The sequence below is a fragment of the Ochotona princeps genome, chromosome 20, assembly GCF_030435755.1.
Source record: "Ochotona princeps isolate mOchPri1 chromosome 20, mOchPri1.hap1, whole genome shotgun sequence".
In the NCBI taxonomy this organism is placed as follows: Eukaryota; Metazoa; Chordata; class Mammalia; order Lagomorpha; family Ochotonidae; genus Ochotona; species Ochotona princeps.
Genome location: NC_080851.1, coordinates 25138845 through 25611265, shown reverse-complemented (window position 1 = coordinate 25611265; position 472421 = coordinate 25138845). Strand labels below are relative to the sequence as shown.

The 472421-nt window shown below is 46.4% G+C and overlaps 3 protein-coding genes across 3 annotated transcripts; all 3 read left to right on the top strand.

Annotated features, from left to right (window-relative positions):
• The first annotated feature begins 38921 nt into the window (after nt 1-38921).
• Nucleotides 38922-301868, top strand: CHN2 (chimerin 2). The gene is made up of 13 exons (XM_058678065.1): nt 38922-39253; nt 179738-179776; nt 190621-190676; nt 213202-213233; nt 217469-217582; nt 219337-219622; nt 267285-267362; nt 283890-283974; nt 287443-287616; nt 293357-293434; nt 295536-295673; nt 297678-297783; nt 300170-301868. Exons 1-13 carry the CDS (start codon nt 39205-39207, stop codon nt 300339-300341), a joined length of 1407 nt encoding a protein of 468 aa, XP_058534048.1. The 5' UTR covers nt 38922-39204; the 3' UTR covers nt 300342-301868.
• A 24370-nt stretch (nt 301869-326238) lies between these two features.
• Nucleotides 326239-328852, top strand: PRR15 (proline rich 15). Its single transcript, XM_004582548.2, has 2 exons — nt 326239-326906; nt 328313-328852. The coding sequence occupies exon 2, from the start codon at nt 328466-328468 to the stop codon at nt 328850-328852; it is 387 nt and encodes a 128-aa protein (XP_004582605.2). The 5' UTR covers nt 326239-326906; nt 328313-328465.
• An 84371-nt stretch (nt 328853-413223) lies between these two features.
• Nucleotides 413224-472039, top strand: WIPF3 (WAS/WASL interacting protein family member 3). The gene is made up of 8 exons (XM_058678288.1): nt 413224-413374; nt 462182-462314; nt 462862-462993; nt 464567-465259; nt 466084-466236; nt 467025-467126; nt 471095-471171; nt 471755-472039. Exons 1-8 carry the CDS (start codon nt 413285-413287, stop codon nt 471776-471778), a joined length of 1404 nt encoding a protein of 467 aa, XP_058534271.1. The 5' UTR covers nt 413224-413284; the 3' UTR covers nt 471779-472039.
• Nucleotides 472040-472421: the final 382 nt, after the last annotated feature.

The following is a 472421-nucleotide window of genomic DNA, read 5'->3' as shown; positions in this document are numbered from 1 at the left end:
GTGCTTGATTTAATGCTACAGTATTTTTGTTGAGCATGACCCCTAAGTATACAGAATCTATTTCTAATGCTGCCAGTAGGAGAATGTGTTGACTGACTTATAAACAAAATTAAAAGTGATGAAGAACTAGGAAAGTGGAAAATCCGTAGTAGTTATTGCTCATCAGACACATCCATGCCACCCAAGTCATGGTACTTTTTTAAAAAAAAATTATTGATTCATCTTTATTTCATTGAAAAGAAAAGGAGAGAGAGAGAGAGAGGGAGAGGGAGAGAGAGAGAGAGAGAGAGAGAGAGAGTGTGTTCATCTACTGATTCATTTCCCAAACGCCCACAACAGTTGAGTTTGGCCAGGCCAAAGCCAGAAGGCTAGAACTCAGTCTGGGTCTCTAGCGTGTGTGGCAGGGACCTGCTACTGTTTGGAAGCAAAGTAGCTGGGATTCAAGCTAGATCCATCCACTCCACCACAGCCCTAAAGAACAAGAAGGAGTGAAACTGTGAAAGTATCAGTCTGCTTGACAAGACTGACAATCCAGTCCAGAAGGGCTTGTGTCAAATATGGGGTAACCTCCAATGACCTGCACTACAGACAGACACACAGGCATATGCCTCTCTACTGGTGATCAGGGCTAAAGCCAAAGCCCAAAGCTGTTTGAAATTTTGGAAGGAAAGGCTGGCACCAATATTGTAATTTCACAGGGCACAAGTAGGGAGCCTGACAGGAAGTGGAGCAGCCAGGACACAAACTGACACCCATATGGGATCCTGGCGCATGCAAGGCGAGGACTTTAGCCACTAGGCCATCACGCAGGCCCCAAATAAAGGAATCTTTAAAATACATACATATGTATGTATTTATATATGTATATAGGTGTGTGTATACAAAAAGAGAAGCAACTTTGACATCTTGTCTGAGGTGGTGACATGATGCTAGCATTAAAAGTGGACAGCCCTTGAGGGACAAATGAAGCAGAGGGCACCATTTGGACTAGAGCATATGCTGTGTTCTGGAATGATCCATTGCTCACATATTGAATGCATTCACAAGGGTCAGGGCCTGAATAAGACTGAAGGCAGCCATTAGGTCAGAGCGACTTCAGAAAAAGCATGAATGTTCAGCCACAGAGGCTGGTGTCATTCATAATTATTAGATTGGGAAATCAGGGCTTATTGTTTTTGTTTTTTCACCGAAATAGAGCAGAGTGGAACACAGCAGTATAGGGCAATAGAACGGGTGTCTGCTGCCCTGGGCTGGGGCAACAATGCACCAGTAACTGAGAGGCTGTAGGCAGCAGAAATTCGTTGTCTCACCGACCTGCAGGGAGGAAACCTGACGTTAAAGGCCACCAGGGCCTTGTCCACAGCAACCTGTAGGGGAAGGCTTCTGCCTTGCTGCTTCTGTCTTCTGGTAGCCCCAGGCATTCCTCTCTTTGTGACAAGGTTGAGGCTTCCAGGGTCTCATTGCAGCATTTGGCCTCTGGGCACATCTAACTCTGCATCCTAATGAATTTAACATGCAAAGTTCTATTTCCAAACCAGCACATTCCAGGATAGTGGGTGTTGGGACTTCAATGAGGTGGTTTTGTGGGACATAACTAAACCCATAAAAATGGGAGAATAAACCTGCAAAACTTACTGTTTGGTATGTTCATGTATATCTGTGTGTGTTGTTCAACCATTTTAAAACATTTGATCTTTTGAGTGGCTTCCAATTTTTCCATACAGTTATTTTAAAAATTCATATTTATTTGAGAGGCAAAAAGTGAGACAAGGGTGGGAGAGAGACACCTCTCACCTGTTGCTTTAACCACCCAAGAGTCCATGGCTGGGCTGGTGTGAAGCCAGGAGCTGGGCACTCAATTCAAGTCTCCCATATACACAAGTACTTGCGCCACCTGCCACCTCTGGGTGTACACATTAGTAGGAAGCTGGCAGGCTGCACAGATGTACTGTGCAGGAGTAGGGGAGACACACAGTGTGGGTGCTGTTCTAAAGACACATGTAGTCTTTATTTACCCTACATTCTCAGCATTTCTGCCAGTACAGTTGGTAACATATTTCTAATGCCTGTAAGAGGGATGCTTCCAAAACACATGTCTCCAAATTTTCATAACTCTGATCAACTTAATAGCTGAGAATCAAAATATGCGACTTATGGAAGAAAGCCAGCTGCTCCAAGTTAAACTTTTTTTCTTTTTTTAAAGACTTATTTATGTTTATTGAAAAGGCAGATCCACATAGAGGATAGACAGAAAGATTCTCCATCCTCTGGTTCACTCCCTAAATGGCCACACCAGCTGAAGGCAAGCTAATCTGAAGCCAGGAGCCAGGAGCTTCCCTGGGGTCTTCCACTCCCTTAGGATCCTAAGGCTTTGCGCCCTACCCCGCCGCTTTCCCATGTCGTAAGCAAGGGAGCTGATGGCACATGGAGCAGCTGAGTGTCCATATAGGATGCTGACACTCGCATAGGGAGGATTGGCCATTGGGCCACCACGCCAGCCCCCATAAGTAAACTTTGTAATTCTCTTCCTTGTATTGAGAGTGCTCAACAATGGGTAAAATAATGGATCAGCAAAGAGATTGTTAAAGGTTCCTAATTTGTTTGACTTTCCTGAAACAAGATTTAAAAGGTCAGGCTGATCAGCTCAGTGATTTAGCACTCGGGAGCTCTGTGTTCTCTGTATCTACGTGTTCCCTGGAGGCTGCATTTATTAAAGCTCGGTGGGTCAAAGCAGGAGTGAGGCCGTCTGAATCATTGTACCAGGTGACCCCAGGCAATTTACTTATCTCTATTCTCTCACCCATAAATGGGGAAGCGAATATCAGCTACCCCGCAGTGTCTGGATGAAACAAGATAGTACACATAAAAGACTCCAAGAATGGTGACTGTGTCTGAGCTGACAAGATCACATAAACCCACAAGACCCGTGGCCTGTGATTGCCATTCTCCTCAGCTGTCTGCTTCACACACCAAATTGTATCTGGCTACTACACACAAACATGTCAACTGACCAACATCCAGAGCTTTGCGGTGTTCCTTATAATCCAATTAAGGAGACACAGAGAACAGCTTGTTCACACATCTCAGGCAGGTAAACCCAATTCTACTTGTCTAGATTTGCAGGTTGGATTTTATATCCGCAGTGGCTGCCGCTAAGGTAAAGTGGAGCTGGAATGAAAACAAGGGGAACTGATTAACCTTGTCAGAGCAACCCTGGCCCTCCCAGAATCGAGTGTGTGGCTGTCTCTTCCCCACATTTGTCAAGGCGTCCACTCTGGGCCTCCTCTGGGGCGTCCACACCTACCTGCTGTGGAGTCGCCTCTTCTCACTGGCACAGCAGTGAGGGAAATGTCTCAGCCTGCAATGTCTTCGCTTGTCCAAGCAGAACTTTGCCTAAGAAGTGAGATGTGTCACGCCTGCAGATATGAGAAAGGCGGGTGTGATGGTCCAAGGAAGTATGGGGAGAGCTAGCTGAGAAAGCCCACAGTGGCTCTGTACCTTCTGCATCATGTGAAAGGTTTCAGGATGTAGGCCCAGGCGGCACAACGCTGCCCTGAGACCCGTTCTAGTACCCTGCGGTGGAATGAAGTGCTTTGGTTTCCTGACACATCCCAACCAAGGGCTCCCTCTGAACACCAGCCCCAGGTGCCGCTCTCCAGGGAAGTTGTGGCTAATTACATGGTAATTATTTATAACAAGTGCAGATCTCCGCTTGGTCATCCTTCCCTGGGTTCCTTGCTTGCTTGTGCCTGGGTTAGCAGGGAAGCAATGTGCAAATTCATCTTTGTCTTTTGTCAGTCAGTGTGTCTTCCTTCGACAGCCAGATGGTTTGGTGCCTTCTGGCAGGAGGTGCTAATCTTTTCTTACAAAAGGAGTATTTGCAGCTTCCCGTGGGTTGTGGCGGGGGACAAGGGGGGAGTTGGGAAAACCAGCCTTTTGTGGTTTAAGAATGAATTAGAGCTCACCAACACTTGCCCACCCAGGACAGCAGAGCAAGCCCCTATCACACTAGGAGAAAGAACAGGGGGAATGTTTGTAGGGTTTCAGGGCTTACCCCAAACTTCTCCTATGTCATCACTTCTCATTTTCCCATCAGCCCTGCAAAGCACAAATCTACCTGGTGAGCCCGCCTGTGTGCTTGGGATACTACCTGACTAAGGGCATGGCCTTAAGGATAGATGGAGGGTGGTTTTGAGTCCTAGCTCAGACTCCTGTTAGCAGTGTGAGCCTTGCTGTGTTAATTAACCTCTGTAAGCCTCCACTTTGTCATAGGCAGAAGGAAGGAAGACAACACCAACCCCGTGGGGTTGACGGGAAGATTTAATGGAATTCCTCACAGAGCTGTTAAGTTAGCCCAGCACCTGTTCTACAGTGGGCAGGTCGCTCACTGGCTGCAGTAAAGACACTGACAAATGCTAAGCTAAGACAAGTAGGATTGGTTGTCTCCCCTTCATCTCTTATTTGGGTTTTATTTTCTTTTTCTCTTGTAGTAACCCTGGAATGAACTTCTGGAACTTGACAACATGGCCGGATGATGGGATTCAGGTCAACTGGACCAACACTGGTTCCTCGCAGGGCTGCCCTGGGATCTGTGCCTAGATCTCAATGCATGGCAGCTCACACAACACTGCGTAGAGCCTCCTACCTGCTTAACTCCTGCTCCATGTGCTCTTCCTGCCCTCCCCAACCCAGAGGGAGGAGTTGGCTAAGTGAACTGGGAAGTAGAAATGCACTCGGAAAGGACGTAGTGCCTCCACATGCCCTGTGTGGCGCAGTACTCACCATCATGGGTTTGTTCCCCTACATGCCAACCAGACAGCCATCAGCCGAAAGAACTCTCAGCAGAGTGATCCAACAAGGAATTGATCCTTTTTTTTTAAGATTTATTTTATTTTTAATTGAAAGGCAGATATACAGAGAGGAGAGATAGAGAGGAAGATCTTCTGTCCGATGCTTCACTCCCCAAGCGGCCACAACGGCTGGAGCTGAGTCAATCCAAAGCCAGGAACCTCCTCGGGAGTCTCCCAAGCGGGTGCATGGTCCCAAAGCTTTGGGCCATCCTGGACTGCATTCCCAGGCCACAGGCAGGAAGCTGGATGGCCGCTGGTATTAGAACTGGCGCCCATATGGGATCCCAGCGCGTTCAAGGCGAGGACCTTAACCGCTATGCTATCGTGCCGGGCCCGGAATTGATTTTTCATTAATGCTATTCTTTTTTAAAAACTTTTTTTTTATTTGAAAGGCGGCTTTATAGAAAGAAGGAGAGACACACAGAGAGAGGGATCCTCCATTCGCTGGTTCACTCCCCAGATGGCTGCAATGGCCAGAGTTGAGCCGATCCGAAGCCAGGAGCCAAGAGCTTCCTCCAGGTCTCCCACGTGGGTGCAATGTCCCAAGTACTCGGACCATCCTCCGCTGCTTCCCAGGCCGAGCTGGGTCAGAAGTGTAGCAGCTGGAACATGAGCCATATGGAATGCTTATACTTCAAGGCAGAGGATTTAGCCTGTTGAGCCATTATGGCTAACCCCTCCCCTTTCTCCTCCCCCAAGACATACTTACAGAATTCTTAACTTCTGGTTTCCTTTGCCCAGGGATGTTTGGAAGCATTACTAAGCCCACTCTTTCTGTGTGCCAAATTCATTTTTCTCACAGTTTTGGAGGCTGAAAGTTCAAGATTGGACAGCCCCACTTATTCGGCCACAGATGAGGACCTTAGCAGGGTGAGGAACACCCACTTGCTGGATAGATAATGCCAGAAAAAAATCACTGGGTCTGGCCCTGCCCAGGCAACTGCAGGTGGGACTCTATCTAGTTGCCTACTTACCTACTGTATACCTGTTTGAAAGGTGAGTTACACAGAGAAAAGGAGACACAGAGACGGAGAAATCTTCAATCCACTGATTTGCACCCCACATGGCCACAACAGTTTGCAGCTGGCTTGGGACAAAGCCACAAGCCTGAAATGACATCGGGGTCTTCCATGTGGGTACCAGGGGGTCAAAGCACGTGGGCCATCTCCTCCTGCTCTCCCAGTTGCATTAGTAGGGAGCTGGGTCTGAAATGGAGCAGGACACGTCTAGGTGCTTGTATAGGATGCCAGTGTTGCAGACAACAGCTGAACCCAATGTACCACACTGCTGGCCACAAGCTGAATTTTATTTTTTTAATTTTAGATTTACTTATTATTATTTTTATTGGAAAGTCAGATATACAGAGAGGAGAAGAGACAGAGAGGAAAGATCTTCCCTCCCATGATTCACTCCTCAAGTGGTTGCAATGACTGGAGCTGAGCTGATCTGCTCCGAAGCCAGGAGTCAGGAGCTTCCTCTGGATCTCCCATGTGGGTGCAGGATCCCAAGGCTTTGGGCCGTCCTCGACTGCTTTCCCAGGCCACAGGCAGGAGCTGGATGAGAAGTGGGGCCGCTAGTACATGAGCTGGAGCCCATATGCGATCCCAGTGTGTGCAAGGTGAGTACTTTAGCCTTTAGGCTATTGTGCTGGGCCCGGAGAAGGCTCTTAGCTGCCAGCTCTTAACTCATGGCTTCTGATTTGCTCAGCTCTGGCTGTTGCAGTTATTTGATGGAGTGAATCAGCTGACAGAAGATCTTTCACTTGGGCATTCCTTTTTTCTGTAAGTCTGATCTGCCATTCCAATAAAAATAGGTAAACTTTTTTTTAATATGCATAGAGGATACAGCGCAGTAGCCTAGTGGCTGAAGTCCTTGCCTTGCCTGTTACGGAACCCAGTATGGGTGCCAGTTCTAATCTCAGTGACTCTGCTTTCCATCCTGCTTCCTGTTTGTGGCCTGCCTGGGAAAGCAGTCAAGGATGGCCCAAAGTCTTGGGACCCTGCATCCATGTGGGAGACCCAGAAGAGGCTCTAGGCTCCTGGCTTCAGATTGGTGCAGCTCTGGCCATTGTGACCACTTGGGGAGTCAATCATAAGATGCAACATCTTCCCCCACTGTCTCTCCTCCTCTCTGTATATCTGATTTTCCAATAAAAAAAATAAATCTTTTTTTAAAAGTGTGTATAGATTTCAACATTTTTGCATGCATCTAAACTTACACTTTACTTCCATCTTACACGAGATTTTGAAATACCTTCATATTTCCCTGAGTTTCTTAGCACCAAGGTCTGTTCTAGGACACCCCTTTCACCCTCTGTTGGTGAGTTCTTATGTGGCGTCCCACCTCTCTTACAAAGCGAATGCATCTCTACATCAGCTTCTACATTCTGTAAGTGTCAAAACAAATTTTAAAGAATCAATGCCATGGATTAAGCTTGTTACTTCTGTAAAACTGATATGAAGGAGACAGTTTAATTAGAAAGTGTCAATCTAAGCTACTATACCACCAAGCCACCCCCATCCAGAACCCTTATCAGAAAGCTTCAACTATAAGGCAGAAAAAAATTAATTTTGATCTAAAGATGGTGATCTTGCTAAATAAGCAGCCTCAGCTTATTTCATTTCATTTGGGGTGAAATTTCACCCTGAGGCATTGGGGGAAAAAACCAACATATCACTGTGAAAGGACATCTATGACAGCCTCCTTGATTCTTTCTTCTTTAGATGTCTATAAACTCTAATTAAATATGCCTTCATTGGTGTGATTTTGGACCCGGGGAGGTTCTCATCTGGACGGAAGGGGCTGTTGCTGTTGTGCACAGCTTTCACGGGCGTCATGCAAATGCTTCAGACTTCTGTTCCGCACAGCTCAACACCAAGTCCAAGAAACCTTCCTCCTTCATCCACACTGACAATGGTTCTGCGTACCTGGGGATTTGCGTAAGGCTGCTCTGAGCTCTCAATGTTGCAATCCTGTGGCTGCCAGTCCCCGATACATCTAATTTTAACACAAAGGAAGAGGACTAGCAAACATCAAAACAAAAGCTACCCTTGCTGCTTCATTTTCATTTTCACACATTTGTTCATCTTACCGCCTCTGGATGTCATCAGGAAATAATTTCACCGATGGATAGAAAGCCAGCATTCTAACTGTGCTGACAAATCATAGAGAAAGCGAAAGGTTTGGTGATGGCTCAGTTCTCTACCTCCTTATTTCCAGAGGAATCATGAAGAGCTTTCTATTCTCTCACTTAAACATCCTAATCAGCTGTGTCCACAGTTCACTCTGCAGCTACCCACACCTCTACATGGGGAAAAAAACAAAACAAAACAAGAAGACCAACCAACAGACACCCGTGCACCCCGCTCTCTGCACTCTGCCACAGCCCTTGCAGCCTGTGGTGCTGCATCCTTAATCACTCCCTGAAATTGCAATCCAACTTACTCGATACCCACCGCTGCTGGTGTCCAGAGTTGCATAGCTTGTGGTAAACTGCCATCCATTATCCTTCTATATTTAGATCTTCTCTAGAGAAATGGCATTATCTCTGTCACGAAAATGAAAGGAGTTTAAAGTTAGCTTTTCACAGCTGTTTATTCACAGTCTGTTTCATTCACATTGCTTAAAAATAACTGGATGGATGCACAGCTCCAGAAATGCAAATGATTGAATCCTCCTCTTGCAGAAAATGGCTTGTGATTTGCATTTTGCTAATGCTGGTATGTCATAATGTTAGTGCTCCCCTCTCTGTAATGTTTCATTGGAAGTAAATTCTACTTCCTTCTATCAGTGAAAAGTCACTCAATGACCTGAACAAGATCTAGTGATAGAAAACGTATTTTCAGTAATACTGAACTCATTTTTCTGCCAGAACAAATTAGTCAATGGCTATCTCAATGCCACTGAGATTGTCAAGAGGCACTTAAGAGGATGACAAAAAATAATAATAACCTTCAATGTAGATTATTTGAACTGCCACATACTAATGTAAAAATGCTCTGAGGAGCTTTCTGTTTCACTTTTTTTTTTTATTAAAATACTGTTTCTTGTTTGTGATTCCACTCTCCAAAAGATTTCTTTTGAAAATGGTTGCAAAGACAACCAGAAAGCAAAACTTAACATCTGGCCCAGGAAAGGCAAGTTGCAGTAGTCACCAGCTAGGGGAAGCAAATACCAAGAGAGCTTTGTGTTCCTCCAAGTTCCCATCTGCTCTGAAAACTGGATAAGAAAAGGGTTTTGTAGGAAGCCTTCCTTGGGATTGAATGTGATAAAAATAGCACAAGTGGGTTGCCACTTGGGACAGTGGGAGTGCCTGAGTTCAGGTGGCAGCTCTGCTCCTGGTTCCAGCGTGGGAACAACACGTGGGTCCCTACCGCCCACATGGCAGACCTGGATTTTACAGCTTCCAGTCTCTGCCTGGCCCTGTCCTGGGTTTTTTGTGTGTTTGGAAAGTGAACAGTGGCTCTGTGTGTGTGTGTGTGTGTGTGTGTGTGTGTGTGTGTTTCTCTCTGTGCCTTTCCAGTCATTAAAATAAACAAGTAACTACAAAAAAAAAGGAGAATGAAATCCTGAATGAATGAATGAATGCCTGTAATAAAAAAATGTCTTTTTCAATGTCCTTTGGCTTCAGAAGGAGAAGCAGTACCCGACACACAGCCTCACAGGACATCGTTTTCGTTCATTGTATAGTCAAGCAAACAAACTCCTCTTTTGAGAACTATTGAGAAAGTTCAGTAAGATGATGTGAATAAAGCATCTGGTTCAATGTCAAAGGAAACTAGGGTAAAGTTAAAATGCAGTTGCCTAGAGCAGGGTAGATGCATCTGCAAGTTTAAGCAGGCAGCTTATTAGCTCTTACACAGCCTGGTCTTCATAGGACAGCATCACTGCTAAAGCTTACCAGAGGAGACAGGAAAGTCTTCCACAACCTGTGGTGGGCTTGCCCAAAGATGAAGCTGATAGGGGACTTAAAACATTTCCCATCCTTCTTAGACCGAATCTCACAGCTAATAACAATGTGTTTCCAGAAATGTTAGAATTTTATTTTTGTTTCTGGCCTCTATTCAAGTTTAAAAGACATGTTTAGTGGCAGTATTCACGATTTCACCCCATTTCAAATATTTACCAATCCTTAAAAAACGCCTGGAGAGATACTTTTGACAGATTTACACTCTTCTATAAACATTCCTTTGGGAGCTTTTATTTGATTCTGGTAATAAAAACTAGCAGAGGAATGCAACTTAAACCCATTTCCACATAAGGTATTCCGAAGCCACAGAAGTGTCTGAGGTGGTTATTGCCCACACTGTAAAAGTACACAGTCCCTTCCTCCCCTCCCCATCCCCTTTGCCCCCACCCACCACTGCCAGGGGATCTGCCCTTGGAGAAAATGAAAACCTTGCTGTCCAATGACAGCCCTGGCAGTCCTGATCAGGTGGCCCTTTGGGATGTGGAAGCTTATTTTCTAAACTTATTTATTTCATCAACATAATATAGAGAGTGATAGAAGAGAAGAGGAGAGGAGAGGAGAGGAGAGGAGAGGAGAGGAGAGGAGAGGAGAGGAGCAGAGGGGAGGGTAGTCTTCCGTTCTCTGCTTCAGTCCCCAGATGCCCACAGCGGTCAGGACTGGGTCAGGCCATAAGCAGAAGCCAGACACTCCGTCCATGTCTCTGCTGTATTTGACAGAGGCCCAGACATTTGAGTCATCATCTGCTGCTCCCCAGTACATAAAGAGAAAGCTGGGTCACAGCGGAGTAGCCAGGACTCAGACCATCACTGATTTAGGATCAAGCATTGCTAACGGTGGCCCAACCCACAGCGCCATAACAGCATCCAGAGGGACTAATTCTAGATATTCTTTCCACAAATGTCCTCACAGCTATTGCCTCCTCAACCTTCATTTTGCTGAAATGTTGCCTTTTCACTTATGTGCCCTCTCGACCACCTATTGAACCTATGCCACATCACCTACTCCAGGGGACTGTTGATTCCTTATAACTTGCTCCAAATTTCCACAGCACCTGCCACCTGCTGGCTTACTGCAGGATTCTCCCAGTCTAATGCTAGAGTGGCAAGTTCATGAAAACAGGGCATTTCATTGTGTGTGTGTGTGTTTTCACTACTACAACAGCAATTGACATATAACAGATTCTCAGTAACATCTATGGAAGGCATTAATGACTTCTTGAAGGAATTTCTGGGGCTGTCATGACTGAACCCCATCTTCTCATCTCTTATCACCTTCTACCTGATGATGGGCTGTCCATCAGCCCCCAGCATGCACAACAGTCAAGTTCTTTCTGGAGGATAAGCATTGTGTTCATGTGGGTCATATTGAAAGAAAGTTCACTTTTTAAAATAACAGATTTCTCAGGCCTCACTACAAATTTCTGCACATTTAAATCTAAGCAATTGGCTACCTTTGGTAGTTACAGCCACACAGGCTGTTGCCAGTCCTGTAATGTTCCCAGCAGAACATTTCAGAACCTACCCAAACTAGCAGCCCACAAAGTTGCCCTAACTGCTCGATATTCTGCTTAGCCATTCCTTGGTTCCTCTAGTGGCAGACCAGGCTATTAAGCATCAATCATTCACCTTCTTATTGATTATCTCACTTAAATTTGGTCAACAGTGGCCTCAGGAGTTGAGTCATGGTTGGCTTCGGTCGACCACAGCACTGTTTTTCCTTTGCGATTGATCCAGCAATGGGCATGAAGCCCAGTGCTGTAGCGGGGATTCAGACAGTTCCAGGGAAGGACCTGGGCTGGATTTTTCTCCCTGTGGCAAAGCAGGGGGAATACAACAATCCCATTTCCAAATCCAGCACTTTGCTCCCTCAGTTGGATAATGTATGGAAATGCAATGCCTGGTGCTGTGGTAGCCAACTGCCTGCCCTGAAAATGCCACTCAATCACAAATAACAGATCAGAAGTCTTTTAAATTTTGTGATTAATGTGAAAAACTATAGCTTGTTTGTAAATATCTGTCAACCTTGAAATAACGCGAAGAGAAAGTTTTGTGAGTCTCCTCTCAGGCTTCTCTTACTTCTAAGAACTTTATTTTCTTATCTTCTCCATTTATTTCTTACTTTTGGTACCATAATGCCTAGAAGCTATCTAACTATCTTAAACCCCTTCTTTCTGCCTTATCTAACTAGATAGGAAAAGCTGCTCAAGGTTAGACAGGAAACTAAAATGTTTTTGACACTGAGCTTGGCTAGGCTCTCAGAGCTGAGAGCCTGGGTTTGAGCAGCACAGGAAAGCAAGAAGAGGAAGCAGGGAAAGGAGAGCAGGCACCATGGCTTGCTTCTAGCCTGTGTTGTATGTCACCACCAGGTGAGTCTCCCTAAGCCATGGTCAGTGACATGGCGCTCCTGTGTGAAAAACCCCATGGAGGTCCCAGGGCCTGGCAGTCAGGGGTCAGTCATTTCTCAGCATCAGCATCTTCTGCAGTCTAGACTCCCCCAGCCCTTCTGCTCATTCTGAACCCCACTGGGTGTGTATAGTTTCCTTGAACTTTTCTTAGCTATGTGTTCTCCCAGTCCTGTTTATATTGGTCCCTCACCTAGAGCAACACCCTTCCAAACTCCACTGATACAAGAGCAGGGAAGGCCCAATCCCTCTGGGCTACATAAGCCCAGAAAATCATTTGGTCTGGTCCTGCCCAGGCAGCCGCAGATGGGACTCAACATTCAATACCAGCAGGATGGTTTTTGAGTGGATAATCTGGTATAGCCTGTAAATGATGTTGTAAATGTGCAAATGGCCCTTGGAAGAAGAACGTTTTCCCATCCCTACCCCAAGCCCACCTTGTGCAATAGGCACCCACAAATTTTGTTGGAGAACATCCCTTATCCAGAATGTTTGGTGCCAGAAGTGTTTCGGATTTTCAATGTTTTGGATTTGGGAATATTTTTATATATGTAATGATATTTCTTGGAGATAGGACCCAAATCTAACCACTAAATCCACTTCTGTTTCATACATACTTCACACACAGGGTCTGAAAGTGATTTCCTATAGTATTTTTAATATCTCTGTGTCTTGACTGTTACCTGTCACATGAACTCAGATGAGGTTTTTGAAAGACACATAATTCAAAGATAGTCACTGCCTTCTTTGCATGGATCAAGGCACTGCACAGATATTGCCATTGTAGAAGAGTCTGGAAAGAACCTCCTATCCAGCAGAGACTTAAGATGGGTCAACCTGGTGAGTTACTTCTTCTAAGATAGTGTGTGACGTACTTTTGTCTTTCACAGTTTAATAATCCCACTTCTCCAAACGCATGTCGTCGCCATTTTAAATAGCACAGCATTAGTGCTTTGCTTCCTCTGTTGCTTTTACATAAATGCCCAAGCTCAAGACTGCTCTGTTCATTAAAAAACAAATCAAACAGTTGTACTGTTGCTCTCACTTTAAGAAGGGGAAGGAGAGACTAAGTAGTGCTGGAAGGGCCATTGAAATGACCATGGCCTTTTGCTGCCTCTTGTCCCTTGGCTTCTGCCTCACCCTATCCATCCTAGACTGTGGTGGAGAGCAGTCCTATCTTGTATCTTCAAGGCCTGCTTCACTCCTCGGGCCCTGCAAAGCTTCCTCCCTTCCCTCTGACCGGAGCTTGTGCAGGGGGTGTGGCTGTGGCCTTCCCCTCGTGGGTGGTGTCTGCACATGTGCTTTGGGGCTGTGTATGGGATTGTCCTCACTAGCTGGTGGGGAGCTTGCTCTCTGGAGTTGTACTGCAAACAATGCTATGGTGCCCAGAAGCTTATGAGCTTTTAAACCTGCTTCGGATGCGGGTCCTTGACTGCTTCTGTAACAGTGGAGTGCTGGTGATACTAATGAAATTGTTCTTCTGTTTTAACGTTCGCTTGTTTTTTTTTTTTTTTTTAACTGAAAGGTAGAGAGAGAGAGAGAAGGAGAGAATCCACTGGACCAGGTCAGGACAAAGCCAGGAGCCCAGCACCCAATCTGGATTGCCCATTTGGGTAGCAGAGGCCCCAGCACCTGGGCCATCAACTGCCACCTTTTAGGCATGTTAGCAGGAAGCTGAATCAGAAACAGAGGAGATAGGATTTGAATCTGGCACTCTGACATGGGATGAGGGTGTCCCAAGCAGTGGCCCAGCCTGTTTATCAAAATGTCTGTATCTTGCTTTATTTTAATATCTGACACATTTCTTTCTAATTTCTTTACCAGAGCAACTCTGGGGAACAGAAAATTTTCAAACACAGGATGTTATTATGCTTTCCTTCCCATCCATGTTCTATTCACCTGTACTTGCAGAAAAACATTTGCTCCATTTGATGTTGAAGATTTGCAATTCCTTTAATTAATGTTAGATATTGGACATATTGGTGTCTCCCTGCATCATTCACATTTTCTCAGCTGCTCATCTGAGAACTCATTTAAATACTGTGTATCTGTCTTCACTTTAAAATAGTTCCTGTACATTTACTAAATATTTTGAAGCAAACCCAATCATTGTGTGACATGCTTTCTGTGCTTGAACCCCATGGAATACCCCAGAATGACTTTTTGCATCTAACCTCAGGCAAAAAACAGCTTCTGCTCTATGACTTAACTGATCTGGTTCTCTAATGGATACACATCCACACTGCTCTTATTGCAAATGACTGTTTATGGGATGTGTCAATCCAGATGAAAGGTGTGCATTGTCAGCCAATGCTGGTTTTGCTTCAGGGTTTCTGACTCTTGGTTACACAGCCATTGGTTTCCTGCTTCCAGAATGCACAGATGGTCCTTACAGGAAACAGCAGCTCTGACACTCCCTGGTTAGCTTCCTACAGCATTCCTTCCGTAACACTCTCTGACACCCAGAAGCTCCTTGGAGCACCCAGGGGATTGTGCAGGGCTATGACGAAGAACAGCCCATTAACTGAGCTTTGTTATGCCAGGGGGCTGTGAACTGACAAAATACCAAGGCGGCTAGGAATGCTGGTTCAGAGCCCTCGGGCTGAGATTGTCAGAAGAAAGAGCACCATGCTTGGAATAAGTTAATATTGTGGGGATTCCAGTGGGAAAGTCTACAGCAGAAACGTTCTCCATTCAGCTGTTTTTTAATCAAGGGCTTTCTGTGTACCGAGCTTAAGGTCAGAGATTGTTAATGTCTCTTTCACCTGTGACAGAGAAGACAAACTCGAAAACACGAAAAGACTGTATTTAATCAAAATCTTAGAGCTGCGTACCTACAAGCCAGAGCATCACATTTGTTGTAGGCTGAATCCAACCTTCCTTAACAAAATTTAAAAAGTGAAGTCTGCCAGGTATCTCCAAATAATGTATTTTTAAAAATTCTTCTATTTTGATAATCTTTACATAGTTGATGAGGGCACAGAGGGTCAAGGGCTACAGGAAAGTGGGTAAGACCATTGTTTCCACATTAATATTATTTTTTTTCCTGTATCCAGGGTAAGGGGAGAGATAAAGGGAGAAGCCCCACCCAGCCTCCCACCTATCCCCCCAGCCATCCCAGGTTCCTGACGTGGGGCATGCTCCGAGGGTCCTATTCATGCAGTTTTGTTTTTTAAAGATTTATTTATTTTTATTACAAAGTCAGATATACAGAGAGGAGGAGAGACAGAGAGGAAGATCTTCCGTTCAATGATTCACTCCCCAAGTGAACGCAACGACCGGTGCTGTGCAGATCCAGGAACCTCTTTCGGACCTCTTACGCGGTGCAGGGTCCCAAACCTTTGGGCCATCCTCAACTGCTTTCCCAGACCACAAGCAGGGAGCTGGATGGGAAGTGGAGCTGCTGGGATTAGAACCAGCACCCATATGGGATCCTGGCGTATTCAGGGTGAGGACTTTAGTCACTAGGTCATACCGCCGGGCCCTATGCAGTTTTGATAGGTTCAACTGTTCTGAATTGCTGCCAATCTCGCCATTCCAAGCACGATGAAATCTCTTCAGAATCCACTGGCTGACATAGTCTCTTCATGGTTGAAGTTCTGAGATCAGCAGTTCAGTTGGAGGGATCCCCAAAGAAACTTCATTTGAGGTGAATCCAGACCTGATTCTTGCGTCTGCTTGCTGGTACAGGGCCTGGCACAGTCCATCGCCCCAACCAGCTTATGCACATGCTGGTCGTTGCAATTGCTGGGTCAGTTCTATTTCCAGCCCTGTCTTCTACACGAACCAATGGATGGTGCAGTCCAGCCCGATCCTGCCCACTTCAAACTCAGCTCTCATGCAAACCAGTGGGAGCTGCAGCCTAGTTGGGGTGACTCCCCATAGCCTCCACCAGGCCTGCCTGCTACCTTGGTTCCCATACTTGCCACTATGTACCACAGACTTGTTCAGTCTGTCCCACATCCCGCTTAGCTCTCGTACATGTCACGGGGCATTGAAGCCTAGTTCAACCCAACCTGCCCTACTATCCAGCCCACACATACACTGGTGGGTGCCGTTCTGTCTAGCCACTGCTGTCCCAGTCCTGGTTTTCATGCTCTCCAGTGGGAGTGGTAACCCAAGAGGCAGGCGCCCGCTATTTCCCTACTAGGTCACTCCCACTCCCGGATTATGCACTCTCCAGGTGGTTCTGGAGTTTAACTTGAAAAAATTAGCCCTCAGTGCCAGCCTCTGCTAGCTGATGCTGAGGCAAAGCCCAACTAACCCTCGCCCACTCTAATTTTTGCTTGCAGTAAGAACAGTCAGCCCAGCTTGGCTTTTCCCTGATCTGGCTCACATGAGACCCACAGGTGCTATAGCTCTGCCTGTTCTGGTCTGCCCCCATCCCAGCTCATGCTCTGCAGTGGGAGTAGTTGTTTAGCAGGGGAGCCCTCCACATTCCCCCTACTGACTTTGTCCCCTCCCTCCCTGGTTCTTACGTGTGCTGATTGGGTGCTGCGACCCAGTCTGGTACAGCCCACCTCACCTTGGCCAGTGGGTGTTGTATCTTGGCCCAGCCCGGCCTATCCCCAATTCCAGCTGATGCTGGTGAGGGTTACAGCCTAGTCCACCCTAGCAGGCATCCAGTTTGAACTGTAATGTGCAGTGGTATGTGTTGCAACCGAACCTGGCTCGACCCACACTCTGTTCTGGTGCTTGGATTCGCCAGCAGGTGATGTGAACTGGTTCAGCCTGGTTTGCCCCCGACCTATGCCAAATGTATGCTGGTGGGTATCTTTCTCTGGCCTGGTCTGGGTTGCTCCTTATTGTGATTCTTGTGGTCATCTGCAGGGACTGTGTCCCGACAGAGGAGTTTCCCCGAGCTCCTCCATCAGAATCTCACCGTATGGCAGATCTTGCGCATATCGGTGGGTCCATGGGCTAGCACTACTTAGTCTACCTCCTTTCCTAGCAGTAACAGTGGCCTTTCCTGACTGGCCTTCAACCCATTCCAGTTCTTACTGTTGGATGTTTCAGCCCAGCCATGGCTCGTCCATACCCACATACAGCTCACACATGGCTCAGTAGGGGCAGAGACCTAGCCTAGTCCATCCTACATCTACCCAGGTACTCCAGAACACCAGCTGGTGCTGAAGTCTAGCCCAGTTTGGTGTGTACAGCCCCAGTTCACACTTGTGCCAAGGAAGACTGCAGCCATATCCAGACCAGAACGCAGCCCCCACTCTGGCCCCCACACTCACCAGTGAGAACCCCAACCCAACAAACGTGTACTTTCATAGCTCCCCAACCAAGCCTATTCCCAGCCTTAGATTATGCTTGTGCCAGTGGTTGTGCTGACCTGTCTCAGCCTTTGCCTTCGATGCTGTGGCATAGTATCCCTGGCTTTTGCAGACCAGTCGGTGTAAGAGCCTAGCTCGGCATGACCTGTGCTCCAGCCTGATTTCTGTTCTTGCAGTGAGCTGAGGCTTGCTCAGCCCTGCCTGGTCTGCCTCCTTCCAGTTGTAGCTCAGCCCACCCTACACCCTGTTTTAGGATGCACATTTGGGTGCTGCTGCCTTGACCTGCCCAGACTGTTGTCAGTTCCTTCACGCATGAGTGATGACCCGTTCCATGGTCACACGTAGCTCAGCCCATCACCACCCCAACTCTTTTTTTTTTAAAGATGTATTTTATTTTTATTACAAAGTCAGATATACTGAGAGGAGGAGAGACAGAGAGGAAGTGGAGCTGCCAGGATTAGAACCAGCGGCCATATGGGATCAAGGCGAGGACCTTAGCCATTAGGCCACGCCGCCAAGCCCAACCACCCCAACTCTTGAGCTAACCAACAGGACTTGTATTTCCACAGGGTTGGGCCCATACATTCCCCACAGAATCTACCACTGGACCTGGTTCTCTAACGTGCTGGTTATTGTCTTGATCCTGCTAAATGTGACCTGTCCCCTGTTCCACCACTCAGTTAGGTACTGGTACCTAGCCCAGCCAGACAGCCCTCAGTCATAGCTTTTGTGTTGACTGGTGTGTGGCAGTCAGTGATGTTCTATGTTAACAGCCCATCTCAGGACTCCCATGTGGACTGGTAAATCAGTCTGGCTCAAATAGATCTTCTGGACTCTCCTCTCCAAGCCACCAGGTCTCAGTCCCCATGCTTGCCAGCAAGTTCCTTGATGCCATCGCTGGACGTCACACAGGGTTCATCCCTCACCTACACTCACATTGGCCTTATACCTGGATGTCCCTAGGCAGCAATTACATACCCTAAAAACCCTAGAGCTTGCTGCCAGGCGGCCAGCAGCCAGGACTTGGTCACCGTGTGGCGACGGTGCCCATGGGTCAAGTCCCGGGCATTGGGTCCAACCTGGCTTGGGTATTCTCCGCATGCTGGCTGCCACCATCTCGGAGGGCTGCTGTTACCCCAAATAATGTATTTTTGTACCTATATTAAACACATTGCCTAATTCATCGCCTTTTAAGGAGTCAAGTCATTGTTAAGAAAGCATTTAAACTTGCTCTCATGTATGGCTTCTACAAATGGGATTTAAAAACTGATCTGGAGAGAAGCCCTCAGTTTCTGTATCCTTGACCATGAAGAACAGTGTGACTCTCTCTGAAGAAGATTGTCCCCTTCCACAGACCTGCCATTTAGGGCCCAGGGGAAATTGCCACTGACTTGTTCAGCCAAAGAGGGAGACACATGCAGCCATGGAGTCCACATGAGATGTTAGGCACTTGGCTGGTATTGACAGGGATGATGCTGATACACAGATGGAACCCAAGAAGAACCTATGTTTCCATATCTGGGGGGATTCCTGCCATGACCCACTCCTCCAGTGAGCACCACTCAGTGGAGCACTGGCACACAGCGCTGCCTTCTCTCCAGTACTCAGCACTGACAAGGGCCTTAGCAGCTCTGTTGCTGTGGGCCCGTGAACTGATGCCTTGCATCCAGTTAACAGGTTTCATGGTATTCTGTTTGGTGTAGTATCTGTGTGTGAGGCTTACCTTGGCATGTTGTAACAAGTGTCTCTTTTTCCACACTCCGGTGTTCTTCCCCACCCTCCCCTCCTGCTTCCTGTGACTCTCATCAGGTAGCTGTCCATTCAGTCATTTACCATTTATCCAAGAAAACTTTTGCTAAAAATAATCAAGCACTTGGATTTATTGAAACCATCAGAATCAATTTGAATTTCCTTGCAGTTGGGAAATGAATTTTAAATTATTCATGTTAACACCCTCCAGATAAATTGAACTTCTAGAGTATTTAAGAAAAGCTTAGTAAAGTCAATCTTTTACATTAACAGATTCCATTTTTAAAATATTAATTCCACATTAGCCACTGGTTTCTGACTTATATAGCCATCTAATCAAAAATTTCAAGAATCATTAACATTAATAAGAAAAGAAGTAAGTCATTAAATTTTTAACATTATGAGTGTAAAATGTTTTTCAACTTTTGTTTCTGGCTAAATAACTCATTACATATCTGGAGAAGCCTTATGTGGATAAGACAGCCCTTTTCTATTTTCTATTTTTTACTTTTGATGATGTTCACATAGTTGATCAGAGTGGGAAAGAGTGAGGGTTAGGGAAAAGTGGGTGAGACAATTCTTTCAAAATTTTCCTTTTCTTCTCCTGCATCTGAGGCAAGCAGTGCAGAAACCGCACTCAGACTCCCAACTGCCCCAGAACCCGAAGATGAGGAACGGCCGCCTGATACCAACACCAGAACCCGATGTGGAGCATGTTCTGACCAGCCCACACCTATTCTGGTTCTTACTGTTGGGTGCTACAGCCCAGCCACATCTGGTCCACAGCCAGACACAATTCTCACTTGGTTCAGTGGGTTCTGGGACCTAGCCCAGTTGGTTCTACATCCACCTGGGCTCTCATGAGCACCAGCGGGTGCTGGAGTCTAGCCAAATCTGGCACACCCCAGTGCCAGTCCACACCCATACCAAGGGACACTACAGGCTTGTCCAGACCAGATTGCTGCTCCCATTCTGGCTATCTCACTCACCAATGAAAACCACAACCCAGCCAGGGGTCCTCTGAGCTCCCCAGGGAAACCAGGCCTGTTCCCAGCCATAGATCTTGCACATGCCAGTGGTTGCTGTGATCCAGCTCAGCATAGCCCATCCCCCATGTTGGCCTTTGCCATCTAATGCTGCAGCCTGGCTTGTCCTGGCCCACCCCTAGTACCAATTCTCATGGGCAGGTGCTGCAGCTTAACCCTGCCAAGTCTGTTCCCACCCCTGACTCATGTAAATCGATAGGTGTGATAGCCTAGCCAAGCATGACCTGCACTCTAGCCTGGCTTCTTCACATGCCAGAGGGCTAAGGTTTGGTCTGACCAAACCTCTGAGACCAAAACCTCTCAGTCTCAGCCTCCTTGCTTATCTGCAATTACAGTGGCCTTGTTGATGGAAGTCCCTCACTTGCCATTCATCACCTGAAACAATTTCCCTCACAAGTCCTCCCTCCCACACATCTCTTCATCCCCTTCCCTGGGCAATCTGCCCCTCCCTCCTCTGCTATGGTAGCAGATGTCCTCTGCAGGCCTGGGCAACTTGACCTGGGCTCTTCTGGCACCCCCTGGCCCTGTTCTTCTCCTCTTGTGCAGGGGCTAACCAGCTGGCTGCCCCCACCACACAGGCAGGTCAAAGGGCCCAGGCCAAGCAACCCAGGCCCCACCAGATCCCCTGCTCCTAGGGCTAATCGGTTCAGTTGCTGCTACCACACAGACAGGTCACAGGACCCAGACAGTCCTTTAAAAAAAAAATCAGTGAGGCTGGTGCTGTGGCAGAGTGGGTAAAGCCACCGCTGGCATGGTTAGCATCCCATATGCTCCCTGCTAATAAGTTTGGGAAAGCAGCAGAAAACGGCCTAAGTGCTTGGGACCCTGTATTTGTCGGGGAAGATCCAAAAGTTCCTGGCTCCTGGCTTTTGCCTCGCCTAACCATGGTGTTTCACTCATTTGACGAGTGAGCCATTGGGTGGAAGATATCTCTCCCACTTAATCTTTCAAATAAATAAATAAATAAGTAAATAAGTAAATAAATAAATAAATAAATAAAATTTAAAAAATACATTTAAATCTATACCTGAGCTTATTGGAAAGTAAGGGAAACCTCAAAGGCCAAGAAGCTAAGATAGCAGGGACCTGGAGATAAGTGAAGCTTGCAACTGGCATTGCCTTGAGGAACCTGCCTGATGATGGTGGCCTTGGTGGTCTATTTAATTTATCCTCCAGGCCACATTAATTATGAAGTGAAAGGAGGTGGTGTTGATAGTTCAGTCACGTGCCACACAACAGCATTTTAACTTATTTATTTATTTTTAATTTTATGATGCAATTCCATAGACTCTGAGATTTCCCTCACCTCTTCCCAAATTCCCTACTCCACACTGATTTTCCTATATACTATTATTATAATAGTATAGTCCTTCATAAGCAGTCATCAGTTCATCATTTTGCTATTTAAGTGTATCCTGATTTTGCAGGTATGAATAATATAGAGTCCAGCATCCTGTTGTTGAGATATATTTAACGGTTTCATTGGAGGTCCATCTTTTATGTGGAAATAATATACTACATTGTATCTTCACATCTGTATACGATAATCTCTGTGACACAGTTACTATATATTTCCATGAATGAAAAGCTATAAAACAAAATCGTCAACAGGAAGAAAGTTTAAAAATGTACAACACCATGAAGTTAAATGACATGCTACTGAATGACCAATGTACACAACAGCATTTTGGTGTGTAATGAATGGTGTCTATAACCAAGGTCACATAAGATTACAGGGAGCTGAGAAGTCCCTATTGGTGACGTGGAAGCCATTGTAATGCCACAGCACAATGTGTATGCTGATGTTGGTGGCAACAAACCCACTGTCCAGCCACTCATATAAAAGTAGAACACATATAATTGTGGAAAATGCATAGTAGATGGTAATGATGATAAACCACTATGTTACTGAGATATGTATCTACAAGGCTATACTTTTGTCATTATGTTATAGTTCTTCCATTTTCAAAATAAAAGTTCACTGTCAAATTGTGTGCTGTGACTTGGGCAGCAGCCTCACAGTACTCACTCCTACTTCGTCTCTCAATTGCATCCAGAGATGTTGCTAAGCAGTGGTTCCCCCCAGCCAGGCTAGGGGGACATGCTCTGAGATATTTGCACAAGGATGAAATTATCTAACCATACCCTTCTCAGAATACACCCTCCTTGTTAAAACAACTTACCACTGTACACTGGAAACTCTTCTTCTTGGGATATGAAAAGCCACAGACATCTCTACTCCAAGCCTCCCAGCAAGGAGATGATAAACAGTGAACAGAAAACACAATTTTCCTTAAGCTCTTCTGAGATCTGAGATCCTACAGTGCCAGAAAAGTGAATATTAGAGAAGCAGCTCTGATGAACTGGTTGAGTGTTGGATGAAGTGGGGGATGCCACTGAATGGTAAAGAAATATATGTTTCTTAAATAATGGATTTTTCAAAAAGATTCATTTATTTTTCTTGGAAAGGCAGATTTACAGACAGAAGTAGAGACAGAAAGGTCTTCTGTCTACTGATTCACTTCCCGAGTGGCCCCCCGCCCAATAGCCATAGCTGAGCCAAAAGCCAGGAGTTCCCTCCAGGTCTTTTATGCGAATGCAGGGTCCCAAGGCTTTGGGTCATCCTCCACTGCTTTGCCAGGCCTCAAACTGGAAGCTGGATGGAAGTGGAGCATCTGGGACATGAACTGGTGCCCATAAGGGATCCTGGTGTTTTTAAGTTGAGGATTTAGCCACTGAGCTATTGTGCCAGACCCAAATAATGGATTTCTAAAGGCTGAGTGTGTACTCACAGCTTATAACAATTTGCAGTGACCAAGAGGTGTGGACACCAGCTCACACTTCTCTGCATGGTCTCCACTGGGGGCAGTCAGAGGCTGGAAAAGACCTCTTTGGAGGCACAGGATATGGAAGGAAGGAAAGCCAGGTGGGGGCGGGGACCATTGTATCCTGGTGTACCTCTTACAGGAACTGAAGGTCTTAGGGTCTGTGAGAAGAAACAGTCAAGTATCTCACCTCCATTTGCTGGGGAAGGGGAGAAGCAAAGCCATCTGCCCTGGAGAGAGACCAGGTGGCTTTTCTGGGCCAGGGTGTTGCACCTGTGGCAGGTAAAGATCTGCTCCTGGTCAGGATGGAGCAGGATCCAATTGAGGAGAAAGGATGGGGAGTAGCTTTGGAAGGTGTGCAGAGAAAACTATGACAAAGAATCAGAAGCACCACAGGAAGATGGGGGGAAATGACCTCAAAGAAAACAAACACGGCTCTAGGTATGAAGATCTCAGTATTTGTTCAGTTGATGAGCAGCAGATGAGAGGAACTGACGGGTAACCGATGGGAGGAAGTACAGTGGGCAATGGATTAGACACAGCAGAACACATGGAGACTCCTGCAGAGGGGAGATGAGGGAGGAAGCTTAGGACGCCTTAAAGGAGAAGGTCTAACACACACGTAACTGTCTCAAACGGAGAGAACAGGTGCGATTCGACGAGTTATCAGCTTTTGTCTAGCAGTTCAAAAACAAAGTACAAGAAGGAATTTTGAGCAAGTGAAATGAGAGACTCCTATTTAAACCTAACCAACACGGATGGTGTAATAGCAGCAATCAGCAGGCAATTTGTGACAGTTGAAAAGCAAGACTGAGCTAAAATTTCACAGGAAAAAGCATAGCAAACAAAGCCAAGCACGTAAAGGTAAAACAACCTCCAGTCCTCTGATAGATTGATCAGGCTGTAAGGATAGGGATCAGGGGCCCGGCGTGGTAGCCTAGGGGATAAGGTCCTCGCCTCCACGTGCCCGGAGCCCACATGAGTGCTGGTTCTAGTCCTGGCAGTGCCACTTCCCATGAGCTCCCTGTTTGTGGCCTGAGAAAGCAGTCAAGGACGGCACCCGTGTTGGGAGACCTGGGGGAGGCTCCTGGCTCCTGGCTTAAAGATTGGCTCAGCTCCAGCTGTTGCAGTCACCTGAGGAGTGAATCAATGGACAGAAAATCTTCCTCTCTGTCTCTCCTCCTCTCTGTATATCTGCCTTTCCAATAAAAATAAATAAATAAATCCTTTTTAAATCAAAGGATAATGAATAATGAGGTTTTGTTAGCACATTCATGTGTGTTTAAATGTCTCGTAGTCATTTCTAAATGAACAGAATCAGTGTTTACAACTTGCATGTGAATACCAAGAAAAAGAGAAGGGGAAGATTCGAGTAACAAGAGAGCGGGCAAGGAGTGCATAGTGGTGGGCGGGCAGGAGAGAGGGTAGGGATATAGAAAAAAGATACCAATATAATTAGCTTCTTTCTATTTTAAAGATTTATTTTATTTTTTTCATTGGAAGGTCAGCTATACAGAGAGGAAGATCTTCTGTCCCGTGATTCACTCCCCAAGCGGCTGTAACGGCTGAGGCTACGGTAATCCAAAAACAGGAGCCTGGAGCTTCTTCCAGGTCCCCCACTTGGGTGCAGGGTCCCAAGGCTTTCTGCTGTCCTCAGGCCACAACCACTGCTTTCCCAGGCCACAAGCAGGGAGCTGGATGGGAAGTGGGACCTCCAGGATTAGAACTAGTGCCCATATAAGATCCTGACGCGTGCAAGGCAAGGACTTCAGCCACTAGGATGCCTTGCCAGACCCTATAAGTAGCTTCTTAACATAGATTATTTTTAGCTTAGTGCTTATTGTCTTCTTGTACAGAGACAGTTTAAAAAAAGGTCCTCATTGGGGAAATGAGTTTTTAGATCTTAAAATCTTTTTTAAAATGTTCATTTATTTCTACAACCAAAATCAGTATTTCCATCCCAGACCTGTATCCATGCACTATTGTCTGACATCTGCTTTGGTATGTAGCAGGTGCCTCAGATTTTCCACATTCACAACACAACCCTCAACCCACACCCACACCAGGAACCCCATTCCGCGGTCAATCCACCCAGCTCCCAGAGCCTCCACCATCTCAGCCAGCGACACTGCCACTCTGCGGCTCAGACCAAACCCGAGCGTCATCCTGCACTCTCCCCTCACAGGTCCAAGGGATGGCAGCTCCACTTCATGCTCTGTCTCTAGCCTGACAGGGTCTTGCCATCTCTGACGTGCCCATTTGTGTCCACACAGCAACCCTTTTTCTTCTAGACCCCTGGGGGAGCCACCTGCTGACCTCTTAGTGTACCTCCCCTGAAGCAGCCAGCAAGACCTTCTGCGGGTAAACCAGAGCACGCTTTCTCTTTCCTCTCAGCTTCTGTGGCCTGCCGCTGCATCTAGATGTAAAAGTGACATCTCTACCATGGTGTGTGCAATGGCTGGCATCAGGCTCACCTCAGCCTTGTGCCCAGGTCCTCCTTGGTTGCCATCACTCCTTTTGCTCCAGCCACAGTGGTCTTCCTGCCCGCTGCCTGCCCCCAACAGCCCAGTGGATGCCCCTCTCAGTGTCTCCCCTCAGCACACCTTCAGGGTCAGGTCTCCACCAAAAGGTGACATTGTCATGGAAATGTTGCTTGGGCACTTTGTTTTTGGTTCATCTGAACACTGATTTTATTTCGCTGTTGGAATTTATCCTTTATTGTGTTTAATTGAGTCTTTTACCACACAGAGCACTTAGCTGCTCCAGGACAGGATGCTTTTTCCTAATCTGTCCTTGGAGTCTGTATTCCTGGCACCTAGTAGGGCTGTTGGTCTATTCCAGCAGGCACACCTTTTAGTTTGAGTTTGAGCTCCCAGGAGTATCATTTTTTGTAATCTATCGCATATGTACAGCCCTTGAGAGTCATGTAGCTGGTGCCCCTGCCACTGATGTGTTGAGTGCACAGCACTCAACCCTGAGAAAGTAAACAGAAATTGCATGGAGAGAGTTTCATCCCATGTAACTCACAGAAAGCAAAAACTCAAACACCTTCAATGTCAGCCAGAAGAGAAAAAAATGAAATAAATTGTTTTGGATTTATACAGGGGCATTCTATATAGTCATTAAAATTCACATCGAGCAGTTAGGTGCTGTGCAAAGGGGTTAAGCTGCCACATGGTAAGCCCACATCCTATATCAGTACCATCTACAATCCCAGCTGTTCTGCTGCTAATCCAGCTTTCTGCCAATGCATCTTGGAAGCAGTAGATGACAGCTCAAGGACATGGAACTCTGCCAGCCCTGTGGGAGACCTGGGTGCAGTCCTGGCCTTCTGCTTTTAGCCTGGCCCAGACTTGGTTGTTGGAAACATTTGGGGGAGTGAACCAGCAGATGGAATATTTATCTCTCTTGTCCTGTCTTTCCCTCTTTCTTTCTGTAACTCTATCTTTCAAATAAATGGATAGATCTTAAAACACAGAAAACCAGGCTGCTAAACTTCTAATACCCACAGAGAGGAAAAAGACAACAAAAAGATTAAAGAACTTGTTCAAGGCTGTGGGAATATGGATGCTTTTGTTTGTTTAATTTGCCACATTTTTACCTCTAGAATGTCTATAGTATGCATGAATTCTTTTAATAAAAAGCATTTCAAATAGCATAAGTGCTGTAAATGACTTTTTCTTACTTATGACTATTTCCTTCAGTGCTTTCAATACAGCATATAAGAAATAGAGAATATTCCTTTTGCAAAATGAGAAATAACACTCATTAATCACTTAGCCGTCTTCTTGTTAATGAAGACATGCAAATGTGTATGCAAATGAACTGAACTTCTATTATGAGATGGTGACAGGTTGCTCCGCAGAAGAGAAGGTAATGATAGAGCTTGAAGAATTGGAGGGCAGAGAAAGGTTAGCGATGGTAGAGGATTTCTGTTCTGAATGTCTCAAAAAGAGCTGCATGAAGGTGATAGAGTTCTTTCTAATAACAATAAAATAACATCACAAACAGAACTAGAAAAATGAAGGCTACTCATTGTGGCTGGACACAAGGAGTATAACAGCAAGGGGACGTGGAGATGCAGATTTTTTAAAAATTAGAGAAAATTACAATATCCTTCAAAAGTCTCTTTCAGTTTTGGAAGCTCATCCTCTTCAATTCCTTGTCACGTTTAGTCCATTTTACCCTGGATCATCTTAGGACGTGTTTGATGCAACATCAGCTACTTTGATGAACATCTTTTCCAAAGTCGGTCTAACATCCACTAACATTGTGTGCACAATTACACACATTCACATGTCTGAAGTTCAAATGGAGTGAACTCGAGGCCACGCAAGATTGCTAGTGTTCAATAGAACAAGATGAATGGCACAGGAACACGAAGCATTAAGGGCCTTTAATATAACTAGCCCTGGGGAACGCTAAAGTGAAACTTACGGAAAATTAAATCTCTAGGACAGGGAAAGAGAGCATCCAACAGCATCTCACTGCGATCTTCCCCTTTCTGCCCTTTCCTGTGGAAAACCAGGACAGCCTGCAGTCTTCAGGTGGTTGGAAATCAGCCTAAACCCCTGGCTGCATTCTACAGATTCTTTTCAACCTGTTGTAGAAGACAGACAGAAGATGCTCAGAGGGTAACCCACCACCACCGCTCTCCGGAATCTTCCCACTGTGTGAGAGAGCCCCTGATAAACATGGTAGGAAGATTTTGAACTTGCTGAATGGGTGGCAGCTGCACCACTTTAGGAGCGTAAGTGGCAGTTCCCTATTACGGCGATGATAGACCATGTCACTCACAAGGAGGCCCATGACAATGTTAGTGTCACCCACAAGCTTGGCAGATGCGCACAATGAGAGAGGATTTGCGGCTCCACAGGTGGAGTGCAGGTGTAGGCAGCCCTGGCTCTCAGCAGGATTCATTCTGGCTGTGATGTTTGGGGCACAGCATTGCTCTGGAGTGCAAGCCTTTATGACTTAAGAAGACATGGTCTTCTCCTTTATTTATGTTAAATGTCTAATAATATGCAATTTATTTTTTTTAAAAAAATATTTTTTTCTTATTTTAAAGGTAGTTACAGAGAGAGGAGAGCGAGAGAGAGTGATGTTCCATCCATTGATTTACTCTCCAAATGACCACAATAGCCAGAATTGGGCTGGTCCAAAGTTGGGAACTTCTTCTGGGTCTTGCATGTGGAAACAGGGGCCCAAAGGTAATTTTCCACTACTTTCTCAGGCCATTAACATGGAGCTGTATTGGAAGTGAAACAACTGGGACTTGAACTGGCACCCATTTGGGATGCCAGTGCTGCAAACGGAGGCTTGGCCTATTAGGTCATGGTGCTGGCCGCTAACAACATTAGTTTTGAAATCTGTGATTACACATACTCATTCTAGAAAAAAATTTTAAATGTAGTATTAAAAAAATGAAAAGCATGCTTAAGTATGAATGCGTTTGTTAGGGTTCTCTGGAAAAACAACCAATGAAAGATATAAAAAGATACAGATATGGATGAGACACACACGTGTGTGTGTGTGTGTATAATATTATATAACAAGATGTATATGAGACTGATGATATAGGTATACAATATATGTGTGAGATATTCATCTGAGGCATGTGGCAGATAGGTAATGAGGGTATACCTTTGTGTGTGTGTATATACACATACATAAGAGCATGAAGCTATGTACAGTACATGTGTGTGTCTGTCTATGTATATATGAGAGAGACACAAAATAGGTAAGTGAGGGAAGTTTAAAAAGTTCATAAAAATAGAATTTTTAGAAGGTAAGCTTATTTTGGTACAAAAGGAAATTTGAAATCCACATATAAATTCTTATGAAGACTTTTCAAAGACTCCTCATGGCACAGAGTTAAAATTTCACGTCAAAATAAACCAGTATTTTAGTTCGATTTTCCATGAACATTTTGAAGTACCCTTGTCTATACATATATTCCTACATGAGTGGCAGGGACCCAGATACTTGGGTCAGCTTCAGCTGCTCTCCCAGGCAATTAGCAGAGAGTGGGGTCAGAAGTGGAGCAGCAGGGACACAAACCAGCAGTCATATGGGACACTGGCATTGCAGACAGTAACTACCCACTGCATCACAACCCGACTACAATTTGAAGAATGGGAGTTTACATGAAAGAAAATAATATTTTGGGGTATAAAGAACTACAGAACTTCTTATAAGCAATCGGCGCAGTGGTTAACATACTATGCAGGGTGCCTGCATCCTTTGTTTATCCTGGGTTTCAGTTCTGCTTCCAGTTCCAGCTTCCTGCTACAGAGCACCTTGGGAGGCAACAGGTGATGCCAAAGTGGGAGAACTGGATCGCATTTCAGGCTCCTGGTTTTGAGCTGACTCAGTCCTGGCTGTTGCGGGCCACTCAGGTGTGAACCAATGGGTTGGGAATGTGTGTGTGTGTGTGTGTGTGTGTGTGTGTGCTTTGTACTTCACTGTTGTGTTGTTACTGAATATGGATGCCAACTACAGTCACCTGTGATAGCACCTTTCTATCCAAGTTGAAGGTTTCATTTTCATATATTCAGAACACATAAGAAGTTGAGTGGTTTTTCCCCAAAGCAATTTTTTTCAGGCTGTGGCGTGAAGTATTTTTCTGGCATAAACATCACCCTTCAACCCCATCTGAGCTGAAAATCCCATTTCTAATCTTCTTTCTGATTGAGAAATGATAAGAGTGGATTTGCCGGCAAACATCTGCCTCACTGCCAGCTGGCTGCTCTCATGAGAGTGGCCCTGAAGCAAAGGCGTATTGTTTATATTTACTCATTGAGAAGTCTATTTTAAAACTCATGACATGGGCCAAAGTTGGAAAAAGAATGGCTTCCCTGTTGATTGATAAATTTCTCTTCTAATGTTGGACTGTTTCCTACTTGCTCCCATTGTGATGTTGGTAGTGACATAGCCTTCTAAAAGTCATGACATGAATTTATTTGCTTTTATCTCCTTCCCTTAAGGCCAGACACAATCTTAGCAACCGGCCCTTGTCATTTTCAGCCAAGCCAAACTCTTCAGCAGACCTGTTTGCTAAATCCCATCTTTCTCAGTAGTGGTTTCAAGCAGCAGTAGCATGCTGGAATACCTGCAAGATTTGCCAGAAATACTAAGGGTTGGTTCCCATCCCCAGTAGATTCGAACTTGATTGTTCTGGGTACTGAGAGTTCCAAAAGCCTTCTGGGTAATGCTACTGTCCATCCGGAGTGGCAAACCATCCCACCAGAGCCTTCCAACTCTAAATGTGGCAGCACATCCTGTTTGTTGACTTTGAGCTTGCCTGAATGCAGGGATTGGGTGTGGCCCCAGGCCTGCTGAAACCAGAATCAGCAGTTCAGCAAGACCCCCACGGAAATATGTAGGTGTGAGGAAGGGTTGCACAGTCCTGTCCTTGTGTTTATCCTCCCTTTAGAATCAAACTTAGCTTTTTTGAAATAAGGAAATGCAGGCAGAAACAGTAATCTTATGTAAGGCCTTGAAAACGCCAAGGGCAATTGAATTATGGCAGGTGTGTGTGAGAGCACTGTCAGAGCCAGTTTTAGAAGCCAACGCTCTCATCGTGGAGCTTCAAGCATCTGGAGCTGGATGAGGTACAGCTTGTGATTAAGGGGCATCCCGTGTTTCTTTTATTGTTTAAAAAATGTATTTGTTTATTTGAAAGTCAGAGTTACAAAGAGAGTGAAAGAGAAAATGAGGGGGGGAGAGATTCAAAGAGAGAGAGAGAGGGAGATATCTCATCCGATGGTTCACTTCCCAGATGCCCAGAACAGCCAGGGCCGAGTCAGGCAGAGGCCAGTAGCCAGAACTTCTTCAGATTTCTCCCTGTGGATAGCAGGGCCTGAGCACATGGGCTACCTTCCACTGCTTTTCTAAGGCCATTAGCAGGGGGCTGGACCAAAAGTGGAGCAGCTGGGACCAATGCCCAGGTATCATACCACTTGCTTCTTGGACTGTCCCTGTAGTTCCCTGATATGTTCTCCTTGCCCTCATCCCCTGCTTCCTGGAATCACTTTCAAAATAGATTACTTGCTACAAGCCCTGACTCGGGGTATGCTTTATAGAATGAAACTAAACCAAGACCCTCCCCCCCATGTTAGAAGCAATTCAAGAGAGCCTGAGAGAGACCCCGTTTCTCTATATGTGGTGGTGGTCTCTGCTCATCCTCTTTGTGTATGTTGTGTGACATATTTTTCTGCTTAAAGTTGTTAAAACTATTATTGTTCATCATCAAGTTTTATTTTTTCTCTGGTGCACGCTTCAGATGTTTCCTACAGCTAGAGCCGGGCCAAGATCCCATAACTCCTTTTGAGCCCTCCCCACCCCAAAAGTATCTTAATAATTTCATTTCTCACCTGAGCAAATTCTCAAATGGCAAATATTCTGAAAAGGCAGAAAGGAACTTCAAACAGAAACTGAGAGAGAAGTTTCCTTTGAATATGTTCTGAAGGGAATTGATAAGAGGTGGACTCACCTGAGTGGCAAAAAACTCAATCAGTTATTTATAGTCTCTTGCTGTTGGGTTTCGTGACCAAGTGCAGCGAGGATGGCAGGATTCCTATCCAGGGATGTTGGCGTGAGGCGTCAGGGCAGTCCCAGCAGCCAGAGTGTCAGTACGGGTTAGTTTCTGTCTTATGGGGACTACATGTGGCAGAGAGTTTATATAATCTTCTCACTGAAATTTCCTTTAAAATTCTGCCAGCTCTCTCCCCAAGGAGCTTGGAGACATGTCTCAGTGGGAGGCATTACGAACTTGTGTGTTGTATGCATGTGTGAGGGTGGAAGGTAGAGAGAGAGAGAGAGGGGTTCATTGCTTTTTTTTTTTTAACCCATTTTATTTCTGACATTATCTTTCCCCTAATCCCCAACAACATCCACTCTCTCCCCTAGGAATCATGACAGCTCAAAAACACCTGCTGTACCGTAGTGGAACACAGCACGCGAAGCCATGGCCTGTGATGTGAGTCTTCCATATGAGCACAGGTTTAAGTCCTGGCTGTTCCACTTTTAATCTAGCTTGTTGCTAATGTGCCTGGAAAAGCACCACAAGATGGCCACCCTGGTAGAGAACTGGATGAAGTGTTAGGCACCTGGCTTTCTCCTGGGCTGGCAATGGTGTGACCTAGTGGATGGAGAATGTCTCTCTCTCTTTCAAATCAAAAAACAATTTTTAAATGTTGAGTGCTAATGCTCTTACTGATAGACATATTCTTCATAAACAGGAGATGTGTTATCATCTCCACTTTATGAAGAGACTAAGAATTGAAAAGGTCGCCAGGCAGACGGCACAATGCCTGAATCATGTTTTTTTTAATTAATGAATTAATCGATTATGATTGGAAAAACAGATCAGATTTAAGGGAAGAGAGAGAGAAAGATCTTCTGTCTGCTGGTTTGCTTCCCCAAATGGCCATAACAGCTGGAATTGAGTTGATCTGAAGCCAGGAAACAGGAGCTTCTTCTGGGTCTCCCACGTGGGTGCAGGATCCAGAGGTTTTGGGCCGTCTTCTACTGCTTCTCCAGGTAAAAGCAGGGAGCTGGGTGGGAATTGGAGCAGCCAGGACACGAACAAGGCCCAAGGCAAGGATTTAACCATTGAGCCATCGTGCTGGGTCTGGCATCATGTTTTGAACTGAGACTATTTTTCCAAAGCCCAGGCCAGGATCGTGCGTCTTAACGTATTTTAATACGGGTGTTGTTACGTGGCGTGGTAGGTAGAGAAGAAAATCATCTTTGCATCAGACCCTGACTTCCTCAGCCTAGTCTGGAAAAGCAAGTGTAAGTACACACACTTTTGTCTAAGAGAGTGATGATTTCTAGAACTCCTGACTGGGCTGCTCCATATTAGATGCTACTCATGACTATTATTTCATTTGGGCCCCACAAACTGTAAGTAGAGATTATTGATCTCACTTGAAACACCAAGAAATATGTTCAAGATCACACAGCCATCAATAACAACCCAGGCATGAAATTCAAGTCTCTCTGATTCCACAGATGCATGCTAAACTTTTCTTGGACACTTTATGCTTTCTTTTTTCTTTTATAAAGGTTTATTTATTTATAATGTAAAGTCAGATACACAGAGGGTAGGAGAGACAAAGAGAAAGACCTTCCATCCGCTAATTCACTCCCCAAGTGGCCACAAAGCTGGCGCTGAGCCAATCTGAAGCCAGGACACAAACTGGAGCCCATATGGGAACCCAGTGCATGCAAGGCAAGGACTTGCTGCTATGCTACTGCATTGGGCCCACCCTGTTTCTTTTGCAAACAGTGTGGAACACTTGCACAAGGCTACTAAGGTACAAGATAGGCCCTGTTGCGTATCCTCACTTTCCTTCAATACCCATTTACTCTCCATCCCTGACAGAAATTAAAAAGATTGTTGTGATTGCGGTTGAACTTATAGTTGTCCCCAATGGAAAGAACTGGAATAAGATTCAGATCTTCAGGGCAGTGAGGGCAGAGAACATTGTCACTTTGTTCCAGGAAACCTGTCATCAGGTGGTCTTGTCCCCTAGAGTGTGTTTGCCGTACCTGGGTGACAGGAGTGATTCCCTTGAGCTGGCCTCTTGATGGACTCAATAGATGAGGTGAGGAACAGATGTAGGCATCTGTCCTTGGCCTAACCTGACAGACTGTATACATTCACCTTTGAGAACATTAAGTGGAAGGAGTTCCTTCTCAGAGTAAAAAAGGACAGGAGAATAAACAAACACGCAACACAGGCCACTGTAAAAATCTGCCAACGATGAGGCGGCATGTGCCACACTTGCATGAGACGGCAGTGCAATAGAACTGTTGTCCCAGCATCACCAAGGAGTCACCTGTTGTGTCACAGTGTTGTGATGGCTACGATATCACCAGGCAACATAATAACCATAACGGGATCCCCACCATACATGAGGCCCCTTGGCACAATACCTGCTGGGTTCCTGGGCTGGAAAAGCCAAAAGCAAGGATGAGAAAGCCCCAGTTATGCATGAGTCAATTTTGAGGCTTAGTTTTGGAGACTTAAGCAGACAAACAAAATCCAACTGCTGAAAAGAAAGTCAACCCTTGGGTGGATAATCCTGTACTTGCCCATCAGCAATTCAAACCCTATCATTGAAACTCTGTCCAAGATGAGAGACAAATGTTCCAGAGAGGGGCAGAGGGCAACACATGTAAGAGAGCCTCACCCTCACCTCCCTCACCTCCCTCACCCAGGGTCCTCAGGGATGTGTACTCCTTGAGTTGAGCCCCAGCTCCTACCATACTCTCTTATGCACGATGAATATGGACTAGACACTCCTGTGTGAATTAGAAAGCACACGAAGCAGCTAACAGCAGACAAGAAGCCCATCACACGCCTCTATGATCGCAACTGTGCAGCATGTGAAGCCACACACACCCCCTAGAGGATGTGAAAGCAGAGTCTGCATGCTTTTTGACCAGAGCAGGCTTTGGGCTCTCTTCAGTTCAGCCTGGAATTCTCTCAGGACATGGGGCAGGAAAGAGGCTTGTGATCTGCGGTGCTGGGCAACACCACCATAAGATGCAATGGGCAGAGGAAAGCAAATTCAATGGCATTCTCCACTTGATGCTTTTTCTCAAGAATCAATCCCTCTCTCTCCTTCCCTCACTTACTCTATTAGTAAAAAATTGTAGCTCACAGCTTGACCTAAGCGTGTGCATGTGTGTGTGTGATTTTCCCCTCTGCTGCTAGGGCAGAGGCAGATGCGCCTGTGCCGGCAGCGTGTGTCACCACTAGGGGTCCCCAGCAGCCGGCGATGGGAACTGGGAATTGGGTAGCTGAGGCTGCCTCCCTTTGTCTACACCCCAGGTATGGACTCTTTGTTTCCAGTCAGGGATGCTCTACCTGCGGGAGTCCAAGTCACTCCTGGTCAAGGCCACCCCGGGGTGCCTGCGCGGGGAAGGGAACCCCGCGTGCGTCTCAGTGTCCGTGGCGAATTCACCTCATGTGACTTCTGAAGATTCAGAGTGGGCTCGCTTACAGGACCAGGAATCTTTCTATCCGAAATTGGGTTGGGGCTACAAGGGAGCTGTATCTCACTAAGACAGAGTATATTGATGTTGAGAAATGGACAGCAAAGCGCTGCTTTTCAGAGTACAGTACAGTCTTGGCCATAAAATATTTAAAGGTAGTTGACGAATAGCCCTTGCCCTTCTCCGGTGAATGTCGGCCAGTGGATTAATCTTGAAAGTGAGGAATATTTCATCCTGTGTTTAGCACAGGGAGAAAAGAATGACCTTCAGGAGGAAACAACCCAGAGTACCTGAAATGAGGAAGTGCAGCTCCAACCCGTGTTCTTTCCTGGTTTACTTTTCAATGTTGAGGACACAGAATAGAACAAGCCAATGGCAGTAAAGTAAGAGCTACCCAGGCACATTAGGAGAGTTGCCACAGCTGACCATGGGAGAGGCTGCGGCAGGAACAGCAAACATCCGCTCCTTCAAATCTCCACTGTTTTCACCCTGTTAGTGTGTTCCTGCTCACAGCAATGTCTTCACGTGTCCATCAACTCCCAGATGTGTCACTCACCAGCTAACTGCTCAGGGGTCACTGCTGCTTGGATGACAAGTCACCGGTATGCATAGGAACCACTTAGTGTCTTAGCTTGCCCATATCTTCAGCAAATAGCTCCTGAGCACTTAACTGTGAGCAATGCATAGCAGAGAATACTAGGGCTGGCCAGACAAGGCTGCTGCCCTAGGAACCTTTTAATGGACCTGGGAGATAAAATGAATGTAATGTGCATCCAGATGAACATGAAGATCAACTAGCCCTGGGATCTGGCAGCTAAGAAAGGCAACAGGAAGCGATGGGAATCAGAGCAGAATTTCTGAAGCAGGTGCCTTCTGGTAGAATCTGTATAACAGGTAGGCTGGGCAGCAGGGAAGCTCTTGGCAGGAGCCAGTGCTGTCAGCTCCTCCCCCCCACCCCATGAGAGAGGGTCGCTTTTGCAGAGGAGAATGGAAAGGAAAGATAGCAGGCTAAAACAAAATGGTGATTGGTAATCACAGCTATACCAAAGCCTTAGAGAGTGTCCTTTAATCCCATAATATTTTTTTAATGTTTGAAGAAAGAAGCTAGAAATGTTGGACAAAACTTCTAATGGACTAGATTAGATTTCAAACAGATTTGAGATCTTTGTAGCATCAGTGTTCTGTGTCCCACTGGTCAAGGGGGTGTTACCAAGAATTAATACTGTATGTGAGTGAATAAAATGGGCTTATTTTATCACCGTTTCATTTGGAAAAACACTTCAGGCAATCCACAAATAGGAACTGGCAGTGGGTAGGGGGTGAGCGTTCTGTGCAGTGTCTGTCTGCCTGTTGATCCATGGGAGGGAAGCACTTGTGGAATGAGCTGCCAGCCTAGTGAGGCCTTTGAATCTTGGGAAGATGCCAATGAGCAGCCCAGCCTGCTTGAACCATGCAAATGATCAACCAACTTTCAGGTTTCAGTTCTGGGCCTGGAGTTTTCCCTGTTTTCTTCAAAATAGGGGCTTGACAGACTGGGCCTGCGTGTCACCCCATTCCTGCCCAACAAGCATGTTTGCAGACCTTGTAGTTGCCTTCTGGCTCCTCAGAAGGCCTTCTAGAAAAAAAAATGAGTTTCCATCTCTTTCCTATGCTTGTACAGCTCACAGTGGTACTTTCACAGCAAATGCCTTTTCTAATTATATGAGAGGAAGGAAGAGGAAACCATCTACTGGTTTAGTCTGCTCAAATGCTTGTAACAACTAGGGCTGGGCCAGGCTATAGCCAGGAGCTGGGAACCAAGTCCAAGTGTCCCACATGGGTAACAAGAACAGAACTATTTGAGCCATTAACTGCTGCCTTCCAAGGTAGGCGTTGGCAGGAAGCTGGAGGAAGCTGGTACCAAGTATGAACTCCAAGAATAGGTACCAAGTATAAACTCCAGTTCTCTGATTATGGGAGGTTAGTGTCTTAACCACGATCTTACCTACTAAGCCAGATACCTGCCTCCTGTTTCTCAATTTGGACTAACCAAATAACCTACTTGACAGGGCCAGGCCTAGCTTTCTTGAAGTAGTTCATCTGAACCACAGAAGTGGAATCTGACTTCAGAGTTGAATAATGAACTTGTAACCTAGCCTGCCAGTTCGGAACAGGGAAGATAAATATGTTAAGGCCAAAGATGAGGTGTTTCCCCTGGTTAGAACAAGTCACTGCTGCATTGTTCTATTCAGATGCAAGGCATACAACACAAGTTGTCCAAACTAGAGATTACATTTTTCAGGTAAGCTGATCTTGTGGAGGGAGTGACCAGCAGTTCTGTTGAACAGCCAAGCAGGTGGCTGTCAGAAGGGCAGGTGCTGTCCAGCACTGAGCCTTGCAGCCAGCCACAGTTTAAGGAGCAGGCCCTACCTGGAAGACACGCTGGCATCCAGGAGGGAATTACCCTCCTTGACAACAGCTCAGAGAACATGACACGGAGTGTGCGTGGGGATTACTTCACATTTATCATTCACCCTGTGTTAGGTGCCTGCTCAACGTGGACCCCCTGGGACCTTGCTGCGGTTCCCCAGTCATTCCTGCTCATTTGTAAATGGACTGTGTCCTTTTACCCATGTTTTAAAAAATTGAGCTACCCCAACATGAACACTTTCATTTTGCTATATAATGAGGGTACTTTCATTTCTTTAATGTTTGCATTTTTCCTTTGATCTAACCATTTCTGTTCAAATTTCACGGTTTTTCTGTTGCTTCAGGATTGAAAGGACCGATTATCCTGCTGGGAGCGTGAAATAGACTTTTTAAAAAAGGCTGTACGACATTTCCTCCCAGTGAAATTAATTTATGTTTAAATACGGGGGAAACTGCACACCTTCTGCTCTGTTTTTCTCTCTCTCTTACACACATACCACACACTCCTACCTAAGCAAGTTCCTTACACTGAAAGGGTACAGTCAGACCTGCTGCTAGTCTTGGGGCTTTTGTGAGACACTCGTGCAGGGTGCGGACAGAGAACCTCTTTCTCTTTGATCTTGGCTTTTGTGTGGTCCTCTGGTGGCCCATTTGGAAAGCCTGTGTCTGTGAAGGTGGTCTCAGAAGCCTCGTGCCCCAGCTGAGCGTAATCCGTGATTTGGACACTTCAGTTCAGCTGGAGGGATTTCCTAGGTGTTTGGGGGAGCAGGGCAGAGGCCACTAGCTCCAGGGCAACAAAGGACAAGTTAGAAGGCTGTGGAAGGCACGCGCTACAGCCGCCTGGTCACCTCTGAGTCCCTTTGCCCAGCTCGGTGTCCAGGCTGATCCCGCCCTCGCCCTACGGGTCGCCGAACCCCACTACCTCTCCAGAGCACCCCACCATCCCCGGTCGCCTTCAGACCCCTGGAGCAGCGCCCCCGGCGGCCTTCCCGGCACCTCAGGAGCCGCTCCTGCCTCCAGCCTCCCCCCGCCCCCGCTTCGCCAGCCCGGGTCGCCGGAGCTGTCAAGCCCGCGGCAGCTGAAGCAGCCCCCGAGCGCCCGCGGCTCGGCTCCTTCCTTTGTGTGCGCCCGAGCCGAGTTGAGGCGGAGGGAGAAGAGGGAGGTCGTGCAGTCTTGTCTCCCGCCGCCGGTGCCCGCGCCGTTCCAAGTGCGGTCGCGAAGGCGGGAGTCCGGCTGAGGGGGCGCGGGGTCTTGGCGGGGCGGCTCGGGGTCGCCTGCGCGCCGAGTCCCAACCGCGCGCGGGGCGGCGGCGACTGCTGCGGGGGATCGGCCCGAGCCTCGTTCCTCTTGTCCGTCCGTCCGGCCAGCCGGCCACCTCCGCCACGGGCGCCTTGGACTCGCGACTTACCCCCTATCCGCCCGACCCCCTGAGAAAAGCGCGCAAAGGCGCGGAGAGGGACGGAAACCACAAATAAATAGCGGCGGCAGCAGCGCGTCATCTGGTGGAGCAGGAAGTGCAGGCAGAGTCCGGAGGCTCGTGCTTTCTGCGCGTCCCCAGCACTTTGCCATGGGCTGGGGGCCGCGGAGGCTGCGAGCGGCCGGCCCAGGGCAGAGGCGGCAGCGCCTGCAGCGCGGCTGAGGGAGCAGCGTCGCGCGGGGCGCCCGAGATGGCAGCGTCCAGCAACTCCAGCCTGTCCGGTTCTTCGGTGTCCTCCGGTGAGTTGTAGTCCCTGCTGGCGCGGCGGCCGCGCCGGGCGCGCCCCCTTGCCCTCATCCCCAGCGCCCCTGGCGCACACCTCGCTACCTGTGGCCTGCCGGCTGGGAGGTTGGCCACTCTCCACAGCGGGGCTGACTGGCTTACGGGAAACACTGGCTCGGTTGCCCTCGAGCTCCTGGGTGCCCACCGCATCTTGGCGCCCACAGCTGACAGCGCTGTGGTGGGAGGCGGTGGCGGCGTCCGCGTGCGGGCGCGGAGCGTGCTGGGCTCGGGCGCCGCAGGCTGGCCGGGGAGGGAGCCGGGCAGCCTCGCACTTGGTGGCGCCGCGGGAGCTGGGGGCTGGCGGCGCGGGCCAGGTCAGGGTGAAGCGGGTCTCCCCGACCTGTTGGCGGCGCGGCGCCTACCACCCTGGGTACCCACATCCCAAGCCGAGCTACGGAAACCCCTGGCTCCTCACAGACTGGCTTTTCTTTGTTTGTTTCAGAAATTAGCTCTGTGGGGACCCCTCGCTTGGGGCAAAGGTCTGACTGAGATCGCGGCGGCGGCGGGGAGGGATTGTCCTGGTGGAAGTGGGTTAGGGGTAGCGAGGTCGAGCCCAGCTTCCGATTCTTGGCTGCGTTAGGAGGTGTGTGTGTGTGTGTGTGTGAGAGAGAGAAAGAGAGAGAGAGAGAGAGAGAGAGAGAGAGAGAGAGAGAGAGAGAGACTGAGACTCTCCTTTCCATGGACATTTTCTTGTAATACTCTCCAATTTTACTTTCAAGGCATACATTTCTCCCACCCCCACCCCCACCCCCCCCCCCCCCCCGTCTTCAGTGTGGTTAAGCAAAGGGAAGGCTTCTATCAGCTTTTCGACGGTTGTCAGTGGGTCTCATTGGAGAAAAAAAAACCATTTGCTGATGGCACTGAGGGAATAGGAATCGACAGAGCTGCTGGGGTGGATTTCAGAGTATGACAGGTTTTGGGTCAGAATGATGCGCTCAGCCTACTCCCTTGTCTTGGTCGTTGAGAACTTGGATAGCCAGCCCTGAGGCTAGTGGTGTAGGATCCACTACTTCAGGGTTTAGGAGGTCCGCAGTACTCCAGGAAATGTTTGATGTATTACTATAGTATGAAGCCCTTTTGTATTATTGTCCTCCCCTCCCCAAAACCCATTAAACTCAACACATTTTGGGAGGCATGGGACAGCCAGCCTGGTATAAAAGGAACTCTATCTATAGATGCATACCTGATTAAACCATAAATGCAGGGTGAATTTGGCTAAGGTGCAATTGTGATGTGGCTCCAGGTGATGGCTTGAAAGCCATCTGTTATCTCTTTTGGCAGGTGTCCTTTTAGGGAAATGTCACTTCCTTGCTCCAGGGGGACCGCCAGCTCATCAGGAACAGGGGGCTGTTAGGTTTGCAGCCTAGCTCGGTTCTGAAAGTAGCAGCCCATGGGGCCGAGCAGGCCTATCTTATTAAGTGCAGCAACAAGTTGGCCGCCTGTGGTTTTAATTCTGAGAACTCAGCAAATGCTACGGCTTATTTTTAGTACTCACCCAAACCACGGTTGCTGTTTTTCAATTCATTTTGGTTGACTAACATTGAATGTAAAATACAGTGATGCTGGCTGGCTGTTGGCACGTGGGCTTCCCTCCCCCAGAAACTGCCCGGGAGAACATAAACTGGTGGCTAGGTGGCAAAAGCAGACGAAGGGAAAAGGGACAGGCGTGGTCTGATTTTATTGGGCACATTATTGTTCTCATCTTGATGCAACCTGATTGAAACCCTAACTTAGCTTTGGGAGGGATAGGATGGTTGGAAGAGGCAGAACGGTGATGACTTAGAGGATGGTCATTGCTTTGCAGATAGGCGAGACATGCTCACTGTGGTACCTGTTTTGCTGTACCTGTTTTGGTCCCAGGAAACTGGGAGATGACATGAAAGCTGAAATTGAAAAAGTGGACGTGGATGTGTGATGTGGGGGTGCATCAACTCCCACTCCCTAATTCACCTATTCTGTCAGGCACTTTGTCTGGTAAAACTATGGAATTGTGGTTCTCTGCTTAAGCAACCCTTGTTACCATTGTGTGGATCATGAATAATTCAGAAGATAGAAACAATTCACACCTGTGAAAGGTGTTGGGCAGGGAAGAAGACTCTTTGTGGTGGCAGCTGGACTCTCCCAGGCCAGAGTCTGAGAAATTAGGGCACTGTGTGCATCAATTACTGCTGTCGAAGACCTACTATGTGCCACGTAGCAATCTGTGCACTGTAGCTTTAAGGAAGTGGAGCAGGGAGGATCATTGGGGTTTCCTTCGACCTCTGGAGTTATTGTCTTAGAATTATCACTACACGGCTGACCAGGGGAATGTTCTGGGATGAGTTGCTAACTTTTTGCAGCCTGACTCTACTCATGCGTAAATGAAGCTAACAGTAATATAGGACCTACTTCACAAAAGCATTGCTGGCGGGATGAATGAGATAATGTATGCAGAACATTGAGCACAGACCATAAGGGCTTCTTGCAAATCAACTGAATTGCTCTGGGAAAGGCAAAAAGGGGTTCAGGCTTCAGGTACTGGAGCAAGCCCAGCACAGGTAACATGTGCGGCTTCCCTCCAGGTCAGTGCAGACCTTGAGTTTCGGGCTTCATTAGGCATCTACAGAGCATCTTCCAGTTCAGTCAGAGATCTGTGTTTCTGGAGTTAGAAAGGCGATCCAACAGCCTTTTCCTTATCTGGTAGCAGCTGAGACAGACAAGCAGGTGGCAGTCTGTCTTCTGGTCTGATCAGAGGAACTCTGTGGAGGAGCATACAAGGGATGAAAGTCAAGCAGAAACAGGGTTCAATGGAGGTGACCTATGCGTTGGGCCTTGAGGATTGAGTAGGGATTTTCCAGAAAGCTGAAGGAGCGGCCAAAGCGTGGTGGTAATGGCGGGGATGAGAAGTTAGTGATACCATAGTCTGAGAGCTCTCTGCTTGTGTGGGGACCGCTTTGTGAATAGCTGTGCTTGCCGCCTCAAGGACAGCATCAGGCACACCTGCTCTGTGGCGGGCACACCTGTGGAATCCATGGGATGCACTGGGGCCGTGGCACACGCCTACAGGGACAGTGGAGTCTGCAGCATCCAATGTGTGGAGGGGCGGACCCCACATGGGCTTCCTTTGGGGACTAGCCATGGGAGGCTGAGCTTTGGCTGTGTTTGCAATGTCAGGATCTAATAATTGACTCAGTGTTATGCTCAAAGTTATCTGATTTTCCTGAAAATAGGTTCTCACTTGCTGTTGTTTAACTACATCACCCAAGTGTGTCATTTATTCTGTGCTACCAACTGAGACATAACAAATGAAATAATCAGGTCAAAATTAATTTAAAAATACATTTTCTGAGAACTCTTTAGAAATTTTCTTCTGGAATATTCAATTATGTGCAAGAGAAATTGCGTTGCCTTTGTTTTAATGATAACTGCTGGTAATTAAATTTCATAATCACCTAGATTGGCAGGAAGGTTTGATTACCTTTATTATTTTCAATCGCAAAAAAAAAATCTTTACCCTTGAGCTTTTAATGTAGTCTGTGGTACTTGATTATATTCTGAAATAAACAATGGTTGATTTGCAAAAACAGTTTTCTTATAATCATGGGTTACATTTGCTTTTATAATTAAAATAAGAATTTTTGGGTATGTTAGTAATGTGATTTCAAATGGACAATTTCACAGAGTCTGGAAAAAAAATCAACCCAAGCAAAGTAATAAATGAAAAAGCTGTGAGATATTTTCCAGTAACTGAACACGATAGAAAATTAAATATTAAAAGGGACCCACCTACACACATACCTTTCACACTCCGGGATAACACGTTGTTAAGACTTTGAAGACATAAGCACACAGCATTATAGAAATGAAGTCAACATAGTCTTTAAATTAAAATGCAAATGGAAAAAAGTAAAAATCAGTATTATGTGTGGAGTCATCAAAAGCTTAATAGAGATGTTTATTATACAGCAGTAATGGGAGCAGGTAAGTGATGATATTTCTGTTGTCACTCTGGTGTTCACACTAGAAGAAGTACATAGGATTATCCTTACTGATTATAAGGGGTCATGACCTGTGCTTGTGCAGGTCCTCTGCTGCCCTACATGCAGAAGGCAAACTGAACAATGGCAATTCCAGCAAGCCTTGAGTATGTGTGTTCAGAAGTTCCATTACCTCATTCTGCAAAGCGGAGTGTTGAGACTGCAACAGACACCCTTCTTTTGGACCTTTGAATTCTTCAGAAAACTTCTTCTGGAATACACCATTATGTATAGTAGACATTTCTTTGCTTTGTCTAATGATAGCTTGATAATAACATTTCATAATCACCTGCATTGCAGAAAGATTGGATTACTTTTTTAAAAAGATATATTTTATTTTTAATGGAAAGGCAGATATACAGAGAGGAGGAGAGACAGAGAGGAAGATCTTCTGTCTGATGATTCACTCCCCAAGTGGCTGCAACGGCTGGAGCTGCACCTATCTGAAGCCAGGAGCCAGGAACCTCCTTCAGGTCTCCCAGGTGGGTGTAGGGTCCCAAGGCCTTGGGCCATCTTTGACTGCGTTCCCAGGTCACAAGCAGGGAGCTAGATGGGAAGCAGGACTGCTGGGACTAGAACCAGTGCCCATATGGGATCCTGGCGCGTGCAAAGCGAGGACTTCAGCCACTAGCTACTGCACCGGGCCCTGAATTATCTTTTTTTTTTTTTTTTTATTTCGAATCACACACATAAAAATTGTGATAAAAAGTTGCAGTATGAAACTATGAGATAAAGCCACTAAGCTGAAAGTAACTCTTAAGAGAAACCATTTACTCAGATGAGGAATGTTGGTGCTTGCTGCTCTTCTGATGGTCTTCCTACCTGTTAGAGTTCCCTGTCCAGGGGTAGTAACTTAGAAAAACCAGGTGATAGTGCCAGGGTGAGGAGGCTCTGGATAAGCATTAGTTGGGGTGGATGTGTACACGTGGACCCACTGGTTTGTGTATTTTTGCTGAAATACCAGTTTCCCCCACTCACCCCATGAAGTGTACTGGATGTCTCTCTTGTTTGTTTAACTTGAAAATTCTTTGTGTGTTTGTGTGTGTGTGTGTGTGAGAGAGAGAGAGAAAGAGAGAGAGAGAAACTCCTGTAACTCCTACCTGCTTGCTCAAATGCCCATGGAGGTTGGGACTGTACCAGCCTGAAGCCAGGAACCAGGAGCTAGTCTAGATGTCCCCTGCCTGAGGCAGAAGCCCAGTCACTGGAGCCATCACCTGTACCTCCCACGGTGTGCCTTAACAGGAAGCTGGGGCCAGGGACTGGAACTGGGAGTGGAATGCAGCCACTCTGAGTTGGGAAATGGGCATCTCGACCTGCATCTGAACTGCAGGCCAGATCCCTGGCCCTACCCAGGGCTTGAGGGGTGAGAACATCCAGGTGTTTCCAAGGCCAGCCTGTGTGGGGATGAACTGTTCCGTGGCTGTTGCCCAGGGCTGTGCGTTGTCCTGCTGAGTGCTGTCTGCTGCCCCGCAGGACACCCTGTTTGTGCACAGTGGTGGAAATAACCCAATGTTGGATTGGAAGACCTGCAGGTTACCAGCATCACTTTGGGGTATGTTTTAGAAAAAGTATTTTCTGCCAGAAGAATAAGCTTCTTGTCTAAAAGGATGTATGGAAAGAGAAATGGACCTAGTGATAAACTGACGTGTGGTTAATAGTGTCTGCTGATTGCTCACCAAACCTTTGTCTCTTAGGAATGCATGAAGGGATCTTTATTTATTTATTTTTTATTTATTTATTTATTTTTCACATTGATTGTTGGTTCATTGGTTACTTCACTATATCTTATTGCACGAGATACAGGCTGTTTGGGGTTGAAATAATATTACTGTTTTTCGGATTGACATCGTTTCATAACAGCCACATCATCAACAACAACAACATCATCAACAACAAATTATAGCACCCTGATAAAATAATGTGCCACTGAGTAACCAACACATGCGTGACAAAAAGGAAACACAGAAGTCTCTTGGGAAAAATGATGCCATCCTATACTTCATGAGCCCGTGATGAATTCTACTAGAGAAAAGAGATTATTTGGATGGAACCAAACTGAAATAAAAACATCAAAACACATGGGACACAGCCAAAAAAACAAACAATCAATCAAAAAAACAGTATAGATTGGACTGTTGGAGTTACACTTTCCATGTTGGTTTCCTTATATGAGAGAGAATATATGGTATTTGTTCTTTTGTGATTGACTGATTTCACTGAGCATAATGGTTTCTAGTTGGGACTACCTGGTTATAAATAGAATAATTTCGTTCTTCTTAATAGCTGAATAATATTCCATGGAGTAGATGTACCACAGTTTATTTAACCACTCATGAAGGGATCTTTAAATGCTCATGGAATGTGAAATTCAGGAATAAGAGAAATTTCAGGGGGAAAAAACATACTTCACTTCTGTGTACATTTCCTGTTTCTGAAATATCTCATTTAATTTTCTAAACAGGTGGCTTTTCCTTCTTCCATCCTCTTTCCCTTCCTTCTTCCTTCCTTTCCGTATTCCCTCTCCTTTTTTCTTCTCATCTTTTATATCCAGAGTTCTGTTTAGAGTTGCTGCTGCAACTCCCACATTGGGTTTGTATTCTCTGGGCATCTTCTTGCTTCTGCTTCTGCTTGGTCCTTAGGACAGGGGAAGCTACCCTTCCATGTGCATGACCTCTGCCCAGAGGGTCAAGGTGGACAGCTTGACTTGGATGTGGACTGCTTGGCATCACAGACCACACTGATTTCTCTCGAAGTTATTAACAAACACAGAGGTATATTCACAGTCTAGGCAGCTCAAGGCACTCCCAGTTAGGAAGATGCTGGTCACATTGGGAGTTGGCTCTTCCATGGGACCTATGTGGTGTCCACTGGGATGCTAAGGTCCAAGGCTTGGGATGAGTGTGTTGCCAAGTGTCAAGGAAACATTGTGCTTTGCAGGCAGTTGGAGATGTCCACCGGCTGCTTGTGCAAATGAATTTTCTCCTCATGGATAATCAATTGTCCGTCTTGTGGGATCTCCTTTTGAATGTAGTCCTCATACTATGGCCTTGTTTGGTTGCAAGAGATTGCTGGCTCTAGCACCCGGTCTCTGACTATAGCATGAAGTATTATTTGAAATCAATCTCTCAAGCTCCCATAAACATCCCCTAATAGCAGTGAGTTGGACTGAGTAGGTTTAGAATGAGAGCGGGACCTTGAGTGTCCTTTAGCCAGTTTCAATCTTAGGTGCATAGAAGCAGAGCCTGGGAGCTTGGGAGCTGTCCGGTGGGGATGGAGCTGGGGCTGGGAGTTGCCTTCTTGGGCCTGGGATCCTGTAACCTCAGCTCTCCACCCTTTTTGCTGGCTCAGCTTGAAGAGTAGCATCATCCTTAGGGAGTTTCTTGTAGATACTTTGCTGCCTGGCTTTCGGAGTGGCTGTTCTATTTAATTATTGAATACCTTTAAAAAAGAAATCATAAAGTGCTTTCTTTGTATTTTAAATGGGGCTCAGATCTCCAGACTGTTGTGCTGTAGGGACCAGAAGACTTGAGTGAGTCAGGCCTGCTGTGACTGTTTGTAGGTCTGCTATGTAAAGTAGCAGCCGTTTTGCACTGTATGGCTGCTAGCCATATATGGCTATTTAAACTTATGACAAAGTCTTCAGTCCTGCAATTGAACTAGGCACAGTCTGAGTGCTCAGTAGAATTAAGGCCTTACTGCTACCAGGTTGGCGTATCCAGATACAGAGCATGTGTATTTGTTGTGCTGAAAATTCTATTATTCTATTGGAAGATTTTCCCACTGGTGTACCGGATTGGTAGTTCTGAGACAGGGCTCTGTGTTATGTAAATTAAGAAGGGCCCAGTGTGGTAGCCTAGCGGCTGAAGTCCTTGCCTTGAACCTGCCAGGATCCCAAATGGGCGCTGCTGGTTCCCACTTCCCATCAAGTTCCCTGCTTGTGGCTTGGGAAAGCAGTGGAGGACAGCCCAAAGCCTTGGGACCCTGCCCCCACATGGGATATTCGGAAGAAGTAATAAAAATAAAATAAATCTTTTAAAAAATTAAGAAGCAAAGAAAGGATAGATTATTTGGTGGAATATTCTCTCGTTCTCTCTACTGGTACTCTTATATACTCTTTATACTCTGTTGCACTGATTCTGCAAATTGACTTTTTTTCAAAGGATTTCTTTGTAACTTGGAGGAATGACAGCTGGAGGATGGCATTACGGAGAGTGATTGAAATGTTTATGAAACTCCAGTCCAGAGGTTGGATTGAAACTTTGTAAAATGTGGTCTGCTTTTCCCTAATGGTAACTCAGTTTCTTTCTTGAAACGACTGAACAAGGAATTGTAATTTTACTCTCCATGAGGGAAAAAAAGAATATCCACGTCCCGAAAAAGTTTGTATCTCTCCATGATCTTGCTTCTGAAGAAACATCATAAAGAAAATAGGGAACTTTGAATGTGTAGGCAGAGGTTGCTGGCGCCATATCCAAGCTGTGTTGTTGTAAAAGAGAGTTTCTGTCAACTGAGGCATTGACCAACAGTTCAAACTGAGTGAGTATTTCGCTTCCACAAAAGGCCCAAATTCAGAGAGGAGCAAATACATTGGTTCTCAGAAAATAAAATTAGCTGTTGGAATTTTCAGCAGATTTAATTGGGGAGAAATGCATGCAAATGAGATGCGGGAACATGCCAGTTCCTAAGAAAAGGAAGCAGGCCTGCTTGAACTTCTGCCGTCTCCAGGCACAGCAGCAGTGGGGAGGTGAGGACATGTTGAGAGGTGGATGTTAAAGAGTGTGAAAAGGGCATCACCACCAGCCTGGCGCCCATGGCTTGTCCTTTACTGCACCCCAAGCTCCTGGAGTAGAGGTGGGAGGAATCGAAGTCGCTGGGTAATCATCTTAGGCAACTCCTCTCCACCAGAGACCTGGTTCCTGGATTTCATCATGCCCGTCATTGCCCTTTGTACCCTCAGTGTTGGCTAAGTATTGCCTTTTTTTTTTAAGGAAGTGAAGCTTATATTCACTTATTTGTTCAGATAAAATGCCACACTGACACTGTCAAGTTCTTCTCACAAATGCTTCTGACTCCAAGGAATCCATCTGAGGGACAGCAGGAATAGAGGAGGCAAACATGTGGCTTTGAGGGTCGACCTGCGGCATCTATCAGAAACAGTCTAAGAATTGCCAGGTGTATCTGTGTGGGCTTGGTTCTGTAGTCAGCATTGCCCAATATGACAGTCACATGTATCTACTGAACCCTGAGCCATGGCTGCTCTCTGAATGGAGATGTGCTGCTCCCTGAAAAAGTGATACCATATTTTGAAGACTTAGCACAAAGCAAAAGAGCATGTGAAATCACTCATGCAGGGGCTGGCTCTGTGGTGCAGTAGGTTAAGTCTCTGCTTGTATTGCTGGTGTGTGGGGCACCAGGTTGTGTCCTGGCTGCTCCACTTCCCATTCAGCTGCCTGCTCTGGCCCTGGGAAAGCAGCAGAGGATGGCTCAAGTCCTTAGGCTCCTGTGTCTGTGTGGGAGACCTGGAGGAAGCTCCAGGCTCCTGGCTTTGGACCAGCCAAATTCCAGCCATTTGTGGAGTAAACCATCAGATGTAAGATCCCTCACTCTGTAACTCATTGTCTCTGTAACTCTGCCATTCTAATAAAAATAGATCTTTTAAAATAATTGCTTTTGTGTAACAAACAATGTAAATTATGTGGCAGTGATAACATTTTGGCTCTATTAGGTTAAATAAAATATATTAAAATTTATTTTTATTGACTTAAAAATTGTTTTTTCTTAGTTGGTAAGGCAGATTTACATAAAGAAGGAGAGACAGAAAGATCTTTAATCTACTGTATTCACTCCCCCAGATGGTTTCAATGGTTGAAGCTGAGCCAATCTGAAGCTATGAGCTAGGAGCCAGGAGCTTCCTCCTGGTCTCCCTCGTGAGTGTAGCCTCCCAAAACTTTGGACTGTTTTCTGCTGCCTTCCCAGGCCACAAGCAGGGAGCTGGATGGGAAGTGGAGCTTCTGGGACAGAAATTGGAACCCATAAAGGACCCCGGTGGTTGCAAGGGAGGGTTAGCCCTACTGAGCCATTGCACTTGGCCCTACATGTTTATTTTAAAATATTCATGTATCCGGTAGAAGATTTGCAAGTGAGTGTACAGCTCACATTGTACCTGTACTGGACAGCACTGATCTGAATAGTCAGTGAGAATGGTGGGGGTCTGTATTGCGGAAGCTGCTGGACATAATCTGCTGATTCACAGTGCTGTGGCTCCCGGGGTGTTGCCCTATCCTCTTTCCAAGCTGGAAACCTGCTCTCATCCAGCAATGCCATTGAGCTCTGGCTCCTGTTTTATGCTGGACCCCCAGCATGGAGAGAGAAGCCCTTCATTCTTCTGAATCTGTTCAGTTTCCTGAAGATGAAAAGTCGTACAGAAGGACAGGTTGGAACTATGGGCAGGTGCCTATTTGCACAAGTTTCTGTCTAGTTCTGATTTTAATTCACTGTAATTCTAGACTTCCCATATTTACTGGTTACATGTGTGTCCATGCCTGCTATCATAAAAAGCCGAAAAGGTTAGGAAGTTGGGAAGAATTGTTGAACAAATAAGGCACGTATTCCTTTATCAGTGGTGGCCTTTGTTCTGAAGAAGCCGCCCCGAAATATGCATGTGTGTACACATAGGCATGCAATGGATCAGTGTCATGCATGTATGTTTATACATGTCCCTGTATGTTTGAATGAAAATGTAAAGGCACCAGAGAGCGTGGAAGTGAATTAGTTTCAAAGAAAAGTTATTGCTAACCAAATGGATGTCATATATAAACTGATATCAAGGGAAATGCAAAGTCAAGCCTAGCATTACTTTTAGTAATGAAAGAATGCACTTGGGATTATGCTAATCATGTGTTGATATTAATACACATAATTTGGCTGCCTAATACTGATTTAAGCTGCTCATTCAAATTCACTTTATAAGAGAAAAATTAGCCTTTTTGTTTTACTGTGCTTGTGCCCACAGACAGAATCTTAAACCATGTTCATTAGGTTTATGATACTATTCAGCTGACTTTCTTTTTTATGATTTACTTTATTTTTATTGGAAAGGTAGATTTACAGAGAGAGGAGACAGAAAGATCTTCCATCCACTGCCTCACTCTCCAAGTGGCTACAATGCCCAGAGTTGAGCTGACCCAAAGCCAGCAGCTTCTTTGGGTCTCCCACACGGGTGCAGGATCCTAAGGCTTTGGGCTGTCTTAAACTGCTTTCCCAGGCCACAAGCAGGGAGCTGGCTGGGAAGTGGAGCAGCTGAGACACAAAGGGTGCCTGTAATTAGCCACTGGGCCATTGAACTGGGCCCTGTTCCGCTGGCGCAATAGTGTAATGGGTAAAGTATTTACCTTGAATTGCCAGGATCCCATATGGGCACTGGTTCTAATCCTGCATACAGACTGCTATAAGATTTCAGGGGGTTCCTCTTATGGCAGCCCGGCTAACTCAAAGCTACCCTCACAGCCACTGGCTAGTAGCCACAGAGGATCAGGTCTTCTAGTGCAGAACCAGGAAAGTATAACCAGACTCTAGACTCCAAATAGGGTTTCTACTGGATGCTTATGACTTTTTTACACCATTGTAAAGTCAAAACATTCCGAGCCTCCTGTTATCAGTCAGGGACCGTGGGTGCGTGTGAAACAATATCTACAGTAGACATGCAAGTTTCGAAGTGCACCAGCATAACCATGAGGAAACCACAACCCAATTTAGGAGTGATGGTGTCCTTGTGCCAGTGTCTGTCCTCTTCTTCCTTCCCTTCCCCATTTCTGTTCTTCCAAAGGGAATCACTACCCTAAGTTTTTGCTCACTACCTTGCGTATGTTTTTAAATTATTTTATTATGGATGACCAAAATACATGGCACCACAGGGTATTTTATTTTTGTTATTTATTTAAGAGAGAGTGAATGTGAAACAGATAAAGCTAGTCTAGGGCTGATGCTAGGAGCCAGAAATTCAATCCACGTCTCCCATGGGCATGACAGGAGCCCAGCAACTGGAGCCATCTCTGCTTCCCTCTAGGGACTGCTGAATGCAGGGACCTGAAGTCAGGATGCAGAGCTGGGCATCAGAGACTGAGGTGGGTCTTGAACCCAGGCGCTTCCGATGTTGGGCACAGGCATCTTAGCTTCTAGGCTAAACACCACTTGTAGGGCACTCTTTTGTTGTCATTGTTGTTCCCTGCTGTATCCGCTGTACTTACTGCAGTGCCTGTCATGCAATAGGCATTCAGTGACTAGATCCTCAGTGAATGAATGGATATGCCTGCATGCCAAGCACTGGCTTAGAGGGAGTCACTTAGCCTCTTCATCTCAAGTGTAAATGGGCTCCATGAAGACCCGTCACTGAATCATAGAAGCCGTTGCCTTCAGAGGCTGTTAAAAAATGAATTTGTAAAAAATGGATAGTGCAAGCCCGGCACGATGGCAATCAGGATAAATCCTTGCCTTGCAAAAGCCTGGATCCCATGTGGATGCCAGTTCGTGTCCTGGCTGCTCCCCTTCCCATCTGGTTCCTTGCTGGTGGCCTGGGAAAGCAGTAGAGGATGCCCCAATGCCTTGGGACCCTACACCCATGTGAGAGATCTGAAAGAAGCACCTGACTTCAGATCAGCTTGGCTTTGACTGTTGTGGCTATTTGGGGAGTGAACTAGTGGATGGAAAATCTTTGTCTCTTGTTCTCTCTGTCAATCTGATTTGCCATTCCAATAAAGTCACATAAATCTTAAAAAGAAACCCTGATATGAATCCTCTGCGCTTGGTTGTAATGAAAGACTCTCAACAAAATCATGTTGGGTTTCTCTAAATTAGGGCTTCTGAACTTGATTTGAAGTTCATGGACACATTTTAGGAAGGAGTAGTGAGTGCTTAAGATTTATCTATTTTTATTGGAAAATCAGATATACAGAGAAGAGGATAGAGACGAAGATTTTCTGTCCAATGATTCACTCCTCAAGTGACCACAGTGGCTAGAGCTGAGCTGATTCAAAGCCAGGAGCCTGGAGCCTTTTTTGGGTCTTCCACATGAGTGCAGGGTCCTGAGGCGTTGGGCCATCCTTTACTGCCTTCCCAGGCCACAAACAGGGAACTGGTTGGGAAGCAGGGCTGCTGGGATCCCGGTGCATGTAAGGTGAGGACTTTAGCCACTGGGCCACAGCGCCAGGCCCTAGTGAGTGCTTAAGAAATTTGAATAGTGATGCTAGAGTTAGAAAACTTCTTTAATGACTGTGGGGTGGACCTAGAAGAGATTGGGCTAGGTGAAAGCAACCAATAAGAAGACTCCTTGTACTTTGTGACTCTACTTCCCTCACAAGTCCAGGCAGGCAAATCCTAAAGGTGGAACATAGACTTATTGATTCCTGGGACAGGGCAGGTTGGAGGAAGATTAGAGAATGACTCCTCATGGCAATGGGTTTCTTTTTAGGGTAATAAAATTTTCTCAATGTGCGTTATGGTTGCACACATCTGTGAATATGTTGATAGATACTGGGTTGTATACTTTTAAACTGTCTCAGTAAAACTATTATTATTTAAAAAGAAGAGGGCTTTAAAAGGAGGAAGGAGATGAGAGGGCTGTAAGGTGAGCTGATAAGACGATAGTAGGTTAAATATTCGCTGGACGGAGTGCTTTTCACTGGAGAAGAGACGTTTCGGTGTGTGGCTGGTGATGCCTGGTCAACATGTGGCACTGCTTTTTCCTTCCCATTTTCATGTTCTCATTTATCTTTTCCAGCTGCCACCTGACTTCTCAAATAATTCCATAGAGACTTGCTCCCTGTGCCTGAATGGTTGGCAAGGTCAACTCTGCCTCCATCTGCTAAAGCCACCTTGTCTTGCCTCCAGAAGGCTGGCGGCAGGTCTCCTGTGCTGATGCTGGACGAAGCTAACAGGGCGTTCCTCATGACTTGTTTGTTAGAGTTGTATCCAGCTTTGCAAGCCCTGGGCACAGCTCTGGGGCTCTCATGGGAGGCCGTGGAGCTGAGTTTCCTGCTGTGTGCCTGGCACTTCTGCCGGTTGCCAGCACCAGGGTGCATCTGCTGCTGCCTTCCTCTGCCCCTGCTAGATGGATGCTTTGTGCAGATGCTTCCAAGAATATCATCTGCTGGCTCTTTTGTTGTTTCCAATCAAAGAGCCGACACCCTTTGATCGCATGGATCACAGAGCAGTGCGATAACTACTTTGTTAGAAGGACTAAAACACTACACAGGTGTAGCTGTCTCAGATGTCCTCCCATTGTTTACTTTTACCCTAAACAAGTCAAGAAAAAAATGCATTTGATCAGATCAGATCTAAAATGTGAATTATTACCAACAGGGACATTCTAGAACTGCCCTGTCTTCTCTAGTGAATGCGGATAGTAATCACTTTTTTTTTTTTACACACAGAAAAATGTTGGTTTTGTGTGCCAGGTTGATAACAGGTATCCTGCCCCCCTTCCAAGTTTAAAGAATCCTTTGGTGGAAATGGTACTGTTATCAGAGAAATTGCTGGCTGGGGTGCAGAGCTAATGGGGGAAAGGCTGGTGTTTTTGGGGACTGAGCGCCTGAATGGCTGATCTCTTGGGCAAGCTTTAAATTTCAGTGACTGGATTGAGTTTGGGGACAGCCTTTTGTGTCCTGTTGTCTTTCTTTTTTATAACCTGTATAAGGCTGCTGGGATAAGCATACCCAGAAACCTCCCGCCCCAAGATACCCAGAAACAGCAGTTTATGGGAGCCTGGTGGCAGAGCAGGTGATGAAGCTTCTTGTCTTTTCCTGGCACTCGGAAGAAGAGCGCATGTCGCCGGGGGTCCTGGTGCTGCTCTTTCTTTGGGTGACTCCAGGCTGCCTTTGGTCCCCTGTGGCCACAGCACACAGGGCATGGGAACTTGCCCTGTTCCCATTGTACTGGCTTCTGCACCTCACTGCAGGTGCTGCCGCGACGCCTTAGTCCTCCTAGTTTAACAGAAGACTCACTGTTCCTGGGTCTGGCTGCTCACACAGATGCCAATGTGTATAACATGTTCCCACCTCCCCATTTCTTGCTAGAAAGTTCTAAGGTGCACCTGCTGTATGAGTTAGTGTGCCTCAAGCTGCAAACACAAAAAACCATAGAATGAAATGCTGGGATGGTGGCGTTCCATCCACTGTTGCATCCGGCTCAGTTGGCTACCAGGTCTCTCAGCTCTGCCCTCTTGGAGGGTGAGCTTTGTGCTCAATGTCCTGCTTTTCCTTCTTCCTTTTTTTTTTAATTAAAGATTTATTATTATTTTTATTTTTGCAAAGTCAGATATATAGAGAGGAGGAGAGACAGAGAGGAAGATCTTTCGTCCAATGATTCACTCCCCAAGTGAGCACAACGGCTGGTGCTGTGCTGATCTGGAACCAGGAGCCAGGAACCTCCTTCAGGTCTCCCAGGTGGGTGCATTGTCCCAAAGCTTTGGGCCATCCTCGACTGCTTTCCCAAGCCACAAGCAGGGAGATGGATGGGAAGTGGAGCTTCTGGGATTAGAACCGGCGCCCATGTGGGATCATGGTGCATTCAAGGTAAGGACTTTAGCCGCTAGGTCACCACACCGGGCCCCACTATCGTTCTTCTATGAGGTCAGGGTAACAACAATATTCTCTGGCATCAGATCTAGAAACAGACGAGGAAAAATCTCTTCCTCCTGCCCTGTGGCATTTAAGGAAATCTGTCTCGGAAGCACCTCTTCCTGGAGCAAACTGATTGGCTCCAGTTTTGTCACGTGCTTAGATAGAAGCCAATCACTTAGACAGGAGCCAATCATTGACAAAGGGAGCTAGATTCCCATGATGTACTTAGTCCAGTCTTGGCGTCTTCCTGAATGGGGATGGGACAGTCTCCTGAAAGGACAGTGGCAAACCACAGTGGAAGAGGGCTGCATCAAGAGAGAGGAAGGAGGTGTGTGCCGTGTTAGAACATGAGTATTTTCTGTCCTTGAAATCTCCAAGTCCACCACAGAGACATCGAGAGGTGTCTCTAGATCCTTGGGTTTCTGTCCCTTTTGTGGATGAGACAATTAGTGCAACTGATTGCTTTGTAATAGTATCACTTCCTGCAAAGTGTTTCTGCTTTCCACCCCACTGAAGGTGGTCGACAGCCTTTCCCCGACGTGTTGTTCTCATCTGTTGGTGCTTGATGGCGTGAAGCACTGTGTCCCATGGTTATGGGAAATCATAGATCTGTTCATTCAAGCCTGGAGAAATTCTTCAGTTCTAATGAACAATAGGTTGGTGAAGATTTTGACTCTTGGCAGACTTGAACACCCCAGGGCCTGATCTTAGTTGGAATTGTATTAGGAGAAAATCAGGGTGTAATAGCAGATGACTCAACCACTGCTGGTTGCCATGGCAAGGCATTTTTAAGCTTTGATTTATGAGAAATAGAGATCATTAGCAGCTCCTTGTTTTAAAACAGAGATTCCTGCAAATTGTCAAGGCTCAAGTGGAATAGGTGATTGGCACCTAATGGGGGAAGAATCTTGGGTTATTTCCAAAGAGAAGAGGACAGGCAGAAGATGTGGGGAGAGCAGGGCTCTTGTGTTTGTTTTTAGGGCAGGGCAGTGTGTTTCAAGCTCACTTGAGAAAGAACCATAGGATTCAAATCTGTGCCAGCTCCCTCTCAGCATTTGCTTTCTCCATGGCCTGGGGCAAATTATGCTACCATTTTATACCTTTGATGCTCATCTTTTGAATTATTGGGTGGGATCAGATCTTCTTAAGGATCTTGAAAATTTGATGATTTTTGACTCTGCCGATTTCCTCTTGATCATGAGTAGTGATTTCCCAAGGCAGCAGTCCTTCTAGTGGATTGCATTCTTCCAGTAGCAAGTACCGGTGGCATTGTTTGTGCCAGGCTCTGAGTCTGTAAGGCAAGACGGACTGTTGGGTGACTGACTGCTGGCCGCACCTTTCCCTGCTTTTGTGAAGTAACTCAGCGATGTTCCATGGGTGCTGCAAGCCTTTTGGATCGTGGCCTGCTGTAATAAGCGACGTTGCTATTTTACAAAAATTATCCTGATTTGATTTAAAAGGAGGAGAGATAGGCACAGAGAAACATACATGTACAGAGGTTTACACACTATCTCATCGCCTCAGTGTTCACTGTGACCAGAGCTGGGCCAGGCCAGATGAAGCCAGGAGCCAGGAACTCTACCCAGGTCCCCCATGTGGGTGCTAAGGACCCAAGGACTTGAGCTGTTGTCTGCTGCCTCCCATGGTGTGCACTAACAGGCAGCTGTTTCAGATGGGGGAGCGGCTGGGACTTGAACCACACGATTCATTTGTTGTATATTGAGTATTCTGCTCCAGGTTTGAGAGGTACTATTGCAATTAACAAACAGGCAAACAGTCTGGACCTTATGGGGTTTCTAAACACAGAGAAGTAATACAAGTAGTTATCTGTAATTTATGTGTACATATATGGATTTTGTAATTTAATTATATATTGTTCACAATTCATACAGTATATGAGAAGGTGATAGTTCTATGGGGAAGGATAGGAGCTGGGAAATGCTGGGGATTAGGGAGCCGGCATTTCACACTGTGTGGTCGGGGAAGGCTTGCTTGAAAAGAGCACAGTGATGGTGCTGGAGGTGCAGGTGTCTGGCGAAAGGGAATAGCTGTGGTAGAGTCCTCATAGGGGCATGTGCCTGTCTGATTCCTGAAGAAGAGCAAGGGCAGTGGCGATGCGGTGAGCAAGGAGGGTAGGTGGAAGGGCAGCCGTGGTGGGCTGGTGTGTAGGGACTTTTGCTTTTACAATGAGGGAGGCCCCTGGGGGTTCTAGAACAGAGTTCTCAGGTTTGACTTTATTTTGATCAGTACTACTTGGACATTCGTATTAAGAGCAGATTACACACAGATATGGCATACATGCATGCACACACATACACATATTCACACACATACATAGAACTACAGGTTCTACCAGCAGTCTTTATTCTGTCACGCATGATGTACTCTTATGGTGTCTTTTCTGTTTTATTTGTTTGCATTCACCAAAAGAGAGCCATTGGCCTAGAATCTCAAAGTTGAGGTAGACTCCAGTTTCCTGTTAAGGCATGGCTATGATAAATCAGTATGGAGGTCTCATTTTCACATACAACATTAATCTTCAAGGAGATCTTTTTTTTTAATTCACTGCTCTACTTTACTGAATGATTATTTAAAAGTTTCATCATTTCCTATATATCCTGCGGATTTTAACCAACTCGTATTTTAAATAACTTTCCATAGAGAACATTTCCAACATCTGCAGGTAAAGAGAAAGCACCCACCTTTGGCAGTGATCCTATCAGGGCCTGTCTTCACCTGCATACTACCCATTTCCCCTGGGTTGTTTTGAATTAAAGCCCAGAGCTAGCATCGTCACATCTGTAAATATTTCAGTTGGAATCTCTCAAAGATAGAAACTCTTTTTTGTGTAAGTTTAAATATACTTATGGCTTAATATGTTTGTTGGTTGCATTAGTATAATCTTGCATGTACACACACACTGATTCCTGCTCTCCCCCCTTTAGTTGGATGAACAGTGTCATAATTCCTGAGGAGAGAAACACCAGTGGCTTCCATGGCATGAGGCTGTGTGCTTGCCTTCTCTCTGTCTTCTGGTGCTACTGATGGTGTTTCTGGATGCTGTTCCACTCCCGACGCAGAGGCACCTGCTTAGTAACTTCATTTGACCTGTTCCTGTTGTGTGCCTCCCTGTGGAACCAAACATGCCCCTCTTCTTGGCTGGTACCATGAGGCCTTGGCTCCTCCTCACCTTGGGGCCATTGCAGAAACTGAGCATGGACGCTGGCCCACAGCAGCCCTGGCACTCTGAGCGCTGCTTGTTGCTCTCCCCAGCCTGCTGGCCATCATCCCCTTTGGCCGTGTGTGGGAATGGCAGCCTTGACTCCTTGACGACTTCTCAGTACCTGGATAAAAGCTTTTCCAGATCAGTGCCACTCCTGGCCAGGAGCCTTCAGACTGATCACATTGTTACAAAATTCTTCCTATCTTCAGTTCCTCGAGTCGTCACCTCCAGTCAGTCATGTGGTGCTTTGTAGCCAGGGATCACATCCTACTTGGATTTAGGCTGCATTTCTGGAAGCATTGTCATTTCCTTTTTTTTTTTTAATAATTATTTATTTTTACTGGAAAAAGCAGATTTACAGAGAGAAGATACAGAGAAAGATCTTCCAGCCACTGGTTCACTCTCCAGGCGGCTGCAATGGCTGGAGCTGAACCGATTCAAAGCCAGGAACAAGGAGCCAGGAGCTTCTTCTGGGTCACCCATGTGGGTGCAGGGTCCCAAGGCATTGGGCTGTCCTCTGCTGCTTTCCCAGGTCACAAACAGGGAGCTGGATGGAAAGTGGAACAGCTGGGACAGGAACCAGGGCCCACATGGGATCCGGGAGGTTGCTAGCACTGGGCTATCATGTCAAGTCTGCATTGTCATTTCTGAATATGTTTAATGATTGTAATTTCTAATGGAGGTGGGTAAATACTTTTGTATGTGAGTGTACAGTGTTTATTGAACTGCTTGGCAATGTTTACTTATATTGACAGGGAAGTGGCAGTCACTTCTTACTTTTCCTAGTCTTCATTTATCTGTGAAGTTGGTACCTAGTTGACACTCCCACCGTGCTTGGCTCTGAGGACACAGGAGATTAGAAACAGTTCATGTGTAAGCTCTGTCCCTGAGGGCCACCACTCTGTGAAGGCTGGAACTCTCTGATCACTAGCTATTAGCAGAGACACCAAGGCTTCAGGACTTGGGAAGAAAGTTCTTGGAGGGATGACTGAGCAGAGACATAAACCTTGTTTATGGGGTGTTCACTGGGAATGGGACCTCTGTAAGATCCCACAGACCTCGTGGAGGTATTCTCACTCTTCAGTATTGGCCGTTGAATCTCTTCACCCTGATTGTTATTGCAGTTTTCTGTACCCTCTCCTAGATGTGAGCAGAAGCTTCCCATGGGGTCATGACAAGCGGGACCCCCCAGCGTGACCTCTAGGCTGAGAACAAGAGGCTGACCTGGGAGGCTGGGCACCTCCCTCTCTGCCCTCTGTGCCTACTCTGCCCACTCTGTTCCCGGCTCAGGCAGCGCTGGCTGCGAGAGGCACTCGTCACTTCTCTTGCTTGCTACACGTCAGTCTGGGAAGCCTCCCGGATGTCCTGATTAAGAATCTTGTTTAGCCTGGAGTCAGTCCTACAGTTGTTAACTCCTTACCATGAAGAAAGCATTTTTAAAAGCCACACACAAATCCGAGGCTTGTATCCCAGGGTTTTTACTTCTATCTGAGTGCCAAAAGACACTGACTTCTGGTTAAATAAGAATTAGAGATACTTGTTGCTGTGTCATTTCAGGGCGAGGATTTGCTCTGGTGTAAACTTACACTGTGTGTGTTTATGGGATATGTGTGTATGTTTTAGTGTAATGAGGCAGATTCAGTTCCCAGGGGAACCAATCTTCAGAGGAACATAACACGGTTATGAGCAAAATTTTAGCTATTATTTCTTCTGGTTTTAAGTGCTTTTTGCTCCTCTTGCTTAAGGAACTGATTCTGAATGTGAAGGAGCTCCTTTAAAGACTGCTTGAATAAAATCATTTAACATTTGAAAAGCTATATATAATTAATCTTGTTATGTAAACTGATTTGTTGTAATCTCAGGATGGAATGTGACTGTTAAATCATAGAGTTGAAATGTCAGAAAAGCAACTATTTTAGAGGGGGCTAAAACTTTTTTAATTTTTAAAGTATATGTGTGGCTTAGTTGCTCCAAAAGTCCTTGTAGATTTCCTTCAAAATTACAAAAGCAAGAGGAAACGGAAATTACAATTAATAGTCTTAAAATTCCAATTAATCTCTCAAATAGTGATTAATTTCCAGAGACACAGGGACTCTGCAGTATCTGAGAGGAAGGAAAAGACAATTAGGGTTGGAGAAATTGGGAGAGGACACTGGGGTTGGTGGAAATCCCTCCAGGACTGAGCTGTACTGGGCTTGATATAACTGACAAGGTTGGAGGAGTGCCAGCAACCATAGCAAGCGCTGTTCCTGTTAATGGGAGACATGTGCCTGTTTGGAAATCCAGTGGCCACGTGGCCTGAGACAGGCTCTGGTGTCTGTTGGAGTTGGATTCCCTTTGTGTCTATGTTGCTTTTGAGTGTGTCCTATGGCAGACCCTGGGTCCCTGCCCTTCTCTGTGCTTCCAGCAGGCATGGGTCTCCCTTTCTCCCTGCATCCTTGGGAGCTGCTGCCAGTCTGTGTTCCTGTAAGGCAGATTCTCTCAATTTCTGAGACCGCTGATATAGCCTCCAAATCACAGGACTGACTCGAAGTACCAGTTTTTGCTCTGTAAGGGGAAAATAAGACCGCTGCCATTTGTTTTGTGCAAATTATGGAGGATCAAATGAATTAGCAGAAGGGGAAATCAGCATGTTCTCATAGAACTGGCTCTCCTTATGAAAGTAATACTGCTTTTAACATGCAAATGCTAACCTTGGATATTGGCTTATGTTCAGTCACTTGGAATACCTGAAGTTTTAGTGATTGGAATAAAGATTATCCTAGTTTATGATCTATTCTTTCTCTCCATTCTACTTATTAGTAGGGAAAAAAAATCCCCTAGGATACAAGGAATAAATATCATAATCGCTTGAATGCCTAAATGTATGTTGCATTTTACAGAAATATTATAAGTGAACTAACCACTCGCGGTTGGCTGGAAAACTTAACTTTCAGAGGCAATATGACCAGCCAAACTGACCTAGAAACTAAATGAGCAGTTTGGAAAATCTGGTTTATGTATATAATTATTTTTATATTATCTCAGGCTGTGCCTCGCTAAGAGTAAACCACAGTAGTTATCTGACCTATTGCTCAGCTCAGTAAATCTGTACGACTCAGCATGTTTTTTTAACGGACTGTGGTAATGGAACATTCCTCAACTCAGGTAGCCCTTTGATCTGAAGCTAACTCAAATGCTCTCTGCTCTCCTTCACTGGGAATGAAAATCTTACAACTGTGACCAGGGTTAATCTTTAGATACTGGAAGACCACTGTAGAATTACCAGGGGGCTTCCAAAAGTTTATAGGAAATGCAACGAGAAGATCAATTTGTTTTTGCTGCAGACCTTTTTGAAACCCATGCCTGGCTTTTCCATGGTATATATTTTCATGAACTTCTGGCACTTTTGTTAGCCAAAAATGTCTTGAAGGTTGTGATGTGACATATACTGTTATTTAAAGGAGAAAAGTAATCTTCCACATGAAAGAAATTCTAAGAAGGCTTTTTCTTTGAATATAAATGTTTAGTTGGGATATAGATTATAGGATGTAGTTTAGGTGCCCAGGTCCTTTGGGTTTATTATTTTTAATTCCTCCTGTAGCAGGTTGGAACAAATAGAAGTGGTTTCCTTTAGAGTATACCCATGTTCCCAAAGCTATTCAAACAAAAGACACACATTTGTGATATTTTTCCTTCCCTGCATTCTCCCTTGGGCAGCTGGCTGGGAAGCAGGGTTTAACCAGAGTGTAAACGCTTTCTGTAAGCAGGTGCACATTTGTTCCTGTAGGTGAGGGAAGGGATAGCGAAGCTCTTTGAAAGGCTTTTTGTCCCAGGAAGCCTGCGTTGCAATCAGAAGACATTCACTTTTATTTTAAACATGAACCTGACTGGTAGACTTCAGATACTTCTAAAACTAGTTTTCCTCATCTTATGTTAAAAGGAAAGTAAAAGAGAAAAAGTTCAAAGGGAAACAGTTACAAAGAATGAATTACAAAGCTGGAAGGTGTCCTGGGTGATTTGGGTCTCCCTGGGAATTGTGGCATCCCTTTCCACTCAAGTCCCCAACCCTGCTCTTCACCTTCTCACCCACTACCAGCACAGCAACTCTTTCTTTTCTTGCCTGGAAAGTTGATGACCTGTCCATAAATGCTAAACCACAGAGGTCCTGCTTGGTGAAGAGAGTCATGTGGGGTAGTTGGAATCAGACCGTATCTACACTCAAAGGTTATGCTATGTTAAGATAGGCTTTTCAAAGTTAGGTTAAAATATGGAGATTTAGACCCTGTTAGAGACTGATACAGTGCTTGTTTTTAATTTTAAATTATTATTTAGACACACACACATACACATGTATAAAGTAAGCCAATTTCATTTATTTCACAATAGATACTTCTCACCCAACCTTGTCTTCTGCCCACACCCCACACCCATCCTCCCACTTCCTCATTTCTTGTTCTTTTTAATTTTTACAATGGCATATTTTCAGTTATTTTGATCTAATGCTTCTGAATCCCGAATCACCAGGGATGGTTTGGGGAACATAGTACCCTGGTTTTCCAGATGTGAAAATTCAGAATCTTTTTGAGGTAAGGCTGAGAGGTACCATGTGCAGTTTAGATTAACAACACAATCAGTGTTTCCCTAACATTGTTTAGGAAAGTATCTATGGCCGTTATTTAGAAGTAAATACCAATTTAAAAAGGTTGAAAATAAATCAGTGAATTCTTTTGTAATTTTTAGAGTTTCTTCAAAATCATATTAAATGAAGTTACAAGGAAAATGCTACTGAAGGAGAAAAGTAATATATACACTATTTTGAGACTTGATGAAAGGAAATGTGGTTCTTTGAAAAGGTTATATCATTGACCAATCCCTACCGAATTAATCCAGGAAAGTAAAAAACTTGAGCTGGGAATCTCATGGAGAAAATAAGAAAGTCAACACTGTTAGAAGGATGCTAAAAAGATAATGCGAGGATAATTTGGTCATCTAAGATAAAGTTGCCCGTTTAGAGAAAATTGACAGATTTCCTCAAAAACATATTTTACCAAAATGGATACAAGGAGAAACAAAACCTCTGGGTAATTCTATGTCTAGCACTTACAATGAAACCACATTTAAATGACTTTGAATGAGTTAAGTTTCAGATCCATACTACTGTAATAATAAATTGTTCTAGTCATTTTGGAAACAAGTGATGCTAATCTTAGACACACTCTTCCAGAGAGCAGCAAACATGGACTGTTTCTTAACTTGTTATTGAGGTCAGCCTGTTCAAAATTTGACAAACAGCCATTAATAAGGAAACTTAGCTCCCAGTATGTCTCATGAATCCTAACAGAATTTTTAAAGATTTGTTTATTTTATTAGAAAAGCAGATTTTTACGGCGCCACCAAGAGGGAGTTGGGTAGGAAGTGAAGCAGCTGGAATGAATCGCTGCCCATATGGGATCCTGGTGCATGGACAGTGAAAACTTCAGCCACCAGGCCACTGTGGCTGGGCCCCTCATTTGTTTTTAAGCAATTCAGGCCCATTAATATGTGAAAAGGTTATAATCTGTGGTCAAATGGAATTTATTCTAAGAATTCATGGTGGGCTTCATGTGTACAAACGAAGTAAGAGTTGAGTGTTGAGTGTAGCAGTTATGACACCATTTGGGGTGCATGCATTTCATATTACAGTGCCTGGGTTTGAGTCTCAGCTGTGCTCTGGTGTCTCACCTCCTCTTTGTGTATACCCAGGGAGGCAGTGGTAATGGCTCCAGTACATGGGTCTGTGCTGCTTATGTTGGACAGCCAGGTTTCAGCCTGGTGCAGCCTTGGCTGTTGTAATCATTTGGGAAAGTGAACCAGCTGATGGGAGATGTTTGTCTGTATCTATGTCTCTTTGCTTTTCAAATAAGTAAATTCCAGAAGTTAAAAGTTATTCGGTGCTTCATTGAGAAAATGAGAGAGAAAAATCATATAATTATTTTAATAGTTACGAAAAAACACATTTGTTTCAGTTCAATATTTGTTTATAAAAGTTCTCAACCAATTGCTAATACAGTGACGTTTGTATAATTATAGATGAATTTGTTCCTGTCTGATTTTGACATGTGTGGAATCCTATAATACATGCTCTGAGATTTCTGGATTCTTGTCTTCAACCCTGATTGACTCATGGCTCATTCTTTTTCATGTTTCAAGACTGCTCCAATTTCCATGTAGTTATTTATTATCAGTAGCCTCTTAGATTTTTTCCAACTTGGGGTTATTAGAAAAGCAGATGCTGTGAATGTTCTTATGTCTGCATCTGTTTGCATTTCTGTTGTGTTACATGTGGAATGACTAGATACATGAATATTCAGCTTTACGAAATATTCAGCTTTGCACATTGATTTTGCTCACTTGCCATTCCATCTAGTGATGTATGAAGAGTTTATTTGTAATGTAGCCACGCTCTGCACATGTTTCATTTTTTGTTGACTGTAGTCTCTCACAAATCTTTTGACTGGACTCCTTAAAGCCGTATGGCCAGTAGAATTCAATTATTTTCTGTTTCAATAACAGGAAGTTTTCCATCAAGTGAAAATTGTTGCATTTGACCAAAGTGCTCAAAACATGGTCCAGAGAAGCAACACACCAACAATGCAGGGAAGAGCCTCACAGGTTGTTCTAAAGACGGACCCTGTTCTGGACCTCTTACTGAAGGAGGAACCTTTAGGTGCAACTGCTGTGCCAGAAGAAATTTTTTTCTTTATTATGAGGTAACTTTTTCAAGAGATTTTTTTATTTATTTATTTGTAAGGCAGGGTTACAGAGGGAGAAGGAGAGACAGAGAAAGCTTCCATTTTTCTGGTTCACTCCCCATTTGGTCAAAGCAGCTAGGGCTGGGCCTGGCGGAAGCCAGGAGCCTGGAGCTCCATCCAGGTCTGCCACATGGATGGCAGGGACACGAGTGTTTGGGTCATCTTCTGCTGTGTTCTCAAGGACATTGGCAAGGAGCTGAATCAGAAGTAGAACATCTGGGACTGGAACTGTGGTTTGTATGAATGATAGCCATCTCAGATGGCAGCTTCACCCTCTGTCCATGACACCGGCTCCATCACTAGGCAATTTTTCTCCAGAAATGATGAACAACTCTGAGTTAATTTGTAATTAAGTGATAGTACATATAAACTGGATTAGTGTAACCAACAGCATAGTTTTATTAAAGGCCAGTGTCGATACTACTGATTTTGAACTGTTACATAGCTGACATAAGTTATGACACGTTTGTTGTGCCTCACAATGTGAATAATTTAAATATGTGGTGAAAGAATAGGCAAAGCTTATCTCTAAGTCTCTGCATCGTTTAAGGACAGACTACAGGAAAGAATGTTGGAAGCTCAGGGTCAGAGGCCATTTCTGCCATTACTAATTGTGTCACTATCTGAATCCTTGTGTCTGCAGAAACTATGGAACATTCTGTCTTCTCTGTCAAAAAAGATTATGGTGATGAATAACTGAAATGGCCTATAATGACCACTCTCCTGTGGGGACTTAATAGTTAACAAAGCATTTTCCATATGTTTTCACTTCTGTATTTGAACAAATCTTATAGTGGCAGGTGTGGGGCACAGTGGTTAAAATGCCACTTGAGACACCCACAAGTTCTAGTGGAGTACCTGGGTTTAGGCCTGGCTCTTTTCCTGATTCTAGCTTCTTGTTAATATGCATTCTGGGAAGTAACGGACGATAGCTGAAAGTATTGGATCCCTGCCACCTATGTGGGAGACCTGGATTGAATTCCTTTGGTTTCATCCTGGTCCAGCCCCAGTTGCTGTTACAGGCATGTGGAGGAGTGAATCAGCAAAAGGGACAACTCTCTGCCTTTCAAAGCAAAAGAAAATAAAAATTTAAAAACATCGTGTGGCTGGTAAAGTCCTGCTCACACATCACTTAGGTTTCTTTTCCGATATATTCCTGGCAAATCTTGCTTGTTGTGTGCCGTGTACTGTCGGGAGGATCCAGTGGAATGCTGTCTGTTAGTACAACTCGCTCGTTCCCCTTTGCCTTGGGAGAAAGGAATGGAGAGGGTGATTCATAATGAGTAAAACACATATCATCTCCTGGAGACAGAAAATAAGGGTTAAGGCAGATTTCCATTTGGGAGAATTTATTTGGGCTTTGGAAGTAATTTAAAATGGCTATCCCCTGCGCTGGCAATTTGAAGCCTGCCTGAGTTGACACCTCCATTTTCAATCACAGCAAGATTGCTTTAGGTTGTAGGGAATTACGAGAGCCAGGGCTCAGGAACCCTGAAACTGAGCCCTTTGTAAACTCCATCAAGATTTAAAGCAGATGGGGTAAGAATGTGATCTTCCTTCCTGATTATCATCACATACTTCACAAATTATTTAAATTAATCCATAATCTGTCTAAATCAAGAATGGGGGAAATGAGGCCCAGTGACAATGTGGTTCTGTTATAGCTGGACATGCTGAATTAGCTCGGCATGAAATGTAAGCTATCAAGTATCCAAACTTTATTATGAAAGCCTTGCTTGGCTTGATGCATGCTTATGGGCACTAAGAGAAGCCATGTTCTGGGGTTAGGTTCCCAGACCAGTCCACCAAACCCAATATATAAGAAATTGTGTGTGTGTGTGTGTATGTGTGTGTGTGCGCGCGCGCAAGTGCATGTGTGTTTGTTATGCATGATTTTGCATCTCGTGAGCAAAATCTTAGACTCTGTAAAACTGAGTTTGATTCCATAGGACATTAGTTTACTAGTTTAGCATCCCTCCTGTTTGCTCTCCCAGGTTTACATGATATAAAAAATCTGGTCCAGATGTGGAACAAAGCTGGTAATCTTTGCTTACATTTCAAAGGCATAAGAAGACTGTGGCAGACGACCGGCTGTTCGCTCTGTGAGATCTAATCTGAGGACTTGCCACCACTCACACTGGAGAAAACACCTTCACTCATGTCTGGGGACGGTTCTAATTATTGAGAGGGTGTTAGCGGCTCCGTGTCTTATTATAGCTAAAACATGATTCTGAGACATGTCCTACAAGCCGTAGGATTAGCCCTTTATTAATAAAGCTCCCAAATAGTGTTTGCAATGTGTCATTCCACTTGAGAAGATAAATAGGGTGGAGTTAAATGAACACAGAAAGATGACTTATCTTGTAATTAAGAACATTGTACTAGAATTAGTTCTGTATGAGGATGAATTCTTACAGCAGTTTCTAGGCTGGCCAGGGAGACATATTAAATAATATTCCATTTAAAAAGTATCTTTGGAGACATAAATTCTCTGTGGGGGAAAAACATAGAACAATGGGCTGTCTTTTCTCAGTTGATTGCCTGTAGCAATCCAAATGCTTTGAAAAATGAAGGGAAATTGAACATTTAAAAACGATCTTTCAAGAATCTGTTATTCTGAGGGAGGGGAAATGAACCTAAGTCTTGGAGTATTAGACTTTTTGGAAACTTCCATGATGTAAACTAGGTAGGTCTAGGGCTAGACCCGCCCACCCAGCGCAGTGACTTGAAAAACAAACATGAGTCACTGATTTTTTATAGTCAGCCCAAAAGCTGCACATCTAATGAGATTTTTTTTAAAAAAGAAAATTAAACAATGCTTGTATTTCCTGATGTGAAGACAGTTAGTCTTAATTCCTCCTTGGAAATGTCATGGAGTGTTATCCTGTTTATTTATGGTGCACAATAACCTAGCATCCATTTGAGTCTGTATATTTTAAGACTTAAGCTCAAATGTTTCTAAGCACAGCAGTGCAGAGAGCTGAACAGTCACCTGCTTTTTATCTTAAAATACAAACATCGATGTATACAAATCAGAATCAAAATCATATTAATTTAACTTTGTGATGACTTCCCCATGTTTTTGGGGGAATTTATCCTGGGGATCTTAATTTTGCTTTTAATGTTCTCAGTGTATGCCAAGAATAAGTAAAAATGATAATTTATTGTAAGGTTATTGCCACCCAATAGGTTTTGATAATCATTTTTGTTTGTTTGTTTCCCCTTAAAGTGGGTTACTTTAAACTGTCTTTTCCCCACATACAAACTGAAGAATGGAAAAAATTGTTCATGGGTGTACATTGAGCTCTGGAGTTAAGACCCCCAAGACCCTCATCAGAGTGTCTGGGGTCAGTCCTCAGCTCAGCTCCTGATTCCTGCTTCCTGTTCATGCAGACCCTGGTGGACAGCAAGGATGGCCAAGTGACGGGACCCTTGCCACCACCTGGAAAACCTGGGCGAGCTAGCTTTGTCCCCGCCCAGGCCTGAACCAAACCGTGTGATTCACACAGAGGCTACCATGAAAGAACCTGCACACACACACACACACACGTGTACAGTAGGCAGCCCCTCCATATTTGTGGGTTCCTCATCCATGAATTCAACTAACCATAGATCAAAAGATGTGTTTTTAAAAAATCCCAGTGTTTTTACTAATGATGTCAGCTATTACTTTTGTCATTATTTCCTAAACAATGCTGTATAATAAGTATTTACATAGCATTTACTAGCTATTATGAGTAGTCAAAGAGATGATTTGAATTATCTGGGAAGATACACGTGGGTTATATGCAAATGCTACACTAGTTTATACCAGGGATGTGAGTGGCCTTGGATTTTGGCATTCATAGGGATTCATTGAACCAATCCTGCATAGATGCATCACTGTATATGGATCACATGCATGTATGTGTGTGCAAACATACACATGTATGCATACTTACATAGGAATGTGCAAATAAGAGAATTCTTCAAAGTATTCATGGAAACTGCATGTTATATAAAACTCTTGTGTTTCAAAAGCTTTTGGCATCAAAATCAACTTTTTATATTTTAAAGATTTATTTATTTTTATTGTAAAGGCAGATATACAAAGAGGAGGAGAGACAGAGAGGAAGAGCTTCCATCTGATGATTCACTCCCCAAGTAGCTGCAATGGCTGGAGCTGAGCTGATCTGAAGCCAGAAGCCAGGAGCCAAGAGCTTCTTCTGGGTCTCCCACGCGGGCGCAGAGTCCCAATGCATTGGGCCGTCCTTGACTGCTTTCCCAGGCCACAGGCAGGGAGCTCATGGGAAGCGGGGCTGCCAGGATTAGAACCGGTGCCCATAAGGGATCGTGGCGCGTTCAAGGTGAGGACTTCTAACTGTTACACTATCGCGCCAGGCCCAAAATCAACTTCTTTTTAAATTCTACCTTCTATGAACTTTTCAAGTACCCTTGTATGCATGTGCATAGATGTGTATTATGGGAATACAAACTGGGGTATGTATGTGTCTTCATAAATACCAGGCTAACAGGATTGGACACATTTCACTTCTTGGACTAGAAAAAAAAAAAAAAGCAAACCCAGCCTTCTCATGTTCCCATTGAGCAATATCAGGAAATGAATACACCAAGTCAGAGAATTGGATGTGATCAAAGTCCAAGGTGATTTGGCTGCAGGCATGGAGGTAGAGGAGGTTGTTTGTCTCCTCTGAGCCCAGGGCTTCTAAGAGGCCAGTCCGCCCACATCCCTCGGGGCAGGGTGCCCAAGAAGCGGGCCTCTGGCACGGTGGCCATTCATTCTTCTTCCTGAACTGTCATTTAACGCCCACTCTTCCTGCTGCTCCCACTCTCTTCCAGTTTGGCTTGATTTCCCAGCCCGCTGATTGGGTGGAGGGGTGAGGGGCTGATCTCTGGCCCTGAATTTCTGGCATTAACCCTTTGAACTCCCTGGCATGTGATATGCCCACCTCTGGCCTCTTCACCTGGTCTGGTCAGCTGCTGTCCATTTTCAGCCTCTCCTCCCTGGACTGGAAGAACTGCCCCTGTGTTGTGTGCCAGAGGAGGGAGAGGAGGGAGAGGAGGGAGGCTGAGCTGAAAAAGTCACAGTGGGAGAAGGAGAAAGGTAGTCTCTTCCCTCCTATGCCTGTACCTGCTCTAAAAATACTTCCCATTGGCAGAGGGAACGAAGCAGTGGAGCATATGGCATATGCTCGCAAGTGCACCAGATTGTAATATTATACGCTTGGATTACAGAGTCTGGGTATTACAACCATAAACATATGTAAACATTTTTATGTTTTACTGAAAAGGAAAAGAAATCACTGATAATGAATTATCCTAATGAGCTGGTGACAAAGATCAATTAATTGTATTCCTGATATCTAGAGAGAGAGGATGATACTGGCTCTAGTGGTGTATTGCTCAACTGCGGTGGAGCATGGAGGCATTTGTCATGGCATGGGATTGTCACAGTTCACTACAGCAGTGGTTGGCATGAGACTCCTGGGATGGAAGGGTGAAAAGGACCCTACAGAGAAAAGTGGACAACTATGGCAGCTTGGCCAGTATCCTTCTGCCATCTACTCTAAGTAACTCTGACTGGCCCATTGGGGTAAGAATGGTCTGTGGCTGCTTTCTCACTACCCAGTGGAGCAGAGTCCATGTGTCTGTCACTAGCTGGTCTGACCAACTTTGCCTTAGCATTCTAAGATCATTTATGTGTTATCTGGAAAGCTTCTGTTTTGTTGCTTCAGAGAAGTGTTTGCCTAGTTAGTTATGATTTCTAGAGATGAACATTGTATTGTCAGTATATCCCAACTCTTAACCATCAGAAATTTGGAAGCATTACTTACTCTAAGAACTTTATAAAACAGTGTAACCCCAATTCTTCTTTCATATTTAATCAGTTTGTTTTAGCAGCTGTGTGAAAGCTGTTTCTGTATTTAAAGATAGTCAAATGGCCCAAATTTTGTCCTTTCCTCCCCCTATAGCATAATACCCCATCCCCTGTTAGCACACTCAAATCTGGAACTATTTATGTGGCTCATTTACAGAACCCTTTCTATTTCCTGTAATGTAATTCTCTATTTATTCCTGGAATTGGACATTGTCCTCTGATCGTGTTTACCTGTTATAAAGTACATCCAGGTGTAGAATCAGCGTCACAGTCGATGGTGTTGGACAGCCTGTGTTTGTATTAGATCCATTTTGTAGTTGAAAGGCAGTTGTTTGTATTCAGCCCATTTTGCTGATGAGACATAACAGGGTTAAGTATCCAGTTTAAGATCACAGGGCTGGGTCCAGCATGGACTTGAACGTGCCAGGATCCCATATGGCTACCGGTTCTAATCCTGGCAGCCCCACTTTCCATCCAGCTCCCTGCTTGTGGACTGGGAATGCAGTTGAAGACAGCCCAAAGCCTGGGACCCTGCACCTACATGGGAGACCCAGAAGATCATAGGGCTAGAAATTGGCAAATTTTTTTTTCCAGCCTGCTATACTGCCGAGTTCATGGCCCTGAGCCTTCCAGGAAGATCTGGAACAACTCCAAAGAGCTATACTGCATGTGCCTGTCCCAGGACTCTGCTGTCTTTAGGGGAGAATAGTCTTTTCTTCATTGTCTGCTGACTGAATTTCAAGACAAAGCTGGTTGTTCCTAAGGCAGTGTGCCCTTGGTCCTCGGTACACTATATGAACATACGTGGTCACTGTGTTCACACGGGCTATGCTAGCAGAACTGGGAGAGAGTGTGATTAGATTAGCAAACCTTCAATGTCACTGGGAGCAAAGCTGTGTGACTTGGCGGGGTATGGGTGGGAACAATATTTCATGGCTGGGTTTCATGAGCGTTTCAAAGCTGGGTTCTCATGCATCACTCTTGTATACAACAGGAGAATTGGCTAAAGATATTTTCTGCATTCCTCACAGGCAGCCCATTCCCACCTTCTGTGCTGTGCCATTTGGTTTTCCTTTTCCTTGGCACTGATCTAGGCTAATTTTCCAAAATCTCTTGGATTGTTGAGTCTACCTTTGAAGGTATTCTCGGCTGTCTTTCTTCATCAGCACATGGTATTAATGTGAAATTCTTCTTTCATTCACTCATGCAAATAGTAAGCAATAGAAACCAAGAGTTGTCTTTTTAATAATAATATATTTTTTTTCTCAGAAAAGTGAGAAGATAGCATAGGGATACAGCTTTCGGAATGGGAAAAATTGATACTGCGCTTTTGGGGATATTTTCTAGTTTATTTAGTCTTTTGGATGTTTCCTTCGGGATCAAATTACAGCTCTGCTACCATCGTTAGCACTTCAGATTACTGACTGCAGTGGAGGAGACAGGGCTGGGGCCATCTCTTGAACATTCTGCATTTTCAGTTAATTCAGTGGAGCCTTTCCTTTTTTGGTTGTATGAGCCTTGTTCCTCTTTGGCATCTCATACACTCATGATTCCTGTGCAGACAGCTCATCTTAGCCATCGACTCTAGGCTTTTTTAGTCTTAAGTGTTTATCTTGTTAACTAACACTATTAGAAATTCGAACCCATCAGTCATTTGAAGCACAAACCTCTCTTTCTTTCTCCACAGTGTCCTTGATTCTGAATCTCAGAATTCCTAGTTGTTGTGTAATGGGTGGAAAGGGCACCTGGGACTACAGAAACCCCCAGCCTGCGGCTGAGATAGACTGGGAAGGAAATTCATCCTTAGACTCATCACAGATCCATAAACCCGGAACATCTGTGAGATCAGCAGCTTCAGGACCTTGCTGTATTTCTGCCCGTCAGAAGTAAAGTGGAACTGAGTTTTTCTTTTCTTATTCTTTTCTTCCAGACTCGCCTTGAAACTTTCTTTGTTTTTCCCTGACCTTTCTCTCTCAAGGTTGGCGGCCAGCTCTTCGTCTCATCCTTGTCAGATTTCTTCTCATTCTTTTATGTCTAAGGCCAGGGAACCTTACTAAATCAACTCTCCCAGAGTGCCAGCTGCATTTTGCCTTTGAGAAACAATAAACTCCAGATCTCCTCCCCCCCCGTACTTTCACTAGATACAATTTTCATGCCTAAGAGGCAGTCACCCTTAAATTTTTGCAGACTTAATTTCATTCTGGTAGTTTCAAACCTGAAAATGAGATGCATCGTGTGATAGTTACGTCCACTGAAGAACACAGATGTGTCTTTTTCGCAGTGCTGGGGAGGAGGTGAGGCCATCCCTGTCCATCGGAGTGGACCGCACATTCCCTTGGTGTGCATGCACATATTTTAGGATTGTTGAATGCAGGATGCCGTTATATTTTGCAGGCGTCTTTCTAGGCTGTTATTTACGCTCGCCATGAAAGCTTCAGTTGTTTTTATGACTGATATTCTTTTAAAGGAACAGCAGCGACAATGACTATTCATTGATTATTTTCATTGGATTCTCATGTGGTGCCTACAATATGATTTCATCTTTTTAACACTCCTGGCTCTGATTTGCTTTTATTTTTATTGTTCATCTTCAGCTAGAAAGTTTATGTGATTTATATAATCTGTATCATTTTGTTCAACTAATTCCTCTTTCATGTTGCTCAATGTTTAACCAAAGAACAAACTAATAAAGTTTCAGAACACAAATCCTAGAGTTATAAAGGTTATGTTTTTAAACTCCACCCTACCATGGCACTAGGTGTATGACCTGGGCAAGCAGCATTGTCCTTGAGGTTGGCTCCCTCTTCTCAGAAATGCTGGTGCTGACTCCCAGGGTGAACGTACAGTCCCACGAGTTAAGGCTCAGCACAGAGGACACGCAACAGCAGCCACCAGCGTTCTCCTCCTTATTCTCCCCTGAAGAGCAAGAACCATGTAAGAAACAATCTCTTGTAAAATCCCTTAAACAATCACATCATACGCGTGAGGGCTCCCGGGATGTGTCACGTAAATTTAATGGGCAGAATGGTACTGTCCACTCCCCTTCCTCATCCTATTTATGTCAAATCCCAGGCACCTGCAACTGTTAGAGGACATGGCAGGGCAGCGTGATGGTTGTAGGTGGCCTCTTGGTTTCTATCAGCTGAGCTACAGAGGAGCTCATCCCAGATCTTCCTGGTGGACCCTCTGTGCTTTGAGTTCTGTTCTTTAGGTGTGGCAGAAGGAAGAAGAGGAGTGTGCTGGAGAGAGTGAACGTGAGAAACCACAGGACATTGGTGGCCTTAAGAAGGGAAGGTGGGCACCAACCAAGGACCATGGGAAGCCTCCAGAAGGAAGGCAGTTCTGCCAACACTTTGAGTTCAGCTGCTGGAGACCCATTACAGACTTCTGTCCTCTACAACTGTTGTGGAGTATGTTTATTTTATCTTAAACAACCGCTTGTGTGGTAGCTTGTTGCAGAAGCCCTAACAGTGAGCAGCTGTTTGACAAGATCATGACAACGACAGACAGATATCACTCGAAGAAGACATAATGACTGGGACCATTAAAAAAAGATTGATTTATCTATTTGAAAGGAAGAGTTATACAGAAAGAGAGGGAGAGACAGAGAGATCTTCTGTCTGCTGGTTCACTGCTCAAATGGCCTGAAGCTGGGAGCCAGGAGCTTCATCCAGGTCTCCTCTGTGGGTGCAGAAGTCTGAGCACCTAGAACAACCTCTTCTGCTTTCCCACATACATTGGCAGGGAGCTGAATGAGAAGTGGAGCAGCCAGGACTGGATCCAGGATCTACATGTGGACAGCAACTTTACTTGCTATAATGGCTCCTGGGATTATTTTCACATGGCAATAAGCTCTGTGCCTCTCTTTATCAGACTCACTCCTTTAAACTCACTCACTACACACGACTATAAAATTTTGCACACAGTGCTCATTAGGGCTGCTGCAAGGTGATTTCGAGATTTGAAGTCCTCCCCTTCACCCTTTCAGGCAAACTGAACCTTTAGCATCTTGGATTTCGTATCCGCTATGGCAGTGTCACATCTGGAGATACGTCTCTTCTGTTCTCCTCTTCTCCAATGAAAGAAAAACTTCTCCTGGCTGAAGTAATTAAAGCAGAGTTTTAAAAAGCCAAGGTGATGGTCACAAAATGGCAGCCATTACTGTGCATTATTGTTAAGGTTTTGTTTGTCTTAGAGCAGTCGTGGAAATAGGGTTTGATGTCTTTATTACAGGGAGTGCTACCGGGGTTAGATGTGGCACGGGAGGAGGTGTGGTAGCCATGGTTTAGTTTCATGCACTCGGTATCACATTCCAGGCATGGTGCTCAGATGAGCAGCAACTACGATGAAGACCCAGGGTGCAGTTATGCCCTTGAATCTTATTCTGACCTTTGTTAAAAATGAAGGTACACCTGGCAGGTGTGGTTTTAAACATGGCCAGCTAGCTCTTTCTAGTGAATGGGTTTTTTTTTTTTTTTCAGAGCTTGACTTGAAAATACCTTTTGCCTGGAAGAGGATAGGAGGTCAGAAATACAATGAGGGCTGGAGGGGAAAACAGAGAGGTATACTGAGTGCATCCTAGGGCTGATGAACAAAACCTTGACTCATCTTGGGGTTCTCTTGAGGGGACCAACACTGTCCTGAACAAGTTCCCCTGAAGAATATGTAAGTGACAGAGCAATGGGAGAAGATTTCAGGCCACCAGTCCAGCCCTTGTTAAAAGCCCTCTTGTGACTTGGTGTCTGCATCGGCTGTGTCGTGGTCATTGAAGCTTCCATGGACTATTGGCAGGGTTGCTCCTTTGCACCTGACTAGGAGCTTTCAATGCTTGAGTTGTGATTTTTGCACGTGCTGTAGAACACTGGCACATTCTCCAGTGGCTTTGTAGATGGATTGGATGTCAGTATGAGGTGTAGGGTAATGTGCTGTTATAATACTGCCACAAAGCCATGGTTTAGTACAGTGCACTGTGCTCCAGTGCTGTAGGGTCTGAGTGCTACAGTGGGAGGGCGAGATGGTGTTCTGCTGCGGGCTCTAGGAGAGAGTCCATTTCCTTGCCTTTACCAGCATCTGGAAGTTGCCCAGGTTTTTGGGTGTCATTCTGACCTCTGCTTTCTTTGTTACTTCTTTCTCTTGCACTCCTGCCTTCCTCTTATGTGCATAAGGACCCTTTATGAACACATTAGGCCCACCCAGATCATTCAGGAGTCACATTCGCAAAGCACCCTGTGTTATGTAAGGTCATCTGTTTGGAAGTTTCATCAAGATGATCTTTGAGGTCATTCTTCTTTTTGATATCAAGCTCATTTCTTTGTTTGAAAGCAGAGAGAGAGATACTAAGATGTCATCTATCTTGTGGGTCAGTGCCCAGATGCCTGCAACAACCAGGTAGAATCCAGGAACTCCACAGAACTCCCACTCGTGTGGCAAGGACAGTTGAGTCAGTACTTACTGCCTTTGAACGTGCATGTTATCAGGAAGCTGAATTGGAAATGAAGATGGGATTTGATCCCAGGGGCTCTGAGATGGGACGCAGGTGTCCTAAGAAGTTGAACTGCACAAAGCTCTCCTGCAGGATCATTATTCTGCCCATCTCAAAATATGGAAAAGATGACAACAGCAAAGCAGTCGAGCGATTTCTTTGTTCGAAGCTCAGATGTCTAAGGCAGAGAGCCCTGCCCAGTTTTGGAGGCGGCAAAACCTTTATAAGCCCAAGAAGGCCCATTTTCCATTTTCTGTGATAATGTGTGTGAGGGAAAAAGTTCAGCCTGATTAGAATTAGCAGCATCTTATCTCACACTTGGCTCAGCAGGGAAAGTTGGTGGGAAGCGGCAGATTTCCGGGCTCTGTGCCTTGCCTCTGCAGGTCTGTAAATTCCTCATTGGATTCCTGACCGTTTCAATAATCCCTCATCCCCTTCCCTTTTAAAGCGTGCTTTGCACTGCACTTTTGCATAAACATGGCATACCTTTCCTACGTGTGTTTGTCTAAAACTGTTCTATCAATTCCAGCTTCTTGTCTACCTAGGGAGAAGTTATCACGAAACTGATTCTGGCTCCCTCCTGGAAAACTTCAAAAGTCTGATGGAAAAGAGAAAGAGGAAGACGCAGTATCTCATACAGCAAGAGCCTTTGCCAGAAACGTCCCTAGGTTCTTTTCTGTCCAACATTCACCCTCCAGGATAAAGCTGAGAGAAGAGCATATTGCCAGGCTGAGCCTGAAGCCAGAAGATTAGGCAATGGTGGTTAGAGGCCTTGGGGCCAGGAAAACAGATTCCTGAGCCAGAGAAGTGGGAGACATGAACGGGAGAATACAGTGAGAAGAAGGAGGGGTTGAATTCGCAAGTGAGGAAAAGTGGACAGCTCCTGCACAGTACACCTTTCCAGCCACAGCGACATTTGGACACAAGTCCTCGGGACCAGGACAAGATGTCAAAGGAGCAGTCCTGATCTTTCCTGTTGCACAGCGCTGTGTTATGTGGTCAGTTAAGTTTCTGTCTATCCAGCATTTGAACCTGTGCTGCTCACTCACACTTCACCATCTACCTCTTTTTTTTTTTAAAGTTAAAGCTTTAGAGGCCAGCATTGGGACATGATGGGTTAAGCTGTGCTTGCAAAACTGGAATTCCAAATTGGAGTGCCAGTGCAGATGGTAGCTGCTCTGCTTCCGTTCCAGCTCCCTGCTAGATGTCCAGATTTGTGGGTCCCAGCCACCATGTGGGATATCAGAATAGTGTTTCTGGCTTTTGGCCCAGCCCTGGTCATTGTGACCATTTGCAGAGTAACCAGCAGGTCAAAGATTTCTTTGTCCATTCTGCCTTTCAAATAAATAAATGAACATTTAAAAATAAATAAAATTAAAACCTTGGGCATTTTGTAGCTAGGCAGAGAGACCATTGCATTTATTTCTATTGAGGAATGATCATATTTAAATATGAGCTTAATAGTATAAAATTATAGGGAATACATATTCATTTATGTCACATACTCATTAATTAACCATTTGTCAAAGCTTGTCTAGGCACAGAGGATATAGTAGTTAATAAAACCCATGAAAGTCTTGTCTTGGAAGAACTTATATTCTAGTTGAGAGTGATGGAAAACCAACAAAAATAGATCATATTCAGAGAGGAATAGTTAGGACCAGGCTGGGCTGTAATGTCATAAGAAGGGTTGAATGCAAGACGGGATGGTCAGGTAGGGCTGCCTGAGGTGCAGACTGGGTTTTATAAAATCTAAAGGGCAGGAGGAGTCTAGTTCACAGTTATCTGGGTGAGAATGGATTGGTCGGGGGAGCAGCCAGTGCAGTGACCCTTTGGCTGGAGAATGCCCAGAACACAATTCTAAGACCAGTGTGGGTAGAAAGAGCAGAGATGGGGTGGTGTGAGGGGAGGGTGGTTTGTGATCATGGGAGGTCCTGAAGGTCACAACAGAGTCTCTGTCACTGTCAGTGAAGGGGAAATTTTGGAAGATGCTAAATTGGGGCACCTATTGTTGCTGCAGCTGGTTGAGCCACCTGTGATGCTGGCATCCCTACTGGGAGTATTGATTCCAGGCTCAGTTGCTCTTTTTTCAGTCCAACTCCCTGCTAATGTGCTGCCTGGCATGGCAGCAGATGATGGCCCAAGTGTTTGGTTTCCTACCACCATGTGAGAGACCTGGATGGAGTCCCCAGGTCTTGGTTTTGGCCTTGCCCAGAACTGTGTCTTTCTGAAAGAGCTGATCAAAGATCTCTAGATCTTTCTCCTTCTCTGCCCTTCACATAAGTAAATAAATATACACACATAAATACATCTTTTTTAAAAAGGAGATGTGGACAATGATGTGACTCCACTTTTTTTTTACAAAAGTATTCTAGCTTCTGTGTTGAGACTGAACTGCACTGGGCAAGGACCAAATTGGGAGCAGTATTTAGGAAGCTAGCCTAACCCAGGAGAGAGCTGGCAGTTTGTGCTTGAGTGGTACCAGTGGGGCAGGTCAGATGTGCTTGAACTCTGAGGCATTACTAAAGCAAGAACTGGGATGGTCAGGATGTGGACATGAGAGAATGTGAAGTCAGGGTGACATGGAAGTTGTTGATCTGTACATCCAAAAGAAGGAATGAACATGCCATTAACTGAGATGGAGCAGATGGCAAGAAGGGCAGGTTTGGGGGAACTGTCAGTTTGAGCGTGTTCAGCTTGATGCACTAGTTATACATATCAGGTAGGCAGTTTGCTGCGTGGGTGTGATTTTAGAAGAGAGGTCCTGGCTGGAGTTATGAATTCATAGTTGTACATATTCACATCTGAAAAAAACCTCCACCTTTGGAATCTCTTGCGTTGCTTCCTATAAACCACTAATTCCACCCTTCACTTGCCATGACCCTCCATGGCATCCCTCCTGTGACCTAAGAGGCAAAGGTCTCATGTAAAGCACTTGATCCTTTGGTCCAGAAACACTCTCCATGTTGCAGTCCCATTCCTCTGTAGCACAGCATTCAGTCTTGAATTCTCTTGGTTAAATACAACTTAAGGGCTCAGGCGTTGTGTGGTGAACTGCAGAGAAATGCCCCACCTGAAGAGGGCAGCACCTGCCAGCAAGGGGGTATCCCTGCTATTAGCAACCCTTCTCAAAGACAGAAATTTAGGTGTTTTTTTTTTTTTTTTTAAATTAAGTGCATATTCTCCTAATTTCTAAACATTGATAGCTAACTCACAGTTTCCAAGATGCTACCGGGGCCAAACAAAATGTTTCCACGGGGGCCAAATCCAATCTACAGCCAGCTGTTGATCACTGATGATCTTGTTGAATGTTGTAACTGGCTGGAGTTTGGCACCTGGACAACACCTCTTAGACTACCCTCCTTGGATTCCCCAAGTGCGTGCTAAGAGCAGGAACCACATTATCCACAGGGAGCCTCCCGGGACATGGTGAGCCCGGCTGCCACAGGTTCTGCTTCTCTACAAAGGATAATGAGGCACCTTCCCCAGGACTCTGGAGAGTGTCTGGTGTCCCGTTCTCCTTCCCTCTCCTTCCTTCCCCACTATTGTCTCTTACTTCAAAAACAGAATGAATATCGATCTCATCTTTAGGTGAGACAAGTAGGGGCTGTTGAGCCAGTGATTGAGTCAGCATCTGTGTCTTAAATGCTGGATGGTGAAAAAGATTGCAAAATAGTGGCTGAATGACAATCTGAGCAAGACAGTTCATCCTAGGGCAGTGGAAGAAACTGTATTTTTCCAATAATTATATATATATTGAATACCTGCTAGGTGCCAGTTGTTTTACAGTGTGCTGTGTGTACAAAAAGAAAAGATAAAATGCAGTCTACTCCTAAGAGATTCATAGCGTCGTAGAGGAGACAAACACATAAAGAAACAAATTATAGTAGTGTGAGAAGAACAGTGGGACCGGGAGCCTGCAGAGCAAAGGCTGGCGGGAGATGTCAAGAAAGACTGTTGGGGGTCTGTGCCAGCTGAGCCTCAGTGTGCAAAGTGCAGAGGACTGTATCTGGCAGATATCGTGGGGAGCACATTCTGGAAGTGTGGCTTGGATTTGGAGCTCTGCATGGGTCACTCTGAGAGTGTCCTATGTGGAGGCAAGGGTTGGAGGGTTGGGTGGCGGGGAGGAGGCCATGCCCGGAACCTGGTGCTGAAGGGACCTTCTCAGGAGGAGTAAACAATGCCCATTTTCCCATCTGTGCCAGAAGGCTCTACAGCCGGCATCAGTGTGGTTTGAGAAGGAACCGAACGATCCTCATTCTTCTCCCAAAATCTATGCCGAGCAGTAACCAGCAACCAACTTCAAAATAGTGTCTGCTGAAACCTTCGTTACTGACTTGAAGACCCCATGCCCTGCATTACAGCATGTGGGGCATTATGTGGCACTTACCATGGTATTGACTATGGGCCAAGCATTGTCTCCAGAGCTGTATTCAGCGCATTGAAGTGTCACGACCACCCCTCTAGGTGACTAAGTGGCTTGTCCCACTGTCTCACAGTCAGTGACAAAAGCAGACGTGGTCCCTAGCTATGCAGCCTCTGTGGTCCTGCCTTTGGCTGTCCTGCGGGGCTTCTGTCCATCATGATACAGTTCTCAACAAAGGCTTTTGGAGACACATTGGCTGTTGAGTTTGTGGGAAACCATTTCTCTGGCCTTGTTGGAAGTGACTGAAGTGGAAATCACCAGAGCTCATCTTGATTTGGAGAGCAGTGGGAGCTGCCATTGAACCACAGTTGTGCTCTGCATCTGTGGATTTGGAAGTCCCTTCTGTTTGTTTCGAGTGTTAAATACAGAAGCCATATAGCCTTTTTCCAGGCAGCCGGGAATCTGTCTTGGTGGGAGCAGAACTGTCTTATCAGCATCTCATTGTAAAAATTATTTTAAAAATTTTTTTGTTAGAGTGAGAGAGAGAGCGAAAGAGAATGAATGAACTTCTATTTCCTTCTTAGCTCCAGAGATGTCTGCAACAGCTGGGTACTAGGCCTGTATCTAAACCATGAGCCAGGAACTCAATCCCGGTCTTCCGTGTGCGTGGCAAGCACCCAACTATGCTAGCCATTGTCTGCTGCCTCCAGGGGTGTGCATTGGCAGGAAACTCACACTGGATGCTGGAACTGTAAAGCCAGCCTCAGTGGCTCTGAAATGGGATGTGAATGTCTTAAGTGGCATCCTAATTGTTAGGCTAACTGCTGGCATCTTTGGTACTGTAGATAACTTATTTCTGGAACTCTGGAGAGCTGGATTCACATGAGATATGTATGTGTCCATGAAATATGTATCACAGTGCAGAGGGAACTTTGCAGTTTCTCTTGGGAGTTTATTTGCATTCGTTTAGAAAAGACTTAAACCAGTTAACTCCTGAAGCAAGGGTCTCTGAGTGTGGAAACATCTATAGCTCTGACTTACTTTCAATAAGAAGAAAGGACAAAGGCCTGGCATGGTAGCCTAGTGGCTAAAGTCCTCGCCTTGCACACTCCGGGATCCCATGTGGATGCTGATTCGTGCCCTGGTGGCCTCTCTTCCCATCCAGCTCCCTGCTTGTGGCCTGGGAAAGCAGTTGAAGCCAGCCAGCATCTTGGGACCCTGCTCCCGTGTGGGGAGACCCAGAAGAAGATCCTGGCTCCTGGCTTTGGGTCGGCTTACCTCTGGCCGTTGCGACCACTTGAGGAGTGAACCAGCTGACGGAAGAGCTTCCTCTCTGTCTCTCCTTCTCTCTGTATATCTGACTTTCTAATTTGAAAGAAGAAGAAGACGAGAAAGATGAGGAGGAAGGGAAGGAGAAGGACAAATGAAGGAGGAGGAGGAGAAGGACGGTGAAAGCTCCAGGTGTTTCTGCAGGGAAAGCAGTCATTACAGTTCTCCAGGTGAAGATGGACCTGCTTCTTTCACGACTTTTTGTTTGGAGAGAGGGTGGAAAATAAGCCTAACCCCTTCCACGTACTTTCTAAAACTTTCCTACAGGGAGAGGAGCAAATGCATTTGTATTAATTCCTCCATTGTTTATCCAGCTAACAAGCAAGGAAACAAGTAACACTAAGGGACATACTGTGAGCATGTAAAATAAACATGTTTTGTGTGTGTTTTCAGTGGGGTGGTATGGGCATGGCTAGAATGCCATTTAATCAGTCAATTTTAGAAATGTGGAAGAGGGAGGAAATTATTTTTCAGGAAATGTGACTTAAAAAATACCGTGGAGAACTATCAAGAACAAAAATACTTTTAAATACTCTTCTGTTATCATGTCTTGTGTTTTCAAAGGGCAAATCTCATTCCCGGCATTTTCCATTCACTCTGGATTGTCAAAGCCTACCTCATGCAGGTGTAGTTCCCTTTGGGTCACAGCTACAATCCTGAAAACTTGGATACCAATCAGAGTCTCATAATTCAGTCACTTAAAAATGCATGCGTATAAAATTTTTTTTTTTCCTTTTGAAAGGAATTCCATTGAAGAAAATTTTTGGGAACAGTGAACAAAACATTTTATATGAGGTTATCTGTTTTCCTGTTTTTGAAATTCAGATTTTGGCATGACAAGTTACCATGACATAGGCATTTTGGGGGCATATATAAATTATAAATGATATAATTTTACTTTGTGAATGTTACACAGATTCTGAATTGGAAGAATCATAAAGTACTCCAGAAATTTGCTCATAAAATACGTGCCAGTAGCTGTTATCACTTGTTGGTGTGGAATGAATTCAAGAAGAGAAGCAAGACCTCCGCAAGCCTCAAGGCTATGTAGAGAAGAAAATCCAAAATTCCCACACTTGCCGCTCATGTTCTTGCCAGTATATCCCCCTTAATCTCCAATTATATCATTTAAATAAGTCTGGAGTTAATTGCAGCTCACCTCGATTGCAAATCTATTTATAGGTGCCAAAGTGCACCCAAGTGAGGCTAGCCGTCAGGACCCAGCAGCTCTGAACATTCAGTGCCTCTTTTTAAAAAAAGAAGTGGCCCTGTGTAACAGCTCACTGGATTGTTCTATTGTTAGCGCTAAGGAGGGAGCTTCCTGTGTTTTTTTTTTTTTTTCATTTTTGTTTAGTGGTTTCTCAACTCAAGAGGAAACGTTGAATGGCACTTAATTTTAAGTCTCTGTGTTAATATATGATTTTGTTCCCCCCATACCCACTTTCCCCTCTCCCTGCCATCCTCCAGCGTCCTGTGACCACTGGCTTTTGGACTCTAGTTTTCTGAGACTCCGATTTCCTCTCTTCTATATCGTCATTTCCATGGAGAAGGGAAGCTGCTGTGGAAAGTGCGTGTTATAGAGAAGTGGATGTGGCTTTCCATGCTTATCAGCTGGAGGCCTTGTCTGAAATCACGAAGGACACAGGTTGCCTTCCACTAGAGGAACACATGAATGTGGTGGCTCTTGTAAGTGACTGAGACCTCCCTTGGTCATTTGTACCATTCTTGCTAAAAATTTCAAAGCAAGCATATTTAAAAGGAAAAAAAAAAATAGGGCAAAAGATAGAGAGACAGAAAGGGAGTTGAGAGAGAGAGAATGAACCATCTACTCAATGCTTCGTTCCCTACGTGCTTGTACAGCCATGGCTGGGTCAAACCAAGAAGCCAGAAATTAGGAATTCCATTCGGATCTCCTGTGTGGACAGCAAAGGCCCAACTGTTTGAGCCATCACCTGCTGCCTCCCAGGGTGCACCTGAACAGGAAGCGGAGAGTGGAATTGGAGCTGGAACCGGATGTGGACACCCTGGCTTGCTGAGCCAAATACCACCAGTCTCCCGAAGTAATCATTTCTGTATCCAGGTTGAAAGGCTGAAAGCTGATGGGTTTCACTCCTGGGAGCAGCGCACCCTATTGGCAGACATGCTCTGTTGAGGCTTGAGTATAGATCTGTTGGCCATGCCTGCCGTGGGTTGGGTATGTACGGGAGGTGGTGTATATACCCAACATTGTCGTTTCTGGTACATTTCTGGTATGGAGCTCACAGATCCTGCCTGGGGATCAGGAACCTACAGTTCTGCCTGTAATGAGCAGTACAATCTTGAGAATGAAAAGGTTCTTGAGCCTTGGTGTTCTGGTCTTTTAGAAGGGAGCACATTTTCCCTCTGTGGTCCATAGGAGTCTTTCAGGTCTCAGATCCTGTGTTCTCATGTCATGGCACATTGTCATTTTTCATGAGACAGATGTTGCATCCTTCTCCTGACCTCTAGGTCTCTTTTAGTTGAACTGATACTACTTTTCAGACCATGTCTTCGATTTTCTATACAGGCCAGATTACTCTTGGTTCCTTGAACTGGCTCCACACTTCCCTGCGTGATCGTTTTTGTTTGATAGGTAAATGCTTTACATGCAGTCTCTCTGGCCTCCTCTCTTCCCTGCTTGTTAGAATCCTGCCTCACCCCTCTTGTCCTTTTAAAAGTCCGTAAGCTTCATAGATCTTCTACTAGCCCTTTATACTTTACAACCTATTAAATGGAGTCAGCTTGTATTAAGCTGTCCCTAATGTGTTTGTCAATTCATGGTTTGCAGGATCTGTGTTCCATGTCTCTGTTGCTCATGGGCTGTCTTCAGTGTCCAATAGGGCAATGAAATGTTGCAAATGCTTCTTAGAAGAGCAAAAAATAAGCACAGGAACAATGAGATAAAGTGACAAAGAGATTCACTTAAGCCAGTAGATACTTAGCATCCATTGAATTTGGGGAAAACAGGATGACTTCATTGGGGGCCCAGGAAGAGGAGGAGATGCCCCTTTGTCTTCAAGGAGCTTAATAGCACCATCATCATCATCACACTATCTTCTCCTTATTGTATAGGTCGATTTTCCATTATTGTAACAAAACATGCAGACCTGAGTAATGTATAAAGAAAAAAGGCTGATGGAACTCACAGTTGTGGAGCTGGAAGTCCAGGATAAGGCAATGGGAACTCATAGCAGGTGGTATCATAACAGCAGCAGGGCAGAAGGCAGAGATCATTTGGTGAGGCTAGAAGCCAATTCATGCTCTTAGAAAATAATGGGGGTCCCAGTCATCCCTTGCAAGGACTGTTCCCCTATGAGCTAACCACTTTCTACCTGGCCCTACCCTTAAAGCTCCTGTCTTGTATCACCACCATGGGGGCTTTGCTTCTGGTGTATGAAGCTTTGGGGTCAAACTACATCCAAACAATAGCATGCATTCAATGTAGATCTCGTTTACTCACATTCCGCCTCCTTAGAACAACTCTGCAAGGTGTTATTGCCTTCCTTCCACTGGTGGTGAAGCTGAGGTCCTGGGAGATGAAGGTCACACGGTTGCCTCAGGCCACACAGCTGGCAAGTAGTTGCTCAGAACCTGAGCTAACAGGCAGGATCGGCAGTGGCTTCTAGTGGGGAGGACACGACAGGACTGGCAGTGCCCTGAGCATTCTTGCTGTTGTCACATTCCTAAGCGTTTGCTTCTGCACTACAGGCTCCTTGGGATGTTCTGCTTTCCCACTCCTCCTAGCTCATGAGAAATTTTGCATGCTTCCACTGTGAACATCTCAGATACCTCTTTCTTCAAACCTTGGCTGCCTTCCTTTTCCATTAAGGTTCCTGATAACATTATACCTGTCCAAGAAGATTTCATTCATACCAATTACATCTCTTTTTCCATTAGGAAATTCCTAAGGATGAGGTCAGGCATCTAATGGGAAGTGGCTGGAGAATTTTGTTCCATTACAGACACATCCATGGAGCACTTGGCAAGGCCTTGGTACCATGCACAGGATGACTCTCCAGGCTTTGGTGACACCCCGATGAGATCATTGTCTGGGATTTATGTTTCCGTGAGAGAGTCACTTTCTGCCTAGGGCAGAAGCAGAGGGGTTCCCAGAGTTCTCTGTCCCTTTCCTGGTGCTAGTCCACACAGCCCACAGGGATGGAGCAGATGGGTCCTGGCCTGAGAAGGGCCAAGTCTCAGAGTCAGTTGATTGGCTGGAGGTGCTAAAATAGCACATGTGTCTGAAAGAACCCAGAACTTCTTTCTTCTGTGTTTGCAGGAGTAAGGGGTCAAACCCAGGCCATGATAAGCATCATGTCTATTCATTGACTGGTAAGGCTTGACTTTAATGCATGGTGTGTTCATTTTCCACAGTAGAGAGTGATCACCTGCCTGCAGGTGCTATGGTGACAGATCAATGGGGCACCACCCCTGGCTGACGGCTCCCATGATGTAAGTGTGGGTCAATGCAGTCCCACTAACAGAACAGACTACCATAGCCTTGGGTCCTACAAACAGTAGAATTAGGAATGTATGTCCCATGGTCCTAAAAGCTGGTGATTCTCAAAGCGGTGAGGGCATAATGGATAGCCATTTTCTCAGTGTAGCTTCAGGGATAAAGGCATTCCCTGGAGCCTCTGTTATTAGGGCACCTCTGCCATGCAGGAAGAACCTGCTCTTATCTAATTGCCCCAAGGTATCTGCCTCCTAATCCTAGCGCGATAAAGAGTAGGAGAAGGAGGCCACAGGGGAGCAAGCCTTGTATTGGCATCTTTGGGCAGCTGTGTCTGCTCCACTGTGGCCTCCTTCTCCTACTCTTTATAGTCTGGGAAGTTACTGGCTGGCATCCTCTGCAGATGCAAGGGCCTGTTTGTCCAGTGACCAGAGGCATTTTGAGCCTGCTGCTCACAGACGGGCTCTCATCTGCTGCCCAAGTGCCCCTGCATGACTCCATACCTGTGTTGTGGACTGCAAGGGGTCGGAACTTGTTTGTTCTTTCCCTTTACAAAGACTGTCAGCCCCTGGGTTCTAGAAAAGCAAGCAAACAAATAACAAAGCTTACACAGCAGCAGCGCCTGATGCTGCATCACAAGACTTGACCTTTCCCGAGGCAGGCTTGACCTTCATGGCTCACAGCCTGATCCCTGGGGACAGGAGTGTTGATTCCCTGCTATTGTTTCCTCTGTGCTTTCCCTTTTAGTGGCTTTGTTCTCTGATTAAAAACAAAACAAAGCCAAATAAAAGCAAAGCAAATCGCAAGGGTTCCCCACTTCTTATCCTTGGGTGGCCTGTGTGACATTGTATTGTCTCTGTCTTGAAGAGAGACATGATTTTCCTAGAAAAAGCCTATATATGTGGAGCTCAGGTGCTGTTGCCTGAGAAAGGACGTCTGTGTCTGAGAAAGTTGAGCTCAGAGACTGGTCAGGATTCTGCTGGAAGTTCAGACCTTGGGACATTGTCCATTGCTGTGAACCACAGGCTGAAGGGCAAGGTCCACAGTCTGGGGAGGAAGTCCTGGTGCAGACAGTGGTCTCAGAGGCCAGGGGTGATGTCAGAAAGAACTGGCCTCTGATGTCCTACTGCAGACCTGAACTCTGGACTGGCCACTTGGGACGCTGGGCCTGGCAGGCAACCCTGCTTTGAGCCTGCTGCCCTGCCAGTCTGCTCCTTGCCTGCGTCTTAGTCCTTCATCACGTGTCCCCTACTTGGTCCAAATTTCATTTTTTCCTTCCTGCTGGTGCTGCCATAACTGTAGTTCACACCAGATGGTTATTCTCAACTGAGTGTAAATTCCTGGCCTCTTCCATCAGGTCAGCATTTTGGAGTATAGCTGATGGCATTCCCTGAAGCACAGTGTCCCTCCCCTTCTCCTGCTCCCTGCACATCTTCACCGTTTGCCTCACTAAGCCTCAGCTGTTGGGCTTGTCTCCTATGCTTTGAATATTTCTTATAGTTGTTCGCACTCGTCTTTCTACCCAGTGCTCACCAAAACCTGAATGTGGGCTGGTGGGAGCTTCATAAACTCCGCTCTGTGACACACACTAGTACACTGGGGCTGGGAATTTGGATGTTTCAAGCTTGACCTCTGGCCTCTGCAGGTGGTTCTGCAGGTGTACCTTTCTGTTACCATTCCTGTGTGCTGGGGTTTCCTCTCCACTCACTGGAACTCTCTCTGTTCTTCAGGTTCCAAATTAGTTCTGACTTCCTCCTGGGACGCTCCCTTGTGTTTTGCAGCTTCCAGGAAACCAATTGAAATGCAAAAGCTTAATAGCCACTGAAAAGGAAAAGGTATTATGCCATCAGTAACTGAGTAAAATGCATGCACATTTAACACATTTTGTGATGTCTTGCATCTACAAAAAAATAAGGAAAATACTTCTTGAATGGTATTGGCATGAATATCAATGATCTATTCCATTTTTAAAATTTAAAATGTGAATTTAAATATAAAAATGTGAATTTAAATAAGCAGCACCTTTTTAAAGAGTTTTATTTATTTTTGTTTGAAAGGCAGATTTTAAAGTGAGAGAAGGAAAGACAGAGAGGTCTTCCATCTGCTGGTTCACTCCCCAAATGGTCACAGTGGCCAGAGCTGAGCCAATCTAAAGCCAGGAGTGTCTTTTGAGTTCCCCACTCAGGGCCCCAAGGACTTGAGTCATCCTCCACCTCTTTCTGAGGCCATAAGCATGGAGCTGATTGGATTTGGAGCAGGCATGACTCGAACTGGTACCCAGATGGGATGCTGGAGTTTGTAAGTGAAGGATTAGCCTGCTGTATCTCCACACTGGCCCAGTAGCACCTTTTTTTTTTTTAAAAAGGTTTATTTATTTTATTTGAAATTACAGAGAGAGAGAGAGAAAGAAAGAGAAACAGAGAGAGAAAGAGAAAGAGATCATCTGCCCACTGATTCATTCCCCAAATGACTGCAACATCTAGAACTGAGCTCATCCGAAACCGGGAGATAGGAGCTTCTTCTGGGTCTCCATGTGAGTGCAGAGGCCCAAGCACTTGGGCTGTCCTCCACTGCTTTCCTAGGCTACAAGTAGGGAGATGGAATGAAAGTGAAGAAGCTGGGACTGGAACCAGCAACTAAATGGAATGTGGGTACTGTAGGCAGAGGATTAACCTGTGAAGCTACCTTGCTAGTTCTGTAAGTAGCTTTTTTCTTTGTGAAACCATGTGTTTATTTGAAAACCAGGGAGAAAGCTCTTCCCCCCAATAGTCAATTCCTTAAATGTTTGCACGGCTATGGCTGGATGCTTCTGAAGTCAGGAACTCCATGGATTCTTTCACATGGGCAACAAGTACTCAGCTCTGAAGTTGTGACCAGTGCCTCTCACATGAATGCTGGCAGAGAGTTGGATTGGAGAGTGAAGCCAGAACACGAACCCGGGCACTCTGATACGGGATGTTTATGGGCGGATGGTCCAAGCATTGTCTTCAGCACTATGCTAAATGCCTGTCCCAAGAATCATCTCTTCTAGGGCCCGAACCATAGTGTAACTGGTAAATCTGCCCTCTGCTGCGCCGTCATCTCCTCTGGCTGCCAATTTGAGTACCAGCTGTTCCACTTCTGATCCACTTCCTTGATGATATGCATGGGAAAGCAGAGAAATGTGGCCCAAGTGCTTAGGCCCCTGCACCTAAGCGGGAGACCTGGAAGAAGCTCCTAGCTGCTGGCCTTGGACCACCTAGTTCACATCACTGTGGCCATTTTGGGAAGTGAACCAGCAGATCTGCTTCTCTCTCTGTAACTCTGCTTTGCAAAGAACAAATAAATGGTTTTAAAAAAGAATCATCTTTTCTACTCTCTTGCTTGAGAGAGTTCAAGGTTCTTGATCATAGCAGTATTGCCAAAGACTAATCCACTTAAGGTTATTTAACATAGGGTTTATGATTCTACTGCTTGCCTGCAACTACTTTGTCTTTTATATTTGCTTTTGTTCAGAGACAATAGTTAGCTGTTAACAGGTGTAGTGTCAGGTCACAGAATTCTTGAGACAAGGAAAGATAAGAAGAGTCAGCCATTTATAACTTTTCATAGCAACAGCTTTATTCATACATTCTCATTAAAAAAAAATCCTTTTATCTGCATTGCAAAAATGAAATTACACAGCCATTACCAAAATTAGATAGGCAATTTGTTGAATCAGAAGTGCTTGCTTTCTAATCCTTTAAGTGACCAAAAAGGCCCTTCTCTGATAATTCTGAAAGGGAGTTCAAGTTCCCTTTTATCCCGAAGTATTGTGGAGGGGAGATTAACCTGGTGGTGATTCACCATTCCAAAGAGGGCCTGTCTCAGGGAATCGGGCAGTGCCAGCAACGGGGTGTCCAGAAGATGTGAGACAAATTGCAGCATGACTCATTAAAGAGGAGAAAAGGACTGTACCAATAATGAACTCTGTTAGACTGGGAGCTACAATTTCCCCGTTAAGCCGTAACAACTTCCTACTTGTGGAGAAGGCCCACACCTAATCGGAAGGCTCTTTCATTTTTTGCCTCAATGTCTTCGTGATTTAGTCATGTTTCTATTCTGTATTGGCTATGGCAAAGGATGGCACAACTGAGAAAAGTACTAAAACTTAGCCATTGAACATCTGTTGTATGTATACTGGGCAGGCTGCTTTGCAAGCGACTGTGATGACAAAGGAAATACCTGTATGTTTTTTTTTTTAGGGTTGTTACAAGAATGAGAAACATAAAACCGCAGGGTTGATACCGAAGAGATAGTATTTTTAAGGTGACTTTGTGTGAGTAGCATACAAGCAAATTTCAAAGAGAATGAGTTAAAACAATCCAGACCTATTAGGAATGTTTAGATAAACAGATTTTATTCTTTCCCCAACATCATGTTCTAAGACTCAACAGAAGAGAAATGTGTCGGTGCATGTAAACTGTGAATGTTTATTCTCAACTGTAAAAATAAAGCCAAGTTTGGAGCTAGAAAGATATTCGTCATAGAAATAGAGGCTAATTATATTAATTATATACAATTCAAGACAGTGTAAGACTTGATGGATGACAGTTATTTGAAGGATTCGAGTGAGTAGAGTCAGGGCAATGGTGGTAAGTTCTATGAGGTTTTGAAGATAGATTTTGATTTTATAGCCATTTCAGTCCTCTTCTTACCTTCTGTGAAAATATGTAGATCAACTAAACTCATTATCCTTAACCCTCCAATAGCTACAGAAGCTCTGGGTTAGGAGCGAGACCCATGTTTAAGTACATGTTCTGCCACTGTGGTGAATTAAATAACATCCAAAATTCATGTCTGCTGGGAATCTCAGACTGAGATCTTAGTTGGAAATATGTCCCTAGCAGCTGCAGTTAGTTAGGGTCAGGTGCACTGGCTGGGAGTAAGTAGTGTTGTGTAAGAACTTCCCTAGAAAGCCCCAGCACACTCACTTTCACTCTCCTTGGCCAGAACTGGGCCCTCAGACATGTGAAGGCGTCTGGGAATTTAGTTTTGAGCTGGGCTTAGTGCCTTACTGATAAAAAAGGGCAGTCTCGCTGTTGAAATGCAGAGACAGCATCATAGGATGAGGGTGGGTCATTGCCAGTGTCTGCCATAAAGAAGATTCTGGAACAGGTGAGGATGGAAGAGAGGCTCTCTTCCTCTTATGAAATTCACAGACATGATTAATGGGCCCCCTGCTCACAAAGCAGTTATCATTTTTCTTGAAGGCATATCCTGGTCTCCACTCTGTGAGTTTTTCTACCAGCTCCTGCCCCTACTAGAATCCTGATGGGTGAGTACTTACTTTCTCTTAGCTCCTTCATCTGTAAGGTAGGGTTGCTCGTATCTGTTACTTTGATAACTATATGAGTTAACTAAAGTGCCAATTGTAGTTTTCTGTCCATGAATACCAAAATCTGAGACACTCAAATCTTTTATATAAAATGGCAAAATATTTACGTGTAACCTATGCCTATCCCTATACACGCTAAATCACTTCTAGATGATTTTATAATATTGAAACAGTGAGAGTGTTATGGAAATAGGTATTACACCATTGACTTTTGGATAACTTATAGCACTTACCTGAGTGCAAATTCCCTATTGTTTAGACAGTAAGGACAGCAAAATTTGCACACGCTCACTAATGTTGCTGTTATTTTTCCGGGCTCTATTTGATCTATAGTTGGTTAAATCGAGACGTGTGGAATCCATGGATACAGTGAGCCAACCAGTGCCTAGCATTTGGCATTAGGAGATGCTAAGTAAATGTAGCTGTTTTCTCTACTAGAAGGTAAGCTGCGTGAAGGCAGGTGCTGGGTCTGATGTGTTTACCATAGGAGCCTTAGTGATTTTTTTTTTAAATTTTTTTTTTATTCATTGATTACATTGTATTATGTGATACAGTTTCGTTGGAACTGGGAATCACCCCACCCCTCCTCCAGCCCTCCCCCCTTGTGGAATGTTCCACCTTGTTGGCCTTAGTGATCTTTTTAACAGAGCCTTGTTAGGGAATGAATGGGTGAGGCAACTGGTGCTGATGCTAATATGAAACATTACAAATCACTGAGCTTTATTGTTTCCAGAGTGAGCAGCCCCTACTGTAAGAATGAGGTGTGGATGCTTTACGTTAGAGAGAGTGATACAGGTGATAAGACACGATATTGTGGGCCCAGTGCAGTAGCCTAATGGCTAAAGTTATTACCTCACATGTGCTGGGATCTTACATGGGCACTGGTTCGTATCCCGGCTGCTGCTTCTCTTCTATCTTCCTGCCTGTGACCTAGGAGAGCAGTCATAACGCGAAGCCTCAGTACCTGCACTCACATGGGAGACGCAGAAGCAGCTCCGGACTCTTGGCTTCGGATTGGCTCAGCTTTGGCCATTGTGGCCACTTGGGGAGTGAACCAGCAGATGGAAGATCTTTCTTCCTATCTCTCGTTCTGTCTGTAATTCTGACTTTCCAATAAAAATAAACCAAAAAAAAAAAAAAAAAGAAAGACACAGTGTTGCTTTGAGCAGTGTCATCAGTGGTAGACAGTAGAAGCCATTCTAACAACGCATAAGCAGAAAGGACTTAACAGGTAGGGAGTTTAACAAAAGAGAGCTGTTCTAACAACTACTCACTTGCCAACCCACTCATGCTCTGCTTTGGTTTTACTGAGGACTGAATGTAAGAATCAGTCAGCCAATCACTCTTTTTCTTGTTCTTTCTCTTTTTGTGGCTGTCCAAGACAAATTATACGTGCCAGTTCCACAAGATGAACTAGTCTCTCTGGATAACCACTGCTTGATACTGCCTTATCACAGCTAATACACACAGTGAGGAGCCCGGAAGTCATTCTCAGAAATTGTGTACACTGCTCCCATCAAAAGAGCTAACCACTTGCAGTGGGATAAGGTGATTGGAGGAGACACTGGAAGGTCAGGTGTAGTTCAGGTCTGCCTTCCCCAGGAGCCCATGAAGCAAGAATGGATGGTGGCTTGCAGGTGAGGAATGCAGAGGGGCAGAGGGAGGTATGGAGTAGGACTAGTCGTCTCAGGATGTGCAGGGGACGCTATCTGCTTCTACATTTCCCTCTGCCTGGACACCATCTCACGTGCTCAGCTTCCGACACAGGTACATGGTTCCAGGCTGCGCCAACAAGCTCACCCTGCAGCCCAGCTGACCCCACTTCCACAGAGCCAGGACCACAAAGCAGGAGCTCCTATAGCAACTGTGCAGTGTGGCTCATGTGCATGGGCCACTATGGTCCTCATAGAGGACCTTTCGTTAGATCATTATGAAGTTGGAAGGAAGAAGCTGGGTGAGGTTAAAAGCAAAACAACAACAACGAACAAACAAATAAACAAAACAGTGCTTGGTTGGGGCTGCTATTTTCCTTTCTCTGCTCTGCTTTGCTTCTTTTTGTATTTCTATGTAAGTTTGCATTTTATAGACTGTGTTAAAGGCAGTGGGCCACGGAGCGATTAGCTGGAATTGATCTTGCAGACAACCAAGATGGCAAGCTGGGTAATTCAAGTTCCAAAGGATCTTTTATAAAGGAGAACAAACAGCCGTGATTCATCCCTGCCCCCACCCCTACCTTTCATCCAGTCTCTTCTGTAGGCAATTGTGGAGAATGTAACTGATGTGCTGACATCATTTTTTTTCTTTGCAGGCTGCATTCAGCTTAGTCCTTTACACAGGGATACTTTTTGTAAGGACAGAATCTATAAATGCAACTTGAGGGATGTTATGCAAAAACCACTTTCTAGAAATGGATTGGGTTTAATACCATTAAATGCAATAAAAAGCGATTGAGCCTCTTCCTGGAGTTCTCTTCCAAATGCAACCTGATCCAATTTACCTTTCCTTTGGTATTTACCTTCCTGACAGCCAGGATGGGCATTTCTCAACACTTTCTCTTCTTGCCTCTCTATTCGCTTTGTGATTACAACTTGGTGTGATGTTTCCCTGAGTTTTAACTCTTGGCTAACTCTAGACACAGCAAAGTACTGTCATTTCATAAAATCGATTTAAAAGCATGAATGTGTCAGATATTTTCAGGGTGAGAGGAGGCATAGCTCTGCCCTCAAGTCCTAGAAGATTCCTCAGTCATCAGAATCACAGGATTATGTGGCCACATGGGGCCACTTTATCTGTAATAAAACTGGAGTTTAATGATTCATTTGCACATGATTTTAATGCTTTCTTTTTAATTGAAAATGTTCTTTCCTAGGAATACAAAAACATGCACATGAACATTCAAAAGGAGAGGGGAAAAAAAACATTTTCCACTCTTTGAACTTGAGGACAGTTGTAGTATTTCAGGCTTCTCTTTTTGGCTTTGAACCTGTGCAGTGCATAATACCTCTAGGTGACTTCATTACTTGCCCCTGATTACATTACACACACACATCACACACACATACATATACACACACACATCACACACAACAAACAAGGTGGAAGCTAAGGCTGGGGATAGAAGCTGTCATTCCCTCACTGTCTCACTTGTAGCAGGGGTTCGTGAATCGTTTGTTCAAGGAATGATTTTCTAGTTTATGTTCTACTCAGCGTTCATTAGAGCTTCACTTGGCTGGTTTTCATGGAAGCTCTTCAATGATCTTTTGAAGTTTGGCAATGTGAACTTAACAGGCAACTCAGTTGCTCTGGGATGTCCAGGACCAATCCTAAGGGTATGAGAAGTTGAGATTTACCTGGACTTAGATCTACATATCAGAGCTTCCAAGAATCAAAGATTTCCTCATTGGAAGGAGTTCTAGCTGCAAATTCCTTTTTCCCTCTGGGGAAAAGAAACTGGAAACATGGACATGACACCTTCTTGAAGCCCAGGTCAGGCAAGAGTTTTCTTTAAGTACCTGCTGAGTAAGAGCAATTAAACTGCAGATCAGGACCTTGCATGACAAAATTGGGAGCTGTTGAGTGACCTTGCCCTTAAACACCTGTCCTGCTCTCCTGGGCTGCCTGGCCTGGAACTCAGATACCTGTTACTGCTTAGTCGGCTCACCTGTGGCCTTTGCAGCCATCTTTGCTGGGCACATGGCAGTGGGCACCAACCCTCTTGGAAGTCACTTGCCAGAAGTCTCCAAGTGCTGCCTAATCCAGCGCTATTTGCCCTTTAACTGTGTCACATCTCTGTGTCCTCTTGGCTGTGTCTTTAAAAATCATCACTTTAGTGGCTCACTGTGGTCTCAAAGCCGGTTAAGTGCATGGAAACAGAGTTCCAGTTTGCCCTACGGTCCAGCCCCTTAGTCTGGCTCCATTACCCTTGTCCTTGCCCTTTCACTTTGACTTGTCATCCACTCTGTTCTCTTTGCTCCTCATACTCAGCTGTTCCGCTGCTTCCCTCACCTCCTCCACTCATCTGCATATCCCTGTACCTAAATGTAGTGAGCACCTGATAGACCATGGGGTGCTGAACTGAAAAGGGCCCTTGGCACCCAGCCCAGTATCTTCTTTTTACAAACAAAGAAATGGCCACTCCAGGGCAGTCAGAGCAGTTACCCTGATCTGAGTTAGTTGGGGGCAGAGTCAACCCTGTCATCCTTCTCTTTGTCATGAAGGTCCCTCCCATCTGTGGGCACCCAGGACTCAGTGTGGGCACAAATCTGAGAATGCCTAAGTCCCTTATTGAAGATGCTGTGTATTTGCATGTAACTTACATGCAATCTCTTGTATATTTTAAATCACCTTCAGATTACTTCTAATACTTAACAGAATGTAAATACAATGTATATAGTTGCCATGCAGTATCATTTAGAGAATAATGACAAGACATGTCTATACATGTTCCAAACAAATGTGATCCTTTGAAATGTTTTGGGTCTGTGGTTGGTTGCATCCATGGAGCCTCTTTAACCATTCTGTACATTCAGTGTTTGGATGCATTGTGCTGAAATGCTATTCCCATTTGCTTCTCTCTTGCCTACAGAATTTTGCTGGTTCTGGTTGGCAGGATAGCTGACTGTCCAATGATTGTCATCTAAACCATGTCTCTTGAGAGTCAAGGAGATGCTGGGATCATAGGAATAAGCTAGAACTGTACTGATCATATGTGACTGGGATATATCCTCACACTTCACCTGGTCCACATCACGAAGGCCAGGCTTTCCTCCCTTGTGCTACATTGCTTAGCACCATGTGCAGGAATCTACACACTATTTCTCTACAACCAATTTTCTCATCCTTCTTGGTGTATTTTATACATCTTTTGCTCAGGAACCTGGAAATCTTTCTTGCTTATTTTTCTCAAAGACTTGGCTCAATCTCTTTTTCTTAAAATCTAAGTTAGCTTCATCTCTTATGGTTGTCTAGCTCTCCCCAAATTATGCACTTACTGTCTGTACTACTGATTTGACACAAGTGATAAGGCCAGGTGTACTGATACCTTCTTGTAGTAGTGAGGATACCGTCTCTGATGAGCCCATTTTTACACAAAAGCTAGAGATACACAAAACAGCGAGGCAAGAAAACAGTGTAATGAGCAAAACTTGCAAAATGGAAATCAGCCTTATGCTACTGACGAGTGTCTGAAAGCTGTACAGTCTCAGTATACTCCACCAGTGGGTACTCTGCAGATACGAGCCCATTTCTGTCTACTTCAACAAGTATGAAGCAGTGTATCTTAGAGGCTATTATTGCTTGCAGCACAATTGTAACTACAAAATGTTGGGAGTATTGTGCCCCGCAATAGGGGATTAGACAGCTAGATCGTGAAATAGTGCCTATGCCTAGCAGAGTACTGTGCCATGGTACAAAAACAAACAAAAGATTAGAGAAGCTTTTTGTGAATAAATGTGGTGACATCTGTTAAGATACAGAAGAAATGGAAAAGCAAGGTGCTGAAGGGTAGATATTGAGTGCTATGGTTTGTGTAACAAAGTGTGGTGAAGAACTTGTGCGATATTCACTACATATGTATCTATGTGTATTCACAGCCGTCAAATGTCAATGTGTCATACTTTTATACATGTTCTGTATTTTTACTGTTTACCAAAGATGGTACTATGTTGATCCAAAGGTATTAACGTGAGTTTTAAGATGAAGTCTAGGAATGCAAAATGCATAATGGTGCTAAGATTGACTCAGACTGCATTTCGTACTTGAGATTTGCAGAGTAAAAATTAAGTGTCCTCACTTCCCTACGCAACACCCCAACACACACACACGGTGACTAAGTGTGATGGTGGTTGTGTTCACTAATTTGATTATGATCATACAAAATCATATCATCTTGTTATGTGCCGTGAAATATACAGTTTTGGTCCTATAAGCCTCAGTAAATCTAGCAGGGAAAAACAGTACAACAATGGAAGTATAACAGAAATGAAGGAGGTATGCTTATGCAAGGAGGCAGGACTGAAAGTGAGATTTTCCTGTGTTTGTGTTTCTGTCTGATTTTTAAATTTGAGTTATGTAGATGCATTGTTTATTTAAAAAGTGAAAAAGATTGAAGTGCCTCTGCGTGTAAAAATCCGTCTTGAGGAAAGCAGAGCGATTCATACCATCTTCTTTGATTACAAAGTGATTCATGAGTCTTTCTCTCCTGGTTGGTATTTTCATGCTTAGACTTGCAGAACTGAGTTAACTGTGAGGAGAGGGACATTCAAACTTGCTATAGAAGTTTGGATGGGGCACTGAGTGAGGGCACACGGGCATGGGGGAGCCTGAAGGAGGGGTGATCAGCAGGTGGGAGCAGTACCCTGGTCCCACGCTCCAGCCCACCCAGGATTCCCGCTGAGATGCTCACCCATTTGAAGAGAAGTTGCCTCTGGATCTTAGGGTTTGCTTCCTAATGCCCTTGGTCTTCAAGACTTTGGAGTTTGTTTTACAGAAAAACATTTCCTTCATCAGCATGATTTTCCAGCCTGTTACTTCTGGACATGAGACCTGTTTTCTTTGATAATTTCTCCTGATAGTACAGGAAATGGGTCCTCTGTTCCACTCACCATGTTTTGTTTCTTTATGACAAATATCATTTACAGCTCTTGGGGAATGTCACTTAGAGAACACCCCAGTTAGTAAATCACTTTGCAGTTGTACTCTACTTTCCTGTTAATGTCCTTTGACTGTGGTGGAGGGGGGATTAGAACATTATTTTTAATACAGACCTCTGCACATGATCCATTCTAGGAGAAATAGCAAGAGAGACTCTAAAATGGATGATGTTTCTTTTAAATATTTATTTTTACCTTTTTATTGGAAAGGCAGATCAAATTTATGGAGAGACAGATCTTCCATCAGCTGGTTCACTTGCTGAATAGTTGCCCATGGCCAGAGCTGAGCCAGGAGCCAGGAGCCAGGAGCCAGGAGCCAGGAGCCAGGAGCTTCGTCCGGGTCTCCTAAGTGGGGAGTCTCCTATGCAGGGTTTCAAGGCCCTGGGCCATTCTCTGCTGCTTTCCCAGGCGGCAAGCAGGGAGCTGGATGGGGGGAAGTGAAGCAGCCAGGACACGAACTAGTGGGGCCAAAGGAGGTCCTGGCATTTGCAAGGTGAGGATTTAGCCATTGCGCCTTCGCACCGGGCCCTGGATGGTCTTTCTTTACCCCCACATCAATTTGTCTGTCTCCATCAAGCCATCATTCCTTCCATCCATCCAGCCATGCATATATGTATATATACCTCTATCAATCCGTCATCCATGTATGTATCTACCATGTATGTATCCATGCATGTATCTGTCAATCACAATAGATGTTTTGAGGAACTCGATATAGGCCATATTCCTTGTGTTTCATTTACCATCTCCTATTATTCTATAAACACTCTTTTATGGAATGGAAAGGGGTGGGCCCAGCGCAATAGCGTAGCGGCTAAAATCCTCGCCTTGAATGTGCCAGGATCCCATATGGGCGTCAGTTCGTGTTCTGGCAGCCCAGTTCCTTGCTTGAGGCCTTGGGCCCCTGCAGCTGCGTGGGAGACCTGGAAGAAGCTCCTGGCTGCTGGCTTTGGATCAGCGTAGCACCGGCCGTTGCAGTCACCTGGGGAGTGAACCATCAGATGAAAGATCTTCCTCTGTCTCTCCTCCTCTCTGTGTATCTGCCTTTCCAATAAAAATAAATAAATCTTCAAAAAAAGAATTGAAGGGGGGATTTTGGGGCTCAGAGAGGTTCAGAACCTTCTTCAAGGTTACACAGCCTCTTTAGTGACAGGCCTGGGATTTGGTTTTCACAATTTACACGGCTTCCCTAACTTAGTCAAACTGTTGCTTCCTCCTTGATTGTGTCTTTCACATGCTTTTCAAACACATCAAGAGGAATTGTGAGTCATCAGGAGTTCTGAAAACAAGCTCTGTGATTCCCCCCTCAGCTATGTCCCCTCTTAGAACTTCAGGATCCTACTTAAACTCTGAAAAAGCCACAGGCATCACCTCTCCACTCCACACCATCTCCCAGAGCATCTATCCAAATGGGCAGTGACTTTTGCTTCCTTGAAAGAGTCATTCTTCAGAATGTAAGACTCTGTCTTGCATGTGAGTCTTCACTAAGTCTTTTGTCTTAACTAGAGCCCTAGTTTACTCATCAGCTTTGAGCTGCAGAAGTGTCTGATTGGGACACATCTCTGAAATGAGCACAGATACATACCAGTGTCAGCTCAGAGAGGTGGCCTAATGGGAGGACTTCAAAAAGCAAACCAGTTTGCTTGGATTTAGTGATTATTCACAGGCTCTGCTCTCTGTGTGTGAGATACTATTGCACGCAAGCCCTTTCAGATCAGATCGTTTTAAAAATGCAATAGCGTAAATGTGGATGGCTTGTTTTGTGGTGCTTATGAACGAATGTTTATAGGCAATCAAATAAAAAGTATTCTTGTGTTATATGAAATACCTTGTTGTGGCTATGATAAAATTTCCAGTGACAAGCTCATATACAAGCTGCACAGTGTTTTATCTCAAACAGTATAAGTGACCAAAAATCTGTTACATAATTCAAAACTGACCCTAGTGGTGTGTTGAGATATGATTGAGGATGTGTGTCAAGTGCTTACTAAAATTATATTTTAGGAGTAAAAAAGAGCAACAGTAATTTCTCGATGTTATTTATGTAGTATGAGACTGTAAATATGAAAATGCCAGTTAAATATAAGTAGATAATGAACTATGGACTGTTTCATCTTCAGCTTTAAAAGTTTGTTCAAATTGAATAGAAACCTTTCTTTCTCATCTACCTTCTTGTCAGTGAGAAGATAGACAAAAGCTTTGTTTTCAGAGTGACTTGCTGTTCTACTTGTGGGAAATCAGGTGTAGATGCTGCGCTTGCAGCAATAGCAGTGCAATAGAGAAGTGCAAATGCCATGGGTAGCTTCCTCAAACTCATGCTGCATAAAACAGCAATGTACTAGGCTCATGCATTCTATTGGCTGGGAGTTCTGAGAAGGCCCAGAGTGGGAGGTGTTTGCCCAGGACCTCAGCAGGGAAGACTTGAGCGCTCATTTGGAATCATCTTGTGTTTCTCCATTGGCACTGAACTTCCTCATAACATGGTAGGCTTGTAGGAACAGAAGTCAGATTTTTAACCTGTGGCTCAGGACTCCAAGCATATAAGTCTTATTAAACAAAATAGAAGCTGCCTTGCTTTTTTTTTTTTTTTTCTAATCTGGTCTTTTTTTAAGAATGACTGCCCAATGTTACTTTTGCCACTTTCTTTTGGGTACAAGCAAGTTGGAAGGTCATCCAGACTCCAGGGGAGGGTCGTTGGTAAGGCAGTTTGAAGTGAAAGAAGACAGTGGTAAGGCCATTTTTAGAGAAACAGTTGGCTCCAGAAATCCTCACTAGGTCCACTTAAAGAAAGACGAACTTGCAGAAATGTTGACATGGGAGGTGTAGAATAGGGTGTAGAAATTTGGACAAGTCTAAATGCTGATAGAATGCAGATGGAGAACTCATGAAAACTAGGCCCCTGCATGAAGATATGGGGCCAGGGAGAGATGACTTTCTTTCTGGGGCTCTGGAGGTCAAGGAGGAGGATGTGCTTAGGGCAGAAGTAGGAATGAAGGCTGACAGATACATGCAGGAACAAGGAGGATGAGGCCCAAAGGGGGAGGTGCAGCTGCTGCTGCTTCTGTCCTAGCTTGCATTAGCAGTGTCTGTCACCTCGGAACCATAGCCCAGGCCTTGGCATCCTCAGCACTGCACCTACCATGTACTTCAAGTTTCTGTGATGCAGGAGTCCCTTTGTGGTTCATTCTAATGATGTCTACTTTTTGTCCTTCCTGCTCCCTGCTTCGGCCCCTATATCCTGTCTTCCAGTAGGGTGCTCAGCCATCTTGTCTGTGTGCTACCCTACTTTGGGAGCTCCCTTAATGGATTCTTTGCCCCATGGACACCATTAGCCTGTGTGGTCCCCACTCTCCCTCTTGGAAACAGTCCTATTTTGTGCTTCTCCTTTACCTCCCAACTTCCCCTGTGTTGGCTCCTCTGCTTGACTGGTTCAAATATGTATGTGGTTCCTGGGTTTTCTCCTTGCCTATTGTCCCTGATTATTCTGCACTTAGCATCATAGAATGAGCTCCTAGTGGACCATGGGTCCCTATGATCTGCTGAGGGCACACATAACGTACTGGGAGATGAGCTACAGCTTCACCAACTTCTCAAAGTGGTCTTGGAACGAAGACAACCCAAAACGTTAAGATGTACTGCTGTTTTTATGATTACTCCATGCCTTCAAATGATGATCAACACATTCAGCTCAATCTGTAGGATCTCTCCCCTGATTACATAGTAGGCCAAAACCAATTGACTCAGATTCCTAAACTTGGGGTCCAAGTACTTGTTTGTGAAAACTGACTGCTCATATGAAGCCGGGATTAGAAATTCATGAGATCTCTATCTCTCTACACTCAAAAGAGATCTCTGTATCACAGGTTTAATTTGATAACATTCTTAGGAGAAAACATTAGCTGTTTGGATTTAGTACCATGTAGAGTATTTCATATGATAAAAGTATTTGACTGTTTTTAAAAACACATTTCAAAGAAGGTGTTAACTCTGCTTTGAGTCAGTCGCAAAGAATAGTTAAGACTTTTGACTATTTTCTCTTTATCAAACCATGAAGGAAAGAAATTATAGTAGGATTAGACTGTCAATTTAGATGACAAAAATCTAAGTTTTTTTTGGAAGTCAGTAGCAAGAATAGCTTAAATGTAATTGTTTTCTTTGTCTTCGTTCAGCTCTTCAACCTAGTCATTTTTCCTCTGTTTCTTTTCTTTCAGTCTATGAAAGTGAACCTTTCTTACTGAAAAATAACCTGAACTTTATTGGTTGTAACTTTTCCCGGAGGTCAGTGGTGGAGGTGGTGGCACAAGATCGAGATTAGCACTCCTGAACTGCATACTTGAACATGGTTTGTGGTGGTGTGGGCCTGGTAAAAGGAAGGTACTGCTTGGGGGTGCCTTTCTTGTACTCTCCCCTTTACTTAACATTCCAGCTTCCTGCTAATGGGTAGCCTGAGAGACAGCAAGTGGTGACTTAAGTGTTTGGGTCTTACCATCCAAACAGGGAGATCCAGATTAAAGTCCTGACTCTTGGTCTCAGCATGGCTCAGCCCTGTGCTGTTGTAGGCATCTGGGGAGTGAACCAGAGGATGGAATATCTTTCTCTGCCTTTCAAATAAAATAAAATAAAATAAAATAAATTTTAAAATTCAAATGATTAAGAAAATAAAATGTGTGGTATAACTTTTTACCACAGTGTAAAAGAATGATAGGCAATAAGACAGTGGACTGTTAGAAACAACCAAAGAGCCACTGGGGTTAGGTGGAATAAGTAATTGGCCTTTGTAGAGGAGACCTGAGTTTTCTCAGCAACAATTCAGTCCTCTGGGAAATGATAACAGAACCAGACAGCTCTCTGAAATCATGGTGGCATCTTGGGTGGAATCTTCAGAGAATTTGACATTAATAATAAGTGGGTGAATGTACTTACAGAGTCAGGGAAGTTGAAGGAACTGGGGAGCCTCCTGTTGTGGGTACTTTTATTCATGGGGGCCCAAGACGTTTGCCTGCACAGTGCTAGCCACTGCCCCCTAGTTCTTCATCTTTTCCTCACTTGCAAAGCACCTTTTTTGTAGCTTCAACGTTTCTCAAGGCTCCAAGTTGGCTTCCCCACTTCCTGTGGGCCGTTTTGGCCTCCTGTCTGCAGAGATTAATACCCTTAATTCCTTCCTGGATTTGCTATCTGATGCCAAAGTGGGCATGATGCTCACATGCTCTTCTTGACTCAGACTGGCTCAATCCACTGTCACGAGTCCTGTGGAAGACTTGGTTTCTTCTGAGTTTTACTTGTGCCTCCTGAAGACTGCTGGCTGTCTTCAGACCTCTCTAAAGTTGAGCAGACCATGAGCGAACTAGCAGGTGCTTAGGGGATGGGAGCAGGCAGTATAAACTCCTCATGGGTAGAGGCCACAAGTAAATAAAAGTCCTCTGTGGTTAGGATGGAGGTACATGTCTTGTCACTTCCTGGAGATAAGAGGAGGCTGAGAGAGAGAGAGAGAGAGAGAGAGAGAGAGAGAGAGAGGAAGGAGTCATCTGGGTTTGGAAAAGGAAGCTGCAGCTGCCATGCAGTAAGTTAAAGAATAAAGAAAATTTAAGTCTATGAGGCTGGAGACAGAGTGCACCCTTTGCCTCAAAGAGTGAGTGCAACAAGAAGGGGAAGGCCTGAGTTGGAGTCAACTCATAAAGTCTGCTTTTTGTGGTGCAAATTTGACTCCTGGGTGAGTGAAGATTTACCTGAAAGAAACCCAATCCAGATGTGAGTTACGCAGTTTGGCTGTATATATGATGCGTTCTCTCACCACTTTCTAAGAGGTATGTGTCTTCCACAAAACAAATAGACTTACAGTGAGTAGGTGCCAGAAAGAGTTTCCTAGGAAATTGGAACACCATTAGGCCATACTTGAGCATGCCCCAGATCCCCAGTCAGCAGAGGGGAAGTCTTGATTAATCTGTCCTCACCCTCACCCTACCCTGTCTGCAGGGCGGTTCAGGCCCTTCTGCACATTAGCACTAAGTCCAGGCCTCTATGTGGTTTACTCAAGAATCCAAAAAGCAAATTATCTTTTTTTCCACGTGTAGGAACTTGAGGACTGTGGATCCTGGAGTTGAGCGCAAGGCTGGGGCATTTTTGTGAATGTCTGTCATCTTTCATGTTGTGGGATCATACATGGCCCTGTCTGGGGACTTTGGTGTTTGTCCCTCCATGAGGAGTTGAAGTGGAATGAGGCCATTCTTCATGGCCACAGGGTTCTCCGGATGTCATCAGACTAGATGGGCTCCAGAGCTGTCCACAAACAGGTGCGAGGACCACACATGCTGTGTTTTGGCCAATCTCTGATTTGGATGACTCTCTTAGAAGCAGGACGGCCAAATGGACTTCTTGCTGATAACAGTAGTCAGATTTTACAGCCAAGTCCCTGGTGTACAGGGTAAATGGGGAGGCAGCCTGAGATACTGATTCGTGTTAGGAAAGGGGCTTTGCTGTGGAGAAACATGAGTATTTTGCACTAAAATCTTCTCTTCCCAATGCCCAGCCTATCTTTCTTAAACATTTTACAGCAAAGAAAAACATTTTTTTTTTTGCCTTAGTTAAGGCCCTGGAAGTAAGGGCTAGGGAAGCAAACCATCTGTATTTAGTGGATGTGATTGGCTCAAAAAGTCATCCATTTTAGATAACATGGGAGGAAGTAGAGATTCATAGATAGTGTATCTGCCATTTTCAATTTTTTCAGTGTCTTTCATATTCTCATACCATTAAAAAAATACCAAACAGGGTCTCCCTGGGTAATGGTTTAAAAGAACCAGTAGCAGCTAAAGAGAATTTAGACAAGAAGTAAGCCTGACAAGCTACTTTGTGCGTTTCCAACTGCTCTTAATCCTTGCACATGGAAGATAGTGCTCTCCAGGCAGTACTGAAGATAACAACAGAGGTGCGAACGCTTGGCTGCCTGCACACCAGCTCCCAGAGAAGGCTTTTGCAGATAGGGAATGCCATGGGGAGAGGATCTGGCTGGGATAGCTGACAGCCGCCAGCCTGTAGTCATCCATGCTAAACGGGGGCTGGGACCCGAGAGGGCAGCACAGCAGCCGGGCTGCTGAGAAGCATGCCTTTGCCCACGATGCTGCCCCCTTCCCTGCCTCTGTCTGCAGGGACTTTGCTCACTAAAGCCTGGAAGAATGCCTGCAACTCCCCCGTTGTGTAGGGGAGACACCTTGATCCATTCAAACAGGCTACTGTTGAATAATCAGGGATTTGCTTTTTATTGCGTTGACTTTGCAGCTGTAATCTTCAGCTCTTCAGAGACCAGTTCTTAGTATAAAACAAGACCACGAAGTTGCAGGCCTGAGGCTGTCAGCCAGAAAGAGAGAAGGCGCAGTTCCCCTGAAGGGGCTGCGCACCGTGTGAATCCTGTCCTCGTCCCAGCTTTCACCCTTAATGAGTGCTAAACCTTACTCCTAAAAATCTGAGTGGCTTTCTGGCCTTTGTCATTTCCTGGCTTGTTAAGTGGGGGTTGTTCCCGTGGTCCTACCTGCCTCACAGCCTTGTCCTAGGGATCAGAGAAATTAATGTAAGTGCTCTGTCCACTGTAAAACCAATTTAAATAAAATGCACAGATGGAATGAGAAAGTCCCTGGTGAATGGTTTCTGTCTTTCTAATTTCATTCCTTTTCTGAATTATGACCTAAATCATGAATGTTTCCTGATCATAGCAATAGCCATCATTTGTTCAATGCTTTCTATGTGCCGGGCGTTGAGCTAAATGCTTTGCAGGCATTATTGTGCGTGATTCTCATGATATCTTGCTGGTTGGTTTTCCTTTTGGCTTCTGAGTCCAGGGTGTACTTTTTAACGCACTTTCTTTAACCTCTTTTCTCAGTAAAGGAGCTGCATTCACCGTTTCAATTTTGAGCCTTTAAAAAGAATTTAGAATATCGTGAATCAATTGTTGCATCATTTTCATGTGTTTGTTGTACAAGGTTAGAATCATGGGATGTGATTGTGTTCACTAAGCTGGACGGGAAATTGAGCATCTGGAAGAATAGGAGTAGAGGCGGGAGGAAGAAAGCACGACTAAGAGAAAAAATGTGTGTGTGTGTGTGTGTGTGTGTGGTGTGTGGTGTGTGTGTGTGTGTTTGCTGATAGAGACGGTGATTATGTGATATGCATTGTTTGTAAATCTCATCTATATTTTACATACACATAACCTTTAAAAGCATACCATTAACTAGTTAATGAGTTTTTGATGTTTCCAGCACAGCAGATTTGGGACAACATGATCTTGATAGTCTTTTTCAAAGATTAGAAAGAGAGACTTGGTGGACAGAAATGATAAAGCTGGAATTGGAGGTGGAACATGCCACAGGGAGTGGATGTGGGGAGATACCTTCACTAACAGTTCCCCATCTTCAAGTGTCAAGTATATTTTACTTTTGGCTGTGGCAGGTACCTGCCTGACCCTGACAGCAAGTGGACAAGTTCAAGTCACTGGTTGTTATCTGACTGTGGCAAAAGCCCCCTGCTTGTTTGCGCCTGGTCACATCACATTAACAGACAAAGGTTAAATATATTTGTGCCACAGTCCTTTAGACGCTGAAGTTTTTAATTCTGGAGTGTGTGCTGAAGTTGAGGCATTTGGCAGTTCACAAGCCTTCTGAGTCCCCCTGTGCCCCTCGACTCCTCAGAAACCCTGGGGTTGGGTGTCCCATTGCCTAGGGACCTCCTCAGAGCCTGATTGTTGTTGAGTCCTGCCTGGGAACCTGAACCTAACCAGGACAGACATGAGAATTTGCAGTTTGGTGAGAAATCAGGCTCTTTCTGCCCAGGCCAATGACTCGATTTGGGGTTAAGAAATAACACATGTAAGAAAGAAACAGAAGCAGTGGATCTTCCACAGAATCAGCCTGTCCTTTTCAGATGCGGATCGTCCGGTGCTGTGTGAATTGCTTAGGGCTGCTGTTTCTCTGCTTTCTTGGGTGGCGTTCCCTTTCCTTGTCAGGTATTCTCATTGCTTCTAAAAACTTAGCAAAGTTGGGGATGTGAGCAACATGCCCAACAGTTACAGTGACGAGCTCGTAAGTTTTGATAGAAGGACCCGACAACTGTGACCATCTCATAATAATTTCAGGAGGGAGATGGAGCCAGGGTTCCTCTTTGTGTGTCAGGAGGGAGTCCCAGATCCTTGGGACTTGCTGGGAGTGTGACCCTGTATGGCGTCTGTCACCTCAGGCATGGAGGGGGACATACACTCTGTATCGTGTTGCTTGCTGATTGACGGGTTGGCGTCTCTGGCTGCACACTGCTGGCTTGGGGGCTTTCTTACAGTCCTTGGAGCCCAGAGTCCTTTCTGGCTCTCCAGTTCTAGATGCACTGCTTTCCCACTGTGAGCCTACAGACATGCACCTGCCCCTGATGACTGATGAACCAGGCCTACATGACAGTCCCACCAGCACAATGCCTGATTGACATCTGAGGGGCTCTTCCCTCTGCCTTGCCCAGGAGAATAAACAACTCCAAACCTCATGGGTAAAGTCACGGGAAAAATGAAAAAAAATTCAATAGTAAGGATTAGGGCCAGTGCAGTGGGTGGATAAGGGCTTGGCGTCAGGGCTGGAGAAGGAAGGGTGCTTTCTCTCTGTGCAAGAGAAAATGGTCACATTCTCCCGTTCACTGGTTCTCAAGTGATTTTGTTCTCAGAAACTCCTTATTCTCTTAAAAATGATAGTGGGTCCCAAATATTGTAAGTATATTAAATCCATTACTATGTACCATATTAGGAATTACAACAGAGAAATTTGACAAATAATTGTCCAAATTAGTTTTATGCCTATTATATGTTAACATCTACATATTTTTATTTCAAAGAAGATAATTATCCTAAATTAGTTATTGAGATTAGTGTCTGTGTTCTTTCTTTACTGCACATCTTGTGTGCCTGGCTTAAGGTAGGTTGTTAGATTTTGTATCTGCTTCCACATCCAATTTGTTGTCATATTATGTCATGTACTTTCTGGAAAGCTCCACTCTGCAGCTGCAAGAGAATGAGAACAAGTCGAATAATGTACTGAGGTGATTGCAGGAAGAGGTTTGACTTCCTAGACCCCCTGTGACTGTCTTGGGGACTCCCAGGGTTTCCTAGACCATGTTCTGAGAACTGCTTCCCTAGATCCAGCTTCCCCAAAACTTTGCCCGTGTGTGTGTGTGTGTGTGTGTGTATGTTTCTTCATGTGCCTGTGTTGCATGAAGGCATTGCCACATTGCCAGAAAGTGGATGTGATGAGACAAACCAGAAAGTGTCCTTATGGCTTTTGGCGTTGGATGGTGCAGAGAAGATTGATGTGGGGTGTCTTCTTGGGCAGCCTGGTCCACATGATAGGCTAGAACTTTAGCCTGTTGCTCTTCATGCTTTTCAACATGTGAACCTCAAATTAGGTATGTGCTCCATGTAGTCTGGACAACACCAAGTTCTTCCTGATTCCTAAGAGGTTTGTAAGAGATTTGCAGCTGGTCCAAGAGCTCTCTAAACTTCCTGTTTCCAGGGCCCAATGGCTCCTTAAATCTGCTCATAAACTTGCCAGTAACCGGGTTGTTTACCCATCTCATGTGCTGTTTCCTGGGCCTCCCATCATCTCACTTAATCACAACCACTTTGGTTCTGTTCCATTAATGCCAGGGGCTCAGTTGTGATGCGTGCAAGATACACATGGATGGAAAGGCAAAGGTTTATGAGGATTGTGGACAGGTTTCTCTCTGCAATGAACTTTCCCTGCTGGAGAGAGGACTGCTGTGCATGGATACAGCTAGTCAGTCTACTGCCAACAAGCAGATCAAAGAAGGATTACTCAAAAAATGGAAGGCAACACATCTTATGCAGGAGGAACAACAGATCCAGAAAAGGGATAAGGTAGAGACTGCACTGTTGTTGCCAGTGTCTCCATTTGTCCCCTGCTAAGCCCACCTGTAGTACGCTGAAGCAGCGTACTTGGCATCAGAAGGTCAGTGTGTGATGCCTGTGTAGCCACCCACACTTTGTATTTCAGTTTCTTCATGCATAAACGGGGAAATACAACAGTATCTGTCTTAAAGGGTATTTTGTAATGGAAAGGTGGTAGACACTTGTTTTTCAAATAACTTTCTTATGGTACATAAGAGGCCCACAATAAATGTTAGACATTATTCTAATCTTTTAAAGATTTATTTATTTTTATTGGAAAGCCAGATTTAAAGAGAGAAGGAGAGACAGAGAGAAAAATCTTCCCGTCCAGTGGTTCACTCCCCAGATGGCTGCAATGGCAGGAGTTGAACTGACTCAAAACTAGGAGCCAGGAGCTTCTTTTGGGTCTCCCATGTGTGTGCAGGGTCCTCTCACTTCCCTCTGAAAGACACTCTGCGTACTAGTAATTGTCATGCCCAGTTTGTGGAAGAGGGAAGTGAAGTTACTAGAGTCATACAGACATCACTTGGCTGGGCCAGGAACTCAAATAGGTTGGTTCTGGAGCCAGCATCCTCTGTGTATTAGCAGGGACAGTGGTCCTGAGGGAAATGGAAAGTGGTCCTATCCTAATGTGAGCTCAATAGACATAGCATGTGGTGTAAGGCGATGAATTTTCTTGTTTATTTCTTAAGACATTAAAGAGGATGTTTTACCAACAGTATCTGGGGACAGAATGTGGTAAGCAAAATGTTGACCAGACACAAGTCAGGGATGGCACACACAATAGATTCTTGTGATGGGCAGATGAACTGTAAGATTCTAGAAACTTTCCAAGGAACAGCAGAGTGGAACAGTATAAGAAGGGGGCTGGAATTGAAATCTGTGTAAAGTTTCAGAAAAGCATGAGAACCCAGAAAGGAGTTACCCAGGGGGGACAGCCTGGAGGAGAAGTAGGATTTTTAGGGGTGGAGTGGTATCTAGGTGACTGGAGGCTCTCCCAGGGGGCCTAGATAGTGTTTCCATATCTCTGTCTAAGACAATTTGAGGTACAGAAATCGGCCTTACACACATAACTAGTTGCTGCTTGGGAGGCTAATTAGTAATTTAAACTAAGAACTGGTACAACTTTGGGGTCAGAGAGACTTGAATTTACCTCTCAGTTTTGCCACCTAAAATCTGTGTGTTTGGACAAGTACTTGATTCAAGGAGAATGAATGTAAAGAATAAGTGAGAATTAGCATGCAAATGCAGTTCTGTGTCAAACTTTTTTTTAAACCTGTGTCAAACAAATTGATAGGGATTATATGCTACTATAGTTTTAATGGTTTTTGTGGCCATTATAAATTTACTTTATGAGTGAAGCTGAGCATCTTCTCGTTTTATTGCTGTTTATATTCTTTGCCTATTTTCTTGCTGGACTGTGGTCTTTTAACTTTTTATTGGTTGAACTCCATTTAGTAGAGCCATTAAGCCTTTAACTACAATGTACATTTAAAATACATTATCTCAAAAAATATTAAATAGAAAAAAAGGAGAAATAACATGTAAATTACCCACTAGGCATTTTATAAGCTCCAACAAAGGATTTCTGTTTTAATTAGATCTTCCCACTGGCAGGTGCTTAGATTTTCCAGGTGTGCTAAGGAGTTGAGCCTTACCAGTGCCTGGGTCCCAGCCATTGTAGACCACTCTACATGATGCCAAGGGCCCTTGGTAGGGGCATGGTAGATGCCTAGTCTCCCTTTCCTATAGATGAATTGTCTGAGGTTAGGAGGGTATAGGCCACATTCTTTTGCTTGGTACTCTTTAGACCCCAGGCCTTAAGCCAGTTTTGGGGGATAGAGGGATGACCAACTGCCAAGTCATGCTACCAACTTAGCAGATACAGGCATAGTTTACCATATCCTAAAGTTGGCAGGACACCAAATTTCTGCTAGGTTCATCCCAATAGTGATTGTGCTTTTAAGGGATCACCCCTGTTTGTACTAGAAAAGAAATGTTACTCCTTTCCAGGCTGGTGTCTAGGAAATGCAGGGACTCCACCACTCCCTACCCAACACAGCTCATTAGCCTAGCAAAGAGCCCCAAGAACTTTGCAGCATGCCTTTCATTTGTTTGTTGGCACAGATATTTGTGGAGTATCACTAGGGGCAGTTCTCTGTCCAAAAGAGAAGTCCTCTATGCATTGCAGACCTGGGCTTGTCTGGTTATTAGTTGTTTTTATTAATTATTTATTTTTATTAGAAAGATTTACATAGAGAAGTAGAATCAGAGAGAGAAAGATCTTCCATCCACTTACTCACTCCCCAGATGGCCACAATGGCCAGAGTTGAGCTGATCTGCAGAAGAACTTCTTCTGGGTCTCCCATGTTTGTACAGGGTCCAAAAGACTTGAGCTTTTCTTTGCTTTTTCCAAGGCCATAAGCAGGGAGCTGAATTGGAAGTGTTGCAGCTGGGACACGAATCAATTCTCATATGGAATGTCGGTACTTGAAGGTGGAGGATGAGCTTGTGAACCATGGTGCTGGTCCCCTTGATATGAGTTTGTTAGAATTACTCACTAGAATGAGTTTATTAGAATCAAACCCAGACTGGTACAGAAGCAGGGACCCACAAATGTGCTGCAGCCCCAGTGTGTGAACTAGGAGGCAGGACTAGAGGCTCAGGAGCAAGTTTGCTAACATGAGCTTGGAAGACACTGGAGACTAGCAAGGAGGTTAACAGTTGTTATCTAGAAGCCACAGTCTGAGGCTGGCAGCCCTGGCAAGAATGGGGGCAGGTGGGCAAAGTTTAGCCACAGGGTGTGTTTCATACTCCTGAACCATTCACCTGCACGTACAGGCTTGCTGTGTGCCAGTCACCAACTGCCTCCAGCTCTGCCAGTGCCCTAAGTCCTGTTGGCATCAGCCTCACAGCTTACCTGTCCCCTATCCCTGCTTCAGCTGCCATTAGTCCAGCATGATCAGGCACCAGCCACAGTGCCGAGAGCTCTACTTGTATGAGGGTCCTTCAGAGCACTTGTGGAACAAATTATGAAATTTTGGTTGTATCAAAAAATATCTTGTTATCAATTTCTTTTATAATATGTGGAGAACATTGAATTCCAACTTTTTTGTATTAAAATAATCTTATATGTTTAATCCTATTTTCCATGAACTTTTTGAAGTGCCTTGTATTGTCTTCTTGAATCTTACAATGACTTTGGGAAGTATGTGTCATCAGCATTCCCATTTCACAGATGGAAAAGCTGAGGTTGGAGGGGTTGGGCTGACTTATGGTCATCTGGCTAGCAAGTAATCAAGTGAATTATCAGTGATTTATGCAGAGTAGAATTATCTTGTGAAGATGAGTCTATCCATTTAGTTTTGAAATGCAGAGAGTGAGACAGGCAGAAACAGACTGAGCTCTTCCATCTTCTGATTCACTCCCTGGATGCCCACGACTATTGAATCTCAGTCAGTAAAAGCCAGAAGCCTGGAAGTCAGGCTGGGTCTCCCACACAGGTAGCAGGGACCCAACTAGTTGAGCCGTGATTAGCTGCCTCACAGGCTGCAGGAGTAGGGAGCAGAGATGAATCCCAGCACTGGGATAGGGTGTGTGGGTGTTCCAAGAGCACCATCGTAATCACTGAGCCAAGAATATCACTCACTGCTACCTTTGCCAGCACTGCCCTCTGCTCTTTTTCATGGCTCGAGCTCTGTTGTGCAGTCAACAGCTGAGCTGCCAACTTATCCTACCACCTGCTCAGCAGTTGCTCACTGGTTTGCAACCCCAGGTTGCACACTGAAATTAAAACAGAGCTCATGCTTCGGTCACGCCTCTGAGATTCAGGTGGTCAGAAGTATAGCCAGGGACATTTGCCAGGCCAAGATGGGCTTCCTTTGCAGTGTGAAGGACAGAGAGTACTTGTTTAAGCTTTGTAGGCCATATGGTGTCTGTCACAACCACTTCGTTCCACCTTGGTAGAGTGAAAGCAGCCATAGATGATGTGAAAGTGTATGAACGTGGCTGAGTTCCAGCAAAACTTTCTTTACAGAAACAGATGCCTGGCCAAAATTGGTCTGTGAGCCAGTTTGCCAATGGTGTGTTCTGTCATGTGGCTCAGTAGTGGATCTGTTCATCAGCCGTGAGATGAACATTCATCTTACTCTAGGTCTGTGTATATGCGTGTGTATGTGGTATCTATGTTGTCTGTGGAGACCCCCCTTCATCCCAAACTCTGCAAACCTCTACCTTCCACAGGCCCAGTCTCTCTGACCATGGGCTCTTTGTTGGGAGAAGACCTCGCTTTTCTGCTAAGTCAGAAACCCTGCCATGAATTACCACCTGTTTGGAAGGGGTCCTGTCTAGTTTGCTAGCCCTGTCCTATGAGTGAGGAGTTAAAACTGGCCCCATTGGCCTTGGCTGGCAGCCAGGTCATCTGTAATTAGAAGGATTAGCCAACCCACAGGGCTGCCACCTGTTTCACCAGGAGAATGGTGCCCCTTCCTGCTGGCCACCGTCCAGGCTGGCCACTCTCCAGATCCAGTCGCCAGGGAGGTGTAGCCCCTGTACACCCTCATGCAGAGCTGTGCTTCATTCTTTTCCCAGCTGACCTTCCAGGCCCGCTTTGGGCTTGTGGCTCGAGTGGCAGCCTTATTGTCATCCCAGGGATTCAAGGTGTCTGTCCTCTCTTATGGAATATTAATGCAGTGTTCCTGACATCAAGAGTTGTGATGATTTGCCAAAACAAAAGGACGACTAGAAAACAAAGCTGCCACCTTGTTCATGGTGATTGGACTCATTCTGGCCCTGACCCTCCAGCAACCCAGAACTCAAAGCATTCTCCCCTCTCTGCACTCCCGTGTCAGCTGTCCTTGGTAACAGGGCATGGGGACACCTGACAGAAGTGCTGGACTGAAGGGAACTATGACCAGAAGTGGTGTAGAAGGCATTCACAGTTTATGTATGCAAAGTATCTCTATACATTAGTTGTTTAGACATTGAAATGCCTTTGTTCAACAAACATTTACAAAGATCCTACTTTGTTTTGTCAGTCATGGATTCATGGATTTGGGCTCTTGCCCCCACCAGGGACAGATCATCTAGTCATCTTGTAGTTCAGCAGTTGTGTCAGCAGCACTAGGGTGGAAACCTGGACACAGCTCTGAGTGATGGGCTAGAGGGGAAGTCTGGTGTTCCAGGGAAATGTGGTTAAATGGCATGCTCTAGCTTGATTCAAGGAGGAAGGCATTTCTGGGAGGAGGGAACAATATGTCAAAGGCAGGAACAGAGCATGGTTGTATGAGTGGATTGTGCAGCTCACGGTTGGGGAGTGTGTAAGTCGAATCTGGACTATGTGGAGCATAAACCAGTCTGGGTGTATTTCCAAGGTCATGGGGGATCGGGCCAGCAGAAGACTTCTATACAGAAGAGCAATGCCATCCATATGATGCAGCAAAGGAGACCCTGGATTAGGGTAGGGGTCCCATTGAGAGGCTGTTGTCAAAGTGAAGAGCACCCAGCTAGATAAGTAGGAGTTAGGATGGAGGGGATCAGGCAGGTATGATCGGGTAATGAAGGTTATTGAGGAATGGGGAGGGAGAGGAGAGGAGAGGAGAGAAGAGAGAGAGACCTTTTATCTGATTTTTAAAAACAATTTATTTATTTTTATTGGAAAGTCAGATTTATAAAAAGAAGGAGAGAGAAAGATCTTCTCTTTGCTGGTTCACTTCCCAAGTGGTTGCAATGGCTGAAGCTGAACCAGGAGCTTCTTCTGGGTCTCCCACATGGCTACAGCGTCCCGAGGCTTTGGGCAATCCTCAACTGCTCTCCCAGGCCACAGACAGGCAGCTGGATAGGAAGTATAGCAGCCAGGATATGAACCAGTGCCCATATGGAAACCTGGGGCATGCATGGCAAAGACTTCAGCCACTAGGCTACTGTGCTGGGCCCGATCTTTCATCTCTGGTCCACATCCTAAATGATTGCAACACCTAAGGCTGAATCAGACTGGAGCCAGGAATCCAGAACTCTGTTAGGTCTCCCATGTGGGTAGCAGGGGCCCTAATACTTGAGGTCTCATCTACTGGCTCCAAGAGTCTGCATGAGCAGGAGGCTGGGTTAACACTGGAGGAGACAGGACTTGAATCAGGCGCTATGATACGGGATCTGGGTGTTTTAAGTGGATGTGTAACCACTGCACCAAACACTTGCCCAGGAAGGAGTGTTTTTAACCAAAATATGTGGACGAGAATGGGAAGGGAAGTGAGCTGAGTTAGCGGAACCTGAGGAACATCCAGTTGGAGTGAGTCATCAGGATGGGTGAGGGTGATATGTGGCCGGAAATCTGGAGTAAGGACTTGGGATAGAAGTGAGATTGGGTGATGACTAAGATGATGGAAGTGAATGGTTTAACCTAAGGAGGGGAGATGTGAAGAGGGAAGGGAAATGAAACAATTAAGGATCAGAGGGTGAAAGGAAATGTAGCAGAGCAGATAGCTTTTCCTGGGGGATCAGCTGTTGTGATTGGATGGAACTGTCTGGATTTCAGGTACCTTGACATGGGCTCCCGTGGTTCCTGAATGGCCTGGGGAACCTTGTCATTACCCCACACATTCAGGGTGTTAGACTTGCTCATTGGCCCCTTCATGAATGAATTCAATACGTACTCTCTCATGTACAAGACACTTGACTAGGCACTTAGCTCGTCACTTAGCTCATTCTATGCTTTGCTGCTCACCATTCAGCAAAGACAGACACTCAGCAATAAATGTGGAGGGAGAGATTTTCTTGAAATCAGCCCATGGTTGTGAACCTGAGTGATTATGGGTGAGTCACTTAACCTTCCTCAGCTATGACTTAAACTCAAAAAAAAAATGGATCATAACATCCCGCAGCGATGTTTTTTGGCATTGTAAAAAAACTATTCAAGGGCTCTGATCTATGAGGACAGTTTCATGCTTTTGAAGGTTATTCATTTGGAGTAAGCAATGCGTTCTGATGGTAGGAAGTTCAAAATTCATGAAAAGGTCAGTAGTAAGAATTGTCCCTTCCACTGAGTCCCAGTTTTGGAGACATTGTTTTATCCTGTGACCCTGGATTCTTCACAGGCTTAACCCTGCACTCTGTGTGTGTGTGTGTGTGTGTGTATGTGTGTGTGTGTGTGTGTGTGTGTGTGTGTGTGTGTACAGATATGTACCTTCAGCTTCTCCCTTTTCTCTTTTCTCTGCAGAAACTTATGACTCACTATTTGGTACCATTTTTGTTCTCAAAACAGTATTTCCAGTGGAAGGTTGCAGCACAATTTCTACTTAAACAGCTCCCTGTGGATGGACATGTGTGTTTTTTCCAGTGTTCCAATATTATGAATGGTGCTGTGTTATTTCACATGTCAGGATAGATAACAGGATAAATCCCTAGGAATGCAGTATCTGCGTCAGAGAGGGTGAATGTACGTTTGTAATTTGATAGTTTTTTGCCAGGTTTCTCCCTGTAGTGGCTCTACCAGGTTGCAGGCCTGTTGGCAGGTTCTCCCATGGTTATGCACCTCCTGTGGAGCTGTGTGTTCTGAGTGCGCTCATGAGCTGAACAGGGTCTGTCTGTCTAGAAGGTTCCCATCCTCCCCTTCGCTCCACAGTAGTTCTTCTGCTGACTGCTTTGTGGGAAGTGACAGTTGCAGGTTAGAGTAGAACCGCGTAGCTCTGTCCAGTCTTTTGCCTCTAGGAGATACTTACAGGTGTTGGTTTGAATGGGATGTCCTTCTGTGTTCTGATTACCCTAAAGTACCAGTGGCATTGGAGCAAGAGAGGGCACACACCATGTTGTGTCTGAGCACTGTGAGCCTCTGGGGTCACCTTACAGCTTCTGCTGCCTTGACACCACGCATGAGGAGTGTGTTGGGAACACTAGGAGCTCCCTCCCAACCTTCTCTGTAAACAGTACAGAGCTGGCTGTGCTGACTCAGCAGTGGCAAGAAAGAACAGGTCAGCGTGGTTACTATGACCTCACATGGCTTTCAACAAGCGCTGAAGATGGAACTGATAGTGCGTGGCAGTTCATTTGTCCGTACAAGCTGTGTGCCGTGAGCTGTGTTCATTGCTACTGGTTCTGTTTGTTTTGAAAACTCTATTTCACCCTTGTGTTCGGTACTGGGGAGGAAGACGAACGCTAATTAAAAGGATCCACAGCTCCTCAAACTGCTACAGAACAACCTCAGCTCAGTCAAGAATCCTTTGCTGAGTGTCTGCCATGTGCAGGGCACAGTGCTGAACTGGATCCTATTTTTAAATGCTGCTGCTGGCCACGTCTGGGTTGGCTGTTTACACTGACTTTGGCAGACTGGCTTTGCTTTTTCCCTTCTCTAGCCACTCATTATATTTTTTCACTGGCAAGCAGACTGCAAATCAGTGGCTGTTTTACCCTATACCACAGAAGTCCTGGAAATTGGTTTTGAAGATGAATTGTTATCAAATGAAAAATGTTGTAATGGTGCTGGGGGGATTTTTTTTTTCCCAGAAAAGAAAACTCTTGTGTTGAATTGTTTTGAAAAACAAAACATTATTTTCTGATTTATCTGTTTGATAAGGAAGAAATTTTTCTTACCTAAAGGGAGAATAAGTCAACAAGTCATAATTTTAGGAAGCGTAGCAATGGCAAGCACATACTTTAAAAAAGATTTTAAGAGCCTGTGAACAGGGAATCATAGCACAAAGGAGCAATGTGGTAAGGAGCATGTGACGGGATAGCTACTGGCTGAAGGAAAGACAGCATCACATTTGCTGGCAATGGCTAATGATGGCCAATGATCCAGAGCAGGGAATGAGAATTTCAAGTGAAGCCACAGAGAAAGAAGCGAAAGAAAAACAACCACAGAGAAAGGGAAGGCTAGCAGCAGGCGCTGGCCACCTGAGTGGCAGAGGAGATGAAAGCCAAATGGTGAAAGCAGCAAAGAGCCAAGCTGGCCAGTAGGAGAGAACACAGAAGCTGTCTCCCCAGGAAGTGGCATTTTCTGACCCATTTTCCCTGCTCTTGCCTGTGAGCTGGTGGCCGGCAGATGTCTGATTTTCCCTGTGTTCAGTTAGATCCCTGTGCTGCAATACCTTATACCTTTCGTGGGAACCTGGTATAAGGCTACCACTCTAAGTGCCTTGGAGCTTAACTCATTTCACCCCTCTGACAACTCCTGGGCCCCAATTTATGGATGAAGTAAGCATGTCTCAGAGAAACCCACCCAAGTTTACCTAGGGTGTAGCATGTCCGTGGGCAGCAGCTCTGAGTAGCAAAGTATGCTGTGATTGGCAGAATTTTAAGATATCCCTCTAAGGGTGCACATTTGTAGAATCCCCTCCCTTGGGTGTGGATAGGACTTGTAAAGATGCTGAAGTTACATGCTCCTGATTAGGCTAACAGAATGGAAGAGACTTTGCTGATACCAAAGTCCCTATTGAATTGATTGGAGTTAATCAAAGAGAGACTTGCTGGGTGGGCCTCACCTTAAGCCGTGAGCTCCAGGCTTATCTCAGAGAAGGAGAATGAAATCTAGAGACTCTTCTGCTGACCCTGTGGGAATCTAACAGTCACGATGTGAACACCCTATGGAGGGGCAGGACCTGAGAATGGCCTTAAGGAGCGGAAAGGGGTCCCTGGCTGGTAGTTGGCAAGGAAATGGACCCCAGTCATCAGCCCCAGGTGACCATCCTGTCATGCCCACACTTCTGACTTACAAAGGCTGACCTAGGAATGACTGAATTTTATGCCCCTGAGTTTGTGTTAATTTGTTCCACAGCAGTGTATCCCAGATACACTTGGATTTACAACCTCAGGAGTTAGGCTTTAGAATTCACACACTGTAAACCCTGGTCCAGTCTGCCTCTTAGGAGGAAGCATCTCAAATGCACTCTTCCTGTAACTTTGGTGTTGCATGATGCCTTTGAGGCCATCCAGTATGGTGTTTTACTGAAAAACCTTCCAAGAAGGAGCCGTTGTGTGAATAGATTGGGGAGCTGTGGAGTGTAGGAGCAGGAACCTTGAGTCTTGGTGGAGCCTTCTGTCTGTCTGGGGTTTTGGTCCCCCGTGCCTCTTGCTCCTGTCCAACAGTCCATACCATCTTTACAGCCCCTTCTGCATCCTTGTGACCTCTGTTGGAACGCCTCCCTGAACTTTTCTTGCCATTTGCACTCAGGCTGTTTCTTTGGAAAGGCTGCTGTTGTTGCTTTGACATCTGGCCTCCTACAGATTCCCCCACTGTTGGTCTTACTCCAGCCGTAGACAATACATAGAACAAATGGAACCCTCCTCCCATGGGCCAACTTATTACAGAAATGAAAGACAGTTCTCCTGTTTCATGGAAGCCTTCTATTTTCCAGACAAAACATCTCCAGTCCCTCAGAGGAGTTTCTGGTTCCTGCTCTCCTACTGAACTCGAGGTTGCCTTTGTTTCTGGTAGATGGTGAGGTTAGGGTCTGAGTGCATACTCTTGGTGTGGTCTGTCTCACATAAAATAGAGTAAGCCTTGCGGAAGCCGCAGTGTCGGTATTCTGTTTCCCTCCATGCAGCGTTAGACCACATTCACTTTTTGGCAACCACAGCTCAGCACTGACTCACACTGCTTGTAGAGTCGACCCCGATGCCCTTCTCACACATGGGGCTGCTAAGGTAGGTCTCCACGGCCATGTGCTTGTGTGTGTTTATTTTAACCTGAATACAGCCTTCGATTCATCACCATTATGTCTCATCAGGGATCTGGTCCTGATGATGTCATCCAACAATAGAGCTCGTCTGCCCAGCATCACCTCAACTCTCAGTTTTGATACTCGGTTTGATAACTATGCCACACACATCCTCACTGCAGTTATTGACAGAATTTTGGAACTGACAGGGATGAGGTCAGAACCCTCTAGCACCATATTGATGACCTACTCCCAGAGGTTGGGTTCTTCAAGCACCAACAAATGCAACTCATTGTATCATCTAATGGCAGACACCCAACTTATAAAGGTACCATCAGCAGCAACATCAACTAATTCCTGAATTCTAGGCATGAGGGGCTGAGTCCAATTCTCTGGCCTACCAAGTAAGGGGTCACAGCTCCTGCTGAGTGCTTCCAAAGCACTTCACAGAATCTTTTCCAGAGTATGTGATACCCACCCATCTATAATTTGCTTCCGTTAAGATACACATTTTCTCATCAAAACCTCATTCTTCATCTTTGTCCTGAAACTTCACTGGGAGAAGATGAAGAACTTCTTGGGAGGTGGGTATTTGGCATAATAATGATGATTGGAATGCCTGCAGCCATGTTGGAGTTTCTGAGTCCCAGCTGTGCTTGTGATTCAGCCTCCTGCTAATGCACACCTGGGAGATAACACATGATGGCTCAAGTACTTGGATCTCTGGCACACATGTGGGAGAGACAGGTGGAATTCTGGGCTTCTAGCTTCAGCCTGACCCGGCTCTGGCTTTTGAGGAGATTTGTGGAATGAACTAGTAGATGACAAGTGTTTCATTCTCTGTGTCCCTGCCTTGCCAATAAAATGAAAATAAAATTTAACAAAAGAAGAAAAAGGAGTATTTAAACTACTATGTTGGCATTCTTACAATTTTGTCTCACTGTTATTCTTACTATCTAGTGCTCATTCACTACTTCTGGTGGCTATCCCAGCTTCCCAGGGGATGGAGTTCTGGTCTGTTTCTTTTGATGGAGTGCTGGTACACTCTGCTCGGTAAGAGCAGGTGATCTGATCAGTTGGAATGTTAGGTTCTCCCTTATTTGGTTGAAGCCAGTGAAACGTGGAGAGACATTTGATGGGGCTTCTGGCAAATGGACCCTTAGTCTTTCTCATTCATTGTGGAGCTCTCAGGTTTGGAGTCTCAGTTCTCTGAGCTACCTTGCACCCAGGAGGGGAGCATAGGTGGTGCAGATGGCAGCAACACAGAAGGCTCAGAGAGGAGAGACAGCAGAAATGGATTCTCAGCACACAAGAAGGTGGTGAGCGAAGCTGCTGGGGTTCCAAGGGCTCTGCTGTTTGCTAATGTCCCTCCATGCAGGAGCACCCCTGTACCCTGGTGTCTTCCTCTGTAAGTGGGAAATTGTTAGAATACCTGTTAGAGTCATAGTGAGGATCAGGAGAGCTGTGCAAGATGCCCAGAAGGTTCTCACTGCATGGGGGATCTACTACACGGTGTCAGTCATTGTCTGAGGCTATGCCAGGCCGTGCCTAGAATGAGAACTGCTCCGTGTGTTTCAGGGCTGAGGATAATGTTTCTCTTCTGTATTATCCAACCTGGATTCAGATTTTTCCCACTTCCCCCAGAAAGTCCTATCTAAAAGATTTAGTGAAGTCAAACTGTTTCTCAGTTTTCAAGTTTACCTCCTTTTGTGACATGAAGATACAACGAATCCTAAATCATGTTCCTTTCTTGGTTAATTCTCCCGTTGAGGATGCTCCTGCAACAGATTAATTACTTTCCCCTTATCTTGGTGGTTGCATTTGTTTGAAATGTATACTTTAGTGTTTCTTTTATTCTTTAAAAGTTATTTATTTTATTGGGAAGGCAGATTTACAGAGAGAAGGAGAGACAGAGAAAAAGATCTTCCATCTGTGGATTCACTCCTCAAATGGCTGCAGTGGGCAGAGCTGAGGTGATCCGAATCCAGGAGCCTCTTCCGGATCTGCCATGTGAGTGTGGGGTCCCAAAACTTCAGACCATTCTCCGCTGCTTTCCCAGACCATTGAGCAGGGAGCCGGATGGGAAGTAGAGCATCTGGGCTACAAATTGGCACCCGTATGGAATGTCATCACTTGCAGGCTGAGGATTAGCCATTGAACCATCATACCAGTCCCTACATTAGTGTTTCTTTAACTCTCAATTACCCAAGAAATCTCTGAACACTGTAATTAGACGGTATTGTATGATAAAGTAACAGTTTTAAACATACAAATATTAAACTTGTTTAGAAATGAGAAAATAGTAAGTAGGATGTTCTAAACATGATGTGGGACCAAGTGTTAATGGCTGTGGCTACGGTTAGGAACGGGGAACAAATGCACAAACCTGAGAATGAACTGGCCCAGCAGCTCCTTGGCTGTGTGGTCTTGAATGAGCTGATGCTCTTTGACTTTCAGTTTTATAAAAAGGGAACCAATGAGAAGCCCAGGAAAGCCTTCTGAAGCACCTTCTGTGAGGTCTTTAATATTTTCTGTATTTGAAATCTTGGAAAGCAACTTAGAAAAGCTGTGGCTCTTGAAACCCATGTGTGTTTTGTGATTCCCTGAGAATGTGTAGAGTATATTTAAAGAGGCCTCCCCTTCTGTTTTCTTCCTGTAACTGAAAGGTTTGACTTTGCCATTGTTTTTTGTTTTCCTCTTTCTATTTTTCTTTAGTCTTCAAAAAGCTTGTGGTGTTTAACATGAGTCCTCACCAGCCTTAGGACTCAACAAGGAGTTTGGCCATTTAAGCTGAGAATAGCAACAGAGGCTCTCCGTGGTTCTAATGAGCAGACGGCATGCAGAGAGGAACAATTAGGCATCAGAATGGAAAAGAAATAGTAAACTGGAGAAAAATGGAGACAAAGAGCTGGAGACAAAGAAAGTGAGTGAAATTGGCTCGAGAGAGCTGGGAAGAGGGGAGCTGTAATGGTGTTTTTCTTCCTATTTCTTGGCAGGCAAAGGCAGGCCTGTTGTGTGGTGGGCCCTCAGTGGCTCAGAGTGGGGGAGTGAGGAGGCAGGTGATGAAGAGATGAGAGGCAGCCTGTGGTTGTGTGAGGACACCCTTCTGCTTGCCAGCTCAACTAGCCCAGGGACGCTGTGGGAAGAAAGTCACAAAAGAAGACTCAGGGTACCCACGTCCCAGCACAAAACACATGTTCAAGTGCCAAGAAACAAATATTGGAGCCATTGACTGAAGAACAATGTGACATTTGAGAAAGCTAATAAGTCGCCTACTAACCCAAACCGATGCATTTGTTTTTGAGCATCGTGGCGCTTATTTGCAAGTGAGTATTCATTTCATGCCTTGCTATTTGGCTTTTGGGTTTGACTTAATTAAAAAAGCTGTAGCATCTCCTAGTCCAATTTCCTCTTTTCACATAGCATCTGTCCCTGACAGCTTGTGTGAGGCTCAGCTACTTGTTGAGGCTGAGGCTGGAGGAGGAGATGACAGGGAAACGGTGAAGTGGACACACGCCTCTTGTTGGAGGTGGTACACTCCAATTCTGCATGGCCCTGGTCACGTGTTCTGGAGGCTTCTTGGTTTTTAGCACGACAACAGATGTCTTCGACAGGGGGACGCTGGCAGCCTCACAGTGGCCAGCAGGACTGCAGGTTCGGCTTGAGTGAGCTAACTGGAAAGCAAGCCACACCTGCTTTTGCCCTCTGCTCAGAACTGGAAAATTTGCCCAAAGAGGAGATTCTAGAACTGAACAGAGAGAGTGTGAAAGCAAAGAGAAAAGGGCTTATTTGCCGCAAGCGCTATTCTGGGGTGTGAGTGGGAGGGAAACAATTCTATTCAAAGACAAAGACACCCTGGTGGTTTCTATAATCAAATAGATGGCACAAAAGATAAAAAGCCAGCACTGAGTTGATTTTACCTACAGCCTGGCAAAGCAGGGCTGTCTGTTTACGCATTTGCCTGGAGCGTAGGTCCTGAGAACCACCAAGAGCCCTGTGGCTTTCTCCCCTTACATCTGTCATCCTCAGTTAGAGGGACAAGCCTATCAGTAAATCCCACCCAACCTGCGTATCTTTCTGAGACGTGTAATTGAGTTTGTGGGAAGCAAGTCCCAGCAGATGGTGCATGCGCCTATGTAATCTACTTCCCATTTGATATGTTTAGTGTTGGCTTGAAAGCAGTTTATTTGAAGTTCAAGGTGTTGGAATGAATTTCTTTGGGGTCTTCACTCTTTTCTTTTTTTAAAGATTTATTTTATTTTCATTTGAAAGTCAGATATACAAAGAGGAGAGGGGACAGTGAGCAAGAACTTCTTTCTGTCTGCTGATTCACTCCCCCTCAAGTGGCCGCAGTGGCCAGACCTGCGCTGATCTAAAGCCTGGAGCTTCTTCTGGGCCTCTCATGCGGGTTCAGGGTCCCAAGGCTTTGGACTATCCTCAACTGCTTTTCCAGACCACAAGCAGGGAACTGGATGGGAAGCAGGACGGCCAGGATTAGAACCTGCGCCCATATGTGATCCCGGTGCATACAAGGCTTTAGCTGCTAGACTACCACACCAGGCCCAGGGTCTTCACTCCTAACTGAAGGGATCTTTGGAAATGGCTCTGACCTTATGTTGAACCTTGTTTCTGAGATTACCAGGAATGTCCATCTGACCCAGGATGTACCTGGTTAACATTCTTTTCTCTGGAGATTTTACTTCTCCCTGTGTGCCCCCAGCCACTCCCCCTACAGGCATTCTGGCTCCATTTGCTCTCTGAACAGCCCCTGTTGTTTGTGAACACCCTGTATTGACACCCCCTCCCGAAAGCTTGTCTTCGAAACACCCTGCTTTTGGGTTCTTGAATCTCTGCAGCTGGCCCCATTTCTTTTCCCTCGGTGTCCCAACAATATAGGAGCCTGTTCCTGAGCAGGTGGTCACCGATCCATGGAAGAAGGTGCTCTCTGGACCACTGTCCAACTGTAAGTTCAACATGGTCTAGAAAGTCAGAGAGGTCTGGAGCAGTGGAGACGCCTTTGATCAGTGTTCCTGTGAGATGAGTGTGCCACCATAGACCACATCTAGCATTTCTCATCCACCATCTTCCAGTTCCACAAGGAGCAAGGTGAGATGTAGGGAAAGATTAGAACGAAGTGCTAGTGAATGAAATGGACAGCCTGCTTATAAATCCTACAGCTCAAAATAATTGTGGGCATGTTTAGATGTTTGTGGTTCTAATTCCTTTAAGAACATACACTCACGTCAATATATATATCTTTCTCGGGCCTGGCGGCGTGGCCTAGTGGCTAAAGTCCTCGGCTTGAACGCCCCAGGATTCCATATGGACGCCGGTTCTAATCCCGGCAGCTCCACTTCCCATCCAGCTCCCTGCTTGTGGCCTGGGAAAGCAGTCGAGGACGGCCCAATGCATTGGGACCCTGCACCCGCGTGGGAGACCTGAAGGAGGTTCCTGGTTCCCGGCAACGGATCGGCGCACACCGGCCCGTTGCGGCTCACTTGGGGAGTGAATCATCAGATGGAAGATCTTCCTGTCTCTCCTCCTCTCTGTATATCTGACTTTGTAATAAAAATAAATCTTTAAATAAATAAATAAATAAATAAATAAATATATATATGTATCTTTTTCACAAAAACATGGTCAGGTTGTTTCTATAAATTTATTTCGAAATCTACCATGAGTATTCTTCTCTTTCTTTAAATATTTGATATTATTTTTTAAAGGATTTATTTACTTTTGTTTGAAAGGCAGATTTACAGAGACAAGGAGAGATGGAGAAGTCTTCCATTTGCTGGTTCACTCCCCACGTGGCTGCAATCGCTTGAATTGAGCTGATCTGAAGCTGGGAGTCAAGAGCTTACTCCCTGCCTCCCAAGTGGGTGCAGGGGGTCCAAGGCTTTGGGCCATCCTCCACTGCCTTCCCAGGCTGTTAAGCAGGCAGCTAGATAGGGAGTAGAACAGCTGACGCAACTGGTGCCCATGTGGGGTTCTAGAAATTGCAGGTGGAGAATTAGCCTGCCAAGGTACTGTGTCAGCTCCTTGACATTATTTTTGAGGACTCTGCATTCTTTAAGCATGAGGATGGACTTTTTTTAGCTAGTATTTTATTTATTATTTTTGAGATAATGTATTTTTAGCTTACATTGTAGTCAAAGGCCTAATGGTTCCACTGAAGGAAGACTTCAACACATAAAACAAAAAGACCATTGTCCAGCAGGACAAATAAACAAGGGTAAATAATAATCAGGTGCAAAGATGTTCCTCTGCACTTACAGGAAACAAATTTTAAAATGGTCACAAAAATCATTAAAACCATAGTAGGCTAGAAAGCCTACCAATTTGTTGACAAAGATTTAAAACACTGTGTTTGTAGCCATCAGCTGTGGTCAAACAGGTAAATTGATTCCAGTTTTTCTTTCTAATAAGCTGTGCTGTGATGAACATTCTTGAAGCTCAGCTTTCTTGCATTCTTAATTGTTTCTTTGGTTTCAGAAGATTAATTGTTGGGTAGGAATCTCGTTACTCTTCCATCTTGCACATCCCTTAGGTTGGCACAAAGTGGTTGGTGCAACCATTAGTACTTAATGCTTTGCAAGCAGCATCTGAAATAAGAGGAGGAACTAGTTGTGTCATCTATTCTTGGGGAGGTTCTGCAGGTATTATTCCCTATGATGAGGTAGAAGAGTACTGGGCTTCTCATCATGCTGGCTTGTCCCAAACCCTAAACATGAAGGTGAAAGGCCAAAGTATGTCTTGTGAGCCACCAGCAGTGGATGTTTTTTTGTGGCAACACTTGTACCATGACAAGCACAAGAGCATATCCCTACCGGCTCTGCAGCAATACCATTTGTGTGTGGTTATGGGTGAGTGGCAGAGGAGGGAAAGAGAGACAGCAGGGCCGCTTCATTAGTTTGCCTGGGAGTTGAATAGAGATGCATGCTTTTGATACACTGGGAAGAGTTACTGTAAAATGCAGACTAATAGTATTTCACCGGAGAAAAGGAAATACTTAGGAAGCCAGAGTGCTTTGAGACAACCTTTCAATCCATTTATCAAAAGAGCTTATAATGGAACTCTCATTTCAAGGGAAGGTCAAACACTAATAAATATTGAGAAAAGAAAGTTAAAAGGACATCAAGTGAATATTTTACTGTGCCTGGTTTGATCTTGGAAAGCTTGAAATATTTTTCCACACTGGTTTTGTGATTCATTGATTCCTTCTTGCCAGTTGGCTTATTGGAGCCGACACAGATGCCTTGCTTTTAACTGCAGTTTTGACTTCTACGATGTTTTACAATGCCAGAAGATTTTTATGTATTCATTGGCATTGCTTACTGGTATTGCCACTGTTCTGGAATAATCTTTGCTAGTTAAAAACTGGACTGTTGTCAATAAAAGCAACTGAAATGTTATTCATTTGGATCCCAGTGCTGCGATAACACATCTTGGTCTTGTACTGGTTTTGGGGGACAAGACAATATATGTTGTATTTCACTGACTTCTGTGCTTACCTGCATTCAAGATTTATTCAAAATCTAGTAATTTTCTTGCTTACATGAGTACCACCTTGGTCTTGAAAAAATAAACATTTGTGGAAAATAAACATTTGTGGATAGCTCTTTCGTGCTGTGGTTAAGACATTGGTGGGATTACTGAAGTGCCTGAATTCAAGTTCCAATTCTATTTCCAATTCCAGCTTTCTGCTAGGGCACACTCTGGGAGGCAGCAGGTGATGGCTCAAATGCTTGTTCCCTACCACTCAGGTGGAGTTCCAGGCTCCAACTTTGGTCTGATATAGCCCTACTGTTGCGGGTATTTGGGGATACATCAGAGGTTAGAAGATCTCATTGCTTTCCTTCCTCCCTCTCTCCCTGCCTCTCACCTTCCTACTCACTCACTCTACCCTTCAAATAAAACATTTTTTAAAAAATATGTTTATTTTTATTGGAAAGGCAGGTATACAGAGAGGAGAGACAATGAGAAAGATCTTCCATCTGCTGGTTCACTCCCCATGTGGCCATAATGGCTGGAGCTGAGCCAGTCAGAAGCCAGGAGCCAGGAGCTTTTTCCAGGTTTCCCACGTGGGTACAGGGTCCCAAGGTTTTGGGCCATCCTGGAGTGCTTTTCCAGGCCACAAGCAGGGAGCTGGCTGAAAAGTGGAGCAGCTGAAGTAAACCAGCACCCATATGGGATGCTGCCATTGCACCTGACCCCAAATAAAACAAAATTTTGCAAAGAAGAAATACTTACAAATCTCTGCAGTAGTCTCCTATGTGGCTACCATTTCCACTGTGCCGCCTTGTAGATTCTTCTGAACCCAGAAATCAGAGGGAGCTTCCAAGAGAAGAATCGGCCCATGTCACACTCCCTCCACTCCCAGCAACTTTCTGTATGAAAGCCACCCCGGCTCCCTGCTTTCCTGTCCTGCCCCAGGCCATGCTCAAGCTATGCCATAGGCAAGGCGAGTGGTCCCAGGTGTGCCTGAGGTCCTGCCTGCATATGCGTCTCCCAGTCTCAGTGTCTAAATGCTATATTTGCATGCCCTGCTTCTTAAGACGATCATGCCTGCTGCTGCTCTACTATCCTCATACCCTTGTCCACTGCATCCTCCCCACCTCCGCTGACCTGTCACTCCCTGCTTCTGACAACTTCCCCATAGCTCTTTCATCATCAATTTTTCCTCTGTACTGGATCTGACCCTAATATCAAGCGTTCATTGGGAAAAAAGCAGCAGACACAATAATCATTGCTCTTCTTGACAGCACCCCTCCCTCCAGTGACCACCTGCTTGATTTCTCTGCCGCCTTTGCAGCAAGACTTGGACATGAAGTCTTTCCCTCTCCTTCCTCCTTGAAGTCACCATGGTCGGGTCTGACCCTATCTCCCCTGGGACAGTTAGTGACCTCTGTGCTATTGACTTGAATTCCATTCTGTTCTTACCAACCTTGGCTTGTTGTTTGCATTTGCTGATATTGATCATTTTCTCCACAAAGGAAGTGTGTTCGTCTCTTTGGTTCTAGACATCACACTCTAATCCTGGTCCTCCTGTTCTGGGTGCATCATTCTTTGTCTCGTTCAGCTCCAGGCACACCAACTTCCTAGCAGCGCCTCTGGTGTGTTTCAGAGCCCTTGCCCTGGCTGCTCCTTCTGCAATCCAGTGCGCTTCTCCTCCATATCCGTGTTGCTCCCTGTCCCTCTTTTACTTTGAGTATTTGCACAGACCCACATGCACGGCCCAAGTCCTTTTCCTGGAGAATTAGTGTCACTTTAATGTCTGTGTGTTTAGGTCTCAATCTCCCATGCCTCCTGTCTAAGAGAAAATACAGGTGTCTTCATGGGGGGTACTTATACGTTGGCAGTGACCTCATGACACAAGATGTCAGAGTTCTGAGTTATGTGCAATGATTAATGTGGTTATTTCCATGTTGTGCCTTTCTGATATGTCACCTCTTCTCACAAGACCCCTGGGAGAAGTGGGATTCAATCCCCTCTGTCACATGTGCACAATGAAACCATGTCAGTGTTGCCAGAAAGTGCTGGAAGAATATCAAGCACTCACAGAAGAGAAGCTTGCCCTGATGGCACACCCTAGGCTGCGGTCTCCATGGATGGGATCAGGAAGGTCTTGATCCATGTGGCTATGGGTGAATCCCCTCAGACAATCCACGGAAACCATTTTGGATCTATAGGCAGGATGCGCGTGAGGGGGAAATTCCCTTTCTTAATCTAGAAGCATCAGTAACAGGCCAGCCCCTGGATGTGCCTGTGACCAGATGCAGTGTCACTCCCAGCCGGGATCCTGACATAGAGGGAACTTTGTGCATGGGCTCAGCCGGGAACAAAGTTTCTGAGGGGCTGTCATTTCCCTGTGTAAGGTCACTCTGCTGCACCCCTGCAAAAGGTTTCATAGTAAGTTCATTAGACCTCTAGGACTACTAAGTAGATTTAATATGATTTATGTTGACTTCATATTTTTGCTTTTTAAAAAGATTTATTTAGTTTATTTGAAAGGCAGGCTTACATGGAGAATGAGAAACATTGAATGGGACAGAGAAAGAAGCCAGGAGTCAAAAACTCCCTGTAGGTCTCTCACATGGATGGTCAGGACCTAAGTGCTTGGGGGGTATTGCAATGCCCTTCAAGGCATATTAGCAGAGAAGAAGATTGGAAGTGGAGTAGCCAGGACTGGAACCAGCACTCTGATACATTCCAGGATCTCACCTCTGATACATTCCAGGATCTCACCTCTGATACATTCCAGGATCTCAGGCAGTGGCTTAACGCAGTGTGCTACCACATTGGCCCTCATCTTTCACTTTCTGAATGGTATACACATATGCCATTAGAAGAAGCACTTTCAAAAAGATTAATTTATTTGAAAGGCAGAGCAACAGAGAGAATCAGGAAGAGTTGGTAGATGAGGCAATGCGTGGCTGAGCCATGGAGATGAGAAAATTAGGAATGGGACAAGGAATTCCCAACAGGGTGAAAAACATGAAGGAAAGATGTGGAGGCAGAAACGTAGGGGGTAAAGTGAAGGAATCAGTGTTTTCAGAACCTAGTGTCCTGATTGACACTAGACTGGGAAAAATCCTGGGGCCAGACTATGGAAACCGAGGTGAGTGGCTTTACAGACAGGGGTAAGCAGGGGGTGGGACAAGGAGACTGGCAGCCATAGACTGAATGGAAGGTGCCCAGAAAGACCCGGGAAAGAGAAGAGGCAAAATTAGCTTTTTAATGCAAGAAGCAAAGATGAGCCGGTGATGGGAGGTATGGAGAGGGGCTGGCTGACTTCTTGCGGGAGGGGCTGTTTACCTGGGCCCTGACAGGTCCTGCTTGGACAGTCTTGGAAAAGCATTGCTCTCTAGTATTCTACCCCAGTTTCCTGCTCTTACACTTGATCTTAGCCAAAAGGCCGAGAAGTGATGTGTTTTCTACTTTTAACTGTGTTCATAATAGCCAAAGATATGGCGTGATGCTTGGAGCCAGCAAAATCAGATCATGGATCATATTTGCAACGTTAAAGCAGAGGAAGTCATTTTTGAGACTTGAAGAGTTTTCCTTATTTAAAAAAAATAAAAACATTAAACTCTGCATTAATGAAGCAAGGAAATCAGCAGGTGATTATTTGAAAAACAAGAACAATGTTTTCCGAAAGCTTTTCTTCAGGCATTCTGTTAACAGCAGGTCAGCCTGGTCCTCTCTTGTTTAAAATGTGAATTGTTCTTAGGATTTGGTAAGGCCCAGGACCAACGTGATATCCTTTAGCACTCTGTGTAGCTATGTACAATCACTTTTTAAAAATACTTAGAGATATATACATGAAGTCATTATAACATCAAAATTCTAAGAAATCAAGTGAATAAATTTAAATTTTCTAGCAGTATGTTTTGAGAGCTAAAGCCATAGTTTATTTATTGAATCTATTAAGTTTAAAAGTTTCAAATTGCTTTGATTACTGTCGTTTTTATAGATCCCTCATACTAGGTCTGCAAAGTCCTTTGTCATGTTTTTCTTCAAAGGCCTATGAAAAGAAATGCTTTTATATGAGCAGGGAAAACCCTCATGAATCCTTATAAGAGGCAAATTTAATTACTGTCTGTTTTTCTAGAAGCTGTTAGTTTTCTCCTTTAGAATGCTTTTTAATAATGACTCTGATATTCAGAAGAAAGGAAAGCAGGAATTTGAACAGATGTTTGTACACACATGTTCATAGCATTCACAATAGATTAAAGTGGGGGCGGCCTGTCACTGGTAAGTGAGTGAATTAACACAATGTAGTTTGTATGTTTCTGTATTCACATGTCTGTGTCTTCATCGTCTGTCTACGCATCCTCCAGCTATCACCTGTGTAACTATCTGTGCACGTCTGCCTGTTTATCTGTTATCTGTCTATCTTTTTCATCTAATTCACTTGAGATCTAAAAGCAGCATCAAGGGAATTCTTACCCTTGACAGAGGGGGCCGATATCCCTGGCCTTTCTGTGCTATTCTCAACCTCTGCTGATCCAGGCCTTGCTCTCTCTGAGAGCAGAATCAGCCCTTTACATACATTAGTTGCACTGAAGTCCTTGTTTTAGGTGACCTTGTCTGTGCCTCATCTTGTCCTGTTGTTAGTACTGGTGTAAATTGAGCTACTTACCGTATTTGATCTGGAAGCACTGTAATAGGATGATAATGTTCTTAGGGTTTTAATGCATTTCTCAGAAGGAAGTGCATATCATCCTCAAGGCAGTAGATTTTTTTTTCCCATTTCCTTCCCCTTCCTCTACCAATAAGTCCATAGTTGATTATCTCTCCAGGAAACAAATGGTAATAATCCTGACTTGATCATATCTCTCCATTATCTGTATTGGATGTGTGTGGGAACCCTAGTGATGCTGTGGCTGAGCACTTGCAGGGACACGCAGTGAGACAGCATCATGACAACCAGATACATGGCCCTGGAAGTGGGTGAGCACCTTTTGTCCTGGGCAAAGCCAGAGGAAGCCAGGAAAGGAGCAGAGGTCACAGGTCATCATTCCCAGACTATTCGGAATTGGCTGCTGTGGCTTGTGCCTTCCTGAGAGAGTGAGCTAGAGAGCTGCGATTCAGCAGAGAGCAATTACTTTTAAAACGGTAAAATGTGCATGACACCGCATTTACCCCTTTAATCCTTTCCAAACACACAGCTCAATGTAATTCACATGGTTGGGCAGCCACCGCCCCCCATCCCAGCCAGAACTCTTTACTCACTAGGCAATGGGAGCTCTCTGTTCTGCCCCTGGCAACCAGCATCCTACATCTGTCTCTGTGAATTTAACTACTCTGGAGCCTGTGGAAGTGAATTCATCTATTACTTGTCTTTTTTCTTTTGCTTATTATAGTGTTCATCCGCATTGTAGCAAATATTAGACGTTCATTCCTCTTTCAGGCTGAGTAGTATGCAAATTTATACATAATATGAGTGATTCATGTGAGAGTATTATTCCAGAATACCCAGGTTTTTTTTTTCCATCTCACACATGTGTATACACAGACATGCACACGACATGAGTGTTACTCAACTTAGATTACTTAGGTGTCAGATCCACCCCCCTGCAGGTCTGTCTGGGCTCCGGGAGCCCCCTTGACCCTCACATTGGAAACACAAGCTTCTTCTCCTAGCCTTCGTGTGTGGGTGACGGCATCTGTGCCCCCCTGAGTCACTGCTGTGTTAACTCATGGTTCCCTCCACCCCCTCCCAGTGCGAAAGGTGAAGGTCTCACTCTCTCTGAATTACTTGCATGGCGTAACTTCATGCATATGGGTCACTCTTCTTTCCAGAAGGAAACTTTTCAGACTGCATGGACTCATCTAACTCTGTGCCCACTGTGGAGTATGCTGGATTCCATCACTGTTCTTGTGATGTGCTTGGAGGTATCTCAGACTGCATCACCTCTTCGTCCAGCCACACCCTGTTGGCATCTCCACCCTACATTTCCCTGTCCTTTGACTCCTCCAGGATAGGTGGGCCCCATGCCCTATATGCCTCATGTCCCCTTCCTCTGCTTGGGGCTTCTGTTGTCCACTTTTATCTTAGCTTTGTCTGTCAGAAGGGTGGGATTTGGGGGTGGCCCTTCTCATGGACCCCAACACTTTCCAGCACTCTTCACTGGTTCTTCCAGTTCCCCTAGTCTGGAGTCTTTGCTATTTAGTACCATCCTTCTCAATCTTTGGCCTATACGAGGGCCTAAGGTTTTAAGACAGAAAAGAATCAAATTCTTTGTGTTTTCTGCTAGTGGACTGCATGATTCTGCATCTCTAAAAGAATGAAAGCAGCTGTCCTAGCTGGTGCACAGATCAGGGTCGCTGGCACAGGGACTCGAGGAAGATGCCTGTAACTCAATTGTTTCAACCCCATAGTTTAGTAAATGTTCAGAGTTAAGCAGAGTGAAGAAATAACATGGCAAAGAAATTTTCAAATGAACAAAACCTGTTCCTTTGGTATATCTGGGAAGTTTTTATGATTTGAGGGATAGCTGAGAGTTAAGAAACCAAAAATGACTGAGAGAACAAATAAAAAAGCCCCATATTTCGTGAAGCTTAGGCAAGCTGTAATTACAGAGAGAGATGACAGCTCATAAGTGAGTGGTGTGAAACAATACAGAATGTGATCCTGTGAACAATAATTGTCTTATTCATCAGCTTTGCAATCTAGCATTTCATGCTGTAGGGGAAATGGAATATTCTCCTATGGCACAATGTTAAAATGGAACTGTTTTCATCCTGGCTTTGGCTGAGTATCCAGCACAACATATGTGCCATTTCACAGTTTGCTGTAAGACCACTCTGCAGGAGTACAAAGACATGCTCACAGGCGGGGTTATGGCTCTGACCTTGCGGGTGTGGCCAGGGATAGAGTTAAGATGTTGGGGGCCAACATATGCTTTCTGCTGTGTGTCACTCTGCTCAGAAGGAAGGCACGCTGGGGGCCTGCTCCCGTCCATAAGCCCAAGGAGGAGGACTTCAGTCTGACCACCCGGAGGGCTTCAGTTAGTCTCCTGTGTGTTTTAGGGCACACAGTGGGCTGGGGTTCATTTCAGTCCTGGGAAGTCGAAAGAGCAAATTGCTCTGAAATCGCTACTTGAGGACTGTCAGGGTGGCTTGGGGTCAGCTTCAGTGATGCCCTGGAAGGCAAGGTGGCACCGAAAGAAGGATGAGCCTTCACATTTCCAGTGGTCAAGGAATGAGCCCCAAATAACCAGTGTTTGGCTGCCCCTACAACATCTCAGCCAGAAGATCCCCAACAATGATTGGATGGGGATTTGTCTAAAGAGCCCATAAAATCACCCCAGGAGCGCAAGAGTCTATTTTATTATTTTCAGTTATTGAAAACATAGAGATTGTGGAAGGGAGGAGAAGAGGGAGAGAGAGAGAGAGAGACAGAGAGACAGAGAGACAGAGAGACAGAGGTTTCATATGCACTGAAGCACTCCCCAGCACCTGCAGCAGCCAAGGCTGCGCTAAAAGCCAAGAACCAGGACCTCAATTGAGGTCTTCCATGTGTGTGACAGGGACCAACTACTTGAGCCATCATCTGCTGTTCCCTAGCACCACATTTAGGGTACACATTAGCAGGAAGCCAGAATTAGAAGTGTAACAGAATCAAGTGAAGTGAATCACACATAGGGTGGTGTATCCCAAGCAGCTTTTTTTTTTTTTGCTTTAAAACAAAACAAAACAAAAAACACTTTTGTTGTTATTTTAAAGGCCACAGTGCAATTAAAAGGAGAGACAGTAAGAGAATTTCCACCCAATGGTTCAATCCCCACATGGCCACAGTGGCCAGAGCCAGGCCAGTCTGAAGCCAAGAGCCTCCTCCAGACCTCCCAGATGGGTGCAGGGACCTGACTCTCTGGCTATCTTTTGCTGACCCAGGTAGCTTAGCAGAAAACTGGAGACACTGGGGCTCGAAGTGTCACTCAAATGGGATGCTGGCACCACAAACGGAGGCTTAACCTACATCACCACAGCACCAACCTCTAAGCAACATCTTACCCAAATGCCTCTTCCAAGAATGTATCTGAAATGGTTGTCATGAGAGCATGTGAGCCATCTCAACACAGCGCTAGCCCAGGGAGGCAGTCCTTGCTGGCTCTTAGTGTCCTCTGCTTGTCTAGGACAATGTGAAGCTTTAGTGGGTCAGATAGAGGAGGAAGGATAAAAGGGTGAGAGATGGAAGCCAGTTCTTCCTCCCCAGGCCACAAACCACAGGCAGCTGAGCCCGAGAAGTGAGAGAAGCTGTAACTTTGAAAAAAGCTGAAAAATTGAAAAATGTGATTATTCCACTGAGATGCTTGAGTGTTATGAGTTGGGTTTTGACAAGTTTCTTTCTTTTTTTTTAAAAGATTGATTGATTGATTTTTTTTTTTTATTGGAAAGCCAGATACAGAGAGAGGAGGAGAAATAGAAAGGAAGATCTTCCATCTGCTGATTCACTCTCCAAGTGGCCACAATGACTGGAGCTGAGCTGATCCGAAGTCAGGAGCCAGGAGCTTCTTCCGGCTTTCCCACATGGGAGCGGGGTTCCAAGGCCCTGGACTGTCCTCAACTGCTTTCCCAGCCACAGTCAGGGAGCTGGTTGGAAATCGGGGTATGAACCGGTGTCCACATGGGATCCTGGCACGTGCAAGGCGAGGACTTTAGCCACTAGGCTACTGCACTGGGTCCCAAGTTTCTTATTCTTTAAACTTAATTTGAAAGGCATGGAATTGGCCTTTTATTTAGTTTACACAAAGAAGAATTAACAAAATAAACTGAAAGAATGAGAAGAATCACCTTGCTGAGAGCCCCTGGATTTTGCTTGTTCTTGGCAGCCATTACATAAGGATTCCGAAATCTAAACTGTCCATGTCAGCGTGTATTCTTGAGCTCAGGCAAGACTGTTCAGTGTGAGGAACAGAAATGACATGGAAGCCTGCTCTTAGACTCCACCTGCTGAAGGGCAGTCACAGTAGTTAGCACCTGGCGTCCTAACAGGAAGAATTGCCATCATGACCAGGAGAAGGGTTGAGTTTAATTTAACATTTTTTTTTCAGTTTTGTGCTTATGGAATATGGCAACACTTGCACTTTGTAAGAGAAATTTGGATGATCGAGTCTTGCAGGTGTAATACAACAGAAAGCTGAGTCAATAGCAGCATAGTTCTTGGAGTCATTAAAGCCAACTGTTGAGTTAGCTATTTGGTTTACCTTTCAATGAATGAGAAGTCTAATAAAGTTTGCTTGTTTCTAATGAAGTCTAATAAGGAAACTCACACTGACTGGCCAGAAACTAGCTGCTCTCCTCCTCGCCTCCCCGCCTTCGTTCCTCCTCTCCCATCGCCCCGGCTTTGCTTTTGTCTCATACCCTCCTGCTTTCTCCTCCTCCTCCTTCTTTTCCCTTCCTTTGCTCCTGCTCCTTCTTTCTCTCCATCCTCACCTCCATCTTTCTCAGTTCTTCTTCTGCCCAGCTCCAAACCTTTTTAGACATGTCTTATTTTAATGTTTGTTTATATTTTAGATTTCTGTTTTCCATCTGCAGGATGCCCATTTCTAGGTGAGCAAAAGATAGACACATCTCAGACTTTCACCAGTGCTATGATCTGCTTCCTGCCCCATTGTAAGTTAAGGCGCCCTCTTAGAATTTGTTATGGAAGCTCTTCTGTATTCATTGATTTAGTCAATAGCAGCCCATGTGAGCCCATCAGTCATGGTTCCCTAGTGCTGTAACAAGCAGGCTTGAAGGCATCCTATTGCTTTGTCAATTTCCTGGGAGGAAAAACTAGTCAAGGTCAGCATTTCTTGGGATGTTAATTATTACTATGTACTGAAGGTGGAAGTACTGGCATCAAGAAAAGCAAGGAGCAAGGTTCTGATTAAGTAGCTTACTTAATAAATAATAAAGAGGACCCACAAGGCAATCCATGTAGGAGAAGCGGTGATGGGAAGCAGGAGCACTGTGAGATGTGTCCCTGAGGGTGTGGGTTGGCAAGAAGATGACTGCCCAGGGAACACAGGGGATGTGGCAGAGAAAGGAAGCCGTGGGAGGGGCAGATGCGAAGTGAACTGTCCCATTGCTCAGTCTGGGATAAGATCACCCTCCAAGAGCAAATCTCCAGGAAACCTTCAGTCCCACATGACTTTTCAAGTGTTTTATTATTTAAACATTATCATGGGCCATTTAACCCAGTGTTATCAATATGAAGAACTGTTCCAAACTTCTCCTATCCCAGTAACTTTGTTAGTGGGCATAAGGGGTGGCATGCAGGTATCATCAGGCTAACTCAAGGAGAATTGCTTTGATCTGTGTTCTGCAGAGCGGCCCAAGTCATGTCTTTTAACACAGCCACGAGCATTTCCCTCCCGAAAAGTGAAGTGTGTCTAATAAGCAGTCCTTTGTGTTTTAATTAATTTTTCAATTTTAAATTCTTTAAATTTTTATTTATGATAAAGACGTACTGACTCATACAGGAACAGATGGCAATGGACCTTCCACCTGCTAACTTGTTCCCCAAATATCCACAACAACTTTGATTGGCCTAAGAATTCCACCGAGCTTCTCCATGTGGGTGGCAGGGACCCAAGTACTTGAGTTGCCACCTACTGCCTGGAAGGGTGCTCCTCAGTGGAAGCTACATCAGAAGTGGAAGTGGAGCTGCAACCTGGCCCTCTGGTATGAAGTGTAGGTGTCTGAACTATTGTCCCAGATGCCTGCCCCAGTCCTCTGGGTTTTAGGTGTAATTGTAATGTCAGAATCTTAGTTGTTTAAACACTGTGAGATTTATTTATCCCTTAACTCACAGTCTCATATGGTTGGGTGTGTTATGTGTCTGTGTTAGGGATGGGGACAGTACAGTGTCACATATGATCATCAAATCATGATTATTCCAGGCCCTCCCTCTGCCATCCCCATGGGACGTAGAAGTTTGAGGCCCAGGAATGGGAACAACACTCTGTCCACATCCCATATGACTCCCTGTCGCCAAAATGCAAGGAGATGCGTGTCCTGTGCATGGAGCAGGAAATTTCAAAAGTTCTGCCCTCCTCACCAAGACTGTCATAACCACCCTAAGAATATGTGCCCATGAGGATACCTCAGTTATTTCTTCCATAACAGTTTATATTTAATCATTTCCTTGCCCTTTGTTAATTGTTCTTCCACTGAAGACCTGAACTGACTGAGCATAGAGACCTATTTGCTCACATCCATGTGCACAAACCCAATAGTATCATGTACCTCCTATATTAGGTTACCCTTCAGTAATAGTTCATTCATGTGTAGTGAGTGGAGGAACAAGTTATCCAACAAAGGAACCAGATTAGGAACCTAAACTGTCAAGATGTATCAACTGTTACGGCAAAGAAAGAACAAGTAGGTCATGATCTTGTACGCCACCCAAAGCTTTGTGAGACACAGTGTGACGTCATGTGGCTAGGGTTCCAGCCTGCGTGGAGCATTCCTGGTCTTGGATTTTAAAAAGTAAGTCCAGGCCTCCAGAGCAGCCGGTAGGCTCTTCTTGGGGTTGATGGATTCTGCTGTTGTGCTTCTGAGTGGGGTGCAGACAAATAAACACTGAAACCAAGGATGTGTGTAAAGATGCATCAGTAGGAATGCTCAGTAATAGAAAAATGGAAACAATCTAAATGTTCACATAAGGGAGTAGATAAAAATAAATTATGATGCATCCATGAAGTGAAATACTTGAAAGCCATTATCATTGATCATGTGGAAGAATATTAAATGACATGTAATCATGTTCACGTTTAATTTTTGAAACTTGGCTATAAAACAGTGGGTACCATATGATCCCATTTTTTCTGTTAAAATGTATAATAAATTTACTGTAAACCAGTGGAAAAGATAAAGATTAAATGGAATAGTTAACTGAAGTAATGAGATTATGAGTTATTTTTCTTTTATTCTTCATGCCTAGTAATATTTTCCAGATTTTCTGTCATGAACACATATTTCTTTTGCAAAGGGACACAGAAATATGAAATGTCATTTCTCAAAGTAGATGCTTCTCTTTGGCTGCTGTGACTATAATACCACAGTCTGAGTGACTTATCAACAACACTAATTTATGTCTCCCAGCTCTGTAGGCTGCATTATCCAAGGTTAACAAATTTGGTGTTTGGGGAAAGTCTGATTGCTGGCTTATAGGCGATGCCTTCTGGCTGTGTCTAGTGGTGGGAGGTGTGTGGGAGGCCTCTTGCCTGTGGCATAAGGGCACACATCCCGCATGTGAGGGTTCCACCCTTATGAGTTACTCTTCTAGTGACTCCACTTCATAACTCCATCACATTGGTTAGAGTTTCAACGTAAGAGTTGGAGGAGGGAAGGGAGTGCATTTGGGTCTTAATATTGATTAAATCCCCAAATGATTACTTATTTAATAAAAAAAATGCCTATTGAAAGGATATGTAAAGGTCAAAACAAGTTATTAAAGTGAATGAAAAAGTCCAATGACCCCCTTTTCTGTCTTCCCTGGTCCTCATCACAGACCCTTTTTCTTGCTCTTTCTCCCAATACCCTACATAAGCCACTGAGTCCTGTGAATCCGGTCTCCTCAGCGTCTTATTTCCACTCGCAGTCATCGTTTGCTGAGCGGGATCTGCTGTTCCTTTTCTACCCTAACCTGGCACAAGGGGACTGCTATTGTTTGAACAAGGGTAGCACTCCTCAAAGTTGTGCTGATATGGGATTGTGATGCTGTTGGGACATGAGGCCTAGTGGAAACTGTGTTTGGGACATCTGGATAGAGCTCTTGTGAATAGATTCACCTCGTATCTCAGGGATGGGTCAGCTATCACGGGGGGGGTGGCCCCTCTCCCCTTTGACACACGGTTCTTGCTCCTCTTGCTCACACTCCTGAGACTTGATGGCATCAGTGCATTGTGAGGCAGCACAAGGCTCTTGGCAAAGACGACCAAGTCTTAAACTTCCCTGCCACAGAAACTGTGAGCCAAATCACTCTTGTATCATCTTTGTGAATTATTCTTTGTGCTGAATACTTGCATGGAAACTTTCCTTCTCCAACGCACTTCTTGGCACTTACTTTGTGCCAGATATGTCATCCTTCCTAAGTCTTGCAATCCTTGCAACAACATCCCTGTCGGGATGAAATCCCCAGTTTATAAACTAGAACACTGAAGCACTGGAAGGCCATGCGACGTGTTGGCACTTCATGGACATGGAATGGCAGGGGCTGGGTCAAGTCCAGGCAGTGTGGCTGGAACACTTGTAGGTTTTACTCATTTGTGCTGCGGTTTCTTGTATTTCTAAAGTCCTTTGCATGTCCCTGCTCCAGGGACACATTGATCTGTAGTTTTTGAAGCAATCCCAAGAGTTGGCATAGAGAGAGTGCATAAGGGGCATTCACTGAATGTCTATTTAGGCAGCAAGTCTTTATGGAGCATATGCCATAGGCCGAGCATTGTTTTAAGCACCCAGAATGCACCAACTTCAAGGGATATCAAGGTTCCTACCCTCTGTGGTGGAGGGGCTGGTGGAGATCCTAATGAAAATGTCAAGGATAGATGATTTGGATAGATGATTCAAGGATTCCTGAGGTGACATTTTTACTTCTACATGTATGCAGGATCACATGAAAATTTCTGATTTTAAATGTTGATCCTAATGCGCACCAATTATGGTGCTGAAAATCAGTAAAGACCCAGTGTTTGTCCCGTCACAGCTCTGCAGCTGGCTAAATGTAAGTGATCTGACCACGGTCAAGTCATGCTGAGTGTGCTTCCCAGTGCCTTGAAATGTGTTCTTGAAAACTGCCGTGCCAATCTGAAAAAAAAAGATGAACCTTTGCCTTGTTTCTTTGTGTTCTTCTTTCTGGGACAACTTTTCCACGTCCTTGTACATGTCTCCCGTTCTCTTGTGGAACCGTCTCAGTGCGTCCTGCTGCTTCTCCCTTCATTCTCTGCCCCCGTTTCTTTTTAGTCTCTTTTCTCCGTCCTACCAAATGTGGATTTCTGAACTGATGGCCTTAATTTCTCAAGCACTGTGTGATTTTCTATTTCAACATCTAAGTAAAATGAAGAGAAATTCTTCTGATGGAATTTTGTGTGAAATAGATTGTTCTTAGGGGCAAAAGGAAGGAAGAGAAGTTAGCATTTTTTTTTTTTTGAAGTCAGAGCAGTCTCATAATGTAGATGTTAATTCTGCTTTGTTAATAGCAAGGCAGGGATTCAGAAAGCTTCATTGTCATGGTAAAGAACACAGAGAGGCCATGTTCTTTTACAGCATGTTGCTGTCTCCGGTAGGGTGGAACACTGAAAGAAAAAAACGCACTTCTCTTGCTTGAAAAATGATTTTCCTGCCTTCTCATTTATTAAAATGAAATTGAGGTATTAAGAAAGTCAGACTAGTCTCAAATAATGACATTATTTTTAAAACAAATGGAGACTTGCAGGAATAGAAATAACCTATTATACTTGCAAAATACTAGTTTAAAAATGTACTATGTGCAAATGCTCTTCCTTCATTTTTGCCTTCCCACACTGCAGTCTCTTGGGGGGAAATCACTCATTCCCTTAAATCTGTATTCAATTCTGCTGACCATGGTGTGGCCCTAGGAAGCCACTCTGCATCTGTCCATGGTCCCTCTCAATTGTGAGCAATGGTACAACCCAGGTTTACAAAACTTGCCTTTTGAAGATATACTTTTATCAAATTGTTCCAAAAGCATATCTATCGACCCTGTACCTGTTAGTCCACTCTGCTCTTGAACTGTTGACAGTTGGACTTGGAACCTCTCGTAACCAGCTATAGAGATCTGCTCAATGCCAAGGCTGTTTCCTCAGCTCCCTACCTTTCCCAAGATACATGCAGCGGCTGGCTTCATGCTGTTTTCATCAGAAACTAGTTATCACATAATAAGAAGAAAAGGAGCAGAACCAGTCCAGTTCCTGTGATTCTGAAGTGAAAGAATTCCTAGGGACCAAGGAACAAGAAAAATCGCACAGGTGGGGCACAGGGTTCAGCTCTCAAGATGTCAGCTAATTTTCCAGAAAAATGCAGATGTCCCTGGAGTCCCCACTCCAGGCTTCAGTGTCCCCTGCACATTTTGCCAACCACTACGCTCTAGGAAGGCACCCCAACTCAAAAAATGCCATCCTTCAGGCCACAGTACAAAAAATCCTTAAGGTCAAAGTACAAAAAATGTCACCCTTAGGGCCAAACCAAGAGGCCAAGAATAAGCTTCCTAACCTAAAACTATTTATTCATCCCGCAGTGATCCAGTTGGGAAAAATTTCTCAAGAATCTCTTCCTTGGTTCTTGGATTTGCCCTCTTCTCCCCTTTGGCCCTTTATCTCCTTGAAGCTGGTGAGGGTGACCTTGACTTAACTCAATGTGGGCACTCAGCTTTTTCAACAATTATACACAGTGCAAGAGCTCCTTGGAGTCAGAGACTCTCAACATTCTGCTTAGGCAGTTATACTTCCTGTTTGATTATCACATAATTATACCAGTTTATTCTTCGAATCTGCTTTTATTATCTCCTATGCTTGTGTGAAAACAACATGTATATATGTATAGATACATATGTATCTATACATCTGAAAACATGTGTATACACACACATATATCTGTATTTATGTTAAATGTTTATATATATATGCACATATACCTATGTATACATATGAATGGTAATATTAACTCAGCAATTCTACTTCTCAGTATTTATCCAAAAGAGTTAAAGACAAAGACTAGAAGAGAGATATTTGTATACTCAGGTTCATAACAGCATCATTCACCAATGGCCCACAGGTAGAAGTAATTCAAGCATCCATTGACAGATGAAGGGGTAAACAAAATGTGATATACACTTGCAGTGGAATTTTATTCAACTTTAAAACTGAAATTGATTCTGACAAATATTCTGATGTGGGAACAGCATGGTGACACAGCAGCTTAAGTTGCTGCTGGCAATGCCAGAAGCCCTTTTGGGCACTGGATCAAACCCTAATGTGCTAATGTGCCTGGGAAGGCAGTACAGGATGGCCCAAGTGTGTGGACCCCTTCAACCCATGTGCAAGGGAAAGTCAGATGGAATTTCAGGCTTCTATCTTTGGACTGGCCCATCCCTGGTCATTGTGGCCATTTAGACAGTGGATGAAAGTCTCAGTCTCTCTCTCTTCAACTCTATCTTAGTAAAATAAGCTAGTCACACACACACAAAGACAATATGTTCCTGTGTGAAACTGGGGTAGTCAAATTCACAGATATGAAAGGTTAAGTTGTTTTCAGGGACAGGAGGGAATAGGAGATGGAGAAATGTTATTGAATGAATATGCTTTCAGTTTTGTAAAAAGAAAGCAGTTCTAGTGGTTGGTTGCATGACAGTGTGAATCTGTGTAACACTACAGAACTTTACACTTACAAATGGCTAGGTGGTTCACTCGGGAAGGAAGTAGACGTGGAAAATGACCATTTAGAGTAAACTAAGAAGGATGGGTAAAGACCGTAAAGCAAAATAGAAACAATGTTTGAAATTACCTGCACTTCCATTGAAGTATGAATAATTAAAAATTCACTGCCCTTCATGTTTTCTGGGAATAAATTCTAGATTTCTCCACCATAAAATGTCATTCGATTAGATCAACAGTATGGCTTAGGTGGGCAAGAGTTCTAAATGCTATGAAACCCCTTGGGTCTAATTTCAGTGGCAAATAGCAATATCTGAAACACAGTAGAGATAACTTGACCATGATTTAGTCTTCAGTAATGGAAATGTTGTACAATTTCCTGAATACTTACAACGTTATGATTTTTATCATATTCCTGGAAAATAAGCCTTGTATCTATAACCTACATTTTTTGATTACTTTAAAAATGAGATGAGGGCCTGGGACAATAGCCTTGTGGCTAAATCCTTGCTTTGCACGCGCCAGGATCCCATGTGGGTACCGGTTCATATCCCAGATGCTTCATTTTCCATCCAACTCCCTGCTTGTGGCCTGGGAAAGCAGTGGAGGACGGCCCAAGGCCTTGGGACCCTGCACCTGTGTGGGAAACATGGAAGAAGCTCCTGGCTTCTGACTTCGGATTGGTTTAGCTCCGGCCATTACAGCTTCTTGGGGAGTGAACCAGTGGACAGAAGATCTTTCTGTTTGTATTTCCTTCTCTCTGTATATCTGTCTTTCCAATTAAAAAAAAAAACACAATACATCTTTAAAAAAAAATTAATGAGATACCTGATACTGTGTAGACTACAAGGATTTCCCTGCAGTGATGAAATGTATTATCTAATGATGGGTACGTTTGAGAGAGAGAATAAATCGAAATTACCTGACAAAGCTCACTGCGTTTGATTTGCTCTGTCTCAGCTTTGGCAGCCTAGGGCAGAGATTGCAATTTCCCTCGTATGCTCCTGGGAAGCCGACTGCTAAATCCTGAGTCCTAACTTCAGGTTGAAGGTGAAGATAAATTCCTTAGGGGAGGAATGTATAGGCAGTCTGCAGAATTTAAGCTGATAAGAAATGACATTGCATTAGGAGCCTACAATAATAAGATCACCTTAAATTAAGCTCTCTGAATGAATAAAATAAACCTATTACTCTGAGGTTCACCTCAGTCTTGTAAAATGCCTGGCATATCAAAAGTTCTGGAAAAATGTCAAATAGATGACATAAAAATAGAGAGGTCTGATAAAGCACTGATGTGTTTGATATTAGCACGTATTTGTGATTTTTTTAAAAATGTAACAAATACACGGGTACTTTAAAAAGTTAATAGAAGGGCCCAGCATGGTAGCCTAGCGGCTGAAGTCCTCACCTTGCTCATGCAGGGGATCCCATATGAGTGCCAGTTCTAATCCCAGAGATCCTGCTTCCCATCCAGCTTCCTGCTTGTGGCTGAGGGTAAGCACTCCAGGATGGCCTAAGGCCTTAGGACCCTGCACCCACATAGGAAACTCAGAAGAGGCTCATGGCTCCTGGCTCCTGGCTTTGAATTGGCGCAGATCTGGCTGTTGCAGCCACTTGGGGAATGACTCACTAGATGGAAGATCTTCTTCTGTCTCTCTTCCTCTCTGTATATTTGCCTTTCCAATAAAAATAAAATGAATCTTTTTTTAAAAAGTTAATAGAACATGAAATCAAGTTAATTTTGGTGTAGTTTTTTTAAAATTCATGTATTGCTTTTTCTTAATGCATTTTATTAACATGCAAAGGTATGCCTGAATTTCAAAGTGTTTGCACTAAAATAAAATTGCCTTTTTAATTCCCTTTCCCATGAACATCCTGAAGTTCTCACCTATTTCTTGACCTCTCACTTTGTTTTGGCCACTGTTCTAAATGACAAAGCATTGGGAAAGAGGGGAAAAATAGCCTTGGGCTGTTAGGAATCTTCCTTGCTGTTAGGGAAGAGAGGTGATTTAAATCATTGTGAAGATGCTAAGGAGCAAAGACAAAGCGAGAAGGGGGCTCTGAAGTGCCCTTGTTGGTTTTGTAATTTTAGAGGACTTCTGAATTTCAGAGAACAAGAAGTCATCAAAGATGATGCTGAGTGACACTGCCGAGTCGGTAGAACACAATATGGGGCCAACTGGGTTCCAGGCTTTGCTCTGCTACTAATTTACTGCACAAATTATTTCCTCTGGTCAGATATGCAGGTTGGACCATGTGGTGACCTTATCTCTTCCAGCTCCAAAACTCCTCAAGCACTGATTTTTTTTTTTTTCTTCCTCTAATTACCCGAAGACTCAGAGGATCTTGCAGTTCCTGGAGCTGCCAGGTGTGATCAGCCATACTCAGGTTCTCTGCACTGTCAGCCAAACTGAGAAACGCGCTGGTTCAGAAAAGAAATTTGCATTTGTATTGAATATTATGGACTTTTTGTTCTTGTCCTTTCCTAAACAATATAGGATAGCACTATTTACATAGCATTTACATTGTATTAGGCAATAGAAGTAATCTGGGGGGTGATTTAAAGTACCTGGAAGAGTTTATCATTTACATGCAAATACTATGCTATTTTACATAAGGGACTTGAGTAAGGCTGGATTTTAGGAGCCCTGGAGGATTTTGGAAGCAATGCTCTGTGGATACTAAGGAACGAGTGTATTATTAAATACATTTAATTTAAGCTTTCTGGTTATTTAGATTGTGAATGAATAAAGATTTTTTGCCATAAATATATTGCATAGTAAAATCCTGTCTTACACATTGTGTATCAGTTATAAAACTGCCATACCTTTGCAATCATTTTCTTCTGTAATTTCAGGTAAGGCAATTTGATTCTCTTCATTGGAGATAAGTATAGGCAGAGAGCAATTTATATGAGTTGATTATGGTGCATTTTACTACAATTTAGTAGTGAAAAAGCCTGGTTAGAATTGCACATTCGCCATGACACCTATTTTCTGGCACAATTCAGCAGCAGGCAGGTTCCTTCCAAATTGTCAGAGGAGATGTAATTATCCAAGATGCTGAGATTACGCTGTGAAAACTGGCCTATATGTTATGGATTCATGGCGTTTTTATACTAAATGCATTTTCAGGCAAAGCTGAATGTAGCCACAGCTGCTGCCCCGGATGTGGTTTCTATCTTTGTGTGATGTTCCCCGCCTGCACCCCCCACAACACTTTTGTAGTCATATCTTTAACTTGCCCAAGCAAATAGCTCGCATTGCATGGAGTATGGAATTGTTTCAGATAGCATGGGTACAGTACTCCCCTGGGGGGAGGGGAGCAGGTTCTTGGAACTCTGTAAGCATTTATTTGCTCTGCTGATAAGGGAGGTTTTGTTGCTATAAAAAGGGGCATCGGTAACCTCAGAATAGGTTTCGATTTGGTCATTGTACTAGAGTTCTGGGAAAACAGACTGTTCTTTTGAATTTCTTAGCAATCATAATTTGCTTAAGACATTTGCACAATTGTGATAAGTAACACATCTTGATAAGAAGGCCTTGTGTTGGCAGAGCAACTGCAGAAGGAGCACCTCGCAGATAATGAGCACAGTTATGTTTAAATTAAATTAAGTGGGCACCGAGGGATAGAAGGAGATAGGCCAGGAGGAGGTAATTGAAACAGCAAATAGTCTGAGGCATCGAATTGGAAATGCATGTAAAGGCTGCACATATAAAAGTCAACTGGTGCCATAAACTATTTAATTGATGTGTCTGGAGTTTGGAGTAGGTGCAAGAAACAATTTAAATGAGATGACCATGGGGGAAAAAATCGGCATCTATGTCACGGATTGAAAGCTCTTTGTGCATGGGTTCTGTAAGCCCTAAGTATAGTTCCTGAATCCTTTCCTGCTCGAAGTGCAGACCTTGCGTCTGCAACATCCAGCCTCCCAGGACCCTGTAGGCTGGCTGAATCTGAAGCAGCGCTTATAGCAAAGTCTGCAGGCTGTATACACATACAGGCACATTGAAGTTTAAGGAGTGCAGCTGTAGAGTTGTTATAACATTCATTCATACGTATAACCAACACATTCATTTGGAGTTGCTCCCCTAGGCTGGACATTAAGTTCGACAAGATGAGGGAGAGACTGTTACAAACACGAGGAGGACATGAGCTTCAGCAACACATAAATGGACTGGGATATTTGAGATGTGCTCAAGGTTAGAGCTGACAGGATTTGTGCTTAACTGTGGTGAAATGCCCCGATGGGAAATGGAGAGGAATTATTAACCCTGAACTAATACAAGTGCTGGTGGGTGCCATGTTGCAGTGGACTCAGGGTCGAAGAGAACATTCTAGCTTTGAAACGTTGAGTTTGGGGTCACTGTGGAATCTTCAGGTGAAAAATGTCTGCTGGGCAGTTGGAGCCAAGGCAAGAGTCAGAAAACTGTGGCTGCATGGACCACATCTTGCCCTCTGCCTGTTTTATTGGAACACAGTTACACACACTGGTTTGTGTGTGGCCACAATGGGCTATCCAAGGGCAGTATTGAGGGATGTCAGGGAAAGCTTGTGACCCACAATATCTAAGATATTTTCTCTGCAGCCCTTTATAGCAGGTCTGCCATAAACTCCTGCCCTAGGCAACCATGTGGACGTAGTAGCTCTGCAGGGCATGGATGAGTCACCCTAGGAGGATGTTCAGTGAGAAGACACAAGGGCCAGTTTAGAGCTGTGTGAGAGACAGGGCTTATTTGCTTTTGTGCCTCAGTTTCTAGGATGTCTAACTTCATTATTTTGATAGCTTAAGTCATTGAGTTCCTGCCTCCATCTGGGGGATCTGGTTTGAATTCCCAGCACCTACCATAACTCCTCAGCCATTGTAATCATTTGAGATGAGAAGTGAACCAGTGCCTAGGAGTTCTCTCTCTCTCTGCCTCTCAGAAAATTTCAACTAGAAATGAATGTAGAAAATCTGCCCATTTAAAGCCATTTAAAGCCATTAGCTCTAAACTTATAGGTCCTCCCTTGGAATGATATAGAGGTCTTTGTATGTAAAGAATTTAATTAAGTCATCAGAAAAAGGATTCAGGTATCAGCCATCCATTTTAGAAAAGTACCACCAATAGTGTTAACTGTTACGCTGTCAGGTTAAGTTGCTTGCTGTATGTGGAAGGGAACGGGTTGAAGTGGACAGAAATCAGCTCAGCACCTTCATGGTGGGTGAATTTCAGCTTTCTCCATGATTAGAAGTACCCTGTTGGTCTCCATTTCCACAAATTCACTGTCTCTGCAGCCCGTCTCTCCACCTGCTGTGAGTGCCTGAAGCTCTCTGCTTCCCATGATACAGATGGGAACTTTCTTACAGGCCTGTGGCTCATGTGGACATTTGTTTACTCTGGAACCGAGTGGCACCAAACCCTCTGTGACATCTTGCTCTTTCATGGTGAATGAGCCACTGTTGGAATGTGCAGTTCCTTTGTGCCACCTCCCCTCCCCCAGCCTCGCCTTTTTCCTTCTTTTGGTTATTTCTGTGTTTTTGTGCTTCTGACTCATGGGTGATGTGGAGGATTGATGAGTAAGATGATGATTATCAATATTTAGTGAGGAATTAGGCCCAGTACATTACACACATCAGCTCATTAGATCTATCCCAGTGTGCCCAAGGGGTGGGCCCAATAGATTTCTCTGTTAAATAGGAAACAAGCATTGGAGCTCTGGGGAAGTTCAATAATTTTCCTGAAGTGTTACAGCTGAGAAGAGATGGTACTTGATTAAAAGCAATCAAGTGGATTTCTCAGCCACCATGCCAATAGACACCACCAAGTACAGATACTGGAGTTTGGAATTCCAGGGTCACCAGACTATGGCTTCTTCTTTTTTTTTTCCATCTCTGCCTCTCCTTGTCACCTCCCTCTTCAGAGTTTAGATGCAAAGCAAAGCAACAGGTGACAGCAAGCTGTGAACCTGAACAAGGATAGTCTTGTCAGGGATTGCCAAGGAGACCTTTGGCTGGTATCCCCACATATTGATAAACAGACATTTTCTCCAGATTTCATCTTAAAAAAAAAACCCTCTCATGTAAGAGAACAATTCAAGTAGATAGCAAATGAGCATCAAAACCAACAGAGTGGCTTCTGGGAGGCAGCATCACTATCATTCAACAGCAGCTGCATCCTATACTCCAGCTGGAAGAAGCGAGGTGGATGACCATTGTCAAATCTTGTCATTCAGCTGTAGCCACATCTAGACACTAGTTCTCTTGGGTTCTGTCCCTTTTGTCTTTGTTTTTCCCAGTGTGGACTTTCTTCTTCCAGGCATGAGGAACTCCTCCCTCTGTTGATTTCTTTGACCCTCTCCCTGATCTTTGCTTTCTTTCCCTGCACATCCTGTGCACAGGTGTGACTGTGGCAAGTGTACAGATCACAAGGGTCCCATCTGATTCTCAAGCATTAGAGTCTGAACCACTTACAATTAGATCCAATGCTGAAAGCAGTTAGGTAAATGTCTCCCTCAAGGGACACTGGTTTCTTTTAAAATTTCCTGAAGAATAAGATCTCTAAACTGTCACAGTCTCTTTTGTTAGTCTTGGGAAAATCTGCACATGTGTTGAGCTGTTCGTGTGCAGTTTCCATGGAGAAAATCACTGATTTTTTTTTCTTCTTCAGAATTATATTTTTGGGAGATCTGTACATTTTCATTTCTGCGTGCTTTCTCAATGTTTCCCGCAGTGTTGTTGGGCCTGGTCAGCCCAAGATCTCCCTGCAGGCCAATAGAAAGCTCATAAATTGATTTCCACCACCATGCTGATGGCTTGCTGTGCTCAGTTGTCTAGAGATGGTATGGCAGTGGTGGAGACTGACATAGTATAAGGGGCACTCACCCAGTAATCCTTTGAGGGAGTATGTGCTCCCATGATCCCAATTCTATGGATGGAGAAAGAAGATACAGAGCAGCTGACCCCCCCTGCCTGAGGTCACCCAGCTCATACATGATAAAGCTTGGATTTGAATCAGGCCATCTAGGTAGGACATTATGCTGGTACCTGCTCCTTGTTCCCTCCTCATAGACAGATGCGGGAAGGTTTCCCACTTCCTTTACAGATTGTATGGGTGAGAGAGGGAGAGGGAGAAAGAGAGAGAGAGAGAGAGAGAGAGAGAGAGAGAGAGAGAGAGAGAGAAGCTTGCCAATCTAATTTAAGGCATGCTGTGTTAAACACCACAGTAGAAATATAAAATTGAGTGCTCCTAAGCCCTGGGTGTTTTCGTGGGATGCTAAAAGCCATTTTGGATCTACTTTCCATCCCAGAGAATTACCATCCCTGCAGATAATTGAGGAAAATGAGATAAAGTGAGGTGAAGGGCCTCTCTAAGCTGTCTTTTCCTTGTCAGTCACCACTAATAAGGGTCAAATGACTTTTCTTCCACTGTCTCTGAAGAGCTTTCCTTGCCTCTGCCAGTGTATTTCTGCCTTCCCGGAACTGAAATCTCCCCTCTCAGTGCTTGATTCCTGCTGCTTTCCAATGCTGTCTGATGGAAGAGTGACCTACAGAAAGGTGGAGTATGGCCTTGACCCATTACACTAGATTTTGGTCAAGAACCAGGTTCCACATGGCAAAACCCAGAGTATCGTAGGAGAGGGGTTTTGTCGTTTCTCCCGCAGTTTCTCTGCTTACGAAATGAGCAAAACAGAACTTGATACCTCCTCCTCCTCCACCTCCACCTTCACCTCCTTCTGGTCTGCCCCTAGGGACACTGTTGTAAGATAAAAAGCAATAATTAATGTGAGCAAGCCTTGAGCTCCTAGATGAAAGCACTTCATGATGCCAGCAGCCCATTAGACTGTCTTTATTGGGATTTCCACATGATTTGGTGGCTCATAGAAGTAACTATTTAACTTGAAAGTCGAGTCCAAGGTCTTTATTCCAGGAAAGGTTTAATTACTTTGAACACAGTGCATATAACCATCCCAGTCAGGGACAGCCAGTGATGGTCCTATCCCCTTTTGGGAAGCACTGTCTGGCCATTGCCTAAATGGCTCCTGGTGAGGAGGAACTTTGTCCTAAAGTAGCTACTAGGGACTTGTAGTATGTTCCCCTGGATCAGCACCGGTTCTGCTTCCCTGTAGCCTTAGGTAGCACTGGCCAATTAGCTGTTGGAATACATACAGCAGAGGCACTGCTAGCTGAACTTCCTTGAGCCATGTCTCACATAGTGTAGTTTGCAATCTCCTCATTCTGTTTTTTCTCCTCCAGACATACTGCAGTGCTCCCTGAATACATTAGCACGTGGTGCCCAGGACCATGCATAGTACTCCAGGGAGTCTGACCAAAGCAGAGGGGCTTCTCGTTATTCTGTGAATGTGATTGAGGATTCTGAAATCTTCTGGAGGCTTTGTCACACTTTTCATTACTATTGAAATGACACCAATTACAAGCTCTGCATCCATATCCTAGCTACTGCTGCTAAGTTGCATCTTCCCAACGTTGGCCATGTCTGTTTTATGTTCTTGGGGAAAAAGTTGAGTTTATTACTCTGCAATCAGTGTTGAATTTTGTGGCAGGCTATTCAGATCTTTTAAACTTCACATTTTGCCATCTTTATTCCATCAAGGGTAAAGGACTCACTTCCTGCAAATATAGAAAACCAACCCACTATCCATGCCTGCCATCATTGATTGGAATGCTCCCTACTTTGGGGACAAGACCCAGAAATGTTTTTCTACCATTGAATCCACAGTTTTTAAACTTGTCAATCATTGAGTTATTCATTCACCCAATCGTGCTGGCTTCTACGTGTGTTTTGTAACAGTCCAGAATTCTTTGGTGAAGTCCCTCTTGCCTAGTTTTCTCTGATCTATTAATTTTTGAACTTCACTCTGGAAAGAAACAACTGGCATGAGGATGACTTGCATTGTGTTTTGTGAGGCTAGATGTGTTCCTAGGGCACTGTCCTTCCCAATTCCCTTTCCATTCAATCCCATTGGTATTATCAGGGATAAATTGCTAGTACAATTGCTGTTAATTCCTTGCTTCTGGTCCCACCTTCCTGAATCATGTCTCCTGAAAGGCCTCATTTAGCTGCTTCACCGTCTTGTTTGAAGCTTTTCCCTGGGCCTGTGGTGTACCTGTCCACATGTGAGTTCTCAGATACCTTCCTCCTGTCTAGCTCTTCACATCTCCTGCTCTGTTTCCTTTTTGCAGTCTTTGTGCGTTGTTCTTTGCAATCCAAGGACTTTTCTCCTTGGCAAGGAAGCCAGTGGCAACTAGAAAAGGAATTGTGCCCCTTTGTTGACATCCACCCCCTTCATATCAAGGTTGTTACGCTCTTGATTTGGGCCTCTGTCCAAGCTTTTCTGGTTCTGAGCCTTAGGCCTTTCTGTTAACTGCTATTGTTACTCTGATGCAGATACCTTCTTGGAGGTTATACTTTGAAACATAAAGCCCATCAGGGGCTAACATCTTTGAAAAGTATACCTTTTATTTCAACCTATAAAGTTACAGGGGGTGGGAAGGGAGTGGGTTTTAAAGGAAATCATGCTGAATTGCTCCCTTATGCCTGGGAGGAAACATTTTACCTTCCCATGACTCTGTACTTGATGTCACTAGGTGAACAAAAGCCAATGCCTTCTTCAGTTTAGGGGAGTTAGGGATGCCCCAGTCTGGGGTCTCGTGAGCAGAAACTAAAAAAAAAAAAAAAAAATGGAAAGGACTGTAACACCAAGAAACTGGAATTAGAAGTTAGAAGCATGGGCCACACTCCCAGGATTTGCTGCTAAATAGGTGGAGTTGGTTTCTATGAATGGAGACAGCTGGCTCAATTTTACTCTGCCACCTAAAAGGCCCTTCTGGAGGAGACATTCTCTGATACGGCATCCTAATCTGGTCCTATCTTTGCCATTATAGTTGGCTTTGAGTCCTGTTTGCAAAGTGAGATGACTGCATCTTCATTTCCTTGATTTTAGGGAGATGACCAGTCTGCAGTTTCCTCAATGAGCTGGGGACCTTGTGGAGCCAGCACTGAGGTGGTGTGGGTGTGTGTGGGAGGGACATCTGTCCTCTCTGTCCCTGTTCCCCCAGAGCAAGTTGGTATTTACCTCCTTGTCTTCTGCATTCACTTTCATCCTAGGGGAGTTTTTGTTATGGTTGTTTCCTTGTGTTGGTTTCACCTACTGATGGAGTATATCTTAGTACAGACCACCTGGTATAATAGCAGGGAGGAGTGTGAAGCCCCCATGGAGCTCATAAAGTGAGATATTAAGCTGCTTGAGAGTAGTGATCAGGACTTTGCATTACCCTTCATGAGCCTCACATGTAGTAGGCCTTGGATAAATATGTAATAATTATTAAAGAGCTTGAACTCTGTGCCAGGCATTTAGTGCATTCACGGATTAGTCCATTAATCCTCAAATTAAACCTGTAGGGTAGCTAATATGTTATCTCCACTTTACAGATATAGCAATAGAAGCACTAAGACTCGACTTGACTGGAGGCAACATTGCAGACATGAGAACCAAGGCTCCCAGTCCCTTTGTGATATGCCCTTATGTCTGTAGGACCAGGCCCAAGGGAGAGGGGGCGTCGTCCTGAAGCCCAAACCTGGAGAGAGAAAAGGGTGATTCCTCCGTGTGTGAGAAGTGCAACATTAGTAATGCAGGAGTGAGCTGCCTAAGCCAGCAGGAGGAGCACCTGGAAGCTTGATGGAAATGCAGTTTCCCAGGCCTCATCCCACACTTTCTGAGTCAGGAAAGTTGGCAGTGAGGCCCAGGAGTTGGTGTTTGAATGAGTTTGGAACTCCAGAGCAGTCTGATGTGTGCCAGCATCTGGGAACTGCTGCTGTTCTAACTTCCTTGTGGCTGGAATCAGATTTTATGTCTATCCCCATGTTTTATATCTGTACCCAGATTTAACCCTTTGATACGTGAAAGATAAGGCTGGCCACGATGTGGGCTTAGCCCTAGAGACGCTAAAGATCCAATTCATCCTTTTTACCTTCTGTGTAGTCTATAACCTGAGGCCCATCACTTCATTCCTGACCCTCTGCCTGTAAAATGTGGTTAATGATGCCTCTCTCCCTTATTGGCACAGTCAGAGAAATGTGTAATTAGTGGTTGGGAAGCAGCTGGAGCCCAGAGCACCGTATAAATACTGTAGGATAATAACCAGTTTATGGCCTTAAATGCCGCCTACAATTTGACACATTTAAAATTTCTTCCCTGAATTGTAAAGTTTAAAGTTAATTTAAGAATCTGGTATTTGCACTTATTTGGTTGTTCATCCTGTAGAGTGATTCTGTTTTTTTCCTTTTGTGCTTCCTTCAGCCTTCCAGAAGGTGGCCAAAAGGGGATTTTTGTTGTTTTAAAGCTGATGCCCGTTCTTTGAGAGGATCTTGTAAGAGAGTTCACCTTGTGCAACATCTTTCTTTCGGCTCAGCCTGCAGCAGAGGCGCTCCCTCCTCCTACTTGGAATCCAAGAAGGCGGAACGGTAGTTTCTACATGACCATTCTTCATTTGCCTTAGTCAAACACTGCCTTTTTTAGGCAAGATGGCTTGTCCTATGTATACACTCATTTTAGGTTAGATTTATAAGGGGGCAGGTTAGTTCATTTTACTCTCAAGCAAACCTTTTTTTTTTTTAATCTTTAACATTCATCAGATAAATGGTTAAAAGAGATGCCTTTTGGCATGCCCATGTGCTGTATCAGAGTGTTGGGTGCAAGTCCTGGCCTCTCCTCTGATTCTTTTTTTTTTTTTTTAACATGTCAACCTATATGATATACATACTTTATTTATTCTTTTTTTAAATTGCAAATGCAGATACAGTGAGAAGGACGCACAGAAAGATACTCCAGCCGTTGATGCACTGCCCAAATGGCCGTATCAGTTGGAACTGGGCTGAATTGAAGACAGGAGCCAGGAGCCTCTTCCCTCTCCTCTGATTCTAGCTTCCTGTTGAGGTACACTCCAGGGGGCAGCAAATGATGCCCCCAATACTTGGATTCCTGTCACCCATATGGGCGACTTGGATGGGGTTCTAGTCTCCTGGCTTCAGCCTGGCGCAGCCCTCTCACTGGTGCAGGTGATTGGGGAGTGAGTCAGCCAGCACATGAACATCTCTATCTGTGTGTCTTTCTGTCTCTTTCAAGTAAATTTTAAAAAAGTACATATTTTTAAAAACCAGGTGAAGCATGATAAAAGAATTTCTTTTGATAGCTTGATTAGGACTAAAATTGTATGGTAAATATAAATGTGTGTAGATAATCAAAGATATGTGTCTAAAATGCACTTATATAATAACAGTGTGGCATGAAGAAAAGGTTTTAAAATGCTAAGTAACTGTTGGTTTTATTTTGTATACTATAACCTTAATATCAACAAAATTACTGGGCAGGAAAAAACCTCAACTCTTTTATTACCATTTCCTGACATTTGAAATTACACACAGTCGCTGAATTAGAAATTAAAGGAACAACAGAAGGATCATCCAGACCTTGAACCAACACATCAGTTTGTAAACTCAGTCCCAAGTAAACAGTCTTGTTTCTCCTTGTGCCTTATGCTAGGGGTCAAATGGTTACAATAGCCCAAAAGAACACGTTGAGACATGTTTTCATCATTGGAAATTTAAAAAGAAATTCTGCCATCTGCTAATAAAAAGTTTTTGCAATAAAGCTGACAGCTGCTGTCTTTTCTGAAGAGACATCTCCAAATTGTTCAGCAAACAGTAAGAGGGCTCAGGACCAGCCAGAACTCATCTGGACATCATTAACTCATTAGGAATGACCTGAGAGCCATGGTGCCTGTTCTCAAAAGGATCGTGTAGAACTCCTTAGTGAAAGGTTCCACTTTACTACTGTCTGGGATTGCTCTTTGCAGATGGAAGAATGGTTCCTTTGCAAGTCAGAATCAGCTGGGATGAGCTAGACAACAGAGAGACAGTAGAACAGGAGGCACAGGAACCTACTCCCCACTTTTTGAAGAGCATCCAGCTGAACTCACCAGTGGCTTCCTCTCCGCCAAGCTATTCACGCAGTGTGCTACGCACTGCCGTGGTCTGGCAGGTTATGAGGAATCACAGCAAACAGAAAGCAAGAGTTTGATTCCTCCTCATCTTCCACACCAGCATTGACCTTGCCAAGAAGGCAAGAAAAATGGCCAGCCGTTGGATCAGCCTGCCCTGTGTAACAGGATGTAGCCCAGCCAGCGATATTTTCTCTCTCGCTCGCTCTCTTTTTTCTGTTTGGTCACCTATATTTTCTGAACCTGCCTTTTCTTATCGGGTGAAGAAAATCAATAAAAAACTGGTGGAGGAAAGAGAATATAATTTCACCACCTTTACTTCTCTGAAAACGAACTATTCTTTCATTGTGTGCACTTCCTGCTAGCTTGATAATAATTCATGGATGGTATGTATATAATTTGCAGAAACTTATCAGGAACTAAGTGCATTAAATTCTTGCTTGAATGATGCACATCTTAATAATAGACCGTGTGGCTGGCAAACCTCTACAATAAAGTCAGTATACTTGATTGAATTAAAAGTTATCTCTTACAGTTTTTAAAAATAGGAATCGTTTCTTTTTACCAAGGGAGTGATTTCCTTGAGGAGTCTGACTTTTGTGAGTTCTGTGTCTGCTTGGAGCGCCCACTCTCTGCGTGCTGCATGTCTCATCCTTCACTGCTTATTTTCATGTGCTGTTAATTCTCCTTTTATGTCTTAACCTGACACACTATAAACTTCTTGAAAGTAAAAACTATCTTCCATATTTCTTTATTTCTCAAAGTGCCTAAAGCAGCAGTTTGCCAGGTGGTTGTCACAAATCTCATGTATTTAATCATATTTAGAGAGCTTGCTCATTTCTTCTTATAACAATGAGCCTCACATTCAGCCTATTCTAAAATCTTTAAGTCACAGGGAGATGGATTGTTTGTCAATTTCTTTTCTAAAACGACCATGGCTCCAGGTTCAGCTCACTGGTTCGTGAGAAAGTTTCAGTACTGGGCTTGGGTCTGTATTATAGTCTGAGTGTCTGACCTAATAAACTCATTTCAACCAGTGTTTCTGGATTGACCAAGTTCATCCAAGGACAGATGGTCAGATTGGCTCATTCCTACATGAGTATAAATCAGAATTGTTACTTCATGAGACTCTTCCATCACTACAGAACATGAGAATGAGAGAGTGCCTGTCTTGGTTAAGTATGTATCTACTGATTGTGATTAACCAAGAAGTAATGAAGGTGGTTATTCTGGAACTTGTTTTTGGAAGTTAACTTTGGCTGTGATTGCCCTTCAAAGGAGAAACAGCTCATGTTCTTAGATGTTGTGAGATATATATATATATATATATATATATATATATATATATATACACATACACACATACACACACACACACACATACACATATACATGTTTTAGAAAAACAAAGCAAGAAATCACTTGGTATTTAAATTCTTAGAAATCCCATAACTGGAGGTCTGCGGTGTGTGTATTATCTGAAGAAAGGGAAAATAGCCCACCAAACCTTGAGGTCTTGCATGTGATCAGAAGCTATCGCCGAGTAGTCGAGAGGAGACTGTTGAGAGTGGTGTGATTATTTCTATTTTTAGAAAAAACAAGAGGGGAGATGAAAGTCTTTGTACATCCAGAGTCAATGTGAGAGTTTATTGCAGATGTAAAATTATGCAGCATGTAACAAGGAGAAATGTTTATTCATATTCTAAATTTAACCCTCCCACATTTAAACCTTGCTTGGTAGCACATGTGCTGTTTTGACCTGTGGGCCTCAAGTCTCCCTACACTACCGTGTGGACCAGAGGTGAAGCCATGGGGAATACCCACTCTGCTTGTCCTTCTTTGGGGCAACATGTCGCAGAGTTGAGTCAGAACAGTGAATCTGAATCACTGCAGAGTCAATGACCTTGGTCAGATTCAGGCCCTGTTTGAACCTTCCCTGTGATTTAGGAAATACAGAGGATACCTGTCAGATCCTGTGGGTGACAGAAGGCACACTCAGCTGGGAGGATTCAAGAGGTAGTTGAAGAGAAGATCGTAAAGAAAGGTCTGTGGGCAGAAGTGCAGGCAGGTCCCGAGGGCCATGCAACCCTGGCTTCCAACAATGGGAAGCCCTTCCTACCCTGGGCTTCAGTGGGCACCAGGAGAGGACTGTGTCACTCAAGGACAGCTGGAGCCACTGGAGACTTGCTGAGGCAGTGGGAGTTCTGCAGGGTGTGTCTGCCACTTGAACTATAGCATTGGCGCAGGACAGCTGAGGTACAGGCACCCAGGCTTCTCTGTCCCCCCAGCCTCCCGTTTCTTGCTGTACCTCCTTTGGGCTCCATCCAACTCGTAACCAGAGGAAAGGAAGCAGCAGTCACACAGTTCCTAGGGGTCAGCCTCCCAGCAGGGAAGAGACTCTCCCTTCCCCTGGAGCCAGCACCCTGTCGGGGGTCGTTTCTTCCTTTTTACTTCTGGGGCTTATGAACAAAGAGAGTTTTCCTAGGATTGGGAAATGGGGAGTGCATGGGGCAGGTTAAAAGGGAATAAAAGATTGAGCTTGTATAACCTAAGAAAACACTATATTATGATATGATTTATATCCCTGAGAAGGAGCAAATACAGAGCCTCGTGAAGTCGTGGTTAAGAACACTGGCTCTGGAGGGAGAATGTGGGATACACCTGAGTTGGGCTAACTGGGACACCCTCTCTCTCTGGAACTCTTCTCACTCATCTTTAAAGCAGGGATAATGACCATGCCTGCCCCCACCCTGAGGCTCTGGGAGGCTGGAATGAAAAGATAATTGGGAAGTGGTTGGCCTGGGACATTGACTTCACTCAGTAAACATAGCTGCTGCCTGCTGTGACACAGTACAGAGAGGAAGACTCAGACCTGGGCCTGTCTCTCTTAACTCAGGGAGTCAGGATGAGGGTGGGTGAGGATAAAGGAGCCAGAACTGACATGTGATGAGCAGCCCTGCCTGCATCTTCCAGTTGTTGTCACAGAGTACCTGAGACTGAAGACAAGAGGTCCATTTATGCTCTGGGTGCCAGTGGCTGCAAAGTTTGAGAGTGTGGCACTGGCACCTGCTCAGCTTTTGATGGGAGCTATGTACTGCTTAACTTCCTGGTGGAAAGTAGAAAGCCAAGAGGCAACGTGTGAGGGGCAGTTTTTCTGTCCACTCTTGGTGGCTTCCCCAGTCTCTTGAGGGCTAGAGGTTATTCATTAGAAGAAGGAAGGAGTTCATTCACCAGGCCTCCCCACTCATGACTCAAATCCTCCTCCTGGGACCCTCCTCCCAACACCATTGCACTGAGTACCAGGCCTCCAAGTGGCTTTAGCAGAGACAAATTGTATTCAAACCACTGCCACTGTTTCCACTCTGCCTTCTTCCTTACTGGTGAGTGCGAGTAAGGCTGCCTCTTTTTCTTTTGTTGGTAGCATGCGGGGCTGGGAAGCAGAAAAACCAAGGAAGGTTGGAGTGCTAGGTTCTTAACAGAACAGAAGGAAGGCTCAGTGCGTATGTAGCAGTCGTGGAAGAGGGGATCCACTCCAGGTGCACCCCCATCCATTCCATTCAGTGTGGCTGCTGTGCGTGCAGTGGGCATCCTAGAGGACTGTGCTTCCAGACCCTGGCCCTGGCCCAGCTGCTTGAGAGCCCGCCACCTTCCTAGCTTTATGCTGGAGGTGCTGCCAACAGGCAACCTCAGGGCCATGCTGCTTAGAGTCTTGCTTAGAGGAAAGGATCATTTTCAGGGAAGAGACAGCATTGTGAGCCAGCGAGAAGCACACTGCTCAAAGCAGACCGAGAAGGAATGGAGGTCTCTGGAGGAAAAAAAACGGGGGGGGATCCAATAAAGCAACTGCAGATGGAGCTGAATCCTTTAAGTTCGTCTGTCCTATTTGTATAGTTTTAAAAATAAAAGCTGGAAGCAGGTTGGATGAGCATAATGACACCAGCAGGCTGGGAAATTAGAGGCAGAATTCTGCTCTACATTCATGAATGCATGGCACAGGTTCATATTGAACATGCTCAATTCCTGCTCAGCGTTTTCCTGGCTGGTGTCTTCTTTCGATCCAAGATTTCTTTCTGTTTTTCCAATCTCTGCCCCATCCCTACATACCCACCCGCCCACAAGCTAGTGATTGCCAAAGGCAGTATCTTTTGTCATGGGACTCTCTGGATTTTCACCAGTAAGTAATGGATGAATCCAGAGACAAAATAACTTAGGTGAGCTGCTAAGAAGATGGCAGATAATAATTATATATATATATAGTTGGCTTTGCAGAGTAGCAGAAAAAGCCACTGCCTATATGGGTGTTGTTTTTTGTTCTAACTGCCCTAACTGCCCTACCTCCAGTCTAGCTCTCTGCAAAACTCTTGAGAAAAAGAGCAGAAGATGGCTCAAATGTTTGGGCCCCTCCTACCCAAGTGGGAGATCCAAATGAAACTCTTGGCTCCTGGCTTTAGCCTGGCATAGCGCTGGCTGTTGCAGCCGTCTAAGGAATGAACCAGCGAGTGGAAGATCTCCTTCTCTGCTTCTTCCTCTCTCTCTGGAACTCTTTCAAGTAAATATACAATTCTGAAAAATAAAATAATAAGAAATACACTGTGTGGTGGAGTTTGGCAGTCCGTGACATTTTGAAGATTACCTGGCCTTTGACATTTGGTAGATTTGACCACTGTACTGTAAGAAAAGATTAAAAAAACACCTGAGTAGCCACATGAGAAATAAATGCAATTTCACAGTGACAAATTCACTGCACAAGAAATTTTTGGCAGATGGGATTGTGACTATTGAACATCTCAAAGCCACAACAGTGAGAAATTAAACACATTTTTCTTGTAATTGTGTTTGAAAGAAAATAGTTGGAGAAAATGTCCATCAAGTTTCATGCTTGTTTCAGATCTGTTCCCTGAATATAAGGATTAGGGTCGAAGGAATAGAGTGGAAAGAAAAAGTCAAAGGCAGAAATTTCCATCGGTGTGTGGACAGCAAGTCCATGCATGACTGCATCTATGTGTGTTGTGTTTGTATTGTTTCTAAGACATAATTGACACGCGGGTGGGAGGTTACACTAAGTATGAGAAGCAAACCATCCTCTTGAGCATGTATCTTGAGATCAGGTCTGTTTTTTAAAGCATTGGTGGTATAAAGCCTATTTAGAAAGATATCTACAGATCTATAGGAAATATTCAGTGGTGGTCAAGGACAAAAAATGGCTTCTTTCTGGAACCATCTATTTAGTGCAGTGGTACTCACTGGAGTGGAATGAGGTGGAGTCATTCCTATATTCTGTGTCACCGTGGTGGGCTGCAGATAAAAGCCTAACACACTAGGATAAATGGATTCTGAAAATAAAACCCACCCCTAAAAAGTCAAAGGTTGCCTGTAAAAAACTACAGACAGCCATTGCAGAAGGTTGAGTCTCTTGACCTTGCTCTTGATGACTGGCTGGGTACACGTGGCCTGTTAGTGCCCACAAAGGAACTCATTCTTCCTGCTGGTGGGTGTGAAGCTGTGGACACAGCAAGTCTGCAGTACAGGCTTCTTCGGCAGGCTCAGACTCTGGGCATAAAAGGCTCTCGACCGTGTTATTTGGGAGTCCCGAATCCAGGAATTTCTGGCTGCTTCCTTAGCTTTTTGCTTTTCTACTTTTTGAGCTTTGCTGGCCAGTTCGTAACCTTACGAATGAGTAGTCTGTACGGGAGCCCATGTTTGTTAGTTACGCTACCCTGTAAGCCCTAGCTAGGAAGAGATTTCCAGCAAGCTCTGTGTTCTTGTATAGTCTGAGCCAATGGCTTGTGACTGCCCAGCTGGCTGGTATTACAGACGGTGGAGACCACCTGCTACAGCTGAGCCTTGCCTGGAAAACACAGTTTCCCTAAGGGGAAGCTAACTAGATTTTCCCCTCTACTTTGCTGGTATCACTCAACAGGTCCATCAGACAAGCATGTATTGAACACCTTGGATGTACTTAGCACTCGACACTGCCTGGGGAGGGCCAGCAGAAGGAGTTACACTACAAGGGAAGACTGAAATCTGGAGAATAAGGTGACAGCCACGCTGGTGGATTTTTATGAGGATTCACAACTTGCTTTCATCCCACGAAAAACTAAAGGGCACTAGTCACAGGGAATTAAGGAGGTAGGGGAAACAAGGGTCCTCCCTGAGCATCCAGAGTGAGCGGTTCCCTTGCCGATGAGAGGAGAGAAGGCAGCTTCCTCCTGAAGGACTTTCCTAGGACCTCTCTCTCTTGCAAACAGCCCTTAGGTTGATTTATTTATTCAACTGTCCGATCCTCTGATGATTGCCTGTGCCATACTGAAGAGAGAGGAGGCTTTCATTAAGGCTTCCAAAGGAAGCAGTGAATGAGCCAGGATGAGAAAACAAACAAACAAACAAAAACAAAACTCCTCCGTTCCAACACATGTAACGTGCAAACCACATGTCTGCTTCCTTGCTGCAATGCTGCACAGGAGAACAGCTTCCCTATCCTCTTAGCGCTGCCTCCACTAAATGCACAGCTCATTGTCCTTGTCCTCGTGCTCAGCTGCTCCGTGCCATCTTCTGCAGCCCCTTCCTGCTCACGCCTGCCCGCCTTTGGGTGCCCCCAGCCCTTGCACACACTCCTTCCACAGTGGATTCAGAGAGGACTTTATCATTGCTTTGTACCCAGTGGCTGATTTGGGATCGGAAGCAGAGTGACGGGCAAATGTTTGTTGAGTGGACCAATTAGGAAATGAACAAACGGTCTTTCATAAAGGCTCAGGTGTGTAAATACACGATGTCTCCTCACGACAGCGCTGCAGAAAATAGATAAACAGAGGTTAGCAGTGCAAACAGCCTCAGACAGGAGCTCCCCCTATTAAGGAAAGGTTTGTTTTAATATTCGGTTTCAGGTTCTGGTAGTGGAAGCAGGAACTTCCACAGGCTGTGATTAAGAAGACAAATGTCCCACTGTGCAAACAGCAAAAGGATATGACTGCCGCCAGCGTGCGGTGCAGCTGTCCCAAACCCTATGAAGACATTCAACACAGAGATAGCAGCAGGCCACAGGGAGGGGATCTATTCTTCTGGCTCTGTTATGCAATGCAAATACTTTCTCCTGCGGAAATCGTTGGGACTGCCTGGTGTTTGACTCATGCTTAACCCTTTCACTCTAGACCCACCCATGCTGTCACCCACCCACTCTGCCGATGGGGTCACAGGAAGATTTTATTTCCTTGAGTGCATTTATTCAAGCCTTAAGCATCAACATGACAAATACATGTGGATGCGGGATTTAGTGGGAGGCTTGAAATGAGTAACTTGCAGGTGGCTGTGCGGGGGTGTGCTCTGTGGTGCCCTAGCTCGGGCTGCTCTTCCTCTCCGTGGAAGACGCACTTCCTGTGCTCCTTCTGTTGCCTTGCTGTGTGGTGGGTGAGAGACCTGAAGTGTTGCTAGTGTGTGTGCTTGTGATCCCACAACAGGCAGGATTTAAAAAAATTAAGATTTATTCGTTTTTATTGGACAGTCAGATTTATAGAGAGAATGAGAGACAGAGAGGAAGATCTTGCATGCACTGGTTCACACTCCAAGTGGCCGCAATGGTGATCGGAGCCAGAAACGTCCCCTAGGGCTCCCATGTGGGCACAGGGTCCCAAGGTTTTGGGCCATGCTCTACTGCTTTCCCAGGCCACAGGCAGGGAACTGAAAGGGAAGTGGAGTAGCCAGTACATGAACTATTGCCCACAAGGGATCCTGACGCATGCAAGGGGAGGATCCCAGCTACTAGGCTATTGCACCAGGCCCATTGGCAGGATTTTTATCATGAAAAGTCAGATGAAGCTAGATTTGAAGATTCAACTCTAGGTAAGGGCTTCAGAAAGTTCATGGAAATATATTAATCCTTATATAAATCCTCATATTGGTTGGAAAAGAACAAATTCTACAAAGTAATTATGGAATACCTCTTTTGGATTAGGGACGTCAAGACGATGAACAAGATAGAGGAGAGTTTAAAAGGGGCTAGGTGCTATACAAGGCATTGTTTATGCTACCAAGTATTCCTTTTGCTCTTTTATTCCAAAAAATTTTTTTTCACTGAAATGTACATTAGGAAAAAGGATACATGGATTTCAGGAAAAAAGCAAAACAAAACAAGCCACAGATGGAGTTTGCATCAAGGCAAACTTACCTTTTAATTTCTTTTTCCCACCAACTTGTTTTGAATTTTCCTCCTACTGTTAGACAGTATCACTATTCTTCAGTTTAATTCCTTGCAATAGGACTTGAATACCTGCATTTTAAAAACTTTACTAATTTGCTTTTACTTGAAATACAGAGCAACAGAGAAAGAGAGAGAAAGCGATCTTCGGTACACCGGTTCAAACTCATCTCGGTCACCAACATGGGTAGCAGGAATCCAGGAAGTCGACCCGCCGTCGTCAGCTTCCCATGCACATTGGGAAAATGGATTGAAGTCAGATTAGCTGGTGGTCAAACTGCCACTGTGATAAGAGATAGGAGTACGCAAGCAACAATTTAACCCACCATACCACAGTGACCGCCGCTAACGCCTGTTCCCTAGGCTTGTTTTGAGCAGTCAGTAAGACGCTGCATGTGAGTTATCTTGCATATCAGCCACCTCATCCCTTTTAGCACCTTCAAAATGTTACATGACAGATTTTTAAGAGATCTGTTTGAAAAGCGATATGGTATGCAGTTGTCCTATGGAGAACACTTACAGGTGGGAGAAATGCAGCTTCAGGCTGCTTGAGCTTGTGACTGGCTGGGTACAGTGTCCAGGGTCAGCACTGCCCATGAACCCAAAGTGTTCTATTTAGCAAGAAGTTAAGGAACAATAAGCATCATATGCTTTAAACTATGTACATATGGATAGCTAAATAAAAAAACCAAGTTGCATATCTTTGTAGCTATATACTATATAAAAGATATACGTATATATTAACCTTTACATTTTTCTGCTCTTGTTCATTTATTTGCAAGAGAAAGACACAAGACAGAAGTCTTCATCTGCATTCATTCTCCAGATAGCCACAGGAGCCAGGAACTCAGTCCAGCTTTTCCATTTGGATGGCAGATACCTGAGTACTTAAGCTCATACCTGCTTTCTCCTAGGATGTGCAAAAGCAGAAAACTACACTCAGAAGTGGAGGTGGGGCTCAAACCCAGGCCTCTTTGTGGGTTGAGAATGTCCCAGTCTCGTCCCTGCTGTTTTCACGCAGAATGTAATCGAAGATCTTCTGTGAAGTGTGAATTTATCAAAATACTGTTTGTAAATTTGTGTAGTATTCTACATGCGATTTTAAGTTTGTACAACTGAATCCATGAGCTGAATGTTATAAGTAGATATCTAATCATTTCCTTTATATCACTAAGAAAATATATATATATACACATATATATATACATACATATATGTATATATATATATATCTCAGAAACATTTTGGGGGTGATTTCTCATTAGGAAAATGCAGGATGTCTCTCCTAGGAATTGTTTAGGAGGGTCTCAGAGGTTCATAGACCTCATTTGAACACATGGAACTTAAACATAATAAAGCAGGCATAGGTTAAAATGAATGTCTTTTTGATTAAATAATAACAAGACAGGAAGGCTGTGGGCCAGGTGGGCGTGCTAGCCACTGAGTCCTGCATCAAGCAGGTTTACCTGTCCCCTAGGTGCCACAGAGCTAGATCTCCAGGAAGATACCCTTTGTACCTAACATCAGGACAGTGCATCAAGGGCTAGCATACAGCCAGGGGACATCTTCCTGAGACACAGCACAGGCCCAGATGGAGGCCAGGAGTTCACTTACCAAGCTCCTTTTGTACTCTGAAAGTTATGAAGAAAGCTTCCCGGACCCGGCGGCATGGCCTAATCACTGGATGGAGGCCCATCGGATTGCCTCAGTTTCTAAGGCTTCAGCAAGACCTAGAGGAAGAATTATCATTAAGTAACAGTAGAAATCAACTCTCATATTTGTTCTCCTAGCACTTTAGATCCAGGCCGTTTATACCTTGTGTTAAGGGAACATGCATGTGGGACTAGAGACCTGAAAGCCAGTAGGTGATCAGTTAGGGATTGGGGTATGAATGAATGAATGAGTTGTGGTTAGAGTCCTTGTGGTGAAATGCTACATTTTCTCTTTACAGACACATCCATAATCCATATGTGGTACAATATTCTGTGCCACGTAGGCTGTACGCTGGAGGTGAATATTTGCGGGGTGAATAAATGAGTGCCCAAAGAGCCTCTGGGAAGATGGCAGGAAGACCTTGCTCTGAGGTGAAGCATTTGCAAGGAAGTCAGCAAATGCCAGAAGGGAGGAGGTTGAGGTGAAGAGACTTTAGTGAGGCGCAAGTAGCAGAGGAGGAAGTGGGCAAATAACCAAGGAGGAAGTTGCCCGCAGGGAAGGCGGCTAGCTTCTGCTGGAAGAAATGTGACCCTTGTGGGAAGTAAGTGGAGAGAAGGCTCTGGGAGAGTGAGCGAGGGGAGACCTGGGCTGTGATGAGGGGTTGTGCAAAGGAAATGATGGCTGCCACAAGGGAGCTCCTGTGTCTTTCACAGACCTCATCCCTCAGTGCTGCCTTGATTTCTGCTCTCTGTGTCCTTGTCACTGCAAACCTCCCATTCACAAGCTTTGGCTCCTGAGTTTCCGTCCACCCCCTTCTCAGCCCATGGTGGCTTCTACCCACCCCCTCAAAGCCCCCACAGCACTGGGGCCTGAGTCCTCCCCACTTGTGGTCTTGACCATGTCTCCATTATGCCTTATTTTAAAAACATTGTTGGTTTGAAAGGGAGGGGGAGAGAGAGGAGGAGGGGGAGAGAGAGAAGAGGAAGAGGAGGGGGAGAGACAGAGGAGGAAGAGGAGGAGGAGGAGAAAGAGAGAGAGAGAGAGAAAAACACTGCCCAAAGCTAAGAGCCCAGAGCTCCCATCTGGGTCTCCCGTGTAGATGGCAGGGAGCCTAGATCTTGGACCGCCTTTCACTGCCTCCTCAGGCACATTAGCAGCAAGTTGGGTTGGAAGCAGAGCAGTCAGGCCTCTAAGTGGCACTCTGATATGGTATGTGTCTCAAGCTACCCATTAACACACTGAGTCACAGACCACATCCCACTGTTCGCTGTCTCTACCTTGGCCTTTCTAATCACTTCTTCCTGGTTTCTGTCTTGTCCCTCTGGACTCTGCATGTTCTCTTCTCATCCATGTCTCTGGATGTCTCTCCAAGTCTGTCTTTCCTTTCTCTGAGCTCCCCCCCCTGGTGTGCTATCTGCATTAGCAGCTGCAGCCATCGGCAGCTGCTGTGTCTCCAATGCAGGTCTCCTCTTAACTCCAGGCTGCCTAGCAGTGCTCACTGGCTGTGCATAATTGCCTCTTAGCAGGCAATTGCTGCCAGCGCCACCATCTACCAAACCTGCTTCTTCCCTGCTCTGCCCTGTTCCTGTGAATGCCGTTCCCACCGCTCTGGTTGCTGAAGCCAAAAACCAGAAGCCGTTTTCCCCTGCTCTAGTTCCCCGCCTGCATCCTGTAGAATCTCTCTTGTCAGCGTCTTACACATCCGTCCCATTTCCTTCATTTCCACTGCCACTATTTGAATTCAGATAATCTGTGTCACCTGCCTGGGTTACTCACTAACTAGTCCCTTAACAGGCCTCGCTGCCTCTCATCTCCCCTCTCCCATCCTCTCTGCTTACACTCTAGTATCACGCTGCAATTGGAGTAACCTTACTAAAATACAGACTTGACCCTGTTTCTTCTCTTTCCAATTCCCTTTTCCTCTAGTTGGGGAAAAAGGCACCCCTAGTATGATTGTAAAATGCTTAATTATCTGGGCCCTACTTGTTTCTCCAGTCTCTGCCATCAGAAAACACCCAACCGCATGCGTTCAGGTCCGTGTCAGCCAGCAAGCCACAGAACCCTGGATTCTCAATGCCAGGTCCTGTCTTGACTCTGGTCCTGGCAAGCCACACCTTGGTCTGTGTCTCGCCAATCCTTACCATTGACTGCTGGCATTGGTGCCGGTGTACTGTGATACCAGAAGTGACTTATTCTCTTTGTTTTGGGGAAACCTTAGACCTTGCTGTTGGATTCTACTCCTCTGAGTGTGTTATTGAAGGAATCATGGGTAGGGCTGTTCAAGGCCGAGGTGACGGGGCTTGGCATGGGGATAGGCCGAAATGCCCAAGCCTCCATGTGACTTCCCATGGTTGGGTAGTTCCACCCAACATCCTTCTTACATCTCCTGACACTTTGCATACTCCTCCTTGTATCCCTCAGCAGAAGGCACATTTTAAGTTTCTGACTTGTACTCATCCAATCTCTTATCGAGTACCTGATACATCTTAGAATACGGCAGTCAGGGCCATTCCAGCGGTGCCTCTTGTGCCCCCACACAGGGATGAATGGGGGCTTCCATGCAACCTTGGGGAACCATCTTTTTAAATCCAGGTGCTGTCTTAATTCCAGGACAACTACTTGAAAGGAACACAATTTTCTCACAAAGGTTGTATCTGGTAGATTCCAGGTAATTTGGCTGAAGTTCCTGTTCTCCCAGTGCTGTGTGTCTGGCATGGGGAGAGAACATAGAAGCAGACACGAGTGTGGATGGAATCAATTTCTCTTCTCCTTCTCCCTCCCTCCCCTCTCTTTCCACTTTTCCCTTCCACCTTCTCTCTCTTCTCATTCTTTCTCTCTGTGTGACATTCTCCCTTTAAAATGAATTTTAAAATCTTTAAACATTTTAAAAAATCATTGGGTTGTTTTTCACATCAGTAAAAGGGCTTTTTCAAAGAATTAAAGGAAGTACGTGGGGAACTACTGCAGAGGGTTGGTCCAGGAAGAATTTTGGCAAGCCAGAATATCCCAGCTGATAAGGAGACCAGATGGAAGAGACTGTGATGTATTCAGGATCAAAAGAAAGAGCAGAATGGGTGATGAATTATAGAGGGCAAGAAAGGAGGCTAGGAACTGTGAGTTTTACCTGCCCTGTCCACCCTAGCCAACCTGAGGAGTGGCTCTTTGTTTTTATTCATGTAAATGCCTGTTGGAGGAGAGAATCCCATCTTCCCTCAGTATATATTACCCCTAGCCTAGCACAGGAGCTCCTTGTGGCCCCAGTGTTAAATGGCCACAGATCCCAAGGCAGGGCCCCTGATGCCTTCATCATCTTCAGTAAATCTCTTCCTAGTTTCGTCCTTGGGGACCCAGCAAGAGTTCCTAGAAACTGTCTTATTAGCTATTCTCTGTAGGTAGGACTCCATCAGCTGAAAAATTCCTGATAGGAGATTCACAGCTGGGGCACCTCAGGCCTGCATCCCTTACCCAAGCAGAGTTTCCAAAGAGAATGCATGGATGTCTAATTTCTCAGGAGAATGCAAGGAAACTGTACATGTAATCAATGTTCACAAGAAAATTTGCAACAGCCCTCCCATGCTGATGGTTTGTAGTGCTTGGGATGATCTCCAGCTAAGCTTGCAACTCAGGTCTGACACCATTTAGCCGTGATGGCCTGACAAGGCCAGAGCCACAGTTTGGCTGCCCAGCCCTGATCCTCCCTTGCGTCTGCAGGTTGAAGTTATGCATATTGTGTGTGTGTGTGTGATATCTTACAGCACGTGTACACATGGTACACACTACTCCTGCTACTGTTGGTGGCTTGCATTTGGATTCCAACCCATTCTTGGCCTGTTAAGCTATTCACCCAACAAATCTTGAACTGTCACCTCATTGTGAGGCTCTGCCTGGCTGAAAATCCTGCTCTCATCCAACTTCCCTGGGAAAAGCCCATTGCAGTCCATTTGCAAATGTGTGCATCAATAAATCAGAAGTGACAACACACACACGTGGCTTCTCTGGGAGAAGAGAAGGGAGGGAAGGGAGTCGACTCTTCCACCCTTGATTTCCCAGATGGTCCCCAATGCAATTTGTGTGACTTTATTAGAAATACGTGGAGGGACAAGTCACCTCTAGCTTTCTTGGTGGCTCATTCTGTACGTCAGCAGATCTGCCCCCTTCTTTTCCGAAGCCCATGCGGGTGTTTTTCTGTTAGTCTAGTCACCCTCCACTGAGCCAGGCAAAGGAATCTGGCTCTCTTCCAGTTTACAAGTATTTCCTGTTCAGTTCTCACTTACCCAAGTGGTAAGAACATTCATTTTTAAATTTTTCTTCGTTAATCAGTCTCTAAATTCCTTTATGCTTGCTCCTCAGTTGAGTCCATCATATCCACCTATTTCTGGAGCTGAAAATGCCTAGAAGAATCCAGTCTTCCAGCTGCAATACCCAGACGTGCAGTAACATGTATCTTCAGCTCACTCCACAGCCACATGTTTCTGCAGGTACTTTCCCAGGAGCCTTGTCATGCCCCCACGTGCTTCCCTGCAAATGCACACTTAGTCTTGTCAACCGAGAGAAACATAAAGCAATAATGTGGAAACATGGCGATGTGCAGGTCAGAGCTGGGCAAGGGGAACTCAGGTACCATTGTACACTGCAGGTGTATCCAAGGAGGCTGGAGGCGGAAGACTTTGGTAAAGTCAGAAATGAGGATTGTGCCAGGTATTTTCCAATAATCATCTTTGGTCACAGGGATCGACAGCAAGGGTGACAATAATGAGTGGTGCAAGAGACAGTTGGCAGCTGAACAGATGTTCTTGTAGAGGGACGCATTTTGTTTAAAATGGTTTTGTTGGAGATGGCAGTGGCCGCTGGGACAGCTTATGGCTCTGGCAGTCTTAGGTGATAGATTCTAACATGCAGTCGTGCAAAATGATTCCCCTTCCTTTAAAGCCTTCTGGCTTCACTGTGGTTATTGTTGTGATTACAGTTGACACATGCAACTCCACGTTGATTCTGATGACACAGGCAGTCTTCTCTGTGAATCTGCTAATTGGGTTTTAAAAGTACCAACATTGAGATGTATGCTGATAACATCCAGTGCTGGTAAGATACATACGTAGGGGAATCACAGTTCCTGTTCACAATGTTGACAATTCCAATTGACATAGCCCTATTTGAAAAAATGTTTTCAGCAAAATGAACTTAAATTTTAATTTCATCTTTCTATGAACAATTTAACATATGCCTGTATGTGATATGAGATCTTTTATTAAAAACAATGTATTCTAGTTATGGATCAAACAGAGTTTGGAAGAATTCACATAAATCTATCCCAGTTATATTTTTTCCCCTGAGGCAGGGTATCTTCTAAAATAACATTTAAAAATTATTGGACTTTTTTGAGGGACTGGCTCTTAAAAGTTGTGGCATAGTTTTTAAGTTGCTATCTGCTATCTGGGACCCTGTCAGAGCACTGGTTCAAGTTTCAGCTGTTCCTCTTTGGATCCAGCATTCTTGCTAATATGCCTGGGAAGGGAGCAGCAGAAGATGGCCCGGCACCCATGTGAGAAACCCGGATGAAATCTTTGATCTTTGTTTTAGTCTACCTCAGATCTGGCTGCCATGGCCATATGGGAAGTGAACCAGGGGATGCAGTTTCACTCACTCACTCATTCACTCACTCTGTCTGATACATAAACATATTCTTAACATTATTACACTATTTTTCAATAGTAGGCATACTTTAAGTTTAATGGAAATAATAGATGTATGACACCAGCTTTAAAAGTTTTTTGTTTGTTTAATTTGAAAGTCAGAGTTAGAGAGATCTTCCATCTACTAGTTCACTCCCCAGATGGCTTCAGTGGCCAAAACTGGACTGGTTGGAAGCCAAGAACTTCTTCCAAGTCTCTTACATGGGTGTCAGAGACCCAGGCACTTGGGCCATTATCTATTGCTTTTCCCGCCGTTAGCAGGAAGCTGGATCAGAAGTGGAGCAGCTGGATAGAAGCCAGCAGTGTAAGTGATACCAGCATCAGAGGCAGCAGTTTTATGCTCTGTGCCATAATGCCAGCTCTCTGACGCCATCTTTGCCACACTCAGGATCGAGAGGCATTTATGGCATGAACTGCTCTAAAACCCCCATGGCCGCCTCTGTCTCAGAGACTGAAGAGCCTTCTAGGAGCCAAGCCCAGAATTCTGTTTTCCTCGAAGAGCAGGCCAATGGCACCAACTTTACAGAATTTGGAGATTTTAACACCTAAAGTTTTCTCAAGCTAGTGTCTGAGTCTTCAGTGGTGCTTCTGGGCATCTTTGGCCAGTTCGTATATTCTCTGTGTTGATTAGCTTTGGGCTCTTTATCCATATTTCACGTACATGACCTTGTTACCTATCTCTGCAAGGTTTTGAACGTGTTCTGGGCATCTAAATCCTTTTCTCTTTTCCTTCCTCTTTAACGTAAGCAGAGCCCTGTTCCTTGGCTGCTTCTATTTGCTCATTAGTGTTTACTTCACAGAATTTTTCAAAGGGGCCGGGGGAATTGGGCATGGCCTTTTGCCGCAGAAGCTACTATCTCTTGTGTCTTCAACCTTCACTCTTGCTGAACACTATACTTGCTCCGTGTGTCATTAGGAGAATTCCAATGCCCCATGCCATCAAGATGGTGATGTAGTGAGACAATGGATTTGAAACCAACTGACTGGCACTCCTATAATTGTATTTAATTTTTGTATGATTGGTCTGTAAGGAAAATTATAAAATACAAGTAAACAAAAGAAGGGAAAAAGAAAAACAATTTTTGGTTTTTATATCAGGTATGGTAACTCTTTATTTTTCAAAGGTGTTTATCTTCACTGTTTGAAAAGCAGAGAGATCTGCTGGTTCACTCCTCAAGTGCCCACAATAGCCATGGTTTGGCCAGGTTGAGGCCAGGAGTCCAGAATGCCGCCTGATTCTGCCTTGTGGATGATGTAACTCCATCATCTGCTGCCTCCCAGGGTGCCCTTAACAAGGAAGTGGTATCAGAAGTGGAGTAGTCAGAACTTGAACCCAGATATCTGATTTGTAATGCAAGCATCTCAAGGAGTATCTTAGCCACCACACCAAAACACTGCTCCTTATCAATCAGGGTTAATGCCCTCTAGATAATGTTTGTGTATAAATATTTACCTTTTCTTAGAATTATCTTTTACTAGTCATCTTGTAATCTGATTTATTTAATATTTAAAAATGCAGCACGAATATTTCCTTATTTTTAAAGATACATGATAATAATGGTAAGCCTAGAATTTACTAAATGTCAGACACTTTTTAAATTTTGTCTTATTTTAATTTCTCACAATTTACTTGATGCCCATTCTCCATTTATTTTTCTGCAGTGTCCTGTAAATGGAGTACATAAATTCTCAGTCTGGGTTTTTTTTTTGTTTTGTTTTTGTTGTTTTTTTTAGTATCTGCAATGCATGACTGGAACATGCAATGAAATATTGTGATGTAACCAGAGCTAGGTTTTAAACCTAGAGTGTAACCCCAAGGTTTAAAGGTTTTAAACGTAGAGTATAGCCCCCAAGATCTGTGCTCTTGGCTGTCCAACCCACACTGTCATTTTCCCAGTTAAGTGCGTGATGGTGATTGAACCCCCTCCCTTCTCTCTGCACCTGCAGTTCACTGTCATCACACCCAGAGCAGCAGTGGACAACTTGTTCATTTGTCTGCACTTGGGCTGGGTTCCTCTGAGTGGAATTGCTAAGTCCAAGGCCTGGCACAGTTTTTAAAGGTTAGGAGCCTGCTAGTCTGGGTTTTTAAAGTAGTATCTTTTCTGAGACTCTCTGAGCTTTACAATCCATTGTGCCTTTTTATGAATGCATCGTTCTCTTCTAGGTTCAAAGACATATTTAAATGTAAACAGTTAACATGTATAAATATTCAGCTTCTTGTTCTAGTTTCTCTCCTTTCCTTCTCCATTGTACCCAGTTGTAAAAACTGTGTCTCAAAATCATACCTTTTCACGAACCTTTAAGTGCTCAGTTTTCTGGTAGCTTGATCTGCCTGGGTTTATTACCCAGAGTCAAATGCACGCATGCTATGTGATTCCATTGTTTGGTCTAGAGGCAATTTTCATGCTACCATTTATTTGTCTTTTAACTAGATTGTTAGTTTTCTTTCAAGCTTTATAAGTATGGAAATAACAAAGGTGTTACATAGTAAGTTTTCCATTTTCCTTGATTCCCGCACATACAAATTGGGAAGATTACGTGACCGGGAGAAATGAGGTTTCAGAGACCAGCAAGCATCTGACTCGATTTTAAAACACTGAAGAAGCCTCTTGATTGTTCTGCATTTCTTTTTCCTCATTTGCCAAAGGAATTAAATGACCTTGAAAACCTATTCTATAACTTCAAAAAAGCATCAAAATAGTTGAGTAAAATATACATACACACATGCACACACATAGATTAAAGAAAGAGTTGCTTATTTTATCTGAAAGGCAGAATTATGGGGGTTGGGGTGAGAAGAGAGATATCATCTATGCATTGTTTCATTCCACAAATGGCCACAACAGAGCTGCACCAGGCTGAAGCCAAAAGCCAGGAAATTCTTCTGGTTCTCCCACATTCGTAATAGGGACTCAGCTACTTGGACCATCTTTCACTGTTTTCCCAAGCCATTATTAGCCTGGAGTTGGATTGGAAGTGGAACAACCAAAACACCAACCTTATATGAGATGTTGGCAGCAGCTTAATCTGATGTGCCACAATGCGATCCCCAGTGAAGTAATTCTTTAAAATGTTTTGTGTGAGGGGTGGGTGTTTGTTGAAGTATTTAAGATGTTACATAAGTGCCCATTGCTGCGGTGACAGGGGGCAGAGGTGGACTGGTGGGGAGGGACTGTCCCCAGCAGGGAACCAGCTGGTGCTGGTCCCTTTGCACCTTGGTAGTGCGTTGTGACTTGCTTTGGGAGGCTAGGAAGGCATTGGCAGAGAGCTGTCTGGGGTGGCTGGTGGTAGCGGTGGGTTCGACCTGCCCTGAGTGTTGCAGGGGAAAGAAAAAGATGCCAGATAGGATGCGTGTATCTTATATCGGAGCGTCTGGATTCAAACCCTACTTCTGCGTCTAATTCAGTTTCCTTCCAATGCACAACCTGAAAGACAGCAGGTGATGATGGCTCAGTAATTGGAACCCTGCCACTCAGTGGAAACCTGGATTGAGTTCTGAGACCTGGCTTTGACCCGTCCCAGCCCTGGCTGTTCCAGGCATTTGGGGGGTGAACTGGCAGATGGTAGATCGCCCCCTCTCCCTTCTATCCTCCCTTTTTAGTGGAATAAATCAATAAAAATAAATGAAAAGTACTGAGTCAAATTGGGCCAAATTGCGTGTGTGTCAGTGGGGTGATACTGGGGACAGTTCAAGATTTGCTGCCGCATATTAAAGATGTTCCACGCTCTGTCTGTTGACCAGGGCCTCCTGCCAGTGTTTTAGACCTTTGTGAAGCATGTCTTGGGGGCCAAGGTAATTATAGTCGTTCCACTGAAGCATGACAAATGGCCTCTCACTTTGAATTCCTTTGTGGGAGGGGAACGTCTTCCATGACAACAGCCCTGGAACTTAATTACAGGCTCCTGATCTGGGGTAAGAGTGAAGACAGTCTCGGGATGTGTTGAAGAGACGAGAGGCAAGTGTGCAGGCCTACCTGGGCAGAGTCAGCCCTGAGCAGTGTGGCAGTCATCCCAGCTCTGTGGAAGTCAGTAGAGCTGACTGCTTGCTGGGTGCTGTACTTCATACACACTCTCTCGCTGAATTCCCACAACATGTCTTCTAAGACACAGGTGATGGCTATGATATTTTCTGTTTTTATAAAGGATGAGTATTGAGAGGCCCCTATAAGACGTATTCTAAGTAACTTGTTTCAGATTATTCATCCAACAGTTATCAGAGGTGGGAAATTGAACCTCGTGAGCTCTTTCATTAATTTAGTACCTGTTTTGACTTTGTGTTTTGAGTGTGTTTGAGGTTGGGCCTCCTTCTCAGGGCTATTAGTGTGATGACGTCAGTCACAGCGAACCGACATGTCAGTCAATAATTCTGCATAGTAACAAGGGCAATGAAGAAGGTCTTATCCAGATGCTTATAAGTGCTGTGGGCAAGGGAGTGGGCTACTTTGCACAGGGTTGGGAGGGGGGAGCCCCTGAGAGGTGATACTTGGGTGGAACCCTGTGTGGCAGAGCCTGAGAAGCCATGGCAGGGTCTCAGGGAAGGGCATTTATGTAGAGAGTCTGCACAGCAAACCCTTGGGGGCTTGGAAGAGCTTGGCTTGTTTTGCAAACAGTGACAGGCAAAAAGGAGACCCATGTCTGCAGTAGAGCCAGAGAAATGGGCAGATGCAGGTTGACATAGGACCTGACCAGCCACAGCATGATGTTGGTGTTTGATTCTCCATGGAGGGGCAGGGGGAAGACACTGTAGGACCTGTGCCAGTGAGTGTTAACATCTCCTGCCTCCAACACCAACTTCCCTAACCTCTGTAAAGGAGCAAAGGACAACCGTGCAAAGAGCTTCCTGCAAGTTCCGTTAAGGGACAGAATTCTAGAGTCATCGAAGAACAAGACTGAAAGGATGTCCAGTCTAAGCCTCTGACTTTAGGTAAAGAAAAACCTAGCAGGTCCGAGCCAACCATCTGAGCTCTATTTAAAGACCTGCATGAAGGGAACCACTTCCTGTGTCTTGGGGCTACCTCGCAATGCACAGGAAGTGGTCCTCCAGGGACTGAGCGAACTCTAGGGGAGGTTGTTCTTGCTTCCTTAAACCAATCTGCTCTGAAATAAGACATGCCAGCTCCAGGGTCTTGGTTTCCTGGGGATTTACACATCTGTGCAATATGTCCTCATGTGTGTGTGATGATTTTTATCTATTTGTGAAAAATTACTATTTTTGAAAAATTTGAGGTGCAGAGAAAAACAAAGACAGAGACAGAAGAAAGGACACTCCTGTCCACTGATTCACTCCCTCAGTGAAGGCTGGGGCTACAGCCCAAGGCCAAAGCCAGGAGCCAGGGACTCAATCCAGGTCACCCCCATGAATGGCAGGAGCCTAATCCATTGAGCCATTGCCATAGCCTTCCAAGGTCAACATTAGCAGGAAGCTTGTGTCAAGAGCCAGAGACAGGCATTGAACCCAGGCACTCCAGTATGGAATGCAGGTGTCTTAATCACTGAACTTAAATGCCTGCCCCTGAGAAATTATTTTTCAATAGCCCATTAATTTTTTAATGTATAGATTATAACTTTTCTGATGAGGTGGCACTGTATCTGGAATTTTATTGTAAACCCAGTGACTTCATTTATTTTACTTGTGGTCTTGGGGCAGAAGCACTGATGTTGCTATTGGTCTTTGTCACATAAAGGATGAGATTGGTTGTTTAGGTTAAAAGTTCACTGTTTCAAGATAACTGTACTCTTATGTTAAGAGCCAAAGCCCATTGTAAGTCAGCATACTCAGCCTGTGTATTAGGAAAGTGATGGGGAGGAAACTTGATGCAAAGCTAGCAGAAGCCAGAGTTAACATTTAGGAGTGAATGTGTGCCTGTTGGCTGATTTTCTATATGTAGGTTCCTGACAATACAGACTCAACAACATGGATTGATTTGTATGAAACATGCCCTGGAGAGGTTTAGTTGATCTCTGGGATATGGGGCACCCAAGAGCAGCACACTAGTTATGTAAGAACTTGACTTAAGCTACACCATGCAATGAAATAGGGCTCAGGAAGTTTGCAACTCTTGACTTAATTTTTATTTATAGATAGTATTGTTTCTTGGGAAGAAAGCATGCCCACACCATTTTACTGGGTGAAGTTAGAAAATTTCTAACAGGAGCTGGGCCTGTGAAGCTACTGGCTCTTGGCTTCAGCTTGGCTCAGCACTATCCCTTGCAGACATTTGGGGAAGTAAACCAGCGACTGAAAGAATGAGTGGTTTCTCTCTGCCTGTGTGTGTCCCTCCCTTGCTCTGTAGCTCTTTCCAAATAAATAAATAAGTCTTTTACAAAGAAGGAGAAAAAGAATGAAACAAAAAACAAAAGCTCTAAGAGGACAGATTGCCTGGGAAGTGCAGGGTGTTAAAACTATCTCCTTACCGAAAGATGCTGAGCGAGAGAACCGTGAAGCTTGCCTACAGAATGACAATTTGTGATGTGGGGAGAAGAACTGCCCCCTCCCCTGGCTACTTAAGCTAGAATATGTTTCAGCAAAGTCTTGTGGTAGGGAGCTCAGGGGGACATGTAATAATCAGGTCAGAATTCTAAATCCTGCTGTCAGCCCCGGGATTGTTGAGGCGACTGAACAAGCAGATTTCCTCCATTGTCTGCTCTTTTGATGAAGAACCAACCCCTTGCTCTCTATTCTCTCACAAGCCTTTCACTCGAGCACTTCTGATTGCTAAGAGATTTCTGGAAATGTTCTCAGGCACATGCTGCAGAGCATTCACTGACACGGTGCAATTCCAGGGGACCCTCTGTGTCTCTGCCATCAGACTTGGCTTTTTAGGAGTGTCCTGGGATGAGCTACACACATTCCCAGAGTTCGTGTGACAGGCATCCTTACCGCCTTGCATCTTAACAAGTCTGTATAGTGGCTAGAGATCTGATTGGAAACTGTGAGATAAATTACATGTTTGTAATGTCAAGTTAAGCAAATGTTTGAAAGGATTACTAGAGGGTACAATCAAGTTAATTTACTTTAAAAATCTTTTTTGATATGTTAGGCTCTATGAAAATGGTAGAGCAATTGATTTAGCTATGGAAAGTAGGGGGTGAAAGTGGTATTGAGCCCACAGGGTTTCCATGCATGCCGCCTCCCTCTAGTCCATGGAACTGTCCAGAAATGCATTCGGGCAGTCCCCAGAGACAAAATGCAAGCACTGCTGACAGTCTGTTTGCTCCTCCACCGCAGACACACGTTGACAGTTTGACGTGCCTGCTGACGGATTGATTTCTTTCTTTTCATTTCAGATGCTGAGGAATACCAGCCGCCAATATGGAAATCTTACTGTGAGTACCCAAAATGTAAAGTGCCCCTCCACACTCCTGAGGAGTTGCCCTTTGGAACAATTCATGCTATTCCTGCAGCACACAGGAGTAGTCCCCACTCCAGTGCTAGGCACCCAGCCCTTTGTTTTCCCACTAAGCTGAGCCCACAGTCAGGGATCACTGACTCCTTACCCTTCTCTAACCAGGACCTGTAAAAACCCAATGCCAAGTCTATGATGGTGCTCTGACTTCCTATTTGGGGTGATGTTTTGCGTTTGTTTGCCAGTTGTGTCCAGTGGATCCAGGAGAAATGTGTTGACTTCCCTAATTTGTGTGCTTGGCTGACAGATCAGGTAAAGGCCATGATCTCAGACAATGTTAACCCATGAAAAGTTAACAAATCACAAGGAATGTTGGGCAACCTCACTGCCACACACTTCAGCTACTCTTGTGAAGGCTGGCATGTGACTTCACTCCAGCCTGCTCGTCTTCCTCCTGGCTATCACTGTCCAGCTCAGAAGCTGTCCCTTGAGACAGGGCAGGATGGTGGGAAGTTGCAAAACCCATTGTGCTGACAAGCAGAGCTGCAGCTGCTCATTCAGGCTCGCTTCTAGACGGCAACGTGAGAACAATTATCTGTGTGGTTACTGATGGTGCTGTGGCTGCTACTGCTGGCCAGCGGCTGCAGAAAATGGCTGTGGCCCAGATTCTCACCAAAGCCCTTACAGACAGGTGTTGATGTCATCTCCATCACACACAAGGAAACTGTGGCTCAGGGGTGCTAAGTAAGGTTTCAGGAAATGTGGGCAGTGGCATTCAGAGCAGGACCACAGGTCAGCATTGTGATGCAATGGATAAGGGTGCCACCTGCGGCATCAGCATCCCATGTGGGCGCTGGTTCAAGCTCCAGCTGCGTTTCTTCCAATCCAACTCGCTGCTAAGGCACCTGGGAAAGCAGTAGATGCTGCCCAAGTGCTTGGTGCCCTGCTTCCTGCGAGACCCAGATGAAAACTGGTTTTAGCCTGGCCCAACTTTGACCATTGCAGCCATTTGAGGGAGTAAAAGAATGAAAAACTCTCTCTCTCTCTCACAACCTGCCTTTCAAATGAATGAAATAAACCTTTTAAAACAGAACAACAAAGTTGGACCCAGAGCAAGCCTGACTCATCACCTGAAAATCTCCAAGTTATCATTCTTCTTATTAAAACATTTTTAATTTTTGTATTCATTTGAAAAGCAACACACACACACACACACACACACACACACACACAGACAGAATGGAGAAATCTCCCATCCATGGGTTCATTCCCGTAGTGCCTGCATCATCTGTGACTGAGCCATGCCCAGGCTGAGAGCCTGCAGCTTAACCCAAGCCCCCTGCATAAGTCGCAGAGACCCAGACACTTGAGCCATCACTGTGAGCCCCAGAATCTACGTTAGGCCAAAGCTAGAATTTGAGGGGAGCTGAACTTGAACCCATGCATGCTGAGGTGGGATGTGTGCATTCTAAGCAGCGTCCTAATTACCATGCTGTAAGCCCACCTCTGAAATTGCATACACACATAATAAATGCATATGTAGTATACACCCACACATGTATATTTGTTGCAAAACAGCATGCAATGTTGCAATGTTTTTTTTTAACAGGACAATTTCTTTTCTACATGAAAGAGAAACATTAGAGAAAAATAGAAAGTCAAGAATCAAATGTCTCATCTTGTACAAGTCAGCCCTCCCCAATTCAAATCTCCTTTCCCCTTCCCCAGTAACTGATTTCCTTTGGGAAAGTACAGCCCCCAGTTGTTTAAAAAGAAAAACCTATTTCGTACTGAGACGTTTTTGCTGCAGTCTCTGTTTTCATTTTTGCCAGATGCCTCTGTGCTGGACCTGCTGTCCTTCAACTTGCCCCTTCCCAAATGTTTTGCTTCTGCCTCCCTGTGCCAGCCCATCCAAAGGCACCTGCTTCTTTATTATACGAGTCTGTTCTTCCATTTGTGAAATAGAGGGGTTGTGCTGGGTCCCCAAGGGCCTTGCCATCCAGGACTCTGCACTCTGATCTTCGATTTTAGAAGGCAGTGCTAATGACTTAGTAATTGGATGTTTTTGTTTGTTTGTTTCCTAATGGACTGTGAAGTACTCTGACAGTAAATCAGTCAGATATCTGCAGTGAGAGGTACTGGACGTTCTGTGACTTACGATGCCTTACACACGGCCTTGCACACATGAACTACCAATAAATATTTCTTTATATGTGAGAGCTTTACTGAAACAAGAAGATGGCATTAGCTCCAATGAATTTCATCTTTTTCTAAAAGACCTGGAGCCACCCAATGTATCTTTTTAAAGCACATCTATGTCTTAAGGAAACTAAAGAACAATTGCTAATTACCTGTTCACAGTATTGATTTTTACCTTAGTTTTTTTTTCTAATTTAACCAAGTTATGGGTTTCTCATTTGCTGTAGAATCACAAAACTTTATCTGTGAAAGGAAATGCTTGAGGCTGTAAACTCTTCCATCACACAGTCAACCTATAGCTATGCAGGTTCCTTTTGAAGACCTTCAGTGGTGTGGAGCTCCCAGGAGTGTGGGGACTATGCTACCCAAGGCAACAAAAACATGTTGCCCACACCCTGCAGTGCCACGCTAGGGAAGCAGTCTGCTTTGGTTGTCCTAGACCTGTGGAGTCTTTAAGTCTGGCTGCTGCACTGGTTCTGCACGTTCTCAGACTTGTGTCTTGCATCCTTTTAATCTTTCAGCAAATACTTTCTGAATACCAGAGGTGACTTGAGAAGAGTCAGCAATGGATCAAATGTGGTCCACACGGTTCTCCAGTTTACATGCTAATAAGGAAGAGAGCTGTAAATCGATAAATTGCAAATAGACTTTAGTAACAAAATAATACCTCTCTAGCTGCTGAAACTGGGGAGGAGGTTAAACTTGCCTGTGGATCTTGAAAGATGACCAGGAGAAGACATCCAAGAGCCTTGCAGAATATCCTGGGATGTTTTCAGAAAGTCAGATACATGAGGTAGGCATTGGGTGCTGCAGTGAGATGCTGCATGGGGTGCCATGTCTCATGTTGGGGTGCCTGGGCTTGAGTCCTGGATCCACGTCTGGTTGCAGCTTCTGGCTACGACTTACCCTGGGAGACAGCAGGTAATGGCTCAGATAGTTACGTCCCTGACACCCACATGGGAGACACACATCAAATGCCTTCAGCCTGATCCAGCCCCAGCTGTAGTGGGCAACTGGGGAGCAAACTAGCAGTTGGGAATACTTCACTCCCTGTTCGCATAAGAATACTTCACTCTCGCTGTGTCAAGTAAAATAAAAATAATTTAAAAATATGCTAAAATGATAGCATTCTCCAATCTGAAAATCCAGCAAAGCCATCGGAATATAGAATTTATTTTAAATGGCCTGTTGGTAATCCCATTATGAACTAACTGTGGGAATCACCTAGCTGTTGCCTTTGAAATGCTCACAAAATCATCCTTGGGGGAGAACGGTTTTCTATATTCATGTCAAACTCATTAGCAGAATACTTATGGTATCCATATTTGTCCTTCACACACTTGTACTAACTTTAGCAGTTTTTTGGCACTATCAAGTCTCTTATATCTTTACTAATTGGAGCACATTTTTTTTTGCCACCATAAGTTTAAAAATTCATGGTTTGTAATGATTGTAGACACATATCAGAGTAACCCTGTATTTACTTTTGCTTTTATTGACTATTGTTGGCTATTTGATATCAGATTTTATTATGAAATATTAATTCCAATTATGAGATTATTTCTATTTAAAATTTGTTTAGCTTACTTGAAAGAGTTATGGGGTGGCGGAGGAACAGAGAGAGAAAGAGAGAGAGAGAGAGATCTTCCATCTGCCGTTTCACTCCCCAGGTGGCCACCACAGTCAGAGCTAAGCCAGTCTGAAGCTGGCACCCAGGAGCTTCTTTGGGGTTTCCCACATGGGTGCAGTCTTTGGCCCATTCTTTGTTGCTTTCCAGTGCCATTTACATAGATCTGAACTGGAAGTGGGATAACTTTCTTCTAGATATAATCTCATGGAGCTGGTGTAGCCGTGTATCAGGCTAATCTGCCTGACACCAGCATCCCATTGCTTTATTTATTTATTTATTTATTTATTTATTTATTTATTTGTGATGTAGAGAGATAGGGGAGGAGAGAACTCCAACGTGTTCATTTGCTGCCCACATGCAAGTTGGGAACTCTATCTAGGTCACCAGGTAAATGACAGGAACTCAGTTACCTGAGACATCACCACTGCCTCCCGGAGTTAGTCAGGAGACTCGGGCGCTCCAGTGGGGGACATGAGCATCTTGAGCACTAGGTCAAACATCCATCCCCTGTTTAGGGTTTAATGCTAACTGCAGAGCTCCTGGTTACAAGCAACAGAATCTTCTGCTCAGTCCAACTGATTGACTTAAGCAAGAAAGTCCAGAGGTGCTTGTTCCAGCCACGTAAACGACAATGCCGTAACCCTGTTTGTATCTCTTCTTGATTCTACCTCCTATATTTGTCTCTGCAGTTTGTATACTCTTCTCTTGTGAACCCCAGATAGCCATTAGGATTAGTGTTTTCTCTATCAAAAGCAGTCAGCAGACAATCCATTTTCTTGACACTCCAAGCAGCGTCACCATCGGATTACCGTTGATTGGCCTGACTTACCTGTTCAGAGAACTGGAATATGCTAACTGCCATAAACCAATCAAGACTCATTACTGTTCTCAGGGGAGGATCCATTCTATGTCACATGGATTAAAAAGTTGGAGTAGTGTCTGAAGGAAGGACAATGGAAATCGATCCTAGGGAAGCATACCACTTAGGAATGTAGAAGACTTTGGGAATGTAGAAAAGAAGAAACATTAGAAGTCAGCCATCTCAATATTTTATACCAAGTATAGTGTTCATCAGTGAACTCATTCACACAGCAAATGCACATCACATCTCTGCTTTGTTAGATCTCTGGCTTAAGTTGGTTCACAAGATTGGAGTTCTGATCATAAGGATGGGTTCGAGTAGGTCTTCCAAGACCCTGATTTCATGTGATGGTTTTCCAGTTCCTGCTCACTCCTCCCCTCCTTTCCTTTGAGGCTAACGTGATCACACTCTTAGCTATTTTCACAGAATAATCTTGTCCTAGAAGTCTTATGCAGTGATAATCTGTAACTCTCAAGACCAAAACAATACTATCAAGTTCACTGAAAAAAAAAAAAACGCAACACTCTAAACTTTATGCCAGAATTCTGTGAACTAGCAGACAAGTTCAAAAGCCAACCATCATGGGTATTCTCTGAGAGATTTTATTTTCTAAGAGGCCAAGTGCCAATTATGCAGCAGGTGCTGGAGCTGACAGCACTCCCGGGAGAGTATCCTAGGCAAATAGGTCACAGAGTCCTAGCTTGTGCCTGGTTTTCTGAATAGGACTGTAGAACCCTGACTGTCTGATTGGCGAGACCCCCAGACACCAAGACCATCTGGTGGGAGTATTTATTTTTTATTTTTTTTTAAAGATTTTATTATTATTATTGGAAAGCCGGATATACAGAGAGGAGGAGAGACAGAGAGGAAGATCCTCCATCCGATGTTTTCACTCCCCAAGTGAGCCGCAACAGGCCAGTGCACGCCGATCCGATGCCGGGAACCTGGAACCTCTTCCGGGTTTCCCACCCGGGCGCAGGGTCCCAATGCATTGGGCCATCCTCAACTGCTTTCCCAGGCCACAAGCAGGGAGCTGGATGGGAAGTGGAGCTGCCGGGATTAGAACAGGCGCCCATATGGGATCCCGGGGCGTTCAAGGCGAGGACTTTTAGCCGCTAGGCCACGCCGCCGGGCCCATGGTGGGAGTATTTATAATAGTGACCTCGCAGCTCTCTTTAGATCTCTGAATCAGAAAAGCAAGGTTGGGGACAGCAATTTATCAAGTTCTACCCAAATTGTTTTCCACACACTTAGGTCGAGGCGCCCCTATTTGGAAGGTAGGTAGCCCGCATCCTTGGCTGCCTCACAGTGCCCTTAGAGAAGGGAAGCTACCTCCAGTAAAATCACACCATGTGTTAGCAAGGCAAGGATTTGCCATGGCAGCCGAGGTGCTGGGAAGCACCTCCAACTCTCTGCTCTTGAAGATTTCCCCTCCCCAGGAAAGCTGAGAATGCATGGGCGGTGAACAGGGCTATTCTTGCTCAGCATCGAGGCCATGTGGCTTTACCCTGCTCATGGATTCCAGTGCCCACTTTGGTAGGAAGAGGCTACTGCTGCCATGTCTTAGAAAATGGCGGTCCAATCTGAACTGTAGCATTTGCAGTTCGTGAGTTGCCTGTGTCATTGGCAGGAGCAAGTCGGTTTTATCTCTGAGAGGACAAGTCAAGCTTTCTTACTGAGGAAGCAGCTTAATGCTGTCTCTGTGAGCCCTGGGTCTCAGTGTGCTTTTAGATTCTTGGGGTGGTAAGGACACCTACTCTGCAACCCAACCCCTCCCCAACCTCTGGTGGTTGGCACACCTACCCAGCCAGCAGCTTATTCCCTTGCTGGGAACTCTTCTTAGACAACAGGAGAGAGCTCAGGGCTGGGAATGCCTGGAACATATTTGCATCATTGCTATAGGAGCAAACTCCATCGTGTCACTTCTCTGCTCACACGACTGCCCAAACCATGACATTCGGTCTTGGACTGTGCTGACTGTGCTTCCCATGTAAGGAGTGGCATTTTCAGATCCTGTGGCATGTTCCCATTACCTTCACGTGCCTTGGAGATTTTTCTCCTTGGCTGTTTGTTCAGTTATCGCTGGCTGGGAAAGTGCTGGGCAGGCTGTTGTTGAAGCTAGAAGACACCAGGGTCTGTTTTTCACTTGGCTGCCATTGCCAGGTTGCCACCTTGTCTTTATAGACAGACACTCACCAGAAAGTTCTCATTGTCCGCCTCCTCTCCTGGGAATGATGTTTCAGTCTCACCTCCTGGTTCCACTTGGTGTGTCGTCATGTCCTGCCGATCATCCTGTTGAGTCGGCTCACCTTCCCATCTGCTCTTGCACGAATGTTGCTGCATCTCAGATTTCCACAGTAGTGCAAGCAAACCACTTGTCTCTCTCGCTCCAACCCCTTTTTAATACCCTTTGAACCACCACTCCTGAAAGTGTGTGAGAATTTCTGGAAGATGGACTCATGCCAGATGGACAGAGAGAGCATCACTGGAAGTGGAGTCTAGGAATCTGAATTTCATAACAGCATCTCAGAGATCCTGAGATGGCACCTCCCCCCCCGCCCGCCCTCATCTGCCGAGGTTAAGAAATGCAGTTCCAGCTCAGGGTTCCATGCTATGCATCTCAAAGTTGTTCTTTTGTCTGTGTTGCATTGGTAAGGGAAGAGGAGGTGAGAGACACACAGAGAGGTAGATATTCCATCTGCTGGTTCCCTCCCCAAATGGCTGCCACAAGTAGGTCTGGGCCAGTCTGAAGCCAGGAGCCTGGAACTCCATCTGGGTCTCCCACATGGGTGGCAAGGAACAGAGTCTAGGTGTGTTAGAGCGGATGCTGGCTTAGCAAGCCATGGTTAATTTGCTATGCTACCATACCGCCCCCTAGTGATGGTGGGATTATATACAAGCAAGTTTTGGAAGGCCTGCAGAGACCTAGTAGTGGAAGGGTGAGAATGAACTATATAGATCTTGGGAAAGAGCAGTTCAGGTAGAGGGGGTAGTCAGTGTAAAGGCCTGAGGCACAGGAAAAATCAACCAGAGATTTGGAATCAAAGGATACATTTTTCGGAAACTCTGGAGCAAATATTCCACCTCTCTGAATTCATTTCCTCCTTTTTTTTTGGTATTACTTTATTTATGAATTCCATCAATTTAGAGAAACATATAATAATAATTTTTTTTCTGAAATCTGCCATAGTTGAGAACTTACAGATTTGTATTTACAAGAAAACAGTGCCAACATTTATTTCAATATACACTTGAGGAATGCAAATGGAATATTATGATACATAGGATAATAGGTAATTGACAAATGACTGTAATACCATCATCAGTAGCTGGCCACAGCACTTGAAGAGTTTACCATTTATAGCAGGAATCCCAAATACAGTCATAACTCTAGTGGAAAGTTATTATTGCTACACAAAATTTACATTTTTTAATGAATTTCGTACCATAAGTGATATGTTGTCATGACACATTTATCTTTTATTCTAGAAAGAAAGCATTGCATTTTATTTTTTTTTTGTAAAGATTTATTTCTTATTGTAAAGTCAGATACACAGAGAGGAGGAGAGACAGAGAGGAAGATCTTCTGTCTGATGATTCACTCCCCAAGCGGCCACAATGGCCAGACCTGCGCTGATCCATAGCCAGGAGCCTGAAGCTTCATCTGGGTCTCCCACGGGATTAGAACCGGTGCTCATATGGGATCCCGGCGCATTCAAGGCCACTGCACCGGGCCCTAGCATTGTGTTTAAATACTAACAGGGAATAGGATCGTTAAACACCTCCACTCAAAAAGCTTAATCAATGTCTATCAAGAACGATTATTCAAGATATGGATATCTAACAAGAGGAGGGATGACTTTAGCTTATCCATTTAGCTGTTGTTTATGATGGGGCAATCCTGTACTTGATAACATTCATAAAAGTGTCAAAGAACACAGGTTTGGGGTTATCCGGCTATGAGATACAAAAGAGAGACGCTTTAAAAGGCCATGCTGGGGCCCGGCATCGTGGCCTGGCGGCTAAGGTCCTCGCCTTGAACGCACCGGGATCCCATATGGGCGCCGGTTCTAATGCCGGCAGCTCCACTTTCCATCCAGCTCCCTGCTTGTGGCTTGGGAAAGCAGTTGAGGACGGCCCAATGCATTGGGACCCTGCACCCGCGTGGGAGACCCGGAGGGGGTTCCTGGTTCCCAGCATCGGATCAGCGCGCATCGACCCATTGCGGCTCACTTGGGGAGTGAATTATCGGACGGAAGATCTTCCTCTCTGTCTCTCCTCCTCTCTGTATATCTGGCTTTGTAATAAAATAAATAAATCTTTAAAGGAAAAAAAAGGCCATGCTGTAATTGATCACACTTACCTGTGGAGACAAGGAATTTGTTAGGAGATAAATCCCATTGCATTTATTTATGTTTCTATTCATTTGAACATCAGAAAGAGAGAGAGAGACGAGTATGAATCTTCCAACCACTAGGTTTGCTCTCCAAAAACCCACAGAGGCCCTAGACTGGGGCCTGAGGCTTAAAGGTGAACACACAGTCCACGCAGTCCAGGTCTTCCATGTCGGTAGCAGAGAGCTACATCACCACTGGTTCCAAAGGACTGTATGTATGTAAAATAATGGGCTGGTGAACACACTGATGTATTCTTGAAAAAAATGTTTATCAAAATAAATTAAAGAACATGTTGCAAAGAACATTTGTAAAGAACATTTTAAATGCATACATTTAAAATAAATCTGAGAAAAATTTATATTTTCTATATTAGTTGAAATACATTGAAAATATAGTTCCAAATTTTGAATCAAAATGGAATGCTGAAGGTGGACATATAGCCTAGCTGGCTCAACTTCTGGCACAACTTCCTGTTTCCTCTTTAGAAAAGAGAATGACAATGCAAAGTTAATTTTCCTGGGTTCTTAGAAAGATTCGCGAAAAGTATGGTTCTTGGTACATGGCAAGCAGTTAGCATGTGGTCCCCTTCTGTGCGCCCTGACTTCATTCATCCTCAAAACCTCCAATGTAATGTGTGCTGAGATAAATTACAAAGGAACACTTGGCTGGAGTGCTTCTTTCTCTCTCTGTCTTTTAAGGATTTATGTATTTTACTTGAAAGTCAGGGTTACAGAGAGAGAGAGAGACAGAGATCTTCTATCTGCTGGTTCACTCCCCAGTGGCCACAATGGCCAAAGCTGGGCTGAAGCCAGGAACTTCTTGCAGATTTCCCACATGTTTGCAGGGGTCCAAGATCTTGGACCATCCTTTGCTTCTTTCCCAGATACATAACTAGGGAGTTGGATTGGAAGAAGAAAAGCCAGGGCTTGAATTGGTGCCTATATGGGATGCCAGAACTACAGGTGGAGGTTTAGCTTACTATTAGTGCTGGCCCCCAGAATATCTTAAATAGAGTTGCATGCCCATGTAAGGAGAATTTTTTTAAGTTTTGTTACATCGTATCTGTATGAGGACCCATTGACGGGCTCCTTCCGTTGGGGCTTGGTGACCCACAGCCCTGTGGAGATAACACTTCTCCCTCCTCTGTACTTACCTCATTCATCTCATGTCTCCCCCCAAAAGATCAGTCTGAAAAGCAAGAGGTTGTGAAAGGAGAGGGGAAAAGAGAGAAGCGACTTGTGTGTCATTCACTCACAGACCAGTTGTGTTTCGGGATGTAACATTTCAGAGGCACACTCCTCTGTGAACGCCTGTTCTCTCCCTGGTTCGTCAAACAATGTCAGCGTCTAAATTCAGGCATTTTGTTTACCCTGTCTTACTATTCAGATACTCGCACACTTAGAATTTCATCGTGAAAAAAAGTCAAAAGAATTTGAGCAGCACCTGGTCTTCCAAGAAAGGCATCAAATGAACAATGCCAGTAACAATTATAAAGCTCCAATGGCCTTATAAGAATAAAAGAGAAATCAATTTTGCCAGTTTACATTCATGGCAGCTAATTTCCATATAAATGATCTGACTTCATCCAGTCTGAAAAAAAAAATGTGTGTGTGTGTGTGTTTTTTTTTTTTTTTCAGTTAAGATGTGCTAAGGTGGAAAGAGTTGAAGGCATGCTGGGTGTTGGGATGGGTTGGTGTTTTCTAATGAGAAGTATCTTTTTCTTTCTTTATTGGCAGTGTATCAGCTACAGCAAGAGGCACCGCGTCCCAAGAGGATCATTTGTCCTCGGGAGGTCAGTACTCAGCTCTTCCTCATCCCTCTTGTTAAAGATGATGTCAGCACCGTGTTGATATTGGAAGCATTGCAGCTTTCCTGGGAGCTGATTCTTAGTCGTGTAAGCTAGAGTGTCAGCAGATTTCACATCTTCATGTTCTGTGTTTTGAAGTCAGACACCAGTTTAAAAATACCCACAAACTAACTGGGAATCCGAAATCTCTTGCCTTGAACCCTTGCAGAGCTAAATTAAACATCCTTGGCATTAAACTGTTCCTCCAACACACACACACACACACACACACACACACACGCACGCACACACGCACAAATTTGTATTCTGTCGTTTTGGGTTAGTGTTATGTTGATTCTTTTAGCACTGTTTAATTTTGCAGTGTTTCTAGCTAAGAAAGACAAAGCTAAGAATGACAAAGGTCTCAGTGCTTTCAACACCTCTATCTTGCCAAGATTTGTGCTTTGTCACACTGGCTTGACATTTTTTTTGTAAATGGCCACACCTTACCAGAAAAGTAACTGTGCTATAAAAGCACAGTTGGAAAAAGCTTAAAAGGCACATGGACGTGTCACTGCCTTCCCTCCAGGCTCTAGTTCCCAAGATACCAGCAACAGTTGAAACGTTGGCCCTCATCTCAGTCATTCTGTTTTCATTTAGCACTTTTTTTCATTTTTAAAATATATTTATTTTGAAAGCCAGAGTTACAGAGAAAGTAGAAGAGAATCTTTTCCTCTGCTGATTCACTCCCTAGACAGCTGCCACGGTGGAACTGGGTCAGGAGCCAGGAACTCCATCCAGGTCTCCCACATGGGTAGCAAGGGCCCAAGTACTCGGACCATCCTCCACTACTTTCCCAGGGCGTTAACAGGGAGCCGGATCAGAAGTGGTGCAGCTGGGACCTGAACCAGCTCCTGTACGGAAATGTTGGCATCACAAGTAGTGGCTTTAACTGCTACTACATGATCCCTCAGCCACTTTTTTTTTTTGAAAGGCAATTTTTACAGAGAAGAGAGAAATAGAGATAGAGAGAAGGTCTTCCATCTGCTGGTTCACTCCCCAAGTGCTGCAATGGTCAGAGCTGAGCTAATATGAAGTTGGGAGCCAGGGGCTTCTTCTGGGTCTCCCACAGGTGTGCAGGATGCCAAGGCCTTGTGCCATCCTTTGTTGCTTTCCCAGACCATAAGCAGAAAGCTGATCTGGAAGTGGAGCAGCTGGGACACAAGCCAAGGCCTATATGGGATGCGGGTGCCACAGGGTGGAGGATTAGCCTGATGTGCCACTGTGTGAGCACCAGCCAATTTTTTTAATAACCAAAATAATATCTTTGCAGCCAAAGACCCATAGGCTCTTACTTGCTTTGTCATTATTGCTTTGACACAATGTAAAGTAGCAGGCAGCTTTTAAAGTGTGCACTTGAAGAGGTGGGATGGGGAGCAAGCGGGGCTCCAATGCCAACACCCCAGAGGATCAGGCTTGAATGCCAGAGCCTTCTGTCTCTAGATGTGAACCTGTTTCAAAAGCTTGGGTATGTGCATGTCTATTGGGAGTCCACTTCCATGGCTTATTAAGTTTTTCTACTCAAAATGTTACTCTTGAGAGAGGATTGAATTTCAGCAAGTCGTCTTGGTTTTAATAGAGAGAAGACATTTCCATCCCAGGAAAATGGGCAACAGAAACGTTCTGATGCATGTGAAAAATTCCAGGCTGGGTTCCGACGGTCTGATCTTGTACTGTCACTACTTCTGCCTTCTGTGGTCCTACGGATTTCTAGCAAAAAGTCAGACAAATACAACTGCTTTAATGAGCAGTTCTAAGTAAGAGTGCTTTCAGAGAGAATTAAGAAGCAGGTAGTTCAACATTCCTTCACAGTTTTGTTTCATTTAGCATTCCTCAATTTCCTGCAGAGAAATTGAGGTGCTTCAGTATTTTGATGAAAAGAATGTTCAAAGTTAGAAAAGAACAATGGACTCTACTGAAGAGTCACCGGCTATGGTCAGGCTCCAGCCCTTGAAACTTAAGCATACAATACTCAGATATTTGTTCATTTATTGAACAATGTGTATGGAAAGCCTGTTTCAGCTATTGGCATTTTGAATGTCATTAAAAAAAGAGAGAACAAAATCTGGGTGTGATTAAATATATATGCTTAAACCTTACCTCTGTGTGTGAGAGAGACAGAGACTTTGTGTGGATGCCTGCAGTGAAGACAGGCCTTCCTGGGGTTGGACTGAAATGTTTCAGCCACACGCAACGGACTGGGGTCTCCTGCCTATCTGTTTAATGTTCCACAGCTCTCGTCGTCAGCCGTAGCTAAAGGATGTACCAATTGCATGTGGCTTTTCTTCCCCTTTTGTCTGTCTTCTAAGTGCAGCTTCCCACTTTTAACCTTCAGCCAGTTTCATCTGTGGGTAAGCCCTGCTGATCAGTGCCCCTAGGAATTCCATATTCCCTTTCTGCTTTGAAACCTGCCACAAGATGAGACTTCCCCAGCAGGCAGCAGGTGTCAAGTTCTGTGGGGTCAAGTTTGCTGGAAGCCCAGGTGCCACTCAGCGAGTGCCAACAGGGCTGGCTCCCGTTTGCTTTGTCCTCCAAGGAGAAGCTAATTGTAAATGATTCCTGACCACATTGTGGCATTTTCCAGGATTTGGTCTCCTTGCAAGGGAAGGCGCTGCCTGCTCTTGGATGCTGGCAGAAACCCTTGCTCCCGCTGCCCATAGGGTTTCATCCAGTGTCTCTTTGCCTTGTCACACACCTGCCTGCTCCAAGTACCTGGCTAATGAGGACAGATAACCCTTCCATTAGAGTGTGTGGCCCGAGAAACTGAAGCTTTATTAATGCATTTACATAAAGCCTACAATTATGAACTTTTTCTGTTGTATCTCGTGCCTGAGCTACGTCTGAACAGTGCACATCTTCCTTTCCAACACGTTTTCTTCGGTTTGTTCCCCTCTCCCAGCCACTCCTTCCCAGGTACCAGGCTGGATTGCTCTCCTACCCTTGTTCTCTCATATTTCTCTGATGGTTAATAACCTTCTCAGGATGTGAGCATCTGTCACGTTGCACCTATGGGATAAATCCTCACATTGGAGCCCCGAGTGAAGCCTGTGGTTACGGACACAGGGACCACTGTTGCTCCAGGCTCACCTGGCATGCTACAATGCTGCTGTCAGCAGATCCTAGCCATGGCAAGGACCTTGCTAGAGAGCTCGATGAGTCAGGTGTGCAGACCCATGCTGCATGCCTAATACTACAAGCTTCGTAAGGCAGAGGAGGCAGGAAGCTCAGCTGTGGAGACAAGTAGGTCTTGCGACTTCTGGCTGTGCCACTTTGCAGCTTCTTGGTTTGGAACCTGAGGTTAGGCATCTGTGTTTGCAAGGTGACTACAGTGGAACGTAGACAACAGCTGTCTACTGTGGCACGTGATGGGTGTTCGAGAAGCCTTCACAGTTCATGGCAGGTGTAGAAACCCATGGGGAAGCCTGCTGGGAGACAGTCACTGGGGACAAAGTGAGAGTCCATATGTGAGGGCCACACTGCAGTGACCAAGAAGAAAGCAAGATGCTCAGGTCAGGAACTAGGCTCTCAGGAAAGAAAAGAGATTCCAAACACATCTGTTTATTGTTGCTGCTTGTGTTTCTATGGAAACTTCATCAGTCTTAACTGTAAGTATCTCCCTTGCATTCAGCCAGACCAAGCAACAGTGCATAATCAGTGTAACTGTCTAATGAAATGAGGGGGGAGAAATAAACAGAGATTGCAAACATGAGGCACTTACTAATAGCATATCTGACTTTCTCAGTGTTGCTGTTAGGGTGGTGGGTTGGGCTTTTGGCAGTGGTCAAGGTACTTAAACAGAGACTGGTACTTTTTTTTTTTTTTGTGGAATGGACCAGGTTTCTTTTTAGTTTTTCTTTTTTTCCTGAGGCCAAAATTTCAAAATCTACTTGCATGACCAGTTTACAGTCAGGTTTCCCCAGAATAAGCTAAAAGACACACCCAAGAAGGAGAAGTTCCTTTGTGACAGTAAATGATGTGGTGTCATTTATCTTTTTGGGAAATGCTGCAGTGAATGTGGGATTATTAAAAAAATAATTCCATAAAAGGGAAATAAAATTACGCACTATTATTTCAAATTGTTCCCTTCTCCCTTGCCATAGAATGATCTATTGGGGGAAACCTTTTTTTTTTTAATTCAGAAGTGAATTTGAGAACTAAGATTTCTTGGGTTCCTAATCAGAAGCAGTTTTTTGGTTGACTATCAGAGGTTGGAGGAAACACAAACAACGGTGGCCAAACTGGCTTTGCAGGGAGCATCGCTGTTACCAGTGAATCTTGGCATTTGTTTTCCGCCTCGTTATGTGTGTCTTGTCATCTTTAGCATTGCTAGAGTTGCTGATTTGCTATCCATTTGACCCCTTCCTATGTGGATTTATAAAACATATTCTTTGAACTCTACAAAAGCATACCACTTCTGCACCATGCTTTTGAAAATTTTGTTCATCCAGTTCAGACTTTGCAGTCTCCTTGCCTGGGTTGTTTATCTTAGGCATGTCTGGATGATGTTAGCAAGCCCTATTGATTGCTTGTATCATTCTCAACTCAGGATGTATTTCAAATTACAGATTTCAAGTGAACTCATAGGGATTTTTCACTGTCCCAGAGTTCTCTCCCTGCTTCCTGCAAGCCTTCATTCACTGAAAGCCATGTCTTAAAAAAAATGCATTTGGTGGAATGTGAAAACTTGACTGATTCAAGACATTCAGACAAGATCTGACTCTCAAGTAATGAGATGGATTGTATGAGCCACAAACAAAAATCAATGTCATTACCTTTTAATTGGCTTTATGGCTAGTAATCAGAAGGTTATTTCTTCCCAAGGAAGAAATATTTCTATTCTTTTCATCCTAGATGTTGTCCCTTGCTCTCTTTTTTTCCCCTCTTAATATTGACACAACCGAGAATAAGTGGCCTTTCTCATCATTATTCCTGCAGGCTTTCATCTCACTCACTAATGCATCAGCTTTTTTTCTTCAAGCAATTTTTGCCCTGAGATGGACTTGCTTTACTTTTAGACTGGTGGTAGTATAAAAAGAATCTTTTAGAAAAACCAATGCTAAAAAATTGACAAATGAGTGTATTTCCCCAAAGATGGAACTGGACATTTTGTGCATTTTGTAAAAACAAAGTTTTCTTATTGGTGAGTACAGTGGTGCACCAAAATGCAAAACTTCCCTGCTCCCGAAAAGGAATTCCCTGTCTCTTAAATAGCTTGAATTTCTTCCAAGGCAATGCAGAGCCTGCAAGTGCACCAGGACCTATGTACATTTCCTAAGTGCGATTAGAGATCTGCATAACGGTTCTGCAGGCGAAGCTGCTGCCGATCCATCAGCTCTGAACCAAGGAAGCCAGTGGGAGGAAACCACTCCGGAACAGCAAACACTTGTGCCAGAGTGTGGACTGAGGCAAAGATGGCCAAAGGGAAGTGTGGGGGAGCGGCACCAGTGCCTGATCTAATAGAAAGATTCCTAAGGAGATTCATATATATATGAAAGACAGACTTGAGAGATAGCAAAAGGAAAGAGACAGATTTTCTATCAACTACTTTCAACCAAAGTCAGGAAATGAGAACTCTGAGTCTTCTACATGGGTCACAGGGGCACCAGTGCTTGGGCCATCCTCCGCAGCTTTCCAGGCTTATTAACAGGGAGCTGTCCAAGAAGTGAAGCAGCCTGAACTCTAAACCACGCTCTAAGAAGGGATACTGGCATCACTATCCCGCAACGCCGCCCCGCTTAGAATATTCCTGAATCTCTCTGAATGCCTTTTATTGCTTCAAATCAGACTTGAATGTGTCTTCTCTTACTTGGGGTTACTTGAGATGGAGTTCTGTGTTGTATAGCTCATTGTTTTTGGAAAAATGTGGATAATTGGCAGCATACTGCATCAGCGCATGTGCTTGCCTAGCCTGTGACAACTATAAACCAAGATGCTGCTTTGGTGCTGATGGCAGGGGTGCAAGCAAGGCCACAGTGTTGATGGGAAAGTATGGGCTCTGTAAGGTCAACCATGCATATCTTTGATGTCCTGAAGGTCCCCTCCAGAATATAACTTGAAACTCATTGCTGGGCCCTGCTAGTGGCTTGGTGGCCAAATCATTGCCTTGCACATGCCATGATCCCATGTGGGTGCTGGTTCAGGTCCTGGCTGCTCTGCTTCCCATCCAGCTCCCTGCTTTTTGTGGCCTGGGAAAGTAGTAAAGAATGGCCCAAAGCCTTGGGATCCTGCATCCATGTGGGAGATCTGGAAGAAGCTCTTGGCTTCTGGCTTCGGATAAGCTCAGCTCTGGTCATTGTGTCCATTTAGGGAGTGAACCAGTGGATGGAAGATCTTTCTGTCTGTATCTCCTTCTTTCTGTAAACCTGGCTTTCCAATAAAAATAAATAAATATTAAGAGAGAGAGAGAGAGAGAGAAAGCCTGGCTTGTGATTGTACCCTTGTTGAGAGACAGGGCCTTTTAAAAAGTGAATGGGTCATGGTCATAGGGATGCCACCCAGAAGAATGGATGAAGGCTGTTATCAAGGCACTGGGTTGGTTCCTTCGGGAATGGGCTTCCAATCAGAAAGGCGAGTTGGGCCGTTTTCTCTTTTGGTTTTGAATGTCCTCACTTGCCCTTCCTCCATGTGACGCAGTACAGAGGCCCCTGCCAGATGCCAGCACTGAGTCCCTGGACTTCACAACCTCTAGGACCAGGAACCTCATAAGCTTCTGTTATTTACAAATTGCTCAGTGTGAGGTATTCTGGCATAGCAGCAGGAGACAGATGAAGACAAGACCCAGGCAGAAAGCAAACAGCACACATCTGTAGTGGTTGCTACCTACAGCAGCCCATGTATATCTGCTGTGTGGCTCAGAGCTCAGATTGACTAACACCCTGTGTGGGGCCTGGGATAGCTGAGCGGAGGAGCAGGTGCACAGCTCTGGGTAAACTCATCACTTGGCTCATCTCAGACCTCTGCCTTCCACCCTCTACTTTCTGATATTGTATGTCAAGTCGTGTGTGTATGATCAATTGAAAAATCTGCTTGAAGTGAGTTCTTATGCATTGTACCCATCTGTGTTCATATTCAGTATACGCTGTGGTGATCTCCACTTGTTTTAAGGTGTTTGAGATTTTTTTTCCTTGTCTGGGACTATACAAAAATCCTTGCTGTATTTCTTTCTGGTTTTAATGTGCTTTTGCATTAATACTAACAATAAAACAACCAAATTGTTGATCATTATGTCAGGAACATTTCAAATTATGCTTCCATTTTCCAAGATACTGGTTCTTCCATCAGTCCGTCATGCATGCTGGGTGATTATCTCTGTATTTAGGATGTTAGGTGGTTGGTTTGATAATAAAAGCATGTCTAGGGGCCCAGTGCGATAGCCTAGTGGCTAAAGTCCTTGCCTTGAACATGCGGGGATCCCACATGGGCGCCGGTTCTAATCCCGGCAGCTCCACTTCCCATCCAGCTCCCTGCTTGTGACCTGGGAAAGCAGTCGAGGATTGACCAAAGCCTTGGAACCCTGCACCCATGTGGGAGACCTGGAAGAGGCCCCTAGCACCTGGCCTCAGATCAGCGCAGGTCTGGCCATTGCAGCCACTTGAGGGGAGTGAATCACTGGACAGAAGATCTTCCTCTCTGTCTCTCCTCTTCCCTGTATATCTGATTTTCCAAAAGAAAAAAAAAAGTAAATAAAATAAATACCCTCCTTGTTGCCTCAGTCTGCCACTGCCCCAGCGTTGCCGGACTAACAGGTTCAGCTGTGAGCTCTGTCCCCAAGAGGCTCAGTATCAGTCACCTCTGGCTGTGTCCTTCAGCAAATTGCAGTCTTGCTTTCCATTAGCTGTGCCTGCACTCTGTCTCCCAGTCTTGTCAGGAAGTGTAACCCAGCTTTCCTTTCTGATAGTATCTCCTTCCGCCTCCTGATTTACCTAGAGGTGTCATCTCCCTGTCTACTATGGAAGGAAATTAAATAACTCTGGCATAGCCTGACCAAGGCGTGTGGGTTGCCATCCAGCACCTTGTTGTCCTTCTAGGTAATTACACAGTGATTGTTTGATGAATTGTTCCTGTTACTCCCTGGGTCTCTACCAAGTCTGTAATTACACCTCTCTGCATCTCCCTTGGCTCTCTTGTGGGTCTCAGGCTTCCATGACTTCTCTGAGACTGTACTGAATGATGTGGCACCAACACTTTTGAATTCAAGGATTACAGACACCTTTGAATTTCAGTACTCTTAGTTATTTAAAAATATAACTCAACCCAGCCATTTCTGCTCTGCTGTTTGTTGTGATTTTTTAAGTTGGTATCAGTACACTGTAGCTTAAAAATTAATGATTCTCCGCTCTCAGGGCAGTAAGAGATGAAAGGGCATGAGCACAAAGAGATGGTTTGATCTACCATCAAATCAAAAGGGCTTTGAGGCATTGGCAAATGCATGTTTTGAGCCAACTGTAAGATGTTCTCAAATTGATGTCTGAGAATGGACTTGCATTTGTTCGTCTAGCGGTTCTTGGCAAACTGCAGGTCCCTTGATTGTTTGTGTGATAAGGTTTTATTAGCGCATAGCAGCATGCGTTGCTCATGGCTGCTTCTGTGTCCTGTGCTGGAGCTGAGTATCTGAGGCAGAGATGAAGTGGTCTTCAAAGCTTAAAATAGTTCCTCTTGAGCCGTTTTCACAAAGGTCACTGACCCATGGTTCTGCCAAAGGCGTAACTGTGAGGAGTGAGTGACTGCATGTCACTTATGTAGAACTGGGTCTGGCATTTACACATTGGCAACACTGGTCTTTAGTTTCTACCTTCTCCAAAATTCCACATAAAAAGATACTTCAAAAAAAGTCACAGATGTAAAACCAGAAGGTAAATCTGTTTGCATGCAGAGCATCTGAAACTCACTCATGAAAGGAATCTTCAAAAATTCATGGTGTAAAAACTATGCGTAGGCTTTTGTGTGTGTGTGTGTGTGTGTCAAAATAAACTTGTCTGTTAATTCCATTTTTCATGAACTGTATGAAGTATTCTTGTGTAATGTTAGTGAAGAGAGAATTATAGTGTGTACTTTAGGAAGATTTTTTTTTTAAAGATTTATTCAGTTTATTACAAAGTCATATATACAGAGAGGAGGAGAGACAGAGAGGAAGATCTTCCGTCCGATGATTCACTCCCCAAGTGAGCCGCAACGGGCCGGTGCGCGCCGATCCGATGCCGGGAACCAGGAACCTCTTCCAGGTCTCCCACGCGGGTGCAGGGTCCCAAAGTATTGGGCTGTCCTCGACTGCTTTCCCAGGCCACAAGCAGGGAGCTGGATGGGAAGTGGAGCTGCCGGGATTAGAACCGGCGCCCATATGGGATCTCAGCGTGTTCAAGGCGAGGACTTTAGCCGCTAGGCCACGCCGCCGGGCCCTAGGAAGATTTTTATTCGAAGCCATTCTAAGATACAACTTAACGTGGTATTTATATGTAATACATGAAAATGGATGAAAGTGGCTAAGACAGTTGCAGGAAACAAGGTTTTTGCTTTCTCACTCCTTACCCCCTCACTTGTCAGAAACGGTAGTCTGTTGGAAAAGGGTCCTAGTGTTCCTTAAACAGAAGTGAAAGAAGTATTTGAAGTCTATTTGGTAACAACATCTGAGCATACATAAACTGCACTCACTTTAATTTCAATCACAAAGCTGGTGATCTCCCTCCTGTTAAAAACCAGTCTGGGGCCCGGCGGCGTGGCCTAGCGGCTAAAGTCCTCGCCTTGAAAGCCCCGGGATCCCATATGGGCACCGGTTCTAATCCCGGCAGCTCCACTTCCCATCCAGCTCCCTGCTTGTGGCTTGGGAAAGCAGTCGAGGACGGCCCAATGCATTGGGACACTGCACCCGCGTGGGAGACCCGGAAGAGGTTCCAGGTTCCCGGCTTCGGATCGGCGCGCATCGGCCGGTTGCGGCTCACTTGGGGAGTGAATCATCGGACGGAAGATCTTCCTCTCTGTCTCTCCTCCTCTGTGTATATCTGGCTGTAATGAAATGAATAAATCTTTAAAAAAAAAAAAAACCAGTCTGGTGCAGAATTTTGACTAATGATTTGGCAAGCTGAAACATTTGATGTCTGCAAAGTTCTCTGAAACACATTTTGATTGAAGGGTGGATGAAGGCATGGACAAAGAGTTATGTGCTAAGAGAATATGGAATCTATGTGATGTGTCAATGAGTGTTTGCTGAGTAACTCTTTTAACCTTTCGGACAGTCTACCAAATAGATGGCAATTCTAAGAGACAAATGTCAAGAAGAAATCGAGACTGTGTCAAAAGAGCAATGACTTGGCCCCGGGAATGAAAACATCCCCTTGGGTACACAACCCTGGCAGGCAGAGAGCATCTCAGTGTGAGCCGTGTTCAAGACTCTTTAACAAGGACTAGAGAACTCATCAGGAAAAGAATGCCTGCAAGCAAGGACAAACATTAATGCATGTTTTACTCTTTTATTTATTACCAGGTTGGGAATTACTTGGTCAGGGAAGTAGCTGTCTCAGAAATGCTAATTTAAAAAAATAATAATAATAGAGAACATGCTTCTGGATTTTTTATGGCATTGGCATAATGTAGAGAAATGAATAGTAGATCTCCTGCAGCCTGAGTCTGTTGCTGGCCTTGGTGGGCTGTGGAGCATGGGCATTAATCATTTCAAGCTGCTGCTTTTCCATCCATAAAAAGAAGGCAAAGATGGTAGAAAACGAGACATCAGACTATGTAGATCTCATTGGACTGTGTGTTCTTAGTGGACAGCGATACTACCCCAGCAGGAAGGAATTGGTTCTTGGAGGGCTTACAGAAAAGAACAAATTTACTCTTTTCATGCATAAACAGATATATAGTTAATCTATAGTATTGTGGAGAGACGGTGATGGGGGGAAACCAGTCTAAAAAGACTCCGTAGGGTCTATAATGCCAAATGATTGAAAATCCACGAGACAGGTCTTTAGTCCCTACTGTTTTCCAAGTCTCGCCTATCTTTCCTTTTTCTTGAGGCATATTAATTTTATAAACCGATGTGGACATCAAATATTATCAGATTCCCAGGAGGGATAGAAAGAAAACCTTCTGGGAGAAGAATGAGAGTGAGAGAAATCTCTGCCTTGTCCAAAATACGTAACCTACTGCTTGACCTCACCACCACTACACTCTCAAAGAAGGAGTTTACTAACAAGAGTGAGGAATTAAATGAGTGCACTCACCCCGTCTTTTTCCCCCTTACAAGTGTAACAGCAGCATCCGTTTTCCCCTAATTTAATTCGATTCTATTGGGTACTTCAAGCTCTTTGAGCTTGAGAGATATGTGAAGAATCTAAAGAGTGTTTTGGAGAGAATAATACAGATGAATGAAGGATTGGAAAGTGGAACCTACTAGAAAAGGTTAAAAGAACAAGGACTATTTAGTTTGAGAAAGCATAGGCAATCGGGTAGCACAGAAGTGACTTGTACTGATGGAACCTTATTCCCAGAAATCATTTCCAGAGTCTCCACTAGCAGAGGGACCACAGGAGGGAAGAAGCATCATGAAGCAAGGATATGATGTTAGATGTAAAAATACCATCTCTGGCCATGATCTCTTATTTTAAAATCAGATGTCTGTCTGCAGAAATCTCAGAGGAGAAGGGAGATCAGGTCTTCCCATTTTGGTCCTCCTGGCCTGATGGAAAGCCAGGCTCTGTGGCATTTGGCTTGATAGGAGGCAACTGCCATTTTATCCAACTGTGGGCTTCAGGAGAATAGATCATGACTCCCAAGCTCCAGCCAAGAGTTTGCCAGCTCAGGGCCAAAGCAAGATTGAGTTGTTCAAACAAGATGGGCTGATGATGCACTCTGGGAGCCAACACAGGGACCCCAAGAACCACTGTGCAGGGGAGTTCAGCAGGGAACAGTGGGTTTCAGCCCAGGGTGCTGCTGTTGCTGGAGGTCTACTATGAGAGTGAGTTCAAACCCCTGCCCGGAGCTTCTTGACAGGTGTTCATGGTCTCCAGGTTTTGGAATGCCACTCAGAGACAGGACCTAACCGAGGTGTATGTCAGAATCACCAAGAGAGCTTGGCAACTCTTACAAATACCCTGGCTCCAACCCTGGAAGTTTGCATTGCACGGGAATGTACAGTTCCAGAGTACCCAAAACAGGTGGAGTCAGGAAAGATGGAAGGTAGATTAGAAGGAAATGAGAACAGCCCCTGAATGGAAAGCATGGCTAATCTCACTTGGTGTCATCACAGGTGCATTCCCTACCATCCGCATCCAATGGCAACAGCAATAATGAGGCCAAAAAAGGACATTTTTATTTATCTGAAAGACAAAGAGACAGACACAAGGAGAGTTTCCCATCTACTGGTTCACTCCCCAAATGCCTGCAGCAGCTAGGGCTGAGCCAGGCTGAAGCCAGGAGCCTGAAACTCCATCCAGGCCTCTCCTACTTGAGCCATCAGCTGCTGCCTTCTGGGATGTGTATTGGCAGGAAGTTGGATTAGGAAGTGCAGCCAGGATTTGAACCCAGATACTCTGAAATGGGGCACAGATGTCCTAACAAACATCTTAACTGCTAAGGTGAACATTTGCTTTATTTAGAAATTTAGGACTCCACTGAGGTCTATACTGGATAACCATTAGTCTGTGCCGCTCCTGGCACGTGCTCTGTGTCCAGGGCTCTGTCTGATGCCGAGTCTTGTTTCCAGCCCAGTGATTAGGGCACAGTCTGCAGGCAGCCTGCTGCGAGCCTGGGGTCCCAGAATAGGAAGGGATTTGATGCTTAGTCCAATGTTTGCATAGCATGGCTGGTTATTCTCAAGGAGCAAGTTAAATTTCTTTCTTTTGTGTTTTTCTTCAGTTTACATTGTTGAAATTTTTCCCAAGCAGGGAAGGGATTACCTTATTCATCTTCCTGACATTTTCTTCTGTTCCATTTTGTATTCATCTGGGCTACTCCCCAGGTATTTGGAGGCATTTCATCACTGCTGTCTTCTCTTTAAAAATTTTTTAGAGATTATCAGCATTATCCAAAACAGATTCTTTGCTAACACCTCCTTTTTACTCTTGTTATATTTTGGTTTCAAAGAGTTTAAATAGATTTGTTTTATTTTTATTGGAAAGGTAGATTTACAAAGAAAAGGGAATGTAGAAAGAAAGACCTTCCACCTGCTAGTTTACTCCCCAGGTGGAGCTGAGCCTATCCTAAGCCAGGAGCCAGGAGCTTCTTCCGGGTGTCCCACATGCGTGCAGGGTCCCAAGGTTTTGGGCCATCATCAACTGCTCTCTCAGGCTGCAAACAAAAAACTGGATGGGAAATGGTGCAGCTGGGACACGAACCAGTACCCATATGGGATCCTGGTGCATGCAAGACAAGAATTTAGCCACTGAGCCATTGTGCCAGCCCTGGTTTTAATTAAAGAAAAAAAAATAATGGGATTACTCAAGAGTTCAAATTTCTGTGTGTAAAGCAGGACTTTCCACATTTTAGAGAAGAAAGCTCTTGGCTGTAGGGAGCTATCCTGTTTCTCATAGGAAGATTAGCAGCAACCCTGGCCTCAACGCCCTGAATGCCAACAGAGCCTCCTCTTCCCATATGTGGCCATCAAAACTGTCTCATATTTTGTCACATGTCCCCTGGAGTTTAAAAATTACTTCCTCTCCCAATGAGAAGTATTGACCTAAAATATTCTAATTGTATCAAATTCCTGGAAAAATCTTGGCAGGGGGTGAAAAGAAGACAGAGATTGGTCCTAAGTCCTCCCTAAGTCCTCTTTACCACGTGTCTGAACACATCTCTGAACTCAGAGAACAGCCAGAATGAGCCATCCAAGTGCCTGACTTGTGTGTACCTGCAGAACATAGCCAAACCGTGGCTGAGGTTTTAAGGATGCTTATTACAGAGGGGCTGACCAATAGGTTTTGTCATTCTGATTAAGATGGGCTAGACTTGGGCCCAGCGACATGGCCTAATGGCTGAAGTCCTCGCCTTGAACGTGCCAGGATTCCATATGGGTGCTGGTTCTAGTCCTGGCAGCTCCACTTCCCATCCAGCTCCCTGCCTGTGGTCTGGGAAAGCAGTCGAGGACGGCCCAAAGCCTTGGAACCCTGCACCTGCGTGGGAGACCCAGAAGAGAATCTGGGCTCCTGGCTTCGGATCGGCACAGCACCGGCCATTGCAGTTACTTGGGGAATGAATCATCGGACAGAAGATCTTCCTCTCTGTCTCTCCTCCTCTCTGTATATCTGACTTTATAACAAAAATAAACAAATCTTAAAAAAAAAAAAAAAAGATGGGCTAGGCTGCAGTCCCTTGCCAGAAGTCCAGGAGCAGGAAGGCCATGCTGTAAGCAAACAGAAAACTGGATTCCTGATGAAGACTTTGTTGTATACTATGGCCTTGGTCTCCAGGAGGGGAAGCGTTTGTGCTGCTGCTTTCTTGCTTCTTCCTTTACTAGAGCTGTTTGACATCTACTTAGGAAGCAAGGGCAGGTGTTTATTTTGTGTGGATGAGATGACTCCTGTTTCTCTGGCGCAGACTTCCCCTCCTGAAGCCTTTCCTGCCCCACCCCACCCCATGACCTGTATCTCAGAAAACCCAGCAGTCTTAATGTCCCATGTTAGGGGTTCTAAATTGGGTAGTTGAATTATTTCTATTAATTACAAACTCAACAAATGCCAGCTGCTGAGGGATTATCCAAGCTTTTTTTTTTTTTTTTCAATAATTGGAAACATTGTTTACAAAGGACTCACAATCTTCTTTTAATGTCTTTGGTCTGAATATAAAAAGAATGTGTGCTTATCTAGGCAGTGATGATCGAACTAGAAAGCAGACTTATTTAAGGATTATGCCTCCTGTCTCTCTGCAGCTGTCACCCTGCTGTTCCTTCCCACGATGTAAAATACAGAGGATTCTTCCTTAAAATTAGAAGAATAAATTGAGAAAGAAACCAGGTGGTCTGGAAATACGTTTCATTGTAAATCACTGGAAAATATTGGAGAGATCCAAATTATCAGTACATCTAAGATGCCAGAATGAATCTGAATTTTTCATTGATGGGAGTCAGTTCATTTGAAAGAGATTTTCAGATGCTCAGCCTTGGCCAAGAAGAATAATGGACCATTCAGATAATCCAGTATTGAGTCTACCTGGAAAGAGAGCCAATGAAGCCACCAGCATTGATTTGTATTTGCTGGAGTAGCAGTAAAGTCTTGTAGTGAACACTGGCCCCCATCTGGCCCCCATCCAGGCTCACTCTAGGCCTCTCATGCCCCCATCGAGGGGTTCAAACTGTTCTTCTAGCTACTTGTTCAGTGGCTTCCTGTTAATAGCACTCATCTATCTTGTAGTGTTATTTAGTGACCTAAGTGAGATAATACTCAGGATAGTTCCTGGCAAAGTACAGACACAGTAAATATTGAACTCTTAGCACTGTGTTCCAATTGTAGAGATCTTTGTATGCAGTCTGTCATCTCATCTTTGAAATGATCTTACTATAAAACAGTACACGCTTATGACTCCAGTTTCAATGACAGTGGAGGGAAATGATAACCCATCCTGGATCGGAGAGAGTTGCACTATCAAGCCAGAATCTGCCTCTGTACTCTTGACCTCATTCTATGAATGTCTGAAGAGCACAGGTACCCTTTGCTCTTGGAACACTCTTGCTAGAGGAGCCAGCATTCAAGTGTAGCATGTCAAGCCCCTGTCTGTGACACCGGCATCCTCTGTGGGTGCTGGTTGGAAGTCCCAGCTGCTCCACTTCCTATCCAGCTCCCAGCTAATGTGCCTGTGAAAGTAGTGGAAGATGGCCCAATAGTTTGTAGGCCTGCATCCATGCAGGCAACCTGGAAGAGGCTGCTTACTGCTGGCTTCTGCCCAGTTTGGGCAGTGGACCAGCAGGTGGAAAATCTTTCTCTTTCTCTGTAGATCTGTAACTTTGCCTTCCAAATTAAAAAAAAAAATCTTTAAGAAATGAAAAACCTGTTCTAATGAATGCTCATGTGTACAGTAGCTTCTCAAACGTTTAGGTGCTTGTGAATATGCTTTGAAAGGCAAATCCTGGGAGATGCTTGCAAGGTCCAAGGAGATGCCAGTGCTGCTGGCCTCCAGCGAAACCTCCTGAGTTGCCAGATACTGGGATATGGAGGGAGGTTGCCTCTCAGAATGGCTTCCGTCTAAACATATAGTACAGTTTCCCTGAGGGTTTTGTCCTTCAGTATTTGGTTAAGCCAAGAACATGGGGATCATATGAAGTCAGGTGTAATTACTAATGGCAGTGTGATTTTATTGCTTTTTATATTATTGTAATACATACTCAACACAGAAGGATAATGAATTACCTGTTCCACTCAGTTTTAGAATGCTTACAGACATGCCTACTTGTTATACCACTTAGTGTCAGAGAATGAGGTAGCTGCTTTTACAATATTTTACATTGTGTGAGGAAGTTCCCTTAGGTGGTTAGATGATTACTTAGAAATATTTTAGGAATATTTGGGTAATTGCTCTGCTGGGATGCTCTAAAAAATGAATTGTTACTTTCCTATGTGTTGAGTCATGGAATAGGGACTCTTACTATTTGAAACTTTGCTGCCTGACACTGTTTTTAGGAATAGATTAAAGTCAGGTAACAAGGGATTGCCCACATTTATTCTGTTTAATATCTGGGGAGACATCGTAGGAAGATAGCAATGATACAGACAAAATTGCTACAAGACACCCACAGAGAAGTTTGAGAAGAAACTAGCAAGTGACATATTTAGTATATGGTGAGATGATAATGTTTCTAGTGCTGAGATGTGAGGAGGCTCTAAGAGCACAGCAAGGGAGTTATCCTTTGCTCCTGCACAGAGAAGGTCCTCTTGGGATGCTGGCAGTAGCTGCTATTCACTGGACAGTCTGGGGCTTGGCACTGCAGCTTGCCTTCCTACCTTCTTCTTTTTATTTTATTTATTTCTATTGGAAAGTCAGACATACAGAGAGGAGGAGGAGAGACAGAGAGGAAGATCATCCGTCTGTTGGTTCACTCCCCACGTGGCCGCAATGGCCAGAGCTGCGCCAATCTGAAGCCAGGAGCCTCTTCCAGGTCTCCCACTCAGGTGCAGGGTCCCAAGATTTTGGGCCGTCCTCGACTGCTTTCCCAAGCCACAAGCAGAGAGCTGGATGGGAAGCTGGGCCGCTGAGATTAGAACCAGCACCCATATGGGATCCCGGCGCGCATTCAAGGCGAGGACTTTAGCTGCTAGGCCAAGGCGCTGGTCCCCTTACTTTGCTGCTTCATCCACCTGCTGCAGCAATCCCCAGCAGGCAAGTTCGTCTACTATCCATTCCATCTTAATGATCAGGAAACCCAGGCTCAGACAGAGTAGTAGGTTGATTAAGGCTAAACAGGCTTGGCTCCAAAGCTGAGTGATCTGAGTCCAAAATCTGCTCCTGAACCACTGTGGCTTCTGTCCCTTCTACAGGAGAATTCAGGATCTTAAGAACAGAGCTGATAAGCGTGATGAACATATTGGAAGAAGTGCACTTATGGAGAGCAAGATAATTCTGTTTGACTGGAGTGTGGGATGTCATGAGGTGGTGATGAGGTCATAGGTCTGGAAGCCTTGACATCCACATTGGCTTCCTCTACACTATGTGCACAGCATGGACCAACTTGTCAGGACCAAACCGGTGGCAGTAGTCATAGCACTGATGATTTAATTGTATTCGGGACATGAATATAAAGTCACAAAATTGGATTGTATTTCAGCACACAGTCATCTATTAGTCTCTGTAGGGAATTAGTTCCAGGAACTCCCACAGATACAAAAATCCACACAAGCTACAGTCCCGCATGTAAATGGTGTGATATTTATATGTAGTCTGTATACCTTCTCTTGTATTCTTTGTTATTTTAAGATTTACTTATTTATTTATAGGAAGGGCTCACAGAGAAAGAAAGAAGTCTTGCATATGCTGGGTCATTCTTCAGATGCTGCAACATCCAGAGTCAGGAGCCAGGAGCTTCATCCAGTTTTCTCACGTGGGTGGCAGGAGCCTACATACTTAGGTTACTATCTGCCTCGCAGGTGCATTAGCAGGAAGCTAGGTAAGAAGTGCACAAGAGTCAGGACCCAAGACATGCATGCGTACATGGCATGCGTGTGTCCCAAGCTTCAGCTTAGCTCCCTGTGGTACCATGCTCACCCCTCCCATATACTTAAATCACCTCTTCATTACTTATTGCACCTGTTAACAGTGTTTACCCGTCACTTCATTTGCACAGACTCGGGGTAGTACTCTGTGTATGGTACTTTCAGATTTTACTTTTAGGAACTTCTTGAAATTGTATTCTGAATATTTCCAATGCATAGTTGGTTGGATCCTTAAATTCAGAACTAGAGGACACAGAGGGCCAGTTCGCATGAGCATGGTCCTTCCTGTCAGTTTTCTTAAGAAGCTGTGCTTCTATCTTCACTAAGTCCGTATTGAATTAGAGCGTGTCAAAGTCTGTTCTCAGATTTTCTCAGAGTAAGTCACAGTAAAAATCTTGCTATCTTATGATCATGCTCAGTCTGATTACTTATCCCATGTGCTGGCTTGACTATGAATCACTTACACCTGCTTGCTGAAATTATATCCACTGTCAAGCCCATGTGTTCTATATAGAAGTGATTCTGACTTTTTTGATGTGCTAAAAAAAAATCATTGATGGGGGCTTGATCACAAAACTCATATTTCCATGCTTATACATCCCGGCTTGGTTGGTCTAAAGTGGAGAATCCAGAATCTTCCATCTTTAACAAGCATCCACAAGTTTCTGCTTTAAATGTCTGGATAACTCTTAGAGAAATGGAGCTGAAAGGATCTTCTAAAGAAGGAACAGTGTGTGTCATAGGGCAGTGCAGAAAGAGGAATTCCAATGATCTCATCAGCAGGGCCATCTGTGGCATGTTATGTCCCTCCTGGCGGGGGGATCTTACTCTCTTATTGATGATGCCTGCTTGAATATAAAATATTCAGTGGCTTTTAAAAGATGTATCTACTTAGTTATTAGAAAGAGAGAGTGATGGAAGGAGAGGGAGAGATTCATTCCCCACATGGTTGCGACAGCCATGGCTGGGACAGACTGAAGCCAAGAGCCTGGGATTTCACTTAGATGTGGCTGGCAGATCACCTGCTGCTTTCCCAGGCACATAAGAAGGAAGCTGAATTAGAAGCAGAGCAGCTGGGATTTGAACCAGTGCCCCCATAAGTGATACCAGCATAGCAAACAGAGTCTTAACTCACTGCTGGCGCCTCACTTGTGTTTATAGTGTCTGTCACGATCCTGCACGGCCACCCCGTGTACACTGGAGCTGCCTGGACCTCAGGGAGAACTCGTGTGTGTGCTCATTGTGATATTCCACTGAAGGATCTAGCGCTGTAGGATCTAGTGATGTGTCCTACATTGTTTTCCTTTTCTCATAGCTTGGCTGCGTTCATTTCTTGGAGTTGGAGTACTAAACCCAAGGGCAGGCATGGCAGATCCCACCCTGTAACATTCCTGCTGACAGTGGCAGGGAGCGCCAAAAACCACGTCCCTGCATGTTGAGATTCTTAGAATTTTCCTCTTTTCCTGAGTCTCTGGGACCACCTAAATTAGTCCCCCATTTTTTTTTTTTATCAAGTTGCCTTCTGTTTGAGAAGGCAAGAACTTCTGTGTTGCTTTCCTTTCTTTTTTATCAGCTGTCCTTTATTTCATTCGTACTCATGGATGAAAATCTTATGCAACTAGCATCTGAAATGCAGTGCTTCTTTAGAAAATCAAATTTACATTTCACAGGACGGTCCTGATCCCATGCACACCAGCATGGTGAACGAATCAGACTCCCTTAAGTGCTTGGTGGCAGTGAGGAGCTTGCTGGTCTCTGCAGGCAAGTCCCTGGTCCCAAGGAATTCTGGCACTGTGTTTGTCTGGATCTGAGACACCAGAAGCATGCCACATTAGAAATGTAGACGTTCTTCTAGGACCATTTTCCTTAGAAATGTGCCTCCCAAGTGGTTTGAAACCTAGTGAAGTGTAGCTATAGAGACTGCGTTCAGATTCCTGTGTGCAAAAGATTTAAAAGAGAGAAGTTCTTGACTTTTTCTCTCAACCATATTTTTCTTTCTCTCTCTCTCTCTCTCTTTCTTTCACACACACACACACACACACACACACACACACACACACCCCAAGATGGTTATCTGTTCTCTAGCTGTTGGGTTAAAAATAAGAAAGATAAAGAACAACCAGAATGCCTAAATTGGAACTTCAAATGAACAGAAACTATTTTCATGTATGTCTCATTTGATATTTTGGACCTTTTCCATGACTCTACTCTGTCCCACATGAGCTAATGATCTTGTTTCATTTCTTGGTGGTTTTCATATAGAAAAAATTTGTCCATTGGGCCAGACTCTGCTCTGGGGATTCTAGTCCTTATCCCTCAAGGCACCATCAGTATTGACTTCCCTGTTTTCCTTTTTTCTATGTCCCTTGAAGTATGTCTTTCCTGCAGTGAGCACAGAACCCCCTGCCTAGCACCTGCAAGACCATTACTTTCTGAGCAATGACAGGACTGAGCCCTGAACCTAATAAGTGTGTTGTGTATTTGTATGACTCATGGATAAACTGAAAACAATTAGCATCTTGTTAAGAGTCCATTACATTCCACATTTTATTGCTTTCCTTCATGCTGGGAGTAAATAGTGGGCTCTATCTGCCATGCTGCCCACCTGAAAGTTTGATTAACTATTCTTCTTTTGGGGAAGTGAGATAAAAGAGAATGGGTTGGGAACTACACTAAGCTTTGCAACCTGTGTTATGTATATGGTTCAGCCAAAAAGGTAGAAATAAACCATGCTTGTATAGAGAATCAGTTCAAATTTTTTGGAATATTGCCTCTCAGAGAATGGGAGGATGTAAAGAAAATGCATATTATGAAAAATCTATGCTTGAATTTCAGAAATTTTGTGCCAAGATCATCTTAATTTATTTTTCCATGAATGTCTTGAAGTATCTTTGTATTTTGCCATTTTATGATACTTCTGTTCACTTTTCTGTTATGGTGTGTTTAGTATTGCAATCTGTGTCTACAGTATCATTAAAGTAAGAAAGAACTTGGAAAGCCAACAGAACAGTACAAATGATGAAATACTCAATTCATATTAAAAATCTTACCAGCCTGAACAGTTAATGGCACACATCATTTATAGAAAGGACATCCGATAATGAAACACCGTTTTATATACTTCATGCTCCCATTAATGATATTATTTAAATCTTCACAAATGACACTGCACAGACTCCCAGTCTTGAAGATTAAGAGTTATGAGTGCACCTCTTGGTTGAGTGCTTCTCAGATGTAAAATGCACACAAGACTGAGCACATCTTTAGAATTGTCTAGATGATGAGTTTTATCCCAGCTTGTCCTGGGTTGTGTTGTCAGTGTGTCCACAGAGATATGGCTCTCCACCCTTGTAGCCTCTTGCCTTAGCATCCTTCTGCCTGCTAAGCATCCCTGCATTTTCTGGGCAGAGCGGGAGCCGGCTAATCCAGGAGATGGCCAATGTGTGGACTTTCCACCCTTGTGCCCATGTGACTGCTGACAGAAAGGACTGGAAACAGCATAGTTGCCAGACTCATGCTCCACTTCAACGCATAAACTTCAGCTTGCTGTCATAACGTTTGATAACCCAGTCACGCTTTATTGTATTCTGAGCTCACTAATCTTTTGTTCTTAGACCAGAAGAAGCAGAGCTGAACATGAGCAGTCATGTTAATTTCTAACTCCAACAGCATCTTGTGAAAGTGTGTTACCATACATGGGATCCCAGACCTATGAGATGAACTCAAGACGAAAACTGAGATGATAAAACCGTTGCAGGAAGTTGTGATTTTAGTCAACTCCCACATTATTTTATGTCTTGCATGGCTAGTGACAAATGGCATTCTGCCTATTAGCTGTTTGGTGGGGTGGGGGAAGAATGTTGGAATGTTGATTCTACGGGCAACAGAACAAATTAGGTCTGTTTTGTTTTTTCCTAATCTAGGTTCTCTCTCAGCTTTACTATAGATAAATAACAAACAACAAGGTGAAGATTGAAATACATGCTGATGTTTTATTCATGCCAGAAATCATGTGTTTTTTTAACTCCATCAAGAGAAAGTTCATAAATTCCTTAATATGACTAAGCGGCATCTTCTTTTTCTTTTGGAAATTCTTTTATAAAGTGACTATGTTGGGGTGGGGCATGAGCTTAATGATTAGAAAAATGGGATGAGGCTAGATCATTCCTGCGCAAGATAGTGGGGTGGGTTGATGCTGCAGGTTCACAAATCTCCGATTTGGGAGATAGATTGTATAAGAAAGCTACCAATTGGGACCCTAGCCCTGTTTGTTTGAGTCTTAATTGTGTTGAGCTGCTTTGAATGAAAATGCATTATTAATATTTTTCTTCTTTTTAATATAGGTGGAAAACAGACCAAAATATTATGGAAGAGAGTATGTATTCTGCTATTCTTTGTTTTAATAATTTAATAAGTAGTCACTCTGTGTGTCATTTAAATATTAAATATTAAAAATTCTCTAATATAAAGTCCTCACCCCACATCCATTGTGCAGGAGTTTCGCGATAAGAACAAATGCAATCAGAGCTCTTTGTATTGCATCTGCTTGGTACCACTCAGGTCTTAGTTTCCCAGAGTGTGGGAGGAAGACTGTCTCACAGGACTGTTTGCTCCACAAAAGCAGCCACTGAGTGCCCGCGAGGCCTTGACTGTGAGGCCTCTCTCTGAGTGTTTTCTCCCACTCTCTAGTGCAATACCTTATCGACATCGGGGGTGCCAGTGATCCTCCTGGGTGGCTGTGCGTCTCTCAGTAAGCACAGTGTTCAGGCAAGGCAGCCCGCTTCCCTGCATAGAACCAAGGGGATGATTCCACTTGACTTGGAGATCCTAGCCAATTGCCTTGCCTGCTATCATTGTTGCCCTTCCCCATTTCCCTCTTAATTCTGACTCTTATATTGTTCCACGTTCTCAGAAACCTACTGCAAAGACAGTAGATGACCATAAAATAATGTGCTTTCTAAGACCCCTGCCAGGGGTCAAGTCAAACAGCACAGAGAGCATGCATGCATCACTTTTCTTCCCACATCCAATCTGGAGGTAAAATCTCTTTTAGCTCTACCTCCCCAGCTCTTGAGACCAACCCCAAACCACCTTCCTTTTCCTCTTAACCACTGGGGCCTCATCTTCACAACCAGTGACTCTCGTAGTGGTCCCATGCCAGTGCACCAGCCCAATTACCATGGCTGCACTTGAGGACCTCCCTTGCCAGGCCATGGGAATTGAACCAGCACCGCTAGAATGCCAACTCAGGAAGCCTGCCTCCTCTCTCCTCCACCCCCAAAGCTGTAGTAGCCAATCTGAGTTGTAGTATGACTTTTTTCCTCAATGTATGTCACAGATAATATGATTTTATAAAGGAGAGAAAATGGAAATATCATATATGAGCCATTTTCAAAAAGCTAATGGAAAATGCATATTATAAAAAACTGTAGTTTTCAAATTTTGTAGTAAAATAAACTTATCTTTTAATCTAATTTTTTTTTACCAAAAAATAAAGTTCTTTCATATACTTTATACATGAATTCTAAAAGAAATGCTTTCTGTATATTTTTGCTTAAATTTTTTATTTAATTTTTTTGTGTGCTTCCATCCTCTCAACCCCAATTTAATTAAAATTTATAGTGAGAAGAGACCTAGGAGATATTTTTTATAGGTATCACAAGAAAATTAGCTTATAAACTTCAGTTTCTGTGTTTCCTTCTTTTAAAAAATTTTATTTATTATTTGAGAGACAAAGAGAGTCTGCTGGTTCACTCACCAAGTGCATGAAACAGCCAGGGCTAGTCCAAGGCAGAAATCAGGAGCTTGGAGCTTAATCCAGGCCTCTCATGTGGGTGGCAGCAACCCAGTCCATGGAGCCAATCCATTCAGGGTCTGCATTGGCCAGAACTGGAGTCGGAGAGGGTCATGAACCCAGGTTTCACTGTGGGAAGAGGGCATCAGAGCGTGGTTATAAACTCCTGCCCCCTCATCCATTTCTTAAAATAAAGGGTTGTATTCCTTTCATGCAAAAATACAATACACCTTTTTTTTTTTCAGGAGATGCTCCTGCACATTTTTTCCCCCAAGAACTCATAAGAAACTACCAACAATAGCTTTTATTTCCGCACTGTTGAAATTGTTGCTTCCTTTTCTCTCTCAACTCTCTGAATTTCCTCATTGGGCAAGGCATTAGTTTTGTTTTATAAAGAGTGAATAAACTAATACCTGCTGACTTGGAAAAACTGTAAAAGATGGGGAAATGTTCACAGGTCCACAAAATCTTCATTAACTTTATTAACTTCTTTCCGTTCTTTTTTTAAAAAAAATTGCAATCATGCACTTGAAATTTATGCTTAGATTTCTGGACATTTTCAAATCATGCAGAAAATATAATGAGCCACATCCCGGATCATCAAGTGCACAAAATGGTCATGTTCTTCTTTTACACAATTGACTTGGTTTCTGGGCACTCTGTCTACGGCCAGCCATTGCTTGAACTTGCCAAGCCAGTAAGTTCAGACTACACTGCTTTTAGTTAGCTGCCTGCCTGGGATCCCAGTCCCTCTTTTTCCCACCCTTGCCCCTGGCAGTGCCTTGGGGCAGCACCAGATCCCTGTGCTCTGATTTGGGGACCCCCCTCTGCTGTGGTTGCTCTGTTGTGTCATGGACATCCCAAGCTGACAACTTCTGATTTCAACTCTTGCCCCATCTGGCGAGAGCCAAGGCAGCTTTTCTGATGTGCACCCTGAGACACACACACACACACCTTCCTGCAGGGTCCCTGCAAGGCCTGCCCCCGCCCCCCCGCCCTTTTTACCCAGAGTGTCTGTCCAACCCCGTCCAGCCCGATTCACACTGTACTAGAGGCTTCTCTTCACGCTCCAGTGGCCTCACTCACCATCCATAACCCCACTGTTCCTCCAAGATCCCTGTAAACTGGCCGACCAGTCCCAATTCCACCCATGCCCAGTGTTGTTGGACTCCGATTCTCCTTGCTCAAGAGCTGGGGACACTGCTCTGCTGGCAGTGTGGGGGAGTGGTAGGATGGACTCTGGTCACAGCACACCTGTCCCCATGCAGGAGTCAGCTCTTGAGATTTGAAAAGTAAGCCTGGGATGCAGAAAGCTCCCTTCTGAGCCTTGGACTTCAGGGCAAGTCCAGGCTGCTGCTAGCTTCTCTGTCCTCTGTTGGCAGGTCCAGGAAAGGATGTGTTCTCAAATCTTCACCCGCTGTCTTCATCCTCTCATTTGCTCTGTACATTCCGGGGTGAGGAAGAGAGGGGTTGTTTTACCTGCCCCTCCTCTCTTCTTTGAAGAATGTAAAGGATTTAACTTGGTTGAGAAAATTTCTTCCCTGATTGAGTCCCCAATGTCTTCCAAGATTGGGTAGTCGTTGAAAGAGAGTCCGTGCCCTCTGGGGAGTGTGTAGAGTTCCAGGGCACTGGCCTAACCCCCACCCCAGCCTTCAACCGCCAGCCTCTGAAGCCTGATGATCTCCAGGCCCATGTGAGGGGTGAGCAGCTGTCTTTGTTTAGCCTGGAGGTGGCTGGATCTGTCCTTCCCCCACCCAGCTCCAGTCTGCAGGCCTGGAACACCTGCCCATAGGAGGTCCAAGCTGCCCCTGGCCAGGTCCACAGCCCTCCCCAGTCTGTCCTTCAGGGGTAGAAAAGGGAGATAGATGCTGCCTTCAGGAAGAGCAACAGGAACACTTTCCAGACATATCCTGAAACTCCTGCCCTCAGAATATCCAATTAGCTGCTGCTCTTTGCAGAGACCCAGCCACTGGGGTGAACAGCCAGCACTCCTGAACCAAGCTGGTGGCAATGAGTGGCGCTCGTTAGCAGTCAGGAATTGCACAGTTCTCTCTGTCTGGACTGAAGGCTCAGTTGGCAGTTGTACTTTTGTCATTCCCATGATTCAAAAAGGAGCATTTTGATTCATTTTTAGACTGAGCAAAAACGCTGCAAGAAAAACAGGTGGTCCAGACTTTCTTCCCTGTATTTGCTCATTTGAGTCTGTATTACCTGTTTGTGTACTTTTCATCTGCTTGAGTACTGATTACCTGGGTGAATACTCATTGTCTGTTTGAGTACTTATCATCTACGTAGGGACTTGTTTTCTGTTTGAGTATTTACTACCCATTTGGATACTCATTTTCTAATTGAGTATTTGTTATCCATTTAGACATTATTTATTGGAGTACTTGATGTCTGGATATTTATTACCTATTTGGGTACTCACTGTGTATAGATTACTGGGGTATTTGTTAGTATTTATTATCTATTTGAGTTCTTATCACCTATTTTGGTATTTACTGCTCATTGAGTTCATATTACCTATTTGGGGACTTATTATCTATTTGACTACTTATTACCTATTTGGGTATTTTGTTGCCTGAGTACTTATTATTTATTTGGATCCTTATTGTCTACTTGAATACTTATTACCTATTTGGGGGTGTACCAGGCGGTGCTTCCAAATTACCCTTCAATTTAAGCAGTCAGCCCTGCTCCATGTTTAGCTGAGGGAGTGGGCTATAGATTCTGGGAGCCCCACCACCCTCTGCCCGCTCTTGCTGGTCCCTACTTTGTATGTGGTCTGCTCAGAGCATCACTGATCTTGCCTTCAGGTTTCATGGGATTATATCCCGGGAGCAGGCTGACGAGCTCCTCGGGGGCGTGGAAGGCGCCTACATCCTCCGTGAGAGCCAGCGGCAGCCGGGATGCTACACACTGGCACTACGGTGAGTTGCTGTGTCATCATGGCGTTGCTTACGTTTGTCCCATTTTAAAGAACTGTGATATAAGCCACCTTCCTGGCATTAACTTCAAAGATTTACTTATTTTTATTTGAAAGGAAGATTTACAGAGAGAAGAGACAGAAAGTTTTTCCATCCAATTTCACTCCTGAAATAGCCACAACAGCCAGAGCTGAGCCAACCTGTAGCCAATAGCCTCTTCCAGATCTCCCATGTGACTGCAGCGTCCCAAGGCCGTGGACTATCCTCCGCTGCCTTCCCAGGCCATAAGCAGGGAGCTGGGTTGGAAGTGGAGCAACCGGGACATGAACCAGGACCCATATGGGATGCCAATGCTTACAGGCAGAGGATTAGCCAGTTGAGATATTATGCCAGCTGCTTAAATTATTTATTTAATTTATTTGAAGGTGAAGACACAGATAGAGATTATCTACTCATTGGTTCACCCCCCAAATGCTTGAAAGAGCTGGGGCTGGGTCGGTCTGAAGCTTAGAGCTGGGAACTCTCATACATGGCTGGCAGAGCCATTGCCTGATGCTTTCAAGGGTGCTCATGAGCAGGAAGCCAGAACCAGAAGCGGAGCTGGATACAGGAGCTCTGATAGGGACATGAGTGTCAGGAGTGGTACTCTAACCATTATAGGAAGTGTCTGTACCTCTCGCTACAACTTCCTGTTTGCTTTCATTGACCAGCAGTGCATCAGGGACTGTTTGTCTTTGCTTGGCCAGATGCTCAGGGTATGTATGCACACTGAGCTGTGTTTCTAAACACACAGGACACTGGAGAATTATCTGGAAGGTTAGTGTTCCCATACCTTCCTCTGCCCAAAACATTGAGCTACATTTGCAGCAGACCCAGCAGCTCCTATTGAAGAAAGGCTTGCTTGCCTCCTACGGCAGGTACATGCCTGGTGAGACCTGCCCAGCCTCATCTGTTTACGAAGTTCTCCCAAGGCTCACCCAGGAACTCCAGTAGCTGGCCCTGGCGCTGCACACCACGGAGCCAGTAGAGCAGGGCTGTCCTGAAACTGTGATCCCCAAATCACAACCGAGGAGAGGTATTGCATTTACTGCATTTTCCATACCTTGGTCAGAGATTTCATTGTGTTGGCTGACTCTCACTGTGGCTCTGCAAGGATTGGGGAAGGAGTCCCATGTTGGAATCCCATTGTCTTCCAATGGTCCCTGTGTGAAGTGTGTTTGGAATAGGACCCCTGCCCAGGTCAGCCCACAAGGGTGTGCCTACCCCATGCGACCTCAAAAAGAAACTGTCCGGGGTGCAATGGAAAAACGTCTAGAACATACCTTAAATGAGGTGGTGGCAGACACAGAGGCACCATCTGAAAGGGGCGGCTGCTTCCCAGATAAGAGTACAAATAAGAACTTTGTCAATCAGGCAGTTCCTGCTGATCTTTGCAAATGAGAATGCCGACAACCTGGTGGCCTCAGACATTTCTAGAATCAAATGACCCCCAGATGAGAGTTGGTTAAACCCCACCTGTGCCTCACTCCAGACATGCAATCCCAGGCAGGTACTCCATGTCTTCCAGCCTCAGTTGCCTACACTGCAAAATGGGTATATTCATTGTGCCTACCTCAGAAGGTGTCGGCAGTGACCGAATGAGAGAGATCAGGTCGCCGTTGGACCAGGTTGAAGCAGCCATCAGCCGCTGCAGTGTGTGTCGCTGGTCTGCTTGTTTCTAACACTGTCGTCATCCCACATCCCTCCCACTGTGGCAGGTTTGGAAACCAGACCTTGAACTACCGGCTCTTCCATGATGGCAAGCACTTCGTGGGGGAGAAGAGGTTCGAGTCCATTCATGACCTGGTGACGGATGGTTTGATAACGCTGTACATAGAAACGAAAGCTGCCGAGTACATCTCCAAGATGACCACAAACCCCATCTACGAGCACATTGGCTACGCCACTCTACTCCGAGAAAAAGTCTCCAGGCGGCTGAGCAGGTCTAAAAACGAATCCAGGAAGACGAGCGTCAGCCACGAAGGGCACTCGGGAGTGGAGAAGGTGAGGCCGTGTGTATGCTGGCCATGGTCCGTGTGTCCTCACTGATTTACCCACACGTGTGCAGCAGGACCACAAGGATTCATGAATGAGTGGATTGGGAGTTGCATTTTGGGGTGAACCGTTTTGGGGAAGTGTGTTTGTGATTGTCTCTGGAGGGTTCTACACAGACCAGGCATCCCAGCGGCTTGTCAGTACAACCCAGACCAGCCTGTCTGCCTGTCTGTCTCTCCTAGCTTACTGTTTTGGGTGGCAGATATAAGCGGTAATTGTACCCATCTCTAGAAGCTTAAGAAAACTGGCTCTGCTGGGTTTGGAAGACCACTCCCCTCCCCGAGCATGTTATGTGTGAGCAAGGTGAGTGGACACCGGAAGTGGCTAGGGATCTTTGAAACCCCTCTCCAGTGTGTCGCTGTTTCTTTCCCAGACACCATGAGCAGGTTTCTTTTTGGATGTGCCCCCGTTTGGTCCCATTTACTTTGGTCCTGTGGTGTCTGCTTCCCACTGTAGGAATCAGGACCCCGCTGCTCCATCAGCCCCGGCTGGTGTGCTCAAGTTGCACTGGGACAGAGTGGGTGGGCACGAGCAGCAAGTGCGACACCTTCTGGCGGTAGTTGGTTCTTACCTGAATTGGAGTGGGCTGACTTGCTGTCCAGTTGTTGGACAGCAAAGGCAAGGCGGCTCAGGATGACTTATCTGGCCTTGGCCTTGACCTGGAGGGTTCCCAGAAAGACCTGCGAGAGTGGCAGCCGAATCCTGTTGGCTTGAAGGGAGAGGGTCCTGAGTGATGGGCTCATTGAGCTTAGGAGCCTTCTCGGGAACCATATGCGTCGAGCAGCTGGCCCATGAAAAAATAATTTGCCGTTTTCTCTTCCTAACCCCAGTGTCTCCTTGGCACCTGTTTAATTCTTTTACAAACAAGTGATTTGGGAGATAGTGGAGTTTCTGATGGTTGACATTTTAACAAAAGAGAGCCAAGGACCTGAGTCCCAGCTCGCAGAGTGTGTGCCAGGCCAGACAAGAGTCTGTTTGCAGAATTGGTTCCAAAGTCATTTAAAATAGAAAATCTGGAAGCTGACCTTCCCGGCTCTGACACCACATGAGATGAATTGCAAAATAAATCTCCCCAGCAGTGTTTATATTTCTGAGTCAGAGAGTGGTGCCACCCAGAAGGGAATCTGGTACTAAGGGCAGGCCGCCTAGCAGGATGTTGCATGGGAAGGAGGCGGGCAGAGTGAGTGCCCGTGTATGGTGGGGTGGGAACTGGTGCTCCTGGGGGCCTGGAAATGTGGTCAGAAGAAACAGGGATGCCTGGACGTCCTCCCAACAGGAAACTTGTGCAACAGTATGCATGTGTTCATACTCACACATTCAAAATAAGTCTGGTGGGTAAGACCCCCACATGCCACGCAGAGCACCTACGCGCAGCCTGGACCCTCCCCTCAGCCTCCTCCTTCTGACCCTGGGAGGCAGTGGCAACCTCTCACGTGATTAGGTCCCTGCCGCCCACGTGGGAGAGCTGGACAGAGCTTCCAGCTCCAGTCTCCCAGCTCCGGTCTGCCAGCCCAATCCAAGGATTTGTATTTCTCAAACACAGCCTTGCAGTTTGGAATGTTTAAGGGTGGTTCATCCATTTGTTTAGTGATCATTTCCAAAATGAATGCAAAAGACCACATTAGCCGGGAGGCCGAGGATATTAACAGTGTTCCTTGGTGAAAGATGTTAGCTCCCCTGTCAGATGTGGTGCAGGCGTTTGAGGGGTGACCCCTGTAGCTGGCAGCTCTCTCTGCTCCCTCCTGATAGATGAACAATGTTTTCAGAGGGGAGAAAAATGTATTTTTGGAGGAAATTACCAGATTATTGATCACTTGGAATGAAGAACCCCACAAACTTTTACCCTTGTAGAGGGCCATGAATAAAGGAAACACTGCTGGGAGCAGGCAGCATAATGAGCAGGTGCCCGTGGCATGGATGTCTCACATGCTAATGATATGATGTTTGGGTCTCCCAGGGGAGGCTCTGGGCATGGGGTCTGGGCACTTGCTGGAGGCCGCTATTATGTTCCTAGGTTTGTTAAGTAACTTGGTGCAAATCCATCCATTTTCCTCTGACCAGTATTGACACGGGGAATTATTAAAAGTCTAAGTCTTGCCAGAGAGGCTGTTTCCCCTAAGGCCAGGTCAGTTTGCTGTTGCCATGGTGGCAGGAACTGAGAAAGAGGTGGCAGCGACTGGAAGGGGTGGACGGACAGGAACCCACCGTAGCTGTCTGCCTCGGTAGCAGTGTGGGCTGAAGGGGTAATGAGCTTGGTGGGTGGATTTTTTTATATTCCTCAAATCCAGTCATTCCAGCCTCTGTGGCCCCAGAGTACTTCAACATCGTGGGCCCGTTTATGTTATTATTTCCAAGTAAATCCAAGGAGACTGGGTTAGCCATGGATCCAAGAATATTTGCAGCATTAATTAGCGAAAGATAGTCCCTGCCCCATCAGATGTAAGTGGTTCCCAGACGGGATCTCCTGTCAATTTAGTTAGCAGTGAACTTGCTTTTAATAATTGTGGATGAGGTGGAAAGCTGGGTAGGATGCAAACAGTAAAAAGAAAAACGCCAGCCATCGTGGTTTAAGCCAATAGCGAGTTATTCCCTGATTGTTTATGTAATTGGTTTTACTTTATGGTATATAGACAGTCACCATTTGGTGCACTTCATTAAAATGGTCATGGCCCATGCCAGTTCATGGGGGTGTGTTGTAGAATTTATTCCTTGGACGGATCATCCACCAACCTTCAGGAGCGGTGCTGTGTGCAGTGACAGCAGGATTCAACATCGTTTCAGACTTTTATGGGTCACAGATTGCCCACACATGAAATCACTTCCATTTTATTCCTGCAACAATGTTCTGCTGTCTGCAGAGCACGAATCACCGCTCCATTTTATGGAGAAGATCACAATGGCAGGGCAGGAAATCCAACCCAAGCTTCCTCGTGCCCAGTTCAGGGCCTCATCCATCTCCTGAGATGCTGGTCCTTGTGGTGTCCTAACGGTCCTTATGGTTTTCAGAAAATGTCCTTGGTTTGGGCCAGGTCAGGTCAATTGGCACTAACAAGTCTTGTAACTCGAACAAGATTCACTTTGGAAAATGTGTGGCTTGGCTGATTCAACTTCCCTTATACAGTATACCCAGCAAGTCAATGTGGGGTCAACACAGTTCCCGAAAACGCCTTTGAATAAAATCAACACGGGTTGCTGTGTCAAGGTGCATGTATACATATATTTTTTTCTGGGGAGAACATTTGCGTCTCTGATAGAATAAAAGCGCATGAATGAAGGTGCAGGTTGGTAGCCCTTGACCAAATGCTTGGGACCCAGTGTGTTTCTGGGTCAGAATGCTTTTTGTATTCTGGAATCTGAGCGGAGACCTCACAGGTTGAGCATGCCTAACACCTGAACTGCTGCAGGATCCAAAAGGTTCTGTTGTGTTGGCGCTGAGGATTGTCAGACTTGGAGCAGTTCAGCTCTTGGCTTTCCCGATTGGGGACCTGAACCCATGGTGCATTTTAACAGATTGTGTATCTTGCTGGATTTGTACCACAGCACAAGTTGGAAAATGTCCGTTCAGGGCTGCTTTAGTGGGTGAGGTCCATCCATGTGAAGGACCAGCATGCGGCTCTGGGAATGGAATGAGAATCCCCACCCCCCATGGGCTGATATGGGGAGCTCTCCCCAAGTCATTCAATCATGAGGAACAGTGACTTGACATAGAGTTCACAGCACGAGGTACATCAGATGTCTTGTGGGAAAATGCAGTTAGCAGATGAGTTTCATTTTTAAATAACTTTTTCATTATATGCATGTCTGTGATGTTTCAGAAAGCTCCCTTGCACCTATCATTTGTGTAAATTAGGAGGGGGAAATGTTGCCTCTTTTTTTTTCTTGTGAAATTGTAGACTATCAGTAGGAGGGTGCAAGAGCTGACCCTGTGGGTGTTGCAGGGAGGGCATGTCAGGTGTGTGAGGTGAGTGTCGGGGAGCCAGTTGCTCCCCATCCTGTTCTCTAGGCTTTGAGTTGGGGTTTGGGCTAAATGTAGGATCCCATTCAGAAGTCCAGTGAGGAGAGAACAGTCATGTCCTGACTTCACCCGTGGGAGTGGATAGGTGTGAACACACATCCTGGGTAGGATGTGCCACAGCCTTGGCAGGGCGCACACAGTAGTTGCAGCCCTCTGCACAGACAGGGCCTGTTTCTCCCCAGCCTTGTTCAAGGACCCTCAACCTTGCTGATAGCTCCCCCATTTTTCCCCTTAGCATCTCACATATCAGCTTGGTGATAGGCAGCAAGGCACTGTCTAAACCTGTGTGTCTCAAGTTACGTGGCCTTAGAGAAGCACCTGGGAGACTGGATAGAAATGCAGTCTTGGGCCTCGGGCCTGAGATCAGGAACTGGGGGGCAGAGTGCAGAGTGGGGGCCGCTCACCCGGTGCCCTAGCGCAGGTGGCTCTGACACAGGCACACTGGGGTTGTAGAACTGGATAAACCTGTCTCCTTCTTCCCCTGGAGCCCACCAGTTAGGGGCAGATGCTGCTGCTGTTGCAGGGTGTGCCATGGTTGGGTGGATTTAAAAGCTGCAAGAAATGGTCCCAGATTCATCCCAAGGGAGGATCTTGCTCTGCAGGGCTGGACTTCCTGCAGCCTCTTGGGAAGCTGGAGTCTGGAGGGTCAGCTTGAAGGCTTGGGTAGAATGCCATGGTCTGCTGCTCAGGAGTTACCTGGGAGCTCAGATGGCCCAGGCTTGTGTGAATGTGTGGGCTGGGGAGGTAGAAATGAGTTGGGGCCACACTTTGTCTAGAGGGTGTCCCAGCAGCCAGGAAATGGAAGATGCATACAGCAGGAAGAGCAGCCAGGGAGGCAGGAGGGCTCCTGGGGTCTGCTGAGAGCTAGAGCAGAGTCTCTCATTGGTGGTCACAGAGTATGGTCTCCCCACAGTTGAGAGAGAGGTCCCCTAGAGGAGGAAGGGGCTAAGGGAGGATCATGTTTTAGCTGGTGGCTCATGTAGTATGGGAGGCTCCCATGGGAAGGGTCTCCCAAAGGAGTGGTTTGACAGGGACAAACAGTAACGTGTGTGTGCAGATGTTAAACTGGGGCAGAGCCTCCTGAAGCATCCTCTTCTGCAATCTGGAGAACGAAGCGCAGCCTGTGCTGTTTTCTATGCAGCGGTGCCATCTTGTGGCTGCCGGGAGAGTTGCAGGAAGGCGATGTCAGAGGATCCAACCCAACAGTTGTCCAGAGTAAGAAGAACCAGTTCTGGGCATTGAACCCGTTGCGTAGTCCCAGTGGCCTTGGGTTTTATAGCACAGACCAGGCTATGCCATGGTTGGGCATGCAGTGGCTGGGGCGAGTCTTTTGTGCAGTTTAAGCTCCTTTGCTACGCGTGTGGCCTGCTGTGCCATCCTGGGACTTTTAAGTGAAAGAGGAACCCCTGGAATCGGACTCGCCAGGATTCTTGTCCGTGGGAACTCGAACATCTGAGTCTCAGGACCCTCCTCCCCTCAAAGAGCTTTCATAGTTACTATATTAGTAAACATGAGGAAAAATCTATTTGTTAAATCCCTTAAACATAATAATAATGAGCCCAGTTATGGGTCAGTGTCAGTAATCTATTTGGGTGGAAATAACCCAATTTTCCAAATTGAGACAAAGCGGTGAGACTGTTGGCGTTGTTTCTACATGTTTGCAAGTCTCTTACCATCTGGCTTAATGGGTTTCCACAGATGTGTTCAACCTGTGCCACCGAATCGCTTGGTCTGAGATGCGGGGGGTGTGCCAGCTGCACAGGGGTGCATGGCATGAGAGATGATGAATGTGGGGTGTCCAAAACACACTGGACTCTGACTTAGCCCATGCCCGTTTCTCTCAGATTCACTGTGATGTCAGTTGTGGAAGAGGCCGTTAATGAGGTTAGCTTTGGTGCCGTCGACTCTGGCAAGCTCTGCACACCACCAGCCTCCCAGCAGTGGATTGTGTTTCAGGGACCATGGCTGCCGTAGTCATCGGTGGATGGAAAGGGAGCCTGCTGGGATGGACACAGCTGGCCATGGGAGATGTTCGAGAAGCATCTGTGTGCTGCTCTGACCACCTTTGACAGGGCAGGGCTGTACACTGTCCCCAGGACCTATGTCCACACTACAGAGCCCAGACAGGGAGTGAGGAGCCAGGATGGTTCTGAGGGCCAGAATTACCGTGCAGTGGGTTAGAGCTCTGCTTACAGCGTTGGCATCCCATTGTCGGAGCACCTGGCTGGCATCCCGGCCGCTTTGCTTCTGACCCAGCTCCCTGATAATGTGCCTGGCGAAGCTGCAGCAGATAGCCTGTGTGCTGGGGCTCCCAGTGGCCAAGGGAAGACCAGAGTTCCTGGATGCTCCTGGCCCAGCCCTGGCTGTTGCGGCCATTTGAGGAATAAACCAAGAAGTGGGAGACCTCTCATAGAGGAAGAAATCGGTAATATTATGCAGGATCCAGCTCACACAGTGTGTCCCTGTCCTAGACTCCCAGCTCTTCCCAGTGGCTGTCAGCAGGGGTGGAAAACAGAACTCACCTTGATAACAGGTGTCCAGTGATTCTGACATATATAGGTGTGCCTCAGTACCACTGGGGCGTGAGTTCCAGAGCTCTCTCCTGCCGCGCCTTTACTCCAATACTCAAGGCCCTTGTAGGTAGCGGCTGGCACAGGATCTACACGGGACCTCTGCACACACTTCTGTAAGGCACCTGTAGGTACTTCTAGCACATGCGACAGATGCTATGTCAGAATTGTTCTTTTTATTTGTTTTTATTTTTTTAAAGATTTATTTATTTTTATTGGAATGTCAGATAAACAGAGAGGAAGATCTTCTATCCACTGATTCACTCCTCAAGTAGCCACAATGGCTGGTGCTGAGCCGACCTGAAGGCAGGAGCCAGGAGCTTCCTCCTGGTCTTGCTTGTGGATGTAGCCTCCCAAAGCTTTGGACTGTTTTCCGCTGCCTTCCCAGGCCACAAGCAGAGAGCTGGATGGGAAGTGGAGCAGCTGGGACAAGAACCAGTGCCCAGATAGGATCCCGTCACGTGCAAGATGAGGATTTAGCCACTGGGCCACCATGCCGGGCCCAGGACTGTCATTTTTGCCACCCAGAGCTACTCCCCTCCCTGTTTCAAAATTCTCAGCTTCTGGTGGAGTCACATCTACCCCTGATCCCAGAGAAAGTTTGGTGAGCCAAGGATGGTCTGAGGAATCTCGTTTCCTTGGCCATGCAATCAGGTTCTGGGTGGGGCGCAGGATCCGGTTAGGGCTCATGAAACTCTCAAGATGATGGTTGGGGGGGGGTGGTTTACCCTGATTCCACGTGGCTGAATATGACAAGAATTAGAGTTTGGACTGGGAAGTGGAACTGAGTGCCTGGCACCTCGCCTGAGCCTCGCCTGCATGTTCCTAGAGCAGTTTGTACTTTGCTCTGAGCTGGGCAAGGGTGCAATTGTGCTGAAATCCAGGAGCCCAGGCACTCACCCACCAGCTGGTCACCATCCCCGCCATCCGTCCTTCATTCCCTGCCCCCTGCTTGTTGCTGTTATTAAGAAAGCACACACATCCTTCTTCAAGGTGGTGCTGTTGAATCAGGAGTGGGGGCACTCAGGGTATACTGCAATGAGCAGGAGTGTGGTGTCTAGCTTTCTAGGCAGCCTAGGGGAAGTAACGCCCACACCACTTCTGGATGCAGCGCTTTGTCCTGCACCTCCAGGCATGCAGAAGAAGGCGTGTACTCAGTCCAGGAGAAACAAAAGATGCATGGCTGTCAGGGTTTTACACCAAAGCAAACATCTCTTAATTCTACTTCCCATGAACTTCTTTAAGTTTCTTGGGTGTTTGTAGACTTGTTAAGAATTAAGTGTACTTAAGTAAAATTAAGGCAGTATGCGAAAGAATGTTAATAAACTCTAGTGAAGTAGATTCTTAACATTGCGCCAAATTTCCTGGAAATCTTTCCAAAAGCATATGGAAAGGCAGGCAAGCCGCTGCTGCGGGTTCGCACATCTCTTCTCAGAGTGCTCCTGCTTGAGTGCTGCCTCCACTCTCATGCCCGCTTCTGCCTATGGACACCCTGTGAGGCAGCAAGTGCTGGATCAGATAGTTGGGTTCCTGCCACTCACATGCCAGAACAGATGGAGTTCCAGGCTTGTACTGTTCCAGTCCTGGCTAGTGTAGACCTTTGGGGAGTAAACCAGCAGGTGAACGATCTTTCTGTCTCTTTGTCTCTTTGCTTTTCAAATAAATAAATAGAAACTTTAAGATGGAAAGAAGCATGGCACCCTTTGCTTTGTTGGTGGCCAGACACAGCTGTCTGAGCAGTGAGACTTTCCCACTACGACCTCCGCCCCACTAAGGCCATTGGTAAAACAGATGACCCAAGCTGGAAGCCTACAGACCCTGAAGAAGGGAAGGTTGCTAGTCTGTGTGTAATCTGTTGTTTCAAAGCTTAGCCTGTGGGAATTGATGGGTTTCTTAACAGCAACCTTTTGGAAACAGGAGAATTTTGTGTCCTGCATAATTTCCTTTGACACGCATGGAAATGAGGCTGTCTAGGCTGCGCGGTAGGTTAGCTGTTCTCATTGCCTGCGGGACAGGTTGTAGCGCTGGCATCACTCACGGCTCCAGAACGAAATGTGTGGCTGAACTTTATAATCATCATTTATAAATATTCCCTTTGGTTTTGTCTCTCCCTACACATAATCACTTTGAAGTCTCTAGAAAGTTAATATTTCACTTTGTTCCTGGTCTCTGTTTATGAAACTAATGAAGTCCGCCCACTGGAAGGATGTTAAAATTAGACGTGCAGCTTTTATTGACCTCATGTGATTCAGTGTTGAGAAAAAAAAATATCCCTTAGAAGTCGAATCATGGCATCAGCCACAGACAGGTCTTTAAGTTGAGAATGAAATAAGATGCAGCATTGCAGGCGGGGCACATTGCTTCTCATGTTCCGTAGAACAGAAGTAGCTGTGTTTAACCACGGAGCACAAGAACTCCCTCTGAGACAATGCCTGATTGAAGAAACTTCCGGTGTGTTTATTTGGAATGATTTAAGGATGAGAATTTTAGAGTTTGGAATGGAGTTCCCAAAAGGGACATTACGTTTGCGCAACATGCTGCTATTTTCAGGCGTTATAAATGACATCATTTCCTTTGGCCTCACAACCTTCAAGTTTAGATGTTTACCAGTTTAGAAAAAGCAATAAACAGCAACAAGGAATCAGGGACCAGCATTGTGGCACCTCATGTTAATCCGCCGACTGTGACACTAATGTCTCCTGTGAGCTCTAGAGAGAGTCCTTAGTGCTGTGCTGACGCCCTGGGGAAGCAGTTAAGGATGCCCAAGTGCTTGGGCCCCTGTCGCCTGCATGGGAGATGCTGTTGCAGTTCCTGGATCCTTATTTTGTCACCCACCCTGGTGATGAGGCGAAGGAACTAGTACGAGAAAGACCTCTCTCTGTGTCCCTCTCTTTCACTTTGACTCTGCCTTTCGGACCAACAAAATAAATCTTAAAAACAAGACACCTGAGGCTGGGGGAGGCTGACCCCTGCGGGGGTGTGTAACTCTTCCTTGCAGGTTGTGTGACTGGGTGCCTGCTACCTGGGAACTAGAGCATGGCCAGCCTGACTAATCATCTTCCCTTCTTGACTCATTTGTTCCGCAGAAACACATCTGGCTAAGGACATTTATTTAGGAAGGGCTTCATTACCCACAAACGGGTCTACTCCGTGAATTCTAATATAAAATCCCCTTGTGCCGTTTGGGCCCTGGCTCTGTGCACTTTTGGAAGGGTTTGGCGTATTGTACAGCTCTGTCTGCCTTCACTGAGTTCCACGACACTGGGTAGCAGACACGTGTCTTCATCCACCTGCATTCATCTCACTTTGTCCAGTGGTGAAGGGGCGCAGGGAGAGGAGTTCAGCACTGTGCTCCCCTGAGCATTAGGAAATAAGGCGGTTCCTCCCTAAAGAACTGGGAAGCACTAGGCTCTAGGTGGAGTTTTGAATCCACTGGACTTTCTCCCTTTCAGCCAGGTCAGTGTCAAGACCCACTGGGTAGGAAGGGACAGGGAAAGATACAGGAGCCTCGTGGAGTGGTCACTTCATGCCTGCTGTTGCACTGGGTGGCTTTGGGTTGTTTATATCCCACTCTGCTCACAATAGCTTCGGGACTGGGGGCAGAAACTGAGGTGCTGAAGGAACTGGGACCACCCAGCTGGCAGGTGTACTTGAACCCAGTCCCATGCTTGTCCTAATCTGGGAAACTCTTTAAGAGCTCCGGGCTACTTGAGAGCTATCACTTGGAGTAGCCTCCAAGGCTTCTTGGAACCTTGTCCCAACACCCTGTATGCAGTTGTGCACAGCTTTTGCCCTAGTCTACTCCCTTGCCCAGCTGTGTCCAGGAGGCCTGCACAGATGAACAATTTGGGTCCATGCCCTCCTCTAAAGTATAAAGTTTGTCACATCCTTTGACTTTTGTAGTAACTTAGAACTAATCAGAAGTCTACTTTCAGTCTCAAAACACTGTCCTGTTTTTTTAAAAAATTATTTTTGTTTATTTTCACAGACTTGAAAAGCAGAGATAGAGGAATGAGATCTTCTATCCCTGGCTCACCCAATAAGCAGTCACAACAGTGGGGGCCTAGTCTGAGGTCAAAGCCAAGAGCTGGAATTCAATCCAGATCTTACACAAGGATAACAGAGACTCAAATACTTGAGTCATGACCTGTTGCCTTCTAGGGTGTGTGTCAGCAGGGACCTAAATGTGAATTGGAGCAGGACCTCAAACTCAGGCACACTGATATGGAATGCAGGAAAGGAAAATACCCCAAAGACTTGCCCCATTATCTTGTTTTAATAAATAGAATTCCTGAGCCCAGTGCGATAGTGTAACGGCTAAAGTCCTCGCCTTGCACTCACCAGGATCCCATGTGGTCGCTGGTTCTAATCCTGGCGGCCCCACTTCCCAGCTAGCTCCCTGCTTGTGGCCTGGGAAAGCAGTTGAGGACGGTCCAAAGCCTTGGGACTCTGCACCCGCGTGGGAGAACCTTGAAAAGCTCCTGGCTCCTGGCTTCAGATTGGCGCAGCACCGGCCGTTGCGGTCACTTGGGGAGTGAACCATCAGACGGAAGATCTTCCTCTCTGTCTCTCCTCCTCTCTGTATATCTGCCTTTCCAATAAAAATAAATAAATCTTAAAAAAAAAATAGAATTCCTGGGCCTGAAGAATACTAGAGAAGCAAAACTTGAGTGTTCACTCTCTTTTCCTAGCCATAGCTGGTTTAGCAAGGGGTCTGGCTACCTTGTGTGGGCTGTGGTCAACTTCTGTCCTCTCCCTTCACTCTGTTTCCTAAGCTCATTATCCACAAGGTAGGATGCAGGGGAGAGAGAGAGAGAGAGAGAGAGAGACTGAGTTCTCACAAGATTAATAACCTTCTGAGAAGGCTTGCTACTCTTTGGGCTCTGCATTCGTTGGTCCTGAGGAGGTGGATCCACTACCCCCTTGGCTGCAGTTCTTGGAACATGAGCAATACCTGGACACGACTTGCCTTCTGGACCAGCCAGTGAGCATGAGAACCTGTGGGTTCGGAGGTGTTCGCGATTTCACCAGAACAACAGTCATGACCTGGGACTGACAACTCTCTGTGGCATTTGGGGAAGGATCCTAAGAGTTCCTTCATTTCCCCCTGTGACTGTACCCTCAGCCAGTGCACTTCCAACTGCCCCCTTCACCAAGAGCCCTCTTTGCAAATTCCCTTATCTTCCAAATGGCCTTGATGGCCTGCAGGTCCCTTCTTGGGATCCACTTTCACCCTGAGTTAGGTGAAGTTGCTTCTCTCCTCCCCCTGTATGCTGATGCAGCTGGGCTAGCTCTGGGTGCCTCATCAGCACCCCTTCATTTCTGCAGGATTGGGGGGGGGGGCGGGTTGCAACTCACAGCTGCAGTAGTCAAGGGAATCACTCCAGAGTCCTTGCCCTGGGCTTCAACCTCTCCTCGTGCTGGTGTGAGGCTGTGATCTGAGAGCTGCTGTTCCCTGGTTCCTGTGAGTCTCTGCCAGGAGGTGCTCTTTCCCCTCCCCCTAAACAGACGCATCCATTGAGAACATCCTGACACGAAGGCATGATTGATGTCTTCTGTTGAGTGCAGTGATGTCCTTAAAGGCCGCTAGAGTTTTGTAGAGCCCTGGGCTTCCTCCAGGGAGGGCCCCGGGCTAATTACCTTGTCCAGTTTGATATTGTTGCTTCTTGACTGGGAACACTAAGGTCCACTGCTCTCTCCCCCCAAATTCCTCAGGACAAAATGAACGTGTGCAAAGCCATTGACGAGGTCCTAACAGGGACATCTGCATGTACTCACCCGCTGAGTCTTGAGGAGGGCTGTTTCATTGAGCCCCTCACCTGGTGCTTCCTCTGTGTGCTCTGCTTGGGTGTGCTTGTTTGAGCTCTAAGCCCAAGAGAACTGAGACACAATGAAGCCACCATAACCAATATCTTACCCAAAATGCAAATGGGTCAGTTAGAATCTTTCAAGATCCTGAGCCCACAAACAAGCCTTTGGCAATTTCCTTGGGTCGCTTCACTAAAAACCCTTCCTGGAAGACATAGTGGAGACTGTCAGTGTGAAGGTGGGGATCCAGGTGTGTGCATGTGCCAGAACGGCCAACCTTGTTAGTGAGTGCACATGGACGCATAAACAACTGTACCCATGGTTGTATGCCTCAACTGGGCTGAGGCCGACTATTTTTAAACTGCAGAACAGAAAACAACAAATGTGAAATCATTTTGATAACAGTTCTGGCATATTTTGGATGAGCTCTGCATCGTGGGTAACCCTGGTTTATCTCTTGTTGCTTTATTTGTAGTTGGGGTATTTTCTGTTGCTGTCCTTGGCCTGCAGGAATATAATTACATTTTTCTCCCGAGTTGTAATTTGGTGGTTGCAGCCAGAAGGAATAGGATTGTGTGCAGTCAAGGGCTGACACGTGGGAGACGGTAGCTCTGACATCTGACTGCTCTGTCCGGATAACGGCTATCCGCCAGCCCCGCAGCTCCTGTATGCATCAACTTTTCCCACCAGAGGAACTGAGTCTAGCTGGCAGGAGTGTTTTCTTCAGGGCACTTTCTTTTGTGCAGTGTTGAAGTCAGCACCTGTTTGTTGGGCATCTGGGAAGCCAACTGCACCGTGCATCATGCAGTGGGGAGTGAATGGCTTGCAAAGTCTGTTAGGCAGAATGTGGTGTGAACGCAAAGCCCTCTCTGCTTGTGTACCGCAGCCTTACCACTGCCTTGTGCCGTGTCTTCAGAAGAGCTGGACACTTAAGTGGGGCCTTGGGACCCAGTCCTGTTGTTTGAAATGAGATCTGAAAGATGTGTGGAATCAGGAAAGACTGGGCTGACGGGAGCAGGCAGGAAGAAAAGTCACGGAGGAGGAGGCAGCAGGTTTGTTAGTGCCTGAAATCATCCTCTACATGAGGGTGGGTGTTTCATGCACATCCAGAGAGGGTGGGGGAGAGAGGAAGAGGCAGGGAGGGATCTTCTTCCTGCTAGGTCACCCCTCAGGTGGCTGCAGCACTAAGGGCTGGACCAGTCTGAAGTCAGGAGCCAGGAGCTTCATCTGGGTTTCTCATACTGGCGGGGACCCAAGGACACAAACCATTTTCTGCTGCTTTGTCAGGTGTATTATCAGTGATATGAATCTCAGAAGTGGAGCAGCTGGGACTTGAACCAGTGCCCTAATAGGATGCTTGCATTGCAGATGGTGGCTTTACACGATATACCACAGCACCATCCCCCCATCAAATACATTAAAAAAGAAGAGTTTATTTTGGTGCAAAAAAAAATGCTAAACCCATGTTTATGAAGTGTCTTCAAAAAGTCCGTGAGGGACCAGCATGGTGTTGTAGCAGGCTAATCCTCAGTTTGCAGCACCTGCATCCTGTATGGATACCTGGTTGTTCCTCTTTTGATCCAGTTCCCTGTAAATGCACCTGGGAAAGCAGCAGAGCGTGGCCCAGGTCCTTGGGTCTGTGCACTCACACAGGGGACCCACAAGAAGCTCCTGGCTCACAGCTTCGGACTGGCCCAGCTTTCCATTTAGGGATGTGGGAAGAGCTTTTTCATGTCCAGACTCTACAACTGAGAACAAACTGGTTTGTTGATAACTAAACCAAGCACTGCTGTGTCCTTATATGGCAGCCAAGCTTAAATGCACTGGCTATGTTGGATTCTGCTGTTAGACTGTCACATTTCTTCCAGTTAAGATCGCCATATGCATGTATTGTATCTGTAGTCATATGCAAGTTTATTATTAGGTATGTATCTATACCTAGTAGTTTTAACGATGTATTTATTTTTATTGGAAAGACAGATCTTCATCCACTGTTTCATTCCCCATATGGCTGCAACAGCCAGAGCTGAGCCAATTTGAAGCTAGGAACCAGTATCTTCTTCTGGGTTTCCCACATGGTTACAGGAGCTTCAGGGACTTGGGCCATCCTCCACTACTTTCCCAGGCCACAAGCAGGTAGCTGGATCAGAAGTGGAACAGCCAGGAATAAACCAGCACCTGTATGGAATGCCAGTGCCACAGGCAGATGATTAGCTTGTTACCACCATGCCAACCCCTTCATACCTATTAATTACTCTAGAAGGAGCAGTACTGTCCTTATCTGAGCTGTGCTGTCTTCTGGAAAGAGGAAAGAGAAAAACGGTACCACAGGATGCTCTTATTGCTCTACTCAGTAGTAGGTGATATCACTTCCACTCCCATGCCTTCAGCCAAACATGAAGTGGACAGAAACACATAAGTTTTCCAAGGGAAGAAGAAGGAAACCCCTCTGACTGTTTCCACCTGTATCCATTAGGCTACTCTGAGGTGAGCTTCGTAGAAGACACACCCACCTGTGCTTTTTGCTTACCACGCAACTTCTCAAGCCGAAAACCAACACTATTCTACATTTTATTTATCCTGATGGGAAAAAGTCATATATTCCTGGCAACTGGAATACCTATGACAAATAAATTGGTTAACAGCATAAATATTTGAAGTTGATGCATTTATGGATTTTGCATTACAATTTTGGGTGGAAATTCTTTTGCAGTCCTCTGTGGCTAATACTGGCATGTCGTGCTGGTCTGCTTGTCTCTGCTACGGCCTGCCAGATGACAAATCCAGAATATAGTGGCTGAAACTCCAAGAAGCATTTTCTTGCTGGGCAGGGTTTGTCAGAAGTGACCCCTGCCTGTTTCACATGGCTTTTCCTGGGTCTGTCACCTGACTGTGAGAGATCAGCCATGCACACATCCTTGACTCTGAACTGCTGGACCTGGAATGACTCAAGTTGGCTGGGTCTCTTTGTGTCTCTTGCCCACTGGGGCTGCCTTCTCTCTCTCTTTCCACATGTCTGCATCATTGAGCTCTTCAGAAATTGCTTCAAGTACTGCAAGACCAAGTTCCAAAGTTTGACAACCGCCCTTCTACCATAGCCTGTGAGCCAAAGGCCATCTCAGGCGTGGCCCAGATCTAAAGGCGAGAGGTCCAGATTCGCCCGCGCGATGGGAGGAGGAGCTTGCACAGACAGGCAGAGGAGGGGTTAGCAGCCGTGTGTGCAGACAACCTTCCACTCCACTCTTGGGCTCTTCTCCCACTCTCCATCAGAAACAGAGAAGATTTGTGGAGCAACAGCCGTTCCTACCCTTCCGGCATGATTCCTTTCTGGGGTGTGTGGGTATGGGTACCTTGGAAGATTCTTGGGAAAGCTTATGAGATAAGGGAAGATGCATTCCTAGAAGAGACGAGAGATATGACACAGAGATTTGATCAGAGGCCATGCTCTCTCTCCCGTCCTAGTCTGTTGATCCCATGGTTTCTTCCCCAGAGCGCCTTAAGGGCATGCACAGGTAGTTTGTGTGGCATCAACTGCAGTCTATGGAAGAGTCCCAGCTAGATTCTTGTTAGAACATTTAGAGCCGGGCCTTTGAGCTAGAGTTAAGGGAACAAAGACCCCAGCGAATCCCATCTCCACGCAAACCCAAGTCTCTTGTGAAAGGAGGGAAGTTCTAAACTCGGTTAATGTGTCTTTGGTGCCAGGCTCTGGTGATCATGAGCTAAACTCATCTGGCCATCAGAAAGGTATTGCTGTGTGTAGTTCACTTATCAACATCATGAAATAAATTATGCAAAATCATGCTCCATCAGATACCCTCAAAACATAACAGAACTTTTAATTAGCTGTTGAGCAATTAAGCTGTAAACGATTATTAGCATAATAAATCCTGTACTCTGTGGAGAACATTTGTTAAGATCAATCTAGGAAGGATTTTTTAAGCTTAGCTATTTAACTGATTAAGATGCTGTGTTGTAATCATTGCTACAATCAACCAGATTTATTTTTTGTTTGGGGGTTTGGGGGGATTTGGTGTTTTGTTTGCTTGTTTTTGATCCAAGCTGCAAATATGTACTGAGCTCGAAGGAACTAAAGAGAATTTGATGAAGTGCAACAGTTTTGGGTAGCAGAGTCCATCAACTGATCACCATCTGTGCAGGATTGCTTGAGTTCAGTCATTATTGAGGTCCCTAAGAAAAAGAAACCTAGGCCTCCAACCGCAGAGTTCAAGAACCTTGCCTTGCCGTCCTGATGGACATGGGAACACCTTCACTTCCCTTGAAGGGTCTCCAGGGAGCCCAATAGTTTGCAATCTTGGAAGCCCGTTAGTGTCGACTAGGAGTTTCTTAACAAAACACTGACGCCAAGCCCATACCCTTGATCAGTTGCCATCAACATCTCTGGGTAGAAAACAGAAGCAAGGGCCTAAACTCTGTCCAGGTGATTTCAATAAACATCATTATTGTACAGAGTCTTCAGGCTAAGTGTACATGGAGGGGCCAGAAGTAGCCTCCCACTTAAAGTGCTCCCCCAAACACTCCCCACCTATATGTGTAAATGTGTATAGACAGCAGCAGAGTTTGAGTAGCTGTCATCAGACAACAGCGAACTGAATTTTTTTAAAGATTTATTTTTATTGCAAAGTCAGATATACAGAGAGAAGGAGAGACAGAGAGGAAGATCTTCCGTCTGATGATTCACTCCCCAAGTGAGTGCAATGGCCGGTGCTGTGCTGATCCGAAGCCAGGAACCTCTTCCAGATCTCCCACGCAGGTGCAGGGTCCCAAGGCTTTGGGCCGTCCTCAACTGCTTTCCCAGCCCACAAGCAGGAAGCTGGCTGGGAAGCGGGGCCACCAGGATTAGAACCAGCGCCCATATGGGATCCTGGCGTGTTCAAGGCGAGGACTTTAGCCACTAGGCTACCACCCCGGGCCCCAGAGAACTGAATTTTAAGGGTGAGTCCTGTAGCTGCCCCCTCTTGAGTGTCCAGCAGGTGCAGAGAAGAAAATTCAGGTAGAGCATACAGGACTCTGATTGAGAAGATGGACTTGAAAATCTGGGGAGATCAGAGCAGCTAGAATTCATAGGATCAAGTCGGGGAGAATAGAGAGCACACCAAAGAGAAATCCATAGGACTGGTCTCAGATGCGGATCCATCCTTTCCCTCCCCACCCCTCCCCAGAGTTCTTAGCCAACAAAGAGCAGCTGGCTTTGCAGTATCAGCACCCACACGTGAAGAAACTGATAAGAGCAGGAGACAGGTCAGGCCAGAAATGAAATAGTGCTGATGCCCATGCTGGGTCAGGAATAGCTGGAAGTCTGACTTGTGAGGCATTGGGTAGTGTACCAGGACATCCCTGCGCTGGATGTGGGGCAAACTCTGGCCTTCACAGCCCAGCTCCTGATGTTGCCAGCATGTCATAAAAGCAGCACACTGTGGATGAGGAGTGTCTTCAGGCTACCATGATAGAATTGACTGTTCCTACAGGACAGAGACCACATGGTCTGCAAATACTGAAGTGCTGACAGTGACTTGCTCTTGGGATAGTGCATGGATGAGACAATTTGCACTCATTCAGAACCACTAGGGAGTTCTGCAGTATGTAGAGCCAGTGCCTGGCTCAGTGCCAACCCAAATAGCTGCACATGTTGGCTGTGACTGGTGTTGTGGGCTCATCATGCTGCTCACGCATTCAGCAGGTACAGCTACAGCCCCACTGCTGGGGACAGGGACATGGGTGCTCATGGCCTGTGCAATAGGCAAAGCCACGTTCAGCAAAAGGGACGGCTCAGGCAGGTGGCAACTTGGCATTGACTGCACTGTGAAAAAAACCACTTTTGGAGGAGGGAGGGCTGAGCCCAATTTGTGGTCAGGCTGTACTTCACTATGCGGTCTGTGGAGTGGCCTCCAGGATTATCCCCAGGGGATGTGGTAGGAAAAAATTCAGGGTGTGTATTTTGCTTTCAGTTGAAGACTATCTCAAAGGCAAACAAGAGATTCGGCTGGTGGGTTTGTAGTGCACCTGTGTGTTGGCATGTGAGCCTGACTCATGAAGCTCTTTGCAAAGCTTGAAGTAATTTGAGCATGCAGGAGATGGAGTTAGCAGTGAAGGAAGGAGGTGAGAAGGCCTGGCTGTGTAAGAATGCTGTGGTAGGCAGACGAATGGACCCCAGAGACACCTCATCTCAGGAGCCTGCAAATGTGACTGTAAATTGGAAAAGCAGCTTTTCAGATGTGATCACATTGAGGATCTTGGGATGAACAGACTGCTCTGGGTTATCTAGATGGATCCAAAATACCACCAGGCAATGGCTGTATGAAGGGGAGATTTGGCAGACACAGAGAAGGCCCTGTGCAGTCCATAGAGAGGAGGGGACATGGAGATGCCGGAGTGGAGCCACCACAACCCAGCTGTGCCAGTGGGCAGGAGCTCCTGGAGGGGACCTGCGACAGGCGTGACTCCCAGTGGAGGGAGCAGTGCCTGCAGCTCCAGCCCAGAGAAGCTGATCTCAGACTCCTGGCCACAGGAGCTCTCAGAGAACACAGATGCGTTGTATTAATGGACAATTTTCTACAGCAGGCACAGAAAACTAATGGATGTATCCATGAAATGAATCAGGTATGCAATACCTCGTTGCATTTTGTACCATAATAAATGAGATAGAGACAAGCAGGGGTCCCCTGTAACTTTCCTCTCTCTAGTCATACAAGAAAGGACAGGCGGTACAAGATCAAGTCACTCAGCTAAAAGTGAGAGTCTTATGGAGGGCCAAGGGGTGGCTGGGGATGTGAAAGAAAAGACACTCACTGACCCACTGGTCCTAGAGATGCATGCTTTGCTTTTGTTCACAGCACATGCATCTACCCTCCATGTCCGTTTACATTATGTGGTGCTCCCTGTGGGGACATACAAAACACAAAGGTAGCTGCTTCTGTCTGTCTGAGTCACCTCTCCCCCTAGGGTGAGAAAAAGTCCTGGGCATAGAATATGTGCTCAGGATAAGAGTTGCTTGAGTTTTAAAAGCAGTCATGGTGAGTTCTATTCTGGGTTAGTTAGAGGCATGTAGCAATACTGGGATGCCAGATTAACATGTAGTTCAAGTGCGTTCTGTCTGAGAGCCATCTGTTGCCAGCCTATGATGGGAGAAACATGGAAGCCTTCAAAACGCTTCTTTTGAATTTATCCACGGTATGTCTAGTGTTGCAGATAAAAAGCTGTTGACACTTCTTTTACAGCCATGTTTTTATCATGGGCTTGTATTCATCAAGCCTCCTTACCCCTTGTACTGTCATGTCTGTGGAGAAGAGACAAATAATTGAGGAGGATGTGTTTATTCCAAATATAGATAATTTTCCAACCACGAGGTATAATCATGAACCCTGGGCATCCAAAGGTTCAAGGTGATAAATGAGTCCAGCCAAGGGAGCGAGGTACAAAGGTATCTGATTAGCCTGGGGTCTGCTCAGTTTGTTAGCATCTGAGACACCTGTCTTTTGGAATCTGTTCCTGTGTGGTTTCATGGCCACCAGGGAGACAGTGCCATGTGCTTCCTAGAAGTCATCTTCCAGTCAACCCAGTGGCACTCTTTGACCAGACTCTGGTGAAAGAAGGAAGCTTAGCCATGACTGCCATGCCTCTGCTGGAGAACCCCAGGGTGATGGGGACACCTTTGGGCCCTGGCTGTGTGACGTGTGTGCTTCACAGCGTCCTAGTCTTGGAAAGACCATGCTTGATTTCATGCTCTGTGGCATCCCCCTGACATTGCTAATGATTCTACAAAAAGGTGCCTGTGTTTCCATGTTTATTGGGGTCCTGCAAAGCATATACCTGTTCTTATGTGGGTAGCATAATCTACAACTAAGTGGAAATTTTTTGTTGAGATTTAGTTTTTTATTTTTGAAAAGCGATGGCAGGAGAGTCTTCTCATACAAACATGTTGCATTTCTTTCTAAAAGTTGTGTTAAATTTATTTTATTTGAAAGACAGAGACACATAGAGAAAGAAAGCAAGAATTCTGTCTGTTAGTTCATTCCCTAAATGGCTACAGATACAGATACCTGGAAGTCTATCTAGGTCCCATCTGGGCTCAGGGACCTAAGTACTTGGACTGTCTTCCCAGGCACATTAACAAGGGGCTGGATTGGAAGCAGAGCAACTGGGACTCAAACTGGCTCTCAGATGTGGCATGCAGGTGTTGCCTAACCCGCTGTGATATAAGACTGGCCCTGCTAATTTACTGACTTTCTAGTTTGCTTTATTCTGTATTTTGAAGATTATTGGTTGTCAAGATCTGACAGATTACCAGCTTTTGGATGAACATGCATACATTCCAAAACTGGGTGCTGGGTGCAGGAAGGAAGGGAGCTAGGGTGCAAAGGTCATAGTAGCCCTGACTCCCATGATGTGCCAGTGTAGGGTGGACACCCGAGACTGAGTGAGTACCCTTTAGATATTGCGCTTTCCTTCACTGTATCCCCGCCAACAGTATTGTGCAGGCACCTGCAGTGCAACTGCAGACACCTGTGCAGACATACTTTCCTGCTCTCTTTCCTCTGTCTGTCTGTGCCTCTGTGGTCACTGAATTTCCTTAGCCGGCCCAGGTTGCCACAGAAGCCTCCCCTATTGAGTTTTTCTTCACTTTTTCTGAAAGTGTTCTCTCTTTGTTCAGTCTTTGTTGAGGAGAATTACGTATCCCCTTTCTCTGCAAAACTTGCCGTGGTTGACTGGTGCTTGCTCCACTGTGTAAATGTAATTTGATATAAAGCCCAACTGTCAATAGTAGGAGGCCTTTTACAGGAAGAGCAATGGAGTCAGTGGCCTGGAGAGCAAAGGCAAAGAAGGAGCAAAAAGCAAGGAATGCAAGAGCTTGGCTCTCATCCTCACTCCCCTGCTTACTGTCTGGGGGACCTCAGGCAATGCTTGGTTCCTGTTCAGCCTCAGTGTTCTCATCTCTAAAGCGGGATTTAAAGGCTATCTCTATGTCATATGACTGCTGAAGGGCCCAAGGACCAATGGATAGGGACGTGCTTTGTAAATTACAAACTGCTACCTGGTTACCAATACTGCTGATTCCATTTTGCCACTTGTCACCTGTCAAGGATAAATTCCACAATGTCGCCCCCAATGGTTTAAGCTTAGATAAGCTTTAATAAGGAGAAGGAGACACAGAGTGAGGGTCCACTGGGTAAGAGAGGATGGGCAGGCTGAGGCTGAAGGGGCCTTGCTGGATGGATTTGTCTTCTAGGAAGGAGCCCTTCCTGGGTTCATCCACTTCCTTCTGGTCTCCCCATCTTATATAACAACTATGAGAGCATTCTTGTTGGTGGGCATATAAGAACATGGTTTGGGGCGCTAGACAGCTTGGATTTGGGTGCCAGCCAATTGTAGGAATTATCTGGCAATGTGAGGTCTCAGCACTTGAGTACCTTGAATCAACAAATGTGACCCTGGGAGAGGACACCACTTATCTCAGGGGAAAATGAACCAGGCACTGCCATTCCAGCTGTGAGAGTGGCAGCAGGCACCTCTGTGCCTCTAACCTTCTAGCGGGAGTCAGCATGTAAGGTATTTTCAGACATTTGCTCCTTGGACCACAGGAGCACCATTACATTTGGGGCATGCAGACCAGCTGTGCTAACTCCAGTGTTAAAGACTAACCAGGTCACGCCAGGGTTTATTGATGGTTGCGTTGGATTTGATAGGGGGATCAAGGTCTACCCAGGTTAAATCCAAATGCATCCATTAATGACCTGTAACAGACAGAGCCTAAGTGAAAAGATTTCTCTTGTATCCTTTGGGCTAAAATGCAATCACAGTTGATTCTTTTCATCAGCCTTGCTGTGACTGCTGTTGAAACCTTGTGTAACCCCAAATGCTGTCCTCACTCATCCTTTTCATCTTGATGCAGTCTAGCTCCTTCCTAACCTGAAACCTCTGCCTTAGATGGGGACCTAAGTGGATGAAACATCCAGTTGTGGGGATGAGGTAGAAATCATACCTACACTGTGAAGTCGACATGTCTTCATAATATAAAGTTTGCTCAAAATTACCCCATTAGCTTTGTAGGGATGAGAGATGGGGACACATCAGAGTGTCAATGGCATTTGAGCCTTATTAAGCGTAAGTAGGGTACGTAGGGTAAAAATGGGTTGCGGGGAGACCAGGGCCTGCAGCAGGATTATAACTGGGCCATGAGCTAGAAGCACATCCAGCTGGTCTCAGCTTCCCGCTGCCCAGGACAAAATCTTCTCCATCGATAGGAACACATCCAAGTCAGTCAAGTTGGATGATTGAACTCTGGTCTCTAGTTCCCCAGCCCAGCCCGTGTTGCCTTTATTAGCTTGGTGTATCTTGTAAAGGAAAACCACCCAGCAGTTGGCACCTGTCACACACCTTCCTGCGAGGGTTAAGGCTGACCACGTGAACAGGTGTGCACTGAGCAGGATGGGGTGGCACAGGTCTCCGGAGCCACACAAACAGTGAGTGGCTCGATCTTCCTCCTGCCATGCTAAGCGTCCCTGTCCCTCGTGGACTTTCTGAGGGGGTGAGCATAGGCCAAGCACCTACCAAAGTGTTTTGTGTTGATGATCACAATTATGAAATGAATGCTGCTTTACTAGCCCCGTCTTACAGGTGGGGTGACCAAGATTCAGGAATTAATGAATAAAATTGCCAGGGGGGTACTCCTGTCCCTCAAGTCCTCCCCCCCAAAGAAAGCAGGATAGGGGAGACGAGTGTGTTGAAACACAGGGAGCGGAGGTATAGGACTGAAGGAGACCTCATGTGTTGGAGGTGTTCAGAGTGGTCTGTGGCACACAGTAGATCAGAAGATGTCAGGTGCGGGTGCCTGTAGTTGTTATGAAAATTCAAGAAATTCCAAACACTCAGTCTGTCAGGGAGAAAAGGTCTAGAAATGGAAGTGAAGAAGTGATTGAAGATCTTTTCTTTCGTGAAGGCCTTGAATAGTGTGCTCAGGAAGTTAGATTTTGGAGTTTACATTGCCTTTTAGGCATTAATCCACAGGTATCGGTGTGTCAGTGGGCCTGGGCTAGGTAAGGTAGTGATAATACCTACACATGTTAGAGGCTGAAATCCTTGGTTACTTCTTACCCATGGTCTATGAGAAGATGACTGTGTCCTTGCCTGGCATGGGACTCTTGCTATGACCTGACCCCCACGTGACCCCCACCCCTGCTTCATCACATTAGCCAAGACTAGTTACATGGCCACACTGCACTCCAAATGGGACACAGAAGCTGAGTCTCACCGTGGTAATAGTCACATGACCACATATGTCCATCAAAACTCATAGAAGTACATGCTTCCTGTGACTGTACCTGGGTTCTACATCAACAATCCTCACTTTCAACAACACTTCAGTGCATTTTATAAAGAGCCAGTTTTCAGAAAAATTTTTTAAAAATCATAACCCAAACAGCCACTTGAAATATTGATTGTTAAAAATTAATCTTATGGATCCCCTTAGTGACATAACCTGTGGGGATCTACTGAATGTTTAGCTACCAGGAATGTGTTTCCTCAAGGAGATTCTGATGTAGTATTGGTCATTGCAGGGAGCAGATTCTCCCACTCTGTCGATATGATGTCACTCAGCTGAGTTGGAAAGACAGCAGCACAGTCAGAGCCCATCCCAGCACACTACTAAAAACATGCTGTAATTCAAGCAGCAGGACAAGGGGCATTTTCATGATGTTCCAAGATTGTCTTGTGCAAATTCCCATTTCCTGGTGGGGCAGGCTTAGTAGTAGTAACAGCAGGAGTAAGAGCAATAGTAATAACTGTTATTAGAATAGTGTCAGCTGAGTCCTATCGCTCTGAAAAATAGAAGACCACCCACTTACCACGAGAAGGGTTCTTCAGGACCTTGCTACCATTTGACAGCTGAGGACATTCAGAAAGGTCAAAAGTCAGAGTCACCAAGCTGGTGCTGCAAGTGGCAGAACTTCAGCCAGAGCTCAGGCTTCCTCTGTTCCTATTTAAGGTCTGCGCTGCTTTTTCCCACTTTGCAGAGACCCTGTGTGCTGTTTCTGAATGAGGTCCATGGCTGCTAGCCCCCTTTCAGACATCTATCCCACACCCCTTGTTTGTGGAAGATCAAAACCTTGTGCTTGGGCCACACCTGTGGTGAGTAGGGCTGGGGAAGGGTATCAGGTGTTACTTGATAGCTGTTGGGGTCAAACAATGCATTTCACCCTGGAGAGAGCTAAGGATAACCTGACACCTGTTTGGGGACTGCGATTCACTCCCCCACACACCCCCGCCCAGCCTGTGTGGGAGGCAGTGTTCATGGGCTGGTCTGGCCCTGTGGTGACCCAGCTCATAGCAGCTCATGAGCAGGAACACTCAGCCTTTCCTAACTCCGCCCAGTCCCAGGGTAACTGATGGGAAGATTTTGAAGGTGAATGAACACATTTTTCAGGTCTGAGGCTAAAGTCAAAACTGTTAGTAATAATAACAACAGCTCTCATTAAAATAAGCATTTGGGAGCCAAGCCAGACTCATCCCCAAGTGTCCAACTTCTATGCTTCTTTCTTCTTTCTCAATCTGACAAATCCTTGCCCTTCCATCAAGGCCCATCAGTGTCGCTTCTTCTTTGAAGATTTCTTGGACCTTGACCTTACAATGCCTGCTGTCGGTCCTCTGAATTTATTGCTTCTTCTACGTAAGTCCAGGAACACTTTGAACTTACCTTTATAGCAGTCCATATCACAGAATGTTTTATGGTTATTTGTTCAGATGCCTATCTCCTCAACTAGACCAAACATCTGCTCTGTGTCTGAGTCATCTCTTGTTTCCTTGACCTGGTACAGTGCATGCATGACCTGGTGCATAGTGCATACACATAGGCATTTGTGCGCAGATACACACACACACACACACACGCACACACACGCACACACACACAGAGAAGGAGAAAGAGAAGGATGGAGGAAGAACCCTGATTCTGGATGAAAAACTAGGTGTCTAGGGTAGTGGAGGCCCCTGCCCCGTGTTCCTAAGTGAGTGTGTAAGCCCAAGGTAAAAGCTCTGAGCTGCCTGTGTGTGAACATCTCCAGGACATCTCTATTTGCATTGCAGCTTCCTGCTTCCTCTCCCACTCCTGTCATTATAATTTCTAGCTCTGAGATGGAGCCCAGAGTTTGTTGTACATAGGGGTGACTTCCTGTTTCAGAGAGGCACAGGACCCTTTGCAGAAGCGTGGTCACCCTGTTTGGGGAGGGTGCAGTTAGGGCCCAAGAGGGAACCTCGTGATGCTCCCTGTGTGGGCTGTAGAAGGCACTGGGCAGCTGCATTGTGTCCGCATGGGAGTGGGAGCAGGCCTCCTGAGTCATCGCCCTGTTATCCTGCCATGGGAGCCCCCGCTGAGTCATCACAGGGTCACTGCCTCCTTGCTGCCATCCCAGGCAGCTCCTCATGCCCAGGAAGTGCCTCTATGCCTGGGCAAGCCCATCCCGTGGCATGCAGCACTCCCCTGCAGAACTGCCCCGCTGTGGAACAGTCCTTGCTGCGCACAATCACGGAGCAGAGTGGGCTTGCTGACTGGAAGTCCCCCGTTCGTGAAGTTGCTGTCATTTTCCCTGCATGCTGTTAAACTAGTTGTCATTTCACTTGGAGTGGCAATAAGTGACAGGGGTGCCCTTGCCATGGAGTGCTATCTGTTCATGTGCATATGGGCAGGTTGGGTCCAGGGAGACACTCACACTCTCCTTGGGGGATCGTGTCCCTGTCCTGGGGACAAGCCTAACTGCTACAGTCACTTCAACACAAACCCTGCTGCTTCTGTTTGCAAATTAGTAGCAGGTGCTTTGAAACTCCTTCCCATGATTTTACCTAAAGTTTACATGTAAACAGCAGTACTACAATTTCAACTGCCTACTTTTCTTTTTCTTGTTTGAAGACTTATATGTTTTTTTGAAAGGCAGAGTTACAGAGATGGAGGGAGAACTATTTTATCTGCCAATTCACTCCCAAAATGCCACAACAGCCAAGACTGGATCCTGCTGAAGTTAAGAACCAGGAAGTTCTTGTGGATTTCCCATGGACATGCAGGTTGCCCATGTGCTTTGGCCATAGTCCACTGCTTTTCCCAGGTGCATTGGTGAGGAGCTGCATGAGAAGTGGAGCCAGCTGGAACCTGAATCAGTGTCTGTATGGGATGCTGGCACCACAGGCTGAGGCTTAACTTGCTATGCCACAGCGCCGGACCCCTTCCATGCTCTTCTAGTCCTAGATCCTTGTTAACTTTTTAGAATCGATGACCCTATTGCTCTGTCAGCAAGATGCAGCTTATAACTTGAAGCATGGATCTCTGTATATTTTCAGAAGTTTCTAGAATTAGTGGGATCTATTTGCTCTCTAAACTGTAAGGTAAATTACACAACCAGATAGCTGGTTTCCAGAGAGTGCGTTGATAGCTCTTTGTGTAATGCACGCATACACACACTCCATACACATCACAAGCAGGGGTGTATTGTAATGTTAGCTGCCCTTCCTTGTTACCCCCACAGCTCCACAATCACGTACTCATCTGACCCCCTGTATCACCCTCCACCCCAACCGTGTACATATTAAGAGGATCTGTATCTCATGCCTGGAGTTGGTTCTTGCTGTATGTTTGCTAGCTGCTAGCCCCTCCTTTGGGAAGTGAGGAATCAGAGAACCAGACACCCCCCAATGACTTGGCTGGCATCACAGCAGTGAGGACAGCAAGTGCCTGTGCCATGAGCAGGATGTTTTTCAATCAAAACATTGATCAAACGTCTCTCATGCAACTTCTGAGCTTCCCCCATCACGTGGCATGTGGAAGAGCACACTTTCACTCCGGCGAATACATGAAGATAAGGTTTTTGGCTGTGGCTATCTCCTTTGCCCGTTTCATCTAACAGAGTCTTTTTTGCAGTGATGCAGGGATTGACTAAATATCATGATTCAGACCCTGACAGAAGCAAGGCCCAGGAGGTGAAACCCAACCAGCTCAGAGCTCTGTGGCCTTGAGTCTGACAGTGATTCTTTCACAAAGAGGTCCCCCCCCACTCTTGAATTAAGTTACACTGAGCTAAGAGAGACCGGTTCCTGGTACCCTTTTATGTCGGTTCAGGTTTTCTCAGGAATCCTGTGGGGTTCTGTCTGGGAGCAGTGGGCCCCGCCAGGAATTCAGGGGTCAGAGGTCACATTCTGCCTCTGAAGACTCTGAAAGGCGTAGGTCCACACAGTGTAATTTTTTATTATTATTATTTTTACTATTATTATTATTATTACCACCAACTAATTTTGAAAAACTCACCCTGGAGGTTTCTAAAACTCCCATCCTGGTTTTTACTGTTCCTTGTCCTTCCCCCTTCTCTGGTGTCTTGTGTCATTATAGCTTTCTTTCTCTTTTCCTGTTGAAAGGAATCGGGGCACAGCTGTGCTGGCTGCCCACTCTCTGTGCAGATGAGACTCCAAAGTGTACTGTCCCAGCAGGTTCTTGAGGTGAACCCTTTGTGTGTCACATGGATAGGCCCCAGTTGCCTGCAGACCCTGTAGAGTGTCTGGTTAACCAAGCGTGGAGAGAGGAATCAAGAATGCCATTTTTTTTCTGGGGTTGGTCAGCAACCACAGGAGCTGGTCTAGCCTCACGGTAGTAGTGCTGGCCTCTGCTGGGACAGCTGTGTGTGCCCTGCAGGTCACGTTGGACCCCAACCTACAGCCCTCCAGGGCTCCATGTTATACACTTTGTTGCTCTGTTAGGCACAGAAAAGCAAACCCACAAGTGACAAGAGAAACTTCTCGAGACTTGTAGATCCTTTACATGAGGCAGTGATTGAGGAGCAGGAAGATGCAGGTATTGAGAGAGGTGCAGGGCAGGTGGGTGGGAGCCAACAGTACAACACAAGGCAAGCGGTCCATCACATGTCATCACTGTCCTACGGCCTCCCCCTTGTCAATAAGACACCTCAGGCAAAGCTACCCCCTTTCCCAAGCCAGCAGCCACAGTCTGTGACCCTCAGTATTTGGGGAAGCAAATTTCCCTTAGAATACGTACATTTGGATCTTCTGGATGTCTCCAAACACTGCTGGTGCCTGGCTTCTGCACTCAGACTGATTCCTTTGGCCCGGATGTTAAGTGAATGTTTTGATTTTTTTTTTCTTTAATATTCATTTATTCATTAATTACATTGCATTACATGACACAATTTCATAGGTACTGGGATTCCCTCCCCTTCACCCCAAACCCTTCCCCCATCATGAATTCCTTCACCTTGATGCATAACCACAGCTCAAGTTCCGTTGGGATTCCCTAATTAAAAGTTTACACCATGCAGAGTCCAGCATCCACTTGTCCAGTTCAAGTTCAACGGCCTCTTAGGGAGGCCCTCTCAGGTTTGTAGGCAGAGCCAGCAGAGCGTCACCTCGATCAATTAGAGGCTCCAACATATCATCAGCAACAGTCCAGGTATGATGAGGCTGGTGCAGAGTCCACTGATTGACATAATCTATCTTAGAGTTTCCCCTTGTCCAGTTTTCCGCTGCAAGCATAAAGCTGAGGTGGTTGATTCATCTACTCCGTTTTCCATCTTTTTTTTAATTAATGCTTTGATTCCTCCGTTTTGTTCAGGGGAATGTTTTGATTTTTAAAGCTCCCTCTACAGTTCCATTGTGCAGCAGAGTTTGGGATCCATTGTGTTGCTGACCAGGTAATTCCTAGGACACGCCCTGCCTCTCAGAACAGATTTTGGTCACAGGCTGCACTTTGTGGGATAGGGATTGAGAGGCAAGGGGAGTCCATAGCCCTTCTGAGTAGTGGAAGTCTGACAGCACATTCAGATCCACACATGTTTAATGAGCACCTACTATGGGCCATGTCCTGTGCCAGGGCCTTCCTGTGGCTTCTTCAGCTTAATTCAGATGGGGGATTGTTGGCCGGTGCTGTTCCTGGGACAAGGCAGCAGAAATGCCTTATATCCTGTGGCATTCTGCTTCCAAGATGCTTCTCAAAGGGTACTTGAGAAGGGCTAGGAGAGGGGGAATGGCTTGGAACAGGCACAGACCATTGAGGGACAACCGGGAGTGACTGGCATTTTAAAGGACAATCATTTGGAACTTGAGTGGTTGACATAGAGCTGGGTTGGAGCGATGTGTGATTATGTCCTATATAGGATGGCATTTGAAAATAGGTATGATCTTGCCCATTGTGGATGGATTTGGTGCAACTACCATTGACATGTTTACTGCAGGTATAACCGAATGGCCAGGAGACTCCTAACAATAGCTGATGGTTAAGCCCATCCCTTCACAGAATCAGGATGCAACCTTTGCATGCAGCACCCAGCTGTGTGCAAGGTGAGGAAGCTGAGTGTGGAAGTGGAGTTCACTGAGATGGCCACAGACTGCCACCTGTGCGTGGGGTGGGCGGCTCTTTCCTGATGGAGCCAGGAGTGAATCCTCAGCCATGTTTTCAGTCCCACCAGCCACAGAGCAATCCAACACTCCTATTTCCATATGTTCACCTCCAAAGACTCACCTTCCTCTTCTTTTTTTTCCTTGTGAATCAGCACAGTGTTTCTGGACACACACTGCTTTTGCTGCGTGCACACTCCTTTAAGGCAAGTTGAGATTTGTTCTGCCGGAGCCTGTGAAGAACCACTGCTGGGATTGATACGTGTCCGCTGCTCTCTAACCATGTGCTGATTCTGAACAAATGAAAATGTGCATGTGGCTGTGAATGATGTCACAGCAGAAGAAGCTTTTTTTTTCCTTTCACATATCACATGAAGTAAAAATAGTCTTAAACTCAGGTGTTAACAGTTGAGCCTTCCTTTGAAAACCTCAGCTGCAGAGGCATCAAAGTTAGTTTATTCATTAAATTAAACACTCATACATGTATCAGGGGGCTTTGGAAGGTAAATGAGAAATGTGCAGTATCTAAGTATTTGACATACCCTGGTGTATACAGTGCCAGGCATGATGTGAGCAGTGTCCAAGGGGCAGCTTGACAGTATCTTGAATCCTCTGTGAGGGGGCTGCTTGTGGTCTCCGCATTTCACATTGGAGAAGCTGAGACACAGACAGGGTCTAGAGCCAGGCACAGGTGCCCCAGCTGGGGAGCAGCTTGAAGCAGGAATCATAAAACAGACTGCTGAGCTCCAGGCTCCAGGCTGTTAGAACCCAGATGGCCAGAGGTTTCACTCATTGTTAACAAGGAGTCCTTTTATTTTGCAGAAATTTGTAATTTAACTTGAAAGGAGGAAGAGAGAGAACAGACTACCAGCTGGTTCACACCCCAGAGGTCTCCCTGGAGCTGGGACCCAACCCAGGAGCCATCTTAACCACTGTGGCACAATGCCTGTGGCACACTTGTGCATTTTCTGTTGATTTGAGAGCTGATGAGGCAGTGCATGAGGCACTCCCACTTGCTGGCTCAGTCTCCGTGCCTGCAGTGGTGCTGGGTGGGGCCGGACGCCTCCCTCGTGGTCTCCCATGTCGGTGGTAGAGACCCAGCCACTGGACCCACTGCTTCCCAGGGTTTGCATTAGCAGGAAGCTGGATAGAGGCACTGGAGCCTGATACTGAGCTCAGATACTCCGGTGTGGGATATGGGCATCTTTACCGCTAGACCAAATGCCCACCCCAACGTGGATTTCTTGGCAAAACTCTTGCACCATTTTTGAAGTTTAATTGCCATTTCCACAGCCATGGATTTAATAAGCATGTGACACTTTCAACTGAAATAACGCATGACCGGTTATGACATTAACTTCTTGGACACACTTTAGGAGATAGTAATATTCTGTTAAGGATGAAAAATTTGGAGATGGAGCTGTACTACATAAGACTGAAGTTAAAAAAATATATATGTGTGTGTGTGTATATATATATAAATTTTTGGGTTATGTAAAATGGAAGTACCTCCAATCCCAAATCATTACTGAAATATTTCAGAAGCTAAAACTCTCAAAGCTCTATTATAAAGGCTACTTCGAAATATTCATGGAAAATGGAGTTAACAGGCATGGACTCAAATTTTTTACACCAAAATGAACATATATTGATTCCATTTTCCACAAACTGCTTACAGTCTCCTCACACATAAGATGGAATTTTCTGGTTCTGGATCCTTATATTTTGACACATCTGTGTTATATTTATATGAATATCATAATACTGATTCTTCATTATTTTATGATCTTGACAAGGCATTCTGGGGAGTAAAAACTGTTGTTAGTGCTTAATTGCCAGTCGTATGACAATTATATGTGATTAAACGCCGTTATAGGATTAGGTGTACTCTGCAAATATCCCCTATGGGCGCATAAAAGTTAATTCATATACATGACAATACAGCAAGTTTCTTCATTTAAAAATATTTAGTTCTTCTGGCTCTAGGCCAGTGTCTCTTCAGAAACAACCACAACCATGTTTTCACACGATCTCTCTGGCATTTTGGGAAGATTTTCACTTTTTTTAAAAAAAGATTTCTTTATGTTTTGTTGGAAAGGCAGATTTACAGAGTGAAGGAGAGACAGAGAGTATCTTCCATCTGTTTGCTGGCTCACTTCCCAAATGACCGCAAAGGCTAATGCTGAGCCAATCTGAAACCAGTAGCCAGGAGCTTCTTCGGGGTCTCCCATGTGGTTGCAGGGGTCCAAGGCTTTGGGCCGTCCTCCGCTGCTCTTCCAGGCCATCAGGGAAGTGGAGCAGCTGGGACATAAACCATCGCCCATATAGCATGCTGATGCTTGCAAGTGCTTGCCTGTTGAGTCACCACGCTGGCCCAAGATTTTCATTTCTGCTAATAACCAGAGAGTGAACCCCAGCCTAAACACCCCACACACTCCCCACACTCCCTGAAGGTGGAGAGGTTTTACTTGCAGTCCGTCGTTTTGCCTTCCGGAGAGCTTCTGTAATTATACTCCAGCGTGAGGCACAGACTACAAAAGCCTCCAGGACTGAGATTTCTCCACCTGCTGGTTTTGCCTACACCTTGGCTAATGTGTCTCAAACAAAGATGTCCTACTACCAAAGCAAAGACAAATCAGTGCAAACTGAGAAAGAAAAGTGGTTTTGTTTTTCTGTGGCAGGATTTCGCTTCTTTTCCCTCACCTGACGTTGAAGGTGATGTAATTAAAGGAATTTTGAAGAATGAAGAAAATGAAGATTTTGGTCTGTTTGATTTCCTGTGGGATTAGGTATCTGTAGGCCTTCCGTAGTCGTCACTTGATAGGCTGCTGTTGTCGCAAAGCAGCCCATAGCTGTGTCATTGGTCACACTTCAACGACATCAGCCTCATTTCCCTCACTGTTTGCTCAGGTTAGGGCCTGGCTAAGATTTTCCTTTTTTACTACGAGAAAAAAGGGATATATCAATGCCTTGCCATGTTTAGGAATCATTTCCTTAGCATAGATTCCTAAAAGTTGAATTACTGACTCTTTTTTAGTAAGATTTATTTATTTTTATTGGAAAGGCAGATATACAGAGAGGAGGAGAGACAGAGAGGAAGATCTTCCGTCTGATGATTTACTCCCCAAGTGAGCCGCAGCGGCTGGTGCTGAGCCGATCCAAAGCCAGGAACCAGGAACCTCTTCTGGGTCTCCCACGCGGGTGCAGGGTAACAAAGCATTGGGCGGTCCTTGACTGCTTTCCCAGGCCACAAGCAGGGAGCTGGATGGAAAGTGGAGCTGCTGGGATTAGAACCGGTGCCCATATGAGATCCCAGGGCATTCAAGGCGAGGACTTTAGCCACTAGGCCACGGCGCCGGGCCCCGAATTGCTGGCTCTTAAAGGTTATTCATGATTGGAAACTCTGGCACATATGGCTAAATTCTTTTCCAAAATTATTTGAGCAATGTGCATTGTGTGGTGATTTCCTGCTTGTGTTTATGGCAGTCTGGAAAGCAAGGGGGGTGGTTAGATCTGAGGGTGTGTGTGTGTGTGTGTGTGTGTGTGTGTGTGTGTGTGTCGGGAGGGTGGTTTCACGTGCGCAGTTTAGAGAGTATGAGAATTGATTCATCAGTGGAAAGAGCTCAGCTCTCCAGTGCCCTGCCAAAACAGACCCAAGCATCTGTTGATAAAACTTGGTCAAATGCTCTTCCTGGTTTGTGGTACCCAAGAGGTTAGGAGATGTGGGAGCACAGGGCCTTTTTCCAGGATATGAACTCAGCTGGGAGATGACTCCGTGGAGGCCGAAGCACATGAGGTGGGAGACACTTGGCAAGCAGCTGGTCCTGGGTTCCAATCCTAGTTCATAGCTGTTTGAGCTCAGTTTCCTCCTTGCCACGTGGGAGTGAGAGTGGCGGCGCCATGCAGCTCCTGTGCAGGCTAGAAGAGAACATGATCAGAGTGCCTGGTATCGTGTTTTCTCAGTCACGGTCAGGTTGTTGCTGATCTGATTTAATATGTTTGATTTTGTCAGTACTAAGGACCATGTGTGCTAAGGCAAAGCTTCCTCAAAGAACATTATGTCTTCGAAGAATATCCCTGGAGTTTCTACCCACTGCTAAAATGAGGGAGGGGCACAAAGGAGGTACTTTCTGGGCAGAGTCACAGGCCGGTGTGGAGTGAGCTCCACTAGGCTGTTGCAGCCACTTCACAAAGGCACACTGGGTGTCCCACCCAAATATGGTTGCTGTTAGACTGATGAAGCCATGTACCTGCTGAAAGGAACAGATGTGTATGGTTCACAAGACGAGGCTTCCTGGAAGGAGTGGGACAGTCTCCCAGGCAGGAGCAAAGAAGGTTCAGGAGAGCCTGGAGGGACGTGTGGCTTGGGGTTCTCTGGTGGTCAGGGAGGGCAGTAGGGTGAGAGTTTTCCCAGCAGCCCCAGCTGCTGTGATTATTCAGGGAGGGAGCCTGCCCAGCCTTCATTGGCTTGAGAGCTGTCTACAGTTAAACCTCAACAGTGGAACTCTGAGCCCAGCGCAGTAGCCTAGTGGCTAAAGTCTTCGCCTTGCATGCCCTGGGATCCCATATGGGCACCAGTTCTTGTTCCAGCAGCCCAGCTTCCCATCCAGCTCCCTGCTTGTGGCCTGGGAAAGCAGTCGAGGACGGCCCAAAGCCCTGGGACCCTGCACCTGCGTGGGAGACCCAGAAGAGGTTCCTGGCTCCTGGCTTCGGATTAGCTCAGCTCCAGCTGTTGCGGCCGCTTGGGGAGCTAATCAGCAGACAGAAGATCTTCCTCTCTGTCTCTTCTCCTCTCTGTATATCTGACTTTACAGTAAAAGTAAAGTAAATCTTAAAAAAAAAAAAGAGTGGAACTCCACTCTGCAGGCCACGAGCTGTGGTTTAACAGGGGGCGGAGGACATCCCACAGCTTTCTCTCTATCTTGAGCAAGACAGACAACCCCTGGGTCCCACCCACCACACCCCTGCTCCTGCTCTGCTCATCTCCCTGCTGCAATCCTTCTCCTCCCATTCTCTCTGCGATCACTGTAGCTCCAGCCACCCCTGCTCAGAACCAGCCCTTGTCGAGGCCATCAGCCACTTGCATGTCGCTGAGGCCCTGGTCCCTCCCTGGGCGGAACCACAGCTGGCCACATCTGCACATGATTTTCAGGAGGCTGAGCTCACCTTTTCCTTCACTCTCAGTAGTTCCTTCTCCAGTTCTAGAATTCTGTGGTTTTCTGTCTGTATTTTCTCTATTTAAACTTTGCCCCTTTTTCTGAATCCTTCTTTAAAAAAATTACTTGAAAGGCAGGGCTATGGGGGCCAGTGTGATGGCTCATTTGCTGATCCCCCACCTCCAAGTGCTGAGATCCCATATGGTCACTGGTTCATTTCCCAGATGCTCCACTTATCATCCAGCTTCCTGCTTGTGGCCTGGGAAAGCAGTCGAGGATGGCCTAGAGTCCTGGTACCCTGCACCTATGTGGGAGACCCGAAGGAAGCTCCTGGCTCCTGGCTTAGGATTAGCTCAACTCTGGCCATTGCAGCCATTTAGGAAATGAACCAGCATATGGAAGATCTGTCTCTCCATAAATTTATCTTTTAGAAAGCGGGGGAGGGTGATGCATAGTTACAGAGATAGAGGCGAGAGAGCTCTTCTATCAGCTGCTTTACTCTCCAAATGTTTACAGTTGCCAAAGCCAGGAGCCAGAAGCTTTTCCCAAGTTTCCCATATAGGTGTATATATGCTGCTCTCTCAGACAAGGGTCTGGAAGTGGAGCATCCAGGACTCAAACCAGTGTCCATAAGGAATGCCAGTACCACAGGTGGGGAATTAGTCTGCTGTACCACAGCATTGCCTTCTTGTGCCCTGGATCCTTCCTAATTCCAGTGATAGCTCTCAGATGTCGACCACCAGCACCCCTCACCCTGGACTCCAAGCTTGTGTGTGTTGCCATCTGCTCAATGTATATGAATCCCTCGTGGAGGCCTTGACCTCCCTCCTCCTTCTTGCCCCGTCAGGAGTCTTTATCCCATTTAATGGAAGCTTGTAAGAGTTGCTCAGGCCACAGACTATGCCACTGATTCTCCCTTACTTGGGCACTTCGTATCCAGCCTGTCAGCTAATCCTACAGACTAGATCTTGAAGTAACACCAGTGTCTTCTAAATCCACCTCACATCATGGTTTCCAGCCTCTCTCTCTCCAAGATGTATTTATTTACTTAGAAAGGCAGAGTTACAAAGAGAGAGAGAGAGAGACAGAGAGACAGAGAATGGATCTTCCCTCCATCTGCTGGTTCACTCCCAAATGACCATAATGGCCGTAGCTGGGCCGATCCAAAATGAGGAACCAGGAGCTTCTTCTGGTTCTCTCACGTGGAGTGCAGGGACCCAGGCACATTAGCAGGGAGCTAGGTGGGAAGTAGATTAGCCGGGACTCAAACCGATGCCCATATGGAAGCTAGCACCACAGATAGCATCCAACCACCATCCTGTATTTTCTTGGATCTCTTTGATGGCCTTTACCTGCCCTCCCTGCGTCCTCCTATGCCATCCTACAGTCCTGTACACAGCAGGCAGAACCACACTGTTTGAAAGTAATTCGGTTCCCATCATCATCCACTGACAACCCTGCGATGGGGGCAGACATTGGTTTAGCGTGGCAGCCAAGTCACCACTTACTGAGATGGATGCCCATGTTTGTGCTGGAGTGCCTGCCTTGAGTTCTGGCTCAAGGGGCTCACTCCTCCTAGAGCACATCATTCTAGCCCCTGTAGTTGAACTTGCCTGGCTTGCTTGTATCCCAAAGCCTCTGCAGGTGCTGTGCCCTCAGCCTCAGATTCTCTGCCTCTGGAAACCAGTGTGGCACATCCCCTTGACCTTCTGGCCGTGCTGACCCCGGTGTCACCTTCTCCTTATCAGACCACCCTGACTTAAATCACAACCTCTTCCCCTGTTTCTCCTTATCCTGGATCCCTGCTCTGTTTTTCTTTACTGCGGTTTTTATATCATAAAATAATTTACAATGTGCTTGTTAATTTTATTGATTGTAATGGCTGCATTGCACTGATGGGTCACCTCCCCTCCCAAGACAAAGTATCTGCCCCATCACACCCACTCTGCCATTCCATTTGGGAGTGACTGTGGGGTCCTGTGTGTGAGTCTGAGCTGCTCTCTCAGCATGCAAACTTGGGGGTCAGTTGTGGAGTTTGGAAATCCCAGTCCACGCCCACACAGAAGACCAGACATCAACTTAGCTTCTATTTGGAATGTGCCAACACCCATATATGAGAATCAGCGCATTCTGAAATAGCCCAGGAACTATATCAGGCATTGCCAACTGCCTGGCGTGGGTGACTGTTCACTGCCAGAAGCACGGGGGCGGTCTGAGTAATTTTTAGTTGTGCAGAGTTGGAAATCTGCCCAATTCGTGGCAGCAGAGCACCCTCACACACAGAAGACAACTAGTTCATGTTTCTACTCCAGCGGCTGAGGGAGAACCTGGCAGAGCCTAGCTGGAGGCTCCGTCAGGAGCAGGTGGTAGCGGTGTGCTGCAGGGTGCTTAACACTAATGGAATAGGCAGGTGTGATTTGGGGAACGTATGGCCTCTAGCAGAAAATTCTGACTCAACTGAGTAAGTGGCAGAAACAGAGAGGGAAAAAGTGGGGACATACACTTTTTGGGTTCTGCTTTACAGGTGAGTGCCAGGAAGAAATTGAGAGCCTTCATTTTTGTAATAATACTCAAAAATCAATCATCTCAAGCAGCTGCTGGTGTGGCTAGAGGTAAGGAGTCATGTGACAGCACAGAAACTAGAAAGAAACGTAGATGAATATGGAATATGAGAAGAGAGTCACACAGTAGAAGAAGGACAGTGGCAGCTGGGAGCCTAGTGGCAGCTGCTTCCCCTTACATTTTACACGCCTGCCTTGGAGCGTGGCTCTTCCTAAGTAGTTTTCCTAAGGTACTGTAAGCCATTTCTGGGAGCTTGGTTGGACATATGCTCCATTCCCTCAAAAATCGCTCTGCCATTCTTTCTTAAGCTCAGCACTGAAAGAAATTTGAGAGATTTTTTTAGAGTTCTTGGCTAAGGAAGTGGGTGACTGGCTGATGAAAATATTGTTTACTCTCCCAAAAGCTGCAGGCAAAAGCAAAGCAGCAGAAAGCAAACGGCAACTGCAAGTTGAAGTGTGTGAGATGCTTAACACAGACTAGCGGATTGTCTCCTGTGTGTCTGTGTGAGCCGAATGGGAGACGCGTCAGTCATTAATCACAGTTGTTGGCAACAGGCAGAGTCAAACAGCTGGAGAAATTACAGGGGGAAGCCAGCAGTGGTCATGCAGCACTGTCCACCAGGGTGGCAAGTGTCAGGCTTTTCTCCACCGTGACCAAGGTGGAGCAGTCCAGCTTAGAGACCCTACAGGCCCTGCGGGGAGCAGGGACTAGATGCTAACCACGATACGGAAATGGAAATGCCTTTGGGGAGGGATGATCAGACCAGGCTTGCAGTGTACATGGGTCCCACACTGAGAGTGCCCATCTGTCCCTGGAAGTATCGTCATGAGCAACCAAGGCCTCTTGTACCAGAGCAGACGGTTGGGAGATGAGCAGTAATTGTAGGAGCGAGCCAGGTCAGCCACTGACACCTGGTACAGAGATGAACTCCCAGAACACAAGGACTGTGCAGCAGGGACCAGCTCGGCAGCCCACGCTGGCCTTCCTCCTTCCTGCAGCAGATGTGGGAAAGAGTCTGTAGTTTACTCAACTGTCCATGTCATCCTTGGCAGGGCAGGGCAGGCTCCTTCCCTCCTTGGCAGGGCAGGGCAGGCTCAGTGGGCAGCATTAGAGTATGTGGGGTCCAACAGGCTGCATTCACAGCAGTGGAGATATGGAAAGCAGCCCTGTGTTTAGCATTCAGCAATATGGACAGACAGCACATAGCATTTCTGACTCACTCCCTGGCGGGAAGAGGGGAGCAGAGTCGGAATGGCTTCGGATAAAAACCGGAGTGGGAACATTGCCCTTGATTACCAGGCCCATCTACTAAGTATGCCACTTTGTGGCTTTTACACGTATTCTAGCATGACTCACAGATTATAAGAACAAAAAGAAAAAAGCAGATTTCCCACCTCCATCCAGGGCCACACAAAAGACTGTAGCATTTTGCTAAGTGTGCCTCGACTGGGCAGGATTTTATGGTTTGTAGCTTTGGGAAATACCACATAATCTTCAGTCATCATTGCCCAGCCCCAGAAATCCTGAGCTGTGTGTAGGGAAGCGATGCAGTGGTCTAAGGAAGCCAGGCGAGTGTGCTGACCCATCAGAGTGATAATACACTCTGCTGGAAGGGCCAGCACTGTGGGGCAGCAGGTTGTGGGCACTAACTCAGTCCAGGAGTTCCACTTCTGATCCTGCTCCCTGCTAAGGTGCCTGGCAGGGCAACAGAAGATGGCCCAGGTATTTGGGCCCCTGCCACACTCTTAGGAGACCTGGAAGGAATAGCAGGCTCCTGGCTTCAGCCTAAGCCAGCCCCACCATTGATGCCATTTGAGGAATGAACCAGTGAATGAAAAATTCTCTTTCATTTTCTTTCTCTACCTTTAAAATAAATAACAATTAAAAGAAAAAGTAATATATCCTGATGCAACAAGGAAAATAGGACTGCTGTTTTCCTTGATTTTTAAGGCTTCAAAACTTTCACAGGTACTGAGCCACTGTTGGCATCTAGCTAGTCCTAGAGATAGAGTAAGTGGGAGAAATAAGAATAGCTTGACAGTTTTTCTTTTCTTTGAGTATTGGAGGTCTATAGGAAAACATCCAGAGGCAGTCAGGAGTGATGAGTACTGTGTCCATGCACTGAGAGTCATTTGTGGCAGTTGGGGTACCACGATCCCCACTTGGGAAACCTACGGAAGCCTAATTCTCATCCCCAGTACCTGCCAATTACTACCTCAGTTTTGTCACCTATGAAATAAGAATAATGACACCTACCGTACCTTCCTCATAGGAGAGACTTTAGAATGCACATGGAAGATGGGATTAAATTTATTTTAGTGGAAAAAATTTTTTTGAAATTCATCTACAGTCAATAATCTGATTTTTCCATGAAGTATTTGAAAACCTGTCCTATGAATGGCTTTTAATTTTTTTAATATTTACTTATTTTTATTGTAAAGGTAGACTTACAGAGAGGAGGAAAGACAGAGAGAGATCTTCCATCCGCTAGTTTACTCCACAAGTGACCGCAACAGCTAAAGTTGATCTGATCTGAAGCCAGGAGCCAGGAGCTTCTTTTAGGTCTCCCACATGGGTGCAGGGTACCAGAACTTTGGACCATCCTCGACTGCTTTCCCACGCCACAAGCAGGAAGCTAGATGAGAAGTGTAGCATCTGGGACATAAACAGGTACCTGCATGGGATTCCAGCACACACAAGGTGAGGATTTAGCCACTAGGCCATCACACCAGGTCCATGACTTTTAAATTTTTACCCCAAAATAAACTTACCTTTAATTCCATTTTCCACCAACTTTTTACAGTACACTCATAAAATGCATTCTGTATAATACATGATGTTATTTTATTCTAAATCCTAACCTGGCCGTTGCTTTTAGGGCCCATGAGTCTGATGGTGACCTGATGCAAGGTACCCCAGCTTGCAGTGTGTTGAGACATAATCTCAAAAACTTCTCAGCTTGATCCAAAGAAAACTCCCAAGGTCACAGCCCCTGGATCTGCTAAGACCAGGTAGTGACAACGAGAAGCCTCTGACCTCAGAATAAAACTGTGGGCATTCACTCATTCATTTCTTTAGAAAGGATAGCCAGCCCCGTCTTGGTGTCCATTTGTGTCTGTGACATGGGGTTTTTATTATGACGAACAGCACACACAAAGGACATGAAGCTAGCTGGCTATCAGGCCCTAGATCATACTTTTAAAGCCACACTAATAGGTGTGTATTTACACAGTCTCAAGGTGACAGCTGCAAAGTGGTGGAAGGTGAGGCCAGAAAGGTGGCAGGGCTCAGACACATAGACCCCTCCCTGTACGTACCATGGTGTAGATTTTTGTCTTTACCTAAGAGGAGGCTTTAGGTGGCTTCATGGTGGACAGGTGTATACTGAACATGAACTGGAAGTGGGCTGGATCATGTTTTGTGCTTGAAAAGAGATGGATTCCTTTGAGGAGGGGTGTTTTTGTTCAGTAGCCTTGGCCACCTTCATACTTGCATCTTTCCAACTGAAATACGTGAGATGAGTGTCTTGCGGTACTATTCCAAGAGCTTGTTACAAAATTCCCTAGAGATGTTTTTAAAGGCTGGATCCTCTACCTAAACATGTTGGACCCTCTATCCAGAAATGGTTTTCTTGGTCTATCTGTCCATTTTCTGTTACTACACCAAATACCAAAAGGCAGAATCCATATAAAGAAAAACAAGGACAGGGGTGTAATTAGCCTGCAGTTTTGGAGGCTGGAAGTCTTGACAGCATAACACCAGTTCTGGGGGTGGCATCAGAAGAGCAGGAGCCCATTGGTGATCACACAGCAAGGAAGGCAGGATGTCGGACGCCTTAGATCTGCTCCTAGGCCTTGTTGAGGAAGAGGTCCGCCATGAGGGGCAATCATCGTACTTCTTAGACTCTTCACCTGTAAAATAAAAACATGGGATTAGATAAGCTCAGGGTTTTCATCGTATGATAAGAATTTATGACCTGAGCACAGTAGATCCAGTAAGTTTTTGTAATGCACTTTTAAAACCACTTTTACCTGATGGAACTAGAATATAATCACATTAAGACACTCAAAAACTATAGAAAAGAATGAATTTCTCCACCCAGAGTTAGCTGTTGCTTTTCTCCAACTATTTAGAATGTTGGACTTATCTTGATGAGTTTTCTTTGGATATTTCCTGTGTGTGTCTTCCTACAAAATCATCCTGTATGCAGTGAGGAACTTACTTCCTCCTAATAGTGCATCAGACAGAAATTCTCTTATTATTCAATGACATGTTAACCGATTTGTTAATATCTCCTTAAAATTCCATTTGATTTATGCAGTTATTCACTTCATTGCCTTCTGGTCTTGAATGTTGAATGTTTTCCTCATTTTTGGTGTGATTTTTTTTTGGTTAATATCTTTCTATTATCTCCGTAAGTTTTGACAGAACATCTTCTAAGATTCCTTGAAAGGCAGTCCCTGGGTCAGTGCTCATGAACTTCAAAGCTTCTCATCCATCACCAGCATCTTTTCCAGACCCAACTCAGCTCCTGCCAACACCAGCAGGATGTAGAAGTCTGCCCACAGCACCCTTGGCAGCATCAGTTATATTGATTTTCATGTAGTGAGGCCACAGTTACCCACAGTGGCAGACTGATATTTGTAGTCAGGGCACAGCTTGGGTCATTGATGCCTAAGGAAGACCCAGAGTTGAGAGACTCAAGTACAAAGGAACTGGGACTGGCATTGTGGGGGAGATTGTCCAGGGACCCATGATGACCTTTTCTATAGGCCATCCTTAAAATGTGGCACAACAGTTTATTTGGCACGGATGGGAGAGCCATGGCTTAATGTAAGTCACTCTGTAGAAATCAGTGCTAACCAAGCCAAGGTCTGTGGTCCTTAAAGGCAGTGGTGGTGGGGTGGAATGGGGGATGGCTGCCTGAAACTTGGTGGTGAAGAAACTAATGAATGAGGTCCATTATGAGTTTTGGATGTTGACTGGGGCTGGCACTTCTCCTTCTCCTTTTCCTGGACACTGGGCACGTACCCACCCCCACCCCGAAGGCTTTGTCTTTCAAATCTACCTGCTCCTTGGTCCCTCCTTGTTATCTGACAACCTCTTATCACCTTCATGTTTTCTCATTCCTTCCTGGATCCAGGATGGTAGAGAAAAAGAAAAGTAAGAAGCCTTAGGAAATAGAATCCCAACCCTTATTTATATAAAAGCATAGGGAGTGGTGAGCTTATTTCGCCATGTGGTCAGAGCCTCATCTTCCAGGTGTGCCACAGGGCCCAGGGAGGAAAAGTCTCTGCTGAGAACCAGTCTGGAGACCATCAGCCCTGCTAGCTGTTAACAGGCTAACAGCTGGGAAGAGAGCGATTCCAGCTTTTTACACATTGTTCCCACTAGAGACACTTTAAACAATGTTACACAAATGTTCTAACATAACCTGGACATGCGTGTCCTGAGTAGCATCATGTACAGTGGCCAAAAGGTGGCAACAACCCAAAAGTCCACCAGATGATGGGAATGTCAACAGAATGTGCTGTGTCCCTATAAATAGATTATTATACACCCATAAAAAAAGAAAGTATTGACACAAGCTGCAATAGCCAAGAACCCTGAAAACATCATGCTAAACAAAAGAAGCTTGACACCACAGCCTATGTAGTCATTCCCTCTGAATATGAATATTCAGAACTTGCAAATTCATGAAGGCAGAAACCAGACTGGGGGTTGCCGTGCGCTAGGGGACGAATAGAGCTAGGGAGTGGCTGCTGAAGGGCACAGAGTTTCCTCTTGAGATAAGGAAATGTTCTGGGACCAGAGAATAGTGGTAGTTTTGGAATGCCGGTGAACTATGCAAAATAATGTGCTACATTTTATGTTATCTATATTTTAGCACAATAAAAAAAAATAAGACTTGTTCTAGGGGACTGGAAAGTGTATAGATCTAGTTGGTTGTACCTTTGTTCTACCACTTACTGGCTAACTGACCTTGGTCTGTAGCCGGTTCATATTTTGCCATCTATAAATTGAGAATAATTATAATAGTACCTACTTCCCAGAGTTAAAAATCTCAAAGGAGTCAAAATATGCCAAGTGCTTGCCACAATTTCTGGCCTTGGAGTAAGTATGCTGTCAAAATTTGTTATCGGCTTAACCAAGGTTTTCCAAACCAGAAGAAATGGATGTTTGACAACATCTGGAAATATTTTTATCACTATTATAATGTGTTTCCTGGCATCCAGTGGGCAGAGGGAAAAAGTGGCCAGAAAAGATCAAGAAATGCACATGGCAGATCCTGCATCTACAGATGCCAGGAGTCCCCTGAGAGTCCTTGGTTTAAATAAAACCAGTAGGCAAATAGACACTATCTCATGAATTTGTAAATGAAGAAGTATGGGTTGGGAAGGAATTTGAGTTCGAACGAGAGTGCCAGCCACAGTATTGAATGCCCACTGTGCTCTCCATGCACAGTGGATCTTATGGATGCAAAGGAAATCAGAGCTCATCCGTGGAGCCCAGATGAAGAGGGGCTCTATGGGGCTGAATGATGCAGGAGGGAAGTTCTTGCAAGAGGCTGGGTTGTTTTCTTCTACTAAGAGGGTGATCTGAGGTCACCACATCATTCACAATAATGCTCACTCCAGGACTGGCAATGACAGTGCTGTGTGAAGTCTCATCTAGGCAACAGTGTATGGTCCCTGCCCGTGTCTGAATGTGTCTTGTGTCTGGGTCAGTTCTACTGAGTGAATATAGGAAAAAGAACTCAGTGTCACAAATGGAGATAACAAGTACATGTTACGAGTAAAGGCACAGACACAAGAGAAAATATGAAATGGCTTTGTATTCAACCACCTGTGCCCGCAAAAGCGGGGGAGAACCTTTGACTTACTCTTCATTTAAAGAGTAATTGTATATCAGATTCTAAAATGATGTGTTCATGTATTTTGCCTTGTCCAGATCCAAAAATTGTTTCCCCAGGAAATGACTGATTGTCAAAAGGTCTCTCTTGATTTGCTAGCAGTGAAGACTTGGATAAGAACTGTTATTCCCACTCAAGCCTCCTTCCCGTCAGTTCATCTTCAGGCTCCAGGTGGGAAGCCTTGCAGAGGGCTGCCACGCCTCCAACATTGCCTGTGGCTAACATTGTTCCTCAGGATTGGACAGCAGTTCAAAAAAGCTCCACATCTTTGGGAACTACAGCCTGGGAATGGGTGACCATAGGGTGGAGCAGGGGACCCCACACCTGCAGGCATCTTGCACACCTTCCTCCATTACTCTGGATCCCTCTGTGTACAGATGCTCTCTAGAAACTTCTGTTTATTCCATGCTAGTTATGGCAAGGAATCTTACCAGAGCTTCCTAGGAAGAAACAAAAGTGAATCAGGCAAAGAGCATGTCACAAGGAATTCTCGGAATGACAGGAGTGCATGACCTATGAGAAATCACTTCCCTACAAGGCAGAAAGTGTGCCCTGGGGCACACTCCAAGCTCTGGGGCTTCAGAGGGGTGTGTTTGCTGGCAGTAGGGAGTTAGGGAAAGGTCTTCCTGGAAGATAACAGTTGAGCTAGAGATGTAAGTGTAGGTTAATAGGTAGACACATGGGGCCCGGCGGCGTGGCCTAGTGGCTAAAGTCCTCACCTTGAAAGCCCCGGGATCCCATATGGGCGCCGGTTCTAATCCCGGCAGCTCCACTTCCCATCCAGCTCCCTGCTTGTGGCCTGGGAGAGCAGTTGAGGACGGCCCAATGCATTGGGACCCTGCACCCGGGTGGGAAACCCGGAAGAGGTTCCAGGTTCCCGGTTTTGGATCGGCGCGCATCGGCCCGTTGTGGCTCACTTGGGGAGTGAATCATCGGACGGAAGATCTTCCTCTCTGTCTCTCCTCCTCTGTGTATATCTGGCTATAATAAAATGAATAAATCTTTTAAAAAAAAAAACCAGGTAGACACATGGAGATGATGTTGGAATGTTCTCAAGGGCAGACAGAGCGAGCCACTGAGGTAGGATGTGGAGGATATTGGAGGAGAGGGATGCAGGATGGTGGGGAGGAGTGGAGGAAATGAGCTAGAAGTCTGGGAACATGCTTGTGTCAGGGAAGCTTGGAGTGGGAGAGGTGGCTGGATTAGGAAGTGGGTTGTTTTTGGTAAGGGACACTGAGGGACCTGGATTATTACAAGGGAAGAATAATAACGGGATAAAGAATTCAATTCATATGAGGACAATTCAAAAAGTTAATGAAAAGTGGGATGAAGTAAGTGTATATGGTACAGAACCAATTTAAAAGCAGTTTTTTGTCACAGTCTATACTCTTATGAATGATTTGAAGATCCCTTGTATATATAGATCTCAAATTGTTTTTTACACCCAGGTAGACTTTCCTTTTAATTCAATTTCCATGAGGTTTGTGAGGCGTCCTCCTATTTTTGATGAACTATCTGTTGATCACAGTGGCAGAATATAGCAGCACCGAGACTAATAGGGGAGCAGGGTGCTGGCTGCAGGTGCTTGTGATCTAGTCCTGGTTCTGCTGCTTAAACTGGCTGCATGTCCCGGGGCATCTCAGTCTCTTCATCTGTAAGATGGGGGTGAGAATCTCACTGCTAGTCCCATGTGCTGAAGATCGAATGAGTAATTGCCTTGAGCACATTCAGAAACAACATGAGTCAATATGCCCAACAACTCAATGTAAGAAGTGATTATTATGAACCAAGCAGTGATTACTTCTGAACCAAGTTGAAATAATACCAACATGGAGGACTAGGAAAATCACAAGAGTAGCTCTTTTTTACATCTCACAAGGCTGCTTGGAGGGGCTCTACGAAATGTGGGTCGTATTCCAGTAGAGGACAAGGTGGGATACCTTCCCTCTCCATAGTGGCCCAGCCATTAATGTTCTTCTTGCTTTTTTGTTCCCAAAGCATTGATAGTAGCTCCTGGCCTTGGCCACGTGAAATTGCACTCCCAAGACATGGAGTTCCATTAATGTCCATTAATGGAGAAACCTGGAACAGAAAACTATAATCCCCTAAGAAACCAGCCATCCACTAAGCTGTCCAGAGGACAAAAGGCATATGGATAGCCTTGGGCACTAACAGATGGTCCACTGAAAATGTGTTATTTACAGGAAAAGTAACCATGAGTTTTGGGGGGTTTAACCAAGGAATATTGTCCTGTCCATGTGGGTTAGCGGTGTGAAAGGGAAAGGGGAAGAGACGCTGGGGAGCAAGGTACCCTGCCTCTTCTTTTGCAACCTGGTCTGTAGAACTCAGAGCCGAAATGCTCAGCTCTTTGTTGCTACCCCGTTCAGTCCACAGACGGTTCCAATTTAACGCATGTGTAAGAATAAAAATTAAGCTTTCAAGTGCTGGGCAGATTTTTGAAAAAGAAATGCAGGGTTTATCCTTTAAGATGAAACAATCATCTGGGTTTAAAGGCTTAACCGACTGGAGTTCAGCCCAGGGATGGGGTTCAGAATCCCAGAATAATTGGATGCAGCTTCAGACTTCGAACACAAGAGCCAGTCACTCTGTGTGTGTGTGTGTGTGTGTGTGTGAGATATTAAGTAGAGAGGCAGTAAGCTCTCCTATGCCTCATGCTGGAACAGGACAAATAAAGCTGCCACTCCTGCTCCCTGGAGTGCTCAGTAGCCAACTGGGTCCGCTCCTGGGGGTTGCTGTGCACATGAATGTGTGCTATTGTTTCCAGCACAAATCAGGCCCAGCCTTATTCAAAGCAGAGCCCCCTTCATCGCAGCAGCCGGCCTTCCAGGTCACATGCCCGAGGCCTGTGCAGACAAGACGCAGCTGCCTCAGATCTGCTGCCTGACATTAGCTGCAGTTCAAAAAAACAAAACAAAAAAAAACCCAACCTGACAAGCAGTGAGAGCCCCGGGCTGCTGCAAGGGAAACCAGAGCGGTCTGGGATCCACAGGCATCCACAATGCTCTCCCAGGAAGTGTGGCTGGAGAGCGAGAAAAAGTGTGCTGTGGTCCGGAAGTCCAAGCAGGGCCGGAAGCGCCAAGAGCTGCTAGCCGTGGCCTTGGGGGTGAAGGTGGGCATGAAGGGCAGCTTCCTCTGGCCCCCTCTGAAACTCTTTGCCTGTCCGCAGATCTCCTCCCTGGTCCGAAGGGCTGCCCTCACGCACAGTGACAACCACTTCAACTATGAGAAGACGCACAACTTTAAGGTAAGCACATGTGGGCTTGCTTTCTGCCAGTAAGGGGTGGTTTGCGATGGTCTCTGAAGGGAAAGTCGAAAGGAAGCAGAATGCGTTAGTTCCCACCTTAGGCTGCATGCTTCGCCCCTAAGCAAACCAGACAGCCTGGACAGCCTCATGCTGGACATTTCTGCCTGCCGACACCTCTCTGCTGAGATCTGCTCACCTTCCCACTGCAGTGGAAGAAAACAGAGTGTACCCAATGTGTGGTGTTTGGAGCGGACCAGTACTGTCCCACTCACAGGAGCTGTGAAGAGCTCAACTGTAAAATCCCCCACAAGTAACAACAGATGCCCGCGTCACATCTTGTCTTTTGTTGTCAAGGATGCCCACTCCTTGTGTTTCTGTGTGGACAGCTGTGAAAGCAAATGACAGCAGATCCCACCCAGCAGCTTTTGTTTGTGCTGTGGTGCAGGGTGGAATGGTGCAGGGGCACCCCCCGTAGCCTTGCCAAGCTTGACCCCTGCTCCTCAGACCAAACAAAAAGATACCCAGGGCCTGCTGGCAGTTGAAAAGGAGTTTCCCGTGTGTATTTAAATGCTGGCAAGGCTGCTATCTTCATTTCAGACCCATGCTTGTGGAGACAGTCCGCTGTCAGAAAATCATGGCTTGTTTCCATTACCCTCCTGGCTTTTCCAAGAAGGACTGGAAAGGGGGTGTTTTGGCTGGAAATGCTCTTGTAGGGTGGGGAGACGGAAGTTACAAGTTTAGCAACATGGGCTAACTCTTTGCAAGTCGGAGAGGGTGGAGCTGAAGGGTCCAGAAGAAAAAGAATAAACAGGGGCAGCATAATGCAGATTGTCTTCTTTTGAAACACAAACACACACACAAAACCAACTCTGGTTTCCATTGGATCCAGCACCCAAGATGCTGTTGCAATTAGAGGTGACCAGCAAGGTGCTTTTCTTATGTTACTTTCTGGTCCCTTCCAAAGGACGAACTTGTGTCTCTAAAACACACTCGCCCCTGCGGTCTGGCTCCCTGCTTCTGTTTTTAGAAAGCCATTTAGACCTGCCATTTGCATGCTATAATTGCCCTAGGGAGTGGAAGCACCCAGGCTTACAGCACCAGCACAAGGGTGAACAGTTGCATGGCAGGTTCACTTCTCTGCAAGCCTCGCTCTGTTGTACCCATGACTGGCTAGTGAGAGTTCTCATTTGAAGCACGAATGTCCTTTATGCTTCCTCTCTCTTTTTGGTCATCTGTTGTGATATCAAGAAATGTTTTTGCCTTAAGAAAATGCAGCAGGGGTCCATCTGTCTCTCTCCCCTCCCTTCCTCCCTCCCTGTCTCTTCCTGTCTGTTGTGTCCTGTAGAGGCATTGCCTTGCGGGAAAGAGCACTTCTTCTCAGGCTTAAGATTATTGTGCTTGAGAGTTCCAGTTGGCATGAGGCCCTGGCACCGTGGGTTAACAGGAAGCAGCTTTTCCCTGTACCAGGGTACTTCAGAAAGATCATGGAAACTGAACTTCCAAGATTGGCGATTTTGGTGCAAAATGTTTTGAAACCGACATCTACATTTTTTCCATGATGTCTGTGTCCCACAAACTTTTTACTGACTTCTTGTGTAGACGACTCCTGGGCTTGTATTAAAAGCGCTTGAGCGGGTTTTATGCAGTAACACTTTCAAGACTAATTTCAGTCTCCATCATCTTAGATGTCTGAGTGGGAAATGAAACCTCAGACATTTGCAAAGAAGCAAACAAAAAGCTAGTTAAATCTTTTTTTTTTCCAAAAAAGTTTTTTTCTTCTGTGAAAGTATTGCTAACATGACATGCTAAATATTTATCCAGCTTTTAAATATTTCTGTGAAAACTTAGTATCTGATGTGATCGCTTCAATCTTAATGGCTATTTGGAGGAGGAAAAGCTGAAAATAGATAAGCTGTTTGTGAAGAATGCTTAGACCTGGCATGACCCTTCCTCTCTCCTGTTTTAAATAGATGCCTTTGACACAGAGCAAACCCTGGAGTGGCTGTGACAGTGGCTTGTGGCTTTCAATGGTACGGTTGGTGCCACTGACCCTAGGAATGAGTGGCTGGGCTGGGGCAGATGTTCTGTCTGCCATTCCTTGCCCCTTGCATCCTCTCCTCACTGCCAATGGGAGCACTACACGTCGGTGGAGAAACATTCGTGAAGGCAGCAGTCTGTACTGTAATTAGAGCAGTGAGTTTTTAGTAACAAGCCACTGTACTAACTGAGGAAAGCCGGCTCTAACCCAGGGCCCCTGCCAGCTGCTTGGCATTTGGTTTCATACCTTATTTCGATGTGGGCTTTGTAAAGTTCATGTGGCCTTCTCATGGGCCTTATTCTGAATCCTTCTTGATTTGTAATCAGGGTTGTTATTCGAGGGTATTATGTGCACGGCATTGAGTAAATGCTCCATAAAAAGAACGTGTGATCACATTTTCTTTTTTAAGATTGGCTTATTTGCAAGGCAGAGTCATAGGGAAAAAGAAAGGAGGAGGCAGAGAGAGAGAAAGAGAGAGAGAGAGAGATTTGAAACACTGATTCCCTTCCTCACTTGGCTGCAACAACCAGGTTAAAACCAAGACAAAGGAACTCCAGCCAAGTCATCCATGTGGGTGGTGGAGACCCTAGCCCTTGGATCATGTTCCACTGCTTTCCCAAGTACTTTGACAGGGGGTTGGCTCAGTAGCACAGCAGCTTAACCTGGTATGCCACACTGCCTTGCATATACACATTTTCATGCCTATCGGGAAATAGGCCTTGCTAGGCCCTGTCTGTGCTGTGGCCTGGGGACCTCCCATCTGAGATTTGAATCAAACGGTGGAACTGGCTACTTCATCCCTTAGCATGATTTTCTGCCTTAGGCAGGACTGTTTCACCAGGTTGGAGGGGAGAAACAAAAAGACCCACATTTGTGCTTCCCAAGAACTTGGTCCAGAGGAACGGAAGCTTCCAGCACTGCAGCACGGGGGATGTGTGCACCCTTCTGCCAGTCCCCAGTCACGGCTCCTGAGAGTGTTCGTGGTGCTTGTTTCCCAAGTACAGCCTGTTCAGGGAAAACCAACATGCAGCTCTAGGAACTGAAGCTTCGGGAAGCACATCACCCGTCACAGTGCATTTCATGCAGTGTCTATATGTTTTTCAGCACCGTAGGCTGATGCAAGATCTTCTTGTTTAAAGCCTGTGTGTGTTTTCTGGGGTTGCCTCTACCTAGTAGGTTCTCATAGATACGTGTTCAAAGAATGGTGACACCGACTCCTGTCTAAAATGGGAACCATTTACCTAGACAGAGACCAGCCTGATAATTATTTCTCGGACACCTGTGACCATTTAGTTGCCTGGAAGAACTGGCTCCTGTGAATGGAATGGCTGTCTTTTAAATGATCCACCCTGATAGTACCTTTAATTCTAGACATTAAACAATCTCCTTCCTTCCTTCCTTCCTTCCTTCCTTCCTTCCTTCCTTCCTTCCTTCCTTCCTTCACACAGCACAGGGATGAGACAGCTTAACACTGTACCTGACCACAGCAGCAGCTTAGGTCTCTTGGCCTCAGCTTCTTCGTGTTTATAACAGGAGTGTTGTGAGGTATAAATCATACATACAAGTCGCTTCCCACATCTCTAGCATCTAGGAACCAGCCATTTGATATTCACTTCTGTGGTTGATTTTATTCCTCATCTTGCTTATACTTGCCACCTTTCTTCATTTCATGTTCAGCCTTCTTGCTGTTTTTATTTTGTGCCTTGATTTCTTCATGCCTTTTTCCCCCCTGCTAGCTCTTTTTTCCTTTCTTATTCACTAGATGTGATAGAAAGACTTCATACACTTTTCCTTAAGTTTTTAGAAAGGAGTTGGTGAGTTTCCTAGCACTATCAGGACAAATGGTCACAAAATTGGGGACTCAACACTAGTTTTGGGGAGCCAGAAATCCATATTCAAGGTGTCAGGAGTCTAGGTTCCCTCTGGACACTGTGAGAGAGGTATTGGAGCACGTGTCCTTCTGGGTCCTAATGGCCGCTGGCCGTCCTTAGGGTCTTTGGCTCGTGGACTCATCACTCTCTGCTCTGCCTTGGTCTCCCTGGCACTGTCTTCTCTGAGTCCCTGTCTTTTTCCAGAATCATTGGTCACTGGATTTATGACCCACCCTAATCTAAAATGATCACATCTTAATTGCTTGTTCAAGGATCTTGTTTCCCAATAAAATCCCTTACACAATACCAAGAGTTAGAACTTGATCACACCTTTGAGGGACATTATGCATCCCATAAAGAAGACTTTAATGTTTTCAGGAACCTTTTATGAGAAGGGTCCCCAGCCTCATCCCCAAATAGCATATCACTGTGGCCATGAGTTTAAGCTTTCCATTTCCATAGTTTTTATGTCTGCAAAATCTGCTGGAATCTGAGTCTAAGTATCAATGCCTTGATTAGCACCACTGCTAATCTCCATGGCTCCTGACTTAATCTCGCTACAGAAAAGGTTTTATTGATTTTTTTCTTAGTCAGTGTTTCATTGCTCTGATAGAAAGTGATGGAATGCAGTCATTCTTATCTTCATTTTTGACACATGAGCAGAGTATGGTGAAGGCCCCAAAAGTTGGTTAAAGATAGCTGGTGATCTTCCACTCTTCAGAGCAAATCAGTTGTGTCTGTGCTTGGCAGCTTTGTACGTAGAGCAGATATTTCATCATCGGATTGATAACATAGGCTTTACATTAGTGTATAGGGCAAGGCAAGATTGGATGTATCACTGGGGGAGGGAAGAGAGTGAAAAAATGAAAATAAGGGCTCCCTTGTTAAAGAATTATTAAGGATTGCTGAATAGACACAGTAGAACATGAAACCAGACTCAAGACCCTCCTAACAGAGGAATCTGTATGTTTACCTGTGTATGTCTGTGTGGACAGCTCCAGGGTCATGTGTAACGAGTGCCCCTGTTAGACATGAGTGACTTTGTGCCCTGCTTTCCCTTGTGTGTCCCATCACATGCATTCTGTGGCATGTTCCTTCAAACATGCCTATTTATCTTGCCTGAGGGCCAGAGACATGTTCCCAAGGCTATAGAAGGTCCTCCTTCCACTGCTGCTTCTAATGAGCTTGTCTAGAATATGCCTGTGCCCTGTCTCCTCTCTGTCTTCGTTTATGACATCTGTTTTTGTCATTGTTGTGTTTTTGTGTGGGGGCGACGAGGCAGGGGTGGTACTTTTGCATTCTCTCCACTCTGGTGATTGTCTGCTTCCTGTGTGAAGCCTGTTTTCCTCATTCTCCCTGACATCAAATGTCATGTGTGCCCATGGTTCCCTCTCATATTCTTGCCCGCCTTGCCATTGCCTGTTCCCCTGTCCTGTCCATTCTGATTCCCCTGGGTGCTCCTCTGAAGTGCACATGGAAGGTGTTGCACCTGCACTTTGGCCCAAACAGAAATGGAACTCAGAAATAGTCATTGGCTTATGGACTTTGTGTTCTTTAATCATCACAAAGGACTACTCAGGCAGAAATGTGTCTGAGACAAACAACTCTGAGTAAAGGCAAAATGCATCACCTTGAATATGAATTGAAAGAGTCCAAAATGGGAACTCTCATACAGTATTGATGAGAATACAGATTGGTAAACATCATGGAAAGTCCTCCAAAAACCAAGAATAAATCTACCATATGACCCCCACTATCCTACTTGTGGGTTTGTATCCAGAGGCGTGAATCAGCATATCAAAGAGATATCTGTACTCAGTGTTCACTGTTGAGTTCAGCACTGTTCACAGGGCAAGGATATGGAAACAACCTAGGTGTCCGTTGATGGTTGGGTAGGTAAGAAAGTGATTTACATACACTGTGGAATACCATTAGTCGTCAAAAAAATGAATGAGATCCAATCACTTGTAGCAAAATGGGTGGGACCAGAGGAGATTATGTTAGGCAAAATATACCAAATATTGCATGTTCTCATTCCTGTGTAGAAATCAAAAAAGATTGGTCTCAAGAGGAGACTAGAATGGAGTTGAGTAGAGACTGGGAAGGAGGGGTGGGGTGAGAGAGTTTGGATAGTGGGTACATGAACACAGAGAGGAGGAATACATTCTAGTGTCCTGCAGCGCAGCAGGCCAGCTGTACTCTACAGCAGGCTTTTTATGTTGTGATAACCTACAAGGAGTTCAAAGGCCACAAACAGAAGAAAAGAAGTGATCCGCAGGTGGAAATGCAAATCTGCCAATACAGTGGTTACACGTTGTATGTATATATTGAATTTTTGCCTGGCACCCATAACTAGCGTAACTAGATTGTGTCAATTAAAAACTGGAAAATGAAGCAGCACTCAGAGCAAGGTTGTGTGCCACTTTGGAGCCTGGGTTATCCCTCAGCAGATCTGGGAAGCAAGTAAGGTTCATCTCTGGCAAACGTCAACCCCTGCCTCCTGTCCTGTCCTCTTTTTCCATTTCCCTGTCCCATGAGACCTGCCCACCATCCTCCCGAAGTCTCAGCTTCTTCTCTCCCATGTTCCTGGAGGTGGTGCCTTCTGCTGATATCCCTACATGTTAGGGCTCACTTAAATGGTTTCGATTCCTGGTGAACCAACCTGGAAGGCGCTTGGGACTCTGCAATACACGCAGCTTAGCTTCACTGTCGCTCCAGAGACAATATGCTGCATGTCAGAAGAGCTTCCTTGTGAAAGGGACTGCTGAAAAGATCAAATGGTCCTGTTTCCATTTTTTTATGATCTCTTCATTTATTTGAAAGGCAAAGAGGCAAAGTCAGAGAGAGATCTTGCATCTGCTGGCTCACTTTCCAAATGTCTGCAATAGTTGGGAGCCTGGAACTCATTCTTAGTCTCCCAAGTGGGTGGCAGGGACCCAAATAGTTGAGCTGCCACCTGCTGCCTCCCAGGGTGCACATTAGCAGGAAGTGGGATTGAAAGTGGAAAAGCTAGGATTTGAACCAAGCATTCTAGTGTTGGAATGCTGGTATTCCAAGTAGCTTTGAACCACAATGCCAAATGTCAGTGCCCGATAATCCTGCATTTAGTGAGTCCTTTTAAGACATAACAGCATGAAGGGAAACGAGCCAATCTCAAAAGGCTAGATATCACATGTTTGCCTTTAAGGTGAAATGTTTAAGGTGAAATGATGTCAATCTGAAAAATAGTGCCTGTAAATTGTAATATTATCTCAACCTCAAACAGCCTATATCACATGCAATAAGATATTATGATGTAACCAATGAACCAACGATCAGTGTGAGTCAGACTGCTTACGATCTACATAAAAGAATTGTAAATCCTATTATACTTTTAAGATGCTATGCTACTTGGACATGGGGCCGGAGAGCAGAAAAGTCTTCCATCTCCTTAGAATGTGAGAGGAAGACATGAAGTATAACCTACCAGGAACATAACAGATAATTCATAAACAAGACTCGAAGCAGCATTAGACAACAAGGAAAGCTTAGAAACAAGCAGGAAACGGTCAGCATGGATTCACATATACCTTACTAGGTAGGACACAAAGATTAGTTACTACTCACTAAGGTATTGAAGATTTCTCTGCACACCCCTCCTAAAACTGTTCTGCACCTAAACTGTTGACTTATGCCTTGTTAGAGTTAAAAGTCAGTTTAGACTATCCTAAAAACTGCCAAGTTCAGCAAAATTATGCTTCAACACTATAAACTGCTAAATACTAAAATGAAAGTAGTACCTAAAATGAAATAGACACGAGACAGCTGAATGGTGCCTTATAGCCATTTTAAGGTATATAGCAGCCGGTCCTGTATATAAACTAAAATTGAAATGTCAATGAGCTAATCATAGGTTGTGGTTAAGAACTTGCTTTTTTTTTTTTTTTAACATGCTGGTTACTCAAAACCATGTCAATTCCATAATGTTGCAAATTGCTGTTGATGTTATATTGGGACTCTTAATTGACTGTGATGATATTCTACCAGCTCTAACTTCGGACCAGAAATGGTCTCCCCAAGAAACTGTTCAACCCATCTGGACAATAAGTAGCTGGACTGTATGCTTGGTATACGTTTGCAAGGAAAGAATCTTGATTGAATTTGAACTGTAATACTGCATCAAGGTGGAGGAATCCACCGGGGGGGGGGGCGTGTGGAGGGGTGGGGGGATTCCTAGAGCCTATGAAACTGTCACATAATGCAAAATAATTAATAAAAAATTAAGGAAAACTACATCACGTAAAAAAAAAATGAAAATAGTACCCTATAGCCATTTTAAGGTGTATAGAAGCTGACTGTATATAAACTAAAGTTGAAATGTCAATGAAGTAGTTACAGAAGGTGGTTAAGAACTTGCATTTTTTTTAACATATTGGTTACTCAGTACCATGTCAGTTAATTCCATAATGTTGCAAGTTGTTGATGTTATGTTGGGGTTTTGAATTGATCGGCATGATATTCTGTCAGCTCTACCTTCAGACCAGAGATGGTCTCCCCAAGAAACCATTGAATTTATCTGGACAATAAGATGCTGGGCTCTATGCTTGGTATATGCTCGCAAATAAAGCATCTTGACTGTATTTGAACTGTAATACTGCAACAAGGTGGAGGAATCTACCATGGGGGGAGGGCATGGGGAAGGGTTGGGGGAATCTCAGAGCCTATGAAACTGTGTCACATAATGCAATGTAATTAATTTTAAAAAAGAAGAAGAAAAATAAAGCCATTAGCCACCTGCTGAAAATCCATACTAGGAAATAAAATGTCCTTAAAAAAAGACATAGCAGCATGGTGCTGTTACACTGATGGCACAGGTCTCAGGCAAGTGGAAAGCTAAATTTTGGAGAAGGTCCTCACATAGGTGTCCATCTTCTCTTCCTGACAACACCTGACTTAAGGCTTACTCAGACCTCCCTGGTGTATCTGAATGCATTGAACTTGTCATTGTAAATCTTTTCAGAACATCAGAGCTCCATGGAAGAAAATGGGCTTTGACACAGACCATCCCAGGGATTCCTGGCTTGGGCCACACACCAGAAAAGTGGCTTGGCTGAGCTCCTTCACAAGTGTAAATCATCTACTCCCCGGGCTGACCCATAGCAAGTGCTCAGCTGTGAGTAACCTGTATCGAGGTCCTATGAGTCCAAAGAACACATCATTCAAAGGGCCTGTTGTAAATGACCACTTGCTGGATTCTTGCCTGATTCACTGTGTGCCCAGTGAAATCGGCCTTTGGGGCTCTTGTCTGGAGGACTGGTGTTCTGGTGATCACTGTATGTATTAGTTGGACATTTGTCCAAGTTCTCAGAAAGGGAAACTCTATAGTTGTTTATCTCTTTACTCAGTGGATGAGAGTTGAGGGCTGATTGTACATCAGAGGTTGTGCTAGAATATGAACTCTTTCTCTGCTGAGTGGGTCTCAAACAGGGTGATTTTGTCCCCTTGGAAACATCTGACAATAGCTGAGATGCTTTTTGGTGCTCATATTTGGGGTATGCCAGTGGTGTCCCCTAGAGGCCAGGGATGCTTCCATAAGTCCCACAATGCCCAGGGCAGGCGTCCACAGCCTAGAGTTATGCAGCTTCACAAAGGGAGCCATTGCAGGCTTTGATCAGGGAAGTGTTCAGAGAATGTGGGTGCTGATGTGCTGATGCACTTTACACTAAGAGAGCGCAACGTGTGCTTATGCAGCTTACAGATTCCCAAAAGGTGTTATGCCAATCAGTGTTTTAGAAATTAAAGTCTATGTGAAAGGTACTGAATAGTTGTTCATCAAACAAATCGGGGCTCCATGACCCCCATGGTTAAGAACTCTGACTCTCCTGATCATCAAGGCCCACAGAGGAGACCAGGAGTTTCTGTCACAGATCCAGGGAGTCCCCTGCTCTAACTTACACTTCAGAGTTATTTTATCTGATCCAGGAATCCATACTTCTCGTAGGAGTCCAAGGTCATGCAATCATGGGGAAATACATCAAGTGATGAGAAAAGCCCTCAGTAGGCTTCAGAGATGCAAAGCCTTCGGTGTACTTTCTGAATGACCAAGAGGAAGTCTCCTGCCTTCCAGAGAATGGTAATTGGGAGTGACATTAGCCATCTTTAGGTCTCTGAGTGCATGCCAAGTAGCCAAGGGAGAGAGCCTTTGACCCCCCAGAGTCCTTTAGAAAGCAAAAGAAAAAAATTGCCACTTTTAATGTAAAAAGTACACATGATATAGTAGGGGCAATCTGGTTTTAATCTTCACAGGGGATTGATTCAAGGTGACACTGGGCAGTGTCTGGGTATCTTTGTGGTTTGGCCTCCTGTGAGTGTTCCTGGCATCTCATGAGTAGAAGCCAGGATGCTGCTAAACATCCCGTCATGCACAAGACAGCCCCACCCCCACCACCAAGAATTTTCCAGTCTGAAATATTAATAGGGCCAAGGTTGAGAAACCCTGATGTAGACTGATAAGAAAAAACAAGAATTCTCCACTGCGGCACATCCTAAATAACACTGTTTCATGCTTACAGCTCCCAGGCTGAGCTGATTATACATTTGGACGATGTCTACCCTGACCCCATCAAAACATAGTTGTTACAAAACCCCTGGAGAATACTGTTTTCCAGCGCCAGCAGGTGCGAGACAAATAACATCCTGTGTGTTCCGACAGAGCCAAGTCGGGGGCTGCTGCCGAGGCTTTTCTTGACAACTCCTCTTGCCCTTGTTTTTGCTGTGGTCATTCTTGGGCTATTTGTCAAACATCCCTTATCTCCTATAATATCATCTCTTTTTGTTTGGTGTGGTTTTGGAGTTCCAGGCAGTCCATGCCTAGGATAATAGTCTTGGATCGATCTTCTTCCTGTCTGGGGTATTTTCTTCCTGTCTACAGTATTTTGGTGACTGCCCTCAAGTTTTCAAAATGTTTTTTTTTTTTTTTTCTAAAAAGATCATCTTGAAAGCTAATAAGTTTCAAAGAATGGAAAAAAAAACTGATAAGGGACTTTTAGGATACGGGGTGTTTCGTGGAGAGGAGACATGGTAAATGGACCCCCCCAAATCCAATGGACAGGTAGCCTGCTGTCGGAAGACTGACCTTGTCCATCCCAGAGAAACATGAACTCTGGGTCAGCCATGAAAATAAACAGTGCCCATCCCAGAAAGGAATTAGGCAGTGGGCCTAAGACAATGTTTAACTTTACGTTTCCCCTCTGTTCCCATCTTGTGTTGTTTCCCTAAGTCTGTGGGGATAGGGAAGAGTTATTTGCTGTTCAAAAATGTGCATTTGTGTGGCTGGAGCAATAGGAGTGCTTTTTGGCAAAGGCAATTGGGAGAGATGGAGAGGATTAATAAACTTTTGGTGTGATTTTGGTGCTGCCAGTTATTTTTGAGGTATTAGTACAAAATGTGAGATGTGCTATTAGCCTAATCTGTATTTCCTGAAGCAATCAATAGGCCAGTTTCTATTTTAGTCCATGTTGCCATGACCCCGCTAATTTCTAAACATTGTGTTTTGGTTACTACCCATTTGCCCACCAAAAATGTTTCAGAAAGCACATCATTCGTTTTTTGTTTGTTTGCAGCATGTGTGAATACACACTGTCTTACTAGCCGTGTCCGCCTTTGCTCGCCTCTGATTATACTGTTTCCATTTCTTGCAATGCCCTCCCCAAGTTACCTGCTCCCCAGGCAGTATCTTCATGTTCCCAGCAGTCTGGCAAGCTGCTAGTCATACTTCAGAAGCCCAGATCAAGGGTCAGTTTGTCTAACCTTCCAGGAAGAATTTACTATTTCTTCCATTCTGTTACTGAAGGGTCCCCTCCAGGCTGCTCCGTGGCATCCGACATACATTAGGTATGTTGCCCGTTTATTCCTGTAGATAATGAGCTCCGTGAGTACAGGGAGTGCTGGCTCCTCTGATCTATCGATCTACCTGAACTTTGTATATCCAAGAACTAGTGCAGGGCCACTTTCAACAGCAAATAGCATGTAAGTATCGAACGAGTAAATAATGCGTCAGTGACAAGGTAGATAAGTGGGCGAGATGGGAAATAATTCATCTCTCTGAGGTTGTTCCCCCAATTATTTGTAATGCCACTACTGAGATATGTCAGACCCTGCATGTGTACTATTTCATGTTTGACCACTATGAATTACTGATAGCAAACATGTTGCAGCCAGCACACTGAGATCTAACAATACCTACTTTCGATTTATTGATGTGGTGTGTGACGTATCGGTTCTTTTATATATATTGAGGCTTGATTTTTGGTCAGTTTATGTAAATGTTTGTGTTTTTGGAAACAGTTGTTTTTCCTGCATTGTTGGGTATGAAGTCCTTTTTCTATTCACTAAATTGACTTTGGAGTTTTGGTGAATTAGTTTTCTGTGCATAAATGTTAAAATCATTATAACAGATTTATCCATTTCTCCTTGTGATTCTTTCCATTTTTGCTATGTACTTTTGAGACCACATTACCAGAGACATAGAAGCTCAAAATGATATCTTTCTGACAAATCATTTTCAACTATTATGTAATAGCATCTTCCATAGTATATATACGTATATTTGATTTACCCTTGTTTTCTCTTGACTAGTGTTTGGTGCATAGCTTTTAATTTCAGTATTTGTATTTATGTCATGCTCTGAGTGTTTTTCTTAAAGTTGTTTTTTAATGTATGGGCTGAAAAGCCTTTAATATGATCAGTATATTTGCTGTGATAAGTGACCTATCAGGTTTCTCTTTCTATATTCACTGTTTTTTTATTTCTTCCTTTTATTCCCTTCCTGCTTCTTATTGGCCTGATCATATGTATTTCCCTTATGTATTATTTTTAACTTATGAATCCCGTTCTAATCTTTTTGCATATACTCCAAAATTTAATGCATGCATAATTGACTTAAAGCATCCCTCAATTAACAGCTCTTCTTATATCCCCCCAAACTATAAGGACCTTACCGTGCTCCAACCCACTTAATTCCCTTCAGTTTCCCATGTTGTTTGCACCCTATTTAAAGACCTCGGAATTCTTTTTGCTGTTTTATGCAGATAAGACTTGATTAGACCAAATTTTTTTTCAATTTTCTTGCTCATCATTGCTTCTTAAAATCCTATTACTTCCTCCCAGGTTCAACTTTATTCTCACTGGAGTACATTTTCCAGTACTTTTTGGGTGAAGAGTTGTGGCTGGAAGTTCTTGGCATTTGTCTGAAAATATCTTTCTTTTCCCCTCATTCATGATTGATAATTAGCTGAACATAAAAGTTAAATGAACATGATTTTTTTTCTCTGAGAACTTTGGTAAAATTCTTTAACAATCTTCTCCTTTTGCTGAAGAATTGCATGTTTTTACCCTGATTTCTGTCCTTTTGCAGGTGGCCTGTTTTTTGAAAGCTATGCTTATCTTTTGGCATTCTGTGGTTCACTCTAATCTACATAAAAATAGATCATTTTTATTTACCTTGCCTAAGATTCAGTTAGCATTTCTTAATGTGAAGTTTTCATGCTTTTAAACCATGGAAATATCTTGAGTTTTGATTTTGACTTTGGCTTCCAGACACCCTAAGCCTGTCATGTCTCAACTTTCCTCCTTCACTTCACTTCCATCTCTTCTTCCTTTCTCATGTCTTCCACCTTTTGGATCCTTCGTATCTACACGTCCATCTGTCCCCTGTCACCTAGCTGTCCAGTTGCTTGGTCGCACCAAGCTCCTTGGCCACTATGCCATCCCTCCCACCACAAAGCCAACTCTTTCTTCTGGTCTTCTTCCGAGAGAGGCTGGCTTAAAACCCGGACGGCTTTGGACCCTCCTATTCTCTCTGATAGCAGCCCATCCTTTTTCTTGTGTAGCCTTTGTCACACTGTTTTGGGGGGGCGGAGAATTTTCATTGATCTTGCCATTGCAACAGTAAATTAAGTCACCTTCGCTTCTACCCTTAACCAGCAGCTTTACAGCATTTGTGGTCAAAACATTAAGAAAACTATGGCTGATAATTTGGAAAAGGTTCAATTGTTGTTAAAAATAATAATAATAATAATTGTTGCTAGCTTGAGAAGTGAGAGACGGAGACTTCTCCTGTCTGCTAGCTAGTTCACTCCCCGAATGCCCTCAACAACCTAATCCAGTGTTCTGATGTGGGAAGTGACATCTTAACCAGTTGGCACAACACCTGCTCCCATTGTTTTGTTGTTTCAAAGGGCATTCTGCTGAGAAAATCTTTCCATGCCAAGGCTGGTCTCGGTGGGCCTTAATGAATCACGGCACTTGGCATTGTGAGAACTCAGGGCTCCCCAACACAGATTGTCTGCATTCCTACAAAGCGTTGAGTGCTTAGTCACATGTTAGAGTCCTGCCCTGACAGAATATTTCTCCATCTCAGAATTATGAAAGATTGTTCCCCTCATGTCAAAGCAATGGATGCTTTCTGTGGGATAAGCGAAAATACTGAGAGATGTTATAATTCAGTTTTATTGCAAGAAATCGTGGCCTTAAGTTGCTCTTTTTGATTTATTGACTTGCTTACTTTCTCTCACCGTTTTCACTCCATCAGTTTCGTTATGGGAAACCAGGTGTGTTTACTTTACCATTTTATGTGTATACATGGACAACCTGTGTGAATGCATGACTCAAATGATGTTTTTTTTCTTTTTTTACTTTACATCTTATTATTATTATTATTATTTTATGATACAGGTTCATGGGCCCTGGGATTTCCCTTACCCCCTCTCCAAGTTCCTTCCCTACTCCCCACTGAGTTCCCTTATATTATTACTGTAGTGTAGTTCTTCATAAATAGTCATATGTCCATCATTGTGGGCATGGATAATGGCAGAGAGCCCAGCATCCTTTTGTCAAGATGTAGTTGACAGTTTCATTAGGAGTCCATATTTGATCTGGAAGTAGAGATGCATACGCTGCATTGTAGCCTCACATCTGGTTATGATAGTCTCCATTACAGTTACTATACATCCCCTTAAATGAAAAGCCACAATACAAAATCAACAACAGAAAGGAAAATGGAAATTAAGAACACCATGAAGTTAAATAACATTCTACTGAATGACTAATGTGTCACTGAAGAAATGAAAAAGAAAATCAGGAATCTTCTTGAAGAAAATCATGTTACTGTATGATCTATGAGTCAGTGAAGAACTTAATAAGAACATATTTTGAAGAGATGAAACTAAAAAAAATCAAAATCCATGAGATATAGTATCTGCTGATCTTTATTGGTGAGATATGTCGCCTGTAGGCAACAAATAGATGGGTTTTCTTTTTTAATCCAGTCTACTAATTTATGATATTTGATTGATGAGTTTAAGCCATTTACATTCAGGGATAATATGAATGGGTGGTAATTTGGTCCTGTCATTTTAGCAATGTGTTGTTAATTGATTTAGTCTTCTGTTGTGCTGAGCTGAGAGCAAACTCACTGAGCTCAGTGCATTCCTCTGGTCTGCCATCTTGAGACTGATTCTCTTTTTCTTAAGGAGTGCTGTGATAGCAGCTTTTCAAATTATGACCATGCTTATCATCCTGATTTCCTTGTGAAGTACAATTCATATACAGGTATCCCAGTTGGTTTAAGAAAATAGCAATATCTGCATTTTTATCTACTAATAGAAGTTGAAGATCTTGAAAGACCTTTTATACTGTTTCAGTGCTGTAAAACCTCAGGGCCCTTTCATGATTCCATGTGCCTGGATAGATGGCTCCTGACTGGTCTGGCAGCTCACAGCCACAGTTGCTTGCAAAGAATCCCCCATTCTTTTTACAAATGGTGTTCCTTGGTGCAAAGGAAACAAGTACTTGTGTTTTATCTTGTTTCTGTCTTAAATCATGACTTAATACATTAGCCTGTCACAGGAGGGCCTGTGCCTGGAGCAACCAGAGCAAAACCGTTCCTATGATGTGATATTTAGAGTATTATACAACTGGTGGGATGAGACCCAGTGAGTTTGGCACACTGGCCAGCACACAGACACACACACACACACACGCAAAAGGGCCTACTGAATGTAGACCCTATCTTTGTGCAAAAAGTACTTTCATAAGCCCTCCTGGTAACCTGCATTTTCCTCCAACTCCCTTGCTTTTTTTAAACGCCTTCTTTGGAAGTGGCTCAAAGCCTCGGAACCTTTTAATTATCCTATAATCATGCCTTATTTATACCTGTCTGGATGTTCCCCAGATGGGGCCATGGCAGTCAAAAGGACACAGTAATTGAGCTCTGTTTTCCAGAACTTGCTAAGCTAAATGCAGGTTGTGGTGACCGACTCGGGCTGTCTTGGGTTTATGTGCACATTGCTATGTTGGGGTTAGTGAGAGTCCCAATCCGTAGCTGACAGTGTGCTTCTGTGCCCTTATTGTTTCTGCACATTCCTTTCAGCCTGGGCCATGGTGGGCCAGTGCAGGACTTCAATGATCAAAGCACAGACAGCTGTTTTCTCTGTATTCCCTGGATGGCAGAGACCAGTGAGGGTCATTTCTGCTGAGGGCTTTGTTTGCACCTTAACTTCCTCTGAGTGTTTCATGTCCAAGGCCACTGGCCTCCAGGTAACTGAAGCTGCTGACAGCTTTGTCCTGTGTGGGTTGCAGGTGCACACATTCCGAGGCCCACACTGGTGTGAATACTGTGCCAACTTCATGTGGGGACTCATTGCCCAGGGCGTCCGATGCTCAGGTAAGTCTGTGACTTTCTTACTCCTTTTCCAGTTTGGTTAAGTACCAACGTGTGGAGCTGGAGGGCGTCTCTATCTAGAGTGGAAAATAGATGTAGACCGGATCCAAGACAAGCTTTATGGAGATGTGTGGGCCTCTTGGTACTCAATGGGGAGACTATTCTACATGTTGCCAAGAATAAAGAGGGATATCTCATGTGTATACAAGGAAAGAAAAGGGGAACAAGCAAATATCTTTCCATAAGCATCAACGTACTTCCCCCCAAAAAGCTAATTCCATTGGAATGATGCAAAAAGAAAAACCATACTTCTCTCCAAACCTGGCTTAGAACAAAAGTAGTAACGGTGATGATGAGTATTTGCCACCTGCCAGGCACTAGGCCAACATGTTTAGAATTTTTTTAAAGATAGATATACTTACTTACTTATTTGATTTATATGATGGTTGGGGGGAGTGAGAAAGAGCTACCCTACCACCTATTGGTTCACTTCCAGGTGGGCAAAACAAACAAGACTGGGAAGCCAGAAGCTTCCTCAGTGTTCCTTGCATGGACAACAGGGGCCCAAGCACCTGAGCCATCCTTCACTACCCCTCCCGGGCCACCAGCAAAGGAGCTGAATCAGAAGTAGAATAGCCAGGACTCGAACCAGCACCTATATGGAATGCTAGCATCACCTACAGTGACCCAACCCACCATATCATGATGCTGTGTCCAGGCCATGTTTTCTGCCTACACTTAGCCTTATCAAAAACTTTGAGGGTGATTATCTCCTCTTAAATAGGGAAAGAAACAAGAATGAAAGTTCATTGTTAATTGCCCTTGGCCACAGAGTAAGTTGTGGACACTGATAGAAGGACAGATGGATTCTAGGCCCCACGTTCAGCTTACTCTACCATCAGATGGGCACTGAGAGCACACGCCTCAGATCTCATGTTTTCAAAGTAGTCAGAACCCCAGACATCTTTCCACTTAGAATTAGCTGCATATGGTCCTGGCACGATAGCCTAGTAGCTGAAGTCCTCGTCTTTCACGCACCGGGATCCCATGTGAGCACCGGTTCTAATCCTGGCAGCCCCACCTCCCATCCAGCTCCCTGCCTGTGGCCTGGGAAAGTAGTCGAAGACAGCCCAAGGCCTTGGGACCCACATGGGAGACCCAGAGGAAGCTCTGGTCTCCTGGTTTCGGATTGGCTCAGCTCCAGCTGTTGCAGCTGCTTGGGGAGTGAACCATAGGACAGAAGATCTTCCTGTCTGTCTTTCCTCCTCTCTGGACGTCTGCATTTCCAATAAAAATAAATATATCCCTAAAAAAAGAATTAGATTCACACACACACATCCATGGCTGAAGCAGACAACACATCTTGTTATGATACATCTCACAAAACATTAAAGCGTGGGCAAGTGGTTGTGTGACCTGCCTCCAAGCATCTGTTCTGAAAGGAGAGTGTGTTGATCGGGGTCCACCTGCTCCATGACTGATTTCCTCCTTGCTAGAGTAGGATCTTCAAAAATACTTTTGTGACTCATTTAAAAGGAGCGATTGGTGCTATAAGAAGGTGACAGATCTTCTTTCCCGTATTAGCAGTCTGGGAGGTCACAGGATTGTACAACTTGAAACCACAACAGGACCTTGAATGGGCTTTCTTAGCTAGTGCTGTACAGGCACAGCCATCACAGGTATCAAAACCTGGGTGGTTCAAGTAGTTCTTACTTGGACTAGAAAACTTTACCTTCTCCAGTCCAGGGCCAAGACATAGGTGGTTAAACGTGGGCTCAGAGGCAGCCTCTCTGGTCATGTTCTGGTTCCATGAGTGACACAAACTGACTTGCCAGGAATCAGGAAGCTTCTGAAGGTTCAACCACTGAGGAAAGTGGTAGAATGTCTGAATTACTCATTAATTTGACCTGTCTGGGTTATACCTACTGAAAATATCTGTAATTGTTGGTGTTATCCAATTTCAGCAGGAAATTGGTCCAAAGTCAATATTAGGAGAACAAAGCCCTGGGATTCACATTAGCTGTGATCAGCAGCTTTCTCTGGGTTGAAAAGATATGGAAATTTTTTTTCTTTTTCTGCTTTCTTAATCAAAATAAGACACAGTCTAAGGCTATTTTGTTAGTATCCTGCAATGGCCACTCTTTTTCTACATAGCAGGAAAACTGGGCATTATAGGGTAAAAGATCCATCCATGGCTGCTCAACTTTCTGTATCTTTAACTGTTAAGCTAGATTTTACTTATAGCATATGGCATTTAGTAATTCACAAAAACTGAACATTTTATGCATAGTCTAAAGCATCTTCATAAAATCTCAGAATTAACGCTACATAAGCATGTTGGCACTTCAGAACTTAAAATGCAATTTCTAAGAACCTTAAAAATAGAATTGCTGCTGGATCTAGCAGTTCCACCACTGGAAAAATACCCAAAAGGACTGAACATAGGATCTCAAACAGATGTCTGTACACTGGTGTTCATGACAGTATTGTTCACAATAGCCAAACACAGAGACAGACCCAAATGTCCGTTGATGGATAAATGGATAAAGAAAATGTATTATAAATGTACATTGGAATATTATTCATCCTAAATCATACATATATGTATACACACAGAGAATGATATTCCTTGTGTGTAGAAGACAATATTAGAAGATACTTTGAGTAGACAATGATAGACCAAATTTGAAAAACTTAAGCATTAAATTTTTATTTTCCAGACTGTAGATTGTGCCTTTTTATTGTCTTAGAGATTCCATCAGTGGATACCAACTGCTAACAAGGCTTTTAATGTGTTCACTGAACTTCAAAGCACCTTTCCAGCTTTGCATCTTGATATGTGCTTTATAAATAATTACTCCAATCATCATATTACATGGCTTTGTTATAAATTATAAACTCTCAATTACTCCCACTAGGCTACAGTTAGACATGACTTCCACTCCCAGGTGTCAGAATGAGGCAGGTAGGAAGAAAAATGTCCCACCACAGGGGAGGCCCCAAGAGGAAGGTCCTGGGAACTAGGGACTCCTTCTCTAGGAAAGCGCAGGATGGAGTCAGACTCCCCAAACCCAGGAGTAGAGACTCCTACAGAGAGAAACGCTTTCTCTTCCACAACATTGGCATCAAGACTGCAGGAAACAACCTGGTAGAAGTCCTACAGACTGAATCTAGGAGTCCAAACTCCCAAATCACACCTATGTCCCCAAACCATTCCAGTCCAGACAGAAAGAACAGATCCAAACATGCTGGCTAAAAACCTGAGCGAGCTCTGGAACAGGCTTTCTGTACATGGCCCAGCCCAGGGAGGGCTCTGTGAGGAAAGTACAAGAAGATTCTCCTGCTTGTCTTGCCAAACATGGGGTACATGTCATGCACTCTCATGTTGTTATTTTTGTGTTTGGCAGCATGCAATCAGTGCTGGGCTCTAACAGAGATGCCTGCATGACTAACTGGCTCCTTTGTTTATAGACTGCGGGCTGAATGTGCACAAGCAGTGCTCCAAGCATGTGCCCAATGACTGCCAACCTGACCTCAAGAGGATCAAGAAGGTGTACTGCTGTGACCTCACCACCCTCGTGAAGGCTCACAATGCCCAGAGGCCCATGGTGGTGGACATGTGCATCCGGGAGATTGAAGCGAGAGGTTTGAGAAGTGCTCCCTGTTACTGTAGGATAGTCACTTCGTTTTTACTTTGGGCAAGGAAAATGACTTGTTCTGCTGCTTATGTTGGGAAAATGATCACACACAAACTAATTCCAACCAAGTCCATCAATTTCTGCTTGCTAGATAAGCTGCGCTGTGAGTGTTCAGCAAATGCTTCATGAGCATTTACTATGTGCTATACTTTGAGAAATTCATATTACAGTATAAGAACTAGGAAGAGCAAATAAATTTAAATGTATGAGTCCATGTTCAAAGCACCATGGAACCGCAAAGAAGGATCCCTTGGTCTTGTTTGAAGGGGCTATGTAGAGGTTCTGGCAGAGGTGAGGTTTAAATTGGATATTAAGAAGTGCTCCTGGGCATGGGCATTTGGCCTCCTACCACCTGCTGGGAGACCTAGATTGTTTCTAGGCCCAAGTTTCTGTATCACTTACCCTCAGAGGAGTGAACTAGCAGATTGGAGCACTCTCTCATTTGCGCTCTCTCTCTCTCTCTGCCTGTCTCTCATTTCCTCCTCTTCCTCAGATAATGGTTATAGTGTTTCTATTTAATAGAAAAAAATATAGCTCCTGCCTTATAAAAATCCACTGCTAGTTTTGTTCTGCTTATTTCAAAGGTGATTTTTTAAAATATTTTTTTAAAATTTATTCAAGAAACATAGTAAGGAGATAAGGAAGGTTAACATTTCTTTAAAAAGCTTTATATTATCTGTGAATCATCTGTCCTTTATTTATGCCTTGCTTGCTAAGCCATTATTCGGTATCACAATGTTTAGTGGTATGGTGCAATGGGGGTTTACTTGGGAAGAACTGGGGTTTTTGGATGGGGTTAGGTTAAGTGAACCATGGACAAAGCCTTCGTGAGACCTGAATGATGTTGGCCATGTATTGTGTTCTGTTACACTTCATCTCTATTATTGGATCCACATTAGCTAAATACATTGTACAAGCATTCATTGGCCAACTCAGCCATTTGTTTCAAAACAGAATGAAAGAAGATGTTACAGCTTGTCATTCCAGCCTTTTAGAGGTTGGAAATTGTTCCCTTTCTCTTTCAGGATGATAGTCATAGCTAGTTTGTTCCCTGAGGACTTGCTCATGGAATATCAGGTTCTAGGAAATGCCTTTTTGCTTCTTGTTGCCATGGTTCTGGTGAAGGTGCTAATGGAAGGGTTGAGCTGAGTCAAAGGATGGGAGAGCTCCCAGCTCTGCAGCAGTGGCTCGAACTGTCCTTTATTTATACCTTGCTTGCTAAGCCACAGTTTATAGGGGGTGCTACAGATTGGGTCAGGTCATCCAATCTCCAGAGCCTGTTGGCAGGGCCAACAACATAAGCTGTGCTTCTCTGAAGAGGGTGGGATTCTGCCTGATGCCCTTCATCAGAGATGAGGGCAAAGTTACCACCAAACCTGACAAGTAGAGAGACAGTTTGTGGAAAATGCATCATGAAGCATGCCCTGTGCAAATGTTAGAGGAGCAGCAACGAGGAACTGACACCAGGGAGTCACAATGAAGGGAACCACAAGTGTGAGGGGCCTGAGAGGTAAGCAGAATCCAGCAGTTAGCTGGCAGAAATTCGCATGATGCACTCCCAGCTGTGTGGGCACCAAGGCCAACCTCTTACATGAACTTCATCCATAGAAAATTCCTGCTGTTCTCCACGGACTCATTGTATCTGTGCAATTTAATAGAATGCAAACATCATGAACTTGAGGTTAGATTCCAAACTCCATCTATTACAGGCTCTAGTAAGATCTTTGGCAAGTTGCTTACTCCATTTTTTTGAGTCTTTTAAAAAATTTATTAGTATACAGAAAACAGATTTCATGCATTCCATACAATTCCAAGGAGACAACCATGTTTCCCTCACTTCCTGGATTCCTCCACTGCAATTACCTCCCTCCCCTCTCTTCATCAGCTTTTTGCAGACAGTGATTTTTTTATTCTTTTTCTTCTTCCCTTATGTGGTGGGAGTTATACAATGGGAGAGACAATGCCCAGCCTCCCAACCACCCCAGTACTCAGCGTTATCCCAGGGTCCTTGTTGTGGAGCATGTTCCAAGGGTTCTGCTTAAGTTGTTTCACTAGTTCTGAAATGCTGTTGATATTGACTTTCCAAGGATGAAGAAATCCATCCCAGGTCAATTGGCTGTCATCATCCACCTCTGAGTCTCCATTAGACCAGAAGTTTGCTGTCAAGCTTTACTGGGGTAGTTGATCAATTTGTTCTGCCCTCCTTCCTCTGAAACCAATGGATGCTATGGCCCAGCCCAATCCTGCCCACCACATGCTCAGCCCTCACATACACCAGAGGAAGCTGCAGCCCAGTCAGAGTGACCCCTCCTCCCAATAACCCCCATTGGATTGGCCCTCAGCTCTGGTTTATGTGCCTGTCAGCATGTGCAGTGGACTGGTCTGGTCTGGTCTTTCCCACATCCCATTCAGCTCATGTATACGTAATTGGGCATTGAAGCCTAACTCAACCGAACTGACTCCACCCTCCACCCCACACTCATGCCAGTGGGTGCCAGTGCTTGTCCAGCCAGGCCTGTACCCAGTCCTGGTTCTCATGCTCACCAGTGGGAGTTGTAGCCCATAAGAGAAATGCCCACAGTCTACCCCCTGGACCTATTCCCTGTCCTGAATCTTGTACTCTCCAGGTGGTTCTGCAATCTAGCTCAACAGGAATTGCCTCAGTCCCAGCACTTGCCAGCTGGTGCTACAGCAAAGCCCAACCAGCCTGCCCTTACTCTGGCTCATGCTTGTACCAGTGGACATAATTGGTTAGCCCAGCCTGGCTCTCCCCCTAATCCAGTTCACATATAGGCCAACAGGTGTTATAATTCTGCCAGGCCTGGTCTGCCACCAGTCCCAGGTTTCACAATCACCAGCAGGAGCAATGGCCCAGCAGAGCAGTCCCTACTACTCCCCTATTGTGCTCACCCCCTTCACACCTGGTTTCACATGTGCTGGTGGGTGCTTCAGCCCAGTTTGACATGGACCATCTCACCTTGGCATTTGCCATTGGGTGCTGTAGCCTGGCCTGGTCCAGCCTGGCCTGCCACTATTCCAGCTCTTGCTGGCAGGAGCTGCCACCCAACCCGGTACCATCAGTCCCCAGTCCCATCCCAGCCCTAATGTGAATTGGCTGATTCTGCGGCCAGAACCAGCCTGTCCTGCACCCCAACCTGCTTCTCACATCTGCTAGTGAGTGTTATGAACTGGCTCAGCCTGGCCTGCCTCCGACATAAGCCAGGCATATGCTGGCAGGTTCTGTAACCTGGTGTGGTCTGGGCTACTCCCAGCCTTGGTTCTTGTACTCACCTACAGGAACTGAGCCCTGACAAAGGAGTTCCCTAAGCTCCTCTATTGTGTCTCCTCTCAGTGGCAGATCTCACACACACTGGTGGGTTGGTCCTTGGCCCCAGACTGACTTAGTCCACCTCTTGTCCTGGCAGGAATGGTAGTCTTGCCCAACTGTCCCATACTATTGGGTATTACAGCCCAGCCACACCTAGTCCATGCCCTGACTCAGCTCTCCCATGGCCTAGTGGGAGGCAAAACCTAGCCCAGTCCATCCTATACCCACTCTGGCTCTTACAAGCACCACTGGGTGCTGGTTACTCTATTTTTTAAGAGTTATTTGTGTATGTGAAAGCAGAGTTGCAGAGACAGAGGGAAACAGAAAGAGTTCTTCTGTATATTCTTTCATTGACAAAGTTCAGGGCTGGGCCAGAGCAAAGCCAGGAACCAGGAACTTTATCCAAGTCTTCTATCTGGGTGCACAGGCCCAACCTCCTCAGCCTGCTTCCCCAGGCTCATTAGCAGGGAGCTAGATCAGAAGTGGAGTAGCTGGGACTCAGACCAACGCTCATGAAATGCTGGCATCACAGGCAATGGCTTAAGTTGCCATACCACAAACTGGCCCCTACTTACTCCCTTTGAATATCTATTTCCTTGACCATAAAATGAACAGAATCAACTATTCCTCTTTAGGTGGTTTTAAGAAATAAAATAGGTTGAGACACAGAAATGGCCTAGGGCGGTGCCCAACACATAGAAGTCAACTCACGTCATTTCATCTTTTCTGGAAATGACCAGCTTCTCTAACTCCAATTCCATATCTGACTCTTTCACTTAGGCTTCATGTGTCAGTGCTGTCACAGAGACCCTGAATGGTGATGCCTTCTACAAGCTAGAAATCTGCTTCTCTTGGCAGTAGCCACCTAGGACCTTGGCTAGTCCAGTGGATTCCCATGACAGAACCTTGGCCTTACCCCCTGTGGCCTTGCCACATTTGAGCTCTGCCCCTTAGCTGATCTCAATTACTGCCCCATCTCATCTGCCCTTAAACCCATAGGAAGGGGAAAGGGAGGACTCCTGCCTGTCAAAGCCACAACCCAGAAGCTGTGCAAAGCCCTTCTGTGTCTGTTCATGTTACCCATACTTCAGACCTGGCTCAGAAAATCAAAGGGTCTGCTCAACAGGGAAATGGAAGCCAAAATATTGGGAGAGCTCACAACCTCAGCTCATGTGACAAAGGCTAGCCCATTGCTCATGACCTCCTCCAAAGGTCAGCTCCTCAAGATGAGCTTGCCCAGGTGCCCTCCTCTACCATGTCCCTACCTCTGGGGCACGACGTGTTACAACTGCACTAAGACATGTTTATACTCATCGTCTTCCAGAGGAGGGTGACAGGCAGGTATCACCGTTGGGCCAAGGCCAGTTGATCAGTAGTGGCAAACTGGACAAGTGGCACTGAAACAAAGGAGCTGAGATCCACTAGGAACCTCTGTCATGATCATTAGGAGAGAGGAAGGACCCTATTTATGCCATATATTTGTGTCCGATGCAGACCCTTGTATGAGGATCTCACAAGAAGATAATCAGTGTTTTCCAAATGAAGAAACAGGGCATACGTTATTTAGCATGAATTTGACATAGTATACTGGAGCAGCAACAGAAACTATTTGTCTTCTTGGTTTTGCTGTAGCCATGATTTTTGATAGTGGCTGCTTTTGATGGACAAGGTCTAAAATCTTGTCTTCTCTCCCTTCTAATAGTCTTGGTAACTAGAGAGGTGTAGGACATGTCTTAGCACAGAAACCAAAACTTTTTTGTAGACTATATAACTAAATATCCAGAATCAATAAATAAAAGTTTATTTTCTCATAATTGTTTGTATGATAAGCTCCATAATATAACAAGTCAAAATATCATATTAATAATTAAACATAAACATCATAAAATTTGGATATCTTCAATAAAATCAGGATAATATGTATTGCATAACTTTGGTATAGATGTACCTAGCCTGGTGCTACATAGTTTATAGCACATAAGAAGACACAAGGTAGAAAGCCAGGCATCAGTGAAAGAAGCATCCAGTTGAATAATGGGCAAAGGAAAGGACCAGTTGGTGAGAATTTTATATATATATATTTGGGGGATGGGCGGCACAGCCAGACAGGAAGATCCAGTCACTACTGAAGTCACCACTGCCGCACAGGCTAACAAAGGCAGACGTCCTTGGAAACTGGGACCAACAAGTCCCAGTTCTGATGCAACAATGTGTGATGGGATTTTCCTGTCTTATAACAGCACAGTGTAGATATGAAATTAGAGTCTTTAAAAATGCTTGGGGAAGCTAAAGTGAATGTTTTCCACACCCATCTCTCTCTCTCTCTCTCTCTCTCTCTCTCTCTCTCTCTCTCTCTCAGGATTAAAGTCAGAAGGACTGTACAGAGTCTCTGGGTTCACTGAGCACATCGAAGATGTCAAAATGGCGTTTGACAGAGGTAAGCTGTGCTCTGAGTGCCCCTGTCCACCCTACCCTCAGCCACTGTTCTGGTGGGGCCAGGTTCCCTCCACTGTGGGAATGGGGTTTCAGAACTGCTGAGAGCTCCTCTCCAGGAAGCTGAGAAGTGAGGGTTTAAGCCTTTCTTGCTCTGTGTATATGTATGTGTCTGTATTTAATTAGCTAATTAATTTTTTAATCAGTCTTGTGAAAAATCTCTTTTTCAAAGAATCATTTTGTTTATTTGAAGTATAGTTACAGAGCAACATTCTAGAAAGAGATCTGTCAGCTGTTGGTTAACTCCACAATGGCTGTAATGATGAGGGCTGGGCCAGGCTGAAGTCAGGAGCCCAGAGCTTCATCCAGCTCCTCCACATGTGTTCAGGGATTTAAGCTCTTAGGCCATCTTCTGTTATTTCCCCAGGCTCAGTAGCAGGTTGCTGGATGGGAAGGGGAGCATCTAGGACCCAAAGCAGCACCCATTTCAGATGCCAGCATCACAGACACCAGCTCAACTCACTATGCCACATGCCAGTCCTAGTAAATTAATTTTTTAACACCCCATAGTTCTTCCTTCCTACAGGATGGTTAGACACTAAACACATGGCACCCGTATACCCTTCTGCATGCACCCTCCAACTTAGGACCCACTGAGGCCTCATCTCCAAAGCTGCGAAGTAGGGAGTGCAGAGATAGGAGAGCAGCCATGGTGCTGGAGCAGAGGAAACCTTGTGTTTCTTATGAGCGTGACAGACATCCCCAAGGATCTCAGTGCCTACCATCGGGGTGTATCCAGAGAGCCCATTGATCCCAAGGACTTGAATTTCTCTTGAACATTCCAAACCATTCTGATTTAGCCAGCCAAGCAAGGAGGCCCTTGGCCTCCTGGGGGAAGCCTACACCTGTGACTACCAGCACGCACAGTCCGTCAGGTGTGTCTTCAGCTTCTCCTCCCTGTTACTCTTGATCCTGCAGCCATCCTGAACTGTAGCTTGTCTATTAACATGAAGATACACCTTGCCTTGTAGAGTTCTGTCCATCTGGAATGCGTTCGTGTATCTTCCTGGCTAGTGCCTTTTAATCAGGGGGTAGTTTCATTGGGTTTCCTCTTTCATGAAGCCTTCCTGGCTACTCTCTGTTGACCCAAGAACTTCTGTTGGCTTTCCCTATATCTTCTGGGTTTTCCACAAGCCTCTATCATAGCACTCTTCCCATTTCCTTATAAAACTGCCAAGTTGCATGTTGACTGGCAAGAACTACTACCTAAACAGAACTGCTAGAAGGCAGAACCTCTTTTTTGATTCACTGGGACTTGACAGTGCTTGGCACCTGGTGGCTTTTCCATACATGTTTACAGAATATGTAAAGCATGGGATCACTGTGGCCATCCACTTTGCAATACTGCTTCCTGTACATCGGCAGCTTTCTGTTTTATTTCCAGAACCACATTTGCTGACTTTAATGCTCTGTGGAACAGATGCTTATAGCTCCCTAAATGGCTGAAATATGTTTTACCTAAAGAGTTTTATGGTCTGTGATAGTTCATTAGAACAGGTATTTGCAAATGATGAAACAGTGAAACAATGTTTTGATCATTTAAAATGTTAAGAAATCTAATGTCCCTTGTATCTAAAGCAAGGTCAAAGTTTCACAGATTAAAGTCCTAAGGGCTAGGGAAGTTCAGCAATCATGTTATGTCTGTGGCCTTCAAGTTCAAGTCTGAAGAATCCTGGTGAAAATACATTAGAGCTTCTAAAGGCTTTATCTAAATTACGTGGTTCTGTTAGAAATCTTTTTGTCCATCTATAAATCGCTGTGCTGTTTCCTATTCAAAAGATTATTAGGGACTTGAACCCCAAACGACTATTTCAGGTCTGCTTCAGTTCTCCTTTGCCTGTGCTTCCCTTCACACCCTAACCTTACTCTTACCAAACCCCTTTTCATAATACCTCAATGTAATTAGAAGTCAAAAAGGGTGAGCTGAGACTTGTCCGGAAGCAGTCATTGCTAGAGCTTTCTTCCCCTCCCCCCCCTTCCTGGGCATGCTTTAACTTGGTGAAATAAGGTCCTAATTAAAGTTTGGATCATTGATTGTTTTTCAGATGGAGAAAAAGCAGATATTTCTGCCAGCATATACCCAGACATCAACATCATCACTGGAGCCCTTAAACTGTACTTCAGAGACCTGCCCATCCCTGTCATCACATACGACACCTATTCCAAATTCATAGAGGCAGCCAGTAAGTGTGGGAAACCCACTTTAGACACTAGCTTCTTGGTGCATTGCTTTTAGTTTCGAGAACAAACTTGGTTCTTTTGCAAGTACTGCATGAATGCTTGTGCTACCAAGTGAAGACACAACAGCCTCATTAACAACGAGCCAGGCGTGGCTCACCAGCTGAGCTGCACCCGTGCTGAGCCAACCCTGGAGGGCTGAAGTGGGGTGTCAGGCACTGATGTCTCCTATCATTGTTCCTTGTGTGCCGGGAACCAGCTCAGTCAACCCTATTCTATTCTGTATTGAATGTGTGAATATTTCTGTAGCCAAAAGAAAAGAAAAAAATCAGATGTTCTTCAGTGAGGCCTGTGCTGATTAATGTCTTTCATCTCTTGGGCAAAATCTCATTGCTAATCAGTGATGAAAACAGACCCATTCATGCTGTTCAAAATGCATAAAGGCCAAGAATGTACTGGGTCAGGTACTCCACAGGGATTTCTTCTCAGTATCTTCTGGTTTATTCTTCTTATCTACACACAAAAGCAAATATTATAACCCCATTTCATGGAGAAGAAAAACCAGGCACGGAGAGCTGAGCCCACAGGTCCAGAGAGGTCAGCCTTGGCCTTCTCCAGCTCATGCTGGCTCATTTGGTATGCGGCACCCAGGCCCAGAGCTGACAGGAAGAGATCCCCAGGGTTGACAGGGATGGGAGCTGACACATTGCTTAGGGAGCGACAAGGAGAAATGAAAGATTCAGATGCTGGGACACATGACAAAGAAGTCAAGCCCACTTGGAATGAGCTTTTTGTTTGTTTTGGAGAGGTTTTCATCTTTAACCTTGTACTGTTTAAGTATAGTAATGAGCTGTCTAAAGGGTAGATATCAAGGCAGCCTGGCATTTGTACCAGGTATTCTTTCTGGGGGACCTGAGGCCCTGTTCCCTGGTAAGAACCTGGTGGTCCTAAGCAGAGAAGGTTCTGGAAGCTGGGGCCTTCCACCCTAATGGAATGATAGGAGGACCTTCTTTGGATGTCTGCCAATGTTAATCAGAGACTGAAAACCCAGAAGCATGCATTCTTCCTCCCATTGTTAATTTGCCCAGTATCTGCTTCCTAACCAGGGATTATACCATGGCCAGCCCTGCCAGCAGTTGGGTGAAAAGTGCTGTTGGTGCAGGCTGCGGTGGTTGACTCATCTGTCAGTGCTCTGGCATTGCAGAACCAATTGGGTTATGGAAGCCTGCCAGGGACAGACTTGTTAGGCGACTTCAAGGACCCACCATCCAATGTGGTCAGGTTTGGAGTAAAGCTGGAAAACCCAGTTCAGAAGAAGGGTGAAGCACAGAGTGTACCTGTAGCCCCAGCCTGTGAGCACTCCACTGGACTGCAACTTCCCAGGCAACAAAAGAGGCTCCAGCTACCCACGTCCACTACGCATGTGGTGCATGGTCTCAAACTCTGGAATGAGGCAGTACAAGAACAAATTCATCAAGTGAAACAGTACCTGAATGTACTGAATTTATTAGAACACTCAATTAGCTAACTTGGTATTACCTCAATATTTAAGATATCTAAGGCAACTCAATTTATAGAGATATGTCTTACCCGGCCCAGAGTGTTGTAGGTTCAGATCTGAAGATTTGGGTGGCCCCATTGGTCCAACCTCTGGTGAGGTAGGGGGTGGTCATGGTTGAATGTCAATGTTGGAACGATCCCTTGGTGAGCCAGAGCACAGGAAGAAACAAAGACTGAGGCCACAACCAGGCTTTTACAACAACCTTGTTGTGGGCAAGTCCTCCAAGGTAATGACCCCAACAACCCCAGGACTCCCTAAAGCTTTTACCATCTTCCAGGAGCACCACTCTGGGTCCCAAATCATTGACAATGGACCCTTGGGAAATAACCAAACTATGTCTAACCATCTCATAACCCTCCTTTGTTGCTAAAGCCAACTTCTTGCTACTTCTCTGACACCTTGAATATTACCAGCCTGCACCGATATCCCTTATGTGTGTTCTCTACAGAAATCTCCAATGCAGATGAGAGGCTGGAGGCTGTCCATGAAGTGCTGATGCTGCTGCCTCCTGCCCACTATGAGACCCTGCGATACCTGATGATCCATCTCAAAAAGTAAGTTCAGGTCCCATCCACCTGTTCTGTGCTGCCCTCGTGGGCAGTTACCATGTCCAGAATTTATTCAGCCCTTGTCCCCAGCACACTGGATGGGCAGGTGCTCCTCAACAGTGAGCTCTGCTGCCTTCCTTGGGCCAGGCCCCCATTTGAATTACAAGAGCTCTCCCTGTGCCAGGAGTGGCCCCTGACACTTTCCACATATTGTCTCTGTGAGAGGCCTCACACTACATGGGAAATTGATGAGGCTTAGGGAGATGACCTTGCTGATCTGAAGAGGTGAAGCCAGCATGGAAATTCAGACTCACACAGGGCTCACGCTCTGTGCTAAGCCATTTGTCTACACTACCTGTCTACCTACATTCTCCCCCCAACATGAGTCCTGCGCTCTATTCTCTTCACCTTCCTGCTCTGCACCCCACCCTGCATGCCTGCCAGGGGAAAACATTGCCCGTAACTGAATGACTTAAAAAACACTTATTATCTCATATTCTGTATGAGCCAGAATATGGATGCTACTGGTTCAGGGCCATTAATGCGATTGTGTTAAAACCATCATCCAGCCTGCAAGGTTGTCTCAAGACTTGATGGGAAGCCTCTACTTCCAAGTTCACTCCTGTGATTGTTGACAGGATATCATGCCTTGGAGGCTGAATACTGAAAATTTGACTTCCTCAGTTCCTTGTTCATGTGGGCATTCCCACAAGCAGCTCACAAAAGAGCAGTGGACTTCAAAGCACAGCCTTTTTGTAGTTTACTCGTGGCAGGGACATCCCATTGCTTTTGCCATTTTTATTGGTTAGGTCTAGCCCCTTCTGTAGGGGAAGGGACACCACAGAGAGTGGAATACAGGAGGCATGGGTCATTGGGCGCCATCTCAGAGGGTGGCCACCACACACGGGACCATCTGTTGAGACTGGTGTGAGATGTCTCGTTGACACTGTGTCTGCAGATCCAGATTCCTTCCTGTAAACATTATGTCTCTTTCCGGTACTGCTCATGGATGATGAGGCTGACAGGTGGGTCTGTGGGAGGCTGGAGGATTCACATCTGTGTGCTTCCGTTATTAGATAAAGTGAATGCAAAAGTGTCTACCTTAGCCAATTCACAAATCCACTCAGTTAAGTAAAAGGAAGTACATTGGGGACACTGTAGAAACTAGTTGGAGAAGGTTGGGCTTTTTTTTTCTGCCTTCTAAGACATACAAATATTGCTGCTCACATTCCAGATGGCCATAGATGGAAATAGGAAGCTGTATTGAATGTAAAAGAATAAATGATTTTTGAGATAAGTAAATGGTTATCAGTGTCAGACCTAGCTATTACTTCCTTTACTGCAATCAATGTCAAATGGTTATAGTTTGCAGGGCAAAGTACCACTCTCAAAATGCTGACCTTTGGCAGCTGAATCTTAAGTGCTAATGATTTCTTATTTACTGCAGTGGGTCAGCTTGCCTTGCTTCAACAGATGTAATGCTTGAGTTCACAGGGAACAGTGAACACACGATGGTGAATGATGCTTAGTTTGCTGCTGCTTAGCTCTGCAGCATGAAAATGATGAAAACTGGTTGACCTTCCCAAAGTAGCATTGCATGCACTGCATATCTAACCCTAACAAACTCTTAAGTAAGCAGAAGAGAGGACATTGTACAAAACTTCCATCCCCCCCCTTTTTTTTTGGCTCTTTGGAGATCCTACCCACTTCTGGGTCTTTTATGGACATTCTAGAGCTTGAATTTCTGAAGCCAAGAATCTAGGAGACTGTTCCAGTAGGAAAGTATTAAACCAGTTGGAGTGTCATTCCTGAAGGTGCTGCTGATTTTTTCTGGATGTTGCAATGCTGACTCTTTCATTTCAGCCATAATTACTACTCCAGACCTCATCCTGCAGGAACTAGAAGTAATGTCCAACTACGTCCAGTTTGGCCACCTTCCAGCCTTTGCTCTGTTCCAGGATAATGGCCTGGCCCTTCCTAAATTCTTGGCAGCCCAGGCTACCAGAAACCTTTTTGTGCCCGCGAACAGGGAGGCTGCCCTCAACACCCATCCTCCAGCACACAGACCAGTAGGAAGTGACAGAAGAAAGAATGGCTGGCACCATAGACCAAAAATACCTATTGTCCCTTCAAACTGATAATCGCTGAGTTGATAGCCTCATCTTTAATTAGTAAGAAGTTAAAAATTATGTCCGTACTACATATCCACAACCTCTGATATCAAAAACATGGAACAATAAATTAGAAAATTTACCTTTGTTAAAAAAATACCCTCTGCCATTCTGATTATTCACTTCTGCAGTTTCCTAAACATGTTGTTAGGACTCGGGCACATCCTCAGCTTGTTTGTTCGTCCACAGGTTGACATGACTTGCCTGTGTGTGCTTTGCAGGGTTACCATGAATGAGAAGGACAATTTCATGAATGCTGAAAACCTGGGGATCGTGTTTGGGCCCACCCTGATGAGGCCCCCGGAGGACAGCACCCTCACCACCCTGCATGACATGCGGTACCAAAAGCTGATTGTGCAGATTTTGATAGAAAATGAAGATGTTTTGTTTTAAGCCATCGGAGACATGAGCTCCAGGGCCCCCTGGTCCCATCTAAGTTGATTCAGCCTAAGGAATAAAAACATTGCTTGCACTTGGTTTGTTTTTCAAGCAAGTGACAGAATCCCCTGGACCGCAGTGGATCATGGAGTCAGATGCTGTGTCTCATAGACACGCCGTCCTCCACGTGAGAACATGGGTGAGAGCAAGAACAGGCTGTCACCCTGGGTCTTTCGCCGTGCCTCGTATGTATATCTATTCTGCTGGAAGAGCGATTAATAAATCTTTCTTTAACTTATTAAAAAAAAGACCTTTAAACTTCAGTTTTAGTAATAAAAGGGAATTTAATCCATAAAGGTACTTGATACAGTTTTACATTTTTCACTTTCAAAAAAAAGACAATGCTATATGTTAAATGTTAAATGAAGCCTATATTGTAAAATGTATTTTTTATTTGAGCTGCAAGAATGTTATTTTATTTTAGCAAATAGAACTCAATGCAGTGCATTGATTATTGCCCTGTGTTCCTGGTCCCACGTTCTTGCTGTGATGCCCTGAAAAAGTTGGCCACCATTGCAGTATTATCTTGACATACCTCTGTCTTGATTATTAGTGCTTTGCAGTGAAATTCCACCTGCCGCGTGCATCCCTGCTTGTGATAGTTTTTGCTCATAAGCACGGACATCCTGCTCTCATATAGTATATGTTTATAGCCATTGTGGGATGGTTTAAAATAGCCACAGATCTTGTTTCCATTTAAAAAAAAAAAATCGTGTGATGTCCCAAAGTACGTTTGGAACCAGTCCTAGCCTTTCCATGTAGTGTGTGTCCGGGAACGTGCCTAGTGTGGTCATTTTACATAATGGTTGCAGGACATTGGATGCATCTGGGCTGTGTAATAAGATGTCCCTTTTCTTCCTTTGTGTCCAGCCACGCCCCCTGAGTTGTATCTGTTAATGGTAAGTTGTATGCTTGTCATGTTTCTGTACTTCTGACAAATGAATCTGCAGCATCACTGGTTGTTTCATAAACAAGCCTATTTTTAAAGGACTGAAGAAGACATTCTACTCTTTGTGAAAAGTAGATCTGTCTGAGTATGATTGCATTGATTTCTGTCATGCTATCTGATTGGTCACATGAGCCCCCAAGATGTCTATGTTTTGTAACATAGGTGAAATATTTAAAAGCGTCAAGAAGTGCACACCTGGAATTTTTTTTCTTAATCCACTTACAATGTCAATCCCCCTGATTGCGAGGATTAGCAGAATCACGCCCCTGTTTTGTCTGGAGTGATCAGAAGAGAACCTCTGGGTGCCCTGCAGATGGGTCCCGCAATGAGGGCTCAAGCCGTCCAGCCTGATCCCTGCCCCTCCTGTGACCGTCCCTCCCGGCTGTGCTGATGTGTTGTAGCTTAGGTACTTTTTGGTACTGTCAGACATGATCTGGAAATGGTTTTATTTTGTGAAGTGAATGATATTTGTAATTTATGCTGGTGTCCATGGAGGGAAAAGGCATTATATATATTAAATGGTTCTGCCTCTCGTTGTGGCGTGTGTACAGGGGGACTGAGTCCCATTGGCTGAGCAAAAGCCTTCGGAACATTATTCCCTGATAGGAGGGACAGTGCGTTTTCTATCCTTGCTGAGGCAGGACCATCCCATAGATGCCCCGTCACCTGCCCTTCTCTTCTCCAGCTTCCTTCTAGAGCAGCAGACCCTGACACTCCACCTTCCACTGTCTGTACAACCTGATGCCGTGAGAATTTAAAGCCTACAAGCCAGGGTCACTTGTAAGAAAGTGGAACAGAAATTTTGGAGCTGGGAGAGCCTTGAGTTTGAATCTTTCATCTGTCTGTTACTGGCTACAGATGACCTGGTGAATGCTTTTGCTCATCTGAGGAACTAAGGATATCCTTCTGATTGCAGTATCTTTTTACATCTGTCTTGTAACAGACATATCTCTAAATATGGGGTACTGCTGGTATTTCAGTGTACGTGGATGGCATGTACTATTCAGGTCAGTCACTGCAGTGTTGGGAACACTCAGAATCCTCTCTGGCTTTTTCAAGATCTCCTGTGAGTAGTTTCCAATCAGTTACCCTGCTGAGAAGTTCCTGCTTCCACACTGCACCCTCTCTCCATGCCCCCTCCCCTGCCTCTGGTGTCTTAAATGGAAGTCTTCTCAGAAACCGTTAGTTTTCATCCTGATTGTGACTGCTGTAAGAGTAATGGCTTAGCAGGGGAAGGGTAGAATGTAGGGAGTGGGGAACGGCAACACAAGGAGAATTCATGCTAGGTCCACATCCAAAGACTACTCCTAAGGGCTGTTAGAACAGGTCATGCATGATGCAGTTCACCTGACTCCTTTCTCAGTCGTGATTCCAACACCTGATCCACTGTGCCTGCTTACCCCTACCATCTGGCAGGCTGACCTGGCTCCCCTTACCTGGCTTGAAACTCCTGCCATTGGAATCAGCCTGGCAGCTGGACAGTGCAGAAGGCTGCACCGGCTCACATTGTTACACAAGGGTCCACCGTGAGCTGTAGTAGTTAGGCCAGGGCCAGGTCAAGGGGAGAAGGGCGATCCATTTTCCTTCTCTTGTCCATGTCAGTGGGTGTTTCAAGTGAGCTAATCTGGACAGCTTGAGGTGGGTAGCTGTTACAGTAGTTGAAGCTAGCGGCCTGGAAGAGCCAGGGATGAGGAAGATGAAGCTGAGGAGAAATGGACACATACTGTACTTGGCGGACTGCTGGGCCACCCTGACTCTGGCTGGGAACCCAACTCAGCTTACAAACGCCCACATTCCCAGTCTCAATTTACATTTGCTTTCTGATTTTTAATGTTCAACGTTTAAGGGCCATTGTGACATAGCCAGTAAAGCCTCCACCTGTGACACCAGCATTCCCATATAGGCAATGGTTTGTGTCCTGGTTGCTCCCCTTCCAATCCAACTCTCTGCTGGTGGCCTGGGAGAAACAGCAGAGGATGGCCCAAGTCCATGGGCCCCTGCTGCCCCTGGGAGATCCTGGCCTCGGCCCTTGCTGCTCAGCATGAAGGTGAATAAACAATTGGAAGATTTCTCTTGGTCTCTGCTTCTCTCTCCTTGTCTGTAAATCTTTCAAATAAATCTAAAAACAATTTGTAACATTTGGTACTTTTTCATCTGTGTTTGTCAGGAATTTATAAACAGGCCAGAAATGGACTACTCTGGAGGTGAGGGAAAAGCTCATCTCACAAGAAGAATTAACACTTTGAGCCAGCCTGGAGAGGACACTGGCCGTGTAAAGAATTTTAGTCTCCAGCATTAACAGGAATACAGCTACTTTTTTAAAAAAAATAAATTCGTCATTGTTGAATGCCTTTCTGTTTCCTTACCCAAGTTCCCCTAATGCTTAACATCCTACATAATCACAGGACATTTATCAAAACTTAAAAGGAAATAAAGCAAAGACCTCGGTACTTCAGGATGCACACCCCTTCAGCCGTGAGGACTCATCAAGAAGTTTCCATCTATGACACGGGAAGAGCATACCAGGCATGGAATCTTCCAGCACCTTGATCTTTTACTTTCTAGCTTGCAGAACTGGAAGCAGGAAATGTCTTTATAAGCCACCCAGGCTGTGGAAATGCATTACACCAAGACAACCAGTGTCTTTTTTCAATTCTTACTTGAGCTGAAAATATTTTATTCCACTTTAGGGTCTTTCCTTCATTGTCTGCCTGCGGCAGTTCGTATAAACTTCCAATTCATGAGTCAGAAGAGACTGCCCTTGTGTACACAGCTGCCTCCCCTAACGGAGAAAACACTCCGAAAGAGGAGCCGGCGTCCCAGGTGCAGAGCTTTGCGGCGTGCATCACACGTGGCCCCCGCCCCACCCTCCGAGGCGAGCACGTGGTGTGCCCCAGCCCGTGGGGTGAGCACGTGGCGCAGCCTCCACCCTCCGAGGCGAGCACATGGTGCGCCCCAGCCCGTGGGGTGAGCTCGTGGCGCAGCCCCCACCCTCCGAGGCGAGCACCTGGCCCCACCCCATCCTGGGAATCGAGCACAGGCAAGGGCCCCTCCCGTGGAGGTGAGCACGTGGTGCAGGCTTTATATAGCTGCTCTCGCCTGGAGAGCCCGTAGGAGGTTCCTGCAGTTAGCACGCAAAGCAAGGACGGTTTAGAAGACCCTTAGAAAGTTGCTGTAACCAGAAGTCTAAGAGGAGGGAATGAGATTTAGTAAGCAAATTTGTGTGAGAAGGAGTCAACCTCATGTGTCCAGCATGAAGGACAACGCTTAGAAGAGTCTGACTTCTAGGAGGGGTGGGGAGTAGCGTGGAAAGGGGAGCCTGGGGCACATAAATGTAGGGACAGGAAAGCTAATGGGGAACGTCACAGGCGGTGGGGGTGGTGGAGAAAACGCTTGATTTTGGAAGGTACTTAAGAAATGGTGGGGACTGAATGATTTGGCGCTAGAATTCAGAGCCACAGGTAACCCGCCCATTCTTGGGTTTTGCAGTAAAAGGAATTTTAGGAAGAAAAGACGGTAGGCAGTGTGAAAACAGAAAACCAAGACCGTTTTTAGACTCGACTCCAGTCAGAAGAGGTTTGTTAGGAGACAAATGGGAGGGGGACTCACTACCAGCAAGCACAGGCATGGCCTGTTTAGAGTGGAAACAGCTGAGGGGCGAGAGTGGCCGGGGAGGTAGGGTTGAGGAAGATTGCAGGAGCCCTTCTCTGGGTCGCTCGCTCCTAGAGTCAGCATTGGGCTGTGCTCTGAACCTCGCATGCAACCTGAACAATGGTGGGGTACTTTCAGTCTTCTCCGTCAAGCAAGGAGGCAGTGGTTGCTTGATGAGTTCTGGCTCTTGTTGCTCATTTGAAAGGGAGTATCCAGTGGCAGTTAAAAATGGGGTTCTCAAGCTCTAAAAGCTCTGAGCTTGTGGGCTGCCCAGGCTCCGTGACTGGGCCCCCCCAAGTCAGGAGCTCCAAGAGCAACCCTGCTGCACTTCACACAAGATAGAGGTTTGTGTATATGTTGGTGTTTGGGAATCCTAAGTCATATGCTGACAGTACTAAGAAAGTGTAAGTCAAGCTACAGTGTTTAGTAGGTGGACCTGGTGGAAGGTCCTCGGAAGGTGGTGGTAGCTTTTTCCACCACAAATCCAAGACACCAGACCCCATAGTCGAGCCACAGAGAGGTTCGGCAGGGGAAAGTAGCCATGGGGCAGGGAGAAAGCAGGAGCAGAGATGAACAGAGCAGAAAGAGTCTGACGGGCTGTTTCCTTGTGGGACACGGTCCAGGACCACTACCACATGGCGGGGAGACCCATGAGGGAAATGGCTGCCCAGGGTATGCAGCTCTGGGCTTTTATACACTTTAGGTGTGGGGGAAAGATGGCAGCTCCCCAGTTTATGTATGCTTGCGGCCGTGACGTGTCATCATGGCGAGTGTTGATTTGTGCAGACTCCGCATTGGAAGCATTTCTGGATGGGAGTATCTAGTTGACCTCAGCAAAGATAGCATTGAGGCAAGTGAAGCTTTTCTCTGTTGTTGGTGGCCAGAGGGGGGCAGGAATGTGGGCTAGCACCTGGGTTCAGTCTGCTGCTTGGTGTACCAAGGTCACCAGGTGTTCCTGCCGTGTGATAAGTTTCCTTGTCTTTTGATGCACTCGGCTTCTTTAGAAGTTGCTTCTGCTTAGCCTAACAAGTTATTCATGCGAGAGGGGCCTGGCCACACTGCCTTCCTACTGGACAGGCCATCTTCCCTTACCTGAACCCCACCAGAGTAGAGACTAGCCTCGAACCTCTAAAATCACGAACCTTTGCTCTTCATGAAGTTTATTTTCTTGGGTATTTCATCCGAGCGAGGGAAGAAAGCCTGACTGTTGCAAAACCTTGGGTCAAAACAAAACCTAAGGATCAGGCAGTTAGAGGACTTTGCAGGAGGATCAGAGTGGCTGGTGGTGGAGAGAGAATGAGACCCCCAAGACAAAAGCTGGGGCCACCAGCACCCCCTTGGGATGTCGCAGCTAGGAGGTCACTGGAGACTTAGCGGGAACATCACAGTGGGTACAAAGCAGACTCTTGGACCTTAGGACATGGCGGGGGGGGAATAAAAAGAGACTTGTCAAGCTAGACCAAGAACAAATAAAGCCTATAAACCTCATATGTGAGTTAGTCTTCCTAAATAAGGGAAAAATGATTCTCTGTCGTCAGAAACGAGTAACATACTCTCAAAAATTACTGCAACACTTGCAAGTCAGCCTCTTGGTGCTGCAGATTGGGCTGCTGCTTATAACCCCAACATCCTGTGTCAGAGTGCCTGCTCCCTCCTAATGCAATTTAGAAAGCAGTGGTGGAAGATGGCCCAAGTACTAGGGACCCTGCCACCCACCTGGAGGACCAGGATGGAATTCATGGCAGTGTGGACTGCTGGGGAGTGAAGCAACATATGAAACAGCCACTCTGCCTTTCAAATAAAATTTTTTTGAAATAAATTCTAAATGGGTAGGCAAGCCAGTATTCCTGGCACGTATTTTTGGCCACTGAGTTACAGCATTATGCTAGCTCTTAAGTCCAATTAGATTTTGGTGGTTATAGTCTTAAGTTTAGTTCTTTAATCTGAAAGATGTAACAGAATGCCTGGCCTTCTGCCCTGACATGAGTTTTTCCAAGAATCAACTGGGATCCTGAATGTTAAAAACGAAATTCAGTGCAAACTATAATGTACAAATGTCAATTACTACAGGCTCATTCTTCCAGAACCAACCACCTGCCCGCAGGGGAGCAGACAGGGTTAATCCATTAATTGGCAGGTTTAGAGAATGTGACCCTGTAAGCTTGGGGCTGGAACCAGGGACCCTGTCGGGGCCACTTAAGGCTGCAAAGTTCAGACGTGCAGGTCAAACTGGAGCACGCCAGGTCCCCGAAGCCAAGCAGACACAGGGCCAGTGGCAAGACCGAAATAGATCTTATTAGGGCAGGAATGCAGTGCCATGCACCAAGTCAGTAAGAAGCATGTGTGGAAGGGGGTAGGTAGCCTAGCCGTTAAGGCACCTGTGGGCCACGTGAACACCTCGCTTTGATTCCCAGCGTCTGACTCCAGTTTCCTGATAACGTAAAGCCAAGGAGACCGCAATGAAGTCTCCAGTAACTGAGTTCCTGACTCCAGCCCTGCCCAACTATCTGTGGCCGTTTGGAGAGTGAACCAGTAGATAAGGAAATCTCAATCTCTTCCTCTCCTTTCCCTTTCAAATAAAAATCGGGCCTTGTGGCCACACACGGGCACAAATATAACCACATCAACAAATGCATGCAATAATCCTGGGAGGGAGAAATTCATGAATCTCTTGGAAGTTTTATCCCTAAAACCTGTGTAGTTTTTATAGGTAGAGAAGTTCGTAACTTTTGGATGGGCCAAGGTGATTATTCTCCATTTCAAAATCCCACTGCTGCAAAGATGCTATGCAACCAATACTCCATATAGACTTTTGAGCATGAATTAATGACTTCTGATGTGACAGTCCTTTACCTGCAAGGTCTGCTCTTCCTCAGTTGTAAAATTTCTAAATAAAAGTGCTTATCACAACAAGAAATCCTGATTCAAGTCATCCCCAAGGCTGTCCTCCACCAAACTCAGCTGGTTGGTGTCCCTCTCAAGCTTGGAGTCCCATAGTTACACAAAGGTGGCTGCTGAGATGAGCAAAATGAGACCTTTCTTTTCTGTGTCACCTCTGGCAGCAAGGAAACCTTGCTGGGAGTCCCATCCTTTAGAGCCTTGCATTGGCCACACTTGGCTGGCATGCTGCTGGCTAAGCCAGTCTCCAGCAGAGGTGCAGATCAGTGGTCCCTTGATCAGCAACAGCATTACTGGCACTTGTAGGGAGAAGAAAGGCAAATTTTCAGACCTGACTGCCTGAATCCAGACATGTAATGCTAATGCTTTTCACTTAAAAAAAAGCACAACAAATAATTCAAAAGTTTGGTAAATGGTGACTGACCTGATGAGCTATCGAAACTGTTTGAGCAGGACCCTCGGAGCGCGCCTCCCATTGGGGAAATGGGATGGGTGGGAGGCTGGGTGGGGCTTTTCCCTTTGTTTCTCCCCTGACCCCAGATACAGGGAAAAATGATAGTGTGGAAACAATGGTATTACCCACTTTCACCCTGTAGCCCTTGACCCTTTGTTCTCTAATAAACTAAGTAAGATTAAAAAAAAAAAATGAATCTACCTTATCTAAGGTATTTGGATACCTGGGGGCGGGGGGAGAGAAGTGATCATTAATGAAGATGGGGACAATGATTTTGTAGGCTTGTGGAGATTCAAATGACCAGAGGCCACGTACCTAGAATCATCCTCATATGCCCCTTTTTCCATGAGCAGGGTTTCCACAGGGCTCACCTCCATTGCAGCAACGCCTAGGTCAGAGGCTTCATGCTGCCAGAAATCTGTGTTCTGCTTTGCTCAAATTCTACTCCAGACCTATCTGGGGGCATAGCTACTGCACATAGGTTCCCCAGGATTCTCTTATGGTATAACCCATTCAGAAGCACGGAAATGCCTCCCTTGCAAACAGCAAAGAACATTCTAGAAGCAAGAGTCTAAAAATACCTAATGACTTTTGGTCATTTGCACCTATGTCTGATTTTTAAATCTTGTTACTGAAGCTGCCTTTTGTACACAGGGACTTCTCCCTTGGAATTGAACTTTCTTTACTTACCTATTCAGCGTAACCTTTCACCTTTTATCTGGTGGAAATGGTTATGCATCAGAATGGCTCAATTTGGGGGAGATCTTTTTGACTGTTTAGTTGCAGGCACAGAGACAGTGGTCACTTTGTTGGGCTGAGGTGTTGTGCCGAATAGACCTGGGCCAGTCAGGGGCTAGATCCAGACTCGCCCCTGTTCACATCCTGGTTCCGTCAGGGTCTAGTGGGACCAACTCTTTACCTCGGCTTCCCTGTCATGAAATGAATTAACTCCAGTTCCTAGTCTGAAGTTTTGGTGAACATTAAAGAGAATGTATGGATCACACTCAGCATAGAATTTGAGGTACAGTCTGAGCAAACAAAGGCTCTTCTAAAAGAAGCAACAGGTCGTGGAAACCACTTGTGAGAATCCTTTCTTCACAGAACTGAGGTGCCACCACCTATCGCTGCCTAGCAAATAAGTTACAGCAATTTTAGCAGTTTACTACTCTGAGCTTCAGAAGCCAGGGCGCACCCATGGGATATAGCGGCTTCGATGGCATAATATCTTCAAAGAATGTTGGCTATAGACCCTGAAAACATGACCCAGTCACAGATCAATGCTATTAACATTTCTGGGCTTCAGGTTTCTCTCCTCTGAAACATGAAAATGAATGCCGGCCTGCGTGCTTGACCTGCCCACCTCCCAGATTCTTGCTGAGGCCATACAGCCCGGGAGCAGGTGCAGAGTGCTTGGCACACATCCTCAGGCCCCCAGTTCTACCCTCTTCCCCATATGCTCGGGCTCCTCTTTCCATGCTCCCTTACAGTGAGCGAGCGTATTGGTGCCCCCATCCGAGGCTGCTGCTGCTTGTACTGCTTCCCTAGACAGTCACACCCAGCCTGTCTTCAGTTGGCTGTCAACAGCTCGCAATTATGCCTCAGATTCAGTAAGCTACTTAAAGCCCTGGAACAAATCCTGTGTGCTTAAACCAGCTAGTCTGTGCTCACAAGCAAGGTCCCTGATGAGCACACCTGTGACTACGCTAGTTGGCTCTTGAAAGTCTTCACATCTGCCTAATTTGCATCCTATTAAACTAGTTTTTAAAATCAGAATAAATTAAAAGTCTTGATCACATCCCCCTTTCTCTTCCCTTATTCCTTTGCACTCTTCATACTCTTAACTGCATGTGCTTAGCATATTAACAGAGAAACATCTTCCTACTGTACATAATTCTGCAGCCTATTTTGTTCATATGCTTTTGAGACATAACTGGCAAATCTTTTTAGTATGCATCTCCTTGGTTTCCATGGACACTTAGCATTTTTGTTAAAGTCATTGATGTGTCTGAGTTGCCATTCATAACCTTTACTACTTTTCTGCTGAGTTCATCCTTTATATCAGTTGATTTGTCAGCATTCTTTATGAATTCCATACAAAGTTGAAATATGAAGGATCTACAAAAAATTCATGGAGATGTGCATTTTGCAAACTATACAGATTTAAAAACTTGCACCAAAATAAAAGTTTTTAAGTCCTATTCCTTGGATTTTTGAAGTGCCCACCTAAAACTTTGCTAAACATGCTTGTCTTTGTGATAGTTCATCTAAACACAACCTGGGATTTCCTGTAAGACATACAGCCTGAGAAAATGGACAGCCTTTTCCTTTCCAAGCCTCATAGTCCTTATCTTCCCATTACTGCAGTGCCATAGAACTCTCAAGGTTCCCCCATCCTCACCTCACTTCTGATGTCCATGAAAGTAGGGCTTCACTGTTACCTGGGATAGTTCTTACCTCTACATGAGTGATTCTCAGATTTGGTAGGTCTCCAAAATCACTTGAACTAAAAAGAACACCATTGCTTTACTGAAAAAGGAAAGTGCCTTGACCTCTGTGTGTTTCTGACCGTTCTCTCCCCCAAGAGATGGGAACCACTCTTCCGTATCATCACTTAGTCACAAAGCCCCGTGCCATCTCCATGAGTTCATCTTTCTCAGAAATGATCCTTGGGTGCTACTGTACTGAACGCCCTTCTCTGGAAGCTCTGAAGAGGATATTTAACTTTTGCTTCCTCCTCTACCCTGTTGACATGGAATCCAAAGCCTACACATGTGACTTTCCTACAAGCCTACACATGTGACTTTCCCAGGTATTTATAAATCCTCCCCTCTCTCCTACTACCCTGCCCTCACTTACTGCATCGCAGACTCACGTAGGTCCTCTCATGCCTCAGGTGGATTGTCTGTTGCAGGCCCTTCTGCCTGGAGTGCTCTGCACCCATTTGTCCAAATGACTCTGCATTTCCCCCTTTAAGCAATGGGCTTGGCAATGTGTCCACCTGTAGCAGGCTGAATTTTTACATGAAAAGAATTGGTCAAATCTGATGTAGAGGCTTCCTGGCAGAGACCCAGAGAATCGTCCCGTTGGAATGGGCTGCAGGACACAGAAGTACCCCAGAATGTGCTCCTTTTAAGGGGTAAAGGAGAGAGTGGCCTAGCATAAGAGAACTTTTAGACTCAGACTTTAAGTATTTGAAGCTTGGTAACTAGATATTGAGGGAAAGTTCTAGAAAAATATCAGCTTCCCCAGTGCTTGGAATTCTTGAAGGTTTCTAGTCCAGTGGAAAGTTGAGTTCAGGCAGAGGTCTTTGGTATGGGATAGAAAATACCCTTGGAGTCATCATCAGACAACATTTCAGCTTTTTATCTTGAAATGATTTTAAGTTTCAAAAATACTGAGTCTCAAATAGCCTGCACTTGCTTGCCCAGTAGTGACACGCCACATGGTATGTAATGAAAACCAGGAAATGCACCAGTTTAGAAGACATTATATCCTGCTTGATTTTTCACACTTTTTAAACCTACCCCTGTGTGTGTCTGCACGTGTATGTAGCTCTTTACAAGCTCACGAAGTGGGTAGGTTTATGCATTAACCACCACGGTGAAGACACTGCCTGTCACCACAGAAGCACTTCTTCCTGCCACATCTTTGTATTCCCACCCACTTCCTACCACGCTCCCCATCTCGGTTCCCTAGCAACTACTAATATCTGTTCCCCGGATCCACAATGTTGTCACTTTGCTTACAATTTAGAAAACATCCTCAAACAGCACAGAACCTCTTTGGATTGGCTCTTTTATTCAGCACAATTTTCTGGAGATTCATTCAAGTCAACAGTTAGATTGAAAGTTTTTTTTATTCATACAAAATATTCCACAGCATGGCAGTAGCACGATTTGTATTCCAACTAGCTCACTAGAGGACACTGGGTTTTTCCACCATGGGGCTATTAGGAATAAAGCAGCCATGAGCAATCATGCCCAAGTCTGGATGTCAAGACTGTTTTTTAGGGGAATTCTGCCCACCAGTGCAATCGCTGGGTCACATTTGCATACTTACTTCCCATGAAACTAGGCTGCTTTCTCCCACTACCTGACACCCTTTCTATTCCTGCCAGCGATACATCAGTGACCGAGCTTCCGCACGTTCTCTGCCCTTACGTCACTGTTGCTATGTTTGGCCTGTTTCTGACTATTGTTCCATTGAATGCTGTGTCTGTTCTCAACTGTCCTAGGTGTCTTACCTAGAAACTGTTTCCATCAACCAAGGCAATGAATTCCTCCTGTTTTATTCTTTGTTCTCAGAAGTCATCATGGCTACTACTCCAGCTCTTTCTGTTTATCCATGTTTTTTGTTTTGCGTGGTGGGACTCCAGTTAACTTGTTTCGCTATTTAACATTGACGTCTTTCCCATAGCGAGTTAACCAAGCTATAAAGGCGATATGTCTCTCCACTTAGATCTTGTAGAGCCCTTTCGTCAGTGTTTTGTAATTTCCAGCAGCATGGTCTTGTATGTTACATCCAGATGGCTCTGTTTCTGATGAGGGTTGGGAGAGGGTGGTGAGGGAGTGATTGTGAAGAGTGTTTCCACATCACCACACCTGGTACATAGGGATTTGATTTTGTGTGTTGCTCTTATTGAACTCAAATTTCTATGAGCATTTTTGTGCATTCCTGTGTTAATATAGACCGTGACGTTATCTAAGAATAGGTAGTTTTATTCTCTTCTAACAAGTATGTCTTTTGTTTTCTTGCCTTATCACACAGGTTTGGAGTTCTAGTGTTTTGTGAAGTGCAGTAAGATCAGACCTCGCTTTCTTCTCAGTCCTAGGAGAATGTGTTAAGTAGGTTTCCTGAATGTTTTCATACATGTTCTTCATCAATTTGAAGTTCTCCTCTAGTCATTGGTTTTAGGTTTTTCTTAAACCATGAATTGGCTTGGAAGCTTTTTTTCTGTATCAGTTGAAGTAATGTTTGATTTTTCTTCAATAGCACATTTCAGTTATACTAATTGGCTCAAATACTGCATGGTTGCACTCCTGGAGGAAACCTCAGTGTGGTAACTTGTAATTCTTTTATTTGTTGCTGGCTTGCTTTGCTAGCATTTTGCTGAGGTTTTTTTGCTATCCAAAAGAAATATTAATATTTTCTTTCTGTAGTGTCTTTATCTATTTTTGGTTTTGGTGTAGCATTGCCCTCATAAAAATCTTTTCATCTCTATTTTCTGAAAGAAATTGCAAGGAACTTGTACTAATTCTTTAATTGGCAGATTAAAAGAAACTAAAGATTTGGGGGTAAGTTAATTATGGATTCAGTTGAATAGCTATTGTATGGGTCTTCAGAAAGCTCATGGATGTACATAAAATGAAAGAACCGTGCCTGGGTTTCAAAATGTTACTGCACCAAAATAAGCTCATGTTAAATCCATTTTTCTAGGAATTTTGGAGGTACACTCAAATCTTTTAGGTAGGGTGAATTTTGAGGTTTGCACTTCTCAAGATATTGCTGCATTGTAAGTTAACTGAATTCATGTAGGTTCAGTAATACATAGTGCGCTCTCATTGTCATCCAAGAGCCTCAGACTCTTAACTCCCTGTTTTATTCCTGATAATAGTAATTCCTGATTCTCTTCTTATCGTTGTGTTATAGTTGATCTGTTTTCCAAAGACTGAGATTTCTGCTTAACTTTGTATCAGGAGAATTGGAGGGGAGGGCGCTTGGTATCAAATGTCAGTGGCTGCTTCGGATGTCCACACCCCATAGCAGAACACCTGATTGAAGGCCGGACTGTTCTGCTCTGATCCAGCTTCTCCGTGATGCAAACTCTGGGAGCAAGCAGGTTGATGGCTTCAGTGTTTGGCTCCCTGTTACCTGCGAGGGAGGTTTAAATGGAGTTCCTGGTTCTTGGTTTTGGCCCCTGCCTGATATAGACATTTGGAGAGTGAACCACTAAATGGAATCTCTCTCTCTCCCTTTTTTCCTCCCTGCCTTCCAACTAAGAAGGAAAATAAACAATTTTTTAAAGAATTAGAAATAGGAACATAAATAACATTCAAAGGAAACCCCCCCAAAATCATTAACTTTGGGAAAAGACAAATATGTGTACAGCACATTGCTTAGCCTGAATAGTATTTGCATAGGCACAGTAATGTGAACATGCACTAGGTAACTAAAGAAAGGCTGTGATGCTATCTATACAAATATACATATTTTATTCTCAGTGGGAATATGGTGGAGGGAGGCCAAGCCATAGGGCTTTAAGACAGTTAAGTCCTTTAACACCTTAAGAGAAAGTCTACAGAATGGCAGGTTTTAATAAATTGGGAGAAAGCATGCTGTATAGATAATTTATATAGATTCAGAAGTAGGGAGCTAGATCAATGCCATAAATACAAAGCCAAGATTGCAAGTTGTTGGGGCCCGGCAGCATGACCTAGCGGCTAAAGTCCCCGCCTTGAATGCCCCGGGATCCCATATGGGCGCTGGTTCTAATCCCGGCAGCTCCACTTCCCATCCAGCTCCCTGCTTGTGGCCTGGGAAAGCAGTCGAGGACGGCCCAATGCTTTGGGACCCTGTACCCGTGTGGGAGACCTGGAAGAGGTTCCAGGTTCCCGGCTTCGGATTGGCGCGCACCGGCCCGTTGTGGCTCACTTGGGGAGTGAATCATCGGACGGAAGATCTTCCTCCCTCTCTCCTCCTGTCTGTATATCTGACTTCGTAATAAAATAAATAAAATCTTTTTTTAAAAAAGGCAACAATACCAAAACAAATTAAAGTTTAAAAAAAAAAAAAGATTGCAAGTTGTTTGGGGCAAGGGGACTGAGGCAAGGAGTGAAGAAAGCCCTGCAGTTTGCTCTAAGTCCTTTTGTGTAATGTTCGCACTTAAACTCCTGTACACCTACAGCTTTAACAAATACAAATGTCTGGAAAGGGCAATGGGTGTCACACTGTGGAACAAATGCTTTTCTTCCTTTCTTCTCTGGTCCACTTCAGCCATGAAGATTTTGTGTTAAGATTCCAGGAACTAAGCCACTGATGACTTAGACAAAACAGTGGACAGCATGGCCAGTTGCACATGGAGGATATGACAGTACATTAGAGTCTGCAGAGGACACCTGGTACCAGAACAGAGGATGGAAGACAGAACAAATCGATCAACTACCCCAGCCAAGGGTTGGCAGTGAAAATCTAGGCAAATGGAGACTCTAAGGTGGACTATGTCCATTAGTGGATTCTGGAGAGATTTCATCGTGCTTGGAGTGGTGAGATCGGCAGCAATTCAGAACTGTTGAACTATGAAAACCACTTGCACAGGACCCTCAGAGCAGGCCCCACACCGGGGACCCTGGCAGGGTTAGGAGGCTGGATGTGGCTCTTCCCCATGTCTCTCCCCTTTCCCCAGATACAAGAAGGAAAACAGAATGTAGTAACAACGTGTTCTCACCCACTTTCTTCCAGCCCTTGACCCATTGTGCCCTAATCAACTGTGCAAAGATTATCAACAAAATCAAAGAGGAAAACTCACAGGCAAGAAAAAAATTAAGCAAAAGATTCCAGGAATTAATGAGGTGGCGCATCCTAAAAACATGTTCTGGCTTGTGCCATGGCCACAGCCCGACAGTGACCTCAGGATTTGTCTTGCAACCCATGAATCCATTTCTTGTAACATTGCTGTCAAGTTTAACTGAGTGCCCTTCCTCCTTAAACTACAGGTAATGCAATTTTGGTGCAGAGAGGATAAAAGATCATTCTTCAATCACAGAGGACTTCTGCTTGATTAGATTTAATCATTAAGCATGTTCCTGCAAAACAGATTCATAACAAATGGTTTCATAATAAATATTCTACAGTAAATGTTACCAGGATGTTTTGGGGAAAGGGAGTCAAGAGCTGGACTCGATCAACATTCTTTTAAAGATTTAATTATGTATTATTTGAAAGATAGAGTGATAGAAATCTTTCATCTACTGGTTTACTCCCCAAATAGCCACAATGGTGAGGGCTGATCCAGGATGAAGCCATGAGTCCAGAGCTCCAACCATGTCTCTCACATGCTTAGCAGGTGCACAAGTCCTTGGCCCATGGTCCACTGCTCTCAAGTGAATTTGCAGGCAGTTGGTTTGGAGGCAGAGCAACCAGGACTCAAATCAGCATTCCCAAAGCATGCACTGGCATTGCAGACAACAGCTTAGCTCACTCTGTCACAATCCCTGCCTCTAACCAGCAGTGTGAACAGTGTTCTGCAAGATCTACCATTGCTTTCCTGAAACACTCGGACTTGATGCATGTTGTCACATGATTTCTTATAAAGTTGGTAAGAAGAATTAGTCAACAAGCAGCAAACATTTCCTGGGTGCCTGCTCTGTGGCAGCCAGGGTGTTAGAGATTCGAATGACTGGATTGTCTGCTTTAACTCTGGCAACCACCAGAGGAGTAGAACTGCCCCCACTTCACATCCCAGGAAACCAGAGCCCCAGCTACTCGGTGACTTTCCCAAAGCCATACAGTTAGTAATTCATCCTAGCCATCAAGTCTTTTCACGAGAAATGTCTATATAATTACAGTGCCCAGAGTAAAGTTGAGCTTTATCTTGACTGCTCTGTGATTTCATAGTGTTTAATACATAAGCAACCACAGACGATTTAGCATTGTTTTCAGTAGGAAACTTAGCCATGGTTTAATTAGGGTATTCAAAGCACAGGACTATGATCTTGGTTGATGAAAGAATCTATCAACAAATGTTTACTGATCTAATGATTAACTTCATGCAATATGAGATGTAAATAGTCGTATTACAAGGATACAGTATCAGGGGAACAATGACTCCACCTCTTACAGTCCTGTGGCCTTTGGCGAATTATGTTTAAGATGTATTTGATTTTTATTGGAAAGATAGATTTACAAAGAGACGGACAGACAGAAAAATCTTCCATCCGGTGGTTCATTCCCCAACTGCAATGGCTGGAGCCTATCCAAAGCCAGCAGCCAGGAGCTGCTTCTGGGTCTCCCACATGGGTGCAGGGTCCTAAGGGTCTGGCCTACTTTTTACAAGCAAGGAGCTTGAAGGGAAGTAGAGCAGCTGGGAAGCAAACCAGCACCCATATGAGACCCCAGCCATTGCCAGGTAAAGATTTTGCCACTAGGCTATGGCACCAGACCCCAGGCAAATTCTTAAACTTCTTTTTCCTATTTTTGATGTTACATATTTGAGAAGGGTGGGAAGAGTCGAGGACTAGGGGAAAGCTGTTAAGACCACTATTTCCACACCTTTTTCCTTTATCTGAGAGAAAGGGAGAGGCAAGGGAACAAGCCACACCCAGCCATCCAACTGCCCTAGTAACCAGGGTTGGAGAATAGCCACCTGATGTCATGCCAGGGTCCCCGATGTGGAGCATAGTGTGAGGGTTCTGTTCAAATGGTTTAGATAGATCTGAGATGCTGTTGATGTCTCAGATTCAAGGGTACACTCCAGAGTCTCCATTTGCCCAGCTTCTCTGGATTAGTTGACTAGTTTGTTCTGCCCTCCTTCCTTTGCTATGGTACCAGATGTCCTCCGCAGGCTCCAATGGACTGCCAAATCCTCCATGTGCATCTGGGTATGCTGTCCACGGCACCATCTTCAGTAACTGAGGGGGCCCTGTTCGGACACATACACTCCACCATCAGATCACAGGTCCTGCCACTCTCCCCATGATTGCAGTTCTGAGTTCAGGGGTTCAGGTTCAGTTGGGGGACCCTTGAAGAAATCTCATCTGAGGTGATCCCAGACCCGACTCATGTGCGCCTGCCAGTACGGGGTCCGGCTCATTCTGTCACCCACATCAGCCTACACACAATGATAGTTGCAATTGCTAGGTCAGCTCTATCTCCAGGCCAGTCTCTTACACAAACCAGTGGGTGTTACAGCCCAGCCCAATCTCACCCACAACACACTTGGTCCTCAATAACTCCCACTAGTCCTAGCCCTTAGCCCTGGTTCCTCTGTCAGTATGTGCAGTGGACTAGCCCACTAGCCGTTTCAACTCTCATACATATCATTGGACATTGAAATTCGTAAACTTTTAAAAATATTTTTTCTTTGAATGACAAATTTTACATAAAGAAGCAAAGGTATTCCATTTGCTTTTTCACTCCCCAAATGGCGACAACGGCTAGAGCTGATGATTCAAGCTGGGAGCAAGGAGCTTCTTTCTGGTTCTGCCACATTGGTGCAGGATCCCAAGGCCCTAAGCCATCCTCTGCTGCTTTCCTAGACCAGAAGCAGAGAGCTGGATGGGAAGTGGAGCAGCCATGACAGAAACCAGTGTCTATATGGGATGCCAGCACTGCAGGGAGGGGGGGTAGTTTGCTGTGACAACACGCCAGCCCCAAATTCTTCAACTTTCTGAGCTAAATCTGTAGGACCTGCATCCTTTAGGATGGTGCTTTGGCCATGAAAAGTGGCAAGTAAGAATTCAAACTTTGTGGTTACTGATGAAGGGTTAATACTTGCAACTGAAGCAGTTCTCACCATGCACGTGTCTAACATGTGTCTAACATGTGCAAGCCTGAGCGCACTAAGTGAGAATGCACTCAGAGGGACCTGTGCAGACTGAGCCTGGGTCTTGCCAACCCCGACAGCCAACGATTTAGGGAAGCTGCTTTACATTAAGCGTCACCAGGCTGTGTTCATCTTGACATTGGCCTTGATACAGGTGAGGAAACCAATAGATTCACTTCCTGCTTCATGTTACCTTTATGTCCACTATCCACCTCCTACCTGTGCACACATGATGTAAGGAGCTGACACATCCGCAAACCACAAAAGAGAAACTGTAAGCCGACAAATGGAGCGTAACCAAGCCAGCACTCTGAGAAGGGAAAGTCGCTGCAGCAGAGAGCAGGGCACCTGAATTGAAAGGAACGAGGTCACCCCGGTCCTGACCTGGAATCAGGTGATCAGCAAGGGAACATTACTGGGGATGGGGACACGTGGCCTTCACTTCCACCAGTGACTTTCTAGCTAATGAGAAAGTCGAATTCTTTTTGATTCCTGCTGGAGTGCAGACATCGTGTGGAGACTTGCTTTCCAGTTCTCTGGCTCACTCACTGATTCCTCAAGTACAGTATTTCATCAAATCTCACCAGCCACCCTCCAGGATCACATTATGCCACCCCAGTGGCATCCTGCCTTCACACTATCTCCTCAAACAGTATTACAAAATGAGTGTTATTCCAGTGTGCTGACAACAAAAGCAAAAATTGATCAGATTTCTTGGTGTACACACACTACTCACATAGCACAGGTAGAGGAAATCTAGCTGGATTTATATGTGATGACAATTCTGAACTGTATTTCATTGCTACTCTTATCACATTGCTTTTTTACAAGCCTTGTCCTAATCAATGACACATTCGTGTTCATGCACTCAACAGCACTGAGAAGTGAGCTGGCACCGCACCAGGTGCCAGCAATTCCTTAGAGACCTTCCTACATCTCAAGGAGGCACACAGCATTGGGGTTGGTCAGGAGACTAACCAGTCTTCTTGGGCAAAGTGCCAGCTCTGATACTGACCAGCCACAGGACTAGTAAAGCAATTGAAGTTCTTCATGGGCTCAGTTGCCTCACTAGAATAATAACACTGGGCTTAGGGGAGGCTTAAATGTGTTCACATTTATATTGTACTTATAGTTCCATAAACTGTATATCTGATACATAGGAAGTATCATAAATGGTCATTAAATGAGGCTTTATGTTCTAGTGAGTGATTAATAAACCAAATTATTGCCTAGTGCAAGGGAGAATATACCAAACAAGCCATTTATGATATAATTAAAGCACACCCATTTCTGCCAGGGGAAGAGTAGATAGTTTGTATGAATTGTGCTAAAAGCAACTAAGCATAAGAACTCCAGTTCTGAGTGCATCCTGGAGCAACAGGGACAGAGGTCAATGGTAAGAATAGTAAGACGCTCCCCTTATTCAGTCTACGCCCTCATGCAGCTGATGACTTCCAAATGAGGGAATGGGCAAGCCAGAAGTAAACTCTGGCCGTGTCTGACCACAGGTCTGCAGCGACATCTGGCTCAGAACAAAACTAAGGGGTAGGGAAGGAAATAATTAATGGCCTGTTCCCTGGGATGGTGCAGTTATGGGCTGGGGTTCACATGATCTTTTGCTTTGTTGCCAAAAGAGAAAAAAAAATCTCAAGCCGTAAACAAAGTGCTCTTGTCTGGTAACTCCCCTAAACTCTTAAAAATTGTTTCTAGAGTAAGTCACCCTTGTCTTAGACCTTAAATTTTTCTACCAAAGGAAAAAAAAAAAAAGGAAAATGAGGAGTATGCAGTAATATTCAAGAATACCAAGACACAAAGGTCATGTGGATTGAGGCTTCATAGACTGGGCGAGTGTCCTCCTCAGATGCCTTTGCCTCTTCCACTAGGTGAGGGCACACCAAGAAGGCAGCCACCTGTGGTCCAGGAAATGAGCCCTCAGTGCACACTGAATCCTCAGTGAGTCGGCCTGGGGCTTCCCAGCCCCACAAACTATGACAAACAACTTTCTGTTGTCTCTAGACACCCCTCCTTGTATTTTATTCTAGTAGCCTGAACAAATGAGGACAGATGCACTGGCTCTCACCACCGTTTGGATACGGCACCAACTACTCGGAGGATTCTGGAGTTAACAACAAGTGATGAGAGGAGGGATGGTGTTGGGAAAGCATATTCCATACTAACTCAACTTGGGTGTACCTTGAAGATGGCCAGGATGGCTGAGAAGAAATGTCAAGGAACTGGTTCAATACCCAGAGCGAAAGCTGGAAATTCAAGGGTCACCTTCATGAAAGTGCTACCTGATTCCACGAGTGCTTCCAAAAGCAGCAGACTTGGGGTTGAGCCTTAGAAATCCAACATCCTGAACATTTCAAAGATCATTCTGATTTGAGTCTTGGCTCTACTCTAAGTTAGCATGCCCTAAGTACATTTGAATTCTGTTACTTGAGATAACCCATGGAGTTTTTATCCTGATAAATAATCTCATGGCAATAGCTCAAAATATTTTTTTTCAAAAAGAATATAATGTTTGAGGAAATAGATACAAATATCCTGTCTGGAACACCATACAAGGTGTACAGGCATTGAAGCATCAACATAGTGTCACATCAATATGTATAATTTATGTCTGCTTACATTGAGAATATTTTTTAAGCAGATATGTTGGCAATGGAGGCAGAAGAAACAAGAAAACTGGATAGTGGATTAAAAAATTTGAAGGTGGACCCAGTGCAGAAGTCTAGCAGATAAAGTCCTTGCCTTGCACACTCTGGGATCTCATATGGGCGCTGGTTCTAATCCCAGCAGTCCCCTTTCCCATCCAGCTCCCCGCTTGTGGCCTAGGAAAGCAGTTGAGAATGGCTCAAAGCCTAGGGACCCTGCACTTATATGGGAGACCCGAAAGAAGCTCCTGGCTCCTGCCTTTAATAGGCTCAGCAATGGCCGCTGTGGTCACTTGGTAGGTGAATTATCAGATGAAAAATCTTCCTGTCTGTCCTCCTCTCTGTATAGCTGACTTTCCAATCAAAAAATATTTTAAAAAAATTAAAGGCAGAATATCCACAAGAAAAAAAAACTTCTATCATGTGTTGGTTCACTCTCCAAACAGTAGCAACAGCCAGGACTGGGTCCCCCCACATACAAAGGCAGGGATTCAAATGCTTGAGTCATCACCTGCTGCTTCCCAAAAACATTAGCAGGGAGCTGAATCAGAAGCAGATTAGCCAGCTCTGGAGCCAGGCCCTCTGACAGGCCATGCAGGCTTCCCATAGCAGCATCTTATCTTAATGTGTGACAGTGCTGCCCCCAGAAAAGTGACTGTCAAGGGAAGAGTCAACAGTGCGGATGTTGCCGAAAGATGGGGTGGGCTGATGAGTGTCCTGTAACCCAAGAGCCTTAGCATGTTAGCAAGAGATGGGCAGATGAAATTGGAACACATCCCATGTCCTCTGACAATGTGAAACCATCATGTTGCCAAGCTGGGCCAACAACAGGAGAAGGACAGTTTCCAGCGAGAAGAGGAGGGCACCAACTTGCACCAAGAGGTGCTGTGACTATGGCTTAGTTGGGAGGTGGCAAGCTCCTTATCACACAGAAACTGGATGCCCCTTTGTTGGCAAAGGTGACAAATGACTTCCAAAGCTCTGTTTCGGGGACAGGTATTCCTGAGATGTGGGGACTATAACTGGGGAGAGCCAGCATGTGTTGCCTGAATTGCAGAGAAAAGTCTGTACTTGACTAATCAGCCCCAATTGGGTCAAGTACTCAGCAGAAACCTAGAAAACAGAAATGATTCAAAAGTGCTTGTCCTGCTAGCGGATGCAAGGTGTGACATGACCAAAGCCAGACTTCCACTTCCGGTCAAGTCTTGAAAAGGGCATACCTCTATGTACTCTAAAACACTGACGTGAATACACAGGAAAGGGGGAGGCAACGGCAAGCTTCAAGGACGCGGATGACCACGCGAGGGAAGATGCGACACCTGGTCCTCAGAGGACGCAAATGCCCAAAGAAAGGGTTAGGGGTTAGGCGAGAGGGAAGGGAAGAAGAAAAAAGCAAACTTAGAAAACTAGGGAACAAGAAGCAAAATCTTAATCATGATTATCACATTTTCATTTTCTTGATTTTGGCTTGTGCAGAGTCTTCTAATGTCCCATCGTAGCTCTCCTTCTCTGAGGCCTCATTATGGATTAAAAGGAAAGTCATCGGTGTCTCGGCCTCCTGGGCAATGCCAGTTTTTCTAGGATAGTAACTGCCAGGCTTGGCCTCCGAAATCCTTATTTTAAGGTAAGGTTAGCATGCAATACTTTTACCCTCTAAGACTTCACTCATGATTATCTTTGTGGGCAATCCTACTGCCCTGAAGAGTACACCTAAGAAAACAACTTCATTTTCAAAAAGACAGAAAGTTCTTTACCCGAATTGTCAACACATTTTGAAACATGACAAATGGCAAGAGAAAAATCAAGACACAAGCATGGTTGGGCATTTGGCACAGTGGTTAAGATGTCACCAGGATCACCCACATCCCACACTGGAATGCTTACACTCAAGTTCAGCTCCACCTTCAATTCCAGCTTCCTGCCACTGTACATCCAGGGAGGGGGCAAGTGAAGGCTCGAGTACTTGTGTCCCTGCCACGCACGTGGGAGTCCCAGATTGAGTTCTGGGGCCTTTGGACTAGTCCCGTCCTAACTGTTGTGGATATCTGGGGAGTGAACCAGCAGATGGAGTATATAGCTCTCTAACTTTCTCTTTGAAAAAAGTAAAAAAATGTCCAGTCCAAGCATATTTGAGTAAAATATTAAGAATCACCTATTTACTGGACAGAATTTATTTTAAATACATGTACAGTATAAGACATCCGAGTTAGCAACCCAGAACTGTAGGATCAGGTTGTCTCCTCCCTGTAGAACCACACAGAATTTCTGGAGCAGCGGCTACAATACGGAAGGTTCTTGTTCACACGTACAGGTTTAGCATGTATCATGGCATGAGATGATTATACAAGTTTCATAGGTTATACAAAGCTGATGCAAAAATGGAGAAAAATAGGCTTAATCATTTTTTTTAAATTCTATCTTTAAAGATCAAATTATTATCTTAAATAACCTGACAATCTTTCTGTCCCCCATCAGTTTGTTCATTTATACACAACACACATACCTTTTCACTCATTGTGTAACAAGTCTTCTGTGAAAGTGCCTTATTTATAAAAGGATTTTATGTGTTTAGATATTTTTTCATCATTTAAACACTGCACTAATCTTCCTTCTTTAATGAGCTTTCCATATTGGTCCAAAACCGTAGCAGTGCTACCTTCTTTCCGCTAAACATTTTCCTTTACAAGAGTCTGTGCAAAGTAGGACTGCATTTAGGCGCGCGTATCCTAAGGACATGTTTCATCTCACAAAACTCCTAGAGTAGGCAGGTGATCGCAGGTGCTTTCAGCGACTTGGTGGTATCAAGGACCCATTTCGCACACACCCATGCCATCTCCAGCTAGTTGATAGTCCTATGTCTGTTAGAGCAACCCTCCCGCAACGCATGGTGACACCAGACACCACATCGTGCTAACATGCATGGTACGAGGGCATAGAGCAGAAGACCTTTCACAGGCATCATCTTTTATCTGGGGAAAAAGTGTTTCCTGAAGTCTTATAGTTCCCTAGGCCAAAACTGGATCACATGGTCACTCCCAGGGCAAGGTAAGCTGCGAAAAGTGTCTTCCTTCTAAGCCTTGGTCCAACTTGATCTCCTGTTTTGTGTGAATTAAACAATACCTATTGATTCTGCCTCCTACATCTCTTTTGAAAACTTATTTTTATTTGAAAGGCAGAGTTGCAGAGAAAGAATGAACCATCTGCTGGTTTACTCTCCAAATGACTGCAATGGTAGGGTCGAAATCCAAGAATTTCTTCTAGGTCTCCCACATGGGTGCAGGGACCCAAAGACTTGAGCCACCCTCCACTGCTTTCTAAGGCCGCAAGCAGGGACATGAATAGACGCCCATATAAGATGCTATCTCTGCAGGCAGAGGCTTAGCCCACTATGCCATGGTATGCCCCTTTCTCTTACATGATGTAATTCCTCCTACTGTCTCCCATTGTTACCAATGTCCCTGATGATCAGGACACCCTGCCTGAACTATCCCAACAGTTGGCAATCGGTTTCCTTGTAGTCGCACCTTCCCCTCCACCATCCGCTCTGTACACAGCCACAGTGCTGGTTCAACGGAAATCTCATTGTGTCACTCCTGTGGTTGAGAACCATATTTCTATTTCAGCAGTAACGATCTCTCCAATAAGAAAATGCTGGCCCAGGTACAGAGCAGTTGGGCAGTTCACTTTCCTTCTGTGTCTTCATTCTCAGACCCACAAACCCTGCAACCCAGGTCTGGGACAACTCCAACCTGACTCAGCTCCTCCACCTGTTATAGCCCTGGCTCTAGGATGCACTGTCACACCCTCCCCTCCCAGCACAAGACCTGGGTTCCGACCCACTGCCACAACACCAGGGCTGTACACCTGACACAAATTCAAAGAACCCTACACTAGGCCATTGGCATCAAGTGCTCAAACTTACCTTGCTATCTTCCAGGGACGAAAAGACTGCAAAAATGTACTACCCACATTACCCTGCAGTGGCGTTGGGGGTTAGGTCTTGGCTTTCCCAGGGGGCAAAAAGGCCTTAGAACAAAGAGTGGGACATTGGGGCTCCATGCACTGACCTTGGTGGAGGACGGGGTAAGGGAAAGTGGGAGCTATACCTATAAATGAATTTAAAGAGCACCCAAAACAGCCGATTTTTTTTTAAAAGGCAAAATATTTCGGAAGCTGGAGCAAGCTGCACCTCTGTCTTCCTTAGCCCAAGTGCCAGAGCTTTGCAAACTGCTCAAAAGGCAGGAGTAGCACCCGGCTGGATCCCTCTCTGTCATGGCTCAGGCTGAAGAGAGGCGGCTATCCAGGGACCTCCACTCCTGATAGATGGACATTCACACTCTGAGTTACGATAAGAGCCCAGGAGTAGCAGACTGTGGGATGTTCTGGCGGGAAGACGGCACGGGCGGGAGCTGGGGCGAGACCTCGTAGTTCCATCCTGGCTCTCCTGCGCCAGGGCTTCCTTGCCCGGCCGGTGAAGTCCAAAAAGTACCTGCTCCCTGACATTGCTGTGTGGAATGGACGAGTTAATCCACAGAAAGGGCTTGGAACAGCGCTGGGCTGGCTGGTTAAAATTACAGCCTCCCAGCCAGAGCCTTAGAAACTTTTCTCGCCCCCTAAAGAATCGGCGCCCACAAGTCAGAAAACTTGGGATCCCCGTGGGCACAATGGGGGGGAAAGGCGGGGTAGGGGGCGCGAGACAGCCGCAGGGGGTGGGTCCTGGGTTTGGGTCTCCTGAGTTTCCTCACCCGGAGGGAGCTGCGTGCGCGTCACAGCTCTCTCCAATCAGACCCCTCCGGGCTGGCGCCACGTCTGCGACCTGATCCAATCTCATGCCCCAGAGGGCGGGAACGCGAAGTTCTACCTTGCACCTGTGGCTGCAGGCCGCCTCCGGGACTCCCCACCCACCACCCTCCCGCACCGCCCCAGCATTTCACGAATCACTTGGCGAACAACCAACCAGCAGGTGGACAGATGTCTCTCCCCATTCCTGCAGAAGCGGAGGAAGTTCCAAATGCGCCACACACCAAACCACTGAGGTCCGGTCTTTCCGCGGCTGTCCTAGGCGCCAGCAGGGAGAAAGGCTCGAGGAAGAAGGGCTCCTAGGCGTGGAGTTGCGAGCAGCCCTTTACCTGCTGCAGCTACGGTCTGACCTCCCGGCGACCCCCAGTCCTCGGAGTCGTCCGTCCTGTGGCTCTTGGAACTTGGAGGTGCCGGGTGAGATCTGCAGTTGCCGCCGCCAGTTTAGCTGGGCTGAAGACACTCCAGCTAACCGGACAGCGCCAAGGGGACATTGTCCCCCAGCATCCCGGTTGTCCCAACATACCCCTTTCCTAGTGCTCTGGGCGGCGAGATCCTGAGAAGCCTTGATCAGGTGAGCTACCCGGGGTGAGCGAGCCTGGCACCGGGGTGTCCTCCTAGGATGTTTCCTGGCGCCTGAAGAGAACCTGCGAACTCGTTAGGCGCCTCCCTATGCGTAACTGGCGAGCCTTTCCTGGGTGCAATTCTCCGAAGCCCTTAGGTGCACACACAGTTGATCTTGGCCTGCGCATATCCGCCAGCAAACACCTGTGGGAGGTGAGGTTGCTTTTCCCTTCAGCAACGACGCAGCAGGGACTAAGACGTTTGCAATTGCAGCCGCCCCTGCTGCCTGAAGGCGGCAGAGACTTTGAGCCAGAAAAACTTGCGGCTTTTTGTTTTGTTGTTGTTGTTTCAAACCCCAGTCCGACAGCGCCCTCGGGGCCTCCTGAGGAGGAGCTGGGGAGCTGGTTTCGTGGCGCCCCTGAAGCTGGTGAGCGATCTGGGCTCCTCGGCCAGCCTGCAGTTCCGGGAGGAGAACTTCGACTACGAACACCGCTTGGTGTCCCTTCCCCGCCCACTCACAAGTCGCTGGAGTGCCAAAGAAGCCACAGCGCCGGCGGTCCCGGCCCGGAGGCGCCCAGCTTAGGGTCCAGCTCCCAGGACCCCCGCAGCTTTTTCACCTTATCCCCTACCCAAGAGAGAGGGAATTGGAAACCTGAGGGAGAAGCAAACTGTTGCTGAGTTCTTGGTCGCGCGCTCTCCCTTGCTGCAGGGAACTGCGCAAGGAAAGGAAAGGAAGCGCCGGTGGCACGGAGTCGATACCTATTTTAAGACTGAATTAAGGGAAGAGGACATTCGTCCTTTGGCCGCTTCTCAACAGCTGGCCGGCCGGGCTTCCCAAAAACGCCAGCCGGGTGTCGGGAGGAGAAGGAAGCCGTAGGGTGGCGGTTTTCACGGGAAGTCGGTCTAGACGGGCTTCTCTGAAAGTCACAAGGGCAGAAGTGAGTAACTGCGGAATTTCAAAGAAGCCAGACACAAAAGTAGCGTGAGCGCGGCCATGTCCACACTGGGATAGAAAATCTTCCCCCAGGATCGCCATTTCTTTGGTGGTGGTGGGGGATCCTGGGATGGGCAATCTCGAGTGCGCGCTCCTCCACGTGGCTTGCCTCGCTGGTGGGACACACGCCCCTCGTGGGCTCCAGCGGAGGGAGGCCCTCTTGGGCGCGGTCAGGCAGTGAGAACTACACAGCGCTTCTCCAGAGGAGTTAGTGAACCCAGGGGCTGGGACTCTCCCGGGTGGAGGCTGCGAGGTCAAGGCTTTGCCTGGTGGCCAGGCGAGGGCGCCCTGGAGTCCACTCCTCTGCAGCCAGCTGCTTGGTTTGGGAGGGTGGGGGTGTTTGAATCTCCCGGGACAGAGCGCAGGATGGGGCTTAGGTGACTTCCATCAGCCCGGTAACCGAGCTCTGTTTTCTGCCCTAGCTGGAGCGCTGCCTTGACCGCTGCTCGGCACCCCGCGTGGGACAGGCGGGAGAAGGGGTGGCGTGAACCTCTAGAGACCACGGAGAGAGCGAGGCCACCCCTGCCGAGGCCCTTCCCCTGTCTGGGCGTCCCGGGCCCCTCTGCCCACCGGCCATGGCCGATGGCAGCGGTGGCGGTACGGGCAGTTCGGGCTCCTGGTGGAAGTCGCTGACGAATAGCAGCAAAAAGAAAAACAAGGCGGCGGAGGTGGGGACGCAGCCACCCACCCAGCCCGCACCGGGTGAGCCCACCCAGCCAAGCCTGGACTGGACTAACAGCGCGCGAGAGAACCAGCACCCCAAAGTGCTTGGGGGTTCCGGCGAGCCCCCCAAGCCCGACAAGGACGGGGAGAAGTCGGGCGGCGGCAGCCGGCGAAACTTGAAGGTGTCGCGCTCCGGCCGCTTCAAGGAGAAGAGGAAAGTGCGCGCCACGCTGCTCCCAGACGGGATGGGGTCTCCCGAGGAGGTGGACCTGGCCAGGGACCCCCAGGAGAACGCGTAATAGCGTACGAGCTCCGGGGGAGGTGAGGCGGGCCTTGTGCGACCCTCACCAAGGTCCGGACCCATCCAGGTACTGGATGTCACACCTACCCCATTCAGTCCAGAACATTCTCATAAGACCGCCAGCATCTTCCCCTCCCCTTACCCCACAACCAGCTGATTGAATTCTCAGTATTTCATGACCTGAGGGTGCATCAAGTATTTATTTGTGGTAAGTGGAGACCCCTGCAGCTGGAGAAGTTGGCATTTTTCCTCAAAGCTACTTGGGAGGTCTTGCCCCAAGTGTGCCATCGGTTCGAGGGAGAAGGTGATCACAGTGGAGCTTGAACTTGCAAATGAAGAAGGTGAGCTCCCAGGGCTCTGGGAGCAGCCTCGTTCCTGCACAGGGCGGTTGGCAACAGGCCTGCTGGCTTTGAACCTGAAACTGCACAACTGTACCACCTACCTGAGTGGGGAAGATTAAAAACGAGTGCACTGGAAGACTTAAGGTGACTTGTGTGGTTTATTCCATGCCAAGACGGACACTCAGCCTAATGCAGGCATGTCAAGTCTGGGTGACAGCGTTAATCATTTGCCACAAGTGGAAACAGCTTCCACTAGGGAGCCTCGCCAGCTACATAACCCACCCACATGCCACATGTCTCAATTCATTATCCATTAGATCTCCTTGTATTTAAGCAGATTTTCCTAGATAGAGGAGAGTAAGCCATCGTGCTTATGGGAGATCCTTTAACAACTGAAAAATACAGAGTGAACTCAGTGACTGGGGTGAAACTCACCATTTCCACTCACATCTTTAGGCTAGGGAGGATGCTGTTATCTGGTTTCAGAGCCATTAGGGCCTTATCCCGAGGAAGCAGAGCCTTTGCCTTCAGCAGGTGACAGGAGAGAGCCATGGTGGTCAGAGAGAGGTGGGCTGCTTCCCACTTGAGCAGTGCAGGGCAGGGAAGCACGCGCCCCCAGGTGAATGTTGTCTTGGAGAATGACAAGTCTGGAGTTTGGTGGAGCCTCCCCGTCTGTAACAGGGGTGAGCAGTGGGCCATCGAAGGCCCGTGGAATCGTTCCGTCTGGCTCTAGGGCAACCGCGCAGGCAGGCTAGTTTTTCACTTGACAGTTTTATGTGGCTTGTGAGTGGTGTTCTAAAACTCCAGATGATCCCTAATGGATAAAAGGATCCTCACCCCTGGGAGAAAGAGAAATCGGGCTTTGTGTCTCTCCAATTAGAAATTTAGAAAATAGCAAAATATGCTGATTATTTATACGAATTTAAAGGCATTTGATAGAGATGGATGAAGTTAGTGCCTCTGCTTGGTGCCAGCAGGAGGGTAGAGTGAACCATTGTGTTCACATATTGCAAGCTCTTATAGGAAGAATGCTTGTTTAAGCGTGGAAAGACTTGGTATGTGAGTGAAGGCTCATTAGAACGGGCTTTCCCGCAGGAGGAGGAAGGGATTCCATGAACTTGGAATGGGCTCACCTTCTAAATTCCAACCAAGGGGAGTTTAGAATAGGAAGGAAGCTTGCCAGGTGCTCAGGAAGGCATTAGACACCCTTCGCGGAGTACATCCATTCCCCTCTGAGGAATGTCACCAGGGTGGGAGTGGGGACGTGTTCTGAAGGCCAACAGATCAGGATCGGACTCATAGAGTCCAACATGATGAAAGTGAGAGTTTCATGATTTTTTGTTAATGGCCGCCTTCTCTCGGAAGTTCCTTCAGATGCATAAGATGCTGATAGGTTCCCAGCTTCCGTGTCTGGGTTAGGATTCCCTCCCAGTCTACCGGGGATGGGGTAATTGGGAGCAGACCTACAGCCATGGAACCGATGAACATGACATCTTAACCCCTCTTCTGGAAGAAGCCGTGCCATAGGCCTTAGGTGATTCCCAATCTGCTACTGAGGTTTGTAATTACAGCCCTTCAAAGCCGGTCTAAATTATGCAGTGGGAAGAATACACTGATTTAATCCCAACCCTCTGAAATTGGAAACCCAGGGGAAGAGGTAGGATTCAAAGGTAATGGGACAAAATATCTTGCTGCAATTTGCGTGTTCTACAGGTGATTAATCCCCATAAAGTGTACACACTAAACCAGCTTTAAACCTTGAGATAAATTATGGCAAATAAATGGAAAATGTTGAATTAAATTTGGAGTTAACCAGATGAGAAGCCTTTGTTTTCTTTAGACCCCCTTTGAAGTTGAATTTCTCACTACTAGGAAACCGTTTTAAAAAATTAAATCTGAGCTACTAAATGCTATGAAAAGAGGAATAAGAACCTAGTGGCAGGTTTCACAAATATGTTCATAGCCAAAATAATGACCTGCTTCGGTGGTTTGGCCTCAGACTCTGCTTGCAAATTCTGTGGCTGAGGAGGGACTCGCACTACGGCTCACCTGAACGTGGCTTTGTGCTGGCCCTTCGTTACCCATCCCATTGTGATGTGTTTTGGGAGAACACACTGAAGTTTGCATCCGGGCAGCACCTTCTCCAGGGGTCACGTGGAGGTGTGTCTGCTCAGAAACACTATGTGAACTCAACAACTTTGGCCCTGCAGGTTGTTAAAAGGAAGCTATAAACCTCATGAGAAATGCTACTTAATATTTTGCTAGAGCTCTTTTTCTGAGATGTCCAGAAAAAAAAGCTGATGTCTTCAAACTAAGTTTAAAAATTGAGGGACCTGAGGCTGGCATGGTAGTGTAACAAGCTAATCTTCTCCCTATGGTGCTGGCATCCCATATGGGTGCAGGTGCTGCTCCTGGCTACACCACTTCCCAACCAGCTCCCTGCTCGTGGCCTGGGAAAGCAGTCGAGGACAGTTCAAAGCCTTGGGTGCCTGTATTCATGTGGGAGACCTGGAAGAAGCTCCTGGTTTCCTGGCTTCCGACCAGTCCAGCTTTGGCCATTGCAGCTCAGGGAATAAACCAAGGGAATAGGGAATAAACCAAGCTCAGGGAAGATCTCTTCCTGTTTTTCCTTCTCTCTTCTTAACAATACCTTTGTGTAAAAAATTTTTAAAAACTTTAAAAGGTGAACAAGGGGCTGACCTGGCACAGCAGGTTAAGCCACACCACTGCCAGGCTTGTGGTCCTGGCACCCTGTACCTGAGCCTGGGTGGAGCCCTGCTTCCTGGCAGCTGCATGTTCAGTCCTGCGCCCTGCTGGTGTGCTAGCGAGTGCTTGTGCCCCTGCACGCACATGGGAGACCCTGGTGCAGTGCCTGACTCCTGGCTTTGTGCTGGACCAGCCTGGCCTTGTGGCCATTGAAAGAAGGAACCACTCGATGGAGGCTTTCGCTCTGTGTCTCTCGCTGGCTCCCAACCCCTCTGTTAGTCTGCCATTCAAATAAATAAAAATGAGTCTTTATAAAAAGCTAAAATGAGCAGAATTTCAAATAAAAATGAGCCAAAAATGAATGTCAGTGAACACGAATAGTGACCAAAAGGGCCATCTGCCAGTCTAGAAGCAAGCATGCAGGCAACTAGCATGATAAATCTATGGTAAGGAAACTGACTGCTTTACTGTAACTACACAAAAAAATTGAGTTCTTTCTAGGAATAAGCTTCAGTTGCTCTTGATAGCAAGTAGAAAGCGGGGCCAGAGATATTCTACACATTTGGATGGTAACACATGAACATTGGCTGCACAGGCCCCAAGGCAAACCGTGTGAGTGATGGGCTGACTGTACCATAACGGCTGTGTTCCCACCTGCTCGCCATGCTCCCGGGCCCTGTTCTCACATGGCCTCTCTGAGCATACACCACAGGCTCACACATGGAAGAGGGGTAGGCATCAGGATGTCCAGGGCTTTCCCCTGGGCTCCTCCAGGCATGGGGGTTACCAGTCACTTTGTCCAACAGTGATGCTCCAGGGCTGGAATGTGGACTGATGGTATTCCCCCTGAGTCCAACCCCTTGGCAGAAGGCTTGAACAGGTGGTGGAACTGGCTGATGTCAGCGTATTCAAGAGTATGTCGGAAAGTTTATGGCAAAATAAAAGATAAGTTCATTTCAGTACAAAAATCTTTTGAAATCCATGCGTAGCCTTTTTTTTTCCCTTGAATTATCCGTTTTCCATAATTGTGGTGATCCTGGCACACAGTCGTTCCTGGAATTCAGCTTCACATCCAGGTTCTGCTGCAGAGGAAATGAGAGACTCCACTATATGACAGCACAGTCCCTGGCATGACCTCGGATGATCACAAGCTCCAGGGTTTTCATTTTGGGGTGAACAACAGGGCTGTTCACTTACCCAGGAGATGGGAATGTGTGCTCCCACCACCAGAAAGCTTAGGGTTGAATGAAGCCGGGGACTCCCAGGCCCGAGTGGAGCTGCTCACTGGTTTCTCCCTAGTAGCTGGTCAGTAAGCAGAATCCCTGTTTGTTACCCCTAAGGCGAGAGCAGAAAGCTGTAGTCCAAAATACCACCTGATCCCCTCACGCTTGCTTGCTGAGACAGTCTCCGATGACCTAGATTAAGCTTATTGCTCAGTGCAATGAAAGTGCTATGAGTTTATATTCCAGTTTTAACATCCTCTTGTAGTAAACTGCTCTTTTGAACACTTGGATGTAAAAGTGAAAGTACTATTCTCATGTCAAACAGAAGGTACCACTTGTCCAATGTTGGGTGTCAAATTGGGAAGACAAGAGCGCAGGAGGGCTGAGAAATACGAACTGATACAGGTGTCATTTCTGCCAGACTGCCCTGGCCCGCAACTGGGAGAGTATAAAGCCTCATTCCTATTCAGAACCAAAATGCGGGAGAGATTTCTTGCCGTATATGAGCATTCCAAAAATTGCTCTTTTTCAAAGACAGACATACAAATGGCCACAGGCTACAAGAAAAGTGGACATGAGTTAACAGAAGTGCAAATCAAAGCCACAGTGATGTAGCCATCCCATTTAGATTGCCTGCCATCAAAAAGACGAAAAGATAAGAAGTGTTGCAAGGATCTGGAACAAAAGTCGCTCTCTATTGGTGAGGATATCAATTAGCACAAGCACGGTGGAAAACAGCGGAGGTTCCTCCAAGGCCTGCCGGTGGAAGGACCATATGATACAGTCCCATGGCTGAGAATCTACACGGGGGATGAACTCACTCTGTGCATTGCAGTCTATTCACTCAGGAATGGAAACAACCTAAGTGAGATTTTAAAATGTGGCTACATGTGCACAATGGAGTACCACAAAAGGGATAAAATCTCGTCTTGTGCAATAACACCGATGGAACTGGAGGTCATTATGTGAAGTGAAATAAACCAGACCCAGAAAGACAAATATCACCTGGTCTCATTTATATGGGGAGTCTAGGAATGTAAAGTTCATGGAAGTTGAGTAGAATAGGTTTTCCCAGAAACTAAGGCATTCGGGCAAAGAAGGAGGAGTGATTGATTAAACAGATGCTAAGTTAGAAAGGAGAAGTTGTGGCATTCTGTTGCATGGAAAAGTGACCACAGATAGTGTATTTTTATCTTTGAAATAGCTAGAAAAAATGTTAATTGGGCCCAGAGCAGTAGCCTAGTGGCTAAAGTCCTCCCATTGCGTGCACCAGGATCCCATATGGGCACCAGTTCTAATCCTCATTGCCCTGCTTCCCATCCAGCTCCCTGCTTGTGGCCTGGGAAAGCAGTTGAGGATGGCCCAAACCTAGGGACCATGCAACCTCGTGGGAGACCTGGAAGAAGCTCCTGGCTCCTGGCTTCGGATCAGCACTAGCACCAACCATTGCAGTCACTTGGGGAGTGAATCAGCAGATGGAAGATCTTCCTCTCTGTCTCTCCTCTCTGTATATCTGCCTTTCCAATAGAAATAAATAAATGTTTAAAGTTTAGTATTTTCACCACAAATAACTGAAGAGACAGCATTTGTCCTGAGTTGACCAAAGTATGTGTCTATATAAACATCACATGGTACCCTACAAATACATATGATTTTTATATATCAGCTAAAATTATCTTAAGTATGCTTTCATATTTATGGTTCTCATATTTATGGTTCATATTTATTAGTTCTTCATAACTAACTCAGGGCCAAAATCCTATCCATCTGTCTGATGATGTAGTCTTAGTTAAACTGAATTGTTTCATTCCCGCTGGTGTTGTGCTAGATGAGGACAGCATCCACTCTGGGCACGGGCCTGGTGACGGTCATTTCTTGCTTCTCCGTGCTGTTGTGTTTAACCCTGCAGGGTAAGACCAAACTTCAAGAGCCACCCCTGGTGTCTGGCTACTGCATGGAACTGCCAGTTCCTTGGCTCTGCCTGCAGACTTCTGCATGCCCTGTTGGCTCAGCTTGGTGTACAATTCCCCTTCCACCTGACCAATAAAACCTCCAACTTAACTATCCTGGACCACCTTTCCCCCAAGCACCTATCACTCCATGGGCCACACCTTTGTGTACCTTGTTGAAGCCAGTCATTCCATATGACTGTGATCTCCTATCTCTGTACTAATTTGTGAATTCAGAAAAATCCAAGAGCAATGATCAGCATTTCTGTACTTCCACAAACTTCTGGCTGATCAACAAAGAAATGGGTAGCACAGAACAAGCAGCTAGCATGGACCTCTGAGCAGAGCCTCAAGCCTTTCTTCTCTAGGAAGACAGGCAGTAGCTAGCATCTCTCAGCCAAAGTCCAACCACGAGAGAGAAACCGCATGTTGCTATGAGCAGGGATGCTTCCTAGAAGGGACTGTCATTCATCCTAAGGGATCGAGGCACTGAGCCGCGCAGGGACTGGTGAGTACATAAAGAACATAGTAACAGATGGGAATGGCCAGTCACTGGTCCTCGAGCCGAGTCCACTCATCAAGAAGACCCGTTCCTCCCTCCTTCACCTCCGACCCTGATGGTGAAAGGCATGGCCATGACCCACTGAAGGGGCAGAAGTCACTACGGGGTCCCAAGTGTCGCTCACTGGAGATCCACTCCCTGGAACTGATTCCTGTGTACCGAAGGACATTAAGCCACAGATGCTCCATAGGGAACCTCACTGGATTACTGCCACGTGGGGAGGAACCTGGCCCTTCTGCAGGCAAGGCTGCATCAGTTTTGTGACATCTCCTTCCTATGTTTCTCTTATCTTCCCCTTAATGACCGAGAGGGGGAGAGAGCGCTTCCATTATGGCCGGTACAGTCAAGGCTGGACCAGACTGAAGGAACTTCAGGCAGGTCTCCCGTATGCATGGCAGGGCCCAAGTAACTGAGCCATAAGTTACTAACCCGGTGTTTTAACAGGAAGCTGGATTGAAAATGGAGCAGACAGGATTGGAACCCGTATTCTGATTCCAGTAAGGCAAGTGGTGGCTTAACCCACTGTGCTACAATGCCACCTCCTTTCTCCTGCTAAAAACAGCACCCCCCAACAGGAAGTCTGACATCACTTAAAAGCCCTTTGAGGATCCCACACGGCCAGGTTCACTTTGTCTTCCTCTGCCATCTCTCCAACTTGGGGACCCTAGCTTTGCTCTGAAATACTATGCAAAAAAGACAAGATGTGGTCTTGGATCATTAAAAAAAATGATCCATTGTAATTACATCATTCCTGAGGGCCCTAAACCAGTGCCAAGCAAGCCCTCTCTTTCTGCTGCTGTAACAAGACTGTCCTGGAGCTGACAGGTGGCAAAGGCCACCAGCGGTGTGGCCTCTTAACTCTTCAAATTTGTAAATCCGGTACACAGAGTTCTGGAGTCTAAAACAACCCTGGACAGGAGGGAGAATGTCTTAACACTGCGGCCAAACTGGGGCTTTTCTGTGCAGCAAACCCCATTCCCTGACTCCTCAAGGCACGCAGGTCCACTCCCTGGAGACCATTACACCTCCACCCCAAAGCCACAGTGCTGTGCCTGGCCTCCCCAGAGGCAGACACTGAGGGGTGTGTGTGCTGCCACTTGGTCTCCGTTGGGGCAGAAGCCCTGAACGGCCAGGCTCTCTGGTTCTATCTCTTAACCAGGACTGTTCCTGGCAGTTCTGCTGATAAGTTCTGTGAAGACAGGCACCAGCCAGAGAAAAGACAGCTTTATTCTTCATGGGTAGTCAGGCTCTTCGTGGAGAAAGGCTCATGGTGCAGGTGCCTTCTGAAGCTCTAATGGCAGCTCTTCCGATGGGGGGAATAAAAAAATCCAGTGTCATAGCCTCAGGTCCATCATCCTCTCTAAATTGGCAGGCCGCTTTTGCTCTGTCCCTCATGGAAGTGGCAAACAGGAAAACCAAGCAGGTTCGCATCCTTCCTTCCTTCTCTGCACCTGAACACCAGCTGCCTTGTTCCCAAATTCCTCGTGGGAGATAGTCATTCCAACGTCAGTTGGCAGGAATTTCAAGCTATGAAAATGCACTGTTGCTCTCCCAAACCTGGCTACCTTTCTGGTTAATTACAGGGCTACATTCAACAGACAGCAACTTTCACCAAGTCCCTGGGTGAAATGTGCCACACTAAAGTACCTACACAGACCCCCACCTTGCTAGGAAGTTTGTCACAGCTGCCTCAAGGAACGGCATACGCCTGGGTATGACCAGTATTTTATATAGGGCGCTACAGGTTGGGAAGCACTCTCATGCATGTGATTTTATGTGAGCCATACAAAAACTGCGTGGCACACATTAGATAATTATTCCTGTACCCACACCTGTTTGATAGGTAATTTTCAGCTCTTCCCATCAGGATACTGAGTCTTGGGTATTTAGCCTAACAATTAAGAAGCTGATGTTCCACATCAGAGTGCCCAGGTTCAAGTCCCAGCTTCAGCTCCTGATCCCAGCTTCTTGCTAATGAGAGAATTTTCAGCTAAGACTGAATTTTCAGCAACCTGGGATGAGATCTTCTGCATGGAATTGATTCTTCACGGGCTGCACCTCAGAGTGAATGTGTGTGCAGGTGTCTACTCCTCTCAAGGATAGGGACCCAGGCTGTTGATGCCAAGTGCAGTCAGTGCCCACCACAGAATCCTGCCAAGTAAGTGTGTCCGTTCTGCCACTCCCTAGGAGCAGTGAGTCGCTTTGGTGTTGGGTGGTGGTGGACGCAGGCCTTATACTTAGGTTCAGCCTGGGCATGACCTATAGTGAGGGGTAAGCATGCTTCAACATGCTGTTCAGCTGCAGAGCACAGAGTGCCCCTCAGCCTTTCCTTCACACACTGGAGCGTGTTGTAGAGGCCAAGGTCAAGAACAGGGCCAGGCTGCCGAGAAGTGCTGCCGGTATTGGAAGAGCATGACTGTCAGCAAGCCCGGATCCTGGGGCTGTCACGGGCACCGCTGCTCCAGCTCCCTGAGCGTCTTCCACCAGGAACGGGCACACCCCCAGCAGCTTCCTCTTGCAAAATCGTCCACGTATCCATGATATCCTGCTCGTAAGGCAAGGCTGTGTAGAATAGTTTTAAAACGTTGAGCTTTCACCCAGTAAATCCCTCTATAAAATCCTAGAAGTAGGCAAGCTGGGTCAAATCTAGACTTCACACCTGTTTTTTACAGATTGTCAAATGGCCTGGGTAAGAGTTGTACAAACTTATGCTCCAAGAGCAGTGTATAAAAGTGTTTGATTTGGTGGGGTTGGGGGGGGGAGACAGTGCTGTGGTACACAGGGTAACACTGCCATGTGTGACCCTGTACCCTCCATGAGAGTGCTGGTCTAAGTTCCAGCTGCTCTGCCTCTAACCCATCAACCTGCTGATATGTCTGGGAAGGCAGCAGAAAATGGCCCAAGGACTTGGATCCCTGGCGCTCCAGCGGAAGACCCAGGCAGTGTCTTAGCCTGGCTTTGGCCTGGCCCAGCCCTGGCTATTGCAGCCATCTGGGGGGAGGAAACCAACATTTGGCAGACTTCGCCCACTCTTGATGTTGCTCTGCTTTACAATATTGGGGGGAAAAAATGAAGGAGAGGATGAATTTATTTTGACATATAAACTTTTTGAAATCTTTGCATATTAGGGTCCTTTAATAATTTCATGAAATGCATCTTAAGAAAAATACTAGCATGGATTTTAAAAAATCTTTACACCCAAGTAACCTCACCTTTTTAATTTCATTTTTCTTAATTTCATTTTTCATGAACATCTTGAAGTACCCTGGCACATTGGGTTTGCATTTTATTACAAGTTTTGACATCTGTTGACACATTTAATTTCCTTGTTTCGATATGAACCCTTGACTAACTGTTCTTGGTTGGGGATCATGGACTAGTCTTCTGCAACTAGATCGCTCGTTGTCAGTTACATGATGACGTTATTAAGCTATTCTTAGCTTTAAGTTTCTCACAGTATAGGTACCAGTGGTTGGAGGAGAGGATTGAGGGATTTTTAAAGGTTTTTTGGAATCTCCTGACAACTATTTCCTAAGACCCATGAATTGCATCAACTTCCATGCTGAATTCTAGTTCAAGGCTGATGGTTCATTACCAAAAACTACCTGGTGTACAGAATGTGAGAGACAGAAAAATTGGATCTCATCTGCTGATTGGAATCCTGTCTACAGTGGATTGGATGGTGACCCCTAAAAGGAAAAAAAAACCCTCTCCAGAAACTAGAAATATTGCCTGATTTGGAAAAAGGCAGGTTTACCATTGTAGTTTGGGGTCCCAAGGTGAGCGTGTGCTGGGCTATACAGGTGGGTCCTAGAGAATTAATTATTGAAAGAATCAACAGTCTTCCAACCACCACTAAAGAGAAGACTGTGGGAAGCAGGCAGCAGAGCATTGACCAGCACAGGCAGCGCCGGGCGGGCGCTATCAGGGGCTGGAGAAGGCATGGGCGTGAGGGGGAGGAGACCCGAGAGCCAGGGGACACCTCAATGACAAACACGGGCTTCAGCACTGTGAGACGAAATGTGTGTTGTTTCTGGTTTCCAACTGGCACAGGGAGAGGGGCTTGGGAGCCTGAGCGGGTGACAGAGCGTCCCCAGAAAACTCCCTGTCACCTCCCCCCAGACATTCCACCAGGCACTCTAGAGCCCAAGCCCTTCCCCTACAAAGGCACCCCAAACTTGGACTGCCTCAAGCACCCACTTGGAATGCTTCTGCGGTCACATCACCCCACTCTACCGCCCACAGCATGAGCGAGCCAAACAAAGGAAGTGACCTAGAACTGCAAATGCTGCACTCCAAAAAAAATTCCGAAGGCAGTGGAGGAAGACTTGAATGTTTGTGGTCTGTCTGCTGGCTTTGACGTTGGGCGCCTCTGCGCTGCCTCTAGTGGTCACTGGAAGTAACGTAAAATTCCTTTGGGTGTACAGTTCTGTCAAGTTAGAAAAACTCACGAGGGAGTTTTTGATCACAAAATCAAAGGCATTCTTAATGTCGTCTTCTAAAAGTTTTACAATTTTGTTTGCCTCCATACACTGTTTCCCTGGCTTCATTTTATTTTAAACAATTACTCGAAAGGAAGAGCTGTAAAGAGGGAAAGACAGATTTCCCATCTGCTGGTTTGTTCCCTAACAGGCTGCGACAGGGGTGCTGGTCCAGGCCAAAGGCAGGAGCCAGGATCGCCAGGCACGTGGGCCATCCTCTGCTGCTTTCCCAGGACCATCAGCAAGGAGCTGAGTTCGAAGCAGAGCAACTAGAACTTGAACCAAAGCTCCCGTGGGATGCTGATGTCTGAGCTGGTGACCTAACCTGTCACATCCCAATGCCAGCCCCCAGTCTTACAAAATGTTTTAAGCGTTTGTACATAGCATGAAGTGCACACTGGACACAGTTTCTCACATCTGTATTCACTTGTAGCACCATTTGTTAAGCCTCTTGCCTTCTCACTGAATTATCTTTGTAGCTTTATTAAATAATAACTTGACCATATCTACAGGGGTCAACTTCTGGACTCTGTATACTGATTAATGTATCCATCCTTCTGTGAAAACCATACTGTCCCAATCATGGTGACTTTATAGCCAGTCTTAAAATCAAATAGCACATCTTCCAACTTTCTGTTTTTCAAAATTAATTTGTCTATTCTAGTTCCTTGGACTTTCATACAAATTGTGAAGTTATTACCAATAACTAAAATAATTTTGCTTGGATGTTTATTATAATTGTAATAAAATAGATTTAGACCAACTTGGGTCAAATCCCAGTATGTATATTCTACAAATATTTTTATATTTATACCTCAGTGTTTCATTTCTGGAGTTATTTCATAAGTGGCTCAAACTGTTCATGACTAGCACATGGGACTATGATTGCTCTTTATAATATTTGACCCTGTAGCCTGTGGCATCATTGAACTCAATTCCAAGAGTTGATTGTTCTTTTTCCATTCTTTGAGTTTATATGTGGAAAAATGTTTTCTGCATGTAGTAATGCTTTTCTATGTATCTTTTATTTCTTTTCGTTATCTATTGCACTGATTAGAGCTACTAGTATGCTCTTCGAGGGATGAGGATCTTTAACTGTTTTATTTGTGAGGCAAAGAGATAGAACTTCAATCTGCTGGCCCACTTTTCTAATGCCTACAACAGCTAGTAGCCAGGAGCTTGGACCAAGTCTCCCGTGTGGGTAACAGGAGCACAATTACTTGGCCAATCACTGCCACCTGCTAGAGTCAGTAGTGCGCAGACGGAGTCAGGAGCAGGAGGGAGGAATGAAACAAGATACTGGGCCAGGACACAGGCATCTTAACCGTGCCACTAAACACCAGCTCCCAGGGCTGAGAATCTTGTCTCCATCATGCAGCTTGTCCCAGCCTTAAGACAACATTCAGTCTTCATCAGAAGTTAACTATAAGTTTCAGTAAACACGTTTTTCATGTTGACCAAGTACCCATTTAGTTGCATTCTATGGAGTTTTCATCATCAATAGTTATTGTATTTTTCAATGATTTTTCTGCCTGTTTTGATATGATCATGTGTTTATTAATGAATTGCACATTGATTAAAAAGCTTGTTCTCAGAAAAGTCCTTATCTGCTCATATTCTCTTGCCTAGTGCCTTCCTCTCCTGCTTGGAAAACCCCTTTGAGAAACACAGCCCTGCCCAAGTCCTTCCTTCTGCAGAACTCAAAAGTTAGTGATTTTCCCAGTCAAGTAACTAATGGATTCAAGCCCAATATCTGTATCCTGTCCTTGTCCTGGGAGGAATCTGTCAAAGAGTGGAGAGGTAGGGTTGTGATTAGGGAGCGGGAAACCCAGGACCAACAGCATCAAATCCTGAGTGCATGGCTGTGGGCCAGCGTTTAGCCTCCTTAAGTTTCAGCTTCCACTGTGTCAATTCTGGGTTAACCTGAACATTCAGGGACCACTTAGAATTCAACACATCAGCTAGAAGCGCTGCTCTCCCTTGCCTGAAACACTTCTGTTCTTTCTCTGTTCCCAATTTCATTAAATGTTAACTCTATTGCCCCAGGAACCCAAGGCAGGCACCTGAACCCTCTCCCTCAGCCCCATGTTTGGTTAAAGTCGAAGTCTACCAGGTCTCCGTTTCATGTTAATGGAATCAGATCACATCCACTCGTTTCCACCCTCTCTCCCCTCTGGGTGTTTCTTGCCAAATGACTGAAAGCTTATCCATCACTGTGAGGACTGATTCGTTCCCTACCGTTCATAGAAACGTCAGGCATGCTGTCTGACTGACACAGTAGATAGTCATTTTTATTATTCAGTCTTTCCCACTTAACTTAAAATTTAGCATTTCTGAACACATCGAGATCATAATGTAACAAGGAACAGGCTGAAGACATAAGAGTCTCTAAATGTATGCATGTACTTCTTGGTGACATCCCCCCTCCCCACCAAATCCTCCAATCCTCTTCAGCAGAAGAAAACAAGCTGCTGTTAATCGGTTGACTCAGTAGAGTAAGGGTTAAAGATTATGGTATGTATTTTGAAAATTCTGTGAACAAATCATTTGCACTTTAACCACGCCTCACCAGCTGCATTCTAAGTTGATCCCCAACTCATAAAAGGAATCCTCATCTTACCTAATTCTCTTATGCTTGAACACGGTGTAAAATGGCCCAAGGTCTTGGTGTAGGCATGGCTCCCTCTCCCAGTAAGTTTGGAAAAACAAAGTTAATTTTGATTGGGTGTTAAATAACATGAGATCACTTTGAATGACTCTTGATTTAAAAACCTTGATTTCCTGGGTCAGAAAGAATCAGAAAGCTTATTTAAAAAAACCTTTTATTTTCTAGACTAATTCTCAACATACAGTCAGTTTCCTATCTGAGGAAGGGAAAATTCAAAAGAAATGCTAACTTTCCACCCTTGGGATTCACAAGGAATTCTAGAGTGCTTTATTCCCAATCAGTAGAACTAAATGATTAAAATAAGTTATAAAAACATGATTAAATGGAAAACATCCATTATTTTAGAAGAAAAATGTTGAATATTAAGGAAACTATTCTTAGCAATTTGATTGCCGGAAGCCAGATTACACAAATATGTGATCTTTCCCTCCTATACCTGGTATTCTTAGTAATGGAACTCATTCTGTTGTGAAATCACAACTTGGGTATTTCAAGACTTCCAGGACTTGCTTATCAAAGCCATAAACCTACGGGAACAACCCAATTTAATAAACCAAAACTGAAATAATTCTCAATGTGCAGGAAAGATGGTTTAGGAAGAGAAACTTTTATTACAGAAAAAGCTCTAGTTTACAAAAGTTCCACCACAGATGTCTGCAAGTTTGGAGCTGCATGGTGTCTGCAGGTACAGAGGGAAGAGGAGGAAAAAGCACAAAAATGAGCAGTGAAGCCCTCCACAGTGCTTTAAATAATAAGCCAACCAAAAATGATTTTACAATTGAATCTAGTGAAGAAGAACGTGCCTTTTCAATCCTTGATTTATGTATGAGACGATATCTAATTTGTAAAAAAAAAAAAAATTTGATTCTTTATAGCAAATAGCAAATTAAATATCTGGAAAACTTTGTCCCCTCAAATGAAATTGAATTGAAACCAAGTATACACAAATATATGATATTAGCTGAATCGGAAGATGGAAATATCACAGTGTTAAACATGATTTCTAGCTTATCTCACAAAGAATGTTGCAGAGCTTATAAAATTACGAAAACAATATATATTTAATCTGGCAGAGCCAAAGAAGCCAGCACCTCATAGTAAGCTACTTAGTAACTGTTTTCCAATTTCTTTTCATGATTTCTCCTGCTTTCAGTAATTAATGTTGACGGACATTCCATGGCGGGCCAAGGACAGCTGCTTGCTGGGTTCAGGCTTCATGGTCTCTTGAAACAATTCTAAACTGAGAAATTTGACACCAGCCAACTCAGGCCGTCACACACACTTCCTCAAACGGTCGGTAAAATAGAAAATAGTTCTTGGCCTCTGTGTCATGTAGAAAATTATTTCTCTTTAGTGCTGATCCTTCTCTCATTTTAAAATGGGGTTGAACATGTTTTCAAGGAATATAATTTGATAGGCCATCTGCTTACTACTCTACTTGAGCACTGCAGTATCACACTCAGGGCACCCACAGATCTTAGTTTGGGAACATGTCTTATTTATCAGGTGCCTACAACAAATTTACAGACTCTGTCACAGAATGAAGGAATTCACCGATTACTAGGACAGGTGCTCTCCGAGGATCTAATGTGTTCTTCAGCCAAACTGGACCACATGGGAGTACCATCCGATCCAGTGGGAGGTACTTACATATCCCCCAGCATTTTTCAGGGTCCACAGCACATTAGATTTTTTCCTGATTTCTAGGAAATCACAAGATGCCTCTGACTTCTTCAACCACAGTCTAGATGTTTTTCACATAAGAGACTCTAAATAATACTTTGTCCAACCTCAATTGTTGAAAAGATGTATTGATTTGAAAGGCAGAGTTACGGGGTCTGGGAGCAGGGCAGGTATCATCCATCTGTTGATTCACTCACCTAAGGGCTGTGCCAGGCCAAAGCCAAGAGCCTGGAATTCTGCAAGGGTCTCCCCCAAGGGCTCAGGGGCCCAAGCACTTGAGCCCGTTTTTGCTGCTTTCCCAGGCACATTAGCAGGGAGCTGGAGCCAAAGTGGAACAGCTGTGCTTGAATCTGTACCCACAGGGGATGCTGGCATCACAGCTGGTGGCTCAAGGCACAGCACAACACCAGCATCCCCAGCCTCAATTTTTATGTAAGAAAACTCAGACCTACTTGAGTCATTTGGCATAGTTAAGTAAAATGGACAAAAATAATAACCTTTATGCTAAGGCTCTTTCCACCAGACACACTCCTTTTTGTCGTATTTAGTTAAAAGGATGAGCACAAGAAAAGACAAATTGGTTGAAGAGTTTTATTGCTTCTTTTAGCTGGTTTACTTCCCAGATTTGAGATAGATTGGACCACAGATCTGAGTACACATGGAAAACAGGAAGATGGGGTGGAGACTGCTGGCTGGCAATGCTGCAGCCAGATAAATAAAACTGAGAAGCGCTACGTTTTGCCCTGTCTGTGGCAGCAGGGAGGGGAGTGGACCTGGGAGGCTGCTGGTCCAGCTTGCCAAGAGGGCAGTGTTAGTCTTTGGGTGGGTCTGATTCAGTCAGTCTGAGTTGGTGTTTAAAAGACTTGGGCAGACTATAATGTTCAAAAGTCCATTTATTAACTAGATAACAAACTCTCGGACAGATCTCCAGAGTGAAAATTATGCTTGGAATGCAGTCAAATTCCAAGTAAATGTTTTGCTGTAACATTCACAAGCTATGAGCCCCACACTCCTACTCTTCCAACAGGCAGTTAAGTAACACTCCTATGTTAGTACAATCAGATTGTTCCCGATCAAAACCATAGATCAGGTATAGGGCCTTTCAACCTTAAGAAAAAGTAATCTGTTGAATGTTCATTATTTTCTGTAAGTATTATTTATTACCAAATAATATAGAATTAAATTTTAGACCTCAGTGAATTAGTATACACAACATGAACACATTATAGTACTTCAGAAAGTTCCAGGAGATGCGGACTTTAAAATCAGTTTATTTTCTTGAAAAAAGAACTTGAAAACTCTGCATAGTTTTTTCATGATATGAATTTTCCATAAAGTTTTTAAAGACCCTACTACTGAGAATATTTGTAATACATGTAAGAGATATAAACATATCATATCCATAATGTATATAAGCATACAGTTGATTCTTATTGTTCATAGTAGCTATAAAATTCTATGCTATATAGTTATTATGTTCTATAAAGTTTTATAAAATCCTCTCCAGCCAGTTAGTAATTCAGTAGTTCACAGAATTATACTGGGGGGGGGGGGTTTGGATCATTTTAAACAGTGGAATCATCAACAATAGGACTGAGAAATGGACGCTTGTTTCCAATAGGAGAGCTCAAGCAAGAAGCGCTGCTTGGCAACAAGCATGAATGGTGAGGTGACATGAATTGCTCACCCCTCTGTGTGTGTCTTTGACTGCTAAGGTAGTGTGGAATGCATTTGGGCGTGACAAGCCTGAACACATGAACCAATTCATAACCATGGGATCTCTGCACAGCAAGGCTGAGCGGGATCTAGGCGTCTCCATGTACTGCTGTTGGCCTTTCTTGCATGCCAGGCACATGTGGGCCAGCAGTGTTGGGAGGTATGACCACTTGCAGCCACAGTGCTGTTTCCAGCTAGAGGGCTCACTGTGTTTGGTACCCTTGCATTTCCAGGGGGTGAAGTCTGCCTCCCTTCCACCTACAGATTCTCAGAACTGCGCCTTTTCTGAGCCCCCTAAAGATTGCCCTGCTTCTCTTTAGTCTGCTGAGTCTTCTGTTTCCAAAAACAGAAGGAAATCTGACTCACAAGCCTCCTCTATCTTCTTGGAGCTGGGAAGAGCATAAGCCTCCACTCTGTCCTGGCCAGGACCTCGCTGTGACTTTGTGTGTGACTTGGCATGAACTCGTGGGAAGAGGGCTGGGCACGGAGACTTTCCATCCACTGGCTGCCGGCTTTGTGTTTGGCTGAGCGATTATGGCCGATATGAGGCGGTTGGTTGTGTCTTCCCTCCCAGTGCTATTGTGATAAGTGAAAATCATGTGTAGTATTTTATATCTTACTCTCCTTTGCCCTGATAGCAGTGATGCTACTCATACTCATGCCACATGTGAACGAGATTTCAACCTTAGCCTGCAAAGAGATTCAAGGGCGATAAAGCAAAGCAAACATTTCCTGTGCCCACACTGCATTGGAGTCTGTTTATCTGAAAATACAGCACCGCTGTTGTGCCTGAAGAACCTTCCTGAGTACCAGAACCTGGGCAGCCCAGGCTCTCCCCACACCTGCGCAAGCGATCATGCTTGGACTCTCAGAGCCATCGCTGTCCCAAGATCACTTCCTGTCATCCCACCCAATGCGAGCTCAGCTCAAGGTCAGGCCAAGGGCTCTACAGAAGAATTGATCCTGAAGGAGTGCTTTGTGTTGGTGTGGCTCCTTTTAGACCCTTCTCTCTGTCCTTCACTCGCACACTTCCTGGGTTTGCTCCACTTTTGTTTCCACACCATCACCTCCCGCTGGATTGCTCCTCTGCTGATGCTAAACATACAAAACTTTGAGGTGTAAGAGTTGCAATAGACAGAGAAGGCTGCCTGAACAAAGGCAAAGTCAGAAGAGAAAGATAACCAACAGACATCTATCAAATTACATGCTCACATGTGCATCGTAAATAAAGGAGGATCAAGACAGGCATTGTCTAAAAGCAGCTGTTAGAAAACCAGAAATTGTAGTTACACAAAATCGTGCTTTGCTATACAAAGCAGGAGGGATCATCACACACAATGGGCTTGTGTGGTGAGGAGCTTCCTGTCGCTGGTGAAGCTCAGGAGTGGCCAGGGAATGGCCGTGTGCAGCAAGAGTCACAGGAGATGCAGGCGTTGCAGGCAGTGGCGTGATCTGACAAGGCTGACCCCTAATTTTGAAGTTTAAATGTCCTTCTGATATACAGATATAAATTAATGTGAAAGAACTGCATATTAAACAATGAAAATCAACGTTTTTAAGACGCCCAATGATCCCGCATGTGGCTGAGGACATGGAAAAGTAAGCCATTTCAGACACTTAGCAGGGTAAGGGTGTTTGGTGTGGCCAGGCAGAGGCTGCCTGGGCTGCCGCGTCCTGGATCTCCCAGCTCTGAATTAAGTCCCGGCTTCCTGTAAGCGCAAGCTCTGGGAAGCAGCAGGTGATAACGCAAGCGGTTAGGCCCCACGCCTATGAAGGACCTGGATGGAATTCCTGGTTTCTGGTCTTGGCCAGGCCCAGCCATGACTGTTTCAGGTGCTTGGTGAGTGAAGCAATGAGTGGGAGATCTCTCTCTCTCTGTCTTTGCTTGTCAAACAAATCCAATCGTTAAATAAATTTTCAAACACCAGATAGTAGTATAAATGAACAAAGTGCCTTAAATGGCAGTAAGACAAGTGCAGTGTTAGCAACATCAAAAGTTGGAAATAACCCAGAGGTTCATTAATAGGAGATTGGACAAATTATGGTAAATGAGTACTAAGGAAAGGATATAAAAAAGAATGAGATAGATTATATGCTGACATGAAAAGATAAGACGGTTGAAGTTAAAGATTAAAAAGATAATGTGGATGCTTTCATCTCATGTATACAATTTGAAGTAGGGGCTGATGAGTCCCTGGAAGGGTGAACTCTAGCTGAGGTGGCTGGTTTTGCAAGCTGTGCCCGTCCTGTCTACAGGTGACTACATTTTTCATAGTCTGCTCTGGCAATTTCCTTTCCCTGCTCCCTTACACTCCATAAAACAACAGAAGAAAGTGTGACTGTATCGTTGGCAGGCTAAGGCGTCATTGATGTTCTCCATCAGCAAAGTATCTCCACCAGCACACGCTGCCTAGGCAGCCTTCATGCCCTGTGGAGTGCCTTGAGCACCCGCACAACGTTCACTTGAATAGCCTAATGCTTCTCTTCTTTCATTTCTTTGGATCAGGTTTTACTCTCGTCTGTAAACCCTTTTGCTACTCTAAAGAGGGTTAAACTTTCTGAGTTCAAATAAAAGGGAAAGAAGCCATGGGGTCCAAATTCCATGTATTATATAATGATCAACTCGGGAGCTTTTGCTGGGTAAGGCAGGAAGGCCACAGATCTTGTCCATTAGCCCAGAGGTTGTGATTGGAGGGTTAGCTGGGTCTCCTTGGCTGAGTGTGGAGGAGTGGAGGGAGTGGCCAAGGCCCAGCACACTAGCCTAGTAGGCAGAAAAAGACATGCCTTAATTGAGAGGGAACATGCCAGGGACAGAATGGCCTGTGATAGGAGGTATGCAAAAACAATGTGAAGGAATCATGAGCCAGGAGATAAACTGGATCCTGCAAAAACATCTCTGCATGTGTAAATGTAAGCCTTGAAGAAAATCCTCATGTTCAGCTACATATCTCAAACCCACCTCCCTCTGTCACTCAGATCAGTTCAGTTCTTGGTTATTTCATCTGGGTGGAGATTATAGGAGCTATTTGCATTTACAGTCCATCCCATGGAAATAAGGCTACAGGAAAATCATCTGTGAACTTAGCAATTGTCACCCTCCTTGCAGTTGCCCATTTATTGAGCTCTTACAGTGCCATGTAAGTGTTAGGCCCATTGTAAGTATATCACTTAATCCTCAAAAGAAATTCATCCTGTTAGTATTATCTCCAGTTAGATAAACAAAGGTGCCAATTGGTTAAGCATCTTTCTGAGGTTACCCAGCCAGTATGTGCCAGGGTGGGAACGTGGGCCTCTCATGGCCTGCCTCCTGTGTACTGGGAACCTCCTTACTGTCAAACTGACATAGGGAAAATCTGTAGTACGGGCTCCCTTCTATCTCTGCATTCAACAGGAGCTGAAGAAAACAGCATGCTTTCCAAAGCCAAAGACTGTCCCACAACTCAGCTCTGCAAGGGCTCACAGAGGAAACACAGGGGCCCATCGGTGGTCTGAGAACCGAACACATAACAGTCAGGATTGCACACAAAGTCTAGCCCATTACCTTCACTCCATCATGGAACTGTGCCCAAAGTTTAAAATGACAGAGCCTAGGAGCAAATTCAGAGCGGTTTGGAGCGAGCCATTTCCTTTGATGGGTAAGAACACTCGAGAACAGAAGTATTGAGGAGCAGGTGCAAGGCATGTTCATTAGTGCTAGATTATTAGTGGAAAAATAAAGAATAGAATTCAGGTCTCCTGGCCCTCACCACAGTTCATCCCACAACATCATATTAATAGTTACAAAAAAACTTCTTTTGCTTTGTTCTATCTTTGACATTTCCATAAAGCCTGCACACCGAATTCATGACTAATTTCTTGGTTCCTCTCTGAGGAAGCTTGTACTTGAGCTACTTCCCAATCTCACAAAACGTAGGTACAATCGCACAGTGAATATGCTGCCTAAACTAAGATATTTACAGAAGAAACTTATTATGAAACCCCTAGGAACACACGCCTTACAGCATAGGGTGAGTCAGAGGGTGTGGCACACGCAGCAACTGATAATCTCCGGACAAGCCACACGGAGCAAATACCACTGAGGAGTGCGCCCTGCATGGCCAGGCTCAAAGGCTGCAGAGGGGGCGGCTGCTGCAGGGCTGGTGTGCTCTGCAACACACAGGTCATGAGCAGAAGCGCTAAAGGCACAGCACTGGGAATGCTGCGTTCCCCTCTGCACTGCCCTTCCCTTCCCTCACACTGGTCCCGTTCTGAGTTAGTTCTTGTCTTGCTTGGCTTGTTTCCGTTGCAGTCGTCTTGGGAATGGACTCCCTGCTAAGTGAGGGCTGAACTGTCATGGCATTGCCAGGCAGCTGTACTGCTCTGTATCTTGTAGGCAAAGTCCAAGAGCTTCAATGACACTGAAGATCACAATAATTCAGCCTTGAAGCCGGCCAGCTGGTCTACCATTATTCCATTGGTTGACCTTCTCAATGTGTCCCAAGGCAGTAGTGTGCATTCCTGCCATTACCCTTCTAGGAATGGGGGACATCAGGCCCACTGTATAAGCTTTGAGAAATAATCTGGTGTGGTCCTGCCAAGGCAACTACCGGTGGGACTTGAAATTCAATAAATCTATAGGAGGTGAATTTTTTAAAAAATTGATCATTTGTATGGCCTGTGTGATGTTATAAATATCTAGACAGCCCTTGGCAGTAACAAAGCTTCCCCACCCCTAGAGGTCTGTATGAAATTCCTATCTTTTCTTTGTCTTTGTGTATCTTTGTCCTTCCCAAACCTTCAATCCCAGCTCAGCACCCTGCAAGAAGCCTTTCTAGAACATTCTAGCACACAGATTGTCATTGCTGGCCTGGAGTTCAGGGGGTGAGAGTTCATTTTGATCCCATGGTACAATTCCTCATCTCTACTTTGCAAATTGCATTTGCGAATCAATAGTAAAATGACTTGCACAGGGAATCTACAATTGCTTCCTGCGTTCATGGCCCAGCATAGTCCTTCAAGCTCTTTGTGACACACTGTGTCACCATGACCACAGCACTAATAACCCTACTTCAGGTGCTGGGCCAAGCCCTTCACATTGGTTATCTCACCTACTTCTGAAGGCTGAGCTCTGGGGTTTGTGCTTAACTCCGCCTGACAGATGAAAGAGCTGAGATGTGGAAATATTTAAACTCAGTGATCCAAGGCTATTAGGCCACAGTTCAAACCCAGACTGCCTGCCTTCTTGTTCCAAACATTCTAGAAAACTGTGTTATGGATACCTAAGTAGACGTCCCCAGTGACAAGTATGCACAGAAACTTAAATGGCGTCTATGTGCTGGCGAGGACGCTGCTGCTGGCCTTCCGCCAACCCCAGGACATCAGTGCGTCCTGCTCGGAGGCTGAGTTGACTGCCTGTACTTGATAGGTGGCCCCAAGGTATCACATGCTCAGAGTGGCTAGTTTCCAAAGATGGGAGCTTCTGGGTGTTTGCCCTCTGAAGCCCACATCCTCCGAGCCAAGCCCCTCTCCTCTCCTACTCTGGCACTGAGAGGTGATATCCATGAATATGGTGGCAGAAGAGACAAGCAGGCTTTATCCCTTATGCTGGGTGGCCTAGCCTTTTCCCCCTCAGACCTGCCTGCAGCCCCAAGTTCAGACCACAGAATGAATAGGGGGTAGGTAAGCAAAGCCAGGAACCTTGGCACAGCTGGCCTGTGCATCATGGTTTTGGGAAATGCCGTACTATTACAAAGGACCCCAGGCACCATCTAGCAGACCCTCCAGCTCATCACAAGACAGTCCTTCCCCCATCATCCTAGCAGGTAACCATGACCTTGGGCCACACCCTCCCACTGACAGATAGTCTAGTGTCTTGAATTAACCATGACCTGGACAGTGGCTGCTTTGCTCTCTCAGAATGAGTGCTGTGCAAGCTGACAAGGATGGCTCCTTCCCATGCACTCCAGGCGCTCTCACAACCCTAGGAGACGGCGTCTCGGTTGGTGGCAAGGCCCCTGGGTGTGGGGCCTGTCTGGAACCAGCTCTCTCTGACAGCCACAGTCTGGTGCCTCAAGGCTGCTTGGCTTGCAAAGGAAAAGATGGCTCTTGTGGCTTCTCAGCATCTGAAACCCAAGTGAGCTGTTGGAATTGAATGTGATCGCATGCCCAGTGCCCTCCCAGGCATACTCCTTGTGCCTCTCTATTTTTCAGGAACTCCTGCCTCCTTTTTTCCTGCTTTTTATTGGCTTTCCATGTCTCTCCTTTCTCTTCTTATACCTCTTAGATTTTCAATTACACACCCTGAAGTGTGGATGGATATGTGTGTTGGTGATAGACCAACAGCAGTCCAACAATTCATCCCGTTGCCACTAGGCTGAAGCTAGGAGGAGTGGAGTCCACACCCTGGATTCCCAATATCTCAATGAGAGTGGAGGAGGTCAGTGGCAAATTCCAAGCTGCTTTTAGACAGCTATGGAACTTTGCCCCAAACTACTGCCACCCAGTGGCTTACTTGAGTAGGAGCGGCAGCCCCCTTGCACCAACAGCAACAGGGAACAGGTGCAGCAGGCACCTTACTGAGCAACGTGTTATGTCCTGGTTTGGGTTCATCCTCGCCTAGTGCCTTTTATCTAGCGAGATGCCCCAGGGAGTGAGGAGTGCGTGGGGCTCCATCTCAGATTCCAAAATACTGATGTTCTCTCCACAACACACACTGAGGGAACTGCAAGCTGCGTGAACACCACCTACACGGTTGGACAGCAGCGTATAGGAAGGGTACTATTCACTTTTTGTATAGGAAGAGTACTCGGGTGTTCAGAAACGGTGTAAGAGGTAGATTTCATAAACCTAAACTTGGCTGTCAAAGCGTTTTAGATGCAAAGTTTTCTGTTTCCCGTGGCTAAAATCAATAGCATTCACAAGACTCATTTCTGTTTATGATGAGTATCTTCTTATTTCACCCGGCTCCAAAATTTATTCATTTTTATTGGAAAAGCAGATTTACAGAGGGAAGGGGAGGCAGAGCTCTTCCATCCGCTGGTGGTTTACTCCCCTAATGGCCGCCACAGCCAGAGCGAGCTGATCTGCACCCAGGAGCCTCCTCCAGGCCTTCCTTGATGAAGGTCTCACGGTTTTGGGCCATCCTCTGCTGCTTTCCCAGACTATAAGCAGAGAGTTGGGTGGGAAGTGGAGCAGTTGGGACACAAACTGGTGCCCATATGAGATCCTGGTGCTTGCAGGTGGAGGATTAGCCAATTGAGCTGTCATACCTGCTCCCTTTGCCTGTTTTCAAGATGGAGGAGTATTATTGTGTTTTGAATGTTAATATGTTTTTTGGGGGGGAAAAATAAATCATCTCAACCATGATGGGATTTTTTAGACTATTAAAGATATCAACGTTTACCATAAAACAACCAACCTGAATCAGAAAGTTTGTTTGATAAAATATCACTGAAGTTGATTAAACAGTCATCTCCCCTCCCCCACTCTATTCCTGCTTTCTTTTTGAACTTTACATATGTATATATTTTATGTGGCTAAAGCCAGGACCTGAAAGGTAAACACGTTATCTTTCTGATCCTTTAAAAATAAAAATCCATCCCTGTTTCTTCCCTGACCTCTCCCCTTTTTAAATGTCTTTTCTTTGGTTCAGTCTACTTAAGTCCAATAAAGTTTTAAAAGGCTTGAGCCCTAATGTTTCTTGCAAGTTGTTGGGAGGGAGGGGGCATGGGATGAAAGGAGGGTGTTCTTATGTCCACACAATTCCCCTTCTGCTCTCAATTACAACAAAGCCAATGCAAGGGGAAAGAGTTCGTACTGATTGGGAGAAAGCAGAGGTAGCGAAGCCCGTCACTTCTCCTGGCTCAGCCTCACCCTTGTCTCCTCTCCCGGGACTGGACACCCAACACCCCCACTGAGCCTCTCATGGCCTTGACAGTGGGGCAGGAAACCCAAGTCAAGCTCCTGGGGGAACTTCTCTCATTGCTTTCCCACGGCTGTGCCTCTGTGCCCCGTGGAGCCCAGAATGGGAATCTGACACAATGAGAATAGGGGCGGTCAGCAGGGCAGGTGTTTGCCGAGGGCTTGGTCCTCCTGGCCACACATCTAGGGCCCAGCCCAGCGACCCTGACTTTATTCTTGTAGGGCCACTGGGCTGGGCCTGGCTCCTGACTGCTGCCAGCGTGCTCGCTCGGGCTGACTGCTGGAGAGATGGGCGCCCTGGGCTGCGTGGTGACTCTGCCTTTCGGCTTTCTCAGCCGTCTCTGCTCTGCCCTCTCTCTTCCTCCGTTTCTGTTGTCCTTTCTCTCTCTGCTTTCCCCCTCCCACTAACCAATGCCTCCGTCCTAACCTTGGTGCACTCTTTCTCTTTCTACTAGGTGGTTACATGGAGGGTTTATCCGAGGGTCACTCAAGGGCTTCCCCTCCAGAGGCTGATGAGCCAGGCATTCAGGGAGACGGCCCCATCCCAAGGAACTCCCCAAACCAAGTCTTCATGGTCATCCATCCAGCAGATTAGAGGAGATACAGGACACTTTCCTTATGCTTGCTCATGCACAGACCTGGGAGGACAAAGGGGCCCATGTGGTGGTGTAAGTGGGATTGAATTCCCGCAGAAGCCACTTTGTGCCCTACGAGGCGGGCAGAGGGAAGAGGGGGCGTGGTCAACTCACAAGAGCTTTTTCACTTGCCAGCAGGATGGCGTGGGAATCGGCCTGTGCTCTCTGAGTTCAACCATATTATTTTACCCATCCCTGACTCACGTGCTAATGGAGGCACCCACAGCAAAGAAAAGCCGCTCTGTGGTCTGTGCTTCCCTCGGTGGCAGGGGACACGGGGCGGGCTCTTCTCGCTGCTCACCTTGGCCACGCTGCTGGACATTTCAGTCCTCAGCTTTCCTGTCTGTAAAAGGAGATCTCTGGAATTCCTGCTTGGGGAGTAGTTCCTCCAAGTGACGCTAATCCAACATGTGACATTATAATGGTTACATTAAATTTTTTTTTTTAGTCTAAAAGCTAATGAATTTTTATCACAACAGTGCCAACTGCTCATACTGACAATGTTGGTAAGGCCTGTTTTTCTTTCCGTGATCAATAAATCCTTGTTGAATAAGGAAATGACTCCAGTTTAAAATCACTCTTGAGACTGGGTCACTGTAAATTACCCTCTGTTTATTTTGAGCGATCTCCAATGTAACCGGTATTCTTTTAGTGTTTGATTCACAGGGAAATTGACATGTATGACAAAATGCTTATAAAATAGGCAGGGAAGGGCAGGTGCATAGGTTAAACCACCACTTGGGCTGCCCACTTCCCCTATTGGGGTTCCCGGGGCAGAGTCACACCTCTACATAGGCCTCTTTCTAACATGCTTAGGGAGCAATAGAAGATGCTCAAAATGCTTGGGTTCTTCCCTCTCCTGTGCCACAGTTAAGACCCCATTTGGGATGCGACAGGTTAAGCTTGGCTCAATGCCCAAGTCCAACTTCCTATTAGAATGCACCCTGGAGGGCAGCGGAGTCCCCACCAGCCAGATGGGAGATGGGGATTGAGTTCCTGACCCGTGACCGCTGACCCCTGGCCTGGCTCAGCCCCAGTCATGGTAGACACTTGAGGAGTAAACCAATGTGTGGGGATATTCTCTCTGGGTGTGTCTATCTTCCTGTATAGACAATCCATTGAAATCTTAAAAGAAAAACTCAGTAAAGGGAGGAATTTTACTGTCAATACAATTCTTCAGTCTGACTTGTAAAGGAAGGGCAGCTTGGGAAGGGAGGAAGTTGGCGATGAAAGGTTTTTATTTTTAAATACTTGCCCTTGTCCTCCTCTGAAGATGGTTCCTGATGTCCTGGCGCGGGGACCGCAAGCTGTCCCGTGTGTCATGAATGTCACAAGGTGGGATCATGGCTGTGCAGCAGCTTCCTTGCTGGGCCCCTACCTCCACTTAAAAAAATGTTAATGATTGTATTTTGACTGTGTGAAAATAAAATATTTCGCAGGCCTCTGAGGTGTGATGCCCCCTCAACACCGCACCCAGTGCAGAAGTCAGCGCCGAGAGCCACCCATCCCACCCAAAGGGCCATGGGACCAAGCGTTCCTTCTGAGGGAACCAAACAGGATTGGGCGCTGTGCATTCAGCTCCTCAGGCTGTCATTGACTGCAGTGTCACCCAAATCAGGTCATTTCCCGGTCCTTGGTGTGTGAAGAATGAATGCAGTTCCCACATTCACTTGGAGCCCATTCTTAGCACCATGCCTATCACAAATTCATTCAGTGAATATCTGCTCTGCACTGGGCACTGTGTGATGCGTGGGAAAACCCAAGACAAATGCCACATGCTGTTGAGCACTCCATCATTAAAAGCGTACAAAACAGGACAGCTTGCAAAAGCACCTGTGTTTCCTTTGTCTTATTTTCATTGTTCCTTCAAATTCAAATATTCTGCTTGGAGCCGCTGGGTTGTTATTACAAATAAAAGTACTGGTGGGGCCACACTTTTTTTCTAAGGGCAAATTTTCTATCAGCAAGCCACACGAGCTCTCCCACCCGCTGCCTCTAAATGCCCAGATTCCTCGCAATGCTGCCTGCCCATCAGCTGTCTCCACAGCGATGCTGTTGTCTATTTTCCCAGTGTGTAAGTGGGAAAAGGAGCGCATGCCACCATGCATGCCACTTGCAAATTGTTTTTTCACTTCATTCTTTGGCTGCATCCAGGATGGTGGTGGTAGGCATACAAGATGACATCATGACAGCAGAGAACTGTCCCCAAAAGCAGCCCCACCAGCAGCCTCCTGTTCAGGCTGAGTCTGCCAGCTGTTATTGTTGTCTGCCTGTAAGGATCTTCTTAGAGGTTCAAATACTTCCTTCACCTGATGCCCTCATACAGGGGCAATGCAAGCTCTGAGAACTGGGTAGCAGGACCAGAAGCAAAGTCAGGACAAGAATCTTCTAGACAATTCCTCACCCACCCCACCCTACGCGTGACAGTCCTGTCCTGCTCTTGAGATGACTGTCTCGTTGGGGGGTCTGTTTATCCCGTTGCTCCTGTGGGAGACACCTGTGACAATCTCCATGAACTCAACAGATGTCTCCTTGTGGCAATCCACCTGATGTCATCTGTGACATCCACCTCAAATGTGTTTTTATTTTAACAAATGAGCCGTGTTCGCATTTCTTCCCCTAATTACTTTTATAGTTTTGCTGTAATCACTGTGGATTTCCAAAAGAATCCATTGCAAACTCACTGATCTTGACTAATACTCATCCAAGGGTATTTCAAAAAGTTCGTGGAACCAGCCAATTAAAAGTACATGGAGGGTCCCGGCACAGTAGCCTACCAGCTAAAGTCCTCACCTTGCATGCACTGGGATCCTATATGGGTGCCTATTCTACTCCCAGCAGCCCTACTTTCCTTCCAGCTTCCTGCTTGTGACCTGGGAACGCCTTGGGACCCTGCACCTGCGTGGGAGGTCAGAAGAGGCTCCTGGCTCTAGGCTTCAGATCAGCGCAGCTCCGGCCATTGTGATTACTTGGGGAGTGAGTCAATGGACAGAAGATCTTCCTCTCAGTCAGATACACAGAGAGGAGGAGAGACATTCCAATAACAATAAATAAATATCTTTTTTTTAAAGTACATGGAAAATGCAATTAAAAGTCTGAATTTATTTGGTGTAAAACTTTTTTTGAAACCTATGCACAGCTTTTTCACAATATACATTTTCCACATATTGCTAAAAACTTAAAATGCATGGGTTTAATTCCAATTTGTTTTTCAAGGTACCCTCAGTGCTGTCTTATCATCTTTACATTTTTATTTAATTGGGCAGCGCTTACTAACTGATCCCATTGAAACCAATGACTTTAATATGTTAATCACACATTTTAAAATCAATGCCTTTTTCTCTTGCTCACTAGCTCCTCCTTTCTTGACTCCTGAGGGTGACAAAGGCTGGCCCAGACGGCCCTTCCATAGAGTCATGCCATAACTGCCATTATACGGAGGGTAGAGGTCAGAATCTTGACCAAGAATAATAGTAATAGCACTAATTCTCATCTGAAGTCCTTGTAAGCCTCGCCGCCCCCAGGAGGCCATGTTTAGCTCTTTTTCAGCTAATATCCCTTGGCACTTCTTTGTGATCTTTAGAAATGTGCACACTTTGTATTTCTGTAACATGAGCTTCCTAGGGCACGCCAGGCTGAGCAGACAATAGAGAGGGCAGGGCTTCCTTGTAAACTAACAGCAATCGTCATGCCTGATTTCCCCAGCAGAAACCCCAGACATTCCGACCCTTCTCCCCCAAATCAGCCTGGTCTCCGCTGTGTCTGGGGTAGGGTTGGGAGGGGCTGTCTGTCACTGCGGCGGCACCTTATTTGTCCTCCCAGTCTGAGAACTGTGAAAGGGGTCTGACACAGATCCCATCAGCCACTCCTGAGGGGCTCATTGGCTGTTGAATAAGCCCAGCATCTAAAGTAACAGGAATGGTACACTGTGGTCAGGGCCAAACCGCACGCAGGAACAGAGCCAGCCCTGTGGGCGCGGGGAGGAAGGAGACAAGGAGGGTGCTGAGAGGCCGGTAGGTCCCCCGGGAGATCCTGGCCAGAGAGACGAACAGGGGAAAACCGCTCTGAGCCGGCTGTCCTCAGACCTGGTTGAACATTATAATGGCCCGGGGAGATGTAAAAGAAAAACAACCTGAAGAGGATCTGGTTTAACTGGCCTGCATAGAGTCCTGGACAAGGACATTGAAAAATGTTCCCCAGACTCGGTAAGCACTTCTCCAGGGCTCGTGCTGGTCTCATGCTAGGCTGTGAAGATGCCAGCTCAAAGGATTGGGAGGGGGCAGGGAAAGGCAGCACAATTTCACACATTTCCAGGAAGAGAAGGGAAGGCTGGTAACGCATCCTCACCCGTGATGTTGCCCTTCATCTCCTCTGACATAGGAGGGGCTGGCAAAGTTCACTCAGGAACAATCCCTAAAATGTCCTAGCGCTCATGATTTGGAAGAAATAGAGTGACTCAGAAATGCAACTGAACGGTGTGAGACACAAAAAAACCACAGGTAGTCCACCATGATCAGAAGCAGACCTGCCCCAAGTCCACCAGGCATCCCTGGAGGATCTCAGGTGTCCGTGGAGGCCGACTGCTTCCAGCACTCCATCACAATGCGATCATTGATCAGGAAGGAGGCAGTTGAGACATAGCTGGTCTGTATCGCAAGAGATGATGGTGAAGAAAACAAGACTCCCTTGGCCAGGCCACAAGCAGAGCAGTTTGTTTCTTGGAGACTGGAAGGCACGCTGGCTAGGGACCCTCTGGGTGTGGCTGATTGAACTGGAGACTTGAGACTTGCTGTACATGTGTACAAACAGTGTGGGGCCATGGCACCCCTTCTGAAGTAAGCCAATTTTGTTTTTAATAATATATTCTAGTAATTTGAAGAATAGAGTAATAGAGGAAACAGAAAAAAAAATTCTCCCATCTGCTGTTTCATTCTCTAAGTAGCCATGACAACTGGGCCTGGGCCAGGCTGAAACTTGAAGCCTCCAACTCCATTGGGAGCGAGTGAGCGACAACGCTGGGCCCCTCCTCCACTGTTTTCCTGAGCATACTAACAGGGAGGTGGATCAGAAGCAGAGCTGCTAGGATTCAAATCGATGACCCAGTATGGAATGCCAGCATTACGATCGTGGCTTAGCACTCTGTGCCACCCCACTAACCCCAAAGTGAGCCAATACTTACATGGTGGTTCCTTCATGATCAACACTATATGGCATGCAGTTCTAAGAACTTCTGTTTCTTGAAGTCCGGTCTGGCTGGAGTAGAAAATGACTATTACTCCTTGAAAGTCTGAAATTCGAAAACATATGCTGGCAGAAGTCTTGTTCAGCTAAACAGAAATGATTGGTCACGAAAAGGACATTTCTTAGAATGGCACGATGCAGTAATTCTCTTGAACTCCTAAGAGACCAATTGGCAAGGTTAACCTGGAAATTTAGCATTCCGGTTGGTTTTGTTGTGGCTTCTACAAAGGAGTGTTTTAAGTTGTATTTGTTTTAAATTGTAAATAAGCTGTACATAAAATCTTCTAAATGAGTCATTTTTTAAATTTTATTCATGAAAGCTTGCAAACAAATGTTTGTATATATACTTACGTGAACTTTTTACTGGTTAATCCATATCATGCGTCCTCCATTATGCAAGCCTGATTTAGTTTGCCCTTTCTGCCATGTCTATATTAATGTATTTTCGTGTGAATGTTGGAGTAGCGGTTTTGGTGAGGCTGATTGTAACTTACATTGGTGGTTTTGACATACACTGTAAACTTTTCTTGCTTAAACTGGGGGCTGGTGCTTCCTGCTGTTCTTGGAGATATTGTGCCTCTCCTCCCAACAGGATGATTCCATAGGACAAGAACTGAAAATTAATAAGCTGCCCATATACATTAAGTACAAGTCACGAGGTATAACCATGAGTGCTCTGGCTAATCTTAGGCCATTGGAAAATTGTACGAAATAGTTTTCCAAAAAGTTGTCAGTTCCTCCATTTACTTTTGGTCTTCATTGCAGAAGATCTGGTGCGAAAGTAGAGCTAATATTGTAATGCTTTCACCAGTAAAATTGACCGGAGTTATCTACTTGTATGTACAACTGAAAAATTTTTCAATGATTCATTTCGAATTACAGAGAGTTTCCAACACCTAGTTCACTCCTCAGGTAGTCTCCATGGTCAGGGATGGATCAGGCCGAAGCCAGGAGACTGGACTTTCATTCAGGTCTCGTGCCTGGGTAGCAGGGGCCCAAGTACTTGGGCTCATCTCCAACTGCTCCTATCAGGCCGTCAGCAGAAAGCTGGATTGGAAGTGGAGCAGCTGTGATATGAGCCAGCATTCACTTGGATCTGTAAATCCGGATGAAGGGACCTGCTGCAAAGGGGCAGGAGGGGACTTTAGCAGAGGGCGGGACCAGTCCATCAGCTGGGGTTGGTACAGGTCATGTGACTGCACACAGTCATCAGACAGGACACCCAGAGTCTGTGCATTTTACTACACAGCCACTAAGCTAAGAGAAGGAAATGGGGAGGAGGGAAGGGAGAGAGGGAAGAAGAAAGAACAGAAAAGGCCAAGGATAGACATCTCCATGCAAGTAAATGGAATTGAAGGAATGAAAGAATATCCCCCTGGGTCACAGGAGACCGTTCAGAGCCGTTGCCAACAAGCCTGGGGCGGACACACTTCCATTTTGTGTGAATCACGATGAGTTCTGGGATTCTCTTAACACGAGTGCAGCGACCAGGACTAGCACCAGTCAGTCCTGGCTCCTCCTGATGGATGCTGAGTGAGAAAGCACCCTTCGAGCTGGGGCACTGGACTAACGCCAGGCTGTGTCTGCCTTCCGACAGCCCTCCGGGGTGATGTGCTTTCCCTGGGAGCCGAGAGGCCTCTTCCCAGCCACCTGTACTTTTCTCCTCACCCTCATCTCAGGGCTGTGTGTCAACAGCTTCATGCTTGTGTCCGTGACTCAAGTCTGTTTCCATGGCAACACCACTATGTCTCCGCAACTGCAATTTTATGTCAATTTACTATTAATGGAAAATGAAACAAAAGCAGCAGACAGAACAGGCAGATCTTGGTCCCTAAGACTGATTGGCAGAACAAGGAGGAAAGGCAGTGAATGTGTTATTTGCAAGAACTATAGTGCTTAATGGGGGTTGGGGGGACAAGGTTACTTAGCATTTTACCAGTTTGTACCAGGTCCATATGATTTCACCGGATCAAAGAGTTTTTATTGATGTTTTTGTTTGTTTGTTTTTTTGTTTGTTTGTTTTTGAGCGAGCGAATGAGAGAGAGAGAATGAATTCCTAGCCTCTGGTTCACTCTGAATGCCTGCCTTGGTGAGGACTGGGCTAGGCCCAAGCCAGGAGGTAGAAGCTCGCTCCAGGTCCTGCACAGGAGAGGCAGTTCCAGGTACTGGAATTGTCTTCTGCTGCCACCCAGGGTGCACACTGGCAGGATGCTAGAGTCAGAGAAGAACAAGGAAGCAAATCCAGGATTTCTGATAGGGATGCAGGCATCTTAGCTACTGGGCCAAATACTTGCCTCTGCTCAGAGACTTGTAAAGCCAAGACAGACCTTGAAAACCGTAAGATCAAGTGGGAGTCACTGGCACGGCACCCACAATCTGAAGATCACTTTAAGGGAAGAGGGCAAAGAGTGCATTCTGTTACCACGTGATGTTAGAAGACAACCCCAAAAGACAACTGGAAGATGCCTCAACCTGATTCCCACCTCCCAGTCCCCAGTGCATGCGCTTCATGGGCAGAACCTAATTTGCATCTCAAACATTACCTGCAGGCAAGTGTAGAAGTATAGTCTTAAAAAAACAGGTCCACTTCTTTCCTCCTCCTAGCCAGCGCCAAGCAATGAGCAACTCGGGTGACAACTGACAAGACCAGGGACAAGTGAGAGCCCACCCAACAAATGTGGAAGTGCAGATGTGGGTCATGGTCCCAGTATTTAGGTTGGTCCCCCCAACCTCACACACGCAATCCCAGGAGGTGGCAGGAAGTGCCGCTACCCTCAGCTAGAAGAGGGGAACCCCTCCCGGGGCTCCAAGTGCTGCATCAGCAAATCGAGGAGCCTCATCATCGTAGTCTACGTCGCCTGCAGTAACCAGCTGATAGGAAATCCGGCAGAAAACACGGTGCTCCCGCAAGACCAACACAGCACAAATCCCAGCATGCCTCGGTGGCAAGAAGGAGGCCAAGCCGGCTCCTGGGGAAGGAGGGGTTTTCAACCCAAGAATGATCAAAGAAAACTTGAGAGAAATCTGATTAAAGGGGAAATGGAGGCCAAGGCCCGCAGTCCTTTGCAGAGGCAGGGCAAGCCTGTGGCGTGTCTTGTGTCAAGTCCCAGGGATGAGGTGGCCACGAGGTGGCTGTGTGCTAGAGGGGCCGGGGACTGAGGGCCATTGATGGCAGGAAAGGCAAATTGGTCCTCCCCACTTTTGTCTCATTTCCCAGCTAGAGGTGCCCAGTAACACTCGACAGGATTGTTTTCAGACTTATCTTTATGTGTCTTTAAATTGATCAATCCTGGGCAAAACATCTCTGGTTTTGCTTCACCTTCCTCCTCTAGAGTCGGTTATATTAATCAGGCACTCGTCTGCTAATATTATTCCCCCACTCGCAAGAAGTCAACAATGCCTAGGAATAATTATTCCACTACTCTTTTAAAACACAGCTTTCTCAGCCACAATTCTCATAAAAACTCAAGGATGAGTCCTGTGTCACCGTTTTACAGATGAGCAGCCTGGGGCTTGGAGAAGAGAAATCCTTTTTCCTGGGACGTAGCAACGCCCAGTCCCTGTTTCCTAGCTGTAGGCTGGGCTGAAGCTGCTGGTAGCAGCGTCTCCGGGCTCAAGTTACAAGTAGTTGAGCAGAAAGCCCTGCCGAGTCCAGAGTTAAACAGGAAATCTCGAGGGATACACCAAGGAAGAGCAGAAGCCAGCACTTGAAACAAAGCCAGGGAACGTAACGCACTGACGAATGCCTGGCAGGGATGGAGGGCTCCAGGCTAACCCCTGGCACAGTGGTGCCCTTCCCATTGGGATTCAATGCACCCAGTCTGGGCTGGCACGGGGCAGTCAGGAGCTGGGACTTGTGCCTTTCAATGTATTGTTCAGTACTGAATGCCACATAAATGCATCCGTTTTAGCCCTTCAATCACCGTAGCTGTAGCATTCTCCTAGGATGCTCCTTGGTCTGTCCCTCCAGCCCTCACTCCTGCCCTTCCCAGGAGTGGCCAGAGAGGTCAGCCACTCTTCCTGGCTGTCCCCACAGTATACACTGAGCCCACTGTGGTGAGCCCATCCCAGGGGGAGACCTCTGACCTTTGGATCTGCGCACTTAGATTATTTAGTTCAAAGTTGAGAAGAAATGCTTCTAATTGCACACTGCATCACTATCTGATCTCTGCCTCTCAGCATTACCGTGACCCCTGAGAAAGTAGGTCCAGATGGAAAGAGGCAGCAATGAACCCGAAAATACCTTTTGCTTTTTAAATAAGATTTATTTATTTTTATCGGAAAGGCATATCCACAGAGGGAAGGAGAGACAGTAAGAGAATCTTTGATCTGCTGCTTTATTCTCCAAATGGCCACAACAGCCCGAGCTGAGCCAATCAGATCTGAAGCCAGGAGCAAGGAGCTTCTTCCGGGTTTTCCACATGTGGCAGGGGCCCAAGGCTTTGGGCCCTCCTCTGCTGCTTTGCCAGACCACTAGCAGAGAACTGGATTGGAAGTGGAGCAGCCAGGACATGAACCGGGGCACATCTGGAATGCCACCGCTAGCAAGCGGAGGATTGACCTGTTGAGCCAGTGTACCATCCCTGAAAAATACATTTTCCCTTATTCATTTTTATTTTACTTCAAAGTGAGAATTATACACAGAGAGGGGAGGGGAGAGGAGAAGAGAGAGAGAGATCTTTGACCCAATGGCTCACTCCCCAAATGGCTGCAATGACCAGAGCTATACCTGTTCAAAGCTGGGAGCCAGGAGCTTCTTGCAGCTCTCCCACATGGGTGCGGGGCTCCAAGTGTTTCAGCCATCCTTTGCTGCCTTCCCAGGCCATTAGCAGGGAGCTGGATTGGAAGTGGACCAGCTAGAACACGAACTGGCGTTCTATGGAATGTCAACACTCCAGGCAGATTACCGTGATATTCCACCACACCACCCCCACGCCTGAAAACATCTTAAGGACGTTTGAAAAGGAAACAGTGCTATCTATAGTAGCGTACTTTTATTTTTCATTGAATGTAGCAACCAGATAGTCCAAGGGCCTTGTGAGGATCTTTACCTCAATATTGTCAGACAGAAGATCTATTTTGTCTAAGTGACAGCAGAGGGCGCTCATCTCACAGGTTAGTCTATCAGAACTTAAGCAGAGTATTTGTGAAAAGGCCTAGGTATGTTTTAACAAGGTTGTGTCTTCTTGTCAAAAATACATGATAGATGACAGACAGATAGATAAATGCATGGATGGATAGGTACATAAATAGACCAACAGACAGACAACAACTACCTTTATGGTCTCTCTCCCTTCCAATCTATTTCTTTGGGTAATTTCCACTTTTTTCTCCCAAAGCAGTTCAGCTTCCTGTTTCACGATAGAAACTTCCCATCTTGAGCTCAAAGCATCCAGGCCTTTAGTACTACCCTTCTGGTTCATGCACTTTCTCTTGGGGTCCTCCCTGCGGGCCACAGCCACTTGGGGAACATGCCTAGGAGAGAAGGCTGTTGATCCAATTGGCCTGGCATCACTTGGGGCACCGCTCTCTCTGTCCCTGGGCTGCAATCAGCTGTCACTCCCATGCCTTTTCTTCATCCATCGTCTCTCTTGTTCCTTACATCTTTACTCCTCCAGGCTTTCTTCCCTATTCCAGGGTTCCACTCATCTTTCATACCTCCAGGACCATAGGCTGCACCATGTGAGTCACCTTCCGTTGGTACTAGCCCCCATCTCCTTGTATATATACCTGCCTGCAGTACAGCTACCCTTTTTAACCGCTACAATACTGTAGGAATGTGTGACTTCTGAGTGCCGATCACAAAATACATGCACCTCAACACGCTCTGTTTCAAATTCCTGGGTTAGGTGCCATGTTGCAAGTACAATTCAAGTAGGCTGTGGTTCAAGTGGCCAGGACCCAAATCTTGCCCTTAGGCAGCAGAGTCTTCCTAATCACGTGACTGAGCCACCAAGGAAGCAAATTCTCCAGCCCCAATAGATCTCTCATGACTGCGACCTGGGTCAACACCCCGACCACAACCTCATGAGGCACTCATTGAGCTCCACTCAGCCACATGGCTTCTGGCTTCCCATAGAAACTGAGCTGCAATGGACTCTCGTTTCGAATGCTCCATTTGGAGTAATTTGAACCATGGCAATAGAAATAATACTCCCTTCATCCACCCTGGTAGATTTCTGTAGCTGAAACTCATCAAAGGCCCATCACATGTTTCAGGATCAAATTCACTTCTGTCATAGGGAGAGACACTTGGCATGGTGGTCAAGGCGTCACTTCGGTCCCCTTCAATCCCATATCGAGTTATCTAGGTTCAAGTCCAAGATCTATTTCCAGTTCCGGTTTCCTGCCAATGCCAACCTGGCAAACAGCTCAAGGGTTTGAATCCCTGGCAGCCTCCTGGGAGATCTGGGTAGAGTTCTGGGGTCCTGGCTTCAACCTGGCCCATCCCCAGCGGCAGCAGATGGAAAAGTGATATCAAATTAATAAAACAAAGTTTAAATCTTCTTTTTAAAAAGTTCAAATCCCCACATACAACATGGATCTTTTGTGCTCGGTTCCAAGCCATTTCCCCACCCCCTCAGCCCATCCTGCCCTTCCTCCTCCCATCTTTCCAGCTCTGAAACACACACGGATGGAGAAAACCGTCTGGTAAAACACAGGATGCCTGGTGCAATTAGAATTCCTTATAAACTGCGAACAATGTGTGTGGTTATGCAATATTAGGGACGCACTTAGGCTAAAAATACTGCATGGCACAGACCGAGTCTAAAAAGTTCTCGCTGTTAAATTTGAATCTAGCAGGGCACCCTGTACTTTCAACTGCTAAATCTAGCACCCTCCAGATGTGAGCTGCTTCCTCTTAGCTCTTGCTCATGCTCCAGTGACAACTCTGCAGCTCTCCCTGCTAACTTCCTGTCCTGCAAGACGTTAGCCCCAGGGGAGCCTATGCTAACCTCCTCCCGACACTCCCCGCCACCCCCCACACACCTATGACAGCCATGAGCACCTGCTGCAGGTTCCCAGTCACCTGCCACAGCTCTCTCACCCCACAGGCATTGTAACTACACCAGCCTCCCTCTATTCGCAGGGAATATGCTGCAAGATCCGAATAGATGCCTGAAACTACAGACAGCAGCAAACCTTGTATAAAGCGTGCTTTCTGCTTTATGTATACACCTCTGATAAAGTAGGCACAGTCAGAAAATAGCAGCTAATAATACACGGGCAACAGTCACTGGCACCATGGCTGACAGCGCCAACCACAATAGGTCCAGGAGGACAGCTTCCCAAAGCGAAGCACGGTGCTGCCATGGAAGGAGCAGAGACAGACGCTGGGCCGGCAGAATCCAAGGGTTGTCACTCTGCTGCTGCACCATGCACGAGGTTTATGTGTTCTGAGCATCAGCAACGCTAACTGTCACTCCCTAGGCATTCGTGACACAGACCTTGTAAACATTGTAGAAGTCACTGTACATGCAGAATGTAACTAGAATCTTCTTCCTAAGGAACATGGACATTCATGCCAGAGAGACTGTTCCTGTTTCACTCGTCTGTCTGTAGATGTAAGAAAGCAGAGGCAGGAGCCATCTCCCATGCCAAACTGTTCATCTCCCCATCATTTATACCATGTCTGGCACCCCCAGCTTAAGAAGCTGTGCAGTCAGTAGATAGAGCCACATCACCTGGGTCCCAGCCCTGGCTGTGCTACCTGTGAGCTGTGGGACATGGGCAGATGTTTACCCTCTAAGTGGCTGCAATGCAGCATCTCTATGAAGTGGGATAATACAAAATGAGACAGCACTATGGCATTGGGGCATAGCAAGTAAAGTGATACAGCCAGCATTGTGATACAATGGGAAAAACTGCCACCTGCGAAGCTGGCATCCCATATGGGCACCAACTTGAGTCCCAGCTGTCCACTTCCAATCTAGCTCTCTGCCAATAGCCTGGGAAAAGGCAGTGGAAGGTGACCCAAGTGTCTGGACCCCTGTGCCCACGTGGGAGACCTGGGAGAAGCTCTTTACTGGTTCAGCCTTGGCTATTGCAGTCATTTGGGGAATGAGCCAGCAGATGCAAGATCTCTCTCCCCCACACCCCATCTCTCTGTACCTATAACTTTCAAATAAATGATCTTTAAAAGAAAAACACTCAAGATCATAACTATGGAGTACTCTGTTCAGAAGCTGGCCCGTACCACATGCTTGGCAACGTTTGCTGTCTTGAAAATATCATGCCCTCCTAGTTCTCATCCACAATGAGGGTTTTTGGGCAGTGATCAACAAGTGGTCTGGTGTCCAAAGCAATCTCGCCACAGGCACACATCTCTGGAAGTGTAGGATGGCTTCATGCGATTAACACTTCTCTGTTAGCTTCTTCCTTCATTAGGCTATTCCACCAGCCTCTGCCGTGAAAGAGCAGCAGAACAAAAAACCACAAGTTCCCAACAGACCCAGCCTGCTTGTCCATGAAGAGAGAAGACCAGCTGAGCACCTGCTGGCATGACCACCCCTCTGCTCCATTTGGCTCATCACTTGGAGGTGTGAATACCCAGGTCGCACGCAGTCCCCTCTGCTCCTCCTCCTGCGTTCCCATCCCACATCGTTTCCTAACTTCTTTGCCTACCAGAGTTGCCAGAGTAAGGGAAATATAAGTCACCCAGCTAATGCCAAACATCAGATAAACAGGTGGAACACACGTTGGTGTTTATCTGCAACTATAGTCTAACTAAGTGTCTAGCATCTCCACCCCTCTCCACAAGGAGTCTTGGTCCCATTACACTTCCCAAGTGACATGAGGTGACAGTGCTGCCCTGTCCCCTCTCAGATCCAGGATGCTCAGTAACTCTCTCCTGCACCAGCGGGGGTCCAGGGCAACCTCTGCCGGAGTCCCACCTGCCCAGCCAAGTGCAATACACTGCACAGCAGCAGACTCCTACAGGGTGATGGCAGATGACAGGTCTGTGCTCAGGCCAACTTGGGACACTGCACCTGCTATTTACCTCTAATCACGTCCAACCTTGTGTGCGGATCGTTCTTGGGCAGCAGTACGAGTCAGTCTTGGTTTATTATCTATATGATGACATCAAAAGTAATAGAAGTAATTTATACATTACAATGGGTCTTTAGAGTCCATGGAAAATGCAGGTTGAAAAAAACGATGCATAAATTTCAATTTTGCATCAAAACTAAGTTATTTTTAATTTTTGAAATATCCTCTTATGTATGACAATAATATATAGAATAGATCTACATGAAAAATATATATGTGTATGTATATCACATTGCTTTTTTGCAGTAAAATTATTTAGCTTTGCCATCTTTTTAAACCAGTCTTTGCTCATATTCCTTCTTGCATCTAAGACGTTGTTTTTGGAGTCAGTGTTTCTCTTGCAAAATGTCATCCTTTCCATGAAAAGGCAGCAAAGTTCCCTTTAGTGAAAGTGTCTTGGCTGACTCTCAGTTTTTGCTTACTTTGAAATGTCTTGATTGCACCTCCCTCTTTGCAAGACAGTGCGAGTAGACAATGTCTCTACATTGCCAGCTACCCTCGGCCTCCTCTCACCCGGCATTCACTCCTCCCAGCTTCAGTGTTGTGCTTAGGAACTCCACAGTCATGCTGTCGGGCCCAGCGACATGTCCCTGTACGCAACCTTTGGTCACCGACAAGATGACATTCTTTCTAAATCTCTCACTATAGGTTTAGGTGTGAGTTGATTTTTTTTTGCCAGCTATGTGTGGAAATTGTGCCTCCCCTGGAATCTGAGTTTCCCCATAATTCAAGACTATTTTCTACCATTGTCTATTTATATAGCAGGATATTTCCAGATGTTTGTGGAGAGTAAAATTCAAGTCTACGTTGGTGCAAAAAAAAAAAAAAATTTGAAGCCCACGCCTACGAGATGGGTCATCAAAAAGCTCATGGAAATGCATAATATGGAAAAAACTATGCATAAAGTTTTATTGGTAGAAAAAATTTAATTTCAGTCTCATGAGCTGTTAATGTCCCTTCCTGTTCTCATCTGTTTCTCTCTGGTCTTTGCTCCTACAACTCCTACTGTAATGGTGACACCTGCACATTCTTTTTCTCATAAATTCTGCATATATCATCTCTCACAGCTGCCGTCGGGATCCATTCTCCTGCTCTGTTTTAGAATCCTATAAATTTTGCTTTTTAGAAATATCTTATCACTCTTTATTCTTATCATTGAATTTGTATCTAAATAATTGTCTTTCTAAAATTTCTACGCATTGCTTTCTAAAGCGCACTTGTTCTTTTTTTAGCCACTGAGCCATCGCATTGGGCCTACATGCTCTTTCTTTTTCAAAGGACTTATTTCTTATTCATGCTTTTATTTATTCTTGCTTCAAATAACTTAAACATTTTATGTCCAGTAATTTCAATACCAGGAGTGTTTGGATATAAAAGTCTGATGTTAATTGCTTCTGGGAACTCTCACTAGTTCATTTTCTCAAATGGCTTGCAATTCTGCATTTTAACTTGTGTTTCATGGGTGTCGTGTGTGTACTGAAAAGTTTTAGTGGAGAATGAGTTTCCCTAGGAAGAATTTTTTTGCCGGTTCCAGCTACCCTGATTCATCACCGTAGACTGAGTGCATGTCTTGCCTTTTGGTTTCTTGGTGGCACCACTGGGGAATCCAGGCTTAACGTAGAGGTAGACCTTGGTTCCAACCTTGACCCTGGTGCAGCTCAATGCCCTTGCCCTGGTGTCATTTTATCATTAACAAGCTGATCTAGTTTTTCCCAACTCCTTTTGAGTTTTCTTCCCACCCACCCCCAAAATATATACCCATAATGGAACACAATTGTACATAGAAGCTTAGTATTTATCCGGACTCTGTACGGGCTCTTTAACAGCAGGTGCATCCGAACGTCTAGATCACGGTGGCACTGGAAAACCCAGTCACAAACTACATCCTGGATCTCACTCTTAGAGAGTCACACTGCCTGACAGCACCTCGGGAGGCCCTGAACTTCATCAAGTGATAAAGCTTGGTTTGAGTCACGATTTCTTGAATTTATTTTCACTTTGGAGCCTTTTGTTGAAATAATACCCCTCCCTGAATGTTAGTGATCCTGGAATGTTCCTTAGGAAACCTAGTCTATGACTTAGTAGACTCTGGCTTTGGACATACACAGATTCTTCTGGATGCACTTGGGAAAATGCCTAGGAAAGTTCTGCCAGCTAATTGACTCTGCGCTCCCGAGCAGGGGAGGGTGGGGGGAGTGGGCGGAGTGGTGTGGGGAGGGGAGGACAGGGGAGGCGTTCTGTCTTGTTTTTCCTTGTTGGTCCCATGTGGACCCCACTGTGTACACATGTTCCCCTCCTGGCTAGCACGCGGCGCCAGCGTTATCTCGCTTCACACATGGACGGACAGGAAGTGCCTCCAGTTCCGCCCTTGTTTCCCCCATCCCCAGGTTGCCATGGTATCATTCTGAGCGCTAAAACTTTCCAAGCCCACTGTCAGGCAGTAAATTGGGTGGAACGGTTGCGTAAAATCTGTTCTGCTGTTTTTTGAACACAGGAACTTGTTATACTTATTTTTATACTGTAGAATGTCTGTTTTTCTGACAGCCCCGAATCAACTGACATGGGCACAGAAGTTCAGAGGGCTCATTCCTCTAATTGAGGGGCGGAAGTGAGGCTAGCTCCCTCAAAGTTGGGAAACTTTGAGTGAGCCACCTAAGTTAAGCATAATGCTCCACAGTTATCAGTGGAGTCATGGTGAACTAACAGGGATATGTCATCAAATTCTCTCACTTTGGAGCACACACACAAACCAGGGTTTTCTAAATTGTAGTGCTGCACAGTTAGTGAAATTAATTTCATGAATATTTTCAGGACCTAGGACAGTAGGACGTTGCTATGGGACTTAGAATAATGCAAGATTCACCTAGGAAACCAAGAAAAAAAAATTCCTCTAAGAAATGTTTTCATTGTTTGGCTGGGTATAGCAAGGCTTCATCGGGGCAACTGGCCCACGAGTCTTATTCGTAATGAGCTCAAATGTACTTGCAACAGAATTGGAGATGCACTACCCTCTGACCCTGGTTGGTGAGACTAACGTGCCCTTCTTGGTTGACTTCCTGGAGAAATGGGAAGAAGCAGTAGCTGTACCTAGCTGATAGTCGCTCCCAGCAAGTCAGTCGCTATTCCAAGCCCCCTCTCTAGTGTGTGTCATTCAGTCAAGGCATCAAGACCAAGCTCCACCTCCAGCTTCTCAGACCAACCCAACCCAAATGATGAACTGGTAGCTAGTGAACACTGTGAGTTCAACCTCAGTGGCACTTGTAGGATGATAATGACACTTTCATCTGCTCTTCATATTTATTTCTGTTTCAACTGTGCCACCATTGCTAGACTGGGAAGTTGAAGCAAATGCCAGGAGGACTAGCAACTGCAGTGGCTCCGGCATAGGTTAGGGTGTGGGTGCTCACCTCCCCTCAGAGTCCCTGATCAGGGTGCTGAACTTAGGAATGCCCATTTTGGAGCTGTGGTCAGAGAAGTCACTAGTGACAGAGAAGTCACAAGTGTAGCCCAAGCAGGTCAACACCTGAGGACCCAGGGCTGTCAACTACCGGTCATCCAGCCCCAAATCCCCACAAGGGGGTTTCATGTACCACGATTTAAGGCTTGAAATCTGATCCTACCCTTCTTTAAGTGTGAACAGAACAAAAATCAATACAGAGGGACTCTTTGGACCTTGAACTTGGCTTCAGAAGGCAGGAATGGAGGCTGGGGTTACAGCTTGCTAGGATGGTTAAATTGATGCATTGATGCCCAACTTGCTTGAGCTAGGGATGCCCACAGAGTTGGCAGAACATCTGTCAGTGTGTCTATGAGGAAGCTTCTGGAGAATATTTGAGTCTGCACAATGAGTAAAAACGATAGGAAGGTCTCCCTCCCCAATATGGTGGGCATTGGCCAAGCTATCAAGGGCATAAATAGAACAAAAAGGCAGAGCAAGGGTGCCTTTGTTCCCTGTTGGAGCTGGGACATCTGTGCTCCTGGTGCAGACTCCAACCAAGCCTTCCACCACCGGCCCCCCTCGGCTCCCAGACCTTCAGTTTTCAACTCAAAACTGCACTGCTAGCTTCCTGGGTTTCCAGTTTTCAGACAACAGGTGGCAGGATTTTTCTGCCTCCAACCTAGTGAACCAACCTCTATAATAAGCTCGTGTCTAGCTCTGTCCTAAAGATTCTGCTGGTCTAGGAAGCCCCGATTAACATCAGCTCCTTCTTTGTTTTCATTGTCATAGTTTTAGACAATAATAGCAATAATGACATGAAAACCAAGGGGACGAGTGTGCCACAAGCCACTAAGTCACCTCGTGCACTGCCAGCACCCCATATCGGAGTGCCAATTCAAGGTCAGCTCCTCCTCTTATAATCCAACATCCTACTGATGTGACAAGGAAGACAGCAGAAGATCCCAGATGCTTGGGCCTCTGCCACCCATGGAATGACCAGGATGGACGTCCTGACTCCTGGTTTCAGCCTGGCCCAGACTTGGCTGTCACAGCCATTTAGGGAGAGAAGCCGCAGATTAAAGCTCGCTTTCTCTCTCTCTCTCTTTTCCCCCCCTCTCTCCTTCTCACTCTTCCTTTCCCTGTTGCTCTGCCTTCCAAGGAAGCAATCAGTCAATCAATCAATCAAACACTGGGCTGACATTTTGAGATCTTCTATTTCTACATTCCATTCTAAGATGGGGGCATTTGGTGTCCAAAAAAACCCAGACAAGCAAACAAAACAACACCATATCCTTTAAGTGCTCCAGGTCAAAGAAGTAAAGAAAGATGGAACCACCACAGGGTGATCTCAGCAAATATTATGAAAGTAGGCGGGAATAACTGTTCAGCTACTCATAAGAGATACCTCTCTTGTATAATTTTTAGAAAGAAAAGATTATTGAGAGATAGTTCAACCAAATCACTAATTGACATAAATGAGCACGGAATAGGGGAGAAATACGGATCAAAAGGTTAAGCACGCCCATTTTCACAGAGTCCCCCATCCTCAGGAATCCAGCACTGTATACACTGGAGGGCTGCTGTGGTCTCAGCTAAGTCACCTTGCTCCTCCCCTGCTTCCCAGTGCAGGGACACAGATTTCCTGACCCATAACCTTCATGCAGCAGATCGGACGACATCTTCTGACGTGCTTGAGGACTTTTCAAAAGAATAATCACCATTGTTCTTCTAGAACTTGGTAACAATAGCTAAGTTTTTGCTCCACTGAAGCACAGTGCCAGAAGAAATTGTTTAGCAGAAGTCTTTTTTTCCTTGTCTAAAAGAAGAACTACATTGAATAATGTAAGAGGCATTTTCATAGCTGAGCCATTTGAATAATGGCATTTTACTTTTTCAAAACTTATCTTAAATGGTTCTGAGGAGTCTGTTACATTGAGGAAATTTAATAAATTATCCAGTGACAGATATTTCCTGTCACCAAATCTTTGTTTATAGCGTCAGGATCTGTTAATACACCTGGCTTAACTGGACTTGAAAATACATGCAACTTGACCTTGACAATAGAATCCCGATGGCTGTGAGCCCTGTTTGTGACACCCACATCCCATACTGAAGTCCTGCCACCCATCCAGCTTCCTGATAATGTGCTCACAGCCAGCCCCGTGGAAAAGCCCAGATGGAGTTCCAGGCTCCTGGCGTGGTTTTAGTCCAACCTCAGCTACTGCAGACTTGGGGAGTGAACCAACACATGGGAACTCTCTCTCTTTCCACTTTCTGCCTTCCAGATAAATGAAAATTTTAAAATCACATTGGGAAAATATTATGAAGAAATTTGTCAAGATGCATGTATGGGGTGACTAGTTCTACATATTATAAATCTGGGAAATTTAAGGGTTCTTTTTTCCTAACTTCCTGTACTTCTAAATGAGCATTTTCTGTAATTATTAAAAGTAGCTATCATTTGAATAAAATCAGAAAATACCATTTTTATATATCTACAATATTAACTAAGTTAAGGAAAATGTGTAAATTTAAAAATGATTGGAAGGAAGAATTACAGAATTGAATGGTCATGTAAAGATTTAATTTCTGCTTTCTGATTTTTTGTATTTTCCAAACCTTTCTGAATAGCGAAGCAGATGTTAGTTTTTTGTTGTTTATTTGTGAATCTGGCGCAGAATGACAGAAAGATCTGCTATCTACTGGTTCATTTCCCAAATGCTTGCCGCAGAAGCTATTGGGGCAGGCCAGGGCTGGGAACCAGAAACTCAGTCCAGGCCTCCCACATTGGGAAGAAGGACTCAAAGTTTCGTGCTACCACCAGCTGCCTCCTAGGGTGCTTGTTAGCAGGAAGCTGGAACTCAATCCCAGCCATTCTGATAGGGGATAGGAATGTCTTACCTGCTTGGCCAAATACCAACCCTCCATTACCTTCTGATATTAAAAGAAAAATCATTCCATTTTCTTAGTAAATAGCATAGGATTGCTATAAGGCAGTAAATACCAAAGCAACTGTTTCTTCACGGTGAGCGCAACTCCTAGAGGAACGATCCCTGTGGGCCACGTGTTAGGAGTGGGCTCATGGGAAACCGCTTGCTGAGCTTGAAGCATGCACAGGTGTGAGAGGGGCACAGCATCCCAGGTCAGGGAAGTGACCTATCACAGGGCATGCTGGATCATCAGCCAGAGGGCAAGGGAGCTCAGTGGGGGAACACACAGCCATCTGTGCTCCACCAGCCTGGGGCAGGCCACGGGTGCCCTGTAAAGCAGCTCTGGTCTAGTCAGCTCATGCTGTGGATGACAAAGCAGCCTGGGAGGTGATTTCCACTTCTGTCTAGCTGGGCACCTGTGTCAGTCATGGACACAGCTCCAAAGACCCCACTGGTATGTCCCTTTTACTTCCTGTGACATGTGCCCCACCTCCACCCCTGCTGTTCTCTCTAGTGCTCCTCCTCTCTGCCCAAAGCCCCTGACCTGCAGTTCAAGAGTTCCCTGCTATTGCATTTCCTCTCCCCTACAAGACCACCCCACTTTCTTTCTCCCACCCACAGCTACCCAAGAATACTTGTTTTTCCTTAATGTTAGTGATAGCAGATAGGAAATTTCCTATGAGTTCATGAAACAGAAGAAAGTATTTACAAGTTTAACATTTATTTTCAAAAGATGTCCACAGTAGAAAGGTGTGCTTGATTCATCCTCATAATAGACTCCCCAGGTCAGCTTCCAAGAGCCAGCAACTCCGAGAGGTTGTTAATCCTTTGGCATCCTTGTAAATTCAAGATTGAGTGCTGGGGCCAGTCATAGGTGCAGGACTTAAGGCACCACTTGAAGCATCTGCATTGTGTGTTGCAGATGCCTGGGTTCAAGTCCCAGCTCTGGTTCCAACTATAGCTTCCTGCCAGTGTGCATTGTGAGAGGCTGCAGGTGGCAACTCCTGTATCTGGATGCCTGCTACCCACACGATAGACCAAGAGTTCCTGCTCTGGCTTTGGCCTGGCCTTGCTCCCAATCTTGCAGGCATTTAGGCAGTGGACCAGGAGATATAAGATTTCTCTAACTATCCCTATTTCTGTCTTTCAAATAAAATAAAATGGAAATAAAATTCTTAAAACCACTATTCTTTTTAATAAGTTGAGGACTGTAGGACGTAGAATGTATAACTCTGTAGTCTAGGTCAATGCCAAGGAAGGCCAAAGTTGACCCATGATCCTCTCCTCTGATTGTATAGCTGGTAGAGTCAGGTGAGTGGTTTGTTTGACAAAAAAATACTAGACATATTGGGGGCTTCTGGGAGAGATCCAGGACTTCCTTCTGAGCCCTGGAGTTGAGTCTCATGCTTCCGTGCTGCCCACACTGCCTGCCTGTCCAGGATGTGCTTGATCTGCCCTTGGAGGAAGAGGGGAGTGGCATGGATAGCACTCTGGGCAGGCTGACACGGGACACAGGCGCAGGGCTGGCTATTATTAGTGCCCTTGGCAAACATGAGAGCTGCTTGCACAAGCATGAAGTCAGCTGTTTCTGCTCCGGGGCAAGTCCCAAGGATGACAGCCTCCACTCTGCCCGCTTCACTGGACTCCTCTGAAGCCTGGGAGCTGCGTGCTCACACACACACATATCTGCTGCGGCCCGATATGTGATTCTCCTCCTCCTCCTTCCTCTCCTCTTCGTCACTGTGTTAAAACAAAACATTCAGGGCCCGGCGGCGTGGCCTAGTGGCTAAAGTCCTGGCCTTGAAAGCCCCGGGATCCCATATGGACGCCGGTTCTAATCCCGGCAGCTCCACTTCCCATCCAGCTCCCTGCTTGTGGCCTGGGGAAGCAGTCGAGGATGGCCCAAAGATTTGGGACCCTGCACCCCCATGGGAGACCCGGAAGAGGTTCCTGGTTCCTGGCATCGGATTGGCGCGCACCGGCCCGTTGCGGCTCACTTGGGGAGTGAAACATCAGACGGAAGATCTTCCTCTCTGTCTCTCCTCCTCTCTGTATATCCAGCTTTCCAATAATAATAAATCTTAAAAAAAAAAAAACCAAACCATTCCAGGAGCAGGTTGAAGGCTTCAAACTCGGTCAATGCAGCCTTCCTTACAAACAGCCTTTGATGGAAGTGGCCCGAAATCTCTGATGGCAGCAGCCCCCACACAAGCAGCTCTTGGTCCACAAAGAGGACCCTAAAGTGCAGGGCTGGCAGGTAGTGGGGTTGAGGTATACTGTTCCTGTCCGTGCTAGTGCACCACCTCTGTGACACTTTGCTCTCGTGTGTGCCATCCCCGTCACCCACATAGGCCCACACTCCACAGGAAGGAGAGGACCTCCACACACTGACCTCAGCCTACACAACCAAGTCCACCTGGTGTCTTCTGTGAAGCAGGACATTACCTGCTGTCCTTGGCCAGGAGCTTTTCAGTAACCTCTGAGTTTGCACACACACTCATATCCTGGTGTCTCCATCTCTTCTCTTCCTCCTCTCCAGCTCACTGGCACACTTGTCTTCCCTGGCCTTGCTCTTGTTTCTTGGAAAAAGCAAGGTGGGTATTGAGTGGAGCACTTAAGACCCTGCTCAGGATACCTGCATCCCATATCAGAATGCCCAGGTCCCAGTCACAGCTGTTTCTGACTCCAGCCTCCTGCTGATGTGCACCCTGGGAGGCAGCTGGAGATGGCCTAGTCAGTTTGGTTTTTGACTTCTTCCACTCATGTCTCACCTAAAGTCGTATTGCCAGCCCCTCTAGCCCCTGCTTGGGGTCTCCTAACCCAGTGATTCTCCACCTAAGATATTCACATAGGTCACTTAGGGACACTGATTTAGGAGATCTGGGTGGATGCTGCAGTTCTTAACAAGCTCGCAGATGATGTCAGTGCTGCAAGCCCATGGACCACATTTTGGGCAAACTCAATAAATATGTGAATCGGTACAACAGGCCCCAGCTCCTCTTCTTGCTGTGCCAGAAAGGCAGTGTGCACTGCTGTCTGCCTGCAAGACAAGCCCTCTCCCCTGCCTCACCCTGACATGTATACTGGAACTCTCTATTGCAAAAACTCTGCCATCTCCACTTCTATCCCTCACTTGGCTCAAATCTCAATCCTCCCCTGGCTGTGGTTTCACTTTCCACATTTTAAGTTACCCACAGTCGACCTCAGCCTAAAAATATTAAATGGAATACTTCAGAAACAAACAATTCATACGTGGTAGATGCCGTGCCCTTCTGACTTTCATAAGGAAATCTACGCCTTCCCACGCAGGGTGTGAACCATGCCTTTGTCCAGCACATCCTACTGCACATGCCACCCACTGAGTAGCCATCTGGGTTGGCTGATCAGTTATTCTACTGCAGTGTTTCAGTTCAACCTCAGGTTCTTAGTGATGACCCAAGGCCCAAGGTTTATGCCATTTGGGATATTCCAGACAGTAACTGGAACAGGTGAAATGATACTGGGTGTGCGTTAGTAGCAATGAGCAGAATGCCTGGGTTCAGTGTTCTCCATGGTTTCAGGCAGCCAGTGAGAGTCTTGGAACATGTCCCCTGTGGATAAGGGGGAACTGCTAAGTTTTCTCTCTGTGTGTCTCCCCTCCTCGTCCTCTGCCCCCAGCAGCTGCTGGTGAGTGATCCCCACTACATCCCTTTACACTTGGGCTCCCTACTAAACACACACAACCTATGTTTCTTGCTGCTCAGATTCTGGAACTTTAAGAACAATGAAGGCTGCTGATCACAACTGTGGGACGCAGGCACCACAAAGAGAGAAACTCGTGGGAAGAGGATCAGAAAAAAAGAGCTCAGAAGAACATTCTGTGCTTTCTCTGTTATTTACAAGGGGCCCTGCTTATGTATGATGAGTGTCATTCTTCCTCCTGGAATTGCAAGAGGAAAGAACACGGATCATTGTAGTTGCAGGTGGGAGGGAGAGCCCTGCAGAGGGCCCTGGAGGGCTCACACACTGAGCCACCCGTGAGCACTGAGTTGCTGAGCCTGCAAGGCCCTGGAGGGCTCTGTCTTCATCATGGTCCAACACTGAGACTCCAAAGCTTGTTTAGTGTGTGGTACCTTTTGATTGAGTGAATCAGAGGAAAGAGGAGTGCCCAACCACAGAAGCAAGCACCCTTTCCTTCAAATCAGTAGGGTCCATGAGCTTCTCAAAGGCTGGAGGAGCCCAGGTTAAAGACAACACACCCCAGAGATGCATGAGAGAGCAGGGTGCCAGAAACTGTCCAGCAATGAGAAGCTACGTGATTGCAAACACAACGTGCTTGCTGTGGAGTTAATGCAAGGGTGGGCAAACCTCTTTCTGCCAAAGGCCATTTGGGTAGTTATAACATTGTCTGTGGGCCACGAGAAATGATCAACTTAAGCACAAGCCTGCTATAGATGTATTGTATTTCAAGCCTCACCTGCAGTTTTTTTGGCAGGACCAGCCCACATGATTTCATGGGAGTGGATGTCTCTCCTGAGTTGGAAGGTCTAGCTCTCCATCCCAAGTCAGGCGATGTGGATGTGGGTTTGGGCACCTTCCCTAACCTTTCTGAGTAATAGTAACTCTTTGGCAAGTATTCAACAGTGCCTGCTAGGAAGAGGGACCCACTGCCTTGCTCAGGAGATCCTAACTGACCTGGGTCTGGGCAGCAACACCCCCAGACAAACATGTGTGGCGTGACTTTCCCCTGGAGCCTCAAGATGCCAGAGCAGCCCCAGGGGAGGAAGGAGGACTGTGGATGAGCCCCGGCGGGGGGGGGGGGGGGGGGGGAGGGACACTTGTGTTTCTGCATCAGAGGACTTTTCATGTTGCTCAAATTGGAAGGCCAAGGCTTGGAAGAGCATAATGACGGGTTGTTTATCTCCATTACCCTCTGCCTCTCTGAACACAATCTGACCTCAAGCTGTGGGTGGAAAAGCAGGAAGGATGCCTTGTGTGCATTACGTGAGCCTGGAAACCAGCCTAGAGAGCTCTAGAGCTTCTGCCAACAGGAAAGAAATAGCATAGAGCCGCCCTTGCAGCTCAATGGGAAAACAACACAGGAAAGCTTTGAATTCAAAGATTTCAGACTGTTGCAAACCGGCTGACAGGTTTTACTAGAAAGAGAAATCCTGATGGTGCAATGAGATGGATCATAAAGCACAAGCAAAAGCATCCAGGTCTCTTCAAAACAATGCAAGGGGACATCTGTGAGACTGTCTTGGGCTGTCTGTGCTGCTGTAACAAAATGCCACCTACTGGGTGACATGCATGGCTCACCATTCTGGAAGCCAGGACTGCTACAGGTTCATGGTCGGGTGAGGCCTGGACCCCACTTATCAAGATGGAGCCCAGGGCCGCACCCCGTGATAAGCAGAAACACTGCCCTCACTGGGGAGGAAGAAGAGAGAGACCAACTCCCTCTTCCAGGCCTTTTCTTGAGCTTGGAGGTTTGCAGACTATAGGATGGTAAGCAATGAATGTGTATTGTGCGAGGCGCCTGTCTGAGGTGTTGTGTTATAGCCGCTCAAACTGGCTAAGAGAATGGGGACTTTAAACATGCGTCTCTCTTCCACTGAGTTTGGATCTCTGGCTCCGGGGCATTGATCCAGTTCAACTTCCCTCTCCAGATTCTACTAACTTTATTTTTTAATTGCAAAGGGAGTCAACAAAGAAATAGACAAGCAGGCAAATGGCTTTACTCCCAATGGCTGCTGAATGCTCACCTTTTTGTGCTAACACAGCTCTTATTGTCACAGGAAACTCAGTGTTACTGTAGCCTCAAAGGCAGTCTCGTACTGTCATTATTCTTCCTTAAGCATGAATGCTGCTGATTGCCATCTTATTTAGTAAATTACTCTTGACCCCTCTCACACTCATTGTTTAGTTCTTCTACTAAGCTCCTGGTGCCAGATTCCTCCTCCATCTCCTGAAACCACTCCTCTCTCCCTAGGGCCTTCACAGCCTCCCAGAGCTCTCCGTGCTGTGAATTCTTCACTTTACCACTGGCATTCTTTGCCAGGAGCAACTTGGGGATGCTGGACCCCAGCCTCCATTCACAGCACATGACCATGTTCTATGCTTTGTGTTAGAGATTCAGTTTCAGAAAGTAAAGCTTTCAATCCAGACTACCCTCAGTTTTCCTTAGTACATAGCCCCCTCAAATTCATGTGGACTGTTTTCTTGAGGGAAGCTTGATACTGGGGCTACTTGGTATTTCTCCATGTTTCCCAGAAGCTGTTGAAGGATAGATTTGCTTTCAAGGCCATTTCTAGAAAATTTATCAGCAGCTTTTTGTGTCTCATAAAACCTGCTGGTCTCCATCAACAATTGGAACCAACAGTGCAAGGTAGAAATTTATTGTGTTTTGTTCCAACCAGAAGTACACAATGGGCTCTCCCTTATGGCAGTCACTACTTAATACCTGTGTTAATATCTGTGTTAATGCTAATGTTACTATTAGCTCACTGCCTACCAACAACCCTCATTCATTCTCTGAATAAAGCACCACATATTTGCTGTAAGGTCTACAGCCGTCCAACTCTGTCTCTTTCTACAATAGCAGTTACTCTCAGTTGATCATGTTTTGAAAATATTAAATGAAAAACTCCAGAAACAAGCCATTTGTAAGTGAAATCTTTCATTTTCCATCATGCTGAGGATACAAATCATCCCTTCATGCAGCATATCCATGCTGTATGTGCTACCCACCTGTTAGCCATCTTGGTTATCACATGGTCACGGTAGGATCATGGAGCTTACATATAGGGTTTGGTGCAAACTGTGGTTTCAGGCATCCACTGGGGGCTATTGAAACACATCCTTCATGGATAAGGAAGGACCACCGCACCAGAAAAGACATTTGCACCTAGCATGGCAGGAGACTGGTCTGAGGATGGCCACATGCCCTGGTCCTTCCCTGGTTCTGCCCTGGTCCTGCAAGCAGCCATCTGCTAGGTGGAGCTTCAGGAAGTGTGGCTGCTTTCCTAAAGAGCCCCTTTACTCCCCGCCCTTACATTCTTTTCCTCACGCTTCTGGTCTAGAACTCAACCTATGACATCAGCCTCTGACATCACTGAGCTCTTGGATTGACACCAGATACCTGCCCTCTTCTGAATTCTTCTGTGAAAAAAATAAACCTCTAAGAGTTTAAGTCTTTTCTCAAAGCCAAAGCCACTGCTGCTCTGTTATCATCCTGAGGCCAAGAGGAACTCACATACATCATACACAGCTTCTGTGTACCAAGGATAGAGCCGTTTTGCATACCCTAACTCCTTGGCTGTGCAGACAGCTCCATTTCAAAGCTCTTAGCATTTTTAGCATGAGATGAAGACACTGAGTTCAAAAGGATAAAAAAAAAAAAGGAAGATCTGAGATGAAGCCCAGGCCTGTCTGACTCTGTGCCCAAGCTCTTGTTATACCACTATACTACTAGATAGAGCAGGTGGAAGTTTGTGGTATTTTTGCTAAAATTTGAGCATTTTAGATAGTTTGAAGTAGATGTTAGGAATTTTCACCACGAACTCAAGTGCCAGACCAAGCGAGTCACACAGCAGGTCTTTATTTGGTGCAGAGAAATGTGACTGTGGGACGGGAGAGAAGGTAGAGAGAGCTCATTCGCAGGACCATGATTTTTTTTTTTTTTTAGCAAGGGGCAGGAATTGGGAATAGAGGGGCGGATTGTTGTAGGGGGTATCATTTGTTGAGGTTTCTATGGAAAGGAATAAGGCTTACAAAAGCCTCCCTGTTGTGTTATGTTTGAGATGCTTATGAAGCTTCCAAGGGAGACATCGGTGCACAGAGAAATCACAGTAGCAAGCTGCTACACACATATGTCCCCAAGCAGGTTGCTATGCTTGGCACTCGGTGAAACTGTGGAGTTGGGGGTGCAAGGCTGGGTGGCAGGGATTTACTCTAAACAACAGTAGTGTTAAACGGTTATTAGGGATAAATAGTACATAACCGCTATACTTGGCTTCTGTAAACATTGCTTGGCTTTGCTGCATAAAGAACAGGACCGATGCCATGATAGGCCCAAGGTTAGAGAGTAGGCCTAAGTTTCACTTCACTTCAAAGTTTCATTTTTCTCAGAGTGATGGAGTGGGTTGGGGAACAGCCTTGGGAATTGGGCCAATCATGGGTGTCCGCATGTCTGTGAGTGATGTGACTAAGATAAGAACTGCTTGCTGGAGATGTGTTATACATGACTAGGAGGGAATAAAAACAGTCTGCAAGAGACAAGCGGGGTCCTTGTCAAGACTCCACTGCGATGGATGAGACATGGACCCTTGCTTGAGCTAGCAATAAAGTTTCTCTGCTTTTGCATTGTTACATGTGGAACCTGTCTGTCCGTGGTTTGGGGATCTTTTGGACCTAACCAAACGATAGGTGCTGTGGCTGCCATCAGCCCCTGATACCTAAGGAAAAGGAGAAGTTCCCCAAGGTCAAACTGCTTGCCCACAGTGGGTGGAACCCAGGATGTGAGCTCAACCTTAAGATTCCAAGATCCTTGGGTTCCCCCAATCCACCCTGGCCCCTGGTTCTTATCCCTAGCAAACTATTCCCTGAGGACAGCTTTTCAATTTTGTGTGAGGTCATTGTATAAATCCATGGCGGACATGGGGCCGGCTTGGCAGGATGGGGATGCCGTAGGTAAGTCCACTAAGCTGCTTTTGGGCTCATTCTCCTAGACAGACCCAATTCCTCCTTAAGAAGACAGGGAAGAGATTTTGCAAGCACTAATGAGATTTTCACTGTTTGTTTATTAAGTCTGAAAGCCCTTTGGTTTTAGAGCACAGATTGATTCTTTTCCATCTCCTAGGGAATTTTCAAAATTTGGCTTTACCTGACCAGAGAGACAATGCCCTCCAATGCTCTTAATGAGCAGGGCAAAATGGGCAGCGTCTTGGTTGCCCAGGAACCTGCATTCAGGGTTATTGAACCTGTAACAATTTATTTCATGGAAAGCTCCTGGGATCCTGGAAACCCTTTCCTTCTCAAACTGAAAATGAGCCACAAGTCCTTCGTTGGAGGGCAGCCAAGCAGAAATAGTGGCAAAATAAAGATGCGTATCAGAGCTGATGTCCCACGTGGGAGGAGAAGGAGGGGGAGGCCAGATGCTTCACGTTCTTGTGTCCTTCTAGAAGATGGTGGAAACAAGCTCCTGTGGTCTTCAAACGGTCCAAAAAGAGGAGGGGACACAGGACACAGGTGGATGTCCCATGAGGTCTGGCTAACACTGAATTAGGCAGTATTTGAAACGCCTTATTTGTGTGTGTATTACAACTTTTATTTCATTTACAGAGAGAGATTCCCATTGTCTGATTTACTTCTTAAGAGCTTGCAATGGCCCAGGCCGGGCTAGGTTGGAGCCAGAGCCAGGAATACAGTGCAGGTTTCCCACACTGGTAGGCAGGGCGCTAACAATTTGAATTATTCCCTGTTGTCTCCCAAGGTGCACATTAATAGGAAGGTTGAGTCAGAACTCACAGTTTCTCTGATACAGCCCAACCCAGAATCCCAATGTAACTGTTATTTGGGGAGCAGGAAAAGCATTCGTGAAATAAACTGTAGAGAGAAAAAAAATCTGCCAAAGTGAATCATGGAAGGCGACACCTCCCTCCAGACCTCACCTATCCAAGACCATTACCTATCCAGACCTCATCTATCTTTCAAGACCATTACATTGGGGTTCATAAACTTGTAGGGGACAAGTTATATCCAAAACATGATAACTGTCTTCATTTACTCAGTCAGTTCTCGTCTTCAAGCAAGTGTAGGGTGAGGATGGCTGAACAGGGGACAGTTGTGGTACAGTGGGTTAGACCGCAGCCTTCAGTGTTGACATGCCATATGTATACCAGGTTGAGTCTCAGCTGCCCCACTTTAAGTCCAGCTCTGTGATAATGTGCCTAGGAAAGTTAACAGAAGATGACTTAAGTCCTTGGTTCCTGCCACCCATGCAGGAGACCTGAATGGAGTTCCTGGCTCCTGAATTCCACCTGACCCACACCCGGCTGTGGAGGTCATTTGGGGCATGAACTAGAAGAGGGAAGATTTCTTTCTCTCCTCTCCTTCTCTGCCATACTGCCTTTCAAATAGATTAAAAAAATAAAGCATAAAAAATGAAAGAGCAGAGGCCAAAGAGTGAGAGTTAACATGATCATTAGCATGAAATGGCTCGACAGACATGCCCGGAGCAGGGCGTGGCACACAGGTGGAGATGGCTTAGTGGGTTTTGGCTACTATTGTGTGGCTGTAACTCTTGACTGCCGCAACCTTCCAGTTCCTTTTCTCTCTAAGACAAGGAGCAATTGTTGATTGTCCCAAAGAGACTTCCAAGTATGTTTTGCACCCGCTCATACCCCTGATGTTATAATGTAGAGCTTGGGTGTGTGCAAGTGCAGTGGGAGTTGCATCCTGAAAATCCTGTGTGCTTTTTCCTGGGCTGGATCACGTGCCCTTTGGTATCAAAGTCTGGCTTTTTTTTTCTGCTGTTACATTCTTTGTTACATTCTTTAGCACATTTTCCAGGGTCACTCCAGCCAGCTCCACAAAGGGCTTCTTGGCTATTTCATATGAACAGCCAAGAAGAAAGATAAATATTTCAAGCTGATTAAGGTGTCCTTTGATTTATGGTCACAATGTTTTCACAATACAGTCTTTTCTTCTTGTGCAGCCGCAGACAACTAGAGAGCCACGCCATGAGACAAGCATGCTATTCTTCTATGTGATACAGTGTCTTCCTTTAACCTCGCATTGGTAAGGAATGCCAGCCTTGAAAGGGACCAGAGAAACACAGCTAACCGAATAGTGGAGCTTGCTGCCTGGCAGATGCAGAAAAAGGAAGACAAAGGTTTTTCTTTTTGAAAATTGACCAAATCGTGGCTGTGTCAGACCAGCGCTATCATTCTCTCTTATTGCCAGTAAGTGGCCATTTAATATCGTGGTCACTTGTCACCTTTTGTTATCGCAGTTCCAGGACTTGAAGAATAGTGCGTTCTGGACCATCTTGGCACATAGCACATATCTACTCTAGGGAGTAGGGGCACAGATAGCCCCACGTGGCAGAAAAATTCAAAGCATGTCTGTTTAACCTTGGACTACTTTCCAGTTTTTGCCTCAAAAAAATGTGTGCAGCTGTTGTTAAGAAGCTTGCTCATATAAAAACGAAAGCTAGCAAGTTGAGATTTGACCCCAGATTTCTGAGCCACTGTTTGCTTTCCTATTCTCTCATTCTCTTCCAAAGATCTCCGTAGCTTCACAACCAGTGGTTATAGCTAGGGTCCTTTCTCACCAAGAGAAGAACAAAACATCCACTCTAGCTGGCTTGTCACCTCTAAGCTGTGTCTTTGTGATGTAATATAGAATTTCCCCTGGGCAGATGAGAAAGAGGCCTGAGTGATTTTCTTGTTAAGCCTTTAGTGAGTTCTAGATTGATCTGGTGGGGGACTTGATGGGTGATGCCTCATGTGCTTGGTGCTGACAATCCTGTGACAATGACAGAACACCTGCCCCTAAGACAGGATGAAGCAGATAGCTATTCTACCACAGTCCAGATGCTGAGATGCCAAGTGTAGGAAGGAACCCTGCTTTGTCATGGGGGCTCAGAAAGCTTTCTCAGAGTAGACAAGGGCTGACGCTGCGTGACAAAATGTTATCCAGAAAATGAGCGGGAAAATGATATTTGACAGAGACCTTCGATCTGCTGGTTCATTTCCCAAATGCCAAGGGCCAGAACTGGGCCAGGCTGAAGGTAGTAGCTGGGAACTCAATGCAGGTCTCTCACGTGGGTGTCAAGGACTCAACCAAGTGAGCCATCCCCTCCCACCAACGGTCCATGAAGCTGGAAACTATTAAGTAGAGCTTGAACTGAAACCCACAGAGGTCATGGAGTATGGAATGCAGGTGGCCTAAACAGCATGCCATCCACCGTGCCACTCCAGGAAAAGGTATCTGAAAACAAAGAAATGGGGTGAGTGAAGGGAGATTTGGGGGGCACGCAGTGAAAGCAGGGCATTGCAAGCCTCTGGAAGAGCTGGAGCAGGGGAACCCTGGGAACACAAGCCCAGATGGGACAACACGAAGTTATTTGGGCCTTAAGAGTGATTAAGGATTCTAAGCAAGCAAGTCAGATAACTAACTTACCTGTGGGACAACTATTATGGCTGCAGCTTATAGAACAGTTGGGCAAGGAGAGACTAAAATACCAGTTTGCAGACGCTGGTAATACACTGGGGCTGAACTACCACAGCAGCTGCAGGGACAACATGCGGGAGTCAGGGAGAGGGAAGGGGATGATCAGGTGGGGATGGCAGAAGTTAGGGAAAAGACTAGAAAGATGCAGCCTGGGGCATTGAGTCGGTGAGTGTGGACACCGTTACCAAGTCATCCCAAAAGAGAACGGACTCATCCCCAATGACTTCCACGACCACTCAAGAGCTTGCACCAAAGGGGGCGAGCAGTGAGCATACCTCAGCTGTGTGACATGACCCATGCATCCAAGGAACGTGCCCTGCCACAGGCCCCTGACTAGACAATGAAATGACAGGTGTCATGGAGTCAGAGAGAGGGGTTCACATTCACCCACAATGGCTCTGCTCCCCAGCTGCGCTGGGACTCTAGGAAGCCTATCAACTTCGGACCTACCGCTTTCTGTTTCATGTTTGGTGATCACACCTCACTGTGCAAGGGTGATGCCTGGGATCATACAGAGAGAGCCCTGCACATGGCCGTAATCCGAGTGAAAGCTTCAACAGAGAAGTCAGGAGTAGAGGTTGCCTTCTCAACATGGCAAACATGCTAGGGAAAGGGCAGACCTTGAGAGAAATAAAGATGAGAGGCAGAAAACTCCTTGGGCCCAAGCTTCCCGCCACTCTGACTGTCCCTTTCACTCACAGCGTACCGGGGTGCCCTTTTGGCAGACAAGGTGAATTAAGAATGGTTATCAGTAACAGTATTCATTTAATTTAAAATAGGGTTCAGTAAGAAAGGTCACGCTCTTCACAGGACTGTGGCCCTTGAGACACATGAGACATCAGTGCACCTGGGTTTCAGATGAGGGTCTAAGAAGCTGCTGAGATCATTGAGAATCGCACTGCTGATGGACAGTGACTTGAATCTACGCCTCCCGCCTCTAAGACACAAGCCTTTTATTGATTTTATGTTATTTACTTGGAATGATCAAAGTGCATGGAAGCTTGATAAGATATCCCTCAGCAAATTTCTTCTTGGTTTCTCAAAGAACAGATCTAAGAAGGGATTTTGGAGAATCCCTTGCTCCAATTATAAGTCTTGTTTTCCTAAGTGTTGAAATCCTTTCCTCTCAGCCTGCAGTATGTCCAGCTCTCTCCATTCTGGGCACTCTTTCTTCCCTTCTGTATGTGATCCTAACTCTCCTCTTCTGGCCAATATATATTTTTTTCCTCATAGACAAATACTTTCTTTCCCTCTCTAAAATAGAGAAGGGAGAGAGATGGGAATTTCCCCCTTCTGATTCACTCCCCATCTGTCGATGGTAACTGGTGCTGTGCCAGGTCAGAGCCAGGATCTAGGATCTCAGATCGGGTCGCCCATGTGGGTAGCAGGACCTCAACTCCTTGGTCCATCACCTGTTACCTCCCAGGGTGGGCATTAGCAGGAAGCTGGAATTGGAAGTGAAACCAGAGCTTGATCACTATGCAGATGCCTACCCCTGATCGAAGCTTTGTGTGGCTTTGGTTTGTTTCCTTCCTTTTTCTGTTACTGAAAATATCTGAGAGCAATATGTAAAGGAATGAGGTTTATGAGGATTCATGATTCTAGAGAGCCAAGAAGTATGGTGTTGGCGACTGCTTGGCTTCTGGTGAGTGCCAAGAGCTGTGCATGCGTGGGGGACAGAGCCTAGTCCTTGACCCAAGTGCTGGTTACATCAGAGTGTACCTTTGTCAGTATTCGTTAAATTCTGCATTTAAAATGACTTGAATGCAAATTCTCAGTGAAGTCATGTTAAAAGAAAATCTATGTGACAAGAAAATGCCATGACCTCTGACATACACAGATCATGTTTCTAAGCCTATGTACAACTCGTCACACACATATTGAGTTTCTACTCTGTGCTGAGTTGAGATTATAATAGTGACAGAGAGTTCCTGACGCCATGATACCATGGTCCAGTCTGCAAGAAAATGTGGTACCAAAGAGGAGTACATTTGGTAGCAAGAGCTTAAAACATGACTTAGCTGAGATCCAGGAAGAGATGATTGAACTTAGTTGAGATCTGAAAAGTGGGGAGGAGTTCTTTCTTGAAGCATTCTCTACACAAATGGAAAATCCTGGTCAAAAGCCCTAGGGGAAGAAGAGAGGCTACCTATTCAAGAATCTGAGAGCAAGTCCAAATGACTGAAGCACAGAGATGGACAGGAAAGCCTTAGGAAGATGTGTTGTACAAAGGCTCAAAGCTAGACCCTGCAAGCTCGGAATCTTGGTTCTTATCGAAGGAGAAGGACCCCGAACTACAGGCTCGATTCGATGAGTGGTGGATGTTGAGATCAACTTTTTGGCCATATTGTGGAGATGCTTTGGGACACAGATGCAGCCTGCTACAGAGGGATCAGGTAAGAGGTGACCCTGGAAATCCTGGAGACAGGTGATAGCTCTGATTTTCAGCAGTGATGCTGCAAGTGGCTGCAGGTTCATAATGTCAGAAGAGGAGCTATCCAACACACAGAGTGGGTCAGGCTTGGGAGCTGTCATGTAGACACAGAGTGTGTGCTGCTCCTGGACCACCAAGCATTGGCAGACACTCTTCCCACAGTGCTTTCCTTCCAACAGCAAAACCTCCCACTCGCCCTGAAAGTCCTGGTCAGGCATCGCAGACCTTCCTTCCCCACACCAGACACAGATCATCCTTTCTCCTCCCACATCCACACTCTCACCGGGACAAGTGCCTCTATTCCATGCAAGTGTAAGACTCCCTTTCCAACCTCCTGTCCTCTGGGGGACAAGGCTGCAAATTCATCTTTGCACCCTTGGCACAAGTGTGATGTCACCCTCTAATAGCTGATCTATAAATATTTGAGGAATGGAAGTCAATGTGTGTACAACACATTTAAGAGTTCTAGTGGGGCTCAGACAGTTAAAGCCAATGCAAATATATGTTCACAAGGAGAAGGTGTGAAAGGTGAGAAAGCTCTTGCAGGCAGTGGTGGGCAGTGCAGAAAGAGATGTTTGCCTTTTACCAGCCCCTGTATCACTTAGGCATACGTTGAACTGTAAGATTAGCAAATCCAATCTCAGCAGTTTAAATAAGCAGAAGATATTTTTCTCACATAATTATTCCCCCGGAGGAGGTGGCAGTGTGGAACAGCATGTTAGCTGCCATCTGCAATGCTAGGACGAGTCCTGATGACATTGCTCCTGATCTAGCTCCCTGCTAACTAATGTGCCTGGGAAGTCTGTGCAAGACGGCCCAAGTGCCTGGGTGCCCATCGCCAGACAGAGTACTTGCTCCTGGCTTGGACCTAATCCAGCCTCAACTATTACAGCCATTTAGGAAGTGAATAAAAGACCTCTCTCCATAACGCTGTCATATATATATCACCCCAAAGTGGACAGTTGTTGGCTTTGGTTCGCACACCCAGCAACACCACATTGACTATTCTCCACTCTGTTGTTTGGGTTATACTAGTTTTTTGGTCTCAGATTCAATGTCTCTCAGTTGCAATCTGCCTGCAGCTGTGCTAAGCATTTTATTTGCATTCAAGGCAAATAAATTAAGAGGCTGGAAATGGAAAAGCAGAGCCAGCAAAGGTTGTTTTTTGTTGTTTCTGTGTTTTTTTTTTTTTTTAAAGCTCTCCAGCCACCTGCCTCGTTTGTACTCATTGACCAGAACAGGGTCAATGACTTCCCTAGCTGGAAAAAAATAAAAAGGGCTGGTAACCAGGAAAGGGATTGTCGTGGTAGTCTTGGACTAGTCATGATCCTAAATCTATTCATAGAGAAGCAGGCGGGAGTGGCTTGGCTACTGGTAAGATATCTCTCACAAGATCCGTGACTGGACAAACATCACCCACCAGGAGTAGCCTATTCCCCACGAAGCCACGCAAATGGGAGTTGGGGAGCATGAGCAAGGGTTGGATGGGAATAGAGTCTTCTCTAACATCTGTGGGAATAAGATGCTGCACACAGACAGGATAAGGCAAAGCTTCTTACAGCTCTCAGCCCCAAATATTCCTACTTTCCAAGTCAGTTCCTCACTCAACACTGCCCTCCTCCTTCAAACCAGGCATTTGAAACAAAGTATTTCCTTCACATCAGCACTTGCCCATCCATCTCTCAAGTGACAGGCCCCTCCATCCAACCAGCACATGCGAGGATGAGAAGGCCAGACGCCTGTGGGCATGTCTTCTCCACGTGTCACTCTTTCCTTTCTTTCTTTCTTTTTTTTTTAAAATTGGAAAGTCAGATACACAGAGAGGAAGACCTTTCATTCGTTGATTCACTCCCCAAGTGACTGCAACGATTGGAGCTGCGCCGATCTGAAGCCAGCAGCCAGGAGCCTCCTCCAGGTCTCCCATGTAGGTGCAGGGTCCCAAGGCTTTTGGCTGTCCTCAAACTGCTTTCCCAGGCCACAGGCAGAGAGGTGGATGGGAAGCAGGGCTGCCAGGATTAGGACCAGTGCCCATACCCATTGCAAGCAAGGCGAGGAGTTTAGCTGCTAAACTACCACAGCTGGCCCTTTCCTTCCTTTTCAAACAAGAACATTTCCAGCAGGGAGCATTAGGAAGGAGCCCAGAGAAGGACTTAGCCCTTTCCGGGAAATGTCTCAGATTGTTTTTTTGTTTTGTTTTGTTTGTTTATTTTTTATTATTGATCACGCTTGCAAAATGCCTTGCAAATCTGAGATCAGAGTGAAGGTCATGAGCTTTCACGTCCATGGTCGCTCATTGTGATTCTAAAGGCATAATCTGTGTTCTAAAGGGACAGCGGATGAAGAGAGAGGAAATGAGGACCTCATTGGCTTCCACTGCCTGCACTCACAGCCACTCTTCATCTAAATCAAGAGAAACCACAGGTGGGTGTGGCTAAACATCCATTTGAGGGCAGGGACCAGTTCAGGTTGCTCTTTTTCAACCCAGCACCCTGTTAATGTGCCTGGGAAAGCGGTGGAAGCTGGCCAAGTGCCACCCATGTGCGAGACCCAGATTAACTTCGTGGCTCCAGCTTTGGTAAAGTCCTTTGGTGGGTGAACCAGCAGGTGGAACATCTCTGTCTCTTGTCCTTTCTCTGTAATTCTATCTTTTAAACAAGTTAATATATCTCTCTCAGATTTATTATTTTTATTGGAAAGACTGCTCTACGGAGGAGACAGAGAGAGGAAGATCTTCCATCCGCTGGTTCACTCCCCAAGTGGACACAATGGCCGGAGCTGAGCCAACCTGAAGCCAGGAGCCCAGAGCTTCTTCCCAGTCTCCGACGTGGATGCAGGGTTCCAAAGCTTTGGGCCGTCCTTGACTGCTTTCTCCGGCCAAAAGCAGGGAGCTGGTTGGGAAGTGGAGCAGCCCAGGGTACACCCCAGCGCCCACAGGGAATCCTGACGCAAGCAATGCAAGGATTTTAGCCACGCAGATTGCCATGCCGGCCCGCAAATTAATAAATCTTAAAGAGAGAGAGAGGGAACATGATTGTTGACATGAGTGCTGGGGTGAAAAAACGTGAATATTATTTCTTATTATAAACATCGGCCTACAGCTTATCAGGTCTTAAGCCTGAGTAATGAAGAAAGTAGCTAAGGGCTGCCCAGGGAACACTCTCGGACAGCACCTGCTGCAGACTCCTCCCAGCGCACTCGTGTTCGCCATCTGCGTCCTGCGCGCTTCATGCACACCAGCTGTCTTCTCCCGCCCAGGCTTTCTGAGTTAAGGACCCTCACCTGCACGCCTTAAGGGCCGGCCCTGGGGGATACTGAAGCCCAGGAGGACTTAAGGCTGGATGGAGAGATCTTGGAGGAAGCGTGGAACCCTCGCCCAAGCCTAGGCGCGCCAGCAGGAGCCGTGCAGTACACGCGGCAGCAAACACGCTCTTCCTGCTCCAGGACAGCACACGAAGGAAGGCGTCCTGGACCTGGGGGCCACGCCAACATCTTCAGCCTCCCCAGCTTGTGTGATTTTCATGCATAGCTGGCCTCCTCGCCCTTCGGACTCCCAGGTGAGTAGTCTCCCCGACCTGCTCCTCCACCCCCGCCCCAGCCCAGGTCAGGGGCCAGCTCCGAGTACCTACCGGCCCCCTCCACCCCCACACTCCTGTGTTGTATAATACCCCTTGGTCTAATTTCCCTTCTCTGTCGCTAACTTTCCTAGGCCAAAAGGTCGTCTCGTTCCCTCTTGTACCGTGGTAAACGGGGCTTTGAGCTCAGAAAGGGCTCAGGGATTATTTGAGGGGAGTAAATGGAAGGAGTGGCTGGCAGGGGCTGGGATGTGTGTCTGCCACCCGCTGTCTGGAGGGACTTCAGCCCTGGGTCCCGCTCGCCCCGCAGCTGGGGACTTGGGACTCTGCACCCGCGTTGGGACCCGCCTCCCTGCTCCCCGGGCCACCTGGCCCGCCCAGGCCGCGTCCCCGCGCGCAGAGAGGCTGCGAGCAGGTGGGGGCGGCGGCCCCGCCTCCGCGTCCCGGCAGCACCAGGGCTGGCGGCCACGGAGCGAGCGGGGCGCACCGAGAGCGGCAGCGAGCCCCGTGCAGCCACAGCGGCCGGCGGCAGCACGGGCGCTGCGGGACGGAGCCCAGAGGCGGCGGCCACAGCGGCGCGGACATCGGCTCCGCACGGCAGGTAGCGGCTCCGTGCGCGCGTCCGGGTCGTGTACCAGAGGGAAACGAGCGGTGTGGAGGCAGCCACTCGGGCCAGTCCCGGAATGGCCCCGGGCTCGGACAGAAAAGGGCAGCGTGCGCGTGCCTGGGTCCCGGGGACTCTGCCTGCATCCCCGGGTCCTAGCCGGGGGTTCCGGGCGTGGCGGCCCTCGGTACTAGCCTGGGTTCGGGCGCTGCCCTAGCGCCGGCCACTCCGGTCCACCGTGCTGTCCGGGCCCGCCTGGGCTAAGCGGTAATCGCAGCAGGGAACGAGGTCACAGCCGGGTGGCCTGGTGTTGTCCCGGGATCCAACGACTGGCTTTGCTAGGGCGAGCAGCCAGGACCACCGGGGCTTGGTCTTTTGCGACGCTCTTTCTCTAACCGGCTTCACCCCCAGAACAAAAGGCTGGGGTGGTGTAAAGAAGTAGGTGTTGCGGAGCCCGGGGTAGCTGGAGGCTCTCTCCCTGGAGGAATGCAGCTCCAGCGCTCAGCAGTGACTGGGACAAGGTCACATAGTGCCAGCTGCCAGAGCGCAGCGTCTAGGTCCACTTTCCGGCTCTGAGGTCCACACCTGGTTGCGGATGGGACTTTGAAGTCCCCTGGATTGGTCAGGAGGAGGTGGCAGAGCCTGCTGGGTGCCACCAGTTCCTGTCACACACACACTCCTGGAGTGTTACTGGGATGGGCAGGTGCTGGGCAGAGCGCCCGGGGAGGGTGGCACGGACAGCATGGGAACTTTTTGTGTGTCCTTACTGAGGAGAAGTAGTGTGTGGGAGAAAGCCCAGGAAAGCTGTCCCAGGCTGGCAGAGACCAGCAGCCCCTGCTTGTGACTGGTGCCTTTGCGGTCAACTTGACTCAGTAAGCAGGGCGCAGGACTATGCCTCTCCCCGTGTATGCTCGTGTCCTCTGTGGTGGAAGAGGGCCTTGTGGGAGCACAGCCGGAGTGAGGCTCAGAGTTTGCTACCCTCCCTTCAGCTGCGATACAGCTAGTGTGGGAGGATGGGAAGTGCGTTTCTATTATACAGCCTTCCCTGAAGTTTTTAAACTTTGGACAAAGTCACTTTGTGACCAGAGAGACTGGCAGCAGGATCAGCCTCGGACCTTGTGTTAGCCTGGGTGCGTGTGGCGGAGGGCCCTGTGCTGCTGGGAGTGCCCCCCACCTTGACCTCGTAGGGTAGCGGTCACACAGGTGTCTGCACATAAACATGTGGGAAGCTATGACCTTGACTTGTGCACCCTTGACTTATCCAAGTTGTACCTCGATGCAAAGTAAATATGCATTGTGAAATCCCCAGGCTGTGGTTGCACCCAGGAAGCTGCAGTTCCCAGCTAATGCATTTCAGGGGTTTGTTTCAAAACCACAAAACCAAACCGAGAAAGAGAGAGCAGGAACAGGGCACTGGCAAAAGTTAGGAAATAACCGTAAAGGACACTTTCACTGTGGGAGCGCTTTGTAAAATGTCTTTGGGGCCTCAATGCAGTGCTTTCAAGGGCACTGTCGTTGTGCCTTTTTGGCAGATGAGAGAAAAAGGGGTGCTGAGGTTAAGGGACTCAGAGTTGAGGACAGCATGTAGGGACATGCTCTTCAAATTCTGTGTGTGCAACGAGACCCAGGCTGTCTGGGCCACCTGGCGCAGGACAGAGCAGCCCGGGGGAGAAAGACAGACTGTTTTTCTACCATGTCTTCTCCCCGCCCCGTTTTTTGTTCCTTCCAGGAACGCTGTTGTCACGTAATTGGGACTGTGACGCTGTGTCACAGCCTGAAGTTAGCCAGCAGCAGAAGGGATGGAGAGTGGGTGTGTGTGTCTAAGAACACAGTTTTGGGGACAGCCAAAAACCAGCTGGCCCAGCCTGGGAACTGTGTGTGCAGGAGAGTGATTGTTCGCAGCCATTCAGTACAAAGTGTGATTGATATATATATGATTCACAACGGAGAGAATATGTAGAATGTTCACCCGGGAAGAGCAGTCGGGTTTTCCCCCCAACCCTGGAATTGACAGATGGCTTTCTGCTAAGGCTACGGGTTAAGCAAGACCTGCAGGGACCACTGAGCTGAAGGAAGGCCATTTGTCAACTAGCGAGCATGTCAGAAATACTGACTTTGGTGCAGGAATATGTGGCACGTTAGGGCACTGTATCCGTTGTTCTAAAACCCAGTGCTTAGCTAGAAATGTGATTCTTTTCTAAGCAGGTTTCACGCTTCGGAGTCCAGTGTCTTGTTCCTGGAATGAGGTGGTTTTGATGTAATGAACCTGGGGCAACTCTAGGGGTCCCTCTGGGCGCCATCAAGCAGGCTTTGCCTCCATTCTCTGGAGATGAATTTCACAGTGGCTGTGCTCCTGCCATCCGGCTGCTGGCATATTTAGAAACGAATCGTAAAATTTGACTGACTTTGCTAATTGCATGACAAAACAAACTTCAAGAGGGAACTATTCAATAAGCAGAAACAATTCACTGCTGCTCAGGCAGTGGAGGCCCAAACCTGGAGGGAGATGCAGCTCCCTGGTAGAGGCCGAGCAGGTGCTTTGCGCCCCCTCACTAACCGCTGGCCTCAGCCGGCAATGCACCTTAAGCCCCACCCCATCCCTCTTTGTAAATCCAAGTGGGTATTGCCTTAAGCCTGCCTCAAGTGGAAGCCCCTTGGGCACCAGGGGTTTGTGTAGAGGACATAGTACCTGGGCACCAGGGCCATAAAGGGAAACAGAAACTTCTGGCTGGGCCTTATGAGGGGCAGGCATTATCCATTATCCATTATCCTGTATGGATAATGCAATTCAGCAAGGTGCTGACTCCAGAATGGTGACATTCAGGTGAGGTGTCAGGTCTGCCTCGGGACTGGAAGTTAGAGTTCGCTGCTGGGCTGGCTATGAGATAGAAGAAGCCAGTTCAGACCTTGGGTTTCCTGCATCTGTGTGAACACATACGTGTATCAGAGCAAGGCACGCAGACTGTCCCCTGCTGGTCCTTAAGAGCTAACGGCTAACCTGTGTCAGGGTCAGGCAAGGCACTTTCTGTGCAGAAATTCATCAAACCAGCCCCAGGAAGCTGCCTCTTTCCTTGTCAAGTGGGATGCAGGGACAAAGAGCTACACTGCTCTAAACACGATCCCGTCTCACCTTGTTCTCGGTCCTCTTAAAGCCCTGTGGTGACTCCCTCTGACCTAAGAACAGGAATTGTGCCCAGCCGTCTCTGTTGCTGGCACCTGCACTTGCTTGGCACACGATGGATACTCCCTGCCAGTGAATGAAAAAATGAACAAATATCCTTAACATGTTCCAAGACAAAAAGCCGATGACTTTTTCCGTGTCTGTTGTTTGTCTCCTGCCTCTGATCATGCAGATCACCTGACAAGGAATTAAAAGGATTTTTTCTTATGTATAATTTACATAATTCAGAACATCTGAGTTTGAGCCTTGCAATCATTGATTATCTATGTGATCACTCTCTTGCCCAAGTTTTCTCATCTATAAAATAGGAGAAATAATAGTATTTATCTCATTAGGATAAATTAGTGCTTAGAACAATGTCTTATTAATAGCAATGCTTAAAAACTTGTTTTTTTTTTTAATATCATGAGCTATTGCTTTTTAAAAATGGTTTGCCTTACATGTCTCCTGTTCCAGAAAGTGAGCTTTCAAAAATTGACAATTTCATCAGGAAACAGAAGATAAAATCATAGGTAACTTAGAAAACAAGAATTTGCCCTAAGGTGTAGGCAGCTCCCAGAGGTGGCATATAGATTTTGTCAGAGCCTCCCAGTAGCCAAAACAAAGAGGAAAACACCAGTAGTTACCCGATCCACAGCAACCATGAGATAAAAACGGATCAGTTACGCAGTGCTTCCTGGTCCCAAAGCCCAGGATAGCTCACTCCTGGCAGGCCTGCAGAGTAGCCACAGTGGCCATCCCTGCCGAAGGCTTTCCCATTGCTGATGCCAAGAAGACAACGGCAGGATTGTGGGAGACGACAATACTAGTGTCACCTAGAACCTTATTAATTGCGGTTCTGGAGATAGAATCTCCTAGCATAGCACTGGGAAGCTTGTCCTGAAGGACCGAGGCACCAGGGTTCAAGGCCAGCTGTTGCCTTGGCCTTGTTCATGCACTGAGTGCCTGGGAGGTGGGAAGAGTCTTCATCCCAGTGCTGAACCTGCAGTGGGAGTCAGGTGAACCACCCCATCTCTAAGAGCTCCAGTTCTGCCTGAAGCCATTCACGTGAGCCCAGTCTATTGACTGCACGGTGAATTGTCCTAAGGGTCTCATTGCTTATTGCTCACTAATAGAGGATTGTGTTTTCATGGATTTTCTTAATAGTTCAAGTTCATAATATATTTGTTTGGGAGATGGAGTAACAGGAGACAGAGGTCTTCAATTTGCTGGTTCACTCCCCAAATGGCCGCAATGGCTGGAGCTGAGCCATTCGGAAGCCTGGAGCTTCTTGCTGTTCTCCTCTGTAGACGCAGCAGCCCAGGGACTGGAGCCACCCTTCGCTGCTTTCCCAGGCCATAAGTAGGGAGCTGGATCAGAAGTGGAACAGCTGGTACGCAAAGTGGCACCCCTATAGAATGCTGGTGCGCAGGCAGCTTGCTGTGCCAATTTTAAACTTTAAAAAAGCTGTTGAACTAATAATGGCTGTTTCTTTTAGCCTGCCCATGCCCTCTATGTCTATGCTTCTTTGATAGGTCCAGATATAACTTGTATCAACTAAGATTGTTTAACTGCCACATAGGACTAGCACACACCTCCACATGTGACTTAATCAGAGAAAGGTTGTTGTGCCTGTGGGAATGTGATTCCCAGCACAGGCATCCTAGAGCTGGTGCAGGAGCTGAGGCAGTGCTGCATCTTCCTGCGTCTCCATCCCACCTCCGGTGATCTCCTGGTCACTCAGTGGCTGCTGTGTCTCTGGCCTCATCAAAGCAAAGCCAGGTGCCAGCAGCTACAGCCGGTGGGGAAGATGCCCCTCCTGGGGGAAGGTTTTTGCCTTCGTCTTTAGGAGCGGCTGATCTCCCCGGTACGTCCACTTGCATCTCGGCACAGAATGGGGTCATAGGGTCACTCTACATACAAGAGTCTGAGAAGGCAAATATTTTTAGCTGGATAAATTGCATCCCCACCCTCACCCCCAACTTCCTGCTGGGGAACAAGAAGGAATGGCTGCTGAGTAGGCGACTCCAGTGGTGAGCCACCTCGTTGCCTTCCATTATTAGCCATGTTCCTGACTGAATTAGAAAGCACAGAGGGCGACTCGGTTAAATGCTAGGGTTCCTGGATCTTTGTAGCATCAGCCTTTCAGAATGGAGCATAGCTGCTTGCCTATGTAAAGAGTCCTTAAGCCCTGTGGCCAGCCCTGCATCTTTGTCTAAACTGAGTTACCAAAAGCAACTCAAGCTTGCTGTGTTGCAAATGAAACTCATCTCTTCCTGTCCATGGACCAGCCCCACTGCCACCCCACTTTCTCCTACTTTTCGGTATTTCACTCTTAACTCTCTGGACCAGAAGCCCCAAGAGTATCCTAGGCTCTCCCTTCTCCCCTATCCCAAATAACCCATCTCCTCCCTGGCTGCTTTCCATTGTCATTACCGGATCCCCAGGTGGGTCTGTGTGCTGTTTCTTTGCCCTAAGGTTTCCCATACAAAGGCTCTAGGCTGCTGGCTTTAGAACACAGGCAACCAACGCCTTTCCTTAGAGCCTACACAAAAAAACTCCAAGCCCAGCTCCCTGACACCCTGGCTCACCCACACCCGAGACACTTGGCCTTGCCAGAACTCTGCTCCAACCCCAAGGCCCTTCAGTCCGGGAAGTCTGTCTTGGGGCTGTTTCCTTAAGCTTCATTTCTATACCCCTCCACCCAAGAGCCGTAAATGACCCTTTGACGTGTGTTTCCGACATGCTTTGGATAGCTATTGATATGCATTTTGCTTGATATTAGCAATATTGCAGCAATTTTTAACAAAATGGCTTTATTGAAATAAAATTAACATATCCTAAAAGTCTCATTTTTAAGCTTAAATTTTCAGTGTCTTTGGAATATCCACCAAGTCACATGACCATCGCCATCATCCAATCTCAGACATTTCTTACTGTATTCAGTTCCCATGTATCAACCCCTTGGTGCTACACACTCACTAATCTGTTTTTTTTTCTCTATGAGTTTGCTGTTCTGGGCACTTTTGTAAGCAGAATTGTACAGGTGGCATTCCTGTGCTTGGCCTCAGTCACTTGGCATGTTAGGTTTTTTTTTTTAAAGATTTATTTTTATTGGAAAGTTAGCTATACAGAGAGGAGGAGAGAGAGGAAGATCTTCCTCAATCAGCTGCAACAGCTAGAGCTGTGCCGATCCGAAGCCAGGAGACTGGAGACTCTTCTGGGTCTCCCTTGCAGGTGCAGGGTCCCAACTCTTTGGGCCGTCCTCGACTGCTTTCTCAGGCCACAAGTAGGAAGCTGGATGGGAAGCAGGGCTGCTAGAATTAGAACCGGCCCCCATATGGGATCCCAGCACGTTCAAGGGGAGGACTTGAGCTACAGGGCTACCACACCAGGCCCTCGGCATGTTAGTTTTAAGGTGTGCTAGTTTTGTGACATCTATCAGTGCTTTGCAGTATGGCCATACTGCATTTTGCTTATCCGTCTGTGAGCGGATGAATACTTGGATGGTTTCCCTATCTTGTGTATTAAGAGTGCTGCTTTAAATATTTCTGCTCAAGTTTGTGTGCAGACCTAGAAAGGCACTTCGGCAAATTCATGGGAAAATGAAATTAAAACATGAGTTTATTTTCAGTGCTCACAGATTTAAAATCCATGCAATTGTGTTTTTCTCACAGTGTGTTCTTTTCATCATAATCCATTGTTTAATTCTGTCAACATTTTAAGTACCCTTGTGTCTTCTGTTCTTTTAACCATACAGGCGTGTGATGGGTTTTCTTTGGAGGACCCCTCGGGTTTTTTGTAAGTGGTCACATTGTTCTGCTTTCCCACCAGCAATGTCTGAGCATCCCGCCACAGTTTTTCCTGTCTGCCTAGGGAAATTTTCATTTTCTCATTTTCAACTTTAAAATATCATTTTGATGTAGCAGCAATTTTTGTATAGACAAACAAAAACAAAACAAAATCTAAAAAAACATGGACTGGGACTGGCACTCTAGTGTAGAAAGCTAAGCCTCTACTGTGGTGCCAGCATCTCATATGGGTGCTGGTTCTTGTCCTGGCTGCTGCTCCACTTCCAATTCAGTTTCCCGCTTACAGCTTGGGAAAGCAGCTCAAGTCCTTGGGCTCCTGCACCCGTGTTGGAGACCCAGAAGAAACTCTTGGGTTCACATCTCCTTAGCTCTAGCCATTGTGGCCATTTGGGGAGTGAACCAGCAGGGGTGGAAGATCTCTATTTTTTTTTCTCTCTCTCTCCTGTCTGTAAATCTACCTTTCAAATAACAATCAATAAATCTGAAGGAACAGACCTATGGAGGAGGTGCTATAGCATAGCAGTTTGAGGCTTTTTCTTAGGATGCTGAGCCACCTATTTGCTAATGTGCTGCTGGACGGCAGCGGGTGATGGCTCGAGTACTCAGGGTTCCCACCCTGCACACAGGAGACCCAATAGAATTTGTGCCTCCTGGCCTCAACCTGACCTTTCCAGGCTGTTGTGGGCATGTGGGCAAGTGAACTAATGGATGGAAAATCTGTCTGCTTCCTTCTGTTCCATTCTGTTCTGCCTTTCAAGTAAGCAGTTTTCTAAAGATTATTTATTTGAAAGTTGGTTACTCTGAGGGAGGGAGAAGCCAATCCTCATCCACTGGTTCACTACCTAAGTGGCTGAAGACCTAAGTGCTGGGCTAGGCCAGAGTCCGAGGCCAGGAGCTTCTTCTGGGTCTCTCACATGGGTCTAAGGGCCCAAACTCTTGGGCTATCTTCTGTTTTTCCCAAGCCATTAGCAAGGAACTCAATTGGAAATGGAACAGCTAGGACAGAAACTGACACCCATATGGGATGCTGGAATTGTGTGTTTACTGGCTCTGCCATAATGCCAGCCCCTCTCCTTTCCTTCTCTGCTGTTTTCTAGAAAACTGACACACAGTAACCTTGATAAAAAACTTTGAACTGCTGTTATGTTATCGTTGATGCATCCATAGGTTGATGTGTTTCATATGTACTCACGGATTACCTGCTGTTCCTGTGGCTGAACTTGGCAGCCAAACATGTGACAAGCTGGTAGGAGCTCAATAACTGTTGGCTGGCTTGCACCAACTGACCAGGGACCAAGATGCTTGGCAAAAGTTGAAGGGAAGGCAGAAGGTGCCATGTCCCGGGATCCAAGGCACTTGCATTTGGTCTGCTTTGCTCATTACCCAGCTGCTTGGTCTTAAGGTGGTTACTTTGTACCTTTGGGCCTTTATTTCATCATCTGTGAAGTGGGGATGAGAGAACTGGATTGTTTGGGGAGAGCGAGGATAAGAGATATTCACATCAGTAAGCAGCAGAGTGGGCAGGGTAAAAAGAGGCACTCGAGGGAGCTGCTGTCCCTGAACTGTGGCCCGGCACACCCTTAACCACGAGCCTCCATGTTCAACATGTAACTGTGTGTGATGCGGGAACAGTCGCAGTGCTAAACGAAACCAGCCCTTTTGCTGTGCGTGAGTTCTTCCTGTACTGTTAGAATGGGGGACATTCTTCCCCTGCTTTGGTAGAACCAAAGGAGAGAACCAACAGTGTCCCTTGCACTTCTTTTGCACAGCTCAGAAATGGATTCCACGTCTGCAGGGTCCATGGGAGCTGTTGTTTTTCTAATACATTGACACGGTTGAAAGAACTGTTTCTGTTTCTATCATTCTGTGCTCCAGCGGTTCAGAGGACAAACAAAAACACCAGCAAAAGTAGGTGATACAATTGCCCAACATAAGATGAGCAAGTGAACATTTTTAAATGTTAACAGTGTTAAATTCGCTGTCCCACGTTTTAGCGACTTTTTACCCGACTCTTCTGCTATTCTGGTTCTCACCCAGAATGTATCTTTGCCAGTCTGATGGGTTGAAAGATGGCATCTTCTCATGGCCTTGGCCTGGCCTGCAGTAGCTTTTTAGGAATAAGGTGGAGCCCCTCAGCCTGTGTGTCAGGGCACCCCCAAACAAGTTAGGCTGTTGGTGCGTTTTTCTTTTTGCATTATTGATCTTTGAGTTTGCAGGAACACTCTGTACATGTTTAGGAAATGTAAACAATAAAATAGTCATTTTGCTGTTAGTTTACAGTAAACTTACCCCAGTTTGTAGCATGGTCTCTTTAAATATGATTTTTTCCTCCCATTTGTTTTGTCTTTGGGTTTGTTTTTCATGGGTTTTATGGGTGTCTGTACTTGTCTTTTGGAAATCCTTTAGAATTTTTTTGGAGAAATCTCAGATTTTTCAAGAATTCTTTCATTTTTTTTCTCTTACTGTGGTTGAAATTTTCTATTAAAAAAATGGAAAATAATCCTTTGGAATTTAATGTTAGTCACGAGAGCCTTACATTGATCTCAAACTTATTTTTTTCCAGTTTGTGCCCAGATTTTCAGTAATTTTCATTTCTTTTCCATACCAATGTTCAGTGTGTCTTTTTTTTAAATCATGGGAAAATTTGCAAAAACGCGTAGGTCGGTTTCTGGGCCCTGGGTTCTGTGACTTGACTCCATGTACTAACACCAGCTTCTTGTAATGAGTGCAGCTTCATAACTTATTTCTTCTCCATTGGTTTTAGTTTTCCATATTAACTTTAGGATCATCCTCCCCTAAGAGGCAGAGGAATGGATATTTTCATCTGGGAACACTTTAAAGGTTGTGAATCCTCTGTTTTCAGGACCGATATAGGGGCTTCCAAAAGCTCATGGAAAATTTGCATTAAAAAATGATGCAAAGTTGCTATGAACTTCTTTGCTTTTTGTTTGTTTGCCTGCCTTTCAAATAAATATTTAGAAAACAAGAGTTAACAGAGAGAAGGGGAGAGAGAGAGTTCATTCCCCCGCCCCCACCAAATGGCTGTAATGGCCGGGCCGAAGCCGAGAGCTACATCTGGGTCTGCCATGTGGATGCAGCGACCCAAGGACTCAGGCTGCCTCTTACTGCTTTTCCCAGACTATTAGAAAGCTGTCCCATTGGGCCCGATCTCTTCAAGGTCCCATCACCTCTCAGTGCAATTACACTGTGGACCAAGCTTCCAGCATGTGAACCTTTGGGAGACAAGCTGTGTGCAAGCCACAGCAGCATGCAAGCAAATGCCAAGTAATGCAGTGGGTCTGGTAGAGGAGGCACAGAGTGAAGGCTGAGATGCAGAATTGGCTTACGAGCACGTGCTGGCTGTAGGAGTAACACCTTGGAGTCTGAGAGGTGATGTGGGTCAGTCAGTGCACCAAGCATGGTGTGCTTGAGCTGTGCTGGCTGCCGTAGGAAAGAAACTGCCCAGGGAATGAGGGCAGAGAGGGTTCCTTGCAACGGGCTCCTTGAGATCCTAATGTGACTTCAAGCTGGGCAAGGAACTCAGGTACAAGAATTTGTTTGCTGCTTCCCTGGCCTCTGGGGCTGGAGTGGTAGGAATGATGGGAGCACATTTAAGCCAATCCTAAGACTCCCAGTCGAACTGGGATGGAAAGGCCTCTTCCAGCTTCCACTTTTATTTTCCTGGTGATTTTCAGAAGCACTCACACTGAAGGAGGTCCCATTGTATTGAATCTAACACAAGTTTACATACAGCGGTATTTCTTCATTTTGTAAAATCTCTTTATTCTGTAGGACCCATGGTAAGTTTCCATTGAATAATAACGGGTTTTTTATATATATACTTAAGTCATGCCTCAATTTTTCAAAACCAGAGATGCCAATTTTTAGAAGTGTAACTGTTAAGGAAAATGAAGCTTTTAAAATGTGGCTCATAGTGTATTTTTCATGAGAAATGAAGAGGTAGATACAGAGGTCTCCCATTCCCTGGTTCACTCTCCAAGTGCAGGTGTCTTAACCAATGCATTACCTGCTACTATCAAATATTTTTAATATATTATTTCTCATTTTAGTGAATTCAAGGACAGGGAAAGACAGGAAACTAGTATTTTCTCTTGCACCCCTGGGGGCGGCCACGTTTTATTTTATTCGGCCACAATTTAAACACCTGAGCCAATGACAAATATTGTCAATATATTCGTTTTCCCCTTCACCAAATACTGTTCATGTACTATAATGAATTTGATGAATGATCGAGGGATAAATTTGCATTTCAATAAGAGTCTTATGAAAGAAAACCAGCTTACACGCTCAGTGTAGGCGTGACATGCTAGGCTTCATCTTAGATTGTGGTTAAAGCGTGCCATCGCTTTACATCTCCCATAGAGAAAGCCCTGTTAATCCTGCAAACATGTCAGTGGGAATTAGCTGTAATATCTGGTAATGGCTGAGCTGACAGGGTGTCAGAAGCTGATGTCTGGCTTGGTATCTGGTATGTCATGTTACCTGTGTGAGAAGTGCCTGGGCACTGTGCTGTGTGTGGCACCTTCCGTTTTCACATGGTCTACCATTGCCGTGGGTCCAGCCCATTGGAGTTAAATAAGCCTAGCTTATTTTTTTAGTGGTGGACCCACCTTCCTGCTGTAGGGGATAGAGAAAGCCTGTCATTCTGGCTATTCCGGAACAAAGATCCTGTGGTGTTCAGTGACTCTTGAAGATCCTGGTTTGGCTGGTCTGGGACACGGGGAGGGGGCTTTCCTCCTTTGCTTTTTTTGTGATTGGTTGGTTGACTGATTTTGAAAGGCAAAGTGACTGAGTGGGAGAAACAGAGATTGCTTGTTCACTCCCTAATGCCACCAGTGGTCAGGTTTTGGCCAGACCAGAGGCAGGAGCCAGAAACTCCATCTGGGTCTCCCACATGGGTGACCAGGACCCAAGCACTTGGGCCATCTTCCTCTGACATCCATTACCCTGCCCAAGAATAGCTCTGATAAAGAGGCTGCCCTGTGGCAGTCATCAGGCCTGATCTGTTGACCGCCCGGTTGTTTTATTTAATAAAAGCACATTAATTCATTCAATACATTTAAGAGGCAAAGAGAACTTCCACTCACTGGTCACAAATGACCACACTAATTGAAGTCCTGAGCCAGGGCTCGATCCAGGTCTCCCACCACAGGTAACCAGAACTCTGCTACTTGAGCCATCTTTGCTGCCTCCTGGGGCTGTATCAGACAGAAGTTATGGGGCTGGTGCAATGGCATAGCCAGCTAATCCTCTGCCTGAAGTGCAAGTATCTATTTGGGTGGCCAGTTCGAGTCCTGGCTGTTCCGCTTCAGTTCCAGCTTCATGCTTTTGGCCTATGAAAGCAGTGGAGGATGGCTTAAGGCCTTGGGACCCGGCACCGACATTAAACACCTGGAAGAAGCTCTTGGCTCCAAAGGTTAAATACCACATGTTTGCCTTAATTTAAGATGATATGATGTTATGTATAACATGTTATGTTATGAATGTTATATGTTGTGTATAAACTAAAATTGAAGTGTAGGTGAGGTGGTCACAGAAGGTGGCTGGGAACTCGCATTTACTTTTAACATATTGGTTACTCATTACTATGTCAATTAATTCCATAATGATGTAAATTTTTGCTGATGGTATGTTGGAGCTTTCAATTGACTGGGATGATACTCTGCTGGCTCTGTCTTCAGACCAGAGAGAACATACCTAAGAAGCCGTTGAACTTGACTGGACAATAAGATGCTGGACTCTAGGTTTGGTATGCGCTTGCAATGGGGGAATCTCAACTGAACTTGAGCTGTGGTTATGCAACAAGGTGGAGGAGTCCACCATGGTGGGAGGGTTTGGGGAGGGGTGGGGAGAACCCAAGTACCTATGTAACTGTGTCACATGGTACAATGTAATTAATGAAGTAAAAATAAAAAATAAAAAATAAAAATAAAATAAAATTATAGCTTCAAAATAAAAAAAAAAAAAAGCTCCTGGCTCCAAGCCCTGGCCATTGTTGCCATTAGGAGAATGAAACAGGATGACAGATTGATTTCTCTCTTTCTCTGTGACTTTCCAGTTAAAAAAAAAAATCTTTAAAAAAAAAAGGCAGGCGGGGTGGCAGGGATTGAACTTGGGTAGTATATGTTCACATTTGCCCAGGTGGCTTATAGACGATGCTTCGGAGTCGTGCCAGCCCTCTACTACCTTTGGGTTCAGTATCTGTGGATTCAATCAGCCACAGATGGAAAATACTTAGAAAACATAGTTGTAGATGTTCCTTGTCATTGCCTAGAACATACAGCTATTTCTGTAACATTTACATTATGTTGGGTGTTACAGGTGATCTAGAGTGACTTAAAGGTTATAGGAGAATCGAGTGGATTACAGGCAAACGTTATACCTTTGTGTGTGTGTGTGTGTGTGTGTGCACGCGCTAGAGATTTGTGCATCCATGCAGATATTAGGGTTGTCAAGGGGGATCCTGCAGCCATTACCTCACAAATACTGAGGAATGGCTCTACTTGGTCACGTCTCAGAATTGGATTTCATGTGAAAATCCAGATACGAGGCTTTCCTTGCTTTCCTTGGTGTGTGGGGGAGGGAGAAGGCTTGAGTCAGTACTGACTCACACTCCCATGGCATTCTAGTTAACCTAAGCCAATGGTGGTCTCACTTCAGACCCAGGTCTCTCTCCTCCACAGCAGTTCTTCTGTCACCTCCTCCCCACTGAGTGAGCCACAGGAGTTGCTGTCTGCCTGCCATGGATGCTGGGGGGCAGGTGTTCATGGCTCCTCCCTGGGGAAGGCTGCCTCATGATGGTAGCCGTCCTGAGTCGTGGGGAGAATGCTCAGGAGGTGGTGAGTAGCCACAAAGCGAGTATCCACCGCTGCCCAGGGAAGCAGACATTTGCAAGTGGACCAGTGTCCGCTGGGGTCCTGGCCCTCTGTCCGCCTCTCCTGCTGAGCCTCCTGGGCTACTGTGTCCTCCGGTGTTGGTGTTTCTGTGCTGGTTAGCAGGCATGAGCAGGTGCTGATAGCCACGCTGCCAGACACTCATCTATTGTGGTCCACCTCCCCTCCAATTTGAGTTTGAGTTAATGGTGGTGTTCATTTGTAGTCTGTACCTCTCTTGGGGCATTGATCCTTCTTCTCTTAAAACTTGTTTTAAACTTGTTTTAAAATCAGAGAGAGAAATAAAACAAGGACAGAACATTAAAGACCTTGCATCTGGTGGTGTACTCCTTAAACGAATGTCATAGCCAGGGCTGGGCCAGGCCAAAGCCAGGAGCCTAGAACTCAGTCTGGGCATCCTACACAGGTGGCAGGGCCCAAGTATTTGAGCCATCACATGCTGCCTTCTAGGGTGTGCATGAGCAGCAAGCTGCATTGGAAGTGGAGGGCTGGGACTTGAACTGGTCATGCCAACTGATGTGAGATGGAGTGGTGTCTTGCTGCTCAGTGCCATACAGCTTTGCCTCCTATTCCTGCTTGTATTGTGGTGGTTCTTCAGGAGAGTGATATGGGTAGCTTGCAGCTGAGTGTGTTTAAAGACTTGAATTGTGTTCCTTATATACAATATGTACAATATTTTTAAAAAGCATCTTCGCAGCAAAGAATTAAACATTATGGTTTCTACTTCGCAAATAAAGATGAAGCCCATAGGGGGTTAAGTAACTTGAGCAAGGTCATACAACTGGGAAAAGACAAAGCGGGTCCCAGAAGCCAGCTCTGTGTGACTGTAAATGCAGCACAATCCCGTGGACTGGGGGCCTTCCAGGGAACCCAGGCTGGCTCTGCTCCGCTTGCCCACCTGCAGTGCTGCTGGGGTGGCTAAGATGCATTTCCAGGCAGTTTTTCAGAGTTACTCCGTGAGTTAGGAGAAAGCAATAAAAGCCTTTGAGAATCTGCTTTTTTTTAATATCCCAAACATTTTGGATCCATTTTTAAATGGGTCGGAGAACACAAAGCATCAAAGAGCTCTTTCTGGGTGTGTAGCCTGGGACTTCCGGGAGCTTTGGATTCTAAACTGTCAGATTTTAACAAACGCTTCTTAGATAATTGCTTAATTGTTAGAGCTGTCAAGAAGGAGCCTCCACAGCACGCAAGAAGTACATATAAAAATACCGTTTCATCCCCAGATTTGAAAGATCCTTGCCTGTGATTGTAGCAAGGCAGAATTCCAGTGCCTCCCAGTCAGTCTCGGATGCCTGAGGATAAGACTCGATGGAGAACGTCTACTTAGAGAGAAGCAAGTACAAGTACTGTGTTCCTCAGTAGACACTTAAAACCCCCACACTCAGTGTCCACAGTGACTGTATAAACATAGCCACAGTGAATAGTGAGATCTACGTTCTATGTAATTTCCACATTATGTAAGTTTAAAAAGTAGCTGCACCAACACCCAAATCTCCATGACTTCATCCAATAGAAATTGGTTCATATATGTAAAATCAAATCAGAAATTTGGCAGGTGATCATACGAAAGGTAAGCCAAGGACCCACACCCTCTTCTGTCTTGTGGCTCTAGAGCAAGGAATGCTTGCTTCTAGCCAAAAAAAGGAGAGAGAAAAATTGTGGGCAGAAGGTCTTTCTGAGCCTGTTGTGGAGTAGAGCACATCACTTCTGCTTTCATTCTATTAGCTGGAGCACCATTTCACGGTAGCACCTGACAGAAAGGGAGGCTGGGAAATGTAGTCCAAGTGCCACAGTTCTCTAAAGTTCCTTCCCCAGGTCAGGTTTCCGCAGGCAAAGGGTAAGGTTGTTAGCTGGCATTTACCCTTGTTCAGATCCCTTTTTCCAAAGCCTTGGCAGTTCTTCCTCAGGAAAAGCAGGTCTGTCACTTCACATCTTAGTTGAAAGATGAGATGCTTACGTAATGACCTGTCTGTATTCTCCTGCTCTATTAATATGCCAGCCAGCCCTTTAATCCCTGCTGCAGATTTCAGATCAGAGTATTTTTTTTGACACAGAAGGTTCTATGAAAACCTAGAAAAGAAAACATTAAAATACAAATTGCAAGAACTTCTGCTTGTTCCCATGAAATTCCATCCAGGTTGCTTTAGCGTTCAGCCTGTAAATGTGACCTGTGCCTGACCTCACGTGCAGATGTATATTCCAGAATGTAATCAAATAACCCTGATGCTGTTTGGAAGCAGCATCAACTACCATCTGAGGTCTCCAGTCAGTTTTAATGTATTTATTTTCTATGAGTTCTAGTGATCATTATGTTTGCTTTTGTTTTTGTGTTGTTTCGTTACCAAAGAAAAGAGTGCTGCAGGAGTGACTGGATGGTTTCTGGGAATACTTCGTAAGAAAGTGTGGTCAGGTTCAATAACCAGCCTATGTGCCTGGTTAGATCGCATAGAAAACCATCATGATCTCTTCCCGCTCCCCAAAATTGCGCTTGCATGTATACTTTTATATCATTTACACTTTTACATGATTTTAGGGTGATTCTTAAACCTACTGAAAAGAAACTGGTACCATATAACCCAGCAATTGTGTTCTTTTATATACATCTTAAAGAATAAGAAGCAAAATTTAGGGACTGGCACTGTGGTTGGTGGGTAAAATCCCCCAATTGGGGATTTTGGAGTCCCAGTTGCTCCACTTTCAATGCAGCTGGGAAAACAGTGGAAGATGGCCTAAGTACCTGGGCACTTGTACCCATGTGAAGACTCAAAAGAAGCTCTTAACTTTGGATAGGCCCAGCTCTGGCTGTTGCAATCATTTTGGGAAGTAAACAAGGGATGGAAGATTATGGAAGATTATTCCCTCTTTTTCTCTCTCTTTCTCTCTCTTTCTCTTTCTCTCTCCAACTCTGACTTTTAAATAAGTAAATGTAGCTTGAAAAGCAATGTCTTTAAGAGAGATCTGTGCAAAAAAAAAGATCTGTGCATGAATGTTCACGGTGCCACTTTGTACAAGAGCCCAAAGGTGTCAGCAAACCAAATGTGCAGCAGCAGATGAATGGCTGAACCACTGTGTTGTGTGGCCACCGTGGAACATCAGGAGTGCGTTTTTGACACACGCTGCATCACATGTGAAAGTTAAAGCTGTGCTTAGTGAAACAAGCCAGACTCCGTTGGAAAGAGACCTTATGATTCCACATATGAGTCCCAGAAGGGAGATATTTCCAGAGAAAGAAAACAGGGACTCCTCTTGTTTCTGCTTGAGATGATGAGAAAACTCTGGAAGCAGAAGTGATGATAGTTGTCCAACACTGTGAAGACACTTGATTTCACTGAATTATATGAGGCCCTTCAAAAAAGTTCATGGAAAAATGAAATTAGAATGTAGATTTTTGTGCAGAAAAAAATACATGCATAGTTTTTTTTATAACATACATTTTCCATGAGTTTTCAAAAGACGCCCCTGCAGTCATACAAAGCATAGTGTTACTATCAATCCCGATTTTGTGTGTATGTCACAAAAAAACTTGCCTTTTAATCTCATAAACTCTTTGAAGCACCATGACGTCCATGAAAATGGTAAATGTTTAAACTTTGCCACAATAAGTAAAAAATCATACTGGAAAGAGACTGTACTGGAAGCCTGCAGAGCCTGGAGCCTGGTGCCAGGTCTCCTGGTTCTAGATGTGTGTGACTTTCGCAAAGAAATTTCATGTCCTGTATGTCCTTTCCGTTACCTACCAAACTGGGGTGACTGCTACTGCCCTTGCAGGACTGTGGACGAAATTAATGGGATGCATCAACCCTGTGACAGCCCTTACATTAAGAGCTTAAGGTGGCTAACAGAGCCTGGAAGTCAACGCGGGCACACTGTATCAAGAAGTGTCCTGTGGTGGCCCGAGGCTTTTTGACTCTGTCAGGGGAAGGATAGTCATGTGAGATGCTTAGATGCCACGGAATTTTAAGGATGAAGCAGCAGAGGAAGGCCTGTCCCTTCCTGTAGTGACTGAAGGCTCAGCAGGAACACAGAAATCCCACATGCCCCAGCCTGAGATTTAATTCAACTTCTTAAAGTGTTTTCAACGTTGTTAAAAGCTGGAGGGGAGAGGGAAAGTGATGGAGGCGTTTTCTTCAATATGGCTTTTTAAATTTATAGTTGAAAAGCAGAAAGACCCCATCTGCTACTTGACCCCCCCCCCAAGTTCTCTATAGCAGCCAGGACGGGGCCAGGCTCTAGCCAGAAGAATAGCACTCAATCCAGGTTTTGTAGATTGGTGGCAGGGACTCAAGAACTCAGCCATCCCCTGCTGCCCTAGGGTGCACCTTAGCAGGAAGCTGGAACTGGAAGTGGAGGCAGGACTTAATGCAGGAACTTGGATATGGGGTGTGAGCATCCCGAGCTGAATGGTAACTGCTACACCAAACACTCACTCTTTAATGCAGGTTTTAAGTCCCTGCAGTGTCTTGTTCTGGATCCTAAGAAACATACATACATGCATGAACACACACGTGCCTCCCCGAGACATGCCTCGTATAGGACGCAGGCAACCTACAATAGCAAGCAGCAGAAACACAGCTATGTTTGCACGTTCAGGCAGAAAGCTCTTTGTGTTGCAAGTACCAGGCAGCATCAGTACTGGCAGGGCCCCGCTCAGACGACAGTTCCAGAACAGTGAGGAGGGTATGAGCCAGCCTAGGGGAGAGAAGACAGGAGACTAACGTCACTCACAGGCTTTGCCCCAGGGCGGGCGTCACGAGCCATGTTGAGCCTGTGACATTCAGAAAAGGTTAAATTTCGTTCTGTGTGCTTGGGAAAATGAAAGGCAGTGCAGAATGTACCAAAAATTATCAAATGCTGAATAGGTGGAATTTGATCGTTTAAAAAAATCACTGTGGAATGAGATGCTGTGATTTTAAATTCTCTTCATATTGAGTTGGCAATCACTAAAGTTCGGCAGTGATGTCATCGGATTCACTCTTGAATCTATTTTGTCAGTTTCCGGTGTTAGGCATAGTGGGCACTTGTGGGAAAAAAAATGAATAAAAAAACGAACAAACATGCCAAGAATGAAGCTGTCCCATGCCTGTGAGACACATAATACCTGTGTGTGAGTAACGGCTACTCCTTTTCTCTCTTCCAGAGCAGAACTCCCTTGGGCCTGTTCATTAAGCAAGAGAAACCCACACTGTGACATATGCCGGTGCCACCACCACCGCCGCCCCCTCTGCCTCCACCTCCTCCACCCCTGGGGGCTCCTCCCCCACCCCCTCTGCCTGCACCCCAGGTAAGACCTGCACGGTTGTGTCAGCTTCATCATGGAGAGAGCTGCTTGCCTCTCCTGGAGCAGAAGTTCTGTGATGGTAGGAGGCAGCCCAAGGTCAAGTCCAGTGTGCATGCTAGAGTCAGGCTCTGCTGTGTAATGTTGTCAGTGATGGTGGTTTGTTAGCTTCAGCTCTTCAGCCCTGAGCTGACTGTCACGTGAAGTGAAGTTTGTTCAAGGATGGACGCAGTCTTTCCAGGTGTGTGTTGCTGGTTGCAGTCTCTTGGTTTAATGGTTTGGTTTAAGTTTGTGCGGGAGCCACTGCAGGTGCTCGTATCTTTTAATAACAAGGATTTTCAACTTCTCCACCTCTGTCACTTGAGACACCTCATTCTGGAGGTGGCAGGCCATCCTGTGCATTGTGGAACCATTGGCAATGTCCCTGGCCTCTTCTCACTGGTCCCGTTAGCCTCCCCCAGTTGCAACTAGTAAAACTTTGTCCACTCAGTACCTAGTGTCCCGAGTGGGGGCAAAATTGCCATTTCTCAGCACCTAGGTTCAGAAGTCAGCTTGTGCTCTGTGCTGGCAGTGAGCCCTTCCGCTAAGGGAAGCCGGGACACACCTTGTCCTCTGCCTCCTCCCTTGTGTTCATGGCTTCCAGAAGAACCAGGTAGCACCGAACTCGCAGCTTATAGGTCCTGTGGAAGGTGGACAGTGTGATGATGTGGCCCAGAGACACAGGGCTGCCTGCAGAGGAACTGAGTCAGCACCTGACAGCAATAGTTCCTCCCCAACGACCTGTCCCCGGGTAGTGTGGGCTGGGAAGAGAAGGCAGTGGATGACATGGGGAAGGGGCAGTGAGAGGATGCCAGAGGCCACACCGCTGTGACTTTAGCTTTGTGCCAAGGGCGCAGACCTGCCTGAAACCTGAAACCTGAAACCTACACTCCGGGAGAATGAAAAAAAAAAATAAAAAGCACAGTGCACATCCGTGTCTAACCCACAGACAGAATAAGAATACAAGTGCAAGTTCCATTGCTGAACTTGACCTCACAAGGTTGGCTTCAAAGTCATGGCTGTGAAGTGACAGTCATGTATAAGACATACACACAGAAGTCTCAGGTGGAGCTTAAGTATGACTGAGAACTTCACATACTGAGGTGTACCCAGGGACTCGGCCAGAGTCACATGGCACAACCTGTGTTATTGGGAATTTCCAAAGTGGCCCCTTTTAAAAATTGTTGGGACTGTACAAATATCTGGGGCTCAGTAAGGGTTGAATATGTGTTTCTGGAATGTTCTCTGTCATAAAACAGCCTGTATAAACCAGATTTTCTTCACAACACTTGGGTAGTTTTGTTTTGAGACTGATTTAAGATTTTAAAGAAGCCAAAAAGAATTTATCCAGGGTTTTGCATGGCAGTGCTATTTATTTTAATGAAATGGATATGAAGTGATTTGTGAGAATTGAATGAAGTCTATTAGGTCCTACTGTTAATGAAAAATTCCATTATGCTATAGTGTTAATTACAAGTTACATCTATGCTGATGATGGAAAAGCAGATATGAAATCGCAGGCTTAAAGCAGCATATTCTGTGTATGATAGGATCGGCTATGGACTGATCATGGTGTGTAGGAAACAGGCAAAGACCCCACATCCTTAGGCATGGCGTGATGGCCTAGTGGCTAATGTCCTTGCCTTGAATGCGCCAGGATCCCGTAGGGCACCGGTTCTAATCCCGGCAGCCCCACTTCGCATCCAGCTCCCTGCTTGTGGCCTAGGAAAGCAATTTAGAATGGCCCAAAGCTTTGGGACTCTGCACCCATGGCCATTGTGGTCACTTGGGGAATGAATCATAGGAGATCTTTCTCTCTGTATATCTGACTTTGCAATAAAAATAATTAATCTTAAAAAATAAAATCCCACATCCTCTATCTAAGCGCCTAGGAAATGTGCCTGGCCCTTGCTCCTACTTCCAGCTTCGTGAGAGAGCGGGGGGGGGGGGGGGGGTCATGCAGTGGGGCTTGTGTCACTGCAAAGGGAGATCGGGAGTGGACTCCCTGCTCTTGGCTTCAGGCCTCCAGCTGGGCCCAAATGGGTCTTTGTGGACATTTGGGGAATGAACTGGTAGATGGAGGTGTGTTCTTACTCTTCACTCTTTTTAAAAATCAGCTATGTCATAAATGTAATACAGATTAGAATAGAATTTAATAATGTTGATAGTAAAATGTAATATTGATTATAGAAGTTTTAAGATGCTTTGATTAATACTAAGCATAATTCCATATTTGGTTAATTATGTGAACATCCTAATTTTTACTGCCTTTTGGAAGAAGAATCATCAAAAAGCTTACTATATTTTTTTTTTTTTTTTTTTATTTTTTTTAAATTTTTTATTGTATTGTTGTTGACAATCTTTACATAGTTTATTACAGTTAAAGGAAAAAGAAGGAAAAAAAAGGTTTAGGGGGATAGGAAAGTGGGCAATGCTATTATGTCCATATTGTTTCCATCACGTATCTGAGGTAAAGGGGGACATTGAGGGAGAAGCCCCACCCGGTTTCCCGCCCACCCTAAGTCCCGGATGTGGGGCATGCTCTGAGATATGTGCTCGAGTGGTGTTAATAGTTCTGCAGTTATGAATCGCTGCCAGTTTCGCTCGATGAGGTCGTCCACCAATTGATATGGTCCATCATAAAGTCTCCGTTTGCCCCACAATTTGCTGCCAACATATAGCTGAGATGAATGATTGTCCTGTTCTGTCTTCTGTCTTTTCTTGGTTAGAGTTCTGAGTCCAGCAGTTCGACTGGGGAGATCTCCAAAGATACTTTGAGGTATTCCCAGACTAGATTCTTGTATGTTCTAGCAAGCACAGGGCCCGGCACAGTCCATCACGCCGATCAGCTGGTGGTTGCAATTGCTGGGTTGGTTCTGTTTTCAGTCCCGAGTTGCACTGGAACCAATGGGTGTTGCAGTCCAGTCTGGTTCGGCCCTTACATCAACCAGTGGGAGATGCAGCCTAGTAGGGGCGACCCACAATAACCCCCACCAAGCCCGCCCCCTGCCCTGGTTTGCCAGTATGTGTAGCAGAAGACCAGTCTGTCCCCCATCCCATTTGGCTCTGGTACTTGTCAATGGGTATTAAAGCTTAGTTCTATCTAACCAACTCAACCATCCAGCCCTCACAGATGTTGTTGAGTGCCTCTCTATCTAGCCATCCCGGCCCCCATCCTAGTTTTCGTGCCCTCCCACGGGAATAGTGACCCAAGAAGGGGGAACCCACTTTTCCCTCCCAGGTCTCTCTGTCCCGGTTTATGCACTCTTTAGGTGGTCCTGAGACTTGACTCGACAGAATTAGTCCCCAGTGCCAGCTTCTGCCAGCTGATGCTGCGGCCCTGATCTAGTCCACATGCAGCGCACAGGTGTTATAGCCTTGCTTGGTCGGGTCTGTCTCTATCCCAGCCAAAACTCTCCAGTGGGAGTAGCTGACTGGTGAGGGGACCAGCCCCTTAACCCCCCCGCCAGCTCTGCCCCCTCCTTCCTGGATCTCACGTGTGCTGGATGGGTGCTGCATTCACATCCAGTACAGGTAGCCACGCCCTGGCATTCCATAATGTGTACTGGTTGTGTCGCAACCAAACCCGGCCCATCCCACACTCTGTTCTGGCGATTGGATTTGCCAGTGGTTGACATGAACTGATTCAGCCTGGTCTGCTCCTGACCCATGCCGAATGTATGCCAGTGGGAAACTTTCCATGGCCTATTCTGGGCTGTTTCCAATCATGCTTCTCGCGCTTACCTGCAGGGACTGTGTCCTGCCAGAGGAGTTGCCCAGGCTCCTCCATCAGAACCCCTCCCAATGCCAGATTTTGCGCTTGCCAGGGGGTTCTTGAGCCAACCCTACTCAGTTCACCTCCTGTCCTAGCAGGAACAGTGGCTTTTCCTGGCTGGCTGTCACCCCATTCTGACTCTTGTTGTTGGATGTTTCAGCCCAGCCATGGCTCATCCATACCCACATACAGGTCACACATGGCTCAGAAGAGGAGTGAGACCCAGCCTAGTCAGTCCCACATCTACCCTGGTTCTCCATAACACCAGATGGTGTTGGGATCTGAACCGGCCTGGTGCATCCAATCCCAGCCCACACTAGTGCCTAGGGTGACTACAACTGTTTCCTAGATAGAACGCAGCCCCCATTCCAGCACATACACTCCTTGGTGGGAGCCTCATCCCAGTTGTGGTGTCCCCTTACCTCCCAGATTGGGCCTGTTCCTAGCCGTAAATCACACACCTGCCCGTGGTTGTTCTGAGGAGCATTAGCTGCAAGCCTCAAGTTCATTTGGGATTCCCTCATTGCCAGCATTTTGTTTCCTCCATTTTGATTGAAGGGATCCCCAAAGAGACTTTGAGGTGTTCAGAGATCAGGTTACTAGCAAGAACAGTGCTTCATGCCCCAAGCACTATGGGTTCAGGAGGGAGCCTCCCAGGCAGCAGGTCAATGAACCAAAAGTCAAAAACTCTCTGGCCGGGCGGCCAGCAGGCGGAGCCTGGCGCCAAATGGCGCGCTGGCCGCCCTGGAGCAGCTCCCCACGTGTACGTGGTAGCTACTGTGTGTTCCCAGGCTTGAGGCGAGGCCATCCCAAGGCCCCCCGGCAGGCAGCAAGGTAGCTGCCTGCCGGAAGTTCAAGTCCTTGGGCCCCAGTCCCACCCTTCCTGGCTCCTCCCCCCAGCTCAAGCCACATGGCGAGCAGTAGGGGAGGCCCAGACCCGCTACACAGACCCCCGGGACTCACCCAGAAAAGGGGTAGCCATCGAGGTTCCGGCAAATCTGGGAGCAGCTCCCCACGTGTACGTGGTAGCTACTGTGTGTTCCCAGGCTTGAGGCGAGGCCATCCCAAGGCCCCCCGGCAGGCAGCAAGGTAGCTGCCTGCCGGAAGTTCAAGTCCTTGGGCCCCAGTCCCACCCTTCCTGGCTCCTCCCCCCAGCTCAAGCCACATGGCGAGCAGTAGGGGAGGCCCAGACCCGCTACACAGACCCCCGGGACTCACCCAGAAAAGGGGTAGCCATCGAGGTTCCGGCAAATCTGGGAGCAGCTCCCCACGTGTACGTGGTAGCTACTGTGTGTTCCCAGGCTTGAGGCGAGGCCATCCCAAGGCCCCCCGGCAGGCAGCAAGGTAGCTGCCTGCCGGAAGTTCAAGTCCTTGGGCCCCAGTCCCACCCTTCCTGGCTCCTCCCCCCAGCTCAAGCCACATGGCGAGCAGTAGGGGAGGCCCAGACCCGCTACACAGACCCCCGGGACTCACCCAGAAAAGGGGTAGCCATCGAGGTTCCGGCAAATCTGGGAGCAGCTCCCCACGTGTACGTGGTAGCTACTGTGTGTTCCCAGGCTTGAGGCGAGGCCATCCCAAGGCCCCCCGGCAGGCAGCAAGGTAGCTGCCTGCCGGAAGTTCAAGTCCTTGGGCCCCAGTCCCACCCTTCCTGGCTCCTCCCCCCAGCTCAAGCCACATGGCGAGCAGTAGGGGAGGCCCAGACCCGCTACACAGACCCCCGGGACTCACCCAGAAAAGGGGTAGCCATCGAGGTTCCGGCAAATCTGGGAGCAGCTCCCCACGTGTACGTGGTAGCTACTGTGTGTTCCCAGGCTTGAGGCGAGGCCATCCCAAGGCCCCCTGGCAGGCAGCAAGGTAGCTGCCTGCCGGAAGTTCAAGTCCTTGGGCCCCAGTCCCACCCTTCCTGGCTCCTCCCCCCAGCTCAAGCCACATGGCGAGCAGTAGGGGAGGCCCAGACCCGCTACACAGACCCCCGGGACTCACCCAGAAAAGGGGTAGCCATCGAGGTTCCGGCAAATCTGGGAGCAGCTCCCCACGTGTACGTGGTAGCTACTGTGTGTTCCCAGGCTTGAGGCGAGGCCATCCCAAGGCCCCCCGGCAGGCAGCAAGGTAGCTGCCTGCCGGAAGTTCAAGTCCTTGGGCCCCAGTCCCACCCTTCCTGGCTCCTCCCCCCAGCTCAAGCCACATGGCGAGCAGTAGGGGAGGCCCAGACCCGCTACACAGACCCCCGGGACTCACCCAGAAAAGGGGTAGCCATCGAGGTTCCGGCAAATCTGGGAGCAGCTCCCCACGTGTACGTGGTAGCTACTGTGTGTTCCCAGGCTTGAGGCGAGGCCATCCCAAGGCCCCCCGGCAGGCAGCAAGGTAGCTGCCTGCCGGAAGTTCAAGTCCTTGGGCCCCAGTCCCACCCTTCCTGGCTCCTCCCCCCAGCTCAAGCCACATGGCGAGCAGTAGGGGAGGCCCAGACCCGCTACACAGACCCCCGGGACTCACCCAGAAAAGGGGTAGCCATCGAGGTTCCGGCAAATCTGGGAGCAGCTCCCCACGTGTACGTGGTAGCTACTGTGTGTTCCCAGGCTTGAGGCGAGGCCATCCCAAGGCCCCCCGGCAGGCAGCAAGGTAGCTGCCTGCCGGAAGTTCAAGTCCTTGGGCCCCAGTCCCACCCTTCCTGGCTCCTCCCCCCAGCTCAAGCCACATGGCGAGCAGTAGGGGAGGCCCAGACCCGCTACACAGACCCCCGGGACTCACCCAGAAAAGGGGTAGCCATCGAGGTTCCGGCAAATCTGGGAGCAGCTCCCCACGTGTACGTGGTAGCTACTGTGTGTTCCCAGGCTTGAGGCGAGGCCATCCCAAGGCCCCCCGGCAGGCAGCAAGGTAGCTGCCTGCCGGAAGTTCAAGTCCTTGGGCCCCAGTCCCACCCTTCCTGGCTCCTCCCCCCAGCTCAAGCCACATGGCGAGCAGTAGGGGAGGCCCAGACCCGCTACACAGACCCCCGGGACTCACCCAGAAAAGGGGTAGCCATCGAGGTTCCGGCAAATCTGGGAGCAGCTCCCCACGTGTACGTGGTAGCTACTGTGTGTTCCCAGGCTTGAGGCGAGGCCATCCCAAGGCCCCCTGGCAGGCAGCAAGGTAGCTGCCTGCCGGAAGTTCAAGTCCTTGGGCCCCAGTCCCACCCTTCCTGGCTCCTCCCCCCAGCTCAAGCCACATGGCGAGCAGTAGGGGAGGCCCAGACCCGCTACACAGACCCCCGGGACTCACCCAGAAAAGGGGTAGCCATCGAGGTTCCGGCAAATCTGGGAGCAGCTCCCCACGTGTACGTGGTAGCTACTGTGTGTTCCCAGGCTTGAGGCGAGGCCATCCCAAGGCCCCCCGGCAGGCAGCAAGGTAGCTGCCTGCCGGAAGTTCAAGTCCTTGGGCCCCAGTCCCACCCTTCCTGGCTCCTCCCCCCAGCTCAAGCCACATGGCGAGCAGTAGGGGAGGCCCAGACCCGCTACACAGACCCCCGGGACTCACCCAGAAAAGGGGTAGCCATCGAGGTTCCGGCAAATCTGGGAGCAGCTCCCCACGTGTACGTGGTAGCTACTGTGTGTTCCCAGGCTTGAGGCGAGGCCATCCCAAGGCCCCCTGGCAGGCAGCAAGGTAGCTGCCTGCCGGAAGTTCAAGTCCTTGGGCCCCAGTCCCACCCTTCCTGGCTCCTCCCCCCAGCTCAAGCCACATGGCGAGCAGTAGGGGAGGCCCAGACCCGCTACACAGACCCCCGGGACTCACCCAGAAAAGGGGTAGCCATCGAGGTTCCGGCAAATCTGGGAGCAGCTCCCCACGTGTACGTGGTAGCTACTGTGTGTTCCCAGGCTTGAGGCGAGGCCATCCCAAGGCCCCCCGGCAGGCAGCAAGGTAGCTGCCTGCCGGAAGTTCAAGTCCTTGGGCCCCAGTCCCACCCTTCCTGGCTCCTCCCCCCAGCTCAAGCCACATGGCGAGCAGTAGGGGAGGCCCAGACCCGCTACACAGACCCCCGGGACTCACCCAGAAAAGGGGTAGCCATCGAGGTTCCGGCAAATCTGGGAGCAGCTCCCCACGTGTACGTGGTAGCTACTGTGTGTTCCCAGGCTTGAGGCGAGGCCATCCCAAGGCCCCCCGGCAGGCAGCAAGGTAGCTGCCTGCCGGAAGTTCAAGTCCTTGGGCCCCAGTCCCACCCTTCCTGGCTCCTCCCCCCAGCTCAAGCCACATGGCGAGCAGTAGGGGAGGCCCAGACCCGCTACACAGACCCCCGGGACTCACCCAGAAAAGGGGTAGCCATCGAGGTTCCGGCAAATCTGGGAGCAGCTCCCCACGTGTACGTGGTAGCTACTGTGTGTTCCCAGGCTTGAGGCGAGGCCATCCCAAGGCCCCCCGGCAGGCAGCAAGGTAGCTGCCTGCCGGAAGTTCAAGTCCTTGGGCCCCAGTCCCACCCTTCCTGGCTCCTCCCCCCAGCTCAAGCCACATGGCGAGCAGTAGGGGAGGCCCAGACCCGCTACACAGACCCCCGGGACTCACCCAGAAAAGGGGTAGCCATCGAGGTTCCGGCAAATCTGGGAGCAGCTCCCCACGTGTACGTGGTAGCTACTGTGTGTTCCCAGGCTTGAGGCGAGGCCATCCCAAGGCCCCCCGGCAGGCAGCAAGGTAGCTGCCTGCCGGAAGTTCAAGTCCTTGGGCCCCAGTCCCACCCTTCCTGGCTCCTCCCCCCAGCTCAAGCCACATGGCGAGCAGTAGGGGAGGCCCAGACCCGCTACACAGACCCCCGGGACTCACCCAGAAAAGGGGTAGCCATCGAGGTTCCGGCAAATCTGGGAGCAGCTCCCCACGTGTACGTGGTAGCTACTGTGTGTTCCCAGGCTTGAGGCGAGGCCATCCCAAGGCCCCCCGGCAGGCAGCAAGGTAGCTGCCTGCCGGAAGTTCAAGTCCTTGGGCCCCAGTCCCACCCTTCCTGGCTCCTCCCCCCAGCTCAAGCCACATGGCGAGCAGTAGGGGAGGCCCAGACCCGCTACACAGACCCCCGGGACTCACCCAGAAAAGGGGTAGCCATCGAGGTTCCGGCAAATCTGGGAGCAGCTCCCCACGTGTACGTGGTAGCTACTGTGTGTTCCCAGGCTTGAGGCGAGGCCATCCCAAGGCCCCCCGGCAGGCAGCAAGGTAGCTGCCTGCCGGAAGTTCAAGTCCTTGGGCCCCAGTCCCACCCTTCCTGGCTCCTCCCCCCAGCTCAAGCCACATGGCGAGCAGTAGGGGAGGCCCAGACCCGCTACACAGACCCCCGGGACTCACCCAGAAAAGGGGTAGCCATCGAGGTTCCGGCAAATCTGGGAGCAGCTCCCCACGTGTACGTGGTAGCTACTGTGTGTTCCCAGGCTTGAGGCGAGGCCATCCCAAGGCCCCCTGGCAGGCAGCAAGGTAGCTGCCTGCCGGAAGTTCAAGTCCTTGGGCCCCAGTCCCACCCTTCCTGGCTCCTCCCCCCAGCTCAAGCCACATGGCGAGCAGTAGGGGAGGCCCAGACCCGCTACACAGACCCCCGGGACTCACCCAGAAAAGGGGTAGCCATCGAGGTTCCGGCAAATCTGGGAGCAGCTCCCCACGTGTACGTGGTAGCTACTGTGTGTTCCCAGGCTTGAGGCGAGGCCATCCCAAGGCCCCCCGGCAGGCAGCAAGGTAGCTGCCTGCCGGAAGTTCAAGTCCTTGGGCCCCAGTCCCACCCTTCCTGGCTCCTCCCCCCAGCTCAAGCCACATGGCGAGCAGTAGGGGAGGCCCAGACCCGCTACACAGACCCCCGGGACTCACCCAGAAAAGGGGTAGCCATCGAGGTTCCGGCAAATCTGGGAGCAGCTCCCCACGTGTACGTGGTAGCTACTGTGTGTTCCCAGGCTTGAGGCGAGGCCATCCCAAGGCCCCCTGGCAGGCAGCAAGGTAGCTGCCTGCCGGAAGTTCAAGTCCTTGGGCCCCAGTCCCACCCTTCCTGGCTCCTCCCCCCAGCTCAAGCCACATGGCGAGCAGTAGGGGAGGCCCAGACCCGCTACACAGACCCCCGGGACTCACCCAGAAAAGGGGTAGCCATCGAGGTTCCGGCAAATCTGGGAGCAGCTCCCCACGTGTACGTGGTAGCTACTGTGTGTTCCCAGGCTTGAGGCGAGGCCATCCCAAGGCCCCCCGGCAGGCAGCAAGGTAGCTGCCTGCCGGAAGTTCAAGTCCTTGGGCCCCAGTCCCACCCTTCCTGGCTCCTCCCCCCAGCTCAAGCCACATGGCGAGCAGTAGGGGAGGCCCAGACCCGCTACACAGACCCCCGGGACTCACCCAGAAAAGGGGTAGCCATCGAGGTTCCGGCAAATCTGGGAGCAGCTCCCCACGTGTACGTGGTAGCTACTGTGTGTTCCCAGGCTTGAGGCGAGGCCATCCCAAGGCCCCCCGGCAGGCAGCAAGGTAGCTGCCTGCCGGAAGTTCAAGTCCTTGGGCCCCAGTCCCACCCTTCCTGGCTCCTCCCCCCAGCTCAAGCCACATGGCGAGCAGTAGGGGAGGCCCAGACCCGCTACACAGACCCCCGGGACTCACCCAGAAAAGGGGTAGCCATCGAGGTTCCGGCAAATCTGGGAGCAGCTCCCCACGTGTACGTGGTAGCTACTGTGTGTTCCCAGGCTTGAGGCGAGGCCATCCCAAGGCCCCCCGGCAGGCAGCAAGGTAGCTGCCTGCCGGAAGTTCAAGTCCTTGGGCCCCAGTCCCACCCTTCCTGGCTCCTCCCCCCAGCTCAAGCCACATGGCGAGCAGTAGGGGAGGCCCAGACCCGCTACACAGACCCCCGGGACTCACCCAGAAAAGGGGTAGCCATCGAGGTTCCGGCAAATCTGGGAGCAGCTCCCCACGTGTACGTGGTAGCTACTGTGTGTTCCCAGGCTTGAGGCGAGGCCATCCCAAGGCCCCCCGGCAGGCAGCAAGGTAGCTGCCTGCCGGAAGTTCAAGTCCTTGGGCCCCAGTCCCACCCTTCCTGGCTCCTCCCCCCAGCTCAAGCCACATGGCGAGCAGTAGGGGAGGCCCAGACCCGCTACACAGACCCCCGGGACTCACCCAGAAAAGGGGTAGCCATCGAGGTTCCGGCAAATCTGGGAGCAGCTCCCCACGTGTACGTGGTAGCTACTGTGTGTTCCCAGGCTTGAGGCGAGGCCATCCCAAGGCCCCCCGGCAGGCAGCAAGGTAGCTGCCTGCCGGAAGTTCAAGTCCTTGGGCCCCAGTCCCACCCTTCCTGGCTCCTCCCCCCAGCTCAAGCCACATGGCGAGCAGTAGGGGAGGCCCAGACCCGCTACACAGACCCCCGGGACTCACCCAGAAAAGGGGTAGCCATCGAGGTTCCGGCAAATCTGGGAGCAGCTCCCCACGTGTACGTGGTAGCTACTGTGTGTTCCCAGGCTTGAGGCGAGGCCATCCCAAGGCCCCCCGGCAGGCAGCAAGGTAGCTGCCTGCCGGAAGTTCAAGTCCTTGGGCCCCAGTCCCACCCTTCCTGGCTCCTCCCCCCAGCTCAAGCCACATGGCGAGCAGTAGGGGAGGCCCAGACCCGCTACACAGACCCCCGGGACTCACCCAGAAAAGGGGTAGCCATCGAGGTTCCGGCAAATCTGGGAGCAGCTCCCCACGTGTACGTGGTAGCTACTGTGTGTTCCCAGGCTTGAGGCGAGGCCATCCCAAGGCCCCCCGGCAGGCAGCAAGGTAGCTGCCTGCCGGAAGTTCAAGTCCTTGGGCCCCAGTCCCACCCTTCCTGGCTCCTCCCCCCAGCTCAAGCCACATGGCGAGCAGTAGGGGAGGCCCAGACCCGCTACACAGACCCCCGGGACTCACCCAGAAAAGGGGTAGCCATCGAGGTTCCGGCAAATCTGGGAGCAGCTCCCCACATGTACGTGGTAGCTACTGTGTGTTCCCAGGCTTGAGGCGAGGCCATCCCAAGGCCCCCCGGCAGGCAGCAAGGTAGCTGCCTGCCGGAAGTTCCAAGCTTACTATATTTTTAAAAAAGGTTTATTTTCCTTAGAAAGATTTGCAGAGAGAAGGATAGACAGAAAGATCTTCCATCCACTGGCTCATTCCCCAAGTGGCTGCAATAGCCAGAGCTGAGTTCCAATTCGAAGCCAAGGACCCAGGAGCTTCTTCCAGGTCTCTCACATAGACGCAGGGTCCCAAGGTTTTGAGCTGCCCTCCACTGCCCTCCCAGGCCACAAACCGGGAGCTGGATGGAACTGGAGCGGCCAAGATATGAATCTGTACCCATATGGGATCGTAGCACAGGCAAGGCAAGGACTTTAGCCAACAGGCTATTGTGCCAGGTACAAAAGTTTACTATTTTAAAAACACTTTTCCACACACTAAGAAAAGATATTTACATACTTTAAGGTAGTCAATGTTCTTACTATATATAGAGTGTACACTCTGTCAGGTCAGTGTGGGAAGAGTAGAGAAATGGACAAAGGATATGCTCAGGTAAAAATGCAAATGCTTCAAACTCATTACAGTTTAGTAAGCAGAAGAGTGGGAAACCATTTTCATCTATCAACTTGGCAACGATGCTTTTCTAAAAAGTGTTAACAGAAAGAGGCCCTTGTAACCTCTGAGTGGGAACAAGCCTTGGTCTTATTCTCCAAGACACAATGTGTCAGTACAGATTAAACTCTTCAGAAAAATGGATACCCATATTGGCCTACTTTCTCTCAAGCTATTTTTCTTTAACTCATGTAATTATGGATGGGTACAGGAATACATAGCTATAGGATATTAATGAAAACACTGCTTTAATAGCAATGCCCCAAACAAGGAAGAAATCCCCGGCATGGTTACTACCAAGAGATTCCGTAAACACGTAAGATAATCCAAAAGGTAGTAATAGGGCAATAACCATTAAAAATCATCATATTGAAATTGTTTTGTAACTTCCCACACAATGTTGCAGCTATGCAAGGAGCTTCCATCTGTAAAAGCTGGAATCTTTGGGTTGTGAATCACAGGTTGCTCTCAGAAGCCCAAGGGACATGGACAGGCTATTTGTCATTGCAAAGGGGGAAATGCCCTGTTACCAGAACCCGGCTTGCGTGGCAATGGCCTTATGTCGCCAGGCTTTTGTTGTGGCATGGAGGGCTAGAGGGCTTCAGCCAGTGATAACTGGCCAAGCACCCACACACCTGCAAGCAAGCAACCTGGCCTCCCACTCGTGGTTAACAGCCCCTATGCTCAGAGTGCTCCTTTAATTTGAAAAGCGCTAGAAAAATCGCCAAGAGAAAACAGCATGTCAGGGCACACAAGGATGACATGGGATGCAGGTTTCGGCCCACAAATAAAGTTGAGTGGAGAGCAGTCATCCTCTTTGATTTCCAACCTGTGTCTGGCTGCTTTTGGCATACAGTGGCAGAACACTGCATTAGCAAGATGGTATTCCTCTAAGCAAGGGCTTCATTCTTCTCAGTGTAGAACTGTATTTTTTTCAAGGTACACTCTTATGATTGTCTTTTGAAAGTTACCCGGTCAATATCTTGTGGAGTTCTTTTCCCTTTTGTTGCAAAAATACACTTGGCCCACACTGCCTTAAATATTTACCATCTGGCCCCTTGCCGGAGGGCTGCCAGCACCTGTCCTCCAGCCAGCTGGCCTTGCTCTGCCCAGCTTTCATTACCAGCAGCCTGGGAGGTTGGTTCCTGGCATGCCATCTTTCCCCTTTTCTGCTTCTCTTCCCAGGGCCTTCCCACCCCTGTCTTACCCATGGCCCACCCAGCCCTGCATGGGCTGGCCCCGCTGACCTCTCAACTCCTGCAGCAGGCCCCTCCTCTGGTGTCTTTGCACAGCTCTCCTTTCTGCCCAGAAGGTTTTGTCTGCAGTCACAATTGACAGTTACTTCCTCCTATCTCATGCTGGCTTGTGTACAGGTTTTGTATTTTTAATTTTTTTTAAATTTCCATTTATGATTTGAAAGGCAAAGTAACATAGAGAAATAGATCTATCTACTGGATCATTCCCAAAAATGGCTGTAACAGCCAGGGGCTTTGGTCAGGCTGAAATTAGGAGCCGGCAACTCCATTCAGGTCTGCCCTATATGTGGGTCTCGGGGACCCATGTGGAGTCTGTAGCTTTTCCAGGTTTATGAGCAGGGGAGCTGGAAGAGAAGTGAAGCAGCCGGGATTTGAACCTGTGCTCATGTGAGATGCCATCGTTGCAGGCAATTACTGGGCTCCTATTTTGTTATTTTGTGATTTTTGTGTCATGCCTGGCTCAGATTAGATACTCAGCTATGATAAGATAGATTAAGAGAGGGAGTTAAGACTCCCGTAGGCAGTGTGCAGGACTCTGAAACATCTGTGCTGGTACAGAATCAGCAACGGCCCTTGTTAAAGCACAGGCAGGAAGACATTTTTAGGACCAGTGAATGATCAGGGTAGAGGAGGACACTGCCTGGCTTTCTGCACGCGTGTGGGGAGAAGGGGCTCCTTGCTGTATATACCTGAGTAAGCAGTTTATAACCAAGGGTTGGGTTGGATGGCAGAGTCATTGGATGGAAAATCACCAAGAGGAAAAGGCAAGGAAAAGAGAGGGATTCTGGCTGAACCAACCCAGCCACATCCTTACTGCAGACAGGCCTGGGGATCAGTCATCCCTTGTGGGGGATGGGGGGTGGAGGTGCAGTAGTCCAGTCAGGTGTCCCTGGCAGGGGGTGTAGCTTGGTCTCTGCCAAAACTTGACAAGAGCACAGGTGCACCTAGGAGGAGGTTTAGGACCCGAGCTCGTGTGTAGTCCAGCGGAGAAGCTACCTCTGTGTGCACAGGACAGCGTGTCAGGATTTGTTCAATGTTTTCTTTACCAGGAAGGCAGCATCTGCAGCGACTGCGCTGGTCCCCTGTTGTGCCGTGCTGTTTGACGGGCTTGGCTTCAGGGCTGCAGGGTCTGGACCTTAGGCCAGGGGGAGCTTGGGTCAGAGATGTCTGGTTTCTCCATCCTGCCCTCCTCCCTGGTATGCCAGCTGCTTCACCCAGTGCTGTGGCATGGCACAGGGCTGAAGGGGCAGCCAAGGTTAAGGAGCAGACTTAGGCTAAAGCCACCCCCATTTCTAATCTTCCCCTGCCTTTTGAACTTGGATCCTTTGTCTGTTTCAAAAAAAAAAAAAATTCAGGAGCAGTATCAAGGTTGCCCACGGGGTGTGCTGAGCACTTATTATCGCTTTGCTTAGAGACTATAACTTTGAAAAGTATCTGAAAGAAAGTGCAGTGAATTTGATAGAAATGCAGCCAGCATTTTGCAGTTTGTCAGTGCCCACCAGTGCCTGAAGAGGTTGAGTGCTGCGGTCCTTTGTCACAGGTGTCCCAGGGACGCTAATGTTAGAGTTGAATTCCCCAGGCAGATTTGGCAAACAGGTTCACGGCCATTGCACATGTGTTTGTTTATGTCATGGGACAATGGGTTTCTGCATTGTTTTTTTTTTAATGTTGCCATTCAAGCTAAGATATGTCCTAAGAAGGCAACAGTTCCCCAAGGGCAGGCATATGTAATCATCTGAATGCCAGGTTTTGTCAATCACTTATTTACCTAAAAAACTAGCACTCCAGGCTGCTGCCTGACCTTGGGGTCAAGTTTAATGATGCTGCTGAAGGAAAGCCAGAATGGGGAGGAGGTTTCCCCCTTTCTCCTGCTGGCAGGGGCTCACATGCCAATGTGTGAGCCAAAGCGGTGGGGGAAATGGAGTGTTCAGTGCAGTCCCAAGAGAGCTTTCTGGGTGCTTTGTGTGCTCTGTTGTGGGGAAGAAAAAGCCAGGGGTTGGAGTGCCAGGTGGAAGGCGCTGGAAGAATTGCATTTTACAGTAAGTCTGGAGAGGTCATTTGCATATTTAGCGGTGCATTTAGAAGACAGGCTTAAGAATTCGTAAATGCTGTCACGGGTTCTGCCAACACTGTCTGATTTCATCGGTGTTCCTAATGAAGGATTGGGGCATTTCTCCCTGACGATGACACTGCCTGTTGGAGTCTGGAAGTTTCTACCTTCAGCCCTGGGTTGGTGTACACTTGACCTTTGGTTATCTCTGCTGAGCAGTTTGGAAAACTGCACCTTTGTCTTCAGTTTGAAAAATTAAGACTCCCTCTCTTTTTGTGGGTTTGCGGGGGGACTGGGGAGCAGGAAGACCGCCTCCATGGAAAAGGAGACAAAGAGGTGTGGCAGGACTTGCCACTCAGACTTCCAAAGGGCATTTGGGACAGCTTTTCAAGGTTCTTTTTTGCGCAGCTGGGAGGAGGGAGGGGTGGCAGGAACAAAGAGGACACGCTCTGCAGGGGCCTGTGGGAGGCAGGAAAAGCCTCCAGCACTTGGGAAAAGCTTTCTCAAAGGGCCCAGGAGCCCAGCAGCGGAGTAGCTCCCACGCAGCCAAGGCCACAGAGGGAAAGGGAGGTGATACTAACGCTAAGGGCATCCCTCGGACACCCCAATCCGTCTCTGGAGCTGGGATCCCTAACTGTGGCTTTGTGTGACACCAGACTGTGGCTCTGTGCTTTGGAAATCCCAGTGTCACTCATCAACCCCTCCTAGCAGAACCCAGGGCTCCTTGTCCCCCACCCTGCTGCACTTTGGTGGGCAACCATGGTTTGAAGCCTGGGTTCTCTGAGGTCATGGACCACTTCTCCCAACTGCTCTTTCCTTGGAGAAAACCCCTACTCCTATCAGGTTGTTGCAGACACTCACATACCCAGCCCTGGGTGTGTGAGTAGGTTGCAGTAAGGGAGGGAGGATGCTGGGACCCGCCAGGGCCTCCCTGCAGGGTGGCGGTGGGCTGGGGGAGTGTCGGCGTGTCACCTTGGATGTTTGATAGCAGGACAGGTTGTGAGAAGTGAGGATAGCAGGATACGGGCAGGTCGTGTGTTCCTGGTTTACATAAAGCTGTGTGTGTGCAAGCTCGATGAACACTGCAAGGCTGTGTTGGCCAATAGCTAAGGTGCAGCCTGGGATACTGTATCCCAGGTCAAAGTCCATGGATCCAACTTCCAGCTACATTCCAACTCATGTACCCTGTGGGAGGTAGCAGGTGACAGCTCCAGCACATAGGGACAGCGAATGCTTCTTGAACTCAATGGCAGCCAATTATGTCCTTCACCTAAGCTGTCACACAAACATCCAGGGAAGCCTGGACTTGCACTTGACCTGTGGCTAGGCAAGGGAGTGTTCAAAGTGGAATGGGCTCTGGTTCTCAAGTATTGCTTATCAATACTTAACTAACTGCCTCTTGGTTAAGTATTTCCTGCTTAGGGTATTCATGAAGCCCCAGCAAGTCCTCTGATCTTCTGAATGAATGACCCTGTCTTTCTAAGCCTGCTTCTCTGGTCATTAGGCAGCGCCTATGCTTGGCTCTCCCCTAACGGGAGGGGATGCCTGGTACAATAGCCTAGTGACTAAATCCTTTGCTTATATCCACCAGGATCCCATATGGGTGCCAGTTTGTGTCCAAGCTGCTCCAATTCCCATCCAGCTTCCTGATTGTGGGAAAAGCAGCAGAGAATGGCCCAAAGCTTTGGGACCCTACAACAGCATGGGAGACCCAGAAGAAGCTCCTGGCTCCTGGCTTCAGATCAGCTCAGCTCAGCTCAGCTGTTGTGGCCACTAAGGGAATGAACCAGTGAATAGAAGATCTTTCTGTCTGTCTGTCCTCTCTGTAAATCTGCTTTTCCAATAAAAAGAAGAAAAGAAATGGAGAGGGCTTAAGACAAGGGGTCCCAAGCAGCTAGGGAGTATCTGAGGGGAAGGGTCTATGCCTAGGCTAGTACCAGGCACATAGTGGGCATGCAGAATGTGGCCTTACTTCCTGAGCTCAGGGGTTTGGTGACAATAATGGGATTCTCCAGGGAGACCTGCTAGGAGCATACCAGCCACATTCCACCTGCCCCTATACCCATGCCTTGAAAGCCAGAAGACGGTAACACATTCATGTGTTAGTAAAACTGGTTTTTTTAAAAAAGATTTATTTATTTTTATTGGAAAGGCAGATATACAGAGAGAAGGAGAGACAGAGAGGAACATCTTCCGTCCGATGATTCACTCCCCAAGTGACCTCAACAGCCGGTGCTGAGCCAATCCGAAGCCAGGAGCTCTTTCGGGTCTCCCTCGTGGGTGCAGGATCCCAAGACTTTGGGCCGTCCTCCACTGCTTTCTCAGACCACAAGCGGGGAGCTGGATGGGAAGCAGGGCTGCTGGGATTGGAACCGGCGCCCATATGGGATCCTGGAGTGTGCAAGGTGAGGACCTTAACCACTATGCTATCGCGCCAGGCCCAGTAAAACTGTTTTATAAAGCAAGCATGGTTCTATCAAACACAGCAAATGTAGGGATGTCAAAATGTCATACTTGGGTATTATTTTTATTTATTTATTTTAATACCCATCTACTAAGTCAGCTCCCCAAAAGCCTGCAACATCTGGATCTGAGCCAAAACTGAAACCAGGAACCAGAACTCAATGCAGGACTCCTACATGGGTGCAGGAACCCAGTCACTTACCACCTTCTGCCTCCCAGGCTCTACATGAGCCAGGAGCTGGAATCAAGAGTCAGGAACTGAACCCAGCAGTGTGATGTAAGAGACAGACATCTTAGCCACTAGACACTTGTCTCCCCTTTAGGGGCTTTTGTTTGTTTTTGTAATTTACCTGAAAGGCAGAAAGAGAGACAGATCTTCCATTTGTTGGTTCACTTCCCAAATGCCCACAACAGCCAGGGCTGGGCAACTGTGAAGCTAAGCTCCTGGAACCCCATCCAGGCCTCCCACAGGGTTGCCAGGGATCCAGGTACTCGGGCCGTCACCTGCTACTTCCTAGGATACACAGTAGTAGGAAGTTGAGACTTGAACCTAAGCATGCTAATATGGGATGTGGACATCCAAGCAACATCTTAGCCACTGTACCACATCCCCACCATGAATATTATTTTAAAAGTCATAAATCATCCCCCATGCAAGCTTTCCCATCCCAATTTGTTACTGTTTTTGAAGAGAATAGGGCCCTGTACCTTTACTTTACACAAAGACGTTTCAAAATCGGCAAAAAGTGACATGGTGTGCTCATGTTATTCACAGCAGCAATAGATTTCCATTCTAATCAAGGTTATTCACAATAGACGAGTTCGAGTGTGTTTTCAAGCTGGTAAAAGCAGAATTCCACCTGCAACACACAGTGTTTAAAATACAAAAGTATAAAAACATGTTTGCGTTCCCCAGTCTTCTGTTCAGCTGTGGAGTTCAGCAGGGATCCTGTCACAGAGCCTGCAATACTAAAAACACAACATGGGCTTTGGAGTCCTGCAGACAGCAAACTGTACCCCAGCTGTGGCCAGCGCTTGTTGGAACCGAGCAAAGCTCTCAATAACTTTGAGCCTCTTTTGCTCACCTGCTAGTGGGTGTGATAGTAGCCACTCTCTGGGGGATAGAGTACCCCCAGAATGGAAGTTTCAAGGAGGAAAATAGTTTGTGTCCTTTTTGTTCAAGGTGCATCTTGGACACTCCAGTAGTGCTGGTGCATGATGGGTGCTTGGTGTTACTTCAAGACTACTGTAAGATAACAGCAGCAGCTGGTGACTCTTAAATGCAAGCGGGATAAGATGACATCTCCTTCGGGGAGACCAGAAAACAACCAGGAAAGCTATGGCCCGACAGACTCAGGTCTAAGGTCCTCACGGTCAGGGCAGGGCAAGAGCTCAGGCACCGGAAGTCAAGTTTGGTAGCCTGGCTTATCTGAAGTGGTGAATCAGGCCAGACACAGGTATGCAGGAAGCTCTCTTCCAGGGATTCCTGGGGTTCCAAGTCTTTGGTACCTATTACCAAGTGTGTCTGGGTCCCTGGTGGAAGGATCTGCCGTCAGAGACAGATTTGAGTCACATGGTCTTGGTTAGGAGCTGACTGAGCTGTCACCCCTGGAGTGACAGATGGCATGTGCGGAGACCTGGGGTGGCCTCTGGCATGCATCAGCTCTGGGATACAGCTGGTTCCGATATTTCAGGCATCTGGAGGAGACTGTTTGCTCAGCTGCTGTTTTGTTTCTCACCAACAGCTTCTTCACCAGCAAATTCAGAGGCTGCTGACGGGACCCACACTCGTTTTTCTGGATGGATTGATGGGGATGCTCATGTAGGAATCTTGAGCTATCCTGGCTAACAGGGAGAAATCAGTTCTTCGGAGCTTCTAACCAGGTGCTGGGATTCAAATACTGTACCTTGCCCCTTTGCCACTCTGCTGACCAGGAAAATTGGAACACTGATAGGAAATGTTATTTATGTTGGTAGATATAAAGAAATTAACTCTAATTCTAGTTAATTTTAAGTATTTACTTTTTCTTCAGAAAGGCATATTTACAGAGAGGAGATACAGAGAGGAAGATCCTCTAGCCATTGATTCACTCCACAAGTGGCCGCAATGGTTGGAGCTGAGCTGATCTGAAGCCAGGAGCCAGAACGTTCTTCCAGGTTACCCATGCAGGTGCAGGGTACCAAGGCTTTGGGCCATCCTCTACTGCTTTCCCAAGCCAAAAGTGGGGAGCAGCTGGGATATGAACCAGCATGGGATCCCAGCATGTGCAAGGCAATGATTTAGTCACTGAATTTAGGCTATTGTGCAGGGCCCTATGTATTTACTTCTGAAGGTGTGTTTTCTCGGGAGTCTCTTTAGCGGGGACCAGGACTTGAGGTGTGATGTCTGTGCCAAGAAGAAATTGGAACACAGGCAATGCAAAGGCAAGACGAAGCAATGCACACTTTATTGAGTCATACTGGGCAATTTATACCATAATGTTGGCAGAGCAAGCAGGCGGATAAAAGTGATTAGCTAACTAAACAATAGCATACAAGCTACTCTTAACAATAGATCACAAGGGATTTGGAAAACAATCACCAGGTCTCAGGCAACGGGATAAGTAAAACATGAGTTACAGAAACCAATACCGGTAAACAAACAGGTCTAACTAGAGAAGGAATCTAACAGAACTTTGCTCATACTCAGATACATTCAGGCCACACTCACTAAAGGAGGGGGAAGATAATAGGACGCCTCGCACCTCTCCAGGCACGCTTGGTCAACAAGGTGGCCCGCCATCTCAGCAGAAAGTCTGCTTTCTGCAAAATGCTCAGTCTGCCAGTTTGAGGTCCGGGGTCCTCGGATATTTGGTGGTCTAGTTTTTAGGGGACAATCCTTCAACAGCATTTGAAAGGTAGAGTGAGAAAGGTCTTCCATCCACTGGTTCGTTCCCCAAGTGGTTAAAGCCGGGCTAAAGCCGGGGACGGACAGCTCCATCCAGGTCTCCCGTAGGGCTGGCAGGAGTCAAAGTGCCTGTTGTCACCTGCTGCCCTTCCAGGTGCGTTAGTAGGATGCTGGATTGGAGGCAGAGCAGCCAGAACTTGAACAGGTGCTCCAATGTGGGATGCCAGTGCCGCATGCAGCTGCTTAACCTACTGTTCACACAGCAGGCTAGCACAATGTAGCCCTGGTTCATTTCACCCAGCAGTATACTTGCATTTTAAGGGCCTTTTCCTAGATACACGTTGAAATCCTTGTGGATGATATTATGTGGCGTTGCATATGTTAATAAGCAGAGGCGTATGGGAAAAGTGAACTGCACTGGAGATGTGACAAAATTGCCACCAATTCCAACTGTTGAAGATAGATTTTGCTATCTGGGGACTCATTGTGCTACTCAGTTTGTGGATATCAGCAATTTTCCATAACAATAATAAAACAGCTTTAATGGAATCAATAGACTCACAGTTAGTGGAAAATACAGATGATTGGATAAAACTAGGGAGGTAGCTCTGTGGTGTGCTTTTATTCATTTAGGTGAGTGTTTGAGATTGAGTGCTCTGTGTTTTTTAAATTTTCCAAAATAAAACCCACATAGGCACAGGTTGTTGGGTTGAGATTCAGTCTGGGGCCATGATTTGTTCCACACACGATGCACTCTGGCTCATGCTTTCCAGGGAGACTTTTTTTTTTGGCCGGTTCTTTGTCCTGCAGCCTCAGTATTATCTCTAATAATTAAATTGATAACAGGAGCTTTTCTAGTTACTTCTTGAAAGCCTGAGTAGTGATAGCAGTGGCAGTGAACAGAAGGGGCATTTGCTGCGGGCTCTGGGCTCCAGGTGGCCTTCCTTCTTGTTACTTTGTATTCAAATAAGCCTGGAGAGCAAGTGCAAGAGCGAAGACAAGGAGCACTTGTTTTTGCATAAAGGTTGCACTGACTGTTCTCTGCCCTGGGACAAGGTCATGCGAACAAGTTGGTGTTTTTTCCTTAGACAAAACATAGAGGATATTTTGGTAATTATGAAAGCAAAATTCTCCCAGTCTGCAACTCTCCTCAAAGCCAAAGGTCATTCAGATGGGGAATTTCACCTTCAGCATCCTGAGGCTCAAGCATTGGGATTCAGAGCTTGGTGGCTGAAAAGAACTTCACAGACTTCCTAGTTTCTTCTATCTGTCTCTATGGTATTGGTCTCGGTCGGTGGGTCAGTGGGTCGGTCGGTAGGTCGGTCGGTCAGTCTCTCTCAGGGTACTTCACTGAAAGTTTGTATAGGAGCAGCTGTTGTGGTGCAGGAGTTAAGCCGCCACCTGCAGCACCAGTATCCCATATAGGAGCACAGATGGGACACCTTGCTACTTTGTTCCAATGCAGCTCCCTGCTACAGTGCCTGGGAAAAGAGCAGAAAATGCCCCAAATCCTTGAGTCCCCACCACGCATGTGGGAGACATCCAGGCTCCTGGCTTCAGTCTGGCCCAAGCTCAACTTGTTGCAGTCATCTGGACTTTCATACAATTTTTTTTAATGTTTGTGAGAAAAATTCATGCACAGTATTTTCAACATATATGTATTTTTCATTAACTTTTTGAAGACTCCTCATAAGCATAGACTTCAAAAACCTTTGTACCAAAATAAACATTTTAATTTCATCCTCAGTGAGATAAAAAAGTTGAGAGGCAGAAAAAGGGCAGTGCTGTCTACTGTGTAATTCCCGATGGCCACTGGCTGATGCCTAAGCTGGGAGCAGAAACACAGTGCACTCCTGGACTGTGTGACAGGAACCGAGTACTGGAGACGTCAGTGCTGCCTGCCAGGGTCCTGCATTGGCAGCACACTGGAGCTAGAGGCTGGGGACAGGGACGGAGTCCAGGTGGTCTGATATGGGGCACAGGTGACCTGATTCAGCATGTTACATGTTAAACATGTCCCTCAGCATGCTCTTTGAAATAATCCCATGTATGTATGTTATTACATCTTACTTACAGAAATTATGTACCATATACGTTGATATAATATGTTGACATTAAGTATTATATAGACATTTGTGTTAAAATTTTTCAATTATATTCTCAATATGTAGTTACAGATCTCTGCAATTAAGCTATTTGTAACTATCATAGCTATAGAGTTATATAGAGTAATTGTATATGCAGTTGTATGTATTTACTCGCATTTAACTGCAGGAGATAGCTATGCAGTTGTGCATAACAGGAAAGCATTGCAAATGAGCAGTACTGGAACTGTTACACAATCCCCAAAGCAAAAGGTGCTCCCATTGGTGGAGGATGCTCCGGTGGCTAAGGGTTCTAAGACAGACTGCTCCAGCCAAGTCAGTGTGAGACTATAGTTTCACCATTATTTGAGAGCCAAGAAATGTTTTATCTTTTCTTCTGAGTCATTTGCTTTGGAGAGTGTTTTTGCTTTCCCTGGGGGGAGGGTGTGCCTGAAGGTTACAAGGACACTGGGCAGTTAGCAGTTTCTCAGGAAGTGTGGGCGTGGGCTGCTTCTGGTCAGCAGCCTCTCTGGCTGCTGGAGTGTTCCACAGTCCCCCTCAGGTGGAGCGAGCCTCCACACTGCTGTGAATGTGTGTGTCCTGTGTTGTTTCCGTGGAAGGTCATGCTCATTTTATTAACTTATATAGTGCACTCAATGTTTAAGTCTAGAGTCCTGGTTTTATTCATAGAAGATTCCTGAAGCAGAGGATGACTGAGTGCAGTGGCTGCTGACCTTCAGTGAGGATGGAAGTGGGAGGGAGAATGGGAGAGAGTAAAGGAGCAGAACTTTCTCCCAGTTGGAGAAGGTGTGGCCAGGCCTGCCCTAGGGGGACGGGAGTAGGGTTGCAGGGGCAGTGATAACCGCTGTGGGCAAATCTCAAGAGCTTGTGTCTTGAGACACGCCCGCTTGCTGAGTCATCCTACACAGGTCAAACAGGCACGAGTGGGCACCTGCCGCCCCTGCCGTGGTCCTCCTGAGCACTGAGTTGATCCACAGGGGAGTGAACTGTGGCATGGCGAGATGAAGTGCTTGCTGAGCCCCGTGGCTGGTGGAGTCTTGGATTCCTTCCCTCTGTGTTCTGCCCCTCTTACTCACTTGCCTCCCAGGCTGTGGTTGGGGTAGAGCTGGATGAAGCATCCCCTAAACCTGCATGGCCAGTGAGTGGCCTTCTCTGGTGACACTTCTCCCGCAGGGACCTGTATGTGGCTAGCGCAGTCCTGTATCTGAGCCTGGCTGTTAAGACTCCCGAGCCAGACCTCTTGTGTCCTGTCCTGGGTGTTGTGCAGCCTTGGTTGGGCAAATGACTAAGCCGTCTGTGCCTTGGTTTCATGCTTGGTTAAAATACTCTTTGTGGTTACCCTGAAGATCCAGTGAGCTGGTCCATACCAAGTGATTATCAGAGAATACAGGCCATCAAAGCTTGGAGGAAGGTGTGAGGAAACGGGAAACGGGGATGTTGTGGTGGAAAGTGAAGGCTCCTTTCCCTTTTATTAACATTTTTCCCAACTTCAGAATTCACCAAAACACATTGTAAGACAAAAGTGCATGTCTCATTGCAGCTTGCATGTCCAGTAGGCACCTTACCAAGACATGCCAGGACCCCTCAGTGATCGGTTTCTGCCTGCCTTCAGTGCACACAATCAGGCTCCCTGGGCTTGCCTGGTCCTTCAGGACATCCACAGCCATGAATCAGCGTGGTGCCCAGCTGTGAGTACTGTGTGGGACTTGCATGTTTGATGAATGATGACATGCTGTCCCTTGCAGTTGGCCAAGCCACCTGCTGCTAGCGACATCAGCATAAAAAGTACACCAAAGATGCACTCTTTCCAGAATTTTCTCTGTATATATAGAACACTATTCTAAGGCCTTTCAAAGAATTTTCAGCTGTGGTTCAATTCTTCAGTCCCAAGTGAGACAAAGCCAGACTCTGCAGTGTGGAGTGTGGCTTTGCCCCGTACTCCATGGACATCTATCAGAAATTATAGCACTAAGGGATAACAGGTGGTCTCCTCCAAATAGCTGCTTGACCTTGACATCTTACAGATGGGTCAAGGCCAAATAGAGGAGTCTCATTTTGTACCTGAGGACCCCAGACCCCCTGAGGTAGGCAGAGAAGCCCACCTCAGAGCTGGCGTGGGACACGTTGCTCATTTGTATTCAAGTTTTGTTGGCCAAATCTCGTGTAGCCAGGAGCCGCAGGTGATTTGTGCAGCCTCAACACCAATCCCAAGACCAAACATGCTGCAGGCTGCCCACCACTTGCCTGTTAGGAAAGTATGCCTCACTCCCCCAAATGTGTGTGTTGGAATTCCAACCCCTGAAACATAGCTATCTTTGGAAACAGGGTCTCCACAGAGGTAATGACGGTGACCTAAGGCCCTCCACACAGGACCTTCTGCGTTAGTTGGAAATGAGACCCGGGGAGACCCTGCAATGACTCAGGAAGGAGCAGGCCCGTGAAAGCCGAGGGGCCTCTCCCCAGAAATCGGCTCCTCTGACTCCTTGATCCTGCCGCCTTCAGACTGAAAATTCATTCCTGCTGTTGCACCTCCCCTGGGGAAGTAGTGCTCTGTTACAGCTGCACAAGGAACTTACTAGCAGGCAGTGTGATCGCTGCGGGCTGGCTGTCTCAGAGCAGTGGAGTCCCCACTCCTGTGTTTGTAGCTACCTTTAGCCTGGACAGGGGCCCGCCCTGGGGGCAGATGTACTCCTAGGGGCTGGCCTCAACCTGCCACAGACAGAATCTGCCTCTTGCGTCCTCACTCGAGTGCTGCTGTGTGTGCGTATCCTTAGCTCTGACTGTGTTGCCCTGTTCTTCCTTGTTTTGTCTGATTTTGCCTGCTGTTCAGAAAGCTCAGACTCTCTGGCTGGAAGGAGCTTTTGACTCTAAGACCTCCTTTAGGCTTTCACTTGTAATGATATAATATGCTGAGTGTGTACAGGAGGAATGCATTTCAGAATCAATGCTCAGAGAACTGCTCTTTCTAAAAGCTTCTAAGGAGAGTTGTGTTGATTCGTCGCAGCAGCCTGGGATGGTTGGAGCATCTGTGATGGGGCAATCTTTCAGTAATTGCAGGGCAATTTCCACTGCTCTGAGCTGCTGGCATTCCCTCCCTGAGGGTCTCTTGTTCCTGATTGATTCTTGCCGGGATGGTGGGGCTCACTCCTGGCTGCAGTGGACAGGAAGACCCAGCGTAAGCCCAGAAGATCTTAGTGGAGACCGGAATTGCTTTTAGAACTTTTATACAGGATGTACCAGGGAAACCCCAATAAGTGGAAGCTGATTCACTCTTAACAAATCACCCCATTCCTTCCGGTTTTTGCATCTTTCACTTTTTCTCCCTTTTCCATCTCCTCCTTCCTCTCCCTCCACAGCCAGATAACAAACAAGAATACAGGATGCCTGCTTAAACCTGAATTTCAGTGACCAAGTGATTGTTTTTGCATGAGTATGTGGTAAATATGGGCACAATTATTCTGAAAAAAAAAATTTTAAGATTTATTTTTATTGGAAAGGTAGATATACAGAGGAGGAGAGAGAGGAAGATTTTCCATCCAATGGTTCACTCCCCAAGTGGCCCCAACAGCTGGAACTGAACCAATCCAAAACCAGAAGCCAAGAACTTCTTCCGGGTCTCCCAAGGCTTTGGGCCATCCTCGACTGCTTTCCCAGGCCACAAGCAGGGAGCTGGATGGGAAGCAGGGCTGCCGGGATTAGAACCGGAGACCATATGGGATCCCTGCGCATGCAAGGCGAGGACTTTAACCACTACGTTGTCGTACCAGCCCCGAAAATTTCTTGCATACTTGAAATTCACACTTAACTGGGGAATCATCCTAAATTCATCAGGCCAGCCTGTCTCACTGCATGTCATTTGTGTCTCCGTGTGTGTGTGTGTGTGTGTGTGTGTGTGTGTGTTCAGACGGCAAGAGGGGGCGTTCCTCCAGTGTTTGGTGCCAGTGTTAATCTATTTCTTCATGTTTATTTTGCCTCACCAACTCTCCTTATACAGTTGGATTCTATCCTTGGGCCAAGGAGGGGTAGAATATGTCTCATAGGACCCTCAGGTGCAGCATCAGAAAGTAAAAAAGTGAGTTTTATCCACTCTGATCACATTTCATTAGTAAATCTCCAAGTCTATCCATCAGTCAGTATAGGCAAATGACTCTGCCAGGCTATAGGAGACCCAAATCAGTGAGACGCAGGGAACGGTCAGCCTCTGAAGTTTATGCATGACAGCCATGGATGCAGCGTGTAGGGTGAGGAGGAACCCGTGATAACAGCGCTGCTGGGGGTGATGGGGTCAGAGCAGGTGCCTCCCACCTGTACTAGGACCCTGTGGGTTCTCATCCACTCGGTTTCACACCACCACCACTACCTCAGCTCACCTTGGACTCAGCCCCAGGACACAGTACAGTTAACTTCCCTCCCCAGAAGCTATACAAATTCATTTTTTTTTTTAAGGATTCTGGCAGAATTTTTCAAATTATCACAGAGAACTATGATTAACCAAATTATTTTTCTGTATCCTCAGGCCCCAACTTATTCCACAAAAATTGACACACTGGTTATGAAACTAACATTCCCACAAAGTTCTTCTAAGCCCTTTCTTTCCACAGCCCTTGACATCTATAGACCCACACCCCCTCACTTCATAAGGCATCTAGGTGAATTTTTTTTAAGATTTACTTATTTTTACTGGAAAGGCAGATATACAGAGAGAAGGAGGAACAAAGAGAAAGATCTTCCATCTGTTGGTTCACTCCCCAAGCGGCTGCAATGGCTGAAGCTGAGCCAATCTGAAGCCAGGAGCCAGGAGCTTCTTCCGGGTCTCCCATGCAGATGCAGGATCCCAAGGCTTTGGGCCATCCTCTGCTTTCCCAGGCTGCAAGCTGGAAGTGGGAAGGGAAGTGGAGCAGCAGGCTTACGAACTGGCACCCATTTTGGATCAAGGCGAGGACTTTAGCCACTAGGCTACTGGGCCAGGCCCTAGGTTAATTTTTTAACAAAAGCCCTGTGGTGTCCACCAACTCCGTATGAAGAAACACTGTTTCTCTGGTTCTTATGGACAACTCTTGGTCATCGGTGGTGACTTGGGGGTAGGCAAGCTTTAATACCATGATTTTGATTAAAATTTCCCCATGTAAACACGCGAATGTATCTATGATTTAATCTCTAATTCATTTGGGAAGGTATAGTAACAGAAATCTTCCATCCACTGGTTGACTCCCCAAATGCCTGCGGCAGGGGCCAAAGTCCAGAGCCAGAGCCAGCATCCAGGTCTCTCAGGAGGATGGCAGAACCCAAAAGCTACCTCCTAGGAACATGAGCAAGGAGCTAGAGCAGAGGTGGCACAGCCAGGACTTGAACTGGCACTCCAACAAGGGTTGCCAGTGTCTCAGGTGCCACAACACCAATCCCTAACTTGAGTTTTGTGGACTTTTACAGCAGTTTTAGTCTCACAGAACAACTGAGCAGAAAGTAGAGATTTCTTAGAAATGACCCCTGCTTGTCACGTAGTTCGCATGACATTAGATTTTCATCAAAAACAATTTTGTGTTTTATCAGTCATCTCTAAATTCATCCCTTCCGGGCAGGCATTGGCACAGGAGTTAAGACATTGCTTGGGACACCCACCTGTCATATCACGGTGCTGGGTTTTGAGTCCTGCCAGTCAGTTCACATGGTGGGAGGCTGCAGGTGGTGACTTGAGTACTTGGGAGGACAGGAGGGAGTTCATGGCTCCTGGCTCCATCTTGCTCTGGCCCTAGCTGGTGCAGGCATTTACAGAGAGAACCAGTGAATGGAAGAGCTCCGTCTCAGTTGACCATTCTCTCTGACACTGTCTTTCAAATAAACAAATAAATCAAACCACAGCTTTAATGGCATAAGCTCCATAATAACTTGCAAAGATGGTTGGGATTTCTGAAATACAGTTTCCCTTAGATGTTTAACGTTCTATAGTTACTGCCTTAGATTGCTAGAACAGTTTCCTGCCAGTACCAATATCTTGGGTGTGTACAGTAGAATTAAACATACCAGAGATTGGCACAGCAGAGGCCACCGATATCTCGCTATTGATGTCCTAGTCATTTTAGAATCCAAAAATGTCCAGACACCTTGGGGTCTCCCTCCCAACCACCCCACAGTAAGACTTAAGCCCTTTTCTTCAGTGTGGGGTGAGCTTCCCAAGGGTTCCCAGAAGGCACAGGCCTGTCAGCACAAGGACAGGCCAGGGCTGCAGCTGCATCTTGATTTCCAGGTGTGATGGTTGTACCTGTCTGGTTACAGAAAACCTCCTCCAGCCAGCCTAAGTTGAGGAGGTGCAAGACAAAAATACTGTGAGCTAAAATTAGTCCACCCTTTTATCCCATTATCACTTGCTGAGATATTGTTCTGTTCCACTTAAACCAGATCCTCTCCCTGTCATGAAGACATCGTGATGGCTTTTAAGAACGAGGAAAACCTACGTTGTAGTTTAATTCACTGCAGCTGTCATGACCTTCAAGTTATTTCTCTTCCCTTCCAGAAGTGCTGGCATTCAGTGAAACAGATGCTAGCATAGCTTCTGGGGAGGGTTGAGGGGACTCATTTTATTATCAATATGCAAGGTGCACCATTAATAAGGGTACATTGTATGGATCATTCTTTGGGAGTCCCAGTGGGCCCCATCCCCACCCCTGTAATCCTCGTGACAAAAATGCTTGCTTTTCTTTTCAGTATTCTTCACACTGAACAGCACATCTTAATTCAGTGAGGCGATGTTTATTATGTAGAAGATGTAGCGCTGAATACTGGCAAGCTTGATTGAGACAGAGATTCTGCCCCAAGGAACTTTAGACAGGTGCATGTCAAGATGGGGTAAGCATATGATGCCTACAGCCGATGGCAGATTTTCTCTGACGGAGGAACTTGTCTCTAGGAAAACATCTTGATAAATTAGAATGGGATGGGGTGGACTGGGAGTTGAAGATGCGAAAGAGGCAGCAATAAGAAGGGCTACATCTCAGGAGGTGTGTGAGATGCTGGCCACAGAGTGGGCAGTGAAGAGATTGCAGAAAGGAAGCAAGACGTGGGGCTTGAGGCAGGTCCCTAAGGGATGCTGGGCCAGGTGGACTCCTCCTATGTCAGGATGGTCAGACTATCTTGGGATTATGCATGCCCAGTGCTCACTGTGACAGTGAATGATGCTTGGGATGGAAGCCCTTCTGTTCTCCACCCACATTCCAAAGTCTGATGCAGCGCCGAAAGCTTTGTTTAATATTTGGGCCGGTTTGAAGGCTTTGAGCTGTATGTTCAAAATCATGAGAAGTAGAACAGACACGGGGTATGTGAAAGTAAAACTCTAGAAACAAATGTGCCTGTGAAACATCGACTCCCTGGAAACTGTTGAAATCTCTGGGCGGCTTTGGGCTCCCCGGGATCCCTCTAGGAGCACATCTGAGCCCATCTCCCTCTTATTCTGCAAGGTTCAGGAGTTCCCAGCAGATTTCTGCTTGTCTGGGCTTAATTCATAAAACATATGCAGTTTATACCATCAGTGGGTAAGAGCGGGAGGGCCAAGAAGAGGATAATGAGCTCTGCCTCTCGGGTTAAGTAAGGCTCGCTGAGAAAGCTTTGGAAACTAATTGTAGTTTCAACAGGCAGAGCAGGACAAGAAGGTCCCATCAGCTGGGGCGGAGGTTGGGGGGACACAATCGGTGTGAGACACCACGTCTGTGCACTTTTCCTGCAGGTGGTTGAGAATGAGGCAAGGGCGCTAACACAGTGGGTAGGAGGTGGCGCCTTGGGCTGCTGTCAAATTCTGGAAGACAGTAAACCCCATCCCAGTTCCGCAGATGTCTGGTCTGTAGGTCAAGAACATTGCAGAAACTACTGGAAGGTTCTAACTGGAGAAGAAAGCATTTTGTAAGCAAGAGACCATTTAGATCATGACTTGAGTGACTTCTCACCTCCACCTCCCATGCCCAAGGGAAGATCTCTCCTTGCTAGGACTGGCTAATGCAGCACAGGTGGGAAGTGGAGCGAGTGTGCCCACACACGGGATGGTGGGTCGTGAAAGGCTGGTGGCATTAGAGGTTGGAGGGAGAGTGGATGAGAGGTGAAGCTGACAGTGACTGATGCGGAGAGTTGTCTTGTGTCTGCTTGTTTGTGGGAGGGTGTTGATGAGCTCTTTCACAACAGGAACTGACTGGTGTGCAGGTATGTGTCTGCGTGTTTGAGGGGGGCATGATGTGCAGACGGTAAGGATGTGCTTGGAATGTGTTGATTATAAAAGTGCTAGTTTAAAGAACCTTTATATGCTGAGCTGCTGGTTGAAAATAAAAGCCAAGGCCACATAGGTTGTTCGTTCTGGAAGGACTTGTGTGTGTGACACACAGGCCAACACATCCCAAAGGTAGCCTGAATAGACCCCAGGTATTCGGACTTGCTGGCAGTTTCCCCCTGCTTTGACCCTACCCCTAGCAATGCCCAAGGGATGTTTGTCATGAGAATGAGTGAGAGCAGTTGCCTCAGTGTGGTGGTTCAAGGAGCAAGTGGAGGATGTACGCTTCTCTTGCAAATGATGGTGTGGAAGTACCCCAGCACTGTCGGCTTGTGTCTGACCTTTCGTCCACATGCATGTAGCATAGCAAATGCTATTTTCCTGGGAAAATAAATATAACTGTAAGGAAATAAAAATAGGTCTAAAGAAATGTTGGGGAAAAGGAATGGGGAGTTTTGTGCCCAGTGCTGTCATTCATACCTTCCTCTCTTCTTGCTGTCTCTTCATTTTAACCATCAATACAATAGTTTGCACTGTTGTCTGTCAGTTGCTCACTGATGTTAATATTTTGCTTCCTGCAAAGAGCAGCAACTTGACACTGTCTTTGCAGAGAGCGTTCGACCAAAAAGGTCTGCTTCAATACGTCGAGAAAGTCAAATGAATACACGCTAGATTCCCAGTGCGCAGCACCCAGTAGGTTTGTGCGTACAAATGAAGGAATTGACATTTATTTCTCTGGGGTGCTGTGAGACACACGTGCTGTGATTACATGCAAGGACCCCAGTGCTGTAGATACTTGCACTTACAGGACTGTGTTGCTTGTTGCTGTTAAGGAAGGATGAGGTCAGTGAGCGAAAACCCACTAGTTTTCAGAAAGTGCTTGCTGGAGAAGGTGGGTGTGAGCCATCGGTACAGGAGGAGTCACTGTGCTGACGGCATTAAGGAAGGTTGAGATGCAGGTGTTCTGCAGTCATGGCGATGGGAAAGGATGGCCTTCTCACTCTCCCTGGTTCCCATGGGTTCCCTGGGTGGGTGTTGGTGTAACTTTTCCAGAACATGTTCATGTTAGCTTCATGGTGAGCAGCACTCCCAGGCCCGCTGGCCTTGTTTCTTGAAAGTCTCACACACGTAGACTCAACTGTCAGAGTTCAGAAGCTGCTCCAGTAGGTGCTCCTGCTTTGCTTATGGAAGCTGTCACACGTGGTTGTTTCCAGATGTTTAGGTTTCCTCATAATGTGGAAGATACTCCAGGTTCAGGAAATGACGATGGGTCAGAGACACCCAAGAGAACAGCCCAAGGTAGTCACTTAGGTTGGGAAGGACTTTGTCATAGGGACAGCCAGGTTGGGTACCCCAATTTGAGATCCCAGATGCCCCAAGACATGACAGTGTAATACTCAGAAAGTCTCAGACTGTGGAGTACTTCAGATGTCAGATCTTCTGAGAAGGATGCTCCACTGGTGATGTCTGTGCAATCATCTCAAAATGTGAACAATTCTGAGACCATTTCTAGTCCCAGACATCTTAGTTAAGGGATATTCGGCCTACACTGAGTTCTGCAAATGAACAAAAATGAGAATTTAGCAAGTGGCCCAGTGAGTATAGCAAATTATCATGTGCCTATCTCAGTCTGATATCACCTGCTGATAACACAATCCCACAGACTGGGCCAAGGTCAAGGGACTGTGTGGGCATGGCCTTTATTCTGGCAGAGTCTAAAGAGGCAGATGGGTAGCACTTGGCAAGGAACAAGAAGCATAAGCCTGGATGCAGGTCTCCTCTGGTCATCGTTTCACAAAGCAACCCTTGTTACTTAACCAGAGAGCCTGTCCTGGGGACTTTGTGTAATTCTACTTGCCTTCCAAGGACCCCACTTCTATGTACCATAGTTAGATGAAGCATATACCTCCTTAATAATGCAAAAAAAAAAAAAAGGTTGAAATTCCAACATGGGATTTGGAGGTGCAAACCATTTTCAAACCATAAACAGTGTCCCTCATGAAAAAACGAACTAGCTCAGAAAGATGACAATGAAAAGACCAGCAGCGCATGTGCAGCTGTAGTTTGTTGGTCATGTTCATCCTGTTTCCTTGTTTTTGCTTTTATTTTATTTGCAGAAAGCAAGATAATCTTGCAGTATGTAGCTGAGAATAAGCTGTTACCAAATCATATGCCAACACTATTGTGTCTTGATCACACTGACACCCCACCAGTTGACCACTGCTGTGACGGAAGAATTTAGCCCCTTACACCCCTCCTCACTGCCTCCTCTCCCTGCTCCTTACTTCACTTCTTCCTGCCCTGTTTTCCCTTCCTTGCATGGTTATCTTTATTCCTTTAGTGATGGGTTTCTACCGCAGGGATTTAATCAGTGTTGGGCAATGTGTTTTTCTGTTTCTAAGGGCTGATTTCCTCTCTTTTTGTGAAATGGGGTCAGTGGTGCCCCTACCTCTTGTTCCTTTTCTTTGCTGGCTGACACACTTCCCAAGTTCTCCCAGCCACACTTGAAAATGTGCTTTTATTTTTTCAGGTGAACATTAAGATCAACTATTGCAGGGGAGGGTGGCAGTTGTATCAACTATAATACATGCTGAGATTTATGTATGCACCACCAGCATCAGCGCACAGTATGGGTCCATCACCCCCAAAACTCCTGCATGCTCCCCCCAGGAGGTCACATTTTTCTCCTGTCCCTGGGAGCCTCTGATCTTCCTGTTTATTTGTTCAGTCTTGCTACCTTGTTGCAGGGCTTTGTTCTATAGTTTATTCATCTATTCACCACGAAAGCAACACTTGACAAGTTTCAGTTTGGTGTGATTATGAACTTCTGTGCATAGATTTTTCTATGAACCTGAATTTTTATTTCTCTAGAATAAAAGTCTAAGAGTGAGATGTCTGGGCCACGTGTTAAGTGTGTCTTGATAAGAAACTGACAAATTGTTTGCCAGAGGGGCTGGGCGGTTTTACAGTCCCAACAGCGCATGATTGCTCCAGTGAGCAGCATCCTTGTCTGCACATAGTATTGTCCAGTTTGTGTTTGGCCATTCTAATAGGAGTATAATATCCCATCATGATTTTAATCAGTATTTCTTTGGCAACTGATGTTATTGAACATCGCTTTGTGTTCTTACACAGCATGTCTTTTTTAGTGCAGCATCTGTTGAAGTCTCTTTTTGAACTGGGCTTTTCTTCCTTGTTGAATTTTAAGGTTTTTTTTTTAAGATTTATTTATTTTTATTACAAAGTCAGATATACAGAGAAGAGGAAAAATAGAGAGGAAGATCTTCCGTCCGATGATTCGCTCCCCAAGTGAGCACAACAGCCGATGCTGTGTCAGGAGCCAGGAACCTCCTCCAGGTCTCCCACACGGGTGCAGGGTCCCAAAGCATTGGGCCGTCCTCGACTGCTTTCCCAGGCCACAAGCAGGGAGCTGGATGGAAAGTGGAGCCTCCGGGATTAGAACCAGAGCCCATATGGGATCAGGGCGCGTTCAAGGCAAGGACTTTAGCTGCCAGGCCACGTTGCTGGGCCTGAATTTTAAGATTTTTAAAAAAAATCTCCTAGGTACAAGTCCTTTGTTGCATATGCCATCTGAAAATACTTCCTCCAAGTCTGTACTTATCTTTTCATACTCTTCATAGTATGTTTTCCCAAAAGGAAAATGTTAATTTTTAATAACAGCTGATAATATAGCAAAGCCCAACCAGCGTGCCCCTACTCTGGCTCATGCATGCACCAGTTGATACAGTCAGTTAGCCCAGCCTGGCTCTCCCCTAACCCAGTTTACATGCAAGCCAACAAGTGTTGAGGCCATGCCCAGCCTGGTCTACTCCCTGTCCTCACTCTCACCAGTGGGAGTAATGGTCTAACCCAGTTTACATGCAAGCCAACAAGTGGATGCTGGAGTCTAGCCCAGTCTGGCACACCCCAGACCCAGTCCACATCCATGTCAAGGGATGCTGCAGTCACGTCCAGCCCAGATCACTGCCCCCATTCTGGCTCTTGCACTCACCAGTGGGAACCACAACCCACCAGGCATCACTTGTGATTCCCAACCAGGCCTGTTCCCAGCTATAGATCTTGTACATGCCAGTGGTTGCTCTGACCCAGCTCAGCATAGCCCATCCCCCATCTTGCCCTTTGCCATCAGATGCTGAAGCTTGGCCTTTCCCTGGCCGCCACCAGTCCCAACTCTCACTGGTGGGTGCAGCCTAGCCCTACCCTGTTTGCTCCAATCCCTGGTTCATGCAAACCAGTCAGTGTGATAGCCTAGCCCAGCATGACCCATACTGCAGCTTGGTTCCTGCACATGCCAGTGGCTAAGGTTGTTTTGGCCCATCCTTGCCCAGTCTATCCCCCTCCAGAACCAATACACACACTTGCTGATGGGTGGGGCTGCCTTGCCCTGCCTGATCAATACCCAGGTCTGAATCACCTGCTCACCAGTGGGAGCTATAGCCCACCAGGAGAGTTTCCCATGTTCCTCCACCAGGCCCACACCCAGACCAGATCTGCCCTCTCAGTCCTGGCCCTTGTATGAGCTGGTGGTGGTTGTGGCTCAGCCTATCCCACACCATATTCTTGGGTGCACCTGTGGGTGTTATAGCCTGAACCAGCCTGTCCTGCTCCCAACGAGTGTTGCAGGATTCCATGGTCATGCCTAGCACAATCCATTACTACCCCCAGCTCTTAAGCAGAAAGTGCAGTTCCACAGGGGTGGGGCCCACATACCCCCTGCCCCGGAATCTGCCCCCAAACCTTGTTCTGTTGAGTGCTGATTAGTGTCGTGGTTCAGCCTACCATTACCCATCCCCTGTTTCAACTCTCACTGATAGGTATTGTGATCTAGCCCTGCCAGGTGGCCCCCAGCCTCAGCTTTACTGTGCACCAGAGTGTGGTGGTTGGCGGCGATTCATGCTTACTAGCCCAGCTGAGATCTCCCATGTCAGCTGGTGCACCAGTCTGACCCATAAAGGTCCTCCCGTTCCCCTGTCCAAACTGCTCAGTCTCAGCCCCGTTGCTTACCTGCAAGTGCAGTAGCCTTGTTGATGGAAGTCCCTCACAAGTCATTCCTCACCTGCAACATACTTCCTCAGTGGTCCTCCCTCCCACACATCCCGTTGCTCATTTTTCTGATCAATCCCCAGTCCCTGTACCCTGGAGTAGATGGGTTCTCCAGCCCAGCCTTCCAAAGCTCAGTCTTCTCGTGGGGAGGGGTGCTGACCGGAGCTCTGCCTACTAGGGTCCCAAGCTTCTGGCATGTGTGCAGGCCTGGGACCTTACCCCTCCACACACCGAAGATCCAGGCCCTTCCAGAGTTCCCCAAACCCAGTCCACCAACACACCAGGCAGCATGCTAACCTAAGGCTTTCCCCACACCCTCCTCCCCAACCCTGGCCAGGACCAAGCTCATGGAAAATCCCCAGGCTCTCCTCACCTGCCTGGACATGAGCCCCTAGGTGCCTGCACACCCCCACCGGTGTCATGCACCAGGCCCCACACAAGCCCACAGTCCCAGGCTCCCATGAGCCCACTGCCCCTTGTGTCCTGGAACAAAAGGTGGCAGTAATTGTTTTCTTTTATGAGTTGTGCCTTGAGTATATCTTTGGATTGTAACAATTTCTCCTGTTTTCTTCTAAGAATGCAAAAGTTTTACATTTTATGTTTATGCCATGGGCCATTTTGAGCCCATCTGTATATAAGGTATAAGACTGAAGGTGAATTCATTTTTTTGTATATGGATGTCTAAGTGTTTGAGTGGCATTTGTTGGAAAAAAATTATTTTATCCATTAAATTACTGTTGCACCTTTGCCAAAAGTCAGCTGGGCATGTTGGTGTAGATCTATTCCTGAACTTTCTCCTGTTCCGTTGATCAACATGCCATTCTTCTGACAGTTCTCCACCATTAGGCATTACTGCCATTTGTAGGAAGTCCGTAGACCCAACTGTGTGAGCCCTTCAGCTTCCCTCTTTGGCCAAATGTTCTGACTATTTTCATTTCTTCCTCTTTCCTTATACATTTTGAATCCGGTTGTTGGTTATATTTTAAAGTTTATGAAACTATTGATTAGAATTGCCTTGAGTTTATAGACCAACCTGGGAAGAACTGACACTCCGGTGCACTTGGTCCTCCAGTTCATGAGCATGGTATGTCTCCTCAGTTAGCTAGCTCTTCCCTGGCATCAGCACGTGGTGGTTTTCAGAATCTAGATCCTGTACGTGTTTCATTAGTTACCTGCTAAGTTTTTCTTTTGTAATTGGAGCTACTTGAAGTTATTGTTCTTTATTTCAATATCCAGTAGTCGTTAGTGTATAGAAATATTTTTTGTGTGCTGACCTTGAACCCTTTTGATGTATTTAAAGATATTGTTTATTTGGGGCCCGGCACAATAGCCTAGCAGTAGGGTCCTTGCCTTGCATGTGCCAGGATCCCATATGGTCTCCGGTTCTAATCCCAGCAGTTCCACTTCCCATCCAGCTCCCTGCTTGTGGCCTGGGAAAGCAGTCGAGGACGGCCCAAAGCCTTGGGACCCTGCACCCGTGTGGGAGACCCAGAGGGGGCTCCTGGCTCTGGATCGACTCAGCTCTGCCCATTGCGCTGCTTGGAGAGTGAATCAACGGACGGAAGATCTTCCTCTCTGTCTCTCCTCCTCTCTGTATATCTGACTTTCCAATAAAAATTTAAAATAAATCTTTTTTAAAAAATATTATTTGAAAGAGTTACAGAGAGATGGGGAGAGACAGAAAGGCTGAGAGAGAGCTTCCATCTGTGGGCTCACTCCCCAGCCAGCCACAGTGGTCAGAGCTGAGCAGGCTGAAGTCAGGAGCCAGGAACCCCCTCTGGGGCTCCCATGTGGGTATCAGGGCCCAAACACTTGAGCTATATTTTGTTGCTTTCTCCAGGATATTAGCAAGGAGATGAAGTGGAGCTGCTGGTGTAACAACTGACACTCATAAGAGATGTTGGCATTACAGGAAGTGGCTTTACCCATGGACCACAATATGTACCCATAACCTTGAAACCTGTGAGTTGCTAAACTCACTTGTTCTGGGAGTTTTCAACATTAAAAAAAATGCTGCAAACAAATAAAAATAATTTATTCCTTTCCAACCTATCTGTTGTTTCTAATTACATTTGCTAGGATTTCCATTTTGGTGTTGGAGTGGTTAGAGGAACTATCCTTGCTTTATTCCAAATTTTACAGGGAAAATATTCTGCCATGATGTATAATGTTTAATTTTATCTCCTCTTCCCTTTATCAGATGAAATTCCTAGTTTGTTCAGCATTTTTATCATGAATGGATGTCAGATTTCATCAGCTTTTTCTACATTAAAAGTGTGAATTTTACTGCCTAATTTTTCTACATGGAGCCATATTTTCCTATATTGTTTTCCCAGGATAAATTCTACCTAGTTATGGTTTATTATTCTTTTTATACTTGCGTAATGCTGGATGATATCAAATTTGTTAAGACAAATCATGTCATGTTTTATATATTTGTAGTGAAGTATTTATCGCTGTGTCTCTAAAAATGTCTTTAAAGTTGAAAATCTTTGAAGAACAGCGCTTTGAGAATTACAAAGTGCAGATCCTGTTTATGCAGAACCAAGTGGGACTGTATGATTGTGTAAAGGATAGGCATCACCTTCGATAGGCGCCAGGGTCTTGGATGGTGTTCTGTTCTAGAGTTTCAGATGCTTCATCGTCATTAGGGCGGGGCATTGGAGACCCATCATCACCTCCTCCCCGGCTTTTTCTCCATTCTTTTGCTTTAACTCCGTCCTTTTCTCTTCTACCTTGACCATCTGGCTGTTTTCTAGGCCACTTCTCAGCTATCATCCAGGGATTTTTTTTTTCCTGGTTTTATTCCAGAGACTGACAGAAGATGGTGGGAATCTGTTGAAAAGTATTAGAAGGAACTGATATTATAATGAACACTGGCCAAGTAGTGACCAGGGCTCAATCCCATTTTTAGCTTCTTAGGTGAATCACCTCATTTAACCCTCACAGCTCACGTGGCTCTTGCCATCTGCTTTCCGGGTTTTCAGGTGAGGACATGAAGACGTTGAAGATGTTAGGTAATGGCCTAAGTTGTGAGGCTCACAAATGGACCAGGAATCCCCGTGGGGAGAGCAGTACTCTGAAGCCCTCGTTGGCACTGCAAGCAAGGGCTGCATGCAAGTGCAAGGCTGATGGGCTCTTGGTCTACCAAGAACATTTGGTCCCTGGCCAGCTGAACACACGCCTTATATGCAAACAAAATGAAAATAGGAGAGCAGGTGAAAGAGCTGCACCCCAGCCCTGCAGCTCAGCCATCGCCGCCTTCTTAACAGCCTTTGTCCTCTCACCCAGTGCCACAGAAACTGGTTCCATGAAGGGCAAAGGATGCCAGGGCATGGATGACAGACTGCAGGTGGCATGTGGCTGGTCGCCTGAGAACAAAGGAAGGATTCCAGGTGCTAGATGGGAAGGAGCAGCTTCCTGCACTCTTGGGCAGCAGGGCCTGGGCCTGGGTTGTGTACCAGGCACTTCCCCAAGTAGAGTAGGTGGATGCACTCATTTTGGGGGTCCTTGAACCAAGACAGAGTGTGAGTCCTGGTTAGGAGGATGATCTCCCACTGGAGGGAGAGGCAGGCTGGGGACAGAGTCAGGGAGCAACAATGCCAAGCAGCCCAGTCCCATGAGGTTTGGAAGCTGTCCTGGCATGGATGGAAGGTCATGGGTTGGGCTCAGCTGCAAATCTCCTGAGGTTCAAGTCTTGACCCAGAGACTTCTGGTAGACTCACTATGCACAGGAACTGGGGGAGTGGCTGTGAGGGAAGGTCTCGATCCACTTACAGCCTCACCTGGAGCAGGTGCAAGGCTTTGCAAACATCTTGAAAGTCTACAAGTCTCGAAATTTTGTCCCCTCTTGACTGTTTGTGTTGCCGTCATACCCACACTCACATGACTAATGTTCATAAGCTCCGTTATTTCAAAGTCAAAAGGGAAGACCCTGTTCTTGGCCTGGTAGCCAAAAGCAAGAATCGGGAATAGTGGAGAAGGCTGGCAAGAAGGAGGTGGGCCAGCAAGGCTGCCCCACACATGGCTCTGTATCGCTTGCCGGGAGGTTCAAGTGTGGATTATTTACAGTCAAGGCTATCAGCTACACGGCATAGGGTTACTCTGCGCCGTTTCCATTTTAAGTGCCCCATGCTCCCTGTGCCAAGGCAGCTGCTGGCTCACAGCACACACACTCATCCTTGGGGCCTGTCCCCTCAGCCTCGACTGGCCTTTCAAGACCTCTCCCTTGGTTCCTTTGGCGCCACCTTCTTAGCAGCCCCACTCATCTTCTCCCTGTCCTGCCTTTTCCTTCTCTCATCCCCTGCTTGGCCCCTCCTTCTTGTCCCGGCTCTTCAAAGCCCTGGGGAAGCAACGTTTTCCTGGTCCCTGGCCATAGGGCAACTGATCACTCCATTGTCCAGCTGCCTCCCTGCCGTGCCTCATCTGTAAACTGTAACAGAGACCCAGGAAGGGGGTTAACACCTGCAGTGTGTGACTTGGGATGGTGCTGGGTGGGTACCTGCACAGCCCCTCCCCCCTCCACACACCTTCCTATTGTGGTGGTGGTGTTGCTGCCTGCATGTGACAGCCCTTTTGTACCAGGCATCCATGAAGAATTGGTTATTTCCAAAGAAACAGGAAGGACACAGGAGTCTTTGAGATATCAAGCTTGGATGAACTGGGGTAGGATGGGCCAGACAGTATAACAACACTGCTAGAGCAGAATGCTGGGATTGAGGCCTGTGGTGGCCTCTCATAGGGCCTGCATCTTATCTGGCAGGAGGCATGCGTGTTTGACTTCAGTGGCAATTTTTGTCTCTGAGCAAGAGAAGGTAGGAGACCTCACCAGTTTCAAAGACACTGTTCAAACCCTGTTTCAGTGCTAGCTCTCTGTAGCCCTTAACTCCTGGTCTCTGGCCTCCTTTTATTGTTTCCTTTGTTGAGTTCATAACTGTTTTGTTTTATTCATAGGCAGTGTATGTCCTTAAAATATATTTTTCCAAATTTAAAACCTAACCTTAAAGGCCTGGGGATATTGGCGTCCTTGAAAAAGAGCGATGTTATAAGCAGCTCGCATTTCTAGGAAGAGAGAAACCAGGGGACAAAAGGTAGGAGGCCAGCGTGGAGGCGTCATGGAGGGACATGGCCACAGGGGGCTCAGAAGCCTCTTCCAGCCTGAGTGTTTTTGTGCAAACAGAGAGGGGTTGGGGTGGAAAAGCTGAGCATGAGGAGCCCAGGGTGTTTTCTGGGGTGTGCCTCCACAAATCAGGGATTGATGGCAAACATAGTTTTTAAACCCCGAATGCACTAGTTACCAAAAGGGGAAGGGCTTGGGTTTCCCACTCAAGGGGAAAATCCATGTTCTAAAAGCATTAATGTTGAGTAAGATAAAGTGGCTGCTGGAGAGAGAGGAACAGGGGTGTGATTGGGAGAGGACCAGAGGAGGAAAGGTTGGTTTGAAGAAGTTCAGGATAGAGGGGTTTTGTAAAGTGAATTGTAGCTGCTGTACAGCTTAAACTGGGAGGTAAGAGGTTTGGCAGGTATGGCAGGGCTGGGCAGGAAGGGGGAAGGGAGGCCTCATCTGAGGAGGCTGGAGTCTCAGTAGGGACTCAGAGTTAGACTAGGAGTGGGGAGAAGTCAAGACAAAGGGAAATGAGGCCCAACGCTCATCAAGGACGTAAGGTGAGGGTTGGACGGCTTGGGCAGCGTGGCTGGTCCCCAGCAGGCTGAGGGCAAGGCCACAAGCATGGGGAGGTAGAGATGGTTAGTGCTTTAACAATTGCTCCCTAGAGGTGGCTGGGCTGAAGCTGGGTCTTGGCGGGTTGTCACCTGTGCTGTGTCTCCTGGGATCAAGTCCCAGCCGCTGCATGCTGTTCCAGCTTCCTGCTAACATCCATCCTGGGAGGCAGCAGGCGACAGCTCAAGCACTTGGCTCCTGGCAGTCCCATGAGATTCCAAAGTGCTCCTCACTCAATCCGCCCCAACCTTGCCTTTTGTGGGCATTCAGAGAAAGAAGAGTGGATGGAAGACCAGCTTCTCTCCCTCCTCCCTCTTCTCTTTCTCTTTCAAATAAGTTGAAGAGAGAGAAATGTGGTTTTAAAAAATATCTTTATTTGAAAAGTCAGAGTTACAGAAAGGAGAAGAGCTCTTCCATCTGTTGGTTCACTCCCCAAATGGCCGCATTGCATTTTGTTCATTTAAATAACTGTCATGTGCACTTACAACTGTGCTTCTATCCCATGTCCCACCCACGTGCTCATCCCGTTTGGGATTTCTGGCCCTGGAACATGCAAGTCTTCCACCCCTGCCTCTGCCCCAGGAAGCCCTGTGGACCTCCAGGCCAGACCCTCCTTCTCCTCTTCTTTCTTTCCACAATTTCCACCCCTGATTTTCATCCTCCTAGTTTTCTCATTCCCTACTGATGACACTTGGAAGTCAGGTTCAAACAAAAAAACTCATCATGGTTGAAAATCAGTAATGAAGTGTGTCACCAGACATGCAGTGGATAGTCTGGGAAGGGCTGTCACCCAGTGGGGATGCTTATAGTACAATCTGGATAGGAAGATGCTGGCGTTTCTGGGGATGCTTATAGTACAATCTGGATAGGAAGATGCTGGCGTTTCTGGGGAGATTCAGAGTAGCAGATTGGCTGTGCTCAGGCCCAGCAAGCGATATGCATTTTTAATTTTGAGTGAGATGGGAAGCCATCACCAGTTTTGGGTGGAGTGACATGATCTGGGCAGCAGGTGTACCACTCAGAGAAGCATGCTGTTGCTTGAAGAACACCAACAGGGCTCTTCATCTGACCTTCAAGGGCCGGAAGCATCCTGGGAGATGGCCAAAAGGCCAGCAGAAAAACACAAAGATTGGTTCCAGTCAGGGGTGTGGAGGTGAGCTACAGTGCGCAGGGTCCCAGGAATGGGGAATCTGGGCTAAATCCTGCAGGGATCCCAGCTGCACCCTAGTGCAGCAGGAAGCCAGCCTGGAGCTGTTTAGGGAGGAGGTGACATGTTCTACAGTGTGGCTGCTGTGTGGACCAGGATGTGGTGTAGGGCAGGGAAGGAGTGAGTGAATACAGAGGTGATGATAGCCCACACAAGGATGGAGGGAAATCACTCGGGAAAGAGCAGCTAGGAGTTGAGTGGTGAGCTGGTTGCCAGGAATGAACAGAAGTAAAGAATCTTGGGGCAAGGAGACGGCTGCCACGCTGAGCAGCCAAAGTCATGCCAGTGTGTGACATAACCTTGAGGGGTATAAAGAACTGGATCAGGTTGATCCATGACCTTTACTCCCTAATTCTAATTAGGCCCCTAACTCTACCTGACCTGCAGACTGAGAAGCAAGGCAGCATATCTCAGCTCTGTCCGTTAGCTTGAATATCCCTTATCCAACAGAAGTGTTTCAGATTTCAGGTTCTGATATATCTGTGTATACATAATGAGATGTCTTGGGGACAAGTCCCAAGTTTAGATGTGAGATTCATCTAGGTTCCCTATACATTGTAGGCATGTAGTCCAGAGTTAATGCAATAATTCCAACATGCCTGTTATTTGATTGCCACCTGTTGCAGGAGATTGGATGTGGAATTTTCCATCATATCCGTGCTCAGAACATTGCAGATTTGGAAGCATTTCTGGTCAATCTGCAGCAGCCATGGCTCTGCATACAGTTTTGCTGAAGACTCGGGCTTTCAAAAGAAGGTTAGAGGACCAGTTCTGTTGGCTCGTGGATTTGATCTGCATATGTGAATTTCTAAAAACGAGATCCAAAATTGTTAGCTCCCATCATGCTTCCTTCTGGAATAGTGATTTCTGCACATTTGGAGTACAGGGAACATTGTGTCAGGCCCGGCAAGGCAAAGTTAATTCTCTCTGAGATTATTCCGTGATTTTCCCCAGTCTTTCTGCGTTCTGGAGAAAGACTGCAGCAACAGAAGGGGTGCGAGGAAGCCGGGCTCGCTCTGGGACTCAGATGTGGCGATGAACTGCAGGTGCCCTGGCTGCTCTTGCCTGTTCTGAGTTTGGAGGCTCAGTGAAGCTGAGAGCTGGGGTGCTGGACACACTGCCTGGGGACATGGGTACTCCTCTGAGGTTGAAGATGGTGTGGGAAAAGCCACCTCTAGGAGGGTGCAAGATCAAAAGTGCATTATGAAAATTGAGTTGAGGCCATCCGTGGGCCCAAGGACAGCCCTGCTAGACTTCAAACTGAGATTTTTATGAGCATTTTCCCACACTCCCAGTGTGATACAGATGTAGGATGGGAACATGGTGCCAGGGTATGTCGACTTGCAGCAGGATATACACGCCATGGTCTGGATGGGGGCTGGCATTCCCTTCCCCCACACACGGTTGATGTATTTGTTGCAAAGACAGCAGCAAAAGCTTTTAGAAGATATCAGGATGAGAAGAGAGGCGCCTCACAGGTTTTTCACGCTACTTAGCTCTCCGAGGATGTCTGCAATTTTTGTTTTTTTAATCTCCTTATTGGCTCGTTTCAGCTTCTCAGTCTTAACAGCCCAGAGAGTAAGCAAATGTGCATTACTATTCTCCCATTTAGCATCCTTTTAGGAGCCCGGGCTCTTTAGTTTAAAGCTTACTGTAGGCAAAAATATAAAAAGCTTTCTGTGGAACCAAAAAAATTCTCACCCACGATAACAATGTTAACAGGGAAGAGCAGGAGTGAACTTTGGAGCTACACTTTGCTGGTGTGCCATCTGGCTTTGTTATGTCTCTTATTTTGGGGTCCATGTGCTAGTGGTCATGGGAGAATTGTTCAGGGGTGCTCTGGCTCCCTTGGTTGTAGTGTGTGTGTGTGTGTGTGTGTGTGTGTGTGTGTGTGAGAAATTACCAGCAGTGACAGTTAGAGCAGAGTAAGACCCCTCCTCCCCAACTTGGAAATCTTCTCATTCCTCCTGGTGCTTCATCTTGTAACCACAGCAACGAGGATTCTTAGAGTTGTGGAAGTCTTTTTTAAAGAAGAAATGATGGCTGAATGATTAAGAACATGGCAGGTGAACAGAGAGGACTGAAGGACTGTATCATATGATCTTTAACTTGTGAATGAATATATGCTTTCATAAAAACTCCTTAGTGTGAATACCCATGGTCATGCTGGTCTCCAAGTTACTCCTTGCCTCACCTGGCGGGACGGCTGGAGAGGCCACTGTCAGAGTAGGTGCAGGAGAGCCCTCTAGAGGACAGCGGAGAAACATCCTGTAAGTCCTTTGTGTCTGACTACACAGTGTGAGCACAAAGTGGCTTGCAGCTTCCTCCTGCTGCTACAGAGGCTGTTCATCAGCAAACCTGTCATTGGGATAGCCAAGAACATACAGTAGGGCATGCTAAGCAGATACTAAAATTAAGGCCATCATTGCAAGGGTATGTGAGGGTCTTTACAGCCCTCGGTGAGAAGCCTGGGACTGATTGGCCAAGTTCAGGGAGTTCTTTTGGTAACCAACAGGTAAGTCCAGATCAGATGAAATGGCCTGACTGCCAAGCTTTCAGGTGAGCTAGGCCAGGAGTTTCTTACAATTTGCTGCTGTTTATTTTCCACCCCAAAAGAACATCTCGGTTCTCTAATTCCTGACCGTACCTGAGATCGTAATGTCAAATTTGTAGAAAGGTGCTCATACCCTCTTGGCTTAAGGTTCAGAGTTCTGTTGGTCCCTTATTGCTTTTCATTAATCATTTATAAGAGGAATCTTCAAAACCTTAAACCTTGTCATTTAACATTTATAATATGGTTTATATGAGTTTTTATAAAGCTTGTTGTATAAGAAATACTGTACGATGTATCTGCACATAGATGCATAGTCTTAAAAAGTAACAAGACCAGACCAGCTCTGTAGTGCTGTGCCAAGGAATGAGCTGTTGCCTGGGACACTGGCATCCCATACTGGCACTGGTTCAAGTCCTGGCTGCTCCACTTCCACTACAATTTCCCCTGACTTGCAGGAAGGAAAGTAGAAGGTGACTCAGGCAGTCTCCCATAAGGGAGCCCAGGATGGCGACCCAGGCTGCTAGCTTCTGCCCTGCCACTGTGACCATTTGGGGCGTGCAGCAGCAAATGGAGGAAGGAAGTGTATCTCCCTCTCTGTAATTCTGCTTTTTCAGATAAATACACTATTAACACACACAACACACACCAGGATAGTTTTAAAAGTTCATGGAATATATAACTAAAAGATCTATCCTATGGTACAAGAGCATTTCAGGAAACTCCTCAAAATGCTCATTATGAAAAAAACTGCATGGATTTTAAAGAATTTCTGCATCAAAATAAACTTGTTTTTCAAGTTCCTTTTGCATGAACTTTTGAAAAGTGTGTGTTTTTCCAGTGCAGTAGAGAGGAGGCTTCTTGTCATAGCCCCCTTTGTTGACCATCCACAAGCCTGTTTCCAGGCAACAAAAGCATGTATCCTTCAGAGCCTGTCTGATGCCCGGGCCCTGTTCAGTGGAGTCAGCCAGTGGAAGTGTGGGCTTGGCACATTTTAGCCACAGTCATAGTCACCTCTGTTTGTGCCATGATGCTGAAGTGCCCAGAACTTACCAGGAAAACTAGTGTGTGTATGTGTGTGTGTGTGTGTCCCTTGATCAGCAAGCCAGGTCCTCCAGGATCATCCAAGGTCTCCATCTCCCTTGCAGCCACTCAGCCTGGAACAGGTGGCTGCTTCGGAGCCCTCTGCCATGTCCCCTCTGGTTGCTGCCAGCAGAGCAGGGTCTCACACCTGCTGGATCAGGCTTGACCATTCCCTCACTGCTCATTCATGTGTGTGTTCATCCAGGAAGAAGTTTTGAGTCTATCTGAGGCCAGGTGCTGGCCTACGGTTTGAGGATGGGATGGTGAAGGCAGTCAACAGGGTTTTATCCCTGACTCGCAATCATGTGTGCATGAGGAGTCATTAATCATAGGATCCCAAGTGAAAATGACCCGCAATAAACGACATTGAGAGGAGAGTGGGTGCTAAGAGCAGTGGGTGGCCTTATTTAGATCTGGGGTTGGAAAAAGCTTCTGAGGTGGTAATGTCATGAGACCCAAAGACATGTGATAGTCCATTTGCAGTGGAAGGGAGCCGGGAGTGTTTGAGAAATGTTGGTTTCTCCATCTCTCAGCTAGCATGGTATAAGCCTCCCAATGGCAGATGGTCGTCTTGGCCGTGCCTCATGTGGTCCTTCCCCAACCATGGGTTTCTTCATGCTCCTTGGCTCTCAGTAGCCCAGAGAAGCCCTGTGGGGAAGCTCGGCAGCCAAGCCTCAGGGTGACTTGGCAGGTTAGGACAGAATGGGTCTCGCTAATGTATTTTGAGGCATTTTAGCCATTGACAGGTCATTGGTCCTGACAATGGCACCTGCCTGTGCCAGCCACAGGGTTGCCAAGTGACATGCACATGGTCTTTGGAGTTCATCCCATCTGGGTTTGAAACCCAGTCCTGTGACCTCAAACAAATCCTTTTAAGTTTATTTATTTGTTTATTTATATTTATTTTTTACTTTATTACCTGAGAGAATAGTAACCATCCACCAGTTCATCCCAAATGCCCATAACATCCAGAATGGGACAGGGCGGAAGCTGGGAACTCGATCTAGGACTTGTGAGTGGGATTCAATTGCTTGAGCCATCACTGCTGCCTTGCAGGGTCTGCATTAGCAGGAAGCTGACTAGCTAGAGTCGAGAGGAGAGCTGCTCTGATGTGGACTGTGGGCATCTTGACTTCTAGGGCAAAAGCACTCCAAGACAGGTGATCTCAGAGTCCAGTGAGCTCACTTTGAATTTATGAAGTTTTGTCACGATTATTGGGGGCACCTAAGCACTGAGAATTTGCTATAGCTTCTTTCTGCTCCCCAAGGCTCCGCTCTATCCTTGGTCACATAAATGCCACCATCCCTCCCTTCATGACCGCTGCTAGAGCCTGAATCTGCTGCAGCTGGGACCTAATGGGCCCTTGGTAGGCCACCTGGGTCCCCACAGCAGGGACGACAGAAGATCCCCGAGCCCAAACGAGATGTGAACTGGTCATGACAACAGGCCAAGGCCAGGCAGAGCCACTCCCACCACCAAGGTATGGATGATCAGTCAAGGATTTGGTCCAGAGGAGGACTGACAGTCAGGCACACACATAAGGAAGCCGAGGCTCATGACAGGGCTTAGCTGGGAGGAAACAGAGGCTGTGCTGTAGGGCTCCCTGAGACCTGCAGAAGCTGGAACACTTAGGCACTGAAAAAAAGAGGCCATTCTAGATCTCCTCTAGGGAGGAAGAGGGTAGGAGCAAAGGTGAGGGCTGTCTGCACTGAGACCTGTGGCGTGGCGGGGCAGGGAAGGCAGAGCGCCACTTCAGCAGACACAGCACTGAGCTCAGCTGCGGTATCACGTGCCATTGTGGTCCAACCCTCTCGTTCCCTGACAGATCGGCACAGACGCTCCCAGTTTGAAAAAGGCAGATCTGAAAGGCCGGAGCGCGCTGCTGGCCGACATCCAACAAGGAACCCGCCTGCGCAAAGTCACGCAGATCAACGACCGCAGCGCTCCACAGATCGAGAGTGAGTGAGCAGCTCGGCCAGGCCTGCCCTGAGCCACGGGTGGGGCGGGGCCGTGACTAGATCTGCCTGCCTGGACCGCACATGCGACCCAGGCCTGCTTCTGGCCACCTCTGGCCTGCTCAATGGACAGGCCAAGTGGGCAAGAGAACGGAGCTCCCCCCTGAGGGCGGCAGAGGTTTACAGCCCTCCTCCCCCGCTTTGCCAATAGAAAGAAACAGAATTACACTGTAACTTTTGTTTATTGTGGTAAAACCCGTGTAACATCAAATGCACTCTATCATTGAGAGCATAGCATCCAATGACATTTTAGTGCCTTGACATTGCAGCCATTACCCCTGTCTAGTTCTAGAATATTTCTGTCACCCCAAAGGAAACCCTATACCCATTATCTGTCACTCCCCAGCTCCCTCAATGGGGCAGAAGGTACCCGGGGAAGGTGCTGTGTGGATGTGGGACCCTGGACAGGGGCGGTGCTGCACCAGAGCCTGGAGTGGGCCTAGTGGCCTGCTCTGTGTGAGTCTCAGTTCATCCTTTGTCTTCCGCTCAGGCTCTAAAGGAACTAGCAAGGAAGGAGGCGGCTCTGCTGGCTCCCGAGGCGGGAGCACTCCCCTGGCCCTGGGAGATCTGTTTGCTGGTGGCTTTCCTGTGCTGCGACCGGCAGGCCAGAGGGATGCGGCAGGTAAGGATGGATCCCGGACGTGTCTCCCCTTGACTTGTGTGCGGAGCCCTTTAGGCAACATACACTTGCCCAGGAGTGAACCGTCACCGAGTAGGACATCAAGCATTAGGAAACTTAACCACCGGAAGTCTCCCAAGCACAGAGTTGCTCTCATGGAGTCTTCGAAGGCATCATCCCACTGCAATCGTTGAGAAATGACTTGCCCAGCACTGATGCGAGGGGGACTCAGGTGGCAAACAGGCAGCAGGGTCACTATAGACAAACATGGTAAGAGCTGTGACAGTTATCTGCCAGCCACTGCTCTACAACAAAGCACCCTAAAACTTAAGAGCCTTATACAACCACTTTTTTGCCCGTGATTCTGTGGATGAGCAACTCGGTTTGGTTTGCTGGACTCCCTCTAGTACCTGCCAACAATGGTAGAGTAGGGAGGCAGCTCTGCTCACTTAATTTTCTCCTATTTCTGCTATCTCTGGGAACTTGGCTGGAGCAACTGAACCAACTCACTTTTGATATTGTTAAGTTAGAGGGAGAGACAGAAGTCTTTCACCCCTGGGTTCACTCCCTAGATGACCACAGCAGCCAACAGGGGGTTAGGCTGAAACCAAGAACCAGGAGCTTCCGGACCTCCCACATGGGTGCAGGGGGCACCAAGCACTTAGACCATCAGTTTTCCTATGCACATTAGCAGGGAGCTGGACAGAAATGGAGCATTTGGGCACGGTGCAGTAGCCTAGTGGCTAAAGTCCTTACCTTGCATGTGCCAGGATCCCATATGGGCACTGGTTTGTGTCCCGGCAGCCCCACTTCCCATCCAGCTCCCTGTTTTGTGACCTGGGAAATCAGTTGAAGATGGCCCAAAGCCTTAGGACCCTGCACCCACATGGGAGACCCAGAAGCAGCTTCTGGCTCCTGGCTTTGGATCAGCTCAGCTCTGGCTGTTGTGGCCACTTGGGGAGAGAATCAGTGAATGGAAGATCTTCCTGTCTCTCCTCTCTGTGTATATCAGACTTTCAGACAAAAATCTTGTTTTAAAAAAAAAAAGGAACATCCCATGCCTGTAGGGGATGCTGGCATCACAGGCAGTGGCTCTACCTGCTACTCCACAAGGCAGGGCCACCGTTCCTGCTGACTCACACTGATTCACCTGCCTCCCTATGAATGATTTATCTATTCAAGGAGTCAGGCATTTTCCACACTCAATGCAGAAACAGTCAAATCCTTGCTCACCAAATGCTGCAGGTGAGGAGCCTGCCCCCGCCAGCACTTCCAGTTGATCTATGTAAGAACCCACTAGAATTTGAGGGCTGAGTAGCCCAGTGGCACATGCCAAGGAGTGTGGGGTGTCTCGGGGGGTAAGGACGGGGAAGGAGAATGTGACAGGTGAGGGCCCAGAATGCACAAGCCAGAAAGGCTGCTGGCCACCCTGGGCTTGGCATGGGGCAGCTGTTGCCACGTGTTGGGGCTGGTTGGCCCTCCTGACAACTGCAGACCCTTGCTGCTCCAGCCCTAGACCTGGAGTATACACGTTCTTCTGGCTTCATGGCTGAACTAACCTGTGTTTCCCTTGCAGGTGGCAAGGCAGGGCAGGCCCCTGGCTCCCGAGCGCCTTCTCCAAGGCTCCCAGTCAAAGGCATGGGTGGCCCCCTCAACCCTCCAGCCTCCCCCAGGCTTGGCAGCACCCCAGAAGCCCATGGCACCACTGCCAGGCCCGCTCTTCCTCGTCCTTCTGTCCCTGCCCCGCCACCCCCCACCCCACCCCCTCCTCCCCCGCCACTGCCCCCTCCATCTCCCTTCAAGAACCCACTAGTGTCCCCACCTGGCCCACCCCCCAAAGGGAGTGTCCCAGTAGTGGAGCCTGCTGCCCCCAGCACGCCTCCACCCCCACCCCCACTGCCCCCACCCTCTGGTGATAAGGCAGTGAAGCCTCAGCTCGCCCCCCTACACCTGCCGCCCCTCCCACCCCCACTTCCTCTCCTTCCACCTTGCGGATACCCCGGGCTCCACTCGGAGCCACCCAGCCCTGCCCAGGACGGGCGGGAACCTCCGGTGCCACCACCTCCACCACACCTGTCCTCAGCGTCCTCACCTAGGGTACCTGCGCCACCACCCCCACCCCCACCTCTGCTGGGCCCGAATCCTAGCAGTGAGGCCCCACCCCCACTGCCACCCAAGTCCCCAGGTGGCCAGGGCCAGCTGTCCAAGGCAGGCACCCCGCAGGGCCCACAGCCCTTTCTGCAGAAGAAGAGGCCTGGCCGGGGCCCAGGTGAGTGGGGTTGGGATGGCAGCACTCTGGGACACCCAGGCCAGAATGAGCGCCTGAACAACACTCCAGCAGGTGTGAGGCCATGGTGGGGCATGACAAAGCCTGGGTTCCATGGGAATCACAGCTTGAGGTTTCCCCAAGGGTGTAGGGAGGCCTGGAGGCCAATCCCAAGCACACAGATAGGAGAACAGTGGTTCCTGGCACTCCTGGTAGGGCAGAGGTGTGGGCAGAAAGGTGTGGGCTTCTGCCTGCCTGGGGACCAGCTAGGCCCTAAACCTCAGCACTTGACACACACCTCACCTCACAGCAGGTTCAAGTCCTGCCGTGGAGAAGGGCACCCAGTGGCCAGAAGCCCCATTCTGGGCCAGAAGTCTGAGCCCAGGGTTGGTGTCTGGGAAGGGTCTAGACTGGTGGGAGGAGGATCAGGTTTTGCAATTGTGGGAACACCCCTGTGAGCAGAAGCCAGGCCCTGGCAACCCCTCCTGCAGGCTGCCTACTTGCCCCTGGCTGCACAGAGCTCTGCCCGCGGCTGAGGGGCTGCTGCTTTGGGCTATACCAGCTGCTCCCAATGCCTTAGCCAACATTAACACTGTCCAAGCACCTGCGACACTTTGCAGCCCAGCGCATCAGAGCACTTGTTCAGTAATCGACTCAGTCCTCTAGGGGAGTCACTACTATGATGCGTCCCATCTCATAGGACCCCGGAGGCTTTCTTCCTCACCCTATCTTGTCATGGCTACAGATGTAAGCAGCTAAACCCCAGTACAAAGGCATCCCCTTCCCCCCGCCGGGTCTCAATGCACCGTCACTGTCTTCTGTGTCAGGGGCTGGTGGGGCGAAGCTGAACCCACCTCCGGCACCGCCTGCGAGATCTCCCACCACGGAGCTCTCCAGCAAGAGCCAGCAGCAGGCCCCAGCCTGGTCCCCGACCACGCAGCCTGGAGGGCAGGTGCGGAATGGAAGTCTACCCGTCATCGGTGAGTACAGAGTACGGCATACTTCCAGGAGGATGGGATGTCTCCAGGCCCCAGGGGATGTCTGTTGCCATCTTGGGAGCATGCGCCTCCATGAATGGGGGACCCTTCTGCACACATAGCTACTCCTGTGCTCAGGGAGAAAGGGTATTCTCTCCAGGTTGTCCAGGCCATTTCCACGGCGGATCCCTCCGTGGACCCCCCCGTTCAGATGAGAGGAAGGGGGCTTGCCTGTAACCCCTGCCTGTGTGTCCATGAGCCTGTAAGAGCACAGTGATTTGTGCGACAGGAAGGGATGGGTGGTAGGCAATTAGGTGGTAGGCAGGATGAAAGTCAGATAACCGAGCACAGGACCTGGCATCCTTGCCATGGATTGGGCTCCTCTCAGATGCAAAGCAGGGGCTCAGCCCCAGGATGGGCCCCATAAGCTCTAACCTCCTGCCATCAGGAGCCCAGACCACAGCCCATTTGGTCTGGGAAGCCTAGTCCCACACTGGACGGGCCAAGTCCCTTCATACCAGCCAAGCCAAGGACTACTTCCTGCCTTCTCTTGGCTCTCTGCTCTGGAGCCCAGGGGCTGCTGGGGCTACTGAGACTTTGGCCCCGACCCTATTCTGCCTTTTAAGTGCAGATGGGTGGTGAGGTGAGACAGGGCCATGTGACTGTGGATCCCAATGTTTCTGTGTTGGATGGGGGTGGGACAGAATCAGGACCTTGTGCTCCCCGGGGAACAGTCAAGGCCAGGTTCACACGGTGACTGCAGTAACGCCTCATGTTTCTCCTGTGTGCAGACGACTTTGAGTCCAAGTTCACCTTCCATTCTGTGGAAGACTTTCCCCCTCCAGATGAATATAAAGCCTGCCAGAAGATCTACCCCAGCAAGATTCCCAGAAGTGAGTACTGGCCAGAGGAGCCTCCCAGCCAGGAGGCTCCAACACCAGGTGCTCAATGTGCCCTGCGTGGCTACACACCATCCAGGGGATGCCACTGCGCTCACTGTATCACGGGGATCAACCATTTTCTGCATGTGGGCCAAGACCCAAGGTGTGGTTTGGAGGTTGGAAGGCTAGCTAGGTTTATGCCTGATCCCTCGCCTCCCCACAGCAACAGTGAAATGGGACACAGGAGTTTGGTATTAACAGCTGGACACTCCCAACTCCAGGTTCCAGGAAATGTCAGGAGGAGCATGGCCCTAGTTGCCATGGTTCTCCATGTGGACTCCCTGTTTGCCTGGCCTTGGAAAATCCCAAAGGCCCGGCTGTGTCCAGACCAGCTCAGCAGCAACCTCAAGGTGCCACAGAAGCACTGGGGAAACAGACTACAGAGTGGGGCTGTTGGGCAGTAGCCTGAACCAGTCTTAACGGGCTGAGTAGGAGCCCATAGGAGGGGGCGAGAAAGCCAGCCACATGGGGCAGAGGTCAGTTGTGCCCAACCTCAGGTAAGCTCTGAATTCCACACATCCATGCACTTCCACAGGAAGAATAGTGTTTGGCTTGGCAAGGTCCCCCTGCAGGGACAGGTCCAAGTCCCTTCAGCAGAGCAGAGCGAGCTGGGCCTGCCCAGCCCTGAAGTCCTCTCAGACACACAGCTTTCCCTGCTGACCCGTGGGACTGCACATTGAGAAATGACTGTGTGCCTTTTAAGATTCATTTGAAAGAGGGACAAAGAGAAGGAGAAAGATTTTCTATCTGCTAATGCCCTTCCCAAATCAGCCAAGCAAAAAAACTCCATTCCCTGTTCCCCCTGGGAGTGGCAAGGACTCGAGCCCTCTGCTGCCTTCCTGGGTGTAGCAACAGGTATGCACACTGCTCAGGCAGCAGCTTAGCCCACTGCAGCACTGTGCTCACCTCTGTGTCAGCTCTGAATGACACGGAGATGCCGCTTCTCAGAACTGATGAGGAAAGGGATAGGGGCAGAGGCGGCCTGGCAGTGGTGGTGAGCAGGGCTGGGTCAGCTCGCATTCCTACTCACCTTTCAGCAGGCACCCTGAAATGCCCAGGGGTGCAGAGTATAAAAAGCACAGGCTGTCGACATGTAAGACAATGTGGCTGTGACACAGCCACTCTTCACAGGGAGCTGGGACTGAAGGAGGAAGCTCACGGCTAGAGACCACTCTGTGTAGGATGAGCACCTCCGGGCTGGGAGAGCACGGAGTATGGAGTCGGTGGGAGGCTGCTGGTGAATATACCAACTCTACATCAAGGTAGGCCCTTGGTACAGTAGCTAAGTTCCCATGTCAGAGAACCTGGTTCAAGTCCTGGCTCCTCCACGTCAGAGCCAGCTTCCTAATGAATGCACACCTGGAAGGCAGCAGGTGATGGCCCAGGTACTTGGGTCCCTGCCACCTGTCGGGGAGACCTGGATGCATTTCTAACTCCTAGCTTAAGTCTGATCCAGGCTGGTTGTGGCCTTTAGGAAGCTGCCCTCCACTCCAAGTCCCATGGTGAATTTCCAAGTTAATCAGAGGCTCCTGGAGCCACTGTTCTTTAGGCTCCACGAAACAGACAAACCCCATGCCTTGGGGTTGCCCTGTAGCCCTGAGAGCTGCAAGCTCTCTTTGACCATGGCTGTCCTAGTGGCAGGGGAGGAGTGACAGCAGCCACCTTCACACATCTGCTTCCAAGTGCCTGAAATGATACACAGAAATACTCCTTCTGTGAGTTATGGCACATGCTTGAAAGCCACAGACTTTTCAAACATTCAGTTGAAAGGCAGAGTGAGGACAGAGAAAGTGGGGAAGCAGAGAGCTTCCACTTGTGGCTTCACTTCCCACATAACAATAGCTGGGGCTGGCCAATGCCAGGATCCCAGGACTCCAGCCAGGCCTCCCTCGTGGGCGGTCAGCAGGGAGCTGGATCTGAAGCCGAGCATCCAGGACTTGACACAGTGCTCTGACAATGGAATATGACCCCCTCAAGCCATGAGTTAATCTGCTCTTACGTGTATCTTTACATTCCCTTCACTAACCTTAAAAACGTTTTTATTTGATATGAAAGAGGGAGGGAGAGCGCGAGTAAGTGAACTTCCATCCACAGGTACACTTCCCCAAGTGGCCATAACAGCCAGAGCTGACCAGGCAAGCACCAGGAGGCTCAGCCTGCATCTGGGTCTCCCATGTGGGTGGCAGGGGTCCAAGCACCTTGGCCATCTTACTCTGCTGTCCAGGCTCAGGGAGCTGGACTACACTCAAGATATGGGATGCCACATCACAGGTAGCAGCTTAATCGTTTTGGTGAATCAAATGCCCTTGTGTGGAAATACAACCAGAGAAAGGGTTAGTGGCAGCTCCTGAGACAGCCCCTTTGGGGAACCATCTGGGTGACCCTGACCCCACCATGCACTCACGGCAGCAGTGCCTCCTGTCCCCCAACGAGACCCACAGTTTGCAGTTCTGCTTCCGGAAGAAACCACTTGAGCTGCCAAACTGCCCGGGGGCCCAGCATGCCTGGTGTATTTTGTCCCCAAATCTCTTTGCTTCTAGGGAATATGTGCTTTTTTTAATGTCCACTTGCTAGATGTTTTACACCTCCCAGAGGCCGTTCTACATAGCAGCTCACTCTAAATGTCTTACAATGACTTCCACAGGTAGGAAACGCACTGTAGTATACTTAAGTATTTCTGGGAGAATTCGTCATATGTGCGCATATAGGTATATATACATATGTATATTATATATGCACATATGCATATGTATATTACATATGCATATGTGCATATATTTTTAATATAGCAGCCTTCCTCCCAGGAGGCATTTTTAGTGAAGGACTTATTTTTCTGTGATTTTAACTAGTGGAGCTCATCCATCTTCATAGTTTTTTTCCCCAAGAGTCTCTGGAAATGGTGTCCTGATATTCCAGCCCAGGGTACCAACCCCTAGCGTGCCTAGGAATTGTTTAATGCAGGTCAGTGCCAGGTTTCCACCAGGAGAACCAAACACCAGTTGTGGGCCACACAAAAGGATCGATTTAAAAGTTAGCCTGCTACAGAACTACTCAATTTCAAGTGCCAACTGTGGTTGCCTTTTCAGGACCAGACCAAATGATTTCACGGGCCATTAGGTTTGTTTTGGTACAAACCTTTTCGAAATCCCTCTGTGCTTTATTTAACATAACAGGCATTTCCACATACTTTGGTGCAAGGATTTTTATCATCTAATGCATTTGAGAGGCCTTTAAAAAAGTAAGTTTAAATTCCATTTTCCATAAATACTTTGAAATCTGTATACTTAGATATGTGGAAATGGAAACCAAACAGAAAACTGAGGCATGGGCAGCTAACCAACCACTAGGAGACCCATGTCCTTTGAGCATCTGGGTCCAATGCCCGGCTGGGCACACCCGGAGGGGTGGCTGGATTCAGTTCCCAGCTCTGGCCTACCCATCCCTGGCTGTTGTGAGCATTCAGGGAGTGGACCAGTGAAAGAGGGGAAAGAGATTAGCCACACTGACTCTGGAATAGGAAAATTGGGATAACAAGGAGGAATAGGTAGAGAGAGGGACCATGATTTATCAAGCAGGAGAGCAGATCTGCGTGCAGTCTGTGTAATACTTCCAAGTTGAGTCACTCATTCTTATTAACCTACCTTGCGGTGATAGGCAGCTGGCCATGCCTGGCAGTATGTTCCAAGTCCCATGTGCTCTTAACATGTCCTCCTTGCCACATGCTACCTGCAACTCCCCTGCATCCAGGCCATGTGACTAGGAAACAGGTGTTCCCTCCCCTGGGGCCTGGGCATCTCCGACTGAGGGGTTCATGTTAACCTGGATCCTTGGTGCTGGGGTAGCACACATTTCCCTGGGGACGCCACACAGCCTGAGGCTGGGCTGGCGGACAGGGAGAGGGTGGCTCTGGTCTCTTGCAGGCCGCATGCCCGGTTCCTGGCTCCCAGCTGAGGCAGCTGCACAGAGCTCCGATGACATCAAAGGCAGGAACTCGCAGGTAACTCCCCCCCTCGGCTGTCTTGGGGGAACACTGTGGGAGGAGGGGTGTGGTCCTGCAACACGGAGTCCATCATTCCGTTTTAAGTCAGAATGAAACATGACCACTTCACACTCTGGGGGGAGAAAGCTGCATGTCGCTTAGGCCACTACAACGTCTCAAACCTAAGATTCCCTCGCCCCTTTCTATTTTGTTCCTCTAAAGACTTTGTTTATTTGAAAGGCTGAGTTAGAGAGTGGGGAGGAGGAACTCCTCCATCTGCTGGGTCACTCCCTAAGTGGCTGCAATGGCCATGGCTGGGCTCCAGCTTGGTCTCCCACATGAGTGGCAGAGACCCAAGCATTTGGGCCACCCTCCTAGGAGTATGGGTTCTGTAGAAGATCCCTCTCTCCCACACACTCTGCCCTTCAGATGAACAAATACATGAACAAACAGAATTCTCCTTTTCCTGGGATGGCAGAAGCTCCTGACCTTGACACTCTGTGCATGAGGGCAGAGGCTGAGTGCCAGCTCAGACACGTTCTTCAAGGGCAAGGTGGTGCTGCTCCTGCCCCCACCTAGTAACGGTCTGTTGTCTCTGCAGCTCGCGATAAAGACACTGCGGTGAGGAGATGGACGCTGCTGTGGCCCTGGCTTCCAGATGGCGCATGGCCCTCGCCAGAAGAGGCCCACTGTGCGTGAGCTCCCACCGGCTTGTCACCCAGGCTCCAGGTGGAGCCTCTAGTTACTGTAAATACGTGGTTTGCACGAGCTTTAAAGCAGCATTTTTGTCAACTTTTAGTTCATATTTTTAAGAATACCCACATCCCCTTTTTTTTAAAAAACAAATGCATCTTGGCATCCATCGGAGCCCTGTCATTCCCCAACACAGCCACCACCAACAGCGTGTATGCGTGACTACAGTGCTTAAGGCTGGCCCCCACTGGCTTCGGAACTGACCCACCTCTGCTGGCAGACAGTCCCAGAGTCACAGCGTCTGTCACAGCTTGTGATCAGCATGCTTTCGTGGCCTCACTGCACCCCAACACCAAACCAAACAATGCCTTAGAAAGGCTGCACCCAGAGGAAGCTGCAGGATCCCCCCTGCATCTCGCTTCTGTTTCACAAAACAGGGAAGTATTTTGCTGCCTAGTTGTAAATATATCCCAACGTCAAGGCAAGAGGGGCCTGGGCCCCTCCCGTGCTGACCCCCAGGGCCCCTTTTGTCACTGAAGAACTCTACAGTAGCCAGTGCTCTTACTGTTTACAGA

Coding starts and splice junctions, on each gene's coding strand:
- PRR15 (XM_004582548.2), top strand. CDS start 328,466: ATGGCCGATGGCAGCGGTGGCGGTACGGGCAGTTCGGGCTCCTGGTGG.
- CHN2 (XM_058678065.1), top strand. CDS start 39,205: ATGGCAGCGTCCAGCAACTCCAGCCTGTCCGGTTCTTCGGTGTCCTCC. Junction 190,677..213,201: donor GGATCATTTGTCCTCGGGAG/GTCAGTACTCAG, acceptor TTTTTAATATAG/GTGGAAAACAGACCAAAATA. Junction 293,435..295,535: donor CAAAATGGCGTTTGACAGAG/GTAAGCTGTGCT, acceptor ATTGTTTTTCAG/ATGGAGAAAAAGCAGATATT.
- WIPF3 (XM_058678288.1), top strand. CDS start 413,285: ATGCCGGTGCCACCACCACCGCCGCCCCCTCTGCCTCCACCTCCTCCA. Junction 413,375..462,181: donor CCCCTCTGCCTGCACCCCAG/GTAAGACCTGCA, acceptor GTTCCCTGACAG/ATCGGCACAGACGCTCCCAG. Junction 467,127..471,094: donor CCCCAGCAAGATTCCCAGAA/GTGAGTACTGGC, acceptor GGTCTCTTGCAG/GCCGCATGCCCGGTTCCTGG.